Here is a 550,506-nt window from a genome sequence, read left to right on the forward strand (position 1 = left end):
CAGTGAAGGTTGTCTGGATATAAATGAGTTATACAATTATCTAATTATCAGAAAAGTAAATGGACTACATTTGTTTTACGGAAAGCATTCCTGATTGCATTCATTGTAGTTTTACCAGGAATATGGTGAATGGCTGCACACACATATGGAAAGGGCATTTTAAAACTTTTTTCAACTCATTTTCTATTCTTATATACTCAGAACAATAATATATTATTTATTCACATTGTGCTTACAGTAGAGAAAATAATCTGAGTACAGATAGCACCGATGCTCTTTGGACAAAGATGTTGATGTTCTTGTTGTTGCAGCTTGAATTAAAAGGTGTTTATTCAAATTGTCTGAGTTTGGTGTTGATTGACTTGAATGAGGCACAGACCTTATGACTCCAAACTTTTGGCATCTGGTGTTTGTTTTGTTTTGCTTTGCTTTTTTTTTTTTTTAAAGAAGATAACAGTACTCATAGAGTGTAATTTTCAAAATAAATAATTGGATTTCAAAATAGCTGAATTACATAAAAAACATTTACAGAACATCATAATAATCAGCAGCTATTTGTACTCAAATGACAATTGTGATCTGAAAAATCTGCTGAGGACTCCAAAAACTGATAATTTGATACTTGAAAACTATGAAAACGGAGCAGAAAAGGAACCTTGGTTTGGGGGAATTCAACAGGAATACTTGCAAGGGATCACAAAACTCACTATTCAGGGTTAGAACCAGCTCCGAGACTGGCTCACAGATGCTTTACAAGGAGACTTCTACCACATATCATTCATCATTTGTTATTTTCCAGCGTCTTTGTGTACGCTTCTTCGGTCAGCATCTCCACCTTGGGCAGCGCAAAAATGAGAATGCAAATTGGGGTTATGCATCTGAGCATATAAGGGCACTCGGAAGAAATATGAGATTGTCTCTTTGTGCTGTAGGTACATTTTTAGCTGACTGGCCCTACTAGCCAAAAGCCAAGACCAATCAATAAGTTCTTTTCCAGATAACCTATTTTATGCCTTGTGATAAACTATGTAGTCTTTTCTCCTTTGCAGAGCATCACAGACATTTACATAGAGTCTATGTGTGCCAGCACAAGCTACCATGAATTGTGATTGCTGCTGCCGTCACTATGACTCTCTGCATCCAATCTTTAAGTGCCTGATGACACAACATCGAGGTGATGATTGCGTTGCATGACACTGTTTTTAATTTGAACTGCACAGGGCACTGCCTCAAGCTGACCGACCGATGCTTTGACCAGACAAGCAGATGAGTGGAGGCTGGATGCTGATATCATGCCTTCTCTTTTGACCCTATTGGACTCATCAGGCAGGATGTTTGGGCTCTCAGTGACCCTGGTCTGTATCTGCTGGATGAGAGGACGATAAGTTCTATTAAAAAGTCCAGTGTGTCTGTGATTCTAGATAGGCTTTTACTGTAGAATGTTTTCAGCACTTCTATGGCAAAAAGGTTCTTATAAAGGATGAGGGCATGCCACATGGCACTGCACACTGTACACTCTGTGCAGCATATGGAGTTTTTTTGGTGTCCTTTGCAAGAAACTAATTCTGACTAAATTCTTCTGGTGTTACATATCCAAGTAAATTAAGAGTTTATACAGCAAGTAGAGTAGGAGCAAGATCCTAGCCCTCCCAAAGGCTAAAACATTCACTGTTGCACTCATGAATGACAAGGTCTACAGCTTCTGTTTTTCATTTGGGATGTGCACATGGCAGGTGGTGGAAATTGAAAGCATTATAGATTTGGGGGACACGTGGAATGAGCTATAGCAGCAGACCTAAAAAAAAAAAACAAAAAAAAACTGCGACTTTGTATTTTTAGTCAGAGGCAGCAGAATGACTAAATCCAAATCAGGAATGGGGCCATAGCGAGTCCAAGTTTCCCTGTGGATCTGTTTGATTGTGACAAATGAAACTAGAGGACGATCAAGCAAATTGTGCAGATAGACGCAGCTTGCAATGTGCAACTTGTGAAATGGAATATCCTTGTAATTGAAAACATAAGTTATAGCCCCTCTTGCCTTGTCTGGATCCCAAGAAGTCATTTCATCGAAGGGATCACACTGTGTGAGACGGGGACATGGCTTTCAAATGTTCTGACTGTTCCAATCTAACAGATTAATGAGTCACACAAGCCTTTGCCAACTTTGCCCCAAGGAAAGGAGGCCTCATGATGCTCGGTATCCATAAAACAGACCTTTCTTCGTCATTTCACAGATGAAGCGGGATGGTCTGTGGATGGCTGTTTGTGAAAGAGCAAATTTATATTAGGGCTTAGCTGGGAATCTTTAAGCATAGTTTGTAGTGGTTTTCCATATGTCACTGGCTGATTCACAGTCTCCATTTAAGCAGCGAATTTAGGGTGTAACACCATAAATCTTGGCCAAAGCTCTTTGAGATATTATTGAGATGGGAGGAAAACAAATGCTGTACCAGACTAATGGTAAGAGAGCTAAAGAACCAAGTCTTTTCTAGTTATATTGCTGCTGTCAACCTCCATGATAACAATAACTAACATTTCCAATTATACCAATAAACAGTAATAGCAATGTTATACTTCAGTGATTTCTATTGAGAAATTCTAGACCACAGTGTCATCTTATGTAATGCCATGTACTTTATTACACAGCATGGATTTTTATAGCCCGAAGAGCTTCAGCAGCAGGCAACCAGTCCTCTTGTCCTTTTTTCCCTTCTAAATCTCCTATGATTACCTTGATGTGGATGACTGAGAATCTAGACAAATGGTTTTTGATAATGGTTAACAGTAACTCGGCAATAATCGTGGGCTAGAAAGTACCAAAAAGTACAATATCAAGTGCATGTTTTAGCTGAAAACATAACTTGTTCAAAGTGTACAACATTGCAGGAAGTTATTTTATGTAGAAAAGTAGGAGAAAGGGGAACCATTTTCACATGTAATAATGTAACATAAGGAACATGCAAGATGGTATGTATGTATGTATGTATATATATATATATATATATATATATATATATATGCATAATGGTATTTAAAGGGAGGTTTACATTTTCAAATAATTAATCAGAACAGTGTTATTCATTTCACTTTGCATTGTCAGGTTCACAGTGGATCAGTCTTGGACGTTTAATGCCTCTGAAAAAAACAAGAATGTCGGAGCAGGAATCTTTATTGTAAAGTGTACCTGGTGTTCGGATATCTGGTACACGTGTTCTTTGGAGTTTTAGGAAGACTTAGATGGGAATTTCAACACAGCAAAAAATAACTGTTTTGCCCCTACAGTCATCTTTTCAAAAATAATGCAGCACTTTTTTGCGTCTAAGCTTCGAGCCAAGGCAGCACTTTTTAATGACCCCAGTTTGAGCAGGGGAGTTTGAGAACTTCTTTATAGCTGTCATAGACAGACCTGTAGGGACACAGAAAACCATTTCACAGACAAACTTCAGGTTACCATATACTTTTTGTTATATATGTCACCGTGCGATGTACAAAAGGGGACTGTTGACAAGAACATTTTAATCTCTTGGTTGCTGTCAAAATTGATATGCCCCAAAGCTCCAAATGAACATATTTTCATAGCAGCAGACTGTATTCCAGCATGTTAGGTCAGCAGTGACCATCATAATCAAAATTCAATGAAACCTCACATCTCTCTGTCATCAGTCTGCATCCTGCTGCAGGTACAAAAACATTTAGCAAAGACTAGAGCACCACCTTCATTTCAGCTTTTTTAATACTTTACATAAAGTCTTTGAGTGTCAGAAATTGATTACAATATTTTCTTACAGAATAGTTCAATATTTTTTTGGAAATCTGCTTATTTGCCTCTTGCAGAGAGCCAGACAAGAAGATCAATATCACTAAATATGAATCTGAAGTTTGGAAACAGCTTAGCTTAGGTTAAAACCTGGAAACTGGGCAAAACAGCAAATACAATTTTAAATTACCTATTTGGCAGTTGCAAAATGGTTCTAAATCTGTCAGTAAAAAACTGTACTCATTCTATATCATCATGTAATGACTTTAGTTTGTTTGGAGTTGTATAATGGCAGCTTTGTGTGTCCAAGGCAAGTCTCCTGATGGGACATAAAATTAAATTTAGGAATATTATAACTATTCTTAGAGTCAGAGCAGACTTTTTATGTCTATGTCTATGCTTAGGCACTATATGTATTTGGATGTTAGGGAAAGACGATGATGTGGTTTAACACAAACAACAACACCCCCCCCCAAAAAACAAACAAACAAACAAACAAAAAAAAACACAATTTATTTCCTTTTCCCGATCACCTCCTGCTGACTGCAGTTGGTGCACTTCAGTAATGTAGCAGCACCTCATTCATCAATTCTAATTTCTAGGAAACAGAGTTGGAACGTTAAAAAAATACTTTTGCTCTTTAAAAAACCTCTTCTATCTTGTTTTTTTCTTTTGAATCCACCCAAGAAACAAAGTTTAAAGATGCCGTTGTTCTGGACAGCCAAGATCTTGGCTTGGAGATGTGGCTCTTCTGGGTGATTCTCTTTCCACCGTACAGTGTTGGCAATACTTGTGGAAATTACGGTGGTAAGGTACACGTACCTGATTCTTCTTGTCATTCCCATTCGACTTTGTCTGGCTGTTTCCTTCTGTTTCGAGTCTTAATGCTCTTAGCTGTAAGCTAAATGGCTGCCGGGTGGAGATTCATATTAATATGAAAGTGGCACTGACATGTCATCTGTCACCAAGTAAGCAAAGACACATAGTTCCCAAAATGCCAAACTATGTCTTTAACTCTCTAGAATCTTTTATATTTCTTTTAAATGTACAATCATGTTGAGGTAGCGTGTACCCAGATTCTCTCTACTGTTTATACTGTCGACTCATACTAACTATAAAAGCTGTTCTTGTGCTGATTTTGCAAGCTCACATAACTCGCTTTGAGCCAGATGAAGAATCTCCAGAGACACAAACGTACCTCTATCCAAATGTACAGCTTGAGTTCTCATGTGGCAATAAAAGTTAGCTCATGCTGTACCTCTTCAAGAAGCCTCCATCAATAGAGGCACCCTGTTTGCAGTGTTCACCATATCGCTGCTGGGAATTGTGCATCTCCCACTGAGAAGAGAGAGTTCAGACTGTGGTAACACCAAGCCAACGGCCTTTAATAATGTTGTAAAGCCTTCCTCAAGGACGGGAAATCACTGTCAGTTCTACAGGCTCTGTCTGAGGCAATGGAAGCGTAGGGTGGAATATATTTTTTTTAGGGTCTGTTTTGAACATGATCTTATTTTGGAATTGTTCTGAAGTTTAGATACTTTCATGAATGGTTCAGCATTTTCTAATTTTCTGTACACCAGTCAGTCACATCATTAAGATTATTGACCAGTGAAGTCATTTCGTTACAATACAATATTTTTCTGGGAAACCTTGAGTGCTGAGATTTATGTGGAAGTTACTTTGGCATGTACCAGCTACTTAAACCGCCAAGACAATTGCACTTCATGATGGCTGTGTCCTTCCCCAGCTGGACAATGCAGCCTGAATTACAACAAAAACTGTCAAGGGATTTCTTGAGGTACAGAACCAAGAGCCAAAGGCCTTGATCTGGCCTCCAAACTCCCCAAATCCTATTCCAACTGAGTCATCCACAGGATGTACTGGAGCAAGCCAGATCTAGGTCCCCCCACAGCCCACAGGACTTAAAAGATCTGCCGCTATCCTGGAGCCAGACACCAAGAACATCCCCAGAGGTGTTTTGTCCATGTCCTGGAGTGGTTTTGATGCCTTGAGACAGATCTACACAATATTAGAACAGTGGTTTTAATGTTGTAGCTGATCGATGTATATTCTTAACATCCTGTAAATGAGGAACAAGTTAAAACTGGGTGGAGAGATTCAGTTTACAGTGAAATCATCTTGAGGTTTTGTTCTGAATGCTAGACCACAATGACGAGTATGGGTATTTTTTTGCATCGTCAATGAATAAACACACCCACGTTCATAGGCTGAAGTGTTTTCTATGCTGATTCTTACCAATTAAAAATAAATTATGTAAAGTCGTAGCTAATTCTAAAAGATTCTGGTGCTACACTGTTGACTACAGGTTTGTCACATGTAAGTTTTGCTGTGTTTGAGGTTTGCAAGTACCGAGTCTTCAGTGAGTCTCATTCTGACTGAATTTTACTGTTAGATAGATACACTGTTTTAGATTTGTGGGTAAGTGCATGGAGAAAAGCTTTAAAGACCTGCTCTATTGAAATGTTTTTGACCATGTTAAAATGCAATAAAGGTGTTTTTATGTGGTAGAAGACAAATCATGTGCTAAATAAGAGTCAGAATCAGGACTGAACACACTCATCTTAGAACTGCAGTGTTGTGAGGAGAGTCTCCCAAATACAGATTCCAAACTTTGATACATAACAGGCTTCGGGAACCAATCCTATAAACTTTTGGGGGTGAAATGTTCTATATCAGGGCAGAAGCAGCAAAGGGGGAAAAGAAAAAATTGTGAGCCTTTATCCAACATTAGCAATACATTATTAGTTCTTTGGTAATGTGGTCAAGCTGAAGGCTCATGTTATCTGTCTCTGTTACATTACTAACGGGATGGTGAAGATAGAGGTGGGGACCAATTTGCATATTCATAGCTCTGCACATTCTAAAAGAGGAAAAGGTGTAGAGTGACACTGCAGCTATTTTAAAGCATGATTTTTATTGGAAACCCCTTCTAAATATGTAATCCTGGTACATGGAGATGAGTTTTAAGGGTTTAATTAATGACCAGTGAGTGACTTTAAATCTTGAGAAAACAAGATTACCAAAAGAGAACAGTGTGGTTTTCTAAAGGTGTTGTCTTTTCCCCTCATAATCTAAACTAAATGGCCTTAAGAACTAAATGATTTATACAATTCTCACATTTAGTTAATTTTTTAAAAATTAATTCAACAGAAACTACTAACAAGTAATTAATTAACAATTAATGGTCTATGATGCCTCATCACTTCAGCCTTAAACACAAACCCAGCACTTCATAAACATTCTAGCAGAGAATAGAGAGAATTTTTTTGGCATGTTTATGACAAGAAAAATGCAATTCCACGAATGTCACCTTTTTTAATGTAATCTTTATGTTTTATCCTGAGTTGCAAACAATAAAAATGACTCTGGAGTGTATTTAATAGAAATTCTGAAGCAACTGTCAGTGTCATCTTTTATCAACGTGAACGGACTCATTTTACTGAGCAGGGAGAAAAGTAATTACGACTCTTAATTGAAACTGACAGTGAATTAGACTAAGGGGAGGGGGGATGAAATGGTGTCCTCAGCATGATGAGGAGAAAATAACTGACTGTGTTATCAAACCTAAATCAGAGCTCCAATAAACCTATACTGAAGTCACAGTGTGAATGCTGGTGTTGCCTTTGGAAAGAATTACACCAAGGGAGCGTTTTGGTAGATGGAACTCTTTGCATTCAGTCTATCACGCGCACAAACGTCTGCACTCTTTTATTCAGCTTTTTTTTTTTTTTTTGCAGTAACGATGGTCACATGGATGTAGTGTTGTCTTGTGGAAGAGGATATCTGTGGTTAATTCACACAGAATCACCATCACACATCCCACATCCCACTTTATAAGTGCCTTAAATTAGTCTTCTACCAGGAATACTTAGACAGAGTGGCTAGTGAGTGAGACCGATGCTGTTTGTGGCAATATAATGTAGCTGAGTGAACCTGGGACAGAGAATCTCTGTAAGCAGGAGGGAGAAACATAAATAGGCCAATGGACAAGAAATTGAGATGTCTGAAATAGGCAAGGCAAAGTGAAAAGACATCAACCTCAGATTGAGGTCGAGCGTTAAGTTGTTATGACACAGGACAAGCAGTAAGATAAAGACATAAACCTATATTAAAAGGGAAATATAATGATTATAGTTTAAGTATAAGGCGTAAAACTGATTACTTTAATTGTGGCTTTAGTGTGTATAAAAGTGGATTTAGGAGGGCCATCCTCTGTCTGGTTGTCAGTTAGGGAACAGAGACATCTCTGATGTCTTAGCAGTTAATGCTCTGGCGCTCTGTGTGAGTGACAGCTCTGATGTGTCCACTGACAGACAACACAGCTCGAGGGTATGAAAAGCAGGGAGTTCCCTTCTCTTAAATCGCTGAAGGCCTCTCTGTTCCATTGGGATCTGATCGAACCGCAAAGTCAACTGCGAGGAAAAAAATGACAGTCATTATAAATAACCCCACAAACTATCTTCTTACAAATGTCAAGGATTTAAGGCAAACAAGTGAGAACTTTGACAGTTAGGGTTGTTATTTTGCACCACTCACTTAGGAGTAACATGAAAGACCTCCATTTGGCAACAATAGCACTGATCCTTTTAAAAATAATAACTTCAGTGCAAGCAGTTTGTGGGTTTTATTCTCCATCTGCAGTGACTCGTACTATTTCAGTTGGAATTATTTCAGTAATCAGTTATTTGTGGGATGATATTTTCCTGATTTTTGGTGAATTGTCTGGATGTAAATGATCACCGTTTTGGTGTTTGGTTCAGCATTTTGCATCGATCACTCTACATCAGTGCTGTCATGCTACTTCATGTGACTGGACTGACGGCAGCTTGCACATGCCAAAACAGATAAGCATGGGCTGTCATAGCGAAGCAGCTAAAGGGACTTCAGATAGCTTCAATCTGCAACCAGACAGTGACATTTTTTAAATTCTGTGTACAATTCAGAAAAAATAGGAAACCCCACTTCAAAACTGTACCATAATGGTATTCAATTGTTAAATTACCAACAAAATAATGCTCATGTTTGAGTAAATTACTATTCAAACAGTATAAATAGTGTGTATCTCTCAGTCTACTTTAATATATCAACCACAATCATGGAGAAGACTGCTAACTTAAAAGTTGTCCAGGAGACAATCGTCTACAGTCTAAATGAGGAGCCACTGAAGGTCATCACTGAAAAGGTTGACTCTTGGCAGAGTGCTGTATTGAGGCATATAAATGGAGAGATGACTAGAAAAGAAAGTGTTATAGGAAATGGTGCAGAAGCAACAGTGATGACCACCGCCTTCAGAAGATTGCCAAGAAAAGCTGATTCAAGAACTTGGGAGAACTTCACAAGGGGAGAACCGAGACTGCTGTGTCTCCAGGAAAGAAGCTACAAAACATTCCTTAATATCAATCCCCTTCTGAATCAGCGCCAGATGAATTGTATCTGAGCTAAGGAGAAAAAGAACTGGACTGTTCCTTAGTGGTTCAAAGTCCTCTTTTCAGATGAAAGCTAATTTTGCATCTCATTTGGAAATCATGGTCCTAGAGTGAGGAGGAAGAGTGAAGGGGCATAGAATCCAAGGTGTTTGAAGTCTAGCGTGAGGTTTCTGCAGTTTGTGATGATTTGGTTTGTGTCATGTCATCTGCTGGTACTGGTGCATGAGTCCAAGGTCAATGCAGCATCTACCAAGAGATTTTACAGAGCTCCATGCTTCCATCTGCTGACAAGCTTTCTCTAGAGCAGCTGCCCATAATGCCAAAACGACTACCATATGGAGCCACCTTACCTGACCTGAACCCTATAGAACCTGCTGTCAAAGCAACCTATAGCCTTTAAAAACACCTCAGCAGTGCAACAGGTGGACTGCCTCCATGTCACGCTATGCCACAGTGATGCAGTAATTTGTGATAAAGCACCAAATACTGAATGTATAAATTAACAGATGTTTAAGAAGGTGGACAGTTCCATATTAAATCCTTTTTATTTGAATGATCTCAGAAACTATGCTAATATGTTAAGATACTGTCTTTTCTGATTACCTATAACCCTTAATTGTCAAAATTAAAACAAACAAAAAAGGCTTAAAATTTAATTTTACATGTAGAGAATATGCATATTATAGAAAAGTTTGCTTTTTTGATTTATATTACTTAAAAATATAACTTTTTTGCAATGTTCTTGTTTTTGGAACAGCATTTGTACTTACAATACATTCCAACGTGTGAAAAAAGTTAATATGACTTAAAATACAGGAATTGGATCTGAAGTTGGACTCACTACTGTATTCAAAGGTAGTCGTGTTCCTTGAAATTATGTATCACTTTTTTTGTGCTTTTGTTAGGGAAGTTCAGATTTCCGAAGCCGCTCTCCCTTCTATTTGGCCTGTTTAAAATATTAGTTGCATTCAGGATAGCTGACTTACTCAGCAACAACTGACATGACAAGAACTGAATTTAGTAGTATTAAACGGGATGAAAAAGTAGTTTCTCTTATCTACCAGCTGACCTTAAAAAATCCTTGTTGTGTCAATGAACTTGGCTCCAAATCCATTTTGAAGGTAATTCCACAGCTGCACAGGTAAAGACTCGTTTGGGAGGGGAAGAATTTCAGTAATCTTTTATGTTCCACTCCGAACCTATCAGAAATATATGTATAAATATAAAGAACCTATGAAGTTCATTTTAAAACCTTTTATCTTTGAGATAAGAAAGGTCAGGGCTATGTGCAGGATCATATTACTTTGTAAATACGTGCTGCAGTGTTGAATCTGAGACTTGGATCTGTTTGCATGTCTGCATTAAGCTTTTGGAGAAAGGTCTGAGCAACATGAGGAGAATTCTGAGTAGAACTTCCCAGCAGTGCTTTATAAATGCACTTACGCAGACTTCCCTTTCAACTTACTAATTTCTCATAGTATATTTTCCTTAAAAGCGAGATGCCTGTTTTCTGTACTTCTGTAAAGAATTACATTATACTCTGATTTGTCCCTGACCATATGACATACAATATCACTAATAAATGTAATGCAATGTACCATAAGCTACATAAGAGAGTTTATGGTACATAACTGCTAGATAATGAGGTTAAAGAAGAACTTGAAGCAAACTGTTCGTGGAAGTCTTTCTGGCTTTTTATGGGTGGATAAAACCCAGATCCAAAGGGTCTGTCCTAAGTGGTGCCCGGAAGCTTCTTATGGAGGCAGTGCACCACCAGCAGAATCTGATAGTTCTCTTTTATGTAATTATAGCTTTTTGTTTTCCAAATTTGCCTTCGCTTACTAGCAACTTACTACATGTACTGTATGTTGTTTTATATATGAGTGGCCCCATATGTATGTATGGGCTCCATATAGTGTTAGAAGAGCAAAAGAAAAGAAAGACGGTATTTTATTAGGGACTTGATCAACTGAAATATTCTTATATTTGATTAACCTATTTATAAAATTTGATACTTTAGTTAAAATAAAGTTTCAAGTTTTATTTTTAGCGTGTTGAGATTTGCAGTCACAGAAAATGGTTCTGTCTTCCCCCAAGTGTGAATATTTGTACTCATGACAAGAAAGAAAAACAAAATCCCTGCTGTGCAGAGTCCCAGATACTCTACCATTCTTATCATCGCATTGGAATTTTATGACGTTAGATTTTTCAGCTTTTATTGACATTTGGGGTGACTAAGAGAATACATTTCTTTGGTGCTTCAACTTAACCAGCTGATTCAATTTGGCTTTAGTTTATCTGTGGATAGATTTTTAACAGACTGGAGTGACACCAAGTGCTTGTACACAACCCTGTTTGTACAGAGTTGCACAAAGCTGTGGCCGTAAAAACTGAGAAAAATAGAAGGACACTTAAAACCTCAGAGCCAGAACCCTTGTTTGCGTCGGTGTCCATCTGCACATGTGTGCCAGTGGATATGAGAACAACAGGCAATATCACTCAGCAGAAATAGTAAGTGACTGACTGCAGCAAAGTGTGTGATAAATATATGAAGAGAAAGAAAAGGCTGCGAGGTGGGCGGAAAGGTCGTCTGTAAACTGTGCTGGATGAATCGGTCTTTAGTCTGGATTTGAGAAGACAGCATGGAGAAGGGAAGGACTCAGTGCAGTGCTTTTCTTTTCAGTAGATGGACTGATGAGGGGTCCTGTGCCATGTGAGGGCAGATCCATGTGTGAGCTTACTGAGAATAAATCGGGAACAACGCCATCTAATGCCTTGGAAGGCAGACGTAGGATTTACCATCAATTATGTGTACATAAGGGAGCCACTGGAGAGAGACTGACACTGGGGTAATATATTGATGCTTGCATGAGGAAAAAAAAAAAGATACATAGTGAGGGAGTGTTTGTTGATTCTGGAGGAAACAAAGCAGCAGATTCATTTCTCTGGGCCGCTAAAAGACAAATGCTCTATCCTCGAGATATTTTGCCGGTGAAAACATGCACTAATTCTAACAAAAAGAGTTCTAGTCTAAAGAAAACAACAAGCTTTGTAAAATCGATGAAAAGGAAATGAACAAGAAAAGTACCACATATACTGAGATCCTTCAGTTCAGTTATGCTTAGCATAAATTCAAATATCTGGTTTTATTAACAGGACGTCACAATTTTAGGTTAACTATTGTAAACCCATACATGACAACCATATCCACTTATTCTTGTATTCCCAAAACACAGAATACAGGCTCAGTTTGTCTTCTTTGCTATTAAAAGAGTAGATTTGTCACACATTTGCACAACTATATACCATAATATCCACATTAATTGTTGTCATTTATTTGTCTATTGCTGCTCTCAGTGCCCTGGTTTCCCTCCATTTCTAGATGCAGCCGCAACTTTAGCACTTAAGCAGTAAACGGTTGGTGACTGAAGCTGATATTACGGTTAATATTATTTACAGACGTATATGGGCTTTACAAATGGGAAAATGTCAATTCTTCTTGTTGTTTTGACAGCTAAAACGGTTAAGGGTATCCATTTTTTTTTCTCTTTTTGCAGTCCTGCCAACCTGCGCACATTTTGACATCAAAGTATGCCAGTGTAATTTGTCACTCAAGCAAACAAAAAGCTGGTGAGACTGTGTGAGTTTGGCCAATTGCGGAGAACCCAGGTTTGCGGCAAAACGTGTCGATTTGACTTCTTATGCCAAAAAACACAGAAAAAAATAAAAGTTTGTCCAACCTCAGTGCCAGATTCATTTCCTTTGGCTTACCCCACCCATGAAAAAATATCTGCAAGCGGCGATGAGTGACAAAAGCGTTAAGTTACGTCAGCAGAGAGTGGTTCAGGTCTGCAACAGTGTTGACCTTGATTTTGCCCCTTTTCTCCCCCATTATCACTCCAGCTGTCTGATTTCTCAAGTGAGGGGCCATCCTTTAAACTTCTTTGCAAAAGTTAATGATGTGGAATGTAGAGATAATTAAATTACCCTAACGTTATATATGTATTTTCAAGATAGCTTGCTTGTGGACCAGTCTTTCAAGTCCACAAAGTTAATTTACAGATTTTGCATGAGTGTGTGTTGAAGGTAAATTTTCATAGTTTTCATAACATACATTTTTACAGCCAAAGTCCATCATAAGAGAAGCAGATTGCGTATGAACATTTGACCAAAGAATCAGTACACGCTGTGCTAAAATTGCCACGCTGCTGTATTTTCAAAATTCCCCACAATGCACCCTGCATAGTCTGTGTTACTGATACCACTGACATCAGTCATCAAGGACCAAAACATACCAACTGGGCATTGGGTAATATGCGTTTTCAGAGCAATGCTTATGTGTTGTGAATTGCAAGGGACATTTTCCAACAAAAATTGCAATACTAGCTATATATTCAAGTACACTGTAACCCCAGAATGCAAATAATATCAAGTGCTCAAGATAGCAGATGATGTTAGTTTACTCATATTGTCTGACAATATGACAGTAATTGCTAAAATACAATATATGCATCTCATCCCTAGGGATAAGGTGCAGCTCCAAGACTTTGGAGGCTGGCAGGCCTGTTTGTTATTGTTCCAGTGGTGCCAAAGCAGTCAGTGTGCAAACTTGCATCAATATCTGGTGTACCATAATGATGTAATTCCTGCCAGAAATGCACTGAGCATTTATTTGAGGTGCCATGATCATAGTGATCATTATGTTGCTCAGATGCTCTCATATGACTGGACTGAATGAGAAATCATTCAATCCAAGGTCTCTTACTGCCAGACCATGAAGAGGAAAATGTCACGCAACAGAGAATTCTTTTCTTCATTCTTCTTATGTTGTCCTTCAGGGATCAAAGAGTATTTTAAATGTGAGACAGACTTTAAACAGTACAATTTGCACACACACACACACACACACGCACACACAGAGGGCTTTTGGAGTCTTTTGGAGAAACATTTCCTTTCCAAATTATCACTGAAGTGAAATTTTCTTTGAATAATCCAATTACACTGTGTGCTCGTCTGCAAAATAGACGTGTTATTAAATTAGTCGATATTCACTAATACACTCTCCGGTTATCTAATGCCAGTAACCATTCAAAACATGTAGCAAAATCCCCACTCATGCACCAGCTCTCATTTCAGAATTCTTTTCGCAGACTCAAGACTTTATGCAAAAAGCTGTAAAATCCGACACAGAATCACAATTACTTTGGAGCAGTGAACACTGGTTCTTGGATCAGTGAAGTGCTGTGCTGATAGTGACCTAAAAGGCATTTTAATGCAATAAAAATGCAAAAGTAAAAAAAGAAAAAGAAAAGAAGAAGAAGCAAGTCCCAAGATGCCTGATATTCATTTTGTTGTTCAAAACTAATGTTCATTTGAATTAGTCTGCTTCTCTGCAGTGGACAGACAATCAGAGTCAAGTGTCCCTTGACACTGCATATCGATAATGCAACAAACTTTAGTGCCCGTAGTCAATAATATGCAATCAAAAACTATTGAAAATGCAATACCATGATGTTTATGTGTAAATTGTTCTCTCTAAGTTAGTAAAAAATCCATAACGTTTGAAGATTTTTTTAGTCTTCAGTGAGTTCATATCAAAGTTAGAGTCCAGATTCCCAAATATTCTCATCTTAGGTAAGTAATTATATAATAATGACCTTCAGGAGATCATGAACGAAAGTGGAGTCATATATCTCCAACAGCTTTATGCTAATGCTGTGGAAAAAGTGTCATATAATTTATAATGCATCGTAGCAAAGATACGGCACAGATTTCTTTTTTCTTCTTTGGGTTGAGGGTTCACACTGAGAAGATTTGTACCAACTGATGTCTGGCATGGATTTTTAATACATTTAGCTCCACATAATTCAGCAAAATTGTGCAAAGACATCAATTTCTTTTATGAGAACTTGAATGGTGCCAAGTTTGAGTTCTTTCCCATTTTATATCAGAGTTAGTACTACAGAGCATGCACATTTTTCTCAGCGGAATGTGGTTGACTCATGTAATGCACATAGACGCCATCAAAGCCTGTTTGGTTCGGATTCAAAGGGATAGACAGACCCCCCCTGGGAAGTCAAGTCATATGGGAGAAAAGTTAGGCAGCGGCTTTGAAGCCTGAGTAAATGAGGCGCTTTTGCTCATCTGGGGAGTGGAGGAGAAAATGAGCGAGAGGATGCCTGTGATGCAGACAGACTTACCTGCAGATGGATCATTTTACAGCAAGGACAAGTGCCATATCACTTCAACAGCCTCTAGATCCAACAACTCATGTAGACTCTGAGGTGCTGAGGCATGAAATGAATTGTGCAACAGCGCTGGTTTGAGAGCATAGTGACTGTCTTATTTTCATGTTTCTTCAAGCGACATCGACTCAAGAACAAGTGAAACAGAAATTTACAGTGCAAGTGAGGTGAAATAGAACTTGGGTGTCAAATCAGAAAGTCTGTACTCAGCAATCCCTGCAATTACATCAACAATGTTGCTGTTTTTTGTGTTTTTCTTCTTAAGCCATTCTGGTGTGTAACTGTAAGCAGGACCCAGTGATTGTAATGTATTGCTATGGCACTCCAGACACAATATTTGTCTTCGGGGCTGTCTAGGGCTGCGTGTGAATTGGCTCTTTGAACACCAGGGTGCACCATGGCAAGCTGCAATTGCAACCAGGCAAACTGCCTCTCCACGGCAATAAAAATCTGTTTGTCAGGCTGCAAGCTGCTTCAGTGTTTATATAGTGTGTTCCCGTGATGGGATTCATCATCCTAATTGACCGACATTTAGATTTTCTCGTCACTCTATTGAAATTAAACCACCTTTGTTGTCATCTCGTTTTATTGTCAGACAGGCTGTGATCCGTTTAACCCTGTACATTATGCGTTTGACTGTAGTGTCAGCAGGAAGAGTTCACACAGGCGCTACATTACTGACAGGTTAATGAGGAAAACTTTGTTGGAGTCACACATGACCTTTAAATGTTCAGTGAAGACATTAAAGTTCATTTTGTCGCAGGAAGTGAAAACTTACACAAAGGAAGGATCACTCGTGACGAGGGCTGTATGAAGTTGGAAAACAAAAACTAGCACTGTGATTTGTTGTTTTTCTGCCTTATATGTTGCTGTAAAAAAAAAAACTAAATGCAGCAATTTTCTCCAGATGAGTTGAATAACCATTTTTAAAAGAAATTGTTCTAGAATATATATTGGCGCGATTTTTAGGGGAGTGCATCTGCATAAAAAAAGGATTTAATAAAAGCTGATAAGAGCTGCTTGGAACTTGGACAAGTATCCAAAATACATGCATACATGCATATTTATATATATATATATATATATATATATATATGCTTTGAATGGCATTCAGGTCTGTTTTTTGCACTCATCATACAGAGCTTTGTGGTGCCAATTTAAATAGTTAAACAACTGCCATATTCCTTTTAGCAATGAAATCTTCCATTTCAGTGTTTCCCTCCTTTTCTTTGACCATTTTGCTCAGCACTGTGTCTTGTAAATAAAGAATCGGAGTAAATTATTTTTTAAGAGACAGACTTTCCTTGTAGATTAGTCATGAAAATTCAAACCATTTCCTTTTTATATCAAGCAGCAAGAAACATCAAGCACCCCGTCCTGCCTGTAATGTGAATATTGTGCATATTATAGTGTCAATTTTTGTATTGTGCAAGCCTAGTCTTTTCTATGGAATATTTATAGAAAGGGTAAAAAGTTGATGCATGTGATAGAGTATGGCTCTCTCTTTTAGGCCAAATAACCTGTACGCTGATGAATGAACATGGAGTTATATTGTACTCCTCTTGGCTGAAAATCATTTCTAAAATATTTGAGTTGGTCAAAACGTTTGCAGCAGATAGCAAACTGTTAATTAACCCAGGGCATACTCAAGCTACAAATTGTCAGGAAGACTTTTGATCCGGTTTATAATGAGGGACCTGGGCTGTGATTTCTCCCCTGCAAAGAAGCTTAATTGAGAGTAATTCAATGACAGCTTCAACAGAAAACATTATCCAGCATCGACTTACAAAACATTCCCAAATTCTCAACACTGTTTTGACGCATATAGGTTAATTTACATCAAAATTGCTGTATGTTTCACTTTGTATGTTTCCACTTTCTTATTCTGACGGATCTTTTCCTGTGGGTCTAATTATTAAGATTTTCTCATATTACCCTGCCTGATGAGTTGTCTTCAGCCTAATCTTCAGCCATGTGACATTCGGTGTGATTAATTCCAGTTGAGTCTTCTATTTCTGGCCGGGCTGTCTCTAAAGAAAGCCGGATGGCGCAGTTTTATCACCTCTTTGGAAGGCAGAGCGGACGGTTAGAAAACCACCTGAAAAAGGAGACTCCCACCGAAAATCAACCAGGTCAAGACCAATTTTGTGCCAGCAGAAATAGAAATAGGCTTTTACTTCAGCGCTCCTACTCAACTCCATCCATCAAATTAGTCACTGAGAAAGACAAGTGTCTGTGTTGCACAACCAAAATCTGTTTGGTCTATTCATGCCCACTGATGCTAATGCTTGAACAGAGATTGTGATGTCCTCTCTTATTCACAGAAATACAGGCTAAACAGAGCCCTGAAATCTACTCATGAAACTAGTTAGTTAACAGCTAGTCACTGACCTAAATAACAGCTCACAAACTGATGAAATAGTGGCGATGGCCTTTTACTTTTCAAAGACAACAAATGCTGTCTCATTAAGGATACATATTTGGTTATTAAGCATACATAAATACTAAGCGGAGACAGTCTGACAATAAAGAGAGATTTGTAGTAGCATTATTCCCTTTTAAGTTTTTGGTCATACAGTCACTTTAATTAAAAATTTATGAAATCAGCAATCTCTTAAGCAAATGAAAGCGCTCAAGCAGCTGGAACAGAAAGCTAAAAAAACAACAACAAAACAAACAGTTAACATTTGAATGACAATAACAGAGTTTAATGATGCACACATGTTGCTTAAATTAACCTAAACCATCTGCAGATTGGAAAGGAAAGAGCAAAATGAAGGACAGAGGAGAAAGAGAGATGGAGGGCAGGGGAAGAACATCAAGCTATCTGGAACTGCTGAGCTGTAATTTACTTGAGAGACGACAGGAAAGATACAAGCAGAAGTCCCAGACTGATAGCTTCTGGTTATGAGGGGAGTGGAACATCAGTTATCTGGTGGCTAAGTGACAGAGCGTGTTGATTGTACACAACACAGCCACAACTCTTCAAAGAGGAACGCCAGGTCTTAAATCAAAGAAAATTCCTGTCGTTTTTCTTTTACCCTCCTTGGCAATCTATTTCTCCTTAATATTTCTCTGCACGCACACACCCCGCCACTGTATGTTGGCTTGTTTCACACTTTACAAATGATCAGACAAAAACTTTGGCCGGCCTCACTGCACGCTGCATTTTTAAACTCGCCGTGAAATATGTATGATATGAGTCTGTATACAGCTTGTGCCAGCATCAAATAATGACCACTGTCAGAAATATGAGCAAATACGTATTGTGCACTTGTATGTATTTAGTATCACCTTTTCCACATATATATATATCTTGTATGTATACATAAACTTTCAGTCCTTTGGATAAGACAGACTTTGCAAGACTTTTTATTTGAGTAAGCACTTGACACAAGCAACTGAGCTATAATATCAAACAAAAGCCAGTGGTGCCCCAACAGCTACATAGCAGCAGGCAGCAGCTCCCGTAGCTGAAGGCTTGAATTGGGCTGTCAGTGCAGACTTGAAGGAGTAGCGCTGGGCCTCAAGCAGCAATTATCAGACTGGCAGCTGCTGATAACTGCCACCAGACAAAACAGGACCGTGAAATATTACCCCTCTCCATTCAAGTTTTTTTTTCTTCTTTCCTTTCCCATTTTCACATCCTCCACAACACCTTCGCTACAGCTGCAGCAGTGGAAGGACTGCATGGGCTCACCCCAACTTCACTTTGAAATGACATCATTGGATTAAGGCTCTGTCCTAACCCAATATGGTAATTACAGAGTCTAGAAACTGAAAGCGTAGACAGTTGCTTTCTAGTTCAGTCTCTGGAATTCTTTGTTCAGTTTGCACAATCAAAATAAATGAAATGAAAAAACTGATTTCAAACTTTCATTATCCATTTCTTTTGTTGATTGCTTCACAAATGGGTGGCTGTATCTCAGTTGAATTCTTAATTCTTCAATTTTGGGTTAGTGCTGCAGAATTACAAAAATCAAAACAAATAAATTTTACATTTCTGTGTTTTGCATCAGAGGTTCAACTGCACAATAAGAGTCTCAGGGGACCAATCACAGACCCAATACCAGTCAGATTATGTAGCATATGTAGCACATCTGACCATGCAATAATCTATCATCTACCCTATTCTGGGAGGTTTGGAGCCCTATGTAAACATTAGTTATAACTAGAGCTACCACGAGGAAAGCGGCCAAGAGTGTATATGTTAAGACTCAAACCCTTAAATAGCTTTAGCCTACAGTCTAAGAAATGAACAAATTAATGAATATATGGCTATGAATGAATACAAAACAATGGAAATGCAGACAACATTATTATATTAACAATACAGAGAATACACTGTTGATATACTGTATATATTCAGTTAGATCTACAATATTTGGGCAGTGACATAATTTGCATCATTTCAACTCTGTACACCAGCACAGTGAATTTGAAATGACACAATCAAGATGCGCTTTAAGCGCGGACTTTCAGCTTTATATTTTCCATCCACTCATTCATTTACTAGACATCTGACATTTTCTACATTTGTCCCCTCCAATGGTCTTTTCCAACTCGGGCGTTCCCAGTAAACCCCCAAAGGAAAACGCCCAGAAGCCCCGGTAATCAGATGCCTGAACCACTTGAGCTGATTCCTTTTGACATAAAGGAGCATTGACTCTACTGCGAGAACCCTCTGGATGTCCAAGCTTCTCACCCTTCCTCCAAGGCAAAGCCTAGCTACCGTATGGAGGAAACTCATTTCAGCTGCTTGTATCGATGACCTCATTCTCTCAAGTACAACCCAGAGGTCATGCCCATAGATGAGGCCTGGAAGATACACTGACTGGTAAAGTGAGTGCTTTGCCTTGTGGCTGAGGTTCCTCTTCACCTCCAGTACAATGCCGACATCACTGCTGATTCTGCACCAATAGTCTATAATATTTTAATATCATATACGAGTGTAGCTGATAAATTATTACATAGTCAGATGTACTATATAATGGTACTGCACTATTGGGCCTGGGGCTGGCTGTAAGCTACTCTGCAAGGCAGTGATGGTACGGTCCAACCATAGACTGTATGTATGAGTCCAATAACAAGGGCAAACCACAGAAACACAAAATAGGAATACTTGGTACTTTTTATTCCAGTTGTAACAACCCAAATGTGAACAATTAAAATTCAACTGACAGACCATTGTTTACCTGTTGAGGAATCAAAAAAGGATGATAAATGTTCCCCACCAGTTTTTCATTTGATTCAGTATGATGATTTGAATTGAATAAAGAACTGTCAAGTGTTGCATGAACCATCAAACACAATGACACTACAAATTTCATTTCTACCATCATAATCAGAACTGATATAATCGTACAGTTTTCTTGCTGTATCTAGAAACCTCACTAAAGTGAACAGCCCTTAAGCAGACAAATAAAATAATGTTGTTGTTTCTGTATATGTGGTTTATTAAAACATCTGCCAGGTATTTTAAAATATATGTATTGGAATTTAGACTGATTTAGATGATGTCTTAAAATATCAATAAGTTAGACCTTGACAGTCTTTCTGCCCTCAGTGTTTGTAGACTACATTTGTCTCCGTTAGCTGACTCCTGAATCAATTTCTGTCTCTTTTTTTTTGCCTGGACATTTTCTTTTTTATGATTCATTTGCAAATTCTTCATTTTCTCCATGTTTCTGTCTCCACTCAAAGTACTTGTATTGAGTGTTTGCTTCAGCACAAAGGTTAACAGGATGTAATAACAGGATACCATAGTGCAGAAGAGGAGATGCTCCAGCTTTAATAATATATAAAGTTATTTAAACACATCAGCAGTCGATAGGCAGCTACCACACCTATCTGTTTCATTCGCATTCAAAATACCTACCAGAGGAAACAAGTAGATGTCAAGCCTGAACCAGATTCAAGTATGATGCTCTGACTCAATCATCCATTCACCATGGATTTAAAATTAATTTAGTAAAACTTTTTTCCTTCAGTTTTAATTTAAAATAAATTACATTTTGGATAGATGAACTAAAGGATCCGACAAGCTCTGAAGGTGACCCTTTACTCATGCGATTCTTTAAACTGGCCTTTCTTTTAGCACACTGTGGGACTTCTGAAGAGAAAAGAAAACACAGGTCAACCAGCAGATGTTCAAAAAAGAATCCGTTTAATTTTGTGATGAGCAACGTGTTCACTATTCAATACATAAGGCCATTTGTCCACACTGACATTCCTGGACTTGAAGAGAAAATTGCTGGTCTGTGTTTTTCACATGTGTGTAATGACCAAGATTTTAAAAGGGCTGGTACCGGCAGTGAATTTTTTATTTTTTGCGGTTTTGGTTCGCCTTTCTGAAGCTGCATGTGCAATTGGTTTCTAAGTTACAAACTGGAAAAAAATCCATTAAGTATCCCTATCATTCTGTGTTTCTTTTGCTTTGGTATACCACCATTATGATTTCTGCCTTGGACCACTACGGACCTAATGTTCATGGTGAATTTTCTAACCAACAACAGCATAAATGAAAAATAGAACATGACTGACAAACCGTTCTCTCTCTAGGACATGATGACATGGCTAATGATCGCTACCTTCAAGGCCACTAAAGTGCTTTTGATTACTTGTCACTTGTTGCTCATGTGACCCAGAGCCAGCAAGAGTACTGCATCGCCTGTCCATTAAATGTCAACTTTTAGAAAAAGAAATAGCAACTACGGGAGAGCTGTTAGGCAACAATAATATTTCTAAAGTAGACAGCAAGTTAAAAATTCCATGCACATAGTGTAAATTTCCCAGTGGGTGCGCAAGCTTCCGAGCACACAAGGAATCAGTGCCAATGGCCCAGATCTAATCTCCCTCCTCCTAATGATGGAGTGTGACTGGCTGCAGGAGCTTTAGATGCTTTAGAATGAGACGTATCACAATACCTTGATGATGGCTAAATAGGTATTGTGCTATTGTGAGTGTTTCATGACCTTTGGGGAAAACATGTTTGAAAATCAGCATCATTCAGTCATGCAGTAGGACAAACAACTGCACACAGCTCAATCATCAGAAAACGATGCGTTTCGACTTCTTTTCTTTTGATGTTGGACTTGGCTGCTCTTTTCAGATTTATCTGTATACCTGTTTGTTTATTTTATTTTTTTAACAATTCTGGAGTTTCCCTGGTAACGCTGTGTTTAACATCACCGCTCTATGAACTGTGGGTGATTCCCTTGGGCGAAGTCTGGAGAAATGCTGACAAATAACTGAAAGTGCATAAAGAGGTCAAAATGTCTGCTAGAGAGTCCTCGTGGACTTGACGATTTGACAGTGGGAGAGCTATAAGCCTCACAGATTTGGCAGCGGTACCACCAAATGTCATCTGGCTACATTTCCCAGTCACCTGATTCCCTCATCCACCAGTGAATCACCTTCTCCTCCCACATACTCTCGCTCCCTCTTTCCCCATTAGTGCCGTCTACATGTTCACCTTCCTATTTCCACCTGTTCCCTTACACTTTGTCACAGCTGTTTTGTATCACTGTGCGCCTGCCTGAATCTGTATGCAGACCTGTACCTCCCTGGTTTCCTGAACGACCATAAGCCTCTGTCCTTATTCTTTCTATTAAAGTCACCGAACTGATCTCGCCTGTCTCGTGTGTCTGCATTCGGGTCCTCCATTCTGTGCTCCGTACTGTGACACGTCCCACAATTCTCCCGGTGGCTCAAAAATAATAATTCCTACTACTCTAAGGTACATTGAGCTTTTCCTGTGCTAAAAGAGATTAAGATCTCCATCAGCTTTACCACTTATATGTTCATCTTCATCCCCGGTGCTTTAAGAGTAGAACGGGAAAACTGATTATATTAAAATTGCGCATTTCAGTTTGACATGTCATCCATTTGTATTAATCACTTCCTTTTCTAAAAGTTGTTTTACCCAATGATAAGATTGTATTTTACTTATGTTGACACTTTATAGTCTGTAATATACCTCTGGAAGTTGCAGCTAGTCCCAGTGTATCACATTCCCTCAGAATATAAATTGATTTTTCATTTCTCATGTTTTGTTTCCCTATGTTACAGAAACAGTGGTAGAAATATTGGATTATCAGTCATATCCCTGTGTTTCTGTCTGCTGTTATTACTGGTTTACCTAACTAGCTAATAAGAATGAAGATTGTGAGATGCTTCTTCTACCCAGAGAACCAGGGTTGTGCATGTAGCTTGCTCCGTAGTGCAATTGCTGAGAGTTGAGAGGCAAATTAAAAGAACTTCATGCAGTTCAAGTAATTGTGACTGTTGTTAGGACTGAAATACGATCACAAAGGACCGTGATTGTTTTGAGAAACAATTTAAGTTGGAATTATTAAAAGAGAATCCAGGGGAAAGCATCAGATGATCAGCTTGGAGAGGGACAGACTACATGGAGGCACTTAAACGGTAATTACTATCAGCGGCACTCCTCTGGTGATGCTGTTGAGGATTTCTAACTCCTTTTCTGATGAGGTCAGGTCCTCATTATAATTACTTGTTTCACTTAAGTATACACAGCTGGAGTGAAATAACAGGAATAATAATTAGTACACTAGAAATTATTAGAGGTGAACTTCAAAGTCAGCAGGGATGGAATCACTCTTTTATTAGATCAATGGGCAAGTCGAACAAATAATAATAGGAAAAATTGAAAATGGGTTGTTAGGGAGTGCATCGCAGGAAAATCTGCCACATTATTCTAAATCACTTCTTCTCTTTTATTTGGTTTTAAACGTGTTTTGAAAGTGGTGTAAGTAGATGAGGGGAAATTCAGAGTAGCTGTGTTGTTCAACAGTTAACACTCAGGTGTATAAAGAAGTTATTGTTTACTCGAGAAAGGCAGTTAATATGAGAAATATGCTCGCTGTAATTTACGTAAATATCAAAGGGCACTCTATGCACACTTTAAACTGTAAAAGACACGTAGGTGTAACAGAAGATGAAGGAATCTATGAATATTGTGAGCGAAATGAGGTGGAGAATGAGAGTGTCTTTTTATGCATACTGTCCTTTATATTGGGATTTACTGTAAATATTGTCATGTAAAGTCCATGCTTGACATATTACAGGCATTGAAACTGATAACGTATTGTGCACTTTTTGCATATCTGTCCACGACCAGAGCAGCAGCATATTATGGATAAAAAGTTTCTCTTCTGTATGGGTTGTTTACTGTTATCTATGAATTGGATCAAAAATATAATCACTTAGCACTGATGGGTGCAGATGTGGTATTTGTCTTGTTTGGATTTGTGCACTAAGTCTTGGGTCTACACTCTGTTTACATATTTGCTACACAGTATTTCGAGTATGAAATGTTCCAGGAGCGTTATTTTTTGAAAGGTTCACGATTTATGTTTGTGTGTGGAAGATATTAGATGATGGTGATTAATGTACTGGAATGTTTTGTTTTGCTGTTAGTTAATATAGGTATCTGAATAATCCCTTTTAATAATGAAGGAATAGAATATTCATTCATTCATTTATTAGTCCTGTGCACAACTTAGAGGTAACTAATTTACAATCTCTGTCACCACATTTGTCACTCCCTTCTTCCAATAATACATTGATGCCTCTCCACAGTGTTAGATTGTTTTACTGGCACAAAAACAACCTGTTTTGTATTTGAAAGAGTGTAAATTAGCTTCATAAAGTTGTACTAGACCGACATGCAGACAGTCAAATCTGGCAGCTACCCAAACAGCCACAGTCTTTATTATATGTCTCTTAATTAACGGGCTTAAAAGGCACCTTGACAGTAAGTGTGGATGGAAAAGAGGGATTTTCTCATTCATATTCCTTGCTCAATATCCCTTGCCAGTAGCTATCTATAAATCTGCAACGATCAGGTCATAGCTACAGTGGTGTGCTGCATATCAGTGTGATTATTCAACTAAAACAGGTCATCATTCTAAGACTCAGCTACAGTATTCAGAAAAAAATGATGTGTGAGCATCAAACAATGATCTCTACAGTATAAATAGCTGGAGTCCTTAATTCACCTTCCTCTGTTTATTTTTTTAGTAGATATATTTGTCAAATTATGTCTCAAGTAGATGCATGTTGATGAGTATGAACAGGGTACTCAGATATTTATCATTTGCCATATTTGGGGAAATATATCTGGAGATGCTGATTCTATTCAGCTCACTGAATTCTGGTCATGTTCTGATCACCAGCTGGGTTTTGGTTTTAGATTAGAGGAACATCGTGGGCATGGCAACTAAAAATGTCCAATCTGGTTTTTTGGGAGGAAGATAAGTCAGCTAATGCAGACTAGTTTCAACATCACCAGCACCAGTCAGCCACAACATTGATATTAATTATCTTTTTACAATGCTGTGTTACTGCTGGAAATCCCTTTGTCTTAGTATCCCGTCCTTGACAGGACTATGTGACCATCACACTGCAAAAGCTGTTCAGGAATGGCTTCAGGAACAGTGGAAAGAGCTCCATGTTCTGAAAAACCAAACTCCCCAAATCCCAGTTCATGCTAGCACCAATGGGATGCGCTTGAACAGGTCTGATCCACGGAGGCCCGACCCTGCAACTCACAAGACCCAAAGGATCCGCTGTTAACATCCCAGTGTGGGGCATCACATAATGTAAAGGAACATTAGACAGAACCCCAGGAACAAATACCTGCTTAACCAGTGACATATCTTTATTAATAATTTTGTCACGCTGTTCTTCTATTCATCACACAAAATACCTATTGATGTCCTGCTTCATCCATCCAGTGGGTCAGAACTGTTTTCTCAGCATAAAGAGCACCTACACAACCTCAACCAGGTGGTTTTAATGTTGTGGCAGTTTGTGTAATTATCGGAAGACAGTGGATACAGTGTAATCTGTTACGTTATCCAAGTGGTAAGTTAAACAGCGGATAAACCTTGCTTTAAATGTTGTATCCAAGCTTCAACTCAACTTGTATAGTGTGTGGATATTAAATTGCAAGGTTGGATAATTTAGGGCACTGGCTGTGTCTTTAAATTTACAAATTTTTTAATTAAAAAAACAACAACACATTTTTCAGTTTTTGTTTTCATTTATTTTACTATCAACTACAAGGGCAATGGGATTGTCCATCCAGAACGTCTGGCCAACAAAACTAACAGCAGATTTCATCAGAATACATCCTCATTAAGCCAACCTCTTGTGTAAATAATGGAAGTACTCTGCCATAGTCGTCTTCAATTATTCCCACAGTATATCTCTGGAGATGATTATATCATTATCTACTCTGTCAGTCAAAGCTGTACATCTAAAAAAGCGAAGATGTTGACGTCACATCCTCGCGCTGAACGTATAGCACTATGTAATTTGATCCCATGGGCCAAGAATGCACATTTGAGTTTAAGTACATGCATTATTGAAAAAGAAAGCACTTTGAATTGTACACTTGTACACTGGAAATATGAATTCTGTTCAAAGCTATGTGGGAGTTAGCTTGTGAGGGTGAGCATCTGTATGGGAGTTTCAATACATTTTCACCCATAGATGTGCATTTTCTGATAACAATAAATGCAGCACTGTACTAACAGGGGGGGGGGGAAGATTTATAAAGACACAATTACCTTTTTTTCTGGACACTCTTTGTGTGTCTGCAGTAAACTTGGAAGATGCCCCCCAGACCATCTTTTACTTGTTTTACTGACAAGCTTAAGGCAGATTCCCTTCATATCCCTCTCAATCATGTCATTTATTTTTAATTCCAGAGGAGCAGAATCTGCTCAGAAATGCTGTTACATAGGCTATTTCTGAATGTTTTTTAATGAATAGAAAACATTTGGCCCTCTGGTTCAAATGTCAACATAGAGGATTTCTGATGTAGAGAAAATATATGCTTTGCTGTAATTTGGATCAATATCATTTCAGAGAATTGTTGAACTATTTCATAAAAGGACCTGACCCTGAAGTCCTTTGCATAACATAAGGCAAAGACAATATAACAGGAAAAAAAGATGTTACTGACATCTCACATAATCAAATCTATTTGTTGATGTGGGAACTTACAGACTAAGCTAACATACAACAGTAAATTCTTCTGCTATCTGGAGCTGAACATGCAAATATGTTGTTTTTATGCACAACTTCATGCCCTCTGGCTTGTGAATTGGTTGCTAATAGATTCTCCAGAGAGCTCCTGTAAACATGAAAAAAAAAAGTTTGTGGTGATTTGACTGTTTTTGAGAAAACATTTCACTCATAACACCGCCTCAGTGCGCTGTGTTGCAAAAGAGCTACAAGATCCTAATAAATTGTCATGATACTCCCGAGCAGCGTGCGGAACTGCTTTACGGACGCTTTCAAGAATAATGAACCACTTGAGTTTGAACATTTCTGCAGGTTCCCAGTCGATTACCACACAAGGTATTAGCATTAATTTTGCAAAGAGGTTAATACATGTTTAAATAGCAAGGGTGTGAATTAGCTGGGCTAAAAAAAACAGGGCTGAATATGTGTAGTCAGGGACTTCTACGAATTTTGTTTAATAGTTTAGCAGTAGCCAGATGGGGGGAAAAAATATAGCTGAGCAATGTGGAGGTGGCCACAGCGGCAAAGTGTTCTCTACCCTTTGTGAGTTGAAAATGTTCTTGAATGGAAGACAGTTAAAACAGCATGAAAACACTTTTTCTGTCAGAACTTTTCTCATATCGGAGTAACACAAAGAGCAGTAAGAGTAAATGTGACTGCAGCCCACTGACCAAAACCCATTGATGTTTCACTGATGGGGGAAAACACCATACTGCAGTCTGGTGGGATTGATAATTCTCAAAAAATAATATGTAGGCAGTTCTTCTGTTGGAATGCATCACTATCAAAACACCATCCGTGAGGGCATTTTATAAGGGTGGATCTAACGCAACCAGAGGGCAGGTTGGGCAGCTTTTCACAGCTCCTCTTAAAGACATCTTTAAACTGTGCAAAATGCATCATATAAATTTATTGCAAGTCACCTTGTACTAGTAAAACTTTGCAATCTGAATCAGAATATATGATGTCAATGCATGTGAGACTGTACAAGGAATACAAAAGTTCATACATTTAATTCAAAAAAATGGCACAAAATGTGGATTGCACCAGTGTGGATCATGTCATGTTGTGTTCTGATAAGTTGGTGGGCAGACGTGGGTCACAGCACAGTCACAAGGTGAGAATTTGTTCTCAAATTTCTGTCAGAATATTAATGCAAGATATCACTGGTTGGTTGTCTAAGCTCAGGAAAGTCTGCCAAAAAGACAGATGTAACAGCATGATATAACCTGTGGGACTGCTGGCAATAGCTCAAATGAATCTCAGCCGCTGAAAATATATAATGCGCCATCTAAATTGAAAGAAAGCGATAGGGTCCTATTTCTGTTACTGCACAATGACAAGCACAAACAGCATTCTGACCTCGCTATTTTCCTGACCTTGAAATGGTTGGTATTTTGGTGGAAACCGGCTCTTAGACTCTGTGTTGAGAATAAATGTCTCCGAAACCACGTCTGCTCCTGGTGCCGCATCAATCTGCTGCCACTTTGGTGATTTTATCAGCGAGAGCAAACTAAATACTCATGAGATGGAATAATGCTTAAAATATTTCAATTAATCCTTTCCCATTCAGCTGATGCATTCAAATTAAGATAAAAAAAAGGAACATTTAATGCAGTTAAAGCATGAATGTCAGCAATTCAATCTGCATTTATCGATAAATAAGTATTATATATTGTATGAAAAGCCACTCTTTTATCTTATTAAATCCCTGCAACCATCTAAATGCAGCAGGACATGCATGTTTTTAAATCTGTGCCCTCTGATCTGAGAAATGCCACCAGAGTGCAGTCACATTACGCATAGCCATCTCCTGACGCAACCAGCACCAGGCTGCAACATGATAAGCACACACACCTCTACGCACAGCAGACCGGTTGCTTGTATGGTACTCTGTTGTTCATGCGGAAGACGTATAGATTACAGCAGCTCATCAATCCTGCGTGTCAGAAATCTAATGCATGCCAATTAGATTTCGGTCCGACTTGATCCCGACTTGCTTTGCAGTTGCAGTTTTTGGAGACAGGCACTGCAGTTGCTCTCAACCTGCATGACCTTAAAGCACATGATGGGAAATGTTTTACTTTCACCAGATCTAAGAACTGCTGGGTTTAGATGTTGGATCAGTGGTGCGGCATTTTATATAGACTTGAATTTTTGTTGTGAATTGGAAGGATTTAGATTTATTTTTTGATGTCAGATTTGGCAATGTGCAGGTTTTATGTGATATTAATTAATTAAATATAGTGCTCATAGAGTCAATCAGTCACAGTATTAGCTACTATATCTGGCCTACACATGACACACATGTGCTGATCTAATTCTCGAAGTATTTGAAAAACTTTTAGTAAGTGGGAGGATTGTTAAATAGCATCTGTGCAGTTAGTCTATATCTGACATATCAGTAACTATTGTTTTTTTGTCAATGTGTATTTAATTATTTATCCATATTTCAAACTTATTCAGTTTTAGAGTGACAGTTCCAGCAGTTAAGCTTGATTTATATACAGTGACACACTGGTATGATGACTGCTTTATGTAGTGTGGAAGGCAAACCATGAACATGAGGTCACATATTGGCTTTTCTAAGGTGAGATGTTGTTCATCTCAAATGAGTCTATGGCTTTGTTTATATATTTCTTTTAGGGCAAGGGGCAATTTTCTTTTGATACAGACAGAGTGTCTGGTCTAAACAGGGGAATAATCCTCATTACTGATAGAGTAAACAAGAAGTATAAGCCCAAATACTAAAAGTAGCTTCTTAATTCTAATATAATGACATAGCAGCAGAAACATTATAATTGAGCGACTCGCCTCTTAAAGAATAGTGAGGATGAATTTCTGGTGGTTGTACTAGCACAAGTGCAGTGTGGCAAAACTGTGCAGTTTTTTTTTTAATTATTATTAAATAAGATTTGATTGCTGACTCCGTGGGCTGCACAGTAACTCGGTGGTTAGCACCGTCACCTTGCACCTAAAAGATCCCCGGTTCATGCTCAGGCCTGGGTCAGGGATCTTTCTGCATGGACTTTGCATGTTCCTGTTCTCCAGGTATGCCAGCTTCCTCCCACAGTCCAAAGACATGCCGCGGTTAATTGGTAATTCTAAATGGCCCATAAGTGTGAATGTGAGAGTGTTTCTTTGTTCCTGTGTGTAGTCGTACGATAGGCTGGTGACCTGTCCAGGCTGTGCCCTGCCTTCACCCTAAGTCAGCTGGGATAAGCTCCAGCTCCCCCAGGACCCTGATGAGAATTAAGCAGTGTGCAGATAATAGATGAATGCTGACTCCGTTTTATGTCTCAATAACCACTGAATTTGTAGTTATGGCTCTCTTCCCACTGAGATGATGACCTGGTCTTGTTAGCCTGAAAGAACTGGCTGGCGAGACTTGCCTGTAAGGACTTTGATAAGTGTCTCTGTAACAGTAAACTGAACTGTCCACTTTCTATCATCTTGGGTTTAAAGTTCCCTGACAGCACCCGCCTGGGGAGACTGTCCTCTGCCTGGCTAGGGAGTCCTGGAGCCTGCCTGTCTAGGTGTTGCTATGGTGATCAATTGGGGCCCTTTAACAAGTGCACTGCCAGAGTCTTTTCTACATTATGTCACTGGGAGTTAAGACTGGATGGAGGTATCGGCTTGGAATGCATAAGCTTGTTGCAGCAGGGAGCTGAGGGGAGGAGGTCTGGACTGATGCAGAGCTGTGTGCTGTCACTGAGGCTAAGCTAGCTGCTGGATGGCCAGTAAATCCTTCCAAATTGCAAAGTTGCCCATTTACTGTTTTGTTTTCGACAAAACTGAAGTTTTGACGTGAGTCAGGACAATTTGAGACAAGAATTGGAGAGATTTTGGTGAAAACTGTAACACTGCCATTTAAATAACTTCATTATCATTTTTATTGTTATTACTTTCTACTATTATTGTAGAAATGAAAGAAAAATACACATTGAATGCTTCCGGCTATAGATTTCAGGTCCTGTGTGTTCACATTGCAACACTCTGCACTGTGTAGCCAATAATATGATTTCTTGGAGAAGCCATTCCTTTGTTTGTTTTGCTATTGCATCACTTTGATTGGCACAGGAGCTTCAGAGCGATGACACCACTGACAGGACAGGCAGAAAGCATTGTTATTAATCATCACAATCTATGCTCACCTTTTCCTTGTCCTTTCACTCTAAATGCTACACATATATGACCCAAGCAGGTGCACTTGGAGATGCCCATATCACCCACGTTGTGCAAATTAAATGGAAATAGAGCTCAGAGACAAATAATTTTTACCATAAATGGAGGCTTGATATACCTCAGTAGATCCATTCACTCATATATTACCATCTATATACTCGCACAGCTATCCTTTTTTATTCATAGGTGAACTCTAATCTGTAAAATTTCAACGCAGAGAGTTTCTTCAAAAAAATTCCACAAACAAAGTCCCACCGTGCAGATGATAATGAAAATTTAATTTCATTATTCGATTAGCGAATAAGCGGCACTTCTCGGACATTATTTAAATATCAGGAAATTAATCAATGACTTGATTTCATTTGCAGCGCTCATCAGCCATTGATTTGTGCCTTAACAAGCATCAAGCCAGGTGAAATCAATTTAAGACTGTCATAATGATTGGTAATACCATTGAGGCATGATGACTCATGACTGAAAAGCAGCTAATCCTCATTTTCTTCCGCTGGAAGCCGAATGAAGCTCTACTCTAATTCTATTTTCAGTATAACTGACTTATTTTAGCATGTGCCTTGCATAGTGCTTTTTATCTTTTTTTTTTTTTTTTTTTTACACATTATTCATTATCTTACTTTCTACATTTCGTGATTGTTTCATCAGAATGAAGCCAGCTGTATTTTTATTTATTTATTTATTTTACTACTGTCTCATTTGTTCACATCCAATGGACAGTACTGCATTTTTTTTTTGACATTTTATCATTTGACTTGAAAATAGCTGAATTAAAATTTTGGCTTAACCTTAACATTTATTTATTGAGGCAAGTTTCACTGAGAACCAGGCTCTCTACTTCTAAACTGTAGCAAGAATAACAGCAGGTAAAGGCAGAAGCATTTAATGCAATAACATAGTGCCTCAGATGCATTGAAAGCTGCATAAATCATAAACAATGACTTAAAATGCAGCGCTATAATGTACAGAATGGGAGCTTCAACTTCCCTGAGAGGAGTGATGTGCAAAAGATACAGTACCAATCCACAATTATCTCCATGTTACATTAAAAAGACTGTCTATTGCGCCTACATTTAAGAGGAGGGAACATCCGTCCAAAAATAACTCATGTTGCTGAGTTAGTTTTGTGTGCTGTCTGTGATATTGTTTTAGTGTAGCTATTCTCCAGTTTGTGGAAAAGTGTAGTGTAGCTTCCCTCAGGCACATTCCTTTTATCCTCATGTGGCATCATTAGCTCAATAGAAATCCCTTGTGTACAGCAGCGAGTGGAAGACTGAGTTCAAGGGAGAAAGAGAAAGACCTTGCTGTCACTGTCCCAAAGCTGCTTATGGGGGAAAGACTTTCGATTTGACAGCTGTACAGAAAAGTCTTTACTGAGGTGGCTGTTTAATACGGCACAGTCGCTGAGGCTGTTACATTACAATACAGTTTTCAAGAAATAAAGATCGTTGTGACATAGGTGATCCTGAAAAATGTATCATGATTAGCAGTTTCTTTCCAGTCAAAATTAGTAATTATTGAACATTTTTACAATAAGAAGAAAGGAATTAAAACCACAAATGTGAGTCTTTGATTTTTGATACATTTTCTCCTCACTATGGGTTTTTGGGAGCACACTGATGGGTAAAATGCATATTTATTCATTAGAAATAAGATTTTCAACACTATAAAGAGCATAAAAAGTGAAGGGCGCTGCATGATTTCTGAAGAAACTATATCAAATTAAAAGAATCGAAACTCAACACACAACATCTGCCGTTTGGTTGTCTCAGTAGGCAGAAATGGTCACGGCTAATTTAGATCCAGAATAAATAGCAACATTTTAATGTGAAAAAAAAACATTACTCTAGTAGTCTCACTCTGCCCACATTATTATGCAAGAAATGCTGTTTGGAGTGACACAATTACAAAAATGAATGAGAAATTAAATTCACATGGTGCCAAAAAAGATAATAAATTGGCAGTCGTGATGTGTTTTGGCATCTGACAGGTTTTAGTGTGTTTGATTTTCCTGCAACGGACCATGTTTATGTCATTCACTGTAACTACGTAGTCTCCCAACTTTTCCATTAGAACATTAAGGTGAAATGGCCACAAGACAAATACCATTCAAGGAAAATTTGAACCTTAGATCTAATTTCTCAGACTAAATCCTCAAACTGCTGTCATTTTCTGAAATTCCTACCAAATCAGCTTTCAATCTGCCAGAATAATCTCCTTCCAGTGTCGTTGGCAGAGGTGAGTTTCGTAATGTTTTAACAGTCTTAAATAGCTTTTTATCATTAGGCATATCTTATTTCACCACCGATTTGACAGAAATGTCTCAAAGTATTTTGATGTAAATGAAGATGAATTATTTACATTTTATACCTAATTGGACATACATGGTTACCGTTCATAAAGACAGCGATGTCATTAGGGTATAGATTGATGTCCAGTGTGTACAAACGCCCAGGGATGTTTCCTAGTGCTGTCTCATTTTTTATTCCAGCACTTGATTTCTATTCGAGGTCTCAGGAGCTCTTCTACCTCCTCTGTGTTTTGATTTTCTGTTAATTAGCCTTGATCAAGTTCTCCCCTCATGCTCATGCTATATGTTGGTTAAATAAGCTGCTGTCATTTTGTTTTCCAATCATTCATACTATAGAATGTAGCATCCACCATTTCTAATCTAATGATCACTTTGGATCACTGTTCTTGTTGTGATTTTATTTGCTTTCATTTTACCGTACAAACATCATTTGCACAGGCAATTTCATTCTTTTCTTTGGAATATCCTAAATGAGTGGTTTGATCAAGGGAATAAACTAGCATTGACATGTTATTTATGTTATTTACATGGTCTTTTTATATTTATATTGCATGAAATTCAATTAAAATGTGGGAGACTTTAAAAAGTCCTCTAACACAAATTTCTTGCATTAAATTGCAAAATCAAAGAATTGAAATATAAAGTAAAAATTGCTGAAGGTCAAAATAGAAAATTGAGGTAAAATATTCAGCAAAAACACATGAATTAAGTGAAGCTAATAATAACACATCAAATTCAGGAATTAATTGACACTCAATGTATTAATCAAGAACGGCATTTGTAAAATGTACAGCTAATGTTACCACCAAAATGAGTTTCCTGAATGCACTCAGGGACATCAAATTAATAAGCTCTAGGGTATGTTGTAAATTTGTCCATGAGAATGAAGCAGCATATCCAACAGACTTTGCAAGCATGGAACCTGTCACTAAAACCTATCTACAGAACATGTTGGATATGTTCCACATCTCCGGGTGAGAAATAAAAGATAGACAAAATATCAACAATACACAAAACAAAGGTCTTAGCCATTGATACTCAGTTTGTGAATTAAAACTGAAATGTGAGCTCATATAAAGGCCCAAATTCTTGTATTTATTGACTTTGTCAATACTAGTTATGTCAATAAACACACTTAAAACCTGCTGCGCTTCAGTGTTCCGCCCGCGGAACACTTTGAGATCTGTATAAGCATTTCCTTAAATGTCTGAAGCTGCAAACGCCATTATACAAACACTACTTATACACACACCCATGGAAAGCTTAGATTCTCATGAATCCGCCGGTATAAACCACTTTCAGATGTGATTACCACAGCGGGTAATATAAACACATTTCTCCAACAAACAACAAAACATTTAAAGGGCACAGCTCACCTTTGGACGCTCTTTTACTGGTCAAAGATGAAAATAATCCACAAAAACCTGCCAGAATCCAAGCTTCGGCATCCAGACAAAACTACCACGTATAGTATTTTGTCCAAAACATGTCTTGAAATAATCAAATAATCCACAAATAGCTCGGCTCCGTGCGCGAGAACGCTGCGCATGGTGGCGCTGCAAGTTTCATATTCACTGCATTTCTGTCCATATTTTTATTCAGCGTGCAGAGATCCATGCGGTCTTGCACTCAAAATGGCGACTGAAGTCTATCCTTTTGGTTTACACCGCATTTCAACCAATGAAGTGACTCTCGCCTGCTTCCAAGGCCTAAACGGCCAACCGTAGCCGAGACTGACCGATCTGGACCTACCTCATTTCGTCAGTAAATTCTGAGCAAATCACGTCGGAGGAAACGTTTGACTGACAGGGCTTGTAGCCAATGAGCCTGCTGAATAGCAGGATATAAATAGAGCCTCTGCCAGCAGGGTTGTGTGACATTTCACACCTCTGCTCTGGCTGCAGCAGGAGCCTCTCTGTCTCCCTACCAGTCTCTCTGTCTGATCCACACTGGAGCTGCTCTGAAGTGCCTTTTTTGAGTTCTTTATGAGTTTTTGGAGTGAAAATAATGTGAAAACGGGCTGAAAAACAAACATATACCATTTTTGCCCAGGGTGTGCAGAGGGTGTACAGAGGGTGTCCAAAATTGACAGCGCCGGGCCATAGCTCTACAAATACATGTGTGAAACACTCATTTCTTGTAGTATTGCTCTGAAATTTTGACCTGAACCATGTAAGACCCCAGGCTGTTGCCTTTTTGTGTTTTCAAGCTGTTACAGTGCTGCCACACTTATTTTCAGGTGTTTTATTAGGGAAGAAATTTAGGCGAAAATAAAATTCATCCTAATTCACTGTGTTCCAACATAAAATACTCTGTGCCAGTAACACCTAGAGTAATTCTGACTGCACTGGGTGAAAATTCAGGTTGTCAGCTTTCAAAGGAGACCCCAACCATGCATGTACTCCAAACAGTTCAAGAACAGCATTCAATTTACTTTCCCTACATCTTCAGTAGAAATTTCAGGCAAAAATTTACGGAAGCTTAACGGGTTGGTCTGGTGCTAGCTCTATTTAAAGAGCAACATTTTTTTTTAGGTTTGGCTACATTTAAAAGAAGTTTCAAATCAAAAAGTGCTCCATCATTCTAGAATCGTGACCTATGACAATAATCCGGAACTTTGAGCTTTTGCATCATTCTAGAATTTTGACTGATGACATCAATCTAGAATATGGTGCTATGACATTATAGAATCCTGTCCTATGACAACATGCCAGGATAATGATATATGCCATCATTTTAGAATCTTCACCAATGACAACATTCTAAAATCTTGACCTTTGTTAATGGCCTGTATGTGTACATGCTCATGTGCATGTGCGTGTGCGTGCGTGCATATTTTGTCTATGAATTTGAGTCAAGTGGGGTCGTGGATGGGCAATGATGCACCTGCATGTAGAAATGCAAGTTCATCTGCGACCAATCAGTAACATAACTTAAATATTTCATTGTGTGTGTGTGTGTGTGTGTGTGTGTGTGTGTGTGTGTGTGTGTGTCTGTGTGTGTGTGTGCATGCGTGTGTCTATGTGTGTCATTGTGGATTCAGAGGTGTGTGATGTGGGTGTGTATTTTAGTCTACTGTGACAGTGATTTTTAACTGACGGGTCAAAAATGAAATCTTTGTACACTGTTGATTTACAACTTTGATGGAAATATAAACAAAGACAATGTTTCACTTTTTCTAATGTTGGGGAAAAATCATCGAATTTCAAGTTGATAAAAGGTCATTCCATGCTACTAAATAGTGGTTGGGTCATTTTTGGCCTGAAGACAACATAAGGGTATACGACATTTAACATTTCTGACTATCTTTTCCTTCAGAGAAGTGGTCAGAAACATTGAATCAATGCCAAACATTTTGACCTACATAAACGCTGTTTCTGTATTTTTCTTTTTGGCTTCTCCTTAATTCTTTTTTTAAATGTATGTTTCCAAAAAAGTAAATCCCTATCTCTGTCACTGGAAAACTAATTTATGAAGTATGAAGTGTGTTGTATTAAAAACAAATAAAAAACAAATAGCCATATCCTCTTATGCAGACAGTCTGAATGGTATTCATGCTATTTGAATAAAAATAAATAACTTAATAACATTCAAAAGACATTTCAAATCGTCACGTGTGCACATATTCAAATAATTTGACACATCATCTTGAACAATGAATGTCAGACCTCCTATTCATCACATTTTCTTTTCAAAAGAACCACCATCTTAACGTTTACTGACATCCTACTGGTTTGACTTTTAAGGCCTGAGTATGAATAAAACCTGAGAGATGAAAGCATTTTGCAGGTTATGGGGCTTTATATGAAGGACAGCTTCCTTGGCAATGGCACTGTGGTGCTGCATAATGGTTGAAATTTTAAAAAATGATAATATTGGCAAACTTACTCTCTGTAGCAGAAGGGTCAAGGAAGAACCATCTGACATGTTTTCACTCCAAAGAAGGAACCCTCACTTCATGTCAACATATCCAGCATTTGACTCAGTCGTCTTGAACATTTGCAGAGTACTTCCCAGAGGACCCACAACACAGAACCTTTTGGATTTCTGGACTCTTTCTCACTGGACTCTGCTTCAGAAGACGTGGCTCTGTCCACTGTGTTGGAAAATGAACTAATGGAACTATCAGCCTCCAGCAGCTTGAAGCTTCAGTTCACACAACTCAATACTGGCTGCCAGTCAAAACCCCTCTCTATTAAAATGGGAAATCAAATTTCCGTCGCCTATTTCTGTGATTCAGGGTCTTTCCATAGTGTTGAAGACTTTCTCGATGCTTACAATCACTTCAGTCGAACTCAGTTATGAGGCAGAGTCCGAGTCTTCAGTTTGCTGTTCAGGTTTATTGCTACACACAGACGGAGCACAACAAATCGAGCAGCTCTCTTCATAACCTGAGAAAAACATGACGTCACACAGTTTCATGCACACGTTCTTTTATTTCTATTGGTGTCAACAGTCCATCCACATGACACAATTAATCCTCTATACCCCAAAAGCAAAAAAAAGTCACATTAAGTTAAGCCAAAGTGGCCATCAACCCATTGTTTTGGAGACATCTGCTTACCTCTCTAGGGAAGAGTCTCTGTTGTGAAATCTTTGCTCTTGGTTCTCCTTTTTTTCTGTCCTCTGCGATGTCCTTTCAGGCTGTTCAGATGCTACACAGTAAACTATACTTCTAAATCAGCTTGCATAACATCAGACTAGCTATGCCGATTAAATAGCATTCAGTATTAGTTACAGAAAAAGTCCCTCACAATTGCAACTGTCACAAAAGCAAAGGAACAAGCAACAAACTGAAAGCAACCTTGAATGCTACAAAGTGTTTTTCTCACTCTCACCCACCACACCACGACTCGATGTCACTGTTTCCCAGAAGCAGGCTCAAGTGTCTCGCTGTGGTGAAGCAAAAATATTTATTTTGTTCATTACCACCGACAACAAAGAGCAAGGAATATTTTGCTTCTTTTAAAATCAAGTTTTATTATTTTTCTCATTTCGAAGGTAGACCTCTGGAGTTTTTTTTTTAACAGACGTAGCCTTTAAATTGCAAAAGGTTGAGGAACTTCAAATTAATCCACATCACCCAGAGAGATCACTAGATGCTAATGAACATGCACACCAGTATTTAAAATCAGCATAAGTTAGAACATGATATAATAGGATTTTATGGTATAGTCAGAGTACAGAAGCAAATCTGACACACACATACAAAGTTTTACTGGTATAAAAAAACAGCAAAACTTTTAATAATAATAATTACAGTTACCAAATCAGCACCCCTGAATAAATAAAGAAGCTCAATGAATGAATGAATGAATGAATAACGAAGCTGAATGATTAAAATGGTGTCTAATTTTCATTGCTGAATCCACACCAGTCACCACTGGTATCAGTCCACACCTCAGTGCTTGTTATGCAAATGAGCCCTTTTATTATGTTTAATTTGGTAATAATTAGCTGCTTATGGAGTATAATTGTGTTTTGATAAGTGAATTCTCAGAAGATTTAAATGTGTGATACCCTTTGGTGTGTTTTGTTTACCTTGTTTGTCAGTTGCTTTGAGCTCAGCCCGCTTTGTGGCGAACCAAAAAAAAGTTCCTTCAGTACTTGAACAGCAAATACAAAATGCAGAGCAGTGTAGACAACGATTGTGCAGATTCCCCTGTTACAGTTTAGACTTTGAGTCCACAGTGAAAAATGTAGTTTTTCCATTTAAAGTCTATAATATTTATCACTAAGCCAGTGTTGTGTGTGTTTTTTGGACTGATTATAATGAGTGCAATTTGACGCTTCCTAAATCTGATGTAAAATTAGATGCAGAAAATCCTCTTAAAAATAATACTCTGTCAGGAGTAAAAAGTAGTATTATGATGCCGACAACAGTAATGATACATGTCTTCACTGAACAAATGGTAGAGTGACTCAGCAGCCTTCAAAGGGAGCATGCTTATGACTAGAAAGAGGAAAAAAATGAAAGAAAGAAGCGAGACAAGCATGCACCAGATTAACCGTAATGGCTGTGTATACAGAACGACTTTTATTTCATCGGCTTGCAATAGTAACAAAGCACCTGCAGTCTAATTCCTCCATTTACCTCTTCAGACGGTGGCCTCCCTAAACCATTACTGCAGTGTAAGAAAACATGTCCGTTAACCTCAAGGAATTCACTAAGTGGCGTCCGCACTGGTGGGATGTATTTGCAGCAATTTCATGTAGTGGACTGTGTCAAGGGAAACTGCAAAGCTTTTTACACATAAAATGTCTTGCCCTATAGGGAACAAAAAGGGGGAAAAAAAGCAGAGAAACAAGCGGCCAGAAGGAGGGTGAACTCTCCTCATTCACATGGAATAGAATGGCATTCAGGTCATACAATAATAAACTTGTAGAGGCTGCAAAGTAAAGTGTAACCTAATATTTATGCTAGTTGTTTGTCAGTGAAATGTCCTCAGTACATCCCACAGTGTGAAGACAAATATAGCATTTTTAGAATTTAGTTGCATCTGAAGCAGGTGTTTCATTTAAGATTAAACACTAACTATAAAATAAAGTTGTTAAGGGACAATCACAAGGGCAAATAAATTTGATATGCTACAGCACATACACTGAATTAACAGAAGTGCACCTTTCAAAAACATTCAGTAGATGAGACTCAGATGAGAAAATACACCAGTGTCAGGTCTTTCCGTTCAATATTAGGCCATTTAAGCCTTGAAATGGAAAAGTCATAAAAGCAAAAGTGTAAATTGCTCTCAGAAGGAGTAGGTGCCCTCCCTTGTTTTCCGTCTTCGTGCAAAGCTAAGCGTTCAGCTGCTGGCTCCAGCTTCTGAATGCACAGACTTGGCTGTGGTACAGATCTTTTTATTTCACACTTGAAAAGAGAGCAAACGAGCATCTTTCTCTGTAAGTGTTAAGTGGTGAAGGTTCTTTGATGACAAATTTAATCAAGCATAGCAACCCTGTTGCATTTTGTCTTTTCACAAACTAGTCAGGAACAAATATGCAATTTGTTTTCAACCACAGCACATAATTAGGCCTATTATTAAAATTTAGAAAATGCCACAATGCAGTGGTGAGTATTGTTCGCACTGTTCCAATAAAGTCTTACAACGTTTTGTTCATTCCACAAACACCCGTGTTCTTCTGTTCATGTCCATGTTTGTGAGAGGTAAACATATGGATGTGAACACATGAAAATGTATCAATAGTTCCGACTGACGCCTTCATCACAGCCACCTTTTCCACCATGGAAACAAAAGGCCACAGATGACAAAACTGACTAATCAATCAGCAGCTAAAAGTGACATTTTGTTTTTTCCAGTCCCCTCATTGCTCTATTCACTTTTCTCACCTGATCGTTCCTCTTTCACTTTCACCCCACACGGCAACAGATGCCCTGAAAGTCAAAGAATACTGAGGTTTTGTGACAGATCCGGCAGTACCTCTTCTACCCTTGTTTTCTTTTCTTCCTTTATTGACACAACATACGAAAATGGCCTTTCTCTGCCAGACACCCCCTCCGCTTTTCTGCCTCGCTCCCACTTGCTTTCACTGAGGCCTAATTATATGGTGGACAAAGGAATCGATACAGAAGAGAGTGAAAGTCCCCAGCAGGCAGCGCGAGGACCCTCTCAACTCCATCCAGTCGACCCTTCTCATACTTACACTTGCATGCTAGTAAGTCGTCTTGACTTTTTGCAGACATTAGATCTAGCCTTGCCTATTCCCACAGTGGACTGCATGCTGCATAAACAGAGGAAGTGCGTTACACTTCACCCCTGGGCATAGCATCTACACATCTCATGGAAAAAAAAGTGGGGGGAAAGCTGTGTTTCCTTCATGTTGTTGGTTTGTTGTTGCAAATGGTTGAACACAGGACATCTGATGAGCCACATTTATTTTTCATGCCATGTGTATTTACACACCCAGTTGTTTTGGTGGCCGTGTTGTTGCTGAAACACTGTATCACATGTCAGTCGGCTCAACACTGTAATGCTGACAAGCTTAACCTCAGTGCTATCGAGCTGCGACTTCACCTTATAGGCTGATCAGCTTGAAAGATGAATTCTTCACTCAGTAATCGAACATTTTTCTTCTACTCTGCCATTGTTGGTTATGTATTTTATTCTCGAAATTTAAGTATGTGTCTTAAAAAAACAAAATTAGAAACAAATTGTGACCTGTGGGATGTTTACTGGTGCAGCAGCACATTTGTTTTTATGAATATATTGGCTGTCTTTTTTCTCTTTGGTCACATAATATCATAGTGATTTACACTGTGGTCTGTGGTAATATTAGACTGTTGTGTCCAATAGAATCTGATGAAGTATTTGTGGTCAGCATTTGTGGGTCCTTTAGAAAATTTTTGAAGCTGATATCATTGAGATAAAATTAAAATAATTAAGCATGCATGTTGCACTCTTTCCTCTATCCATCTTGTGCTTAAGTAGGCAACATGAATCTTGTAATAAAATATCAGAGCCTCTAACAATAACAACTACAGTACAGTGAGGTAATTACAGATGCACTGAACTACTGACCATAAATAGTGTAAAAATGACTTGGTTTATTGATAATCTTAAGAAAATCTAAATATAAAATACACACTCTATTGCATTTTAATCTATTTTTAAGGTGGTATAGTCCTTAAAAGTAGATGAAAACATAAAATAAACAGTGTATTGATGAATGTAAGACGTAGACACTGTGCAGTTTTTTCATTAGGCTGGCATGTGGTTACAGTAAATCATTGGACATTTTGTTCATCCACTTGTTTTCCCGTAGTTAAACCCTGCCTCCAAACTGATTAATTCTACAAACAAGGGATCACTGAAAGAAAAGGATGGATGTCCTCAGCCTCTCATGGACCCTCTTTCAGTCTTGGTATAGAGTCCTCTGTTTGATTTTTTTTGACCTGACTTTTCAATTTTTGCCTATAAATACATGCAAAAACTGTCGCCACAAAATATTTATTCACAAAGAGCTTTTCATGTTTTCACGTTTCAAGTCAATTCTGATTTATAAAAGAAAAAGGATAAGATGAGGAAAGTATCAGTGGTCTCACAAATTGCAGTATTTTTCTGCATTTTGCATTTCATACAACAAAGAATTTCTTGTATGCTGTGTAGCTTAGCCTTGTTTTTTCAAGAGCATTTCTAATTAACTTGGAATGACCTTTAGGGTACGACAGAATTTCAATAACAGTCAATTGAAACACGCACCTTTACAAGCTGAAGTGTAATTTGCTGAATTTGGGTGGCAAAGGCCTGGCAGCCTTGATTAGTGTAACTTAGAATGAGGACACAACTTTTAATTTATGTATAGCTGATTTTATTTGTGTGTTGATGCAAATAATTGAATCGTACTTTTTTCTTCGTGTGGAGCTTCGCAACTTAGTCATTTTTCTAAAAACTGGTTATAATGATATATCTGCAATTTCTGACTGCTGTCTCTAAATATATGAATTGATGGATGTGTATGCAGTACATATTGAAGTACAAATGCTGTACAAATATTGATTGTAAGATTCCGTGTTGAATTGATTTAGTGGTGTTGCGTTGGCTCACCAATACATAACAGGTGACATCATATTGTGCCAAAGACTAATTCTACCATTGCAGGATTTGTTTATGTGCTTCAGTTGCAACTTCAGCTTCATATATTTGCTGTTCCGATATTAAAACAATGTATAATATAATGTTACTGTGTAGCTATTACATAAAATACAGGTGAGGATGACAGAGATGTCAGTAGTTGTGCAAGTATTTTATAAATAGAAGTACATTTTGGACAAATTCAAATTTGAGCTTGTGATGGTACAGATAAATCAACTGAGGATTCATCAAAGTTATGACAAATGCATCCAGTCTGTACAAAATTTAGTTGCAACTCACCCAGTAGTTGTCAAAATGTTTCAGTCAAAACCACATTGCCAGCATGGCGACAACTCTTCTGTCATGTGTCTTTGAAAACAGGAAATTGTGTTTTTTTTTAAATCTTTTTGTGTGTGTTGTCAGATGTTTAAGTTATGGCAAATCATTAACAATACATAAATGAAAATCGGTTTCTTGATTATTTAAGTTGACGAAGCCTCAAAGATCTTTTGGATTTAATTCAGAGTATCAAGTATGGCAACTGTGGCTCTATGGGTCATGCTAACTTTGCACTGTAGATACTCAGGGATACAGTGGTGAGTAGCACAAGCTTCCTTTGACTACTTTTTTATTATTAATTTTTCCCTCAAGTCTGACTCAAAGTAATCAGAAGTTTAGTTTGTGGTACACTGGTTTGTTTACATGGCTGATGCTGATTTCTCTCGACTCAACAGCTAAATGCAGTGGCAGAATACTAGAATGGCTATCACGAGGACAGCTGCAAATCATTTCGCTGTGATGGTTGGCTGTATTTATTAGAATCTGATTGCACAGACAAGGAGTTAAACGAAAGGAGGCAGAAAGACGACTGGACCTTCCTAACAGACAACATGAAATTGGTGGTGTTCCTGCATGCATTGCCTTCTTGCTGACTTAGAGGGGAAACCTTTGTTGCAAAGAGTGGGGCAGGTTGATACAAGACTTGAGAACAAGTAGAGAGCAATCCCAGCTGTGTAGCTACAACAAATAAATTTGCAGCTCTGCCGTCTCAAAGATGGTGCTTCACTTCTCTAAAATCTACTAGCTGGCTGAACATCCGCTCTCCATACATTACGTAAAAGCTACTCCAGCAAGCACAGATTAATTTTATGTGCCGGATATCTTGTTTTCTCTCCAGCATGAACACACACTAAATAAAAAGCTATCTACAGACAGCATTACAAAGCGGTGTGCACAGATGAATATGCCGGCTGATCTAGTGCGGGGTGATTAGGTCAGTTGTCAAGCTGTCCCGAATGGAGATCCCTAATGCAGTCAGTGAAGTGGGCCTTTCAGTCAGACTCTGAAACAAACGCAGAGGACTCCTGTAAAAACGGCATATTTGGAAAGCTGAAGGGAGCATGCTCTAGTTGTGGGAGTTATCCTTTAAAAGCAGATGAAGTGGGTCAGCTTCAGTTTACCAGCACATGCATCCAAACTTAACACTGTGAAACTCCCATTTAAAGACTGTGACGAATATCTGACCTTTTCTCAGCGCTTCCTGCTCGTGCTACTGGCAGCCTCACAGAGACATAAGAACGGCTGGCGAGTGAAGGCTTCTTTGGTTTGGTGGATCTGACAATCCGGATAATTCGGAGGCCTCTTGATCTTGAAAATCTTTGCTACAGCACCAACCTATAATTCACAAAACACACAGGAGGCGTGCTCACAAACACACTCTCCACTCTGTCTTGGAATCGTAATTCTAGTGATCAAGCGTCAAGTGCGGCGATGATTACAAATAATCTAGTTTTAACAGGTTGCCTCCTTGATCATATCACCCCAATTTATCATTGTCCTCTTTTGTCTATTTTTAGCCAGAGTGATTTAAGTTCCTCATCTCAGTGAATCATTGCTGATAGTGAACCTCTCCCTTCTCATTTGGCTGCCTCTCAGCCCCATCTTTGTTCTGGCCACGTCTTGAGGGCTGAACATGGGTGTACTGACACTACAGGATGAGAAGAGAGCACAAAGCCAGAGCTAATTAAAGTAGGCAAACTTCAGCAGCCTTGTCTCACTCTCATTGACCTTTATCAAACACTGGCATTCATGTCGGGCAAATGCTGGCACATTCCGCTGAATGCAGTGTAGGGGAAGAGGTAAACAAACACAGCCTCATTAGATTGCACCAGAGACCATCCTAACACCCTTGTAATCTTGCAATGCTTAACACACACACTCACACACATAAACACAGACACACACCCACTAGGGATTTTAAGATGTGGATGGGTTAGTGGAGGCATCACTGATGCCAATAAATTACAAGTCACATTTCATATCACTTGATACAAACAACTAAAAGTAATCAAACAGTTTGAAGTACTTAATCAAATGACATTCATGGCTGACCTGCTTTGTGCTTGCTTCAGCTTTGCTCCATATGTGTTGTTTTTTCTTGCTCTACATCTCTTCACTGTCAGTGCACATTTATGTTATATTGACTTATGAAACTGTTGACAGAAAGCTGATTTTAAAAAAAAGTTGTTTCATGATATTCACAACATAAAAGCTGTGACTTTCAATATGAGATTAGCTTTTTTTGTGCTCATTTTTTCATTTTTAATTCATCATGAGAGCCGCTATTCTTGCAACCAATGTATGAGCCATGGAGAGGACTGTACTCATGATTTTATGTGCAATTAGCAAGTGACACTCATTTGTAATAATGTGAAGATGCCACCTTTTGTGACCTGTGTGTACAGTAAGCGCTGCTCGCAAATCACTTTTGTGTAACAGGCCCCACGATGCAAGGCTGCAGAGCAAAACTGGCAAAGGTTAAAAGGAGGTTTTACCTGTTTTTTGTGCAAAAACAAGGCTGACTGCAGGTAAGCTGTCACAAGCGGGAAATTGAGGGGGCTGGTAAATACAGTGAGTGGCTGATTAAGATAATGAGGCACAAGTGCATAGGTGACTGAACCACAGTGGAAAGAATGTTTTGACCATAAATATTCTTCCATCTAAGGATTTGTTTGTACAGCTCATTGTTCCCCTGCAGCTGCAAAGATTTATGAATGTGTGTGCCCCTCCTGATGTTTGCACCATTTGGAAATTTCCAAATACAATCCAACCAACTTACTACCAAGGGTGCATCAAAATTTATCAGCAAAAATATAATTGCTAAAACACATGCATTGTCAATACAGTAATGTCCAACTGGACGTGGATGGTCTTAGTTGCTCTGCCTTCCTCTTTATATCCCAGAGGTGTTCTTCTGAATTTAAGAAAGATTAATCATAATCTGATTAATCAGATTTTGATTAATCTGATCATATTTTTCGTTTTTTTTCTTCTGGTAGTGAGCTTTGGGCTGGCATGCTGGAATATTCCTCTTCTGCCATGCTCCTGCAGACCAGAAGTCATCTAGACAAACAGTACTTTGGCATATCCACAGGCATTCATATAAATGACATCTATAAATGTCACCCTACAACGTCTACACTCGTGGAGCCCCATATGATCACACTCCCACCTTTCACTGTAGGGTGTATGCAAGCACTGTAGTAGTCCTCACCAGGTTTGTGCCTAGCATGCTGGACCCCATCTGAGCTGAACAAAATTATCTTGTTCTTTTCTGATCACAGAATGTGCTCCCAATATTCATCAAACTTCCTTTCATGAAGCTCCTTGTCATGCAGTTTCACCTTGTAGTTTAGTGTTGAAGCACAAGCACGCATTGTTTTTCTTGGTTGCTATCTATAGTGGTTCTCTACATTGTCTGAGCTGTCACTGATAACCTTCGTGCCAGGTCTACAGCATTTCCTGTATGATTTTCAAACTAGCTTGTGAAAGTAGCGTGCTGTTAATAGTGACAATATAACAGGGCAGTTATTGCATTTCTGATTATTGGTGCTATGACTCCTTCTGTACCCCCTGATTACTGCTGCAACTGTGTTTTGAGTGATTTTCAGTCGTTAACCAATTTCGTTTTCCATTTTTATGTAGTCAAACAATTCCTCTTACAGTTGTTTTTCTTTCCATGTACAGACATGATGCAGACATACACTGGAGATAGACGCAGCCCACACGTCCAACACTTAGAAAATTACAGGTCAGTTAATGACTGTGTTCATGCTATTAGGTGGCTGACAGTGATGCGATGGTTAACACTGTCACCTCAGAGCGAGAAGGTCCTCGATTCAAGCCTCAGCCTGAGGTCTGTCTGTGTAGAGTTTGCATATTTGTTCTGTTTTCACCAGATGCCCTGACTTCCTCTCATTCCTCCGAAATTGTTCATATGTGTGAATGTGAATATGCTTGGTTGTCTGTCTCTCTGTCCAGTCCCTGGTCAACATGAACTGGCAACCCATCCACTGTGAAACCTGTCTTTGCACTGACTTAGCTGGGATAGGCGACCCTACAGAAGATAAAGCAGTATGTAGAAAATGGATGGATGGATGCTATTAGACTAACTGCAAATTACAAATGTACTCAGTTTTGTGATGTTTGTGTCAGTGATGACAGGTGAATTTGCATTTGTTGCATGGAGTTTGTGCTTTCCGGACTGTATTTTCAATACAGTCTTTCTGAAGACTTTCTGTTTTTAAATTACGTGATTTGTTTCATCAGCTTTTTTCATAAAGTTTTGAAAGTAAGTTAATTTCATCATAATTTCTCATATCTGAGGTTGTGATATTACAGCTTCACAAATGAATTTAATGCCAGAGTGTCATCTCTGTACTAATTAGTGTACTGTACCTGTGTGATGGTGCACCATGAAAACAAGAGATTCAGTGTTAATTATCTAGTTATGTTGGGAGGATAACACATGGCTGTAAAACCCAGGAAATTATTCACAGAAAGTATTTCACGCTTAATGCAAAAGTGAGAAGCCCTACACCTTATTATATTCACAATTTCACCTTCAGCGAAATGGTTTCAATGGAATTGTAATCTATCACAAATGCCTAAAAATAATGAAATAAATAAATAAGTAAATGATGTCGGGGGAAAAAAGCTGCCCTCTGTGGGTTCAAAAGTTCAAATATTGGTGAACATGTCTAACTGTGGTGTAGTTCATTATAGAGTGATTTATCCAGGGCTGATAATGCAACAAATGCAGCATAAGCAGGATTTTTTGCTTGGATGGATTGACTCTTAAACAGAATGTGAGTTTGAGAAATAGAGAAAAAGCAAAGAAAGCTGACGCACATTTAAAACACTTTGAACACTCACAGCTATACCGACGCAACCATAACACATGCAAATTAGAATAATATACACAGTACCACTGAAAAGTTTGGACACACCTTCTCATTCAGTGCGTTTTATTCAGTTATTTTGTACATGGTAGATTGATACTGAAGACATCAAAACTATAAAAGAATACATATAGAATTATGTTGTAAACAAAAAGTGTTAATCTTCAGTATTAACCTACAATGTAGAAAACAATACAAATGACTTAAAAGCATTGAATGAGGAGGTGTGTCCAAACTTTTGAATGGTAGTGAATATTCTCTAATTCTGTTTAAAAATAAAACCCAGAGCAGCATAATGTTGAATACTGCATGGACATGTGGCGCTAATGCAATTATCCATCCTTTTTCTACACTCTTATTCCTTTGTGTAATCACGGGGGGGCTGAAGCCTCCTGCAGAGTCAAACATGAATAAACATAGTCCTATGGGCAATTTAGAATATCCAATTCACCTGACCTGCATGATTGAACTGCGGGAGGATACGGGAGCACCCAGAGGAAAGGTACCTAAACACCAGGAACATGCAAATTCCACACAGAAAAGTCCCAGTCAGCCTTGGTTATGTTCAAACCACAGAGCTTTCTTGCTGTGAGGCTAACCACAAACAAAACATGACTTCTAGATGTAATTAATGCCGTGAATATATACATGACCTTGAATTTCCTACCATAGATATAGAATTTTTTGAAATAAGCAACCATTAGAGACCTATTAGATTGGTTTTCTATGTTTTTTTTTTTTTTTAATGAAAACATCACCAGAGACATCCAAATAACTGGGCGTTTTAACATATGGCCGAGATATAAAGCTGTGAGAGAGAAAATCTCAGCCACGTTCTTTGCAGTGGGTGTAGGTTCAAGGTTATTTTCAACTTTGGTAAAGACAAACAAAACACATATCAATAAAATGACTCACTCATGGTTTGATTATCCAGTCAAATTACTTGAGGAAGAGGTCCCGGGAGTGCAGAGTCTGACAGAAGGCAACAGTGTGTGCTGGTTCCTTCTCACAGAGTCCAGGCAGTCGAGGGAATGAATTGCAGCATAACCTCTCACCTGCGCTGTTCCCTCAGCACCTTAGCCTAGACATCACTGTGACCTCAGCCAGCCACAAGCGAACACTAGCCATGGGGAAGAGATAACTCACTCTGTCAAAACTCTCTGTGTCACAGAGTTTGACTCATTCTCTTCAAGCTAATGTTATATGATATTTCCGACAAATGCAAGCATTTTGATTTCAAGTTCTCCTGCCTCCTCACTGCTGTATGTTTGCTCTTTAACCTGTGTTCCTTGGCTAAACTCTTTGACAGTTCTTTTAATTCCGCATCATATACAATGACCAAAACTTTGACAGTTTGTGACAACCCGAAAAATGCCAGTCAAGTCTTCAGGTCATCTGAAGTAGTAAAACCAGTGGTGTTTAGAAAACGTGATCATTGTGATTTCTGCCTCTTCTTAAATGTTCATTCAACCAAAGAATAACATAAAGGGTTCTTAGCGAAATGTTTGTAGACCTGTATAGTACTATTTGGGATAATGTTCCCACTTACACTTGTTTCTCAAGTCTAATGCATTTGTTGAATTTAAATTTTAGGATGTTACAAATTTGGCAAATTCCCTTTTAAAATTTCACACAAACTCAAGGCCACTGACCTACAAAATTACAGACAATTGGTACAACTGGAAAAAAGTAAACAGAAGAAAAGACACCAAAAATAACACAAAAGCCAAATAGATTTTTTAAAAAAGGATGAAAAGTGGTCTCAGAGCAGAAATAAAACATTGAATCATGCAGAAGATTACTGGTTTAAGGAGTTGACCATGAACCACAGTGTTTCCAGTTTGAATGCGCCAGGAAACCTTTGTTTCATGTTGTTCTCTTTCTCTTACTGTTTCCTGTCATCTCTGAACTGTCAACTGTTTCATACAAGAAAAAAAAACGAGAGTACTGCATTGTGTCTAAAGTTTTTTTATTTGGCCCCTTTCATTTTACTATGGCTGCTATCTTGGTGGGTATCCACAGGAGCCATAGCCTGAGCTACTTTCTATTACAGCCGTCTGTCAGAACTCTGAATTATCTCCTTCAGATTCCTTTGTACTTTAAACATATTTTCTTCTGCACTGTTGGATTTGATTGACTGAGTACTTGACTGCTCAAAACATTGTCCAGTCTTTGCTGTAATGCAAGCTTTGTATTTAAATGTGAAACCTTTCGTAACATCACCAGGTCTAGAGCCAGACATGTTTACCTTGAGGGCAAAATGCTCCCTGTTCACATTACATGCATACAGTAAGGATCGGAACTGAGGAAGCTTTTCAGTGAGCTTTTAGACAGAGCCTGTGTGTCTCTTTGTGTCTCACGTCAAGGAAGTCGACCGGAATTCAATAATTCAAGGGGTCTCATTAAGTGTTGGCAAGTTACCTACTGTAACATGTCTGGAGCACATCTGCAGTGAGATCCCGTTAGCACAGCAAGTCAGGAGTGCAGCACAATCTGCAGCAGCACCAGCGGTTATTGTTCATGCAGCACCTCACTCTGGTGCCCAATGCTTCACAATTCTTATTCAGAGAGAGACCTTCTCACAGCTACTGCGCCTCCCATCCCTTTGCTTTGCCACTGACAAAAAAAAAAAAAGAGAGGAAATCAATGAAACCTGGGATCAATAAGACTCCTCCATTGCCAAGGCCATCTGCTCCTTTTTTAAAAGATTATGTAAAGCTCAATAGCGAAAATAGCTGTAGCCTGACATTAATTCTTTCCATCAATTGTCCAGTGAAGCTCAAGTTTACACTAAAGACCTGCTGCTGTTGTCTGGACGCATTTTTTGTTGTTGCTTGAGACCACTATCTCTTCAACAGTAATAGATTTGTGCACTTCTCAAAGTGAATTTACCTTTAAAGTCGAAGCAGCCACTTAAGCCCCCTGACATTTTGTCCAGGCAGCCTCGTGGTCTGTGATAAGACAAGTGAATGCAGAATAACTTATGAATGCGTAGTAGGTCTCAAAGGAGACTCTCAGACAATGCTGATTCAAAAATCCTACTCTACAAAGCACAGCAAGATCGAAGAGTTGTCTAGCGTTCACCTCTGTTTTCTCTCTTTTGGTTACCAATACATCATAGTACAGTATCTTAAAAAAAATACACATTATCTGGCTGTTATGGTTCAACCTTCACAGGTCAAAATTCATACCTTTTCTCTAATATTATCTCGTACCACCTTTTATCTCCATTGTAACCACGCAAAGCATTTGTAACTGCTATCTCAGTAATGCAGTGAAAGATGATGTTGTGTCAAAGCAGACTTTATTTAGAATGAAAGAGAGGAAAGGAGAAAGATTGCACAGATACTGTTAAAGCATAAATCATATCAGGGACAGCGCACAAGTCATACAACCCCGCATAATAATGCACAGACTGATGAGGTAAATGAAGAAACAAAGACTGAAATGTTTTCATTGTGTCCATTCATCCATCAGTAAGTACTCTGCTGGCTGCAGTGCTGTGATCCCTTTAATTTATTCAGTGGTGTTCCAGCTAGAAATAAATGTTTCTTTATGTCACCGCAGCAGGACAGTTTTTCCTCTCTTTGATTCGCCCAATTAAAGAGCCCGTCACATTTTTGACAGACTGAAGGGTTTGAACTATAGATGAAAAAATATAGACTAGTTTACAGACTTTACAGACTCTTTTCCAACACATCAAAGGGCATTAATGACTTGAAGAAATATTTCGACATCTTGTGAAATAAGCTTATTCATAGAAAATTGGAAGGAAGCGCCTCTTGAGCAGCCATGCTAACTTAGAAGAGCTTAAGGACTGCAAACGGGGAGAAACAGTTAGTGTGGTTCTCTCTGAAGGTAACCAAAGCCACAAGCAGCTCCTTGAAAGCTCAGTGGGCCGAGCTGATATCTGACTCCAGTTTCTGCGCAGATGTGACGGTGAAATCAATCTTCTCATCCAATCAAGAAATCATATAAGGAAGTATCCAAACATGCTGAAACAATTCACAGAATTTATACTCACTGTCTGACCAGCTATTGAAGACCTGCAAGTTCATTTAGAAGTGAGCAGATTCACATTTTTAAGTGCTTTTGTTGACATTGTGTCATACATTTAAGACAGAACGTGATTCCTGCAACTTGGATATCAAGCACAGGGCATAATATCAGATGTGCTCTCAGTGTGCTTTTAGAAGTTATCAATCATGTATGACATTTTATTTCTTTCTCTACTTCTACTTCTCTAAGATGTATAATTAAAATTTAATTTTAATACAAATTATGCTTTAATACTTAAAATTTGGAATAATATTATCTAAGTGCGTGTAACAGTTATTTAAAGTGCCCCTATCCTGACTCCTGAACCAGCGCATTGCCATGCACACAGTCACAGTCCCCCATAATTACTTTCTCCTATACAATGCTTGCAGCGCTGCCATTGTGAACCAACGAGACCCTGTGTAACTTTTTTCCTGCTTTTATCCCGTGAAGGACTGACTTCTTCCTGTGTCTCCTCAGACAAGCTGTATGAAGATATGGCTACAGGTGATTGATTGAATAATCCGCTACAGCTCTTATCTCGCCCTACTTCATCACTCCATCCAAGCCTCCAGAGCAAATCTCCATATCTCTTCAAACTAAAAGACGGGTTACAGGTGAAAACAGCACTTCCAAGCCTATCTCCAGGCGTCTCTCCTGCTCACACTGTTTCTCTTTCAGTTGTCACCGTGCTTTGCTTTGAAGGTTTTCTCAAGTGGTTCATAGAATTCACACACACCACATGTCAGTTTGTTCCTCATTTACTGTCATCTTTTGCAAAAAGTCACAATTTTCTTTTCAAAAATGTCATGAAGAGACCAACATAAATGTTTCAGTGTAAAGCCCAGCAGGTTTCCTATAGATTAAATCAGGGTTACATTAAAAGGTTTTAAATTTTCTCCAGTCGTTGCCCTTTTTCCCCCATTATCTGGCCTTCTGCAGAGGCCTCTTTTTTTCCCCCTCTTATTATGAACATTGAGGGCAGACAGTAAAAATCAATGTTTGACTCCTCACTTTAACCTTGGGATGTCATTAGTGTCTGCACATTAAAGCCAAGCTTGACTTGAGCTAATTTAGCTAAATGAGGATATCTCCCAGCTGAGATAGAAAGATGAAGGGGAACCTTGGCAACATGACATTTCTACCTAAAGGAATGGCTTTGGATTCATTGTAACTCTTAAGGCTATAAAACAGATATGTTATTCATGGGTTTATGTATTAGAGGCACGACATTTGAAAAAAAAAAATTTATATCTGCTTTTTATGTCTGCTGTGCATTGATATGAATGTTTCAACATGAATTATGTCCATTAATTAAAACTACACTGTGTAAAACATAAACACAGACAACAAAAACTAAGACTTACATAAAATATCCTAATCCTGCAACAAGAGAGATTTTCATGATATATTTTGCAGAGAAACACAGATTTTTCTTCTTGAACAATTATATTCAAATACTTTTGATTAACTGTCTGACCTAAAAGTTCTAGAGGAAGCCATTTTTATTTGACTGATTTTGCATTAATGTTTATGGTGAAACACCCCCCAATAAAGCACATACATAAGATTGTTAAATAGCTGCCTTGTTTTGGAAGACAAATAAAGCACACACCACAAGAGATTGCAAAGCAGTTTTGTGTAGTTTATTCAAATGAAAAATTATCATATCATCTAAATATTCACAAATATTAGCGCAAACTTACTCTTGGTATGTATGTACCACCCAGAAACTCTTGTGCTGCTATTGTATGGCCAGTGGAAGTGCAGAGGGGCTGTACATCATGTTGGATGTAATGAAAAAGGCTTGCTTAATTTGTGTCCACAATTACAGAATTTGAAGGTGAAAGTACACGTAAATTAAAAAAAAGCCATAACATTTCTAGGACAAAGCTGCAAAATACAAGCTACAAATAGTTATCATTTTATATATATCCACGACAATTTAGGACAGCAGAAAAAATATTTCGTAAATGATATTTTCTGTAGAAAATGAGAATTACGTGTAATTTGGCATTAGTGACACTACGGGCTTTAGTAAACATAGAAAACAGATAAGTACTGTAAAATTTAGATTTTTTTACAGTGTAAAAAATGACAAAAAATTGAAATATTCCTAAAGCTAGAGGATTTCTGACTCTACCAGCAGGTGGATCACACACTTCCTTCCTGACAAGAGGTAGTATGTGATCTAGGAAAACATGTATCCGACTCTCAACAGTGGTTCACTTCAAGGCTGAGTTCTTTCCTTGTGTACTTCTCCCTGCACACAACACAACAGCTGCACCTCCAGTCACCAGTCCATCAAGCTCTTGAAGTTTGCTGACAGCACCTTACTGGACTTCTGGTGGGGATTAGTTCACCCATAGTACTAGTGGGATGTTGTAGTGATCTATTGCAGTCAGAGCAAGTTGCAACTCAGTGCTCTGAAGATGGCTGTGGATTTCATGGAGAACCAATCAGCCTGAGAGTCTTTCTGCTTCCTGGGAAAAAATCATTACTGAGACTCATCATCCCCTGATGAGGGATGAGCTTCCTGCAGCAGCCGAAGAAGTTCAACCAGCCAAAGACAATGATGGTACACTTTTACACCTCATTTTCACTATCTTCACCTGAAGGTGTTTGGCTGCAATATTCCAGCTCTCCGGAACCTGCATGTCTCCAGGCCCCTGAGGAGAGCAGCCAGCTCTTCCAACCTTAGACACAAACTTTTTGAGACGTTGTCCTTTGGCAGGAAGCTGTAGTCCATTAGAACCAAAACCTCTCGCCATAAGTTTCTTAGTTTCTTCCCGTTAGCAAGTGGCCTCAACAAAGCCGTCAGCCCCGCCTGACACAGACTGTTGTCACATCCTCATACACACCAAATGTTAAATTAACACACGATTTCCACATCTGTTTCAGTGTGTTGTATTAACACATTTTTTTCTGCTCTATTTCTGCACACTGCACATATTTTTATCCCCTGCCTCCACGAAGTGGAAAAGGGGGATATAGGTTTGGCCTTCGTCCGTCCGTCCGTCCGAGATGAAGGGGACAACTTTTCTCGGAAACTATTACAGCGAAATTTAGAGTGTAGCTTCACACCATGGACACCTTGATCAAGTTCGAAAATGAGACCTGTGCGATAATATTCAACAGAGTTATGGCCCTTGATCACTATTTTGGATATAGACTCATAGACATCACATGTGGCGGGGGATATTGATGACCATGTCGTCTTGTTATACTTCATTCTACGAACATTTGCACATTCCATTGTTCATATTTTGCACATCCATGCACAACCCATACAACTCCTTTGATTTAAGAAACATTTTTTTTAGGTTGTTATCATATATTCTACAAATATTGTTTTCTTGTTGTAAAATGTAACTTTTCTTTATATGCTTCTTGATCTTTTGTAAATTGCATTTAATTTATCTTTTCCTAATGTGTCATTGTTAAGCACCAAAATAGCAGGGCAAATTCTTTGTATCTATACGTTCACTTGGCAATGAAGACCTTTCTGATATCTGAACAATAAACATTTTCACTTCTACACACTGATGTAGTTTTCCAACAAAGAAAATATAGCATCACCATGCTATGTACCATTGGGTGTGATTAAAAAGGACGATGATACTGAGAAAACCCAAGAAAAATTGCATTTGTGAGTTTTTCAGAGATAATGGTATACTAGGAAAATGTGAGTCACTGCCAAACCCCCCTCCAAAAAAACCCACGTGTATCATATCTATGTGCTCAAATTTGACTCAGTAATGACTTTTCACACAAATTGCAGCAATCATGTGCTAAGGGTTTTAAAGTAGCCCACCTAAATTACCTCCATGAGCTGTGCTTTACTGCTGCTGGAATGTAGCCAAACTTTGCACAAGTGGAAACTGCTCTAATGGCACAAAAAGTGGCCCAAATTATAATAACCCATTCAAAGCAGCCAGTTAAAGAAAACATAGCCGATTGATTGAAAACTCTCCAATCTGGCAACGGTACCTGCAGCAACTTCCGTAAGTGTTTACATAAGTGACACAACATACTCGACACATCACTGTTATGCAAGTGAAGTGATGATGATAATGATGATATGAAACAGATTTATGTTTACACGGCAGGTGAAACATGAGCAGTTATGCAGCGTAAACAGCTGTGGTGATTAAAATAAAGGCATATCTTTGCAGTCTGATGTGCAGGAGACAGAAAATATTATCTTATCCATTACGCTAATTCAGGAATGTACCCTTTTTCTAACTCGTGTTTTAATCTGCCGGTGCAAAATGTACTCAATATAAACAGCCTGACCAGGAGGCATTCACACTCCCACACTCAAGCTCACTCACGCATCTTATCGCCACACATAATCAGATGCATTTATATGGTTTGTATGTTTTCTTGTTGAGCTTTTTTTTCTTTTTTCTTGCTCATATCCATCACTGATCCAGCTTCATTTGATATGTGCATCTGGCTAATCTTGAATCCAGCTGGGCTGCCAATTGTTCTTATTGTTATTCTGCGTGGAGATTTTTCTTTTTTTTTTTTTATGTTGCCACCAGATCTGTTCGTCACATGGGCGAGCTCCTCCAGCCTGCTGCTTGGCAGACAGTCATTACTGCCAGAGCAGGTCTTGATCAGAATAATGGGAAATTAAATATTTTAAGAGGAAGGATACCCGCTCTTTAAAGTCTTAATCAATTTTATAGATATTGTCAGAGAATTAAATGAGAGAGATAAAATTAGCATTTTCCAGCTCTATCACCGAACGCCCTCCTTTCCTACTGCTTCACTCTAAATACAGAAGCACAAATAGAGAAGTAATGAGCATTTCCAATGTAAATGTCTCCATTAAGTTAATAGATTTTTGCTCTGAAACAGGAGGTTAATGCGGGTTTCAAGTCTATGCATTCATCGTGTAGAGAATGGAGTGGCGGAGGATATCCTTCACAGACTATGTGCTGAAATCTTCAAAGGAATGCAAGTAGGGTGAGAAAGCGTATCTAGCACGGAGAAAATGCATGCCATGTCGGCTCATCTCTAGGTATGCTGAGGCATTGAGCTGGTGTCTGTTTTCAGGTGTCATGGTCAACAGTAATATTAAGAGTGCGCATGTTCTCATACTTGAGAATGACCTGTCAGGGAATGATAGAGTGTGTGTAACCCCAGAGAGAAAAATGAAAAATGTGAAACAAACAGTGGCTTTGAGAGGATTTGGTGAAGTGCAGGGCTGAAACCAAAGAGCATAAATGTGGCATGAATAAAGAGGAGCTGAGGTATTTGTACCCCGATTGACTTAAATGCTTACTTTGGCTATGGAATGAGTGTTGAATGTTTATAGGAGCATAACTCACGGCTGTGCTTTTGTTGTGTTCATTCTAAAATAGAACTACCTTCATTGCATGCCTTTTAAAGACATTTGTGCCATTAGGTCCTCGCTCAGAGAAGAATTATCATTCACCGTGCTGAATGTTCCCATCAAACATTAATGCTGCGCGATGGAATGTATGAAGCAGTGATTCTTATGTTGCATGTACATTTCTAATCAGATATGTGCTTTCAAAGACTCCGACAGCCAGTCTTTTCAGAAGTCATTACAATCCCACCAGCTTCTCGCTCACCTCCCCCAGCAACGCCGGATAGGATGGCAATAATGAGCTGCGAAAATAAAAAAGAGAGTGCCAGTGAATAACTGAAAATAAATGAATGAATAATCATTTAATTGAGGACGGTGTAGAGGATCTTTGAAATTACTGTGAATAATAACCAAGCAAATGACACAGTGAGCCCGACTGGTGTACATGTTACTGTTATCATTCAAGTGCTCAGCTCCAGTCCTTGCTCTCGACAAGAGGGAAAGAGCAGCATTTTGGATAGGTAGGCACTGTCTGTATGTGGGAGCAATGGGCCTTATGCAAGAACGTTTTTGTTTACTTCCCTTAAACCTCTCATATGTTTCTGTATGTTGGTTTCAGCCAACTTGTTTCAGCACTAGTTTGAAAATAGAATGGAATGTCTGTATTTGCATTGAAATTTGCAACAAAAATGTCAAAATTCAAATGCAAGGGGCTGACTACAATGAAGACCTATGATCAAAAGATCGTGTTGGCTGTAGGTGGGATTCTCACAAAGACTGAGTGCCAGTAAAGGAGAGCACTGAGCTGCTGTCTCTGTGTGCACCACCACTGTAATTGTGTTAAAGGTAAAATGTCATATTTCCAAATTAAAATGCATAAAAACAATATTATATATTGTTGATGTGTTTGCTTGCAGTAACCCAAATATTACAAATAATATTCAGTTATAATGTAAAGGGGCCTATTAGTCTGGTCACCTGTCAGCCGCATCATATGTTGTTTACCTCCTCTAGCAAGGCAAACATGGTAAACACTTGATGATCCCACTTTTTTCTTGTTCTGTTGCTTGTATTGCTCATTTGTATGTACATCACAATTATGGTTGTTTTGGCCCTGGATACCAGTGTTGAGCTACCTGACAGTTTAGTTGGCTACAGTAGCTGCTCATCTAGTGGTAACTTGGCAATTAATAGCACACTAGCTAACCTTACTTAAATGAAATGACACAACGGGAATGTTGTGAATGTAATTTGGTACGCAATGGACGTCAAGAAATCTCCACACCACACACTGGGTTTGGTCTTTCTCTTTAAAAATGCATGACTTTGTCTTGATTAGGAGACCAATTATGCATGTGTGACACAAACCATGTCCATGTGAGATGTGGGAGTGGATATCCTTCCTGCCCAGCTGCCAAGAATTTGGACTCAATTATTGAGATAAACTCATTGGTGTGTTTCTTGCTTCCCTTCTCTATAAAGACAACCAGAACAAGAAGGCGAGAGAGAGAGTTCTGTCTACAGGAAGAAGAGAAGATCAGTGAGCTGTTGCTGAGGGAGATGGTTTGGATTAGGAGCACCTCCCGTACAAATGGAAGTGAGAACTGGTGGTAGAAGGTTGAAACCTGGCATGCGTTTAGGTAAAATGACTTTAAATGGAAGGATGACTCATTTTTATTATCAAATGGTGGTACCATTAGTTACATATCACATTTAAGATAACAAAGATGTAGTCAAGGTTCTTCCAAACAGAGGTATATCAGGAAACATTAGACACTAATTGATTGAGAGGAATTGATCTGTGAAGGAGTGGAGAGGAAATGTGGAATGAGCTAGTTGTCTTTGAGGAACTCGCCTTGTTGGAGCAACTGTTTGAAGCAGTCTTTACATGGAGAGAAAAGACAGTAGGATTTGTACTTGCAGAAACTAGGGTGGATGCATTCTTTCCCTTAGCTCAAGGCTATCTGTGTGGGAGGGTTAGAAATCTGGACTATGATTGGACAAAGACGTACCTTTGATACACCTTTGATAATTCATCTCTCTGTTCCTACAATCAGTGCCTGGACCCTTGAGTGCAAAGCTGAAAGTTGGTGTGATGGTTCCTTATCTGATTTTGTTTTTATTCCAAATCAGCTTTTTTTTTTTTTTTTACATGACTTGCCTTAAATTATATAAAGCTTTAACACATAACTTTGACTGCGAACATAATTTCTGCCAGCCATCTCAGAAAGATTTCCAGTGCAAAGCGATGGTGGTGAAGACAACAACTCCCATGATCCCATGCTACTTTAAAGAATCTTTAGTTATTGTTTTGACTGAAAGAACCCTTGAGGCAGAAATTGCATACTGTGCATTTAATAGGGTTCACAGAGCATCACTTTAGCATTCAAACTGACTTTACACTCTTTACACTCTAAGGTTAAGCTACCGACTCCATAAAGGACTGATCATTTTTTAAAAATTTAATTTATTTAGTGGAAAAACTGCATCTTCATGCCATTGTGTCTGGTCAAACATGGTGCAACTACTAACCCACAAATGCTACGTGGAACTTAAAGCAAATGTGCCCTATTTGCTAAGGTAGCAGACAGACTGCAAACACTGCAGAAGCCACGCTGATGTGGAGCATAGTGGCAAGCACAGACACATGGCATCAGAAATTTAAAAGGTTATTCACAAAGTATTTATTTCTGTGGCCTTAAGTAAGCGTAGACATCAAACTCCTGGCTACCTATAAATCACCCTGTATCAGTTTATTAGCTTTGTCATTACTTTATAGTTCGACTCCACAGTCTAAAGCGAGAGAGACACGATAATATCAACATGTCATCTGTTTTGCCTTATAAAAGCTTTAAAATTACATTGGCATCGACTCAATAAACATTGACGGGCAGATATAATGAAATTGTTAAATAAAAATAAATATGGCATGATGAAAGAGATTTCTTCTTTTGCCCATTGTACATTGGAGGAAAAAAAAAGAGAAAACATTGCATTTTATGTCTGCATCTATCAGTGGGCCGTCACAATAAGAGTGGACATGATGCTATCTTTACTCAATTACAAGAGAGACTTTATGCTCTCTACAGTGAGGTCGAATAAATATTTGCATTTATTTATTGGTAATGGCTTTTGCAATCGACCAAAACAAGTTGGAAAATCTAATGTTGGCAATAATGTGCATCCCTACCTAGAACCTGTACTTCCATAACATTCACAGTTTGATTAATCAAGGTATTAAAATTATACAATATCAATTTAGTTCCCTTTTAAGCTGTTCAAAGGATGTTAATTATTCAAAAAATTCTAACCCCCCCCCCAAAAAAAACTAAAAAGTTAATTCAAACTTCAAGCTTCAAACAAATTAGCTAGATCTGTGATTTACTTTTATTCCAAGCATTGACCTATAATAATGACCGCATTTGATTCGAGTAGATCTATTTTTCGATCCTCAAGGCCTTTGTTGGTCTGTGATAGAGTAGCTGATTTAAGGTAGTGTTTGCCCACCCTTTATTTTACAGCCCTTGATTTAATCATTAGCATAATCAATGCCCCAGGATTGCTTTATAAGACAGTGTTTAAACAGACTCTAGCCTTGCATGGGAAAGGCGCAGCTCCCTTATTTGAATGAGACCAATCCTGCGATTTCCATCACACGTTAAACAAAGTTATTTTACTTCTTAAGCAGCATTTCCCCGTATGAAAACAGGTAGACTATCTTTACATGACCTTTTACTACAGGTCTGGATAAGCATGAGAAAACTGGTGAATGCCACAAATTGGATTCTGTTACCAGTGGCTCATGCATGAGGCTCAATGTGCCTAAACGAACAACATATTTCACCCTCAACTGCCACTGTGCCTTTTTAATAACTGTGTGAGCGTGGGTCCAAGGCTAAATATATTTTCTTACTCATCTACCTTTCCCATAGTGTGTGACATGTGGAGGGGCGGTGATGAAGCAACCTCAGTGGATAAACTGATAAATAATAGCCAGGGTTTCTCAGCTCATTTCCTTTGATTGACTCAAGCTCACACTTAAAAGGAAATGAACCTGGGCAGGAGTGACAAGCCTATTCAGTGTAATGCATTGTGGTCTTCCTAAGACTTCAGATTTGTGCTTGCTGTCTGGAAAAGCCACCATCTTCTGCCATAGCAGTGGTTAATGAAGTGTGTTCCTGGGCTCTGGTTGGCAGTTTGACGAAACCGCAAAATGGGGCAATCCTCTTCCCTTCCCTAAAGAAAAGGACGAGGGAGTAAGATGGTTGTGAATCGGCCGATTTGTCTTCATGTCAGGGACAGACATGTGGAAGCAAGCAGCCTTTACCTTGCAGCTGTTTAACATGTTTAATTGTAGCTCCTCTCTGTGCTTGGAATATAAATAAGCTCTAAAATATGAAATTGCTTCCTACTTAAATCACTGCTGCAATATATTATGCATGTGTTAATTTAAGCGCTATGCTGTATGTTTTAGGTGCTTGACTTGTTCCTTAAATCTGTTTCTAAAACATGCTGAAAGAGAAATCTGTGTTAGAATACATTAACCTGCTTTAATTGAGCCTTCTCTTTGGAGAGGCAAAATCCATCCCATGATGTTTAGAGTATTTCCAAATGATTGCCCTTTGAATGTCCTTCCTCCTAAGGTATATTTAGGGGGTATAAATATTTAAAGGAGCGGTTTCTACATACTTCATCATTAGCTGGCGTTTTATTGTGCTATCTTCAACAGACAAAAAAAAAGAGTTAAGTCTTTCTCTTAATGCACTGGCTTATTGAGGCATGTAAAAGTAATTTCTGCATTAATCCAGGACAGAAAAGAATTTAGGCTGATAAGAAGCAATCCTATTGGCCCACGGGTGACAAAGTCTGTTTGCCTTAGAAAAGCTGTTACAAGACAACTCCGCTGACCTTGTGTTAACAGTACTGGAACATTCATCTATATCCTTTCTTATATTTGTGGTGCAGGCATTTTTGGGGTGTTGCTTGGCAATAAATGAATCTATGTATGCACGCACGCTCAGGGGGTAATAATAATGACAACTGTATTCATGTTGCACTTTTCTAAAGAAAAATTTGAAAGAACTACACAAAGGAGATGTTAAAATACAGGGGATTAAACCAAGTGAACAAAAAAGCAGTGAAATGTGTTGACGATTGTGGAACAGGATCATGCTGTGACCGCCTGCAAAACACATGAATAGGTTCTCTCGAGCACACACACACATGAGGTTGAACAAGTACAATGCGACAGTGTATAGCCTATAGTCTGCAAAACTAAAGCAGACATTCAACTTTGTCCTCAGGTTTGCGCAGCGTTCAGTGTTCAGTATTCAGAACATTATAGAATCGACTTTGCAAATACACATTCCTTCCAAGGGTTCACTGCTTGTGAATGTTCAATATTTCCATCATAGTGACGCCGCAAGTTTGCCTAGTGAATCAGAATGACAAACTTCATCCCCTGCAACTACGCAAGTCTGTTCTGCATCTAAACAATGAACAGTGGATGAGCCATGCACTCTGTCGTCAAGTACACCCGAGGCCCATTTTTTTGCTCTCATCTGACCATATGGCCTGCCCACTTTGCATGTCTGCTCCCATGTGATGCTCTATTTGTTTGTAATAAATTATCCTGAGCTCACAGAATGAGTCCTCAGGAGTCATGACTGTATCTGCAAAAAGTCAGAAGTGCTGTACCAGAAAATTTTGCAAAATGCTTTGAATATCTGACCCAAGTAGTGCACAGTATGGTTGTGTAGTTTGATAACATAGGCACTTCACAACAGCATAGAAGTAAACAAACCACTGGGTATTGCTTGTAGTGAAAAATGGATAAATTGCTTAAAATGTGAGGAATCCAGCTTTAGAGTGTGAAAGAAGCAGAATGAAACCTAGATACTGAGGAATGAATCTCTGACTCGCTCCAACACTGGAAACAAGCCGTGACCAGTGGATGTTCCAGATACTTGATATGTAGTTTTACTAATTCAAAGAGTCTACTCCTTCCCAGAGATGCCATCGACCGTCTTTCTTCTCTGTGACAATATCCTGAGCTGAGACAAACTGTCTGCTGCCCTGTAGTGTCTCCCCTTATCATACCAACCCTGCCTGCATTGGGTGATTACTGCTGTAACCTGTTAATGCGCAGAGGACAGTCAATTACTCAGGATGGAACAAACATTTTTTTAAGCTGGAGTGAAGTATTTTACATATAAATGAACATAAATTACTTTCAAGCCAAACTAATTCACACAATGCTGATTAAACCAGTGGCAGGTAAATCTCTCTGTACTTTACAAAATGCAACAGTTTTACTGTCAAGTTGGCGCTTTACGTCAACTAGTGAAGATTGGTTTGTCAGAGCCAAAGAGGGAGGCAGCGGTAGGCTGAGTAGACAGTCATCCAAGGAAAGTTTCTGATGCTACAGATAACTAAGAAACTTTGCATTTAGAAGAACGATTACAGCTTTTGAAAAAGACAGCGATCAACGTTGAGGCAGAGGTAATATGCACACATCGACAGTGTTTGTGTAATTACTCTCACTGGCAGATGGGAGAAACAAAAGTTCTGCACTACAGGTAATCATGATATTCAGTTTCCTTTTTTATTATCTAGCTGACATTTTCTTATCTTCGTTTTTACCACTTTGCTACTGTAAATGTCTACGTACAGGCTAGTAGCAGCTAAACAACTACAAAAAAATTCTTACTTGCATTGAAAGATCAAACCACCAGATGAATGTTGTCTCAGCTGGTTACAGTGACCCTGAAAAGATTCACGGTCAACTAATGGCTCACATGAATGATTCCTTTGCTAAAGCTTACCACATAAAAATGTTATGTCCATGAGATGCTGAAAGGCTCAATAAGTAATTTCTTCAGTTACTACTGGAGCACAATGTGACAATAATACTGAAGTTAATACTTCCATTCCCTTAGATTATTTCACAACAGTGTGATGGATGAGTTCGACTTCCAGTCACCTTGGGAAAATACTGGGATATCTGCATCCTGCATCGAGGAAACTGCTTCTTTTTTTAATATAGCAAATCAGTTTCTAGTACACTGAGTTAACAAATCATTATTGATTACACGTTGATGTCAACACACAAAAAAATATCCAGAATGCAAGTATACATTGTGTATAAACAGTCACTGAAGCTTTTATTGGCTCAGGATTTATTCAGTGAATCATATGTCGTCATTTATACATTCATTTAATTTCCTCGAAGATTTCTGTATTTATCTCTTGTCCTCGTACACAGCATCATATACACTCAGACAGCAGGCATCGCTCCAGCATGGTGCATTTCAACAAGTCTGATGAAAAACTACTTGATCTAACTGTTTAATGAAGTGAATGACAAGAAATCTTTAAGCACAAGAACAATAGAGCTTGGTGGCCATTAATCACTTTTTTCTGAGTGTGTCCAGGGCTGCCAACTTGTGACCAGACCTTAGAGTGAGATTTGGTTTGTGCAGGATGCTGACGGGGATCTGGGGGCCCTCCCCCACAAAATTTAGAAAATCATTGATCCTATTTCCTGCATTCTGGTGTAATTTAAGAGAATTTTGCCTGTTAAAATCTTATAATAGAGATAATATTAAGGGATAATTTAAAAAAACCATCGAGCTTAAAAAAAACATCTGAAAAGAAAAACAGAGCAAGGGCAGGCAGTACTGAAAATGGTTCTTAATGAAAAATATGGATGAAAGTTCTGTGGCTGGATGTGCACAACACATATTTTCCATATTTTCCATAAATATATGCATACTTGAAATAACTCCAGCAACCACTTTGTAACATTTGTCTTGGAGGATTTTAATGCACACACTCAATGGCTTCAAGTTGACCACATCAGCCAACTAAACAATAAAAAGTGCTTAAGCAAAAACAAAACACATCTTCATAACTTAAAATATCCATTCACTGAACAGAATTAGCCCTGTGACAGACTGGCGACCTGTCCAGGGTGTCCCCTGCCTTCGCCCGAGTCAGCTGGGATAGGCTCCAGCACCCCCTGCAACCCTAATGAGGATAAAGCGGTGTATAGAGGATGGATGGATGAACAGAATTACAATCACACACTAAACTCTCTATTAAATGTTAAAACAATCCATGTGACTCTAAAAACAACAGCTCAACAGCTTTACAAACTCAAAGACTAAACTCTCCACAAGGATCCAAAATAAGTTGGACTTCTACATGAGAGCTTTAATTATTCTTCATCTACTTCCTGAAAAGTTTGGTCAATAAAAAAAACAAAAACTAATATTTTCAGCTGAACTAAAGACAGACTTTGTGATTTTTCTGCTCACATGTTGTGTTGTTGTAAACTTACTCTTTCAAATAAATACCCACCTAACCCCCTGGAAACCAGCGTTTGTCCTGTTTTTGTGTTGCTCCTCGGTGACCCTAGACAGTTGTAATGTTTTTTTTTCTTGATGATATAGCTTGATGCTATATTTAGCTGCTCATCAGTCTGGTCAGCTAGCTATGTTAGCATCGCTAATTCACATTAAAGCTAATATTCACTGTATGCTAACTCTCTTCTCTGGTCAACACACACACGCACAAATAAACTCCACAAACTCCTAGGGTACACTGCTCACATTATATCTGACTCCAAAGTTGAGCATAAAGTTAATTAAAACTGGCACCGATCAGTAAATTATCATTTATTAGTCCTTCAGTGTGTGTTGGTCCAATCAGCCGAAGGACTGAATTACTGAACTGAAAACTGATTAAAACAAGACAACGGACAGTAAAACTGTCTGTGGAAAATGTGCTGCTGCTCCACCGATAAATACAAACGAACTAAAACAAACTTGGTGGAAGTGTTGCTTTTAGTGATTTTTTTTAAATAAATAGCAAATATGAGGCTTTTATTTTTCTGGAAGTGAAAGGAACCGTTGCCTATCTGTAGTTTTAAAATAACCATTCCCTCCATGCTTTTATTTTGAAGACGTATTTTTTTAATGTTACAGGCTTTTATTTTGTCACCATTCCAGCGGCACAGGAAATGTTCCTCTAAGAAGAGATGTCTTGACATGACGAAGACGCTGCCGAAAAGTCCGAAAATTGAAGTAAAGATGACAGAAAACGGTTCCACGGTGTTGCTGTCTAGCAAAGGATGTGTATAAATTTAGAAGAAGCTGGAATGAGGACAAGCTCTTATGGTGTTTCCTGAAGAAAGGAGTGAAGGACAGAAAGGTGAATTTGTGTTTCAAATAAGGCTTACTGCTGCACTTAACGTGTCTGTCTGAGTGGTTTTTGCTACATTGCCTGACCTAAATACACTCAAAAAAATATAAACGCAACACTTTTGTTTTTGCTCCCATTTTTTGTGAGATGAACTCAAAGATCTAAATTTTTTTCCACATACACAATATCACCATTTCTGTCAAATATTGTTCACAAATCTGTCTAAGTCTGTGATAGTGAGCACTTCTCCTTTGCTGAGATAATCCATCCCACCTCACAGGTGTGCCATATCAAGATGCTGATTAGACACCATGATTAGTGCACAGGTGTGCCTTAGACTGCCCACATTAAAGGCCACTCTGAAAGGTGCAGTTTTGTTTTATTGGGGGGGTGTCCACTCCTCTTCAATGGCTGTGCGAAGTTGATAGCCTAGCCGCGCTAGACAACCCACGGCAACGAATTTAATTCTCTGCCAGGGTGGGTCTAGTTACCCTCCATAAGGCTCGAGGCTGGATTCTCCTAAAACTGGCCGGACCAATCACCATGAAGTGTAGAGTCAGAAGGCGGGCGTAACTAAGTGACGACAGAGGCGCCACGATTCTGACAGAAACAACCGGTGCACAATAAACAGTTATCTTTCGACTCGGCTTTAGCCACAGCCCTTAAAGATTTGAAGCTAAAATAAACTTGAATGATAAACAAAGGACGGCACTGAAGTGTTTCATTGAGAAGAAAGACGTATTTGGACTTATGCCGACGGGATATGGCAAATCCTTAATATACCAGTTGGCTCCGCTGATTGGGAAGCTAATGGGACTTAGCCACAATCTGCCTGCGCTCTAGGAACTACGTCAGCCTATTCGTTGCGCTGATTGGTTGTATACCTACCCAATTGCTGCAGAGTGATTTGAAAGACAACCTTTTAGCCCGCCTCCCTCCCTGTCGAGCGGCCCTAGACCCTTGTGCCTTCAGAACATGGGTCTAGCGCGGCTAGGCTACGAAGTTGCTGGATATTGGTGGGAACTGGTACACGCTGTCGTATACGCCAATCCAGAGCATCCCAAACATGCTCAATGGGTGACGTGCCCGGTGAGTATGCCTGCCATGCAAGAACTGGGATGCTTTCAGCTTCCAAGAATTGTGTACAGATCCTTGCAACACAGGCCGTGCATTATCCTGTTGCAACATGAGGTGATGTTCTTGGATGTATGGCACAACAATGGGCCTCAGGATCTCGTCACAGTATCTGTGTGCATTCAAAATGCCAACAATATTTGAGAGAAATGGTGATAGTGTATGTGGAAAAAGTTTTAGATCTTTGAGTTCATCTCATAAAAAATAATAATAATAATGAATTAGATTTATATAGCGCTTTTTTGGCCACTCAAAGCGCTTCACAATGGACCCATTATTCATTCACTCACACATTCTCACTCTGGTGGTGGTAAGCTATATTTGTAGCCACAGCTGCCCTGGGACAGACTGACGGAAGCGTGGCTGCCAATCCGCGCCTACGGCCCCTCCGACCACCACCAACATTCACACGCATTCATACACCAGTGTGAGAGCAGCACTAGAGACAAGGCGGGTAAAGTGTCTTGCCCAAGGACACAACAGCATATGACTAGGCGAGAGCAGGAATCGAACCACCAACCCTTTGATCATTGGATGACCTGCTCTAATGCCTGAACCACAGCCGCCCCAAAAGTGGGAGCAAAAAAAATGGGAGCAAAAACAAAAGTGTTGCGTTTATATTTTTGTTGAGTACATGTAGCGGGCGGCAGGAATTGATGAAACAGAAACACCCCACAGTATAATCATTTGTTCCTTGTATGATTTCCAGTGGTTCAATCAAGGCAGTTTGTAGTAGGATCGTGATTGTCAGCGGGTAACTGACAGTGTTCATGTCATCAGGGTTCTCACCAGGATTTTTTACAGTGTAACGGCAGGTCTGGACGGCCCGACACTATGCGCATGCACAATAGCCTTCATTCAATCTCGCCAGCGGCCGGCCCAGATGTCAGCCAATGAGCGTCAAGCAGATGCTACAAATGCTCGTGATTTAGGTCACTATTCACCATACATGGCATCACAGAAACAACCGAGACATGCTAATTGTAACCCCAAGATTGGAAGCGACTGTTAATTTTTGACAGGAACGGGTCAATCGACAGGAAAGTACGGCTGAGGTGGGGAGACATAAATTAACCTAGACAGGCACCCAGTCGATAAAAACAAATGCACATGGCGTTATCTGTCTAAATAACTCTCTTTCACAGCGCAAACTGCCCCAATAAAGAAGTTTTCTCACATAAATATAGAAATATTATGCAAGCAAATGTGCTCAAAACACAATACCACAACTTGAAAGGCAGCGTAGCGGCCCTAATCACAGCGTAATCTTTTAAACTGACGTTATGCTGAAATCGCTGGCGAGAACCTTGGTCATGGTTACAATGACGCAGTACCGACTGCTATATCTCCCAATGGGAAATCTTTAACAAATCCGTGGATCCAGATTATAAGACACATCACTGCTAAAATCTAATTACTTGGTCCTTGTGTCATTTCTGACCTTCCCTGAAAATTTCATCCAAATCTGTTATTCTGTTTTTGAGTAATGTTTCACACAGACAGACAGATTCACAGACAAACGTACATCTATTGTCACAAAACGCCACCGTTCAGTCTGTACAGCCTATATTCCAGTGGTTGTGTAAAAATGTGCAATTGTGAAATTGAAATGTATGTCAAATTTCATGTGCACAGCATCGCATAAACGCATCCTGCTACACTTTTCAAAGGTGAAAGAGAAATGTTAGCAACTTATTTAGTTTTGTGCAATTCATTATTATTATTTTTCAATAAAAATCTATTCATCAAAGAAGTTTAAGCTCCAAATTTTAATGTTTATAAATAGTTTTAGATGCTATTTAAAAGTCTCAATAATCTTAGATGTACACATTTTGTACAATAATGCTTTTAGGCAGTGCAGTTATTATTGTGTATGCAATTCTTGTTCTTATTCTTATTACTCCGAGGAGGGCGGCGGAGTTCTGTGACTATCGGTGTACGTTTGTTTGTCTGTTTGTCTGTCTGTTAGCAAGAATACTCAAAGGTGGACTCACAGATTTTGCTGAATTTTTTTTAGAGAAGGTCAGAAATGAGACAAGGACAAGTGATTAGATTTTGCAGTGATAAGGCTTTTAGTCTGGATCTACGGATTTGATAAAGGTTTCTGTATCATCGCGAGATAGTGGCACAGCATCACTGTAACTATGACTACAAGTAAGCACTACATCAACTGACAAATCGACCGCTGCAAACTTATTGGGACAGCATATATGATATGAGGAACAATTGATTAGATTGTGAGGATGTTTCGGAGTTCAATTCCTGCCGCCCGCAGGTCACGCAATTCGGTGTCCGTACATGACGTACACATGCATAACACACGCCTGTGCTCAGCGCAAGTTCATTTTGTTTGTGGGTACATCCTTATAACGTTGTATCGTGACATGATTTCTGCCACGACTTGTTTTTTTTCCTGTCGCAGCAAGCAGGATGATGGACAAAATAGCCGAGCATAACTTCACGTGTCATTCAAATTTTCTGTGCCTAACATACAGTGATATGAGATGAAAATAATGTCATTTTTACTTGAGTCTATCCCATACCTCTGAAGTTAAATGCTGTTGTAAGTACGCCCAAACAGAATTCAGGATTTCATTTTTATTTTGCCATTTTCTGCGGCAATGGGACTGACATGCCCTAATGATAAGGCAAAGAAGCTGCCATAAAATTCTGGGATTACTATTTGTGATCAGCAGGTGTGTCAACATTCTCATCTTATCAGGCCATTTCACACCAGCTTGCACTCCAATGAATATTATTCCACATTATCATATGTTTTATAGATACTGGCCAATGATATAGCTTCTTCTTTATAACTCCTTTTCCAGTGCACAAAGATCTCATGAGCCATGTTTATTTGCTGAATTGTAAATCTGCTGAAAAGTGAAGTCTGAAATAAATTCAGATGGAGTCATTAGCATTGAGATGCTAATGTTATGTGGTGGGGTTTTGTAAAGGTCAGAGAAATACAAAATGACACTCAATGAACAAAAAGTAGTGATGACACATTCTGTGCAAAGGTAGAACCATCCTGTTGTACGCTGAATGAAGCTGTGTGATTTGTGAAGTGCTCAAATCAAGGAATTAAATCTGTCAGACTTGTGTGTAATTAATTCTGCAATGGCTACACTTGATGGAACAAGATGTGAAAAATAAGAAATGATGCTGCTTGCTTCAGTGAGGATTAATGGCCAGTTTCCGATATGACCAAGGTCAAGGTTTCTTCTAATACCTTCGAGAGGGTTCTTGTTCAGTTCCATTATTCATCAGAAATGTGCAGGACTCTCTCTCTCACACACAAATGCACACACACGGAAACAGATATTGCAAGTAAATAGTTGCTTGCATGTTTACTTACTCGTAGTTATGATAGTCCTCAAGGCAAAAAAGACAGACAACCTCATGAATAGTGCAAGTAAGAGTGGATGACGACCTGGGAGAGGAAAATCAATCTTTCATGTTTCACAAGTGTGGGAGCATTGTGCTGCCTGAGATCATCTCTGGTGATCTACTGACCCAGTCTTTCAGGAGGGATTTCACAAATTATTGGGAGCTGCTGGACCCCGTGGTCTCGCATGGAGATTAAGAAACAGCAATGCAAGCATGATGCTGTGTACTGGATTCACTAGGGGCACATAGTGGGGTTAAGGGGACTGATGCCTCCCAGAAAAACCTTAGTGTGGAATGATTGCTACCAGTACCAGTATGTGAGCTGAAAAATTAACAGAGACACATGCAAAAGTCATCATTTCTTACTCACACAGTTGAACTGGAGTCACAGAAGAGGATGTTTGGCACCAGTGCACATGGGGAGTATTCATTTCAGCGATGGCATGCTAGTATTATTTAGGACAGTGTGCCTTTTCTTCACAGCAAATGACACTGATAATGGAAGAAATGTTGCAGTTCTAAGCCATGGTGGACTATAAAAGCTTGATGTTGCTGCTGTGACCAACACTGAGCATTAAAACAGCCCACTGAAGGACTTCGCACTAATTGTTTTGTGTTTCAAGAGAATGCTGACAGTTGGTTTCGTCATTGTGCTGTTTTTGACTGATTTAACATTGTCTAATCGTCATATCTGTATCAGGAGCTTCTCACACTTGTATTTAGAAATGTCAGAATTTTTAAACTGTAAATCATGATCGCACACGATAAATTTTGCTCAGCTGAGGTTTTGAAATGGCACAGCCTCTCAGAGCTATTTTGCAATTTAAAACCTGATTTGGGCAAAAATAATGAGACCTGGAGCTGAATTAGTTATTTGGATGTTACTCTTTGATGTCAGTGATCACTGGAGCTCATAGATCATTGCAAATTTTTTTTTAATCGTTTTTGTTTGTTATGAGAGCTAAAATCTTACTTCGAACCTCCAATTTCATGCTACTATACTATCCAGACTAATATGAGAAGAGACAGTTCAGGAGGATTGAGGAGTTCATGCTGGTAAAGAAACAGTTTACTAAAACTAAGCCATAATATATATATTTAATGGATATTATTAAAGGACTCATGGTATTAACAGCTGTTAAAATCAAGACATTCAAGCTGGAATTTCAGATGAAATGACTCACATTTGCCTACAGAATATGAATATTAGATTAATAAAACAAACATGGTTGTTCAACCAATTTCACACTTTGTAAATCTTGACCACTGACAATGTAATCTATAAAAATATTGTACAATTCAGACAATGCAAATACTTTGGAAAAAATAAATAAATAAGAAGGACCAAAACTCAATTGATTTGGTAATCCCTGGATCTTGTGTCAATAAGGAGCAGGCAATTTGTTCCAGGTCATTTGGTCAGCCTCTGAAATCTAGGTTTTAATCAGATTTTTGGCATGCTAATGTGTTTCTCATGCATCTTCAGTAGGGTCATTATGTAAGAGTCAATACAATCAGTAAGCTCATTCAAGCTGGACATGTGACCAGCTCTTTGCGGTCCACACGCCTACGTTTCATTAATTCCTCTCAAATGAAATTCTGAGTTGCAGTGTCCTTTTCTCCCCCTCCTAATCTAATAACTGTAATGATACAGATTTCTAAATTCAATCAGATTTAATCTAGAGGATACAGATGCTCTCAATAGGGAGAGAAAAATGGTCCCAGCTGGTGAGTGGTGAAAGTCTTATGAAAAAAAGAAAAGAAAACGTAGCTACTTTAGAGGGATGAGGACTCATATGTGGGGGATACATTACTAGAAAGACAATTTGTGCCTTTTCAGTAAATGCATCCCTGCCTATTGTGTTCTGGACTGTTTCGCCGCTAGTATGTGAGGTTGAAATAACTCCGTGGAGAAGAGGAAAAACTGGATTGGAGATGTCGAACTTATCTGGAAAAATCTAACACTTGTCGCTTCGGTCTAAACGTTTTAATCAGTGCAAGAAAAAGAACAGCTATGTGAGTTATTGCTCATGATATAAGCCATTTGTATTCCAAATATAAACAAAATTGTGGTTCTGTGAAGTAGAAAAAAATCAAAAATCCACTTTTTTGGAGACTCCATAACATGCTGTGCTTTGATTTCACTTTAAATGAGATTTTGTGATTTCACGTTTGAGCATCTGTAAATCGGGCTGTCATCGCTGCATCTTTCTCTGTTGGTAGTGTTGTCGCACCGGTTATGGCAGGACGGTTTAGATCACCTTTAACATAAGCTTTTATTTCCACATCAGACGTATTGTAGTAACATATAATAGAGGGGGAAGCTCAGGTGCTGCCACTAACATCACCATCTGCTCTGTTCTATTCTAGCGTCCCTAAGAGACACATGACGGCGGGACTGTGAGCCAACATCCACAACACCAGGACCCTGACAGTGAAGCAGGTAAATAAAAATGCATCATCATTTATTTTACTATCTCATTATCTATCATAGCTCCACCCAGCTGCCACCTCCAGTCCTGACTGGAGGTGTAATCACCCTGTGTAGGTGTGCAGCCCCTTTAAGTGAATTTTCCACATTGTACGACACTGCCAGTTTCACGGTGAGCAAAGTGACAGATTTTATCACTCAGGAGCTTTAAAAATTTAATCAGAAGTCCTGTTCTTTTGAGAAAGAGGCAGAAACATAATGAACAACCAGCAGTAACACTAAAGTACCTCTTGCACTAGCAAACTTACACTTGTCCTACAAGATTATCATCAACCTAAAAGCAATTATTCATTTGTTTCATTTTGGAGACTTCTTTGTTTTACTCCGGGAGTAACCGAACATGACGCAGTTTTAGAAAGGACAGTGCTTTAGTTTACCTAAAAAAAAGTAATGTTATTTCCACAATTACAATCAATAATTCTGTATTTAGTACTGTAAACTAAACTGCGAGACAAATGCAAATACATTCAGGCCTCAAAACTGACATTTACACCGGTTTGTATGGAGCTCTAAGACAAAGTCTGTATTTGCCAGCTCTTTTTGTTTGTTTGTTTTGTTTCTCATATGTGTCATAATCCAACCCAACATTCTCTATACACCGCTTAATCCTCATTAAAGCCACAGGGGGGGCTGGAGTCTATCCCAGCTGATTTAGGGCGAAGGCAGGCGACACCCTGGACAGGTTGCCAGTCCATGACAGGGCTACATATAGACAAACAACCACTCTCACATTCACACTTATGGGCAATTTAGAGTTAATATGTGTCATATTTGCAAGCATCATTATAAAATCAAAAGAGTAAGCAAATTGTTTGAGACAGCTGTTAATCAGCCTGATAACATGCAGCTGGGATGTCTGTCTCAACCACCTTAGTGCTGCGACTGCAACCACACCCCTCTGCCCCAACCTCACTTTAGAGAATTCATATATAATCCTTATTCAGCAGTGAATAAAAGGAAAAAAGAAAAGACAGATGTAATTATGCTGCATTGGAAGACATTAACTCCAGAGTCAGATACACATAGTGAAATATTTTACATTACAAGCAATGAAATACAGAATTTAAAACAGTTAGAATGATGATTGAAGGTTGATTTTTTATTTTTATTTTTTTTTAGATATATCGTAGCAGAATACTCTGTGGTAGTAGTTCGTTTGATAAAGGAGAGTACTTCATCTTCTGGAAAACCTTCACCCAAGAGTAAAGTAATATGTTATGCAGGAGGTTCAGAATAACCAAAGAGTATACACACAGTTTCTTAAATTAGTCTGGGGAAAGATGGATTAGCGATGGAAAATATTGCTTACCATGTGCCTCTGGTTCTGTACAGAATCCACCGCCCAGTGTAAAGAAAAAAAAGCAAAACCGTTCAATAATATCAAAGTCCATTCACGTCTGTTTTTTCCCAACACACGATGCGCTTTCCCAGGGGTATGTGTTGATTTTGACAGCCAGATAAACATCTTCCACTCATCAGATCTATAAGGACAGTTATGTGCTTGTCCACAAGTACATAACCGCTAACTGAAAATTTAAGGTAATCATTAATTCTGAACTGCATTCCATAGATCCCATGGGATGCAATTCTGATTTTGGTTTAATGTTAAAAATGGACTGGAAAGCAGATTTATTTCAGCGATTTGGCTCCAGAACTGCTCCACTGAGCAGCTGATTCTGCATGCACAGCAGAGGTTGTTTGAACCTTTAGAAAGGATGGATAACTACATCCACACCTGATGATTGTTGTGCTTTTTGAGGGTCCTAATAAGAGTTTCACATGTATAATACCGTTTAAAAGTTTGGGGTCGATTAGAATTATCCTTATTTTTGAAAGAAAAGCATTTTTTTTCAATGAAAATAACATTAAATTAGTCAGAAATACAGTCTAGACTTTGATAATGTGGTAAATGACTATTCTAGCTGGAAACGGCTGAATTTTAATGGAATATCTCCATAGAAGTACAGAGGAACATTTCTATCACTCCTGTGTTCTAATGGTACTAATATTAGCTAGTTGTGCTGAAAGGCTAATTGATGATTTGAAAATCCTTGTGCAGTTATGTTAGCACGTGAATAAAAGTGCAAGTTTTCATGGAAAACATGAAGTGGTCTATGTGATCCCAAACTTTTGAATGGTAGTGTATGCCGTGTTCATCCTTCATCCAAGAGAAAAATTAAAAAAGAACACTTCAAACCATTTTTCTAACTGTACTTTTGCATTTACAAAGATGTTTTTTCCCCCAAATTAACTTACAATAAACTGTGTAACAACAGGCAACAGACACATTCACTGGACAGTTTAAGTGACGTCAAGAGCTACTGAAATGTTTTAAGACAATAGTTTTCATCTGATTCGATTTTTGCATAAAAAAATGTTATTTACAAACTGTTACTAAATTTGCATCTACTCCTTTTGCTTATTGAAAAGCCAATAAATATGCAAATAGTCATAAATCCCAATACAGTTTTTCCTACTTTGCCAGACCTACTTAGTCTCCATATTTTCTGCAGTTGTGATGCTGTAAAATCCCGATTATATGCACAAGAAACCGCAACAAGAATGCACCGTCATGAATAGCAGGAACAGACCACAAAAAAAGATGTTTATTGTATCCCCATGTTGAGGTGAATTTGCTTGCTGCAAAAGAGTGTTCCCACTCACAAGTTTAAATGAGGAGCTGACGAAAAAGCTGCACAAAGCTGCCTTTGTTTCACCATCTTATGATTACTTTTATTGTCATGTGTTATTATGTTACATTGCATTTATGTTTGTTTTTATTTGACATCATTATATTACATAATTGGAAAGATGAAAGTTACATTACTTTGTAAATAAATCAGTCAGGTTAAATGATTCTGGCCTTAAACTACAAGAAACAACTCCATCCATTTATCATAAGGAAAGGCTGTGATATTAAAAGATTATATTGTTTATCGGTGCAAAAATGCACTCCTACTTTATCTCTATTTTTGAGTGTCAAATGATGGTTTACGCCAACATTTGGGGAAATATATTTGATTTCTCACCAAGAGTTAGATGAGAGGATCAAGATCAATATCAATTTCATGACTCTGCATTCAGTAAAGAGACTGGACCAGGACGGCGTAGCTCAGCACAACGAAAAGAAGAGGAGCCAAAGGCTGAGCACACTGTAAAAGTTCACAAATGTCATTGCTGATTTTGGCTGAATGTGTGCAGCATTCACTGGTGTCAAAGTTAAAATTACTTGCTCAATTTGCATTAAGAAATCTCATATTTGGAGACAACTGTGTGTGTGGTTCAGAGTAAAAAAAGGCTGTTGTTTTCAAAAGCAAAGTCACTTTGTGCCCAAAGTTCAGAGAAAATAAAAGGGTGGATAAGAGTAATGTTTAAAACTTCAAAATGTTTTTTTATACTAGCACCAATTGTCCCTTTGGTGAAATCTTTCATATCTGAGAAGTGTGTGGTATATCAAAACCTAACTGAAATGACTGAATACTCAGAGTCATGGTCCCTGAGATCTAGTAACAATACAGGAAAGAGACAAGGAAAAGAATGGGAAGAGAAAGAAAACAATGGACCACAGAATACATACCAAAGAACAAATATAATTACTTGCATTGGTTAATGAATAAATTGGATTTATTTTATTCCTGGGCAGATTTTTCAACTCTTGACTGGGATTTCTTTGCAAAGTGAGAGATTATTAATGTATGGACACAAAACTGCCTTATCTTGTCCTGGTATAAACCCAGGAAGCTTAGACCTCTATTAATCTTGAATGCACTATCTCCCTGTTCTCCTCAATCTGTCATCATGGTGACACAAGCAATGCTGTAACCTCAAAAGTCTTAAACAATGTTTTATATTTTTTCTGTAAACTTTGGCTCCTGCAGTATCTAACCCTTCCAAAAAGTCAAAGCCCTATTTGTTTTTCTCTGATAAAGCTGACAGAAGATGATGGGTTGGAAGTTTACTTTACTAAAAAAGTAAGCCTAGTGGCATTGACCAGTTTGGTGATATGAACCCACTTCAGGGTATAATATATAAAAAATAACACTTTTTCACACTGATGTATGGAAATCTCAAATTTTAATGCTAGAAACTACAAAATGAGCTCGCAGCTACCACCCACAAGCTCACAGTGTTGCCAAATAAACTTTCAATGATTAATGATAGCATTAATATTTCAATGTCAAACTAAAGTAGTAAAATGAAAAGAGCCTGTTTCCAAACTGGCAAGACAGAGTTTAGGGTTCAGCATACACTGTAGTGTCAAGACATTTTGTAACATTCTTACAAGGAAAAAAAATCCAAAAACCCAACTAACCTATGGAGAGAACAACAGTTTATCGTCAAACTAGAGTGTTAAAATCAAAATCTACTTAGTTTGATTCAAATAAGTGCACCCCATCGCCACTAAGTCCCATTAATATTCATGTACAGCCTGTCTAAATTCAAATTTTAACGTCTCGTCTAAACTCTCATACCGTGGAGGAAACACAGTACCAAAAAAGCCAAAGTAAAACATCCTTAAATGCAATAAAAGATCGTTTTGATAGTTTCAGATGAAACGTGCCGTGCAATCTCCTCACCCTGCTTGCCTTTCACCTTTTGTGTGAGGTTGCCGGTCACATGAAGCACACAAGGCAGCTTCTCACCGTCGAATTGAAAGACTGATTGCACCACAATTGCAGCAGACACGAGCTGCGGAATTCAGGTGCACGGCCGGCTTTGTGTGGATGAAACATGGATCAGGCATGCTTAGCTGTAAAACTTAGCTTCATTTGTAATGCGCACATGAAATTTGTGCCTTAATTTGCTCTGCCAACATATCTGTGTGCAACAAAATGATCAGTTTGGTCTCATTTCACTGCATTTCTTGCACCACAACTGTACAGTTCATGGGGTGCCATAATTTGTCTTTCATATAAAATTAGGTGCAAAATTTAAATATGTTTTTTCCTCTTGTGCAGTGTTTCTATAGCGACTAATGCTCAAGTGGCTCTGATAACCAGAGTAAAATGCAGAATGCATTGGCAATGCTTACAACTAGTTACCATTATGGGGAGACGGTGGGCTGAAGTGGACATCACAACTTTTTCTAAATGAAAAAAATGAAGTCTAGAATAACTCCAGTCTGCTCTTTGTGCTATTCTATGTCACAAACAGCCTGTATCTGAGCCTGTAACTGCTGTAAAGCACATTTCAGGAAGCTACAATTTGTGAAACTGTAAGAACAAAAAATACACTCCTGGAGTGTCTTTTATGTATTGCAAAATCAACGCCTACTGAAGTCACAAGCATCAGCACAGATCTTTTAGTGGGTTCATCACATCCATAAGACACAAACTGAATATGTGTCTGCACACTCAGTAAATGTTTAATTGAAATCTGTGAAAATCAGACAACATACCCTGCCAGTGCACACGTTTAAAAATAATTTGAAAATGTTTTTTTTAGATTCATTTTTACACTGACCAGAAATACAAACACAGCAAAAGGTCTACTTTAAAGATTTTAAGAAAAAGTGAAAAAAAACTCCTTCCTATTGTTATTGTTACCAAAAAGGATTGAACTGAGTTACTTGTGGAAAAAAAACTGTTCACTTTTTGACTAATTCTCAACTATTGACTGTATCCACACCTCAGTCAGGTGTGACTTTGAAGGATCAGATAGCGTGACCAGTGCACAGAAACTCTCTGTTCAGTGACTATCAAGGGCCACATTAAAATGCAGCTTTATTCAGATGCCAAGATGCCAAAGATGACAAGAGAAAGACATCAATGGGCTGTTGGCTGCTTGCTGCTGGCATGTAGGTTAGGACCGTAGCCAGACACTCGAATGTCCACAACTCTGCCGTTTGTCATCCAAGGCATAGCTCAAAACTGCATTGTACAACTTGACAATCTGCCACGTGACGTCTGGATGCCCGACAATGTGATCCTTGCCCGAAAAAATATTCAACAATTCCCCCAAACTCTTCACCAAGAGTGGGGCAACACTCCACACCCAGCATCAACATCCTAACAAACTTTATTCCCTGTTGTCTTTTAATATATTGCCTACTTTGTTGTTTCATGGTGTTCATCAGTTGCAGAGATGTCCTGTATTAGGACAACAAACACTAACTCCCCGATGTGTAAAAAAAGAATAGGTAGGATTTAATAAAACAATGCATATTGCTGTGTTTATATTTAGTTCAATATAGTTCAATAAGTCAAAAAATAAATGTTCAATAAAGCCTGACTATACAGCATAGTTTGGTTTATATATATCATGAAATATAGTATGATCCCTGTGGAGGCTGAACTTTACATATGTCACTAGTGGAGCATCATGCAGCTGGATCTGATTACAATCACGAAACTAGAAGTCTTTCATCAGATGTGATCTGCTGCAATAATTCTGCAGAATTTTAAGACCAACCTATATTGTGCACATAAAACAGTGGCTGTTAAATTCGCTTAATAAAGATGCCTCTTCTGCTCAGTGCGCACCTAAACTATCTCTGACTGCGTCCATTCGCTTTTCAGTGCGACCAAATCGATCAGTATTAGGCTATTTTAGTTTATTTTTTTTAAAAGCCTCGTCTCCAAAGTTGCCTGTGCCATAAAACGTACGCGGATGGATGCTCATGTAGGCATGTCGGCGCTGTCCAAGGAACTGCATCCAGCCCCTCCCCGGTAGACATCACGGAGAGACACGTGATTCTCTGTCTGTGGCTCCTGACAGTCGCTGGATAAGCTCAACAGGGAAACCAGATTGCACCTTCTCCTCCACAAAGATAACTGGATTTTCGCCCCGCGCTTTCCTCCCCTCCGCCTCTCCATCCACTAACTCCATCCTGCGGTTTTCCACTCAGTTGCGCTTTGTTTGTGCATCGGGAAACGCATGTGGAGGACAGAATATTGAAGGTAATTTTTTTCAAACCACTAAGCCTGAGAGTTTTTTTTAGTGGAGTTAGAGTGAAAGTGGACCCGTCTCTCTCTCTCTCTCTCTCTCTCTCTCTCGCTCTCTCTCTCTCTCTCTCTCCATCCCTCTCTGTCTCTCTCTGGCTGATGCTGTGATTCACTTGAAAACAGATCTTGAAGGTTTCGCCAGAGAGGATTTGGACGCACAGACGCTCAAAACAGACCGAAAATATGGACAGTTGTGCTTGACAGGAGCTCAGTGCGCGGTGTTTTGCGTAAAATTGAATTTTTTTTCCTCCTCTTGTGCCAACTATTTGCTGTCCCGTAGAAGTAAAGGTGTACGCGTAAAGGTAAAGAAAAAAATCATCTTCTTTTAACCAATACAATTTGGAGTTATGATAGAATGCCGCAGATGTGACCATGAAATAACACTAATTATAATGCGCCCTTTCGGAGCTGTCATCAGGGATGAGATGTTAAGGTATGAGGGCATTTTATTGATGAGATGATGGCGAGGATGCGGTGCCGTTTTGGGCAAAAATATGCGTAAAAAGCTCCGTTCTGATGAGGTTGTGTGTGTGATTCCTTAGATAAATAATGGTGATCGCTGCCGTTCAGCACATTTTCAGTTTACTGAGAAGATGTTTCGGTCTGTGCAAAGTGCAGTGAATAAGTAAGCCCGATCCACAGCCCGTGCCGCGGTTACGTTTTCTTTGAAATGCAAACTAAATGCGGAGATTTTTTTTTTAAGTAAATCGGGTTTATTGTAATATTTTACGCGTTTGGGATTTTTAATGGAAGAAAAGCAGAATCCGTGTAAGAGTCCGAGTGAGAAATAGTGACGAGGCAGATATTGTGAGGCGCAGATTTCGGGGTCTGACTGAGACCCAGTGGCAGCCCGGCTGGTTCGTCTGAACACAAACCAACCATTGTGAATCAAATGACGCACTTTTCCCCATGTTGGGTCTCCAGCTGAGGACAGGCCAGTCCAGCACTGTATGTCGGAATGTTGCTGATAATGCGGTTGCAGAAGTTGTAAGCAAGTAGTATTCTGCCCCCCCCCCCCCAAAAAAAAAAAAAAAAAAAATCAGCTCTAAATCAGAGGTTTCCTTTTATTATTGACTGTGACTGTCTGGTCTGAATTATTTCTAATCGTCTGGGTGTGATAGCCTAAATGATGCTTGCTTTTTAGATCACAAATTCTAATTTAGTTTATCTGATATTGCATGTATACATTTTTCCATCTCTATTGCATGTACATATTTTTCATCGTTTAAATAGTGCAAGTTAAATGACAGTGTTACCAGAACATCACTTTGCACCTGAGGTCAAGTAATGTGTGGATTCAGTGCTGCTGATTGTCAATTGCTGCTGTTTGCTTCCTGGAAAGCCCCGGTGATCTTAATCTAATGATATGGCTGGTGTTTGTTGTAACAAAGGCCTCTCTGGATATAAGTGGCGGACTGGCTCTGCCTTAATCATAGTATTAATTCAGACTTTTGATTAAGGCTTTGGCCAAAGTGGATTTGGAAATGGATATGGTGAAAACGCTGATGCTGTATTAAATTTGCTTTTCTTTTGCAGAGAGCTTTTGAGACTGGGGACTGCCTTGACAGACAGACCGCTTCTTTTGCTGAGCTTATCAGCCAACGTGGCTCCATATGGCATTTTTTTTCTCTTTGCTACAGAGGATGCAGGGTGAAAAGCCCTGAGCAAGGCTTCCAGTTACCCGCCAAAGAATGTTGGCATGAACATGAAGATTAAAGCTGCCATTTCAACTCAAGTGAAACCGTGCACACACTAACTGGCACCAGAAGGGACTGTTCCATAATTACATAAATTAGACCGAGTGTGCCTAGTGGATATTTGAATCTCTGTCACTTTGCTCTAAATAGCCATGGCAGAGAGGACCTTTAAACAGTTCAAACTATTTTGGCGGGAACAGTGAGAGGTTTGGCCAGTGGCCTGGACAGTGTGAGGTAATGGTGTGTGCTCCAGGAAATAAGTGTTGGCCAAGCCTATTGATATGGAAATATATTAAAGCATTTAATCTTATGTCTTACAATGCATCAGTTCACACTTGTATGCGCATGTAGACAGTCAGTTATATGCCAGTCTACTCTCTTACAATCAACCCAAGATACTTCTTGCTTAAGCAAAGGTTCATATAAGTAAATCCAGCCCTGTAAGTCCCACCTACAATCTACAGAATTTGTGATCACACAATGGTTTTACAAAAGCCACATGGTGCCCATATCATATGGGTTGGGCTGCTAATTTGCTGCTTTGTAGAAATAGGCACTTGTCTAGAATTTACGGGTGCTGAGGGACAGTGGGCTAGATTTCCAGTGTGGAACGCATGTTGCGAAAGTGAAATGAGCTTCAACATGAAAACAAAGAGCTCCCATGGGCTGCTAGTTTACTTCGACGATGAGGGATTTTGTGACTTTTTAGAACTTCTCATACTGAATGGTAAACTCAGCCTTCGTTTCTCGATCTTCTGTGCCGACCCTGCAACCGTCGTATCCGACACAGCAGTCAACGACAGCCAGTGGCACACGGTCACGATAAGGAGAAACTTTAAGAACACAACCCTCATGGTGGACAATGAGATAAAGTGGGTCGAGGTGAAGTCGAAAAGACGGGATATGACTGTTTTCAGCCATTTGTTTGTTGGCGGAATACCACCGGAATTACGATCTGTGGCGTTGCGACTGACATCAGCTGCAGTCAAGGATCAGCTTCCTTTCACTGGATGGATAACAGACATAAAGGTCAACAACACGGAGTCCGTCATGATCAACAGTGAAGGGGTCTTGAAGGACCTCTGCGGTACAGCCAACATGTGCTTAAATGGAGGAGTCTGCAGTTTAATTAACAATGAACCAACATGTGACTGCTCTCAGACGGGCTTCCAAGGAAAGGACTGCAGTGAAGGTAAGACATGGACTCACTTTGAACCCTAGTTTAGTACAACGTGTCCTCTTTAGTCTTTTCAGTCAGCATGAAGTGATTTAGTAACTACAAGTACCTTGTTGTAAATGCTATAAGTCCTAAACTAATGCATTCCCTTCCTCTATTTGGCTAAAGCCTCATGTTTGTTTTAGTCTTACAGTGTGTGCCATTGATCTGCAGTACAGTTGTTTGGTGAATCTCCTGCAAGGCCTCATTAGTAAAAACATACAGGTGTTCTCCATCCCCAAAGGTGTCTTCCATTCTTATCAAATAGGTCTGTGGGGATTGGTTGACCTATGAAACATCTCCAATGGCTTACCACGAGTGGAAGAGCAGGAGCAATCATCTACGAGTCAGGCGAAATAAACACGAGTGACATCATTGACTTCATACAGTATGAAAATATATTCGGAGGATTAGTGTAGTTGTCAACAGAGAAGATCCCAACTATTAGCTGGGTGAGGTTTTTGTATCCAGTAATAACATGCCGCGATTCATACAATGATGATTTTAAGCAAACCTTTACTGGAAGTAGACAGTATTACAACCTATTATTGTGTTATTTTCTACAAAAAAGCAAAGAAGCAAACAAAGAAGCTGTAAATTGTAGCATGTCTGAGCCGTGATTTCCACCAGAACTGTGTCCCACTGATTTAATAATTCTTACTGCTAAAAAAAAAATCAACTGTGTAATGAAAGAAACTAGACCCAGATAATCCATAGACAAAGAGAACATAGGGTTCTTCGAGATAGTAAGAATAGTATCACTCTGTTATGGCCTAATAATGCAATCTTAATATCAAATCTCTTTCAGTTGATATCGCTTGTAAGGAAAAATGTATCGGTATTCAGGGTATTCAGTGCAGTCTTTCCCACAGGTTGGCAGCTTTCTGCCGTAGTGGGGAGGAGTGGGTTTGTTGGCCAGGCGATGGGGGAGGGGTGTGAATGTATACGTTTTCTTTTTATGTCTTAAATTAATTTTTCATTCTTTTTGAAATACTGGCGGACTTTATGGCTTATTTTAATATATAGGCTGATTCCGAGAATATCTAGTTTACGTTTCACTCCCTAATCTCATGTGTGTGTATTCAGGCACATGCATCTTTTATTAACAATAAGCTCATTAAGCCAGCACTGGACAACTTACTTCTGCAGCATAAGATATTCCTATCTAATTGCCATTTGTTATTGAGGCACATGTTAAACACCATTAATTAAAATGGCCTCTACTCGCAGCACTGCACTGTGCAGGCTGTGTTTTATTTTTGTGCTTTAATCAGGTTTTGTTGATGGTGTTATTACAACGGGAAGGGGCACAGCATTTCCTATAAACCTCATGCACTGACACAATGAATGATTGCTGCTGTAGTCCACTAACAGGCTTTTGATGGTGGGCAGCTTTAAGTATTTGCTTATTTAAACTACTCCACTTCAGTGAGAAATTGCAGGCTGTGTTGCCATACTGCAGCAAAGCACCATGAGTAAATCTAGATCAAAAATTAACTGTGGCAGTAAATATACTTCCACATGCCACCCAAATGGTTTGACTGTTTGTTTTTTTCTTTCATGAGCAGAGTAGTCTACAGTCTATAGACCAAGCTTACTGCAAATGACATTTTGCGCATAGGAGAGTATTTTTGTGTTGAAAGAAAATTAAACGAAAAATAAAAATACCTCCACACTGAGGCGTCTGTTCTTGGCATCTGACATTTGCGTTTGATCGAGAGCAGACTTAATACATTTGCTAATTACACTTTGACTATTTTCAAGACTTTCTTAGAATGTATGAGAGCCCACTTAGCTTTTTTTTCCCTCCAAGCTGGAGAGAACACTGTGGTTGTTTCACTACAGAGGATTGAAAATCTTAGAAAGAATTTGTCCATTTTTGAAAACTCTTGGTCATTTTAGATTGAAAATAACTTTATGGCAAAAATATTTTTCATCCATTATCTGGACGCCGCTTAATCCTCATTAGAGTTTGGGGGAGGGGGGTGTTGGAAGTATCCCAGCTGACTTGGGATGAAGGCAGGGACACCCTGGACAGGTTGCCAACCGATCGCAGGACTACATATAGAGGCAAACAGGCACTCTGACATTCACACCTGTGGGCAATTTAGAATTATCAATTAACCTCAGCATATTTTTGGACTGTGGGAGGAAGCCAGAGTACCTGGAGAAAACCCACGCATGCACAGGGAGAGCATTTATTTGTTTTTTATTTAATAGGGACAATGCAATTAACACAGTTTCAATGCAATTCATGAATCCGATGTGTTGCATATAGAGTTTTAGCTACAGCTAATTCTCAGCTGCATGCAGAAAGATCCCAGGCCAGGACACTGCAAAGTGGCGGTGCTATCCACCAAGCCAGTGTGCAGCCCAATAATTTTTCAAGATAAGCAGATTGTTTTGAATAAATGCTGCATCTCGGGAAAGCTTTCACTCTCTTTTACAAAATGCATGATAATAATGGTAATGATGTCCATATCTTAATGACAAGTACTGTAAAATCCATATTATTCCTTACATTTATTAGTATTACATTGAGTGTCACGGTTCTTGCTAACTCCAAAGGTCCACTTTCATTATTTTATTGTATGAAATTAATTTGGTTATATTTCTCTTGAAATGTTAACTTGCTATAACTTAATTAAGAACAAATTATTCTAATGAATTGTTACTATTTGCGATCCTGCCAATCAATAACATATGAAAGGAGTTAAAACTCCTTTGTTTCTGTAAGCGCTGCAAAAACATTAAATGCATCATTTAAGAAGCATTACAAATTCAACTCACAAAATATATTTAAACAACAAAATCAGCAGTTTTAGTGAATAAAAAGGAAACATAATTAACCCCCTGGATGTTATAATGGTGTAAACACTTTACATTAGGAATGAACTTGATCTGTGAAGTTAATTTAAAGTTAAATATTCCAGTCTTCAGGGTTACATTTAAGGATGTCTCTAAATTAAATAATGCCTTGAATTTCATACTCTATATTTCCATATTTCTTGCTTGTGTGAGTATGTCTCATTAGACGAGAAATCGGAGGAGGAGATGATCATTTTCACACCAGGGTGGCTACTGATGATAATAGTTTTATGCCAGTGATAAAGGAAAATGTTTATATTATTGCAGTGTGAAGATGAGTCATGTAAAATATATTGTTCCGCAGCTGGAAGGATGAGAAGTCATTGTGTAAACTGGCCCAGTTAACACACAAACTATAGCAATGGTAGCCAGTGTACACATACAGAGGTATTGATTCTGAAGTGTGATGGGGTGAGCCAGGTGTCGTTGGTGCACCCATATCAGAGGAGAAAGTAGAATTAGCACCTCCTGGTTGTTTGTCTCATTTGTCTAATTCTGTGCTTCAGTTATGGTCAGAGAAGTGTAACTGCAGACCAGTGTGACATCCCAGTGAAGCTGACATGTAATTTTAGTTGTCATTTTTGTGCAGTTTTTGTTCTGTTTTTCCTGAGTTATGACCAAAAATGTGTTTTGAGAGGCAATAGTGACCTTGACTTTTGGGGTTATACTTGAGCCCAATTGGATACTCGTGGCAAATCACAGATTTTTTTATGGCTAGAAACATGTTTTATGAGGTCCGTGTGACATACATTTTTGACCTTTGAACACCAGTGTTATCACTTCATGCTTGAGTTAAAGTGAACTGTGAAATTTGTGCCATATTTAAAGAAATTCTCTCAACAATATTGCACTCATAAGAATAGGAAGAATGGAAGGATGGAAAATCTGAAAAAAATAATGCCTTTATCCATGGCTGTTTTTGGCACAAAACCTAAAAATAAAAACAACAACAAAAAATATATTACGTTATATAATATTGCAATGCCCATCCTCATTTTATGGAGAACTCATTTAAAGTTGGTGGATGACAAAAGAGAGCAACATCTTAAAGTCATCCTTAAGGCCCACATTGATGACTAAATATACACACCTATTAATCTCATGTATACGTACAACTGCAGCCTTCTGAAATGACGTCATTCCATCCACATGGTTACACAACAGGAGCAGCGAAGACAAACAAGCAATCTGTCAGTAGAGATATCTGCTGCTGTCACCCCATTCAGCCACGGAGTACAGTGTGGGACTGAAACACCTCTCTCGCTGTCAGGCTGCTGCTCTGCTTGATGGAATTATGCAAGATGTACAAGCTAGGATGCAGTTACAGTTACATTATGTCTCTCTCACAGAATTGACCACTTGCCCCCTTTCATGTAACGATGGATTTAAAAGGTTTTTCAGTGAGAATTTCAAGGGGAAGTGTATCACATCCTCATGTAAATGTGTTGTTCATAGTTAACTGATTGGTCTGATATGCACAGTTAATGCTGGTTGCAGTGAATCTGTGAACACAACATTGACAACTTATATTTTGCTCTTGAATTGTGAAATGATTCACCATGCTCAGTTGTGTTCACGTTGTGTTGGGCAAAACCAAAACAATGTGCTGAAAGATGCTAAAAATCCTCTAGATTTAAAAGAAACATCAGGGATAGGTGGTAACTCCGTGTGTTGTTTTTCTCAATGAGCGACTCCGTGACATTATGCAGCATATCCTAGTCTACTGATACGTTGTTACTATAAAAATACAGCATATTGGTGCTCAGATATAATCAGACTACAGAGCTTGAACTCCATGAAAGTAGTGCAACAAGGGGCTGCTGAAATTGCCGAAATATGTGTAGATAAATAGAGAATGGATAGAGACTCGCTCAGATACAAAAATTGGAATACTTGGCCTTGAAGTATGACATTATTCTGCCAGTGTGCACAAAACAAAACAAAAAAAGATAGAAGGAACATAAAAGGAAAAAGCATCAGCCCTGTTTCTTTTACCCCTCAAGTCTAAATAGCAAAAAAAAAAAAAAAAGGGGGGGGGGGGGGGGGCTGTAATATTTGGTTCTCACTGATATATCACTTTCAGCTGTTAAATGCAGTCTTGTACCATTAACCAATTTTCAGTCAGATCCAGGTCATTAGTTTTCTTGACATTTGCCATTTGTTACAGCTAAACCACAGTTAATCCATGCTGAAGAGTTTCATATCGACTATATTTTATATTTATGTCAGCCACTTTTTGTAGGTAACTCTATGTTTCTCACCAGAACAAGTAGACCTTAGCAATACTTGCAAAGAAAACAGACAGATATAGATTAAACTCCCCTCCACTGTCATCCATGCTGAAGCAGTGTGAGCTCAAAGAATCCACCAAACTGTACCTTTGCCAGATAATTATTCTAGCAAGTACTCAGAGTGTTTTCCACCCCAAGGTAATGTGGCTGCTTGCTTCCAATCTTTCTCGCTGTTCTGAGCTCCACTGAAGAGGAAAGCAACAACCGCAGCAGAGAATGTCTGTGCAAAATTTTTATCAGATCATAAATTTAAAATAGTGATTAGAGTTTGTGCCAGGACAGCGCTCAAAAAAAATGTCTTACCCCAGTCAGTATCAAGAGTGAAAGCCAAATTTATTTGTAAAAGGTGCAGAAAAATAGGAATTTATATCTGTCCTTTCACCTTGTGCAAGTTTATCTAATGTCCATACGTGGATTTGGCTGTAAAGTACATTGAAGTTTACCATTTATCCTTCCATTAAATAATTTAAAAGCTGTTGTCTTACTTTGATCAAATGAAAGGATTATAGGATTTGCCACCAGACCTGTCAACTCTCCCCTGTCCAACCACAAGCTTGCACATTGCATGACCTCTCTCACACACACAAACACACATGCACATGCACACAAACAAATCCCTTTGATCGGTTAAAACAATTATTTAAATGCACTGTTCTATGGTCAGTAAGTTCCCAGAATCTGTCCTTTTGTTTCTCATTAGAGAAATAACATAGATGCATTGCATAGCTCCATATTTTATCCTGATAAAATGGAATGATGTTTATTTCATCGTACATTAGCCAACCATAAATCACCCCAGGTACAAAAGTAGGGCAGACCCCAAGTAAGACTGTGCCGCTTTTTATTTGTCATTTTGTGCATTATGTAATGCGAAGGGTAACTCACATTTTGTGGATACAGTAAATAAGTGTGATTGCCTTGCACTTTCATTTTATGATTTGGGCTGACAGCATAGATTTGACTTTCTTTTTTTCTTTTCTTTTTTTTTAAAGATATGCATCCCTAAACCTAACACCACTCCGAGGACAGTCACATAACTTAAGCTCCTTGATTAAGCTGCTAATGCATCATGACATGTAGCAAAAATGACTATAGCCTACAGTAAGCGGAATTATGCCTCACCTATTTTCACATTTGAGTCATCATCAGCTGTGAAAATGTTAATTCAGGGAGCATAACAACATCACAATAAATTTGTGTGTTACTGCTGTATTAAGGAGGGAATGTGGTGCAGCGTCGTGTGTGCAGGAGACAAAGTGCTGCTCACATGTTCACAGAGGCTCATGCACTTTGTGGGTCCTGTCAGATTATTTGATTCTTGATTATTGGTATTTTGTGTTTCAGGTTGATCACAGAGAAATTATTCATAAATTAAGCAACTTGAATCTTCCTATAAGTGATTGTTTAAAACCTAACTTTACAGTGTTACATATTTCTATAGAGCCTTTGAAAAATACCTCAAGGTTACTACTGTTTATTACATTGATTCGTATGAGCTGCCGATCTGTCAGGTTTAATTTAGCTACAGAATGGCTCATTAGAACAGATTTTTGTTTCCTTTTTCTAGTTAGCAGTTAGAACCACATGCTGTTTCTTGAATACAAAAGTCTCTTTTGTGGATAATTTGTTCCTTTTATGTTTGTCACTGGTTTCTTGAGTAGGTCTGCCTTAAACAAATTCACATTTAAATGGTGGATAAGTAATTGCCCATTGCCTAAAATATCTTTGACGTAAAATTCGATGTATGATGAGCCTGACAGCTAAACCCTGACTGATATATCGGTTGCCCGATATTTGTATGTCACAGATTTGTCAATATTGGTGGAAATGTCTAATAAATGCTGATAAGAAAACTGTAATTTACGGAATGTAACTCAGAAAAGTCATCAGGTTAATTAAGAAACAGTGTCATCACTTAGTTTGTCTTTGATTGAGCCCTTCTGACAACTCATAGAGGTTGTGTTGTGTGTTATCTGTCTCAGTTTTGCACTCATCTGCTATACTTTACTTGGCATAAGCTCTTGTGGAACAAGTTTAGCAAGTTTACTTAGTGCTAACAGGACATTCTTTTCTCGTGCTTTCGAACAATTAGTGGCTGTTACTGCAGTCCTAATGTAATTACTTTTTTTTGTCACTTTGCTTAGCCTGATTGAACTGGAGAGTAAGGAGTCGATATGGTGTAGCTGAGAGTTTACCCAATCTGCAGACACAAGGCAGCATTAGTGTTCATTTGAAGTTGTGTCTGCGATGAATATTAGTGCAGTTGTCTTCTCTTTTTAGTTGTAATTTGATGTCTGCAAACTTCTTGGAAAAATGCCTTGTAGGATTTCTGTAGTTTGTCAGAGTTGTTTAATTGAAAACAGTGGACACTCATATAAGGAAATGAGGCTGACGAGAGCCATGACGGTAAAATGACGTAGTACAACTGTAAACTGTAAAAGCAATGAGTTTGTGGGTCTCTCACTGGGTCTATACTGTTGAAACACAAATTGTTTTCTGGTGCTGTACAAAATTTTGGCTGTCAATTTGGCTATCCCGACTATTGGAGGACCGCTGTGGCTTCAAGTATCACAGCATCTGTGCAGGGCAGCTTCTCAATATGGTCTGTTTGTTTCTGCATGAAGAAGCCAATCAATTCAAAGTCCACATTTTGAGCCAAGTTGTGTCCCCAAGGAAAACTCAACTTAACACACTGACAGCAACAGTACAGTGGAAAAATGGGTATGGTTATATTGGGGGGCTCAGTAACTGACCTGAATCTTACTAAAAATTAGTTAATGATACAGGACTGTACATTTATCAACTTAAAAAGAGAAATCAAAAGAATGCAGTAGTAGAAATATATTGCGACTTATCGTAGGATTATGATCCACAAGAATAGTGTGGATTTAATGTGGAATATACAAGAACAGTGACTCATGCACACCTGGATGGAGACAGTTGTGTAGGAGAATCTGTGATGATTCACGGCAGTAAAAATAATCACCTTGCCGCTCTAAATGCATATGGCAAGTGTACAGTAATGTTAATATATTCAATAAGAAGCTTCCGTTTGACATTTAAAAAGCAACTCTATCATTATTAGGTGATTTGCATGTATGACTCCGTCTGAATACTTTCAGTACTCAGTAGGTTTCTTCATGTTTACTTATATGAAATAAACTTTGTACAGGAGGGTGAGCTCTTAATTTGAATGATCGATCTCTTTCAGGCATGTCGGTCGCTGTATGAGCGCAAACCACGTGACCGTTCTGTATCTCGGAAAGTGTCATTCTGTCTAGAGGCTTCCTGCAGCTTCACTCAGACAAAAGCAGATTAATAGTATACTGCTGTCTCTGAGTCCAAAGACAGATATTGGGATCAAAAGATTAGAGGGATTTTCCCAGAGGATTTTTGCCTTGTTTAAATACATTTGCTTCAGACTGTCAAAGGGTGTTTGTGAAATTCTTTGACACCAAACTCCTCCTTTAACGGGATTCGTCCCACAGCACGAGTAAACACAACCGAATATCCATGTCACCCACACAAGCTGGTATTGAACCGTTCTATATAGTGTCTTTCTTACTGAAGCATGCTAAGCTGGCATATGGAGCTTACACTATATCATGAGATGCATAATTCATTGATTCGCTGCTGTTAAATGCTGTTCAATGTGTCATATATGTAGGAGATCTGACAGAATTCTGGTGACAAACGGTTTTGCTTCTCATACATGGGATTCTCATACAATGTTCTTATTTATATCTGTGTTTTGTGTAAAACAATATCTCAATCCACATAACCACTGGCTGTTTTCTATGCCGTCTCAATGGTTTGATCTCCCATAAACAGAATAAAACTGTTTAGAGGCGAAACTCTTTAAATTCCAGACTGCAGATGATATTTTGGCTTTGAACATAAGTTACCTTTGATGCAGCTGGTTGGGTGTCATCATTCATGAGAGTCGACTGAAATACTAAAAACAAGTCGAAAGTGCACTGCCATAATTTGAGAGCTGTCATGCTAATGATAGAGTGAAGACAAATCCCTCTTCAGGAACAGTTTCCATGATTTCAAAGCCTTTGTGATTCTAGCAGTGAATAGAGATTGCACAAATACCTGACTCGACTGCAGTTCAGTCCAGGTTTTGTGTAACAGTTTGACAGATTGCCTACCTACCATGATTCTATGAGAAAGAATCCTCTTCTTCTTGCATAAAAAAAGCTTCTCCCTTTATATAGATTATGAATGCAATACATGATTTAAACAGTACACCAGTTAATACACGTCACTTGTTGCATTTTCACTGGAGACATATTTTACAGTTCTGTCTCCGTTGCAATTTATAATGGAATATGTTGGCTGTTTCCAGTACTGAGAGCTTAGCTGTATTTATTGCTCTCTCTGCTTTATTAATGTTTTTTTTTTCCTAACGTTCGCTGAAGAGCCACTCTTCAGATAGGGATTTGTCACACGTCAACAGTAGGAGCTGCTAAGTTTCCTTAAGCAACTGCCGTGCACATTAAGCCAGAAAAGGTGCTTTGTGAACATCGGCGTATTTTTTGCCTCAGCGTGAAACTGTGAGCGCTATTACAATAAGTTACAAATATGCTGATCCCATACTTACAAACTTGCAGTTTACATTGATTTCTTAATTCCTCTGTCAGGCCTAATTCTCCTGCATCACAAAAAAGATTGACTCCACATCTGTAATACTATCCAAGATATCGTCAATCCAAGGATTAAGGTTATTAGAACTTCTGCATAAGCTGGTCTGATTATCCTGCTGGATCATTCCTACCCACAAGATGTGAAAGAATGGAGAGGTCTTCCGCACATCTGCTCCCACAATCCTCTCTGTTTCGTCTGTCTCTTTAGAAATATCTGGATTGGACTATATTGCCCACATGCCATCTGCCCTCACTACCTCAGAGTGGCTGCATAATAAGATTAACTAAATCACAAACTCTAACACTGTTTGAGTATAGTTAATTAGTGAAATTGATCATATATTTTCTACCAGTGACTGGTGTACGTTGTGGCTTGCTGCTTCCGTGGCCGGATCGAATATATTTTCAGGCAGATTTGTTTATGTGCATCATTTCCCCACGAGGAAGTAAAAAATGTAGAAAATATGCAACTACACATAAGTCATCACACTTTTACTCGTTAGCTTTCTTAATAAATAGTTAACATTTGGGGAAATACTGTAGCTCACAGTCTGGCAGAGAGTTGGAGTTCGATGGCAGTCTCGTATGTGTCCATTAAAGACAGAGCCAGGCTTTCTGTCTCCCTGTATATTTAGTGCTTGAGCTAGCAACACTGTCAGTAATTTATTGTCATTATAAATATGACATAAGAAATTCTTTGTGCATTAGATGTCATTCTGCAAGAATGTAGCCCTCTACTAGATTTATTGGACATTGTCCCGTTTTGACATACCCAATGTCGGTGGATTTCACCAAAAAAGAGAGATGAGGAGTGTATCGTCCTGGAAGCCACTCGCAGCACCGCCGACCGGCTCAGCCAGCAAGGGTAAAAATTAGCAAGAGTAGAAATATCCACAGCTTTGGGAGCTATCAATTTCCATCAGAGTGGCTGGTCCGCCGTCCCGTTTCCTCTCTCTCCATTCTTACTGTCGCTTGAGGAGGATAATGGGGGAGATGGTGAGCTGTGTAATGCCACTAACACTGTTCTGGTGGAGAGATGCATTAGGTTTAGGCGGTGCTACGAAGAGATGAGCCCTCACTTATGCTCATTACTCTTGATTTGCTCCAAATTGTAATTTAACAACAAATCGATCCTCTGGTAGCTCTGACCTTTACTGCAACGCTTTTACATTTTCCCCTAAAGCGTCTGTGCGACAAGGGATTTTAGAACAGGCTTCCTGCAACAATTTTTCAAATCCACATCTATAGCTGGCAATGGATTTTGTGTCTTGTGTCATAGTTTATTAGGTGACATTAGAACTCCCTGATTAATAACAATAAGTTAAGACACATTTAGAAAGATTGCATTGTTTTATAATGTATGTGAAGAATACACTCAGGCATTTAGGCAGAAGTATTGCACAACTCGGCCTGTTAAAACTCATAATCTTCTGGAGCTCTGGAGAGAGCTCTCCAAAATCTGAAAAAAATGACCCATATGAAATCATCAGAGTTATTGCTGCTTGGACTTTGTTAAAATATTAACCACAAGTCTCCCCTGGACATGTGGGATGTGGTTGTGGTTGCTTGGACTAAAAACACAACTGGGCTGCATTATGGAACTCTAGCATCTCAGGCTTCATTTTGAGTTCAGTGGAGTATCTGAAGAGGTACTCGGGCACTTCTTAGCAAGATTTCTGTCCAGTCAAAATGCTATCTCTAAAAAATATAACCAGTGAGCAGCCTGTCTTCAACTGAGTTTTTTTCACGTCAGTACTTACAAATCAAACGTCAGCAAATGATCTCTTGGGCTTAAAATTTTCCTTCATCTCTTAGATTGAAAAGTCGACTAACTTGTGTGGAGTTCATTGACGTCACATTGCAGAGTCAGTTGAATATTCTTACGCAGGCATCTTTTACAGCCATTTGAAGCCGTCACCCTGCAAAGTGTGTGCAAAGGATGCCCAAATATTCTCATAGAGTTTTTAGCAATAAGACTTTGAGTTTCAGGTTTTCCAGAATGAAACTTTGCAGCTGACCTAGTTTTTCAAAGCAGCACTGCCATGATAAACTACTTCAGTTTGCGGCTATTTAAAATGGAATTGAACTGCTTTCATTTGGAAGTGTTGGTTGCTTAATAATTTATAATATTGAACATTATTTAACATATTACGTCTTTTAATTTCACTGATAATACATTTTACATATTTTACAACATGCCCTTTTTTAAGTGACTGTGTCACATTCTAAGTGACCAGGCTGCAAAACAACCATGATGCTGTAAGGCAGAACAATGTTCTATAAATATGACTGTGTGAAATATGGATGCAGAATGTCGTGGTGTCAAAAACTAATAGAAAGTCTGAATTTTAGAGTTTGACTTTATAAATAAACGACTTTTTAAAAAATGCATTTGTTTAAGAGCTGTCAAATATCTACACGTAGTCTGCAGAAAAAATACATGCATGTAACTTGGCTATGACTGCATGGAGAAATTTAATAACAGGTTTATGTACTTTCCTGGTGAGGGTCATGGTAACAAGCAGAAGCCTGAATCCAGCCCGGGAGGTGGGTGGTGGAGGTTGTGAGCTTATTTGCAATGGCATGCAGCTGAATGCATATTCAGCTCAGACAAATATACATCATTTGTAAGCACAAAGCTTCATGATTCTACAGAATCACAATATCGGAGCGACAATGGCTGCTCATTTTCTAAGGGCTGTTATGCAAAACGTAAAAGGCAAAATAGGTAAGAAGCAACCGTATTTTATTATGTTTGTGCCTCACTAAATATGGGTCAGTATCCTCAGCAGCGATTTTGACTTTTAGATCATTAACTCCAAAGAGTTTCTATTCAGAAGAGACTATAATTGTGTCTTTAATTTAAAAAAAAAAAAAGCAGTAGTAAGCTGTAACAAGGCAACAAAACAGTCTATTTTGATGAAATTTCAACAAGCATTGCAGTGCTGATGACATGAGGGGATGGCAAAAGGTTGATTCAGGCAGACAAGATGTTCTAAAATTGTCAAGTGGCAGGGAAAAAATAAATTACAGCTGTGGCTGAATGTTGTGTCGAGTGAATGTGACACATGTTCCTTTATGTGAAATGTTGCATTTCCTCCCTGCTTTTGTCAAGTCTCAGCCGACTGCATTCAGACACACTGCAGGGCAGACGTGTGTTTTAATGGCATTTATCCAGCTGGTGTATAGCAGTGCGCTGAGGACTTTTTTAAATGCTTCGTCCCATTGCCTTTAATAAGTTGTCACAGTTTTAAGCTCATATTTAGAGGGTAAAGTGTCAGAATTAGTCCGCCAGATGAAAATCAAACCGAAAATCAATTTATAGGTTTGTTTTCCACCATTGCTTTTTGCTTTTCTTCTTTTTTCTTTTTGTTGTTGCACACCAGATGTTTCATTCAGTCAGGGATAGACTTGAATAGTAATGTAATTATTTTCCATGAGCCATACACCATGTGCATGATCAACAGCATAAGACCATCAGAGATGCAGATCGTCTGATAGACAGTTGAGTGCATTTTGGTGTAGTGTTACCAGCACAATAGCACTGGGATCACTTTGTCAAGGGGATTAAATGGATTTACGTCTCTGGATTAGAATGTAACCAGCTGGGTACATTTGTAAGAGAAAGTGTGTGTGTGTGTGAGAGAATGTGTGCATGTGAGTGATAGGGGGGCTTGTTTTAATGGTTCCTGTCAGGTGATACTGCTGTTAAAGGAAAGCCTCTTTTCTTCTGAGCACCGCCAAATGAAACATCATTTAGTGTGGTCAGTGAAGATTGCTTAAATTTCCATTCATCATATTTGCTGACACTGAAGGACACAATTTGTATAAATGGTTGTAGTGTAATCCGTCATCAAATCAAATTCAGGGAGCAGCTATATTCTGTGTTTTAATGTACCACAACTCCAAACTTGCTGGTGTCATTTATGTCCCCTGGTCTGGTTTAAAATTCTGTGAGGATAATGTGCACAGATTAGATTTAATAGAAAGATGTAAATACTGCCTTCATCTCAAGCTGTACTTAAATAACTGTGATAATTAATAAATGCGTTCCTAAATTATATTTTAATTTTGTTTTGATCACAAATGATTAGAGGAAGGGAATCATAATAATACAGTGTTAATGGTATAATTACCTTCTACACAATCATAAACAAACTTTTAAAATGCTCCTCCTGCACAGGTCACTCTCTGAATTTAAATGCAGTGCAATTAAGAATACAGTTACTGTACACTGCAGCAAATTGAGTTAATAATTAGTTATTGCAGCAAAATGCATAAGTCAGCATTGGTCTTTGGGGCCTTGACATCAGTGAATGTTCTTGTTTCTTTCACTTTTCTCATGTGGTCACTTTGCAACTGCCAGCTTCATGCTTGCCTCGTCAGAATGCTTTTTTCAGCAGCGTGCTTCTCATCATCAAGCAAACTTTTTGTGAACAAAATGCATGTTTGTATATTCTTTGACAATAGAATCTCATTTATCTGAATGTCCTCTTTCACTCGAATTGGCAAATCTGATCCACGTGTGCTCGCACTTCAGTCGATCTGAATTCAACCATTCCAAACCAAATGCACAAGTTTCACATGTCCGCATGTGTGCTTGTGGGTAAATTCCCAAAGGGCTTGGATAAATGAGGGACTACTGCAGTTTATAGTATGTAATCAAAATGATTTCACATTAAGAACCTACCATTAGAAAAAATGTATGCAAACAAAATTGAATCCTACTAAATTTGACATAATTGGTGTTCAGTGACCTGTTTAATTGTCTTATAATTTGTTCACAAAGTGATGATTTGGATTGATTTTGTGCATGGTGTCTGATTTGGAAGGGGAGCCAGTGGTGATGGTAAGTTTTGGGTCCAAAAAATCGCTTAAATCTGGGCAAGAAACCATTTTAAAGAGGTAGGAGTTTATCTTGTAGAGGAGACCAGGCCTCTGTTCCTAACTGGTGGCATGGTTAAAGCAAACGGACTGACTGCAGGACCATTTTTGCTTGTGTAATATTACTTGGACATTGCATGCAAGTGTCTTCATGATTTCGGCTCATTATTGTCTTAATCCGAAGTTAAGGTAATCTCATTAAGTTTTTTTCCCCCCTTTCTATTAAAAATATTTTATAGCATTTTGTGTAAATCTGCTGTCATGATTTGAATATTTTAATATTCATTGACACAACAGAACTGCTGACTGACTATATGTTTTCTTTTTATAGGCAGTGTATGGGCCCTTACACATTCTCATTTGATTACTTTTGCATGCTTCCAGTCACAAACCAATTTATTTCCCCACCGGTAGCATGATGTTTACCCCACCTGTTTGCTTTCCCAACATGTAATTCTTCTCTCTGTCTCCTTTATTAGTGTAACAGATTTCACAAGGCAGTTTTCTCACCTCCACAAAACTCACTTTTATCGCGAAAATTAATCTTAGGGCAATTTCATCTGGGAGGCAATCTCTTTTTGCATCGCCAACATGTGCTCACTGGTCATTGCCTTTACTATTGTGACCAAATCACCTGAATAGATTTCTAGTAACATGAGACCCCAGTGCTCGTTGTGAAACCTAAGAGGCATTGCTTTATCGCACCCAGCTCTATTTATTTAGGTTATTTTCTCTTGCAGTGCATTTCATCATAGAGCTGGGTTTCATTTAAGAAAAACAAATCTCGTATATCGACTCCATTCATTCGAAATAAATGGTTGTTGGTACCAAAGTTGGAGTGCGTCATGTTTTTAGAACAGTCAGATAAACACAGCTTTAAATGAGCCTAACAGAACAGGACGAACCGGCCTCAAGCCTCAAGATGTTGTGCTTTTTATCCCCCTCGCCATCTCATGCCTCAGGATCAATACTGGTTCTTAAATCATTTAACTGTGGTGCCAGTTTTATCTGCTGCCAACAAAGACTTGCTTGAAAGAATCTAATTCTTCAAGGTTATATCAAATATTCAGAAGGGCTCATTCAGTTACAACTCTGTCCTGTATCCCAGGTCAGTGTCTGACCCAAAAAAAACAAAAACAAAAACGGGGTGACAACAGCATAAAAGTCTTTGAATAAGTCAGCATTTCCTCTGCAGGGGTTACAATAGGTCACTTGCATGTGATGTTTAATGCCTTGCATGGTGACGACATGCAATGGCCAGTACTAGTCTGCATGCTGCTTAATGAATATCTTCCTCTCTTTCTCTTTGCCTGTCTGTGCTTCCAGAAGACACCTATACTGAAGGTGGGTATTTTAATCATCCTGCTAAATTTTGTGCTTCCAAACTGTCATGGCTATGGCTTCTTTATGTAAATGTAAGGAAATGTTTTAAAATGGTATTGGTGTCGATATTACTGGAGTGGTAAGTCTGATTGATCAAATTTTCATCATTTTCTTTTGTCATTTGTTTTAAGTGGGAATTCAGTTCATGGTCCAGAATTGCTGTAACTGCGACAGCTAAAACATTTAACTAATGAAGATGCATTTTTCTTAACGTCACATATTGAAAGGTTCTGTGGTATTTAGGTCAAATAATGTTGGCATGTTTTCGTGTAGCGTGTGACAGCGTTGCACATTTCACTTCACTGTGATAATTCTTTGTGAAATGCAATACCTGCGTTATATTATTATGTATTATTTTTCATGTTGTTTTGAAGAAAAGCATTAGATTTTGCTTTTCTTTATGTGTATTCTATTCAGCAGAGTACTGCTGGTTTGCTGATAACACCCACACTGTTTAAAAAACAATCAAAAACAGGTTGGGATGTAAAAAAAAAAGTACTGTAAATAATAGAAAAAAGCATCTTATAAAAATGCAGTAATTTTGCAAGGTAAAATTATATTCTCTCCTGAATTTTCCATCTTTAATAAGATAAGTAATGTATGTTACACACTGATCAAAACACATTCAACATTTTTGTTCTGAAAACAAGTGAACCTTAGTAAAATTGTAGAACTAAAATTTATTTTCCTTTTGTTTTCCCCTAATTGTATCTATTTTTTTAGGAATATATGCTGTTAAATTTTGCATTTAATAATTTAAATGGAAGCTTGATGGTTATTCAACTATACAGAGAAAAATCTGCTAAATTAAATTGATAAACTAGGTGAAAATTAATGTTTTCTTTTTGTTTACACTGTATACTTAAAATGATTTTTATAAACTACTTCAGTGCTTTAATTGCTTCAGTAAAAAAAAAAAAAAAACATGATTTTTTTTTCATCTCAGAGCCAGTTGTGACATTTGATAAATCAGAAATTCAAAGGGCATCTAGTAAAGACATTGAATGGTCCATGTTGGCGTCTTTAAATAAAGGATTTGCGAAAAAAAAAGCCATTATTATGACAGTATTGTTACAGAAAGCATATGTACATATGTATATGTTAATCAGTATTAATTCATGAAATGAAAAGAAACTATTAAATCAACTAAAAGCAGAGTTTTCCTTATCTCACTGTTTCTTCACGGTAATTACTGCTGTAAACTGACAGTGTGATATGCTGGTTTTCTCAAACAATATGGGAAGCTTATGCAGCTTTAATTTGGTTGAATATGAGAAATGTTTTGTAGGTAAGTATATTGTCATTCAAAGAGACCCTAATCTCTTCTACTCAGACTTTTCACACAAAAGTAGCTCCCTTTTTTTGGCAAGATTGGTCACTTTGCTTTCATCAAGATTCCACGAAAACAGAGTAAAGGATTGTTAATTTATAATATTTCTATTAATTTGATACTGTGCTCATGTCAGTCAGTTTGTGAGCTCGTTCTACACCACTTGCTTTCATTCTCTGGGCTAGGAGACAGATTTAATGGTCGCTAAATAACACCAGCGTTTCCAGCTTCCAGGTGTTGCTGAATGTGTCGGAGCTAAATTGCAACATTCAAAACATAGATGCCAGCGCCACCTACTAATTATACCAGTGCTGTTAATGCTATGCTTTTAGCTCCTTTTCCTGGTAAATATACTGTTTAACTGTGATCAAGTGAATGCAATAAAATTAAACTCTTCATTTAGGCAAAACGGTGACCAGAACATGTTAAATCATCTTCCTTTTTATATCTGCGTGATATGAGTCAAATATGACGTGGACACTAAAACGGTCAGTCGATATTTGTGCACATTTTAAGCGCTGTGGGTGGGGTGATCATCTTAGAGGAAAGAGGTCACCCTGAATTTATATTTTCTGAATGACGCCTAGTAAGTGGCGATGATGCATTGCAACCTGGTTTGGTTGACGAAATGCTCATCTTGCTAACCCTGTCTGTGCATCCTCCTCTTTCTCTCCGTCCCACTTTTCCCAACACTCCTCGAGTTAACACAGACATCTGCTCTGAAAGAGATGCCTGCGTGCCAGTGTCACACAGCTTCCCATGATCCCTTGTTCTCTGCTGACTGTGCTCTTGTTTTCCTTTAAGGTCTGGCACACCTGATGATGGGCGACCAAGGTATGAGCTCCGTTCCTTTTCCCTGTCATTCCTCCATTGTCCCTCCTGCTCCCATTGTGTTCAGAAACGTGTTCGCCTCTACCTCCTGTGCACCGCTCAGGCTTGAAGCTTCAAATATGGGCTGTCAATTCATATATTTTGAATGACCTGGTTGATTTTGAGTCTCCAAGTGACTTTTTTTTTTTTTTTCCATTTGACCCCTTTTTCAAGCTCATGTGGTTTTCTACTCCGCGCTCTGCTGGTTAGCTGTGTCATTTTTGCACCCCCCTCGTATTTCTTTATTTAATTATTCACACTCACTGTACTATCTTTTGTTTAATAGCGATGTGGTTCAAGTAAAGGGACATTTGCATTAACATTATTTGAATGTAATGCATGATGGTGGAAAATAGCTTACTGAATTTTGAAGCTAATCCTCATCTGTCCTCGCTCAGTAATGCACGTCGCGAGTGTCTGCACAGTCTGTCCATTCTATCTTCATCTTTCATTTGTGTGCTACTGCATATCATGCAGCAGAGCACTGATGTGAAGTATTTTTCCTATTTTTCCACTTTCCATTGTTATTCTTGTTGCCTTCACACATTTTCCTCCCTCCTATTTGCACATACTTGCAACCATCAAGCCTCTTCCTCCAGTCCTCTGTCCTTTTCCAACTTGACCACGGCACTTATTTGTGTCTCCTCTCCTTTTGTTCTCCCTTTTTGTCTGGAATCTGCTTTCTTCATGGAACATTTCATCAAATCTCATAGGTAAAAGTAAAGGTACTACCCTTTCAGTTCTCTAAATTCGTCATGCTATGACAGCAGTGTTTGTGCCATTATATACTCACGTTGTAAGAAGTATATAAAGTCATTGGCATTTTTTAAATTGCTTTTTCAACTATTAATGAAAGCTTTTCAAGGTAGGTGCCGCTTTCACTCTGCAGTCACACGTTTAAGCTGTGTCACCTGTTCTTTTCTGCTTGATGCATGGGAATCATAAATGAGAACCACATGGGCATATGAACACAATAGTTGCTGTCCTAGTTCCAGTACACCACCACCCAGGGGTAACTACACTATTTTTGTTCAAATTCAGATTTTCTTTTTGTGGGGGGAGGGGGTTGCGGGTGAGACTTGATCATAATGTTGCGGGCCTCCCATCCTGGCTGTGATCCTCACCTCTTCTCCCTGTGGGGTAAGTGGACTTCTGATCTTTACCATTTGACTCTCCTCCTCAGGGCAGAGAGGGGAAGCTTGGCTTCTAAGGTCCCTACTGAGCATTCAAGGTAAAACTTTGATTCTTTCAAGTTGAAGTAAAGCTAAATATTGCAAGTCCTCATTAGCTTACAGTAGTGTGATGCACTTGAATGTCAGTATGTGTGGGTTACTAATTGGAGAATAACACTGAATAATATTGTTTAACTAATTTGAAAAGTAATGAGGAACATGATGACATTCAAGCATTTCATTTGCATTTGATATTTCCTCCTTGATTTTGCTTGCTCTTCCTTTGAGATTCACTGTCATTAATTCTATTTTTATACATTTTTATAAACCTGTTTGGAACATTTCTGTTTCTTTACACCAAATAGAAGCTATTGTGTTCTGTAAAATGCCATCTCTTGTCTTGTACTTGTGAAACATCATCTGAGCAGGTAAGTCTTCGAACTGACCTGTGTGAAGTGTGAGGAATTAGAGCTGTTCTGGTTTGTGCAGTATAGGATGTTATGCTGCAGTGATATATAGGAAGACACGGGAATCATTCGCACACACACCCACACACACATACACAGTCATAGTTCCATCTCTTCAGAGGACATTGCTGTGTAATTCCTGGAAACTTATCCAAAACCCTCAATCTGCCACGCTTTAGACAAGTCTTTATACCAAAATGTATAGATTATGTAATAGGGGCTACAAACACACACTCTCACATGCACATCAATAAAAATCCATTGCACAATGTAAAATATAGACACAGATTTTTCCATCTTCTAAGGTAAGTGCCATTATCACTGTACTGCCATTCTTCTACTGGTCGCTTATAGTTCTGGAAATGGATGCATCTGAGTGTGCTTTTTATTACATATTTTCCACACAGTACATACAACAAATGTGATTCTTATTACATTATTCTTTTTCATTTTGAAAACAGAAAGTCACTGTAGGTGCGGTTCCAAAACAAAACATATCTGCAGCAATCCCTTTATGCTAAATTTTGCAAAATCCTTGGACTAATAGGCTGTTTGTCATTGACTTCATTATGGAAGATCAAATCTAGGCATTTGGCATTCTGTAAACACATAGGCTAATTTTATCCTGCAGTGAATTTTTTTTCTGCCTGAAACATAAATGTATTCATGTGTAAAGCCGATGTAAATGTAGTGATACTGGGAAGGATTATGTAATCTAGGACTAGTCAATTGTTCCCTCTAGTGTTAGCTGTTTACACTAGTTAGCTGGTCATATAATGGAGTGTTAAACCCCTTTCAAACCCCTAATGCACACTCGATGCTGTCTGTTGGTTTTAGTGTACCCGGCAATGCTTCATCTGAAGCTGGGGTTTTTACTACGCTGTACCAAGCACCCGGCTTGTATGTGGCAGAAGGAAAGCCACAGGGAGAGATTGAGATAATGCTGATGAGGCACAAATCTGCCATACATGGCACACAGCTTCTAATTCGGGCCGTGGTTAGTTGTCCCCTGTGACGTACAGTGTGAAACCCAGTCAATCCAGTTATGCACTGTGCGGCCACACATATCCCCACATGGGCACTACATCTAGGAGTGACGACAAGTGCTTGTATTCATTGTCTGCTTTAAGCTTGTGAGAATATTGTGTATTATGTTAGCCCCCCCTGAGATCCTCCTGTGTCATGTTAGCCACTTGTATGGTTTATCCTCTGTTTCATTGCTAGCCCTTTTAAGGATGGGCTTGTGCTGCTTTCTGCTGGTATACTGACACTGTATTCCAAAAGCCTTGCTTCCATCCAGCTCCAGAGAGCAGGGCAGGATAAGTCATAATACCATTGGCACACAAATCACCAGGGTATTTAATTGCTGTCATCACAATAAACTGCCATGTGCAGCTTAAGGGGGACTGCAGGCTGTGCAGACAGGCTTACAGGTACAACTGGGCTATTTCTAAATTAGTATACTTCCTAATGTAATTGCTTTCACTTTCTAAAGATGGAAATTGTCCCTTTTCATCACACTGTGCACATACACCGGGATTTCTGTGAAGTGGGCCAGTGAATCCCTCTGCTAGTTTGTTTGTGCATGACGTGTTATATTTTACATGTCAAATTTAATGGATGTTTAAAATATGCTGTTCCTCCTCTTGTTTAAATTACAGAAGGCTGACACACAGGGCATATTAACTGGGTGGCACAGATTTGTAGGGATGACCCATGCCTTTAGATATTAACTTTGGAATTATCTTATAGTTTATCGTCTGCTAGATATGCATGAGCTGTTACAGCTGACACAAATGACTGCATTAGTTATTCTAGCATTTAATCCAGGACGTGGACCTTTAACCTTGAAGAACAAGCATCTTGTAAGAAGGTCTATGTATGTTTGTATTTGTCATGGCATTGTACAAAAATGGATGGTACTTAAGCCGGGATTCAGCACAGCTCAGTGAGTAAGTACTGTACGAGTGTGTTTAGGTCAGTGAAAAACACTGACGAAGCTTCACTTGACGTACAGTATGTGGGATTTAACCACCCATTTACTTCAGCACAAGTGATGTAGGATGATGTAGTGTCCGAAATTATGCAATTTGACAGTCTCTGTAACTGCGGAGGTCATAATAGAGCATTATTAAATTTCAAGAGTTCCAACTCACAGTTTAAAGATAGCAACAAATGACAAATTAGAGGAAAATCCCCAACATTTATCCCTTTATTTAGGGAATTCAGTGGTGTTGTTTTACTGTGGGGTGCATTTTGCTGGCATGGTTTGTGTCCACTTATCCCCTTAGAGGGAAGGGTTGTTGCAGATCAATACAAAGTTGTTCTGAGTTATCACTTTTATCCTCTGTTGAAACATTTCCATCCTGATGGCAGTGTTCTCTTCCAGGATGACAATGTCTCCATGCATTGGGCAAGAGGGGTCACTGGATGATTTGATGAGTGTGAACATCATGTGAATCAAATGATATGGCCTTCACAGTCACTGAATCCCAAGCCCGTCGAACACCTATAACGGATTTTGGTCGAATATGTTAGATAGCAGCATTAGACAGCGTTATCTTTTGGAAAAATGGTGTTCCAAAACTCCAGTAGAGTTCCCAAGACTTAGAGAATCAATGCCAATACCCACTACAGCTGTTCTGGCAGTATGTTGTGGTCTTACACCTTAATAAAACATTATGCATTGGGTTTTCCTTTAATTTGTCACCTATATGCATTCCTTTTAGAATAATTTGAGGAAATACGTTGAAAATTATATTTTACAACTTGTTTGTTAAGATTAGATGTGACATGATAGATAGATAATTGATTTGTGAGTAATGATGGAGTGCATGATTATTTGGTGTAGTCTGGCTTTTCTGACCTCACAACGGTTATGTACCAGAGTTGAGGACAACACGGCGGAGTCGACAGCGTTTGTTCCACATTTGTGTTGGTTCCGATGCTCATGAATTTCATATTTCTTCTTTGCCTTAAGTAAGGTTGACAGGGTTATGAAGTGACAACAACATAATGTCACACTAGACACATGAATGTAAAGGCGCATATAAGTGACAAACTGTAATTATGATGACAAATAAGTGAAAGATCTGTCATTGTTCTCATAATAGTCATATTTAAGCTTTAAGGCGTGCATGTATATGTGTATGTCGTAGTGTACTTAATACCTGTGAGGGTTGTGGTGTTGTGTGTGAATTGGAGGAGCAGAGTGGAGGTGATTTTCCTGAGAGACGCTTTCTATAATTTGTTGTGATTGCTACAATTAGAGAGTAGCCCATCTAAAGCACATGCCACCTTTGCAATGGGAAGGCAACAAGTACTTTTAAATAATGTGAAATGGCATGTCAGAGTGCAACTTGTCAGGACTTGTCTACTTTCTTTATCTGACAGGTAACACGATACCATGTGGTGTGCGTTGAATCAACAACAGATGTTGCCTTTGTAGCTTCACATGAAGACTGTCAGTGAAATTCTTTCAGCTCCACTGACTCCCGCAGGATTACACTTTCTTAGCTTTAACCCCAGACATGAAGCACATCTGCGTTAGCAGTCTTGTCTCGTTGAATAGATAGTAACCTGTACGGCACATAATGCAGTCACAATTACAAAAATCAAGACAACCTTTATTGAGGGTGGCACTGAGTGCTTGTTCCCGAAAGTCTTGATTCTCACTTCCGCTGGAGGCAACACTTTGACTTAATAATACCTTACCGTAAGTGGTCATCTGCACTGCCATTATGTAAACTGCAAGTGGAGGTGCTATTTGAGAAGCAGATTTTTTCAACAAAAGCTGAACTAGGTTTTTCTGTAGGTCTTGGCATATATGCAACATCATTGCCATCTGCTCTGAAATTCCCAAATTAAGAGCCTGGCTGAACGCTGTGCTGCATACAAATGAGTAGCTGTTATTTTTCCCCCCCTCAGGAAATTATTATCAAAATGCAGAAAAAATATATATCTCATGACATAAGACCCTAAACTAAAAAGACGATTTACCGTTATGAAGAAAAACGACTAAAAAGACAGTTAATCTACAGTCAGACCCTTCCAGCTTTCAAATTATGAGTGAAGTAGAATCCAGGTGCTTACAGAAAGGCGTGGACCCTGCCCTTATATTTCTGTGTTGCTTTGCAGTTTTTGTCATATTCAAACAGCTCCTTAAGGAGACACACTCTAAACACAAGCACAGATGTTTACCATGACATTATCTGGCAAGTGTCACAGTTTCGCTCAGTTTGAGATTTTAAGTCTCAGTATCAGTTTTTTTTTCTCCCCACGTCTTTGCTGAAGTGTTTCAGTATTACCTTCATTTGTGAAAGCTTAAGCAAATATTCCTGTTGACTGACCTAAATTTCAAAGCTCAATCCTTAGCACAACAGCCATTGAACTGAAAAAGTAAGCAGGTTCCTCCTGAAATACTCTAAATCCTTATGTCGAAACTTAAAGACGAGGGAAAAAAAGCTAATACTGATGTTATAGTTTTATCACCCTCATTAGCTGCAGGCAACAGACCCCTCAGGGCCTTTACAAAGAAGTTTAATTGTTGCTCCATCAAAAAAAAAAAAAAAAAGAATTGACAGACAACTACGGAAACAATAGAGTGGCTTAATTTATTTGCATTGAGTCAAGAGAATGCCATTAAAATTCCGTCAAAACTAATTTCACACATATGATTACTCATGTTTCCTCATAACAATGGTGTGAAAACATGATTAATGCTCGAGGGAGGGGGGAATGAATAAGTGTTATCATAATAATTAATTATGAAGATGTGACAGGATATCATCATTTGATTGCACAAGCAGGTGATAATTGTCTTTGATTAGTGAGACAGAGCAAATCCATTGGTGCAAACCACCTTTTAAACATAATTTTACCAAAGAAAGTGCTGCTGTGTTAAGAATGCCAGATCAGTTTATCAATAGAACATTTCAAAACTGGATAAATCAATGAAAACAAATTAACTTACAAATTGTTTAGTGTAGTTTACCATCTTGATGGATCCTCTTCTATTTTATTATTTTGATTTGCATCCCCCTTATACAAACCCATCATCACAAGTTTAGTACAAGCAATAATAAAGCAATTTCTCTACTCCAGTTCTTTCATTTGAGTGACATTCAGGGAAAAAAATCCCATTTTTTCCCATTTCTTTTTCAGTCATGTCTTGATAATCAACTTCTAAGCCCCCAAATTCATTATAGGGCCTTTTTTTTTTATTGGGAGCCAATGAACTCCCAACCAACGGGAGAAGTCAGAGGCTGTCGAAACATGGCTTTAATGCCTTCATGCCTTCAGACTTGCTCTTATATCAGAAACAAGACTCAGACTGACAGATGACGAAAAGACATGTAAAGAATACAGCAAAGTTTGGAAAAAAAAGTGCTCTGGTGTGTGCTTCAGATATCCACTGGCAAAGAGTTACTTCTTTAAAGTCTTTGAAAAACTTTCTTCCCAGTGTCTCCATATTGACTTTGCATGAAGCCAGTCTGATAAGGAATTGGCTTCCTTGTTTCCATGTTGGATTCAATTGCACGAGTGCTCTAAACAAACATTATTACAGCAAGATGTTATGTGAACTGAATTTGTATTTATTACATATTAATTTACCTCCTTTACGCCTGCTCTGCTGAGCTTACCTGTTCCATAAACCACCCAGGGCCAGCAGTGTTTGTTACAACCTGGGTAATTGTACATGATGGGTCACAGAGGCAGTGTTCTCAGCATGCAAGATGGAGAAACAGACTCCTTTGCAGCACAAAGAAAAAAGGCCTGTAATTGCCTGGAGTGAGATTTGTGTATCTTGACATGGCAGATTGGCAAGACTGCACTAAAGCTCCACAGATTAGTACATTACCACAGATTCTGCTCCTGAGGGGGAGGCAGGAAGACACAGTGAGGGAGTGAAGGACTTAAAGCAGACAGAGAGAGGCATTTAAAGAATGAGCACAAGGAAATGGGCAGAGAAAGGGAGAGGGGTACTATGTGGAAAAGTAGAAGCGTGATAAAGTGGGATTATAAAACAGAGGCATGTGATTATAATAAACACAGAGGGGAAATATAGTGATGAAGGAAAAGAATAAAACACTCAAACCGTTGCCTGAAGTTAAGTGAATGTTTTCTCTTTTTTTGAAGAAGAAGAAGAAGAAGAAAATTGGGTTTCTTTGTTTCTAGCAAACATTTGTTTTCATACATCAAACCTGCTTGCCTGGTTTCCTGATAGACATGTTTTGCCTCTTTGTGCCAGCATCAGCTTCATCACCTGCATCCTCAATCAAATAAACACTAGCATGTCTTCAAATCAAAAACTGTCATACAAGACAGATTCTTCTGAAACTGAAGGTGGGTTTCAGCAGTGTTGTCTGCCTTCTTGTGTAGATCATCAATGGTAACACAATCTAACCGTGGCCTTTGGATTAATAGTCATCAATGCCTCTCCGAGGGAGTATTTATAATAAAAGATGACAAGCATATATTTTTTTTCTCCGACCTAAAGAAAGGACGAAAGAGAATGTAGAATAAAAAGGTTGGATCAATATGAACAAGGCTCATCTGGCTCCCCAGGTAGAGTGGAAGGAGATCTGCTCCCGATCAATATTGCTGGTCGATGCCAGTGAGAGACTGCAGTGATGAAAAACTCTATTTCTTGGCCCGCAGAAGGAAGTGGATGAATTGTAGCAGAAAATAGATTAAAGGTAGATACCTATACTTCAGCTGTAGACTGTGAAATGCATCCTTTGCATGTCGGTTTGTTTAGTTATAGTTCAGCATTTAGATCATGGATTATGGCCCTGTTACCGGCCTTCACTGAAGGAATGCTGCCAAGTGTTGTTATGATGTACTGTAGATGGTTTGAAATCACATTCATCCTTGCAGTAGGTGTTATGAAATGAGATTAAAAAATGTGCACAATGCATGTTTATGGAGCGACGTATGGTGTTGTGGTGCTGCTTTGTGTAGGTGATTTATGAGAGCCAGCCAGTGGCTGAGCTACCTTCAAAGAGATTGTTATTTTCCCCCATCTTTAACGGTTCATTCATCTTCTCTCATTGCACGGCAGGTCGGCAACGTGTTCCTTCCCAGATATGTTGAAGAAAAGGGATCCAGTGGGACTAATTTATATGGAACCGCTCTCACTACGTATTTGTATGTCCTTGACTGCTGCGTTGTCTTGTCAAATGTGGCATTATTGTGAAACAGGTGTGACAAAATAGGCAAAATAATATGAAGTAGATTACAAATAATAAGATTGCCAAGTCGTACAACCCGCAAAATTTACAGTTTTGGCTCAGCATGTGAAAACAAACACATAACACAAATGTACCCACATCCACACCTGTTAGTTGTTTTATACATATGAATATTAAACACAAGCAAACATAAACCTTTAATTATTAATATGCACAGGAGCAACATTATGCAACATACGGTATATTACCTGATTAGGATTAATGAACACCAAAAAAAATTTGAAACTGGTTTTAACAAGATGCATGCACACTCATCCTAATTTATTGCAAAATTAATATGCAAATCGTCATATCGATCTGTCAAACATTTAATTCACTTCATCATCAGCGAGCCATTCATTACTGGTATTGACATTTCTTTTCAGAAATTTAATCACACAAACACAACACTACGAATGAGCCTTTAGCTATTAATCTCCTCTTTAATAAACTAGTGCAGCAATCAAAACAGGCCAGTTGCTCAGCCTCCAGTGTTGCTGCCTGCAGCTTTCTCAATGTCATCGAGCATCTGTTCATTCAAACTACTTGACACTCAACACTGACTGCATTCGATCATCACATTATAGCTTAAAACTCACATTATCTGACACCTTGTTAGGCTTAACAATCACTGTAGAGAGAGAAGGTTAGGGCTTGCCCACTCTACATCTCTTTAGGTACAACATAACCTACGACTGCCTCTAATGAATAACCAGAAACACTAAAGATGTTTTTTTTTCTACAGTTTCATTTAGCAGATGCTTTTATACAAAATGCCGTACATCTGAGAGTAGATACAGCACAAGCAAGGATCTAATCAGGAGAAAACAGCCTGCATAAGTGCCATAAAACAAGTTCAATTGTGATGGTAGGACCTTGGTGCCTTTTTATTTTTGTTAGTCGATTATTGGATGACTAATTTGACAGATATTCTTAAGATAATTTTTTATAGCTTGAAAATAATCTAATTTATGTTTCAATATTTTTTCAGTCATCTATTCATGATCCTCTAATTTATGCATCACTGCTGTGTAGTGATCTTATTAATAATAATAGACCTACATCTGTTAGAAGTCTGATCAGAAAAACTATATGAACTTCAAATTCAAAAGGATGGTTGCGGTGAATCAGTGTTTTTGCTAAGTTGCTTGATCCAAACTTAAAATAGATTCATTTATGAGTAATCTGACTTAGGGTGATGGCAGGGTGCACCCTGGACAGGTCGCCAGTCTATCACAGGGCTACATATACAGACACACAATCACACTCACATTCACACCTACGGACAATTTAGAGTAACCAATTCACCTCAGCATACTTTTTGACTGTGGGAGGAAGCCGGAGTAAAACCATGCATTGACAGGGAGAACATGCAAACTCCACGAAGAAAGATCCCAGCGCCAGGCCAGGACAAGAACCGGTGATCTTTTAGCTGCAAGGCAACAGTGCTAACCACAGAGTCACTGTGGAGCCCTTTATGATTCATGTGCAGTTAAAAGTGTAAAGCTGTAACAACAATCTATAATGTTAGTTTAAGCTTTTTCTCGCTCATTTATGGCTGTTAAAGTAAGCAGAAAATGGAAAGAGACAAATGTTGTTGTGAAATGATGCATGGTGTAACGTTACACTGCCATAACCACAGCGGTGCAGAAATTACTTTTTACATGTGGGCGATGAAGAAACATCGTGTTGACTATTCTAAAAACATAACTCTTGTTTCTGTTGGGATTTATATTAAACGGGACAGTGCTGACTTTGGCTGCAGTCTCAACTTCGCTCTCCGGGATGGTTTTGGGTCAAATGCTCCTGGTGTGATCAGACCTTTCCAGTTCAGAGTGCAGAGTCCATCTAAGACACTGCCACATTTTTTTTTTTAGCCACAGCTTGTTCTCCAGGGAAATCCGTGGTTTGACTGGTGCACCGCTGTTGTAATCACTGACGTCATTATGTCCCTGAGTCATTGCAGACCCACTGTGGTCGCTTCACACCCGATGCTGCACTTTTTTGGGTCTTCAGCAATACACCGAGTGTGAAGTAGATCGGATGAGTGGTTCTCGAGAAAAGTGAAGAACAGACACACACATAGATTTGTTGAATTATTTTTGAGATAAGTACAATAAATTCAACTTTAATTAGGACTTGAGAGTTCTTGCACTATTGTTACAACATCCTGTGAATATGTCAGAGTGGCTGCCTTTCCAGTGATACCTAGTGAAGAAATGGCATAGGCTCCATGTGGGAAACTGAATAGTCCATTTTCAACATGTCCCGAGGGATAGAGCTATTCTTTAAAAGGAGACTTGTATTCCCTTTTGATATAGAATATTTCCCCTCTCTCCTCATGCTTCATCTTGCAAATAGGTAAGAAGATTTTTTTCTTCCATTCAGAGAAGCAACATGTGAAATGCACGTTGAATAACAGCATCATAATGAGCACAATGAAACACTTTTCACTATCATAGTGAAGCAGCTCCTCATTAACCTCTATTTTGGAGTACCTCATCTTTGTTGAACAAATTGCTCATGTCCCGTGTTTAATTATATGCAAAGTGCCATATCCACTCCACTGTGGCTGAGATTATAAGTGTCATGAATTTTAATGGGCAAAATGTTCTGCTATCAATCATTATAGTTTACTCATGTTTTAGCAGGTGGAAAGTGAATTTTAAGCAAATGTTTCTTGATACACAAGCCAGAGATAATTATCATAGCTGCGTGCGTAGCTCAGTGTGACTCAATTTTCATTCATACCTGATGGTTTACAACAGGTGCCTGTTATAATTGAAGATGTTGGCAGCAGTTACCTCTGAAAGCTATTTAAGACCATGTATACAACAACTAATTGGTAGGCTGGATGCTGTTAGCCTGTCATTTTTTGTCATGTGGACAAAGTAACTCTGTGTTAATGAAATCGTTCAGGACCGTCTGCTCAAGGATTTTGTTGTCAGTGCTGAATTCACTTTTAAATAATGCAAATGGTCGTAAGTGAAAATGAAATCGAGCAATTCCTAGATGAGATCAGACAAGGCTTCCCATAAACTCATTGCAAACCACTGTTTTATAGACCATAAGGCAGTATTTGAAATTATACTAAAACAATGTAAGTAATGAGAATGATGTTATATCCCCCGGTCTTGCTCGAAAATTACAGTAGTGTTCCAATTTGCACCTTTATTCCTGTTGAAACTGTCTGCAATGCCATTTAGCACTCACTGGAATTATAGCAATGTGGCTTTGAATAAGGAGTTCACATGTAAAACAGTGCTTGTGTGTTAGTGTGTTTATTTGTGATGCTTGTCCAAAGAAATATTTTTCACCTTGGGTAAAGTAAATTCATCTGCCTCTGTGTTATCCACTTGCCCTCCTCTCTCATTTCCTGCCTGGCCCCTTTCTCTCGATGTTCCTCGGATTCAAATCACCTGCGCTTTGCCCACACATCCTTAGAGAGAGACAGTGGGAGATTACATGACCGCACTTGATCCATCGCAGCCGTATCAATGAGTTTCTAGTTATCGGTGCGTTTCTGTTTGGCTTGTAGATGAGACCCACCTCAGAGCAACATCAAAACGGCAGCAATATTCCTCTTTTTTTGCATTTCATTGTTGTTAGAGAAGATTCAGAGGGGCATATTGATGCCTTGCAAACCTGGCTTTCAGTGAATGTAGCTCTTAAACCGGATCCCAAAAGCACCAGAGAGAGATATTTTTTTTTCTTTTTCTTCTTCTTCTTTTTTTTAAAGAACTGAGATCAGACTAAATTTCATGGCAACACTTGTTACGTAAGCGTGATCATATACTAAACGAACCCAATGAAAAAATCTGGGAATTTGAAGAAAGTGAAACACCCTGAAAAGCCCTTGGGGTAGATGCCTTCACAGTTTTGTTCGCAAAAGGTTTCTGCAGCCAGTCCTCTTCATGAGCTTTGTCTTGCTATTTAAATTAACTAATGCACTTATAACTGAGAATTCAGATGGAAGATACTGTTTGCCTTTAAAGCCAAAAGCTAGAATCTGCTGACTTGTACATATAGCTAGCTGATTTTAGGACATAGATTTGTGTATGATTCTATTTGAGCTACTTTAATGGACAATCAGACACTGATAATGTTAAATTTTTACTGCAGTATCATTAGCAATCAATAGAATGTAACTAGCAAACATTTACAAATGTGAGATATTCCAACAGTGTGGTTGAAGTTTTGACATTTGATTGCTGTTTGATGATAATACATCAGAGCTTATCACTTCACTTCTGTCTTGTTCGAGCTAAAGGTGTATTATACTATGAATGTCTTCATGAGATAAAACTGGGAATATATCATCCACATCTTTTGTCTCTAGTGGCATTCACACCTCTCATCAATTATAGATTAAACTAATTGTTTCATTTGTGGTTGTTCCCTTTAGTGCTTTAATAATCTATCATGTTTCTTTGTGATCTCTGTCACTCTACTGGGTGTGTTTTGTACAAGCCTCTGTGAAATCTCACACAACAATTAGGCTACATGGAGGATGATAATCTTACAAGGGGATGTCATTCTCTAGCTCGTGATGTCTCAGTGCATTGAAACAAAAGCAACTATAATTTCAAGTAGGAACACAAATTAATAAATGGTTTGATCTATTTTTAGGATGTGAATAGATCACACCAATTACTGTCAGTACGGGAGTGAATAGGTGCACTGTGATGCCAGTACAGCAGTGTTTCAAGTGTATATTTTGCACCTAAGCTCCCAGATCTACACTGTCTGTTTTAGAGCAGGGTTTCATCCTTTCTCTCAAAAACATTATTTCCCAATAATTGTTGGAATAATTGCAGTGATTTAAACAAAAGAGAGGGAGAAATGTAATAGGATATTTGGACATGAGCTCATTTCCATTTTTGAAAAGTAGAAGATACTGTTTAAAAAACAGAAGCTTGCTTCCCTATTAGTGCTTCGTACCCTCTGTTGGCTGTGGGGAATGACATTATGAAGTGTAAATATATTGCTTTCAGACGGCACTGCTTTGGCCATAATTCCCTGTCTGTGAGCTCAGGTGAAGGTCACCGGGGAGCTGTCAAAACGTCCATGTTCCCAAAAGCATGTTGCCACAGCAAGGCTCCCAAGAATTAAAGTGGCCGTCTGAATGAAGCCAACCTGGATCATTAATTTTCATTTTTGTTCACAGTCAGCTGTTATTTATCCTTGGCCTTTTAGAATTTTGAGCTTGTGGGACCGGGCCAGGTTTTCCTATGAGTCACTGAGAACATGATTTGGATTCAGTGTAGCAACACAGTTAGTCTGCAAATTTACAGCATTTGTGGATGACATCAGCCTCTACTACTGAGATTAGCCGGGAACAAGCAGGGCTAATCATTGAAATTCCATTATTCCAGGTAACTGTACAATCTCTGTTGGACTGATTTTATGCGTCAAACACTTAATTTGATGTGAGTGCAGCCGATTGTACACTGATGTTTATTATATTTGTTCTGTTATTTTTTTTTTTTTTTTGGGGGGGGGGGGGTCATTATCCTTTAGATCTGCTAGAAAGGCTTTTTTTGGCATTGTCATCAATTCTATGGTGCTTGGCAAGAGCTGCAGCCGGTACCTGATGGTTTCTCTGCAGTTTTTTGATGGAAGCTACAATAGACAAGATTTTACATAAAAATAGATCATATCAGGCAGCATCACAAAATGAGAGTATGTCAGGGGGGCATTTTATCCTCTGTAATTGAGATCTCAGACACTTTCTTCTACATTTTAAAATTAAATTCTGACTTTGAGAATGGTCAGTTCACCCACAGGAAATTAAAAATCAAATCTTAATACAAGGCCGTCTCCTAAACAGCAGCTCTCCTACATCAGTTTGTACCTCAGTCTGTTGGAAATTCTACTCATTTTCTCACTATCATTTAAATCCAAACAGTAAATCCACCACACATTCAGTCATTTCAGCTTTGGAATAAATAAACAATGTAAAGCAGATCTTGCTGTCAACATTAATGTAATATAGAAAATACATGGAGGATGATACACATATACTAAAATAGCTGTAGGTGCATTATCACTGGATATGAATATAGTGTACTGTATCCAACATTTGATCAATACGTGATCACAGGAAAGTCAGAAATAAGCTCAGCAGGAGGTGGTGTTCTTTTAATTATGTATGAGGACTGTAAGCTGCCCTAGTTCTTTGCCAGTGAAAAAATAATGACATTAAACAAGGCCTATATACTGCCAAACATAACTGCATTTTGCATAACAACCCATCAACCCAGCAGTAAGAGATACTGATCTGTACATTTGTGTCTTTGCTTTTTTTTACAACAAACAGGCAAAAATAATTCTGCCATGTCAGTAGAGTGCTTTGTAGCTTTTTTTTATTCCTGGATTTTTATATGGAATAGTGAGTAAATGAAATGATTATTCTAATTATGACTAATTAAAATGAAGGGCCCATGTTTACCACCACAAATAGTTAGACAAAAGATATGGTAAACATTTATTTTTTTTCACACACAAAATGATCAAGCTGATATATATATATAAATTGTTTATTGCAAACTGTTGTCTACTTTAATGAATCCAATCAAGAGAATATGTGAAAATATGCTTGTAGAACATAAGCTAAAATACTGAATGAATTACTTTATATATATATATATATATATATATATATATATATGTAAATGATAACAGAATATGTAATAGTGGGAAAGCAGTTGTATATGGAGATGGTTAAGATTACATCTAATGGGTAGATGAGTGGCCATCATGTTTGAAACATCGTCGCAAATTGACATCATCAAGATAAGGATAGGAAGTTGGAAAGTGTGAAAATTATTTAGCACACTTTCATGGAGCTGTGACTGGATGACTTATTGCTTGCTCAGTCCACACTGGCCAGTTCCACTGTTTGTTGTTTAAAACTGTACTTTTATGATGTTGTCTATGATTGTCAGTATTGCAGTTCTAAGGAAACAATGTATGTACCATTTACCAGAGCAGGAGCTGCATTTGCTGTTAAGGCGTAATTTAGAGGCTGTGTCAGTGACTAAAATAGGCCTGCAGATAAGAGCTGAGGATGCCTTGCACATCATTAAGTGTGAAATATAACAACACGCCCCTGAGCTGCCTACTGTTCCCCTGGAGAGACGACAGCTAGATAGGGCTCTGCACAATTATGGCTGAGAGAGCCACAGTCCTACCTCGCTCACGTTGCTTCATTTTAAAGCTCCTCTGATCTGGAGTACTTCAGAACACCACTGCACGAAGCAGCTGATAACAAAGGCACAGAATCCTCCATATACTGTCTCTTCTCTGGTCCAGTAGTGATAAAGTTGATGCAGTCCTGATTGGGTTCTGTTCCTCCTTACAGGGTTGTCCATACAGAAAGTATTTCAGCTCCCTTTTTCAGCTTTCCATCTAACAGAGCAGAATCAACCAAGCTGTATACTCAGGTGGCACTCTATTTGTCGTATATGACACAAAGTGTGACCTGAGTTGTGGTTTTACAGTCCAAGTCTATTTTCCTGCATTTAGCACAAGTAACTACACTGACTGTGCATTGGGCTCTGAGCACTACCCAAACACGAATGACCTACAATTCTGCTCTGTATTTCAAAGCATCCTGTGTAAACACAGACAGAGCACTGAAGCTGCTGCTGCTGTTCACACTATGTCTCTAGTGTTCACTGATCTGCCACAAAATTAAAACCACTGACAGGAAGTGAAGAACATTGATGATTTCATTGCAGTTGCACCTGTCAAGGTGGCAGAAACAGAACAGTCTGTTCTTGAAGTTGATAGGTTGGAAGCAGGAAATATGGTAAACTGTACAGGTCTGAGTGTCTATGACAATATCCAAACTGAAATCACGAGATGATTGGGTCAAAAGTATCTTTAAAACAGTAGATCACATTGTGTGTTCCTGGCACGCACTGTTCATTTAGGGAATTGGCGACAGGGTCATGGGCATCCTTGGCTCATTGATGTTCATGGGGAGAGAAGGCTGGCCTGTGTGGTCCAGTTGCACAGATAAACTACCAGAATATAGACTGTTTTGCACAAACCGCTAGCTATGTCAGGTGTGAGCTGCTGTATGTAGCTGTGTAGCTGCCCATGCTGATCATGTTCACCCTTCATACCACCTACAAGGGGCAATTGGGCGTTTCAACTGGACCATGGGCCAGTGTGAGAAGGTGCCCTGATGTGATGAATCTTTTTTTTTTTTTTACATGTAGACAGCTGGGTGTGTGTGCATTATTAAGAGACATCAACAGGGTACATTATGGAATAAAGGCAAGTAGGCAGAGGCAGTGTGATACTCTGGGCAATGACCTCCCTTGAAACCTTGGATCCTGGCTTTAATGTGGATTCTACTTTCACACATACCACATACTTAAATATTGCCATGTACAGTCCTCCATGGCATTCCCAAATGGCCCTGACTTGACCTCCAGATTCCCTACACTTCAATCCGATTGTGCATCTGTGATGTGCTGGAAAAGCAAGTCCAATCCGTAGATACCCCATCTGACAAATTACCGGATTTAGAGGATCTGCTACTACCATGCTGGTGCCTGGTACTACAGGGCACCTTCAGAGGTCTTTTGGAGTCCACACTTGAACAGGTTAGAGGGGTTTTTGGCAGCTTGAGGGGGACCGGCATAATATTAGCCAGCTGGGTCTCAATGTCATGGTTGATTGGTATAGGCAGGGTGTAAACTGCCCCTTGTCCAGGTAAAGCAATCCAGGAGCCTAGAGTGTACCTTGAGGCGGATTATCAGTGAAATTATTTCCAAGTACTCCCTGGAAAGAGAGAAAGAAAGCATTACATTATTTATGAAGATACAGCTCTAGAAAATTGAAAAGCCAAGTATGCTCTCTAAATGGCAGAATGCTGCACTCCTCTGCCTCATCTTCCCTTTTTATTCTCTTGTTTGCGTGAAAGACCTGACTACTTTGTTCTGAAACTGCATGCTTATTTTAGAGGTACAGTGTGTTTTGGCTGCAAATACTGGCAAGGCAGTGTTAGTGTCATTTCGTCAGCTTTTAAATATAATCGAATTCTACCTCAGTGAGTCATTTCATTACACATTTGGAACAGCGGAGTAATTAGCAGCAATTTAAGACAACAGCAACTGCAACGGATCCAAAGAACAGCTTTAATTTATTATACACATGTAGTTGCTGTGTTCTCTGCCATGATAGGCAACCCATATGGACATTATTTTACACATAAATTTATTCTTATTGTATGCAGCTTGACAAAATTATATACATTGCAGATAAGTCCCTGAATGCATCCTGTGTGAACACTGGTATTTTCCAATCTCCAATATCCCTCCCACTGCAGAACTCTAGGGATCCAGAGATGAGTAAAAAAAAAAAAAAAGGGTCTCCTAACATTGTGGTTTTTCAGACTGCTGACAAGCTGTTCTCTGGCTATTAAATCTATTTCTCACTGTCAGTGGAGCTGGAGTTGCTTAGATTTGAATGAGGAGATGCTGCTGCTGCTGTGGGAGCTATATACACTGTATATAGGGCCATGGGAGTCCATACTGTACATCGTGTCACTAGTGATTTACAGTGGGATTGTTGTGAAACTAAGGTTGTTGGGGACCTTAAAAACTGTAGGTATACTGACATTTAGTGTCATTAACATTGCACTTTAGGGTTTATAGATGTTGCACCACAAGAAAGTCTCCATTTGGGCCACAAAAACTTTGTGGTCAAAACGTCAGAACGTTCGGAATAAGATTTCCTGTCTTGCAGCAGCAGTATTACTAGTCTTCACTTGGTAACAGACAAGAAGCATGAGCGTGGAAGTTTACATAGATTGTGCTGTAGCTTAGTGGCTACTCTAAAGGCGAGTATTAGTGACTTGAACTTAATCGGAGCAGAGTCAGAGCCAGTGGAGTGTAGTAAAAAGTGGACTAACCCGAGCAGTTTTTGGCTGTCTGCTGAAGACCAGACATGCTGCCACATGGTGAACCATTTCAAGAGGTTTTATCACAAAGAAGGGTTCTGACAGATTTGGCATCTTCACTGCAACTTCGTAGGTCATCAATCACAGTGCCCAGAATTCCTGCAGAACAACTAAGACACAGGCACTCATCTTTACTGCAGTTGGTAGACGAGAAACAAACAAACTCCCTCTTTGGTGGGCTTTGTACAACCAGACACCATTTACTGGATGTGAACCTTTTTTTTGGACAAAACAATCCTATCGCAAGGTCCAATCACTAACTTTTTTTTTTGGAGGCTTTCGGTAATATAACAAGGTGTTATCAGACAGTGTACTTTGCTTAGTTGCCATGAACAGCAGTTGCACAGCCATACAAGCCCGGTAGCTGTCATTATTTAATCCATAACCTTTTTAGTATTTCTCACTCTTATTGGCTTGGAAGTGAAGCAAAACTTCATTCCTGAGCTTGGAAATACCTGTTTGGCATAATGACCATGAGCCAAGGTCTGTTAAGGATAGTCTTGGACCAAATACATAATACCCTTTAAACATGAATGGCAAGCTGAGACACACAAGTCACCAAAAAACCCCCCATATAAACACATTCAGTGCATTGATACTTTCTTGCAACATCGTTATATTACTACAAAAAACCTCAGGAGACCACTCAGTTGGAGATTGATAAGCAGAGAGGAGAGCTGACAAAGGCTTTCTAGTATCCAAATGATTGTTATGAACTTTATCTTGAGTCTTATTTGAGAAACAAATGGCCCTGTCATCAACAACACACCATCTATAATTCTTTGTCCCTTTTTTCCATAAACAGTTATTCTGCCTATGCCGGCCTTGGTGCCAGAAGATAAATAAGGGGAATTAATTTGTGTCAGGATGACAGGAAAGCACTGCTCTGTTTGGCAGGAAAAACAGAGCAGAGAGTGTTATTAATGACTCGGCGTGTGGACTGCAAGGACCACAGTCGCTCAAAAGGAGGTCAGGAGAGAGAGGGAGGCGAGCCAGGGGGACAGGGCGGATGGAAACCGGGTGCTAACACAAGAATAAAGGGAATATTCAGTAAAGTGGCAGATGAACAGAGGAAACTAGTCTTTAGGATGTTAGAACACCCACCACTCCTCAGTCCTCCTTGTTTGTCCTAGTTTTAATGCCACCAGCCTGCCACCAACCCTTGCTGCTGTGGTGATGCATTGTAAATAATGGGCCTCTTACTGCTGACTGGGGAGGAGTGTGTTGTGTAAAGGCAGCAGTCAGGTCTGTGGAGCAGTGCCCTGACCACCTAAGTAGAGTACGCAACTACGCTCCATTGATACTTCTGCAGCCTCGAACAGACCATGATTTTGGAATAGGAGGCATCTTCAAACTTTTTGTGCTTAAGATTGCCTGTGAAATGTATTTCTCATTAAAGTCCAATATCATTCTATAATTGTCATTTTGTTTGAAACATTAATTGGCAATTAGATTCATATTAGACCCATTACTGCTCTGTCACTGATCATTTGAATGAACAATTCTTGACTTTGATTTTGCTTCTGAGAAAACTTTTGCAGTACTATGGGTGTTGCAATCCTATATGAACATAGTATTACCTGTACTAAAGTTTAAATGGTGTGGGTTTTTTATTGATTGCCAGAATTTTTTGTGTATTTTTTTTTCTGTGCATCTGTCACGTGTTTAAAGTAGGTGGAGCTCATCTGGGAAAATATACGCCAAAATGTACAGTTGTTTTGTTTATTTCCTAATGTTTGTTTCTATGGAAACTGACCGAGTACCACAGTCCACCTTAACGTGAAGACTTCTGGAGTCTGATTATTTAGGCATTTCTAAATGTGTTTGATATTGAAAAATTAAATGGAATAATCTACATCTTTAAAAACAAAAACATGGAAGTGTAAATGTAAATATGCTCCCAGTGTCAATCAAATCTGATCAAACCACACCCACAAATTCTTCAAGAGACAGACTGACCAAGTATTACACTTAAAGTGAATAATTTATACTGCATGCATGTTGTTGAATTTTCTGGCTACCTATTTAGCAAAAAACAAAACAAAAAACAAAAATTGCAATACCTAAATGCTGTCAATTTTGGTGCAAAGTTTTGAACTTGGTCGTTTATTTCATCAAAGTTTTTCTCTTTTGCTGAGTAATTATCTGATGATTTCACCAGATGAACAGAGTTTTACATGAATCCTAAATATTTATACAGTTTGTATCAGTAGGTCTCCATCTGTTCTGCCAGTGGTAGAATGTGGTGGCATTATTTATGTTGTGTTGCATAGCATGTCTCATGTTTGATCTGTTTTGAAGAACCACTGATAATAGCAGTGATCTAGCTGTTCCTATCATAAGGTCACTTATCTGCTGTCTCCTATGTGTTTCTAATAGATAATTATTATTGAATTAAAATGAGGTTAGCAGGAACTATTAGAATTCTGTCTATAACAGAATATTAATCCAAGGTGTTAGGTAAACAGCATTACATGCATATAAATGGTATCAATGCAAATGCTGTGTTGTTAACCTTGTCACTCTGCATGACCTCATGCCTGACTTTTAAAACTTAGTATGTTCCCAGCAAGCTCCTCATACATAAAACATTGCTTTGTGAGTCATGTGTGGTACAATAAAAAAAAAAGAAATTACACCCATTTCTTGGAAGAGAATAAAGTGGAGATTCTTGATGTGTTTTTCACAGGTATTATATCTAACAAGGACATTTTTGCATATCTAAAAACAGAAACCACTGTCTAAATCTACCCATATGGTGAGACAATACAACACTGTCAGTATATGAACCTGTGCTCTGCTGATTACTGTTAATCTTAAACAATAGTGAGCGTTAAGCAGCACTGACCTTTTTGATTGGCTGAACAGCTACATGAGTCATCCAATAAGTCGTCCAAAAGGCAAACATTGTTCCTCTGACCATTAAATATAAAGCTGACCTACTTGCTGCAATTTGTTCTTGATGTAGACACTTGAAGTATCTTTTATATGTTTATATATTATAAACATTATGTGGATGCAAAAATAAGTTCTATTTGAGAACTTTTAGTGCATCTTTAAAGCTAACATCGGTGTCACTGCTGGGTCAGCTGATGTAAGCAAGCGTGAGTCACTCACTGAAACATCAGTGCTGCTGGATAAAAACAACTTAAAAATTAGTGTTTTCTCTCAGGAAGAACTGGAGCACATGGAAGCCAATATAGCCTCTTTTTACAAAAACAAAAGACACCCTGTGGCCACTGAGATGCCGGCACTGACCGAGGCCATGGAGTGAATATGAGTGTTAGTCTGCAACATCTGTGAGGAATAAGATGATGCAAATATTTAATTTCCCCCACATAATGCTTTCGCAACGGAGTAAACATTCAACAGGAAGATGCCGGTTCAAAAGTTCAATTTTAAATACATAAAGAGCTGCATGGTAAATACAGCTTTTTTTTAGTGATCCAATTAGACTGGTAGCAATATTATCCTAACAGCTGAGATATAAATAATCAGAATATGAAGAACTTGACTGTAGGGAAAGTAAAGAGAAAAAGGGTGTAGCATACTCATGTGTTATCAAAACTATGAGCAACTACTTCTTGTGTTGGCATAGGAATCTTATTTTTACAATTTGCCTTACAAGAGATTTTTGTTACATGTTAATATAAAGTAAACAAAACGGGAACGATAATTCACTGTAGCTTTGTTTATGAAGGATTGTTAGTAGCTCAGAGTCTACTTGAATGCAGTGACTCAAACTTACATAAAGGTCCACACATACACTTCTTACAGAAAACATATGTCATATACTGTATGGGCTACATGCTAGGTTGCTGTTTTAATGTAATATTTTTATTCTAAAATTTTAGTCAACTCACTTTCTTTTGTTTCTTTTTATGTAGTAACTCCACAGAAAGGTGTGTCTAAATAGGTACAAAATAAGCTTTTGGAATTTACCACTGAAATTATTTCTGTCACACTTACATTAAGTCCTATAAGTGTGGAAAACCTCTTTGCTAATTGTGTGTGGCAGTGTGCTTTTTTTTCCTACAACATAAAGGTCAAGCATGCACTTCACATTTGTCAGTGTGCGTGGGCGGCCTCCTTCATGATAGCATCTCAGTCATCACACACACACACGAAGAATGGCCCATAAAAACTGCCCTGACCTCACACATGTAATGGAGACAATTTTTTTGCTTTTATTCAGGCTTTTAAAAGTGTGTTAGGTTGACAACATTAAAAGTGTAAATAAATCACACAAATATGGGATATATTTGTCAACCTGTGTAACAGTTATTTGCAAAGATTTCCCCCTGTTTCTGTATGAATATGGCAGTCTTTATATTATGTGGAGGAGATGAATTGTTTGTGTGTTTGTGTGTGCAAGACGATCTGACAAGAGACACAAAGTTTACATACCCGAGATTGCAGGGGTCTTGACAAACATGTGATTATTCCTCGGTAATTAGCTTGTTGGCTTCCCTGTGGTTAAAAACAAGGGTGGTAATTATGAGGAGGAGGTCTTGGGACTGCTGTCTGCTTCTCTTTGAAAGACACAGCTCACTGGGGGATAAGACAATGAGACGCGAACACGAGGACATGGGGGAGGAGGGCTGGCATGTGTTGAATGTGTCCACGCTGTCAAATAAGACAAAACAGCCCCGTAATTGCCATGCAAGAAGACTAAACACGGGATACGAATGCAATGATGTGGAATTAAGTGAATAATAGTGTGTAACAGAAAGTGCCTTTTAGAAGTCATTAGAAAAAGTATTTAGCTTTAATGTTGGGGGAATTGGGTTAACTGTAAATAAGCAATTTACGTGAAAAAGACATAAAATTGCATTTCAGTTTGTGGAAATGTATACTATTGAGATAGTTGTTAGATTTTTTTTTCTTGGGTAATATATGCTGGATTCATGACTCACAGTGTCCAGCAAGATGTGTGGAGCAGAGATGTTCTGTCAAAGTCAGAGGGCCAGAGGGTCACTGGGGGCAGATGAAGATCCATCACAGGCTTGACTAGTGCTGGTTGGACCACTACACCACCCCTGGACCCACAAGGCCCCAACTGCTGCAGTTGCTTGGCAACCCTTGCTGTAATTAGTTCTGAAATGTAGCGCCTCAAGTCAGATACCCAGTCTTCACTGCTAGGTCAGACCACAGTAGGAACAGAGCCACACCTACACAGGCTCCAGCTACTCAAGTGAATTCATATTAGAGCACTAAGCACATTGTCAGCATATGAGTACAGGAAACAACTCCCCTTAATGGCGGTAAAACTAATTTCCTTGGACAAGCCAACAAGAAAAAAAAAATCAGCCACTTTGATTTTATTTTTGTCATGGCTTTATATTACAAACCAGCTAGAATAAAATATGTATAGATTTACACTACCATTCAAAAATTTGGGGTCACTTAGAAATGTCTTTAGTTTTGAAAGAAAGCAGTCTTTTAAAATGAAGATAACATTAAATGAATCAGAAATGCAGTCTAGACATTGTTAATGTGGTAAAAGACTATTCTAGCTGGAAACAGCTAATTTTTAATGGAATATCAACATAGGGGCACAGAGGAACATTTCCAGCAAACATCACTCCTGTGTTCTAATGCTACAGTGTGTTAGCTGATCGTGTTGAGAAGATAATTGATGATTAGAAAACCTTTATGTAGTTCTGTTAGTACATAAATAAGCGTGTTTTCATGGAAAACATGTAATTGTCTGGATGACCCCAAACTTTTGAACAGTAGTGTATGTATGGAGAGGGAGAGAGAGAGAGAGGGAGAGAGAGGGAGAGAGAGGGAGTCCTTGTGTTGGCATGAAGAAAATCACAGACTCTGGTCATGGAAGCCAGCAGGTCATAGAGTGACACAAGGCATCTGGCCATGAAGAAATGCCCCTGAGACCAGTCAAACTCATAGCAAGATGCAAGATGCAGGCTAGGACAGTGTACCCTGAGACGCATGTCCAAGTGACTGGAGTAGAGTACAGGTGCATCTGTGCCGAATATGGACTACAAGTCCTCAAGTCCCGCTGGGACACACCACTGAAAGTGGTTGAGAACAACAGAGCTAAGATCCTGTGGGACTTCAAGTTCCAGACTGACAAGCAGCTGTTGGCTAACCAACCACACATAGTGGTGGTTGACAAGTAGCAGAGGGCAGTTGTGAAAGATATGGCAATCCCAGCTGACAGCAGCATCAGGAAGAAGGAACATGACAAGATCGAGCAGTACTAGGGGCTGAAGGAATGACTGGAATAGATGTGGAAGGTGAAGTCCAAAGCAGTTCCTGTGGTAATAGCAGCGTTGAGGATTACCAGTACCGCTACTACAACCATGGTGGTGATGCCTGCTGTTGTCAGAGAAATGTAGCTCTTCTGAAGTCATGGTGAAGAATAAGTGTTGCAATGAAATATCGCTTTAACCCTGAAGTGTGAAAAATGAGATACTGAGGATGCTAAGGGCACTTTTGGCAGACTGGAAGAGAATGACCCATGCAGCAGTGGCTGAAAAGGCAAAATGGGAGCTTAAATAAAGACAAATTGCCATTTCCATACTGTGGTGAGATTGCATTTACTGATGGAGGAAGAGAGTAACAGCTTAGTCTCCAGAGAGCATAAATAAATCATGCTGGATGTACATGGGAGGATGAAACTTCTTTGTGCAGCATGTAGGCACTGAACAGAGGAATGAAGGGAACAGATACAAAAGAGATTGAATGAATGAAATGCAAACAAGTAATACTCGGTGACTGCCATGTAGAAAAGTGGTGTAAGGGTTGCGGCACTAATCCTATATTGTATCTTCCTGTTTTGTCTGTCACATTGTCTGGCACTCCCCTAGACCTTGACATTTGATGTAGGAAGCAGAGATAGGTAAGTCTTACCAATAGTGGTAGTTAATAGTGTGTTAACTTTTACTGAACTATAGAAAAGACTGTATGAGAATGCTTATTAGGATTGTATTTAAAACCTTGAGCCACTAGGGGTGGTTTAGGATGTGTAGTGATGCACGGCACTGCAGCTTCTATACAAGTGTAACTGTTACTAACATCAATATGAAGATTTCAGTAAGAAGAGGATTAATGCCACCGAAAATAAAGCTATACATTTTTAATGTCTAAACCGTAGAAATACCTGCTTTGATTGGTGGAATCAAAGCAGAATGTTGGATGGATTTTCTGTATTTTATAATTGCAGACATGGATACTTTTTGGGGCCCAAACCTTTCATTAATCTTCCCTAATCCTTTTGAAATATACAAAACACTAAGTCCATCACCTTTTTCAAGCTAGCTTCTGTTCCACTAGTTTTATTTTGTAATGGGGGCTTCTTCATTACACTTTTGCTAAAGCTGGAACACGATACGGAGAGTTTCTATTTGCATTTTACTCTAAATGTGGCTCTAGTGGATAGTGAATTTTAGCAGTTCTGCATTTTAACCAAGAAAGTGTTGATAGATCTTGATGGTGTTCAACAACTAAAGTGTAGTTCGAATAAAGTTTTGTTCCGTCTTATGGGACATGAATGCTTACTACACAATATTTGATAGAAAACATTAATATCATGTTAAATCCCCTCCGAAAGATAAATGAAAATCAAAAAATGCAATGAAAAAGAAACAATGAGACTGAAAAAGGCTAACATGCTCTGTAGAACTGAGAGAATACAGAGCTGGGTGTTATTAATCATCTTCAGGTTCATCTCAACAAGCGACCCCTTTCACATTTTACATAGTGATGTCATCTGTTAATAAAAAAAATTGATTACAGCAGCTTTATGGCACCAGACAACTAAGCTAATATACTGGTCACTTTAACTGTATTTTCATTGTTAAGCATCCCTTCCCTAAAAACAGAAGCTAAGTGACTCTGACATTATAGGCACTGAGGAGCCTTTTAATTTCTTTTCCTTCTCTGTCCCTGGATGGATAACGAGTAAGTGACACGGGCTTGTTTGGTAGTAATTCATGACCTGCGACCCACATTGTGACCCATAAAACCTCAGCAAAGTATCAGGAGGTCAGTTCTGGCTCGATAAATTCTAAGACCAACCATCGACATCCTCAGATAGAACCACAATAAAAAAGACACAGCTCATAAACCAGGCCCTGTGGGACAAAAATAGCCAATCCCCCCCTCCACCACACTGATGTTTAAACTATCATTTTAAGATCTGGCGCTTGTTGTCCAGTGGCATTGAAATATTCAGTGAGAGTCTGCATCCTTTTTCTTTTTCCTCTATCCAAAGCTGCTTTCAAGTTACAACTACTTAAATTTTTTATCTGTTCTGTAGCCTATCTGCTGCCCCAGCTTCTTCATTATTGTTGGTATACTTGCAGTATGTATGAAATGAACTAACTGTTCAATCAGCTATAGTACTGTTAAAGGAAAGACATCCTCTGATTTGCCTGTGGAGTGTTGTCATTTTCACACTCCATTAAGCTGTCTTGTGGCCTTGCGTCTTTGCAGTGTTGATATCACAAGATATTTTTATCTGGTTAAAGAGACATTAAACAGATTTCCCACAATGTCCGTGAGTATAGGGCTCTGTGTGACATGAACACTGTGGCCCACATCTCTTTGAAAGTGTTGCTGGATCCCACTGGGGAGTTTTGACATTTCCCAATGTGTTCTTTTTCCTTAGTTTTTTTTTTTCTTTAAGCCACACTCTTGACAGTTCTGCCTTCTCGTTATTTTAAAGCTTTACAGGACTTTGCTTGCGTCTCCCTTTTTTTTTTTTGTCTTTCTTTTGTTTTCAAAGGCTCACTTTCCAACAGCTCACATCCGCTCATATGCTCCTGAATTGCTAGAGGACTGGCAGACAATGAGCACTCCATATGGAATAGATTTATGAGGGCCAAACCTTAATAAAAGGTGACCCTGGGAGCCGCATCTGCCATTAAGTTCCGTGTCTCCATAATTTACAGCTTGGACTATCTGGGCATGCTCTCAATACTCTCTAATTCAGTACTTTACATTTTCATTTATATACTCTGTCTGTTCGGCTTGATCAATTGCCTATTAAAAATGTAAGGGTCAGAAATGGCTTTAATTCATTATTTTGCGAAAGGGTATGATGTACAGCCTGAGCTGTTGATAGATTTGCAAGTTTTCAATATGCAAATGTTAACGACAATGATGAATATGGAGTAAAATGTGTTCTTTACACTTCGCATAGTGTTTCCTTAAGTTGTAGGAGGTTTTAAATCCATGAAAATATAGAAAAACCTGCATTGTTTTATGCTAATGAACATGTAACTTTGTTTTGCGAGGGGTTTACATTGTTGTTTTGTTTTCATTGAGCCATTTTCTATCCCCCTTTGATTTCCCCACTAATGACATACATTAGGAGAAAGAGAAAAACATTGTTTCAGCCTTGTCAGTTGAATTGGGGAGTGTGTTCTGTAATTTAGAGAGCATCCCGATTGGCTGCACTGTTTGTTTCCTGTGGTCCCTGTTGTCTCCTCCTCCCTGGTGACTTGCCTGCGGTAACAAAGGCACCAGTGTCGCTCCTATCCCAAGTTGGTCCCCTGAGGAGCTTCATCTAATGAGCTACATACAGTATCCACTGTGAAGTTGGCGCTTTTACCTTGAATTTGGATTTCTTTACGTGCAGCCCGTGCCTGAGGGCCACACTGAATATAGAAATCAGTGTAACAGCTACATAATGTCATAAATACTTCTTTGGTTTAACATCATCAAGCATCCTCTTGATGGTATACAAACTGAAATTAATTATGTGTTTGCACTTGATTTTAGCTTTTTTTTTTCTTTACACTAAAGTGTGGAGGTGTTTTAGTGATGAGCGTCCGTTACACAGAAGTGGAAAGGGTTGGTAGGATGTGGATTTATTTTGAAGGGGTAGAAAAAGTCCAATAATGTTCAGTGAAGCCAAATGTTGATGTTTTTCTGGCTTTCTACAGTACCTAAGCTTGGCAGATTGTGGCTGTGCAAAAGAACTATGGTGCTGTTATAGTTCAGGTTTGGCAGCTAAAACATTTTGTTAGGGTTGGAGAAAAATCTTGGATATACATAATAAAAACGTCCAAAGCTAGTTGCCAGTCTATGTGCCTTCCTGAGCACAATGATTCCTCTACCAAACTCTGGCAATTTTAATCCAATATGGAGCGCTGAGGCATTACATATTGCCAGAAACAAGCACTGCACTAATGCTCTTATTCATTAGATTAAAACCAAACATTTTCATCCATATTTTAGTATAATGTGGAAATGCCATGAGAATCTACCTACGGATTCTGAGATATATGTGTTTAATTTAAATTTGACACCACAGGAAAACTGTTCTCAGAGTTCATCCTCTGGAGGATATGATTATAACCAGTAAATGACTTTGCAGTTTGCCTTTTATGGTTTAAGAATTTCTCTTGAATGAGGGAAAATATTTCCCTCTTGGTGTTGCTAAGTAAGAAGCTCATCTGTTTAGGGAAATTCTGCTAATAAGTTTGAACATACATTATGTGTAATGTCACAGATCGGTGTATACTGGTAATTCATTTCACCGCAGTCTGGCATGTTTTGCTGTCTTGTATTTTGAGTTTCTTTGTGAACAAGAAATATAAAGTAAACAAAGGATACTAGTGCCACATTCAAAGAGATCAGGGGGTATTGTGTCATTTTCACATCTTTGAGTGCTCTTTTCACTTTCTCCTTTGTGCTGTGGTGAGAAGCTCTTATCTGTGCTGCGCCGTAACCTTCTCCAGGGTGATCACCAGCTAATATTCTCACTTGGGTTTAGTCCAGGATAAAGACCTCTGCTCTCCGACTCTCTTGGTGACCACAGGCACACAAAAAAAGAGCACTATCGCTCTGCCAGCTCAGCCAATAAATGAGGAAGACCATTGTCATGAAGCTTTTAGCAAGCGTCCTGGGGAGTCCTGTAGCCAATGACATTTCTAAATGGACAAACAGAGCAGTGAGTGAAACAGGGGCACTTATTCCACAGCGACACTTCGAATCCTTTTTGTTACCTTTGTTTTTTGTTTGTTTCTTTTCTTTCTCGACCAAAAAAAAATAGTCTTCTTGTGTGTTATGCTACTTTCATGTATTTCTAAAATGAATTGGTAAAAGCATGTTTTATTAAATGTATTATATTAATAAGAGCTGGAACTGAATATTATTGAATTCACTCAGTTATCTTTATTTTAGACCTAGATCCATTTGCTAAGGTATAATTACTTGGGAACGGCATCCTAACCTTGAGTATTTAACATATTAGAAAAAAAAAACAAACAGCTATAGAAATACTATATATTATAAATACACCATTTTCATTCCACAGATTCTTCCTCTGGCACCTGTGTTACACAAAATGCAACTTGACTGCTGACCGTTCAACCAGAGATTCAGATGTGTTATGGAGCTGCTAATGTAAGCTCTATCAGATGGCCTAAGATAAGCAGGAGTTTGCATGTTCTCCCTGTGCATGCGTGGGTTTTCTCCGGGTACTCCGGCTTCCTCCCACAGTCCAAACATATGCTGAGGTTAATTGATTATTCTAAATTGCCCGTAGGTGTGAATGTGACAGTGATTGTTTGTCTGTATATGTAGCCCTGCGACAGACTGGCGACCTGGGATAGGCTCCAGCACCCCCACGACCCTAGTGAGGATAAAGCGGTGTATAGAGAATGGATGGATAGATGGATCTTTAACTTGCATTCTTTCTAACAACCAGTGGGGGGGCAAATCCTGTTTTGCATAAAGGAGTCTAACTTTATAGAAGTCTATGAGAAAATGACTCGATTTCTCTCTCGATCTATCACCTCAGAAAAGATTTTCCTAATAAGCTTATGGACTCATTGGGTAGCTTCAAGACTTTTTGAATGCATCATAATGTTGACTTTGTAAATTATGATCCCATTCAGAGTTACATGCACAAGAGTTGGGTATGTTTTAAGGCAGAGATACCTTGTGATTGACAGGTTAATAGTGTTTTAACAAGCTGTAGTGTCTTTGGGTTATCCAGTCAGATCCACCACTCACTCATCATTTCTGTCAAAGCTAAGATGACAATGAACAAATGTGAAGCGACATCACGGTGGCTACACATCCGTCTTTTATATACAGTCTACTGTTTAGCCTAATCATATTATCAACTTACTTTAGTGGGAGGTTTAAATGTCATATACTTGGAAGAACAAGCATATTCTGATTGACTGAAAATGTGACTCAAACACAGTTCAGCAAGTGGTGTGCTTCTCTAGTCAGGTGTAGAAAAAGGTCATGTTGATGTCTCAGTGAGAAGAGAGCGGTCAGCCAGCAATTGTAATGTCTTCTTGAGAACTTCTATCAAAATGGAATTCATCGGTTCACCAAAGCAAAACTACTGGAGCATAAATTGTTGGGTCTCCTTGCCTAGCTTTTTTTGGCAATTCTTTGATCAGTGATAAATTAGATTTGTATTAGTCTACTGGAGCTATTAGTTTAAGCATTTATAAGAAGAAAGGTCAAGAACTGTGATTCATTACTGTTTGATGTTATCTTTCAATTGTATTGTCTTTGATTGGCCTTTGAATTAGACTTTCACACTAATAAGACCGATAGCTGCTGTGTTTTTATTTGTGTGTATGTGATCAGTGCATTCATTATGTATCTTTGAATATGTGACCAGTCTCTTTCATCTTTCAAGGGATATCTTTGTACTGTGAGCCATGTTTCTCATTGATGACATCCTTTTGATTATTTATGATGTTTATCCTCCCTCTCGTGCACTTCCTGTACCCATGGATTACAGGGCAAAATATCAGGACAATTATGGGAAGTGAACCAGCAAAGTAATAATCTGCTTATGAATAATGAATCTACTTAATGGTCTGAAGTATCGCTGTATGTATACTGGATGACTGGAAATGTAAAGTGATGGAAACAGACAAGATAGGATTTACCTGAAACACTTTGCACATGCATCATGCAGCATATGCAGACACTAAATGCAGGCCTAATATGTTTTTACCTGCATTTTTGCAGCATTTATTTCACACGTGTTTAGGGAATTGCTCTTAGTACTGCAATGATATGCTAGTTGTTTCTATGGCTAAAACACCCTTGAAAATCCTAGACTCTACACCATAGTGCGAGTCTCTTTTCATGGCGACTGAGAAGGTTGACTTTTTAAATGAAGTAATCATTACCTACTAATAGCTAGAGCTCATGCTGTTTAATTAGCACTGAACTGCAATGCTATTTTATATATTAAAGAGGGTGGATTGATGCTGGAGAAGAAGGTGAGCCTGACATTTCTGACTGTCTGGCTGTTTGCCATGTGGATTGCTGAATAATGCACAGCCAAACCCCGGCTCTGTGTTAGCGAAGCACCAGACAGGAGCTTCACTAGCCCACTCTGCTCTGAATAAAATATAACTGCTCTCTTCTGTGCCGAGAGTGAGTGGATTTTCGAAAGAAGGACAATAATTGAAATCACTTTTGGGACTTTGTTTGTGTTTGTGACCAGCAAGAGACAGCACAGATTTTTTTCGGAACATGACCGAACTGACTTATACTGAAGTGTAGTTCCACATCTTGGATTTATGGTGATTGGCCTGAGTAGCCTAGCATGCATGACTGCCCCACAGACTTTTAGTTCCTGACTGATCTGAGATGTTGACAGACAGTGGTGTCAGTGTTTGATTCGGCTCCTGTTATCTGTAATGTAGCTAAAGCTCTCATTGGACTGACAAGATTAGAATGCATTACTGTCAGAAAGCAGGGTGCCCTGGGGCTGCACCGTGCTTGTTGAGTGTTAATGACTCTGGCTATGCCTCTCCAGTGCAGGGCATGTGCTGACAATCCACCTAGTCACTTGCATCCCAATCAGTCTGGTCTGTTGCCAGAAACACAAAGAATGGCAGCTTATTTAACTTGATTGATAGATGTACCATATTTAAAATTTTGCTGATATTGGCTATATTAGATTTTCTTCGTCCCTCGTGGGCTGGTTGATAGACCGCTGTTGTTTTGAGAACTAAATTAGGTCTCATAAGAGAGGTTGAGAATCTGTACTTTTAAGAGCAGGCTATTAATCAGTGTGATCCCTGTGAATCTGACTGTGAGAGGTCATTAAGAATTTTGTCTTATCTCACAATTTCATACACTATGTGACCGCTATTTGTAGCCCTGGAAAAGTACAAAGTAAAACCTGAGGTAACACTTTTTTTTGTCTACGTTTCATCTCGACTTAAATGACATCTGACCATTTTATTCCAAAAACCAGAAGTAAAATGTGACTCATGAAAAAATAATGAAAATGTTCAAATCAAATTATATTTAATGATGTTGCGTATCATTTTAACAGTAATGCTGGATAACTCAGTAAGCTCATTTTCAGTTTCTGCACAACCTTTAGTGGTTATGTGCACATTTCCTATTAGTTTTTCAGTGACTCCAGTTGAGTTGATGTGAACAGTTGAGAGAATCACTGTCATATCTAAACTTTGCAAATGCAGTTTTTTTTGTCTGGTATCTTGTCGATTGTTACAAATCCCCTCTTCCTAATAGCTTGAAATGATTTTATTGTAATTCAAATATTTTTCATGTAATCACTCGAATGAAATATTTCATTTGAATGCAGATTAATTGAAGTGCCTGTCTAAATTTCTATGCATTTTTGTTGGTGTTTTACCTGTATACATCTTAGGCAGGTAAATGCCCTTGCAGCTGCATTGTATCAAGATGAGAATCCAGTCAGAAAGCAGCTGAGAGGTCCTTGAGGATCATGAGATGGGGAATTGGATCACTGATGCTCAGGTCTTTAATAGGTGCCCTGGGGAAAATTAATATCCACTTAATACTCTATGGCAGGGACTGCTCATCTAATAAGGTGAGCAGTGAATCTTACTGGCCTTATGCAGGACAGGAAGAGACTTCCACAACCCCATATAATGTTTGTCCTCTCCAAAATGTCAGCTCTTCGATTTCAGTGACTGACAGCATGTTCCACACCTTTCTTTACTGCCTAGCGTAGACGTCAGGCATTGTGTTTTAAAGGTTCCCCTCTGGCAACCTCTCGTGTATGAGAAATCCAATATTGTGGACTTGGTGCTTTTTATTGACCCTGAGTACGAACATTAAACTTCCTTTTTTTGCTGGCTTCGCTACAGTCATTTGCATGTCTCCATGAAACACCACAGTTAGTTGTGCTCGTAGCTCTGAGAAAGAACAGTATCTGTGTTTGTGGTGAATGTTATATGCATCGGAGGTGTTGACTTGTGTATTCTCTGAAAATGGTCACCTTATTAAGATATCTGTGGCCTTGACTCTAAGCATACAGATATGTCTTCTGTTGCCATAGAGACAGGGCTTCTTCTATGGGTGACCCAAATTAAGTTGCCAATTATGGTGTGTGGGAGACACCATTGCCACATCTCCATAGTTAGAAATGTTGAAAGAGAGAAAGGAAAGACTATTGAGTGACGCAATCAGAAGAATCAGTTATGTCAAATAACATCAAAGCCCTCATACTATGAAACTTGTATTTTGACCATATACGATAGGCTATTTATATTTTTACACATAGTTGATGTTTCGCACAGAGATTTAAGTAAATCCTCCACTACAAAGGACCTCACAGTTGGAAAATATATGAATAACACTTTAATGTTGTGACAGTGCTATGGTAAAGGCGTGATTAGATTTATCTACAGAAACTATTTGTTTAAGTTGATATATAGAAAGTGCTTGTAAGGTTAGAGGACCTTTATCACCTTGATTACAATTACAAACATGCAGTTTATGTGGAGCAGCTGTGAGTAAAAGAAACATGTTGACTCTTGTTGAACATCAACATTTTGTCAACTCTTCCATCCACCCCCACCTCGTCCCGACAGGGATTTTGTAGCTCTGATACAACCACAGACTGTCTATGAAGGTGAGTGAACCCTCCATGATGTCACCCACAGGTTTTTAAAAAAAGAGGTTTTAAAATTCAGTGTGGTGGCTTCAGTCATTGCCATCTTCACATTGCCTGACTCCTCTTAACCCCCAGCTCATCCAAAAATTGGTGAAGAGGTGGAGCATGTGGAGGTCAGGTGGGCCATACAAATGTCTTTGTGGCGTGAACTGTCCTGTGATGATGCTTACATGTACCCAAGTGGCCACACCCTGAATCGTGTATAATTTTAACCCCTACTACAATTCATGTGCATGACCAATATGAAATGTATGCCAATTACATTAGTCACGGGGCAGGGAAAATGTGTGTTTTTGCTGTAAAGTTAAACATTTTAACATTAGGGTCAATGGGGATTGACTCACTTTTGGAACCAGCCTCAAGTGGCCTTTTGAGGAACTGCAGTCTGAAGCACTTCCACATGAGCCTCCTTTCTCAGCCTTGGAATTTGTCACTTTACAACAACATCACCTGATTTCTCTTTTGCTGTTGTCACAGCTACTGCGGCCACTAGAGGTCTTAGTCATTTAAATATCAATATTTGTTTTTGACTCCTGTTGATTGCCTGATGTTGCCTCACTTGCCCTAAAGTCCCTTAACTTAATTTAAGTCCCTTAACAGTATAATGTAACTCTAGATCATGATGAGGTGCTTGCACAGATGATCTATGTGGTCACTTTCTACTGGACCTTGGTCTTGATAAAAGTACTTCTTTGATGATAAGCATATTGTGACATTTATATTAATCAAGTAGAAGATTATACAGAGTAAGTCAGATTTCAGTCTTGACCTCTGTCATTGAAATGTATGCAAATGAACAAAGTGCATAATCTATCACAGTCAGAAGCTGTCTGAAGAAAACATTTTCAGTCTTTCCCAGAATCAAATCGCTCATTTTACAGCATTAATCCGCCATAAAAATATTTCATCCGTCCATAAACTTGATATTGGCTTACGATTTATCAGAAGAAAGACAAGTAATTGGATCATGTCAAGCATACACAACTGTTTTTTTAATCCTTCCAAATTTTCATTCCCATGCACATCAAATGGTATAAGTGCCGCAAATAATCATTACCATAAATATGACCCTCAGCATTCAAACACATGGCTTACCTTTTGACACAGAATTGACATTGCAGATTCATCAGCCTCACTTAAGGATTCTGTAACCTAATTTCTTGGCATCTTCACCATAAATACTATGAATAGATCATTTAGATCTTTCATTGTACTGGGCAAGAAAATAAGAATAGAGAAATAATCTACAGCACTATACAGTGGAAGTTTTCTTCTCTTTGCTGTGAAGGACTACCCATATATTATCATGTAAATTTATTGGAATAAAGAGGAGACATGACAGCCAGTGGAACCTCTGCTGTGTCTTTGGCTGACGTTATGCATAATTAGTCTTCTTGGTTTCACGGTACACAGGTAGCTTTTCTGTTAGAAAAATAAAAGTGCATTCAGACTGTCATTTTCAAATGCAATAGTAAAGTCTAATTATGCTGTATTTAAGTGATATCTTTACCTGTTGCGGTGGAATTTCTGAATTTCTTTTGTTGACATTTCAGCCCCCTGTGTCCCTTGTTCTTTATTCCCCTATTAGAGTTTAGTCGTCGCTGCTATTTTCAGCCAACCGCCGTAGTAGCAAGTGAATTCTGATGTTCCTTAATAGTCTTCACAGCAGTCTCAGTATCGGAGAGCATGTTGTAAGTATACTAATGCTGCAGGTTGCTGTCGATATTCAGACTGTATACAACTCAAATGTAATTTTAAATGAGACATTCAATGCATTCCACCTGTGCACAGTCATAAACTTTTATAGTTTTTAGGCAACAAAATTCTTGGCACACACTGTGTAATGTCCAACATTAAATTGGCGTAGCCTCAGTGTGGAATATTTCATGGTCTCCCGCTGTGTATGCTTCCACAGTCAGAATCATCCCATAAGTGTAGTCAAGCTGAGGTAAGAGTAGATAATAGTAAATACTGTATGGAGCCTGGAAAACCCCTGTTGCTTTTTAAGGCCTACAAACTCACCTTGAAGCAGGAGGAAATGTACTCATCACTGAACTCTGGTCGAGAGCAAACGAAAGGGGCTGCAGATGATATGTGGCTCACACGGAAAAATACAGAAATGGCTGTGGAGTGGCAGAACGAAGGAAAAAATAAAGTACTTAAGGTGAAAAACCGCATGATATCTGAGTCATGAGATGGGCCAGGAAGGATAAATACATCAAAATAACTGTCAAGATTATAGAGACGCTACATCAAAATGCATCTATTTTGATGTGGAGAGTCTCTACATGAGAATAGATGTATTTTGATGTAGAGACACTCTACATAAAAATAACTAAGCATACAATGTACAGTACACCACACCTAATACAGTGTATTAGTAGGTTAGATTGTAAGAAAAAGGAGATTGAGACAAAATAGTTTACAGCTGTCAGTGTAACCCTGGCAGTGCTTGCCCCCAGGCCAGTGGGAATATGAGCTATACAATATGTTACCACCTTTCCCAGTATGGTGGGAAAACATGCAGAATGCCATACCATGTTCAGCAGTTTTAATTCTATGTGAAGATTGAAGCAAAAAGAATATAGCCTTCATAATAATACATTCATGTTATTTTTGGATTCCTAAAAATGGTATTTACTGTTTATTTAAAATATCCACGGTCAATTTTGATGCTTAATCTACCTTGGTGTTGACTGGTTGGATCACTTTAATCTGACGCCATCAGGAAAAAATAAAAAACGGTCAATTGCATGTCAAACAGAAATTCTCTGAACAGGACCCATTGCTACATCTTTACTGTTGGAAGAATATGGATTCGGCTTTCATCTTGCCTTGAGAATGCCGGTTATTTCAGGGCAGCTCTAACTACAAATGAAAGGTTCCACATTAAGTTATGGACGTGGTGTCAGTAGAATGTCTTTTTCTAAGAATTCAGGAGCACAATCTCAGCTTACTGAGAAAATTAGCGTTCTCAACTAAGTCTCAAAGAGCCTTTGATTAAAATGAAGTTGATCAATCTGTTATTTGAAAGTCTCAAGCTCCGGAGTGCCCTTAGAAAACCCACGCATGCAAAGGGAGAACATGCAAACTCCATGCAGAAAGATCCCGGGCCCAGGCCGGGATTTGAACCGGGGATCTTCTTGCTGCAAGGTGAAAGTGCTAACCAGTATGGCTTTGGGAGGTTTGCATTGCCAAAGTAAAAAGACTAAGAGTTGAAGCTCATCATTATACAGAAAATATTCACACTGTCATATTATTATAGTTAACTTATGAAGACCAACATAGGAAAACAAAGCCTTAGTGTAAAGTTAATTGATGTTTCTTTAAGTCAACATTAAAGCCACAGTTTCAAGCCAAGTTTAAGTTTTTATGACAGAGCCCATTTCAAAAAGCCTTTTGCTTTCTGAGTTAGCCCAGTTGTTTGTCCTTCGACTGTTGCATTTCAGTGACTCTTTTATAGAAAGTTATGAAGCTAAATTCAAATTAGCATTAAACCAATCATAGATGTGTTCCTCCCAAGGGGTGGTGTTGAGCTTCACCATACAGGAGAGGTCAGAGGCCAAATACCTTTATAACTTACTTTTAGTTCTTTTCTTAAACATACAAATCCAATTGTTCAATATCTATGATGATCACAGATCTAAAATAACACAGAATTGGTGATTAGAATGACACCAAACATAATATGTTCATCTCATATTGTTCCTGAGATAATATTAAAAGGTATAAACATAACAATAAACTTACAGATTATAGACTTTAGGCTACATGAAAGTAAATTCAGAACATAGCTAAAAATACAAGCATATACTGTCACAAGCAGAGGTGGTAGAACCGAAGCGCAGATACCAACAGGTTTATGAGGAGAAACTAGGGTTTATTAAACCAAAATCCAGAGTCCAACAGCAGAAAACAACACAAGGAACATGTACTCACAAACCGCGATAATCCTCTCCTTACAGGGAGGAACCAGCTGCAACAAGTCCAAAAACACAGAGTCCTAAACAGGGTTGAGTCCACAAAAGAAAAACCAATATTATCCAAAAGCGGTAGGATCCAGGGGGAGAAAACTTCAAAAGTCCAGAATTGATGGGACTCAGGAGTGAGGGGAAACCCACATATGGAATGGTCTGAGCTGTGATACTCCCACACACAATGAGGGGAGCAGAGGATTTTTAAACTGAAAGGGGAAGGCAGGTGAATAGCGTTGGCTGATTACTCCACAGCTGAGTCTCGTGCTGCAATTATCTGTCCTCCAGCAGGTAATCAGCTGGGAGAGAGAGAGGGAGACAGGGACAAAAACCAGCCAGGAGCCGGGACGGCTTCCTGACATATACATTCAATAATAAGAAAAATAATGCCAAGGAAGTATATATGGTTCAAGTAAAATGTCTCTCTCTGCCTATGGCTCCCTCTGTGACAGAGAGAATGTAGGTGTTGGTGTCTTGTGTGTGCTTCTCCACAAACATTTCAGATTTGATGTGTTCTTCTTAAACCTGGTGTCAGAGAGTCCAGATTATCACTCCAGTGATGCTGCATTTCCTCAATGTCCTGATTTAAACTGTTCATTTATTCCTGCATAGCAAGTTCTGTGTGTTAGGTAGGGAGATCAGAAGGTAACTGAAGACAAATCCTCCTCTGTAGATGTGTGATTTTCTTCAGAGTTGACACTTTCTGACCTTTATCAGAGTCTGGTGGAGGTATGAGGCATCCTGTTGTCTCCAATAGAGCTGTGAATGGTCCTTTATTAGCAAGCACCCGATCAGCAGATGTTCCATTTGGATGTGAGTTTTGAGTTAGCTGTCTTCTGAATGATGGTGTCTTACCATATTTACAGCTTTTCAAAAAGGTTTCTGGATTCTTTGTGTGTTGCTCTGGAATGTTCTGCTCCTCAGTCTGCAACAGAACCTAAGTGGTATTATTTGCAAGTATTACTGGAGAGCATATGTGTTGCTTTACAAAAGCCATACTGGTGTCTATTAAGAAGAGGCTTTGAATTCAGGTGAATCCAGATCTTTTTATGAATTATTTTTGCAGGTATTTTGGAAAAATGTGATAAAATCTTTATAGTTGATATGCTAGCGTCATATAAAGAAACAGCTCAGGTCAATTTTAAGTATCTGAAACCCTACTCCACTTGAAGTTTTACCTCTTTGTCAACGACAACAAAATATGATTGTGACCTACTACAGACGAGTTCATTAAAATGTCAATAATATCCTTCATTTCTTGGCTATCTGGAGGGTTGAACACACAAATAGCTTTCCATTACCAGAGAACTCTATTAAATATGCTAATATGCTGTCTAGATGTCAAAATCTTCTTAATATTCTTTGATGGTAGCCTTTGCTCAGAGGCTGAATCTTACTTAATATTACACCAAAGCAGTGTGATATGTCTAATATACAAGTGAAGAACAGTATAATTATAAAATGGCTGAAGCTCCCGACACATTAGGTTTTTCTATTGGTCTGTGTGTACAGTACAGTACAGTCCACTGAGGAGAGCAGGCTAGGACAGAGCCTGGGGTATAATAAAGGCAGAAAGGGGACAAAGACAGAATATGCAAGCATGCATGTGCTTGTGCGACACAAGATGCTTGTCAGTGTGAGAGGACAGCTGCTGAAACATACATAGTTATGTACCAGATGAAGGTGACATTAGCCCTGCAGGGCAGCAGCAGGCGTCTATGGAAAGGAAATGAGACAATTTCTTAATCCTCTAGAGAGAGATGAGAGGCAGAATACAAGCGCTCCATCAATTTTTCTTTTTTTTAATATATATATATTTATACTTTTTAGTACCATAATGTGAAAGGACAACATGCTCCCTGGTTTTAAAGAGAAAATTAGTTTGTCTTCTTGAAGAACAAGAAGTACGTAATGTCTTTGCTCCTTTTTACTGGTCGTGCTTTTTTTTTTTTTGTCCCAGTAGAACCTTTATTGCATTTGAATTGCTACTCATTCAAACGCAATAAAAATTCATGCTACTCTGTCATCTTGATAGACAGCAGCAGCATGTGATGTGATCATGAACTGTTCACTCCAGACTCTGTTCTCTGTTTGCTCCTCTCTGAAAACGGAGAGGAGCACCACACTGAGCAAACAGGTCCAGCAGCATCTTTCGGCACTGCAGTCTGCAGGTGAGACAGCAGAGACCAAACAGTTTGATGAAGCCGTTTGACAGAGGGGGAAGCCGTGCTTTGGGAAATGATTGAAATATGAAATGATGTGCAGTGCAACAGGATGTCAGTCATCGACTTTTGATGGGTTTCATTCAGTGAAAAAAGTAGCCGTGGTGGATAATAAAACAATGGCGAAATTTAGGAGAATTTTTGAAAAGATACTTGATAGTTTCTTCGATATTTTTTGTGTAATAAATGAGATCCTCCTGCAGCTCAGTGCTGTATCTGACAACTGTGAGAGAGAATCGCAGCCAATCACAGGCTTCTGTCTAATAAAAGGCGCATACAACACACATGCAATAATGCTGCTGCGTTCTGTGGGAGGTTTTTGATTTATTTATTCTGAAATATCCTTCAAATTGTGACAAATGCATATTTGAAGTAAACTGTAACAAATTGCATCCCATTACATTGTTGTGTATTGCACTGAGACGGGGCTGAATTGAATCATATCAAACTAGCTGCCTCAAATATATTATAGGTGCTCTGAATTATTGAGTGTATGTTGAGGTGCATATTGAATCTGTCACAGAAGGAGAGATATGCTGGCCTAGAAGGGAATTAGCTTGTGGTCCAGAATCTCATCCTGACATCTGAACGATGCTGATGAAGAGGAAAATGTTTCCAGTGACTCCTTTACTACAAAGCAGCGGCTGCAAGAAAAACCGTCTTCCTCACAGACCAGCTATTTTAGCAACAGGAAGAAAGTCTTAGATGGATTATGATGAAAATCACAATAAATTACTTGAATTCTCTGTTAAATTATGATTCGTAAATGAGCAGTAAGGTGATCACATTAGGTGTGCTGCCAAGCCGAAGTCCCAGCTGTCTCATACAGTGAACTTGCACAATAGTCAGATTTACCTCCCCTTGTTTTGCCATAAATGGTTGCAAGTGAAATTAAATCCAAGTAACACTAGTATTCAGGAAATAAAGGACTCGTATATGGCAGATAGACATTCCAGGAACCCTGCAATTCATTGTTATATAAATCCTTGTTACTTCTTGAAAGAAGGGCTTTAGCTTGCATTTTATATCTTATTTAAGAATGCAGGAGGCGAAATGGTAACTTCCATTATAAATCAACACTATATGTGTACCATACTCTTACAAAAGGTGTACTAAAACCATTATGCCATATTAGGGAAATTAAGCTATTACAATGGCTCAATTTTATCATACTTCACAACATCACAGTAGCCTCTAACAGCACAATGACTCATGCATGCAAGATTAAAGTGACTGTAATGTATTGCATTCATCGGTTTCATTTAATCTGTAAGGCCAGTGCCGGCCGTACGGCGTTGCTGCTATTTCAGCAACACCGTGGTAGCATACCGTGGAGGGTAAAACCGCCCTTGACATATTGTGTTGCAGAGAAGGACAATCACAGCATTGATCTTTTAGCTACAAGGGCCACCACAGAGAAATAACGGCAGGGTTCTTCTAATTTCAGGTACCTCTCTTTACCTTGCATATTTTCCCATTGTCCGTGCCTTCCCCCGCTTTTAACCTCCTCTTCAGGTGTCAGTTTTACCATGCAGCGAGGTTCTTTCTTTTGCCCACTGGCATAATGAATCACATGGCATGGCACTAGTTGGTGGGGTCTTGTCTCCTCTCAGCTGCCTGAGGAGCCATGTCAGATTGATGTACCAGTCACCTAGAGACTCCCTCGCATTGTGATTAGAGCAGCCAACCGTCCAACCCAACCATGGAGGGCTTCACCACAGGACGGATGCACATTGTTTCACACACACACACACACACACACGCACACACGCACACCAAGCGAATGCAGACTTAAATAGCAAAGGTGATGCAGCAGTCACATGAGCTTTGTCATGGGGCTTCAGTATGTTTGTGCCCCCAGCTATGTTAGGCCACTCATTAAGCTCAAACCCATTCCCCTTGAACACAGCATGCTCCCAGCCATATTTTTTAATTAGTTTATTTAGCCTTCCTTGTGACTCAAGGATGAAACTGCCCTCCTCTAGCACTTGGCTATTCTTTTCCTTAACTCTGCAGGGGCTGGGAGTCTGGCAGGATTTCAAATGACAAAGACAAAGGTGACTCAGAGATTTTCGACGTACAGTCGCGTTGATGGTGAATTTGAACTGATATGATTGCCGTGCAGGGTTGGATGGAGATCTGAGTAGATGTGAAGAGGATGGGTAACGCTTAGTAACAAGTGGCAAAATAATCAGTGATTTGTCATAGTCGAAAAACATGGTGATCTCAGTGTTGCTCAGTGTTTCCTCTCTGATATTTAAATGTGTATGTATTCATTAACTTTTCTTGGTAAAACCTTGTCAGAATTCTCAGTGGGACTAAGTGTGTTTATTGGTCAGTTGTTAAGGTCAAGTTTGCATGTTTGATTTTAAATATAGTCGACGGCACTCACCACTGAGAATTGGTTAGCTGACCAGATTGAGAATTGTTGTGATCAACGATGTTGCTGCATGTGTTTTTCAAGGAATATATCAACTTGGTTGAAGTTACCTTGTGAAAAATATTGCAAACAAACAAAAGGGCTGTTTCCATTTCGTGTTTCTCACAAAAATGTATTGTGAGCAATCTTGTTTTTTGACATGCTGAATTCCATTTCATTCTCATGAAGTCTGAGTTTCTTTGAATGTCTTTTTAAACCTTTATTGTTGTTTACAGCATGTTTGTTTGATAGAAGTTTTGTTCTTCCTTACCATTTGTTGGCACATTGTGTTTCTTTGTATCTTGTTGACAGCAGGAAGTGTATTGTGTTTCTGCGTATGTGTCCTTGTGTGTGTGCACTCCTAAATTCACGTTCCTATTAAACCTAACTGCATTCTCAATTATCACAGATACGTTTCAAATCAGGGATGCATTTGCCATTTATGTATTGCTTTACTGTCACTCCTCTCTATCCAACACCAATGATGCATTGTATGGAGGGATACTCTGGAAAGAACTTGCTAAAAAATTCATATTTATTGTAGTTAGTCTGACTGACTGTTATTATTTAGTTATTACTCATATTATTTTAGTAATATCAGCCCCCCCAAAAAAAAAATTAAGCTTGCAGAAATTAAACTTACATAAATAACTTCAATAAATGACACACTGATAAATAGGATGTAGACCTACATACGCGTTCAGTTTTATGTTATCTGATGATAGCTGTATGACTTCTTAGCACAACTAATGCTACAAAGGAGACTGCATTTAACTCCAGTATTGCATTTAAATCCATTTTCCTACCTCCTCCATTTTCTTGATAGAAACAAAGACATTTTTGTGGTCAAAAAAACAGATATAACATCTATAAAGCTACTGATTTAGCTTTTATTTTTCATTATACTTACTAATAAGAATGCAAATGACAAGAACAAGAAAACCGATCAAAAGTAGATGCTGCCTGCCTGCTGTACATGTAGAAATGCTGTTCAATAAAAAGTACCTTCTGTTGTGATATTGCGGTGCCACACTTGGTGGTGATGGCAGTGACAGCATACATGTAAGTGTCTGTATTAAAGTGAATCAGTGATGAATCGACCTCATGCCTGAATTATACATAATTTTCCAAGTGATCCATGATGATTACGACAGAAAAATACAGAAAAATAACATACTGTCAATATTTCAGAGTCGAATGTGGAGTCAAGCAAGGAGTTACAGGCAAGCTCATGTTCTAAGAGAAGCCCATGTAGTTCACACAGAATTTGATGTAATGGGACTGTATAAAAGTATTTTATTATACTTTCCCTTGGTTTCTATTTCTTTTTGGCAAGTTTCTTTATATGTTTGTAATTGTAAATGCTGCTTGATGGCTGCAAACTTCATCACTTCATTTGCTCTGGTGGAACAATTCCATCAGTGCTCAACCTTTCAGCCTGCTTAAGAATAGCGTGCACATGTAGTTATCTTAGCTACTTTAACCTGTGTAGTATTAACCTGATGTGCGAGCAAGGTGGACTTGACTTTTGTGGAACTGTTTTAGGCCCTACTAGTTAGGATCACTCAAGTCTGGTATTAGACTTTAATCCCCAAAGTCTACTGATAACCCAAAAAATGGAAGAGAAGCATCAAACATGTAGAGAATGGATCATCCATCCATTCTCTGTACACCGCTTCATCCTCACCAGGGTCGCGGGGGTGCTGGAGCCTATCCCAGCTGACTCGGGCGAAGGCAGGGGACACCCAGATAGGTCGCCAGTCTATCGCAAGAATGGATCATATCTGACCCAAAACCATGCCCAAGCCTAAACCAAACCAAGTTCTATCAGTGCCTAAATTTAACCAAATAGTAAGTGAAAACTGAAAATAAACAAGTGGAAGAACTAACTTTACTGTAGGAATAATGGTCCCACAGAGAACATGAACCTGAATCTCCTGGGTAAAAATGCTGTTGGTGAATTGTGTCATCTCCTCCCCCTACCCCCTTACCTGGACTTTCTAGAGGCATTTTCTTGTGCATCACAGTCCTACTGTTCAGGTGGAAAAATATATTTCTTTTAAAACAAAGACAGTGAAGCATAAATTTTGTGAAACAGGGTTGTACACAAGATAGTATTGCAATATTTAGGCAGTATACTAGATGGTCAAAAACTCCACGGCATTTCTTCAATCATTTCTTTGGTCAGTCTGCTGACGGCTTGGTATAGAACAACAAGGGTTTCCACTACACATAACCATTCACCTCTTTGAAGAAAAATATGCACTCTGTAAACAAAGCAGCTGTTAGAATAGAAAAGCAAGCAGCTAAAAGTAGGTTGTCTCATGTACACCATTAATGGAAATGTAAAACGGGGAGAAAAGATTGATCCAACATTTGAAGGCCTTTAACTCCATAAATCTGACACTTTTTTAGTCCCTACATCATCATAGTAACTGTGAGATTTACGTAACAGCCTTAGAACTGTTACTCTACCTTAAAATGAAGTAATACCTATGCATAATATGACTTTTATAACCAGGAAGCACAGAAACTAAGTATCAAGTAAGCAAAGTTATACTTGCTGCCACTTCACTGAAAAAGTATAGAATGCACAAAGTGAGTTTGCTTACTAATACCCAAGGCACTTATGATTAAAAAACATATTACATAATGATATGAATATTTTGGAAACTAACTGTGGATTAGGATTGCATTTTTTTCCCCCAATACAGTTCCAAGCTAAAAGTAAATAAAGGGACGGGCTGATGTCAGTTTTGACAGGTCGCATTAGCATTATTCTGATATTAAGAGTAAATTTTACGCAGAACGGAATGATACGTAGTTGTAAAAACAATGACAATAATGCAAATGTCAGATGTGCAGGATGATTAGCAGAGTGGCTTGTTGCTGGAGCTCTTTGCATGGTGCTTGTGACAGACAGTAAGGGACAGGCTGGCCAGGAGGGTGCTCTGGGTGAGTAGGTGTGTATTCTCCCCCTCCTCCTGTTTCCTCTTGTCAGCAACACGCTGAGATGGCACTTTCCCCCCGCAGACTGAGGGATTGAAGGGATACAAAGTGCAAATCAGCTCCCTATCTCAGCTGGCGAGGGTTCATCTATCTGTCCATCACTCTAGTCTACAAGCGATCTTCCTCTATTTATTCATAAATCCCACTCACTCTTTATTCATTGCAGCCATTTTGTTTCACAAGGTCTTTGCCGAGGCTCAGACGTGCCGACACACACACACACACACACACACACACACACACACACACACACACACACACACACACACACACACACACACACAGAGAGAGAGAGAGACATGCACCTTTTAAGCTCCAGTATAGGATTGCATTTCAGCTGTGGCATTTGCTGAAATTACTGAACGTGCTAAGGACGGGATGTGATGCAGACTGATAATATGAGAGGAAATTGGGAAATAAATACCAAGAAGGAATCTCCCCGAGTCTTACCAGTGTGAAAGTGCTCCCGATCATTATTCAGCAGAGAGGAAAAACAGCATGCCAATTTAAAAGCCCTGTTTATGGACTTCCATCAAATTTACGGCTTCATTTACTATCTGCAATTGAAGTCTGTGACAAGCTATAAGGGAACATGACCAGACGTAGGAGTGTGGGGAAGTTGTCCTTTCTGAGCTCGAATAGGGACTGTAAAAACAAACAGACTGCGCAGAACCTTGCAAGGAAATAAACTACATTACCACGCAGATATATATATATATATATATATGTATATATATATATGTATATATATATATATATATATATATATATTCTTATATTTAAATGTCTTTTTCTCTGTTTCTTTTATATGCGTGCCCCAATAAATCATCCAAGTTTTTACAGTTTTCGGGTGCATTTACTGTATAAACACAGTGGCTGTATTTCACTGTGATGAGGTGTCACAGTGTATGATGTACTAGTATTAGATAGCCACTGGTTGCAAGACATGGCACATTGTTTTACAGTTCAATTTCACCCCGTCAGCAGCCCTTTGATACCACAGCTGTTTGTTTTAGCCATAAGAAGGATCCTCGGCCTTGAATGACATGAGGGCATATTTTCTCAGCCCATCATCTAGAAACCCCTGGCCCCGCCTGATGATGTCAGCACACTGTTTGGTGTGGGCTGCTCTCCGAACTATGATGCTCAACTGGTTTGGTGGCCGTCTTTGCAGTTGCGATCTGCTGTTTGCTTGTACTCATCCACACTCCCTCTGTCTGCCCTCATCTGTCCTGTTTTTATATTTGCTGGCCTGCCCTCCTCTTATTCTGCCCAATTCACTGTCCTGACAGTGAGCTGTGGTCTGCAAGGCTGCTGGGGTGGCCTGCATGCTAAAACTGGGAGGGAGTGGAGGGAGCTGAGGCCAAGGCTAACACAGGTGACCTTGTGGCTGGAAGCGTGGATGAGACCGAAAGGATACATAAATCCATCGCGATTTTATTAGCCCCTTGGGGTGTTATCATTTTCATCTCACAGACTGATAAGCACAGACTTTTCAACACTTTTGTCATGAGACAGAGCTGCACCTCATTTTCAGTATTTTGCAATATCCCATGCCGCTTATTTATTTTCTTACTTTCCCTTCGTTCTCTTTGCCTTCACACTTGTGGCCGAGCCTCTGCTGTGAGTAATGAAGTTCCACCCTCTGGCACAGCATCATAGAGTGCATCTCTTCTGCAGGGCCTGGAGAGAAGCTTGGGCATCCTCTACCTTGTATGAATAAATTCTCTGTCAACAGCATTAATCTACACTGTAATTGGCCACCACTGCCACAGCGGCCCGTGTTTTATGAGCAGCCGCACAATGGAAAGATTGACTTGCGAAAGCTGCACATTCAGTGGCGTAATCTAATGACATGGCTGTGTAAATAAGCAGTGGGGGAGGGAACTCGAGGTAAACAATACTCAGCAAAGACACCTGACATTTAGCAGGGCAAAAGTCACAGTCGCTTGAGCAAAAATCTTATGGTGCTGCATTATTCTTATGTAATGGCACAGTTGCTATCTCCCCAGAAACTGTATTCATTCTGGTGCACATGATTTATGCATGATGCCAGGTTTCATATTTGTAATTGGGTGGTAGATGAACATCTCGTCTGACTCACCGAATGTAGATTGTGGGCATAAGCTTCGATCTACATGCTGAATATTTCAAGCTTTCCTGAAGGTTTGGATCGTGCAGCAAAGCAGCCCTGCCGGTGTTTTTCAGGGAATTTGGTTCATTTTAATGGCACCTCCCTGCATGCAACTGTTCCACCAAAACAATTCCTCTCTCATTATTTTGAGGGAACATCATTGGTCATTGATCATTGATAAGGAACGCAAACATGCTAGACCTTTCTTTCTCTTTCTTTCTGTAGCAGAATAATGTTTAGGTGCAGCCAGATCATTCGGCACAGTGCTGTGTCAGCATCTGATTTTGCCACCAGAGATAGCATATTGTCTCAGACCAGCAACTATTGGATTTTTAGGATAGATGACAATGTTGGTGAGTTGGTTGGTGCAGAGTGCAGTATTTCAGCAGCTGCTGAATGGATTGCCATTACAGTTTGTGCAGGCTATAGGCCTCAGAAGTTGGATACTGATGGTGAAGGTACTTTTCCTTTAGCATCAATATTCAATCAAAGGTTTCAAAGGTTTAGTGTGGTTCACTCTATTTAGAATATGTGTATAAGCTTTCCATTGACTGATCATTTTACTTGGTTTTCTCCTCTCCTTCTGCTGTCTGCATGTTACAACTTTCTTTGGTATGGGAAACAACAACAACCTCCAGGCAGCAACCGACCACACTGAAAAGTTTTGCCCAGAATTTGGAATATGCAGAAAGGCAGCTCTGCTAGTTTTTAAATGGATTATTCATTTTAATCACAGTGCTCATCTCCCTGAATGCAAATATCCCACCAAAACAGTTCTACCCTTCACCAATTTGAGGAAACACTGAAGTCACATTCTTTGTCTGGTCCTGTCCATGACGACTGTAGTTGGTTTAAAGAAATAAAAAGAAGCCAGAGCGTTTTTTTTCTCACTGTAGCAGAATTATGTACTAAAGAATGGGCTGACCAAGCAAGACTATTGTTGTTGCAACTTCATTAGACTGCCAAAAAACAAAACAAAAACAAAATTATTTTTTGAATTCTCTCTACTTGTAGTCAACGATGCAAAAAAAGGATAGAAATTCTTCAGGATTCAAATATACTGTTTAAAATTAAAAATATATAGTTACGTGTACAGTTAAACAAATATAGTTCATGGGACAAGATTAGGTGTTTCATCCCTAGATCTTCATTACTGGGAGATTCTGATCTTCAGCTGCAGACAAAAACAGATGCATTGTAAGAGAGTGGTGTTGTAGTGGCAGACATGTAAAAAAAGAATCTGGGGTTGAAACGGTGAAATATTTATCAACCTTGTCTCTTGTTTTGCATGTTTGATGTTGCTGAGAGGCATTAGCATCCTTCCGGTAGACCGGCAGCTGAACTGACCAAGTCTTGGCCCATATTTCAATTAGTGTCCTCCAGAAATGTGTCCACCAGGCCAGCTCCAAGAAAGAGAAAGCAGGACAATTAAATTTACATTAGGGGACACATCATGAATCTTTCATGAGGCCTGAAATGCACTTTAAATTATCTGACACTCTGATAAAAGTCTTTTTTTGATGCAATCTCCATCTGAGAGCCTCTCCTGGTACTCTGTCATAACAGATTGTTCGAGCAGACCTGTAAGTGTTAATTTGAGAGGAATGGGTTTCAGCCAGTTTGCAATTCAGTGGGATATGTCTGCAAACCCCTCTAAAATGTCCGCTTAAGTTGGCCAAAATACATTGCAGAGTCACTCCTTTGTGGTGGGATGAATCAAGATAATGGGGAACTGCAGATCCAGGCTGTCAACTCCGTGGCCATATTTATGGCTTAAGAGCCATTAGACATTGGTTTGGTGTCAGTCCTGCCTGACAGACTGCCACCCTGGGGTCACAGGAGAAGGACAGTCTTAGCTTCCAAAAAAAGGATCTGCAAAGAGACAACAAGGAGAACCGCATTTCCATAAATGACTTATCGCCACTAGCTTTGTATCCCTGGGCCCTCTAAATTCGTTGAAGCTGCTTGGCTATTTTAATCTCCGTAAGCATTGTAGTAAATGGGGGCAGACGTCAGTGTGGATTGCCTCTCGAACACTGCAGAGCTGATAGCTGCTGGTGTGGGTCATTTGGATGTGAAGTCATGCCCTTCATCATGCCTGAGTGCCAGCCCATCATGCCCCTCTGTGATTACTACTACTGCTGTTTGCCTGCAGTTCCTGGAGGGAGACAGTTGTCAACACTTTCTCTGTTTGGCATTGTCTGTAAAACACAGTACCTCAGTTTTTAGTGCACTCATCCACATTGTTGGATTGGCTCGGTTCCTGTGCCGAAACTTTCCTTTTCCCGTCGATGAGGTGCTGGTATTTTATGGAGTCAGGTCTGAGCATTCACTGCAGTTTAGAAAATACAAATAGTTTGAGCTTTTGCAGTGAGCTCTTCCTTAGTGTCCTTTATTTTGCAGGCCTACGTTAAAATTTCAGATATTTAAAATGATGATAATGAATGAAATAATGTATAAGCATGCACATAAAGACAAGCTTACACTGTGTTTTTTCAGTTATATTTAAGTTTTATGTATTGTATTTTTGAAATACAGGAACAACTTTATAAAACAAATAAAATAAATAGGGAATTTACAGATCAAATGTAAAATAATGTCAAAAACCTGTAGCTATGAATACCTATGAAATTTGGATCTTTCTTTAAAAAATTACATTTTTCACATTTATGAAGTTTGATAAATATTTAATATTTATTCAAATTAGATGCAATTAGTGACAACACACACACAAACAAATATTGGGTCTGTATTTTTACAGAGATTTCTTTGTATGTAATTAGAGAAATGAAGATGAGTGAATGTGTTTTCATCAGTGTATGATGTCAGTAAGCACTGGTAATTGGTAAAAACACATTTTTTAATCTTTAAAAACAACTCTGATACTTACTGTAGCAGCTAAAAAAAAAAAAGAAAATGGAGGCCTAAGGCACAGCTTATAGACTACATTCACCAAGCGAATGCAAATAATGCTTCTTAGTTTTCCACCTTCTCAAACTTATCTCCCAAAAATTACACTCCTACACAGCTAAAATGCATGCCTAGTCACGTTTTGAAAGGGTTACCAGGAAACATTTCTAGTCCATGTGAAGCGGTTTGGAGCCTGTGTGGGAGAATCATTCTTAGACTTTCATTTTAAGTCGCAAGTTTTTTGTTTACACTCACTGTTTGGCCAAGGTTAGGTACTAAAACTACTTGGTTAGGTTTCAGAAAATCTCCAGCTTTTTGGGCTAAAATCGACAGTTTGATTCTGATGTGTTTTCCTATTGAGGACCAGAGCCACGCCACAACCAAGCACCTTCTAATCCATCAGTATCCCCGATAAAGCACGAGCCCTGGAATCGACAAACTATGCTCAGGTGAATGAGATTTTAATTGTAAATTATTGCAGCCACAAATCAGAGCTGAGGTTTGTGCTTTGTCCTCCTGTATTCTTGACCAAGTACGGTGGTGAAAATACATCACAGCCAATGCTGCTTAGATGCACAGGCTTATTGACAGCTAAAGCCAGTAAATAACTACCTGCGCTGATTGATTACCATTGTATCTCATCCATCTCTGCCAAGAGCCTATTGAGAAGAGATCGATACAGTTTTCAACATACATCACTCATATACTATAATTATCAACCAGGTCAGTTGCGGGGACAAAACAACAGATCCATCACCATGCAAAGTAATTTTCCTTGTTTCTTTTCCCTTTGCTTAGCTATTGTTTTTTTTTTTTGAATTCTCTTAGCATTGTTTGACCCTGGGTTCCCTTCCCCTCAGCCAGCTTGAGGTCCGTGGACCTTCAGGACTAGAAGCAGTTTTGAATTTGCAGTCCAGCGAGACAGTGCCAGGCAGCGTCCTGGGGTTAATGCACTGTGATGGCTCTGGGTGCATGGCATCGGTATGGCTGAGTGAACATCACGTTAAAACACAGTGATGCTAAACTCTGCCTCTCCAACGCACAGCCCACAGATTGGCCTTCTCGCATGATAACACAAAAGAAGATACAATCGGGAGTAAACAATGCAAAAAGACAGACACGTAGATAAGCTATTATTGTTTTGGTTGCTCCGAATCACCTTCAAGCCTCACGACTGTTACCTGAGCAAAGTGGACTCATTTCTTCTTCAAGGGTAGTAAAGAGATAGAGCGTAGCGGTCGGTGAAAACGTCAGAGGGTGGTGGGTGTTAGCTGGCAGGAAACCTCCAGCAACAGAACTCTCCCATTTGATCCCTGTGGCTCAGCTCCATCTGGCTATACGCTGACCATGTTAGTGGACAACTGCCACTGCCTCATGGCAACACAACACTGGCTCTTGTATGATAGCAGAGGATGCCTTATCCTTCCGTGAATCAGCTCTGTCTTATTAAACACACTGTGCATGATCACAACAAGAATAGCCTGCCAGGAGGGCATTAGTTGTTTAGCTCCACATACTCCGCAGCAGATTAGGATTATTTAAAAGCCAAAACAGCATGTGTACTTGAGTCATTGTGTTATAAAGATAATCAATGCAGTATGTGCAGATCAGAATGGTAACCTTCTGGATAATTTCCGAGTTTGTTGTTTCAGTGAGAGTTATTGGATGGCTAGTATCAGAGCGTTAAATCTGCTGTTATTGTTCACAAGGGACATTTATGGGATAAGGACTCCATGATGTCGGTTACACAGCAGTATCCATCTAACTATCTAATTAGCTGGACTTAGCCGCCGTAATCATCTGGTCAAATCAGACGAAGTACGATTGTATAGCCACACAATTCGTGACTATACAGAAAGGAGCAATCATACTTCTTATTAAAAGTGAGTTTTTATTTGCATTATTTTCTGTGGTAATTCTCTGCTAGATTTTCTTGATGCTTACAATCACTCCAGTCAAAAATGATGCAGAGTCTTTAGTTTGCTGTTGAGCGTTGCTGCGATATGCAGAGGGAGCACAGCAAACCAGGCTGTTCCCACGAGCACCTGACAAAAACTGTTTTATACACACATTATTTTCTCCTCATTGGTGTGAACAGTCCCCTCGCATTCCACAACATCTGCTTTCCCATACCAGATGTTATGCAACTAATCTTTTCTGAATTCCTGTTGTTTTCTTGCCCTGTACCCCGTAAGCAGAAAGGTCAGGTCGAGCTGGCCCAGCCCGATCATCAACCCAGTGTTTTTTTTGGGACATCTGCTTGCCTCTCTTGGGAAGAGATATCCTCTGTTGTGAACTCTTCCCATGTTGTTTGTCCGACTTTACAGCTCCAGAATTCTGCATCCATCTACTGCGGTCAGCAAATCCTATATTTTGTTTTGGGGAGAGTCATGTACCCTTCCCTGTCTTTCAAAATGTGTTACAAGTAAAATTGTACAGCAGACTCTACCTTTCATTCAGCCAGTGTAATAAAATTAAATCACCTATGCAGATTAAATGGCAGTCAGTATTATTTGCATGAAAATTCTCCCACAAGTCTTGAGTTGATCTTTGTCTAAGGTGTCCTTTGAGATGACTTTAATAAACACTTTCCAGTCACTTAATGTGCCCATAGCACGTACTGTAAATTTGGCTGTTTCCCTCTGTAGCTGTATTTTTACCAATGGAATCCTTCCATAATATATTATCCAAGTGCAGCTAAATTCTCACCTGACTTTTTTTGTGTATATTTGGAGAAGACCATATGTTAACAAACCCTCATTCCTGAACAAAAGTTATACAGTTGCTAAAGCTGTTAAGTAGTCTTCTGTGCTGGAGGTATGCAACCTCCTGCATCCGTCCTGTTACAAATGGTGACGTGCCACACTGATAGCCTTAATGAGCAGCGCCGTGTGCTCCCAGCCATCCCATAATGAAATTTGCTCAAGGCGGAACAGACCGGAGAGGCTTGGCAGAACGTTGAGGCATATGGCGGAAACAGCCGTGATTTCCATGGCAGGTGGCTTGATACTGCAAAAAGGTAAAAGGCTCAGTCACCCAGAGCTATGGCCCTGATGGAGAGTGCCAGAGAAACAATCTCCAGAAAGCAGCACAAAACATGATCTTCTCACTGCTGTTTGTGCCAGAAAGCTGACTTATTTGCACTCTGAACCTTTGTTAGTATGACCAAGCGTTTATGTGGCATAATAATACAGCAGAGCAGGCTGAATTATATGTCATCTTCTTTTTCATTTATGAGGGAAGTTGAACAAGCTTAGCACTTGCAGTGATTCATTTGGACCACAGCGACTGTGTTTTATGTTGAGCGGGGGAGTAACACAGTTTAAAAAGGGAAACTAAAATGATTAACAGTCCACGGTGTCCCCTGTCCCTCTTTGTCTCGTATGTATTTCTTAAAGAAGTATAAAGAAGCTCATGCAAGCTGGGGCCCTTGTTAGGGCTGCTTCACCAGTCTCTGGAGCACACTTCACAGGAAGACAAAAAAGCAACCCTGTTCTTTTAATTAATTTGTAAATTTCCAGGCTTTTATTGTGCACTGCTCTGGAAATGGAGTCCTTTCCTCATGAGAAGTATCAGTACAGGCGTGGGATCACACATGCAAATGTGCACATTTTTTGTGCATTTTGTAGAATGTGTGTTTGGCATACTGTTTGCATGTCAGCTTTTGTGTATTTATCTGTTACAGAAGAAGGAATAAAATGAAATTAGACTATGTATGTACGGAATCATTTCTTTGTATTTAGACTGCTGAAACAAGGAAATCCCATTAAGTCCGGAATCTCTTCCAGGATAACACTGTATGAGCGCAAAGCAGATGAGTAAACAGAAAATACACATGCACAGACGGGAAACAGAGTATTCCTGTGACTTACAGCAAATAGCAGTTTTTGGCTTGGATCATCCAAAGATTTCTGAAGAATCCCCAACAGCCTTCCACCTTAACACTAGAAATGACTTCCCCAAATTATTTGTAATGTTTTAATTAACCGAAAAAAAACAGTTTTTCAAATTATTGAAATGATTTCCCTTAACCAAGATTCTACAGATCACACCCACAAATAATACTCAGAGTTATGCAAACCCTTCTTTGAATAGTCATATAGCCAAACCAAAGACTTTTTAATGAGTGGATTTAACACAATCATTATCCTTACATAAGCAGGGATGAGATCTTCTTCAGAAGCAGCATGAAAACTCAGTGAAATCCTTAAATATATTCCTTCACTGTACCTCTCATTATAGTATAATGCAGATGTTACACAAAGGAATCCTACAATTTGCTGCCATTAAGCTTTTATCCGTGTACTTATTTGACTCATTACATAAATTCCTTTGAAAGCAATCTTCATGCTAGCAAGTGAATTGCTACTTGGTAGTTTTAAATTGCTGCATGTTGAAAGTCAAATGCATTGTTAAAGATCATTACACTGCTGTATTTATGATGATATGGTGTGTTTAATAACTTCTGAAATACTGAAGTTATTTTTACATTTTTACTTATTATCGTTTAATTGGATTTTTTAAGCTGTTTAATTTTTTTTTTTGTGAGGAGCATCAAAGGAATTTATTAGCCATGGTAGCTCATGATATTTCTAATAAGATTTTAAAACAATAATATGTTCGTTCAAATGTACTATGCTGCTAAATACTGTTGTTAATATGCTGCTGACACCATAGAAACATGATGAAAATAAAATCAGTATGGACAATAGGAGCAATGAAACAGCAATTCTCATATAATTTTGATATTCTGATGTGTCTTTAAATAGCAAAAGACGTAGCAAGTCCTAGTTCCTCTGCTTAGATGTTTTTTAAGGCTGCAGAATGCAGTTCATGGCCAGACAGACACTGGCTGCAAAATCAAGCAAGATACATGCGGATAAAAATGTTAAAAATAGAGCTACAAGAGAGGACTTCCTTGAAAATAGGAAACAAACTGATAAACCTACAAATTCATGTCGAATACAGCCCAGGGGATAGGACAAATTGGACTCTGGAACATCATATCTATGTTGGATGAGTCACTCTGATGGATGTGAACCCCCGCTGATCAATTCATAAGACTGACAGGATTGACAGCCACCAGAGAAAAGAGCTGTAATACGGTCGATACTTCTCAGGGTATTGCTCCATTGTGATGGCTGCTTTTGCAGTTCACGTGAATTTATTCCTGTTGCACGGCTATTGCAGCTCCTGGCACAATGCAAAACAGAATGGCTATGCAGACATGAGCTAGCGAGCAGATCTATTTGTCACCGCTTTGAAGGCTCAGGGGTTCAAAATGCCGGATCATCTTTTTTCTATCCCTCTTTCTTTGCTGTTTTCACTCCTGATGGAGGTTGATCTTTATCAAGCTCCCGCAGCCTTGACTCCTGTCACCGTAACTGGCTACACTCTCCTTCATCACTCAGGCTTGTTGACAGTAGAGTGGCAGCTGGACAACCCATTATGAAATGACCTTGGTCTGGTGTCAGAGGGGCCATAGCACTGCTGAAACAGTAACAGCCCAAAGTGAGTAATTTCCCCTCCATAGGTCAGCAACTTTGTCGGTGGATAATCTCCTTGTGTAGATAAATATGGGGAGGGGTACTGCCATAAGCAACAGCAAAGGTGATGGAAAGGAGAAGGAGAGGTGGCGACGTATGACAACCAGCTGTGAACAAACCTTAGCCAGGACAGCCAGTGGAATTAGAGAAATGGACTGATCTGATTAACTCCAAAACTGAGGAATAGATTAACAATACCACCATTGTGGTTTGCTTTGCAATCCCTTGGAGAGCTGTTTAATTAATCTATATATTTATTCATCCTCTTACTAGGCTGGATTTCATTAAAGCCTCGAGAGTGCTATTTGTTTGGAAGCTGAGCGGGACTGTGATTCCCTCTCACCTGTGAAGTGAAAGCAGTGTGCTGTAGCCTTTGTTTTCGGTGCACCTTTACCGAGGTGTTTTAGCCTTTGAAGTGGTGTGACAGTATGAATGCTTCTCTTCTGGAATCAGGTATTCTGCTTTTTACCTGTATTTCATCTCCACTGCCATGGAGTGTTTGGCTCAGTACAAACACTTGTGCCTCTGGTTCTCCACCACTAAGGATACCTCAGTGTGATCTTACTCATAGCTGGGAGGCTCTATGTGGGACACAAAGAGGAATGTATTGTGTTTCTTTGCTCAAATAGCCCTCAGTACAGTGCTGGCATTGCAACACGCAGCTTTGCAGAGGATATGTTGATGTTAATGCACACAGTAGGTGCTGAGGAGATTGCTCAGCGTATGCCTAAATGAAGCATCACACAAAACCTATAGAGCATCTGCACGATAACTTTAAAACCATTGAAGTACTGCGAGAATAGTTGGGCAGCTGTTGTTGTTTTCACCAGCTAGTTCACGGGACTGCATTAGATAACAATGACACGGCAAACTGAGAGTGCTATAAATACAGCAAGTTGAAAACTGCCATTCTTCAACCAAGAACAAAAAAATGCACGCTGGTGTTGGTGACCTTGCCCAGCAGCTCGATGAGGTGATGCTGGGATTCTGTCAAGCTTCACTGTCCTGCAGCGATTTGTTCACTGGAGCACATTTTTAAACAGGCAATGATGCTGCTCAGTGTGCTGTGCCGTGTTCTTTCACCACCAGGGAGTTAGCACACGGTATACTGGCAAACCTCTGTGGAATGACCGCTAGAAATCTGACCACAAAACACAATTAAACAAAAACAAACAAATAAAAAAAGAAAGAAAAAGCTGCGCACAGAGCCCAACTGCAGCGCCCTTTGCACCCCGTTGTTGTCTGAGTAAGAAAGAGTGGAGGTGATGTAGCTGAGAAGATTTGGTTTAGATTCAGGATGCATTTATCTCAAGTTCACCTCGCTGAACCTGAAAGAACTGACAGACAGGCCACTTCGCCGGTGTCAGACTATGAAAGGCATGAATGAACAATCTGATCTCATTGTGTTGACTTTGGAGCTGAAAGAACAAAAGTATGTACTGTGTGCCACTGGATGACATGATGCTGGAAAGTTGCTATCACAGACACATCAAAGGAAAATGCGGTTTCTTTAGATGTTGGTTCTGATTTTTCACTTTGTCTGTAAAAAAAATAATAGTTACTTTCACATTTAATTCGAAGCAAAACCCTGGCTGTCAATTATAAAAGCGCAAAAATACTATTGACCTTCTGTGTATACCGCATTCTTCAAACAAAATCAACTGCGCTCAACTTAATTTGCAGTTATACCCTCTTGTTAACCTCATAATTGAATAGTCTTGTTACAAGATGTGTGATAGGTGCTAAGTGATTTGCTTGCATTCATCATTTTTGCAAATACTTCAGTAACTGATGCAGTCTTTGGACCTCGCTGGTCATGCTCTTATTTTGTGAAAAATGAAGGTTATATTAGCGACCCTGATGATGACTTTCCAAATTATATGGTTTAATTATTTTTGGCAGCTCACGAAATTCACCAGTAAGTGTTTCTGCCAAGGCTGATTAAGTAGCTTTACTTTTATTGAGGTCTAAGTGCAACTGACACATGATGGGGCAGTATATCTTTGGTATAAAACTTAAAAGTTTTTTGCATTTGCACCAGAGTGAGTGCCTTGGAGTTTGCATCAAATGTCAAACCTGTGTGAGGTCGAAAATCAGTATTCACACGATTTTTCAATGACACAAACATTTGTTTATACGTTGTTTTTCAAGTTTTATTAGCGTTCACAGGCTTTGCATTGTTTTCACATATAATTAAAGTGACGAAAAACAATTAGAATATCCAAATGGCAGATAATGACATTGTAATTTCCTGCCCGTGTGGTAAACATCTCATTCAAGGACATACTGAAGCTTTGTAGCTTAATACTTAAGTTGATGTGCACATTGTCCTGGCAATGAGGGATGAGCACTGAGGATAAGGATAAGAGAGTGTCTTTGCTGATGTGTCTGGGTGTCTGCTCACTATCAAGCATTCATGGTGTGTCAGACAGAGAGTGGATCTCGGTGGTGAGAGCTGGGAAGACAAGAGCAGCTCTGTACAGAAATCATCCTGAGACTCACTGGCGATGTAATTAGCACATGAATTATTTCTGTGCAATGACATGCTTCAGCGCCTCTTGACTTTGCTCTTGTCTGAGGAATGTCTCCGTGTATATGGCCCAAATTAGACATCTGCCAAATGCCAGTCCTTTACAGTCAAACACTTCTTCCCCTGCTCCAGTAATCAAAAGTGGACGGCAACCTCTGCCGCTCTCTCACAGCATGCGCTTTTGGTCTGTGCTGGCAACCTTGACAAGGTTATCATCCAAATTGAGCAGCTTGTTAAGGTGCGCATGGCAAAGATTTATTGCCACGAGCACATTTCAGCTATGGCCCATTCAGAGAGAAATCTGCTAGTAAATGCTGCTACACACCTGTCTATGCAACTCACTGGTTGTTGCTAGTAAATAATCATTCATATATATCATCAAGATGGTAAATTGTTGCTAATGGGTTCATTAGATTTTCTTAAAGGGGAAAAATGTTTGTCATCTTCTGGCTTTTAAATATATGTACAGCTAAATGAATTTCTAACTATACATTAATATCAGAATTCCTCCCATTTGATGAGGATATCGATCCCCTCATCTCTCCAAGGCTTGCATTATTATCCTGTGGATTTACACTGTAGAAATGGATTGGGCTTTGCAGATTAGTATTCAGCGCGTTGCACTCTTTCTTCACTGTAATGCTGTTGTGATTCTGTAATGGGCCTGGAGCAAATGAGAGCCTTGCAGCTGGAAGTGTGCAGTTTGGTGTGTGTTCATGGAGTGTTTGTTTGCCAGAGTGCACGGGTTTTCACATCGCATGTGACTGTCTGTGAGTGTTTGTGTTTCGTGCATATTTTAATGTCCTGTTGGATTTAGTTGCTGGCTGTTGGGTTTTGCTATTTCTAAGGTTTAAAACCTGGACAACCTAGAGAGACTTTTGCCCTCTCCTTGCTCTGTGCACTGGACAAAAAAAAGATATATATCGTCCAGAGATAGACTACCCTGTCTCCTGCCAGCACCATTAAGTCCTCAAGATGCTGCTTTTGGGGAAGTTATTTGTTAAACCCACTCAACAGAAATGCTCTGTTGGTGGGAGAGTGCATCAGAAGATCTTGTTTAATGGTCCAGCTGCCACCTATAAATGTCTACCCATTTTTATCTCAGACATATATTTAATCCTGAGGATCTCTTGTAGCTTTAAATAAGAAGCCTTCTTTATTTCTCTTCCAAACGCTCTACTGAAGCTCTTTGAGCCTTTTCAACTGAGTATCTCAAGCCTGAATCCTTCAATATCATCATTTATCCCATTTTGTAGAAAAAAAATATTTGTACTCCTTATAGTAGTTACACACACACACACACACACACACACACACACACACACACACACACACACACACACACACACACACACACACACACACATATATACATATACACACACACACACACACACACACACACACACATACATACATATCTACATATATATATATACACACACACACACACACACACACACACACACACACACCATAAGAAAGAACCAGAGATGTTATTGCAGAGGGTCAGTTTTAAATAAAATGAAATATTTTCTGACTTTCTCTGTCTGACATTCCGCTGTGAGGAAATTGCATTTTGTTATGTGGGAGTTGCAGGAGTCAGTGTTATTTGAATTTAATACAATTTATATGTCAAAGGTATTGAGGAGAGAATATTCTTCGGTGTGTGTCTTTCTGGGTATATTGTGTGTGTGTGTGTGTGTGTGTGTGTGTGTGTGTGTGTGTGTGTGTGTGTGTGTGTGTGTGTGTGTGTGTGTGTGTGTGTGTGTGTGTGCTTGTATCCCTTCCACTGTCTATTGTGTGTTTGTTTTCATGCCTGCATGAATGTGTGCACAGGTGTATGCATCACCAGAGCTGCAATGCCAAGCTGTGGATGAGGTGGCTTTGTGTCCTCGTGGGAGCTGATCCCAGAAGAGGGCTGCCTGTGCACCTGACTGAGACACTGCCAATTAGAGTGAACAGACAGGGACTGTGTGTGGTTTGGCTGACACACACACACGAAAATGACTGCTTGAGTCTTTGTTAGCGCTAAATTTTTATTAGATTTGCCCAGCTGATCTCCACTGCTTTCAACATCCACCAATCCCTCATTTCAGAAAATGATGGTCTACATCAGCTTGCAGTCATATTCTCTTTCTAATGCCGTGTGCATCACGTTATCATGCTTTATTGGAGAGGCATGATGATAAAGATAGGGGCTATAAATAACAGAGTGTAGCTTTGCCCTTCATTCTAGCTTTATGCCAGCAGTGACTATAAACACAGTTCTGTTTGCTGTAAAGAACAGTTTAGCAAACTAATATTTCACTCAAAGCTTTCCACCTTGGCAAGATTTCAATGGTATTATATTAATCATAGTCAGTGTAAATGTCTACAGAGAAATTTGGAGAGAGGTGAGCTATTTGCAGCGAGATAATTGAGAGACTCAACTTCTTGTATACTGTGTACTATATTACATGTAATTGTATATTTTGTATAAATGTCAACCGATATGCTTATCGCTAATGACAACGCAAATCCATTCAAGGACTTACTATTTTTGCATAGCCAGACCTATACAAGGACATACCGAAACACTGTATAGTAACCCAGTGAACCACGAGCAGTTTCTTGGCATTTTTTGCTGTCACATTTTTACTGCTGGCTCATTTTTCACTACAGTATAAAGTCGTACACCTCTATGAAAACAGTACAACCATGGTTTAAGATAGAGAGAACTCAAACCTGCCTTTTGTGAAATCCTTTTTTAACCCTTTAAGCTGCAGTCAATTCCAGCCATTTTCAGTACAAAAAATAATATTTATATTACAAAGTTTGGCTCTGTTTCAGAGGCTTTGAAACTGTGCGAGAGTTGCAGAGGGAGATACATGAGGCATGCACGTAGGTGGTCTAATAACAATGGAAGTTTATGAGATAGTAATTTTTTCTTCTTTTTCCATCAGTGAATGCAATACGTGACACACTTTTGTGTTAAACAAAATAAAGTATTTCGGCTTTGACTTCTGTCTAGGCTTCTAAAGATTTGCAAGTGGAAGAAAAAAGAATAAAAATCACTTCATGACTCTCATTTCCTAAATGTGGAAAATATAAACAAAATTATATAATCAAACACACTGACAAGTAGATTTATAGATAATTCATTTAATCATTAGTGTCTGTGTAAGAAAAACATATTTGACCATCAGCCAAATGACAGACAAAATAAAAAGGCTGAACCAAAACTAATGCACTGATTCCGTCGTAATGATAACACACTCAATTATCCATCCATCCAATAGCTATATATGCTTTATCCTGCAGAGCGTTGCTGGGGGGGCGATATCCTCTCCTAGCTGACACTGAGTGAGTGGTGGAGTGCATCACTGTCCAGTCCATGGCAGGGTTAGCACAAAGAGACAGATAATCAGACAGCCCCACAGTCCTTGCACTTAATTATGATTCCTTCAACTGAAATACATTCAAGAAAGTTGCAGACAGTTAAAAGTGTATAAACAAGAAAAAAAATTCTAACTCGAAAGACTGACATCAGGGGAGAGGACTCTCTGTGCACAGCACGACATCCTTCATGCTGTGAATCTAAATGGCACCAAACGTTAAGCTAGAACAGTATGATGTCTGACTGAAATTAGTATGTGGAGGCTCGCAGACATATCCTCACATGCTGACTCCGTCGGTTAAATGCCTGGATACATTTAATTGAGCTAATTGAGGCTTTCTCTCCTATTACTGCTTTTCTGTCGACGCGATCACCAACAAAAAGAATCAGCGTCATTCAGTGCAATTTTTGTTTCTGACCTTAAAGAAGAAACAGCAAGAGCCCCTCTGAAGTACAAACACTAATGACTTGGGGTTTCCTACCTTGCAAACAGAGAGCAGTCTGAAACATTTTACTAAGTCTTTTGAATGGTGTGTGGTAATCATGTAATAAAATATGTTCTCAAAGAATGTAGCACTTCAGAAACTCTCCTCTCTGTCATAGCGTAAGAGGCTTAGGCCGGCTTCATGACGCTAACTTCCTATCATTTTAATAGGCTGCCAGACACTAACTTCTGTATCACTTTAATAAGCTGCCAATCAAACAAAGAAACAGCAAGAGAATGGGAGCAGAGTGAAATCCAGTGTCAGTCACCGAGCCTTACCACAGACGATTAGACAACTCTGGTCTCCACACTGCATGGCTTTGGCATCCAAATTTATTTGTGGCACAGCAAGACCTTAAAAATCCACAGGTGCTTCTTTTGGAAGTGCACCTTACTTTGTGTCTTTTTTTTTCTTTTTCAAATAACTGTGAACTTCCTTTGAACCTTAAAAATGTGAGCGTTGCACAACAAGCTCGTTTTTTTTTCCCCAGCTTGTTACTCAGAGCTGAAGAAGAAGGGTATTTCTAGAGGTGCGAGGAAGGTGGGTGTTGGTGAAATCTCTGACAGGGAAACAGTCATGTTGAGTCTCATGCTATTGTCACAGCTAATACAGGGGACTGTCATGAAGAAGACATCATCATTGGAGGTGGGCAACATGATTACTTTGCCTGCATCATACTGGAAACACCCCCTGCTTAAAACTGCCATGGGTCCTGTATGCCATGTATCAGCTTTCCTTCTGTTTCTGAGAACACTTGTGGATAATCATGTGTTTGTCATTAAAAATTACAAAATAATCACAATTTGTATTATATTAATTCAGCATAAAGTAGTTTAAACAACTTTAAACAAGAAAACAAGACTGCATTTGAACCTGTGGTGCATTTCTGCCATATAGCTTCACCTTTAGTCGAGTTTCTCTTTAAATTTAACGAAATTATCACACACCGAATCAGGCCAAAAATGTCACAGATTGGAATAGTGGCACTTAAAATCAAAGCTTCCCCTGTCGTGCATTTCATTGGTAATTTTTCTCATATCCTGCCAAGTCTGTTTCAAACTGTTGTGTCATGATTTGATGTTGACAGGCAGTGTGCTCCCTTGGGTGCAAGCTAATTTAAAAAGCAGCCATAGAGTAGCAAATGCCAGATTAGTGTCAGAGCAAAGTGACTGATGAGGAGCCTCCTGGTCGCTCGGTCACATGCTGGCTCTATTGTACATATGACGTGCTCCAGCTGGAAGCCCCTTGGTGCGTTGTAATAAATGAGTGATTCGTTGTTACACACTCAGCCTCCTTTACCTGAGGGTTAAATGATGCTTTAGAGGTGTTTATGCTGCTTTTTTGCCCCCAATAAAATACACCTAGCTGTTTGCTTCATGCAGCACCATACCTCTTTGACTCTTTGTGACACTAATTTAATTTGAGTAGCGAATAATTGTATTACTTCCATCAATATGGGTAGTTAGTTCTGCACCACAACTGTGAACGTGATGTGACCAGAGAGAATGAGGTTCCTGAATAGCGCAGTTAGGTGCTGTGGATTTACAGCTATTTACAATGAAGAGGACAGTGGTAAATTTGGAGGCAATGGGAAAATGAGAGTGCCAACGCACACTTGTGTTTGTCATGTCCCTTATGGATCTAAGAACATAAGAGGCACAGACAGTTTAAATGTGCACTGCTAATGACAGGGGTTGCAATTTGTGAACATCATGGTGTGAAGCGGGTTCTGGTGAAGGCACAGATATGCCGCTGTTGCTCAAAAAGGGGTTGAATGACGCAGAACAACAGACTGTGACAAATTTTTACCTGTGTGTCTATTTATGGCCTTTCCCTAGGAGCTACACTTTCACTCTGTTCTCCTCGCGTCTCTGTCCTCTGTTCTGAAAAAAGACCAAAGGAGCTGGCTCTTATCCATGTTCTCATTCAGTGTCATGACTCAAGGGCATTAAGGTGCCGGCAGCTTGCTGTAGTTTGATTGACTGTAGACCGTAGGACAGGCCAGAGAGACAACTAGGACATGCCCAAACACCCAGGAGAACACAATGACAAAATAGTGCTCTTCTTCAAGATCAAGTAGCATTTTTTTCTGCAAGAAAATGACACATCTGAGTGACACCTGAGCTGCTAAACATTAACACTGCAGGACAGATTACTTTGTCTGCTGTGATTCCGGGCATGAAAGAGATGAACACATGGATGTACATACTAAAACACGGCCTTCCTTTCAAGGATTAGAAATCAAACACTGAATGCGCACATTGTTCATGATACTCTTTGCATGTGATAGTAATGGGGTGAATTCAGTCAGAAGTTATTATCCCCTTCTGCGTTTATGTGAAGAGGATATTTGTCAGAACTGTCAAAATTTACTTTCAGAATGTGCTTACTCCTCCAAGGGGTGGGGTACGTTTGACTCGGCAGTCAGTATTTTACATGATCTTGCTTTAAAATATGGCATGTGTGCGTTGAGCCTCACACCACGATAGAAACCAGCCTCGCTGTCTGCAGCTTGTTATTGCCTGGGTCTGTGTTTTGGTAGAAGGTGCTGCCACTCACTGTCATATATGATTTGAGTCAAAAAACAGAAATAAGATGTTTTGCTTTCTACCTGACATTAAAGCTGAAGCCTTAAAGTTTAAGAAGTATCTTATATATTTTTTAAAATAATGTTTTACCTCTTCATTTTGCAGCTTAAAGTTGCCTTTAGTTCACTTTTAACAAGCTCAGGCAGATTTGTGAGCTACCAAATGGCTAAGAACCAAAGCGAGTGCTGAAGCAACATCTCAATCAGTGTTAAACACATCCAGCAGCCAGAGCAAAATCTGCGTTCATTTTGGCCAAACAGCGAATGCAAGTCTAATAATCACTCTGCTTTTAACTGCAAATTTGTCTCCTCTGCCTCTTATTTGGCTCTGTAGCTGCCAAATACTTAGTCATGTTTAAAAGATAGTTGCGAAATTTGTCTGTCGGCTATTTCGCAGGTATAACTTGTGATTTAGTTTCAAAGTACTTGTGAAATGATGTTGATGAATGCAGTCAGACTGAAACCGTAGAGTAAAGATGCAGACCATAAAAACAGGAGTATAAATTTAGACTCCTAAGGTCAATAGTAATTCTCTAAATCCGCCTGTTGGATGATTAAGGAGGTACTTGTATGGCAATATGTTGGCAATATGAGCTGTAGCTAATAATACAGTATATAGGTTTGTTACGTAATTTTTCGAAAATTCATCGAAATAAGGTTTGGTAAAGGCAAAAGCAGGTTTTATGTCCTCCCAGAACCTATATTTTTTCCTTTTTTTTTCAAAAAGGAGTTTAGTTTTCATTTGGTAAAAAAAAAAGCCACATGCATCCAAATAAAGAAAGCCAGTTAAAAGGAGCTAGCTGTGTGCTTATGAGCTGACCACCATTAGCGTTCAGATGGAAGCTTGTATGGAACGCTTGACTTGGGTGAGAACTTAATGGTGAAATGTATCCTAAAACTAAAGGTTTACAAATTAGGCTTTGGCAGAGTGAGTACCATTGTTAGAAATGTATTTATTACTTCGTTAATATAGTTGTTTATGAGTTAGTTGGGTATTGTAAAATTCATTGTTCCCTTCAGTTCCATGAGACATTTTATTTGATAGAGATACAACAAAGTATTTTTGATTTTACACATTTTGTTTTTGTTATAGCTGAGTGAAGACTGTTGCTCACCTTGGCCTTTTTGATGGAAATCTAAGTGAATGAAACAGTTTTTGAACTATAGGAGATGTGCACCCCTTAGTCCTAAAAATCCTTCAGGACTGATCCCCATATGGTGTAAGTTCCTAACAATGCTTCTGCTGTACACACACAATTCATTCTCCATTGGTTAGGGGAATTAACTGTGACTTGCAGGCAAGGGGATGTGTGTAGAGAGAGATGAGAATGACCCTAAACTATTGGCTCTATTTGTTACGTGGTCACTGAGCTTGTGGAGCAGGGATGGGTGGGTTTAGTGAAGAGGGTAGAGTTCTCTCATTTTCACTGATAGGGGGCTCAGACGTAGAGGGAATGACCAAAGAGTGGCGAGATCCAGTCAGCTTCAATTACAGGCCCCTTGTAGTTTTCCCAGAGGTGCACTATAGCGCCTTTAAGGGGAAATCAATGGGGTGACAAATTGTTGTGGACAGCAACCCCTTTTATTTCTTACGTTATTGTATCCATGCCTGGGTGCTACTCTGAGCATGTATGCCTGGATTCTTGTGTGTGTGTGTGTGTGTGTGTGTGTTTGTGTTTGTTTGGCAAGCATATATAAATGTGCAGCCCCATTTATGATAATTGAATGCTTTGGTCCATTTGTGTTTTGGTGGTTTATTTTCTGCTAGTGGCTTTAATGGCTTGTTATCTGTCTAAACCTGTTTTAAAACGCTTTCTAATGGGTGTTCACATGCATCACCCACTGACGCTCAGTGCTGCTTTGCTTTGTCATAATAACAGCGTTGGGGTGTTTCTGAAGGTCGTTTTTGCGATGTCAAGTCGCTGTCACATCTCAGAATGTCTAATGGCTGATGAGTGCTGACTTGCTCAAGTGTACAGAGAAGCATATGCGGCTGAATTAAATGTTTTTAATGGTCCATACGAAGCTGTCACAGGCAGGAATGCTTTCTGCTGGAAAGGTAGGAATCTGGGAAATTGTGATCAGGAAACTAGAAAACTACCGGTGTTTGAAGAATGTAGGCGGTCAGTAATGTCATTCCAGGTTTGGGGATGTCACATAAAGTGAGAAGTTATTGATTGTTCCCAATAGCTCCACAGAAGTTGACTTCTAAACATTTGTAGATATTGATTTTCATATAGATGGGAAAGTTTTAGATATTGGTTTAAAAAAGAGATAAATAAATTCAGTCAACACTCCACATCTTCACAGTACAAATGTGGTTGGAACTTAAAGGCATTATGGAGGATGTTTTTGTTGTTTAATTTGTCTGATTCACATAAAATGAATATACTGACCTTTAGTGGACTTGTATGTATGGTTTCTAAAAGAATTTTTAAAAAAAACTATGGACATGGCAGGACCTGAAAAACATCAGCCAATCAACGCGCTCGGACCGAGGCGTTTGGTTTGCTCCCTTTCCTGTTAATCAAAAATCTTCCGGCTCAGGCCTAGTTACGTAGATTACGTACGCCTTGGACTTGCGTGTTTTCTGTATGTGTTGCTTTGGTATAGCTTCGTAGTTAGCTGGCGACTTGTTTTGCTCATCTTTTTTTACATAATGGCAGATAAAGATCCAGGGGGACCCAGCCGTAAAAGACAGGCATTTTTTGAGGTCAGAGAAAATAAAAGACAACTGGATCGCGAGAATGCAAAAACAAAAGTGATTATTGGTGAGTCATTTGGGCGATGGCGTCAGCTCAAGCAACAAATGGACCTAAAGACAGATGCCTTGGTTGCTAAATTCCTTCTGGACAGGTAAAATGTATTATTGTATTATACTGCGGCTGTAGGCAACTTCACGAGTCCTACGCAAGTTTCTGGAGGGGGGCGTTTCTTCGTAAATGTTAAGAGGGGGGAGGTTAGAGGGGGGTGAGGGAGAGGTTGTATGTGCGCATGCGCATGCTACGTTCAAAGTCGTAGGAAATTAAATCTCCTCTAATGCCTTTAATGATAGAAAATCATGTGTGTGATTTGAATTTCACTGAACTTGTTTATTTCTGATGTTTTGAATGTTTCACATCAAATTTCATTACATTTTGCCAACATGTCGGTACCTATAGCACAAATGCACCTTCTCCATTGTTTTCCACATTAGACCAAAGATGAAATAGATTTCAATTCGGGTGATGAACCTAACTGACAAAGTTCTAGTCTATGTTATAGCTCAAGGTAAAAATATACCTCAATCAAGGTTGTATGGACTGTTGTCTGCATTACTAAGGAGGCTTGATATTGCTTGCTGTTGGTCAGTAGTCATACTGCTGATAGTCAATTTTTGAAATTTCATTACTCTATTTTTAAGCATGTCTGCATGCTTCTGCACATTCATTTCTGTATCTCAGCTTTTAAAACTGGTGAAAATAATGCATTTGACATAATTGCTGTGGATGTTTAGACAGCAGAATATTTTTTTATGTAATATAGTTGTAGGGTGCTTTCACATCTTGTTGTTTTATACATGTGTGCCTCTCCCGAGCTCTGTCAACAGTCAGACCGTGTAAACAGTATATGATTTATGTATGTACAGATGTCATGTTCATGTAGCAGCGAAAGTAGATGTAGTCTCCTCATCTTCATCTCAGAGACACCATTGCTTTAGATAGAGGAACAGTACATAATGAAGATCCTGTACTTTGTATGCGAAGGCCAAAAATACAAGTTGCCTCGTAGTGTAATTACAACATATGTAAAGTGTGAAATGCATATCAGGTAAGACCTAATGCGGTACCTGAAGTTTTGTGCCTGTGTTTCCTGGCTAAAGTAGATACTATTTGGCTACTGACATGTAGCAAACAGACCTCTTTGTTCAGTTCCCTTTACATTTCCGCTCTCCAATTTCAATGTGTTTATTATTAATCCAACATTTTCAGTTATTCCTTCTCATTTTTTATTTTTTTATTTTTCTGACAGCTCCCTCGCAGGCACCCAAGAGGCCAGGGTATTAATGCAACACATTTCTCTTTCTCTTGTCTCCGCAGGAAAAGAAGAGTATGTCGCAACCTTCAAAGGATCTGAGTTCTTCTGCTACGACTTGTCCTTGAACCCGATTCAAAGCAGCAGTGATGAAATCACGTTGTCATTCAAAACCCTACAGAGGAATGGACTGATGCTGCACACGGGCAAATCAGCTGATTACGTCAACCTGGCACTGAAAAATGGGGCTGTCTCACTCGTCATTAATTTGGGGTCTGGAGCCTTTGAAGCTCTTGTGGAGCCAGTCAATGGGAAATTTAATGACAATGATTGGCATGATGTCAAAGTAACAAGGAATCTACGTCAGGTAACAGTACAGAGGGTGATGCGGAGACTCAGTAAATGAATTAAAACAAATGCACTTAAATCATTACCATCATACAATACACATTATTTCCTAGTCATTATAATTGGATTGCTAAATTGAATCATGGTGGTTTATGTGGAGACAAAAACAGAACCACAAGCGGGCAGAGACATCTAGATTTGAATCAAGACCTCTATTAAGTTACAGTTTAAGGTGGAACAGAAAGACAATACCTTAAACAACATCCAAAGCATTCAGGCTTGGAATTTGTTTGTATCTAGTGTTTTCTTCGTTTTTGTAGTTCACGTATGGACCAGTATTGTCAGGTTATTTCATGAGATAGCTGAAATCAAACTATTTAAACCAATTGGAACATTTTAATATACAACTGTTTTATAAGATGTCTACTTTTCAAACAAACTGTCAAAAAACATACTGTATATGGAAAGCACAGCTGAATCTGAGGTTACACTTTCATGCTTTTAAATTAAAGTTCTAGTGCAGGCATATCTCTCTAACAGGATCTATAGACTCTAATGGACTCTCCTGCGTGGCCTTGAACACTCACCTCTACATTAATAACTCCTAGGAGACAGTGTAGTGACGGTGTGACAGCGAAAAGATTTTTATTAATTAGACTTCTCTTGAAATCCCATTCAGCAGCTTGTGCTAGTTACATTCCCTATCACCAGAAGGTGGTCCATTCAAGACATCCTACCACTTGTGCTATTTTCCTGTGGCAGTGATTCTCATAAATGGCACACTGGTTGGGGAGTCGACCAGGTTATTGCCTCATTTTCTTTAAAACCAGATGAGATGAGAGGAAATTATGAAGCAGATCCTTTAACTGAGCATGTGTGTAAATCATACATTTGCAAGAGAGGATCACCACAGAGGTTAGTGGATTTTTTTTCATGTTCTAAACAAATTAACTACTACTGATTTGTAACATGGTGGCATGGGGTCAGGATGCATCTGCCACTCTGTTGATGGCAGACCATCCCTGGGCAGGATCGCAGTGCCAGTCTGTCGCACTCAATCAGAAGAGAGAGGTGTCGCCATGTTTCTTGCAGCAATTACAACTCGCTCCCACCGTTTCAATTGATGTAAGCCACCACTGTTTTAGTTGGTTGTAATTTTGCTTTCGTGGTGGCTAAAAGCTGCCACTATAATGGCAAGACCTGATGACTGCTTCCTTCCATGTATAGTAGGTTGATGTGTTATACCTCAGTCTACCCAGGGAGTCAGTTACCTGGGTGTTTTTTTCAAGGGCTGGAGGTCCTGATAGGACACAGGTGGAAGACTGAGTTGGCAATGTGGCATTTGGGATCTGACCCAGGTGTACATATTGTTCCTACAAATGTCTCTCGAAGAAAACTCAAAGGAGACAGCAGGCTGCACACTACCCTTGGGCCAGGTACCTGCATAACCACTAAACCAATTACCTCTGGCCCTCTAAATCCTAATTAGTAATTTCCAAGTTGCTGTTCAGCTGGATTCAGCAACTCTGAACCCAGAAGTCCAGCTTCACTCCAAGGTACAGCACCTGTTTAACAGGGGAGCAGGAGCTTCTCTTCCAGGTGACTGGAGATTGTAATCTGATTAGGTGCTGACTCAACTGGATGATATGTAAACATGACCCACTCTGGAGACTAAACTCCAGCATTATCATGGTAGAAGAAACAGATATTTACAGGAAATACTCCAAGCAAACAAGACTGGAGGAATTGTCTCTGTGAAACAGACATGGCAAAATGAAAGTTTTGTTTGGATCATTCAGGCTGAATGATAAACCAGTCATCTCATGTTACGTACTACTGCAGTGCAAATTTGCTGCATGTGCAGATTTAGTGAATGAAATCCAAAAAAGCTGCATATTCCTGGAATTCTTGAGTACCTTGAAGCATCCAAAATGGGCTGCTTTGTTTGACTTTCAGTTGTCTTGTGTACAGACATAAGACTTTCAAGCCAATACTGGTCTTGGTCTCTTCTGGGCCAACAATGGCGAAGAACAGCCCATATGACTGCAAGTAGTTGAGACTCAGAGATACTTTTCACTGTCTGAAGAACCACACAGAAATGTGGCTAGTTTGCAGGAACAACAGTACCAGAAGAAGGCTGAGTGGATCATTGGTGTCAACATAAAGGTCCTTGAAGCCGGTCTAGGAGAAATACCCCTGCTGCTGCTCCAGCAAACTCTCTAGAATCACTCAGGTTGCTCTTGGACATTGTAGATCGCATGCTGATGAGCAGATTTCTTGTCACTATATTAAAGCTGTGAGATGCCCTGGAGAGGTCTTATAGGTCATATTGAACCGAGGAAGCCTGGTTAAGACATCTGGGATCAGGATTATGGTTAGCATGTTTAGATATTAAAAATAGATGGATATAAAAATGATATCAGGTGCCATCTTTGAGGTTTGCAATAATTGATAGTGTGTATAATTTTGACAGCAAGTATATAGATCCTGTTAGACTGTTTATCCTGTGTAAAACAGAATGCTAGTGTTTTGTTTTTTTACAACTAACATATTGTATGAATCAGGACATCTCTGGTTATTTTTAACCTCATAACGATCTTTAGAGAAGTTTACAAGCACATCATTAAGTCAAAATCTCTAGATGTGTTTCTGCTCATTTGGTGGGAAATGTTTTTCTTCACCTCAGTACCAAAGCTGCTTCTTTTGCATAATCAGCAAATTGATTATTGGCAAACCTAAGGATTTGGGCAGCTTGAACATTCACTGCATTCAGAGTGTGAACGAAAACCAAGCATATTGAGTGCATGCTCTGCGGGGGAATCAAAATTGCCATCCTCCTCATTCTGTGTCAGGGTCTTCTTTGCTTTGTCTCATTGCAGTAAAGTGATCCTAAAGTTCATCAATAAGACCAAACGGAGGTAAAGTATTGTATGAGTGCCGGAAAGTCTGATACCCTGGATTGGTCTCAAGCCCTAAAACCAAGTACAAAAGAAGGCAAATACTAATATCAATAAAAAAGAAACACTAAAGCTTCAAAATGGTCTTGAACTTAGGACTTTTTAAAGAGGGTCAACTGATGTGCTTTAGGCATTCTTTCTTACGAACCATTTGATGTCTGTCAATCATAATCCTTTGTCAGGACTTGGGTAAGGAAGTTATTTTCTGCTACTCAATGGTCTGGTCACATACAGAAAATGGTGCAAAAACGCCATAAGGAACTTAGGGAGTCACTGGTTGAGCTCTACCACCTCTTGTGGAGCATTCTTGTTATTTCCTTGGTCTGCTTTTTTCTTGTTAAACTTATTTTGCCCTTTTTTCTCTATGTTACTAACATGCTTTGGAAACAAACTAACATCACTCATGGAATGTGTCATTCTACTAACCAGTATGGGTTTTGCCGTTTAACAATGTACTAACAGTATTGACCATCATATTATTTGAGTAACAATCGTTATTCTGTTCACAGTTTTTAATTTCCTTTCTCCCCCTTTTCCACAAAGCACTCAGGCATTGGACACGCTATGGTAAACAAACTACATTGTTCGGTAGATATCATTCTAATTGTTTCTTAGTTTGGGTTTGCCGTGTGTTTCTTTTCTTTCTTTTTTTACTGTAGACGTCATTTACAAAAAAAGGGAAATTGCGGTTGGTACTCTTCTGCTTACTTTTCGAATCCTTTTTAATTTCTTGATTCATTCATTGGTTTCACCCTCTTTATTTCACTTGTTTCCTGTCCAATTCTGTTTGATCCACCTTTTAGGAGCATCATTTTGAGCCTTTTGCATCAAGCTGTGGTTAATAATGAGGACTCCTCTCCTGTCTGGCTGGCCTGATGCTCTTTGGCTCAGCCAGTTGTATCCCCATTCACTTTGCATGGCATGCACTTTGACTACGTGTTGCAAATGTCACACTGCCCATTTGTCAACATGGATGTGACAGTTGAGCTGTGTTTGTCATTTCTTCTCTGGTGCTTTGTTTTTTTCTCTTTGTGGTCTTGCGGTGTCTATGAGCTTTTGCATGCATCTGAGACTGTGGCAAGTGTTAATTTATTGATTCTGGATCCCAATCAAAAAGTTGGGAAAGTTTTCTTTTTGTATGCTCGTAAACAAAAAGAAAAGACAAATGCATGCATGCAGTTTCTTCTCTAGTACCCTCAGTCATTGTCCTATACTAAAAGGTGATTGTGCTTTTCACAGCATGTGCTCCCTCTCCAACCTAGTGGCACGTTCTGATTTCTTTTGTAGAACTGCTGGACGTACTAATATGAAATAATAGTTAAACTAACCTAGATAACATTTTACTAACACCATTTTTGTGTCTGCTAAAGTACTTTTAAGTTGCAGTAGGGGCAATACTAACACTGTAGTATGGGCAGTTCACTAACTCTCTAACTAGAATAGCATTCCTTTGAAGGCTTGCAGTCTTCCAACTAATCAAACTGGACAAAATAATAATGCAAAACAAGAAAAAAGACAATGAAAACAGACATGAAAATGGGTTTCAAAAATAAACATATAGGGAAGTCTGTCATGGACAGCAAAAAAGGAAAGGCAACAGCACTGCAGTATATAGGCTGTCTGAGTATAGCATGTCCTTTCCCTGTGCTTTGTTGTCTAGGTTACAATATCCGTAGATGGGATTCTGACCACCACTGGATATACGCAAGAAGACTACACCATGCTAGGCTCTGATGACTTTTTCTATGTTGGAGGCAGTCCTAGCACAGCGGACCTGCCTGGATCTCCGGTTAGCAACAACTTCATGGGCTGCCTCAAGGAGGTAAACAGCACTTCAGTGTGAACTCTGAGTCTGGTGGGTGTACAGGATATGACTGACTTCACCTTAGGACTCCAAAACAGACCCTTCCACCCACATGCTGACCCAGTCTCATCCTTAACACTTGGTCTAGTTTGTTTCTCCTCTTTTACTTGCACACTCTGACACAAACTTTTTCTGACACAAATTTTGCCTTGACTCCACATACAATGTTATACACACGTCCGCACACTCATGACTGGTGTGTCACACACCCACACATATAGAGCTCTGTCTTGGAGTGGAATTTACGACAGGCTTCATACAGCTCTGTCAGGCGCACTTCAAAGAGAAGCAGTGATCCTGAGATCAGGGAGTTGAATTTTCATGAGCAGTCGGGAGGCTGCCGCACTTAACATTGTTAGGAAGTTTGCTGTACCAGACTGATATTATCAGTGGTCACTGATCTAATGACTAACCTTATTGTTGCATGTAAGTAGAATATGTGTTTACACAAAGGTAAAATGTATAAAATGTGCAGTATGAGGTATCTGGGCCACAAGCTTCCCCTTGAAAGTTCAGACACTACAAGGTGAGGACATGTATATCAGTTTAAAAGACATGCTCTCTGATGATTTATTGAATTAAGTACATTCTGTATCCCGAATGCTCCACAGTTTAATGAGCCATTTGAATCTGGCTCATGACTTCCAGTACATGTCATTTGTCACTCACCCATTTACTTAAGTGTTGTAGCATTCGAGCAGTATGCATATAGTGTGAACTTTATCCCTAGAGTAGCAGAGAAAGAGGTCATTTCTCCACCAGAGGGTTCATATGTTATACCTTTCACTGTAATCAGTACAGTAGTTTTCTGCTTAATAGGTGGATTCTGACCTAAAGCACTTGCTTCAGGAACCACTGGGGTTATACAAAGACATCAACTAGGCAAATCTGCAAAGTACTGTAAAATGATCCATTAATTTATCTTTTAATTTCAAAAACCCCATTTCCTCATTGCTTTTCTTTTTCTTTTTCTTTTTTTGTAGCTTCTCTTGCTCCTTTTGTGTCCTACATATTGTATCTTACCTCAAGCATAGGCTGTCATCCTCAGTGAACCTCTTGGAAAGGTCTGAGGCAGTTCTGTTTAATGAGCAGACAGGGTGTGGACCACATGTCCACATGCCATGTACAGCTCATTAGAGGTCTGGTTGTTAAGGGACTGTCTCGGTTAACTGCATGTCTCCGGGGTGTTGCAGATGTGGTGACAACAGGAATGGAATTCGTGCACCCCAAGCATGGTCATCCTCCCTACTGAGCCACCCTCTCTGTTCTTGGCCAGTTGAACCATAGCGGCTGCTCTCACTGTCCTGAGATCAATGTATTGAACTCCTCAAGAAGTTTTAAATATGGTACAGTGCTGTGAAAGTTCCCAGGGGAAGAGAGACGGACTAAATTCTCCCTCCTTTATTTGCTCATGGGATCATTTAATAGTCTTTATTTAGTTTTACCAGAGAAATGCAAATGTCAATAACAAATAAAAAGGAGACTAAGCCCATATACTGTAAAATCTATAGTTAGTTTAATCTACTTGATCCTTTAATTTATGTTGGAAAATTTCAGGACATTGACAAATGCTATGCATCATTTCATTCAGCCCAATGAGTAAAGCAAAAGTGCCATCTGAGGTCAGCTTCTAAATATGGTGGGATAGCGTATGAGCCGGGGTTTAACAGCATGTGCTGCGGTCCCTGATTGATGGCATGCTCCCAAGGGGCTTGTTGCAGTATTTGTGTGCAGATTCCAGTCTGTGTAGCCACGCCTGCCTGTTGGTTCTGATGGCAAAACAAACGGTGGTGCAGTAATAGCTCAGTTGTCAAAGCCCTAGTTTGATGACAAATTAGTGCAGCACTACTAGTGTCGCTCCAGTCATAGCTCAGACCAAAGCTCCTTTGACTCTGAAAGGTGCCCTTTGTCTTGACCATAAAAAAACTGATTTGAGTTTATTGGCTGTATCTGTTGCACCTTTGTCTGCATGACTCAAGTCCAGCGAGCAGAGATATCATCATTTATACCTTTACTACTTTTTACATTCTTTCACCAGACAGGAGATATCTGTTAAATTACCTCTGCTATTCCACGTCCTGTTCTTTTCTATAATCTCTAAAACATTCCATTTGGCTCTGTGTCATACTCTGGAATGTACTGTACTGTACATTTTGTAAAAAGCGAAGATAAAGATGTGGCAATAAAAGCTTGGCATTATCCATTTCCTGATTTCTTTGCAGTTAAATGCCGTCTGATACAGTAAGTCACAAAGCATTTACAAGAAAGTAAGCCTGAGCTTACCTGATTCTGATGCACCACTATGTGCTCCAACTACCTGAACAGTTAGACACAGTAGATCTGATTCAGTGATAAACATAATTCTCCGTGCAAATGCAATCCCATCGGAGGTGTCCCCGTTTTCAGGTGAACGCTTAGCATGACAGCAAATAAAAAACAGAACTAATGTTTTCTACAGCTGTAGCTCATTTGATTTGGCCCAGTAAAAGCAATATAGATATGCCATTACAAGTCTTTTGTTACGTTAATACATTTGCATGCTCGAGTCATAATGGGGCTATCCATCACTTGATAACCTTATCTCCCAATTAGTAGTCCTGGAGCAGTGTGGAAGGGACCCTTGACTGTGCTCGAGTCCCCTGGGGGGGTTGTTGAATATTAGTTACTCCTTTATTCCTCTGGCTTCCACATTATTGACATCATTGTGTTGCCTTCATAATATTTGCTTTGCAAATAGATAGGCACAGCACATCAAAAACACATCACAAGTGTATGTGGGTGGTGAAAATATGATGACCACTGTGATGTTTTAATGAAAAATTCTGACATTCACAAAAAATATTAATTAGCTGTTTGTATTGAAATTAGAAGTAACTACAAAGACAGATCTGTGCTATTACAGCACTACTAGATACTCTTTACTCTTGGATAATGTCAGAGGTATGAATGTTTCAGTTTTTTTACAAACAGTTGCCAATTACAGTAGCACTTCTGCTTCTTAACAGTATTTCATTTAGTGCCCACTTACATAAATTGTAGCTATGGTTTGGTCTGTAGAGGTGTGTTGTGATCAATATTTTGAAGATTTTTTTTTTCATGACAGCCCTTCCTCTGTGGTTAGAACAGAATTCAATATTCCTTTTATGCTGCCTTTTTGAAACAGGAGATCAAAAATGAGCTTCTTGCAAACAGATTTGACCAGTTTTACAAACCGCAGTAAATAAAAATGACCAAGTAAGCAGACTGGTCAGTTCATATATGTGCTATACATATCATACTGATTCTCATCTATATTCAATTGCTATTTTAATGACATGATTGCAGTTTTTGCAATGAGCTGCTGCGTTGTTGCTTCTGTACTTAATCTTTACAGCATCCCAAAGGTCACAGCACTAATGTTAAGCCCTGTCTGGTTGACAGTGCCTGAGAATATAAACTGCTACTGATGAAAGTTTTTCTTCATAAAAAATATGTAAATTTTTGCATTTCATCATTTTTTTAAATGATGTGCAGCATACTGAATGGTGCAGTCAGCTGATGCACTCATTTTTTTTGCCCTGCTTTAGATAGGCATATCCATCATCTGCCTGCTTTTATTCCAATCACAGGCTCCAACCGAGGCCTTAATCAGCATTTTGCATCACACCTGCAATCAAGGAATTAGTTTAGATTTATCACCCTCTATCTGACTTTCACATAAAATCCCAGGAAAATCTAACAGATAAAAATGTTTTCTGCAAACTGTTTTCACAATTTCATTTTAAATTTTTTTTTTTTTTTTGTAATTCAGGCTGTCTCTTCAATTATTTGACATTGAAATCCAAATACATGTCTCACTTATTTACACTTCACCCAGCCAGAGCACACTATCTCTTGTTGTGAAGGCTTCAGATGGGGAGCAAAGAAAGCAGGGAGATGTGAGTGACATTTAGTGCCACATAGACACAGCTCCTCTCAGCGTAGGTGCAGTGTGGCAAAGATGACCAATGGCTGAGGCATGCAAACCCCGTGCATGACACACTGTCCTCAAAGCTGAAATGCCACAGGGACAACTGCTATTCCTCTCATTATTAGATTCCCTTTAACCTTTACATTCTTTTAATTTGCAGGTGAAATATGCTACTGTATGTATGACTGAAGACTTGACTTTCTTGCTCTACTCCCAATTCAGGTTGTGTACAAAAACAACGATGTCAGACTTGAGTTGTCTAGGCTGGCCAAGCAGGGGGATCCCAAGATGAAGATCCATGGTACTGTGGCCTTCAAGTGTGAGAACGTGGCCACGCTAGACCCCATCACATTTGAGACGCCCGAGTCTTTTATCATCCTCAACAAGTGGAACGCTAAGAAAACAGGCTCAATCTCCTTTGACTTCCGAACCACAGAGCCCAACGGACTTCTCCTTTTCAGCCACGGCAAACCCAAGCAGCAGCCAAAGGATTCCAAGAGTCCCCAAACCCTCAAGGTGGACTTCTTTGCCATCGAGATGCTGGATGGTCATCTGTACTTGCTGCTGGACATGGGCTCAGGAACCACAAAGACCAAGGCAGTCAATAAGAAAGTCAATGACGGCGAGTGGTACCACGTTGACTTCCAGCGAGATGGAAGATCAGGTAACTTTAAAGACCATTAACAGTGTGCAGTTTGTAGAGGAATTACTTGCAGCAGGAAACTGTGGGCTCTTGTTGCTACACTTACAGTGGCCTTGAGACCTCATAACATCTAAACCTTAAGAAAAAAACAAACACATGCAAATTGACAAAGCACAAGAAAATCCATTTGGCAACATATATATATAGAAAATGTGCACTTGTTTCCTTTGGTTACTGTGTTTTAGCCTCCCAGGGCCTCTGTATGCATGCAGATTTGCATGATTGTATAAGATCATGAACTAGTCTATATTTCAACTGCCTTGCACAGACTTCTACATATAATATAACATTCTGCAGAAACCTAGAGTGGGAGCTCTGCTGTGCACCATCGAGGTGAATTATTTACTTGCAACAAAAGTACTAGTGTGGCATCACAGTTATATTTTCTGTGAAAGAAAATATCAATTACTTTACCAAGGGGTGATATTACACCAACCCCTGAAACTTAAATATTTTGGCACGCCGAATCCATTTCTGCACATTCATTGTAAAAGGGTTCTGATAGCTGTGACCTATCTTCAGATTGAAGCCATATGCCGTGATTCCAGACACATATTTGCCACAAAATATCTTTGCCCCCTCTCACAATGTGTCCTCTAAGCCCCGGGTTGCTCTGCTCTGGTCCCTGTTGATTTGCTTATCTAAGCAGCAATTTGTTAGTGTGAGCTTAGAGCCAAGGCATTGCAATGTCATGCTGCAAATTAGATATACCCCTTGACCATGTTTTCCACTCCATCTCAAGAGGTGGAAATTAGATTAACTGTTTCATTACCCCCCAAGCAATACTGGGTTGCAGCTTTAAATTGAGCTAGATACAGTGTTAAAATAGTGATAGAACCCATTCATTTCTACAAGCCCATATTCAGCTTCAATAATCAGTGAGAGATTTTTATTATTGGTCTTATTTTTAAATTAAGGAAACATTTAGGTCTAATACTCCAGACAGAATACAGTCATATACAGGACTGAGTGGTTCTGATTGAACTCAAACAAGAAAGAAAACTGTGGTGACTTCTCAAATGACATTAATCTAAAACATTTAGTTATGGCAGACCAAGCTATAACACTCACTGTCTCGCTAAATTAGATTGTATTCATTATCTGTCCAGTAACCTCCTATCATCCACCCCCACATACTTACATACAGTACACACATGCACACACGCTAGCACATGCACGCAGAACCTCAAGCTCTCTCATCAAGCTCTCTACTCACTGTTCTCTCTGTCTACCCTGCCTAAGTTTCCATGGAAACAGGAGGTGGTCTCTCCCAGGACTAAGACAGTTACTGCACAGTGCTGTGCTGAGCTGTGCACTAATGACATTTCAGAATAACTTTTCTTCCTTTCCTCAAGTCAAAGGCGGCAAACACTTGCGTAGAGTGTAAAGGAGACATATAAAAGGCCTCTGCGATATGATGACTTGACACGCGAGAAGAAAAGAACAAATTTGGAAGGCACTGCTCTCACATGCAGTGTTTCAAATTACAAAGCAATTTTCAAATTTAGCAGTGTTATTCTATTTTGGCCGCCCCGTAAATTTAAGCCAATTATACAGTCCTCCGAAAACTAAAATCTTCCATCCAACATTTCTATGAATGTTACAAAGCACTGGTGTTTACAGTGTGTAATGATGTGTGCACTGCACCTCAAATGAAAGCATTGGAATTTTTGCACTTCCTTTGTACTGAATAGGCCTTGTGCGATTTCCATTCCCCCAGGATACATGTAACTTTAATGGTGCATTAAATAGCAGATTGTGCAAATAGAGTGACATAATAGCTTTTCTGAATGGAGTTTTTTTTTCATGTATTTTTTCCATTAATTATTTGACACATTGATATATGAATAAAAGCTGAGCTGGGAGCCTCAATGAACATAACAAGCCCCTGACAACATATTATGCAGCTTTGAAAGTTCACATGTGAAGTTCCATGAAAGGCCACTCCCTACTACGACATAATGTTACGGCTGCTATACATCCCAGTGCCCTTTTTCTATACTTGTTAATATTTGATAGAATTAAGCTAATTTTAAAACATAAGTAAAGAATTCACTAGTCTCTTGAGAGCAGGAGTCGTGAAACATATGGTACTCTCAGCTTTTCATCTGTGTGTCAGATGTTTTATTAATACACACCACCGAGCACATCACTCATAACAAAAGTGCAACACAACAGCCAGACATCATTATCTGCAGGCCGGTCCTCCATGTGCAACACTTCCTGCAACCGTGACAATGGCAGATAATGATCCCTGCCCTATTTAGTTTAGGCGGCTCTTCCTGCAGGAAACAAGTCTGCAAATGGACTCTCGCTCTCAGACAGCATCTTTTAACCTCAATGCATTAGAGACACTAAGAGACACTCTGCTTTTAAGTGAGGGCTTCTGGGCTGGGAGTGCTCTGGGTCACTCATCAGAGACATTACACGGACATTGCAGTGTTGCAGCCCCACTTCCTGCGAGGGCACACGCACCACTACTTCGCACACAAACAGTAAGCAAACACACACACATATAGACAACACATTCCCCATCCTCACAACCCCCTCACAAGCTTCTCTCTCTACAGAGAATCCAATCACATAGAGAGATTTGGCTGTATCGCGCTAACTGGATTGTAGTAATCCCCTGTCTAACATGTTTTGGGGATGTGTGAGTGGGGTTAAGGGACATCATGCCAAGTTGAGCCTGGCTGCTGATGTAGAAAGTGTGAGAGAGATCTGAGCTGTCATTTGGACCCCTACCTTCAGGTCTGATGATGGAGTGCCACTTACAGCTCAGCCCATAGAGCAACAGAGGGAGAGGCAGAAATGTGGTCAGTGTTTCAACGTTGGCTGCAGTGCTGATCTTCTCCTCATTTATTGCCCGCATCATCATTTTGATCAACTCTCCTTCACTGTACATTTTGTGCTTGCTTCTCAAAGATATTATTTGCTGCTGTGTTCTCTCATCCGATTTCTTATCTGTTATCATATACCCCTCCCTCATATTCTTTCCAGACATCTTTATCTCCATGTTCTCATCTTGTTCAATATCTCCTCCTCTTTTATGCTCGGTAGCATTCGTGGAGACACATCCCCTGCCCCTTTTGGCTATGAATAATGTTCCAAGCATAGGTAGTCTTGCCATGCGTATACATGTATTGTGCTTCCCACGCTACAGGCCTGGTGATGGCACATGTCCCCATGGGATTTTGTATTGCCTTCTGACTTAACATAGCTTGACTATGTTTACACACATCCTTACAGGACTTTGACAAGTGAGCCAGTGCACTCTGAGCAGATGCCTGAGAGATGCTGACATCATATTCTTGTCTCCCACTTGCATGAATTTAGACAGACATGCTTACTGTAGACTTACAGCGACCTTGTTTGCTGTTTACGACTGTAATAACACTTAAGTATAGATACTTTGAGATTTAAAGAGGCCATCAGCTTGATGATGACTCCTTTAGTATTTACTTTGTGAATGCATTATTTACAAAGTAATGTTTCAAACCACTCGTGATAGAGCAGGATCTGACAAAATTGACGTGCGGATGCTTCCCTTACAGTTCATGCTGACCACACTCATGTTCATTCTTCAGCCGGGCACCTGCTCTACTAGGAGAAAAGTTTTCTTGCTAATGAGTTTGATGTAGTGAGCTCGTTAGCTATAACCTGAAGGGAGCTGTTCTGGCTGCGTGATGGGTGGTTCATGCCAAGTGTGCAAAGCTTGGAAGTCTCAACAGCTGTGGCTGTAGAGAGCAGGGGCAGTGGGTGGCGGCAGGAAAGTGCTGGAACAGATGCCTGGGGCCAAGGCCCTGAGAAAAGAGCTAGAACATGTGAGTGGAACCAGGTTAATCATTGTGCACTAGGTCCTTAGCTGTCTACTTTCAAGCACTTCTGTGAAAAGGCTTTCTCACCTTGGCTATAAAAACATACAGATCCAAGATCATTATCAGTACATGGAGTCATTTCAGAGTTTTTTTTCTTTTGCAGCACTCCTTCTTTACTTTTAAATTATTTTTTTCAGTGACACCCAAACAAAATGCATTTTAATTAAAAAATGAAATGCAGATATTTATTATATGTATAATTAATTGTGATAGTACATTCATGCATGCTAATGGTAGCGGTAATGAAATGTGAAATGCCCCATTTAATGTCTAATGTGTCTCTAAAATGTGCCAGGCAGTCCTGCTGAAAATTCATGTGTGGCTTAGGGCTTGTTTCCCAACATAAACACTTCGACTAGAAAAGTAACTTAAAAGCTATGCTCCCACATACAAGCAGTTAGGACTCTGCCATTTAGCCCAAGGCAATCAACTAATAGCTCCTTCATATCTGCCATGGCATGCATCTGCCACTCAAAATGCAAATTATGACTTCATGGCAATTTTATTTTTGAGCATCCTTGGCCCGCTATTTCTCTGCCACTCTCCCCAGGCAGTGGCCTGCGTAGATGCTCAGCAGCACGGTATATAGATTACTGGACGAGGATGCGGGCAGTGGAGGCAGCCACCATTAATTAAAGTCCACAATGGCTCCTGCACTGAGAGTAACAGATCCATATACAAATTAATCACCCGGTCTGAGTCCCACAGTAAGGCCTTCCTTTTCCACAGCTTTACAGTCCAGTCATGTCCGCTGTTGTTTACCGTGCTCCAGATCGAGAATTAAACCTGAATGAGAGTGATAAATCATGGTGGGGAAACACACAAACTCTCATTGCAGGTTTATGTGTTGAAGAGGCAAACAGAAGGAGAGACAGGGTGGAAAAAACACCCTGCAGTCTGTTAATCAAGTTCAAAAAGATGGCTTCGATGTTTTTTCCTCTTTCTTTTTTGGGGTGGGGGGTGGCTAAAATGATAGAAGGTGCAACAATTTTTCTTCTCTCCTTTCTTTTTTTATGACCACTGCTTTATAGATAAAGGAGATTTATTATGGGAAATCCAAGGAAAATGGAGAGGATACTCTTAGGATCCCAGATTAGGCTACTAATAGACTAGCTGCCCTGTGATTAATGTGTCTTATCAACGCTCATCAGTCATTCTAAATGAAGAAAATCCTGACTCTGTCCAGATGGATGACACTAATTAGGCTAATTTCTTCATCAAACCATATTTAAATGGGTCCTTATTGTGTGTTTGTGTTTCTACAGGGCATGTAGGGTCTTCTGGCATCTATAATCATCAATAGGTGTTATATCTGTCCATCTGGAGAATAAACTCAAAGTAGGTCAACAAAATAAAACTTATCCAACTGTGTCTCTGTCTTTTTTTTCTTTTTTTTTTAGGTACGATATCTATCAATACCCTCCGTACTGCTTACACAGCCCCTGGAGAAAGTGAAATCCTGGACTTGGATGACAATCTCTACCTCGGAGGTCTGCCAGAGAACAAAATGGGGCTGGTGTTCCCCACTGAGGTGTGGACAGCACTGCTCAACTATGGCTACGTGGGCTGCATCAGAGATTTATTTATTGACGGACAGAGTAAGGATGTCCGACGCCTGGCCGAGATCCAGAAGGCTGCCGGGGTCAAACCGTCCTGCTCTAAAGAGCCTCCCAAACAGTGCTTGAGCAATCCGTGCCAAAACAACGGGATCTGTAGAGAGGGATGGAACCGCTACGTGTGCGACTGCTCTGGGACTGGATACCTGGGCCGCTCCTGCGAAAGAGGTAGAACTTTGTTTTTTGTGGCACATTTTGTCTACACAGCTGTTAGGATGGTGGACAGGATCTGTGTCAGTGTGAAGCATTGATGATGCCCCACACTTCATCCTCATTGTGCTTTTTCTTCTGGGGAAGGCGTTAGATCATAGAAGCGTAAATTTAATAAACATCGAAGAAAACAAGAAGGAAGAATGGTTTTAATTACACCTATAGATGTAGTATTCTTTGTCTTCAAGGGACCTCAAGTTTGAACAGCATCACCAGTCAAAGCCTACAGGTGGTCTTTTTATCTGGGCTGACGGTTGAACATCAGCAGCTCTCAAACAGCAGACTGAAAGTAATACATGGCTGAAAGAAAATGTGCATGTGGAGACAGACAGCCACAGAGAGGCTGACAGAATGAGTCAGGATACAGCGGGCTGATTTGAGACTATGTTGAGTGGCAGGTGACTGATGCACCGCTGAGACACTGCTGGTCACGTCCACCATGCACACTAGCCTGTAAATTGGCTGTCTTCTGCTAACCATTTGCCTCATCAAACCACTCGCTCATGACCAGACCTGGTGCAGAATACTTATACGGGTCTCTCCTCCAGAGAAGAGAAATGGGAGAAGTGAGTGTCACACTGCGAAATCTTCGAGCTCAATGCCATGGCTGTAGCAGCCTTTCCCCTGACTCTGCAGTAAATTACTACACAGGAAGCACATATTTCATAGGTATGCTTGTTAAAAATAAACCACCGTCTATGTTGGTGGTGGTATGACTTACAATATTATAATCAATATTTGTTTATGTCATTGTTGCCTTAAGGCCCGGTCACACCGCCGAACTTTGCTGGAACGTTCCTTGAACGGTAGGGAGGGGGGGCCGAATTTCGACAACGCTCGTCACCGCGCACAAAATGGGAAAAAAATCGAAAACACGGGCGGTGGGTAAGCGGTGCACCGCTGAAGCCGGCGTTGCTTTAGCATTGGTTTAGTGGTAGCGAGCGGTAGCGAGCGTTGGTTTAGCGGTGACGCAAGCGTTGGTATAGCGGCGTTCTGCGCATGGCGTTGGTTTAGCGGCATACCGCTTGTGACTACGGAGCTGAACGGATCGTTTTGATACAAGTTCTGATAGATTTTTGATAGAAGTCGATAGTTGAAGTTCATCATGCCACGTGGACAAAAGAAGAGGAAGGCTGGAGAAGGAAAGGCAGCAACAACTCTGTCTCTCCTTCTTCTCTCTCTTCTCCTTCTGTCAACAGCTTGTTGCAATCTGAGGAGGTTCTGATTCTGCTGCTGGACTAGTGCACCAATCATAGCAAGTCTCTCAGCATCCATGGTGATACAGTTTTACTGTAACTTTGAGCAAATTCGATATAGATGAGGTCTGAACTCAACGGCAGCTCGATTCCAAATGAGCTCCTGGTCCATTTCTCCCCGTATTTATAGCCAAATTCTGGTCCCGCTCAGACACCTCTATACCAACGCCAAACCAAAGTTCATCGCCTCCATGGATCGCTGCTTCAACGCCTGACACCGTTCCAGCAACCCCGTGTCCGCTCGTAAAACGCTTACAACCGCTCCACCGAAGTTTGTGCAACGTTTAATCGCCACCCGGGCAACGCTGGCGAAGCAGCGGTGGTCCAGCGTTCAAGATTTCTGCGTTGGCCTAGCGGACCCAAGCGTCCACGAACTTGCATCTAGCGGTGCCAAACTTTGACTGGGCGTTGGTGGAGCGGGGGTGAACTTTGCCGGGGCAGAAAATTGCCCCCTCATCACCGCTCGCAATATTTTTTTCAGCTCAAAACTTTCGGAGCAGTAGGAGGGCCCCTCCAGAAACATCAGCGGTGGCCGAGCGTATACGGCGTTGCTTTAACGGGGGTCAACTTCTGTTAAACGGTGGTGAACGGTTACGAGCGGTGATGAATTTTTTTCACCGCTCCAGGAACGCTCCAGCAAAGTTCGGGCGGTGTGACCGGGCCTTTATTTCACTCTTTTCTAAGTAATTTTTTGCCACACACCTGTCTGAGTTGTGCACGCTGAGTGGGGGGACGTCTCTGCATGTAAAGCATTTAGTAAATTCTAATATTTATCAACAAATATATATTTAGCAAATGAGGCATTTTGGGTACAGTTTTATTTATATTTTGCCTGGAGGTGAGAAGCTGAATTCAGGTGAAGAGGAACTCTGTTTTAAGAGTAAAATATTATAAACACACAAATTTGTGCATTAGTTCAAATGTAGCACAGCAGGGAAAACGCTGTTCTCATAATTCTGATCAGTGAATGTGATCTCAGTATAACGATTATCGTTGTTTGGGCCATAATCGTGCAGTCTGCATTTGTCTAAAGTTAAAGCTGCATTAGCTTCAAGTTTGCCCTGAGACCGTCTTGATAAACTGGCCTCAAAACTCCACTGCAGATCTTTTTGCTGCATTCCTGTTTTGATGTGACCATATCAGTAATCTAGCTGAAAGCAAGCAACAAAAAGGGAATTTTCTGTCCTCATTAAATTAGAGAGATTCATGTGTGAGCTCAACTTAGCAGGGTTCTGCATTTCTGCAAATTCAGCTTTAGCTTGGGGGCCTTTTTGACCGTCTGATTGCCCTTTGACTTCTTTGATTGAAACCTAGTTCTATAAAGACAACAACCAGCTGTGGGTGAATTGCAAATCCTATTGCTTGCTAATATGTTCTGCTGCCAGGCAATTATTCTAAAATTTGAATTTCAAGCTTATTTACATAATCAGACTGGGTGAATAAATATGTTGGATGTATAGTTCATTCACAGAAGAGAATTGCAATATTAACTTATATTAATAGCCTCGGATTTGCGAGTAATGAAAATCAGCTGACTCCAAGAATAATGTTTAACAGTATTTGAATTCAGCCATAGACGAGTGGCTCAATGATGTGCTTATTTTGTTTTCATGAATTAGTAATAGCCATGTTCATAATGGCTATTCACTGTATGTAAAGCTACTGTATACAGTGAATTTGTAATCGTCAGATAGATATCACAGATATTACCCCGGACCAATACAAAGTTTACAATATTTCCTCATATATACAGAACAGCACTCAGGCGGTGAACCTTTTATCTTTCAGCAGTATGCGCAGCATTCATCCTGAAGTCTCAACAGAGCAATAGCAGCAAATGAGCGGAAACAGTTAACATATGCACAATCAAGGCAAATGTCAAAAAGAGCCCAAGCATGTGACACCGTTATCACAGCGTGATACATCTGCGCAGGGACAACAGCAGGAACACATTCTCTCATCTGAAAAATTTAACTCCAGTTGGAATGTATCACATCCCACGCAGTTACATGTGTCAGCTCTACATGCGCCCGTGCTATCCCTCCGTGCTTTCACCTTATGAAATTGCACTGCCTAAATACCTCATATTTGAGATGTAGGATGCGTCTGCCTGGGATGCAAATGATTCGACTCAATAGAAATCTGCTGAGTCAAATGGAAACAAAATGAAACAAATGCACATGATGCCAGGACGATGATGCCATTTTTGTTTTTTTGTTAGGAGTGCAGTTAATTCGTTCGTAAGTGTGTCATGACAAGTTCTGTGAATGCAGGCATGTAGTTCATGCTATGGCAAGAAATTAATATTTCATTCAAGAGAAAGAAAATAGGCTGAATGTGTGAAAGAAGTAAAATGTATTTCTGCATGAGACGAATATGTCAGCTAGGGTTGTGCCTATGCTGTTCTGATTTTCCACATGTGCTCTTCCATTCTAACTAATGAGTTGACAGGAATTAGGGCATAGTACATGAGGGAGGTGGAGTGGGCAAGGGATACAGATCGCTTCTCTTCAGGAAGATAATTACTTATCCGGAGAGTGTTCTTGGATTCAAAAAGATATAATCCATCCCAACTTCTATCTGAAAACAAAAGGCAGCTCTGTGTTCGAATCAGCTTCACACTGAGAGAGTTCTGCCGCTACGACCTCCTGTCCTCCCTCCGAACTCTCCAGCGTCTTCTGGCGTCTCGGCTCTGCTGTCGAAACTCCCTTGTTTTCTGACTGTCTCTGCTCTCGTGTGTGAGACTGGCATTAGTGTGAGTGTGAGTGGGAGCAGTGGTACGGACGATGGGCCTTGGCGTGCTGCCAGCTGTTTTGATGGCTCCAGATTGCCTCTGCACTGGTAGGATGAAGCAGGCACCAGCAGGCTGAGGAGCTGTCAAAAGAATTACCCCAGCTCTCACTTATCCATGCATGGTGTACCACCCGGTGGCAAAATACAGCTACTGCATATGGCAGAAGAAGAGGACGACAACGAGTGGAAGGAACAGGAGGTGGAGCTTCAGAGGAGAACCATGGCGCTATTCGCCCTATTTTGAGACATTTTAATTAAGCAGACAAAGCAATTTTCCCCCTTGCATCCCAAATGTCTTCCCCTTCATTGTTCCTCCAGTTGCTAATTAGCCCAAATATTAGTCTTCCAGTGTGAGGCTAAAGCAGCCTCCCAGATGGTGGAGTAGGTGCGCCGCAGCACATGCACATATCCCCTAATGAGATATGACATGCTGAATTCTAACACGGACAGCATCTGCGTTATTTCACATGGACAGGGCCTGCAGATGAGCCTTCACTGACACATACCTCAGATGAAGACAGAAAGATGTTGAAGATCAATATGGAGATCGATGCACAAGTATGCTCACTGTGCAATACATGCGCCAGACATATACGTTCAATTTGCTGACATATGCACATGTTAGCAGAAGCTTTGCACAGAGCTTTCACCTGCTCGGCAGTGATATTATTAGTTTAAGATCTCCGGCATCTCGTCAGTGCCATTCAGTTGAGGTGTGAGTCCAATAAAATTACAATATATCATTGCCATCTGGACAATTGGTGTAGATCGTCTTGCTTCAAAACCATAGTGCACAACAATACATACAATCATTATGTAAATTTGTGTTGCTATAGAGAAATGGGTTCTTTCAGCATATTTATTGCTTTTCAGAGCATAAAGCCATTTGCCATTGGTCCGAAGCAAAAGCCAGGAGGTGCAGAATGTTATTGTATAATTGTGAAATGCCCTTAAAGGGGAATATGGCTGCGTTTTAGCATTAAAACACGTTTTAGCCATGCCCTTTGACAGCACACTGTGTGTTAGTCACCATTCACCACACTTGAATATAGTCACAAATTAGAGAGAACTGGTTGTCCCATGCCCTTAAGCGATGCACACAGATGCGTAGAAAATATGTTGAAAAACGTGAAAAAATGTGGCTGGGGGTTGATTTTTCTGGGGGTATAAGCGAATGTTGTGAAGCAGAAGTTTGGCTCTGGAAATATATAAAGAGTTAAATGTGTTGTAGTAGGCAAACCTAAAGGAAGGATTCAGTTAGTGTCAAACTCTTTGTCGAGGTCTGTATCTAAGCTGTACATAAAGGCTATGGATGTCTGATTTCTCCTGCTTCTGATAATAGGTCCTGCTAAAAGACTCTGACATCAAAGACCAAAGACTGAAGCTTAACTTGTAAATCATTAAACTAAGGGGTAATTCTTCTTTAATAACTTAAATGGGTTGAAAAACCTAATTCATGCATACTGAATAGTTTTTATGTTGGCTTTTACGTGCATTCCTGACAGCACTCGCTGAAGCTGCATATTCCACCACTCTGAGCTGATCTATTTTCTGTGTTTGCTCTCATTTTGCAGCTCTAATAAAGTTGCAGTTTGGTCACAGAGCAGCAGATGTGAAGTTGGCCCATGATGCTGCTACCTCTTTCTGTGTAGAGAGAAAATAGTCTCCCTGTCTCTAGAAATCCACTCAGCTGGCAGGTTGTCTTCACACTTTTAATAGCCAGCGAGTGTATTTCTTGGATTGTGCATCCTAAGATTCTCAAAAAAGGCTGCAGTGAAGAAGACATGAGCTGCTTTGAATTATTTATGATATCTCTAAGCCATTTCTTCCTGTTTATTATGGAGGTTGAACATACATTTTCCAAAAAGCCTTTGGCAGTTGTTTTCCGGCAAATTTTGAATTGGGTTGAGCTCAGTGCCCGGATACTGTGGGACATCACAATCCTGTGACATGCAGCTGACAGCTCTCCCTCCTTGCAGAGCCGGTTCTCCTCGGGGGAGAATGGAGGAAGAGCTGTGTGCCTGTCTGCCATTGCTCCCCACCCTTCCACATCCGCCCTTGTTAGTAGGACGGCTTTATTTGTTACTTCTCTGAAAGTGCCCCCCTCAATCACATCCCACAAATCGCTCCTTGTTTTCTTGTGAAAATCGCAAAACAATGTTGCATTGTGCTTTACAAGACAGAAAATGAATGCTTGGTTTAGTTTGGTATGCTCCATCTCCCCTCTGACAGCCTCCTGGTGGGTTGGCATAGACAGAAGCTCTGGCTTCAGTCCTCTCAATTTATTTTGATATTAAACATGGGAATGGCATTAAAAATGACTGGACTGCCAGGATTGGATTTTTGACAGGTGCTCACTTTGCATTAGATAATGATTCCCTCACATGTCATTCTCCATATTTTCATATCTGCTTTCTGGAGATTTCATATTTATGGCATTTTAGACAATCTCATATGCATCTCAGCTGAGGTGACATTTTGGATGAAATGCAATATTTGCTCCAGTTGTGATTAATCTTTTCCTTATATATTATTTATAAGAGGCGTCACATCATATTGGAGCTTTCTCTTTCACCTAAAGGTAGGCATTTGGTTCTCTATTCATGTCAGGCACTCGACCAAACCTTATTATATACAGCTGGCAGGTAACAAACCAATGCTGGCACAATGCTAGACTAGTTCAAATAATTGTTTAACACATTTTCAGCAGTATTAGTGGATGTGTTTTTCTTTTTCTTTTTGTTCCATTTTTAGCTTGAGCTTCTTTTTGCACCTAAAACGGATCTTGTATCAGACTGAGGCACTTTAAAAGGTGTTAATGCTTGAGCAGGATTTCTATACAGAGAAGCACTTAGATCTGTCACTCATTGTTTGGCAGAAATAATTCTCACATCCCATTTTTATCGGTTGAAACATATTTCTGAACAACAGACTGTTACAGTTCATCCGTATTCAGTATGATGCATGGTAAACTATAGACAATAACTAATATCTGGTTCCAATGGGTATAGGTGCGAGCTAATAATACAACGACAAACATTTTTCATGTATCAGGTGCTTGAACAGTTGCTCCATTTTTCCTGGCATCTGCTAACAGTTTCCAAATGCAGCTCTTTGCTTTAGCTGCCTGGCAGGAAGCAGACAGTTTAGCAGTGAGAACTCGTTTGTCACACGCCCCTGTCATCTGCAGCATACCCCAGGAGGGCGTGGAGAAATTGGATTTGGGTGAGGAATGTGACGGAGTCATCCCAGGGGATGGATGTGACATTGGCTCTGTGTGGCGAGGAAGTGGTGATGAGGTGGTGTGTGTACATTGGTACCCTATCACCCCCACCACTCTCCATCTCCCATCCCTCCAACTCGCCTTTATCTGTCTCAGCACTGCAGCTGCAGTAATGGCTTTGTTATTGGGTTATGGTTTAGTTACACTTCCGGAAATGTTGTTACAACCTCCTGCCAGCGTTAAACAATCTCCCCAGCATTTCTCCAGACGGGTGCTTAATGCTTTGAGTAAATGCAGTCACCCTGAGCAGGAGCTCAATATTCAAGGTCCGCAGACTATTACGATTCTGTCACCGTTGGTATTTTTTTTCTCTCAGTCAATACCAATTTGTCCTTTTGTAGTTTGCCACTATTATATTGCAGGTACAAAAAACGTGAATTGAGTGCAGCCACTTGTTCCGTAGTAGGACATTAAGTCTGTTGTCACGCCTTCAAACCGTTTCCTTTTTTTTGTCTTAACTACTGTTCCAGCATGTACCTACCTGCATGCTCTGTGTTGTCACAATAGGAGTCCAGCACCTAATTTGGCAGAGAGAAGACAGGACTCAGACTTTGGAAGGAGTTTGGATAGCTGTCAGCTGTAGTACACTGTGTAATGCGATGTCTGACTTGTGACAAGTCTTTACACACTGCTTTCGGATGACATATTTGGGTACATGCCATTTAGCAGCTGCTTACTCAGTGAGTTTTGAATTGACCCACTGCATTCGTATTGTATTTGTAATCCGAGTAGGCTAATTGTAGGATTCATCAGCAGACAAAATGACTCGAGGTGTCTGTGAGATGCAGTATCCTTTCTTTTGAAAACCACATGCTTAGTGCCTGTCTGATAAACACATCCACAGCCACCCCTGGAAAACTGTAGCTGCCCCTGTGTTCCTCATCTTAAAGGTTTACTATTTCCTCTATCTTTCATCAAGATATAAAGAGTGAAAGTCACACCATTAAATTATATCCACAAACAGGACATTATTTTCGGTTGAGTTGACAGCCCAGGTCATTGGCTTACCATAAAACTGCTACAGTCCATTTTGCCAATCCCTCATCTTGTTTTCTTTCCTATTCTCTCTCTGCAGAGGCGACTGTCCTCAGCTATGACGGCAGCAAGTTCATGAAGGTCCAACTACCCCTGGTGATGCACACAGAGGCTGAGGATGTGTCTCTGCGCTTCCGCTCCCAGCGAGCCTATGGCATCCTAATAGCCACCACGTCTCGGGATTCTGCTGACACCCTGCGTCTGGAGCTGGAGAGCGGCCGCGTCCGCCTCACTGTCAATTTAGGTAACGCCTCGGATGTACACAGGCGGCAGCAGCAAAGTCAAATTAAGCTCGATAACATATGCACTCTGTCTCCCACACACACATGCACGGACATCAGTTATCCATATTTTTATATATATATTTATATTTTGAATAGACAGAGATGGTGTAAAGACTTTCAATGGCAAGAGTCTGCGGCTCTCTGCTCACTGCCAGTTGAGCACACAGCTACTGTTGCCCAGCAGGGAATGCTCGCTGCCCACTCCATCAGCTTACTCAGATCAGCAGCTATAGATGTGCATCGCTCTAAAGGGAATTGTCCATATAGTGCACACACTGCTGTAATCTTTCGTGCTGCTGTTTCATTTCAAAACTGTTATCATTTCTATGAGGAAGCTAAGAATTCTTCTGTAGACGGAGTGTGTTTGTAATATTGTAACTACGCTCAGCTAGTGGCTACCTAATATGATACAGCCGTCAGCTGTGCACAATCAATGCTCTGCACACATGTTTCTAATAATCTTATGCACCTTTGCACTTTAATCATTGTAGGAGGAATGTGTGATTGCACATAAATCAGCAACTGTGTCTTAAATGAGCACCTCCTGCCTACAGCAAACAAACAAACAAACAAACAAAAAACAGAATATGAAGGATGTAATGAAAGACACACAGACATTCTTGTGTACGTATGTGTGCTTATTTGCTCAGTAAAGAATCCAATGATGGCTGTGAAAAGGTTGATATCTCTCAAACAGAGCAATGCCACACAAATGATAGCCATCTATTTCTTCTTTCCACTGGCTAAACAGAAATGGGCTCCCTAAGCGGAGCCGTTTAGCGGTGCATGCAAAGTAGACAGTCTGTGTCTGCTGTCAACCACAAGGAATCATGCGTCCCACCATGGAAGACAACAGCGCCACTCACTGACAGAGCTGACAAGTCAGATCATTGGGGCCACAAAAAGATGCCCTCTGATGAAAACAACAGTGTTTTGCTTTCTTTCTTCTGAATTCTCTTTGACACATTTTCGAGTTTTGTTTTGTTTTGTTTTTTTGTATATTTGAGTTTGTCTTTGGCCATCAGCCCTTGAAGAACGTCTTCCTTGTCGCTCCTTCAGAAAGCAGAGCATTCCCTGTAAGGGTAGGCTAGTGTTGGTCTCTGGCTGTTTGCGACCACTTTTCTGCTGTGGTTGACAGCACATGACAAGCAGGGCCAAATGGGAAGGAGGGGGAGGGAGTTCGATCTGGGTCACCTTTCTCAGAGCACGACATGAGCTCAGCCTCAGGAAACAGAGAGGTGAAGTAAGATACAAAAATAGTACAGCTTTGAATTCGCTGTAGTAAAAATCGAGTAGAATCTAAACAATCATTAGTTTTTTTTCTGGGGAAAAAATAACTGTAGTGGCATATGTAATAGCCTTCAGTAGTTTTGAATTTAAAATTAATAATGCCACAGTTCAAATCCTTCACATACAGGAGCAGCAAAATGTACTTTATGCACATGTAATTACATGAACCTGTAGTTGCATTTCAGTGCCACTGTAGGTCTATTTTAGATATTTTACATAGTCCAGGGTAGGATTGAAATATAAAAGTATTAATGTTTTTCATTTAGGTAAGTTTGTAAGATTTTATAAGTAAAAAGTAAATGTACTTGTGATGCATACTGGCCTCTACTATAATAATTTTTGAGTTAATTTTCACTGCTGTAGCGTCCAGCATTTTAATGCTGAATTAGATGGAGCTAATTTGACCCATTTTTACATTGAAGTGGGCAGTACAAGCCATGAAAACCTCACCTTTCATAAGGGGATCATAGGTTACTCCACCTAAGAAGATGTCAAAAAATGGTAGTAGTGTAAAAAATTGAATATTTAGAAATGGATGAAGAAGCATACAATGCAAATACACAAATACCTTTGAGGAAAAATGTTTCAAATTGTACTTAATAAGCGCAGTACTTGGTCTAACTTAATTAAGGATATTTTGCCACTGCTCCACTAGCACAAATAGTACTGCATTTCAATGCAAATTCCTACTTGCACACCATATTGGCTATCATTGGTTTTAGTAAAGCTGTGACATGATGTTGTGCAAAGATGAAAATGCTCAAGCGTTGAAAAGCACCATGACAAAATGTTAAGATCATCTTGTATGTGTAGATAGGTAGATTTATAGTTAGGTACACAGAAAGAGAGAAACAGAGAGGGTGGAGCTGAAATGCCTTCCAGTTGGCCCTGTCTGACCCTGACCAAAATCTGATGCTTTCATTATGTAGATATCTTCTTAAAAACAGAAATCCTACAGCTTGCAGTATGTAAAAAGATGGCCCTGTGTAAGAAAAACAAAAAAATCTAAGCGACGTCATATAACTAATCCTCATCTCGTGATTGTACATTTGTGTAGCATGTATTCCAATGAGTTTTTCCGGAACGACTATGCTGCAGTGCTTTTAGCAGCTCACTGCAGCTCGGGGCCATGTGTGAAAGCATCAGAGGACGGACAGTGTCCGTGTGTGTGTCCCCAGAGGGGTGGACTGTATGCTTTAATGATGTCTGCAGCTGTAACGTTGAAAGATGAATTTATCTCTCATCTATTCTCCCCCATCTAGATTGTATCAGGATTAACTGTACCTCCAGTAAGTTACTGTTCACCTTTCTTCTTCTTCTTCCTCTTCCTCTTCTTCTTCGTCTTCTTTTTCTCTAAGTCTTTCTGCTTTTTAGTCCTGAGAAGTGTTGTTTCATAGCCATGCTTGCATTTTCTTTTCATATATGACCCTGAGATTAAAATATTCTCAAGCTGTGGTGAAGGGAGTTCAATCAATGCACTGAAATGTATCTGGCATGCCCTTTGCTTTGACATTGACATTACATGTTGTCATACGAAATTTCAACAGCGATGAGAACATACGAAATTTCTGCCGATGTCCAGGAGAGTAATAAGCAGAAGGGAGGAAATGGAGGGAGGCTTTAATTAATGACAAACCCAAACTTGGCAGTCAGCTGTGATTTCACACACTTGGTTGTTTTTAATTAATGAACCTTTTCGCTCATGAATTCAAGCTGATATAAAACGCATGCTATGGTAGCGCAGGTATTTTAGACATGCATGATTTCTCTGTCTTCCCTTTGCTTTTCTTGTTTTTTTTTGTTTCCTTCTTCAGTATTTCACGCCGCTTGTAAATTGATGAGGCCGTTCAAAGCACAGAGGAAATACAGAGTGTGATTTTATTATTCTCATTAACCTGTCTCACAGAGCGGAAAAGAAAGGGATGAAGAGGGAGGGAAAAAGAATGGATCTTGTTGTGGGATTCGCGGTGGACACGCGTGTGTTTGTGTATGTGTGCGCGTTTGAACAAAGAGGTTACATTGCAGTATTTTGGAAGGTAAATATCCTTGACATTTATTATTCAGGAGCAGTGATGAATTAATAATTACTTCTTTGGAATCACAACACATGAGCCTTTCTCCCCTGTTTAAAGATTCTGAAGAGACAGACACTCTCGGTATCAGTAAATAGCAACAGAAATGAGACCGTTTAAGCTGTGTAATAGTGTGCCAGACTGTGTCACATACTGTATATAAGGACAAACTGTTGTCTGAAAACACAAGTGCTGGATGTCTGTGTGTGTAAAGTGTTACAGTACTTGAAGGTCACTGCCTGATGAGATGTGGAAACTTACACAACAAAACGCCCCCGTACAGAATCGCATGATGTGACCTCTAGACTTGCTCCTCTGAGCCAGCCCTTCTTAACACCTTTCTAAATGCTAAATAGCATTGTTCATGCATCTTGGATTGCATCCCTTGTTTGTGTATGCAAATAAAAAGCTCTAAGCTCTAATTCCCCCCCATTCCACTGCTTTAAAAGGTCATTCTTGGTTTATGAGGATAGTGTGAAGGCATAATCTGTGCACACACAGACATCAGTAGTTGTTATACTAATATTTGCTGTTGTGATTACTTTATTTCTACAGTCATTCATTCAGCAAATACCCTCCAAATCGGCCTCATTGTACATAGCATGGGTGGGGGCAGGTTGTCCTGTTTAGTGTAGAACTGATTGAATAAGTACTACTAGACAGTAAAACATGTAGTGTAAAGCACCATTTAGAGGCAAAGTAGTGTCACTTAGATGTAGGAATAATGCAAACAGAAATATGATCATACGGCACTGATCTGTTTTGACAGTGAGGTAATTTTATGCCAACATGTCATGCTGTAGTTCTTTCATTCTCTCAAACAATGCTGCTTTTAAACGACTTCGTGCTGCATTTCCAGAAGTAAATGATGTTTGATAACTATCAGCACATGCTACAAATGTTTACTACACAGTGTATTCCAAAGAAAATTATTTGGATTCTGTCCACAATTTAAGCAAATGTATAAGTACGATAGAGCACAAGGCTGGAAACAGCAGGTCTTCCTTTAATAGATCCAGACCTAATTGTGTCATAAGAAAATGTTTAATTGAAGTTCTTGGAAAGAACTGTGTTAAGCCAGTGCATTTCCACTTATGAGGAGTTAGCGTTTAATTCCTTTTTTTTCCTGGGTTATTTTTGTCCTCTTTTTTTCTGTGTTAATTAATGTGTCTTGTCAGGCGCTGTAGCTCCGGTCAGCTTGGTGGATGAAGAATTTTAGCACCGACTCAAAGAACACATCACTGTCAATTAGGTACCTAGGCTCCCTGGGGCTGCCCAGAGCTGTCTGAAGAAAACACTGCCACTTCGACTTAAACACTGTTAACATGCGCTGAGTGACAACAAACTGAAAGTATGAACTAAAAATATCTTGTGACACATTGGCGTTTTTTCTGCATTTCTGGTCTTCTATTATTCATTAACTTGAACTGCAGGATAATCACAATTTACAGTGTAGCTGTGATGCCGTGATGAGAGCAACTCAATGCGATTATTCTCTCTGTGACCTTCTTGAGCAGCATCTCAAGGTGTTTTTTTCTCTTGGAACTGATCTTATCCACACATCAATCTTTAGTTTTTTGACTTATTTAGAGTGAAAGAGCTGCGGGACACCGTTTTTTACATAGATGTTCCACCTGTGTGCATGTCAGGACTGATAGATCAGAGGGTGATTTCAGGGGAAGATGCATGTGTGAGTGAGGAGCATGTCGTGTTCTCAGGCAAAAGACATTGTAAATTTTGTGACTGAAACGTATTACCAATACATTTTTGGGTACTACTTTTATGGTGTTTTTTTTTTTTTTTACATCTGAGCTAAATGGTTCAAATTCTGTCACTATTTACATTTATTGAACTGCCTCAATAAAAATTTAGCCAATTAGATCAGCGATTTCTAGTCTTTGTCTGATACAGTTTAATAGTAGGCAGATTTAAGCTTGGAAAGGTAAAAGAAGCTAATCTGGCAACAAGTAAATCAATGTGGTCAGCAGGCAGATTGATTCTGTTAAAAGGAACACGAAAACTATAGATGAATACATCTGAAATTTAAAAAAAATATATAATTTATATCGTCGCTTGTGATAACATATAGTGTTAGCAGAGGGATGCTGAGCTTTATATGATGCATTTTTAGAAGCAAGATGCTCCTTGTGGTTATAATCACCCGCACCCCTAAAATCTCAAGATTATTCTTTATTCTATGTACCACCTTTTATTTAGTAAATTTCATAAGAAAACTCTGAAATATGATGTAAATATGGGAGAAAAAAGAACTTTAAATACCCTCCCTGCAGCAGAAATACTTACCATCAACATTTGTGTGTTTCTGCACCTCTGCAGCACTGAACTGTTTTAAATTAATAAGTAATTATGATGTTGTTCTTAACGTCTGCAAAGACTTCATAAAGAGGCTAACAGGTTGGCTCAGTGGTCCTTTAATAGTATCTCCTTAAAAGATGTAAAAAGAAATCCTTAGCAATCACCCAAAGTTACAACATAATCAGGGGCTTTCCTGCCATGCCTGCAGCTAGTTAACATGGTATGATTATGCTGCTAGAATTCAGCTCTTTGATCAGTCCATGTCCAAAACAAGCTTTTGATGTATTCAATATTGGGTACTCTCAGTAATGGAGCACATAAACATAAATGCAAATGGACAGACTCAGTAGATAGACGCTGATTGTCATGATTTATTGTGTTGACGTCTGCTTGTTCAAACATTTTAACAATAGCTTTACTCTTAGCAAGGCACTGGTCGGACAAGCAGGTGCCGTAGCATGGCAGCCGGCTGAAGCTTCCCTTGCTGTGTTGCTGCAGCTTTGATGTCTGTGTTGACGGTAATCCAGTGCAGTGGCCTGCTGCTTGGTCAGTGTGTTCCTGTTCCCTCCACCTGTGTGAGTCACAGTGTCAGGGCAGGCGGCACCAGTATCTGACATGTCATCCAGCTAGCCAGAGCTGATTGACTGGATAATCACATCTTCTCATGCGGCCCTGTGCCACACTTCTCCACTGTTCCCTTGGGCCTGAAGTCGGTGAGGCACGCAGGGATCACTGTAGATCCATCACAGCAGATAGATCACCATCAGCGAGGGCACTGGAGAGGCTTGGACACAACAGACAGTGGAATAAAGGGCCTTAATGTCTCGCCAGCAGCTGGTGGTTTGGACCACAGACTGCACTACAGGCATAAAACCAGGGCCCACAGAAGTGGATGTTATGCAGGAATGTGCTTCTTCATACAATTGACCTCTTTTTCCCTTTCCCTTTCTTCTCTCCTTGGAGAGCAACAAGGACAGAATGATGGAAGGCAAAGATCAAGCATGCTTTCAAGTCCAACTCCATCCCATTATTTCATATCTCTCCTCCTTAATCCCTCGCCAGTCGTCTGGTTTCAATCCTGCCCCGGTGTTTAGTGCTTACAAAGCAGAACTGTGCCTCTGAGATTGAGTGTGTCCCGGTACTTTGGCACCCTCAGATTTGCATACACATTGCACCGGAGCTTTGAAGATTGCAGAAAAGCAGGAAATAAATAGCCATAAATGGGTTCAGGCGAATGAACCTGGCACCCGTCTGAAATGCTCCCCACAGTGGGCAAGGTATCCGGAGCCTGGGGATTTTAATACTGTCACAGTGGCACATCCTCATTGGCCTGTTTGCTTATGTGTACCCAGTAGGGAAACATCAGAGCTATATAGCAATTTAAAGAGGCTCTTACACCGAGGCTGTGCAAAAATCAACAATAAAATAAAAGAATGTGTTTCCACGGTTGGACCAATGTGGAATTTATTGGTGGAGAAATGTATCCTGGAGAATTTTTTTTTCTTTTTTCCTGTTTTCCTGTCCGTGAGATCACAGAGATTTGGTGCAATTTGTCTGATTTATCAAGGATTCTTAATCTCTCCTTGAGGTTTTTGGCATTGAGATTCTGTGTGACATCTCCATTAGAGCCTGCCAGCAGTGACACGCTTCATGCAATATTAATACCCCGGTTTCAGGATTCAGTGAAGGAATGATTAAGAGATTGTTTTGTTATTAGTTAAAGGTTATTCAATTGAACGACACTTTGGTGTAATTTGGGGTTTTGATGAAGGTGCATCAAACCTAATGAAGAAATCTGTGCAATTTTAGCTAAATGCTGCTTCTTCCAAAGCACCCATTCATTTTCAAGGGTGCTGATTAAGATCACATTCTGTATTTTCTGTTTTTTTTTTGTATGACTAGAGTTCCAGGAACAATAGCTTGTTTTTTCTGCTTTTTGTATTCATTTGATTTTTCACCAACCAGCCACACTGATTTTATTATGTAAGTGTTTCTTTCTGCATCATGATTTCATTTCATGTGGTGGACATGAGAGAAATCAAATACTGGGTCGCACTGTCGTAGGTAAACAAGATGGAGAGTGATGCTCAGCGGTTGCTCAGTCGTAGCGTTTTGGTAGTTATTTGCTGCCACCATGTGGCCTGATAGGAATGAAAGAAACTAACACGAAATAGAAGATCAGCTCTACTCAAAAGTCTAATTTGCCTTTGTGTCCTAATTGAAGGAAAAGTGCAGGCATTATACATTCATAGAAGAACAGTTAGTTTGAATATTGCCTCCCTCCTCCTGGTTCAAAGAAAATGGTGAGAATTCAGAAATTTGATGCCCTATCTAATGGCGCGAACAGTCCTACAAATGCAAGTCAGAATGATGTGCTTTTATGGACCATTAACTATGTTTACCTTAATGTTTTCTGCTTCTGTCCAACTACTTCACTCATTCACTCTCTCCTCTTTTCGATCCCCCCCCCCCCCCTCTGATTCTCTTTTTATCTGCTATTTGTTTGCCTCTCTGTTATGAGTGTGTGCATGCTTGTTAACCGTTGTTTGGACTGTCCTGCAGGCAAAGGTCCAGAGACTATTTTTGCGGGTCAGAATCTGAACGATAATGAGTGGCACACAGTTCGTGTGTTCAGGAGGGGCAAGAGTTTGAAACTGACCGTAGATGATCTTCTGCCTGTGGAAGGTACTTTTCATCCTCTTCCCCTCTGATAAATAAACTTAAATAAGACTAAATTTATTGGGCTATCACATTCTGGGTAAGATACAATCTATGTTAAAGAATAAAAGACATATTTAAATGTATTGCTCTGTACTATGGAGGCTTTTGACAGGCTGGTAAAGACTGTATCACTGATGTTCTCATCTATTTTGGGCAAAATGTTGCTGTTTGAAATCCAAAAGAGGATTTAGAACACATCCATCATTGAATAATGTCAGATAAACTCTCAAGTATAGCTATAAAATGTAATAATAAGGCCCAGTGGCTGAATTTTTATCACAGTATTGCAATGGTAAAAGTTAGGTTCATGTTACTCTTCATTTTATAACAAAACTGTGTATGTAGATAGACTCTCTGTAGAGCCTTGTTTATTTTTAGTAGTAAAAAAGGTAAAAAATTTTTTTTATTTTTTTCTTAATAGAAAGATGTGCTACATTGTATAGTCTAAGATACAAATTCAAGAATACTTTGTTTTTTTTTAGAACTGATACTCTCCATTGAAAATGTATTGAAATGTATTTCTTACATAGGTTTGTACCTGCTGATTTGATAAGTCAACTGTTGCATTATATTCAAAAGCAGTAATTCTCACATGCCACGTTAGTTTCTTTTTAACTCGGAAATCACATCAATTTAATGTCATGATGTTATCGTTATTACTGAAAAGATCTGCAGGGGATTTTTATTTGCAAAGAAATGCCCGTTTAACTGTCTTCTGCCCCAAATAACATCCTCTCTCCTTCTACTAATCGAAGGTCAAATGGCAGGTGACCACACCCAGCTGGAGTTCCATAACATTGAGACGGGCATTGTGACAGAGAAGCGCTTCATGTCCATGGTGCCGTCCAACTTCATTGGCCACCTCCAGAGCCTCTCCTTCAATGGCATGGCCTACATAGACCTCTGTAAAAACGGTGACATTGATTACTGTGAGCTCAATGCAATGATTGGCTTCAAGAACATCATTGCAGACCCTGTCACCTTCAAGTCGCGCTCCAGCTATGTGACTCTCACTACCCTGCAGGCCTACTACTCCATGCACCTTTTCTTTCAGTTCAAAACCACCTCCTCCGACGGCCTCATCCTGTATAACAGCGGGGATGGAAATGACTTCATTGTGGTGGAGCTGGTCAAAGGGTAAGTAGATCTGTCCTTAAGTTTGAGTCCAGAAACTTTGAATTGGTTTTCTCTCATTTATCTGACATAGATCCAGTAACCTTTACCTCTTGCACACCAAGTACTCAGCACTTTAACTCTGGCTTTTTAGATCTGTGACAAACTTTGACTTTTTGGTGTCATTTTTTTTAAATGTCTGTGGTGTTTTTGCATTACTTTCCCCAAGGTTTGTGAAATACCAAGGACCAGAACTCAGACATATGTACTTAAGCACTTACGTTAGAACTGGTGTAGTTTGCACTCACATTTTTGTTCTAGCTGGTGGTATAGTGGTACCTATTTGCCAACAGAAGTCCTGCAAATACAAAAAACAAAAAAGAAGAAGCTTTAAACTGTATGGAATTACATTTAAACTTAGTGTAGGTGAAGTTTATTTATGTAAGAATCTCCACATAAATGGATTGTGAATTTACAAATGCTGCTCTTCATAGTTTCCAAGTAAAATATAATTTTTGACAGTTTTTTTGTGTCACTGTGGGACTTCAAATTCTTCTCTTATCACCTCCATGCCAGAATATTTACTGAAAGAGCTGTCGGCTATTACTGTTCTTTTTCATCTTCATGAAGGCACAGCAAATACCCAACATAAAAGGGAATCAACTACACAAGGGTGTTTTTCTCATTGCTGAAATGCAGCTATAGAATAACCTTCTTTTAAGTAATGCCTGAAGTTAGGATATTCAATGTGCCGAACATTGAAGTCACACAGTTTAATTAAAATGAGCATGCAAATCATAAATGCCTGTAAACCAAAGAATTTGAGGCTGATTTGTTCAGCACAGCCCAGAGCCCTTTGTTAATTCTGCTACCTGCCAATTATTTGTCTTTTCAGACAGCTGCACTTTGTGATATTCTTATATCTGCACATTTTAACACAAAGACACCCACCAACACAAACAAACATACAGTTTTGCTCCAGTTTTCAGATATTTAATATACTTTTCTACTTATTTATGTTAGTTTATGCGTTATATTCTAATACACTCAACAAAAATATAAACGCAACACTGCTCCCATTTTTATGAGTTGAACTCAAAGATCTAAAACTTTTTCCACACACACAATATCACCATTTCTCTCAAATATTGTTCCCAAATCTGTCTAAATCTGTGACAGTGAGCGCTTCTCCTTTGCTGAGATAATCCATCCCACCTCACAGGTGTGTCATATCAAGATGCTGATTAGACACCATGATTAGTGCACAGGTGTGCCTTAGACTGCCCACAATAGAAGGCCACTCTGAAAGATGGAGTTTTATCACAGCACAATGCCACGGATGTGGCAAGATTTGAGGGAGCGTGCAATTTGCATGTTGACAGCAGGAATGTCAACCAGAGCTGTTGCTCATGTATTGAATGTTCATTTCTCTACCGTAAGCCGTCTCCAAAGATGTTTCAGAGAACTTGGCAGTACATCCATTTTATTGTGGGCAGTCTAAGGCACACCTGTGCACTAATCATGGTGTCTAATCAGCATCTTGATATGACACACCTGTGAGGTGGGATGGATTATCTCAGCAAAGGAGAAGTGCTCACTATCACAGACTTAGACAGATTTGGGAACAATATTTGAGAGAAATGGTGATATTGTGAATGTGGAAAAAGTTTTAGAACTTTGAGTTCATCTCATACAAAATGGGAGCAAAAACAAAAGTGTTGCGTTTATATTTTTGTTGAGTGTATATGTTGTCAGTTAGGGATATGGTTATGTATTAAAAAGGTGTATTTTTGGATGATAGCAATAACTGGAATTGGATTTTTCAGTATTTCTGATAAGTAACTGCTACCAAGTTCATTCGTGTTGTTAAATGTCTGCTTCCAGTTACCTGCACTATGTGTCCGACCTCGGGAATGGAGCCCACTTGATCAAGGGCAACTCAAACAAACCCCTGAACGACAACCACTGGCACAATGTCATAATCTCCAGGGACACCAACAACCTCCACACGGTCAAGATTGACACCAAGATCACCACACAGACAACCACAGGGGCCAAAAACTTGGACCTGAAGGGTGCGTATGCAGAATTCATAGATTTTTCTTTCAGGATTTCATTAAATTGAGGATAAAAATGCTTTACTCCACTCATTACCAGCATTTAGGACCTGTGAGGAGAATGTGACATTCGTCTGTTTCGTGACCACCGCTAACAATGTAGCAGTAATTTTATAGAAAAGCACATTTGTGTTCAGCGGGCCAACCTTGAATAAAAATTGTTTGAAAGAATTATCAGCCAACAGTATGAAAACCTTTGCAACTGCAAGGATATTGGCATAATTAGTGTTCTACCTTGAAGAATGCTGTAATTGTTCTTATCAGAAATTGCTAATGAAACAGTAAAGCGTGAGGCAAAGTCTGTAAATGAGCAAAGAAAAAAAAAGGAATAAAAAGGTTCCTAGAGCAAGACTGAGAATAATTAACCTCCTGCACTTCTCCACTCGCACAAAGTACTTGAAACAACTGTTTGAATTCTAGCTTGAAAATGTCGTCTATAGTGTTGTGCTTCGAATGTTGCACTTTACTGCCACATGTATGATAAGGTAAGCTTGGCACAGTGATTGTTTCCACTAGGGGTCAGTATTGTCATGTTTCTCTTTCTCTGTATAGGTAACCTTTATATCGGTGGGGTGGCCAAAGAGATGTACAAGGAGCTGCCCAAACTGGTGCATGCTAAGGAGGGTTTTCAAGGTTGTCTGGCATCAGTGGATCTGAACGGGCGGCTCCCAGACCTGATGTCAGATGCTCTGGACTGTGTGGGACAGATAGAGAGAGGATGTGAAGGTGAGTCACCCCAATGAGGCCCCTCTCAGCTCAAAAAGAAAACTCTTGGCGGCAATAAATTGCTGTCAGCTTTTGCGTTTTATCAGTGTGATCGTGCACAAAAAGAGAAACCTTCAATTTAAATCTAATTTTACTGATGAAAACTTAATATTTCTTTATTTGACATTTTATTTTTCCTTAATTTTCGCAAAGCTATCTTAAAGGGTCCTCGACACACCATGCAGTTCCGTTCAGTTCTCCCATTTGTACACTCGTCCGACAAGGACACAAACACACTCACACTGTGAAGCACACCCACACTGGCAACCTGTGGCTCATAATTTAACATCCATAAAGTGTGTTAGTATTCTGTTAGAATGCATCAAGCTCTGACACTCCTCCACAGGCAATCATTTCTGTTTCACTTGGCCATAATCTGATTATTCTCTCTGCCATATTTGTACTGCCAGTGTTATTTCCCATTTTATCCCCATTCTGTTTTGCTCTATGCATGCTGGATCTGAGAGTTTGCCAGAAGCAATCCTTTTGAATTATGTATGAAGCCTTTGTTGCATGCATGAATATCATTTGCCCAGTCTAATGTGTGCACCATATCCAGAGACAATATTTGATTTATTTTTCAGCGTCAGTCACTTAGTTTAATTTCACAATTCATCCACTCTTTTTCTATTGAGTACGCAACTTCTGATCTTTTCATGTTCCCACATTACAAATGTAATCAAATCCAGCGCCCTGTGCAGGTCTGTCAAAGTTGCTGCTTTCATTTTGCGCCACACACACTCAATGGGGGCTCTCAATGGAAATGATAACACATTTATTGGAATGTGATGATTTACTCGCTAAATAGCATGTAGCTGCTAATAGTATATGAACAAAGCAGGAGCAGCAGATTTTCTGTTTCTCTAAATTTAACTTAACATATGAAAATAAAGCATATTCACTTCTGTCATTCGTGGCAATTGTTTGGTTTTATTTCGTGATGCTTCTGCCATCTTGAGACTCGCTGCTGATAAAGTTTTGCTGAACCCAGCCTTGGTTGTACAACATAATTTCCTCCCCTCTGGTTCTTTCTGAGGACAAACATCCCGTCCCCTGTCTCCTCCTGCTTCGACAATCTGTGTCTCTGTTACTCCATCTCTAACATCTTGGTGCTTTTACTAACAGCTGGTATACTTTGCCTTTTCCTTTCCTATTATTTTGCTGACAAAAGTTGCATTGATGAAAGCTGACTTGCAAGGTAGATAGCTTTGTCTGTTTGATACAGAGTCTGATGTCCCTCCTCCTCCTCCCCCCGTTTGCATTTGAAATACCTCTGCCCTCCACGTCTCCACAGCCTCTACCTCCACAATTTCCACATGTCCCTGAACAAGATGACTGCCTAATTTGCCATTCACCCACCAGCCATAAGGAATGGGCTTCAGTCCCATAGGAATACAAGTATCATTACCATCTTGTATCAAACTCTATGGGGCTCAGTTTTTGATTTGCACTGACATACTGTACGTTGTTTTATTTTACCCTAGCTTTTTTTTTTTTTTTTTACTGTGGTTATCTTTTTGTCCATATTCTGTACTTGTAAGACATTTTCTTTGCATGCCTTATAATAGTTATAACACAAAAGTTGTACCCCGCACGGACCTCCTATGAAGCATACTCAGGTTTTAACTCAAACATCAGTCAATTTTCATGTTTCACATCAGATTAATTATGGTATAAGAATAATGTGTACTACAAGTTCCTATTGTCTCTAGCACCACTTTGTTCGTAGGAAGCTACTTTGAGCAGCAGGCTTCAGCCTTTCAAGATTTATCAGGAACACCATTGGCCAGTAATCATAAAATGGGTACAGATGCATTTTGCCAAAGATTGCTACATTATTTGTAATGGGCATAATTGAAGTTTAATTATCTTCCTCTTAATATCTTTCATATAAACCAGAAGATAACAAAAATAGGAACTCTTAAAATGTATATATGACTCAATATCTTCACTGGTAAAATTATTGTACATATTTCTAAGTTTGCCACTGCACATTTGCTGTACGATTGTTTATTTAAGTCAGTCACATATTTTGATCCTTTATATTTGTGACACAACAGGCACATCATATAAAACTCAGTAATCAATAGAATAATTCATATAGCCTGCACTTAGATAAAACTGTGTTGTTGTTGTTTTTTTTTTCCCATTTCCAGTTTTGAGTGGGCTACAGCAAACCCTTAAACTGCTATCTAGTTACCATAGCTACTCTCAAGTCTGAGCAGCAGTGACTGCCTGCACTTTATTCAGAAATATAGACAATGTATAAGGACTCGATTCTAAAGCTTTTTTTTCATTCAACAGCTGAGCAACTGCTTTGAAATCTAAAAGAATACATACACAACAGAATGGCAACACATTATCAGTATGTGTTCAACATGGATTATTATGACTGTAAAGGGGAATCCTGTATGCACTTATGTTTCATTAAATCTTTGTCGTATTATACTGTAGATCTAGATGAAGATATTAATAAATAACGACTGACAGCGAGCAGCAGCCGGAACTTTAGAGTCAATAGACCAAATTCTTAGTAATTACAAAATAAACATCTCATAAATTCATAAACCTAGAAATATTGACATTCGTCCATAACAGCCCTTGTCATTCCACTAACATTTCCTCATTAACCGAACTCTGAGTGACGCAAACAGACGATAACCGGACAATAGAGTTTGTGTACGTGTTGCATACTGAGGCAGACTGACAGAATGACTGACTGCTGGAAAGATGTAAAAGTGAGATGAACAGAAATGAAGATTAAACACTTTGACTAGAGGCATCATTGCATTGATTTTTAAAAGAGATTTGATAACTTAGACCCTCACTGGTTTTTGTTGTCCTATGACTGCATTCACATCTGCCAATATCATGTATTTTTGGTGATCAGATTTTGTTTAATCCAGTCTTGAAAGATACAATGAAGACAGATTGTCAGATGATTATTTATCCTCACACGTGTTCAGAGACACATGATAATCTGGAGAAAGAAAGATATGGATTACAGTGTATACTGTCAGCACTTTTGAGTAAATATGGAAAAGTTGCATGAGATCAAGATAGGTTTTCTGAAACTTTAAAGTAGTTCATAATTATACACTTTAATGTTCCATATTATGCCATACTTAAATGTAATAAGATGTAATAAAATTTTTAAATGATTAATGACAAGCTAATATAAGCATTAACATTATTTGGAGTTTTTTAAGTTGGTTCTGTACATCTGTGAGGTTTGGCTTGTGTCTGGTTTAATGTATTTAAATTAATTTGGATTCAGACAGACACTTGGCTACAGTACTGTAACAGTATAAGTAGGAAGAAAAAAAGACATAAGTAAATGCACAGCTAGTACTGTATGTTTGCTCTGTGTGTGCTTCCGTTTGCAGAAGCCTTTTGTCTGTATGTTCAACATGATATTTAATTTCACGATAGAGTCAATCTGTAGACTGTGCTGTCTGGTGTTAGAAAAGTCTGCTCACCGAGTTGCTATTTGTCTCCCTATTCAGGCCCCAGCACGACGTGCCAAGAGGACTCGTGTGCCAACCAGGGTGTATGTCTGCAGCAGTGGGAGGGTTTCAGCTGTGACTGCAGCATGACGACATTTGGAGGACCACTGTGCAACGACGGTAGGATTCCCCTTATTGGTTTTCAAGTGCTGAAGTCTAAATACTTCTTTTATTGTGCTGTTTTTATTTTTCGAGTCAAAGTACACATCGTTTTTGGCGTGCATTTTTTGCAGGCCGTCTTTTTCATTTCAGTCAAGCACTAATAAATAACACAAAATGCTATGCCTCATACGTATCTCCCAGTATTAGATGCATAATTTATTCCATTTGACAGGCTAAGAAAATGCCGCCAGGAAAATCTTTGTATCGTGCATTTAAAATGTGGGTGTTATCACCAACAGCAGGGCAATTTTTAACTCGTGCTTTCACACTGCAGTCAGTTTCAAGCTCATTATTATTTCCTGTCTGAGTGCTGTTTTTGGTTTCCTCGTGATGAACAAACTTTGCCTGAAAAGCAGCTGCATATATACTCTCCAGTCGAATGAAGTAAAAACCCAAACTCTTGTTGTGAAGAATAACTAGGGACTGATATGTTACAACTTGGTTCATTAGAATAAATCTTGACATAGTTTTTATTTCAGCTGCTTTGCTTTGAATAAGTTGTCTTCTCTGAGGGAGATGAAGCAGAACTCTGCCGGGCAAAAAACTTTGATGTGTGTGACATTTCAGTGAAAGCTCATTAAAAAGGACTTGTACCACTAGAGGGAGCAGCTGACACTGTGTTCTGCTAAATAAAACATCAACAACTAGTCGGACAAACAGATAAATAAATCATTATGACCAAAAAAGTGCACAGAATTTTTATTGGAATTTTACCAAAATGCATTCATGCATCACTCTAGAATTACAACACACACATACACACACATACGCGCAGACAGAGATTAAACTTTTTCTTGCCGCATAATGTAATTTAAAAGTTCTGTGATATTAATCTCCCTTAAAGACAGTTAAATGGGCATTTGGTTTGACGGACTGTGTGCTCATTAATGTTAAGCTTTTGAGAGAACTAGGGTAATGTCTGCTCCACCTTTCGAAAATGGGCTACTTCCTTATGCAAAACATGCATAGGGGATTTTGTTTGGTCATTATTTTCTTCTGCAGCAGTTCACACAGTAAGGGGTGAATGGGCAAAGTGCTGAACTGCATTAAGGAGAAAGGAACAGAGTGGGCACTCCGGAGATGACACAAAAGCAGAGGAGAGAGCACCATAAATGTTAATGCATTCTGTGTCACTTCTACCAGCTTGATAAGACCCCATCTTTTGTTATCAACAGAAAGTGTTAATAGATTCTTGTGCAGCCTCATACCCTGAACATATCTGCAGCCAATGATAAGACTAAAAGGATTCTTCTGTCTGTGATATGTATGCATGAGTGTAGCCCATCCTGATGCTGGCCCTCCTTTTGCTCGTCCTTCTTTAGCTTTCACTCCATAGCCTGTGTTTGGATCAGCAGAGGAGTAGGGCTGTTCGGGAGGGGATATTTTTGTCGTCGAACTCGCCATGAACCTTCATTGCGTATTAAAGGGAGAAGAAATACAGTTCGGAACATGTTTCTTGCTTGCTGTCATACATATTCATCCTATTCAGACTCATAGAACTCATTGACAGCATTGGGAGCAGGAAGGCTCATAGGGCATGTATGCATATATTAAATCTGAGCAAAAGTGCTCTACCTGCTGAGCCTAGTTAAGGGTATCTAGTCTCATTATTCCATCTGGCCTGACAAAACAATAGAATAGATCAATGTGCAAGGCCAAGGAATGCAATATTTAACCAAAAAAGCCCCAAAACATTCCTTCCTAGAAATCTGTTTCACTACAGATGAATTGAACTACTTCTCAGAATAGTGATGCAAGACAGCCTGACGCTGCCAAGCAAAATCTGCAAGTAGGAAAAATGAAGCTGGAGATGGCCGGGCTTTATCTGTGTTGATGGATTGTCATGGGGATAGAGGGACTGGGGGAGGGGGTGGGGGGGCAAAGAACGAGAGGAGCGCCTCTGAAGAAAATACCACTTTTTACCAGATCTATTTGCATAAGCTGAAACGCAGGCAATTTACAACAGAGCAATGGGTCTTTGAGAAAGCAACTTACATGGGGAGCTCAATGCATTTTCAGATATTTCTCCAGTGGGTAGTCTTGGCACCCTGCCTTATCACAAGGAGAAAAAATCCATTTCACAGCCCCTGACCTCATAACATTTAGCCAGGATGAATTGTACAGCTGTCAGTCACAAATCATAAGGGAGCTAATATTATGTCTGATAGTACAATACCATTGCAGTGTTTGCAGCTTGTGTAAATTTCAAAATGTACATCATTTTGATCCGAATGGCGCGCATTGATACTTGTGGGCTATTGCTGCAAATGAAGTCCGACTTTCATGCTACTGATTATAATCCCTTTATGAACACAAACTGAAATACTTAGCAGCATGAGACAGTAGTTGGCATTGACCTACAATTAAAATAACTGCTTTACAGTCTTAGTTATTATCCATTTCATAACTGAAACTATGTAGACTTTTAGAGCCTCTTGCACATGTATGTGCGTCGGAGGAACTATCCATAGGTAAGAGAAGAGAGAACTCCCACACGCTGTCCTTTCACTTATTATTAATTTTTATTAGCAATACATTCAGTTTTCAGACTTTCACGAGGCATAAGTGTGAGACAGCGAAGAAGCCAGACAGATATAAGCAACACTCCCTCAGGTGAGAACAATAAGTGCAATGAGCTGTCAGATGTTCACTCCCTCAGGCTGTATGCATTTAACCATTAAAAGGCAAAATCCACCACCGTCATTACAATCACCTTATCCAAAGCCATCCTTTCAAATTAGCAAGAATATTATTAGTCTTATGGTAAATCTTAATGCGATGCTGCCACTGCTTTGTGTCCCCCTAGATAGGCATGAGGTTACAATAATGCAATATCTCCACATGCAGTCATATAACTGTAGAAATAGAGGGCAAAATGTATTACAAAAAGAAAAATCAAAGCCTCCCACGACTGAAATGCATAGACACTGAGATGATGAAAACAATGCATAAAAACCATCCAGACAGCAGGGCTTTCATCTACTGACTAAGCAGCCGGCTCATTAAGTCCAGCCAGCTACTTGATTCTAATCAAATAGTTTCAAAAACAAGTTTGAATTGTTCATATATACATTTTAGGAGCACTAACCTCCACAAGCATCATGACTGTGATCTGTCAGTATCACTTCTACCCCCTTATACATGAATGTTCTTCTAAAAATTACACTCTATACAATTAAACTGTGTTATTAACTGCATTCTGAGGGAAACATGTTTTCTCCTAGATTCCGTTTCTTTGGGATTGAAGTCAACACGTTTGCCTTAGATTGCATTGCTTTACTGTCAGTCCCTTTTAGCCGACATTTTATATAGAGTGGGACTAGAAAAGAAGCTTCAAATATGCTGTTTAAGTATTTTTAAGCTAAACCAAGTACTGTTGGTGCTCAATTCTAACCGTCTAACCTAATGCTGAACATGTAGTTAATGTTGCAAAATGTAAAATTTTTACCCAAATCCAGATATTTTTCTTAATCAAAACCAAACGGTGAGTTATAAATGAAGGCAAACAAGAACATGAAAGCAAAGATAATTCACAAGTCGTGGTCCTGTCTTTCCTACTATGTCACAGTGTTATATTTTAGGGAGAAAACATTTTTCTATCAATACATATGTGATAATGCAGTTTTATTGTGTAGGACCGTCATTTTGGTGAGACTGGGTAGCGCATAATGAAAACTTTGTCCTCTTGAGTAAAGAGTGGAGATTTCTTTTCAGGGTTTTGATAAATATCAGCAAAATACCTGATGACAAAGCACATTAGGAATTGCACTGACTGAACAGGTGCGGTACATCCTCTTGATGAGACACTAGATTAAAAACATGTTTACCCTTAAAATAACCTTGCTTTTACTGAATATGTTGTGCTGATTCTAAAACAGTACATTAACCTCCATGTGAGTAGCTCTGATAAACCTTTACAGTAAACGTTTCAATAAATAACAAAGAAGAAAATAGCAGAACATCTAGTAATTCTTAATTACAAAGGTTCTGGTCAGCAATGTGTGTTTACAGACTGTGTGGGCTAAAACGCACACGAAGCCTAATTCCCCAGGACACTAACTCACCACATGTTTATAATCAGGAAGGCATACTCAGGAGACAATAATTACAATCAGTGTGTATGATGGAAGAGAATGTGTCAGAGGCCAAATCTTTCCTCCAGGGGGTCATGACCCCAGACTGTCAAAGCTGCCTATTTGTTTCCTACTGGCTGGCTTGCTTTGTATGCTTGTGGAGAGCCCTGAAACAGGGTTTAGATGCATCGAAATAAGAACCAGGTTACAGATTGTAGAATTATAGGTTGTTGAATGTCCATTTTTTATGTTGGTGGTGCCTTCTAATTGGCTAATCCTTCTAATCTGTCTGGCATGTTGTTTGTTCCTTTGTTTTACCTAATGGAGGGCTAAAGACTGAAACATTGGATTTCCAATAAAGTTTATCTCAAGTAAAAGTGACACTGTCGAGGAGTTCTCTCTTCTCTTGATAATTTAAACAATCAAGTCAAAGTCACACAGCGGCAGTAAGGGTATGGTATGAGATTTACTGTGTAAATTATTTTCAGAGACCTTCTAAAAAAAAGTAACACAACTTTGCTTTTGCCTTTCTGAAAATCACTTTTCCTCTGAGCTCTGCAACTGTACAGAGAGAATAGAGTATCAGTGAGTAGCTATCACGTTTTTAAAAAGTGAAATAAAAATCCTACTGATGTCTTATTTGTCCATTTTAAGTTCCCTTATCTGAGGGATATCTGTAGTAAAGTACAGGATGACACTGTGTATTTAATTAGTGTGTGAAGGATAAGAATCTAACCATCTAAAATGGCTAACAGCTTCGCTGAGTACTGCATGTGTTGCGTATATCCACATACACCCTGCCCTGCATTTAATTTTTCAGAGCCTTTCCTTGTTTCTTAGCTGTGCTTTGAGTGTGTTATGATAAAAGTATTTCAGATTCTCAGAACAGCGCTGCACCTTTCACTTCAGAATGATTGGCAAGATGATGACATAGATCCAAAAAAAAGCTTCAGATCTTCTCTTCATCATCTTCCAAACACTTCTCTTCATCCCTGTTCCAGTATTTCTTAGTTTCTTTTTTCTTTCAATGAACTGTGGACATGGTCTCTAAGAGTTATATTTATAGAACCAATTATCCCTACTGGATACCTAGTCAGTCAAGAAAATAATAAAAAAAATAACATACAAGTCGTGCTGGCTGAGATGAAACAGATTTCTTTCACATAATCATGCATATAAAATGAATGTAACTGGTTGTGAATGGTGTTAAGCTCGCATTTAGTCTCATCACTAGTGTACAAGCTGTTTTTGATGCCAGCAGAAATAAAACTGCATATGGAATATATTTGAGTTAGCGACCCTGACAGGAGATGCAAACTGGATGTATCTGATGAAGTCATCAGTGCTGTTCTGCAAGTACAAACTGAAACTGGTAATCTGCCAAAAGCGAAATATTGCGAGAGGCCTCCTCTAAGCTTGAGTTAATATTGCCATATTGCATTTTGTCTTTTCTGTAAAGTCCACTGGGGTTTTAAAAAAGTGTTCTAGCTTTGTGTCAGGAGCTGGCCTAGTGTGTATGTGTGTGTTGGTAGGACTTAAACTCCAGTGTGGACGTCCTTAGGGACTTCGCCTGCAGTGGTCAAGCATTTCAGGGTAATGTACAGAGACAAACAGAATGGTGTTTGTGTTGAGCTGAAGTGGGTCGTGGAGAGGCTGCAGCGAGGGGTACGCCTGGCCTTCACGCAATCTTTGTCTCGCTCGATTGCTCCTCGGCTCCGTCTTATAGCCAGAGCTATTAGTGCCGTGTCAATATTGTATCAACAATGGAGGTTGTGTGCGGGTCTGGTCTCCATTGTCTCTGCCCATGGGGCAAAGACGAGCCCCTCTCACTTTATTTCTAATGTGTCTAAGTCAATGCTCATTCTTGTGTCTTTGTACCTGGAGAATAGTCCGTCTCAGCCCCAGGCTTGGTAGCTACTCCGCTGTCTGCAGTAGACATGATTCTGATTTTACTTAAGCACATGCAGAAGTAAAAGGATCCTCTTTGTGTTATCTGCTTCCCATTTGTGTAGTCTAAAGGCTGCTACACTGATTTGTTGCATCAGTCTACAACAGTAAGAATTCTAATAAATATTTTAAAAACAGAAAGACAAGAAGCTTAGGTTCTAAGAAATGTAAGGAAGTTCATAAGATGAAAACAGCTTATGTACAGAGAGACAGTTGTATATTAAATAGCAATGCCTCTGGTTCAATTTTGCAAGGATTCTCCGGCATCTTAACATTTTTGTTGTTAGATTTGTCAATAACAGCATGAAGAAGTGACGTGAACGGTTATTTGCCCTCAGTTTAGCCTATTGTAAATCTTCAGGAATGCTCCTCGAATTTCCTTTCCTCATAAAATAGGGCGCTTGTGTTTCAGAGCAGGCTTGTCTGGTCTTCAGATTTTACAGACACACACACAGAGGCAGTAAGGAAGTACTCCAGACAGTTTTGTCCTATTCCTCTGTGGTGGCATGCAAAGATTAGACCACTTAGTTTGCTTTCGATCGATACAAGGGGACACCCGGTCCAGTAGTGAGGCCAAGGGGATATGAGGCACTGGAGTAAACAGCCTGCTGTCACATGGAAGTAATGTTAACTTTGCCCTGGATGTGGCCCTCTTTTAATGCAGCTCAGTGAAACAAATCTATGGGTCTGAAAATATTTGGGCTTCGTGTGTATTGAACGCTTGGCCTAGCTTTGAACAGCCATTGTGCCCCGAGATATGAGAGAAGCAGTCTTAAGTGCTTCTGTGTATTCACTTCAGTAGCCTTTCCTACAAATGTGCACGCATGCTTGCAAGAATTAAAGCGCCTCCAACGTATAGTTTAACTGACCGGTTGTAAGGCAGCAGAAGTCTTTCCAAATGTAAAAATCAAATGATTATTATGTATCATCAATGGATAAAATGTTGTTTTTGTACATGCAAGCCATTACAGCCATTACTTACAAATACCAATAAATCAGAATAATTGTGGCTATACAGTAGTATGGCCACATTAACTTGTCGTTTCCGTATTTTCTTTACTGTCAGACCAAACACAATAACGCTACCGAATATCCTACTTCCATGTGCAACTGTGTAATCCAAAGCTTGATATAGCTTTTCCTCTGTGCCACAGCCTCTATTGTATAAAAACCTATTAAAACACATCACTGAGCCTCACTGTTGTACTGGGCGATATTTCTTCATTACGTGAACACAGGCGCTGTAGTTTATCACTGCAGTCGATCTCAGACACACAATACTCGCTGGAGCACTAATGTTAATCCACAGCTGAAAATGCACTGTTTGCCTTCACTAAGCCGTTCCTTTCCTCTACAGTACATATTTGTGACCTGTTTTTTGAAGATTTACATCGTCAGACTTGGGGAACGGCTCAGCTTTGCTCCTCTCCCACACAAGGCAGGAATTTAACTGAAAGCAGCCATTTATTTGAAGTTATGCCGTGTCTAGATCCACTTTCACAGTTATCAAACGGTATGTTTCAGCGCCTGCAGCTATATAGTAGGTTGTGGATCTACACCTACTTCTAAAAATGCACCATATCTGCTGTTTCCAGATGGATACTGAGATGGTCTGCTACTCAAGATTGCTATCAGCAGCTGGTTGACTTAAGTAGGCTTGATTGTTTTGTCCTATTTTAGTGCTTTGTTTAAAAAAAAAAGTATTATTTTCACTCACTCTCCACCTCCAACTCAATATGAGTGGTCACTCTGTGGCCTAATTATTTTCAGTAATTTTCTGTGCTGATTGAGTATCTGAATTTAAATGGGTTTCTGTGCCAGGAAACAGTGGCCATATGTGGGTGAAGCCTGTTGGCATGGAAACGGGGTCTCTTTTCCTCTCACCCTGGATGCTGTAACACGCCTGTAACTTTGCCCAAGCAATGAGATCTCTGCAGGAAGTAGTGTAGAAGAATCTTTTAGCTAGCTTTGTGGGAGAATTGGATTTTTTTTTCCCCACACATATACGGGGCTTGATAGCTCACATGAGTGATGCTAAAACATAGAATACAGCTGTGAGGACGCATGGCATTTAGTTATTATGTGATGTGGCTTCATGGTGGCACGGTGGCATTAGTATGGAGGAACAGCAGTGTCTGACATGTATGTGGGACTACTTCTTTAGCTCATGCTGCTGTTCATATGGTGTGACAGAGCTGTGGTGTGTGTGCTGGAGGAAACGTGCCTTGTGCTTGTCTATTACAAGTCTTTTTGAGCATTATTTTTGTGTCAGCGAACAGTGTGTGGTCACATTATACTTGAGCACAAAGCATTGCACATTTTCAGTCGTCTTCATTGTGATTTCTGCTATAATCAGAATCTCATCGAGAACTCATTGCAGTGCAGTGGTGAGAACCTAATCTTTGAGGTGTTTTTTATTAATTGGTTGCCCGGAGGGGCATGTTGACAGGAAATAAGAAGCTGTTGTTTCTCCACAACACAATACTAATTAAAGTGTTGATATAGAGTACCAGCTAAACTATCCTGCTGGGTGGTACACTGACACTGTGAATATTCCCTCCTCTCATAAAGAGAGGTTATTGAACATGACGCTCAGGAGAACTGTGGTATAAATCTAAAATGTCCTAGAAAAAAAAGTTTTACTTGTGCTTAACTATTTTAAAACTTGTGATGGTTTCTGATGATATTTGTAAACGATCCCGCTCTCAGATGTCATTTGATTGAAGAGGAAAATGATTTTTTTTATTGCACACAGAGATGCTAATGGATATATGTACAGATGCATATAAAATCCACCTGATTGAGAAATATTTTTCTCATTATAGAAATTACCATTTCACTCTAGCATTACAACTTAGAAAACGTAGATTAATATTCATGCATGTTAGCTTTAGTTCTAAATGAGCCAAAGTGCTCCTGGCTTCCTGTCATTATTGGCTTAATGGCAAACTTATTATGTCCTCAGCAACCTGTGGAGCAAGTGGTTGTGCATTAGAGAGCTCCAACTGTGACCACAGATCACGAGTGAAACAGGGGAGGCACAGGAAACATGCTATATGATCAATATGAAAGAATCTAATCATTGTGCAATTTCTTAAACTTGGTTGATCTCTGTGTTGCATGCTAAACAGCAGGGGAATTTGTATGTGGTTAGCTGGAAGCCACTGTGTGCCAGGAGTGAATATTTTGCTTTGTTGCTTTTCATGTTAAAGTTTGACATGACAAGCTCAAAGACGATGTCACCGCAGCAGGCGTCTTTCCCGTTTCAACTGTGTTTGTTCCACTGGGGGTCCTGCCGCAAACAATCATCCAGTTTCCAGATCTTTTACTCTCCTTTTTTATGTGCAAATTTGCATTATATGTATGTATAGCTGCAAAAGCTTCTACAACGTGTAAAATGAACAGAGCTATCTCTAGTGGTGCTTACCAGCCAACAATTGTTTAGTTTTGAGCTTTAAGCAACATCAGCCATACACACAAAAGTCATGCAGACACTTCTGTCTTTCTCTAGGATATGGTCAAAAGAACCTACCCATCTGAACTGTCCTTGAACTCAGCTAACTTCTAAAGGTTTAATGCATAAAGGACAGATTTTATGTGTGGCACTAATCAAATCCTGTCTTATCTGTAGACAGCAAGGCTGGAGAGCACACACACATCAGTCACTGCCTTAGCTAAAGTGAATACCAGTGATAGAGCTGTCTTGACTGAATGGTTTAGAGAGGAAACCTGCTTAATGGCTTTAAAATATATGTTAGACAGGGTATTTGGTTTTGGGTTCTGCCGCCTCACTAGAAATGAGACACTGTAGTAAAGGTTGATCAGAAATTACTTATTCCAACAGATCTTTGCATCTTTTACTTTATTCTGATTTGCATACATGCAAAACATAAAGGCTTATTCTGTTATCTCTTATTCAGTTGTAGTTGATCCAGTGCTAGTAGTATTTGCAATATAGTGGAGCATTTGGAATGCACCTCCAGATAATGTGTACTAAAATTCAGAGGTGGCATGAGGCCAACTCTAAATCTCCATTTTTGTTGTCGGTACAAGGAAATAAATGAATTCTGCACTGCTACTGTATGCAGACAAATGGAGTCACAGCCTCACACGTTTTGTATGTGACGCTTTTTTCCCCACAAATAAACATTGCATGCTCTGCTTTAAGCCATCGGCTGTTCAGACACCAAGTCTTTGCTCAGACATGAATGGCTCTGCATACTCTGGAAAGGTCAGCACTGCTCCGCTTCCCAATGGATTTGTTGCTTGCATTTTGGTGGCAAGCGTGCCCTGTCATTACAGCTTCTCTTGACTCAAGTTATGTATTTTTGCAAAATAATTGAAATTTAAAGTATGTTCCAAATGCTCACTGAACTTTTCTCTGTAAAGCAGTACATTTGGCTTTAATTTGGGCAATTACACTGCCACAAGTTCACCTTTTTGGCAGATAAAAGCTTTGCATTATACACAGCATGCATTGCTCGTTCTTCTCCTGTATTTACATTTTTATCTGCACTGCAGCTACACACGGCTTGGGTGCCCGACATCCTTCTTTCTAGCAATGAGCACCATGCTTCAGTTTGCAATGAGACATAAAGGCTAGACAAAATGCTGAAGGCCTTGGCTGTGTGGAAACACTTCAAATTGTGTAACGACTAGACAAAGTCAGTGTGCCGTACATATAAAATTTGATACTGTCTTACCAGGGTGGCACAACAAGCATTAAAACTAACCTGAATGATGCTGAAAACGTGAAAAGACGGGACCATACTAGATGGCAAGCTTAACTTATCCAGTGTCTGTTGTCGAGTTGCTATGATGCAGCTACTTTTTACCTGCCGTTTAAACAGCAATGTTACACATATCTGAATAGTTCAATTAACAAAAAAAGAAATTAGTATGAGAACAGTCATTTATATCTTTCACCGCATTCAAAGCTACACAGCGGACCCAAAAGCCAACTGTGGTAAAAAGAAACACAGAGACAACAGATGCCATTGCAGAGGTCATCATTATGGATCCTTTAAAGGGCTGTATTACGCAAAAATCAAGTTTTCATAGTTTGTAAACATGATTATGTTTTCCTGGTATGCTTAGAGTGTGTCCACAAATTATCAGTCGAGACCATCTCCTAATTTTTATTCTTCCTTTCTCAGTCGATCAGAAAGTGTGTCTCTAAATGACCTGTTCAGGTTTGCACCCTTTTATGTCACAACAGGATAAGTTCTGCCCCTACTTGGCTCAAACTGGGCTAAAGCCAGGATTATTAACATGAAGAAATAGCAATTGTGGGGACATGTGGAACTAACAATAACATGCTAGAAATAGGTATAATATGGAACCTTTAATGCTATAGTCTGCATACAGCCTGCTTCATTTGCCCAATAGCTGCAATATGTGTGTTGTTAAGTGTTCTCATCATTGGAATTTAACACCCTAGTGACCTTTAAGACTCATATTCTGCTGCTTCTGTAAACCTTGCTTCACCTCCAGCCATTTCAAGACCTCCTCAGCTTTGTTTCTTCCATTGGAGTTCTACTGAAGTTGTTTCCACAGCTTCACCTTCAGTTTCAACACAGCAGCCAGATATTTCCTCAACCTCCATCGCCTACGTTTCACCTTTGAGTGTGGGGTTTGCGTGAAGTACACCTTGTGCACTCTGTGTGTCATGAAGGTGACAGCCACAAGAGACCATCCATCTCCCCTTATTTGTCTTTAAGGGTTGATCTTATTCATCTGGTTCATGTTTCTTGTTTCATGTATTTTTAATCATTACAAACCAAAGTAGAACTGAAAAACACACATACAGTAGACACTCGGAATCCTTCGCATGACCTTATATGTTATGTTGTCGAGGTGCAATCGAGTTAAAAGTGCGTTTTGAAGATAGAATACTGGAAAAGCACTGGAGCAGAAGTGGTGCTCATTTATCAAACTTTGTGTGTGAAGGAGATGCTTTTGCAAGGCAGAGATTTTTACTTGACTAGCAGTAGTGGCTGCAGAATGCTTTTGTATTGAAAGAGCTATATTTCTGACGGTGCTGACAAAACCGCAACAAAAATCTATGCGCTGCAGTACTCAACGAAGTGAGTAGATCTTTTTCTTCAAGCTTCATATTGACATTTTGCTCCTAAAGAAATAAATTTCATTCAACAGAGGGTACATTTCATATGAGAAGAGCAGAAACGGTCTGTTTGTAAATACTTTCATATTCAGGTAAATACATTTTTTTTTTTCCACTTTCTTGTCCCAGTTAGCTGGAGTGAAACTGAGTAGTTCATTAACAAAGAAGCTGCGGACTCTTGAAGGGAGACACAGTCCGCCCTTGACCTGTTCAGAACGAAGCACTCTGAGAAGGGAACTGATCTACTTGGGACGGATTTCAGGAGAGACAGACAGACAGAGACAGACACAGTGCCCCGGTGGCCCACTGCATCTTGGGAACTGTCAGAGGAGATAGAAAGAAAGCCTCCGGAAAGCTGCCGACCTGTGACCCCTATCTCTCTCACTGACAGTTAGGATTTGGTTTATGCATTCTCAGACACATCATCACCACACATACACACACCCACTCACTGGCACACGCATAAATGTGTATATGCACACACACACAACCTTTATTTGCACTTACGTACAAGGATTTTTGAATGTTATTTCCTCTGCGCTTGATCTTAATGTGTATTTAAATGGATTTATGGAAATGAATAACACTGTTGTGGCATCGTTTATGCATTAGGAGGGGGAAAAAATGCCAGTTGGTCACATCAGGCAGATTCCAGAGCATGCCTTTGCCAACAGAATCCAATGAGTGAAAGGAGAAAAAGGAGGCTATTGGCTATACAAACAGCTCAGTGTGCAATGAAAAACAAAATTCCATCTGTTTATCTCCCATATATGTAGTTTGGGCCTGTTCCAGTTGTGGTAATGGAAAGGACACTGTGCAGTGGGTGCATGTGTGCACGGTGGTGTCTGGCCTGTGTATATTTGTGTGTATTCTTAACAAATGAAGAGAAAACTGTATCATTATTTGACTATAACCATGCCACTGTGCATTTAGGATGATAAATTGTGGTGCAGAGCAATTTCCGCATTAGGTTGAATATGCTAGAGGTACATATTTACTTGTTCACCTCAAGATAGTGCCGCTGCCTTAAACCGACATATTCCACATAAAAACGCTGCAGTATGTAAACACAAAAATCAAGCCAAACAGCTTCCACTATTAACGCCATCAACAAGGGTTTTTAAATGAGCTATTTTTAACTTCATTTAGCAGCTCCATTAAATTCATTATAATGTCCAAGTCAATTGAGACAGAATTAGTGTGAGGATGAATGAGAACCGATGTGGAGTTTTGTTTCTTTGTTTTGCTCTAAGTGAGAATGAAGTCATTCCATTACACCACCATGCGCTGCCATTTGCAGATTTGATTTTACAACACTAAATGTGCATTATTTCCTATTAGTGGGCTGTTTTATCAGCTTGAGTGCTGTTATTTATGTTGCCTTCACAGCTTGCATAATGAACAGTGTGTGCAGCGCACATCGCTACGTTGTGCATAAGGGCTGCTGCATTTTACATAAACCGTGACATTTGCAGATTTTTCTTACCTTATATATGCTCTATTTGTTTAATATAATAATCATAGACTGCAACAACAGAACAAGCATGACAGATAGCTATTCATAGAAAGAGCTAATCACTTAATGATGAGTAGTCGTGGCTACAGTCATCATTTAAACCTGACAGGGCTTTGCAGCACAGCAAGAGGTGCTGGGGTGCAGACGAATTGGAAACCATCAAGGTGATGACTTTTTGTTGACCCGTGGAGGTCATAGTTTACACCACTCACACTAACTGATATAGTAGAGCAATCTAAAAGACAGGCACCCTGATGTAATATCCTCCGCTAACACAAACAGTATTGACACTCTGGCCTCCCTCTGTGTTGAAACACTGTACAGCTTGTGTGTTTGTATTGAGTGTTTACTCCCTGTATCTGTCTGTTCTTATCATGTCACATCTCGGGATGACTAAGGCGGCACTGTTTTTCTATTTCCGTACACTTGCACACATTATCATCGGTGCATTGTGTTCGCCTCTGTCTCTCTCTGCAGTGCTTGCGATGCCTGTTTGGATGAGTAATGACACGTTTGATATTCACAGAAAACCCTCAGTTGTGTAAAGAACTCAGGCTTAATATTGCATGTCAGTGTTTGACAGGGAATATTAGTGTTGAATACCTGTGTCTTTGAAAAGCTCGGTTGATGTAGCTTTAACAGCTGTCTGCTACATTGGTTGTTCACTTGTGTGCATCAAACTACAAATCTGATTGCGACCAACCATAATTGGTTACTCTTTTGGCCACTGCTGCTGTATATCCTTGACAAGATTGACTTCTAACTTTTAAATTGCTCAGCTGATCAGATAAACCTGCCAGGAATCTTTCCCAGCTATTAATACACTATGCTTACTACAATGCACTCTCCATAGCACGATTAGTATTCCCCAGAGATACAGGCCTCCAAATGCTCTCATTCATAGGGACGCATATGTTGCTGAGCCTGACACAGATGTGTCACTCCAGCACACAACAGGTATACCTGGTCCGCGCTTGACTTGGTCTACATGCTTGATTTGTTCAGAGTCAACAAAAGCATGTAATGTACTAAATTGCACCTGCTTAGAAAACAGCCGCGGAGATGTTGTGGTCCTACACCTTTAAATATTACATTGACTGTGTTAATTGAAATAGTACAGAATTTGATGTAGGTTAGTTTCCCATATTAGCAACAGTAAACACGATAGTGGCTCTTGAAGAGGAGAAGCATCACTGTCAAAGTGGCCCTAAGTGTCTGCCCCTCTCTAAAGAGTCTCTCCATGTGTGATAAAGTGTCGCCTGATGGCTCTTTAACTGATTTAAAGACCTTGCTCCAGTCGGGTCAGGTGCTCTTAGACCACCCATCTGCTGCTCTCTCCAGTTTTCCTCCAGTCCTCCAAAAATCATCTCATCAGCTCAGTCCACTGTGGTTTCAGTCTTGAGTGAGTAACAGAGACTAGTCTTGTCCTTTTATAGTTTTTAAATTTTTTTCTTTTTTATATTTTGCTCTCCAAGGGATTTTTACATCTGAGACAAATTTCTCTTCCACTCACTAATCATTCAGTTTTTGAAAGATTTCTCAAGATTTTTTTTTCCGTGTTTGCTTTTCAGATAACTCTCCATGCCTTTAAAATAAACAAAAAAAACATGTAGATCCAAAAGGGAGAAATGTGCTCAAAGCATCACATGCATCAGAGACACAATCCTTTGGGTCTTAAATGGAAACAAAGACAAGCCGTTTTTGGCTCTCTGTCAAGAAGACATCTCACTAACAGGAACTGGAGTGAAAACACAATAAGAAACCAACAAACGCTCTTTAATGGGGAAAGTTTACTTGTAGAAAAGGATTTTCTCATTTTGTGGCCAACGCTCCACAATCATCTGGTTAAAGCAGCTGAGATCTGTAACTGTGCTGAAATTAGGTTATATCGTGGTCCCAGGTGTTTGCTTTTGTACAGGCAGAAGGAATTTAGTTGTGAATGTTTTCCCTGAAGCTATATACACGGCCTCTGTTTTTCCCCCTCTTCTTATACTTTTGTATCTAGTTATTCAATTTGTCAGGGACAACAATTAGAGTGAAGGGGATCATCCTGAATCCCTATTCCAGGTTATCTTATAAGCATTGAACAGCATATCAAATTACAGCTCCTTGTCTTCTCTTAGAGTTTGAATATTTGGAATGCTATTCTACAGTGGTGAGGCTTTTAACAATAGTTATGTTATTTAATCTTGCTGAACACTAACCTTCTTCAGTTTTCTTGGATATATAAAGCATAAACAGCTGGCTTTTTGATCAACCTGAACACCTTCTCTGCACTTTATATTTCCACCACTTGGGGGCACAAATGAACAAGTAAGTAATGGTAAACCTGATAAAAGTATCACCTCTCTGCTGATGTCATTAACTTTAGGTGTTGTAATACTAACCACTAAAAAAACAGGGCAAACTTCAAGATAATGTGATCGCTTGCACACATTGCACTTTTGTGTCCCCTGATATTAAGCTTTATCAATTAAAGTCTCCTTTTGTCTGTAATACTTTACAGTTGAGGACATAGTAAGTCAGGTTGTTGTCCTTGGCAAGCAGCCCTGATAGATTGCCTTATTAGGTGTAATTATGCAGATTGCACTGCTGATAATTATAAAAGTATAAACACATTCAACAGGAACATTCCTTTTCACCATTGCAAATGAGAAGAGTGCCGTGGTTCCATGCTGCTGACTTTTTAGCACCAGGTGGCTGCACCAAATTATTGAGATTCTACAAGGTGAGAACAACACAGTTGTCTAATGTCTGCAGCATCTGGTTTGTACTTGCTTTTTCCTGCAGTATAGGAACACAGTACCGTATACAAGAGAGAAATAATAGGTATCCTCATCTGTCCTTCTGCCAGATGGCAGATTATAGTCATGTTACTGGTTATGTTCATTTTGTAACAATAAAGTTTCAGCTCTCATCTTTCTTCCTGCATTCACATTCAGATTACAGCAACCATGTCTTCAGAACTGAGCCTTCAATTCTCTATTTGTATTTGTACTCAAAATAAATCATTTGAAATGTTCATCATTAATGTTCGTTTGTTTTGCTCGTGCTTTCCTTGAAGCTTCTGTGAACAGTCAACTGAGAAAGAAAATGGAGAAGGACATATTATCCTCTGTGTCACACCAGCTAAGTTGGCTTTCTTTGGGCATGAAATGGCTCTGTATTCCCTGTAAACCGTAAAGATCAGCTCAGCAGTGCTTACAATTTTTTTTTTATTCCCTCAGCTTAGAACACAGCGTTTCGAAGGGGAGGATGTTGAATGGCCAGTGTGCAAACAGAAGCAGGCACACTGCAGCTGAGCCTTGTGCTCTCCAGTCCTGAACTCTGAACACTGAGCACACTTCCCAGCTGAACCGGATTGTGTTTATCAGCAGGGCTTTTATGTCCACATGTTCTCTACATTCCTGTAACCCTGCTGCACACTGAGTCTGCGATCAGCCTTCCCTCTCTTGTGAGAAATGGTCTTTTATTAGCAGGCAAGGCAGACTTGCCCAGATTCAGCACCCTCTCTGTGGACAGTTCTCAACTGCCAGCTCTGGCAGAGTGCGTGCTTTGTTTACATATATATATGTGTGTGTGCATTTACACGTATGTGTTCGTATGTTTGTGAGAGAGGGAGAGAGGGAGGGAGTGAGTGAGAGAGGTTGCCTACAGTATATGAGCTGCAGCATCATCACTCTTGTAAAATCTTGCTAACGATAGACTGCAGAGTCCAGCAGGTTGAGAACCTAAAGGAAACAGTTTTCCTGGGCGATGGAGAGGCAAGGACTAAGTTGGACTGCTGGGCTTCAGTTTTTCACATCCACAAGGCTTTTAGCAGTCAACTTCCCAAAAATTAAAGAGAGTGAAGGAAAAGGAGGAAGACACAAAAGGAGGGGGAGAGGAGCAAGAAGAGGAATGCTGAGAGATGAGATGATAAAAGTAGAAACGGGAATGAATCTAGCCTCTCCTTCAGACTCATTGGCTTTTTTTTTTCTCTTTTCACTGCTGAAGAATGTCCACACTGGAGAGTGGATTGAAAAAGACTGAACAGGGAGAGTAGAGAGAGACTGTGAAAGGAATCAGGGCTGGGGGACATAGCTTCAATTCCTGCTATTCTGCCTAAATAGGCTCTTCCTCTGCAATGCACTCAGGCTCCAGTGATTCGCTATGTGAATGCTGCCCATTTGCATAGCAGCTCTCCCTCCTGCTTCCTGGCTGGCTGTTGAGGCTCCCCCTCCCTCTGTCCTCCTCCTCCTCCTCCTCCTCTCTCCCTTCTTCCTCTTGCGCACATCTTCTGGAACGGCGCTGTCGATGCTGCCTGTGTGTGAGTGTGTGTTCCTGCCCAGGGCTGCTCTCTCAGGTACTGTCGTTGCTATCGCTTGGTCTCACTGAGAGCAGATATCTCTAGATGGGGAACGGGTGCGCTACTTGGCACAACTTACAGGTGCAATCTCGCAGTCTACCGCGCGCTGCTGCAGCTGTCCGACACATGCAAATGAGACTCGGATTTAACTATGGTCCCATTCCTCTGGACATCCTTTGAGACCACAGGAGGAGGAAAAGGAGGGAAACTCATAATGTCTGGGTTGATTTTCTGAAGAAATCCACTTTGCACAGGTGCTCTAAGTCTCTCCATAAGTAGGCTTTCTTCTTTTTCTGGCAATTGAAATTTTTCATTTTTTTGGAATATTAACAGTTTTTTGCTGGGAAGATGTTTCTAATTTTGTGAGGGTTTAACAGAAGGATAAAGAGAGAAACAGAGAGAACAAGGGAACTAAGGGGAATTGGAGCAAGCTGGGATTTCTCCATTGCTGCTTGAGGTTGCCCTAATTTCTTGAGTGAATGTTTTTGATTGTTTTCCTATGATGATTTATGATACTCCTTCATCTACCTGGCTGCTGCTACGGATTTCTTAACTCAGTGGAAAACAGCAAGAGGCATCTCTTTTTTTCCTCTCTCTCTCTCTCTCTCTCCCACAACCGACATTTTGTGTGGTGTCCCTTTTGCCTTTTTTTTCCCATCTTCTTCTTTCTCTGTGGATCTGTGTGAGTGTCTCTGGCCGTAGTGAGATTTGGCAAGGTGAGAAGTATGGGGCTGTAAGGCTCACTGAAGTTCCACCTTGATCTGAAGCCTCATCTGGCCACTCAGGGAAGATGTTTAGAGGCTGGAGGACACAGTTTGCTCCCCTGAGGCCCGTTGCAGAGCCCCTAAACCGGAATTCAGCTTCAATCACCCATCTGGCCTTGTGGATCATTGCCCTGGGCTTTGTGGCAGGGTCAGAACCAGGTGCTGTGGAGAGCCTCCACCACATTCACCTCTCCCATGGAAACAAGCGTCACCATATTGTGCCTATTGCTATCCACAGATCACCTGCATCTCTAAGAGCAGGGCACAGTAAGTATTTCTTTTCTACCACCACTACTTTTGCTGTATACACTGACTGTTTGATCTTAACTTTTGGTAATCTTTCTTTACTCTTCGATGTACATAACTTTTGATTCAAGCCTGAAATATTACCGAGTATCGTCTATTTTTTTGTACTTAAGAATCCCCCAAGATCCACACGCAGCTCTGTAAGACAGGGCGAGCCCAGCTTAGATACATCCCCCTTTTTTTTTTTCTGTCTCAGCAAAGTGCCCTCCATGTCTGAGATTAGCCATATCCCTATCTCCAGATGCTCCACTGTGTCCAGATTAGACAGGATTAGAACGTTGTGGCGCTCCATGTTGCCCCTGGGTGTTTGGAATAGACAAAGATGCGTTGCCTCCAGCTCTGCAGGGTATCGAGCCGCTCCTGGCCCCTGCCCAGTGTGGGGTGTAGATGAGGCCCCTTTACCCTGTGTGGCAAGAGGGTTCATGACACAAGCATTAAGAATGACGGGGGAAAAGGAATGAGGAAGAATCTATGAGGAATTATATAACTCTCACGCAAAGTATTTGTGGCAGACTGCAGTGTGCTTGCCTCAATACAGAATGTGTGATAATGGTTTTAGAAATACTGCAGATATTTTTTTTCTTTTTTCACTTTTTTTTTTTTTTTTTTTGCTGTACTTGTCTGTGCTTGGATTGACTGTGTGGATTTCACTCAAACTTCTGAGTGACGTTAATGCTTCATATTTAGCGAGCACGTCGCTTACAAGACCAAAAATATTCCCTTTTCTGCTTTTATATACTGCCCAGGCATTTTTGAGTGACGTAATCACTATCGGTGTAACACTGACGTAATGCTGAGGTACCCTGGGTTTCACGGAGTAGACAGTGTTTAAAAATGTACAACAAAGCTCCACTGCAATGCTCTGGACTCTCTAATATCTAAGTTTAGCAGTACAATGCATTGAGTGGCGAGTGACAACTGCATTACAGAGTAGCACTGGCGTTTTGAGGATGTTTTTTATTGGAGAAACTCGGAAACAACGCTGGAGTCTGGATCAGTGAGCAGAGTTAAACCTGTTCGAACGAGGGAGCCGGTGCTTCTCAGTGATGATGAGGGAGATGGGAGGTTTGCCAGCCTGCTGAGACAACAAGAGAGGCAATTAGGCCACTCTGCTGTGACCTGTCTGGGGCGGACAATACTGTGTTTGCCTCCTGCGCTCCCTGAGGACCTCGGGGGCATGTGGTGCTTTCAGGCAGATTCTATGACTTAATATCATAGCTGTTGCGGCTACACCTTTTGTGCTATGATTACGAGTGAGAGCTTGCGGGGGCCTGAAGAAGAAGCTTTCTCTGTAACATGATTAAATTTTTGGTTGATCAGCACAGAGGGGGCAGAAATGCAAACTAGGAGACATGCTGTTCAACATGGTACCTGGCTTCAGGACAAAGCCTGCGGTTGTGAAGCCCCAGCATTGTTCTCTTAGCTGTGTTGCAATTGGTTTAATTTCCATGGGGCTTGTTCTTCGCAAGGGGTGTCCATTCTCTGCTGAAATTAAACATGTCAGGCTCAAGTTTTTCAGTAAATTCAAGACCCATTGCCCTTCAGCTTTGATTTAGCACTTCAGCTTTCAATTTCAAACTATTAAAATAGCAGAATCTGACCTCATGTTATCATCAGTCGCTCTCTTTCTCTCGGCCTCCACCTCCGTGTTTCCCTCTCTCATAGCTTTTGGTGTCATCATCAATATTAAAATCTAATCCTATTTGCAAAACTTACGTAACTGTACCTGCCTTTCACCGTTATTGTCACAGTGCATTTAACATTGTCTCAAATGATTAGACCAAACTAAGCTAATACAGTGCTGACGGTTGGTTCTATATGCAAATTGCTTCTGTTTCCACTCCATGAAAATGCGTTTTTTCACTTTGTATGTGGCTAAATTTAGCTCCCGTGGTGGACTATCCATTCATTTTCTCCCAAACATTGTCAGGATGTGAGTGCAAAATTCTTGTAAGTGATTTCAGGATGTGTATATATCAGCATACTGTAAGAGAAAACATCCTTTGTTTCCCTTGTATTGAACTTGAATGTCTGTCATTGATTTATGTGGATAGAAAAAGAAAATTACCATGGTCAGGATGTATGAAATTGAGTTGGAGTGTGATGCATTGTTTGTTTAGGGCTAGCCGTAATGAGGTTCAGACAATATCAACTCTGAGTAGCAGACATACCATTCATCATGGATAGACTCCCAGAGGTGATACTCTTCTTTCTCAGAGATAGATACTGTAGTCAATACACTGGATAACTAGGTTATCATATTTTCTTCTGTACCTGCTGTTCTTATTTATTGTGAGTGGATAGATGAAATGATCTGATCAATAGGATTTTTTATAGCCTAAACTATGAATCAGTGGTTAATGAGAAAATTGATTCAAAAGATATTTCTGTATATTCAGTTTGAAGCTCGTACTGGCAAATGCAGAAGTCAGTGATATGACAAGTCCCGTTGTCTGAGCAAAATGTAGCCGCCACGTTCTCACTTGCTGCCTATGCTGCATTCGTCCTCTCAGAATCACCACACATACGTTTAGCAGGAGTCTGGTAGTCAAACTCCAGATCCGTGATCATTATGCAATGCGCTTCAGAGGGAAGACCTCCACTTCACACCTGCTCCTTCAACTTCGGCACAAATGCCTTTTGTGTTTTTAAACTTGCCGGTTTTGATCAAAGTCTTATGAAGCAATTTAAGTGATTATGATCAATTTGAATGCTCTCCAGCTTCAGAGCTAATGGTTGAACGGATTAGAGACGGTGCTCGTTGGTGCTGGCACTGCTGCAGAGAAAAGATGAGTGGGGGAAGATAGAGGGAAGAAACTGAAGAAGACAGGGAGTGAAGAACAACAGAGATGAAGAGTGAAGAAAGAAAATAAGGAGGGAAAGAAAAAAGACAGAGGAGGGAGAAAGTTGATGGTCTCTGGTGTTGCCTTGCTGCCGGTGTGTTTTGGGCTTGTATAATATAATTACTCCCATGTCTCTGAGCTGATGTCATTCCGCGATAGTGTGGGGATGACAGTATCTTTGCTTCTGTGAGGCAGCAGAGATGATAGCTGCCCTGATACGGATCTGAGTACATGTTCCTCTGCTCTAGAGGGAGCATAGGCAGTTATTGACCCACGAATGAGAGAGTGAAGATTGCAGTCATCTCATTCTCCTCTTCTTCTCATGTATGAGAACACAAACACCCCTTTTTTTTTTTTTAATTTGTTCCTGCTTCAGGTCTTTAGCCTACTTGCATCTCATAACTGCCTGCTCTCCTCCTCTCCAACTTCCTTCCTTCCTCGTCCCTGCACTTCATCTCTTCTTGACCACTCTGTCTAGCCCACCCCCAGCTCCCTCGCTGGTCTACAGAGTCCATCCAAGCAGACAGAGTGGGCAGCCTTTTGTGCCTGCAGTGGTCTGTGTGGTTTCGGTGGTGACCAGGCTATGGTTGGCATGAAGGGAAATGAGACCTGACTGTGCGTGCGGTGGGCAGGGAGAGGTCGGCTGAGTAATGTGTCCGGTTTCGGATTAGAGACTTGGAAGATGGGAAGAGAGAGAGAGAAAAAGAGCCCCCCTCCTTTGACTCAAGGGGATGTCTGCTCCCCTCACATGCATAGGTCCTGGATGAGTTTGAGTCAGGGAGCTCTTTAGCTATGAGGCACTTAGTGATTCATCATCAACAGCATCTTCTTTCATCACATACCTCGTTTTTACTTGTTCATCCTGTCTGTTTACTCCTCTGGCTTTTACTTAAAAAAAAAAAAGACTTCAAATGAGTAGTTGTCTGGTTACTTGCGAGTGTTTTAAACGTGACATCTACAAGCATGGTGCAGGTAACCAATCTTTTTTTTTCATAGAAATGGAAAACAAAGGTATCAATATACAGTAACATCTTAGATTTTGCAGTGTACAGTGTTGATTTTACATATCTGTTAATGCTACAATCCATAATGGTATGTCACTGTAACATTAACATGCTATACCAGATTCAGAAAAAAACAGGGGCATCCTTAGATTAATTGAAAAATGAATGATTCTCATGGACAGATTTTGCTTGTTTGAAGGACTGTGGAAGAATGACGCAGCTGTACTGCAGGTGTCACGGAGTTGAAGACAAGAAATGGTTTAAATAATTCTCCACAGTCCATTCTGATTGATTCTGTAAAAGAATCTCCGTTTGCCACAGAAGTGACAAAATAATATAAATACATAAAGTGAATATCAAGAATGCAAAACCCCACTTTTTTCATTTTTTAAAAATCTAATATGAATTGAGTTCAATCACCCCAGAGAAGCCTCATTCTCTGTCATCATAATGAGGCAGGAGCTATCTCAGCCATTCAAGCCTGTGTAGATGCACACACACACACACACACACACACACACACACACACACACACACACACACACACACACACTCATGCACACTCGCTAAGAAATGCACACAAGTTTGCTGCACACACAAAGAGCAAGACTCCACCAAATCATCTTTCATCTCTTTGATCACTTTGAATCACTGTCACAGCCGAGTGTGAATGCGGGTCGTCTAAGCGATATGCAGATGGGGAAGGTTTCATTGATATAGTCGAACATATCACTAGTTCCAATTTAAAATGGGTCATAAAGATAGCTATGCACTTGGAAGGTATGAAAATGTAATGGCGTGCAGTAGTTTCAACTGTAAAGTGAAAACTTCCATAATAATGGACTAATTGGTTCTGGGAAAGGTCACTGGGAAAAAAAAAAACGAGGACAACCTGATAACCTCAACCACAAGGGAGGCCACAGAGGATGGGTTTCTGTGAAAGCCAGCTTGCAAAAGACGAAAATGTATGATTGCCATTGATCATCCAATCGATAACATGTCTCTACTTAAATTTCGCACAACTGTTTTGGGAGGGGGGGAAAAAAACCTCCACCCTCATCTTCCTATGTGGGTGGTTTGATTGACAGCACTATAATTATTCTTTGCTTACAAATCATTACCTAACGACTTTATCATCATGTATGTTGGCTTAATGATAGTCCCAAAAAAATAAAGGGTTTAAAAAGCGAATGGCTGCCCTGTGTCACAATAGGAGGCCCCCGTAAGAACCAGCCATGTCATAACTATTCTTTCTTTGCAATTTACAATTGCTCACCTGCAGCAGAGTGGCAACAGAAAAAAAAGCTGCCCCCTAATCCACTCTAATAGGATTGTGTGGGATTTCACCTTCCTCATTGCTCCTTCCATCTCTTAGAGCCTCGGGCCTGCTGGCAGGGGCTGATAAAAACACGCCTGCCTAACACCTAAGTGCAAGCTAATATTAGCATATATTTTGCAACACAGTGTAGAAATACAATGCATACCCACGCACATTCCTTTTTTTTCCTGTGTTTATATATTTATTTGTTTGTAGATACGTGGTATTGGTGTGAGATAGAGGACAGCACAGCTCTCTTATGGTCTTCCTACATTGCCTGTTGATAAGGGGGAGGCAGAGCTGTATATAAATTGCAAAGGCTGGAGCTGTGCCGCACGACAAAAACTCCCTCTCACCTCGACAACACATGTGCTGTGTTTATTTCGGGGGATCGTTCTTCCTCTTGATCTTCTCCAGATGAATTTTTATTGTACAGTATCATTTCCATAAGATACGCAGCTAATTAAATAATATCTCACCACTTAGTGAGCTTACTTACAAAGTGAGGCTACTCAGCAATAGGCAAAGCAGATGTTTAATCCTGCAATTAAGGCCAAGGCCTGCCGTCTTGTTGTCTCGTGGGTACGGCTTGCAAAAAGAATAAACAGTAAAATTGAAGCCGTGTCATACAGGGACAGCATGAGAATCATCCTTTGAAATATGCATGTTTTAAAGTAAAACTTAAGAGGTATAGGACACATTTTATTTGCCTGTTTTTGTCAGTGCATTGTGTGTACCAACCTAAATGTGTTAAACAAGAACCACTAGCTTGAAAGTGTTATTTACGGTCTATTTTTGAGACATCTGCTGCACGTGCACATCGCTTCAAGCTAAACAGTGAGTTCATAAATAAAAGGTCATTGCAAAAGTTTTACCTGACATTTTCCCTTATATGCAGGTGTATTAAATCATCCATCCATTCATCATCTATACACCGCTTAATCCTCATTAGGGGGAGCTGGAGCCTATCCCAGCTGACTTTAGGGCAAAGGCAGGGCACACCCTGATCAGGTCACCAGTCTATCACAGGGCTATACATGGAGACAAACAATCACACTCACATTCACATCTATGGACAATTTAGAATTACCGATTAACCTCAGCATATTTTTGGATTAAGGGAGGAGTATCTGGAGAAAACCCACGCATGCACGGAGAGAGCATGGAAAATCCATGCAGAGAGATCCCAGGCACAGGCCGGGACGCAGACCGGGGACATTTCAGCTGCAAAGCGAGTCACTGTGCAGCCTGTATTAAATCATTCTGTAAAAAAAAACATCAGCCTACAAGCATTTTGTAATCATGTAAGTATAATACAGACTGCTATATCATTTGCTTTCATGAATAGTGCTTACGTTGGATTGTTTTCAGTAAGGCACTGTAGCTCTGTTTGTTCTTAAAACTGTTTTTTTTTTTTCTTTGTGAGAGCAGTATTTGTGCTGATGCAGTTTGGGCTGCATATGGTGATGGGCAGCGAGAGTTGTCTCTAGTCTCAGATCAGAGCTTTGGCCCTGGACTCTGTTTTCTGCCTCACTTCCACTGTGTAATTATCCCCCACACTTGTCTTTTTCAGTAATTAGAACTGCAGTCATACTCCACATCTGTTGGCTCCCTAATAGAGAAGACAACAGCTTCTAGAGACCATTTGGAGGCTGTGATGTTTGGTACATGCTAGCACACAAACACACTGAAACTAAATAATGTACTGATGTCAGGATGGCACATAATCAGTCAAACAGGCTTTTTACTGGGAGTGAAAACGCTGAGGATTGACTGATGCTTGATTTTCTTTAAGTCTAACTTTGATACGTCTGTTGGCTGGTGCACAAATTAAACACTGGATGCAGAAAAATCTAATCAACAAATTGCTGGCAAACAAAATGGCTGACCTGAACAGAGAGAAAGGGAGCATTGTGTCTGAGGAGCAAATGAGGCAAGTGATGATGAGAGAGTAAATTAGAAGCTGTCGATACTGTGAGACACTTCTATGAGAGCCAAGGCTGTTGGCGGGGGAGGCAGATATGCAGCTGGTCAGGGTAACAAAGGGCCCGTTTGGTGTATTGCCCCATTAAGACACTGGGTCTTGTCAGCTCTGCCTGGATGGGCCATTCTGCTCCACAAGGCAGGGGCTCATGTATCACTTAGGACTTAGGGGAAGTGAGCAGGGATGAGGAGGGGGCAGAAGGGTGTGAGTGGCACTGGTCGACTGAGCATTCATGGCATAATGTTACCAGCCCAGGGGGTAGAACTTTACCTCAACCATGAATTGATGGTCCCCTGCCATGAAGAGCGAGGGTGGTTGGTATGGCTACCCCGGGGCCCCGTCATGATGAGGTGAAGGCTTATCTCTTCAGAGCAGTGTGAGGATAAAATATGGTGGAGTGCTGCAGCAGTATGTTACAGGGCTAGATTTCTTGATTCGCAATTTCTATCAGACTATAGATACTTGAGGGCTACTTAAAGGATGGGTCCAGACTCTGACTTAACATATACATCATGTGTCAAAAGAGTTATTGAAATCTGTAAACAACATTCAAGAGTTTTCTTAAAGCTAATGTAACACTTTAAGGAGTAAAGAAATCAAATCATGTGGATGTCTTGCAAAGTTATAGTCCTTCTGTATTGATTTCCTCTTTTTTGTTGTTTTCTCGCTTAATTACAATCCATTCTCATTTCAAATCCTGGAATCTATCATTTTTATGAGCTATAATATCGAATCAAACATTCTTTTTAATCAGACTTGTTACATACTCGACTACAGTTTACCAAATTGTGATACAAGTATTGCCAGATGAGATGTTAGTGCTCTACAGATAGAGCCTTTTACCCTACAGCTACTATTGGGTTTCAATTTTGATTAGCAGCATGAAAATTGAAATTGAAATTATTACGCACCCAGAGACTATAAAAAGCCTATAACACACAGTGTAGGATGAACACATTTGCAGTCACATGTAGCTGGAATTTCCTTTATCAGGTCACAGAATTTGCTGTACATTTGCTAATTTAGATCACTGATTATTATCTTGTTAGCTCACATATAGCGTTTTACTGTTGTATTGGAAATAATTTGAACAGCCTTTACATCTACTGTAGAGCTTGATGAAATATTCAATTGGTTTCCTCAGTTTCACCTTCCGGAAAATAATGTAAAATAAATAAAACTCATCCAATCAGTGCTTTTTAAAAAAATATTTATATACTTCTGTTCCCCTCCCTCTTCCTCCTTCCTCTTTGGTGCGGTCATTTTGTGCTGTACTCGCCTTGAGGTCTGACTTAAGTGCTGCCATGTTTTCCTCTCTCCTCCTGTGTTTATTAGGTTTCGTTGCTCCTATAATTTTGGAGCCTGTATCTTCTACCCTCTAATAAGGATGACCAATCATGGGGGCAAGCAGCAATGCCCCACTTTTAGTCTCCACTTAATTTAATTACATCAAATTAGCAAACAGGGAGAGAAAGTGGGGTGAGAGGGAGAGGATTAATCCTTTGCAGCTTATGAAGGCAGGTTGGACACTGTCAGCTGTCCTATGCGGAATTGCTGCTTTGGGATTGTCTTCATTAGAAGGAGCTTAAGGCTTATAGGTCACTGGATATTGTTAAAACAATACTGTGGAAAGGGGCTAATTAGAATATTTGCCTAGCCCAGCCTAAAGAGTAAGGGTGACTGCATGAGGACTTTAAATTCTCCTTTTTTTCATGTGCATCTGTTTATTATCCATGTTTTCCTTTGGGTTATTCATTATTCTGCGAGTCAATTTTATTTAATTCCAGTTATAATGGTCAATAAAACATTCCATTTTTTGTAGTTGTTATTGATAGACTTTAGTGCATCAAAGTAAAGGTGTATATTATATCTCTATTCCTAACTGTAGATATAAGCGGTATTGGCCAGTGGTGAAGATTAGTCTCCGGGCAATGAACTGTAAAAGTTTGTATCGACTGTGCTGTATATATGCCAATATGCCCAGACTTATTAAGACAACACAAAATAAGAAGGCAGTCTGCACTCTGGCTTGATTTAGCACCTCTGTCCACTCTGCTTTCTGCTGACTGCAAAGAGAATAGCTTAGCTCGAGCCTTCTGATAAAGACTGAAGGGAGGATTTATCACTGAAAAAAGAGGGGGGGCAAAAAAAAAAAAACGAGAGAGAAACGTGGCAAGAAGCGAAGCGTAATGTGGCAGAGTGTGCAGTATGCAGTATTTTATGTTATGAGTTAGTTTCACGACAGAACTGCAGCACTTATAGACCGGCTGGCAAAATTGCTTCGAATTCCTACCCCACACAATAAATGTTTTGGCTCTGCACTGTAGCAGAACTGAAATAATGTATAAAATGGATGGAATTCTCACACAATCCTGTATTTTCATCTCGGTGAGGGAATCCTGGCCCCTCATGTTTAATTTAAATGATCACATCAAAAGTTCATTCTCCTGTCATTTTAGTTGCACAGGATTGTTCCAGCTTCAACCTGTGATGAAACCTTTTCCCGTGCCTGCTGGTTCTGTTCTGTCTATCCTGTTATAAGGGAGGCAGTTGCTTGTGCTATGAGAGGATTAAGACAAGTCAACAATCCATAGTCTTTTTAGCCTCCCAAAGGGCTGCTCACACACCAGTGAAGATAGAGAATGGCTTTTTTTTCCCCAGGATCAACGCTTGAGAGTGAGGTTTAAATTGCTGAAAGGACCTCGCTATAGTACAAAGGAACAATGGACAGATATAGAAACAGAAATTGGGTTGGGGGGGCTGGCCACAGGAGTCTAGCTGCATCCACTGTACCTCGTGTTCCTGCTCTCATTGTCCAGCAGAAATTCTTTAATGTGCACCCACAAGACGGACAACCAGAGGCTGTGCTGTAAAAGGCGACTCCGAACAACTAACAAGCACAATAGCTTTCATATTTTCAGAGCTGCTGTTGTTCTCTGTGCCTAATTATTCCAGCATACAGAGGCTGCCAGTCAAAGGTGACAGGCAATTAATCACCTAACATGTCAAAGCATTTGCTCGTGTCAAACAAACGTGACACCTGACAGGAAGATCTGTTTGACTCTGCAGGCATTGTTTTGTTTTTTTTTGTTTTTTAATGCAATGCTGTAATTACTTCAATGATTGAAATAAATTGTTTTCAGATAATTATTGTTGCTAATTTTTAATCGTTCAGTCAAGACAAGGCAACAATAACAAGAGTATTTTTTTACTGAATTACTCTCCATTCACCGTTTAAATTGTTCTTAATATAACATACCACAACAGTCACCTTCACACTGTGCAACCGCTTTTCTAAGAGCAGCACAAACCCACCATGAAAACTAAACATTCAAATAAAGGCAGAAGTCAACAAAGGACAAAAACTAGACTAAAAAGGGTATTTTACTCTTCCAGATAAAGGTTAAGCAAAAGCTGTAACAAACCAGCATAAGATACGAGCTTGAGACTAGACTGCATTTAACATTGCCATTTTCGAGCAACAACAGTGCCCCTCCTTCACTTAAAAGTAATATTTTTTGACATTTTCATTTAGATCATTTGAATATTTTCCATCCTGAGTTGACCTCTTTAACCCACTATTCCTGTCCCAAATATCCAGGGCTCTATTTTTGTGCATCAGTGGGCAAACAAAGGCAATGGCAGAGGGTGTAGAAACTGACTTTTGTCGTGACCAGACATTCACAGTGCACATGTGGCACTCTTGGCAACAGGTCAGACTGAATTTTCCATAGATGTGTTTTTCAGCAGTGGTCAAAGCAGTGTGCTCTGAACTACAAAGCTGTGGCAAATCTGATGCATAGTACAAAAGGGATCTACTGCACGACAAAAAAGAAAAAAAAACTCTCAAGAGGAAACCCGTGTCCTTGTGTAAAAGGTGCAAAATTGCCACAAGCGAACTTATGGCACGAAATTTAATTAGCTTGGGAGGAGATAACATATTAGGACATTGAGCTGCTCTGCTGCTAAGAGCTTCATTGTGAAATGAAAGAAATGGTTCATTGACATGAGGTGGAGAGCCAAATGGAACCAGCAGCCAGCTCCAGGGACAGTGTGGCTTTGGGAAAGGTGCATCCACCAGCCTGTTCCTTATTCAGAGTACAGCCACATGTGGATTTGCTTGGAGAGAAAAAAAAAATTAAGCTATTTTTTACTGCTTGAGGGAATTACATCAAAGTCAAATTGGCCTACATATCCACAAAAGGACTTGGTAAGTCTATGAGTACTATCCGTACATACACACATGATTTGATAAAGTAGCACAGAAATGTGACTGCAGTGCATCACACACCAGCGTTCAACGTGGATTCAGCTGGTGAGCGAGACCAGCCAGAACAGTTAATACAATGGCTCCTCTCCTCCGACTTTAGAGCAGTGAAGTTCACAGCATGTCGCCCGAAAACCAAACAAGAAAAACGCTGACAGAAATGTCGCCTCACCAACACAAAGCCTCACTACGCACTGACAGGAAAGTACAGCGCCTACAATTTAGGATGATCCAGGAATGTGTTCTCTGGTTTATAGAACACATGTTTTAAATTTATAGCAGCAACAGTAAACAAAAAATAGCAGAAAAGAAATAAAACTGATCAGAAAGTCACAAATGTAGCTGAACAGACAAGAAAATATCAATATAGACATTTAAATTGAACTGGAAATGACACATAATAGTCTTCATCATGATGTAATTTGTAGGACAATACTTTTGTTTTCCCCAGAAATGACATAAACAGCATATCACACAGATTACAACTTATTAACATTTACTCTACACGTCCGGTTTGTTGTTAAAGGTTTAAGAAAGGTCCAAATAGATTTCCTTTAAATAACTAAAGCAAAATATTGTCATGCATTTACCTCTCTGAAATCCAAGCTGGGTGTTTTTTTTGTTTGTGTGTTTTTTTTCTTCTGCAAGATTTGCAGTTAAATTGGTTTCATTTCTCACCACAATATAAAATCCGGCATCTTTGTTAAAACAGCAAACAGTGACTTGGAGCAAAGGGAAAATGTCTTTTGTGGAGTGCAATAAAGTAAAATATAAAATAAATAAATAAATATCTAAAAATAAATAAATAAAATAAATAAATCAATATCATTTTTCCAGGTGCCCACAGGTGTCTGGAAAATGTTTTTTGGTTGTCTGGAAACTGGATTTTTATAAATTCTATTCTCTCAGCTTTGCCTAAACACAGCCTGCAGTTCAGCCACAGTTTATTTTTAGAGTTTTTTTTAAACAATTTTTTCAAGGAAATAATTGTACTGATGATACTGTGTGAAGAGAATGACAATTTTGACACTGAATTTACCGTATTATTCTTTGAAAACTTCCAAGATGAAGAACCCACTTTGTTGTTGGTTGCAAAATGCACGAACAATCTGAATTGTGTGTTTCAATGATTCACATTTATCTAAAACAGCAGGATGGTCCGATGTAAACATTTCCTTTTGTAACCTCCAGAGTCAGTCACAAACACCCACATGCAGGTAAAATAGAAACGCAAAAGGTCTTTGACATTAGTGCTCAGAGTTGCTGTGTCATGTGCATTTCTGTCCTGCTGAAATAGCTACAAGACTGGCTAACAGGAAAAATATCATTGTAGCTCAGACACATCATCCATTGACATTTAAATAATCAAATCATGCCTTGTTTTTCTGCCTTCGTCTGTTATTGCTGGTTCATGTCACAGAAGGTCTGAATAAGATTTGATGCATTTTGTCTGCCGGGAGAAAAAATGACACTGTTGACCAAATAAGAGTTCCTGGTCTTTATATTATAGATTGATAGATAGCAGTTTATTGGCACTATTATTTTGGATCACAGGGTGTGATGTACCGTTTAATTATACACTGACGGTGTACGAATGGTGCTCCTACTTGACTGTCTGTAATTCACAGCCTCGCAGTCGCTGCCAAGTTAGAACATGCAGCTCAAAAGACATTTAATTAGCTACGTGTTTGAACGGTTTAGCTCATAACCCCACATTCTATTTACCACTTCGTCTCCTCAACTACTAGACCATTTAATTGTCCCAAAAGGTAAAATACAGTGAGAGAAAAGTGGTTCGGGGGGAAGGAAAAAAATTGACTCACAATTTTTCCTCATGGCACTAAATCTTCAGAAGCATTGATCGGAGATAGCTCCTTTACCAGATACCGATAGCGTTGGATTGGACAATAGTGTCCTCATAAATCGTGGTAATGATTTCTCTGAAAACTGAAATGGTAATCCAATAGATGTCATTAAGCTTCTTTTAATTGTACTCCTCCCAGGAGGGTGCGCAGAACCAAGATAAAACCAAATGACTTTATCCTTAATATGGTTTTTCCCTTTTACATGGTTTTAGAGATGTACAACGTGTCGCAGTTTATTTATAACTGTCACAGACTTATTCTTTTAACAGGCAAAAACAAGTGAGAGAGTTTCAGCTAATTTACATTGTAAAGATCTGCAATATAGGCTCCATGTAAACCTGAAAAAAATATTGCTTTTAATATAAAGGAATTTGGGAGGAAAAAGCAAGGATCTTATGTTGAAATTCCATTGAAGAGATCCGTGGAAATGATCAAATACAAATTTTAAAAAGCTATATTATACGCCACGTCTCGGTTAATCTATTTTTGCACACCAGTCATTACGGGAATCCATGGCAGCAAATAGAGAGAAACGCAAGTGCTAGGTGCTGACAGAAAGCAGATCTATAATGTCATCTCTCCTTTTCATATTTCCATCACAACTATGTAATTATGATTGGATTCCTCCCCAGTTTCTCGGCAGAGGTGGTAATATGAGGCACGATATGATGGCGGCGTTGGAGGTTAGAGGAAAGACAGTCTTCAGGGCTAACCTTAGCTGAGGAGTATTGTCGAACGCGCTGCCTGGTTTGTGTATCCTTCTCCTCCCACAGCTGCTACACGGAGGCACACAGCCAGTACGCTTCCCTTCACTCACACCTGTCTATCTCTTTATATGACACTGCATCATTTACCAAACATAAGCTCGTAAGCGCAGGCAAAGTGCTTGTAGGTCAGTTTGCTGTATGCCGCTGCTTCATTACCGCGGGAACAGATAGACACATTGAGAAGACAATGCCAAGAGGGCTCCATAACACATAGGCCATGTTTGCTATTCTGCTGTCTACTATCCCACACACCTCTTTGGCCAAATGCAGGAGAACTCCTGGGATGGTGCTACATTTTTAATGAAAGCAGAGTGTTTGATCTGCCAATGTTTATCTTCTTTGATGTTAACTGACACAGCAGAGAGCAGCCAGCTCTCAATGTAGTCCAACATGAGGACAGATTAATTCATTATCCTTTAACAGGGGAGGCTTGTGGTTGAGAAGTTCATCCTGGAGGTCTGATCCAGGATCTGCAGTAGCCTTGAATGAAAACCCTTCGCCTCTTGATTTTCCACACTGCGACCTCTCTGGGGGACGCACATATGAATGTACTCAGATGCACGTACAAAAAATCCAAGTGGGAGTATATGAAGAAGGAAAACCTTAATTACATTCTGTGTCACGGGTCTTGTATTGTGCAGAGGTGCACTTCCTGGCATTTTGTAACCTAAAACTGCCCCTATTTTTAATTTATTTTTTTTATTTTTTTCATTAGATAATGGGTGAATAGGGAATAAACTGAAACTCTTGTCAAATTAAAGAGACGACAAACAGGCAAGAATTTCCAGGACACTGCTGTATCTAATGACTACAACAGATCCATATCAGACTCTGTGTCCCAGGAGGGAACATAAATAACAAATATGGAGCCATTGCATAATTACTCTCCGGCACTGGAGTTACACAGGCACGTGCCTGCTGATTTCATGCCACTGCACCACTGTGTAGGTGTGCATTAGGCATGTTTCTCCATGTATCTTAATCCTCAACAGTCCCTCAAGGAGTTTTTTTTCCCACCAGTCTTACATGCTTGTATGGATTTCAGACTGCTTTACCACATATTGGCAGCCCTATTATCTGCACTTGCTGAATCTGTTTTGGAACCATTTAGCAGCCATTTTTTGTTGACCGACCGTTCGTGCCTTGACATGAGTGTCTTGCTGTGCATCCATTTGGCTGAGAGTGCACAGAAATGAGCAATCTTTTCATTAAAGTGTTTTTTTTTTCCCGGTCCTTTTTTTATTAGTTTTCTTATTTTTTTAGAGGTCACCAACAGTAAATAGGCTGTCAGCGGGATAACATGGGTGTCAAATCATATGAATAGACCGAGGAGGGGAAAATAGATGCTTAAGGGCCCCCTGAGTTCCTACACTGACATGGTTTAGAAGCACTTAATTATAATAAGCCGGAGCATGGAGCAAGTTGTTAGGTGGCTTGGGGGAAACTTAGAGACAGTGACAACAGTCCGGCGTGAGCTACATGAATTGGAGATTGCTCTGTGTCAGGGCAGGCATCAGACATGCATTAGTGAAATAAGAAGAGTTTTCAGTAGCCGCCAGACTTCATGAAAAAGAAATGACGCCTGCCTCGCAAATATATTACACATAATGTCTTTTCCTTTGTAGAAGTCATCAAGCTTCATAACGCTTTATCCATTAGGAGAGCAAAAAATGCTTACAGTGTTCTATCATTACATATTACAAATGCGAGTTATGGCTTATGAAAACAATAAATCCCGCCATAGATCGGGATGTCGCGACCTCATTTGTTAATCACATTATTGTTAATTAATGATGCAATTCTTTTTAGCTAATGGTTGACAGCGTGTATTGACGCAAATGAGGGAACGAAATTGGAAAAGGAACTTCAGAGTGGAGGGACACACTTTAATCACCGCGCTATGAAAGAGGAAGCCAGAGGGAAGAAAACAACAGAATTATATAAATAAATGCAAAATTTATCGATAGTTTTATATCCTCGTGAACTGGTTTACAAGAAAATATTGGAATTACAGTCAGAATGATTTATAATCTATTGTTCAAGCTAAGGCTGTTTAACTCCCTGCCCCTATGAATATTAACACACTCTGTCTCCCTCACACCCTCTCGCTGTTTCTCCTTCTCGCTCACACTCGCACATGTGAATGCATAACATACTAGCAGAGCTCCTTGTCTAATTTTTCATGAAGATAGCTGTTTTTATGCTAATCTGACAGCTGCATTCATTTCCAGGGCTTTCTCACTGGCGTTTATTTCCCAATCACATGCTCATTTGTTCATAATTGAGCTCAGATATACGCAGCTCCTTTTCACGGTAATACTTGTTCTTGTTTTCCGTCAAGAATGGATTAAAAACACTGTCCTAATCGCAAAACATGAGACATGAGACCGACTTTTAACATGAGCAGACTCTCACTTTTAATAGCCCGCTTCCATCATTAGCCCAGAAAGACTTATTTCCAGGCATCACTTTGACTAGGTCACTGGCATAATGCTGCAAGACTCTTTCTCACTGAATAGCCAGGTAATTAGAACCGCTCTTCCATCCAGCAGGCCGTGTTCAAGCCTTTCATATGGCTGCTAAAGACAACGAGGTAGCACAGCGAGACAGGAAATAGCTGGTTTGGAGGTCACAAGAAGGGCATAATTGGACCAGTCAGTCAATAATGCTGCCGGCTGCGTCTGCCTTCGGGGCTGCTAATGAAGCACAAGAGATGAGGAGGTGCCCGATTGGCATGCTGGTTACCTGAGCGCTGGGGACATGACTGCAAATTCATTTGTACCTCTTCCTTCTAGAGGTGAAACAGGCCGCGGCAGTAAAACTGAGTAATTGTGCAGTATTATGAGCGAAGCGGCGCCAGTACCTGCCTCACTCATTTTCGCTGAATTTTCTCCTACTCATGAATTGACACGAGTGTGCTTAAACTCTCAGACGGGGCTGAGAGCTGTTCAAGAGTGATATGTTGCTCACTGCTTTGCAAAGTCATTACTCAGCACAATAAAACACTCCAGACTGACGGTGCTCCGTACACGCAGCATTGATGCCAGCTTTGCTGTGTTAATAATGTTTTTGTGTTGACAGTCAGTGATTCACGCCTGGTACACAGTCGCAAGGGGGAATACACTATTAACGTCTTCTGTTTGTGCTTCTCTCTTCCCTTTTCTTTTTTCCCCTCTCCAGCTGGAACAACGTACATATTTGGGCGAGATGGTGGACTGATCACATACACATGGCCACCAAATGACCGTCCCAGCACGAGGGCAGACCGACTGGCCATCGGCTTCAGCACACATCTGAAGGATGCTGTCCTGGTCAGGGTGGATAGCTCCTCTGGTCTTGGAGACTTCTTGAAGCTCCACATTGTAAGTCAAATATATTTACTCCCTTTCAAACACAGCCGAACAAATTATACAGCATACATGCAGACACATTATTTTTTTTGATCAGCTTCTTAGCATGATGGGATGCCGCATGAACACGCTAGAATTCACCAAAATGAAAAAAGGTTTTTGCGTTTCTTGTTTTCTCTCCACACAAGTGGGTGGGGCTCCTTTGATAAAAGATGATATCACATATTTCCATACACCAGTAATCAGCATTTGAATCACAATGCGATGACAGTTGCTGTGTTGTTTGGTTGCTGTCAATCAAATTTGATCAAACCACACCAACACAGCTCTGATGAAGGAGCTGTTGAGTGTTTGAAATGCTGCATTTTGTAACTTTGGTTGTTGCTCATTTATTCATGAATATTTCATATTATAGAGAACTACAAGTTTTGATTAAATTACAGATGCAACATGTACGACTAACAGCACTTTCATGAATATGGTAAGAGGGAGTCCATGCTTGCCCGCCTCCTGTTGCCTGCGTGTTATATGTGTGCAACAGGGACAGAGGGAAACGGTCTGGTAATAAGGGTTGGTTCCATACAGTGCATCTCTGACCTGGACATAATTCTGCTGGCTGCCACATGACCTTCCTCTCGCAAGCACCCACTTACTGACAGCAACGCTGATGCTGGCCAAGAGCATACAGGAACTTTGCACAAATATCCACACAGGGGAAAGCTACAGACTCGAACACGCACAAACATGAAATTGGTCTTGAAGTTTGCCTCAACCCCAGCTGCCCACACACCAAGATTTACACATACAGTAAGCACGCAGTGACATAAGCAGGCCTGTCCTCAGGACACAGTGCAGCTGTGATGTTGTTCTTATGAGACACCTCTGTACTCGCTCTGCGTGGAAGAGCTTTTTTTTTTTCTTTATGCCACATTTTTTCCCCGTGCCTGAAGGCCAAGTGATTTTTTAGCCCCTAGTTTTAATCCACGAGTAGCTGGCTAATCTAAAAGGATACAGTCTATTTCATGCAAGCCATTCATCACTAAATGCCACAGAGGGACACAAACAAGATGTTCAAAAGAACATAAATTGGAATATGTTGTGAAAGCACAGATGTGCTCACTCAGATGTGCAAATTCTCCACTACGATCCTCATGCGTTCTGCAGCTTTCTGGGCTCCCTTCCACCTGTACGAAAAGCACCTGAACAGGGATAAAACGAGAGATTTTTTTCACTATTTTCATGTGAACGAAATGTGCCTTTTCCGATTATTTGCATAGACAGGGTCCTTTTTTAAATTAAACAAGGCTTTGCTTGGTGTTTGATCCCATGGCAGGACTAAATTAATATACATGAAAATGTTTTCACTTCTTCGTCCAGCGTGCACTCTCACTCAAGCTAACTTATTTCTTAACAACTCACACAATTTTGCAGCTAATTTAAGTAGCATGCAGTTAATTACCATTCAGGCCTCTGTGAGTACAGGTGAATGTGAATTCTCTGAGATGCTGCAGCTGGTGTACTGCACACTTACTAGAAGCCTGTTGCACGTGAGCAACTTGTAACATTTGTGTGTTACACTGTACCGTACAACATTTCTCCTCCTTGTACTAGAGACAGCACACAAAGAGGCATTTTCTAGGGAAGGACAAAGGTCATATCTTAGTAGAAACACAAGAAGACAGTCTCAGCCTGTGTGCCAGGTTTTGGATTCGCCGTGTTCTCGTGATGAATGCCAGAGGTTAGAGACCTGAGCCTTACAGACAAGAGAGGTGAGAGAGGGGAGTCTCGCTCGGTGTAACAAGACAGAGAGATCATGCAGCTTACAGCAGATATATGCGCAGCCTCGTTGATGAAACGTGTAGCATTCCATTGACATTTTACAGGCAGAAAATGTTGATAAGACATGTTCTTACAGCAGGGGCAGTGGGTTGTGAGAATCCCCTCTCCTCTCGCATCAGCAGTCACTCTGAATGCTCCCTCTTATTTATTTATTTCTGCACATTAATCTGGAGGCTTTGTGAAATGTTGCATTTCATTAGAAAATGAGAGACGGAAGCAGGAGAAAGCGTTTTAAAGCGAGGAGGGAGGCATGAAAGTCATGCTCTTGATTTTTGTTCGAGTTATTTAAGATGAGCAGCAAGGCTTTTAAATATGTACATAAACAACCCACCGAGTTAGCATCACACAGGGTTTGATGTTGTGCGTTATAAAATTGCAACAGTGTTATGTTAAAAATGGAGAACAGTTAAAATTGTCTTTAAAATAATGTTTTTAAAATGTCAGTTTAACCTACAAATTGGACATAAAATGGGTTTTAAAAGATTTGTTAAAATGGAATTTTTAAATGGGATATTGTGCTGCGGCCAAATGGAAGAATAGCATAAAATTAAATCACAATATATTATGAAATTGGAATACTTATGATACAAACCCTCTAGATATGTGTTCCACGCTTCTGTCATCTCCTCATTAATTACACTGGAAAGGACGTGTTTTACAGCACTCCATTAAACACAATGAGCTGTGCAAAATTGCCGCTTTGATGCGTTTTTTATGCAAGAATAGCTGCACTGAGCAAGTCACCTGCAAAAGCCATCTCTAGTTGAACTGTAGCCTTAGTGGAAGAGGCTGTGGTGTGGAATAATATTACAATGTTGTACTGACTCTGTGGCTTGAATATTTGCGGCACTGCGTTGGGAGCTAGCACTCAGCTTCACTGAATTGTGTGTTTTTTCATATATGCATTGAAATAATCTGATATATGCTTGATTTTCATTATTGAATTTGCAAAAAACAAACAATTTCTGGAGTTAGTAGTTCATTCAGAGATGCGCACTGGGCTGATTCCCAATGGTATTCCCCCATTCCTTTCAGTTGCCTCAGCTCTGAGCAGAAATGTCTTAGGAGGAGTGTATCTTCAGCTGTATGAGATGGGATTAGACCCGATTTCAGTATTTACCCCCCTCCTGCTCCATCCTCTACATCCCTCTCCCCCCTAATCTCCTGCTCCCATTTCATGATGACAGGAAACCCAGCGGGGCTTGAAGGACGCCATCTCAGCTCACATTCTCAAGAGGGAATTTTCTTAGTAATATGTGGAGACTATGATTTAAATGCACCTCAAAGGAGTTGTGATCCTTCCCCCGCCTCCCCTTTCCATTGCAGATAAAGACAATGAGTGTGAAGTCAGCGAACCATCAAATGTACGACAATCACTTTCCTCAGGCTCATTACTGTAGTGCACATGGAAGAAGGACTAGACTCATAATCATGTTCCTGCCATTTCCCCAATTATGATGATTCTCCACGAGCCCTTTTACATTTTCTAAGGTGACACATATTCATGAGGCTGCTAGAACATGTATCCCATGTGTTTATAACACTTCTCTGTACGTGATAGTGTGCCCTGGCAAACGGTGTACATATATAATTAATTGCACTGTAGCTGCAAGTCAAATCCAGGGAAATATTCACAATGACATCATGCAAAACAGGGAATTATGGATGTAATGATCCTTGGTGGGTCTATGCAGCAGGGTAATCTGTATAAAAGAAGAATTGGAACAAAGTTTAGACGAGGTGGGTGTGCAGTACCTTCTCTGTTAAACATGCTAATACAGCTTACTGTGTAATGTGTGTCAAATTTCAGCAAGGAATATTAGAGGAAGATTTTTACTTTTATGCTGTTAAGGTGTTTTATCCCCCACAAAGGAAGTATCATTTATTTTTCCTCACAAACAAGGGAGGATGTCTGTTATTGGAAATCCATCTGTACATTTTTAGGAAGCCATTTACTTGGTGAAATGGAAGCTTTGCAGTTGTTTTCTTTCTTTTTGTTGTCAATGAGTAGCGGTGACACTGACTATCAGAGGCTCTCCTCAGTCTCAGGCAGGGCCCCCAGGGGCCCACTGAGCTTGTTTTGTGCTGGCACTCGATCTCTGTGTGGGGGCTGGGTACTATTCCAAGCACTTTCTTCTTTCCCCTCTTCTAATTGCATGCATCCCTTTAAAAAAAAAACAAGCAATGAAGGCACTCTGGCTAAGACAGCAACACTGTGAAGTTAATGTATTCCATAGAGCAGAGACGATGGTGGAGAAATAATGACTTCTCTGGTGGAGCATTGCTCCCCTCGGTCCTCCTTTAGCTGACTACCAGAAAGTGGGTTCTCCTTCTGATGGAAGACACCTTTAATTGCAGTTTCAACTCCTGCTCTCTACCCTATTAATCATGTAAAATGGCTTGAAAAAACAGACTACTGGCCCACTGTCTGAGTATCTCCATTTTCATGTGAGAAAATGTCATCTTTTATGTTTTTGCAGTTCACCTTAGGTATGGAGTTCTGATTATTCACAATTGCATGCTTCATTAAGTGAATACTGAGCAGTGTGATTTGATGGTGCAGGCGAGATTGTTACCTGGGAGAGGTGCCGCAGGTCTCAGAAGAGAACCAGTCTCACGCTATCCCCCATACTCCTATTAAAAGACCTGCCCAGGGAAGGGATCTTATTCTCATCCAGTGCTCCTGTTAAGGCCTTAGACCCAGTAATTACCACTCGTGCTCATTCTACACAAAGACACTGAACAGACCTGCATGCAATGCCCCAGGATTCAGCTTTCCTGTGTTGCTCGTTCAGTCAATGCATATCAGTCAATGTTTAGCGCACCTCTTGAGCAACTGACACATAGACCACAATAGTAACACAACGCAGTACGCTCATCAACTAGGAATGGATGAGAAATGCAGCTAAAAACATACTGATGTTAAATTGTGTGTGGGCGCAGAAAATGTGTTTGATTCCATCTCCACCTGAACATTTATTTTAAAATTTGCTTGTTAAGTTTTGCTGCGTTTGAACAGCTGTCATCTCAGTTTGGAAGCCCACTTTCTTTTCTCCGCATTACTTTAACTACTGTTCCCATGGTAACAATCTCCGTATAGGACTGGACTTTGTGCCATGGTAATGATATGCAACGTAAACAGATTCAAAATTAAAGAGGGCACTTTATTTCCAGTTTAAAATTGTAGTATCACCTCACTGTCTAATTTGCTCAAAACTCAATTGTGCATGTAAAACAGACCAGCAGGAGAAAATAGGAGATAAATCAAGCAGGATTTGTACCTCCATCACAATGCTGGAAAGATTGAAAATGCAGAATTAAAACTAAACTTAGTTTTTTGCAAATTACAAATGTGCCTTAGACCACTCACATACTGCTACTTTGCAACTATATATAAAATATGAACAAATAAAGCTTTAAGTAAGTATTCTGGTATAGAACTAGTGTCCAAACATGGATTTGTTCCCCTTGACATTATTCATCATTGGACTGTCATGCCCTAATGAACAAAGGGTAAGAGTAAACACATCCATCTCACAAGTGATTTGACTTTCCATGGTTTGTGCTGACACAAGTCACTCTTACTATTGCAGTTTCCTTGCCTCACTGGGACAATTTCTTAAGACAGCCAGAGCTGCCAACTGTCTCCCCTTTCATCAAAAAAGGTCTGAAAGCAACAGTGCATATAATTTGAAGATCATCAGTAAAATACCATGGAGAGGCTGAAGTTTTATTTTGCTTCTGTTTTTGGCCACTTTGTTCTTCTAGTTCAGTCTTTTTAAAGAATTGTAGTGGCCTCTTTTCCCTGGACTCCTTTCGCGGGATCAGTTAATCAAAGACGGAGCGCTAGTCTCGCCACAGAAACATTTGTGTCAAAGATAGATGCATATTAACAACCTCCCACTGTTGTAGCCAGCTCGGCTACATTTAAATTCACAACCAGATGCCTTTCCCTTCTTCTCTGCTTTCCCCCTTGTGTGAGTGAGTGTCAGTGAATCCAGAACTGCCATTTGCTAGTCAGTATGTTTGGCAGTTTGCAGTGCCGTTTGTGGCAAAGCTAAGCTAATGGCACTGTAATGGTGAGTTAATTGCTGACCATGATGAGGAGGCAGCACTGAAAGGAATGGATGGAGCTTCACTGACCTCATTTAGTCCCTCAGTGTGGATTCAGTCTCACAAACACGGAAGCAGCAACCAGGCAGCATAGCACTTATATCCACATGCGCCTCTTATGGGAAACATACAGAATCTGAGCTGTAATTGTTTAAGTGGTGATGGAAAGTGGTGATAGTATGGTAATGTTGCAGGTAAATATAGCATTGATTTCATGTCGGCTGTGAGTTATTGTGGCGAAAGCCCGTATGTGAGAGTGAATGGCCTCCTATCTCTTTTAGTCATAGGCGGGGCAGCCACTCGGCTCGGATGATGTACCTGACCTCAAAGAATCAAATCTCATCATCTCCATATTGAGAAGGGACAGCGCTAGAATCACCATTACTCATCTTTCAATTCCAATCATTTCTCAATTTGTTCAAGCTCTTTGCCACTACAAAGCCAAGTGGTCCATGAAGAGGGATGTGTGTGTGTGTGTGTGTGTGTGTGTGTGTGTGTGTGTGTGTGTGTGTGTGTGTGTGTGTGTGTGTGTGTGTGTGTGTGTGTGTGTGTGTGTGTGTGTGTGTGAGAGAGAGGGGGAGAATGAGAGAGAGGAAGATGTGTGTGTCTGTGTATTTGAGAGGGCAGGACAATAATGTGTCTTCACTTTTATTAGTGTAACAAATCACAGTGAGTACAGCTTGTCATTCTCAAAGCTGTACATCAATACGTTATGGGCTTGCCTCATACAGAGCAATATTGCCATGGCTAACATGGGGTAAATTTGATTTCATCGGCAATGTTACGCTGTCAGACATGTTGGCTTTTGTGAGGGTTATAAGGTTATGACAGTCTATGTCTTGTTATCACAGTTCAATAAATGTATATTTTTCTGTTGTCTCTGCCATCCCCCCCCAACATGCTAACTGGACGCGTTGCTGTCAGTTATTCATCCTGGTTTACTTCATTCCTCATTTTAAGCTTTCTTCAGTCCTACGTCATGTAAAATAATTTGCAGATTCTAGTCAAATCTCAGCGTCTCGAGTTATGTATGCGGCAGAAAGACTGTGTGCATTTGGGACTGGAGTGCCGCAGCATGGAGTCACCGTAGTTGTTGACTTTTGACACAGCTGCCCCTGGCCTCAGGGTGGGATAAAAATAGTCTCACTCTTTCTCGCTCCAGTACAGTGAGCTGAAGTACAGCATCCCCCAACTATCACATATGGAGCAATGTTTTTTTTTTCTTTCACTAGAATTAGTGGGTTATTACTCTGTGAAATGTTGCCTCATTTCAACACGATAGATAATATTCCAAGCAGAAGTAAAAATTCATTGTCCTTAAATGAATTGTGATTGGTAGTTTTGGCTTGTGACAGCGACTGTGCTACATCAGTGTTAGTACCCATTGCAAACAAACACTAATGCTCAATACATTTCAAGAAAAGCTGTGTTTCCAATATTTGCTGAAAAAACAACAAAGATTCTGAACAAGCACCCAGATGTTTGCACTTTCAGACACCATGCTTGCACTCTATGTCACTGCAGTTTTGCTTGTTTGCCAGGGTGGAACAAAGACTAAACCCAGTTTTAGCTGGGCCGTGTCTCAAATTACTGACACATTTACCTACACATATCCTCCGGGTTGCTTCTCGGCTAAGATTTGCATAAAGCATGGTGCCCTGTCGTTAATGGTTTCTACAGTGCTTTGTGTGGGGATGCATGAAATATTTAACAGCCGACTCCTCTTGTTTTGGTCAACTTAATTACCTTTTTCACTGCTGCACTGCTCTCATCTCCGGCCCCTCGTGGATCCCAGATACCCACACACAAACATACACATATAGGCATGCTGTTTTTAGATATGTGCTGCTGAAGAACTTTTTGTTTTTTTGCATTTTTTTAATGCGTGCTGTTGTGGGCTGAATTCAAATGAGTCACCCCTTTTTACTTTTATTTGTTTTATTTATTTGTTTTATATTGAATAGATAGCATATTGTCATGTCCTCCAGAAAAAAAAAAGAAACTGATTCTCCTTTGTTACAGTTTGCGTTCACCAATAACCACACAGACTCATAAAACATTAAGAGTAAATGAGCAGCAGGAAGCTGGAGATTGAGAGGCAAGACATATCATATGGGCATATGGAAATCAGCTCAACTGAAACCAATCTTGACTGGGGTTGGTGAGGTGGGGAACTGTATCCGCTTTTAAAATGTCTCGGGCTTCTGAGAGAGCAACCACATTGTCAGCAGAAACACTCATCCTCCTCTTGTCCCCCGTTTTCATTTATGAATAATGGATTTAGTGGCCCTTCTTATATCCTCCATAGCTAGCGGTCAATATTACTAAGGACAGAATGAGAAACACAGAGATTTTAACTCCAATTATATGCTGAACATCACTTGACATTCAAGTTAAATATTGCAAGACTGATATGTATTTTCCTCATTGTTATTGCTCTTGGGGCAGACTGTCTGACCAGTGTCTTGTCTTGCAGCCAAGCACTCCAGCCGAGCCTCTGGTCATAGATAGCTTCTTCCACAGCCTCATCAAAAGAAAAGACTGTTTTTGTGCGCAAAAAGCACGTGTGCATGGAAATGTTCTTCTGCCTCCCTGCTATAATAAGAGCTGTGCAGTGAAGGCCAGCAGTGCTGCCTGTGCGAGAGCAAACAATCCATGACGTGTCAGCAGCCTCCATGTGCGGCGCGCTTCATACAGGGAGATCAAACAGACAGGCACATGTTGTTCCTTTGTCCTCTTCCGTCCCTCAGGTAAGCATACGAGGTGAGAAGGGCACCCCTGGATCTGCGGCCTCATTCTGCTCAGTTTATCAACCATGCAGCACGCCTTATCTCAGGAGAGAAGAGAGATGTTGCAGGGAGAAGGTTGAGTTTTGTTTATGTTGCAGTAAATGTAGCACCATAGAAGAGGCGTAAAACTTTATGGCTCATTCTGCGGGTCTTCTAAGTAGTTGGTATGAGTGATGATTGGGTTTGCTTTTCCCAGAAGGGCGAAGCAAACACCTTGACAACAGTAATTAAAAGTGCATGTGAGGCCGAATTCATTCTCTTCTCTTCGTCTCCTCCCTTCACTTGGCCTAATAAATCAGATATGCTTGAAGTATCTTCTCCTCCTTAGCTCTTTGATTCACCAGTGCATTTGCAAAATAGCCTGACAAGGAGCCGCTATAAAAGATGTAGAAAATTGTTGTGGGAATTCAGTGTCTCTGCTGGATCCAGACTGAGCTTAACACTCGGAGCCAGAGTTTTAATCTGCCTTTAGCACTGAAGCATTATAATGTCTGATCAGGTACAAAGCCAAAACATCCACCGTGTGCTGTTCACTTTAAAGCTGTGGGTTATGCAGGCGTCGCACGTTGCTGCTGCATTGTCATGGCTTAAAATCTGACGAAATGGACGTTTTCTGATGACTTAAAATCAAATTGGCTGAGCATGTCTTCCAGGTGTACTGTACAAATTTTCCAAAAGAGAAAGCTTCGTAACCCATACTGAACCGCACCCACTCCTTCATGCGTGTACTCATTTCTGAGGCAATTACAGGCCAGAATGGTACTGTTATTTATATGAAAATGTAACTGCTATCGAGTGCCAGTGTCGCCCACCACCCTTCTTTAGTCAATGGCCGGACAAATCGATGGCGAGCCAGTCATCCAGTCTGTGTGTGTTTGTTTTTTAATCCATAAACATCCACTCAATAAACTCACAAACCCTGGTTGTCGCAGCCATTATTATGGCATTTCCAAGCTGGAAGTAATTATATAATCATTACCACTTCATGAAATCTTAATAGGTGCTGTAGATTAGAGACAAAGTAATGGCATGAGCCAGGAACTTGTGACTCCATCGGTATTAAACAGATGGCGGTGAAAAGTTTTCGTGTCCATCCAGAGCTCACTTGTAACCCTTTTATATTGTTTGCAGTCCTCCATTACGTCTGTGATGTTTGGTTTTATTTTAAGTGTGACATCAGCTGTAGACATAACATTTTACAAGGTAGTTATTACCACAACTTACAGTTTATTTGATGAGAGGGTACACAACAGCGCAATTTCAACAAACTGCTCAAAGCCGAATTATTATGCAAAATTTAGGTTGCGGAATTGGGCACATGAATGTGTAAAATGCATGTTTCAGGAGTAGGGGGTTGAAGTTTTATCAAAGAAGGTACCTGACAGAAAGGTTTGATATCTCTCGACCCCACTGGGGACTTCCTCGCACACCCTGGGAAGAGAAGGCAGCGGCAAGAGGAGAGAAGCAGCAGTGAACTAGTCACCCACAAGGCCTTATCAGCCTGTCATATTATTTCACCACAAAGAACCACAGAGGCCTTATCGCACACCCATCTCCCTGATAAGGTCTGCTGCCACAAACAAAAATAAAAGACAAAAAGGGAGGGTGTGTGAGAGCAAAATAACAACGCAGATCAACGCTACTTCAATGTGTTGGTCTTTTATTACCTCTCCCTGCAAGATGACTGATAAAAAGCCAAAGACAATGAAGGAGGGGAAGACAGAAGATAAGTTGGAGGAAAGAGAAAGGATACAACTGAAAAGATAAAGAATAAGGACTGTGTAAGGATCCAAACATCCCATTAAAGGAAAGGCTGGTACAGAGGATAAGATGAAATGAGGGAGGCGGTAGGATTAAGTCTGAAAAAAGGGCTCGCGCTCACATGCGCAAGACACAGGTTCTTATCCATCCTACTCTACTCTTTCTGTGTTCTTAAGAAAAACTACCGACAGTTTGTCAGATACATGTAGCACCCTGTCAGAACCTATGTAACCATTTAATGCTGCCTCTGATGCTCAGATATGCACCAGCATGCATGTAAGAGTGGGCATGTTCTCCTGCCTGATGGAAGTTATTTAAGATATGTAACTGGATCATCTCTTTTTTTATGAAACAAGCAGGCATGCATGCGAGATCTACGTCTGTGCAGACACCCGCAGTGGGAGGGAGATGAGGCATCTTGCTGGTCCACAGACATGACTTTTTCATAGCTCTTTATTAAACTGGATTATGTTATAGTCAGCAGCGTGACTGATAAGAGCATTTAAAAAGAAGTGTTCGGGAACGGAATGCTATACCTGCTTCCTGCTTCCTGATTCCCTCCATCAGCTCTGTGCTCCACTAGGCGGAGTTGCAGGCCAGCTTGGACACAGAGATCCAGACAGTTCTAATGCACAACATTTATCATCATGGCAGCAGTACTTGCCACCCTGGCCTGATCCCTCCGACTGTTATAAAGCACCGCTCTAGAGGAATGCTGAGTCAGGAATGGCCTGAGATCGGATCAGTAATCTAGCATATGGCAAGAGCTACGTTGACCCAATTGTTATGACACATTGTTGGTCCATTTTGATTCACGTTGTATATTGTAGACGCAAACAATATGATAGGACTACATTTTAGGGCCCATTGTCCTTTCTTATGCCAGAGTAACTTTTGGACCATGGAAAACTTGAGCTTCGAAACTCAGAATTTTAGTTACTCCAGCAAAAATTTTGACACGAGCACAGCAACATTTTTTGGTGAAAAATCACACCAAGCATGATATTTGAACTGGCAAAGTGCTTTGAGGTCATTTCACAAAGAAAGTCGATGAACAAAAATAGCATGCAGCATGAATGTTCGTATTTTCATGTGTTTAAAAGAAAATAACAAGGTATCCAACATTCAAAGTAATTATTTTCCCAGCTCTCCCTCGAGTTGAAATGAAAATCTACTAGTCATTCTTCATGTTTCCTAGAAATTGAAAAGATGTTTTTATTTATACCCGCTGCTGTGATTCATTTGATTCAGGGCTTCTCACAGCTTGTTCCTAAAACTATTGAATATGTGTTTACACAATGAAATAATAGTAGCCCACTGACTTTAACATGCTGTATTTTCCAATAGCTATTGGACTGCAGGTCTTAATTTTAAATTTAAATTAAATCAGCTTGATTTACTGATGTGATAGGAATAAAATTTTACCTGGGACATCCGGGCCCCGGAAATTGATTGGCCACTGTGGCTGTGCAGAGACATCCATCCAATCTGAGTGTTATATAGTTTCACAATTGTACTTATTTTACGTCATAAACAATGTCATGCCGACACCGGTGTTGGGTGAAGCGTGTTTATCTGCCAGCATTTCAAGAGACAAAAGAAACCTGACAAAAGCAATGTTTCATTTTGGTATGTCATCAAGTTAAGTCATGGTGTAAATGTTAGTTCGTGACAGATGATATGACTTGCTGTTTGTCATTTTAACCTGCAACAGTGACAGACTGTGCCAGCTAAAAGTAGAAAGCTGAATGTCTGGTGCACTTTTACGAGGAAGAGTGTCATACTGATGAGCTCTGGAGTTACAATAGATTTATATTTTGTATTTCAGTAGTGTATTTATTTATTTACTATGATTTTTTTAGAATTTATTATCATTATTATTGTTACACACGTGGACAAAATTGTTGGTACCCCTCAGTTAAAGAAGGAAAAACCCACAATTCTCTCTGAAATCACTTGAAACTCACAAAAGTAACAATAAATAAAAATTTATTGAAAATTAAATAATCAAAATCAGCCATCACTTTTGAATTGTTGATTAACATAATTATTTAAAAAAACAAACTAATGAAATAGGGCTGGACAAAAATGATGGTACCCATAACTTAATATTTTGTTGCACAACCTTTTGAGGCAATCACTGCAATTAAACGATTTCTGTATTTGTCAATGAGCGTTCTGCAGCTGTCAACAGGTATTTTGGCCCACTCCTCATGAGCAAACAGCTCCAGTTGTCTCAGGTTTGATGGGTGTCTTCTCCAAATGGCATGTTTCAGCTCCTTCCACATATGTTCAATGGGATTCAGATCTGGGCTCATAGAAGGCCACTTTAGAATAGTCCAACGCTTTTCTCTCAGCCATTCTTGGGTGTTTTTGGCTGTGTGTTTTGGATCGTTGTCCTGTTGGAAGACCCATGACCTGCGACTGAGACCAAGCTTTCTGACACTAGGCAGCACATTTCTCTCCAGAATGCCTTGATAGTCTTCAGATTTCATCGTACCTTGCACACTTTCAAGACACCCTGTGCCAGATGCAGCAAAGCAGCCCCAAAACATTACTGAGCCTCCTCCATGTTTCACCGTAGGGACAGTGTTCTTTTCTTCGTATGCTTGGTTTTTGAGTCTATGAACATAGAGTTGATGTGCCTTACCAAAAAGCTCCAGTTTGGTCTCATCTGTCCAAAGGACATTCTCCCAGAAGCTTTGTGGCTTGTCAACATGCATTTTTGCAAATTCCAGTCTGGCTTTTTTATGAGTTTTTTTCAGCAGTGGTGTCCTCCTTGCTCGTCTCCCATGAAGTCCACTTTGGCTCAAACAACGACGAATGGTGCGATCTGACACTGATGTACCTTGGCCTTGGAGTTCACCTTTAATTTCTTTGGAGGTTGCTCTGGGCTCTTTGGATACAATTCCAACGATCCGTCTCTTCAATTTGTCATCAGTTTTCCTCTTGCGGCCACGTCCAGGGAGGTTGGCTACTGTCCCGTGGGTCTTGAACTTCTGAATAATATGAGCCACTGTTGTCACAGGAACTTCAAGCTGTTTAGAGATGGTCTTATAGCCTTTACCTTTAAGATGTTTGTCTATAATTTTTTTTCGGATGTCCTGGGACAATTCTCTCCTTCGCTTTCTGTTGTCCATGTTCAGTGTGGTACACACCTTTTCACCAAACAGCAGGGTGACTACTTGTCTCCCTTTAAATAGGCAGACTGACTGATTATGAGTTTGGAAACACCTGTGATGTCAATTAAATGACACACCTGAGTTAATCATGTCACTCTGGTCAAATAGTTTTCAATCTTTTATAGAGGTACCATCATTTTTGTCCAGGCCTGTTTCATTAGTTTGTTTTTTTAAATAATTATGTTAATCAACAATTCAAAAGTAATGGCTGTTTTTGATTATTTAATTTTCAATAAATTTTTATTTATTGTTACTTTTGTGAGTTTCAAGTGATTTCAGAGAGAATTGTGGGTTTTTCCTTCTTTAACTGAGGGGTACCAACAATTTTGTCCACGTGTGTATTATTATTGTTTTCATCATTATATGGTTGGAATTTCTCACGGTTCAAAGTTCAAAATAGGTATTACAATAGAAAAACAACACTTAGTGAAGCCATCTGACTCAGTCATGTCGAAATCTCAATAAACAACAGATAAAAGTTTAGAAAAATATCATGCTTGTTGTGTTGACAAATTTAACGAAACAGACGTGGAAATGCACAAGCTAAAGACATTTTCTGCATATTTTGATTTAAGTATAGTTAGTGCTTCCATTTCATATGTGTATAAGTGTAGTTTTCATTTTTATTTCAGTGAACTGAAATGTTCTTTCGCACCTAATTCTAGTTCTTAGTTTACTTTTAGTTCATTATAATCTTCACACACGCTTTAAATTTCACTCACCTCAACTTTGCAATCAGTTGATTAGTAGCACACGGCAATAACTTCATAGTCACGTGGTCCGGTTTTAGTCTTGAAGGTAAAGAAAAGTTTGTGCAAACCAAAATGATCACCGTCTGGGTGGGCTGCAATTCAGGCCCCATGAAATTTGGATTTATTTGTGGTGCTACGTTAAGAATTGTGGTCAGCTGCTTTCGTGATGCCCGCCAGCTCTGAACACCATGAATTTTCAGTACACCGCTAGAAATCAGAGTTATAGTTGAGTGTGAAGGACAGATCCCATGGCAGTGCGTGCATGCATGTGTAGCGTCGGCGTGTGCGTGTGCTGTATGTCCTTGTGTGTGCCAGTGAGTGTGAATTGTTCAATAAACTCATCACAGGCCTCATAAAGAAAGCTGACATTTACAGCAAAGCGCAAAGGTCAAGGAGTTGGGCCTGATGAGATCATGATGGAAGGAAGGCTGTTTTCCTGCTGCCACCTCAAGAAATGAAGGGAAAGGCTGAGGAGGAAAAACGGGAAGTGGGGAAATGAAAACAACAGAAAAAAATAAGAAGCAGTGCAAGAAGATTAGCTGGAGGAAGAAATGACATTTCAATTTTTTCAAATGTACGGGGTAAATATTAGACTTTGGTAGATGAAATGCTTTTCATGCAGAACGAAGAGAATTCAGATCTTTAGTGACCACTTAGACTGATGATTTATAATGCATCCAAACAGTAGCTGATAGGGCCAATGTGGTCAGGCAGTCTGATAATGTGGATCTAATTAAAACTCCCAGAGTGGGACCGAAGCGTATGTCTCTGCCGACCCACACACACCGGGCACAGCCATGTCCTCATTAGCACCAACAATGTCACTGGGCCTGGTCAACACGCAGCCTTAAAATGTGATAGAGAGCAAAAAGTGCCACTGCTCTGTGTGTATTCTGGTGTTCTAAAGCCACCATGATTTCTAAAACCCAGGCCTGACTTTTAACATGAGCTGTGTCTAGAAATGAAGTTAATGAAGACAGTAACACAGAGAGTGGAGGAAGCCATCGCGCTTCAGTCTTTGAAAGAACCCCACTTCTGTGTTCGGGGACTGACAGAGTTGCCAGATTGGCAGCTGAACCTTATGGGCCTCTCATACCTTTGATGAAACACTGGAACTGGTGAGGAAGAGCTGACATACACACTCCCTTTGGCCAAGTTCTGTCTTTTTTCTGCGTCTCTGTTGTCTGACTTTGTCAGATCTGTGAATTTTTGTGTTTGTCTGTATAAGAATGAGAGAGAAAGGGAGTAAAAGATGGTGGAAGAAATAGAGAGGGGCCATGTGTGTCTATGTGGATGCTCCTGTGTGTGTTCTGGGTGAGCAGTCATCTGATGAACTGCCTTGCTGCGACCGAGGCTTGTGCTCGCCCCAGCCAGTGAGATGCTGTTGTTGTTGTGTTGGTTAACAATGCTCTCCCCAAGCACCACAACTCACAGAGCAGCAGTAAGAGGTTGGCAGACCCTAATGGAAACGTCATCTTCAAGATAAAAGATGGACCGACTTTGATGAGAGGGGGAGTTATGGGAGGTGTATAATAAAAGAACCATTTCCAATCGGTTCCGAAGCCAATTTAAGAGTGCTGAATGAAGACAGACGCTGTCATAGACAAACTGAAAAGCCGACAGTCACTCAAAGCCGTTCTCCTGTTTGTCAGGCAGAGGGACCTTTCAATACAGGCAAGCAGTAACTCACACACAAAGCTTGATTTTGGGAATTAAAAGTCAGGTGTGCACTTTCATCCTTTTTCCTCCCAAGTTTTCACTCCAACTCAGCTGTGATTCTGCTGTCATACTGTGAATGTTTTGTGTCTGATGCCATGCTTATAGAAAATAATGCACTCTATTTATAATGTTTTTCTAAGCCAGGTGGTACCACTTACTGTGAGAGTTAGTGATAATTGGTTGGGAAAGCGAGCAGTGCTCAGAATTACAAAAATGCCGTAAATAGAAAAAGGATTCTACTGCATCAGCTGTACCGGGGCCTGTCACTGGATTTCAAACACTATGTGTTAATTGTGTGGCTGTAATGGCCAAAAGAGTCCTGCTGACAGTGGATGCATTCGCCAGATACTGAGTAACTGTGAGGATTTTTATCCCCAACAACTCTGACGTCAAAGGCGAAAAACATGTCTGCTGTTCTACCCTAAAAACAGCGGCTGACAGTGAAAAGAGATGAGAAAAGCAAGGAAACTATTATATGGCAACCAATAGAGTTGTGCTGTATGACAAATCAGCAGACTTACTTCTGACTACAGAGAATGAATGCAGCACAGCTTGATCTGCTGAATACAGTGTTGGGACAGGGAGCACAAACTGCCATGTTCAAGACAACATGCGTGACACTTACAAACAGCAAACACGCTTCCAAAATCTGTAGCCTGTCATGGCTGTTGTTATGCTGTGGGTTTATTGCTCAGAAACTCCTACGTCTGGTTATGTAATTGCTTGACTCTCAAGCTTTGGCTAGATAAATGGGGGCGGTTTGTATAAAAATTCCGCCCGACACCAGGCCCCGCACTAACACCGGCACCATTCAGAAAATAGCCACCCCTTGGCTGCTCTAGACTTTAATCTGAACCTATCCTGTTCCTCACTTATGAGGACCTCACTTCACAGGGAGCCAGAGGATGAGTGTGGTATCGAATCAAAGTATTCTCTGTCACATCTCCAGAGTATAATAATGGGTGACATTCAACACAAGCTGCTGAAGTGATTATCATAATGCATGCTGTATAAAAAAGAATAATGCCTATTTTCGCAGTTGCCAATATAATCATATTTATTAATATAAGTGCTCCCATGATCTGGTTAATATGCAAGCATGTTTACGAAGCATTTTCCATATCCTGTTGTCCGTATACCTTGTCTTTGCCCACGTTCACTCTATAATGCTGTGAAGGTGCTTATATTATGTATACATTTGCATATTTATTGCCTGAAGCCTTTGCATAAGCGATATCCCCTCAAGTGTGCAAGATGGACAGGAAGCGCTGGCGTAACACACCTTTTTTGATGGTTGTGAAATGGGTTTGGAAGTTTTTCACCAAAAAATAAAAAAGTAAAGATTTATTGCATTGTCAGATCAGCCATTTTTATCTAGGGGGATTAATACGTGCTTACTTTGTGACGTTTTGTCATATTGCTGTCCTTGTTGTGAAAAAGTAAAAAGGCAAATTTGACTTCCGTCAGGTAAATGCAAATGATTTAAAATTCATCATGGCCACTGTGTTAGAACGAACTACGCTGAGGTAGTGGCTCAATCTTCCAGCAAATTGTGAAATTGTCTTTCTTAGCATGCTCTCTTATTCTTTCAATTTGTCTGCCTTCTGAATTCCCCCTACGTCTCAAGCATGACATATGTCCCCTTTTCAAACAGGAATTGGCAGTAACGTCCCTTTTATCTTGTATTCTGATCCTTATTTCCCATATTTATGGAATCCTTTTGATAGTTATTATTGTCCTGTCAAGCAGTCTGAGTTTGTCAGAGAGAGAGACGAATGAGACAGGAGAGCAGGAGATGATGCTGCAGTGAGGCAGCAATCGTACAGAGGAGCCTTATACTTTCAAAGGCTAAATGTGTAAGAGTCACAACAAAGACAAAACGTAGCCGTTTTCATCAGCTTTCCCCATTTCCCCTTGTCTTCTTTTCACTTTCTCCCCTGGAACGTACAGTTTAATGCGATAACTGAGTTCCAACTTTGTTTCTCTTTTCCCTTTTCCATCTCTGCTTCCACAGTATCTGTCTTTATCTCTCTCTGGAACTATTAGAAGATTAATCAGGCTGTCTTGGCTCTTCTTAGACGCACACTGCTGATGGGGCTCTTCTACAGGAGAGGCTGGTGGGTGGGTGGGTGGCAGCCATTAGAACATGGTAGCACTTTGATCTGCTGGGCGGATTTACAAAATTGCACTTCTAGCTGGTTGTCAAAGGGTGAAGGAGTGAAAATGTAAAAGAGAGAGCTGTTAGGTTGGTTTTTACATCCACTTTCAATGTAAAACAAGGCCCTACAGCCCCTTTTGTTTGTGTTGAAGAATTGTTTGGTGGAACCACATAATTTTGAGGCTGGTAGAAATCCAGGCATCATCTCTGTTTCCCTGTATGTTTCAACATTAATCCACAGCTGTCCTTCATCTTGTCATGAATTTTTAAGCTTCCTCTGTGAGACACAAATAGGATAAGTGACTCGTGTATGCCCTCCACATTGTCAGTGTAATGGCTACAAGACAATATATCATCCGTAACTACCACCCCACAACACACACGTTGCTGTGTCAACTCAGCTTAATTAGCAGCAACGATAACGACCTGTAGTGAATTATTGTTTTTAATTATACAATTTTACCACTTCTACAAATAAGATCGGTGTTTATGGGCTGGATGAGGGGCAGCCAGCAAGGAACCAGTTACCATCAATTTTCCCCTCCAAGCTCCAGAGAGGGGGAATCAACGTGCAGCCGCTGAAAAGGGAAAATTAAATCCAATTTCCATTACCATGATAAAGTGATTACATCACATCAGAAAGTGCCCTATAGCAAAGCATGGAAATCCAAGCACATGCATGTGCCTGCAGCAGTCACTGACAGCGATGCAAGTCTGTGTGAAAATCATGCAGCACACACACACACACACACACACACACACACACACACACACACACACACACACACACACACACACACACAGCACTCGCCTGTTTCCCCCTCTCTCCTCCACACACACAATTTCATGTCTGCATACACACAGGCACATAAAGAGCCTATTGAGCCATCACATGGATTAATGTTTGGAAGAGTGAGCTTGGATTTGCTCTCACCATAACAAGGCTGCAGCGTTTCCTCTGCTTGGACATCCAGCCTTCGTAGCCAAGTTACACCTGGATGGCTCTGCTAATAGAAGCATTTTATTAGACTTGCATGCAGGAGGGTTGGCACAACCATCCCTTTTATTATTCATATAGTCCTGTTTCCAGATTCCATGCTCATTTTAGCCCTGTGACCCCTCCATCAGGGCAGCACACCAACTCTGCTGCTGCGCACACATCAATACAAACTCTTCTGCATGCCTGAAGATGCACTCAGTGGGACATTTATATGTGCACAAAATGGCAATGGGGATGCAGATGCATTCAGTAGTGTTCATTGCTGCTCATTCTTTGCTATCATTTCTAGTCAAAGTCAATATAAACCTATTGATATTCTGAAGTCTGTAATAGGTCTTCAGAAAATTGTTGCATGATGAAGATGATGTGTCATCTCCCGTTTAGGTTACATAGTTTTTAAATGTTAAATCAATGTAATCCCCAACAGGAAACCTTAGTTATGATAGGAGGCCCACTGATATTATATTTGTATCACCGTAATTGTTCAGATATAAAAGAAAAATTGTATCTGTTCAGGCGATTGATGCACTGTTCCGAAAGCTGAAAGCACCTCCGCTGAAATACTTCTAATTTGCTCAATAATTTCCAGTGCACAAAATGGATGAAATGTAATTGTGCGTCATCCCAACTGAGGAGACGAGCCTTTTTCTCCCTACAATGCAGCGATTTGGAAATCTCTCATATGTACTTTGCGATTTGAATCGGCACCCTTGAAGCCCATGTTTTCACGGTAAAAACAGATCATTCCCTAATAGCTTCTGGCAGAACAGCCCATTGCTTTGACTAGCGTTGAGAAACAATTCCTGGCTGCACGGTAAATATTCTTGAGGGCCATTCAGCCACATGCAATATCACAGAGGAGGGCAACAATGGAAGTATTCATTTGAAGAATTGATACAGTGAGGTATTGGAACACAACAGTTTTAACAGTGTGTGCTTTCATGTGTGCGTGCAGCAGAACATAGGTGACTGGGAGAGGTTATATCAGAAGCAGCACAGATCATTGCACGTTAAAATGTAGCAGCTGTAAGTCATTCTGCTTAGCCTATCAAAGCCACTGTGGTGACTATACCAACCCCTACCCCATCCTCTATGTGTTTGCGAGTGTGTGCCTGTGTCTGGAACAGCTGGATGAAACGTCTGATGCTCCATTGCCAAATGTCACAAGTGGTCCATCCTTCTGGGGAAATAAATTGGCTCTCTCTTAAGCAGCAAGTAGTCGACAGGAGCCGCAGCATATGGTGGGAATCGGACAACTGAAGACGACAGTTTCTTCTCCGTTTTGGCTTTTCTCATTATGATCTGGACAGCACCTTGATGATAAATGTGCCTTTGTGCAGAAATTTGTTTGTGGATAAGAGGACTGTGGGCAACTCATGAATCTTTAATGAGAAGCAGAGCATAATCCTTGACATGTTTTGTTTCTCTTCAGGTGCTGCTAAATGTCATTTACCTGAGATTTGTTAACTGGAGCTCTTATAAGGATCAAATGGTTAAAGTTTGTTGTGGGGACTCAGTAGGTCAGGATAGTGGCACATTTAGCTCAGCACTAAACAGAGGATTTAGCTAAATGCTAATCAGGATGCTATTAAGCTCACGGTGACAATACTATAATGTTAGAGTATCTATCATATTAGCCGTATTAATGAGAGTTGTTACTGAAAGTAAATATAGTTAATCTTAAATAAAACATACATATGTGTACTAAAAATTTCTGCACAATTTTTTCAGTCATTGCTAAGAGAGTTCACTCGAACAAAGTCGAACAGTTCACCAAAAATCATTAACAGCCTGACTTAATTCATGCATACACATAATATATAACATGAAACATCAAACTGTAAATAGTGGTACTCGTGATAAACTACTTAACATACTCATGATTAGTTTGCTGTTCCATTTCTTTGGTCACCATGTACAACAAAAAGAATACATAAATTGTAGACTTCATTTGTCTGTTATACTATGCAGACACTATTTGCCAGTTACATCCCTGCTGTTGTCACTGCACAAACAGCAAATCTGTGACATAGTCCAACAAAGAACACACAGTTGTTCCCTTTTCTCTCTGTATCACATTTTGCATCACGTACAGTGAGTTTCTAGTTGTCTTGCTATAGGTTTACAGTACTGAATAATTCAGTGCCATGGCTAAAAACAGTAAACATACTGAGAGCACACGCTTAGCTAGACATCTTTTCGTCTCATACACTGCGCAGTAAACAGTATACCTTAGACATGAGCGCTGTCCATTTTCTTCACTCTAAAAACTTCAGAGGAACACCTTGACTGGTTTGTCTCCTATTGTCTTTTTTTCATTCTGCCTTTTCATGATCCAATATGGGTGAAGTTGCTCGATCAAAGATTTTCACGCTGCGGTGGCCTTTGTGCCTTCACCTTGCCCATGAAACTGTGCTTGGGTCCATTGCATCCACTTTTCCCCCACTTTTGCTGTTTTTTGTGAGCGCACAGTGCAGCCACGGTCAGTAAGCTCTACTAAAGTCATCACAGTGTTGGCTTCAAGGGCATATTCCTTTTTCTCATGGCGGGGAAGACTGTGACCAGGAAATTTGCCTTTCTTGCAATGTCTGGGATAGTGCCTACACAGCCTAAGGAAAGGGCAAAAAAGACAGTCCTAAAAATAGACCGGATCTCAAATCTGGTAACAGTGTGAAGTTGGTGGCCTTATTCTATGTAATACCCGGAAAAAGCCTATTAGAACTCTAGTGTATGTTTGAGTATGGTAAGACTATAACTTACCCATTGTTTCTGTTCACAAAAGTGACCTGATCCATGAAAAAGAAGTTTTCTGTTGTTCCATGCAACGTAAATAATGGCATTTAGTATCTTTTGGAGTTTATGCTAATAATGATCTCAGGAAAATGCATGAATGCAAAGTCTTTGCATTTTTCCAACAATATACATTTCTAGATAATGTGTGTAGACATATAAAAAGCAATACATTTCCTTTCATTCACTGATCATCACACAACCCCTTTATTATTTATTTCTTAACGATAGATGTGATATTAAAAATGTACTTCCACATCATTCTTTATGCATGGTCAAGAAATTCATTTACATTTTAAAAGACAAGAATAATGGCTTTGTTATTTAGTTATTCAGTGTTAATACTGTTGGAGTGCAATCTTGTTCCAGTTATTCAAAATTCACAGTATTCTTTGGCTGTCCTCAGTTTACATAAAAATAAAGTTCAGCAGCATCCTTGCATCTGTTTTCCCTGTTCAGCATATTTTGTGCAGGAGGCCAGCTGGGCCTGAGACAGTGTCAAAGCTAGACACAGCGTGGGGAACAACACTTTGCCCAACAGGACGATAAAGACCTGCTCGGACTGAAAGAAATGTCTCCATTTACTCAGCCATCCCCAGTGTTAAATCTGTATACATGCGATCCGATAACAGTGTACGCTTGTGTACGTGTGCTTATGAGCATCATGGGGAACTAGGTAGAGAGGCGAGCTGTATGGATGGAAATGGAGAGAAAAAGACTGATGGCACAGGGAGAGATGTATGCTTGGCTGGAGAAGTTAATAAAATTGAAGCTGTGTTATGATGAATAAGAAAGGGGCCATAAAAGAGAATGTATGTAGTGAATCTCCCTGGCGAGCAGTGCTGAACAGCCTGGTGAGCGCACCCAGGGGAAGGCTTTTTAATCTGCAGCCTTCCCCAACACTCTGCACTGCACGGGGAAATAGGCCCACATTCTGTTTGTGCTTCAGCAAGACAGAGATATAGAAACCATGAGCTGAACAGAGACCGAAAGAAAAGGGTAACGCCGTGCTGAAATAACGAAGAAACAATGAGGGTAAATGAATGTAATTGTGTGTGCTGCCGTGTAAAGCAAACATCTTTCATTAATGGTGTTAAATAACCATATGGGAATGCTAATTATTGTCTTACAAGGGAGGTCAATGGAAGCACTAGTGACATACATACACCCTTCTCCCCTGTGGTAGTAGAACAGGCTTCTGGTTACTAACACCTGATAGAATACAAGAACACACATCTCCAGTGTTGTCGTAGCAAAGATCCAAGAGCAATCCTGTTGCAGGGGCTCAGTGTGCCGCGTGTGTGTACAATGCTGTACATGCAGCTCATGAAATGATGAAAACTCCATCTAGAGAAAATTGTACTTAAGCACAGACCGCTGAAGGAAAACAGCATGACAATGAGAATGGAAGAATGTCCTCATTTTAAATCTTCAAAAAAATGGCTACAACATCATCCAGTAAAATTACAAATACATCATAATGCTGATGTCTGATGCACTGTTCATCTACTTTTTTCAAATGCTTTACCACTTTTAAGCACTTTACAAAAAACTGATGTGCATTACTCCTATTATACTGAGCACAGTCACAGCATTGCAGACACTTCATATCCACTTGGAAAAGAAAGGATTATTAGTGTGTTTTGTATTACATTTTCATCAAACACTTGATTAATGTTACTCCTTCTACATCTTTTCAATACTAAACTTTCATCTCCTGGTCTTTCAAGGTCAATACATGTCTGCTTTAAAAGCTTTCTGGAAAGATACTGCAGAGTACTGTATTACTACAAAGTAAGCTCTATCAGCCACCTAATTAATTGGCGCCATATCATGAATTGTGCATATCTGGGAGAGTTGGCCTGTTTGCAGAGGCGATGTACATTAAATTATTCAGTAGAGGTCATTCAGCCTATCTGGCAACACTTTCAATTTGTATCTTTAAAGTGTCCTGTCAAAAGGACAGATTCACTGTAGGAATCCTCGCACTTGAGTTTTAAATGTAACCGTTTTGTTTCCTTCCTGCATACAGTATGCACTTTAGAGGCCCTCAATTCCAATGTGTCATTTCTTGCCAGAAAATTATGACTATTTGTGAGTAGTTACGTATTTGAATGACAATGTGTCTGACTTGTTTCCTGTTGCTGGAAACTGAAGCCAGTGAAAGGCAGAAAGAATGGTGGGGTCTTTGTGAGTGCAGCCGTGGCAGCTGTTCATTTTTCGCCTGAGTTGCTTTCAGAGAAGCCAGTTACCTTGCTGATGATAAATGCCTCTGTACGCTGAGCTGTCTCAGAACTCCAGCAGCCTTTAAACCCTGACAGCCGGCACAGCCTCAACCTCGCAACCTCAGGCCTCCAACCTCAGCCTGTCCTTCAGTGCAACAAATCAATGGCGGTCTTTACTCTCGCTGGCCATTGGAGACTTCGGCCACCGCTGCCTACGCAAAAAGCCTACTTAGTGCTATGGGAGGTAATGCTCATGAGCACTGACAAGTGCACCTCCATGACAGCATGGTGTCCCAGTGATCATCACCAAGACAACATGTGTCGCATGTGGCTGAGAGATAGAGTAATGGGTTGTGATGGGGGAGGTATTGGAATGACTGTGATTGCTATCTCTGTGTGGATGGCCAGACATGTGGACACGATGTAATCTCTGATGGAGTGATGAGGCCGACTTTATACCTTCAGTCCAGCAGATTCCTTTCAGACCAGCTCCTGCTGTTTGTCTTAATACCTTGAATTCCTGTCCTCTTTAGCTACCCACTCTATACCTTTCCACCTCTCTTCTCAGTAATCGAGTTTTTCATCTTTCTAGCCCTGCTTTGATGTGCCTTCCTCTTTTACTCTCTAATTCACTCCACTCCTTCACCCCAGTCTCTCCTTTCTGCTCTATCTTCTGCTTCTCCTCGTCTCCATCACCAGTCGCTCCCTATGGGTCAGGCACTGGGGCAGGAGATTAATGATGGCCATGAAGCTTTGGCAGTGTCTGATTTTCTGTTATCAAAACTGAACTGCCTCATCCTGGCTGTATTTTCTCTTTGGGTGTGGTGGCGGTGGCAGTTGGAACTGTTGTCATTGAGTGGAATATGTCTATTATCTAAATGCAAACAAAAAGGACAATGGAACAGCCATGCTTCATCATAAGATAATGCTTAAAGACTACAAAAACACAAACTATAAACTTTTGAAAGAATTTAAAAGCAGCAGGAGCCCATTTGGAGATGATTACATATTCATTTCAATGCATTTGTTTTTAAAAGTGGTGGAAGTAAAGTAATATGGAGAAGCGTAGCTCTTTATTTTTAGTAACTATTATTCCTGCAAGTGAACAGTATATGTTTATATTTATTTGTGAGAATATTAGTCTGATGACATCACCTGAGTTATTTTTCTTTGACCTGCACTTGAAGATATTATATTTCTAACAGAACGTCTCTGCTAAGAAACTGAGGATGTAAATGTAAAAGATGAAGGCCTTTATCAAGTATGGATGCTAGTGACATACTTTATGAACATTGTGGTGAACTGTAGAATCCATTGTTCTTGGACCTTTGAGCCATACTGGAGAACCAAAAAGTCTGCAAATCTCTAAATTTTGATTAATTTTAATGTAAGTGCCCTAGCTTTATGAAAGTACGGTACTATACAATAGGTTTTCTTGGTATATACTAAAAGAACTACTTCATCCGTCACAGTAATGCGTCACACAATGCTAGAAAAAGTGTCCATTAAAGGTGTGAAATTGTAGGTAGAAGACAATGCTATACCCAGCTCATTTATGACCTTGTTTGTTTGCATTTTTATCAAGGTACACCACCGCTACAACATTCTTGCTCCAGAGATGCACAAGTTGTCAATTTTAGCAGATGAATTATGGAAGAGGGTGTTAAACAGGTGATGTCAATGTAATGCCATGGTAACTATGCTTTGTAAAGTTTTAGTTCTCTGTCGTTGCACGAATGCGTGTGTTCATGCATGTTAGCATGGTAGTCCTATTAGTGTTCAACTCTGGCATGATTACAGAGACTTTTCTGTCCTTCAAGAGACAACCAAGGCTTGCAAAGTTGCGTAGGTGGATGCTTCCACATGAGAAGTGTGCGTCACATGTCTATCCCTCTCTGTTTTTGAAGTTCCAGATACCTTCAAGGTAAAGGAGACTGACAAGGAAAGGATAAGAAACATGGAAAATGAGATTGAAAAAGGGAGAGGGGACTTGAGTAGGAGGCAAAATCAGGAGAAAGCAAAGCGAGGAGTGGAAGAAATAGGACACAGTGAAAATCGAAGCAAAGTGATACAGCAAAGCACAGGGAAAAGAGTAAGAGCCTGAGGCTGAGAGGCACCAGCCCAAGTATCATAGTCAATTAACATCCCAGCCCAGCACTAATTCTCAGTCTATTTCAGACCATTAATTATGTGCACCATCAGTTCCAGCTCACTTGGCCTGACACAAGTCTTCATCACATTGCCTTGGCCCCTACGGATCATGTTTTACTAGAGAAATAGCTGCAGTTTACATATTCATGATGAAATAGAGATGAAAATTGTATGGATCAAGGCCCCTCTTATGACTCTCAGTTCAAAAGAGAAGTGATGATTTTAAGACTCTATGCAAATGCTAGGAAGTAACCACTATATTATAGGAGATGTTTGTACTTAGAATGTCAATATTGCTTAATACGCACTCTGTCCCCAATTACCATGGAGCTCCAAGTGAGTTATTTTAAAGGTATCAGAGGTCTGATTTATTTGCTTACATCAGCAAGGCTACAGCAGTTAGTACCCAGATGTCTGTGTGCTACCTTGAAGTTAGAGGTGTCAGCAAGTCCAGAGAGGAGTCAAATCAAGCATGTTCTGTCAGCAAGCTGAACTGCATTTCCCTCTCTTTGGACAGGAAATTTCTGCATTCAGTTATTAGGTTAACTGTGGATAAAAAAAAAAAAAAAAGGCAAAGAGCAAATTACCTTTCTTTCATATCTTGTCATCAAGTTCTGGAGAGGCCAAATCAAATGTACCAGCGTTTCTGTCTGACAGGCTTTAAGGTGCACTGTAGTAACACATGACTGCCCTGTTCTAATTTCAACACCAGCAGGAGCAGCGCCTTTATGTGCCATTACCGGCAGCCCAGAAAACAATCGACCACAGTCCAGAAAACAGGCCCTTTTTTTTTTTAGTGTTGTAGCACTAGAAGGTGTGTGGAGTTGTAAATGGAAAACAAAAACTGATCACAAAACTAGAGGAGCCTGCAAAATGGCCCCGGCCAGTGCTTTAGTGTGTGATTACACTGATCAGCCAGAAAATTAAAACCACTTGCCTGATATTGTGTAGGTCCCCCTTGTGTCACCAAATCCGCTTCTACCAGTTGGTGCATGGAAGCAGAAATTCTCGGGGTGTCCTGTCTTGTCCAATACTGGGTGGGGCCACACTGGATAATTAATTGGTTTGGGATCTGTGGGCTATTGGTTGTGTTCTTCAAGCTCTTCTTAAGCAGTTTTTGCAGTATAATGGGCCGTATTGTCCCACTAGGGAAGGCTGCTGCCATCTGAGAGAGCTGTTGCCTTGGGGGTGTGTGCCTGATCTGCAACAATGTTTAGGAAGGTGGTATGTGTCAAATTAACGTCCACATGAATGTTAGTACTCACAGTGTGGGTCCAAGACAGTCCAGCTAGGAGTTGCAAATTTAGGTAAATATCTCGGAAGTCAATTACAGGAATAAAAAAACAAAGCCAGTGGCGAGGTGACATTGTCTCATTACGAGATGCTAAAAAAAAATCTCAAAAACACAACCCGACAATCACACAGTTTTCTTCCAACAGTTTCTTGATGAAGCAACCCCCGAGCCTGCCTTAATCAATTTCCACTCATCTGAGCAAATGTAATTGGCTTCCTCATAGTACAACAATTAAAATGTGCCAATACCTCATCTAGTTAATCATTCAGTCACTACACAGTGCAGAGTTACAAAGCCTGGTCGCTCTATTGACAATCAATTGATGAATATCACATGACCAACATGGGCTATGTGAAGATGAATGAGGCAGTTGCACTAACAGCTGTTTCCCAGGGGAGCTAGTTAGCCTTCCAGGACCATTGTGTTTCCACCAGTAACTCCCCCTGTATACAGCATCAGTTGATTATAGCTGTAGATAATTTCACACGGGCACAAACACAAGAGAAACTGTTTGAAAAATTGGTGAATCATTTTGAAACCTTGTCTGTGCTGCACTCTAAACCTGTGTATTCTGCATGCTGCTGAATCTGAATATAAGAAGGGAAGGGAAGCAGAGACAAAGCTGCATTAAAATACAGTGAAGATGAAAGATCTTGGTCAGCTCTGCAGAGATGACAAACATCCAAATATCCACCACTTGGTCTCTACTTGTCATCACCTTCCTGAGCGGCTGTCAGCACCACTGTCACTGTGTTCATTGGCAGATTTTCACCACACACTATTTATCCCTGAGCAGGTGCTCCTCACTGCACTCTAAGTAAATGACAAGTGAGAATAATTGTACGCAATCCTGAAATTGAGTGGGCTAAAAGAGTTTTGTGAGGTTTTTTTTTGCTGCCCCTGAATCTTTAGATAAAATTATATACAGTTGCATCATCTTATTGTTGATTTAGATGATTGAGGTCAATTTAAATCAACGCTGATTGCAATGGGTGTGTGTTAATTGGGAGAGAAAGAGAAAAGCACTGCTACTGCCACTTTATGAAAATGTATTTGGGTTCAAAACTGACTGTGTATAATGACGGCTCCTGGCTAGACTTGTCACCTTGTTCTGTGGCCCTAACAGGCATTTTCTTCAGCACCATAATGTCAGTCTGCCATAGGACAGAGGAGGGAGATGAATTTTAAATCCTTGCAGTGTGCGCAGAGGAAGCTGGCAGGTGTTGACAGCTGTTCACTCAGCCCGTGAAAACAAGAAAGCATCCAAAGTGAAGCTGACTTACTTGGTTTTAGTACCTATAAATACTAAAAATAACGAGAATTTTAATCTGAATGTACGTTGTTGCATTTTGTGCTATCAATCCAGATCCAAATTGCAAGTGTACCGTACATTTGTGTTTGTATTTTTGGGGTTTGACACTCAGCAATTACTATCTGACCTGGTAGATAGATCCCCATCTATAACAGCTTGTTAAAAGTATTGAAGTGAAGTCCAGTGGCTTCAATGACTGGCCAACTGCAGCAGATCATTAACGTATGGTAGAGTTGCTTTTTGTGAGCTGTAACCGAGAAAACCATTGCTGTCTTTAGTGGTCGCTCAGCTGTAAATTAGAGATCAGTGCAGAAAGGCAGCACAAAAAACACATCAAAAAAGGACTAAGACCCAATATTTCTTTTTAAAGTCTTGTTTCTGGTAAGGTGTACTGTTCCTAACAATCCTCTGCAGTATATCGAAGCATCCATCAGCACAAAGATACTGGGTCAGTTTCGCTCAGAAATAGCTGCTGGACTTGGAGATAAAGACAATGATCCAATATCTCTTTAGGGTGCTCCGTGTAAGTATCGGACTCCCTCGCGTTTTGAAAAGATATGGCCAGCAGCAGACAGGCATTAGGAGACTGTCTGAGAAAAACAGCAGAAAAACAACTATTCAGTAAATATCCCATTTGCTGCAGAAATCACACATTTCCACGGTTATCCCCCATGATAATTTGACTGTGTTTTCTTTTTGGGTTGTATCAAATCTTTTTTTTTTCTTTCCTAAATGTGAAATAGGACGGCACTGTTGTGTGCATCTGACAACTGCTGTTACATTATTTTTACTGTAGCCAAATATTATAAATGAGAGCGTATGGATTAATTTTTAGCTCTATAATTTGAATCAATATCAACATAGTTTTCCCTATTCTAAAATTATCCTTTTTAACTCTCCTTGTTATGATTGTTCTATCAACGATGCACTTTCTGCTCCCCTGCTAACAATTCATATCAGATCTATTCATGTGCTCAGCTTTGACTGAACAGGATAAAATGATTAGATCTCACCTCACCTATTTGCTGAAAGGGAAACCCAGCTTACAGGCAAAGAGGTTTGATTCTGTATCATAAACAAAGCAACTGAATCTTCTGCCTTCTTCCCAGCACCATCAACCCCTCCCCCAGCTTCTTCCTGATCAGCCGGTTATTGTTCGAAATGAAAATGGGGCCAGAGAGTCACTTTTTTTTAAAAAAAATTATGGTGGAAGCAGCCGTACTCCTCCATTATCTATAAATATCTAGGACGAGATTCATTCCTCAGAGGTTTAAGTAAAGCGTAGTGCTTGTCATAAGTTAACGCTTCTTGTTGCAGATGTTTTAATGTCTTCTGAGATGAACTTGGCTTCAGAGTGGAAATAAAGGAAAATCTGTGTGAGCAATGTTAACATTAAACAAGCAAGGAGCCACTGGACAATAATAAGTGAGGGAGCACTGTGAGACTTTTTATCTGTGCAGTTGAAATCAAAGAGGAACAGGGGTAGGTTGGAGGGGGGAAAATGCCACAATAATACATGGGGCTGATGGGGAAATAATGTTGGAGAAGTTGAAAAAAGTCATCCATGAAATTGCTTGTTGCATCCTTTAAAACCTCTTGATTGATGATGGCAATTTTAAAGCCTGGCAGTTTCCCAGTTGTGTGGAAGTATTAGAAACAAATACTCCAGGGTTCTCTTAAAGGAAAAATGCACCCTAAAACACTTTAACCCAGTTAAATAACAGCTATTGGCAATATACATTCCTGCTTCAACTTTAGTGTTTGGCTGTGTGTTTGTCTTACTGCTGCTGACAACTGGCCAGACATTACAATTGCCCGCTACGGCTGTGGGCAGTTTAAAAGGAAATAGTTTGATATTGGAAATTGCATATTGACTGAGCAGTTGATATTTATTCTCTGCCCCCAACAAACCTCAGTATCTAAGAGAATTTAAACCGCAACCGCATCTGCGCCTTCCCTGCCATTGCTATAGCAACAAGCTTAGTGACCTCTTGCTCCCATACTAATATTTTTTGTGGATTTTTAGGTAGTTACACTGACTGAAATTTCTGAATATTTGTACTAATGTTTGGAAATTTGCACATTGGGTAAAAGTGACCTCCTACTTAGCTTTCATTGGCAATGTATTAACATTTAGGAAGTGGTTCAGAATTTGAAGGCTGAGTGTTTCTTAATGCATTCAACTATTTGGAAAACCATAGTGATGGACAACTGGTGTATAAACAGATGACTGCTAATACAGCAGGGGTGCTGGAGCCTATCCCAGCTGACTCGGGTGAAGGCCGAAGGCAGGGGACACCCCAGACAGGTCGCCAGTCTGTCGCAGGGCTACATATACAGACAAACAATCACACTCACATTCACACCTACGGGCAATTTAGAGTAATCAGTTAACCTCAGCATATTTTTGGACTGTGGGAGGAAGCCGGAGAGGCCAGAGAAAGCCCACGCATGCACAGGGAGAACATGCAAACTCCATACAGAAAGATCCTAGGCCCAGGCCGGGATTTGAACCGGGGATCTTCTTGCTGCAAGGCGACCACTACCCCACTGTGCAGCCCAGGATTTAAACAGGAAAATGAAAAATTACAAACTGTTGTTTCACATCTGTTGAACAGGTCTGTGTTATGGCCCTCATAACCAATAAACATAAACAGTTAAACATGATTATGTTTCAGTATAACCGAGAACAACCATAAAATAATGTTAAACATTGGATGATTACATGCATTCATCACGTTTCACGAAAATAGTAATGCAAACACTATATTCATTATAACAGTGCCTCGTTTTATTAAAGCTGCTGTCCGGAGTTTCCGTTTGTTTTCAATTTATGTATCATTTTTTAACAAAGCTTAAATGTGTTAGTCTAGTTCGATACTATAATATAAAGTTAGTATAACGCGATATGAAAATTTATTCCTGAGCTCCGCCCTCCTCTCATAGACCCCCATGTTATTCCAAAAAGCGCCGGTTGCTGCCGACCAATCAAGTTCGAGCTTCAGCTTTGTCATGCTGTCAATCAACGGTTACGCGCACAGCAAGCAAGCCCATGCAGAGGTGGGCGAGCTACGCACTACGCAACCGCGCGCACATTTGTTTTGCTTGTGGAGGAGAGAGCATCAGGGATCAGCAACTTCCAGAAAAGTTACCAATCTCACGGCTTGTCAGGCCAAGAGACTGCAGGACGTTTTTTGGCTCGGGGTGCTCGCTTCGCTCCCCGACCACGGCCTCCATAGCCCGCCTGACGGCTTCGTTTAGATGCCCGACCTCTGGAGGAAGATGTTGGGGTGTCTGGGACATACTCTTCGTCAGAGGAGTCATGCAATTCTGAACTCTAGATAGAAATAAATAAACAATGTAACACATATACACGCGTAAATGCACTAAGTTTGATAAACAACGTCATCGAGAGGGATACACGAGTGTAATCACATATTCAAACTTTACTCGTTAGTCCTAGCAGATTCATGTTATTTTGGTATTAGGACAAGTTAGACTCAATACAGCATTCTAACGTAATTCCTTTATTATTTACTAAATGTACTAAATGTAGAAGCGGGGAAAACAGCAAAACAGGCGAGATGCTGCAGCACTCCGTGCACTCCTTTCATGTACTGCGCGCGTGCACAAATAAAGGGGCGAAATCAGAGGGACGGAGGGACCACCAGTGTTTTGGGAGACGCTGCGATTCAAACTCTGGACAGCAGCTTTAATATGACCACAACTCAGTCTACACTGGTATCACTTCTGTTTCTGATGTACTTTTCTAAAGAAATGCGGTATGTTCGAACATTAACATATGATGTAGATGTAACAGGCAAGATTTTCTAGCTCCTGGTGCCAGATGTAAGAAAGCTTCAATGTACCAGTTAATGGTGGTGCCGAAGATTGTTGGACGGCATCCATTGCTCTAAATCCAACAACACGATAGTCTTATTTAGAAGTGTCTATAGTGGAACACAGCTCTGCAGTATGGAGGCTATAGGTTTATTTCACAGGTCACAGTCTGTGCATCATTTATTTTTAGCTTACAGACCCTTGATTTAAAAAAATAATATCTTTTTCCTCCACAAAAGCACGAGTGACTATATTAGTCACAGGGTTCTTTAAGAAATCTAACTAAGGATTTGAGGGACACATTTATTGTTTGATTAGGCATAAAAAGAATAAATAAAATTGTTGCTGAAATGACTCAACCTGTGTAAATGCAGGTTACAGTTTCCAGAATTGAATGTTTGAAGAACTTTTTTTATTGTTTCTCACAGCCTATCATCAAAGCAAGAATATTTGAATGTTGAAGAATGAGATATGGTGTCATCCTAAAGCTCTTTTTTGTTGTTGTTGTTGTTGTTTTCTGCTTAGCTAACAGTGACTTGTTATCGTGTAAAAAAAAAAAAAAAAAAACCTAATTCAAGACTCTTCACACAGGTCAGAGTTTCAAATCAATAGGCTGTACAGCTTTCGATAATTAAATTCATTAATTACCATATGAAAGACTGAGCTTAAGAATAAATAATTGGACATTTTTAGATTTGGAGTTGGAGTTCCAAAAGGCCAGTTGAACAAAAGACAAAATCATTTTTGCCAAGCTGTACTTCACAAGAAAAGTTTTGAGCATGTCTTTATCTGGATGATTTGCAAGAATGCAAAACAGGTTATCAAGAAAGAAACGCAGCATATCTATTCGATTAGAATTGCTTTGTCTGTGTGTGTTATGTGCATTATAACTTTCACTTCTTGACCTGTGGTAGAAACACAATGAGGAGTGTACAATATATTGTATTTTCATATATTTTCTCAGGTAAATTTCCTATATGTAATCAAGTCAGTTTCCCTGATGCTGTATTTTAAATGGATCCACCAGCAAAAGAAAAAAAAAAGTGCAGATGTCCATGTTCAGTGTGTTAGCATTCCAGGCTAACTGAAATTCGCATGCATATGCAGTGAGCTTGAATATGCATAAGCCCTCCAGCTGCCTGTCTGATGAAAGCAAGGTGTAAGGAAAGAGCATGCAGGAGGTGCATGGATTTGTCTGAGTTCGCATGGATTGTTAACATATTGATTCCTAAATTCTGACATTTTACTGCATTTGATTATCATAGCGTCAAAACATATTGAGAGCAGAATATCCAGCCACATACAGCACTGAATATTTTCACTATCTAGTCACAACCTACTGAAAATGTCTACGAGCTTAAAACAGAAGAAAGTAAATATTATTTCAGCTTTCTACATTAGAAAGTCAATTTGTGCCACTTCTTCTGTGAGATGCAGCACAAGGACAAAAGAGTCCTTTCCAATAATAGTAGGATTTGTTTTGTTTTACTTTTTTCTAATAAGATCACTTCCAAGTAAAAGAGAGAGTTCATAAAGGTGACATAGATTTTCAGATTTATTCATGTTGTTATTTGCAAGTACAGAAAATTTTAGAGGAGCTGTATTTTTCCCTTCAGATGTGTAGAATAAGGTGTTTTAGCTACTGTCATTTAGATAAAATTATTGACAAGAAAAGTGACCAGAGACTAAAATGTAGGGGTTTGTTTTTTGTCCACATTTGTATTACAGTGATTTTGTGTGTCTTATAAATAACAGGAACTGCCAACAGTAGTCCACTGTGTTTGAACATCTTTCACCACCAAATCTTTATATTTTCCAGTGATTGCAAGCTAATGTCCCCTGATTGCAACCTCGTTTGTTCATACAGGGAGTCGAGTTATTTTAGTTCACCAGTAGAGCCATTCTAAGCAAAGACCCAAGCTGCTTGTATTAGTTCCACTTGGGTTTTCTGTCTCTAACTGAGCCAAAAGTGGAGCCATGAGAAAAGTGAGAACCATTCTGAGAGCTATATAGCAATTTATAGTCAGACTGAATGTCTGCTTTCCTAGAAAATAGTCACTGGCTGCTCCCCCTTACAATCTGTTCTGCCATATATACAAATTTATGACCTCAAATCTGTGGATCTAAATCTTTTTTCTTTGTCCGTCAAAATGGCACATTTACTGCTATTAATTATGTGTCACGTCAAGCACCCAGATGATTGTATAATTATGAATTACAAACACAATTGTGTAATTATGGAAATGTGACATAATTTGGCTGAACTGTGTTGAGACTGTGATTCTGGGTTAAAGAGGTGAAATGCGTATGACACCTTTTCACAAGATTAGCAAACCTGTTACATGATTATAGTTAAAAGTACTGAACTGAAGAAGAGCTCGTAGAGTGAGAAAACACAGTGGAGTAGATTTTAGTCACACGAGGAATTCCAGGTTTATGAAAATGTATCTGATTATTACAAGAAGCCTTCAAAATAATAGCACACAGGGGGGTTAAACTTTAAAATAACAATACATGTTTGGTTTTTAGACAGCATTACACGTAAATAGTTTAAATTCTGTATTACATGCAGAACTTTCTCTTTAGCTTTTGCTCTTTTGACAAAGGGATATAACACACCAATGTTTCTCATGATGGATATATTTATCATGTCGACAAATCTTGTGGGATTAGGGCTCAGTCATGGCATATGTTCACTGCCTTCATACATATGTCCCCAGGTCTAGCTGAAGTCACTGTTTTATTTTCTTTGCTAATAATCCCCACTCTCCCCCAAATGTGCACTCGATTATTTTTGATCTTATTTAGCCAGAAAGCCGTACGGTATGAAACGTACAGATGAAGTGAGCTGGACTCTGACTATGCTCAGGGGACACAGGAAGTCCTGACGGAGAGGACGGAGATGAAGGTCGACTCACCCCGACTGCGCGCCAGCTGTCACAACTGGACAGACAGGAGAATCACCTGAAACCTGAATTGATTTCTTTGAGTGAGAGAGAACGAAATTTCAGATATCTGTTGACCTCCCTTGATGGAATGTGTCACAGGCGGGCCAAAGATGGAGCGAGAGAAACTGTACAGACAGACAGAAAATGTCATTTCAGGAAAAGACAAGCAGTGCCTTTTCAAAAGTGCCACTGGACAGCTCCCATTACCGACACTCCTGTCACTTCCAGCTGAATGTAAATTCCTGAACTTAATCTCTAATGAGGAAAAAAACATATATTTTCATAGAAATAATTATACCACAGTGCCTCCTGCATGTGTGTTTTCTTCAAGGACGTGCTGTTGGATTATACATCCAAATAAAGGAATATTTCCTATTATGTTCCCTTTAATGCTACAGTAACCTCATGTCTCCTGTTATTCTCTTAGCCCCCTTCTTCAAACAACCACTGTGGCTGGCTTGATGATTTATTAGCTTGGTTTATGATGAAGCTCTCCTACAGAAAGCCACTTGATATAGTCTCCTAGCAATGGAAACAATTTCAAGCCAACTTCACAGATAATTAGGCACTTTCACCGGCGGACTTGATTTCGAAACAAGCAGAGCTCCCAGCAAATGCACTTATACCTCACCACACTGGAAGCGCTTGAAGGCGGCAGTGAAGTGAAGGGGGAGGAGGATCTTGCAGAACAACGTTGTTTCATGTTTTCAAACATATATCAGCAATTTACTTACATGCAACGTAGAATTCACAGACATAGGCTCCTTACGGCTGTCTCCAAGCATTTAGCTGGTGTATCTACGCTTAATAAAGGCAGCAAGCAGAATGTATTTCCTTGCCACCGTCATATTTATAGAAGCAGTGCCATTATAAATATCTACTGTATATTGGTACGTCTGTGTGGCAATGCAGGCCAGATGGGGTGCTGACTCTTTTCATTAGTTCTGATGGTAGGCAGGGTGGTAGACCATCTCCTTTTTGTTTGAATAGTCTGTGCCTTCTGCAGGCAGTTAAGTCTTTTTAAAATAAGATTGTGCTCTTAGTAATCTCCAAATGAATCATTTTATATACGCAGGTTATTTACTGACACCATATTACATAATACGATGTTAATTAGATGTAAGGAGGACAGCAAACTAATGTGAATTCTGCTTAAGGAGAAGTAAACAATGACGTCAAACATCTTGGCCACGATATTACAAATGTTTTCATGGATGTTAAAGATATGTAATGCAAATGTTGAAGAGTGCACAGTACGCACCACATGCTTTTATGTCAATTTTGTGTCTTTGGTTGATGTCTAGAATTTGTGTTTTATGAGTTTGTAACTCACCTGAAGCTACAATACAACAACAGCAATATGATGAGATTGTACATATGTCAATACACAGGCGAAGTATGACACGCCGATGCATTATTAAGCTGCACACTATATATACAGTATGTGATAGTGATCATATGGATGATGGTTAACGTCTGAGCTTTCATCCTTTACTGCGGCCACAGTGTAAAATAAAATTGGATGTGCAAGCCCCACTGGTTTCAGACCCATAGAGACAATTGGTTTGCTGCCATCCATAGCATCATTAAATTGTTTGGGGTGTTAGGAAGTTAATGTATCATATGAGGCTAAAATTTCATTTTCTGCAACACCGTGGTTGTGCTTTTACACAGCCTTCAATTTATTCTGACTTAACAATACTCTAAATACGACGGCGGTGATTACACACGTTTGCTTGTCTGTGTGTGTTTGTTTGTGTAGCCGCAGTTGCAATTGTATAAATGAATTACCAACATAATGTACAGTATGTGGACAACATGCTATAAAGGGAAAAAAATCCATTTTTCCTCTCCTAATTATTCCATTACTTCTGTAATTTCATTAACCAAGCTTTGCTAAAAAAAATAAGAAGGCAGAGGCAGAAGACTGTCAGAGGTAATTAAATGATAAGGTGAACAGTACAGTCTGCCCGAGCTGCATTAAGATATTTAGCTTCTACGGTGAGAGCGTAATATCTTCTCAACAAGCGCACACAGGGACACACACATAACACAGTGAGGGGATGACGGAGGTGCTCTCCCACCTGCCAACAGACCCCTCACAGACATGTGCACTGGAGGGAGATGTGTTGCAGTCCCGTGGCGTCAGACTGGTGAGATATGAAATGTGACGGGTGCACAATGGTTGTCAACATGAATGACTCATAAACAAGCAAAACATTAGGGCAGCCTACACCGTGGTGTTCATTTTTGCAGAGATTGGAGAGGAGGCCCGACACCATCTCAAATACCACTTCTCACTTCCTTTCTTTTTTATGTTGCATTACGTGGGCTGGGTAAATAAGCTCGCTCCAGTAAACCATTACAAACGTCAATGGATCTCTCTGACTCGGTGCGCTTCTGTTTTGTACTTGGTTTGTTTGAGCCTCGGGCAGATTGTGAACAACATACCGCATCATTTAAACGAAATCATTAATACAAAGGTATTATTTATTGACTGATTCATTATTTATGGTAATACCGTACCGGAAGAAATTAAGTAAGTTTCATCTAAGCTGTCATTAAGGTGCATGAAACATTTAACACGCATTTGTTTGAACATGGTTTTGTTGACATGATTGGGAGAGAAATGATAGTAATAATTTTGGAAAAACACTAGGTCTGCGGAGGCTGTTTTGCAGCTTTATAGCTACTAAAACAAGTGTCTCTATAGTTGTATAATGAGTGCAGATGGGGAGTTTTAACGAGAAACTGACACCCTGAGTATTGCTGCAGCTACTCCACCCTCCAGCTGCAAGGATGAGAAGCATAAAAAAAAGAGCAGATTAGAGGAGAATGGTGGATCAACTTCATCAGTTAATTAAACTCTATTGCAGCTTGATGAGCAATTAATCAAGGCAGCGTGCAGCGTGTCAGGCAGGACTGAGTTCTTCGGGTGCGGTATGTGCGCACCGTACAGTATGTTCCCATAGGGAGCAGCCCTGTGGGGAGCAGCACTTACCAAGTGAGCAGCCCTAAAATTGTACTGGGTGTAATGGGCTGGGTTTATGTAAGCAGCTATCAATCACTCTCTGACATAAGCCTGCACCCTATTAGAGCTTCAGGATTAGGCTCCTCTCAGTGCTGAACTAACTGAGAAACTACTTGTCTAAGTCTATCAAATTTCAGGAAACGCCGAAATGTATTGGATTATTATTCCAGAAAAAAAAATAATATTGGTGTTTAAAGTAAAAGCCAGCTCAGAAGGCAGAGGCAATAACAGTGAATGTTAATCACATTAAAATGGGAGAAATATTGGCTCTAAACATGTCAGAAACGAGACTGAAGATTTAGCTCTTATCTTTCATCTGACATCTGACTCTGTAAATCTGATAGTTGGGTCCTTTGTCTGTTACCCTCTTTCATCTACCTCCTCGTCTCTTTTCAAGACTGTTAACTGGGCTGTTTTTATGTTATGGAAATTCAACTTGGCAGTTTGTGACTAAATGCTGTAAATTTATTAACAAGACCATGGGGAACATTAAAAGTCAATTGAAGGAGGCTATTAAAAGCAGGATTTTAATTGGGTTGGTCCCTCCGTGAAGAAGTTTTTTTCCCCCCTTTTTTTTCCCCTTTCTCTCTTTTTCTAAAAGCAACGGCACTAAAAAGTTGTGAATTAATGTGTTACGTGTGTGCTAGTCCTTGAAAGAAGTTCGCTTTTGAAATTACTAATGTTTCATGTAAAATTTGACTGTATATTCAAGTGCCTAAAATACAGTCATTTGCATGAAAGTCAGCGTTGGTGTGAGGTCTGATGATGGCAGATGCTCATGGTATCTGCTCTCGCTTGCTGCGTTTCGTCCTGCTGAGGAGCTGCTGTCTCAGTAGCTCTTGCTGAAGGGTTTCAAGAGGGGCAAATCTCTCAAAATGACTCAGATTACAACTAGCGCACGATTTTACTACAACACAAGCATCTCCAGATCATCCCCTCACTCATTCTACTCTAAAAACGTGACACGAGCTGCTTTTGCTGTAGCCATCTGCTTTTTAGTCTTCGTTGATTGGTGTTTAGGCCTGCGAGCAGTCAGTAAATTGTGTTTATACTGTAGCTTTAATGCATCAGATTATATAATCTGTTGAAATTACATTACAAAGCATACAATTGTCCTAGTTTTGGTAATGTGGTGTGACACATTACAAATGGTTTTAATTGCGCTTTAGCTTCTGGCTCTTGAGACATGCGCGAATCATTCTGCACTTAAAGGGAACTGGGCTCTGAGTGTGTGTGTATATTTAGTCGGAACGGGGGACTGGAAAAGAGTCAGTTTGTGCATATAGGAGAGCTAGAGAGAGAGAGAGACAGAGATGGAGATGCAGTGTAGTAGTGGCTGTGCTGACTGGATAATGACATGCAGAGTGCTGCGCTGCTACCGAAGGTTGAGCTTCCAACCAGATGCTCCTTTCACTGCAGCTCATAAGCAGAGAGAGATAGAGAGAGAGTCTGCACCAACATACACACTCATCTTAGCTGGATTAAGAAGTAGGATTCAGGGGCTTCGATCATGTACTGTAAAAGGAGCTTATTAGAGTAGATACCAATCATGTGGATCTGAGGAGACAGTGGCTAAGCTGGTTTCAAACTTCCTTTGAGACTTTTTCTTTATTTTTCCAGGGCTGTGTTTGTTATTTCTGCTGTCCATGTAATGATGGCTGTGTTCACTGCAATTTGAAGATTCAGACTGCCAGGCTGCTTAGATCAGTCTTATCTTCTTCAGTCAGGGCTCAGAGGAGTGGGTGTCCATGTGCTTGTATGATAGATGAATGGCTAAGCATATATATTGCTGGAAATGGCCCTCTGTACCCCTATGCAGATATTCCATTAAAAATCAGTCATTTCCAACCAGAATAGACATTTACCACATTAACAATGTCTAGACTGCATTTCTGATTAATTCAATGTTATCTTCATTGAAAAAAAGTGCTTTTCTTTCAGAAATAAGTACACTTCTAAGTGTGTATGTGTTTGTTCCCCTAAAGACCCACATGGCAGCTTTGCATAAAATGCCTAAGCTTGAACACAGAGTGCACTGGGAGCTCAAGTAGATACAATCAACAGTATAATTGGCCTTACATACATTGGCAATACATAGTATGCCTATTTGTGCAGTTAAAAGTTTTTTTTATGAAGATCACAAAACTTCCAGGAGCATTGCCATATTTAAAAATAGCACATATGCCGATTTAATATGGCTGCCAAAGCAGTAATCCATACAGTAATCTGCCTTATGCTCCACCCAGCAGGTCTTGCAGTTTAATAAATAGACACTTAGAATAACACTGCACAGTGTATATGCTCAGCAAACAAAAGTTGTGGTAAACACTCCTCAAGGAGAGCGTATGTTGCTTTATTTGATACTCCAGGAGGTGAGGCAGTTAAACAGCATAGAACCAAAATCAAAAAAAGGTTTGCTAATGAATTAATGAATAATTTCCATGTGTGTTCTTATTTGGACAATAAAAATACTCAATGCAGAGGCTTTTTTCTTGTTTCTGGTTGGAATTATGAATTATTCCTTATTTGATAATAATAAAATAGGTTCTTATTATAATGCAAATCCTGGTTCTCCTTTGTAATCACCCCTCTGATTGAGACCAACAATTTTATGTTTAAAATGGGCTTCAGGCCTAAAAGCAATGGCCACATAGTTCCTTTCATTAAGCCAGCGGCCCGCTTATCATTCAATTATGGCTTTTCTATTAGGTCATCAGTGCACTTATAGAGTAGTAACTCACCATTGCCCTTCAGACATTAAGTTGAGTGACTTGTCTTCCTAGAGCTACTGTGAATTAAAGTAAATGTTTCATGTGGGATGCAGGAAACACAATGTAACTGGTGAATATGTGTGAGTCCTTATTTTCTGTAAGGACACACTGTTCACACATTTACAATAACATTTAACCTTTCCCAAACAGCACACTAAATTAATATTAATGTGTGGATGTATCCAGGAATTGCAAGGAAACTGCTAGAGTAGAAAAGAGCGGCTGAACAATATGATTTGCTTTATTTTGTACTGTGCGTAGCAACGCTTCTTGATTACTAAACCCTTTTGTTTTCTGTGTTCTTCTCTTTGCAGGAGAAAGGAAACATTGCCGTTGTATTTAATGTCGGAACAGATGACATTAATATTGAGGAGACATCAAAGTTTGTAAATGACGGAAAGTACCATATAGTGAAGTTTACGAGGAGTGGGGGTAATGCCACTCTGCAGGTGGATGACCTGCCAGTCATTGAGCGCTACCCCACCGGTGAGTCACCCCCTTTGTCTTTAATTATATCTGCTGCTGCTTTAATGCAATAAAATGACCAAGATATTATCGAGCCAACCTTTATAGCCTTATCTGTTAGGATGTTTTTATGTTGACTTGGCATGTGCTTTAATTGCTTTTTTATGTTTCTGTTTCCAGCAGCTGTTAAGAATGACACCAATGTTGCTGAGTTTTTCTTCCTCAAATGTCTGCTTTACATTAATCTGTTAATGTAATGCTGTTAAACAGCTATACATATTAATAGGCCGCACTTGAAGTGGCACGGCCTAAAATATGAACCATCTAAAAAGGCAACCACCCACCCGGTTTACAAGTCTGAATTTAACTCCCCATATACATAAATAATACACCTACAGTTTATGGTCACAGTAACCCAAATCAATAGACTATTTACAGACAAATTAACACTTTTATTGAGGCAAGTAATTGTGTGCCATTTCAATATTTATTTCTCTGCCAATACAGTAGATTGATTGAATGAAGGCGATTGGGTTGACAAACCTGTAATAACACAGTCAAAGTAAATCTGTTGCTTGCTCAGAGTGAAGCGGCAGACGATCAGCGACATCGCAGCAGCTAGTGTAACCAGAAAAATGCACTTTCACATTAATCATCTTCACAGCATACACCACAATTACTCAAAGACAAAAATCAGGCTGTCTTAATTTTCTTCATCATTAGTGTTACTAATAATTTCATTTGTGTTACACTTCTCATAAACACGGTTTACATGACAGTAGAAGATGAATTCACTAATTACTGCCCTGTGTAATGAGTATTAAGTAATTGAAAAAGAATAGCATATGTTATTGGTTCTTCATTATAGGATTGGAATAGTCAAACTGGAAGTTTATTTTTAAAATATACTGGTTACTGATAATGGCCAAAAAATAAACCTTTAGAGAATGTGTTTTTAAAGTCTGGGGAAAATGTGACATTCAATGGGAGAAATATACAGTAATCTACTGGAAACAGACAACAACTCAGCAACACTGGTATGTTTCTGTAGAATGTCAAAATGTTCAAATGTTAGTAGTATGAATTTAAATGCTACTGCTTGTGTTGTTGAAATTGTAAACTTTTTTCACTGCTTCAGGGCTTCGACAAAAGCTTGGGAGGATTAAAGGAGTGTGGAAATGACTGTTGCAAATGCAAACACCAAAAATTACTGCGGGAACAAGTGTGGCATTTATTTCCACGAGAGTAAAAAGCTGCAGCAACTGAATCACCAACATTTGTCAGATTGTGAGCATGCACAAAACGAGTGGGGCCACAAAAACAAACACAAGACAAATTGAACCTGTCTCTCCCCTTTTTTGCATAATGTTTGGTGACCTTTTTAGCTATGACCAGCGCATTCATCCAAATGAAAGAGGGTTTTATGACGGGGACTCGATCCTCGCTGCTTGCCTCAGGTGGAAACTGGAAACTAATGGCTTTTGACATGTTGTTGACAGGGCAGTATGTACAGCAGGGTTAAATGCCTTCATGCGACGACAAACACCCTCGTACCCCCGAACGACTGATGATACATGCGCGGCGCATAAACTGGAATGAAGTTGGGGAAAACAACTTGTTGTTGTTGTTGTTCTAATTCACATATGTGCAGCAGTGATGAAGGTGGTACATTTAAGCTTTTAATCCCGCAGAGTGAAATATGATCGTGCTCATTTCGGCTCAGTGTGAAACGAACCATCTGCTAAAACGCTATCACTCAAGATTGCTGACATACACTTGCTAGTTAATCATTTATTGGAACGTGTATTGTCCAACAGGGGAAAACGTTGCATGATATTTTTAACATTGGTTGTTAGCGTATTCTGAGTGGCAATGAATTCTCTGTGTTTTTGAATTTAGGTGTTTTAAAACGTTGAAAAGCTGGGTGGTAACACAAGAATAAATCCTCTCATGGTACGTGCTGAGTTGTAAATGCTGCAGGGAAATGTGACCGATCTCATCCCCACCAATCATGCGTCAGTGACAATGCCAAGTCCAGCTACCTTATTAGGCTCGTCGCAGACTAATTACATCTAATCACAATTACTGCGCAGTTCCTCCCCTCACCCCCAGCACACAAAGCCATTATTCTCTCAGCTCGCCTGTAGTTTGATTAGTATCCATGTATGCCTCTAACGCACTCATAATAGCAGCCCTCAGCCACTCTTAGGCCACTCACAGATCAACAGTGATTATAATAAGAGGAGACAGCAAAGATAAAAATGATGGCTGGAGAGTGAGAAAGACAGAGAGGAGGAGTTTATATGGGAGGCAGCGATCGTTCTCAAAGCAAGGAAATAATTGCTTCACCAGAGCCTCTATTGCTGCCCTGGTAATCTCATTAAAAAGTCTCGTACTGCATACTTATGGGCCATTAAAAGTCTTTAGTACAATTATTAGAATCTAAAATGCAAAACGCACACGCAGACTCATAACTAGCTGTCTACTTGTTGTAGTTTACTTCTCTTTTACTTTATTCTTGCCCTGCTTTTCATTCTGCGCAACACACAAAGGGATGGGCAGTAACAACAACAACAAAAAAAGCCCCTTCTCCTGAGTCTTGGCCATGGAAGTAATACCATCACAATGGTGCTGCCAGGCCCGCAGGGTACAGTGCAGTATCCTATCGGAGCACCCAATGAACACGCGCTGCACACAAAGATAATGGAGAAGTCCCTGGCCTTATTCTTTTACTGTTATCAGAGCGTGGTGCACTTACACAGCTCTCTGTCTCTCACTCCACACTCTTCAGCTCCCTGTTCCCTCTTTTTCTCTCCTTTTTTACTACTATCTGTCCACCCCTGCCCCCGTGTCGATCTCAACCTCTGTCCTGTTTTTCCACCTTGCCGTGTGGAGTCTGATTTGTGGGATACAGGAGGAAGAGGGTTAGCTTTATCCATCAAAGCGCCATCCTATCTGCTCTGTTTTTTCCCCTCTGTTCTATCCACGAGCCCATTCAGCCTATTGTGCAAGCAGTCATCACTGAGCATGCTGTTAAGAAAAAATGGTGCATTGACTGCCACGGTGAGAGCAGGGAGAAAGGGAAGCAGAATAATCAAAATAATAGTGAGATTTGTGTAGGTTCCTCCCTTTTTTAATTCTCCCGGCTCCATGAACAGAGGAAGCATTTGCATATTTGTTCATTTAATGTGGCGAGTGTCCTAGGGCTTGTAATGAGATAAAGCTCCCACCTTATCTGACCACTTTATTAACAAAAAAGAAAACAAGTGAGTGAGGGCAAAGCGGGTCGGTTGGGACGGCTCAGCTGAATCGCTGCTGTCTGGCGGAGGAGATAAGCCCGGCTGTCCCATACCAAACCAAATCACCACTCAGCAGCAGTCACAGGCTCCGCTTGCAGGCAGGATGAATGGGCTCTGCTGCTGCATCAAAACCCAGGGGATAGCATTGTTTAACACTCCAGTGTCCCACAGTGGGGATCAATACACGATCAGACCTTGATTATATCCACACTTAATTAACCTCTGTATAAGGATATAGTGAGCGTGCCACACAGTGCCGAGCCAAACAGATAAAGTGCCATACTGTCTTTGAAAATGGAGCATGGTTTTGCACAAATGTAGAGGATTTTGGCACAGTGGCATGCTGTGTGTGAGGATGAGCGTGCATCTGCGTCTGCGCCTCTGCTCGCCCGACACTCCTCTGTGTCTTCCCATTAGTTTTCTTGCCTTCCTCATTAACAAGTTGTGATGCTTGTGGCAAAATTTTAACTGGCAGCATGTAAATAAAAACAGTAGCTGTAATTTTAAAAGAAAATTACAAAATAGTGACTGCTAGAATGCTAAGCAAGCAAGCACATCAAGGAATTCTTATTAATGTAATACTGAATGCATTAGGAAGAAAGCCTTACTAATGACTGGTGCTCTTTTTAAGTTTAAACTCATGCGTCCTCGCTGTCCTCTTAACTGCTGTAGGCTAACTGTTCTCCAGAGCCCAGTTTGATGCTGACCTCTCCTCAGATGAGGCGTCACAGTAGCAGGAAATGGAGAGGTGACATAACTAACACCCCATGACTGACGAATGGAGGTGACAGAAATTAACACAAGACCACAAATGTTCCGTTGCAAGAGCAATCAAGGATTATTCATTAATTTATCGCGTTCAAGAGATAAGGAAGCACAGCTGTGTTTGTTTGAGCCCCAAGAAGTACACTATTTACTCCTGTTAGACTGGCATATTCTTTAGTGGAGCTCATTAAGCCTTTTTAAAAAGTGAAAGAAGCTGAGTAGTTGCCGTTGAGTTTTACATATAATTTGGAGATGTCAAGTTGAAAATGGCACACATGTTCAGGTTTTAAAGCAGAGTGTGAATGTGCATTGTGTTTAGCAAATCAATGCCGCATTTAAAGCGATCTGACTGATAGGGAAAGAGTGTAGAAACTTGAAAAGTACAACAAATATGCATCCATTACCACAAGATTGGATTCTTTGAATGTGCATTGACATAGTTTAAAACTGCTGCTGTCACAATAACCAATCAAATCAAATAATACATAATATGTAGCTTTGTCGTAGTGCAGAATGTATCTTCCTGCATCGGTGTTGAAGGAGAAGTGTTTCACTAAACCTCCATCACAAGCCTTTGTGCTCCAACCAGGCACAATCAGCACCAGCCAAATTCCATGAGCTGTATACACACCATTTAAACCCTTTTTTTGTGTGTGTAGCTGATCCCCAACAGTAATTCAAGGTGATGCGATTAAAAAATGTCTCTTTATGCGTCTTCTTACATCTAAGACCTTTCATCAGACCAACTGTGCATCTGTTACAAGGTTACCTCGTTTCCTTCATGTCTTTGCGATCCTTTTCCTTTCGGAAGCCATTCTCCACCGAATCATTCTTAGCTACCGGATCTTTTATCTGCCAGAACTGAATTAATATAGTTGATGGGACAAACATTGTCAATCTGCCGGAAGAATGGAGCTGACTGAATTCAATCTCAGCAGACAATACCGGGGGGGAAAGTACTCAGAGACAGTGCCACTTTGCTGAAAGTCTTCTGTTCTGGAGAGGTTATTGGCCTTGACAAAAGGGTGATGCAGAATTTGCCCTCATTAATGCCAAAGTGCCCCATCCAACCTTGGAGTGGAGTTTTTCTAAAACTGCTCTTTCTCCCACTTGACACTTGTTTGGCTTTTTTCCTTCTGAAAAAACATTTTTCCATCGACTCTGACGTCATCAAAATGTATATTGTGGCCAAACCCGCGACTCGTCCTCCTTTATGACTCGTAGCTTTTGTCAAAGCTGTTTTATTAAAGGTTTTACAATGTATGTACCTACTTTGACATTGTCTTCTGACTTTTCTCTGACTAGATGCTCTGAATGTATAATGTGTTAATTGTTATATGGCAAATAGTTTATTATTTCTTGTCAATTAGGCTATTCATAAATGGGGTGGGCATTTGTAATATGTTAAAGTTAAATTGTGTTATCCTTTAAACCATAAAAGGTGGCTTTAATAATAGATTTAAATGATGTTCTTTTTTTGAAAATGGATATAACTAGTTTAAAAGCCAGTTAAAAAAGACATAGAGGGAAATGGGATGGAAATATTTGGGTAAAGATTTGGTAATGGAAATGTATAAATTTGTGATTTTGGTTGGTATATAACGTATCTATTAACTTAGATGAAACCGTTACATGCTAGTTTTCAATTAATATAGGCCTAATTTGTTGGATAAAATAAAATAAAGTTTGTTCAAATAATGTTTTCGTAAATATTGTTTTTTTTAAATATACAAAACGTTTTAAATATAAAAACCTTGTGCAGTTGTATAGCTTCAGCATTAAGTATGATTATTTAACCTTTGACCTTACAGATTGTAACCAATGAAATGTCTCTTTAAACTTTAAAGGCAACATTGATAACGAACGCCTGGCGATTGCTAGACAGCGAATCCCATACCGACTTGGTCGAGTAGTTGACGAATGGCTACTCGACAAAGGTAAAATCACTGATTAAAACTTCAAATAAAATAATTTGATCATAACCAAGTTGCAGCTATATTTTGTAAACGATAAACCGAAAAAATAAATGTTCAGTAAAACTTTAAAATCAAACTGATTTGAACAGTTAAATTTAGTTTGTAGTGTTTGATACTTTTCATAATAATGTATTTATTTTATAGATGTTTTAATACGTGTTTATTGTCAACTTATGGTTAAAGGGACTGTAAATATGAATATAAATCCACTTACTGAAGTAATATCAGCATTGTTAAAATGTCTATAAATTACTGTAGCATTTTGTTGTAAACGCATAAATGATAATTTTAAAAGTTTAGTCATTCATTAGTTGCTAAGTGTTCTTTGAAACACTTTTGAAACATACACAGTACATATACAGTACAGTACATTATGTAGTGTCATTTGATCTATTCTGATTAAACTGCTAGAAATGATAAATAGTGTGCAATATGAATTGGCATCAGAATTTTGAGTCCCTTTAACAGACATTGTAAATATGTATAGGGCATTAGATAAAGGAACTGTAATATAAAACAAACTGAGTGCATGCTTTGTTTTTTTATAGTTCAATAACTAATTCATAATTTTCACTTAAAATGTGAAATTAGCCCTATCATTTTTATGTTTTGTCGTTGCTGTTGTTGTTTCTGTTTTTGCATCATGAAAATGCTGTCATCAAATGTTTGTTTTATTTATTTATGAATTTGTTTGTTTTTGGTTTCGGTTTTTCGTGTGCCCAACCATATCCGTTCTGACTTTAATTTTCCTTGGTTGTTTTTGCTAAAAGGAGGAATAGTAACAGTTAGCAGTAATTCTTGCTTCCTGTAAGACAAGTCCAGTTCTCCCAGCCTTTGGGCATTTTAGAAGGTTTTATTTATTTATGTTTTTATCGCTTGCTGTGTTCCAGGTCTGTAAATGTTAAAATCTAAAGGGAAAATTGCAAGATAGCAAAAGCAATGTACAATAAAATACATGCTTTTAGTTTTGTTTTATAAATGTTTTATATGTTTGTTTGATTTCCCAGGCAATTTGCTGTGAACAGTTTGTCCATTTATATTGTTTTCAAGATTATGCTATCTTTAGAAGTGTAGTTAAATCTACTGCTTTCCCATAACATTGCTACTTCTTCTTAATCATCTTTTCTTGCTATTTTAGATTAGACTGCCCTTTTAGCAAAGCCGCATTGATTTTCCAAATCCTGCGTTTTTATGTTTTATGTGTTTCTTTTTGTAGGCATCTCATCATTATAACAGCAATAAATTACCAGGGTTTGCCTCCACAACCCGTAATTTATTGGTCTCATTAGCTACTGGGCAAATAATCTGTCTTTCTGTCCTTTTATTTCCTGTTCAGAAACAGTGGCCGAGTCCACATTTCAACATTCTTGTATATATGTAACATTGTTTTTCCACAGGGCGACAGCTTACAATCTTCAACAGCCAAACTACTATACAGATTGGGGGCTGGGAGCGAGATCGGAGTCGATCCTTTCAGGGCCAGCTTTCGGGCCTCTACTATAATGGCCTGAAGGTGTTCAACATGGCTGCGGAGGGGGATCCCAACATAAAGATCCAGGGCAGTGTGCGGCTGGTGGGGGAGTCGCCCTCCTCTATCACACCGCAGTCGAGTACCACAGCCAATCGCTCGGAGACGTCCACATCCATTATGGAGATCACCACCACCACGGCATCAAGCAGGAGAGTCAAGCAGACTACACCACGAGAGCCTCAGCAGGTAAGACCATCTCTGATCTTTGATCCATTCTGTAATTCTCGCAAGGTTCAACACGAGGTTCAGCACATTCTGGATCCATGTAATAGATCTCCATTAAGCTCTTACAGTATATGAAGAATGCATGCCGCATTTTATTGTGTGTGTCACGTCTTTCTTCTCCTTGACTCTTCTCACCTAAAACTAAAGGAGAATAAGTCCATTGTTCCACAACTGGGAGCAGCCCCACGGGCACGGTGTTGAGCGTTTCTCCCGTTTGCAATCAGATATGGCGCCATGAGGTGTGTGTGTTCGAGTGATAACCATCGTAGAGGTCCTCCATCATCTTTATCTGTCCTGCATGAGCGGTGCAGCATCTGCAGGAGCATATTACTTCTCAAATGTCACAATGTGTGACTAAACAATGCAACACAAAATGTGTGTGCTATCCGATGAAATGGCGATCAGACCATTGTTCCATAGTCTCTGCCAAGAACAGAAGACATTTTTCATTAAATCCCTTTCAATACATCAGCAGCCCTGAATTTTAAATGAAGTATAGTCTGCATCTTAGTTGGAAAAATGGCTTTATTTCTTTCACACACTGTACTTAAGAATGTAGTGGTTGCAGAGGTTTTTAAAATGTAAATGTGAATTAGCTTGCAAGAAACAATCTAGAAATACCTGCGCACCTAACAGAAGGTAGTATTGACTCATTTAGGTCAATAAGAAGAATAGTTTTAGTGGAAGGAAGCAGTGTTTTCCCCACAATGCAGACAGAAACAGAAAATAGTCCCAGTGCAGGAAGTGCTTTGATGAGCTGTTTGTATAAAACTAAACTAGAACCCACAAGAAGTCTTGAAGCTGTACGAAAACCAAAAATCGACCCCAATGATTTTTGAGAAATGTTTGTTTTAATTATCACTATGCTAATCTGTAATAGCATTCAGAACTAATCAAAACTGAGCTTATTTATTTCAAATAATGGGAATTCTACAGTATATGAATCACTCAAGTAAGGTCTGACAGGAGGCAAGTCAGGTGTATTTGTGTAGCTGCACATAAACCGTCACACAGCAGGGGAAACACATGCAATGTTGAAATGTGTGTCAAAAATTTCAAATAACCTGTGAGTCAGTTGCAGGAGAAGCATGCACAGTAGCTAAATTAAACACAGTTGCAGTCTAAAATGACCCTTTAATCAGGGATTAATCAGCTTTTACAAATATAGTATATAATCATTTTGGATTTAGCTCATTTTGGATTAATCGGATTGGGTAATGGAAGATTATAGCATCTTAAGGAAGGGTGGGTTTAACTTCACATTGAAAAATATATACCCTAAAAAAATGTTTGATTTTTAATTCCCCTTTGACAGATTATGTAACTTTTTTGTCATCAGAGTTTGAGACAACGTTAATATATACATGTCTCAGTCCATTTTAACCAGTTTTAGAGAAAAATTTTCAGAGCTTTCTCATTGTCCTGCTGTGCTGATTAGTTTCACTGTCGAGAAGAAACTCGTTTCTTGAAGCACGTTCGATTTAATTCCACTATAAGACCTATTGTTAGCTGTCATCTTAACTGAAAGTGTAAAAAAACAGCTGAACCTTGAAAGTTGATTGTATCAGCATAGTCAAACTTGAGCTTTCACTGTAAAATGATCAACTTCATTCAAAGTGAACGAAAATGTCAAGTTTCTCTTTCATTTTCCCAGACTGTTCAGCCCACAGCTCATGTTATGAAATGACAAACTCCCACAGATAATTTTCTCCTAGATTTCAGCTCAGCAGCAGTAAAGACCGCAGATTACTGGCTGTCCCCTAACTCTCTCCCTGCGACCCGAGACCATCATAACCGTTTGCGTAAGGGTCTGCAGATGCTGACAAATAATACAATCATAAATATTGATCCAGTGGAATGGCTTTCTCTCAGACTCAGCATGGTTCCTGAACCGTAGCAAGAGCATGTAATGCAGGTGAAATATCAGACAATGGACTATAATTATATCCCAGCTCCATGCAGTGTTATAAATTGCTACCAAGGAACCGAGAGATTGGCAGAAAGGAACAGGGCTTGATAAGATGGATGCCCATCTTTTGCAGGCCTTTTCATCTAGAGGGGAATAAAGTATATAAATGACCATGACAATTCATAGATGTAGTATATTACAGAGATGGGCATTTTGTGCCATGCATCTGTCTATTTGGATATCTGACATTATGCTATTATGGTAATCAGATTCGCCTCGAATGTTATAATCAATACCGATTTACCTTGAAGCAATCACATGGAGAGTTAGCAATGTACAATTCAAACCTAAAGGTCTTTTGAGAATCAAAAATCTACTTGCGCCTCTTGCCTTAAATGTATACAGTATGTCAGTAAGGCCAAATATGAGTTAGTGGTGCTGCCTTTTTAGCTAATTTAATTTAGCCGTTGCACTGTCAAGTAATGTTGCACCTTTACAGTGACGTATAAAGGATGGAATGCAGGATAGTCAAGGCTAACTGTGTTGGTTTAGGTTTTTATCTAATGCATTCATACGGAAGAAAAGGTCACAGGATTAAAGAGTTGCTCAGTAATGTGGGTGGAGAGATGAATGACGCATGCAAAAACGTGTGCATTGGGAGATGTCAATGTGTTCAGTTTGATTCAACGTGACGACCTTCCCATGGCGAGCTCCTGCGGTAGGACAAAACAGTCTCAGGACACTACACTTAGAAAGGCATCATGTCTGGCCTCAGTAAAAAGAGATGGTGCATTCACTGTCCTTTCTCTTGAATAGTCAGCATTTTAATCATTGTCCAGCTGTTCCATCTCTCCTCTGATGGGGAACGCAATTCACTGGATGCTTTTATATCCTAAGAGCCTTACATTACTGGGACACATAAATTTTTAGTATGGCTGGCCCCAGTGGAAATAAAATGGCTAGCACAGGCAGCGGCAGTATCAGGCTCTAACCACTGAAGCTTAGTGAAAAAGGAAATGTCGATCAGACTGTCAAAGAGGGCAGCTGGAGACAAAATAACAAGAAAAAGAAATGTGAGAGCCGTTATAGATAGATAGATGGATAGATAGAAGCTTTCTTATACAACCTGAGGGGCTACCTAGTCTTTTCACATATGAACAGGCAGATTAATATGTACACAACCCCAAATTCATATTGAGTCCTTAAAAATGTATTTTTTGTGTGTGTTTGTGTATTGCATGAAGAGAAAAGACAAGAGTTTTGATCATTTAAAAAAAAAAAAACTACTCAGTCATGGCAGATGCAGAGTGCCAAACACAAAGCGAAAAACTTCAAAGACGTCTCTTTATTTGAGTAAACTGATGACTGCAAAAGTGAAAGAATACTAAATGAACCAGAACATGATTGTATAATCTTGGTAATCAGTTTGGCGACAAGCACACACAATCTCTAGCCTCTTGGAGCCAGCCACTCCTGATATATGCCCTCAGTAAAACTGAAGTGTTACATGTGGCCGACAGTGCTGCCTTGCTGTGCAGACGCTGTTGAAATTCCAGCAGATTGAAATCCTTCAGTGGCACTGGCTCTGCAGATTTCGGGTGTGTCTGTGTGCATTGGCCCAGTTATCTCCGAGGGTGAAGTCATTGCTAATCATCATTAGACTAATGACTTTGAAGGGTCTGGCTTCTCAGGTGCCCCATGAAAAAGTTCTCTAAATGCTTAACTGGGGTTATATTGTTGTTGAATACTGTGGGCCTTGGCTTATGGGTAACATTACATTAATGTCATTCTCCTCAAGCCACTGGGTGTCCACTCATGCTTTATTAACGGGAATATTATCATCTTAGAGCAAGCTGGCATAATCAGCAAAGAAATGCACCATGGGAAAAAAGCTGATGACTCAGAATATTTTAATTGTGATTTGGATTTTACATTTGCTTAAGGGATAATTGGATTGATTCAATTCCAGGACTTAAAGCCCACTCCAGTGCAGAGATAGTGGGGAAAAAAAGGGGGACCTAGCCTTGATGTTACCTTTTTTTGGGATATGTCTTGAGGCTTCTTGACGACGAGCTTTTAAACTTGGGTGTCAGATATTGTCTGTAGTGGCTTTTTGTGCTGTGTGCTTCCTGCCCTATGCGGGGGAGGTATCTTATTGTATGGGCTGGACTGTCATGTCTTAATGAAGTGTTTGCTCCCTGCAGCGGTGCCTGGTCACATCCAATTAAACCATAATACACTTGTGTATGCATTCACAAACAATGAACCAGCTACCGTACACAAATACACACCAGGAAATGCTGCTCCTCTCTCTTGTAGGATTTGGACTATTCCTGCCTCATTTATTTATTGTTACAGATAATTAGCAAGTTCTTCTCCTCGTTGCGACTGAAAAGTTCTACTTTGTTGGAGGCAAGTTTGAGATTTTGAGTGCAGTATCTGCTGGTGTCAATTTGGAGGCCGAACTGCCAACACACATAGGTCTAATGGCAACACTAGCTGCCAGTGGCCAGGTACTGTTAGTGCTGTGGTGACCAAGCTCTATATAACTGGGCTCCATGGCCCTCTACCAAACTTTAGAATGTTTTTAATTTATTGAGGTGAATTTTTTAAAAATATGGAAACTCTGCACTTCTTTTTAGAATGTTTAGTACCATTTGATAGCAGTGCTGCAAATGTGTAAGTTTGGGAATGGCGTTAAATGTAAGGCTTCTGAAAGATAATATTTAATACCAGATGATGCTTAATCAAAAACCACTAAAGGATGAAAGATGGCACCCTTTATAGCTGTTACCCTCCCAGCAAAGGGGAAAAAAAGAGACAAGTGTCTGCTATCTAGAAGAGTCACTGAGAGCTCTTGACAGTGATGGATCCTCACCTGCATTGCTCTGTATTATCAACCCCGGCCAGCACACATACAGTATATAAATCTCACATGTGAGACTGCCATTCACAGCCAACGTTGTCTGCAGTTATATCCTCTAAAGTTAGTTTTGAGTTCAGCTTCATGAAGAAATGCAAGGAAAAAGCAATCATTAAGAAAAATGTTGCAGTTTATACAGTAATGTCACACAGCTGTGGTGTTATTTTGCATTTTAACATGTAGAACACAAACTTTCATTTTTGTATTATGTTAATATTCAATTTACTATCAGGCAATCAATCTCCATTTTTTTTCTTTTGAATGTGATTTCCCTTTTATACATGTTTGAAAATGGAGGAAAAGTAAAGTAAGGCCTGGGTACGGTGACTGGCAGCCGTGAATGTCATTCCAAAATTTGTAATGGTCCATCTAGTAGATGAGGTCAGCAGATAGCAGGAGTCATTAGAATTTCTGCTCCACTGACCTTGAATATCAAACATAAGACAGCCCTCACTTAAGCACAATGGTCATTTCTGACCTCATCTGACGTTTCACGCTTGCCATGTTTCTTTTATAACCTTTGTACATTGAGCAATCTCAGTTTTATAGTTTGTTGCTGGTGAAAAATCAAGAAATGCTGATTATAGCTTGTTCCAAGCTAGAGCGATTGGCCACTGTGTCACATCATCGCCACCAAATAGCCAATTGCCTCCACTACCTCTGAATTAACCCTGGGTTGAGGTGGATGTAACGGCCATTCAGGGGAAGTGAGGAACATTCAAAACACATTGTGTGGGCCATTTCATTTGCACTCTCAGCACATGGTTCAGTTCCGGCTGAACTGGCTTGTAGTGGCTCTGTTTGTCTTGGTCCCTGAGACGAGGGGCAGAAACGTGACCCCTCTATAATTCACAGGGATAATCGAAGATTTGACATGCTGCTCGGCTACACCTTCTGTGCAGTGTTTGGCTATCTTCGAGCCTCCCGCACTGGCTCTTACAAATGCTATAATAAACTTAGTGTCACAGTAATCTTGCAGTGAAAAATCTTGTGCAACTTAGAACCCAATAACCGTTCAGTCTGCATCTTCTCTTTTATAATCTTCCATGCACTGTGTCTCTTTATTGTGTTTAGAACCACCTTTAGGCATCGTTGTGATAGTCCTAATACTTGTAGGGATTATTGTTTTACAAATTGAGGCCGCAATAACGCTTCACAGCCTAGATTTAATACTAATCCTGCATGCATCAATATTCAGACCTGAATCTTATCTTAGGGAGGAGAGCAGCTTCTTTAATTGCACTCCATGAGGTGATACTTCATTCTTGAGCTTTAGGATGATTCAGTCTTCATTTTGTTTCAGAGATATATCTACATCTACATTTTGACATTGGTCTTCGATATTTAGGAGAGATTTTAATATGAGAAAATCTTTAGTTTCCTGCTGTAGTTCCTATCTGTTGACAGTAATTTTAAACTCATTTAATTGTCCAGTAAACCGCCTTTTTTTTAAAAAAAAAAAAAACTAATTTTAGCTACCTAGAGTTGATCTTGTGACAGTGGTTCCCCCTTAACTTACAGATTGTTCATTTTCTGTTGTAAAAAAGCATAATCAATCTGTCAGTTGCCTAACCTGTTACACAATCACTCTTTTTGTTCTTATACTGTATTATTCTTCTCCTAACATTGACATAGGCATTAGTTTCCTCAATTGCAGCTTTTGCCAAGTTACTAAGCAACAGGCTGCTCATAATACTAAGACTAACATGAGCTGACTTTTGACTGACTATAGGAAATTACCAAAAATATACTTCAACTAATGGAGAAAAGTGGAAACATTTAAGAACAAAGCAAAGTACACACTGTATTCTGAATGGCAAGCCATTAAAATTAATGTTCCTGCTCATTTTATTGCTGAATAAAAAGCAGAGGTTTACTTTATTTGCCTGTTTCATTGCATTAGGTGTTGTACCCATCTGTCAGACATGTGATCACCACTAAACACGTCTCACTGCTGAACTTCAAGACTTCACTTTTTTTTTTGTTTTGTTATGATTTGTGTTTTGGTTTTTTTTAATTTATCATGGCTCTGTGTCTTTAGAAAGACGAGACAGCATCGCACAATTTCACGCCAGGATTTTGCCGTCTGTCTGCCAGTGAACTCACATGACAGTTGAATGGAATATAGAATTTGCCGAGCTTATTCCTAGCAGATGTATGGATGACACCCATGTGGCATCAGTTCCTATTTGCATGAAGTCGCCATAAATAAGTGAGAAAACAGTTTTTAAAAATGACTTTCTAATGTCGTCCCATTCCTCATCTTCCCTTCATTTTAGATACAAATTTTAAACCCATCCTGTCTCCCTAATAAATTATTATAAAATAGTAAACTTCATTGTCTACTTAAAACTACTAGCTTTCCTTGCACTTAATAATATGATCAAATAGACATTCATATACATAGCCCACATTTTGTCAATAATCCAAAACTCATGTCAAAGCTGTTCAAAAAGAAACTGTTTATTTTGTTGAGTCTTCACAGAATATAATCAGAGCCTGTTTTGTAATGTTAATATCGCTGGACTGGGCAGAGATAAATGGGAAATTACTGATTTGTAAAATGATTGTCCGTTTTTTTCGATCCAGTTTTCTTTTCATATTTGTATCAGGACCTGCTTCTCACATTACTAACCAAGTGGAACTGTTTTCTTCAACTCATCGAGAAGCAGATCTCATTGTAAAATGAAAACCAGCCAGCCTTCTTTTTACTCCTAAATTCTACCTCTGTCTGCTCACCAATTAAACAAAAAACAAGACACATGCACAGCAAGCTGAGAGGTTACTAAGGAAACACACAATGCTCCACATTAAAAAGGTGAGGGATTAATCAGCAAGGGTTCAATCACGTCGAATGAGTCTTATTTCATTCCAAATATTAAGCTCAACTGTCTTGTGGACTTAGAAACATACTGCAGTGTTTAGTCTCAGTGTCAGTGCCCTATAAGGTTGTGGTGCCTTCAATTATTCAGCGAAAGAAAACATCCTTGGGATAAGATTTCCCCTGCAATGCAGATGTATGGGATTGACCATAATGCTACTGAGATCCTGTAAGCTTGAGAAAAAAGAGCAATAGCTATCGAACATCTCGCTTCACTGACAGGTGCACTATTGATTTTTTGGGGGTTTATTATATTTATTATCTTTTTTTTTTTCCTTATGAAACAGCCTGATACCCACCGAAGCAGAAGAAACAGAAAAGCCACAGTGGATAATCCAATAGACACACGTGTAACAACAGCAATCATGTGGTGAGAGCACGTTGAGTAGATGGACAGCTCTCCTCTGCAGCACTTGTCTGTCTCACTGACCTCCCCACCTTGTCCCTAACGTGAGGTGTGTGTCATTTTCGGTGGTCCTGGAGCGTGCTGCCCCAGACCCAGCCACGGTTTGTGCCCACCCAGTGCTGACAGATGGCAATGGAGGTAACGCTGTAGACCTGCAGTGGCCCTGGGCCCGCGGCGTTCACTCTCAGCGACAGGCCATATCCATCATCTCAGCCTCACCAGGGGCCATTATGGAAACTGCCCTTCAACACTGTGTTGTACACATAGAGTCCATGTGACTCACTGATCCAATCCACCTTGGCAGGGGTGAACACATACATGCCAGTGAGCGTTCACTTGATTTGATGAATGTTTGCATTTTTTGATGGTTGACAGAAGCGACAGGCTCGTCTGCAGCAGGTAGATGATCGTCACATTAGCCAGCTGAGAGTGCCCCGTCCTCCTATGGTGATTCATTTTGTGTTCGCTTGTTTTAAAGTTTGCCTAAAATTGTTCCGGCCAAGTTCATCACAGAAACTGCTATTATTAAAATAGACAACAAAGAAGCTTTTTTTTTTTTTTTTTGCTTTTTTGCTTTTGCAGGTTCCACACTACTGGCAGCATTACAGAGGAGTGCAGATTGTCCCACTAAGTCTGTTTGGATGACAAGAATGAAACCTACGCAGTGTCTCTGTTGTTTTATAAAGTGTTGGTTTGTGCGTGGAGGAGATACTGACACTGACAGCTTTACAGCATGTTTTATAGACCATATTGTTGTCTCTCAAGACATTTGCTGTTGTGATTTATTGAAATGGAATATAGCCCTAAGCCAACTGTTAAACATAAGACACAATTTGTCCTACAGTGTGTTGCCCCCACCTGCACGGCACTGCGATCAGCTGGTTAATACATTACATTCATGAACAGGAACACCGTGCCAACTGTTCACTGAGCTGTGCTGAGCTCTCTGCGTTCTTAAAAATAATTTTCTCAAAAGCAGATAGAAGGTGGAAGGCACAAACCAGCGTATGCATCCAAAAGCTCCGTTACTGATGAGAGTCATATTTGACATTTTAATTCCAAACCAGAAATCACATCCTTCTTCTTTCCTCAGATGAAGCCCATAATTTATTCTTTGAGTTGTACAACCCAAATGCAGTGTATGTGATAGCAAAGAATAAAACTTTCCATTACGTATGTAGGGTTTCATACCAGCATGGTAAATGAGTCTCCGTCCTCAGACAGCCTTAGATTGAGATCCTACTGTACATATTGAACTTGGCTGGTTGTCTTCGGGGAGCAGCCATTCTGACACCAGACCAATGCTATAAAAGGACATTTAGGGACGGATGGGAAGATAACATGAAGCAATGTCATTACCAGATTGAATTAAGATAACACAAATTCCAGGTGGTACAGAAATGGAATCAGACATCTGCATGCCTGCAAACAAAGCCTGTTACATTGTCAGACAAGTGCACTTGAGTAAAGGAGAAATAAAGAAATGGCTTCAGGGAAAGGAATGAAAATATCTAGAGTAATAATTTAACATTTTGTTTGAAAACTGATGCCACTGCTGTATCAGTACAGTGAATACATCGAAAAGGCTGATCTGGCTCATGTGCTATAATAAAGCTTGTTTGCTTCATCTACAAAAAAAGAAACCTAAGTTTAAAAACAACATTGTGTGATTTTACAAGAGGTTATGTGCTGGAATATTTTTGCCATCATAACTGTAAGTTTGCTCAGGTGACACTCTAAGAGGGGACTGCTATTGCATTTAATTTGAAGTTTGGTTGCTTTGGATTAGTGTGACTCACTGGATTTAAGATGCAGGTATAAGCGTTTTCATTTCAAGCAGCTTTGTCTTCTCCTTCCACTACCTGCATGTGGCTGTTTTCTTCACCCTTGAAAACAACAACAGCAACATCCGAACACCAGCCTGTACCACAATTAAAACTTCTAGCTTTCTGATGCAGGATAACAGGATGCCTGGCAATACTGCTGCTTTTTTTCAGTGTTTTATCCATTTTAATCACAGTTGTCTCTTTGCATCCAAATGTTCCACCATAACAGTTCAAACCATCACTATTTTGTGGGAACATAGAAGCTGCAGCTTTTGTTTAGCCCCGCCCACAACAGCTGTGGTCAGATTAAAGATATACAAACAAGTCAGACTGTTTTTCCTCTGGAGCAGATTGACAGTGGTATGCAGCCAGACCATTATGTACTACAGAATGGTTTGGCAAAGTGAGACTAGCCTCTGCGTCCGGTCTTTGTGCTCAGCTTTGCCAGTACAAGAGTTGTAACAATCTTTTTGTCTCACTGGCAAGACAGTGATGAAGCATTTTTCTCCAAATTTCACAAGTCAAACAAAAGAAATTGAAATACAGAGAGTATGTATGATTATTTAAGCGCAAATGAACTGCAGTCCTGAACTCTGGCATTACAACACCGCCACAAGGATGGATTAGTGTGGAAAAATCAATTGTACTTGAGAGATTCCATAAATTGGCCCCAACTTAAGCTTTACATTTTTTTTTCATGATTCCCACACTTATTCTTTTTCAATCTGTTTTGTTTCCTTTCTACTGAATGAGAGCATTGCTCATTAGTTTATAGCGTTCGCACTCCCTCTGTGAATGACAAACCCCGACCAGGAGGACAGGAATCTGATTATGATGATGCTCTGTGGGAGCTACAGGCGACCTGGTCTGCTGTTGTAGGGCAAATCTGCTCTTCCTCTTTCCTCATGTCATGTTTTTGCAAACGTTACACATGGGAATTAGGCCTGAGTACATTCATCTCAGCAATGATGGCATCTATATTAGGATGACAAATTTGTTCCTGTCACCTCAGGAGGGACTGGGACTGCGTGTCAAGATGCAGGTAAAGTCAGGAAGACAGTGATTTGTGGCCGAGCTGCGTATCTCTTCCTCTTCGCTCTCAAAACATACACAGCCCCATGCTTAGATTTGTCCGCTATTTTTAGAGTTTGAGAGGAAAGAACATGAAAATGAGGAATTACATAGTCCCTTTGGCTTGAACCAAGTTATTTCCCCAAAATGACAAGTGTTTGTATGTTAGCATTTAGATAGAAAGCGGCATGATTACAAGCCATTCTCTGGTAATTGTTATGCCTCCCCCGTTCCCCAGCTTATCCTTAGTGTATGATATTCCTCCTGGGCAGTTCTCTGCTCTCAGGCCAGATCACTACCAAGACGAGCTCCAGACACGCACAGAGCTCCAGATTCGATTTCAGATAACGAAAATATCAGGGCATCCAGAGGGGAAAATGCTTCAATGCTGACAGATTTCATTTATCTAAAAAGTGTAAAAGCAAGGATAAGGGGGAGGGACAAAGTCGACCATGTAATATACTTCTATGGAGCAATGTTTATGCATAAGCAAGAAAGAGAAGGAATGAGAGAACACGAGGAGGAAGCGTAGGAGGTAGATGGAAGCAGATAGTGTCTTATGAATATCATATTAAGATTTTATCATTTAGAGCATGTAGCTAACAGAAGGCATCCAGCCTTCCTCCGTGTAATCTGCTAGAAGCTGTATACTACATGGCAGCCGCTCAATATGCACTGTGCACCGTGAGGTGACTCCAGGCACTCGTCCATATTGTGTGCACATTATTTATATGTTGCCACTAATAAATAATAAGTGTCACACTTAATTACAAATCAAAATATCAACTGTTTATCATGCGTCACACAGACTGTCTTAAGTTGTCCCGAGAGGATGAATATAGGCACCAGTCACACATGGTTCACTGTGAGTCAGTGACTGACATGGTGATAGTGTGACGCAGACACTGACTGGGAAATGGACTTTGTGTTTCCTCCCACGCAGCCAGACAACTTTCCTGGTTACTTTTGGTGCCTGAGCCATATCATACGCTGTGCTAAGTCTTGAATTTGCATTAAGGCCATGCGGATGACTGTTCCTGGAAAATAAGCTGAACGGGGTCCTGAGGGGAACTTCAGGAACATCTACAAAGCAGTGCCTTGAAGCAGCCGCATTAAAAGGAGTCCTCACACAGCAGTGTTCTCAGGTCCCCAAGAGAGAGTATGTTTCATGAGGGCACAGGCATGTGTACATTTTGAAGCAGCTCTGTAATTACCTCATATCTACATCCTTTTTGTACAGTACACCTTTACACTCTTACATTAGCCCCCACCTGTCCCTTTGTATCACTCTCTTAAATGCAGCGTTTCATTTTTACCCAACAGAAGATTTTCTGACCGTGTGCACCAAACTAACAATTGACCTGTCACTGCTCACTCATTCCCGTCTTATTGTTTTACTGGAAGCTAAGTCTATTAATTCCCTTGACTTTGCTTCCACAATGAGAAATTTATCAACACACTGTTGCATTACCAGCAACATTTAAACTCAACAGCAGTAATGGAGCACAGTGCTTGTTCACAGACATCCATGCACCTGTTTTGATTCAGTCTGGGAAACAGAAATAGTCAGACTTAAATTATGTTTTATAATCCTCAGTCTTTGTTCATTTGAGTCATAATAGAGAATGTGCGCATTTCTGTAAGAAACTACGCTTTTATGTTCCCACACTTCATGCCGTGGGTGTACCAGGTGTGTGAAGCTGCCTCCCAGCACCTTGTTAGACTGTCTGGAGTGCAGTGACTTAAGCCTTGAGGAAGATGTATGGCAAGACAGGGACATGTGGGTACCAGGGGAGGAGATGGAGAGCCTCCGACCATTCTTTTTTCTTTTTTTTAATGACACTCTGATACTCAGCCTGAGGTCCAGTTGCAGCAACAGCTGCTTCATTTTAAATAAAGCAAAGCCCTTCTCCCAACAGGGACAGTGTCTCATAACTGAGCAAGTGAAAACAGCTGTCTGCTATGGCTAGTTTTACATTATGGCGTACACAAGCAGTCAAAACAGAATGAAGAACATAGCAATTATTCAGAGTTAATTGCCTTTGAGAATGTCAGCATCCTTTTTCTTGAATTCCCAGCTCTGAAGATCACACTACCTATAGAATATACTCGGTGGCCTTTTTAAAATACTATAACACATAATAAAAAACCTCTAGTAATTACTGATAGCTTTTAGCAATACAATTTATGTGACCTCATTATCTGATGATCTCTAAGTTGAAGTTGAAAAGTAAAGAACTGTTGTTTCAAGAAGAGTTTTGTTTATCAGTTTACTGTAGTTTAAAATGTCATATTTGCCTATTTTGTTCCCAAACTGATATTTTTAGTTATTTGTTTTGTATATATCTTCTTCATTTAATATTAAGGCTGCAGCATATTAACTGTCAAAGAGATCAGACTGCGTGATGTCTAGATTTATTTCTAATCTGTCAAGTGCAAACATATTTTTTGATGCAAGACCTTGCTGTTGTGACAGAAATGTATGAAAATGCATTTGTACAGATAATAGTAACAAGCGTTGCTCAGTGAAACATTCTTTTTGCAGTTTACAATTTTCCAGTTGCATTTCAACAATTTGCTTCCTGAGCAAAAAATAATGATGCACTTGGTTTTGTTTATTGCTACTTTGCATATATTTTGGGTTTATTTATTGACTGATGTTTCTGGTAGTGGCTGTTTTGAGACTTTGTTGATCCATTTGCTGAAAATGCAGAATCTGATGTAAATCCTCCTCAGCAAGGATGTAGTAGAGAATAGCTCCATTTTTACCCAGATGGTTGTTCCCCTATTGTTCAGCACTGTATTCTGAGTCACAGTGGCAATCTGTTGTGGCACCATGAAGCTTTACGTCAGGGCTTTTCTTAACTAGCTGAGAAAGAGAGAGCCAGGGGAATTAGATGTTGTGGATGTGTGTGTGTGTGTGTGTTTGTGTGTGTATGCATGTATATAAATCTATATATTTACATGTATATAAATCCATCAGTGTTTCATGCACTGCTAGCTGTTACACTGTTAATGCCATTCCATTGTCTTTCACCCTTGCAAGTCTGTATCTGTGTGAGTCCACGATGTTGACAGCTTGGCAGGCCAGCAGTAGGAAGAGTGTGGGCGAAGGCCAGGCAATACACTGAGCTGAACTCACAGTCTGAAAGGCCCACACGCCTTCATTATTCAGTTGGAATCTATTGAGCATCTGGGACTAAATTATTCATCAACATCGACCTAGTTCCAGGGTGCTAAGTTAGATACTTGGATGTCATCAGGCGTTCTGATAAGAGCTGCTGCTGCAGTGTGATATCTGCCATGGGTAAATAGAGAGTATGTGCCTGGATCATAAGGAGTGCTAGCAACCATTTTCACTGTTATAGACTGTAATTTTGTATCGCAGGCCCTTTAGGTGTGTGGAGCTCAGTGTAAGAATAGGGAGGCATTCTTCATCCTGTGTCTAACCGTGAGCCCTTTCTATCTGCCACCCCCACCCCCCCACCCCCCCTCACTGGCTCAATAATGATGTGTTGCTGCAAGACTGGAGCTTAGGACAACAAACTCCTCCCAATTAGTCGGTGCACACTTCAACTCTGGTCAGATGCAGACCCTAGCAGACCACTACCAGTGTAAATCAGGGCCAGCATGAAAAATAATGGCACATGTACTGAGCAGGAACAGACAGAGAGTACTAATTTGTCTGCTTTTAGGCCTATTGGCATTTACAAACAAGATACAGAGTTTTTAGCTTTAGTATTGGCTTAAAATGGAATATTGTGTGTACCTTTGATAGGAAAATTTTGAGATAACAGAAATGAAAGAACTATGAGAACGAGTACTATAAGAACAACTTTTTATTTGTAGCAATCAAAGTCATAATGACAATTTTTTAATAAAACCCAAGGACATTTTTTTTTGTAAGATGCAATATCTATTTTCTTGTTTCAAAAAATCCCGCGCTATCTATCATAAAATACAAAACGTTTGTCTTCAGTTGATCTTCTGAGCATTGTATGCTTTTAGTACTTTCAGAAATAATCATTAAGGATAAATTATTAATATCCCTGTGATTCCAGCAGCTCGGCTCCACAACTGACTCCAGTGTACTCCAAGTAAAATGCACATTGTTTTCTCAGCATGAAACTGCTTTCATACATTGATTTATACTGTAACATCCTCTGTTGGAATTAATGATGAGATTAGAATCTAAAATCTTTGTTAAAAGCAAAATGAAAGGAAACATTTCACATGTAAAAGTTAGAAGAACTAGTTTTGGGGTAGCAAGACGACCACGCGGTTGACCTCTGCTGGCGCTTACATTTAATGGATTGTGTTTAACGTGAGCCAGAAGAGACAAGTGGAATCAAACAAAGTTATGAAGCAAAATTATGCAGGTGTGTGCCGTTTAACAAACAGCAAGGGTTCTTTCTGTGTAATGATTATGTGTAGCTAAGTCATTTTCCCTGTGATTTTTCAATCAACCCAAATTGTTCTGACTGATAATAGCACAGCGCTTTTGGCATTCTGAAAAAGTATTGGGATTTACACCAGATCTTAATAAGCAACAGATTATGGACACTGAGCAAAAAATATCAATTTTATTATTGTCAGTGATAGCAATACAACAAGAGAGAGAGCTTTGCAAAATAAGAGCTTATGCTGGGGGGAAAAAAGAGGGCTTACTAGAGGGAGGGGTAGAAAACCCGAAAAACAGAAAGGCAAAAGAAAACGGCAAGCATCCTCAGTGGAATACATTACCAGGACAGCAGAGGCATGCTTTGGATAAACCCTTCAGATGCCTTCAGTGTCCTCCTGACTTTCAGCTCGTCTCCAAAGAGACGTGCTGTGTGCCAGAGAGCATTCATCAAATTAGACCAGAGAGAAAACAATGTGAAAACCCACGGCTCTCCATAGAGACATGCCGACAGGTTATCACAGAGAAGGTGTCTCTTGCTCTCGAGCACCGGGGCAGCAGCACACAGCATCCTCCCTGAAGAGCAGCCCTCCCCTCTTCTCCCTCCTTTACTCTCCCTCGCCAGACGCAGGCTAGGGTTAAGAGGGGAAAGCATGTATTCAGGGGAGAAGTGTACAACTGTAGTGCATTACAGTAAAACCACCCACTCCATATAGTAGGTATTAGAGAGTAGCATGGGCCACCACAATGTAGCTGAGTATTAGCAGGGAGCAGAGAAGTGTTTGTAGGGCTGTAGATAACCTGGTGTCCAGCAGAATGAGACTGCTGACTAAGCTGTAGCAGGCACATGCAGAGCACGGCTTGGCCTGGACATCTCATTAAGGATGACCATTATCAATCCTCTCAGATCGAAAACCAGCATGACAGTGCTAAAGAAAGCACCAGGGCTCCTTTGGCTGAGTCAGGCTGGAATTTCCTCTCCTCACATCTTCTTTGATGGTTCAATCAGTGCTTGAGCCAAGGCCAGTCGATAGATTTACTTCTCTAAAAGGTTTACTAAGATTTATTTGTCTTTGTATATAAAACTCCTGCCAGGCCAACCTTAAATACTGTATTTGAAGTCGCACTATGCTTCGATACTATAAACAATTTAATGCACTTTGTACGGACACTACAAACAGGTTTCTCTTGACAGTATTTCTATTCCCTTCCACATTTTGCGCATTTCATACTCCCAACTGTCTCCCCAGGTTTTCTTAGTGCATCTCATAGGAGTGTGCTCTCTGCTGCTCAGAGCACCGGCAGATAAATGAGCTGTGCTGTAGGTTCACCGTGGCTTCAGCACTTTACTGCTAGATTAATGATGCTTTGCAAGCCCCAAGCCTTTGCTTTTAGCATTTTAGAAGTACCTTCATAAAATGAACTACAGGTACATCTTGTTTATACGCTTATCTATTGGGGCATCTTTCCTGTGGGCATGATGCTGTTTGCATCAGTAAATCTGACTCTTCCGAGCTAATGAACCCTCCCCAAAGCCTACAGTATTTCTGGAAAACTTTAGAAAAAGATGCCATTTAGATGAGAACACCTACAGTATTACAACAAAAAACTGCAGTATCAAAAATATCACATAAATATCCAGTGTTATTTAGGACATCTTCTTTAAAAACAATCTCCGAAGATTTCTGTGTCCTTTTCCGGCATCTCGGCTAAGCTACCTGTCAGTTTTCATCACGGTGGTTAAATTGCATGGTAAGCCCCTCACATACCCCACATTGAATTGTCACGGGTGAAAAAGAAGCCAAGCAGTGGAGGGGGACACCATGAATTGGTAATGTTATTGGATTTCAGCCAGGTCATGACCACATCAAAATGTTGACCTACACACTAATCCTGGATGGCAGGCTGATGCCCAGCAACATGTGGTATTGTTTTAGTGTTGATTCAGAAGCTTACAGCCGCTACACACACAAGATTAATTTAAAAGTATCGCATAGGGTTCGTATCACAATAAGATAAAAGAATGGGACTTACACACATGGACAAAATTGTTGGTACCCCTCAGTTAAAGAAGGAAAAACCCACAATTCTCACTGAAATCACTTGAAACTCACAAAAGTAACAATAAATAAAAATGTATTGAAAATTAAATAATCAAAAACAGCCATTACTTTTGAATTGTTGATTAACATAATTATTTAAAAAAACAAACTAATGAAACAGGCCTGGACAAAAATGATGGTACCTCTATAAAAGATTGAAAACTATTTGACCAGAGTGACATGATTAACTCAGGTGTGTCATTTAATTGACATCACAGGTGTTTCCAAACTCATAATCAGTCAGTCTGCCTATTTAAAAGGAGACAAGTAGTCACCCTGCTGTTTGGTGAAAAGGTGTGTACCACACTGAACATGGACAACAGAAAGCGAAGGAGAGAATTGTCCCAGGACATCCGAAAAAAAATTATAGACAAACATCTTAAAGGTAAAGGCTATAAGACCATCTCTAAACAGCTTGAAGTTCCTGTGACAACAGTGGCTCATATTATTCAGAAGTTCAAGACCCACGGGACAGTAGCCAACCTCCCTGGACGTGGCCGCAAGAGGAAAATTGATGACAAATTGAAGAGACGGATCGTTCGAATTGTATCCAAAGAGTCCAGAGCAACCTCCAAAGAAATTAAAGGTGAACTCCAAGGCCAAGGTGCATCAGTGTCAGATCGCACCATTCGTCGTTGTTTGAGCCAAAGTGGACTTCATGGGAGACGACCAAGAGGACACCACTGCTGAAAAAAACTCATAAAAAAGCGAGACTGGAATTTGCAAAAATGCATGTTGACAAGCCACAAAGCTTCTGGGAGAATGTCCTTTGGACAGATGAGACCAAACTGGAGCTTTTTGGTAAGGCACATCAACTCTATGTTCATAGACTCAAAAACCAAGCATACGAAGAAAAGAACACTGTCCCTACGGTGAAACATGGAGGAGGCTCAGTAAGGTTTTGGGGCTGCTTTGCTGCATCTGGCACAGGGTGTCTTGAAAGTGTGCAAGGTCAGCCCGATCTCACGAGGATTCGTGAAACTGTTACGTAAATTTTTGTTTCGGTTTCGTGCGCACCAACACGATTTCGTCATGTTTTTCATGCCGCTCACCACGAAATGCACACCAATGTATTTTAAACGGCGGACTTTTCGTGCCACCCAGAACGTATTTCAAACGAATGTGTGTATTATATTTTTAATGTAAAACCATGGCGAATCCAACGCTATATTTTGCATGACATCGTCCCTAACCATAACCTTAACCATAACCCTAACCATAACCTAACCATAACCTAACCATAACCCGGTGGTACACTTACCAATTTGCATAGGAATTTAAAGAATGTCCGGCGGCCGGCGGCCGCAAACACGATCACACAAGCAGTACACGCCGATGGACAGCTTAGATCGTCATGAATCCGCCGGTATAATCCACTTTCAGATGTGATTACCACAGCAGGTTTCGTTGTGAGCAACACGAAAAACATTTCGTGGTGAGCGGCACGAAAAACATGACGAAATCGTGTTGGTGCGCACGAAAAAGAAACAAAAAATTTACGTAACAGTTTCACGAATCCCCGTGAGACCGTGTTGGCAAGGTACGATGAAATCTGAAGACTATCAAGGCATTCTGGAGAGAAATGTGCTGCCTAGTGTCAGAAAGCTTGGTCTCAGTCGCAGGTCATGGGTCTTCCAACAGGACAACGATCCAAAACACACAGCCAAAAACACCCAAGAATGGCTGAGAGAAAAGCGTTGGACTATTCTAAAGTGGCCTTCTATGAGCCCAGATCTGAATCCCATTGAACATATGTGGAAGGAGCTGAAACATGCCATTTGGAGAAGACACCCATCAAACCTGAGACAACTGGAGCTGTTTGCTCATGAGGAGTGGGCCAAAATACCTGTTGACAGCTGCAGAACGCTCATTGACAAATACAGAAATCGTTTAATTGCAGTGATTGCCTCAAAAGGTTGTGCAACAAAATATGAAGTTATGGGTACCATCATTTTTGTCCAGCCCTATTTCATTAGTTTGTTTTTTTAAATAATTATGTTAATCAACAATTCAAAAGTGATGGCTGATTTTGATTATTTAATTTTCAATAAATTTTTATTTATTGTTACTTTTGTGAGTTTCAAGTGATTTCAGTGAGAATTGTGGGTTTTTCCTTCTTTAACTGAGGGGTACCAACAATTTTGTCCACGTGTGTAGATGTGGCTTGCACATCCTCCAAACTGTCCTTGGAGGGTGGAATGAGCACAGCATTATTTTATGATATTCAGTCTGACATATTTTTCATTGCAGACCAGTTATTGGTTTGTCAATGTGTTTCCAGCTTTTACAAGCAGAACAGAAGAATGAACGTAGCTGCATCTCATCCAAAACTGCAGTCATAGTCTATACCTTTAATTACATAATCAAACATTCTCTTGTAAAGGCGATAAACAAATGTCCATATGTGCTATTGGATTTCACTGTGGTGATGGAGTTGAAGGCCTCATCAGCTTTCCAACCTGAATGAGGAGACGGAAACATATAAATATGAACAGGCATACACCTCCGCTTAGGTTATTCTATGGGGAGTTAACCTACATCTAGTACACCCACATCACATTGCTTCCTCTTCTCTGCTTGCAAATAAATCTGAAGGACAGAGTTGAAGGAGAGAGAATGGAGAAGAGAGATGTGAGAGGTAGAGAGAGAGAGAGGATGAGAGTGGTAAGGTGGGAAGAAGAGAGAGGCAGTATTGATTCCTTGATTCCCGTACCTCTGCCAGTGAGTGCAGAGTGTCAAGATCTCCCGCCAGGAAAAACAAATCACAAGGCTGAAGTGATGGATGTGGCACTCCAGGATCCGGCGGTTTTGCCATCTGGATGGCCGACACTGTATATCAGCCTCATGCACAGCAAATTAAATTTACATTTGGACGGCTTCCCCAGGCCTCACCCGGCACAGATGCACCAAAAACAGCCCTCCACCACAACTCCCTTAATGGGTTTGATGTATCATTTCCAGGTCTATTATGTAAAGATGATGTTGGTTCATGTTCAGAATGTCAAAATGATGTTTCAGTCACAATAAAATCACATTATGAGCAGCCAAATGGATTTTAAGCAAATGACATCACCTTTAATTTCCTTAAGATGAGTCAATGCTAATCCAACTTGCAGATGTATTTTGATGCACAGTCAGACATCAGTGAAATAAGAGCACAAATTAAATAAAACCCAAAGTCCATCTTCATTTTTGGGACCTGCTATATTCCGTAGCCCGCTTTTTAAATTGACATTGTGGCTGCATGCCTCAGATAATGAAAAAAAATAAGCACCGTAAGTATTGTCAAGCATGCATTTGCGGATTTAAAATTATTAGCTCTAAAAGGATAAGTAGAGGTGCGAGGCTAAATATATAGCAGCAGGTTATTCTGCTTAGTAGCGCTCCATAACCGAAAATCTAACCTGGCCCTGAAGAGGCTGCCATGCTTAAATGAAATGACCTTTAACGCAGAGCTGATCAAATGGCCTGAAGCAAGACTATAAAAGAACATTGCAGTATAATGTTTTACAGTGTACTTTTTTCTGGTCTTTTGTTTGCCCTTTCCCATTTCCCAAGACGGTAAAATGTATCGTGTTTGACAGGTGAGGAAACCAATCCAAAATGGATTTGGTATTAGAGTAAATGTGGCAACAGAATCATAAAGTTCCAATATATATGCAATGATTTTACTTTATTTTGTCTAGTTATTCTGTAAAAGAGACACTGAATCACATTGGGGGGAAAAAAAGAAAATTATGTTTTAAACCTGTGCTGCTACTCCTTTTGTTTTTCAATCTCCTTTTCAAGCTTTCATAGCTGGTTGCCCTCTAAATGTCAGAGGTGTTCTGTGATGGCTCCTAACAATCCCTTAAAGGGCTATGTAAAGCCAGACAGTGAAACACAAACCGAGCATGTGAGTTGACAATTGTGCTGTGAACTCCAGCCTCCGCTGTTCCTCAATAATCAGATCTCATTTCAGTAAGGGTAGTGTTGCTTGTAGAGCGGCGTAGCAGCTGCTACAGCGCCAGGCAGCATGTGACCGTGTTGACAGATGAATCCAGCAGCCAAACAGTCTAGCTGTCTGGATTCACATCTCATCTGCCCCTCTCTGCTTAACCTAACCCTCCAGTAACACTGCTGTTGGTAGTTTGGAGTGGGATTCATTTTTTACCCCATTGATGCAGCCAAGTGTTTCATGCCCTCACCACTGTGTGCTTCTCTCTTTTCAGACTACTGACGACTTGCTGGTGGCATCAGCCGAGTGCCCGAGCGATGATGAGGACATTGATCCCTGTGAGCCGAGCTCAGGTGGGTTAGGTTAGTCATCTCTTTTTATTCTACTTCTTTCTGGGTGTGTCAGTGTGTCTTTGTGTGTCATAGTCCACCCCCACCAAGAGACTCCAGGCTAGTGCACAGCGTGTAAATGAGCAGATTGGAGTTTTAGTTAAAGCTTAAACACTTCTCAGAGTCAGAGCTGTTCTTCTGGCCACTGCTGACTGTATGATACAGCAAGCTGCAGGGTATCCGTAGGTCAGTCTGGGCAGATCTCTTTCAGTCTGATTTTAGTGGTTCTAACAGTTCAGTGTCTTGGAATGTGAAATACAAGTGGAGTAAAAAAACATTTAAAAAAATGTTTTGACACCAATTCATGAAGGTGGACAAGCATCTTGGCCAACTAAGAAAGTAGATAGAAGTAAGTTAAACATCAGCTTACCATCTTTGGGAAACAATTGTTTGCTTTGTAGCTCTAAATTAAATAGGACTGTTCCCATTTTCATATCAGCCTGCAGATCAGTGCTGTACAACAAATATGGAAATAAAATCCAGCTCTCCCAAAACTCACTAATTCACATGAATAATTCATTAGCATGTAACAGCATAACACAGGGTGGGACGGTTATTATTAAGACTGATGGGTTTCATAGCTTTAACTTGCTGTTCTGCTCTGAATGATAAACCTAGAACTGTTATTCTCGGGTTTCCACCATCACGATTTAGCTCAGCCAACCCCTGTGTTTTTTCAGAACAATACTCGCCCTGAGAATTGCATGCATAACTAAAACTTCACACTGCTTAAGGTGTTTTGTATGCGTCAAAGCAGCTGTTATTACTGTGTTTTAATTGTGCACCTATTTGTCTTCATCAGCTCTTGGCATTTGTTAATTCATAACCAGGGGAGTTCTCGGAAAGACAGAAAAACACACAGTTGTAATTATCAGACCCACATGACGCCAGCACATGATGCGAAAGGGGGTAACTCCGGAGAGGAACGTGTGAAGGCTGATTTTTACGGGTGTATAGAGGGTCCCCACTGTTGTTAATTAACTTCTGCGGCGGACAGTGGGAGCTCATCATGTTGTTTCTCGTGTACAGTTGCTCACAACAGCTGCATGAAGCATCCCTTTGAGCGAGGCACATATCAGGTGTTTCTCATCATAAAACAAACTTAACATATTTTGGTGTATATTGTACCAACCGGAGCCCTGCTAAATTTAAAATTAAAATAACCACTTGTTATTCTCCGAAAAGTGTTTCAAAATGCTGCTTCCCAGCTTAGCTCTGACAAATTGGGCTAGTAAATCTGTTTGTTCGCTGCAGCGCCGGCAAACTTTTAATCTCTTACCTTGCCACACATGGAGGGCAATTAAGTCTAACCCTAGCGTGTGCCTATGAATAGAAGGATTTCAAAATGCATTCTGAAGTGATGAGAAGCACAGAGAACAATTAAGTCCAGACCCAAGGCCCCCCACTCCATCTAAATGTGCTATCGATCAGTATGTGGTCATAAAACCTCCACTAAATTAATGTCTGCCCCACAGCAAAGACTATCAACTTTCTAGTCTGTCTCTCTTCCTGTTCCTCTAGCCTTCCACTTGCAAGATTAGCTTTTGCCACACTTACTCGTTTCCTATAATGCTCATACTGCACATTGAAGTGATATTCCCATTGGGCGGCATCACAATAGGAACCTCCGATATACAACTGTTTCCTCTGACAAATACCATACACAGGAGATTGGGCTGCGTACTGATTCACGCTAGCAGCTTGCATTATGATATTTTTTGACAAGGGCATCTGCCAAAACATCAGTCGCGAACTGTGTGATGCTCAGGGACGCGCACTCCCAGCGCAGAGTATCCCTCTCCTTCTGTGATCACTGAAGGGGATTTGACACCAGAGCTGTGGGCTCCCAGGGTGGCAGCTGTCTAACACCGTATCCTGATTAATATCTACATTCACAACGATTCACACGCTCTGCCAAGCACTCACCACATCTCAGACAGGGTTGCTGTGCATAAAGAACAGGATACACCGTCGCTGATAAAGTACTACTTTCTCATATTACTGTTCAGCCGGCTCCTTTTAACGACACCAATAATATATCATTTTTCATGAAACACCTTGACAGACCGTTCTGTCTGGACACTCAAACAGCACAGGCCAGATGCTTTCACTTCTGATAGCTCCCTCTCTCTCTGTGTGTGTCAACCTTGTGCTCAGGCTTCACAGCACATGTACGTATACAGTAAGATAATGTTGGTGCATAAGTGATCCCAAGAGGTGAGCTTTGAAGCAGACTATTATGTGAGCTATCTATGGTCCAAGGTCAGCTCTAGATCATCCTGTATCTCATTGGAGTGTTGTCCCACAGCCGTCGCTATCAGCCGCTGAATGACATGAATCAGGTAAACTTACTTATTGCCGAGCTTTATTACTCTCACTTCCTGAAACCATGAAAAGTCGGCGGTACAGGCAGAGCTTATCACCCGGCTGGACTCAGATTAGATCATACTGCACCAAATTGAATCCTCCTCCCCTGGTTCAGGAAACCACAGAGGAATACACAGGCCCATGATGCTGCAACACATCTGATCTGTAATAGGAGGATGGCTCGGGGTTGTGCATAAACTCGGCAGCCAGGCTCTGACAGCTGAACGCTACGATTACAGGCTCACATAATGCACCTATCTTTGTGACACCTATGGGGACAATTGCTAAGTGAGCTAAAGGGTGCTAAGGTCTTTAGCTTGCATGTGTCACCTCACCTTCACAGACTGAAAAGTATGAAACATATCCAAATATTCTGCATAGTGTCTCTAAGGACAATTGTTGTTGTTTTTTTATAGAAATGTTGTATAAATTCTGGCATTTAACTCAAATGAGTCGTGCTTGTTCTGCAAGAAATGATTGCTCACTTAAAGGCCACTGTGAGATGTTTGGCCAGTCGTGTGGAGAAAATCTAAGTGTGGGCTTGGTTGGGTGAAAATAGCCTGGTGAACAGTCTGTTGAGATCACAGCTGCTGGCGCTGATTTTCCAGTACTAGCATCAGTTTTCATGGTGAAAGTTAATGGGAAAGGTTGTTGCCGAGCTGCATGGGGTCAGATGGAACGAGCATCTCTTACCTACCTGCTTCATTTCATTGGCGTCATGCAGACCGTTGATGGAGGGCAGCTGCTGCACAGCGACCCACATCCAAGGTCACATGGTTACATCCTGCAGCTGCCTTTGTTCCACATAATTTGCTCTGTCTTCTGTGAGCTAGTCCCCCGTATTTGTTCAAATTAGCCGAACTGTAGACACCAAAGTTGGTAGAGTGTTGCATATTGTACTCATAATGTTCTGAAGGGAAAATGACAAATAAAAGTTGAGAAACAGTTATACAATTGAATGTGTTTGTCATTTAGAGTATAACATGTGATAGTTTATTTTCCACAGTAAAATTGTCAGAATGCTGAGCCTTGGGTCAAAATGTATCACTAGGCTAAAAAAAAAAAAACATTCAGCTACAGTTTAATTTAAATATTAGGATGTCAAAGCAGTATTTGGCATTTTGGGATGCATGTTTGTGATGAGAACATTGATCCCTGTTGTTGTCCCTTAGAACTACATGACAGTTGTGAAGATGCTAGCAGCCAGTTAGCTCACCTCATTGTTAAGACTGAAAACAGGTGGAAACAGTTGGTTTGACTATGTCCAGTGGTAACAAAATCCATCAGACATCTCCACTAAAGCTCACTAATTAACACATTATATGTTGTTTGCTTAATTTGTGAAAAAAAACAGCAGATTGAAAAAAGAATAGCTGCTGGTTGTATCTTCATATGGAGCTGTCATGTAACAGAAAGAAATGTTCCAAAAAATATCTAACTATTCCTAGCCTATATAGATCAACAGTTAAGTGTGAAGTAGATCATGAAGTCATCAGGATACAAAGTAAATGTTCAAAATACTAACTGGTGTAGCACATTATTTTCTGTCTTTGAAATACATATTCATTGCACCATGCTACAATGACACTTTTAATTGTTACTTGGTAACAAACTGTATATTTTAGGCTGAAAAAAATTATGAAGGAAAGCATAAGGAAGTGTCTCTTGTTGCTGACGGAATACACAATGTATCTCCTCTGAACTTAAGATTCTCTGATCCCGGGCCTCTCGTGCTTTTTTTTTTTCTTTGCACAAAGTACTCAAAAGCAGAATATGTCCTAACATAGCACTGATGCATCAGCTAGATGTTCTCTGCATCTTTTATATGTTTACACCTTTGTTTTTCTGCCGTTCTACCATCATTAATTATGCAACATGCAGTCATGTGAAATGTGATTTGTGTGAAATAAATAGGCACCCTGACAAATCTAAGCTCATACCAGCAGCCTCGGTAGGAGTTTCAATATACGCCTCATTCTACATTTCACAAATAATCTTCCAGTGCCTTTATTCTCAGCTCCAATAGCCCTTCACTGTGGATTGCCTATAGGCAGGTTAAGGTTAATCATCTCTAGTTTTCTCTTCTCTCTATGCTCTCTCATCCTTTTCTATCCTCAAGCATTCCGCTGTGACATTAGCGGCTACTAATGTGTTTGACATTTGTTTTAATAGATTTAATTTATGGGTATGGAAACAATACATAGAGTAAACCAATAAATCAAACGGCAAATGAATATTCGCTTTAACCCGATGGCAATGGCTGGAATGCACCCAACCGGGAGGAGGAGAGAAAAAAAAAGAGTAAATTATTGTTTTAAAAGTAGCTGTGAGATTAATGAAACATTAAGAGCACTGCGCTGGCTTAAGAGGTCACTGCCCACATTTAATAGGTTATTCAATCATACCCAGCTGGAGCCCTGTGTGTGTTCATTTCCTCCTTTGCTGAATACACTGTCATGCGCCTTGCATGCCAACAGACTGCCACTAGCAGGGATGGTTTAACTAATGATAAAGCCTTTTCAAAACTGGATGTGATCACAGCTCACAGCCATCAAACAACACAGATGACCTTCAAGCATCATGTATGTTCCTCTGCAAGCATATTGCTGCTATTATGCCATGCAGCATTTATGCAGCCCATCTTATGGAATTTTGCCATTTTTGTTTTTCTGCACTCTTTCACTGAGGATTATGCCATCCAAGTCTTCTTTCTACATCCTATTTTAAATGAAGTGTGTTCTGAGAGAAAACAGGATTTCACACTTACTGTCAGTCTTTCTCTTTACTGATCCCACCATATTTATATTTTCAATTATTTTTTATTTTTCTACCACACATCTTTTTGCTGGGCTGACATTGATGCTAACACAATGTGTCTGTTTATAAGTCTAAGTAGGCCATGAAAGACTTTGCTTACCCAAGAAACGAAAAGCAGCCCAACGAAGGGTCAGTTATGGTAATAGTATAAGTATAGTCACTTATATTAGGACTTGGAAATATTGCCCAGTGATACACTGTTGTCTAATCCGAAAAAAAATGCCCTCTAAAATACTGCAATTTTATCAACTTTTCCATTTAGGAACAAAATCAAAGACCTTTTGATCAGTGCACATACTGTTATTTTCTCTGAGAGAAAAAAGCTGTTATCATATAATTTTGATCATTATTTTGCTGTGAGGATGTGAAAGAATAATTTCTTTTACAGAGCAAATTACTTATTGTATAAACGGGCACTCCATGCTCCGTAGCTCCTGGGTTACTGGGTTATACTGTATTTCCAAGCACAATGAGCACAAAAACCTATAAAAATCTCACTATTTCTTGGATCGAGCCACTAATTTGATTCACAAAACGGATCTCTTTAGGATTTCGTACAGAGTAATATTGGAATAAATAAGAAAAAGTGTGCCTTTGCATTTAGCAGACATAGCAGTTTGTCAAAATGTTTAAAATAACAGCTATTACTGGAGTTTGAATCTGATTATTTTCTTGCAGCTGGAGAAGACTCTTAAGGTTTTGTGTAATCTTGCTACACAAAGATACAATACACAGCTATAGTCCCAGCATGTATGTATATATATATATATATATATATAGCTAATATAGAGCCTAAGAGCATGCAGTCTGATGCTTTAGGAATCTAATCAAGAGATGAACTCCAGACTTGTGGCGTTCAAGCCGAGTGAGCTTACTCCTCTTCTTTCATCTTGCCTTTTTTAGTTGAACCCCTCTGGGCAAAGGCTTAAACTGCACCATACCTTTTACTCTTTTACTGGCTAAATCAAACACCTTTTAATAATTCTCTCTTCATTCTGTGCTCACTCAGCTCTCAGTTCATCATCCACCATCAGCATAAGCAAGACTCAGACTCACACATGCATGCTGTCATGAGGCCTACTGCCAGCATGTCACAAGTACAGGATGGCTTGCATCACTTCTTGAGGACATTGAGATAATTAAAGAGGGAAGAGGGATTTAATAAATGTTTTGGCTCTGCTGCAGTTGATACAGTGACCTGTCTGCACACTGATCCCCAACTATATGACGGCTCTGACAGCTTGTGATTATGGCTGGATATGTGAAGTAAGAAGATGGTATAACACTAATCTGGCTGAATAACAGCAACGTGTCGTCGAGCATGCCAACTAAGCCTGGGTTGCTCTGAAGGCAACACACAGCTACACCTCCTTAAGCTCTCAAAGATACATGATGCACTACTCATGTTTATCATCTGTTGCCGGCTGTGGAAGGCCAAGTTCACACAAAATCCCCTTTCATAGCCTTCTCGCTGAAAAATAGATTTATTCGTTGCATTAGTTTGGCTGACACATAAACACGGCGATACCATAGTGCATCCACTCACAAAAAAAGCATTGTCTGCTCTACACAATTCTCTCGACCCATTAGCATCAACAGTTAATGAAAGGTCAAGCCCAGTCTGTCCATTCAATATATCCTGAGTTGTGCTGGTTGCTCCATTACCTCTCAACAAGCCTCGCACACACCTGATGTAACACCCTCCGCCACCCCCCCGGCTCCACTCGCTGTTTTCCTTCATCCATGGCCCCCATCAACCTGCTCACCCTGTTACAAATTACCAAACAAATGAACCCTCCCGCTCCAGACAAATGAGGAAAAATTGTCTTTGAAGAGGACCATTTATTCAAATCCCGCCTGACAGTGTAGAATCTCTGATCCCATTTCTCTCCTTGAGAGCGTGTGGCAAAAAGAAGTCAGGCAAAAAGAAGGGGAATCTCATTAGGCATTTCACAGACTTTTAAATGACATGTTCCATCCCTCCGTGTTTATATCTCTGAGAGGCAAGCTCGTGTATCCATACTAAAGAATCCAGGTAGAATGAAGAGAAAAGAAGCTATCAAATAAAGATTCTTTGTTTCAAGGTGTTCATGTCTCTGAATGTAGTCCTTAACCCAACTGTTTTTGTTTTCGCTAACATTCATGTATCAAGGCTGCGTATAAGATCATCCTCGCCTTTTTTTGTTTAAATTTTCTCTGTGCGTCAAGAATGCATAGTGAAAGCAAATGATTTGCAGCTAAATGACTGAAACATTAACTGTTGTCCTTGTGAATAAAACAGCAAGGACTTTATGATGGTCTGGATGCGATACTGAAATTTTAGTCTCGCTCTGGGATGAGATGGAGAGGAGAAAGTTATTCTGGCAGCTTTTTACACGACTGCAATCCTTCAAAAGTTAACCCCCCCTGAGTTTACCTCTATCGCTTCACAAGTGCACCCCCGCTATGCTGCCATGAAGCCAGGCGCCACTTTAAGGTCATTTTCCTCATGTCTAATTTTACCCTTGGGTACGCTCGAGTAGAGCGTATAAGAGCAGCCATCATTTTAAACACTTGTTTCAGGCGCTATTTCTTTCTCAGTTTATGTGCCTTCATTCTGAGGTGATGGAGTGCTAATGAACAGACAGGCAGATGCATTTTGACTGGGGCCCTTATGAGGCTTCTTTGAAGGCCTTGTGTCGGGAACATTACTTTGCCTCAACCCAACTTGAGGTAAAGCGGGCCACTGTGCACAACCAGGCACACGGGTAACAGATGAGTAACATTATCAAATGTATCAGGTAATCTATGAGACTATGGTGGCCCCATCAGGTGGCTGCTTGATGGACACTGCTGAGACTAAGTGTGAGCTAATGAGCTGTAATGAATGCTAATCACTTGAGACAAAACACACTTGTGTCAGTGCTGTGCTAAATGCAGTGTTAATCCTTTAAGCAGTGGTCACTATTCGACTTTCTTTGTCAAGATAGGAAATTGGATTTTGCAGGAAATTAGTAGATGTTTTTTCTGCAATCTTTCTCAATCTCAGCATTAAATAAATGAACCACGTACAGTAGCTTATTTGCTTGACTTTTCCAGAAATTAAAGAAAAATTGTGGTCAGTCGATTAAGGGGGTTTGCTATGTTAACGTCTCCGTGTGAACGCAGTCTGTGGGATGCCAATCAACAGATCCAGGCAAGAAGAAATAACAACGCCTGGAGCTGGAGGTGTTAGATCACACAATGAAGAACAGTGTACCATGGTACTTTTTTCACATGGCTCACTTCTGATATAGCAGGCTGACGCTGCCTGCCTCCTGCACCTTTCAAACGCTGTCACCTCACTGTCGGAGCCCACCGAGGTCTCATATAAAACCCTCAAGTGCCACATCGAGAGCTCTATCCTCCATCAACCTGCTATGTTATCTGCACTTTCAACTTTTTGACCCCGAACAAAGGATAGATAGCAAATATGAAAGTAACTCACTGTTAATGCCCGCACAATGGCTTGCTAGGGACGAGCCGTGTCAACCAGTGGCTTTTGCCCACAAGGCGAGAGCATTCTTCACACCTGTCTGCAAGGATAAGTGGGCTTGTCACAAGCAGAGCTAATCTGTTGCAACGCTCAGTCACACTCAATCCCCCAGTGGTGCTCTCCGCTTGTCCTTGAATGTCTGCTGGCATTGGAAGCATACTTGGGCCGCTGATCAGTCTAACCATGGTGGAAAACATGTCAATGAATGGCAGCAGCAGCATCTCCTCTCCTGACAGCTTAGAGGACTTCTACACTTTACAGTTTACACTTTATATGCCCTGTAGTCTGCCATGAATAAGATCTTTTTAAACTAGACATGTGAGTCATTAGCTAATATTACACCATTCAAAGCGACGTTTGTCTGAACGTTAAGCTGTCACTCAAGATGAGCAGTGAATGGAATAAAAAAAAAAAGATCTCCAAAGCCATCAACACTTAGTGAGATGCAAGAGAGGGAACAATGAAGAGAACTATCAGAGATACAAGGAGGGCTGTATTATAACTTGGACAACATTCAGAATATGAAGTGGGTATGCTGATATGCTATCATTCCTCTCATCACTTGTGGAAATTGTTCCCAAGTGCAGCCTGATCTCAGAGTAAGCGAACATTTAAAGTTCGCTGCTGTGTAAATGATGTATCATAAGAATACTTGCAGTAATTATTGTGAAATAATGTGAAATGTAGTGGCGGGGGCATTGTTTGTAAGTTGCTTAATGGCAAGTTGAAAGTTGAAAATGCATTTTTAAATCTCAAACACATGAGGATTGCTTGCATGGTTAGCACAGACATAAAGTATATGTGATTCTATACTTTTGGCATGGCCCGTTGATTTGGAGATGTAACAGCTACATATATTCCCAGCAATCTGAAGGACAGGCATACCTTCACACCATGAAAAATACCCCAGACAAAATGTATTTTTTGCTTGTTCCACACTGAATGATTGCCTCAATAGTAGTTTGTAGGCTGGGATGTGCAGTATCATCTTATTAATTCTGTCTGCCCTTCACAGATCAGGAAGAAACTTTTTTTTTCTATGTCATTAAAATGGGAACTACCCTCTCTGCTCATGCTCAAAGAACTTAGTTTGTCATTAAGTAAGGATGTGATAAGATGAGACAAGGTGATTATGACATACTTAAATAGCAGCAAAATAGTGTTTTCCGTGTCTTTTTCCTTTTGATGTAAGATAGTGTTCTGTACTGTGAATACTGTATTCTCTCATAGGAAGAGGGTTACTCATGTGGAAATATTACTCTGACTGGCCAAGATCAAAGGATTGAAATAATGAAGAGACAATGTCGCGGTTTCTGTTTTATAGTGAAATTTCTTTTTAAAGCTGGTTTGGTATCAAAGCTGAAAAAATACAATTATTTTCTAAAACCAAAATACTTTGGAAAAACTAAGTGAGAAAAGTAGGACAGCGAAAAGGGACATTTTAGCAAATATCAGACACTTTGTTTTTTGTTAAATATGTAAGTATTTTGATGAATGTTGTTGCTGCTATTACTATATATGCCATCAGAGCATCCCCAGCTGTATGATGGTCTATCTCAGCTGATGGTGACAGTGCAGAGCAAAAGCATGAATAAATAGTCACAAATTTGACTCAGTAAAATGCAGTGGCAAGCAGAAAAGTCTTAAGCCCTGATTTCAAAGAACTGCAAGTTGGAGCAGACCTTTCTGAGAGTTTGTTCCAGATATGTGGAGCATAAAAGCTGAATTCTGCTTCCCTGCACTTAGTTTTGACTCTGGGGAAAGCAAGCAGACCTTTCCCAGATGACCCCAGATGCCTGGAAGGTTCATGACGGAGCAGCAGATCAGAGACGTATTCTGGTTCCAAACAGTTCAGTCAACCGACAGCAGACTTTTGCAAAGATTGGAGAACTGGCCTGATCCACTTTCTGGTCTAAGTGAGGACTCTGTCAGCCTCATACTTACTTTTGCTGTACTCTCTTTGTAATGACAGTATAACTTTAAGAAAACATATACAAATACATACAAGAGGACTTAACATGAAAATAACTCATTCTAGTGTATTAGAGCAACTTAAATGTTATTTACTTTTTTGATTAAAGCTTTATATATATATATATATATATATTGCTTCTAAATGTGGGATTCCCAGCATATTCCCCACACCATTCCATAAGTGTGTTTCAACACAAAGACGAGGAAGATCAGCAGATGAAGGAAAAGATGCAAAGCTTGATAAGTAACAGTCCAATTAACACAGAGGAAATCATTCAGCACATCTATTTATGTTTCGGGTAGTTTGTCCAGTGTAAATGCAAATGAAAGCTTAATATCTTGATGCAAGATATCTGTGATCTAAACCCAGCTGTAAATCCCTCAAATATATATTTATATATTTTATGTTTTTTGCTCCAATCTAGTGTAACCAAAGCGCTGTCATTCCCAAATGTTAGTGTCGAGTGTTTGGATTTCACAAATGTAACAAAGAGAGCTTAAGCAGAAATGATGAGTGCTACAAAAAAGCACACAGAGAGATGTGCCAGGACGACTGAATAATATCAGGGGGCTGACGTGTTTTCAGAATATGCTCAATTGAATGGCACCGTTTCAGAGCAGAAGTGGGGACAGCCTTTGGCAAAATCTGCTGAGTCAATGGAAGAATTGTTTCTTTCTGAAAGATTTATTTTCAGAGACTATGCGATACAGTCATGCCGCTTGGATATATAGTGGATGTTGGAAATGCGGCCCGTTCATTCATGACTGTGCTATAAAACATGTAATGAACTGTGAGCTTTTAATTGTGCTTCTCTATGAATCATTAACACATTAGTCTTCTTGTCAGCTCCGCTTCTGAATTTAGCAAATCTCTTTCTCCTGCAGCGTCTCACTTTCTTAACACTTCCATATATTCAATTTCATTTCAGTGACTATACTTGGAATAATGTTCTGCAGGAATGAAATTGCTGGTAGCCAGTGGATTTTACAGGTGAAACAGTATGTACTTAAGGCATAGTCTACAAAATGTCCAGCTGCTAGATTTGTGAAAGTCAAAGTGATGCAGGAATGGTTTAGCATAACTTTTAGAGTAATTTTAGATTTCATGAATGGCAAAGCATCTAAATTATAGTCTCTGAGTGTTCGTGTGTTCTTCCACTGCCATTTTTGACAGTTTTAGCTGTCACACCAATGCAGTTGATTCTAATTCTGGTGTTGTGTTAATTCATTTAATTTAGAAAGACTCTGACTGGGACTCTCATCTTTACCATTCATTTGCCGTCACTGATGACAGACATTGTGGTTTGTTGTCTCCGCTCTCCTCATTGTCTGACTCTTCCATTTGGCAACCAAGTCAATCTTATAAGTCAACATCTGCTTTTAACATCAGCAACCTTGAGGCATGATGTCTGTAGTATCATTATGCTGTAATATCGATCTGCTGGAAGAACGCTTTCATTCACTACCATAAATCTGGTTATAGTAATAATGATAAAATGTGAAAGATAGCAGGCTTAGTGCACTTGCAGTAATCATATCTCTCTCTCTGTGTGTGTGTGTTGCAGCCAATCCCACTGGAGCTGGTACGGGTTATCCGGGAACATCGGAGGTCTTCCGGGAGTCCAGCAGCACTACGGGGATGGTGGTCGGCATTGTAGCAGCAGCGGCGTTGTGTATTCTCATCTTGCTTTACGCCATGTACAAATACCGGAACAGAGACGAAGGTTCATACCATGTAGACGAGAGTCGCAACTACATCAGCAACTCGGCACAATCCAACGGCACCGTAGTCAAAGAGAAACCAGTCAACACCGCAAAGACCTCAGGCAAGAACAAGAAGAACAAGGACAAGGAGTACTACGTGTGATTGTCAAAGCTTTGGTCTTTGCCAGACCAACTTAAACATTTATTGAAAAGACAAATCAGGACATCAACATGTGTACAGTATAATAACAAAGATGAACATTATTTAGTCATTTTTTCCTATAAGACAATGCGCTGAAAAGTAAAATGAAAGAGAAAAAATAACTTTCTTTAGACTCAAGCACTCAAGACGGAAAATATTTACTGTCAAGAAAGAGACTGATGGAAAAATGGCTCTGGCAAACAGTTAAAAATGAACTAAATACATATCTAACATGTCAAGCAAACAACATTAACCCATCTGTGACTTGTTCCTTGGCTGGGATGACGTGATCTAACTTCCTTGTTTCTGGTAAACAGAGGAGCACAGATGCACTTTGCAAATGGAGATTCAGCATTACAAACTAAACGTTTCCATTTACATTGCCTGTGTTTGTGTTGTTGAGACTTTTTCTAGAGCAAATGACACAATGCATAAAGAAGTACATACACCAAACATTTACTGTGGATGAAGAGAGGGAAAGAAATCAGGTGACAGTGAATCCAGACAGAAAAAAAAAAACCCTGATGGATGTCAGAGGAGTCAGCCAAAGTTTTCACTGAAGAGGCAGCGATGGCCAGCAAAGACTAATACCTGCTTGGCTGCAGTGCAAAGACCGGAGTGAACGGGAGGTTCTCTTGAAAGACTATGATTTAAAAGAATATGTCAATTGTGCCAGTAAGAAATGTGGAGGCCTTCGTTTTCACATTGTGTGAACTCAAAGGAGAGAGTTTCCTCAGAGTCCTGGGGATGTTTTAAAAGTGATCAATCGGGAGCAATGCACGCAAAATTATCTTATTACAGTACATATGTTTATATACAGTACAACCACATCTATATGTGCTTTCTGGACTGTGACAAAGTGGTGTTTTATAGCCTGTTGTATAGATGATGCAAACTATAACTGCTCCTCAACCATTTTGGAATAAAACAAAAAAAAGGACAAAAAGAAGACATAAGTGTTATTAAGTGTTGCTAGACATAGAAGATTTTATGAGGACATCTGCATTTTTTTTTTCAGTTGGATAATAATTTGAATCTCCCCTGTTTTTACATGTGTTCCTATATAGTTTTTTATACAAATGCCAACCTGAGATAGATGATCCCAGACCAGACCGTTCCCAAAAACTGCACAAGACGTTGATAGCGGAGAGGCGAGACGTGACAACTTGTGTGGATACTGGTAGAATCACTGCCTTTCCTCCTCAATCCTGACTTACACGAGTGAGAATGAAGACCGAGAATACGAGTGATGATGATGATGTTGATGATGATGATGATGATGATGGATGATGACAGTGATTAAGACAAATTAACTTGCCGTGTGTGTTTTTTCAAGTGGTATTATAAGATTGTCCAATGTGTGCTTGGGCTGATGCAAAACCCGAGGAGAATAGCTCAAATAAGTCTCCATTACAACTGTTTCTGTGTTTGTTCTGTCATTCTGTCAGTCAATTCTTCTTTCCAGAGACCTGTACTTGGAATGAGTATGAGGAAAAATGACCATGAACTATAAATGATGATTATAAATTCTCTTGGTTTGCTCCTCTTTTATTTGCTCTTGAGTGTTTTATGTTCAATATATTTCTTCTTGTACTCCACGTAAAAATTAATTATAAAAAATAGTTTTGAAAGATCAAATGAATAAAATATTACCTAAGTGAACTTAAACCAGTTTATTGACAAAATGCATTGGAGAAACATGCAGGTTTTTTGGCTTTTATTTTGTTATCAAGCAAAATGAGTGGGACTCATTTTCAACCCTGGACTTTCATGCCTCAGACCGGCCCACTTTAGATCACGACCTATTACGATTAAAATCATTTAATTCTAGCCTTGTCTTGTAATTCAGTGTGTTTTTCTAAAATATTTCCAATTCAGTGCGAGTAAGGGTTGCTTCACAATGAGGATTTATTCCAACATGAGTGCACATCTCCAACATTATTCGTTACAACAATATCAGAATCTATATTCTGTTCAAATAAGTGTTCAATGATATTCAAACCTTAAAAATGAAATAAAAGAAGAAATAAAAATATTAAATTTAAAAAATAAGGGGGCTACAGGACAAAGTTTCCCAGTTATGTGGTCGCATCATACTATTATTTAATTATATAATGTTATGTTTTACGCCACAATGACACACAATTAATTGATTTGATAATTAACTTGAACGGTGGTTTGCAAAGTTCAACAAAGTCCGTATCCGTTTCCTTGGCCTCATTTGTCGTTTCAAACCGCCAGCTTTAGTGAAAAAGTTTCCAATTTCTGCACATTCGGCTGCGTCTGTTTCCAAAGCTTTCCTTTTTTTTTAATTCTTACCTTCTCCGCATCATCCTTGCTCTTCCTGTTTTCCTCTGACCGTGTGCACGGACGTGTTACGTCACGGTGTGTCTGCAAAAAACAACCACTAAAAAAAAAGACCCGCCAGTGGAGGCGGCAGAGGAACAACAGTCGCAGCAGAATTATCAACCCAGTGCCATGACTGAACACCGGCCCTCGCGGCCCAAACATCAGACCGGCCCATCTGGAATTGTCCCAGTCCTCCCGATTAGCCACAACGGGCCTGTTATCAAGCAAATACACTCACATTAAAAAATATTCCACTGATTAGCATCAGGCTCCTGTAACATTGTTTGACTTGTGATGGGCAACTATTGAAAAGTTTTGCTCCACATGTTCTTCTTCCTTGGCAAATCCAAGGATTTCATTACCATTGCAACTCAACCCAGATGTTCAGATATGTTATGCTAGTAGTAGCTCACGCTGCTGTGAGCACCGAGACTAAAGCAGTGATGTTTAACAGGCTACTGAGATTCAGTGAGTTCATTTCTAACTACACACCCCCAGATTTTTTTAAACATGCAGTCTTCAGCCCTGACTCAAGTGACATCACTTAAAATTTATCAGCTAAAAAAGCTTTAATACAAGTTTTCTCGCACTTCACTTGTCATTTTTTTCACATTATACAGTAGTTCTCTGTGAGATCTGTCAAAGACTTTGATGTAAAATTGGTGGAGCTGCCCTTTAAACTGTAGTCTCGACTTTTGTTTTTCTTTAATTTTTTATTTTTTTGAAGCTCGCTCATTTTTGATTTGTGGTACAAACTAAAAAGGTGATGTAACACATTCACACCTGACTGTTAGAAATCTGCACACACAGACAGGCTATCAAGTGTTTCACTGTTTGAAAGTTTTAAATATTGCTTTCATTTGTGTTTACGACTGCCAAAATGAAATAAAAATAAATGTCTGAACTAAATTAAAAATGCAGGCCTGGACGCAAATCTAGGGCATTTTAAAGCACAATATTTATTGCCTTTAAACACATCTGAATTGAAGACATCTGTCTAGACATCATGTTAGTTTTTATCTCCAGATAAACTGTGAGCACCTCATCAGATAAGCTGCCACCCCAATTGCCTGGTGAAATTAACTCTGAGCAGCAGGCTGTTACTTGACTTTAAATTAAAGTCACAACCTCACAGTGGAAAATCTCTCCCAAAGTCTAGTGATAGTCTGACCGAGGATCAGATGCAGCACTTGACACGGACGCATTACTTGGCACTTACATCTCCACATGGGTGAAAGACCAAGTGACAAAGACAGTAGAGACAAAGTGGTACTTGTGAGATTTCACAGCACACTAACTAAAGCTTCATGTCCTACTTTAGAAGTAGAGTCTGTGATTCTGGAGAAAGAATTTTGAAATTTAGCATTTTTGGATGGTTTTGCAGATTTACCGTCCTTCATGCTCCCACTATCAATTTCCCTCATTTCCACTGTCCTGTACACAAGCAAAAACAAGCACATAACACGATGGAATAGTGTTGAATGAATCGGTCAGAGCCATGCAGTTTGTTTGTTTTTCATTTACAGAGTCTATGAATACCAGATTCTTCTCTTTTTACATCAGTGCACAGAACAGTCTGCTAATGAACCATGATCAGATATTTACATAATTTGACAAAATGAATTGGCTCAAAATCGTTTACCTTTACAGCTGCAGTGGACATAAATCCGGGGGGTGGTGGTGGTGGCTCATCCTGCAGCTCCTTTCTCTTCCTTCTCAGTTCTAATCCCCTCGCAGTATTCATGCACAAGCTTCTAACGTGCAAAGACAGTCAAGCCAGAAGTCATTTATGGGATTTGAACCCATTTAACCCATTATCGCGTCACATTCTGTGATTTTGTTGCTATTTTTACTGTCTCATCTGATTGAGAAAAACCCTGTGGTTGCTTAAACTCCCCCAGCAAAGGCTATATTTTCTAAAGCCTGGAAACATCACCAGGAGGAGGATGCAGAACTCTCTCAGACCAATTGAATTACAATATGCTGTACAGTTACTGTACATTTTTTTGCACAGCACTGCTAAAAAAAAAAGTACTGTCTACCCTTGGAGGTAAACCGTTGCTGAAAATAGATGTTTCCTCAGTTTTGCAGCTCTTCATCATCTGCTCCAACAGCTTTCTTGTGTGTTAGTGTAAATTGAGTGATCTGCTTTTCATTTCCAAATGGGAAATTACTCATTTGAGTTGGTTGAGTCTTTCTCAAGGACAATAAAGCAAGATAGGAGATAATATAAGACACTGGGTAAAATTCTGACTCAAAATAACACTGCACTGCAACACAGGAAGTCCAGTTTAAAGTCGTTCAAATTGTGATTTTGAATGACTAAAAAATATCACTCAAATGTTTACAACTACATTAGCAATGATCAAGTTTTGAAATATCATCCTTAGGCTTTATTGATTAAGTGACTGACCTCCATATCTGCTTCTTAAGGACTGCTTTGATGGGGTTTGATCAGATTTAATCAACAGGTTCCAATGTTGCTAAATTTTGATTGGTGTACATGATAACTTTTTTCTATCAAGTGGCAGCAACGAGTGGATCCAGCTCAGACTTCGGGACAGTGTTAAAAGGTTCACTGCAAAAGCTGAAAGGGCTAATGATGCCGGACAGAGAACTGGGAGATGAAGAGCTCAGGAGGCTGAAGGCAGGCAGGACAGAGCGAGCAGTCTTTGGAGAGTAGGGGGGAGATGATCCAGTGGCTGAGCTGGCAGGGGAGGTGGGCAGGAAACGGTGGAGAGCAAGCAGGCAGGCAGGAGAGCGTAGCCGGTGGAGTGGATGAACAGGGTGGCGGATGAGTTGGCAGCACACGTGGCTGAAGGTGAGTATGGCAGACAGGCAGATGGCTGCTGAGCTGAGCAGCAGGCTGGCAGAGAGGGAGGGAGGGAGGGTGAGTCTGAAGCACAGGGAGAAGCAATGTTAGCACAGAGAAAACCACAAGGAGCAGAACTGAAACATGAAGTTGGGCCTGAGACTGTTGACTACAGGACTGAGAGATCTGGTGATCACAGAGAAAAGCTAGGGTTGATATAATGCTGAAGCTGGTGAAGAGGTGACATGCAGATGTTTCAGCTGCAGGTGCTACAAGTCGGGAAGGAGGGACCGTGTCAATGGATGGACAAACAAACACAGAGTGATACACAGGGGAGCCAGAGGACACCAGAGACAAAGGTAAAACACAGACACACAGGACAAAATGGATTCGTGAGTAGTGAAAAGAAAACAGACAAAAACACAACAATGGACATATCTCATGTGAAATAGCCAAAATTAAGTGAGTTTAGCACAAAAAAGTGTCCTCATTTAGGACTTTGCTAACTGTAGTAAGAAGATGAGCAAATGTGTACAAATTTTCTGTCATCTTCTTACTACAGTAAGCAAATCCCTAAATGAAAATATGTACACATCCACTTATGGAACAGGGGTCTCACTACAATGAATGAGAAATAGTTCCGTCGGCCTACACAGTTTTACAATGACCAGTAAAATGTGGAGCAATGCTATTCAGTCCACCAGATTCATACCATGACATAACTGTATTAATTAAGATGTATAGTAAGGAGCTGTGTAATCTTTATGGACCTGTTTTCACACTGTTGAAAGCATAATTCAAAGGTAGCCAAAAGAACGTAGGATCTAGTTAGAGGGCTGAATAAGATTAAGTCCAGGAAAAAAAAAAAAGGCGTAAAACTGTCTATGCAAAATTACTAAAGTGGAATGGACATGTCATCATTCATACGGGAGGCTTTGCAACCTCCACTGACTTGTGGGAGTCCATTTAAATTTTATTCACACTGTAATGTCGCATGAGAGTCACAAGGTCACACACAAGCTGTCACATGTGACAGTTTTCAGATTTACTTGATAGTGTGAAATGTCAGATCACATCGGAAAAGATACAGCAGTCTAAGCTAGTGATAGTAGTATCGCGCAACCTAAACAAGCCGACCTTCTTCTCCCCCACTGTTGTTGTTCCTATTTCACATACATGACATCCTTCACTCTCAAGCCATCTGTAGTGTCTGTTTGGATATGTATCTATTTAATGTGCCGTGTCAGTCTGAAAAGCAGAAGAATGCTGTGTGTTTATCTGACCACATATGGGACGACTAAGTTATTCATGCTGCCTTACACAGAGTCAGAGTTTATGAAGACTTGCACTCCTGGGATTCACTCTCTACCTGTATATACGGCATCTTCACCAGTTGCAGCTGTATCCTGGAGGCTGCACCGACCATTTTTTCATAGTCTGCTTCCTCAGCAGTTTACATGAAATGCATTACTTGTGACGGTGCCCACTACACAACATGACAGGACACCATGTTATCATCTGTGTCCAGCAATAACTCTCAGAGCCTTGCTGCTGTATTGGAATTTTTCGCCCAGGAGTCAGTCACTTTAGTTATAGTACAGTCTGCTTTGTTCAGCCTAACAGTGTTCTTTATCCAATGGCAGAATGGTGGTGTTCTCTTTTGCTGAAAGACTATGTTGAAAAGAAATTATTTTTTTCTGGAAAATGCTGCTGAGACTTTAGCCTGAGCTGTTCCTCCTCTGCTTCTGCTATGCTGTTGTTATGGTTAGCTGAGTCTGTAGCTCTGTTAAGATTTGCCACTGGCATATTTAACTACTTGACTACCAATTCTCTCTCTGCCTGGGTAAAATCACTGTCTGAGTGGTTCATTACCCACTTTTCCTGATATCCCACAGTGTCACAGTGTTATCCTTCCACTCCCAGGTATACTCTCTGCCCTTTCATGGGTGCTGGCTTGTTACTGTAAAGTGCTGATATTTGTTGTTTGTCTCTCCTTACTGATGCTCTTTTGAGCTACAAGTTTGTGCACATGTTTGGTAAATTCAGAGAGCCATCTCTGTGGGGATCTTTTTTGGCAACATGTGGCGTATTTGGCCCTTCCTTTGCCTTAGGGTGTTGATAGTGGTGACGTCTAACTGTCTCTTTCTGCTGTTGCTGAGCATTCTGCATACCTTTGTAGTACAACTGAGGAACACACTGTTTGAGGTGAGTCCATGATGTCCCCATATTGGAGCTTGGAGTCTTTCGTCTACACTACCACAGCAACTACTGGACTGATTACCATGAAATTTGGTTCAGACATCCACGTCCCCTGTTGGGATGATTAACATCCATCATGAGATTACAATTTAAATTGGCACATACAGTACCTGCCTTTCTTACCTGCAAAGCTGATGGCATTTTCATGAACTCTTGCTGTGTTTAGTCCTAATTAAAATCTAAATAGATTTAAATTAGCATGCTAACACATTAAATTAGGATGTTGAACAGTGTATCCTTTGAATATCAGCATGTTAACATGGTGGCTGACATGGCAGTTAGCATTTAGCTCATGTGCAGCCTCATAGAGTCACTAGCATGGCCGTAGACTTAAAAGTTGTGTCCAAAATCACCTCATTCTTTGTTTCTTTTATACGCTCACTGATTTCAAGACAATAAATTATCATCATTCTGGATCACAGTTCAACTGGAGACTTCAAATCCATAAAATGTGAAGCATTGTATTGTGGGATTATTGGTGGAAAGAAGTGGGCAGATCACGGGAACTGCTTTATTTGTTCCGTTGTGCAATCACTGAGAGTGTTAAACTTTACTAGAGAACATTTTAAAAGAGGTATTCATAAATAATGCATGTTTCTTAAACCTTGGGTCACACAGCAATATTACAGTAAATAATGGAGCTGGTTTCTTAAAGTGAACAAAATATATTCAGCAGGAGAGGAAAACATATCACTGTATGTTCTCCCTGTGTTTAAACTGTGTTTTCACATACAGTCCTGCACAAGAAACTAGCAAATCTATTCACAGTCAATAAATAGCATCATGTCATCCTTGTATAACTCACAGCAGCCTGAACCTTCAAGACAAACACACCCAGAATGTGTAAATCAGAGTGTTTCAAGGTTGGGCAGATCATGCTTAATATATGTTCTGCCTCTGGGATGTTGGGAGAGAGCATCTCTTGCCGTGAGCAGGGAAGAATCTCAGAAAAAATGTTGAGAACCTACGCATTTGTGGAACTGTTTTTTTTAGACTCAAGCACATTTTCCATAAAAGTGCCCTGTAGTGTGGGCATTGTACACAAATTTACATTCAGAATTTCCCCAAAATGAATTGAGTGTATCCTGAAGGAATCACACAAGGGTCAAAGAATTTTCTAATTTATAAAACATTCAAGAAGACTTTTTTTTCTTTTTGTTTTTCAGATCTCATATTGTTCGCATTGACTTTAGGCCTTCTTTTTCTTCTCTTTTAGCCTTACTGCAGCCAACTGTTGACTTGTTTGGGTGCAGTACTGCAAAAAGTGTAGGTGCTGTGAGTGCTATTGGTCTTTGCAAAGAATACAAGCATCACAAGTGGTTAAATATCCACCACAATGTCAGGTTTAGGATTTCAGATGATGGAGCCAGACAGTTTTAATGTTTTGATTGCATTAGAGATGCTTTGTGATATCATTTTAATGTTGTTTTCCTTAATTTGCTCTCAGTAGCTCAATTGTGCACTTTTGTTCTTTTTCAGTAGCCAACAACTCACTCAAGCCTTTCCCCTCCTGGGATGAACTGTATATGCTGTACACAAAACACAGGGAATAATGAAATAACAATAACTAGCTCACGGCTTTATTTCGGCATGCATAGTCTATGCCAATAGATGAAAAACTCATAGGGTGGGAGGGTATTTTTAGCAACATGCTTATCCTTTCCTCTCATCCTCCCTCCCCTGCATCTCTCACTCACACACACAATGTCTTTGTCCCTGTCTTTTGCATTCATCTTATGCCATTTCCCCCTCTCACTCAGGCTCTTTGCTCCTATCTCAGCTGGATATACCAGACGTCCCTTTAATTCGACACACTAATGTAATTCGCCTTCTCTATAATCATCCATTTTCCCTTTTTCATGCCCTCTCCCCGAACTTGAGACACGTCTTGTGGATTCTATTTCACAGCAGTACACCAGACTACATCAGTTTCCATTTCATTTATTCAGTATTTGTTTAGAAACCCCATGCTGGTCTGCTATGAATCAACATTGCTTAATAGACGCAACTTGCGCTGACCAGGTTAAAGTAGATTTCGCATGGATCTAGAACTACAATTTATTATTAATGTCCTGAATCAAATGAAAATGAATGAGTTCATGCGGCAAAAGTGTTTGGTCTTATGAGATTACTGAGGAGAATACAGGAACAAAATATACGAGCTGTGGTGCTCACTCACAACGCTCAGTGCATCTGTAAACACCCATTTAGGAAGGCTGCTGAACCACAAAATTTCTAGCTATCTGTGCTGCTTGGCTTGAAACTATGCTCTTTTTTTGTACAATGGAAAATGTCATTGTGTTCATAAACTTTCTGTTTTAAAATTCTAGCCATTACCAATTCAGTACACAATTCCTAATGCCCATTTAATAAATAACTTCATAATAATTTCAGAATGATTCCCTGCATTTCTTGAAGCATGTAAATCAGTTATCAGTTTTTATTAAGAGCCATCCCATGGTGTTTTCCCCTCTGTGCTGCATTGTAAATTTCCTTAAATAATTGTAGCTTGAATATTCTGACCTATTGTAAAGATGGGAGTTAATATTGTGCACAGTCCAGCTGACTATCTTGATTTGGTATGCAAGTTGGACCCACTGAATGTGACTGAAAGACACGTCCCAATGTGACCTCAGAGAAACTCGGTTCGGGTATCGGGTGATTCCGGAGTAGAAAAAAGAAGAGATCAGAGAAGAAGAGCGTTGACATAAGACACAAACATTTGCTCCCAAAGGCACACATGAATATGAAACCGAACACGGTTTCGTTAAAAGTGTACAATGTTTACAGACAGACATTTCAGCTGTGATGCAATTTTGCAAAATGAATGAGACAGAGGATGTCTTTAGGCTATGCTTAGAATATCTAGAATTATGACACACACACACACACACACACACACACACACACACACACACACACACACACACACACACACACACACACACACACACACACACACACACACACACACACACACACACACACACACCACAAAAATGGAAAAGCACAAGATAAGCAATTGAATATATTCATTGTTCAGAATATGTGTGTTGCATTTTATACCATTTAGTCATAGGAATAGTGCAGTACAAAGCTTTTTATTCGCCAATTATGTCACACTAACAACTCAGATACTTATAAGACCAAATCTGTATTTGCATTTAAAGCCCATATAATGAATGATATGTAAATTCAGCCATCTTTGGTAGTTGCATTAAATTATTATACATTAACATAAGCAGGTTGAAAGTCACATCCAGCTGCTGTATGCATATCTGGAAATTCCCGTACAGAAGCGACAAATAGAAAAAACGAGAGAGTGCTGACTTCTACAGGTAAAAATAAACGCCGCAGAACAGAGTAAGTTACAAAGCAAATCTCTCTTTTTATGTTATGCAGCAATTTTCAAACACGGTTATGCTGCATGTCTCCTTCTCCGAGGAACAAAGTACGTCACGCTGTTAACGCATTTTAAAAGGGGCTTGGTTGTCTTCAAACACCAGCATCTCTAAGTGAAGCGTTCTGTGGCAGGTTTCCTGGCAATCTGAGTGCCGCCTCCGTCCTGTCAGTGTTGAGCCTCTAGTGGAGGGGTTAAGGTTGCAGCTCCAGGCCAAACCCAGCAGTCGAGAGCCCGCCCTCAGGAGAGGGAGTCAACATGGCAAGGGCACCAAACACATTCAGGATGCATAGGTGCCATTTATCATGGTTGACAACTGCACCTCTCAGTGCCATTTGGGTTTATTACCGGTACATTTCTCCCCACATAATGATGTTTTCCTTAGCACTTGTCCTCTGAGACTGACTTCAATGAAAAACTGCAGTGGAAACATCAAGGTGACAGTTTTTTTTCCCTCTTTTTCTCTTTCACGTGAAGTTTGCTTTGTATGACTTCTAATGACATGGAAATAAAACAAAGAAGAAGTGCGGTTCCTTAGTACAAGTTTGAGGACGTTCGGTATCTGAGGATTTGGGCCTCGTATCAGCATCCATGCAGCAGGAAGTTAATGCCTGCATATATTGATGTTTAGACATACGGATACGTGCCCAAAAACGAAATTTTGATCCGTCACCATAACTCCCTTGGATAACTAATTTCAACAAGAAAAGAAGCACTCTAAATTCCAAGTACTTATATCAACAAACTGCAATAAAGTGTTGTAATTGACCTTGGCGCTGCAGCCACATCACTGATAACTGGTCCCTCTTCATCTCCAGATAGGTTGTCCTTTACTGAAATAAGTGTTTTGTTTAGTCTCTAGTTTTATGTGACTGGATTAAATGATTATATTTACATTTGCTATTAAATAATTTGTATTCTACAAGATAAAAGTGGAAAAAAACCCACATTTTGTCTACTTATAAAACCATTCATTTGAGTTCATCAGTTTACTTTATGAGGTTTTTCGGATGTGAAAAGAAAAAAATGCATAAACCACACAAGATAAAAATTAAATATATAAATAACACTTTACATGAGTTTTCACAGGTAGGAGGAGGGAGCAGTAGTAGTTGTAAAGACTTTGACACTGGATGTCACGTCTCATTGCCGAGCGAGAACTGAGGTTACCGTCGATAAAGAAGGTTATGCTTTACCATAGCAGAATCAATGTCAAACCTTTGAATATTTATGGACAACAATGGCCTATAAGAACTTATTTTCAGTTTTATAAAGAAGGGTTGATGGAAGAAACTGATTACTGCGATGAAAAAGCTTTAGTTTTGACATTTTTTTCTTCTTTTTTTTTAATTAATTTGTTCACAAAGGACAACAAAAAATATGACACTGAAAACAAAGTGTACAAACTTTCATGGAATATTCAAAAGTTTTAAGGGTTCATTTAAAAATGATGCTATCACGGTGCCACAGTCTGGAATCAGAAAGATCTGCAAGTAAAATTAGGTACATTGAATTACATGTTCTTATTTTATTTAAACAAGCTTGTTCTCACATTCAGAGTGACAAAAAATCAATACTTCAAATTTCATTACATAAATTTTTGCTGGAAAAATTATGGCAAAAAACTTTACACTATTCACATTCTAAGATGGGCATAGAAACACTATCATCATAAATGATCAATAGTAACCTCGAGCCATTCTCATTGTTAGCTGCTAAAAGCAAAAGAAGAAATTTAAAATGCAGACATATTATGCAACTTGGACTAAATTACTGCTGATGAGCAAGTGGTCAGACTGCATTTGTAAACCTGCAAAATTATTTAGATATAATAAAGACAGAATTTTCGTCTCAGCATTTCCTCCAAAATAGTTGCACACATTTGAATTTAAACTGAAAATGTCTTCATTTAACCACTGTCAATTTTTCAGAATTTCCTTGCGTCAGAATAAAGGAAGCTGAAGACTCATAATCTGCACTTGTCCAAGTTAAACGGGAGCTTTCTTGAAGAGGTTCTGTAATGGAAATATAATCCTTTCCCAAAAAGTTTCTCCAGAGACACTGTTGAAGTATTCCCTCATTTGGAGCTGACAGGAATTGTTTTAAATATTTCTAATGTTCCATGAAATTTCAGAGCGCTGCCAAGAAGAAGAGCTGCACAGGTCATGATGCAAATAGACTCACCCTGCATATCTATTGTCTTATCTGAAGAGGATGTGCACTTTATCTTTGTCAGCCAACTCCTAATCATAGCCTGAGAGGAAGGATCTCATTAGCACAAGCCACATTCCCTTTGCCCGTGAGATGGAGCCGATCATTATCTTTGTTGTGCTGGTGATGGCGGCGATGGTGGTGGTGATGATGAAGATGAGGAGCAACTGATTGATTTGTGCCAGCGGGTACGATCTTTGTTCTCAGAATTAAATATGTTCTTTCAAATGAAATTTATTTCTTGCTTCTGGGATCCATCATAATGCTCAAATCAATATTTAATATCCTTGGATCAATATTACGGGGAGGGTTATTTTGCATTGGTTTGGTCAGAATTCCAGAGTAATAATGTGCAAAAGTAAAAGATTAAGAAAAGTACCAATATGTGAACATGTGTCATTTGGGACTATGACTTTTTCCTCTTAATGTTCTTTATATAATGTGCTCAAGATTTTTGTGTCTCCTGTCTTACAGATGGCTTTTATAATGCCCTATTGTACTGATGTATAATAATGGTGTGCTTGGATAAAAAAAAAAGATTATTCCTTTTCATTTTGAAAACCCTGATGTGTTAATTACTCTTTCAACTGACCATTTGCTAAACCCAAGAACTTATCAACTGTGACTTGGCACAGCAGGTCTGACAAGTATTTTTTTCTTCTTCTTTCCCATATGCCCAAACGATCATGAGCTTTAAACCAGAGCAATACTCTATGTCCTTTTTTCAACAAAACACAAAGATCAGGCAGAGGTATATTCAAAATCACCTGCAAGGTCTAAAATAAATAATCAAGATACTAAGTGGAATAAGTAAAACACTGAAAAGCAATGGAACCATATGCATAAATATCTTTATGAGCTAAGATGTAAAGCCAAGAAACAAACTCTGCAACCAAAAAAAAAAAAAAAACGCCACTGTGGAAGTGCCAGAAACTGCAGTCCTCCAAATGGCCACTTCAGCAACTCAATCCTCACTGACCCTTGTGTTAAAATCTTCAACTTTATAGCAGAAATAAACACATTTATATCCTGCAACAAAAAACAGTTTTGGTCTCTACAGCTAATTTCCTCTTTCTGACAATTGTAGATGTGGTGAATGTATGACATGCAACTGATATGATCTGCTAATAACAAAGACCACAGATGAAAGACCTGCTTTTGACGCCTTTGCAAAATCAAAGACCCCTCTAATATTATATTACTGTGAGTGGTAAATCTGCCTCAGCTGTTACTGCAAACTGCAGTGTGGGCTGTGCTAGCTTGACAGGCACAACCACAGCAGCAAAAGGGATTGGGGATCAATTAAACACAATATATTGCTAAATGCTCTTATATAGGTGTTAAATTCCCTCCTCTGTACAAACCAGAAATTACTGCATTATATAATGCTGTGCAGCATGGGAGCATTGAAGAGGAAGGGGGAGAAAAAGGGGGTGGGTGGATGATCAGTAATGTTCCCACAAGTTCAAATGAAATCCAAACCCTTGCTTCCTGTGGTTTTTATTGTTCGGGACAAGGTCACAATTTATTATTTATCTTGTGAAGGAAATGTATTCTTGCGGTTGTTGGCTTTGTAATTGAGTCATCACTGCCTGAAAACATAAAGGCAAAGTCATTTTCTATCCACGGTTTAATAGGATGCTCTGTTACTCTCTCCTCTGTCTTTAAAATAAACAGCAAAGCGCACAGACATGCTGTCAACATTGCACTGAGTCACCATAATTACAGCAAGGTCTCCCCCGTTCACAAGTACATCCTCGTGTGACTGCAGTCATCTTTGCCTCAGTCAGCTGCACAATATGTACAGCACCACGGTTCATCGAATGGCACACGGACTCTTTCACTTGCGCGATCTCAGGAAGGCGTTGTTTTATGAAAACAAGGGTCGCAGGTTATTGATTTTCAGCCCAGATACACCATGCACATTTTCTGCTATTATTTGTTTCAAATGGCAGGAAATATGAACAAATACAGAACCTGATTTGTTTTAAGATCTCAGACAAAATGCTTGTCATAATCTACTTTCACGCGTGCAGGAACGAACCTTGCAATCAAATTGTTTCAAAGTGAGCGCAAATGAGGTGGGAGCTTTGTTGGCAATTTTCTAACTATTGTTTCATTTGAATTTTCTTGATTGCAGTTTAGTGTTTAAACTCTCTACCAAGGAAGGGGGGCCTATTATGTTCGAGTACTGGGTAGTTACATTACTAACTAGAAAAGCACTCAGAGAGTGCAGTACTCCGCCAAGTCTGCTCAGTTCACTAAACCGTGATAGGTTGGACATACTAAACTATGACATTTTTGTGACATTTTAGATGTAATAATTATACATTAGCTAAACATAGCTGATGCATATGCTAGAGACTGGAAGTACATAGCTATATATAAATCTCACATTTGTCTATGGTATTCGACAGTGACATAAATTATGAGGACTCCAAGTCTAGCAAAGTTCCACCACGTCAGAGAAGACTCTGGGATTCGAGGATCTGAATATTCAGACAAAAGTTTTGGCAAGTCCAAAATATTCCTGATATAAAAGTTTTTCAGACAGATTAGTTCTCACAATAATGTGAACTCTGCTGTTGCATAACTGATAATAAGTGGGGCTGGAGTATTTAACCGGACTGTCTGATCTAAGCAAATTTGTATGCAATGCAGTTATTTCTTCACTTGATGAAAATTTAATGTGATGTGACAGAATTATGAATGAAAAGACTATTTAAGAATGACTAAAATGCTTGTAGTTAAAGCACCTTTAATAAATTAACCACAATGTATAAAATTCTTCCCAAATGAAAAGCCTCATGTTTCCCCAACGTGTTTGTCGATGATACTGGTCTCCTTATTAATGTGGGGAGCTGAAGTGTAATATCAAGTGCAGAGAAACCATAGCAACCATGGTACAAATAAGTAAAAAAAAAAAACAAGTAAAACAATAAAAAAAGTAGCCCAGCTGAACTCATGGCAGACAGACAGTTCAAAAAAGTGTAAAACCAGAGAAGCTTTATGTTTTATTGTAGACGCTGCTTCTTCCACACACGAGGTGGCTTTATGGATGCCGGCTACATTAGCCTGAGGCTAAAAGCTGTTTCATTGCAGACAGCCCATCAAGATGAGTGACAAGTGTGGGGGCGGGAACTTGACCAGCAGAGGAGGAGGAGGCCAGGACTAACAATACATTTTCTACCTCAAAGTGAAAACTTGCATATTGTAGCTATAACTTGGAAATCACTGTCACCGAGAAAGGATCTCTTCCTGCCTGGTGAAGCCTCAAAATAGAAGAGTGGGTACATCCTGGCACATCCTCCACAGATATCAACTGGATTTAAATCAGTCAGTAGCTGTCATTAATGGCTCGGGTTAATGTACCATTTCACTCTCAATCGACGTATGCGGAGAGCACTTGAATTGGCTAACAGCTTGAAGAAAAAAAGCTACAAATCAGAGGGAATCTGTGCCTGAGTCTGTCAGTGATCTCACCTGTGTTTTGAAGCTCAGTGAAGAGACAAGTTATTTGAAGAAAAGGCCAGTCGGTTGCTTTCCATGCTTTAGTTTTTGGAGATCAATACCTTTGCACCAAATTCTGTAAGACTCTGCTATTGATCCATTACCACCTCCTCCACTTGTACTCCTGAGCTGGTTGCTCTTGCTGAGAGTGTGGAAAGCACAGTGTACCTTTGTTTTCAGCTCAAGGACATTTTCTTCATTTCCCTGTTTTACTGCATGAAAGTCACATCTACAGTACAAAGACATCACTGCAAATCCAGTAAGGGCCTCGTATCTCTATGATATGTACATGCAGTTTTCACTTGTCAGGGTTATTTGTGTTACTGCGGTACAACAGGGCACCACTTTCTGTTCTGAATGGCTGCCAGAGAATTCAGGAGGAGTCGTTTCATAACAAACTAGTTATGTTCTTCTGTGAAACATTTGCGTTCACGTGGCACCACGGCAAAGAAAAGCCTCGACACATCCTCTCTCTGCCTTTTTGTAACATCACTTGATCTGGATGAAACCTTATCTGCCTCGCAGCTTCACCTTTGTACTCGCTGAGATCAACGAGGTGCCTCTGATCTTGACCTACAGAGGTGGATAACTGCAGAGGAGCAACAACAAATTGCTTCCTGCGTGTAGAACTAACTTGTTTATATCTGTTGGGCCTTCAGTTGCCGTTTGGGGACAAGACAGCTATGTGTGTTTGCATTTGTGTGTTGCAGGGCTGGGGTATTGGGGTCACTGTGCAATTTCGCGAGACGCCAACTGGAGCTAGCAAAAACAAAAAAAGAAAAAAGAGAGAGAGCGAGAGAAAACAAAATGAAGGCGGTAAAAGCTGTCTCAGCGTTTCCCCTTCGCTATGATTTACATTTTTGCCAAAGCAGGAGAGCAGAGGATGTCAACAACACTGACAACTGTTTGGCTGACAGATTCACTGGAGGAAGGTATAAAAGAAGGGGCGGTAGCTCCACATCTTATCATGCAGCATAACAGCCCTGTCACAGTTACAATATAGTGGAGTCCACCATGTAATGGAGTGCTGTGTTTGCAAAGAGGACACAGTGGCACTCGCTTATTGCTTCTCATCATAGTGGTGCATTGCTGAGCAATTAAAAAGCCATCAACTGACTCCCAACTAATTACCTACAGTGTCATATAACCTTGTTGTTGATATTAAATAAAGTACTTGTCTGTAAAATGAGGTGAATGGAGCAAACGCAGATTCTCAATATGCTCAATGCCAGACACTGGACCAGGACCATATGCTGCTCTTTATTACAACGTAGCCATTATGTGGTACAAATTAATGTTTGAACAAAGGCAGAGGAAATGAGCATATTTGCCCAAAGAACTTATTAAAGGGTCTTTTTCAGCATGCGAACATCACATTAATGAAACGTGATGTTAAAGGAAATGCAACGGGTCAGTGACGCATAGCTCAGGTCAGACAGCGCATGAATGAGATATGATGAAGCTAGATTAACTCAGTTCACATATACGATTATACAATACAGTAAGGCCATTTCTCCAATATACAGGCTGTAGTTTGCCCAATTATTTCATTTGCAGCAACAAAATAGTGCAGTTAGATGTTTGTGAGTTGCACTTGTCATCACGCTTTGTAATATAATATTGAAGTTGTTATCCAAACTTATATACCAGCCGGATCCCCAGAGTCATCACAGTAGTAATTAGTCATTTTGCTTTGAGCAGATTGAAATCGCTTAATTGAGAAAAGTCTGAAAATGTTTTTAGTAATTGGATCTGATCAAGGACGACAAAAGCAAACTAGTCACTAAAACTATGTAATCCTTCACTGAAGAGGGAGTTGAGTTATTAGAATATTTTATGCAGTAGTGCCTAAGGTGAAACACGAAGTTCCATGAATAATGGTAAGATCTGCTGCTTTCAAGAGCTAAAAAAAAATCATTTCAAAAGAAGGAAAGAATGAGTGAGTCACGTATTTGAGTAATACAGGTCATATTCACATGAGTTTTTAAATCTACCTGATCACGCTTTGGGTATCCAGCACATTTTGCCTGATTTAGTGCTTTTTTACAGCATGACAGATCCACTGGCTGCTTACAGTGCCCTCAAAATTAATTTACTAAGAGTGGGACTGCAAAGATGTCCCACTACAGGAAGCAAAGCTCTGAATGCTGCTCCTTTAGGGGTTTCTCTGTCATTGATAAATCCAATTTTTATGTAAAATCACACCACTTTCACTATCTGTGTGACAAGCCACTCTATTTTTTGCCTTAATGGAATTCTGGTATTGTGTGTAGACTTCTGATACACTTAATCAGAGCTTGGTCTGAAATTTAAAAAAAAAAATCACATTTAAACAGAAGCACAGGAGCTCTCTGTTCAGGGAAAGCAAGATTTGTGAGCTTCACCTCAGCAACCTACTGAGGTGACTTCACTTTATGAGTAAGGAGTTGGCCTTACACTTACTTTCCTTTACCCAGTATTGTTGCATTTTTTGAATATTTTTTCCTCCCTCTGATGAGGCGGTATTATTTTTCTTTGTGCCACCTCCTTTCAAAAGCCCCAGTGCTCTTATCAGAGGCAGAGTGCTGATGGAGCAGCCGGCCTCCTCGCTGCTGTTGGGCAGCAGAATTAGTTTGGTTCCACTGAATAATGAAGTAGAATGTGTACCCAGTGTTCTAATTAAACCCTTGGTCATTCATCTATCTAATTGATACAATGCCTTCCAGTATAATTTTGTCCCAAATGTACCATTCCAGTCTGTGTTCTCTGCTCTACAAGCCTCGGCTGAGCAGAGCGGCTCCTTGCCAAACATGCATGGGACGACACAGGAACTTCTCATCACACTCTCTCTCAAACCCACTCGCCAGCATATGTGCACCTACACACACAAAAACAAACACGCAGAGAGAACAAATCACTAAACCTGCTGCCACTATTGCAGCTATTAGAAACATAAAAACATGTTGAGATGTAAAATAAACCATTCGCTAAGTCCCTTCCTCCCTAAAAAACATTTCTCAAACCATAGCTTATAGTGATAATTAGATACAGCTCTAGATTTCAGTACCACTGTAGATATGTATGGGGCACTAGAAATGGGAATATTTTCTATCTCAAGTGGATTTTTAACCTTTTCAAAATTGAAAATACAAACACATTGGTGCAATGAATAGATCACTGCTGTGTTTATTTTCTCTAATGTAAGCTGAAAATGCTAGAATGTCTGGCTAAAAAGCTTACCACTGTAGACCTCTGAGCCAAAGAGCATATCATTACCTAGCCTATGTTGTTTTGTAGACAATTTGCCACCGAAGAAGAAGTACCTGCTCAGGAAATTCAACTGAGTGATGATCATTTATGATGATCTATTAATGTTGTACTGTCCCCATTTGATTTGGAGATATTTACGCTACAACAACTCCAGCCAAGTTATTACCCAAGAAAGAATTACGTTTGCCAAACTAATCCTCAAGGCCTTTTGCATTATCAGACTGAAGCACTATTTGAAAAAGTATCCAATAAGGCATAAATGTAACCTTTGTGTTGCCTCTCCAAGTTTATTTTCAATGGTATGAATCAAATTATCCAATAGTGTTGGAACAAATGCCAGTTTAATTGCATTTCTATTCATAATAATGCTCTGTGACTAACAAGCTCCAAGTTTCAACATATTGCTATTCTTTTATTTGTACCTTTTTTTTCCCAAGATCACCAGCTGGTAAGAATATTGACTTTTGGCCTGAGACTTTTATGATGACTCATTGCATGCCTGAAAACCTTTCCCAGGTTCTCATTTTAAACAAATCACCCTGTGATTCAAGTTTCAACCAGTCTACAAAGCTAGAGTTTTATGCGCTGCTAGAGGAGCACAGCATAAGTAGCTGAGGGGGTAAGATGGGAGGAGATACAGTATGTGAATCCTCAACTGGAGACATGCATCAATTATACTGAATCATTTAAACACACCGCATAAGCAGCCAAGGTTGTGGTTTCCATTTATTATTAGACACGCAGACTGCATAAAAAATACACCTTTTACAGCATGTTACATATTACAAAACAGAGAAATGAAACATCACCTACTGCTGTTCAGCCCTGTGCTCAGAGCCCCAGAAAAATGGGAATAGTGACACATTTTCAGCAACGTGGTGACAAGCCTGATGCGTCCCTTGGAGGAAGCAAATCTAAAAATATCACAAAAATATATTTAAAAAGTCAGCGAGATACTATGTTGAAATATCCTGTGAATACAAACATGTATGTGCAGTATGCCAGTATACATTACTGTACATATTATAGCTACAGTGCTACATAACGTGCTTATGAATTTATTATAAGCTGTCTTGACATCGTAACATTAAATGCCCTCTCTGATGAATTGAAAGTCAGGCTATATCTTTTCAATGAATTATATGGTAGATTATACATATTTTATAACATATAACTGAGTGATAAAGAGATGGTGGAGTATGTTAAAAGGCAGCGGAGTGGCAGGAATGAGCTGACATCTTATTTTATGTATGCGCGGTAATCAAGTATCCAGGATTATTCTGCTGCCTTTCAAATGTTGTTTTGCTCATTTTTGGTCTTTTTTTATTTTGTATTATTCAAGACTGCATTTCTCTCTTTACAGTAAATGGAGAGGAAATGTATCAGCGACATTTTAAATGTGTCTTTTCTTGCACCAGTAAGCACAGTAACAGAGAGTGTTCGAATAATAAACCCCATGCAGCACACATCTTTGGTAATAGGAGAGCACAGCTAGGTTGAGCATGGTGCTTAAATTAGATCGAATATATTTCTCTTGGGAAACTGAGATATATGATAATGTGGTTATGATGGATAATCATGTCATAGTAAGATGTATTATTTTAAATACCAGTTTGTCTGAGAAAATTAAAATGTCATTTCGACAATAGTAAAACATTTTCCTACAGGTTGATGCAAATGAACAGGGAAATTACAAATGAGAGAAAGCCTCCCTAGCATTGATGGTCACTGTGAGGCCAACACTGCAGATAACTGGATTTATTTATATGCAATACAACAAAACGCTGGTTTTGTGCTGTTTCTACTGCACTAAAATTCCTATGAATTAAGGTCTCCCCGGTCATTTGAGGCAACAATAACAAATGAATGCTTGCCTTTATGCAAAATAATAAAACAAAACATGTACATGCAATGGCAGCTGTTCACCATTAAGTATCTATTTATGGCAAACCTCAGCTCCAGAAGGACTTATTTGCATGCATTCTCTTTCACCAGACGGGAATACATCTTGGGCTCATAATGAAGGGCCTGCTGTATATGAGCTCTAATAGATAAATTAGCACACATCTTGCTTAACCTGGTTGCATTATGTCTCTGCACACAGTATCTGGAGCACTTGTTCCACATTTAAAGCAATATAATGAGATGCAAGAACTGTAATAATGCAATTACCTGTCTGAGACAGCATTGCCTTTTATAGCTTGAAAATTGTGCAGGAAACCATTCCAGCAAGTTGAAATGCCATCACGGAGACTTAATTATTGTCCCCAAGAGACTCCATGTGTCTGTTTTCTCAGCAATGGAGCAACAAGAGCTGCAGCGTCTCCAGTATTACAGTGGTAGGAGGGGAAGGAGAAAATAAAAGTCTCAGTTTGCCTGTTGTACCTGCATAATCAAGGCACTTGTAAAGGTTGATCTTGTGCTTACCAACTATTTCAAATATTCTAGCTGTATAATGAAACAACAAACAGAGGAAAGCTAACATATTAGACAAACCAATTAGATTAAAGTGCCTTTTTTTTTTTTTTTACTAAGGTTTTGACTTGACCCATGATTTCAACCACAAGAAAAAATAAAAAGACATTTATTTAACAACCAGATGGGAAACAAGCCGTGCTGCAACACCTTCAAGCGCCTATTTTTGGCTAAACTGGACTGAAATATAGGTATGCTATGTTTTTTGTGCACCCACTAAGATCTTTGTCCTGATAAAAACAGGTCTTGTTCCTGAAAACTATCGTGCATTCACCGTTTTGAAAAGCTGAAATTAACTAAAGGGTCAAAACATGATTGCTAATCCACGTTTGCCTAAATGTCGCACTCCATTACTGAAGGCAATATTACTTTAAATTCCTTTAAACGCCTCATTTGTTCACAGTTTGTAGAAACATTGTTAAAATCAACTTAAATGTAAGATAATTCACACCATATTCCAGACACAACATGTGCAGAATCACTGTGCAGACAGATAGCGTATCTTTCATAAGCAGACAAAAAGGAGGAGCTCTTGTCAGAGTCAATTCACCCTGGAGGCTTTTTCTGTCAGTTCCATTCATTTCAGTTTTATTTATATAGCGCCATTTCACAACATATGTCATCTCAAGGCTCTTCACATAGTATAGTGAAGACCATATAAATTAACCAATTTATTCCCTTTGAGCAAGATCTTGGCAACAGTGGGAAGAAAAAAACTCTCCTTTAGCAGGAAGAAACCTGCGGCAGAACCAGGTTCAGGGAAGGCAGTCACCTGCCCTGACTGGTTGGGGTGAAAGAGTCAGAAGACAATAGCACACAGAAAACAAGCTACCAATACAGAAGAGAACATAAAACACTTTGGAGGTCATTGCATTGGTAAATGGAGGAGTAACGATAAAGGAAAAAATTATAACAAGAAACAAAACAAGTAAAATATGCTTAAAGTCAGTAGTGCATGAATGCTTAATGAAAACTGCCATAATGTTTGATCCACTGGTTAGTAATACTGCAGTTATGAGAAGTTTTTTGTAATTGTCATAAAAGTTTTCTGAATTGGATTAAAGCTTCACTGCTCCTGCTCATTTGACTCATCGCTATGGCAGACATAACCAGCAGCTCGTGTGGTCAATAAGACCACATCAGCCAGGCCAATTTATCCGATGCTTGTATCAGACGGGGCAGCTGCTAGTTGGATGGATTTAAAACATCACTTGAAATTCCAGCAAACCCCCTGGTGAATATTGACATGCAGGCAGAATATTTTCAGCGTATTGAAAGTAACATCTGTCAGTCATTTCAGACTTTCAAACATTTGCCTATAGATGTCTTGCCTAAAGATATCTCCTGGTAAGCAGTCTATGTTTAATTCCACTATACAAATACTCAGATGTGTTCAATTACCCATGATGAATCTCATCTCTTTCATCACTTAAATGTCACTGTATTATAAGCAATGCTCATGTTGATGTGTACTCATAAATCACTTGTAGCCAGAGGTGGCTTAAAGCTACCATGCTGCTTTGGGGTTAGGTAGAAACTCATCCATAATTTCCCAGGATGCGGGGTGAGGAGTGCGGGCAAGGGAGGTTGCTCCTGCTAAAATGCCCCACGCTACAGGGGGCACATGTTTACTGACAGCCCCACAGAGGCTGCGAACAATCACCTGCTACCACACGTTCCTTTAGGGGCCGTGCTGTTACATTAATGCATGGGGCTTCATCTCATTATTCATAGCTGCTTGACTCCAGGGGAAACTGTTGGGATGGAGCCGCTACAGTAGCAAATGGATACTGGGTCATCTTCAGCATTCCAGGTGGTATGAAGCCAAAGGGAACATGGCCCACAGAGAGAGAGCTGTAGCTTCGTGTCATGTAAAATGGAAAGCATGCTTAAATATAGCCTAAAATGTACTGATTACAATATAATGAATATGCTGGGGTTTAATGTGCTTACCTTGTCCATTTGCCTTTATTACCACTATTTAACTGGCTATGGACATAGTGAAATCGAACATAGTCAACAATGGCAGCAAATGTATTCTAAATTTTTTTTAAAAACCATATAGATCAGTAAATAAATTCACGTCAAGGTCAGACAGATTAAGGACACAAAACCATAGCAGGTCAGTAAATATTCTTTCCTAGAGGGCTTGAAATGCAAAAGTAAAATTATTGATACATGCAATTCAGTAACAGCTAACAGAACTAAATAAAAGTCTGATGATTCTGAATATGTCCTTCTACTTCAAGATACAGAAGTTAGGTAGCTTATGAACACTGCTGGGAAATGTTAACTGTTGTGATTACAATTTCAGTTTTACCAATCACATTCAAACTGCCACTTGCAGTAATGCTTCCTTACATTTGGTGGTCATCTTCTTCACTATATTCCTGGGACTTAGTTCCAGAGCTGATATATTTTTTGGGTTTGTGTTCATTTGACAGACTTGGTTTGCGATGTATTAGCTTGGCCCAACGGCAAGGGGTGCATTCAAGTACTTACCCTGCCCAGAGGTCCATTTTTCCACTGTAATGTGAATAATACTACAGGATGGTGCCTCTGTCGTGCTGTGTCTGTAGTATCAAGCAAAAGAAAAAGGGAAGACAGATATTACCTGGTGCAAAGCTGTGATGGACAAGCTTAACAAGGCAATTAACTTGGGTGGAGGATGGGTGGAGGATCAACATGTCAACCAAGGCTATAGGAACCAATAGAGGGAGCTCCAACAGGTGACCAAGAGCACAAAAAAAGCAAATACTCCATAAGATTGCTGCTTCTTGAGACAGAATGTGTCATTATCTATTGACGTACAGCTGTGGAAACTCAAGAAAGTGCTACTGAGTAATTGATTTTTCAAGTTACTTGCCCTGTGCTACTAATAAATATCACAGACACTCATACAATACTGTGCTTGGATGATTGGATGCTGCATCCCTTTGTGTGTCCTGAAAGAGTTGCCTCTTTGCAACATCAAAGTAGAAACTATGTAAAATAAGCTTATTGAACAGAAAAAGGTAACACAGTTGGAGAGAGTTAGGTTTACTATAACGTCCTTATGTTCCAACTTCAGCCTCGTTGATATTATATGAGTGGAGTGAGGACTTCAAAGGGAAGCTGCATCCGATTGATCGTGCTGATTCCAAGGTATTATGTTGACTCTTGCAGCTGGCATCAACAACTTAAAAGAGGAAAGGAATGATCATTTCTTTCCTGCCCCTCTTACATATTGAGTATTGGACTTTAGCCTGCCTTCTTAAAGTTCTTCATCTTTTTCTGAGGTGGTCACATGGTGTCAGTGGAGCCTAATTATTCAGTGGATTCATTCAGGCTGGTGGAGCCACTGTTGTTATTCTAAACCAGTCGAAAATGAGCCCTAAGCACTATGCAAACACAGAGGTGGATTCTTACTCCTTTGTGGTAGAATTTAAAATATTCATAACTTATACACAGTACTTTTGGTTCTGCAAGGGGAAGGCATGGAAAGTGCATAACAGTCTCTGGCTTCCTGAAAAGGCGGTGTGAAATAGAAAAGCGACTCCACATCCTAAAATGATATTTATAAATCACAGCAGCATGTTAGCAGAAAATTCTGAGAAGGGAGTGAATCAGTCCACAAGCTCTGCAAACGGAACATCCTCTGCACAGAGTACATGTTTGAGGTAGTCATCGGTGAGATATGATGTGAATTTCCTTGAGGAAATTTGTTTATTTTGGTGTACCTGCTCGCCAATTCATCACAAGTGACAGTTTTTAGACTTTAGAATTTGACACACGTTAGTACACCAAAGTAATTCCCTTGATTTTTTTTTTTGAAAAAAATAATCTCTTTTATGTGTTTTTATATCAGGCTCTCCCTTACAGTTTTCATTCTTAAGACGTTGTTTTGTGTTACTTGAAGTGTGAGAACAAGCAAACAAACGCGGATGCTCTTACAGGAGGTTACAAATACTGTGTTTTCCTTCTTCACAAAGAAACACTCAAGGACACACAGCACTTACAAGCCAGTGAGGAAATCCCAATGCAGCTTCAAGGGAAAAGTTTCTGACAGGTTTATTGGGGGACCTGGATGTGAGCCCAAGGGTTCCTAAGAACTGCTTAATACAAGATTGTTAGAGAATGCGGATGAACTCTTTGACGCAGAGTCTGGAGCCAAGAAAAGCCAGGCCCTCGGAGATAAGAACTGAACCGTGTTACAGTGGTGAATATTTTAGCACATCACATCAAGATAATTCTTTTTATCTGTCTCTTTCTTTTACCTGTGGACAAAATGCATTTAGGAGGTATACCCCCATCTTCTCGATGGCATCAAAGTCAAAGTTTGGGCTAATGGTTAGGCTTGGCACAAAGTGCATTTCCCTGCTGGGAGTTCTGCACTTTCATCTGCATTTTGTAAGGTTGCTCCATGCCTAATGGTCTGAGAACACTGGCTTTTGTCCTTTGGATTTATAAATGGGCCCTTTCAATTCAGGTGTCATTTTAAAGTACTTAAGCAATTAAAGACACAAGAGCAGAGCATATATTTACCTTAAAAATAGAATGTGCTTAACATGTATAATTGGCCCTGTGCAAGGTTTGCTGCTTAAATATGCAATGGTTATCCTAATGAGTATCACCACAAGAGAATCACAGTGTGAGGTGTAACAAAAAGCCTCCAGCAGTCTGTTCATCCTCTTCCTAACATCTGTGATCAGGGTAGTGGGCTAAATATGGTTCTAATTTGTTCTCCAAAAACCTCACCACCTTAGGAATAGTATTAAACATGTCACTTTGTTTATGGGAGTTTTTAAACAGCTTTATTCTGATGTAGCTGTTGCTCAGAGGAGCTTTGAGAAGGTTATTTATTTTCCATTTATCTGCATTAAAGCAGGCATGTGGTATAAATAATGAAAGGCCAATTGATATGCAAGAATGAAAAAAAAATAGAATGTAAAAGTGCTGCGAATGTGAATATGAGTTTCAGAGAGACGGACTATTTAAACTTTTGAAAACTGTTTGGTTTTCATTGATATTTCTTAAAACCACAAAGCGTATTTACTTAAGTTCTGTACAATTCTGATTTTCTTATATTTTATTGGGGTATTTTTTGTATATATTTTTTGTATGTTGTGCTTTGCTTCACTACATTTTACTTTCCTACTTTCAGAATCGTCTCACATCCCCTCAGATTTATTTTACAGTTTATTTGTAAGGGGCCTAATCCTAGTTGGGAAAAATCTGGAGCTTACTATAAAAATGAAAAGTGAAGTGGAAAAAAATGGGGAAAAAAACTAGCTCCTAGACAAAGAGCAATACTACAAAATACTACTTTCCTACAGCATGATTATTTTTGATCCTTGAAGTATATATTATTTCTGGGAAAACGTGTAATTTTACAAATATATATCAATGCAGATGTTATATTTGTAAAGAGACACAATTAAAATTAAAATAACAGACTAAAAAGTCATTCAATTTCCTCAGTTAAATTTAGACCTTATTAAATCATTCACATTGTGACAAAATGAACAAAGACTCCAAATCTGGTCCCTGTTTGGCTATTTTAGGGCCCCTTGGTGGCTTTGGGGCTCTGTGAACCACTTGTTAATGCCTTGAGGCACTTTGGAAATAAAATGAGCTGGGCATGTATCTCTGCTCAATTTAAGAAGATTTGAAAGGACAGCGGTCTCATGGAAGGTTGTGTGGAAGGCTGCCGTTCATTGTTTATTTAGAATCCTCCATCACACAGATGGATATTCAGATTTAAATTTTACAGATGGCAACTGTGGGGAAGGTGCAGCACACAGTGTCATCAGTCAGTAAGCAATCATTTCAGTGTGAGATGTAGAAAGTCAGAGAGCTTGGCAGATCAATACTACATTTCCTCTGTGCAGGGACTCACAAATATTCCCAAAGGATCACAGAGGGACACTTGTACATGGGCTTGATACAGTGCAGGCGCTTTGTCGGTCAGTGAAGGTGGGTACGTGCATCCACAGCACAAGCATATAACTCCTGATGACATGTCTGCAAAAGTGGGTTTGTTCAGTATAATTCTGCATAAGTAAAGGCTGCTGGAGACATGAATAGCAGTGAAGGAGTAGCTGTCCTTTGAGACATGAAATGCTGCTGCACCTCCGCTGCATGAGCAAGTAGCAAGTGTCTTGTGCTTTAATCCACTTCCACAGAGTGGAGAAAGACTTGAACGGGCAGGTAACGGTTTTGGATTACTGAGCAGAAAGTGGTAAGCTATTTAAAAATATAAACTACCCCTTTAAAAAGGGAAGCACACGCACTCACACACAACCAATGATCAGAGCGTCGGTCTATTTTTATCATATTATCATAAAAGTAGGAGGGTAAAGATTAATGTCTATTCAAGGTGGAAGAAACATGTGCTTTAAAAACGGATATGTATCGGACACAAAGAAGAGAGGCCATCAAATATTCAGGTGTGATAATCTTTCAGGAAGCCGTTCAAATTACATCTTCCAATTTATCTGTCTCTGTCTTCACGTTTTGTGAGTTATAAGTATCACAATTGTTAATCAGGTCACGTTTTCCCTTTTTCCCTGCTCAGCCAGTTACGAAAGAAATGTGATCCAATATCTGAAAATGCGATTTAATGAAGCTTTTCTGTGCTCAGTCCAGAAGACTGGGATGTAGATTACTGTAATGAATGAGAAGATAGAGCTTACTTTGAGAGAACGTCACCAAAATGCAGATGATGGCTTGAAAGCTGTTAAAGTGAGTTTAATTTATCACGGTCTATTACGGCATGTACAAGCTTTCATGATCAAGGCAATGACCCGTTTTTCCAAACAACTACACAGCATGTGGTTTGAACACACTGTGGGAGTGAAAATGTATTGGGCTTGATTTATCAAGCAGTGGAGAAAATTCTGCAGTGAGCTCTGCTGTAATAACATGCAATCTACAATGTGATCGTCTCTGCGTGATTTGAGCTTTTGCTCAGTTTTACTTTTCCCTTTCAGTATCAATTTTACATATAGAGTGCATGATATTCCTGCACTTATATGTTTGATGCTCTTAAATCAGGAAGACACTTATTTAACACAGATTATTTAAAGATTATGAAGAGGCTGAGGGGATATGAACTCCATGTTCTTGCTGAAGATATGGCCTGATCATAGTCAAACCCCTCTTGTCCTCCTTCCAATGCTTGTAATGGGAGTTGTCAGAGGTGGAGATTTCCTTTCTGAGAAATATCAGAGTCTCTATTAACCAGAGCTTCTGTTTCTGTAGTCTGTTCAAACCACTGTGGTTTCTGTTAAGAGCAGAATTTCATCTTCTTGCCTTGTAGGTTATAAACAGTGCCATTTTAGCAGTCCTTGGTGTCTCTGTGAGATTTCTTCAGCTTGTATGCCTTCAAGTCTTTAAGAAGCTCCTCGATAGTCAAGGAAAATTTCATATGTGATTGTAGTCATTGTCTCCAGGTTCTTTTTTTTTTTCCATTTTCCTCTCCACTTGCTATATTTTTTGTAAAATTTCTCCTCATCTGCTTCAGTATTTGTAGTCAGACATGGAACAAGTAGCCTAACCAATCTCTTTTTCTCACTTAGGAACAAGAAAAAGAAATGGTTTACGAATAGAAGCACATATACCTTGGTAATGGCATTTTACAGCTCAGGAGACCCGTGTCAAAACTAAAGTTTGTTATAAAAAAATATAATCTTTGTCAAATACATTTCAAATGACAAGCGAAGTCAATCAAAGCATGCATAAATAGGCTCACACAAACCAAATAGGGCCACACATCTGATAAAGTCAACGCCAGAAAAGAGCATTGTTATGCCAGAAAACACACTTATGTATGAACAGTGTAGAAACCACAGGTGGTGCCGCCGTCAAACACACAAAACAGAGTCTGCTCATTTGTTTTCACACACTGTAGCGCACACATACGATGCCACATTGCTAAGCAACACAGTGATTTCTGACGTCCTCTTCTGGAGAATTGGTATTAGCCCATCAGTGACTAATGGCACCGTGGTGCTGTACTCACCTATTTGAGTTTCATGCTGGGAGTTATTAACTCTGCAAAGTCCCCCACAATCTACCCCAGATACAGCCTCTACGCTCATTTGTCCTCAATGCATAACACAATGTAATGGGATTCGCTCAGCCTCTCTTCTGGTCCTCTTTCACTGTTCAAATAGTTTATTAAACTTGGAAAATAAACAGTCACAACCCAAAGAACTTTGTTTAAAAATTTAAAGTGCGCAATTAAGTTTAGATATAGACTTTTTTTAAACTATGCCAATTATAATCACGTGAACTCAAACCATAATCTATAACACACCAATCAGCCACAGCATTATGTCCACTGACAGGTGAAGTGAATAACTGATCATACTGGTTCTATGTAGTGTTCTGCTGCAAAACCTTAGATTTTATAATATTATTTGCCTTTATTTGTCACAAATACATCCCAATCAGAGTCAGCCATAATACAGTGACCCTGGAGCAGGAAGGGTTAAGGGCCTTGCTCAAGGGCCCAACAGTGGCTGCATCAGGGCAAATGGAAATCCCAAATGTCACTGATCTCCCCCTGCAGGAAAATGCACCCCACCATATCGCAAAGACATCAGTCAGGAACACCATGAGGAACATGAAAATCTCCCAAGCTGTTGATTTGACCTCCAAACTTCCTAGACCCCATTCTCATTAAGCATCAACAGGATGCAGTGGAACAAGTTTGCTTCCCAGAGGCCCCACTGCACAACCCAGAGTACTCAAAGGATAACTTCCCAACATCCTGGTGCCATACTGTATATAACTATAAACCCTCATGCTGATGCGAAAATTTGATCTCCAGCCGACGCGGCTATTATTTTCCAATAAAACTGAGATACACGCAACACAGTAAAGTTGACGGACAAATCTTAGATGCACATGAATAGTCGAAATATTCTCAATTAAACCAAAATCGAAGCTTAATTTTGCACTACAGTCCAAATCACTGCCCTCTTCCCCAGAAATAATGTAGATGTTTTTTTCAGATTATGTTCTTCATATACTGAAAAAAAATAAGTAAAAAGGAAACGGGTCAAAATGTGGTCACAACACTAATGAATCTGACATGTGGGTCACATTATTCCTCTTTCATACCATCCCTGCTTTGGTGGTTTTGATATTGATGACATAATGCTAAATACTCTGAGCTGGAGTCAAGGATCTTTTCCCTACTGGCCAATTTTGTTTGTATCACTATCTGCTTTTATCTGAAAGGGGACTCACACATCTTGGAAATCGGCATAATACATGTTTTATGAAAGCTGCCATGTGTGAGGTTTTTCTCCTTTGTGCTGTAATACTCCGTGAAAGACAGAGTTTCCTCTTTAGATGCTGTTTTAGAGCCCCCGGAGTAAAATTGTGCGAGAAAAGTAGCACCTTGGAGTTTGTCAAGGAATTTTACTCAAACATTCTTACTCATGCGGTGCTTGTGATATTTTTATCTCTCTGTACTGGAAGTCTGTGGTAGCAATGACTTGTCATAAAATGGATGCCAACAGTTTCTGAACATGGCCCGGCTTGGCAGACTAACATTTCTTACACGTTTATAGCGCAGTGAACATCCAGGCACCTGTCCAGGTCTGGAATAAGGTTGATCCAAAGGAGACGCTGTGTCCCATCAGCATCAGAGCTGTTTCTGATGGCTCTGCAAAAAGGTTATTTCCACTCATGCAGCTATAACACATTCTATTTGCCTTTTTCACCTCCTCACAATTGCTGGAATATTAGCAAAATGCCTACACTAGCTGCAAGCAAAGGGCAGGCCATTATAGGTGGCGATAGCCTAGCAACCTCTTCAAGTAAACAAAGTCAAAGCCCTCATTGTGTAAGGGCGCAAGTAATTTCCATCACATAGGCCAGAGCATGCATGTATGTTTATGTTATATGACTCACTCTGATTGGTTTAAGCTAGTTTGCATAATGCAAGGCAGCAAAGCCTGCAGGTTTCTTCGGAGTCGGGAAGACAAGGTAATATGAAGGAAAACTAAAATGGCCTGCAGGAGTCAGAAGATTATATGTCAAAACAATATTGTTGGTTGAAGAAAATAAGATGCATTAATGACTAAATATCACACTCTCTCTATTGGCATCTCTAGTGAAAAGGTTTTATGAGTTTCATATCAGTGGCACAAAGAGCTGCACTATTTTTAGACTCAAGTAATGCAGCTGATATTATCTGATCATTCTTGTCAGGGGTTCCAGTTCCAAGTGTCTTCCACCTCAACTATTGAAATGATTGTGACAAAATTCAGTACTCACTATCTCCAGAAGATGAATCCTGATGATCCCATTCCTTTTTCACAAGTGTTACATAAAGAAAACTGTACTTCAGGCCAATAGGCTAAATGACCAAGTTGTGTCTCTGTTGAGCTAAATTAGCATTCTGAAAGAATTCTCTCCAAATCAAACTGTCTTCTCAGTTGCTTTTTCAGTAGAATGTATTTTCTGTTATTATCACTAATACATTCCTAATCAACACATCTTTAGCAATTATTGTATTACCTCCCAAGCATTTGTCCTTTTTAGCCAAGAAATCATATATTAGATGGGACTGGACTTGATGGATTTTAATTCACCTAAAATATGCCACTTTACAGAAACCTAATCAAGTAAGTTTGGTACTTCAATCTAACCAAGCTTCTAACATGTAGATGTTGTTGTAAAGGGGTGACTTTAAACACAAAGCATGTTTTTTTTTTTTTAACATAACCAAGTAGTTTTGGTTCCTTAAACTACCCAGTGAGTCAAAATAAAAGCAAACAAGAGGTGAAAATGAAATCAAAGTCAAATAAAAATGGCAAAACACAAATCCCAGTCTCCTGGGTGAAAGTTTTGTTTTAGAGTCTTGCACCTCTCAAACATCCCAATGTGTGGCTTTAACAGTGGAAATGTTTTCTACAATATCATACAATTACCTTACAGTAAGACAATACGTGTCTTTCAAAAAATGCAGTTTAGTTGAATAGGAACATAATTTTGTGCTGACAGCATTTGGTAAAATGTTATATGAGGATACTGACAGTTAGCATAAGAACTAAGTGTGCATCCATGCCTGACAAGATGCAGCAGATCAACGCCTAGCCTAAGCTGCCGTCTGTCCATCATCTATACAAAAACGTTGTCTCCTGGTGTGTAATGAGCACTGAGCCTCACAAATCTGCAAAGCTGTTGATATTAACTGTTAATTACAAACATATTTTTCTTCTTTATAATGTATTCTCTCGCCTATTTATTGGTTTCTCAAATTCTTCATGAATGGCTGGACTGTACTTACTTATAGTCATGCACAATGATAGCTGCTAAAGATTTGATTAGTTTGGCATCAGATAAACAGCTGTATGGTTGTTTAGCTGTGAAGCTGCTCACTATGTGCAAAAGATGAGCGTTAAGATGACGGTATTGTTGTGAAATTCTAATCATACAATTCAAAAGAACTGCTTTTCACTTTCACACTTTACCTTCATACTAGACTTCCATAGAGATTTTTCTTTTCAGGGATAACCAAGTACACTTATGCTGCAGTGGAAATATTTTCTACTGAAGGAGGCAGATGTATCACTGCCCAACTTGAATGGCCTTGCGAGATCAAGATATTCACTTCAGTCCACTCCATTGGGTTCAAAACTTCCTTGAAGCAAAGTCATAGTTATATGTAATTATTTTTTGCTTCCCTGTAAAGCATGATATAGTATGTTTGAAAGGTTAATAACATGATACAAGATTTATCGTTCTGTGGCTCCCTGGTTGGATACATGTTTACTTGTGCATTAAACCAACCATTTGCTATGAATTTGTCTTTGTTTTTATGCTCTCCTGTTAACCTTTCACCCAGGGAGCGATATAACAGTACCCATGTGAACCAAAGATGGATGATTCCAGCAAGGTCAGTCCTTTATTCCAGCTATTGACCACAGATTGGTGCCAGTGACCAATAAAATGTAAAGTCAAGGACGACTAAATCCAATCACTGAAAGCCAATTGGACTATATCATTTCCTGCATTGAAAGACTTTATGATTTGGAACCAATTGATTTGGTCGTGATGCTGTAAAACAAGGTGGATTGCTCACGTATATTCAGCATGAGACCTTTATGATTACGATTGGAGATTTAGCCATACAGCAACACTAGAGTGTGATTACTGCATCAGAAACAGAATGCAAATTTCATCAATTGTGATTTCCTCTTGGACAGCTTTCTAGTTGAAAGATACAATTGCAGGCCATAACTTGGAACAAACCTTTAGGACAGAATTTATTGCACCTGCTGGGTAATAAAAGTAATACTAAAGCTCAGGTCATTAATTAGCATGTCAGTTAAATGTTTAACACGTGTTTTTATTTATGCAAAAATAGCTGAAGAAAACGCCTGGGTGATTTCTTCAAATGTTTACCGGCAGATCTGGAATCAAAGAGGAGAGACACTTGTGCCAAAAAATGAAAGCATTGAGTTCAGGAATTTGTTTCCCAGCCAGTACTGTGTTGGAGTTGCCGGTTACCCACTGCAGTATGGAACAGTCTTTAAATTGTCTCACATTCTTTGGTGACTTGACAGCTGATCTCTTCTGGTTTGACAGCCTCCCCATAGTGCTGGACATGACTTGATTTTTCACTTCAGGTCTGACACTGTTGTGACTGCAGCAAGTGTGTAGCTGGCAGAATATTCTGTTACTTTTTATTTAGTTTATGTTCTGTTCAGTTCAGTTCAGTTTTACTATTATTGCATAAAATGGAAAGGGATTTAGTCTAACGCTTATAAAACTAGATAATTACATTCCCATCACTTTCAGTTGTACTTTGTGTGCGGATTAGCCCCTGTTAACATGCTGAACTTAACGGTTTAGCAAGATAATCATTATACTGTATAACAAAAATAAAGCTAATAAATGCTATTATTAAGAACACACAAGGATACTAATGTCAACAAGAATTTAGCCAATGCTGCTTTCAAGCAATGTTGGGAGAATGGGAAGAAAAGGAGAAACGTGCAATTTCTTTAGTGATGAAGCCAGTTATAGGCAAAATTAGTAGAATCGAATGTATTATTTATAGAATTGAATTTCATTTTGATGTAATTGCCAGCTATGCTCAATTGTGCTCTGTTGCTTTATAATTTAAATCTGGTTGATTGAGACTGTTTTCCCACAATGCAATGTCCAATGAATAATGCATGAGTGGTGGAAAATGATGAAGCAGCTCCAAAAGAGTCAAGGAAAAAAATAGAAACTCTAACCACTAAATTTTAGATAAAAGATTTTGTCATCGGACTGCACAGTGGATCAGTGGTTATCACTGCCACCTTGCAGCTAGATGATCCCCTATTCGCATCCCAACCTGGGCCTGGGATCTTTCTGCATGGAGTTTGTGTGTTTTCTCTGTGCATGCGTTGGTTTTCTCGGGGTAGTCCGGCTTTAGTCACAGTCCAAAAACGTGCTGAGGGTAATAGGTAACTCTAAATTGTCTCTAGGTGTGAATGCGAGTGTGATTGTCTCTATATGTAACCCTGTGATAGATTGGTGACCTGTGCAGGATGTCCCTAAGTCAGCTGTGATAGATTCCATCCCAAACTCAGGCTCTAATCGGCTTCCATTGTTCCATATATTGTATAATTTCCTGTTCACAAAGTGTTGGGACTATTGCTCAGATAGTAAGCTCTTGGTCTGACGTGGAGCACAAAAAACCACAATGATGCCTGATTTTGCATCAATATAGAGTTTGTGTTGATGGCAGTTTCATTAAATAATTCATACACAAACTGTTTTTACACGTGAAAGGTGTCACGAGCAGGCAAATATACATTACTTTGAAGTAAATATAGCAGATTTTTATCAATTAGTTCATTTCATACAACTAAAATGCCACCAATCTATTTTGCAAAGTGTCATATAATTTATCATGCCATTAACAATATTATTTTTGTTTTTTTACAAACTGTGTAAAGGATAATAAAACATGTAGGCCTATATGCCTATACCCTGGGTCAGTTTTTACAGTGGCTGATAGTGTTTTAATGGCTTGGACTGGCTTGTAAAATGAAGAAAACAAAATGTTCAGTGTACATATTGCAAATACCACGGGCATGTTACAGCTATAAAAACTAAAAGCCAGAGGCTAAGTTTTACCTTGTAAACTTGCATTGCTGATTCTTGGAGAGTGCAGATTATCATAATTCACTTACATCAGCAACACAGTTATTTTAAAATACATTATTCTGATAGATGTTTCTTGGTAGCTGCTTCTCTAGATCTGTCCTTCAGTACATAAATGCAGTAGACAAGAACAAGATGATTTGCTTTTAAATATTAATGTATCGATATAAATTATAATTCTTACACATTTTAAGATCCACTTTAGTCCAATTTTTTAAATAAAAGTAGAAAGAAAAATCTCTTAAAAAATGGTAACTTATTAATCTTTTACTTTGATTCCTATTAGTCTTTCACTTTGATTCTTTCATTCAGTGTGCTGATAGATTCTTTCAGAACATTATTTTTTCATCAAAATCTCAGAGTGTGACCGGATTGCAGAGATAAATGCACATTACAGTAAATAAAACCATCACTAAGTCATGCCGTTTTTCTCTTCCTAACTGATTCCACTGGATCTTACCTTATTTTATATCTTGCAGTGTCATCTACTGAGAGACAGCAAACTGCATATACATCTTCCAGGATAGTACAGTTTGCCTGAATTTGTTTTTGTATGAGATAAGTAGATGAAAATCATTCAGGGATGTGCAGGTGCTGAAAGTCAAGGTGCCAAAAAAGTGCAAAGCCTTTGAGGTGAGACTATAATGCTGAAGATGTTCCAGTCCTCCCTGAGTGTAGCTCCTACTCACACGGGCATTGTTTGCATGGATAAGATCAATTGCAAACTTCTTTGGCCTTTGCCTTCATGCTCCACTTTGACATCGTCTGAGTCCTCGAGGGAAGGGAACTGGCAGAGAGTATAAGCTTCTCAGTGCTGCAGATGAATTGTTGCCTCGGAGTGGGAGGAAGCAGAGCACAACCGCACTGTGAGGAAGTGATCTCAGACTTTCAAGACGATGGTACTGCATGCTCTTTATGAACACAGGGGCTGCTAAACAGGCTGGACAGCCGGTTGCACATATACTCAGAGGAGTCACAGTCACAGATTTAGAGTGTTACAGTCTTGGTAAAGACTAATATTAAACATTAAAACAAAAAAATAAATAAAAAGGCCAATGTTCAATCAGAAAATTTGAGTCTGTGTTGTAATTCGTTGTAACCTTGATGACTAACAAGCAATTTTCTCATTTATCTCTGGCTTTGGTTTCTCTGCTACTAATGCACACATGATGAAGATATCCAGGAATTAAAAAGAAAAGAGAAAGGGGCCAAGAAAAAAATACAATCCTCAATTAAAGGTTCTAGAAAATAGGAAAGTTATAAATGGGTATTTAGGACAATGAAAGAGTCAATGTCCTTCACAACTGCTTCCCATGAGGAACTTGAAAATTCAGTTGGCAACTAAAACTTTTGAAGAATGCTTTATGCTCATGCTGCGAGTCTCCATTTGATGTTGATTTTCATGCCAGCAAGTCACAATTGCAGTAGTTTTCTTGATGAACAGCAATCTTTAAACATTGCTGTAATATACTACAAAATGTCACGAACCACTTGCAAATTACTATTTTTTCTTTTTGCCATAGTAACCACAAAGAAAATCTTGAGAAGCATAGAATGCAGGAACAAGAACACCTGTATAATAGGATGTAATCCAGAACAAAAGCCATGCAATATACACTGCTTTCATGAAGCTTCTAATGTGCAATTTGTGTTGCGAATGTCACAGAACTGCTGACAAATTAGGCCCGCGGCTTCCTATAGGTGGTATTTATTGCAAGGTTATTGTGTTGTGCAATTTATCGTGCAGGTGTTCATGTCAGTGTCCACCCCTTCGTGCAAACATGGAAATCTCATTATATAGAGTCGTTGCCAGGATGAAAAACAAGATGCAAGATGCATACCATCATTACAAGCTGAAAATAGATTCTATATAAAAGGTAGCATTTCACAGGATATAGATTTTTAGATTATTACCCTCAAACAAAGAGAGCAGCTCAGGACGATTTTCATTAACACAATGATAACATTGTTTTGTTACCTCATGGGGAAACGGTGGCTGCTACACGGATGTGACTGCCTCATTGTCTCCGGGTGTTGTTTATACAAAGGTGGCATTCATGAGTCAAATTAATATTGCCACTCAGTGTTCATCACTTATAATGAGCAATATAATCAACCAATTACATTCATAATAGCCTGTGCTGATTTCCAATTTAGCCAGATATAAATTCTTCTCCAGGTTTTATTAGTTTTGAGTGGGAAGCTATCTCTTGATCAGATAACATGAAAATTAACACACAAATTGAAATTCAGTTTTAGTTTTAAAGATTTTGCATTTGTTGAACTGAGAACTAAATAAATAAAAACTACTTTAAGACATCTTCACTCCAAGCACACTATCCCCCACTGAGTGCCTTTCCTCCGAGGAGCTTTATATAATCAAATAATTTATTTTGTAAACATGCAGTTTTTTTCTGGCAGTCAACATATTAGGTGCATCTCTTCAGTGTCTTATCAAAAGGAGATTTAAACATCCATCCTACTTCAACAAGAAAAACAAGAGTTGCTACAGAGCTGATGCTTATCACCACTGGAAAATGTAATGTTTGTGCTAAAGGCAGTACTCCACAGATAACATGATTACTTAACTTTCCATGTCCTTATTTTCCTGTTCAAATAACATTCATGCAGGATCAAGTGGAACAACAGATTTAGAACAAATAAATGATTATTATTTAACGTATTTGGCTAATAATGGGTCACTTGAATTTACAATATCTTATATTTCATAACAGAAAATTGATGTTTGTTGATGTTCTAAACTAGACTGTCATTTTAGCTAAAAAAAAAAAAAAGAAGAAAAGAAAAAAGAGAATGTGAAACAGTTTTGAATTTCCAAATTCAAAATATGTGACATTCTATTGCACAAAAGTCTTAACAGAGGAGTGAACAGAAAACATAAGACTTGATACCAGAATACTGCATGTCAGACCACACTACTAAAATATTTGGACACCCACACCATACTGGTATGGTATAGATTTCCCAACTAAAATAGTAATTAGTATTGACCATTAGATGCACATCTCTGGACTTTAAGCACCCAACTTGGTGGTAGTCCACAAATTATTTCTGTGTTTGACAATATCCTTGTTTAAAATGCAAAAAAGAAATGAAAACAGCATTGTTTTTTTTCTGTTTGTGACATTTCACTGTTACTGTGATTAAATATTGACACAGCAAACAAGGAGCCAATTATACCGGCTTATTGTTGCAGTGGGTTTTGATGGCAGGGGTCTACAAATGAAGATGTACCTGAGGTTACTAACAACTAATTAATTTCTGTTCCTTGCATGACTCAGATCATTTGTTAAAGAATGTTATCAGCTATCTAGAGTGCATATTGTCTGATATAAAACTGACAGATTGTAAACTGCATGGTCTAGAAAGACTGCAATAATATGCTTTCAATAACAGTCTTAAGTAAGTATAGAGGCATGTAAGAGTGAACAGTGTTGGGGAAATTATGAAAGATAATAGGGCAAAATAATGAAATGCATATAATTTCAATTTTTTTTAAAAAAAATCGAAGGCTCAGATACCATCTATCCATGAAGATGATATTGCTAGCAAGAAAATTTGTGTTTGCATATCAAACATAGAGCAACTTTAGCATTAATGTGATAGTGTGGGTGATTTTGGGCTGTGTCCAAAATCACCCCCTTGTTCATTCACATCACAAATACTGTACAGTATAATGAAGACAGAACACTTTACTCAGTGAGCAGAAACATTTTTAAACTTAAAAAATCATTGTTGGCATTATTTGTAGATAGGTATGATTTTCTTTTACAACAAGCATCACATTGCTTTGTGGGACTGTTGGCAGGCATTAGCCTTCCACAGTCTCTACTGGTTTTGCTCCACTATGCAATACAAGCATATTTACACCCAAAATCGGAACCCTCCAACAAAACAGCTGTAGTGATCTATATAGTCAACAGGAGACGATTTTGGATTCATCCTTGGTCTCATTCAGCTCCTGTGGGAAATATGTGGCTCTTTGCCTGCTAAATGCTCCACTGTGTTGACTAACTTTATCCATCTGTGGGTTCATGCTGGGTAGATAGCAGACGGTGAATTTATTTTTCACTGAAAACAGCTGCCTGCTGCTTGGAAACAATACTGATGAGAGCAATAAGACTAATTCCGTAGAGACTACATTCGGCTACTGTTCATGTTCGTATTAAAAGCGTTTAATTATAGAGGTGGCTCATCGGAAAACATTCGCATGAGCTGGTTTTGGACAGTTATATGGGCCACTGGCAAGCTATTGATTTTGCCATTTAGGTATGACAATGATCCTCGATATTTATTAAAAGGCAGTGTCAGAGTAACTGAGTGTAAACTCATGCCAGGATGCATGACAATACTTTAAACCACATTTTATTGGACTCTAATACTTTGACTATTCTTGTATGAATACTCCACTGAGAAACTTTTTTCAAAAGAGTCGAGAATAAGCTGCAGTTGCGAGTCAAGCAGCCTTCCTGGGAGGGAGGACTGACGGAACAGTAGGAGGTGGTGTCAGGCCCACAGAGATTTAAAAAAGTATATGCTGCAACAAATATGACTCTGTGCAGGTTTTTCTTGAATTCCTCACTGACTCCGAAGAACATACATCATAGAGTGTGCTTGTGTATGAGGGTGTTGCTTGATTCTCTTCTCAGACCTTTCTGTGTCATGGCTGTTTGTTGGGCAGTCTCATGATTCAGAGAGGTCCACAAAGACACTCAAGAAGCAGAAATGTACTAAAGATGCTCTTTTCTATTGCAGATGCGGAAAACTTTCCTGGCCTTATTTGCATTTCATTTCTATCACAGAAACTCCTGTTGGATTCATCTTGACAACGGGGATCAGTAGCTAAGACGTATTACTACCGCAGATATAACCTCAGGTCAAAAAGTGTAAAACGTTTGGCTGGACAGAAAGCAAGAAAGAAAACCGAAATGTCAATATTTCATTAAATGCTTCCTAGCAGTTTAAAATATCTAGTGTGAGCTTGTTAGTGGGGTTATACAATGTGCTTGACCCTTCTGGGAAAAAACAGAAATGAAAAAAAAAAAAGAAAAAGGGTCTCGTTTAGCACTTTTCAGCCTCGAGTACCCAATTTAAGTTTGGCTGGGGAAAAGAAGCATCTAGGAAATCACATTTAAGCATACCCACAACCCATGATTATCCTTTGAAAGAATCATTTTACTGTATGGTTCCATTTGTAGAGAAACAGTGTTATGACCAGCAGAAAATGAACAGACTCAATAGATACGCTCAAATTTCCCCTTAGTTGACAGAGACAATGTATTTGTTGGCTGTAAATGGTTCTGTGGACCATTAGGAGAGGTTTCATTTATACTGCCTGGGGGTTTGCACAAGACCCAGATACGCTTAATGATATACCCACACTGCGCTCATGCTGTGAGTTTTAAAGCCGTCTCCAACAAGAAAATTGGGGTTTTAGTTATTACTCATGTCCTCTTTCACTCACATCTTCCTGGCCAGAGCAGCAGACTGAGAACACCGCAGCCATGAAATGGAGCATGACTTTTGACAGGGCGAGAGAGGGGTGAGAGGACACCTCGGGGTGGGGTGCAGTGGGTGGAAGCGAAGCAAGATTTAATCCACTGAAATTGGGTTAATGTACGATGAAGTTTCCCCTGCACAGCTCATGTGCACTGAGATGCCAAATTTGCACTCGATCTAATGTTGTTTTGGATGTGGGCAGTGACAAAGAGTTGAGACAGGGAGGAGGAAAAAGGGGAATAAACCCCCACCACCACCCCCTTTGTGATCCTCTGTGTGTCACATGTAGAGACTATCACTCTTGTGAGTCTCTTTTTTTTTTTTTTGGGCGGGGGGGGGGGAATAGAAGCGGAGATATGGGAGCAGTTTTCGACTCTGACCTGAATGTAAATGGGTTTTCTAAAGGACTACTGTTGAAAATGTTTTCCGTCAGCTGCATGTTTACATTCAGTCTGTACAATTCCGTGTGCTCTCACAGCGGAAATGAAAGATGTACTTGAATAGCGAGATTGATGCTTCACTAGCAGCTACACTCCCACATACTGACCTGATTTTTTCCATCTGACACTCAGATGAAGTTTTGTGTCTCTACCTGCACACGCATGTTATGCTCCACAGTGTTGCACATTCATACACAGATCTATATTTGACTCGTAAGGCCACAGTCCTTTACGCTCCTCCATCACCTGAAATCTTGACCACCTGTGAAAGGACTTTCCCCTTAGCCCTTAACATTACAGAGTAAAGGCTTTTACAATTTACAGTTTACCCAGTGTGTGTTCAGCAATGTGTAATATTGACTAGAATGTCAGTGTGTAAACTTTTCCAAGTCCAGTAAAGAATTTGACTTAGCTGCTAATGTAGTACAATAAATTCTGAGAGCATCCAGGACCGTGCAGCACAGGTCCTTGAGGTTATGTTGTACCAGGAAATGTCCTTAAACTTATACATAAGACAAGTGTCGAGGATGGTCGTCTGCATAATATTGTCAAAATCCAAAACACTTTGTTCCAGAATGATGCAGGAAAACTAGTGCATACATTTGTTCCTTTTTGACTGGATTGCTACAATGCTTTAGTATCAGAATGTCCCACTAACTAAAAAACATTGTGTAGCGTCTCTTAATTGGCTTCCATTAAGAAAATCTGACCAGAAAATCTGAACTTTCTGGTCACATTGAAAGCCCTTCGTGACGAAGCTCTATTGTATCTTAAAGACTATTTTACCATATTGTCCCAACAAAGCACTTGACTCTCAGATTGCAGGTTTTCTTGTGCCTCACAGAGCTTCCTAAAGCAGAACAGGAAGCATCAAGTTCATCTGTCAACCAACTTTTAGTTTGGTGGAGGCAGGCCTCCTGTCTACTTTTAAGATCAGGCTTTCTGATAAAGCTTAAAGTCAGGGTTACTGAGTTGACACTGAACTACCCCCTGAAGTCTGTTGTTACAGGCCTAAAATGATGGGAGACTTCACACGATGCACAGAGCACCTCTTCTCTACTCTCCTCCCTTTCTCGTGCCAGGCTTTAATTTGTCACCATTGCATGTCACTAGCTCTGTGTCTTGTATCTCCTGTAGTTTGTGCTTTTTCCTCTCTGCAGGTAGGTCTGGCTCTGGAGCTACATGTTTCTGATCTTTGATTTCTGGCCTCACAGCCCTCCCCAGCGTTTATTGCTCTCTCACGTGTTGCCTGTCTGAACTCTGTCTGCCATCCCTCTCTTTCTCCCCTTTAACCTCACCCCAACTGGTCGAGGCAGATGGTCATCTCCCTGAGCCTGGTTCTGCTGTAGGTGTCCCCCAGTTGAAAAATGTTTCATTTTTTTTGCTTTTTTTCCCCCTGCTGTCACCAAAGAGCTTCATCCACGTGAGTCTCGGTCTGTTGGGTTTCTTTTTGTAACACATTTTTGCAAGATCTTCCCCTTACTGTATGAAGGGTCTTGACAAAACTCATGTTGTGAATTAAATGAAACTGAATAAATTTAATTACACAGGAAATCTGCAAGGTGCTTATACAGTTCTTTGAATGTAGAGTACAACAATGTGGGCTAGTTATCTCGGGAAGCTAAGACAGCAGCTTATGTTGGAGCAGTTTTAAACTCTTAAAGGCATTAGAGGAGATTTAATTTCCTATGACTTTGAACGTAGCATGCGCATGCGCACATACAACCTCTCCCTCACCCCCCTCTAACCTCCCCCCTCTTAACATTTCCGAAGAAACGCCCCCCTCCAGAAACTTGCGTAGGACTCGTGAAGTTGTCTTTTACGGCTGGGTCCCCCTGGATCTTTATCTGCCATTATGTAAAAAAAGATGAGCAAAACAAGTCGCCAGCTAACTACGAAGCTATACCAAAGCAACACATACACAAAACACGTACGTCCAAGGCGTACATAATCTACGTAACTAGGCCTGAGCCGGAAGATTTTTGATTGACAGGAAAGGCAGCAAACCAAACGCCTCGGTCCGAGCGCATTGATTGGCTGATGTTTTTCAGGTCCTGCCATGTCCACAGTTTTTGTTTTTTTTAAAAAATTCTTTTAGAGACCATACATACAAGTCCACTAAAGGTCAGTATATTCATTTTATGTGAATCAGACAAATTAAACAAAAAAAAAAAAACATCCTCCATAATGCCTTTAATTTCTCTCGTGACATATGCTGTATTTACAGTTGCTAACTTATCGGTCATTGCAGCAGTGTTTGGAGGGGTTTGGCCAAAGCTCAAGTGTGAATATATATTACTAGAAATTATCATGTCACCGAAATGGTTGAACAAAAGATCTCATAACCTTGTGCACATTTGAATGTTTGAGCTTGCAGCGTACACATGTATAGCTATTACAAAATGAAGGTCAAGATAAAGCCACCCTCAATTTTTTGTTTCTCTGCTGTTTCCTCTGGTTAATTGGCTTCTTCTGTTGTGGTAGCTAGAGAAAGTCAAAAGGTCAGGTGTGAAACAGTACATTACCATGCTGATAAATTATAATGCAGTCAACAGTTTACTGGACTGAAAGTGTATCCTTACATTTTACCACCAGAAACTGAATCCCCCTCTGTATCATTTTAAAGTGAAATTAGGGGAATTAGGATGCACATAATTGCTCCATGAGAACAGAGGGCAGCAGATGACTAATGTATTTATTGTCTCACTACTTGTTTTGTTGAGATTAGAAAAGTTTTGGTTGGGGGTTTATACTGAGCAGCAGAAAATTCAGACTTTTAAAATAGTTTTCCAGTCTGTGTTTCTGCTATTACTATGTAATTTTCCCTGATTGATGGCTTAGAAGTGTATCATTGACTGGTGATTGGAGGGTTGACAATTGCAGGCTGAGCTGACCACAGCGGGTCGGATGACTGAGGGAAACCAAATCAAATATTCTCAAACGACCAAGTGGAAGTCTGATTAAAGAAAATTGTCAGACAGATTTAGAATATATTGTAGAATGGCTGATTAGTCTGTATACTTTAGCATGTATACAGCATACATGTAGCTGCTGTGTGTTTTACAGATTCCATACACTGCTGGGGAGAGTAACAGGCCTCTGCTGATTCTCGACATGCCATAATCTTTGCTGCGTGATTAGGTGAGTGTTGATTGTTGACAAAGGACACAAGCAAAATGACTCATCTTCCCATGACTTCATTAAGTGTCACTATAAAGAGTCATCTCATAGATAAAGTGTTGCCTTGATAAATGTGTTTGCTAAATGTGAAAATCATTTATCGGGGAGGTGCCTCCATGTGAATTAATGTAGATAACGCTAATATTGCAAATAAGATAAGCTCAATATAATTCAGTGTGCTTCCTGTACATAACAGCGGCCTCTTTTTAAAGCAGTGATACGCCCTTGAGAACAGAAAAAAAACATAAAACAAGAACCTATTGTAGCTAAAGTCTAATAATCCAGATCAAATATACCTTTCATTGTGGATGGAGAGATTAATCTGGGTGTCCACTTGGGAGGTATTCCTTTGATCATGATCACTACATACTATATTATTATATGCACACGGCTCTGAAACACATGGTCTATATTTTGTACATAATATTAATGTGATTTGTAGCCACGTAAACATGTTGGGAAATTTAAAAAAGAAAAAGTTTTAGTTTGATTGCTCAGATCTGAAAAATGCACTCCTCCAAATAAATGCATATTAGATTTTAATCTTATTCATTTTCCATATTAATAAAACAGTGGGGATGATTCCACATGTAGATGCATACTGTCACTCAACAATTTCCTTTGTACAAAATACCAATAAAGATTAGAGGAGTTATTCATATTCTTATTAGCTGCTACCTGCCACTGGAAAAGCTGTGTGTGTAAACAGTTCAAACAGCCAAATCTAAGACGAGAACCCTCTTGCATCTTGCAATCTCAAACCTGCCTTAATCACAGCCAGTCCTAAAATAGAACATAAAGAACTAATGTGCAATCGCAGAACACCGCTGAGCTGTAAAGACTCCATCAACCATCGCTCTAACCTGAGCCAGGGTTGCACATCAGAGATCCAGATCTTAATCCAGAGCCACTTCGCTGCTGAGGCCTTTCCAGTGCATCACAAATATATATCCTTTTTTGTTTATACTTTGAACAAATAGGCACAGAGCACCACGGCATTGATCCCTCCATGTACAATATCACCTACTTTTTTTGCAAGTGGAAAAACCTATTGCCTTTGTGATTACTCTCTGAACCTTTATGGTACAGAGAAGCCCCCTTTTCTCTGAAGCTTTTCAAAGTCACAGTGGGAAATCACTGACTGAAGCGAAAGTCAACCAAACAGTTTGGGCTAAAAAGGGGGGAAAACAGGTTCACACAAAAACCACAACATTTGCTGTAATAACTCCCAGGAACACAGTGGACGCCACCAATTGAAGATTGAACTGAACAGATTATATAAGGGTGGGTTTTTCTTCTGAAGGACAAATGCAATTAAGTTGTTGACCTTGGTGGAAAGCAAGTGCATGTGTTCCCACAGCCATCAACTCCCAAAACTGGAGCACAAGGATCCAGTAGGAGAGGAACTCAACGGAAGTCAGTCAGTCTGATTACTTTCACAATCATGTTTTAACATGTGATGAATATTCTGTAAATGACTGTGATTATCTCAGAAAATGTGACCAAAAGTAACCACTGGCTGGGACGGAAATCATCAAGAAAATATGCTGAAAGCTTTTGTAAATAACTAGACGGGCTGATTGTTGTTCAGTTCTTCTCTTCTGTGTCATGAAAGGAGCAGGAAACTCATCAGATTGTGTAACAAGTGTGTAAAGAATGAAAGTAGTAACCACAAATCTTAGTTAAATCTGATAAAATTAAATAGGAAAAATCAGAAGCATTCCACTTTCTTTGTAATCTTGAGTCCTGAGAGATAGATTCCTTTCCAGATAGACATGGTAAAGTTTAGTTCCTTAGTTTAGTTGTGATCTGTCCTCTGACAGTTAGTGTTCTCCTGAAATTGACTTTACTTGTCTGTGTGATATTGTGCTGCTGATCCCAAAGGTGGGAGGTACGAAGCAAACAGATGCGAAGTTCAATCAAATGAAGAAGTGCAACCTAAGCTCTTGGTATTTGATGAGTGTGTCATAGATGTGCTGAGAATAGACAAATGGCATCTTGCTGCCACACTGGTGATTTTATTACCAAGGGGAAATTAATACTTTCAGTAGGGATGCTGTTAGTTTGATCCTTAGACTATTTTCAGACATTTATTGTGGTTAAAGCAGAAACAAGCAGAAACAAACTGCCAATAAATTACTGAATACCATCCACAACAGCATACTCTGTATTATACTGACACCATATAGAAAACTTCTCCAAGAGCCATCTGAAAAGTAGCAGAGCACACAAATGTCATGAATTCACACACAGGTCGACTGTATTTACTTATCTACATCACTTGCAAACGACAAAGAAGAAAACTATAAGGGAAAACTGTGTCTGGTCATAATTCTCACTGGGTTTTATCACTTCAAATGCTTTCTATACTTTACATATTCTCATTGTTGGAAATATGAAGCCTTGCTGCTTTTGTATTCTAGACGCAGGGAATCTAAAGAGACAATATACATTTCAAGTACTAATAGTAAATCATAGTATAATCAAGGCATCTATACGAGTAAGGAAAATGACAGAGTGTTCGGCACATTTTTCCATCTCCATTCCTCCTTCTCTCTCTCTGTCTTGCTTTGTCTGTGTTGCTCCCTCTCATTCTGCTCCACAACAGTATCCCCCCACTGCGTTGATAACAGCCTCCACAAAATACCCCGTAGAAAGCATATCGTCCTTGATCCAAGATTGCAACATCCTCTCTGTTCAAAGGCATTACTTCCTTTCTGGGAGACTTGGTTACCAAACAAGAGATAGAGATTACATGGTGCTTTATTGATTCATTGACACAGCTTAGTCAGTCCAACCTTGGATTTGTCTGAACCTAAAGGTGGAACTTTGCACTCTATGAAGATGCAAGGTGGGAAGACTGATAAAAATGTCCACACATGTTCACGGTTTCCTTCTGTCTCCAAGGAAATAATGCAATCTTCCCTCTCTCAGTTAAATAATGGCTTTCAAGCACGACTGCTAAAGTGTTTGCACCACAGCAGCACTCAAAGTCAGGACAATCAGAGGAAGAAGATGAAGTTAATGACAACTCATCATGCATTACCACACTTATTTTGGGAAAATTAGCTGTAATTTTTGGGGGAATATTAAATTAATAAAATCAAATTTGCGATGAAGGAGAACTGACTGACTGCTGTGACAGAAACGATGATACATGTAGCTAAAATTAGTATCTTAACTTAAAGCATACTGTGTGTCAGTCTCAGACGTCATGCGCAGTTTGACAACTTTTTCATCACGAATGTACTGCAAATTAGCAAGACAGTGAGCTGAGATCATTTTTTTTAATGATTGCAAATGACTTAAAGCACTGTCATTCTCGCTGTCACAAATGCACAGTTGGCTTCTGTACAATCTTTATTTTGAATTGGCAGCACTACTTAGTTTAATCTTTCCCACTGCTCCACTCCATTCCATTTTCCCCGCATGCTGTGCTTTTAGTCATTTGATATCATTTTTGTCTCTTTTCATGAGTTGGGGTGGATTGTAAGTACAAAGCAGCACTTCCTTACCTGCAGGCCTGCGAGGGAGAAGCTCCTCACTCCGTCAACAATGCAGTCGGTCTCTGAACTATAACATCTCTTTCCTCAGCCGCCTCCCTCTTGCTTTTCATTCTGTGCCTGTATTTATAAAGGGAAAGTTGACTGAGGATGTATTCTGTTTCAGCACCACCTGTACTCAGTGACTGCCCTGAGAGCTTTTCTGTAAAAATCCATCATCAGTTGTTAGAGCTGCAATAAACCTTGAAGGTTATGCTTTTTTTTTTTTATTTACAGGGCTAACAATGATACAGGTTAATAGCAATCAAAGAAACCGAAAATCTGATATAAATTTGCAGTAAAAATTCAAGCCTTGCTGTAAAAATTTACAACAGCATAAACTCCAAGAGAAAAACTTTATTTAAAAATGCATTTATTTACTAATGTGTTACATATGTTAGATTACAAGAGAACTTTTCAAGATTTATCCTTTAGTTTTGTCACATGTGATAGTGGTGACAAAGATACACTGACTACAGGTTCAGCTTCACAAGTAATGCATTTTAAATTAAGGTGTTTTAGTGGAAACTGGCTAAATAAAAGTAATGATAATTGGAGAAATGCTTAATAGCGGCTGTTGTAGTCAACCTTATTTCACCAGCAACATTTCTCACTTTACTACTGAGTTTTATGGCAAAAAAAATTCTGTCTATAATCTACCTTTAGAATAGAACAGAAGTCGTTTATTGATCACCAAAGGGAAATTCTGTAGTAAATGTTAATCAAGTTTGCCTTTAGCTTCATCGCCTGAAGTATATTCATGTTACCTCCTGTGTCAGTGACAGTTTCCCTGCTAACAATCTACAATTACACACAGACATAATGGATTTTTTTTTAAATAGACAAACAATTTGACAAAAAAAAAAATCAAAGAAATGAATTATGCTGAAAGAAATTGAATATTTTGTACTAGCTGACCTTGATTTAACTGTAAGCTCAATAAAATAAACTTGTAAGCTAACAAAATGACTTAAGAAATCTTTTTAAAAAAAAGAAAACAGTGAGTCAGAACTCACAGATAATAGTCATTAATAGTTCAATGAAAAAATTATTAATAAATTGTCTGTCTCAGTATTTCTAAAATCCTGACTAAAGCCAGAATGGAAGAACATTAAAAGGATGCTAAATTATCTTTCCCGGAGTTTTAAAATCCATTAAGATGCATAATAAGAAGAAAAATGTCACAGTCACTGCGGATCACAATTCCACTCAGTCAGGTCAAAAAAACAGACGGCTAACCAAATGATCTGTCTTCGTTATGGAGGTCTGCCTCCTGAAATAGTCTGCCGGTGTTTTACTCAAAGATGTTTGTCAAATCTGAAGTCTCACACAAGTTTGGGGCTGAGAGAGATTCTCTGCATCCTAACTTGACAAGTGTTAAAGACTCAGCACACAGGAGAGATCAACAAACGTTCACATCTTTGACAGGTAGGAAACGTGTTGATTTGTTTATGAAAATGACCAAAATGAGAGCTAGACTGGGACCAGAAGGGAATAAACATTGGGACGTGTGTGAGTGAGGAAATGAACAGCGATGCTGCCACTCGAGCTCATTAAGACTTTTAGCCTGCAACTTCAGGATTACACTTGTAGTGATATGAAACCCTGTAATACCTTTTTTTATTAATATGGCAGGTGTTTTACTGGAAGTGTCTGGCTTCTCTCCAAAGACACATGGAGTTATTACAGGTAACGGGCAGGTGGTGTGTGAGTGCAGTCCTCCTCTCTGCGAAGGTGTCTTACTGCTCTCTGGGGCAGGTCGCATAAAGCCTCGCTGCAGAGCCGAGGTTTGAATTTTGAAGAGACTAAAAAAGTGATGATGCCTAAACACTACATGTTGGGTAAATGCAGTCTGCACCACCTGTGTCTTGTTATGTCTTCCCAATCACAGCGACACTCCCTTCAGACCCAGTTATCAGCGGCAGAGGATACAGTGATAGCATTGCAATTACAAAGTGTCACTTCTGTCTGACAATAAATAAATGAATGACTATCTGCTCCATCCTTTCCTCCCCTTCTTTTAGGTGGGCATCAATCTTTTCAAATCACTTAATCAAAACTGAGCAGTCCAATCAGACAAGTGAGCATCAGTAGTTTTCATAAATAAAACAATACTGATCTTATGTTTAATGTGAAATACTGCAAAAGATGGATATTACAGTGCACACAAAGGATTCTGCATTACTCTTTAAAATCATAACACTGTGCCGATGAGACTGTCAGGCCCCCGTCATGAAGAAAATATCCCGAGCACATTCCCCAGGAGTCTGGTAAGCGTCACTGAAACTTCCACGCTTTACATAAAATAATGTTTTGCAAATTAGCACAACTTTCAAGCTGAAACCTGATTAAGAGGCATTTCCCAGTTATGAAAGATTAAATGACTAAAATCATGTGAAAATATCAACAGATCAAAGGAAGAGCTTTGGTTTGATGAAAGCTAAAACTGTCAGTTGTGGATGAGCCAATGGAGAAGGAATAAAGTGAAACTCTTGCCAAAAAAAAGAGAAAAAAAACTCCAGTGAAAAGATCTCTCTCAACGGGTATCAGATATTTATAGGCGTCAAGCTTCAGGTCCAGAGAACATCGTCAAAAGGAGAGAAAAAGGTGATTAAATTAGATGAGAAAGATTTATGTTCTCAAACTAGTTTGGTTTCATTCCAGTGAATGTACTGTACTATTTTGCCGTGCTGTTAAATATGACTGTAGATTTCCTAATGTAGATATCAAGCGACACTGACAAGATTTCATATAACTATAACAACTTTATTCCCTCTAAATAATTTTATTTTCTCCGGTAAACCTGAAAAGATGGTTTCTTTCATCTGCTGTCGCGTCTTTGTTGTGGCAGCTTGTTTCGTGCTGTTGTTGTATTGTTGCTGCATGTCACCCTCCTTGTCAAAACAAAAGAATTTTGTATTGTTAGCGTGATTATGTGAAGATTGTGGTGTGTTTGCTATGTTGTGATTGGGAATGTTGATGGAAAGCAACAACAAACATGTGTCATTATTTTTGCAATTTTCAATCAACCGTGTTCACTTAATGCCACATTTAAATCATTCTAAAATGTTGCTCATGGATTGTATACACCTAATCCTGGCAATGATTCATAATGATTCACATTACCTCTAGTCTCCTGCAGTAGGTCGAAACCTTTTGGCTTGTGACTCCATTAAATAAAGCAATATTAACTCTTGAGCATTCTGCTGTACCCAAAATGGCAACTTTGATATGCTGATGTTAAGCAGCTAATGTTCATAAGGTTAAGAATGTTATTTTATCCTGTCAGCATGCAAATTTCTACAGTACATTATAAGTGCAGCTGAGGTTGACTTAGATGTCATAGTTTTGTAGGCATTTGGTCCAGAATCAAATTATTGCACTACGTTAAATTTTGACCAGAGGTTAGTGCAGTCGCAAACATGATTGGAGTTCATCCTCTCAAACTGTTTTCATAATAATCTATCTAATTGTTCTCATAACACTGTCAGTTTAAACTGAAACTCATAATGTCATTACAGAGTAAAAGTCTTGATCTTCTAGGGGGGGGCACAAGAGACATAAACCAATGAATAAAACTGACCAGTGCTGTCATACAGTCATGGCCCTAGAGTGGCTTAAGGAGTAAGCATTAGAGAAAAGTTAGACAATGTAAGGGAAGTGTAACATATCCATAGATGATCTGCCCTGTGGTTGAGTTTGGGTTATAAGGGTTACAAACTAAGACCAAGTGTCAAACATCAGGTTGCACTTTGGCCACAACACAACAATGACTCCAGTTATGTTGCTTTATTCCTTCTAGCCAGCCGTTCTCTTCTCATCACACTCTATTGCAGTATCTTCATTACAGAACACAAAGCTTTTCTTATTACTTTCAGTATGTTCTGCAGCTTACAAAGTGTGTCCTGTTGCTTGCATCAGTATGCACACAATTAGGACATGCTACTGTTCCTTGAGCTGTGACCATCGCGCTCATTTATCCATCAGTCTGAGAAGCAAAATGAGTTGTCATCTGTGTATGCGCACTCACAGGCGAAATCTGTTTATATGTAGTTAGACACTGTGATGTATGTAATGTATCTTCCACTGTGCAGAGGATCGTGTATCAGAACTGGCTCTCATCCTGCAACACGTGACTTGATGTGGTTGGACATTCTGGTATTGTTGGCATACTGCATTTGACATACTATGCATTGGGAAATTCTAAATCCTTTCCTGTCATACTTTATAGCATTGTAGTGTAGGTATTGCAACACACCCATTGTGTGGCCTAAGCCTCTATGGCTAAGCCATGCTAGCCTGGTAGAACAATGGAGCATGTGGGTTTTATCACATTGACTGTGTTTGTGATGGGTTATTTCAGTCATATTACTTAGTCATCATTTGCATGCAAAGTAAATACCAACACACACTGATATTCACATCTGTTGTTGTTGTTGTTGTTTTGTCAGCTGCCAGTTTTTCCACAAGCCTGTGTATGTGCTCCACTCCATGTCACTATCACCATGTTAAATATGAAGTGGAGAGACTGCAAAACTCTTTACAGTGGAGGTTTTCTCACTTTAAAGGGGAACTTCTTTTTTTTTTTTCAACCTGGGGTCTGTTTTCATATGTCATTTCATACATGTGAGTAATGGAGAAATGAATTTTGGACATAGCTCCAGTATTTAGCCAGGCAGGCAGCTTAGCAGCTCAGCTAGCAGCTCAGCTAGCAAAAAGTATGGGGCAACTTGCCCCCCCCCCCAACAAAGTCTGCCCTAACGTGCTTTTTTCCCCACACTGACCAGCTAGGATAGTCTCAATGAGTGTCCCACAACATACTAGAGATGAGAAGTGAATGAAAACCTCCACGTTACCTGGTGATCGCTCTTTTGATCACCACTAGAAAGCAAATCTGGTTCCGAAATCGCGCACCAAAACACCAATTTTGGCACGAGCTATCGCGCGACGTCGGATCGATTTCAGATTTGCTTTCTAGCATCCTGAGATTTGGATACAGACCACAACAAAGAGCGATCACCAGGTAATGTGGAGGTTTTCGTTCACTTCTCATCTCTAGTATGTTGTGGGACACTCACTGAGAATATCCGAGCCGGTCAGTGTGGGGAAAAAAAAGCATGTTAAGGCGGACTTTGACCCCGGGGGGCAAGTTGCCCCGTACTTTTTGCTAGCTGAGCTGTTAGCTGAGCTGCTAAGCTGCCTGCCTGGCTAAATACTGGAGCTATGTCCAAAATTCATTTCTCCATCACTCACATGTACGAAATGACATATGAAAACAGACCCCAGGTTGAAAAAAAACGTTCCTCTTTAACATGTTGAATAAATAACTAAGGCCTAAGCAGCCTAAGCAACATGCATTATGATCCGTGTCTATGTTATATAATATATAAATGGAATAGAAATTCTTCATTCACTTATTTAATACAAATATGAAATGCAAATCTTAACAAATAATCAACCAAATATTGTTAGTTCTGTTAGAGGAGGCTTCCAGTATATAAGGACCGCAATAAATGCTCCTCAGAGATTCAGGTTCATATGCTGGTTTCAGAAGTTTCCTGCTAGCTGTCCATTAGCTGCTGGCTTGGCTTAGTTTTTTTGCTCTTCTTCTTTTAATTGGAGTTGCATGTTCTGTTTTTGTGCAGCGCTGGTGTTCACCGGGTACTCCGGTTTCCTTCCAAAACTATGCTGAGGTTAATTGTGATTCTAAGTTCATCGGTAGGTGTCAATGGAAGTGTGATTGTTTGTCTCTCTATGTAGCTCTGCCATAGACTGGCTACCAGTCCAGGGTGTCCCCTGCCTTCACCTTGAGTCAACTGGGATAGGCTTCAGCCCACCTGCAACCCTAATGAGGTTTAAAGCTGCTGTCCGGAGTTTCCGTTTGTTTTCAATCTATGTATCATTTTTTAACAAAGCTTAAATGTGTTAGTCTAGTTCGATACTATAATATAAAGTTAGAATAACGTGATATGAAAATTTATTCCTGAGCTCCGCCTTCCTCTCATAGACCCCCATGTTATTCCAAAAAGCGCCGGTTGCTGCCGACCAATCAAGTTCGAGCTTCAGCTTTGTCATGCTGTCAATCAACGGTTACGCGCACAGCAAGCAAGCCCATGCAGAGGTGGGCGAGCTCCGCACTACGCAACCGCGCGCACATTTGTTTTGCTTGTGGAGGAGAGAGCATCAGGGATCAGCAACTTCCAGAAAAGTTACCAATCCCACGGCTTGTCAGGCCAAGAGACTGCAGGACGTTTTTTGGCTCGGGGTGCTCGCGTCGCTCCCCAACCACGGCCCTCCATAGCCCGGCTGACGGCTTCGTTTAGATGCTGTGGTCGGGGTGCTCGCCTCGCTCCCCGACCACGGCCTCCATAGCCCGCCTGACGGCTTCGTTTAGATGCCCGACCTCTGGAGGAAGATGTTGGGGCGTCTGGGACATACTCTTCGTCAGAGGAGTCATGCAATTCTGAACTCTAGATAGAAATAAATAAACAATGTAACACATATACACGCGTAAATGCACTAAGTCTGATAAACAACGTCATCGAGAGGGATACACGAGTGTAATCACATATTGAAACTTTACTAGTTCGTCCTAGCAGATTCATGTTATTTTGGTATTAGGACAAGTTAGACTCAATACAGCATTCTAACGTAATTCCTTTATTATTTACTAAATGTACTAAATGTAGAAGAGGGGAAAACAGCAAAACAGGCGAGATGCTGCAGCACTCCGGGCACTTCTCTCATGTACTGCGCGCATGCACAAATAAAGGGGCGAAATCAGAGGGAGGGAGGGACCAACAGCGTTTTGGGAGACGCTGCGATTCAAACTCCGGACAGCAGCTTTAAGTGGTATATAGAAAATGGATGGATGGATGGATGTTCTTTTCATCAATTTTTACTAATCAGTTCAATTAGGCATTTTTTCCCCCACCATTCACAATATAAAACTTTCTGCCAACAATAGGGAAGAAAAAAAACTCCCCTTTAAAAGGAAAAAAACTTCCTACAGAACCAGGATCAAGGAGGGCAGTCATCTGCCTTGACCAGTTCAGGTGAGGGTAAAGGGGAGCAAGAACAGAACAGCAGAGAGAAAAAGACCAGTGATGCATGAGACAACAATAAAAACTGGAGAAGTTGGTGTGGCCAGTAACCACAGATTAGAAACATGTAGCTCCAGAGCCAGACAAACCTGCAGAGAGGAGAAAAAAAGAAATAAGGGAGAGAGAAGACACAGAGCTAGTGACATGCAATGGTGGCACATAAAAGCATAGAGAGAAAAGGAAAAGAGAGGAGAGTGGCTGAGTGCATCATGGGAAGTCCCTCAACAGTCAAGGCTTACAGCAGCATAACTAAGGGATGTTCAGGGTCACATAAGCAGCCCTAACTGTAGGTTTTCTCAAAAAAGAAAGTTTTAAGCCTCGTCTTAGAAGTATAAACTGGGGAAAACAAGGTACTGTCGAACAAAATACTTCACTTCTACCATCAGTTTACTAATACTACTGCTGACACTGTAAGTGAACCTGCACTGGGTGAAGATTGTTCCTTCCTCCACCACTCGTTAATGCTCAAACACCATTTGTAGCTTTGCTGTTTCACTCAGTGAGGCAAAAACAGGTTTTAATGTTGAGAAAAACTAAGCTTGTGGGAAATGTAGATTTCAAATGTGTGTTTATGTGCGTGTGGCACCGCTCATGTCAAAAGAAAAAAACATTTTTAACCCAGTAGAAGTAATGAATTCTTATGCCATAGACAGCTGAATCTATCAATCACAGAAACAAAGTTGTTGCCGAGGCCCAGAGGACATATTAGCCCATGAACGCAGGAACATCTGTATCTCATCTTTATATCACATGTGCTTATGCAACCGCTTTGCCAATCTGCTTACAGTGTAGAAAACCAGCTCTGATTGTGGAAACTCAATAGATATTTACAAGGAAGCATCTCTATGTGGTAGTTTGTCGCTTGAACTCTCTGCACCATCTCAGCGTATTATTAGATGGTGAACTCCCTTAAGAGAACGATATTAATTTAGACACGATGCCTCAAGAGTTATTAGTTATGAAATCCCTCTATGCTCGTATTTGCTAATCTCAAGCTTGTGTCCTTAGTGAAGTCCAGAGCGAAGAAATACATGCAGGATGCGACTTTGGTCTGGATGAGCAGGTTTTAATCTGAAAGGCCCTCGGGCAGCTTCTAAATCTTTTTTGGAAAATTGAAATTGTGCGTCACATGCATATATGTGATGACTCAGCTGCTGCTTGTCTGAAACTTCAGCTTGTACCTGCAACTGCATTTAGAATCCAAAAAATTTGCATGCAGCATTCACTGTCTCTCATCTGCTTGCTCCGTGCAGAGTGAGTTTTGAATCTTAGCCTCCCATATGGCATCTAATTTTTTTCTTTGTTTCCTCCCTCCTCAACTGCAAAATGGCTTCAGCCTTCCATTGTCCTGTTGACTGTGTTTTGCCGTCTATCTGTCAAGGAGACAACTTCTTCCCCGAGACGTTGTCATTGGTAATTATGGCCTGAGATAAACTCTGCTGGAACAGCTGGAGCCAGCCTCCAACATGCAGCATCAAGGTCAAGCTCGAAAGGACACACAGCAGAAATGGGCCACTTGAGGAAAAGAGCCATAACAGTAAAGTTGAGTGTTCATGTGGCAGGATTTTTTTTCCCATTAGGGTTTTAATTTTGCTTCACAGCATTCTTTATAACATAACCTTTGATAAACGCTACTTTTTATTGTCAAATTCCCTGCTCTTCTGTCCCTCAACATCTCTATTAGCTGTGTTGTAAGAGTTTTATGAAGCTTCAGGTGAACAACTGTAATCAGTTTTATGCCAGCGTCTGTGATGGAAGATATTTGGCTCAGAACTGAGTGAAAGACTGTGCTTTACAATGCTGCGCTGTGCAGCACTTAGAGTTGGGAGCCGTAACTCTGCCTTCAGCTGACAGATAAAGTGAGCAGGTAGTAAATAATAAGAAGCACTAGAAGACCTTGGAGGTGGCCCCTGAACTAATTCAGCATCCCTTCTTCTGAATTTAAATTAGACTGTAATCCACAACTGCTTTTTCAAATCACAAAAATATGCTCTCGGCGCTGCAGGGCTGAAACATGATGTGTGGGTCGGTGGTCACGGCTGTGCTGCCCACTGCGCACAATCGGAACAAAGTGAGAAATAAGATACTTCATCATAGGTTTTGACTCATGGCGAGGACTTTAGGTAGAATTAAATATTTATGGGAGGAGGCTTTCTTTCAATAAACGACAAAAACGTCTCTGTCATCAGTCTTCGTCATTTATCAGACGAGCGCTCACTTTCACTTTGGAGAAATGAGGAACTTGGGTATATAGATTTCTATCTGAAATCAGTGGGAGAGAAGCAGAAATCAATAGCGGGGTTTGTTTCCGGCAACATTTAGAATAAAGAGAGAGTGGCACCAGCCAGACGTCCGGCAGGAAGAGAGACGGAAACAAAGTACAGAAATAATCGCTCTCCTTCTGTTTATGCGTTTCTCCCCCCTTCATTTCAACATGCTCACTAAACAGAATATGATTGTTTCCCCTGGGATGCATATTGGATGAAACTAGCTATTCATTTAATTTTCTGGGAATTTGATGCAACCAGCGTGCCAGCAGGAACTGTGTCTATTTTCAATTCATGTGCGTTTCTTCAATACAAGTGCCTATTAATCAAATATTTATATATATTTTAAGAATCTAGATGTAAAATAATCTACTCTGAAGAGACAAATTGTTTCAGAAAGTAAACATGAACGTTAATTCTACACGTCCAAAGCAAAAAACCATGTGGAGAAGTCAGCTGAGCTTATACCCTGGGGTAACTAAACAAACTCTCTGTTGATGGAGTCCATTAGCAGTAAAATATTTATATTGAATATTTTTTGAAAAAGCTCAGAGAGAAGAATATTTTGCCAAACCTCGCTCTCAGTAGATAGTAAACTTTCACATTCAATTTTTAGGGTAATACGCGAGTCTGATTTGATGAAGCTTAATCGTTGCAGTAGCCCTGTAATTTTTTAAAACTGAACTATTTAACAAGTGTTTGAACATCTTGATAATGCATACATTGTAAATTACCTAAATAAATGGAATGTTTTGTCATCTGGGTCACCAAAAACAACAAAGAATTACCATCTCAAAAGAACCACAGTCATTTTCCATTATTTTTACGTATTTTTGTTATTTAATTGTTTAATTAAGGATATTTCCATATGTAAAAATTAAGAAACTACCTATAATATATATATATATATATATATATATTACACAACATAATTACAGAACCAATGTTTCTTTGTTGTAAATTGTTTTTCAGAAATTATCAAGTTTTAGATTTGCATGGTATTAATCTTGAATTCAGTGTTTTCCTATTAATTGAAAAGAAAATATTTCTAAAATTAAAATACATTAGACATGCAAATGCACATTTTGTTTTTGTAATTTTGTTAGCATTTTCATGTATTTTAAAAAAAGAAAACTTAAATAAAAAGCAAGAAATCTTTGTGGAAGCAAAGTTTTCTTTCATTTTTCTGCAACACAATTATGATGGTCCAAAATATTCACAATAACTATATTATTACAATATCTTTGAAAATTTTGAAAAAAAAATAATGCTATCAGTGAAATTCATTTTTTGCTTTTCTGTTGTGTGTTTTTTATCTTCTTTTGGCAAATTTAGTCAAAATACTGTAAATACATAGAGATGGATCGGCTCTAACTACAACTGTATATTGTTATTATGTTGGTATGTAAAACAGAAACTGTTGCTGGATTTTTTAATATTAATGACATGCTATCAAAGTTGAATTTTTATTCGTATACACTGTATTATTGCCATTGCCAATATATTGCAACATTCCTGATACTGCGCACCATTTTGCAAAATTGGCATCTTCAATCTATCATTATGTGAAATGATCTGAGCACTCCCTCCTCAGCGCCTGCTCCACAGAAAATAGGGACTCCATGTAAGAAAGAATGGCTTTTACCTGGCTTTATCAAGTAATTGCAGTGCATGAACAGATGGTGTCTTCTGTGCTCAGCTTTTTCAAGTGTGTTTTGAATTAATATGAGGGTAAATGGTCGAGGAACATTATGTACCAACATGTACACATATGAAGGATCTGGGGTAAGGATTTATGAAAACATTTACCAGCATGTGAAGCGTCATGTACTAATTTCACTCCTTCTGGTTACTGGTTGTGACATTATTTTATTCTTCTCTCGCCCTCAGATGTGTGAGTAACAACATGTCATTGCTGTCTTGAGAAGGGCTGGACTTTGATGCAAAAGACAGTGGCGTGCTGGGGTTGCAGTGGTGTTATTATGCAAAACAGGTGGGTCAAAGTGGGGTGAGAATAGCAGAGAAAGCATTTCTGAGCGTTCAGATGGCCCACGGGGGGACAGCGAGAGGACAGTTGATGTTAGCATCCCAAGCCACCTGCTGCCTGCTGTGCAGCAAGGAGTCCAGCGAATTCCTCCTAATGAAATTTGACATAGTGGTGATGACAGGTGCTATGACAGCACTCTGCCAGGATACAGTGGAAGGGGAGGGGAACGCGAATTCTTATAAGTTACCACACCTGTGCACCGCTGCTTTGCTGTTCCAAGGTGAGGGAGAGTGTGTGATAGAAGTGCTGGTGATTTCTAAGTCGACAGGTGATACATCATTCAGCAGTGGGTCCGCCGTGGTATACTCTCAGCAGAATAATGACAGGTGTGATGACAGTCGCACATCTGAATAATCGTGTGGCATTAATGTATGAATGTTGAATGGACCTTGACCTGATGTAGTTTATACCTTGTAGATCGAGGTTAAAATTATCCTCCTGACAGCAGAGCAGGAACTGACTGTGCAGGGTTTGTGCACCTGTGAATGCGTTTGTGTGCGCGAGTGTACGGACGTGTGCATAATCTCAATGATGTTTCTGGGGTTTGTTTTTTTTTGCATGTTTTCGATTGCGTTGTTAAATCTAGCCTAATTAATTCACAGACAGAGGCTGTCTTAGTGAATCATTTATCTCCGCTCTCATTTCACTCACAAATGTGCACCTTAGCTGCTGTCTCAGAATTGTCACTGCGAGCAACTCGTGGGCACGACACATTTGACATTGCATTTGATTTGGCTGTCTGTCTTTCTGAAGTGCCTCCGTTTGGCTTGTTAATTATCAGCAGCTCTAAAGAATTACATTGTAATGGAAACAAGTTCTTAGTGCTGCAACCATTTGTTCTTTACACCGAGTTTAAACGTGCAAATTGCTACCTAGGAGCGCCTTGAAAGATTCTATGCATAGGATATTGACGGCTTGTGTTAATGAGAGGAATAATGCAGCTATAGATTCATGGTCAGGTCTCATAGCTCATTTAAAATGTGACTTTATAGCTATAAAAACAGACGAAAATAGTGACCATAGGTGGTGATCAAGGTAGTCAGTCTGACCTGGGAACAGCACTGGACTGTCTTGTCATATGGCATCCCCTGAAAAACTTTTACAAAGTCATAATTAGAGGCAGTGGGCCCAGCATATTAACATTTAATTATTACACTGGTTATATGCAAAACATGCTACATTATATCAGGTACAAAAAGACAGTCAAGGCCCTGGTGTGCACAAGTCCTGTGGGCCCAGAACACAGACGTCTTTAAATCCCTTTCATCATTTGCAGTGAATGACCAACCATAATTGGCATGAATGGGAGATTCTTGTGTAACACAGTACCCAGTTTTCATCATATATCCGTGAGCCGAACAGCTGCTCAGCCCACACTGCAGCGCTCTGGGATTCTCCACAATGAAAATGTGCATTTCCACATGCCATTATTAAAAGTGTACTTGAATTAAAATTCATGCACTCACAGTATCGCAGTGACAGCCCTCAGTAATGTTAAATGCGCATGTGAGACAAGTGAGATCGTGAATCTGGGCCAACTCCTGCACATGACTCAGGCTATTAAACTGTCAGTAACCACACGTGACACACGCACTCACAGCGGACATTATCTGAAGCTAATGCAGGAATAATTTTTCTACCAGCACTTGTGAAGTTTCCTATTGCCGGCAGAAAGATTCTTTTTTAAAAATAGAATAAAATGTCCTTGTCCTTTTTTTTTTCCCCCTCTTTCTTTCACTTGAACTCCAAATTCTATCACTGAATGCCCTCCATTGTTCATATGAAATTGTTTTCCTCCTCTTCTCCCATGCATGCTTAAGGATCATGCAAGTGTGCTACAAGTTTTATCCTCCTTACTGCATTTGATTTGAAATCTCTGCAGAAGGCTGCTGTGTTCCTGTAAAGCCGACTACTGTTGTACTGCGGTGCGTTTTTGTGCCATGGGAGCGACTTTAGAGTCACATGCTGGAAAGGAGTTTTTAGTAGAAAACGCGCTCAAGCTGACACTCAAGGTTCTGAAGGCGGGAGCATTGTAAAGGCATGAAACATACAACAAGGAAGCATTTTTAGACATTTCTGTGACTCTCTAAACACAATCACAAGCACTAGATTTGGGCCCGTGGATACGTATCAGTCGGAGTCTGACACACTGAGAGCAGGTGACTGACTTTTGGGAGTTTGGGGATTTATCCAAACACCATGTAGAGGGCTGAGCTGAACATCAAAGCATTTTCACATTACTTTGCCATACATTTTTTTCTCATCCCTAGTGGAAAGCAACACTCTTTGCTGCAACGTTTTCACTGACGCCATCATCTCATTCATTTACTGTATGTTTGCACTGGTTATCTGACCATGACCTAACAGTTTCAATATTTATTCACCTCCTCCCTAAGTAAGAGGCTTCTGCAGCAAATATACATTAAAAATGCAACATTAACTCATCCACTCGTATATAGATTGTTACAATAGCGAGAAAAGGGAAAGGATAGAAAGATGAAAACTGGTCACTTCAAAGCCCCTTTTGGCATCTTCTTCCTTTTAAGAGGAGGTGTTATGTGGAGATCAGTGAATGTGGTAATCATGGTCACATGATGCTCAATCTCCATGCATATAATGACAATATGATATTATGTCCTGTGTTTCAATACAATAATATCTAAACATTTATGTTAGTATACACAGTGAAATTAAACAATGTGGAAGTGAAGTGAGATACTACATACAATTATTAAGTTTAATGACGCTATAATCACCCATTTAAACTAATGTCCTAATTAATTTGTTTCAATTACCAGCAAGCTCACAACAAGCAATAAGCGAGTTATTTTTTCCATCTTCCAGGATGTGATTAGTGACATACAATATCTGCCAGTTTATTTGTGAATCCAGCCGACCTCCCTTAATGTCTGTCTGCTTGATTTGTATTCCACCACAGAAATGTTGAAAACTAAAACCATTCTTTGCCACTTTAACACTGTTTTCAATCCAGCTGCAGAAATTGCTTCATACATAATACATTAACATTTAGTTATTTATTCATTACAACTGTTAGCGTCGTTACAAATACATATTTTTTATGCAGTCCTCAGCCTCCACTTTCCTTTTTCTATGCCATTGCACTATATGGCACAGGCTGGGTTGAACTTTTTTCCCCTCTCCTCTTGGATGTTGATTTATCTACTTCAATTTATACATCAAGCTTTCCTTGTGATGAATGATGCACAGTGGGTTTTCTTGCTGGAAAGGGAGTAATAAACATGTTAATAACATTCCAAATTCAGGCACAAATGGGAAAATGGTTGGAGGCACAAGTCAAATTGAAAACAACGTATTTGTGGGTTAGTGACATGGCTTTATATTTGGATATATCGGTCTGGCAGTTTGTCGATCCACTATTTTGGATCAGGCTGAAATATTGTAGCGTAAAGTCTACGGTGTAAGATTGACTGTCATTAAAGTTGGAACAGACAGTCACGGTCTTCAGCATCATCAGCAGCGGAAAGTTAACGATATTTCAACATCTACCGGATGCACGGGCACAATATTGAGTACAGACCTTCGTTTTAGTGATCCTCTGACGTTTCCTCTCACATCACCATCAGGTTTTGTTACCGGATGAATTTCAGTGATATTCGGCACACATTTACTTTCCCAAAAAAGAGAAATTCTAACTATTTCAACAATCCACTCATCGTTTACAAACATGTAAACGATAAACCTGCATCTTTGTCTTTGTCAACTTGTTAGCATTTAGCTCATGTACAGCCACACAGAGTCAGTAGAATGTAGTCTGCTAATAGACATGAATCTGTGTATTACAAATATAGGTCTTGCACATTTTATAAGTCTTGTCAGCTCAAATATTTGACACAGAGTCTGAAATTTCTTATTACCGCACTCTCGGGCTGGAAATAAAAGTTGTTGTATTTGCATGAATTTATTAAGTTTGAGGTTTAAAATTTGAATGTGAATATAAATTTCAGCTTGTGAGCTCATTTACTTTGCTGCTTATTTGGCTTCCAATTCTTTTGTTCATATTTAGCTTCTACAATGATCAAAACAACACCAGAAACATACGGATTTGTTGAGGATATTTTTTGACACCAACACTGAATAATCTGGTCAACTCATTTACACGTTCGATTTTGGCATTAAATAAATAAATAAAAATACTTGAGTGCACCGAATGTCACTTTTTCACCTACCTAGTAAGAGTATTTAGAAATTTGAATGAAGTCACCTCCCAACTTGAGGTCCAAAAAGTCACACTTTTAATGAGTAAACAAATTACAGACATGAACATCATGAAGTTTTGCACCTCGTGAAATGTGTCAGATCAGACTGTTCCTGTGCACCAAGTCTGCCCACCTCCTTTTGCTTTAATCATCTCTTGTCTGGACTCCGACTCGCTCCCAACCAGCCTCTATGTCTTTCACCTTCCCAAAATGATAGAGCGTCTCAACCGTCCTGCTGTCTCTTCACAAATTCAAAACCTTTGTGTCACACGCAGCTACTGAGGGTGTTGTGTTTTCCTTTCACCAACATGCTTATTTCCTCAGTTCAGACTGAGCTCCTCTCCCTGCAGGCTCTTCAGTGAAAGGACACTCGCACTCCTGCTAGTGCTGCAGAGTCACTCCAGATTTTCAATCACAGACTCCACCAAATCATATCCCCTCTCACTAATCTTGCCTCTCTACCCTGCTGCTCTAATATGCATTTATCAAAACAGCAACCAAGGATATACTTTTTGGCTGTTTTTCTTTTCCTAGATCTTTTCTCACAGGAATATTGTTACTGCATAAGGTGCAATTGCAATTTTGGTTATCAAATTGAAGCTGATTGCACCTTTAACTTTGCTCTGGATGAGACTATTATGACTTAAATGCCTTACACATAAACCAAGTAGTATTTTCCAGGTTGCAGCAAGTGGAAATTCACCCTTGTTATTGATCATTAATTGTGCCACTGATGTTTGAAGGTGACTCCTTGTGAGCTCAAACTGGGGTCTGCCTCTTTAATAACTGCCGGGGTTCTTCCAAAGGGGGAAAACACTGCTCTAAGTCCGACGCTTTGTGCTTGTATTTACCCCCTCCGACTGCCAGGCAGAGTAAATATTTTATTTTGACAATTTTCTAATTCTCCTCTCCACAATAGCGAGCTGTTATTGCAGCAAAATTTTGCTGCTACAAGCAATTATGGCTAAAGGGCTTCACAAGCTGGGCTTAGTGAACTATTGTTGGAAGCATCAATCCCTTCAAGAATATGAGATTTAATGCATGAGAGGTGAGACTTTTCATTCCACTCTACTGCAATGAAGCTTTGTCCAATGTATTTGTTTGGAGCTAAGGTATTGTGTTTGCTGCCGTGACAATTTATTCCTTGCCAACCTCATTTAAATTGTCCTAAAGATAACATGCTTAACCACACAATGCTGTATTGCATTTTCACCACAGATTTGCGACTCCGTTATTTTTTTTTCCCCATAAATATGTGCATTTAGTAGAAACAATGTCAGAACTGTGGCCTCTATTTATTTTCTATTTACTCATAGTTGTGCTGGTGAAGGTTCAGCATTTCTCGATATAAGGAGAGTACTAGGAAACCTCTATGCTAAAGTCTGCATTAGGTGGTTCTCTGTGTACCTTTTGCAGAATAACAACTACGTTCTTAAAAGCACAGCGGATTCCACTTCGTACATGTCAGCATCCCTGCCAGTGTGGAGGCAATTACTTTGATCATATAGCACAGCATCTCAGTCCATTAGGAAACACTTCAGACAGTTAGAACTATACATTCTTTATTTGAAACGAAGGCGCAACAGGCCAAATAAATTACTATCATTCCCTGGGATTCCATAGAAACACACCAGAGTCTCAGTCTAGGTGACATGGCGGGTTTCTACTTAAATTCTCTTTTCAAATGGCAGGTTTTCACACTTCGGTCGCATCATTTGGCCAAAGAGGCCCCGAATGGTGATAACATTCTGTTTGTGACCCCTCCTGCCCTGCTGTATGCGTGAGTACACAGTACATGTAAGGCCATGACCTTTGCTGTCTCGACTATCGCTCTTGCTCTTTACACCTGTGTGGACCAGTGTTAAGGTTACAGTTTCTGTTTTCAACCGCGCTGCTGAGACTGGCCATAGGTGGTAGTGTAACGGCTTCTTTTTGTTTAGGTACTAGAGGAAAATCCTGGGTTTTGGACACCTCAGTATTCAGGACCAGACCATCTGCAGACACAGTCGCTTTAAACAGAAAGAAACAAGCTGCTGCCTGAGCTCTCGACCGGAAAAATGATCGTGGAGGGAGAGAATGCGATCTGGCGTGTGCAAAGACTATCCGAATACACAGTGTCTTACAATGGACCCGCATTAAATATTCTGCTGTTTTTAAGCATTTATTTTTCAACAGCACATATTTTAAAATGACAAGTGTTGATAGGAAGGTTGGTGGTACATTCACAGAGCTGATATGGCTCTGGGGTGACTGTTAATAACCATGTGTTACATTAATTTTGTATAGACACTGGCATAGTGTTGATTTTAACACTCAGGCTTAATTAGTACTGATGTTGCATGCAATGGAAGCCCTAAAAGGCAAGGTGAACATTTGGGTTTTTTTTTGTTTTTTGTTTTAACATGAAAGATACAATAACTACACAGAAAGTGTTAACAAAAAATTATTTTTACAGAATCAAGGTGCATGTGTGCGATGGTATGGTTAAATCACCTGCAGCGTGCTTCTCTTAGTGAGTATATGTGAATGTGTTCTCCATTCATTCCCTCAGTTATTCAGTTATTTTATTCATTGTTACACCTGCACATTTCATTTCAGGGTCACAGAGTTTGGGCACCTGCAGTGCTCCAGCAAGCTTTCAATGGAAGCCCAAATGACTTGGATAATTTTATCATAATACATTTTTATACAGCTATTTGTAGCATGGTAAATCTAGACATTGCACAGCCGGTATTTTAAGGGAGTCAGTGTGTTCAAATGTATGAAATCGGGTAAAAGAGAGGGCTAGGTTAGAGGAAATGCTCTAATATATCTATCTAAGATTTAAAGAAAGCCAATGCAATGCTTTCTGTACTTGCAATGCAACTATAGCGGCATTTTTATTCAAATATGCTGTACAAAGCATTGGCCATTTGAGAATAGTCTTCCGTGATATGAAACTTGAAGTTTTATTCGTATTGATTGTACTCCTAACTATTTCTAACCTGGTAAGCGCTGCACATTCTCACAAGATCCAAATGTAGAGTTGGTCAGGACAGTAGATGAATGAGTTTGTGAGCATATTAATGTATGTGCCTCTATGTACATTATGAGCGTGTGCATGCATGCATAATTTAATAATCAAATCCGGCATTATAAAGACATATGAAGCTCTGCACTGTCACGACTCCTTCCTATTGTTTTGACGCTAAGTAATGAAGTCCCATTGTCACTCCTTTATTGTTATATGCTCACTGTGCATCTCCACGCGCACAAACAAATGTCTTACCAATATAAATCAACATTCTCTCACCACTTTCTCACATATATTGCAGGCATAACTCTGAGTTACAAATAGCTTTAACTTTCATAGACTCAAATTAAACCCACCAAAGCTACAAGAAAGCATGAAAGGATGATTTCCATTCCTTAATCTGCATTGTTTGTGACTATTTAAGGTCATGCATATTTATAAGAGTGAAAGCCCCGAAGTAATGAGAATGTCTTGCATTCATCTTGTTACTGTCATTTTACAATGAATGCCAATCTCCTCGCAAAGAGGCAGCCGTATTCCATTTTCTTGCTTGCATTTTAATTCAAACCCTGCAAATAATGTGGAATTAATATACAAGGGAATCCAAATACAGTAAACACCTTTTAAGGCAGAAGCGACTTTACATATCGATTATTTCTGTGGTTAGGTTGTGCCGATATTTCCGGTGCTGGGATTTAAAGCAAATCCACATCCAGGCTTTGTTTTATTTATTTGAAATTGTTTGTGATGTGGAGGCAGCAGCCAATAAAATGCTATCGCTCCGAGATCAGGAGTTTGCATAGGAGCCTCAATATAATTTCAAAGCATAATAAAGCATACTGAATGATAGAGCACCATGGTTTTAAAGGAAGTGCTGTTCTCATATGATTGTTTACCTACTAGATTGTCAAGAGGCCAGTTTTCTCCTCCTCTTCAAGTGATTGATCAAGAAATGTCTTTGACAGTTTGATGGCAGCTTGAGTGATGGGCATCCCTGACTGTATCCCACCTGTCAGTGAGGAATGAATTGTCCATCCCATCAAAGATCACCTTTGATCTTGCTGGTGGAGATAGTGGAGAGGCACGAGCAGGGGGCTCAGGTGAAAAAACACCAAATAATGTTTCAACAGAGGAGGGGGGGAAAAAATACAGTGACTCCTACACTCTGTTTCCAGTCAATCTCATTCTATGGAATTGCTACTCTTCCGAGTCACTTCACATGTGGAGTTTATGTGATATGTTTTAAAGGCGTCTTTTTTTTTTTTAGATTCTCACATGATATATCCATAATTGGACACTTTGACGTGATGCCAGCATGAGTGACTTAAGCTGTAATCAAACCACTTTGCTATCACAAGTAAACAAGGCTTTATGCAAATGTGTCAAATTTCAAATCAAGAGTGAGCACAACCTCTTCAACCTTCAAGTGCTGATGTGTAAATGTGTAAGCAAACAGATTTAGATGTGTATTCTGTCATGGGAATTTGTAGTGTTTAAGTTGCCAGGCAGACTTAAACATGATTATCCCAAAGACAAATGTTTCTTCTCATTGCAGAAACCCCTCTCACCTTCACCACTTCCTGACAACAAACAGGGAGTAGGATGACCGTGGATGGCTGTCTGGTTGTGTACATACAGTAGTGTTTGGAAGGCCAGTGGATATGGCCCTGCATGAAAGAGAAGCAGAAACGCATGCTGGTGGTGTAGAAGTAAAACAATCAGCAGCCGCTGCAGGGATTTGGGTTCATTTCCTGGCAGCCTCTGGACGAGGACAATGGACATGGTGTGAGGCCAGCTAGGGATCAGATCCTGGTCACTGCTAGCATCTCATAGTGGGTAGAATCTCACTCCTACTGGGTGGTTTCATTCTCCCAGTGAGATGTGGCAGTTCAGGCCAATGAACATTGTTAACACAAGCACCGAGGAAATACTGAGCCAAAGTGGTGTCTTTGAGGAAAACTAGAGCACTGTTACAGCCTCGTATCTGAATGTAAGCCAGGCTCGCTCTAAATATTTGCTGCGCTAATCTGTCAGTGTAGTATCACACAGGATGATGAGACGTTGCAAGAATCTGTGTTTAGCCTTCTTTATCGTTTACTAAAAGATGTTTGGGTTTTTTTGTCTTTGCGCAATTTACTGCAGCTTCTTATTGATAAGAAACTCAAGACAACCCAAACAACTCTACCCCGTCAAAATAAATTTGTGGCTTTACCGATTATTTTTCTGTCATTTTTACAGATTCCTTTAATGATAATAAAATTACAACAATAGAATGTGAGTTTACAAGGGATGTCCCAGAAACAATATAACAATTTCTAGCTTATCAGTCTTAACGTGAACCTGATCTCAACTCATTGCTTATTTTTGCATCCAGATATCATAAATTTGAATTATTTTCAGTTAACTTATAATGCAAATTAACCACAGTAGAAATTTATCCTGAGCAGATATTACTGCATCAAGCCACAGGCAAACATTATGGGCCAGTTACATACACTACCATTCGAAAGTTTGGGGTCACTTAGAAATGTCCTCATTCTTGAAAGAAAAGTTTTTTTTTCCCTTGAAGACATTAGATTAATCGTAAATACAGTGTAGATATTGTTAATGTGGTAAATGATTATTCTAGCTGGAAACCGCTGATTTTAATCCAATATCTACATAGTGGTACAGAGGCCCATTTCCAGCAACCATCACTTCTGTGTTCTAATGCTACATTGTGTTAGCTAATGGTGTTGAAAGGCTAATTGATGATTAGAAAACCCTTGTGCTATTATGCTAGCAGTTGAATAAAAGTGTGAGTTCTCATGGACAATGTGGAATTCTCTGGGTGACCCCAGACTTTTGAATGGTAGTGTATGCTTTAGAATTTGCTTATACTGTTCTAGTTGACCCCAGTTTGATAAAACACTTGGAACCAGGTCATTAAGCATCACAGAAGACTTTGTCATGGTGCCCCATTATTACCTATATCCCCACAATGCCTTCTGCTTGTCAGCATAGAACTGCCCACCTCATCTGGTTGCTGTAGTGTTAAACAGTAAGACGCTCAACCTTTGGGTGCAACCAGGTACTACAACTAAACAATATTTGAAGTATGTATTGTCAACAATTATTTTGGTTTAGGACTCTGTACTAGCAAACGCCTAATATTAAATGGCTTCTATTGGATCAAGCATCAAAGAATCTGATAATGAAATTCCTAAAATGCACGTCTTACATGAAATAATTAGTGGATTTTTTATTTAATTAAAGAAACTTAAATGTTTGACTACATAAGTGACAATTGACAACAAAGAACTATTGTTTCTGTAATTTTACATGGATTTGTTTATTAAATGAGACATTTGAGAGATGACAGACATGTTTACAACAACAATGTTAAAAGAATGTGTTTAAACCAGTGTATAATGTCAGTCTTGACAAAACTGGAAAATGTATTTTAAATAATAAATACATTTCTGTAGAATATGGCCATTTTATTTTTAAATGTTTAAGTGTCTGTCAGTCAGCCTTCACTTCGTTCTTCAGTCTCGACTGTTTCCTTCTATTGAAGTCCAAGCACACTTAATGTTAGAGCGTGACCATATAGGTCAGACACTAAAGCACCATCTTAACCATAGCATTGACGCCTTATCTCACTAAAACGTTGAAGCCAGTATGACAAACATTTGATGACATTTTCCAAGTTGTTGTAGTCAGTGTGTAGCAGAAAACTGCCTGGACCCAAAAATGAGCCACAGTTTGACTTGTTCTTCGTTAGCATCAGATATTTCTCCCTTTTCCGAGCATTCTCACCTATAATTGTTTCATGTTGTTTTTTCAAGTTTTTCCTCGTCTTCGAGGTTGCATAGAGATAGAGAGCTTGCACTGTGTCAGAAACGTGTGATGTTGTGAGCCCGTAAAGCCCTTTGAGACAGTGATTGTGTCTCAAAGGGCTTTACAGGCTGTGATTCATGGGCGATACGAGGAAACTTGACTTGACTTACTTTGTTATTAGGCGTGCATCCCTCTGCTCTTTGGATTGCTCTCAGCCCACGCAGTTATCAAATATCCTATAAAAATGCGTTTATATCTGTTCCACAGTTATGCCGGGATGAAATGTGACATCTGCTTGCGACACCATTCGTCACTGTCATTGCATATCACATCAATATCTGGACTACCAATACTTCTTTTATGCTAAATTCAGCTCATTTGATCATTTGTGACTGTTTTTCATCCTTTATTATAGGTAATCTATTGTCCTTAAGGATAATCGCAGCCATCATTTATCATAATCACATTCCCTGGATCCATCTCATGGTCAGAGATTAGGCTGCGAACTGGTATAAGAAACGTATAACATAGGATGTGACTTGGTCTCTTGACTATATTTAATTTATTTGAAGGTTAAATTTGTCATAACTCATCTAAGAAATAACTCTCATATCCTACTGATATTCTCTGATGCAATCAAAGCATCTTTTCACTCTCAGATCTTAGCCTGTGGTGTTCAGCACATTTTATACAAAGTTTTGCATATTGGGAAATTTGCTTTTTTCATTTTATGTTAGCGATTTTTTGTGTGTGTCTTTACAGTGACTTACAATATGATCAGTTCACCTGGACCTGCTGCATCCAGCTGGGTTTTATGTGTATGGAGGAGGAGGAGAGGGCAATATTCAAGATTGATGACTTCCCGGGCAAGAAAAAATCCAAAGCTGAAAAACCTTAAATGTCTTGTGGCTACAATGCATTACATTACAGACTATTGAGACCACTGCTGACGGAAAAACTGGAGCAGTATGTCATTTTGGCTCTCTGTAGATCACTCCATCTATGATTGCACACTGCTGCATGTCAGTGACAAATGAATATAGAAAGGCTTTTGCTTTTTTCTTGCTACTTACAGACACCAAAATTGTATATACATTTTTCAAGTAATAGATTTTATTTATACAATTAAATACGCAGCCTTCTTTTTCATATCTCCATGTGATGTAGTGCCATCTAAATTTTCGGGAACTCGCTTTCCTTTCTTTTTAATCCATGGGAGCACTGGCTGTTCAAAGATCTAAGTCCGGCACATCTGTCACAGTCATCCGATGTGTTTGCCAAGCACACAGCCCGTTTTCTACCAGCTCCCCAGTGCACTGAGGCTACAGCGAGGGCTCGACCTCAATCGTCCCTCGAGGTTCCAGCCCGTCCTTTCTTCACTCTGGTGGCTCAGACCAGCAAGAAGATGAAGGTAAGGACTTAAGGTGCTAATGAATTAACTGTCCAATTATAGATACTGCAGTTGCACAGACATCCGCACACAGTGGACTGCCTGCGATTCCTCTGTTTACCTTATTCAGCCTCCCCAGATAACGGGAACATACTGCAGCAAGTCTGGCCAATCTGGTTGTTATTAAGCTAAATGTTACTGAAATAAAACCATCTTAGATGAAAATTGCTAATTTTCCCAAGTGTTCAACAAAGGCTTGGTATGACTTCAAAGAACTCCAACTTTGTTAAAAGATCTCCCACATATATTCAGATTCTTTTTTGCAAGACTTTAAAAGTAGATGTTTTTTTTTTTCCTTTTTTCACCTACAGCTGTTTCAGCATCTACGGAGGCAGCGGAAATTTTCGTTTCTTCTTTGCTCTGACAGTTAAGAAGGAGCCTTGGCTTTATTTCACACCACAGCAGCTTGTGTCTTCATATTTGTCTCAATAACTCCTTTTAAGTACCTGCTGCTATGTGTTGTTTTCCCTCATTATAGGCAAATTACTGCTCTCTCTTTGTTTTGTATGAAGTAGTAAACCTAATGTAAATTAGCAAACAGCCTGAGGCCCCTACCCACTTGAGCCTGCGACTGCCTTCCTGTCAATCACATATAATTGGATCAACAGAAAGACAGAGTTTATGAATCATTGCAAGAAAGCACGCTACACTAAATTAGACGAACATGTGCCAAGAGAAGCACCCGTGTGCACAAAAAACAAATGAGAACTATACTGTACTATGCATGCACTGAATATGCTGTAAGTGATGGTGGCGATTTTGCCATATTTTGGCACCAAAAAAGCCGCTGTGGTTCTCAAAACATGATGACCGCTGTCAACCACTCAAAGCACATAAAAGGCTGAAATTGCTCTAACAGCGAAGAAAGCCATAAAAGTATGGGTTTTTTGTGCCTTTAAATTTGGTTCACCAAGGTTGCGTTATTTTGCTAAACATCTGGACAAAATGCTGAATAAAGACGTGTGCTAAAGCTTGACATGTAAACACAATCAGGACAGCTTCTGCACAGCTGGTGGTGAATCAGTCCATTGAAACAATTCCAAAGCTGTAAAGTGAATGAGTTTCCTGGCAGCACATTTTGGCGCTAAACACTTTCTGCAAGACACACTCACAGGGGAGAAGGAGACAAGAGCAGTGTGATATGTCCTGTAAACCTACATTGCTTCTGTTTCCCCCCCCCAATTTCATATTAAATGAAAGACAGAAGTTATTTGACAACACGGTGTAAACCAAATTTAAAATCGTCTCCGTAGTGGCAGTCGAACAAAGGCGAATTATACCCCAGCGGTACCTCGTCAGGCATCTTCACAGCTACAGCATATGTAAATCCTAGAAGTGAAGCAGTGTCTGTCACAGCTGTCAAAACACTACTCTGTGGAGACTTCACTCCATGCAGGAATGAAAAAGACACCTTGTGCTGGCACTTTGTTATTGTCATCTACTGTAAATACACTCAAACACGTAAAAATGGAATTGGCACTTATTCATCACTCAGCTGTAACACGTCCGCTTCAAAATAACTTCATTTTACAGCAGAGGATTGCATCAGCAAATACGAGCAGCTCTGGCTTCCCAAACAACTGTGCTATCACTGTAATGCTTTAAGGATGCTGTAAAATAGAGCCAGATGCTAACCTGTTTTAGGTACACCCAGAGCCACATATCTTCCTGAACCACATCAAGGAGGTATATTCTACCCGTACCTTTCATTCCTCTAGGTCTATTTTTAAGTGAAGAGTTTCCATGGTAACCCGAAGGTGCAGGTATTGCTTGTTGAAAGTGGTTTTTGAGGTCTAGCCACAGAGTTGGACTTGAATAAAATAAGAAGGAACCAGAAACAACAACCATACTTTCAATCTTTCTTTTTAGCTGCACAGTCAGAGAGGACATGAAAGAGGAATGTTTGAACTGTAGGAGATGGGCGGTAAGAGGAGGTGAGGATACCAAACTGTTGCTCGATAGATGCAAGCAGAGATTTGGCAGCGTTTGTGAGCTGGAAAGCTTTGTTTCAATTCCACCGTTTACCTTCAGGGTATTTTTCAGAGCTGGCTCAAATGTTCATAACAATGTGCACAGACGACGCCACGCTCATAATTTCAAGGGCATTACAAAACTGACCTAGACATGTGGGGAAAATTAATAAGTATGTTGTGTTTGAGGCAAAAGCTGGGGAAAAAAATAGTGATATATATTCAACCACTGAAGTGCAGAGGTAGAGAGCAGCTAGTCTTTCTTCTTCAAAGCCTTCAGGATGAAAGAAATGATGACTAGGCTGTCAAGCAGCATTTCTTGACTGCTATGATTGTGCTGAAAAATTAGTAGAGTAAAGACAACTACATTGATTATATTGAGTGTCAGCAACATCGGTGATGGAATGAAATGGTAGCTCTTTACAAAATGGTGCAAAAAAAAAAAAAGTGAGTCGACTGAGAAACTAATCAGGAAGATAATGAATTGTACTGGACTAAAATATAAACAGCATTACCATTTGAATTAAATCTATTAATTTTTTTTAACAACAAGTAAGTATTTGTTGTGCCAACACACGGCATCTCTCCAACAGAAAATACATCATGAACCAATTAAGCATGCACTACTTTTGAAATGATAATGGACAGATTGACAGTGGAGCCATAAACCAGAAATGAGTAACACAACTGTGAGCATCCAGCAGGAAACAGCCTGCTCTTGTCTTTCTCTTTTCATCAGTGGCATTCTGTCATTTAAATAAAGCTGCATTTTAAGGTGGCCTTTTATAGTCACTGGTCAAAGGAGTGTGTGTGCTGGTCACGCTATTTGATCAGTGTCCTTTGAAGCCACACCTGACTAGGGTTGAGAATTCAAGAAGCTGAACACCTCAAAAACCTTTGGTTGAAAATTGACCAAGTTTAACCCTTTACTAACCCACCCAACAAACAAATTCCATTTGAAACGTTCCGAAAATAAGAGCATTTGTCTGCTAGGTTATATATATATATATATATATATATATATATATATATATACACACACACACACACGTGGACAAAATTGTTGGTACCCCTCAGTTAAAGAAGGAAAAACCCACAATTCTCACTGAAATCACTTGAAACTCACAAAAGTAACAATAAATAAAAATTTATTGAAAATTAAATAATCAAAATCAGCCATCACTTTTGAATTGTTGATTAACATAATTATTTAAAAAAAACAAACTAATGAAATAGGGCTGGACAAAAATGATGGTACCCATAACTTAATATTTTGTTGCACAACCTTTTGAGGCAATCACTGCAATTAAACGATTTCTGTATTTGTCAATGAGCGTTCTGCAGCTGTCAACAGGTATTTTGGCCCACTCCTCATGAGCAAACAGCTCCAGTTGTCTCAGGTTTGATGGGTGTCTTCTCCAAATGGCATGTTTCAGCTCCTTCCACATATGTTCAATGGGATTCAGATCTGGGCTCATAGAAGGCCACTTTAGAATAGTCCAATGCTTTTCTCTCAGCCATTCTTGGGTGTTTTTGGCTGTGTGTTTTGGATCGTTGTCCTGTTGGAAGACCCATGACCTGCGACTGAGACCAAGCTTTCTGACACTAGGCAGCACATTTCTCTCCAGAATGCCTTGATGGTCTTCAGATTTCATCGTACCTTGCACACTTTCAAGACACCCTGTGCCAGATGCAGCAAAGCAGCCCCAAAACATTACTGAGCCTCCTCCATGTTTCACCGTAGGGACAGTGTTCTTTTCTTCGTATGCTTGGTTTTTGAGTCTATGAACATAGAGTTGATGTGCCTTACCAAAAAGCTCCAGTTTGGTCTCATCTGTCCAAAGGACATTCTCCCAGAAGCTTTGTGGCTTGTCAACATGCATTTTTGCAAATTCCAGTCTGGCTTTTTTATGAGTTTTTTTCAGCAGTGGTGTCCTCCTTGGTCGTCTCCCATGAAGTCCACTTTGGCTCAAACAACGACGAATGGTGCCATCTGACACTGATGTACCTTGGCCTTGGAGTTCACCTTTAATTTCTTTGGAGGTTGCCCTGGGCTCTTTGGATACAATTCCAACGATCCGTCTCTTCAATTTGTCATCAATTTTCCTCTTGCGGCCACGTCCAGGGAGGTTGGCTACTGTCCCGTGGGTCTTGAACTTCTGAATAATATGAGCCACTGTTGTCACAGGAACTTCAAGCTGTTTAGAGATGGTCTTATAGCCTTTACCTTTAAGATGTTTGTCTATAATTTTTTGTTCGGATGTCCTGGGACAATTCTCTCCTTCGCTTTCTGTTGTCCATGTTCAGTGTGGTACACACCTTTTCACCAAACAGCAGGGTGACTACTTGTCTCCCTTTAAATAGGCAGACTGACTGATTATGAGTTTGGAAACACCTGTGATGTCAATTAAATGACACACCTGAGTTAATCATGTCACTCTGGTCAAATAGTTTTCAATCTTTTATAGAGGTACCATCATTTTTGTCCAGGCCTGTTTCATTAGTTTGTTTTTTTAAATAATTATGTTAATCAACAATTCAAAAGTGATGGCTGTTTTTGATTATTTAATTTTCAATACATTTTTATTTATTGTTACTTTTGTGAGTTTCAAGTGATTTCAGTGAGAATTGTGGATTTTTCCTTCTTTAACTGAGGGGTACCAACAATTTTGTCCACGTGTGTATATATATATATACACACACACACATATTGTTTTTGGTGTCATTGTTTGGTATTTTTGTCATTCATGTATTTTCAGAACAAAAACTACTTTCTTCATAAATGATTCCTGATGAACGCTGAATCAGATGCTGCTGCTGGCAACCACTTAATCATTAGTTTCTGTCTTTGTGCCCCCCAAGTAAAATAAAATGAGAACTAAATTACTAGTTCCTCAGCGCTTCATGGCAGATCTGACAATCAATCCCATTAGTGCCCCTTTAAATAAAGTATCTTGACAGAGATGAAGTATACTGTGAGTTTTCACTGAGTAGTTTACAATTAGTTCCTTAATAATAAACCAGACTGTACACAAAAGGAGTAAGCATTGATTAGATAATGCTAAGGAATGAGTGACTTTTAGTGCATGCTATTTGGTGCCCAGTTTAGTATTAAAAGGAAAAGAATTATGAAGTAAGTAGTCATTAATTTGTTTCACTGATACCCATTCTCCCCTAATCATTACTTAATTCATTATCTACTATATAGACGTGTATTCTGAGTTACTCAGGAACTACTCATTAAGGATTAATTAATTATGAGGTTTCTAATTCAGTCCTCCCACATTCTTCAGTAAATTCTCACATTTTTGTGCACCGTATTGTAGAGGAGGACTGTTTCTTGGCCCTGCAACTGCCAAGAGGGCCCGTTTGAATGTACATTGACACTCCTGGTAATTACAAGCCTCATGACTGTCAAGATGCATAGCAGTCATCATTCTGCCCTCCAAACACAACTCTGTTCTGTGTGTATCTTCAGCCGCTTGGATCAGTTGGATAAAGCAGGTCACAGGTTCAATTCCCATTTAGGGCACTGATTGTTTTTCTTCACATACTCGGTGCACTTGCCCTCTATTCCTGCCCCTTTTCACAGCATTAGGCATGGTGTTGTGCTCAGTGGTCTGTAACCCTAGATATTCAGACAGGGCTTCATTGTGTTGTTTATAATGGTGTACTAGATATGGAATTTTATTGGTTCATATTGGTGTCACTGTAGGGCAGGGGTTAGTATTGCCGTCTCACACCTAGAACGATCTGGTTCTGGGGTTTAGCAAGAATTTGCAAAGGAAATGCTAGAAACAGCCCTGCTATACTTCATGGTGTTAATATTGTATGCCAAGCATCACCAGTCAACTCCATTACTTATATATAATGCAAAGAAAGTATCACTAATATGTATTAAAGTGTGAAAATCCTTCACTTAGAATAAAAGTGCAAGTCACACTTTAATAGAAAAACCTACCCACATACAGTATGTTCACACAGATTTATATTAAGCAGTAAAATCTAAAAGATTTTCTGTATTGTTCTATGTAAAACTCTACAGCATTAAATCTCTTCTTGTTAAAATCATGTAACCAACCAACCCCTTAAGAGTACGGCTACTTTAAATTCTTAAAAAACATTACTCCGTCTTATAACATTATAAATTAAATGGTCTCTTAATGGAAGAAAAAAAGTCTTAATATGAATACTGACATTTGCCAGTGCACCTTCCCCCACTTTTTTTAAAAGGCACTTACTGTGAATCTTTAAAATTATATGTTGCAAATGGATATATTGCCATAATGGTCTGCATCTCAAGTTCACAAGGGACACACATGTATGAGCACATCTTTTTTTTTATCCCGACACCCAACATAGTCTCTTTAAATGACACAATGCCACTGCTCATTTCATACATTATTTTTCAATTTCTGTATGTATCATCACTGTGTGTGGCTATAAAAATCTCAGCCTGATGTTATTTATGTCAGTAACACGGGTTGAAACAGTGTTTTAGGGAGCATTTGTCCTTTAAAACCTCAATCAGAGCATAAAGTCTAACCTTTACTTTTGGCTTTAAGACATTAAAACGGCTTTTACTCAAGTACTGCAGTTGTGCCTTACCATGACACAAAAGTGGTGGGATTAAGTGTGACCTGTTAACTCTTTTCTGCAGAACATCAACAACCCCCGCAGCAAATCAAAAAGATGAAAATGCTGGATTTCACACAGGGGCACTGGCATTTACAAATTATGAATACCCGTTTTGTAAATTACAGTCTACACAGACAGACAGTCAAGGAAATCTAGTTATATACTTTGAAACAAAATGCTACACAAAGCCTGTCTGGGCTTCTGATTATTGAAAGAAAAGGTGCAAGCCTTTGGGTGAGCATAAATAAACTAAGTGATTATGGACATTTAAATCAGAATCACTGAAAATAAAAACACAATTTATCACTGAGAATATGACTCAGTGGTGTTTTGTAATTTTTACCTTGTAATATGGCCAATGCTGATAATTACAGAAGAGATAAACTGAAACTGTAGAGAATCTCTGTTATGATTACGCCACATTTAGATATGCTGAATGTTTTCCCTCTTATTTTCCATGCCGTCTGCTCAGCAGCAGGTTTGAACCTTAATAGGACAGAATATAGATGAAAATTGGGCAGGGTAAACTCCAAAAGCTCCAGTGGCCTGTGTAGTCACTTGATTGTAATGCAAGCAGGCACAAATGAGACATAAGCAGTTCATCTCTTCGCAGTAAAATCATGTTGGAGGTTGCAATGGTCCAGAGATAGAAAAAAAAAAAAAAAGTGTAGTTGTAGCTGTTACAGATACAAAGCCTGTCAGGATCTTTTCATGGAAACATGTAAATAACCCTTAGCTGTCGCACAGATGTTTTGGTTGCTTGTCTGGCAACACCAGGTAGAACAGAGTAAAATAGAATAGAAATTTCTTTCATTTTCATCTGTAAAATCCTATAGTGTGCCCATTTTCAGCAAATTAATGAAAGTCAGTTCAAAATACTGCAAAGATAGCTCATTTTCCATGGTGGTACAAGCCTTTTTCGTAAACGGACAGTTTGAGTTGCCGCTGTTCATGCCCCTTACAAGAAGAAGACTCTTACAGCACTTTTGTTTACATATACACATTTTTTTTTAACTCTTGTATGGAGAGTTTGTCGAATGACTGATTATAAATGGAAGCTCCTTGGAAATGGCTGTGAAGTGCCTGCTGGTTGACATGTAGTCTTAGTTGGCCGTGCTTTAGTATCTATTTCATACTTGTTTAGTCGTCTGACTACAAAAACATAAAAAATATGTAAATGAGATCAGCTTCAGCTGTAATAAAATGCACAACATGTGAGCACAGAGAGCAGGAGAGAAGCAAACAAATGTAAATATCAGCTGAGTTCAGTAGGACTGAAGCACGCAAGGCAACAAAACCCAGTTACCCATCCAGTTCTTTTAGTGGTTTCGAAATTGGCTTTAAAATTTTCCATCATCTCCAAATTGACTTTGGTATTACAATTTCCACAGGAATCTGACCCTTAGACACACCATCAAATAGTTATGTCAGCTACATTAACCACACAGCATGTTATCACTAAGGAGTTTCAGTTGTTGTGGTGACATGGACAATGAAAATAAAAGGACTCCTCAGATGTAAGGGGTGCATAAAGACTCTTGTGTTCATGCTTTCGAAGACAGACCACAGCGTTTTACATGGCCAAGTTTACAACAACCACAAAACACAATAAAATGTTAGGTTTTTTTTTGTCACTCGGCCAAGGAACACGGCAGAGGTATGTGACGGTTGGCGTACGTTTGTCTGTCTCCTTGTTCGGAACATTACTCAAAAATGGACAAACTAATTTGGATGAAGCTTTCAGAGAAGGTCAGAAATGATGCAAGGACCAAGTAATTAGATTTTGGAAGTGATGCGGCTTATAGTCTGGATCCACAGATTTACTAAAGATTTTCTGTATCATTGCGACATAGCAACAGTATCATGGTGTCACTGTAACTATGACAACACCTGAAGACCGTGTCACACTTCCTGATGATGATCACATGATTGTGATCCTACTACAAATCGACCTCTGTGGACTTATCCATCGAAAACGATACAAGGAACAATTGATTAAGTTGTGAGGATGTTTCCGAGTCCAATTAATTCCTGCCACCCGCTACATATTTAACCGACGTGATTCGGTATTCGTACATGACGCACACAGGCATAGCACATGCCTGTGCTTAGTGCAAGGTCAGTTTTCTTGTCAGTACATCTATATTAAAAAGGTCACATTCTATGTTGCCATGATTTCTGATCATCAATAACAAATAAACAAAATCTGCATTTTAAAAAAAAAAAGCTGCATGTCTGACAATACCATATGGGAGAATGAACAACCTTGGCAGAGTACTGCGCTCTGAGTGCTTTTCTAGTTCCCATATAGAACCTTTAGGTTAGGTTGAACCAGTGCTGCAAGAACTTTATTTGATTTTACAAATAGCCACTTTTTAAAAATATTTTAAATAAATCATTTTGCTTTGTATCACAGCTCTATATGGTGTTTCCATCCTCTTTAGACGATTTCTAAAGCATGTTTCTTCTTCAGTAGAAATCTGGCATACCTTCTTTTTTCCCCCCACTACATTATATTTAGTCAAAGAGCATTATGACTCATGGCCATTGTTCAGCTTCGCTACACCTCTTGTGTTGCTAATCTGGCCTGTTATGATTGTCCTGTGATTATCCTACTGCGGTGAGTCAGTCAGTTTTCAGGTGTAGATTTATAATGTTTTGTTCTCCTCATGGTAATCTTATCTTCCCTCTTCTTTTTGTTCTTCTCCCTGCTTGTCTCCTCCACTCCCACCCAACCCCACAGAGGCGGGAGTATTAATCAAAAGAACTGTGTCTCCCATTCCCTCCTAATAAGTAGGGAGTGAATGCATGGCTGCCTCCATCACAAATAGCAATGAGACCTTAGACTCCATTACCACGGGTTTGTTAATTCATGAAGTGGGTTTCTTCTTGCCCCTCTCCTCTCAAAGGTCTCCGCATATGCCCTCTTCCCTTATTCTCCTTGATTCTTAATATATTTCATACCCTCACACTTTTGCTCCTCTCACTCCATTGTCATATTTGAGGCTGAAGAACATTGTTTCATTTGGGAGTGCTGCCACTTCGAACCATGTCCCACTTCATAATTCAGCAGCGTACAAAGGCACCAGTTATTTCTGGACATGCAGGAATAACAGAGGAGCAATCATGACACTTTGAGAGCCTCCTACCTGCTAATGGATTTACTTAAATGGCATGAAGGGGGAAGATTAACATTATTCAGAGACATTTAATCTTTGAACTTCTGGTTCTTTTTTTAAAGATTCCATTGCCCTGATATTTTACCCAATGCACTTTAATCCAAGTCTTTCTGAAGTGGTAATAGCGATGCATTTTGTAGTTGATACACCTTTCCTTAATTTACCTGAGCTTAGTTTAACTCTAATCTGTTCTCAAACAAACAATTCCCTCTTTTGACCTGTTGTTGACCTTGTAATTTTAATTCTATAGATATTGTTTTCAATATAATTATACACAGGCATTTTAAATGTCAGGGAGGTAAATGTAGGAAGAGTAAACTGAAACAAATGTTCCAGCATTGCTGCTGTTTTGTACACACTAATATCATTTATAATGCAGTAACATTTTGTAATTCTTCTTTGACAGTAATGTTTATCATCTTAACCTTTTATAATCATTTAAAATAACTGACATTTTGAGAAATTTGCTTTTTGACTGCAACTGTTTTGTCTGTTCAATATGAAGCTACTGCTAGTTTAGCATAAAGACTGGAAACCTGATGGTTACTAAATATCCCCGTTTTACCAGCATCTGTAAAACTCACTAATTAACATGGGATATCTTGTGTGTTTAAAATTTGTATATCAACAGTGCACTGATTTCTTGAAGTTTTAGGGTTGCTGGTTGGTGGAGTTTTGTTATTCTGGGTCAGACTACTAGTTTCCTTCCATTTTCACTTTTAACTCTCTGCTAAAGCACCCGTCTGCAAACTGCTGCTTCATATTTGGCAAACAGAAAAGACAGCGTCCTCAATCTCCTCATCGAATGCTTTGCAAGAAAGTATGTCTCCCAGAATGTCAAACTATTCCTTTAAAGCAGAGGAAGAAGTTTTATCCCATCTTTTAGCATGTGCCCCACAGTACCAGCATTACTTCAATCCTAAATTATTTTCGTAATTAAACAATTAAGCTTAATTTACCAGCATGCAGGTGAAGTTTGTTAATTTTCCTCGGACTGTTGGACCTGCTGCTCTCAATACAATTATATCTTCTACCTGCAGCCTGTGGCCATTGCGCCTGAGCCTTCCTGCTGTCACTGACAGAGACTGAGAGCCCCAGTAATATTTGCAGAGCTCATTTGCACTCTGTGTGGCACATGAAATTGCCATTGACTGCAATCTTGCAAGCTCTCAATGGCCTCACATCGACAGTGCTTGTTAAAACCGCACCACGAATAAGTCCTAGGATAGGGACACGCGCCTCAGGGGACTCCAAGATGGCTAACAAGCACATTAGGTATGGCAACTATGTAGTGCACATTGTTTACACCCACACTCAAGGCACACATGCACATTCACACACAGCTGTACAGGCCTAAAAGTGAAATATTGAAGGAAAATGGAAAGGCAGTGTGGACAGCGGTGAGTAGAATTAGCTTATTAAGCAAAACACTTAGCGCCTGCTGCAGCCTCCAAGTTAAGGATCACGAACAGCACAAGTGCCACCAAAAGATCAGGTAGTAAGGATAATGATTGTAAAGTGGTTTTGAGGTAGCAATTAGCTGTCAGTCGCTGCTACAAGGGCTGTTTGTCTTCTCTGATGGTCTCTAACAAAAGAAAATCCTGCTCATACAGTTTCCCCTCTCCACTTGTATTCCTCTGCACTACTCCTCTGTACTCTGGTGCATTGCCAGAAAATCTGATTTCTCACATGGGCAACTTTTCTCCTACTGAGAGATTATTTCTATAAAAAAAATAAATAAACAGACTTCCCCCGCAAGGCATGATCACAGGCCAAATGATCCACTCAGAGAACGTGGCTTTAAAAATGAATAATGCATATGTTCACAGTTAAATTGTATCGAGTTTATGAAAAGTGAGAAGAAATCTGTCTTGCTGCCAATCTGGGATGTGTTAAACCAATGAGATATTTAATAATGACATGTTATGTTGACTGCGCTTGACATAAAAGGGAATGCTCAATTAAAACAGGGAGCCATATAGCAACATTTTTCTATTTTTTTTTAATCTAAGCTAAGTCCTGCAGGTTATGCATTTGTGACCTGCTGTGCTTGCCTTTGTGCAGATTCCTTTTTGAAATCATTAAATGTAATCAGAAAAGGTCTGTCTGGAGTGAAAATAAGCATACAGGACTGTATTAGAATTTTGTCTTATGCTGTATAACCGATATAACATTAGTCTAGTGTCGATCGAGGATAATAGGTGTGTTAAATAGGATACATAATTTAAAATGTATGTCAAAGCGAGCCCTCTGAGAAAGATTTTCATGGACACACGAGCTACACAGCAGCCAAAAATAAATTAGAGGATTATTCTTCATCTCTGACTCCTGGATCCTGATGTTTTTAATTAGTGCCTGTGCTCAAAGATATTGTACTTGCAACCCGAGTCCTCCCTGCAGGAATTTTATTCATCAACATCTGCCCTGACTCCAGCATTAATTAAATAAACTCTTAAATTATCAACAAGCCAGTTATAGTATCTTACAATCAAACCCCAGGTGATGATGTAGTTCTGTACTCAAAAGACTTTTACAAGTTCCTCACACTCACAGCGCTAAAGGATTCTTTTAAGATGCAATTTTTTTCCCCAAAAGATCCAGAGAGCAGGTTAAACTACTGCCGACTGTCAACGATGTTTTTTTTTTTTTAATCAACCGCATTATCGTGCTCTAACATTTGCGCATTGTCTTTAAAAATATCGCCTTGAGAAATGGAAAGCAAACATTTTGGGCACCAGCCCACTGAGTCTATTTGGCTGGCATCCTGCGCTATTTCCATTAATCCCCATTGAAATGTTGGCAGGTGAGGATAATTTGGCACAGTCACAGCATGAATGTGGCAACAAGAAGGAGAAAGCAGGAGAGGAAATTGTCACAAGCTATCAGAAGGACTCATGACTGGCATCTTAATGTTTGAATGGCTTTCATTTTCCAATACAGAAAAGTCATTGCTGTGAATACAGTAAAGGTATTGTCCTAATCATCTAGTCTAGTCTAATTCATGTTCTCCTTTAGACTCTGTATAAAGTACTAAAGGTGTTGAGCACTTATACAGTTACACAAAACAGAAACTGCAATTTTCTAATACAATTTAGATGGAGTTAAAAAAAAAGTACACATTAATTATTATTAATCACCCTTTTTAAGCACAAAATGCTAAAAATTTTCTAGCCGATTCTTTAGTGGGATGATTTGCTGTTGTTTTGTAAGACTGCAGATTGAACATCTTTGGGTTTTGATCAGACAAAAGACAACATCTGAAATTCTGTCCAAAGTATCCAATATCAGAAACCCATTTCTCACCACACCTTTCCAACATTTAAAAAAGAAATGTCAGCCATAACTTTCTGCTTCCTGGTGAACCGTGTGGAGGTGGTGGAGGAGTACGATATCTCTGTTGAGCTCTCCTTTTTATTTGTTACACAACTCTTTATGCCACCTATGTGCACAATCCAGTGTCTCAATATCTGTAAAAATGTGAGCCATTATCCCCATTTCAAAGTGAAATAAAGTCCCCCTCTGTGTTTTTGATGGCCAACACAGGCGTGCTGTACACTGTCTACAATAAACAGCAACAATCAATCGTCAAGGACAACCCTGACAAACATACAAGGACAAACGTACAGACACAAAAGTTCCCCCCAAGAGCTTCTGCTTTTTGTCTCGGCCTGTTCAGTGGAGAGACTGATCTGGGACATGTCAGCTTGGAACAGGATCCTGAGGTTAAGGAGAAATGATTCTACCAGAAAAGAACAAATGTGGCTCCTCGATGGCATTTTCAAGGTAATTTAGGATAATTTATAAGTTGTGTGTCATTAGCTTCATCACCTAAAAAGAGTTCATAATTGCTTAAGTGAATGAAGTTAAAACTGCTGCTTAATTAAAGGCAATGTCTTATTTTCTATTTATATCAATACAGAAAGTGTGAAGATGTGTTGACTTAAGACCGAGTTGGGCAACATAATTAAAGTACCTGAACCTAAAGTCACTGATTCAACCCTTAAAAACTCATAGTGGTGTATCAAAACTACACATTTGGATGATTTTTTCAGGAAAATTGAATGTAGTTCTATGTGGTTATGTAATTCAGCCATACATGTGTGACCTGGAAACCGATTCTGAAGAAGAATAAGATAACCCTGCAAGCTGACAGGATTGGTTATCTCAGGTATGCCACCTTAGCTGTCTGTGTTTATGAGACTGTCATTGGTACCTGAAACTTCAAGGTAGAAATGCTCAGCCGTGACACTGACTGCTTATTTCGCTCATGATGTGTCTCCAGCATAAAAATCCATAAGGACATGTGAAGGAGGTAAAAAAAAAAAACAACAAAAAAAAAACTTGATTCTCACAAGAGAAGCCTTTTCAAAAAGCAACATGTAACTAACTACTTTTGTTGCTGAGGAATTATTAAAGGAATGCAATTTACTATTCAGCTGTGGCTTGTTTTCATGTACACAAACGTCCACATGAAGCTGCCTCTAACAGTGTGCCGTTTTAAAAAAGGCCTGATACAGATACAAGTATGTTAATTAGTTACCATCCTTTTTTCCAAGAGATACCTTTCAAAGTAAAATCGTTTCTAGTAACTGCAGCCAGTGTATGAGGGCAGGGAGGGGATCAGCCAAACCGCCTGCCAAAACAGACCATTAGCAACTAATCAAAACCCGCATCCCCCATTATCTCAACCAGCCTCTTCATTTCTCGTGCAGAGCCATGTGAATTGTCACTCATATCTCCCATCTTTAAGCCACTCATCTTTATTCAGCTGATCTGATTACACTTTGCATTTTCAATTAATGCTACAACCCAGAGAGAGAGAGAGAGTAGGGTAAAAACTGAGAAGAAACTGATTTTCAGATTGAGCTTGAAAATGTGGACTGATTGTAAATGAAGTGAACCAGAGCTGGATGTATGGAAAGACGCCAGATGTGCTGCGGTCCACAGTACTGGAGGAGCACATCTGGATCCCCTCCAAGTGCCCTGGGGGCATCACTAAGAGGAGCTCCACTCCCCGACTCTGTCAGGAGCAGCGAGAGGGAGAGAGAGCATTTAAGAACACAAGAAGAAAAAGAAAGAGAGAGTTGGCTCGCAGGGTCTGTTTTGTACTGTTGAGCAGCTGTTCCTTGCAGAGTTTCCTGTTTTATCAGCCCTCAAAGAGAAACTTTGTCATAGATCCACAACGCTCACAGACATTCTGCATCCTTATAAAGAGTTTATCTGTCACTCGACTGCGAAATACTAAATCGCAGAAGTGAACTTGATAATTCTGCTTCAATGCAGGCAGGTTGAAACAGGCCACATCCCTAAAAAGCAGCACATTTTCAAGTGCTGGGTCAAATGTGCTGTTTGGATCTCTTTGAAAAATGTTCAGTCGCGGGGACTTTGTGAGGGCGATGAGTGTGAGGTTGGAGACAGGGTGCAGGCAGAAATAGCACCGAGTTCAGGACGTGCAGAGCATCCTGTGCCTGCAAGAGGTGATGTGGAAAAGGGGGTCTTTCTAGAGGCACAGAAGACGATGCCTCATTTGGATGCAGTTAATTAGAAAGGTTGATTGATTTGATGGCACTAGCGGGGCGGGACAGCAAAGTGCACTGGTCTGTGAAGGAGTCCACGCTCAGGTCGATATTTACGCCTCCCAGGGAAGCTTTAATAACAACATTAAAGGCTCTACGAAGAAGCCCAGACTCCCTTTTTTTGCGTTCGTCTTTCCCGGACACAGTCTACACAAGAATCCTTTACAAAGAAATGCCCGTTTGCTCTCACTGTGAATCTGCTCCAAATATGTGGTGCAACATTGTGGGGACTTGGGCTTCCACTATGCACTTGAATCAAAGAGCATTGATTTTGAGATGAGATAGCCAGCAGAGATAAGCAATTTTAATGAGATGCTGTTTATGACGCGTGGTTTTTCAAGAGGATATGAAGCTCTTCTGATGATGATCCATGCCACATCTATTTATCACTTGGGGACTAGCTTGTGTATGAAAGCCAAACTCCCGTTGAGTCGCTGTGCTCCATGCATACTTTTCTGTTCTTTGCATCAATTTAACTGTATTAATCAATTTTTTTCCCCTCACATACGGCCCCCTAAACTTTTTTTTTTTTTCCAATCCATGTGATTTTGTTATTAGATGAGCAGAAACATGACCCCAACCCCCCAATATCTATTTCTACTGATGGGAAAAGCTCATAAGTCTGACTTTATCCAGTAAAGTTCAGTCAAAGTCAAATTTTAAAAATACATTCTGTTTGAAAAGAAGTTAAAAAATTTCTGCAGCCCTCGGGCTTATCAATGTTCCCAACAGCAGCAAGCTACATACAAGACCTGAAAAACAGAGTGTTTTGGAAGTACCTAAGTAAAATAATTGACAGGAATACATAGTAACTGAGTGAACTTTCTGCATTAGTAGCTTTTAGAAGAAAAAGGCGGTTGAAGTGTTTTATTGGCAGAGAAGCAGGATCAACAGTTTTGCTAGTTTTTCAAATATTCTTTTTGCAATTTTAACACAAAATATGATAAAACATGTACATGACTAAAAGGCAAAATGTGAAATGAAGTGCTGTGAGGGAAAAGTGAATGACAGTTAAAATATAATGTTCTGCTTGGAGTCCTTCACAAGTCAGAGTCCACTTTAGCTCAAAAAATATATACTTAACATGGATTTACTAGCTTGATCCATCACGACTTTTCCCAACTCTGTGAAAATTACTCTAAATGCAATCGAAAATGGCATACCATTACTGCTTTTTCAGATCAAACGCATAACACTCTTTTCTATCGTTTTTTTTTTTTTACAAGAGAAAAAATACAAGTGAATTCAACTCATCTGCAGCTTAACTCAACAAAAGCATATTATTACATAGGATTACATACCCTACATTCACTCATCTGTGAATGACTGTTTTGGCAAATAAAAGCAAAATGTATTTGGCATTTACTTGCCCATATAGCACATAAAACATGAAATATGCCCTTACTTTGGTGTAACTGCTGTACTTTATGCCCATAAAGAGGGTTAAACTGCGTTTGACACCAAATGACAAACCCAGTTTGTGGCAAATGGGAAGAGTTACCACTTTAATACTTCTCTATATATGAAGGAACAAAGAAGTAAAATCAATCTCAACAAGTGATGCTCCAAGTGTCTTTTCGGCACTCTCATTTCCTTTAAAGACCTTGGAGAAGGAGAAAAGGAAAAATGAAGTGGGAGATGAAGGAAGTCGGCCGTCCATGCAGTTGACATTTTGGAGGGTGAACGTTTTTGCACAAGAAAATTAAATATTCATTTGCACCTAAAAATGTAGATAGACGGAGACGGGTATGAATAAAGGGAAGCGCTCTCTCTCTCTCTCTCTCTCTCACACACACACGCCAAACAATAAAAGTCAATCATTGTCTTGACATCCAAATTAAAACTAAGCGTTCCCAGGAGGATTGTATTACTGGAGTGGTGCGTGCTTATGACAGCTTCATCACAGTGGTATGAAATGCAGACCAGGCCAGAGGGACACTATTGTTTACCCCCAAACCATTACCAGCTTTTCTCTCTTATAAATCATTCTTTGCATTCTCTAAGCCTTTTTTCGTACTCTGTGTCTGGTGCTTTATTAATGCTTGCACCCTTCATGCTTGACTGAACAAGATGAGCCCCAGACTTCTGGTATCATCCAAGCACCTTGTCATGCAGAATTGATTTTGCTTTGTTGCTTTTGGGCATCCACTATCTGGCACTGTCCAAAAGTGTTGGCTGAGGCCTCGTATGTAGGTACTGTATAGTGTGACGCTTACATAACGGAGCAAGAAGTCAGAATTTTATGCTCCACATAGTCATTGAACTCACAGTATGCAATTTCTGCCGCAAGGGGTCTCTTAATCAAAACAATAACAAAAGAGGGGGTTTGATGGCGTGGGATCATGGGAGTTGTCTTCACCACCGTCAATGAAAATCTAGCGGACGTGACACGGGCAGAAATCATGTTCACAGACGAGGTAGTGTATTGAAATTTTACTCGCATATCAATTCATTCTTTCAAAAGCTAGAAGTAACACCATCTAATGTAATGTTAAAAGTGGAGTAAGCGATGCTAATCCAATACGCCTCAAACATACAGTAGATTTAATGAAATAAATTCAGTGATTATCTCACAGTTCACTAACTGTATGTGCACTCTGTACACAACTATGGCTTTTGCTGGCTCCTTTAACTGCTAACTTACCATGAGATTATCATAAGTCAACTAATACAGCTACACTTGTATGAAAAATTCAATTGTGTGGTTGCCCGGGCAACACAATCCTATCAAAATAACTGATCCATCATAAGGAAGCAACAAAAACAAAAAAAAGAAAGAAAAAGAAAAAAAGAATGGCGAGCAGGCTACTTCACCACATTTTTCCTCAATGTCACACAAACAAGCATCGAGTGTTTTTATCAGCTACAGTGGACGAAAGGGATGTGATGTAACTGACAGGCAACCAAAATAAAATACATCATGATATTAAGTAAAACTACAGATTTCTCTGGGTTGGGGCATTGTAGAAAACACTTGGGGTAATGCAAATACACAAAATGGGTCACATTGGTCTCACTGCTTTTAAACATTTTATTGCTGAAATGGTCCAAGTTATAGTGTCTGTTTTCATTTGTGCAAATTCAAAATGCTATAAAGTGCATAATAAATTGCTTCCTCATCAAATCATTGTGGATTTTATTTTGATTTTCATGTATCACATTCACGTTGTCCAAGTTTGTTAGAATCCCTTTAAATGAGAAGAATGTTTCCTGTTTGCCACCAAGATATAAATTAAAGCCCATTATTAGTCATTTCATTAACAGCAAAGTTTGAATAAAAGGTGAAAAATGTACAGAATTATCTGGTTTATTCTTTTCTCTGACACACGTAGCTTTTTCAGCTGTTAGGTATGGCAACATTAAAATAAAAACTTTAAATTATCTGCATTTATTTAATGGCAGACTTTATGACAGTGAACTACTTCTGTTTACCTTTGTTCTTTTTTTAAAATTATTATTTTTGGCACAACCAACGAGGAAAGCAGAATGTCCTGGTGAATTAAAGATAATATAAAATTTCCAGGCAGGGCAGTGCTTTGGATGTCTGCCATATGGGATCATGAAAGGATTCTGAAGCTCAATGAGATCGAGATAAGAGACTTTACAGTAATGAGCTGCTGTTTAATCAAGAGATGCATCTTGCTTCGGATGGATCTCTAAGCCACCGACTCCGTACATGATGGAGGAATAATAAAGATCAGGAGTCAATACTGAGGAGGCAACCTCTGTGTGAAATTCACATTTGGGATTCAAGGATTCTGAAGAGCAGAAATACTAAAACAGAATCCATTTTATTTCTAAGATCATGGCATTGAAAGTGAAGATCTCAGGTCTGAAGAGGACTGCCGCTGCTACTGAAAGCACACATCTCATTTATTCAGTCATATATCATGCACCAGAAAATGCATTCTCAAACTCTATTTTTTGACTTGTGTCTTCACTGTACATGTCCTTCGGGACAGAAATAGTGGATTAGCACGGTGGAGACTTTTAAAACCTGTAGTTTATTCATGCAGTTATTACCTTTCTGTTTTGGCTGATAGGATACTCAAGCCAGTCTTTGGGCAGTTGTCTTTCTAAAGAGCTTTGTTTTGTTCAGGTTATTCAAGCAGGTGAGAGCTCATGTCAGCATGAAGATCGTTTAAAAGAGGTGATGAGATATTGGCATTCTGTAAAGGCATGCATGTTGATTGGCTGCTTATTCTTGATGCGCTTGTGACCTTTCAAGTCAGTCAGAGTAGTATTTGGGGGGGCTACATGATGCTTTGGGATGTATTGACTGTTTTCAGCAGATGGTTAGAGCCATTTCCAATCCCTGAGGATGCTCAGAGGGCCTACACCACCCTTTGTTTCCCCACACACACTTCAGGACTGATGCGATAAAAATCAATCTTGCCATGACAGTGCCTCCCCCAGCAGCTAGGGGCCTAAATTTATTGGTCTAAATTAAGATGTGACCCAACACCTTTCTCTCAGAGGAGACAGGAAGTAGTGCAATTTGGAAAGCAAACATTAGACTAATGTTGGCAAAATGAAAGGTTCCCAATGGAGCCCAAAAATATATATCGCAGACTGATGCGGGAACTCAACTGTTAGAGTTCAGATTAAAGGATCCCCATGCACAACACTGGAGTCAGATAGAGGAAGAAAAAAAAAAACAAGAAGAAAGGTTTACTTACTAAAGCTGGTACAAGATTATAGCAACCAGGCAGGCAAACAAAAATACAGGGAACTGGTTGAAGCACAATCTAAGGTTCAAGAGAAGGTTAAAAAAAAAAAAAACAACTAAGTAAGGCATGAACAGAGGAGTGGGGTACAACAGCACAAAGAACACAGAGGATCTGACAGCTGAACAGTGTAAAGCTGAAGATAAGTATACTGAGGGAGTAATCTGGGAAGTGGAAGCAGGTGTTGACTGAGGAGCTGAGAGCAGGTGAGGCGGGTGTGGCAGGTATTTGTACTTCAGGGGGTCCTTGGTACATGGAGAAGCTCAACCAAACTGCTCTTTCAGACATGTACTCCTTTCTGACTACAATTTTGTTGTAAGCAGAAGTGTAGGTATCAGCCATTCCTTTGCAGTCTCGAAAAGGAAAAAGATATCAAAAATAAGGGGAGAACATTCAGACCAAACTGTACTCCTCACAGGTAGCAAAAGCTGCACAGTGAAGCATTGTGCTGCCTCAAATAGATCATTCCCATTCTTCTCCCCCATTACACATATTAGACAGAGGGGAGGGCTGCATTCCCAGATCAAACTGGACAATGAAGTCAGAGCTCTAAAAGAGAGATGACAAACAGTAACTCCATGTGATTTTCTGCAGATTCGTCTGACAACAATGCTTCAATCCATAGATACGGTCAGTCATCAATACCGAATGTTCAAAATGAACAACAGATTTGCGTTTGTCCATTTCTGCTTTGAATTCATCCCACATCCATTGCCCAGTCAGATTTGAGTCATTGTTTACTCTAACACAAAAGAACTGCTTTTGAGATGTGCATTCTCTAAGTTCCAGCACAAGATGGCTCCCACATGGGACAAACACTGACAGGTGATGTCTTTTCCAAATGTGTTGTCTTTTAAACACGCCGTTTGTTTAATTCAAACAAATCATTTTAAGAGAATTACAATGCTGTCTGCAGGCACTGGAATTATTAAATTACATGAAGAAAACAGAAAAACAAAAACCCCTGAATGTAGTCAGGCTGGAAGCTAGTGCTTCCTAACAAACTGAACATGTTGGATCCATGTCTGAATGAGCACCCTGGTTACTTTTCTGTGAAAAGCTGTGATGTCAGTTTTCTTAGGTCGGATGCAGTCTCGCATTGCCAGATTTTTCTGGGCTGCAGAATGGTGTGACTGCACCTTGATATTATTCTGCAATAGGTAGGAAACCTCTGCTGAACAAAAGCGACGGGGAAATGGTTTTGATGGAACAGGGATGCTTTACTGCACGAATCAAGCCTTTTGCTAGACGTGAAGTTTCAGTCTGGTATGTTGCTTGCAAAATGTGAATCTTGAAAATGGTTACATCCAGATAGCAGAAACACTTACCTGGAGCCTATCTGGTGAGTCAGACAACGTATCCATGGTCCTCTGTCTCCATGGTGGGTATGTCTGAATGAAGCCATGATAAACATTTATGTAAAAATTATTTATCTCAATGACAGATTGCTGTCACTTTTCCAAATTGATGAAGTAGGCAATGGTGCTTATCCACACATTATACCACTGCATTGGATTGAAAATGGCTAACCTATGATAGAGTTGAGTGTGAAAGTGTCACAGCCGCTGCAGGTGTGCTGCATGAACGAGATGAGCTGCAGCAGCACACCTGCAACTCGTCTCATCCTGACTCCCTATAAAGACTGACGCTGCATGGAAAGCAGCGTCAGATCATGACTGATTTTCCCCTCAGCCGTCCTTAGGAGAGAGGACGTGGACTTTTCCATGCCGTGAGGTTCTGGCATTATAGCCCTTGTAACTTGTTTTTGTAAATAAATCCTGGTTAAGTTCAACCTGCCTGCCGCCTGCTCTGTGTAGCTTCTCACTTTGGGTTTCAGAACTTTCCTGTTCCGTGACAGAAAAAGTCAGCCAGCAAGCGGTAGAAAAGTTGAAATAGCTAAAATAATTGACTAATTACTTTGTCACATTATTCACTTCAGTTTTGTTTATATTGCACCAATTTACAACATGAGCCATCTTATAGTAAGGTCAAGACCTGACAATATGGAGAGAAGCTCAACAGCACGAGCTCAGTTTTAGGAAAAAAAAATAAAAATCCAGCAGAACCAGGTTTAGGAAGGTTAGAAATCTGCCACAACTAGTTGGGTGAGGGTGAAAATGTGAGAGAAGAGAATAGCTGTGAGCAGTGTATAAAATTGTCAGATAATGGATGAATGAAATGTATGGGGGGGGGGGGGGGGGGGGGGACTTCAGTTAGTTGAAAAGTAGTGAATAAACATTTCTCGTGGTTTGCTAACTAATGGATAAATTACCCAGATAAGCTACACAAATTATCAATCAAAACAACAGATAAAACTGAGACAGTAAAGGCAATGAATGAAGGAGCAGTCAATAAATCACTGAAATGTAGGAGATAAATGGCAAAAAATACCATTAGTCAAGAGCTGATCCCAACAACAAACACTGGCAGTTCAATTGTACAAAGTTATAATAATATTTCTTTGACAGATGTTACATAGTGTCAGGTTTGTAAGTTTGAAACACAATAGGATCTTATAGGGCTGTGGGGGTCCATCTAGCATATTGAAGAGTCCAGTCATAAATTTCTCCTACCATTCTCTGCTATTTATATGGTACTTCATAAGGTGATAAAGCGTAGTGCAATTTTCTCCTCATTTCGCTCATAGTTATACATTATCAATTTCCTTGATGCACACAAACCAGACCAAAAAACTTTTAATGAAAGCGCTTAGCGGGGTGCGATTCGACACCTTCTTAAAATCTACCCTTTGTTTACTGTTATCAATATGCTTAATGAGCTGGAAAATAACCTGCATTCAAATGGCAGCGGTTGGTGTCCAACTCTTCTACAGTGGTGGTGAAAAGTGATTCACAATTGCTCAATTCAAAAGGAGTGCTGCAATCAGAGCACAACTAACCTGCTTATTACGGCTCCAAGCTGTCATCTTCATCAAAGAAGCTTCGAAAACTATTTGCCGTCTTTCAGAAGCCGTCCAGTTAAGGCAGAGCTTGTGTGGAGGTGTACTGGATCAAAGATTTACAGAGGTCCAAATAAAACATTCAGTTATTTTTCAAGGGCCAGACAAGGTCAACAATTCCATCTTTGTGTAGGAGAAAAGCAACAATGGAAAAAAAAAAAATTACCTTAAGCCTGAAAGCTGAATCTTTATTTTTGTTATACAACACTGGCTTTTCCCCCACCTATCTATTGATCAATGCCAGCTTTAAATGTGCTACATAATTAACAATAATCTGACTTGACATTTACAGATGTTTTCAGCTGTATGACCTTTGGCCCCCGGTTAAAAGGGGATTCTTTCAGTTCTGCTTAATATGGATGTGATAACAGTAATGCTTTTGTTCTATACAAAGGATACCAATTCATAATAGTTTTAATGGAATGCAATGCCGTTTCCAACATTCTGGGGGCCCCATGCAAAATCCCATTAGGAGGGAAATTTGCAGCATTGTTAACATCAAAATCCAAACAAACATGCCAATTCTAAAATAAATGATAAAATATAAACCAATCCTTCCTGCACTAAGCACTGTCTGAATATTTAAGGCACTCACACCCTTGAACACAACAACAACCCTGATGCTATGACAAAAGGGACAAGTGAGGTAAAAACAGAGGGCAGAAAAATCATTGTAACTGATGACAAAGAGGCATTGCACAGTGAGGGGAAAACAATCATAGGATCAACCTCACAACTTTGATGTTTGTAGCGTCGCACTCAACTGCAAACTGAACCAACAAGGCAAACCATGCACAAAACACGCTAATGTCTGGGTGGCAGAGGGACAACTGTTACGCGCTGTAAGAGTGTCAATTTAAATTCAAGGAGAAATTTTTAAAAACAAGCGTAGTCCACAAATAGCAGGAAATGGCTCTGATGAAATTTATTATGTACTGTATGATATATTATGGTTTCATTTTTATCTCTGACTTGCCACTGTTCAAAATTTACATCCTAATAGTTAGTTTTTGTTTTTTTAAAGAGTGTTCACAAGCTATAGTCCTTGAACAAGTAATCACCCAACCTGAGATCTGTAGACTAGCAAATCATGACATCTTCTAAAACAAAATGCAATTTCAATCATTTTATTTTTGTAATGGAAAAGGCATCCTGGAAGAACGAAATGGCAATCCCACTGCCAAAAAGCAATTCCACTGGCTTATATCACTTATAAGACAGCATTTATAATTAAATAAAGCATTTGGTTACATAGTTTATATTGTCTCTGGAGAGAAATACACAACACTGTCACTTACATAGCTTATATACTTTAAGCTTTTACATAACTTTTCATAAATACAGCAGATTTCAGTGGAATGAGATGAAAATGTTTTCTGATGAGGTTCTATAAATGTCCCACATGGTGAAAATATGGGATTTTGTGGGCGTTGAGTAAAGGCCACGACCAAATGACGATCTTTACTTCTGCCATTCCTTAAGCCCCACACTACTGTATAGTCTTCCAGTTTTACAAGCCAGTAAGAATTTCACTGAGCTGCATCAACTGAGGAACAAATAGTTAATGAATTAAAGTTTTCCAACTTTCAGCCTTCCCGCTTGTAACCTGAGCCGTTCTGACAAAGCAGCTGTTGCAAAAACTGGCAAGATTGGATACTTTGTAGAGTTGCTTCTGCTTATTTTAAAATGTCTCAACCAGAACCAAAGCACACCAGATATACTGCTATTAACTACAAGACTGAACACAAGAGTCTTCATACACCTCCAGCAAATGAGGGACTAAAGACCAAGTGGATTACTTTTATTTTTGATGGCGATGTCACCACAACAATAGGTTCCAAAATGGCTCTTGGACAGTCTGATCTTCAAAACCACAACAATAGAAAGTCTGTAGTATTAGCACATTGTAAGTCTAATGTGGCTAAGATTCTAGTTAGTTTTAATGATATTCCCACAGGCATAGGCGTCAGTTTAGGGGGGGACGGGGGGGACGGTGGGGACGTGCCCCCCCACCCCCCCACACACACACTTTTTGTCAGGGATCATTTTGTCTCCAACACATTCAAATTCTTCACATGTAAGCCGTTGTAAACCCAGTTATTTTCAGTAGTATAGAAAATTCCGACGCTCCTGAACGCACCATCCGCACTCAGCCGAGAGTTGCACAGACACGCAGCACACTTTCGTGAGGTTAAAATAAAAAAAAACAAAAAAAAAAACGCGCAGATGCTAAATTTGCGCCTGTGCCAAGTGGAAGCTCCGACCAGAGGCGTGCAGGGGCAAAATTTCGGCCCGGGAGAATTAGTACTATAGCGGCCCACAGACCCCTCTACCCGCATGAACCGATAGCTCAACAGCTTGAGTCTCCGCCTTTGTTGCGGTGGTTGTGAGTTGGAGCCCAGCTTGTGGCATTTTGCCGCCGTTCTTCGACATTTTCTCAAAGTGCTGTGGTCTCCATCCCCCCCACTTTTAAAAACAAACTGACGCCCTTGCCCACAGGTCAGATTTATGTGTGGAAATTGTAAAGCTGAGGGACACAGACTGATGTGAAATAAACAGGTACAATATTGTGCTTTCATGTCACCTGTTGTGCTTCAGTGCAACCTGAGTTAAGCCAATGTTTATGTCTATTTGCTTCTCTCCTCTCTGTACTCACATTTTTATAGTCAAATTCCCAGTTACAATGTTCTCATTTGCATATTTTTAAGTTTCTGTATGAAAAAAAAATGACTGAAAAGATGTGATTAAGACCACAGGTTACCCAGCAGTCGCTTCAGAGATATGCTATCAAAATGCTAGTCTGCTTGCTAAACCACTCATTTTCTCATTACAACATTTTCAAACAGACACGAGTTGAAAATAAGAGCCGTGATGTGAATTCTGCAACATTTCAGTGTCAAATGATCAGCAAGAGAAAGCTGACAATACAGAATGGGGAAAACAAACCAGGAGAAAAACTAAACCAAATTTAAGACCAGAATGAACAACAAATGAGACCTACAAAAAAAAAACCCACAGCTTCAACTACAAAAACAGAGCAGGGATACACTAAACCAGATAACAAAATAATGTACTTACAAAACCAGGGGAAAACAAAGCAGGTGCGGCCGGGGAGCCCAGAAGTTAGCGGGGGAACAAAACTAACAGACAGGAGGCTGGGAAATATCCGCAAAACAGAGTCCAAGTGGGGGGAAATCCAGGATGGGGAAAGGAGGAGAGTCCAAGGGGCTGAAACAGATGAGGGGTTGGTGTGGAGAAGAAAATCCAAGGGGGGAACAGAGTCTGTGACAGCATGTGAACCGATTAGCCAGCGGGGAGTGAATGAACGCTAAAACAGGTGGAGGTGAGGTGGAGAACAGGTGAACGGAGTGAACTAATTAGTGCAGCTGATGTGTATTACAGCAATCAGCAAAGTAGAGGCAGGTGAGTGAGACAAGGGAGGCAGACAGACAGACGCAGAGACCAACAGACACAAACAGAGGGAGCCAGAGGGACAAGACAAGGAGAGAGAGACAACAGGGAGAGAGATGACAAGATGAGTGAGGGAAATACAAAAGAGACAGATGATGAAGACAGGAAGAAGGGAAAAGTAAGAAAAGAGGAAGAAGGAGAAAGAAGGGCAGGGTCTCGAGCACGATCATAACAGTTTTCATCCATGTGTAAAGAGAGTCTTCTTCCTGAGGAGGGTGTGGACAGCAGCACTTCAGCTGTATTTAAAGATACAGACACAATTTCAAACAGGAAGTGAAAATGGGAGTTATGCATTCATGGCAAAATGAACATTCTTTGCTGTACATAAATGTTATGGCATTGATACAATAGACCTCTAAGAGAATTTATTTACACTTAAAGGGATGGCGCAAAATGCAGAGTCCTTGTTCTGTGCAATGAAGCATCTCAGATTGTGTTTGCATCGGTACTCCTTATTGAGTTGCTGACGAAGGATTGTGACATAATGAGAGAACTTTATACTAGAATAGCTTTATAAGTCATCTCTTCATTCTACAAAGCCAACCTGCAGAAGCCTTGTATGTAATTTCAGATAAAGTATGTTGTCAAGGGATCTCTTAATGCCATGTGAACAGGAGGAGTATTCGACCTGTCAGTGAGGAACTATTGTTTTTGTATATCCTTGTAGGAGAACTACATGTCAAAACAATACAAGCAGCAGAGATGAAGGGATGCTGCAAAATAATATTCAACATAATTTTTTCGACTGCTGTTGGTAGCATGCTAGCCAGGCTCGCTCCTGCAGTTTATGTTTACCAACCTTTTCACAGCATTTCCTGACTCACCTGCTTTTTGCAACAATATGTGACTGTATTTGACCCAGTGAAGTTCAGCCTGAGTGCAGTTTCTACTCTTTTCTTTAAAGGTCCGGTCACACCGCCCGAACTTTGCTGGAGCCGGCGTTGCTTTAGCATTGGTTTAGTGGTAGCGAGCGGTAGCGAGCGTTGGTTTAGCGGTGATGCGAGCGTTGGTATAGCGGCGTTCTGGGCATGGCGTTGGTTTAGCGGCATACCGCTTGTGACTACGGAGCTGAACGGATCGTTTTGATACAAGTTCTGATAGATTTTTGATAGAAGTCAATAGTTGAAGTTCATCATGCCACGTGGACAAAAGAAGAGGAAGGCTGGAGAAGGAAAGGCAGCAACAACTCTGTCTCTCCTTCTTCTCTCTCTTCTCCTTCTGTCAACAGCTTGTTGCAATCTGAGGAGGTTCTGATTCTGCTGCTGGACTAGTGCACCAATCATAGCAAGTCTCTCAGCATCCATGGTGATACAGTTTTACTGTAACTTTGAGCAAATTCGACATAGATGAGGTCTGAACTCAACGGCAGCTCGATTCCAAATGAGCTCCTGGTCCATTTCTCCCTGTATTTATAGCCAAATTCTGGTCCCGCTCAGACACCTGTATACCAACGCCAAACCAAAGTTCATCGCCGCCATGGATCGCTGCTTCAATGCCCGACACCGTTCCAGCAACCCCGTGTCCGCTCGTAAAATGCTTACAACCGCTCCACCGAAGTTTGTGCAATGCTTAATCGCCGCCCGGGCAACGCTGGCGAAGCAGCGGTGGTCCAGCGTTCAAGATTTCTGCGTTGGCCTAGTGGACCCAAGCGTCCACGAACTTGCATCTAGCGGTGCCAAACTTTGACTGGGTGTTGGTGGAGCGGTGGTGAACTTTGCCGGGGTGGAAAATTGCCCCCTCATCACCGCTCGCAATATTTTGTGCAGCTCAAAACTTTTGGAGCGGTAGGAGGGCCCCTCCAGAAACATCAGTGGTGGCCGAGCGTATACGGCGTTGCTTTAACGGGGGTCAACTTCTGTTAAACGGTGGTGAACGGTTACTAGCGGTGATGAATTTTTTTCACCGCTCCAGGAACGCTCCAGCAAAGTTCGGGCGGTGTGACCGGGCCTTAATCCATTCCTATCTCTACTCTCCCTCCCCTGACATCTGCCCTCTGACAGACTTGTATCAGATAAAATCTGAACTCTTGATGTTTGGCAAATTGATATGGAAAATTAAAAAAAGAAAGATATACACACCCTTGGTTCTTATGTAAGTTTGATAAGTGCTTACTGTTATAGTCGACTAAATGTGCCTCAGCAGCTAAGACTAAAATCACATTAAATGCAAACACAGTTTGCTGAAACTTATTCAAAACTAACTTATTTAAATCTGAAACTCTGTGTGCTGTTTCATTGTTATCTTTTCATGTGTAAATTGCATGCCTGGAATCAGATATCACAACACTCCATGGAACAATGTTGCACTTTTGGTCAATTTCTGAAGTCTGCTTGTGAATCTCAGCACACAGAGAGCAGTAGAGAGACTGCATTCTGACTTCTGATTGAATGTTGGTTTGTATTTGGATTAGATTTTTTTGTTCACTTCACAATCACTTTCAGTAACAATAGCACTGAACATCTTGCATGTTGGTCATTCCCACCACATTTGATCTTTTCTGCCAGACAACACCCTCTCCAACACAGCACCTATTTTTTTGGAAATGTTTAAAAATAAGCTAAACCAATCATATTTTTGCAGATGTGGAGATTGTGTAGCCATGGTTACAATGAATTTACAGGAATGAAAACTTGCAACTGTGAGATTTAAAAATGGACAGTGGTAAACTAGTTAGACTGTAAATGATAAAAAGTAGGGCTGAGACTTTAACACTTTTTTTTTTGATCAGTTAATTACAGAAAAAATAACGTAAACGCATTTAATTGCACCTTTCTCAGTTCCCTAATTTTTGGCACACCGGAAACACTGATGCACACTCCAGCCCAGTAGGTGGCGGTAATGAACCTGAAGTCTGTTTGCCAGACACGAAGAAGATACAGGTCTCATTGAGTGAATCAGTGCATATTAAGAAAGTTTGAGCAGTGATGGAAGAGCACACCACAATGCTTGGTTTGTTTGGGTGGAAAGCTTTCTTTTGAAAAATTTCCCAGCATCAGCTTGGATAAAACGTGGTTGTGTGCAAATTGTGCAACAAAAAGTTTTCTTTTCACTGCAGCACTTCAAGCCAACAGTATAACCTGAATGCAAAACATGTTGCTGCAAGCACAAGGCATATGTCCACAGGATCTGCTTTTCTCACATAGACATGTGCCAAATCTGAATATAGCCTGCTTGGTGGGCTGATCAGTAGCGGGCCACTAAGTGGTCACATGATAACTCTTTCAGCTTCAGTCCGGTCTCAGACTGTCTCCTTTATGATGAAAACACTACAGCAAAAAATATTTCTGAAAGCATTTGAGGCGAGAAGTCATCTGAGCAATTGCTGAATCTGTCCTCGTTTTAGTTCAACGACGGCCAGTTAAGATGTTTAACGCAAATTTCGCTATGCTTCACTCTGCTCGCTGCACCGAATTTGTGTGAAGTAGAAGTCGAGTCTACTTCATGCAAATGAGCTCTGGGGCAACACACCTCAACACAGCTCAAAACGGGCTGCAACACAAGCATCATGCAATGAGGTGCGTTTTACAAAGTCAGTGAATGGGATGTGAGAAACTGATGGATCTAGTGGACACATTAGCTACGACAGTCCTGGTGCCAGCAAACGGTGTAGCCAGCCTACAACAGACCACTTTTCAAGACACTGAAGTGCTTGACTTTACAAAAAGTCTTAAAATGTTCAATTTAATAATATCTATAATTGCATTTTGAGATTGCAGTAATCTGTGAATGTAGTAGACAGATGAAAAATGCAGATGAGTATAAATGAAACCGTAACATTTTTGTTGTTTACATTCACGTTTATGTCTATTCACCAATTTAATCAAAACCAAAATGTATTTGAATTCAAACACTTTGCTTATTGTGTCAAATATTGCTATTTGACAAAAATGTGATTCATTGCGATAAATTTATTACAAAGCCTCTAGTTAATTAGATACACTTTTTAATTGTGCATTAAAATATACTACCATTTTTTTGAAATGTAATTAATTTGTACATTTGGCCGCATCAGTGTTTAAGTTTTCAGAAAATCTTTTGGAAAACAAGTAATGTCTCTAATTTTGTGTGTGATATAAATGATTATTTCATCTGAAGCAAAACTACATTATTTAAATATGTTGAAACACTATAATAATCTGCACAGAATAGAGAGAAAGCATTTCTTTTTCAGAACCAAAATAGAGTACAATTAAGGAACTACCTAAATATTTGTTGTTGTATTTGAAAACCATAGGAAATTATTCATAGGCCTGCTTTGTCTTAACAGTTACTTGACATGCTGCAATGTTTCACTCTTGTTTTATCCTCGTAAAGATACGGATGTCACAAAAAATGTTAACTGGACTGCAAACTTTTCAACTTTCATCAAGGAACGAAGAAGCAAAGCAAAGGTAATTTAAATTTTGTAGGCAGGGTTGATTTGCTGAGGTTAGCATACCTGCAGAAAAAACTGGCAACACTTTATTACATTTGTAACGTCATACCTAATAGACCTGTGTCAGTGGAAATTGTCTATTTACTTCTCGTCTCACCACGAGGTCACATTTCAGGGTCAGCTTTAGAACAGCAGCCTTCATGCTGGAAGAGCTTTCATGTCTTATTCAAAGACCTGATGGCACAACAAAAGCACCTTAAATTTGGAATTTTTCTTCTTAAAGGGAGTGACTAAATTGACATTGCTGCCAGAGATGTCCTCATCTGCAGTACTATCACCTCACCTTTTATGATTTCACAAGTGCCAGTGACACATTTTGATCTAAATAGTATCCGAAGTTCATGGTTTTTTAGTTATTTCAAATATAGTTACACAGTATTAGTTATAGCAGGACAATGCAGATGTTTTGCTTTTCGAAACAATCATATTAGTATTAAAATATAACAATATTATAATAATATAGAATTTTCCAAAGTGTGCATTTGGAAAATAGCCTTTTTTGTGTTATTTTTTGCTTTAAGTAAATGACTTTCTATATTTTTGCAATAGTTTTCCATGTTATTTTTCTTAAAAACACTGACAGTTTCTTGAAAACATTATAGTGTTTGACAGGGCCCTCCCAGGTTCCCTCCCAAGCCTGCTTCTCGCTACATAAAATAATATAAACAAATAATGATAGCCATGATAAATGCACTGCATAAAAGTGAGAAGAGAGATGAAAAGAGAAGAAGACTCCTTCCACTATTTCATAATGCTGTTAACTTTAGGCCCATGTCCAACATGGGTCAGCTTTCAAATGCCCCATTAATTTCCACATTGAGAGACTAATGCTCCATTAATTTTACAAAAAGAATAACAATACTCTCTTGTGCCCTCTTTGCATGGAGGGAAGGAGCTCTGTGAACCCGAACAGAAGACGTCCAAAAACGTTTTCAGGTGCATATATGCTTCATTGGCCTCCTCACACCTGTGTGTTGGTATCATCACTCTGGCAAACCGTTCCATCTCGACTCCCTGTAGGGCTAATTAGGCCAATAATTCCAAACCCGCCCCACGTGCTCTCCTTCATTCAGGCGGAGCCTGCAGTCTGGCCATTTTCTAGCCCTTCAGCAGCTCCGTTTTGTGAAGTGGAGTAAAAAGTGGAAGGAAATGCTTAAGAGAGATGACAAAGCAAAGTAAAAAAAAAAAACCCTGAGGGCCAGGCAATAGACGTCCTCAGACACTGGTTATGATACATGTCAGTGATAGGAGACACCCAGTCCCACCCCTGCAGACTGGTGTTTAGACAGCAGCACCTCGGCCGGCTGCTGGAGGAGGTGAATCCTGCCTGTCTGTTGGCTACTCCTCCTCATCCACAGATGACCAGTGCAGCATGAGGATAAACCCACCAGGAGCTCAGACAGTAAGAGCAGACACTCCCTTCCACCTTACAGCACGACTGCTACCGTCCTTGATGTCTGAACCATGTATTAGATTAAAATATGTATCAGCACTTAATGGTAAGACAATCACTCTGCCTCTCCCTGTTTCGATTTCTTAGTTTTCCTTTTCAGGAAACATCGACAGATTCTCAGCTCGCAATTGACATTTCAAGGGGAGGAGACGTATCAAGGCATTGGTATGAGTGTGATAGTATGAATGGTATCCACTGCCAACAGCTTCTCAGGCTCGATCCCAGTCCATCAGGCCATGAAATATTCATCCATAATTCCAAAATGTGTGTCATGAATACTGTACAACATGGCCCCTCCTGAATCCTGGAAGACTGTAACAGCAGCTCAGTAAAATGGAGCCGTGTCATTGTGAGATAGAAGAAATATTTTCTTTCTCAAGCTGGGTAGGTAGATGTGTTTTACGCTGTTTAGGATGCAGGGATAGTCATAGGCGTGTGTAAGAATAGAGCCCGAAGAAAGTCTCATTGCCTCTGTATCTTGTTTCCTGATAAGGCAGAGCTGTCATAGTCACATATCGTGTGCAGCAACATGTTTCTGTTGCACACAGCTCTAAATTCAAGGCAAATCCCTCAACTACCTGCCATCGGACATGGTGCAGTTACCACAGGCCGCACAGATATCCGCTTCCTTAGCACCCATTAGCAAGCAGCCAAGGATTTATCACTAATGTCAGGGAGGCATTAGCAGACCTAATGAAATTTCACGTTGTTCTTCAAGCAATATTATCCCTGTGACCCCACTCTTTTCACTACAGCAAGGTTTAACTGCTGAATGTCAAACAGCTGGCTAAGCCTGTGGCATCAAGCTTAGTTACGTTTCTTTATTTATTTTTTCCCCATCCATGCTCATTTGGATTTGTGTTCCTCTCAGAATAATAGAAAATAATGACAACCCCCCAGCCCCTTTCAGTCTGAGGTGGGCTGTAAGTTAATGACATTGGGCCATGTTGCGCTTGGCTGCGTCCCCGCACATAATTATGGTCTGATTGTCACAAAAATCGCCCGCACTCACCACTATAGCTGCCTGTAAATCCCCCTCCCCTCAAGATTAACGAAAAGGCAAATTATCTTTAGTAAGCTGGGGCTCCAACCATAACCGGCCTGAAATGAGTAATTAAAATTTTGCTTCATAATGATAGGTGCAGTCTGGGAATTAATTGCCATGGCTAAAATATCAAGTTTTCATTGTACGTGAGATCACCTGCAAGAAAAGGTGCATGGTAGTTAAATGTAGTGATAGTGTAGCTGCGAGAAAGAATCCTGTTAGCATGATCATTAACTTTATAAACTAGAAACTTAATACCAGAGGGTGATTTGTGAGGGAAGGAGGACAGATGTGATCCTTTTTTTGAAAAATGACCAAAATAGATCCACTGTATTAACCTGCTATCGCCTGTGTTAAAAACATGCTTAATACATGTTTAATAATATATAAAATACATAAATCTAAAATGCACCTGATCAAATCCCTTTTGTTCCTGTTACAGATTACTCCAACATCATAATGTATTATTGTCTAATGTTTGTTAGTTGTCTAGAAGGTTTCAAAGGCACATTTCCATGACAGCCACAGCAGAGTCGACAGTCTCGCCTGTGCACAGGAATGATAAAGTTGGCTTTGTCTGCTCCTCCAAAACAAAAAGCGTTTTGAGAATAGATTTCCTCTGCGGCCATCAACACAAACAGCAAACAAAACCAAATGCGAAGTCTTTTTTCTGGTGCTGCATACCTTCTGATAGAGGCTGCTCTCCTGGCACAAGCCTGACTGTAAATCTGTGGTAGTAAACCAATTCCCTGGAAGTGAGAAATTCTGCAGGATTTGCCACCACCCACGACATTAGACAGCCTTCAAAATGCAGGCAGCCTGAGGTTCAGAGTGGGTACCTGATCACATTCTGGGTTAGGGCAACTCGAGTTCAGTCATATCAAAGAGAATCCATTATGGAGATGTGGGACGACTAGTTGACTGAGGCAAGGGAGCACAAGGAGGCAGAGGCTTTTAATAAATAACATTTTTATGGAGGGAATGACAAGCAATTAAAACCCTGAGCAGGTTTGATATTGCATTTTTCAGTTAGCAGTTCCACAGGGTTGTTTCTGTGTGTCTTAAATTGAGCTTCCCGGAGGAGCCGCCATTGCACAACACTGGAACGACTCGTGTGTAGTGAGGAGATACATGGAGGACTTGGCAAACTGTAAAACCAGGACACATACACCTCTCTTGTCCTGCCTCTCCTCCCTCCTGCAGACCTCTCCTGGGACTTACCTCCAAGTTCAGGTGGTTGGTCGTCATGGTAACTGCCGAGAGTGAGGGCTATTTGCATTGTTTCTGCTTTCATCTCCAGAACCGTGTCATTATCCATACAGTACAGGTACTCATGTTTATTTGGCTGCTCCAGCCTGCTGATTGTCAGTCTATTTGTCTGTCCGCCTGCTTGTCCATCAGCCTGTCAGAGTCTGCCGTCCTTCTCCACTGCTGTCTCCTTCTCTGTCCAGTCAATCTGTGCACTGTTCCTCCATCCCTGATTTATTTATCACATCTGCCTCTTTATCTGGTGCACAGCTGGAGTACAGCATGCAGGCTCTCTTCATCAGCTGTATTCGGCACCCATGCTGCATTAATCACTAGATTGCCACCCCATGCAAACAGACTCAATGAAAAGCTCCTCATTTAAATGAGTTGTTCACACACCTGGCAGAATTCACAAAATTCCAGTCCTACAGTCATGCTCATGTTATGCGACTGAACATTCATATTTCATGTAAAATGTGCAAGGACACAGGCTTGATGACAATAATGAGATCTCACTGCTTTGAGGAGCACTCAGGTTTTGAGGAACACTTCTGACATCTGCTGGCCATGAGGTGAACATCACAAAAAAAAAAACTAAAATAAATGGACCGAGGCTGGATGGTGGCAGGAGGAAACTGAAACAGCAAATGTGGTTGGCTAACTCACTAATTAATGCTATGCAGGAGGAGAGATCAACTACAATTTATCATCATAAAACATGCAAATGTTGAAGTACAGGTAATATTTTCATATATTTTGTTGTTTACAATAGCAGTGGGAGACCCGGCGGGGTAATTATGCATTTAGTCAGCTTGCATCTGCATCAAATCGGACTTTTCACTTGGAAAATCTCAACAGCACATGCATAATATGGAAATGTTTTGTTTTTGTTTTTAAAAAAAGAACCCACAACCATGTGTGTACAATCTGCAGCTCAATGGCACAAAAAAGGACTGCAAAGTACAAGGCAATTATGCTGGAAATTTGAAAGTTAAAAGTGTTTCCGCTGATGTCTTTCACCATAAAAAAAGCAAAACCTGCGCCTCTACAGGCTCACTGCCACACTAATTGGGAGGATTTATACGCTGTCAAAATGAAAGTTAGTTTCTCTTCTTCCTCTTGCACTGTCACCTCTGCATGTAAAGGAAACAGGTTGGTTTCATCCTCCAAGTGCAATTATTGGATGCGCAAACACCTGCCAGAAAAACTCGACCTGGAGCAAACATCCCTCTCAGGGCTTAATGTGTAATATTACAAATATGAGAGATTAAGGCCTGAGAGACTCGCGTTTTAATCTGTCCATATACTGTACTTATTCGAGCAGGATGAAAGTGAGAAGTCACAGAGGGCTGCATATAAAAAGGCCCTGGAGTCTACGGTGTTTTATTGTGAGTCTGGATATGTGCCAGAGTTTCATGAGAGGAAGAGCAGCTGCTTGCTGAATTCACATATCCATATCCAATTGCTCAGTGTTTTGTCTACACCAATTTCCCCCCTCTCCACTGCACGCTTTATTTCACAATGGTGGGCTATAAAGTCATCGCTAGTGAAAAAGACAATTTAACCTGCAAATGTTTTATTTTAAAGAGGACCAAACTGTTTAAACATCAGACCAGAACAGTCTGAAAAACAGGCTCCAACTAAGAAATAATAAGCCTTTTGCTGTAAGTAGGAAAGAAAAATGACACGTTTATACAGGAAAATAAGAACTCTACAGTAGAAACAATGTTTTGGGCTTTTTATTGCATTTGTACTGTTGTGACTTCACTAATTACATAAACTGCTATATATTCTCACACAAATCTAATGTCTTTGAATCATTCACGTTTAAAGCAGCAACAATAGATTTTAGGAAAATTGTTCAACAAGCTGTAATGCAACACTGACATCCTCTTATACTTTCTGCCACTAGTTTGTTAGAAAACCGCTGCCTGTTTACAGATCCAGCAGATTTAGAATGAATTCAGGTCCAGCATTCACTCTTCTACTTGCTTTGTTTTGGTCTCCACCAGCTCCTGAAAGCTATATTTGGATCTATGGGTGCTAAATGCTAGAATAAGTCAGCTAGCTGCTAGTTTTGCCAGTTTGTGTTTGTGCGCTAACAAGCCAAAACAGAAGGTTAAAACAGGCTAAAAAGCACTCCAGAGAGAAAGGTGATAATTTGTATGTTCATGGTTCATTTCTGATGCAGCTTAACTAATTATTTTATGATTATTAATGCAACATACTGTATATGACAGGAGCACATCTTTAGACTATTTCACTGATGAATTGTGCTTGTTTATGAAAATAACATCTGTGTCGGAGAAAAGTTTCGACCCTGTGAACTAGCATTCTTTTTCTACCTATAAGTTTAAATACATTCCATCCTTCTGCTGACTCTGTCTCAGTTTCCACTTATATACTTCCTTCAAACAGCAACAGCCACAGGGCAGTGGACCCACAAGGAAAACTCCCGGGGAAGTGAGTCATAGAGTGGACAGGATGTGAGAATATGATGGGCAGTGGAGAAACATGCGCTGGCACTGAAAGCTTAATCCGTCTCATCGATGACAGGTCAGCGTCTCCGTGGATCCTGCGATCGATGGCACATGACCCCCCTTAAATATCAGAAGCGCCGACACCCCTCTGGTCTCGGTGCCTCGCCCAATAAGGATTGATTGCAGCAATTCCACACTCCTCTGCGGACAAGTGACTTAGTTCCTCATGTTTAATATTGATGATACTGCACATTGATCCCCTAACAGCTGTCTGTTGTGCCGAGGAGATGCTGGAAAATCATTTTGTATGATCTCACTGATCTCTCAGTTAACACCAGTTCTCTGCCTGAGAGATTCATGGAATAGAATAATGTATTGGCTTATTGTCAGGCATCAGCAGCGATGCAACTGATAAACATATGCACTCTGTTTCCAGTTATTTCTGACTATTATTTTATGCAAAAAATTGAAGGTCTGTCCATGTTACATGTCTTTCACATTTCTGAAAGCCACAGATTTGAAATTACATGAAGTACATGCATTGTCCATTCGCAGGAGAGGGAATATCACACAAGCAGAAGAAGAAAAAACACAGAGATGAACCCAGATTTCTGTTATTACAAAGTCAGGTCACTCTGTGTGATATACGACGTGTAAACACGTAAAATGTCTTTGGAGCGCTGGTCAAGGCTGAGCTCGGGAGAGTTTTCTGGCTTTGTAAAAATCCATCTATAATCATTGTCAAGTTCTTTGAAAGTCTTTCATAAAGCTCCAAAGGCTTTTCAAAATATGAAATCTGTTTTCTTAGGTGAATGCTGAAAACAAACATAAATAAAAAAACTATTTCTCTTTAACATTTATACTTCGCTCACACACACACACACAAAAAAACACGAAGGATTAGGATTCAATCTTTTTTGATGTGTTTCCAAGTGGACACTAAGGAACTATCCTTCTTTCATCCGTTGCATTCTTTTGTTTCTGACTCGAAAACACAAGTGGGTTGTAAAAATAAACAAAATCCTCACTCATCTGAACCACTTGGACTATAGGAAGGATGTTCTCGATGATTTGTGCAAGAATTGTTGAACGTTTGAAATTTACAGGACTCAAGGTCCTCAGCTGGCCTGGACACATCTAAGCTGCACAATGCACAAATGATGTGAATCAAGTTTACACGGCCAGTCTGGTTTTTGCTGTAATAGTCCAGAAAATGTGTTGGATAATGTTGGATGATGTGGTTTTTTTGGCAGAGAAATACCTGCATTCTGCTGGGATGAGTTGTTGCCATTTTGTAGGCGGTGACATAGCAAACTCCTGCCTCTTTGCAAAATCCTTGTTGGTCTCAAAAGTCCAACTTGTATGCAATAAGACTAGTTAGCTCTGACACACAAAAAAACTGCTAACCATCATCAGAAGCTTTTAAGATGTTTTTGGAGAATCAGATATTCTTCATTTCTGCTGGCACACCCTGGCCAAAAGAAAAGTCGCCACCTGGATTTAACTCAACAAATAGGTAAGAGCCTTCCATTGGATAACTACTGCAGTGATGAATATGTTTCAACTGCAACAACTTATTTAACCCTAGCTGATGCAGTGAGGAGCTTTCTCATTTCTTAAACAACCATGTCAGAAGACATAACCTGTGGGCATTAAAATGATGTTAATCTGTCTCTGAAGGGCCTGCATTAAGCAAAGAAAACAACAAGGAGATTTTTGAAACTAATAAAACAAGGATAAGAACCGTTCAACGTATTATTAAAACCTGGATAGTGGCGAACCATCATCTTCGAGGAACAAATGTGGTCGGTCATGTGGTCTGATGAGTCCAGATTTACCCTGTTCCAAAGTGATGGGGGCATCAAGGTAAGAAGAGAGGCAGATGAAGTGATGGACTCATCATGTCTAGTGCCTACAAGCCTTTGTGGGTTAGGGTTGTGATGTGGGGTTGGTCAGGTTCAGCAACGTTATGTTCCCAAAGAATGAGGTCAGCTGACCACCTGAATATACTGAATGACCAGGTCTGTCCATCAATGGAGTTTTCCGAGATGATGATGCCAGGATTCATGGGGCTCACATTATGAATGAGTGGATCAGGAAGCATGACACATCATTTTCACACATGGATTGGCCTTCACAGAGCCCTCAGCCCCATTGAGAATCTTTGAGATGTGCTGGAAAAGATTTTGTGCAGCGGTCCGACTCTCCCATCATCAATATAAGATCTTGGTGAAAAATTAATGCATCTCTGGACAGAAATAAATGCTGTGACATTGCTGAAGCTTTTTGAAATAACACCACAGTGAATGAGTGTCATACGCAAAGCTAAAGGCGGTCCAACAAAATATTAGCGACTTTTTTTTGGCTGGGCAGTGTACCATAAGAGTAAATGAGAGTAAGGTGATTATAGTCACCGGATCAGTCTAAACCTGAATCATTCTGCAGCAACATTGTTGCAAGTCAAGAATTAGAAAACCTGTACGCCTACACCTTCATTATATTCTTGAAAACATCATGCAACATAGTCTTCGTTGCTGGCAAATCTAACACGCTGCGTATTTAAAGTTAAGTTAGAGGGATTTGGTGACATTTGATTGCCATGGTAATGTGAGTAGTTTTTCCAGACAGCAGCATGACACAGAGGAGTTTGGTAATTTACATAAAACTTTTTATCCAACAACTCAGTGTCGCTGCTTCTTGTTGTTCCACTGCAAAATTTATAACTTATCTATTGTCAGAAAAAAGTGCAGAAAATGAACACCGTGGATGCATTTTTGATTAGTGACAAACACACTGCATCCTGTGCTGCTTGGTGATAAAAAGCCACCTCGTGTTTCACCAGTTGAGCGATTTTAATTGGAAGCAGCGACAGCAGGATGCTCTGTTTGCATTAATACAGCTCTGATAGGGTGTAAAGAGAGTTAGCAGTGAGAAGTGTTTTTATCAATGAGATGGAGATGCACTGGATTACATCCACATCCCATTTACTGAGAATCCTATTACTTACAGTCGGTGAGCAGCTTGAATTCAGCACAGGAGTCTGCTGCTACCATATAGAGAAATGATTATTCAATATAAATGCATTGAATTCAGACTATAAACAATAAGAGAACTGCATGCAACCAAAAAACGTTAAGGATATTTAAAAATTCCCTTTTTTTTGCTAAAGTCTTTCTACACATGTTATCATTTGTGATCTCTGCCTTTAATCCTCTAACTTGGAGGTGTCTTATAGTTTATATTTGTCGACTACAAAGCACCTGCTCAGTGTCCTCACAGGGCCTCCTAACAATGTCATTGACCTTTTCTCTGACATCGACTGTATTTCAGTTCACAGAACGCTCAAACAACCAAAGCCGGCGCCCGGCAGAGGCGGCTTGTGAGCCATGATTAACGCTCCTCTCTCCCAATCTCTGACAAGCACAAGGGCCACTCTGCCCGTGTGATACACTTCTTCCCAAATTGAATCCTCTTCTCTTTTTTTCTTGTTTGTGATGCAATCGCACATGGTCCCACCACTTCTCGCAGAACACCTATCCTCTTTTCATTTCCAGCAATAAAGTATTATGTGTGAGCCGACTTAAGCAGCAGCTCCTGAAATGGGTTCGGCAGTTTTGAGGTCAGCACGGGTATTCATCAGAGCCGTTCCCCCGCTGAGGACGTAATGATCAAAGTTTGTGCGCCACAGACTTAGCACAATTTACAGCACCCCCAGGTGCCCTTGCCCATCACTCTGCATGGCACTAAGCTGATCATTGTCCAGACCAATTATATGACCCGATGAGAAGAATACGATTATCGTTCTGTACCAGTGGTTTACCAAATAAATAAGTGCTTAATGACCCTCTCACTCCCCCTTTTCAACTTAATTAGGGGGGAACAGATTTGCTGGATGGATGACTCTACAGCAACAGACTGTGAATCTGAAACAGGGGACTGCCAGCTCTTCATTCATTGTGTGTATTGTTGTGTGCAGCTGCTTGATGGCTGCCCAAGCCACTTAAGTATAGCTGACCACCAGCAGGCCCAGCTGTGTGGCTGCAGCCATTTCAGCATCCTGCTGCAGCACATCTGAGAGAAGCAGGGAAAATGATCATGTAACCTATTCTGCAGATTGCCCAACTGTGACTCCTGAATAGTGCATATACGGTATGTTTGTGTGTGTTTCATTGATGAATTACTATCAGAAAAATGTCTCCATGGTGGGTTTTTTTTTTTACAGCAAATGAGGAGCCACTGCAGGACGGTAATTTTCCATCTGACTTATTCAGGTTGTAGCTGACACGTCGCCCTTCATTAGCAACAGTATGACAAAGAAAAAACCTTGCTCACAGATGGTCCTATTCAGTGGCAAATGTGGCTATCAAGATTGTTAACATGGATCATAAATTGAATATTCAGTAGGTGACATTGTCAAGACAGCATCAAAAACATGACTAAATGCTAATATATACAGTGTACTTCATGTGAATTTAATGCTAAAAAAGGAGCTTCTCAGCATGAAGAGAACAAGATTTAAGTGCATAAAGTAAAGGTACTTTCTGTTCATCCTCTGTACTGAGTCAATTACAGTTTTTTCAGTAACAGCTGGTTGCATGGACTTCTTTTTTGTGCTTCTGTATAACAAAGAATGTTGCCTGGTTTGGCAGTTGAAGCGCATGCTGTCTATGACTTTACAACAATATCATTTTTGCATCAACATACTTTCATGCAAAGTTCTGCCTGCATTTGTTGTGTTTGCAATTTGGTATCTTCATCATTGCTTTACATAAGCTCCAAAGTTCCCAAGAAGCAAGTAAGGAGCAAATCAAGATATTTTTAATGAGTTGTTTAATAGAGTCAGAAAGTTCATATCTACCATATGTCATATATTAAATTACTGCTTGACATTTTAATGATTATGTGGTTTACTAGATATTGAGAATCTGCATACTGATCACCCTCATAAACTTAACCAAATAAATGAGCTTTTTGGGAAATATGTTTGCTTTTTGCACAAGGATTTAGATGAGAAGGTTTGCATTTATCTTTTTTTGGTTTTAATTTGCCTTCACTGTGGGATTGATGAGGATGTGATTCGATGAGTTTAGCAGCAGCTCTTTAGGCATTAGGAAACTGAGATCACAAGCTTTTTTCACTGCAGTCATTTTGACTTGCAGTGAGAAAGTGTTGCTAATAAGATTAGAGAGGTACTGCACATTAAATGACATGACTCCACTGTGATGAAACACATCAAGTTGGTGTTAATATTGACATTTCTGCCAAATGCCTCAACATGCCATCTACTGCTTTAAATCATTCTGAAAAATTGCCAATGCAGACACAGATTCGAGTATTTGTAACTTATCTACACCATGAAATATATACCAGCCCTCGTCTTTCAGTGGGAGTTTGAAACATTTATAAATACATACTCATCAAGATGCATCATTCACAGGAGTTTGCTATTTTTTGCTAACCCTATACTTAGTTTGTGTTTTCAGTTTTGGTGCAGTGGTTTGTAGAAGCACCACCACACTGCATTCTTTCCTTTCAGACCGTCATTCTACCCTCCCTCTAACATACTTCTATCCCCTCTTGCACTTGCATTGCCTCTGCTCTGTTGGTCCCAACAGCTGGAATTGATACGGCTCGATGCCACCATGCTCCTCCACCACAGTGGTGTCAACTTTAAGACATTCTGGTGAGGGAAAAGTCCTCCACCTCCAAAGCGGTCCCTTTAGCCTTGAGATGTCATTGAGCAACTCCAACCTCACACGTCTGTCAGCCCCCTGTCTAGTATTTTTAAAAACGATCCCGTGGATGGAGTTAAGCTCAGAGCGGGGGATGAAGTTACACTTCAAACGTTGCATCATTCCTTTCAAGTATCCCAACCAACGATCACACAGTCACAGCTACTCAGCTTGTACAATACCAGGACTCAAGTGGCAGTAAATTGGAATTTATCCATCAATAATTTTATTGCTTCGCCACAAAGTGGAAGGCCTTTTGTTTGTTTGTCTAGCAAAATTCATGAAACACAAAGAAGAAAGGGAACAAAAGGCCAATAATCCTTAAAATTAGGGTGCAGATCTGGATCACTTTCTTTAAATCTAAACAATAGGGCAAGAGATTTCCAATTGCCCCTCTTGTTTACATTTGTGCTACATCTATGATCTTTTTTTCAGATTTTCTTGTTAACATGTCTATATGGTGCTTTTTATATGCTATAAGACACAATGTGGTTCAGCATTTCCACCTTAAAATTGCAGTGTGCCAATGACAGCCTTCAAAACACTCATTCAGACTTCCAGGATTTTACACATAGCAAATCAAAAAAATCAATGTTATGATCCAGCCTTGAGGGTCAGCTGGATGTAACAAATAATCAGATATTATTTGGTATAGGTAAAGGAATTTATTGCTCAGTATCAAATGGAACACAAAGGGGATCCTGTCAACTTGTGGGGTGAGATTTTCTATGTCATAATTCCTCTGGAGAATCAGTGCTGAATTGCAACTTTGTCTAGTGTAGTGCAGCATTTGAGTAAAGTCAAAGGTGACCTGGTGTGCTCAAGCTGCAATGAAGCACTGTTTAGATGCTTCTTTGAATTAAACACTTGTAAAACATAAATAATAAAGGCATTACAACAAAGTTTTGTGTTTGATTTTTTGTTCTATATTTTGACCCCAAAGCTTTTATTTTTATTGTAAATGAATATCGCTTCCAAACATCACTTCTCTGCCTATTCTAGGACTAGCAATTGATATCGGCCCTGAAAAAAACGTATTATTGAAAGTCTAATTCAAACTTAGCAGGCCTAGTGTATTAGCCTAATACAGGCATGGCTCAGTCTTTCAGTCTATGCCATCACAAGTGTCGACTGCCCTCGATAGGCCGTAAGCGGAATTAGCAAAACAAACCAAAACTTACAACTTAAAGGAGGAGGCGGCTCTCTTGCTGTGCACAAACAAACAAAACCAACAACTATTAATCTCCACAATGCAACCCAATTATACCCAATCCAAAAGACAAGGTTAATTAAACCTAGCTCTGCCAACTTCTGCCCTGACTTCACACCACTGTCTCCAGTGTGTCTACAGATAAACCACAATTAGAGCACGGCACAGAAATGTAAATAACAAGGCAACTTCTGAAAAAAAACAAAAACAAACTGGTGTCTCATGAAAGATACCTCTCTGCACCAGTAGGGTAACACAGACACAACACTGGATAAGAGTCAGATAGACCCAGCTGGATAACCTACTGTTTGCTTTCTTTGGTGATGCAATAACAATTTCAGTCAGGCTGTTTCATGGTGTGAAAACCACTCAGTGGACTGCAAGCAGGTGCCTCAATTTATGTTGCAGTTCCTCAAATGGTCACTTGAGGCTTTGTCCAAAAGCGAGTCAATCCCCATAGATCCCCATGGTAAAATCCCCAACTTTACAGCAGAAAAACAATCATGTTTACAGTCTGGCATGAAAACAGTTGTGGTCCCTATGGCTAATTCCTCCATTCATTACAACTGGTGGGTGCTGATCCTTGACAGTGAGTGTCCCAGAGATATTTGCATGGCCCGCCTTGTCTTTGCTTTGCATTTTTGAATTAGCTGGCACTTAGGCAGAGTCAGGTATTGCCAAGATAGTGAGGGCCAGATTCATGACACCAAAGCCCTCATCAGTTCCATATGGATACAATCCTGTCACACTGACTTTACTCTGAAGTAGTGGCCACTCGGTTGCTGTGCAGTTCATATTTCAAGTCCCTCTTTCCAAACCCTTTAATCACAGCACCACGGTTTGGCTGATTAAACAAATAAATCTTCAATAATGAGGCTACTTTTTCTTATTTTTGTATCACTGCGGCAAATGTCAGAGATTTCATGGTCTTTCACAAAAGACATGATTGATCAAATCTGTCAAATTTGCCTGAACTAATATGTCAAGCAGGTTTATCATAAAGGAAACGACAATGAGTTGTGAGGTACTGAAAATGTGACATATAAACTTTAAAGCTCCTTTGATAATACTGAACTTTTCATCCAAGGCATTATTTGTGACAAATGACATCATATTAGAAAAGCAGAAGTGTTTGAATGCAGTGTCCCAAAAATAGCTCCCTTCAAACACAACAATGGTGCTTTAGCCAAGTAGACAGTAATTAACCTTTAGATGAAACCAACAAACTGATCAATTTACTGTGTGATTTGTCCAAACTGTAATTTGGTAGCTTAATGTGTTCCTTGGGATTATTAAATGTTATATAATGATCCACATCTCATTAAAATTGTAGCCTTTCAAATCCTCAAACTTTAATTAGCATATTTGGTTGCCACCAGGGGCTCCAGCTGCTTCTGTATCTTGATCGGCGACGCCAGCTGTCCTCCGAGCACAGCGCATGATGCTGTCTTACACAGAGGCAGAAATATCTAAAACTGTGAAAGCCAATTAATAGAACAGATGTAACACCCCTATTCAAAAATAAGTTTCTCTCATCACCTTTTGGCTGATGCAAAGTTTTCTGTCACAAATGCTTGTTTGCTGTATGTTTAACCAGCAAAAGTGTAGAGCAGACTGTTTAGATAAAAGCAGAGCATTCCTCATGGCTAATACATCCAAGGTGCTGAATGTCCAGAGCACAGATTATACCCAGCAGGCACAGAGAGTGCTGTCCTCAGACATTCCATAGAAAGTAAGTACTGGACAGGAAATGCCCGTAGCTGACTATGACTATATCTACTGGACAAACCTCATGGTAGACAGATAAAAAATGTGCATCAAATATCAAAAACTTAATTAATCCCAGCAGGGATATTATTTTGTAACAGTTGAGATCAAGTTTGTGGTGGTTGCAAAATTAAATTTGACAATGGGATGAAATTCGGGACAAAGAGGAGAAATTATTTAACTGGGTGGGCAGAGGAAGGAAGAGGGGAAGGAGTTCCTGTGACAGTAAGTGAAGCGTTTGGTTATTATTAGTCTAACATGCTCCTCTGGCTATCCAGAACATGGTGTTGAGGGTTTCAGATAATATTAATGGTGGAGAAGAATTTGACAAAATCCTCCTTTGCACAACTGCATAAACATTTTCCAGATCCATCCCCAGGGCTGAGTCCACCTTCTTAACATTATTGAATCCTTTGGCGTCATCCACCTTTGAGTTTTGCAGCATGGTGAGACTTGCACTGAAGGATAGTTATATCCTAACACTGTCTACACACAAATATACATACATACATACACCAATCAGTTACAACATTATGACCACTGACAGGTAAAGTGAACAACATTGATCATCTTGTTATAATACAACGTTCTGCTGAGAAACCTTGAGTCCTGACATTCATGTGAATGTTTGACATGTACCACCCACCATCACATTCCCCCCCATGGCAACAGCAGTCCTTGATGCCAGTTGCCCTCCTCAGCACCACATTGCACCGCGACACACCACAAAAACTGTTCAGGAGTGGCCCGGGGAAGACGACAGATAGAGCTAAGCTGTTCCCCCGAGTTCCACACGCTCCACATCCAAATCTTATTGAGCATCTGTCGGATGTGCCAGGATAAGCCTGATCTAGGAAGGTCCCACCCTACAACCCACAGGACCTACAGAATTCACTGCCACCATCCCGGTGTCACAAGACATGCCCAGAGGTCCTGTGTCCTTGGCCCTCTGGGTCAGAGGAGTTGTAGCACCATAAAGGAGACAAACACAATATTAGGTAGGTGGTCATAATATTATACCTGATCGGTGCATATACACACATATATATATGTCAGGGTAGAGACTGCGATTTGGTAGAATTGGAGTTTCTACCAGTAGAGATTACAATCGCAATCTCTACTGGTAGAGACTCCAACTCTACCAAATCGCAGTCTCTACCCTGACATATATAGTATCCCTCAATATCTATAGATGAATAGATGTAGATTATATATATATATATATATATATATATATAAAATATATATATATAAAATATATATATATGGCATGCCGTTTAGGAAATTATATATATAATGAAAGTCGATATATATATAATGAAACTTGATATATATATAATGAAAGTTGATATATATATAATGAAACTTGATATATATATAATGAAAGTCGATATATATATAATGAAACTTGATATATATATAATGAAACTTGATATATATATAATGAAACTTGATATATATATAATGAAACTTGATATATATATAATGAAACTTGATATATATATATAATGAAACTTGATATATATATAATGAAACTTGATATATATATAATGAAAGTCGATATATATATAATGAAACTTGATATATATATATAATGAAACTTGATATATATATAATGAAAGTCGATATATATATAATGAAACTTGATATATATATAATGAAACTTGATATATATATAATGAAAGTCGATATATATATAATGAAACTTGATATATATATAATGAAACTTGATATATATATAATGAAACTTGATATATATATAATGAAAGTTGATATATATATAATGAAAGTTGAGATATATATATAATGAAAGTCGGAATATAGAATGTTCAGATTTTCATTCCATCTATTCAAAGTTTCATTCCATATATTCAGACTTTTTCCTACTGAGCCCTGGAAGGACATGGCAAACAAAAACAGGAACCTTATTGGACATTTGCTCTTCAGATGAGCTCTTCTGTGATTATCTGTCTTCATGGTTGTCACAGGGAACGGCGACTACGTTTGAGAAAACAGGTAATTTTTAGAGATGTTTTGATTCTGAACACTGAACGTGTTAGCATTAGCTTAGCTACTTAGCTTCGACTACATTTGCATCCCTACATAGCTTAAAGGTTAAACACATGCACCATATGTTGATGATAATGATAATATCTATGTTTATCTTTATAGCTGGTCTTAAGGCTAATTACGAGGCAGAGGTCAGCTGCTGCCTGGACACATCCATGATCACGCCACTGGTGGGACACAATTGTACTGGATTTCAGCTGAAGGCTGTTGTTCTGTCCAAACTGAGACATTTTTATTGTGACATACCCTCCACTGTTGTTAGCTTTTGATTCAATAAATTTTTTTGAGATGAGGAAATCACTATTGCATGTTTCTAGTTAAATACCCTATTTTTATGATATATCACTAAAGCATGCACTTTTTATATTTTCCATCAATTTCACCCAAAAGTTGAATAACTATTTGTGAGCAGTGTATGTAGACACATAATAGAAGCACATTTCAATAATATGTCTGCTGCAGTAGTGCAGTTTATCTACCTAGATTGGTGTAACAGTAAAAAAAAACACATATGCTACTGATGTTTCTGACTAAAATCTGCTTGAAAAGCACAACTGCTTATCTGTCAAAATGTGTGTAACAAAAGTGTGCACTGAACACTGAATAAAGTCTCTGTAGATTATAGACAAAATTTGCATCTCTCATCACAAATTTCTGTTTATTCACCCAAAGTGCATGAGTAAAATACAAAACAGGTGAAGTACTAAAAAAGATTTATTTTCTAGAAAAGCCAATAGTCAACAATGCAGTTTAATTCTGGGACAGTTGCTCCAGCACCGACGCCATGCGTCCCATCAGTGCAACCAAGGTTTTCATTCATCTTCTGGATGTTCTGGAGAATGGCAGAGGTCACGTCTTGGTGTCTTCCGATCTGTTCCAAGAACCGTTCCTCTGACCTCTCCAGATACTGCAGAGGATCCAAAGCAGCTTCCTGGTTCCCTTTTCCTGCATAAAAGCACCAAAAAGTACTAGTTGTCAGTAATTATTTTCTATTTTCATAAACACAGTTAACTTAAAGTAAATGTTCTATTTTGTGATTTTAGGATGGGTCAAAAGATAACATACTGATCATGTTGATGTCTGCATAGTCTAAACAGATCTTACTTGATTTGGTCTGTAGAGAGGAGGACGGCGTGGAGGAGCTGCAGGACGGAACCAGTAAGCTGCAGACTAGTGCTCCTGGTAACTGGACCTCATCATCCAAGGCCGACAACTTAATAAAATGAACAAGACATGCTGTTGATAGCATCTGTAATACAAATGATTTTATCCATTAACTGATTTATTGCTTTGTCCATACAATGTTAGAAAGTGTTACAAATAATACCTGTAATAATTTCCAACAGTGATAAATGCCTTGTTTTATTTTACAACAAAAAACACCAAAAGCATCTGTGTATAAGAAATCAGTGCATTGGATTTCCACATCTGCAAAGCTAGAAAATCACACATCAGAATTTTACCTTGAAATTATGAAAATAGCTGCAGATTACCAGTACTCTTTACTTCATTGTGTTAACTTGATCATTTGAATCAGTTTTTTAGACTTGTATTACTGATACGAAACATAATCAACACATAAATTAAAATGTGTTCGCAAAGAGTTCACTGGTTCTTCAAGGAAAATTTCAATGATAACCATATAGTTCAGTAATATGATTAATGGGTCATTGTGTAACAGCGTGGGAGGTTCTGAATACAGGTCTTGGACTGAAATATTGCTGCTGCTTTCCTCCGGTTTTATAAGGAGTTGTTTCATAGCTTGTTAGCTTACCAGCGGCTAACTGGCTGGCAAACAATAGTTCAACGCCAACCTCCAATCAGTGATCCGGTGTCCGGACCGCGTTAGCTGGCGGAACGTTCATAATACTGATGTGGGACTGTTGTAGCTAGCGTATTCATAGTAGGATAACAGCAGGATGTTGGAGAAATAAAACTTACCATTATCAGGATCGCTGGTCTGCATGGCAGACTCTTAGCGCATCGCACTGCTTGAATGTCTGTGTATTTCAGGCCGATTTCAAAATAAAACTCAATAAAATTCTCGTCCGGGTGAGTGTCCTTCATTGTCGCTTCGCCATACGGACATGTCCCTTCCGGGGCTCGGTAGGAAAAAAAGATTTGATATATATATAATGAAAGTTGATATATATATATATATAATGAAAGTCGATATATATATATAATGAAAGTTGATATATATATATAATGAAAGTTGATATATATATAATGAAAGTCGATATATATATAATGAAAGTTGATATATATATAATGAAAGTCGATATATATATAATGAAACTTGATATATATATAATGAAAGTTGATATATATATAATGAAAGTCGATACATATATATATATATATATATATATATATCAAGTTTCATTATATATATATCAAGTTTCATTATATATATATCAAGTTTCATTATATATATATCGACTTTCATTATATATATATATCAAGTTTCATTATATATATATCGACTTTCATTATATATATATCAAGTTTCATTATATATATATCAAGTTTCGTTATATATATATCGACTTTCATTATATATATATCAAGTTTCATTATATATATATCAAGTTTCATTATATATATAATTTCCTAAACGGCATGCCATAAATATATATATATATATATATATATACACACACACACATATATATACATATAGGCAATACTCCAAGTCTCATACTCTCTAGCACACACATGAACACACACTCAGCCAATCCCAGCTCTTCAGTATCAGTCCAGCTGGCACTGAAATGGATTCTTTGATGTTGGCAGAGGCCAAAAAATCTGCTGGAATTGCATGAAGGAAAGAAGTTGTGAGTGTTTCTGCCAGTAGTACAAATATATTCGCTCCTGTGCTGCAGGTAATGTTGAGGCAGTTGGAACAAAAAAGTTTTAAATGACTGCAAAATTTCCTAAGATCTTTTTTTTCCCCGAGTAGTGCCTGTTTGGGCTGCCAGTCATGAAAGGGAAGTGGACGCTTTGTGTATTTCTGACTAATTATTGCTCTGAAAGACTGATAGAAATGAAATACCAAGGACATTTGTATTCAAGTCTTTGTGTGTGAACATTTAGACAACCAAAACAATTCCACAGTCATTTGTTACCTCTTTAAATGAGTCTTACAACATCCAGTACACATTCATCAATAGTAAACAAGTACTGCAATGATCACTGATTGCAAATTGGTTCCAATTATCTCAGCAAAAACATTTTTTTTCATTCCAGAAATATGTGTAATTAGCATAAAAGATCTTTAGCCTTTTTTTCCCTTTTGTGCAAACAGATTTGTTAATAAATGCTCACACACACCACACAAACCAAACCATTACACTAAAATGGGACAAGACAATAGAAAAAGATTATCCATTTTGCCAGACCGTGCTGTAACATAACCACAAAATTACATCAAATACTTTGAGCTCGCTTGTTGCAGCTCCAGAATTTTCATATACATAGATGAAACAACCTGAAAAAGTTCAGTACATCTGTAGGTCTCTGGACATTATCATTTGAGCTCACTGCAGCCCCCACTGTGGCTGTAATCAGGCCGGTGTCCCATTTTCACAACACTGATTATTCTTCAGCTCGGGATCAGAATGAATCCGTGATCAAAGACCAGCTGGCTTCTCACAGTAGGAATCCTGAGCTCAATCCCAGATATGAAAGAGAAGTGCTCTCTGACACCTGTTGATCGAAATAAAGAACTACAGCCACTTCTAACAAGAGCTATTGATTCAGTAAGTGCATCAAACAGTGGGGAGTCTGATAAAACACAGAGGAAGGATGATAGTATTCAAGTGCAGAATGCTTTCGTGGAATGTTTTGGGTCATGCGGCGATAAAGAACTTTGTTGTTGCTCAAATATTCGTTGTTGTGACTTTACAGTGAACAAGATTTGGTGGCGAGAGGGTTAACTCTTTTAATGCGATATCTCTGTGATGCACTTAGGATGTCCAAGGACCCATGAATTCCTGTCCTGATAAGCTGTCAGCAGCATTGCCCCATCTGCAAACTGTGCGCTCGTATGTGTGTGTATGTGTGTCTGTTAAAGGGGGAATTGAGAGAGCGAACGGACAGCCTCAAGGTTATATGCTATTAAAAACAAGACTGAATAAATTCCGCCTAATAATTCATAATAATAACCCCTCTGTTTGTTGGTTGCCGGTTTATCCCACGTTCATTAACATGTTGGCCTCATGGTGCAGGGAGAAGTGGGAGTGAGGGAGAATGATTAGAGGGCATATGGAAATGATTATAACCTGCTGAAGTGGAAGCATCCCAGATCCACCACACTGACATACAAACCTCTTATGAACAGTGAGGATTAAGTCAATAGTCTGGTAAGTAGAAGTTGGTGGTGCAAGTGTACAGTGTGTGCATGCACTGAGGTTGAGTGTGCATCTGTCTCACTATCTCTGCTTCGTTATATTGAACTCTCTTGGCTCGCTCTCGGTCTCCTTGGCCGTCACTTCCTTGTTCATGATCTGAGGCTCCTGCGGCGCCCTTGAGTGAAGAGCCTTGATTTTTCATGTTTTGAAGCCAACAACTGTCATTCTGGTTCACCTACTTCTTCCTGGATGTCGTTTTATTTTTCCATACCGCTAAAAATAATTGACAGTGTCTTGGGTTAATACATAAGTTATATTTTTGAATGCACACTGTGATGTAGTGTTAACACAAACGGCAACAATATAATCAAGTGAGCTCAGGGAGACTGGAGAGTGGTGCAAACCTGTTTAAAATCACACTCAACCAAACACAGCATGAGGACTGGGTTGCATAACTGACATCAAAGTCCAGCAAGTACAAAAATTATTTTCACTTCTAAATTTAAATAGTGCCTTACAGATAAAGGTGGTGTGCTCGACACCACAAGGAATTATTTTTTCACTCGATTTAATATTCTTCTGTGGGAGAAAAGTAAGTGTAACACTGGCATCAGAGGCAAGTGTTGCCTTTCTTCAACAGAAATCCTTTCTTGTAGTTGTTCTATCATCAGTCTCTGACATTAACTTGAAGAATTTTGATCAAATTCCTTCAGTTGCAACATTTCAAATACCCCCACAACAATTGGTTCCAAATCTGGGTTTTGACAAAGCCATTTCTTCTCTTGGAAACATTCTTTGGTGGATTTTTTAGTGTTTTTAGGACCATTATTCTGTTGAAATATCCAATTCTGATTCAGCATGAGCTTCAGACAGATGACCTCACATTATCTTCAGTCACTTTTGGACACGATACAGGATTCACAGTCAAATCAATGACTGCAAGCTGTCCAATCCCTGAGGCGGCAAAGCAAACCCCAAACTCTCACATTTCCAGCACCGTGCCTCACAGTTGGTGTGACATTTTTCTCCTGAAGAGCGGCCTTTGATCTGCGCCAAACATGTCTGTTGTTACTGCAGCCAAACAATTCTATCTTTGATTCGTCAGTCCAGAGCACATTATTCCAAAAGCTCTGCTCTTTGCCAATATGTTCATTGGCAGACTGTTTTGCTCTAATGTCCTTTCTGGACAGAAAAGGCTTTTTTCCTGGCAGGACTCCCATGCAGGTCAAATTTGTGCAGTCTCTAGCTGATTGTTGACAGCGGCATTTTCTAGAATTACCTGCAGATCCTGTGGTGAAATTTGAGGGTTGTGTCATTTGTCTGGGTGTATCATCTTTTTCAATGGGCATTTTTTCAAAGGGGATTGAATGTTTGCTCATCCAAAATATATCAGAAAAACCAACAGCTCCCATTGGATGTACTTATTGTTTCACAAATCGTATATCTTTCTCAGAGCGCAGTATTCAGCATGGTGTTTTTGAACAGTTTTGTTTGTATTTTGACATCAGTCGGAGCAGCGATGACAGGCGTAATGGGAAATGAGGAAAGAGAAAGGAGAGAGAAAAAAGTGCAATAAAGATCCCCAGTCAGATTTGATGCTGTTGCAATGTGACTACACGGTCAACATCGTAAATCCCCAATGAGTTCCAGCCAATTCGTCACCAGCAGCTGTATCAAGTGGCTGGTGAGATTAATGTAGTCTACTGCCTCGTTAAAATTGTCACAGTCCGAGGAGTAGATTAATTAAACAAGAGCACACACACATTAATGAAAGTATGTAATCTGAAGTCCCCGTGGCTGCTGATGTCGACTGAATCCCGAAGTTAAAAGATCAACAAGAAAGAAGCCAGAAATGACTTAAATACATTTCTGATTATAAAGCCTTTTGCAACGTTGGGAAGTCAGCACATACAGCACAGTGAGCCGCTTTCTAGTTAAAAGTAACTTAAAGAAATTTAAGTATGAACTAATTAGTTTGATTTTGAGCAATTGTTTCCTAAAGCTAAACCACCTCTGACTCATTTTTGACAAAGTACTTACAGCGCCCTCCATAATTATTGGCACCACTGGTTAAGATGTGTTGAAAGCCTTAAAATGAATTCAATTTTTATTGCAGAAGCATACTCTCACACTGAAAATTGCAGAAAAATTGATTATAGGAGAAGATTGGGTGCTATTTTGTTAGCAAAAAGGGGGTTGTACAAAGTATTAACATCAGGGGTGCTAATAGTTGTGGCACACATGATTTGATGTAAAAGAGTTATTTCTTAATGTGTGAATTTTTTCCCTACTGAATAAATGCACTTGAATTAAAGATTGGATTTTCCTCTTTTTTTCATTGTGGTTCTATATTATTTAGAAAAAAAAATGAATTTATTAGAAGCTAAAGAACACAGCTTAACCAGGGGTGCCGATAATTATGGAGGGCGCTGTATTTCTGTCACAGATTACATCAGCGATTGATCAATGTTGTAATGTGTTACTGTCAGATCATTCAGAAAAGGCTACACTAGGCCTCCACTGTTAAAAATGCGACACAGTTTTTAGATAAAATTAGCGAATGCAAATTAAGAAAAAGCTCAGCACATAAGGAGGAGGTTAATGTGGTGGAGGCAGTGAAGCAGCACACAGCGTCGGCATAAATGTGTTAGCAGAGTTCTAGTGAGCGGAGTGAGACAAGGATAATGGCAGCGATGTGCACCTGGATGTTATTAGCTGTGTGTGGAAAAAGACCCAATACAGTTTTAAAGAGGCGACTCTGTTCAGTGTGACAGTGATAGAAAGAAGTCGTTCTTCACTGCTGAGCTGCAACTACAGTGAGGAATAAGACAAAAGGGACTCAGAGAGCACACTCACTGCCTCTGTTGCCAATTACCTCAAATGCCACACTGATGTGTATTCGCTCTTGAACTTTCTCCCTGAAAATGTCACTTTATGTGGAAATAGCAAGTAAACAGCATTTGACACCGATTTCTGCTTCAACCACTTTCAGTAATGACTCCAGGCTTGTTCTGACTCTGCCCTGATGCGTTCAATGTTTGTGCTATTTCTGTGCGCTCCCATGTTGTGTTGTGCCGTGTTGCTTCATGTTATTATATTTTTGCTTTTTTTTTTTTTTTTGGTGTTCGGTTCTATTTCGCGTTCTATTGTTTCACGCTAGCTGGTGCTAAACTGCAGTGTCATTTTGTGTCACACCATTTCGTGGCGTGTCGCGTTCTCGCATTTCGCGCTCCGTTAACGAGCAGGTCAACAGCCTCCCATCCAGAGTTAAGAAGAGCCTTGTCCCTAAAAAAAGAAGTGTCTAACAGCAGCAGGAGGATGGGACAGCATGGGGGACGATCACACCTACAGTCTGTTCTGCCGCCTCACACTTAACACAATTATTACTGCGCACGTGTCAGAAGGTCTGCCTCCTCAGCAGCCTTTTCAGATGTTTTCTCGGTATTCTGTCCACATAAAAGCACAAAACAATATCAAGTAAGTAAGCTTAAGTATGTAAGTACAAAGAGGAAAATGTCCTCAAAGAGGTAATAATAATGGTGCTCAATGCAGGCAGCACATGAGTAAAATTCCCAGAGCTCCTGGCCACATTATTAGAATAAACCAGTGGTTCTTTCTTTTTCATCTGACGTACTCCCAGAGGTCTGTCAGACGGACTCAAGACTCCCCTCATCAACACCACCTTTAATGCTCAAAAAATGCATTTATTTGAACTCAGTTTAAATTGTATCTCCTTTAATTGTTTAAGTGGTTATTGTTAAAATATTTTTTATAAGTTCAAATTGTCACTGTTTAGTTCAGTTTGAGGTGTTTCTTGATTTTGGAATTTGATTATCATCATTATCTTGGTCTTTGTGTGAAGAGCGAGTGGTGGATCTGACTGAGAACAACCGTACAGCAGCAACTGTCAATCATAAGGTGGCCCCGCCCTAAAAAATATCTTGCTTTATTGCCTATTTTATTCTAAATGGGATCTTAATGTACAAAATGAACATGATGCTAAATGGAAGGGGACTTGAAACTAACAGCCGAGACCATAAACTGATTACTAAGCTGTTTACTGACGTAATAAATCAAGTGAGAAGCGAGATAATGTTCTCATAGATTTCTATTAAATCAGACTTCTTTTTGCAAACAGAGAAGTTGCCCCCTGCTGGCTGTCAGAATACAGGTCTAAGTCATTTCTACATTGGCTTCAATTCCACCCACAGGCTACATCAATCTTTTATATACACTCAATTTTATTAGCTCATAATTTGAACCGTCAGCCATACTATAAGGTAGTAATTTCAACCATTTAGTCACTTATCACCATAGCTTATCTAATGTCATCATTTGTTATGCATTACTTTTGGCTATCTGTTATTGCTTATTCATTACTTTCAGTTAACAGTTCACTTTTCTGCTCAACCCTGTTCAGGGCCAGTCAATTCTTTAATTAAATTGTAATTTCTGTTTTTTCAGATGAGTTGAGCTAATCTTTCAACATACCCCTCAGCTACCGCAGTACTTGTACCCCTGGTTGGGAATCACTGGAATAAACTACTTCAATTGCAATTTAACGGTGTATTATCCAAAGAAGAGAAGTTTCAGCATTAGCTGTTCCAGCCATGCTGATAAATCCAATAAAGCAGGCAAAGGGCTGGCTGCTAAAGCACAGCTAATGTTTGAAAAGCAGCATTAATCTAACAATTGAGTCAGTGCGGCTATTAGAATAGGGGTAACTGCTTATTTGAAACATTCTGCCAAGCAGTCATGACATTTTAATGTGATGTAACTCTAACTTTTAAATTGTGTCTGCAAGCTTTTTTCTTGAAAGTCTCCCCCTGCTGTGCATGACCTTCTTGGTGTGAAGTGATGCACAGCATGGTGGTTAGCATGAAGGCGTGGGCAGATTCGAGTCCACTTGCATAAATTAGTCTCCTTCTCTCCCTGTCAGTGGGTTTTTTTCTTTCTTCTACAGAGTTAAACACACTAGCGTTTGACACGTTGCTCAGCTGAGGGGTTTGCAGAGAATGCAAGAATCTTACAAAACATTACTGGGCACAAACCTCTCCGGAGAGCTGAGTGTGTGTGGTGTGCATGTGTGTGTGTGCGTGTGCTTGGAGCTGACAGTGGCGGTGAGAAGAAGGTGTCCCTGTGCTGTTGACACGGGTCACAGTGGCATGGTGGAGGAGCAGGATGAGAGAGCTGTAAATGGGGTCAGGGTCACTGACAGCAGAGGAGATTCAGCTAAGGATGTTGGTGACACAAAGCTTTTTGTTTGACATACTGGGGTAAATGGGACTTCAGTGTGTCGTCACTCGTGATGTAAGGTGTTGTAAAACGCATGTGTACAGCAACAAGACATGTCGAATTTGTATCATTGCTGGATTTGATCATTGTGTTCAACACTTCTTGTTCTGGGTTGACAAGTCACCCTGTAAAAAGGGAACAGAAGCATCCTCACTTGGGTTCAAATATCTCTGTGAATAGAGAAAAATGGGTTTGTGGCTGTAGACAGCTGTCTAAAATTTCCCTTTCTCACTGCTACATTGCACAATTTAAAACTCAAAACAGCACAGTGTATTTTAAACAAACTCCCTGTTATCTAGAGTTCCTCTGAAGAGAAATCATATTCAGGTTTCAAAGATTTAACATGAAATTACAGGATGCTACTGTCTGCTCTAATGACCACAAGCAAAACATCTTTGACAGCTCCAGCAGTAACCTAAGCCTTCATTAACAGTGTTCGTTTTTTTCTCACAAGTCATATTTCTGTTACGTAATTTTAAGTAAATGAGAAGCAGCGATGTTGGATTCTTTTAGAACTGTTTCATCTGAAGTCAGGTTCAGTGGGGTTGCAAAGATTGTGAACCCATTTTTTTAAGTTTCTGCACAAACATGACCTAAAACAGCATCAGATGTTCACACAAGTTTTAAAAATAGATGAAGAGAACCCAGTTAAACAAATGAGACAAAAGCATTATTAAGTGGTTTTCTATCTACTGAGCAAAGTGACCCAATATTACATATTGAGTGAGTGGCGAAAGTCAACGAACTTGAAGGAGGCGAAATTAGAATCAATGGGATGAATCAGGTATAAATGGCTGCTTGTTTTGTTTAACAAACAGGGATCTACCTAAGCCTGATGGTCACATGTTTTTCTAAATGTGTCATGGCTTCTACAAAGGAGATTCTTGTTTCTGTTGATGCTCCCACCTAAAAGACTCCACTAATCCACAGTTAGAAAGGGAGATTAGGAGCAAATAAAGGAAATTCAAGACCATTGTTAGCCTCTCCTGGAGTGATCAATTTACCAACATCACTCTGAAAGTTAGGCTGTGAGATCCCAAAGGAACCCATTGCAACCTCTAAGCAACTAAACGTTTCTCTCACATTGACAATATTCACCATCAGTAGAACACTGAACAACAGTGGTGTGCATGGTGGGGCAGCATGGAGAGAAACACTCACCTCCAAAAAACATTGTTGTCCGTCTACAGCTTACTAATGATCATGTGAAAACGTCAGAAGGCTTTTGGAACAATTTTCACTGGACAAATGAGATCAAAATTCAACTTCTTGTATGAATGAGAAGTGCTATATTTTAAGAGAAGAAAACAGTACACCCTAGCATGAGAACCTTATCCCCTCTATGAAACATGGTGGTGGTATCATCATTTGGGCTTATTTTGCTGTATCTGAGTTAGAATAGCTTTCTGTCATTGATGGAATGATTGCTTTTACAAAGAAAATGTCAGCAACAGAATGTCAAGTGAAAGTGGGTCATGCAGCAAATCAATCCAAATCAGACAAGTCACTTGACTAGAGAACAGTTAAAGAAGAATAAAGTTAATGTTTTGCAATGGCAAAAGTAAAAGCCCCACTTTAACCCAATTTAAATGTTGAGGAGGGAGTTGAAATAAGCAGTTCATGTGAGGAAATGTATCAGTACACAAGACATGAAGCTGGTCCATATGAAGAAATAGCTAAAGTAACTGAAAAATTACATGCAGGACTAAAAAACAATTGCAATTATTGCTGCACCATGGAGTCACACAAGATACTGAAAGCAAAGATTCACATAACTACCACTCACAGATATAGAATTGCTGATCACTTTCTTCAATAAATAAATGGCTAAGTATGGTGTGTTTGCCTTGTTTGTTTAATTAGGATGTTTTTCTCAACTTGTTGGTGATGTTTAAGGTCAAATTAATACAGAAATAAATCGGGCTCACTAATTGTACAGCACCTCTGTATATAGCCTTTAAGTAAACATGTAAAAAGAGAGTCTCTGTCCAAGCATGTTGTCAAAAAACTGCAAGCAAACTGTATTGTCTGGTAACTTCATTAAGTGCATCTATACAGTCTACTGCAATCCGGTATGGAGCTGTTGTTTAGGATCATACCACATTTTACAGATGCATCTGATAATCTGGGTACTGGGCGCAAAACTAATTATGTTTTCTATAAATTTATCTCATTCGCTGTGTTTAGTTAATTGATGTTTGTTGGACCAGGAGCAGAGTGTGGAAATATGATCACAACACAATAATTCAAAAGTGTGCTCATAGGAACAAACACATCCCACATTCAAAATTGCAGCCAATTAGAAGTAATTACCTACACTCAAAGAATATAGAAGGATGATACTAACAATTACTATAATTTGTGTAAAATGCAGGGGAAAGTGTAAAGCACTTTGCTCTGATTAACACAGCTGAATTCATAGTTTGACACTGTTGGTTTCCATTGGAATCCATTGGTTTCTAATACTTTTGAAGTCTTTCTAATTTTCTAATAATGTAACAAAAATATTTTTGTAACTCCCTTATGTGGTGTATCACAGTGAACATCAAGTCCATAAATTACATCAATTTTCAAAACCAGGAAATGTATTAATTGGTACAAGAAGACATCCTTAAACTGAAAAAGTAGTGCTGTATGCAATGGCAACATGGTACTTTAACAATCGAATTTGGTATCAAGAATTATTTATTATTTTATGGTAGATGGTCTATATGTACTTGTATATAATGTAGTTTTTGGGCAGTGTGCACTCTAAAAAAATAATGTGTATGATCAACAACAAAAAATTACCAGTTGTTTTGATTTGACATATCCTGAAATCAAGAAAGAAAAATTAAGTTATCAAGTCAACTTCATTAACTTAGTTAATTTCATCAAATCATGTAACAAAAATGAGTATAAATTACACACATTATTAAGTTCATACAATTATTGACATTATTATGCTGATGCAACCCATCAATATGTTTGCTTAAAAGGTTGATCTAAATCTTGACACCTTGCATTCAATTAAAAGGTGTGAATAGGTCATTTGAATTACTTTTTTGAGTGTGGAAGAATATAAAGATGTAAAACTTGAAAACTGAAATAAAGTGTAAATCCAAAAAGTTACTTTCCGCCCTTGAAAACGGATTAATTAGACATGAGTGACAGTATGGCTTCACCGCTTCACTTCTAACAGCAGCACTTGGCAGAGCTTTTTATGATCTCCACCCACTAAACGTCACATCTCTGCTGCTCAGCTGTCAAAAGAAAATTCCGCCCGTGTTTCACTTTCTGGGCTCTTTCAGGCGGAGAGCTCGCAACCTCGCAATTACGACGGCACCTGAAGGCAGCGCAGCCTGAAAGCGCACAAAGAAGCTTTTTTTTATTTCCTTTTGGCCTGCATGATTTTTTGGTGGAGTGGTGTTTTATTATCAACTTCAGGGAGCTCTAGCTGAGTTTTTCTTGTGATTCTAGTATTGTTTGGATGCGGTAATGAGTGGCCCGGTGTCACACATGGCTCCCCGGGCGGTCTGGCTCCTTGTTCTGCTGTCTGGTGTCCTGGATGTGCGCCCCTGCTGGGCTTATGACTGTCCGACCATCTGCCGCTGCACCGCCGACACGTTTCAGTGCAGCAGGGACACTCAGCTGGCCTCCCGGACAGCACAAACAACGGTCGTGCAAAGACTGTAAGTAACCCAACTTTTTTTTTTTTGTCTTTACCCATGAACTCACTGTAATCCTCCTGTTGGGTATCTCTGGTGCTTCACACTGAACCCATTAGCGCCCTTGTGATACTTCTTTATTCTCTCTATAGGCTCACAGAGTCTGATCTCTTACTTACTTTCTATTTAATTCTTACTTTCTACTTAATTCTATTTTCCTTTCTGCCGCTTCAATAATCCTCCAAGGACTCCTGGTGTGTGTATTGTGATGAATGTAGTTTTGACAGATAACCCTAATGTCACTTTTTTCCCCCCATTATTTCATAAATATGAATCTAAACTGCTGCACTTATTAATCTTGCAGAAGACTCACTCATCTGCCTTTGAAAGTAGTGCCCACCCACGCCTTCAAGGAGCTGATCAACGTTACAAGAATGTAAGTTATGTTGTATTTTCCAATATAAAGTCTAAATGAATGGGCTTCACCACTTGATTCACAGGGTAAAGTGCAGATTTAGAATATTTTCAACTGAGTTGTGTTGATTCTCCTCAGGGACAAGTCTTATCAGTCTCACCGCATACATGTGATAGGTTCAATGTGTTTAAATTTCATCTGTATCGCAAAATACTGTAGCTTTCTGTGATAAAGGGCATTCAAGTTGAAATAAAAGTCCTTCCTTTTCTGTCATCCCACGACACCTGTGTCAAGGCAGAATGACACGAGCAGCTCGGTGCAGTTTGTCACCGATGACGCACACTTAAAATCATAGCTCCACTTTATTTAGATGATCATGTGTGAAAGCTTTTCCTTTTATGAGTGGTAATTATAACACTACACAATGCAATCAGGAGAGGGGGATAAAAGAAGAAGTGGGAGGGGGGATATGCAGTGCAGATGGAGTCCTTTAATTGTTTCTTGGTTTTGAAATGGAAGCACGGTGATGTTTTCCTTAGAAAAAGCCTCGCCTGATTACAGTAGAGTGGGAGTCTGAAATGATGATTGCAGAAAGAAGACGGAGAGCGTCTTGTAGAGAGAAGTCAGCCATCAGAAAACAAATGTTCAAGGACAAATCAAGAAGTCTTGTTGACTTTGTTTGTCTCCCGGCATCTTTGTTGAGCCCTCCTTTTTAAACATCTTTGCTTTAGTCTTCTTGGCCTAGATACATCCATGATGTATGTTTGGAGCTTTTCCAAACGTGAGGTCCAGCATGTGTATGTGGTGTCCTCGAAGTATGAATTGCTGGTGATGGTGTTTTAATATTCCCCTCCAGGTTTGTGTCCCTCTATCAATCAACTCTGTCCCATTTCTAAAAGAAGTGCATTGAGAAATAAGCCAGGACACAAATCCATAACAAGCACTCTTGCGGCTCTTAACATCGGCTTCACTGAAAGTCTATATTTACTGGCTCCATCCGCAACATTTCAAGGGTTTACAATCTTTTGTTAATCTGCTGACTGATGTGGAGCCATTTCTTTGTGCCACAGCGAGATCTCCCAGAGCGAGTACATCACACGTATACAGAGACATGCATTCCTCTCCCTGCACAGCCTGGCGGAAATGTAAGTGACACTTCACCTGCCACCGCGTGTCACTTTTTAACATGACGAAAGCAATTATTCTTTTGGTGTGTGTTTTGCATTCCATTTAAGCCCCGCAGGATTAGTCTGTCTATTACAAAGCAGCGTGTTTAATCCTTGACTTTCAGAGCGGCTGATGTATGAATGGGTTTTTCTGTTTGTTTGTTGACACCCTCTGACAACAATATTGTAATTACTGATATGTTTCCTCATTTTTATTCCTGCAGCTCTGTGCGGAATTTCAACAGTCTGAGAGTGATTGAAAAAGGGGCCTTCACTGATCTGCCCGAGCTGAGATATTTGTAAGTCTGTCTGCTTTACATGCATTTAAACCCCCACTAATCTTTACAGTTAGGCATTGTTTAAACTCACGTGCCCCACATTTTGCAAAAATGCCAATTTTTGTATTTATTCCAAAGCTAGTAAACATTTTTGGTACCCAAAGGATGAATCCTAATGACTCTAATCTCCTGGCATTTACTCTAATGTTAAGTTGGCATTTTTCGTTTTAAGCAAAATGTCTCAACATGAGTTGGATAGAATGGCATTAAAGACCCTCTCTGGTGAAAATCATATTGTGTTTTTCTAGGTGCTTGAAGACATGTCATTTGCAAAATAAGCAGTTAATGCTATCACCATCTCAAAAACGAGGGTTCAGAGAGCTGGGATTTTTCGTACACCATGTCCCAAAAGTTCATTCTCTCCAGAAAAACAAAGCTCAAAGACTGAATATGCATTATAATCAGTTTATTTAATAACCAGTGTTTCCCTCTTTCACGTTGCTCACGGTGTTCAGTCTTTCAGGCATAAAGTGTACAAGGTTCTTCAGTGTGGATGGTTCTATCTTCCTCCACTCCTGCACAGCCCTAGAGTTGAGCTGTTTCATGGTGGTCGGTGGTGGACTGGTAAAGATGCGACTGTTCAGGATTCCCCAACAGTTTTCAATTGGGTTGAGGTCAGGAAAGTTTTGTGGCCATTCCTCCTTAAGCAGAAAGCCAAGAAGACACTCAGAACACCACTGCTGAGTCATACAGGCAGTGTGACCAAAGGCACCACATTTTCAGTCACAGGCCCTGATTTTTTTGATGGTACTTTTTCATGATCATCTGTATAGATACAGTAGTTTTGGCTGTTGGATGTCAGAGATGATGAGAGAAGACAATGATCAGAGGAAATCCAGTTCTCCCAGTCATTTTGAGCCAGAGTTATTTACTTCTTTGCGAAAGTCAGTCTCTTCACCTTTCGCAATTTGGTGAGTCATGGGGTGCGTTGCCTCTTGTAATCTTTCAGCCCCAATGTTTCTGTCATAAAACGAAGCACAGTGCTCTTAAAAACATCTTCTCCAAGACTGAGTCACCGGCATGACTGGTGTCTTTCACCCTTGGTCTTTCTCATCACATCCTTGACTCTTGCAGTTAGGCCAGATAGAGGTCCTGAGTGAGGCAAGTCCTTGAAGGATCTTCCTTTGCCAGCACTTCTGCACTCATACTTCTGCATACAAGTTTTTCCTGCATCTCAAGAGTAATGGCCTGTGCACAAATCTCAGATGCTGAAAGAGTAGCTTTTCCACCCTTACTCTTGGCCACAGTAACAACGCTTCCAAATTTTGGTTGTGAGTGTTATGCATTTTGGTCAAGCCAGAAATTTATATACTGGGACGATGATAGTTTGATGGTCCAGTACTTGACTGACCAGGTGTAACCCACTTTAGTGACAAACATGTTGTCCAGTGGGAAGAATGAACTTTTGAGACAAGGTGTACATAAGGAATCCATTCTGTCAACCACCAGTGTAGGGATTTCTGTGTTATTCTTCTAGAAATGTATGGCTGAATTGCTCCAATATTACAATTTGCAATTGCCTATCATAGCAGATTCATAGGTGAGCTGGTGTGCTGGGCTGCAGTGAGCAGAGAGAGGTACATATAGAGAAAGGCAGGGACTTCATAGATCTGCATATTCTAGAAGGAGTAGCAGTCTATAGTTAATTCTAAGCTATTTTAGGGCAGTTACCTATTGTAAATAAGCAACTTTGGCACTAATAGATGAGTTTTTAGGGGTTACATCAATGACCAGAAGGAACTTTAAATTTATGATACATACTCATCTTCCTCTCAGGATGAAATGGAATGACTTTAGTGGTCCTGTCTCCTCTTACACTGACACCATGTGTAAATTTCATAGCATCTGTTCCTTTGTTTCATGAGAAAATACTTCATAAAATTCCTACAAGCCTCAGCTTCCCCTTGTGTTACATCCTACTTAGCAAATGCTAGAATGTTAACAAGCTAAACCACCTGAAGATGATGGAAATAGTAAAAAATTCTACTTGCTTAACATCAGCATATTAGCATTGTCAGTGTGAGTATGGTGTTAGCATGCTGACTAAAGCACTGCTGTGCCTCGATCTAACCTCGCACAGGTGCAGCTACACGCAGGTGGCAAACACAAGCACAGCAGAGGCGAATTTAGTCACACATACAAATGCAGGCGACAAAGCACATCCAGACAAATCAACAGTTGTGCTGGACACACCTGCAGAATCACATTCACTCCTACCGGGTCACTAAAACAACAAATTGGCACCTGTACACACAACAAACTAAACAAGCAGCACAGCAGGGACCAAAAAATATCTTGTGATGACTGCAGTTAGCAATGCAAATTATTTCAGTATGGTCCATTTTGATCATTTCTGGTTTAAGAAGGAAAGTTTGAAGAAAGTGTGTTGCGTTTTGATAATTTGACTCATGGTTGGTGACCAGGCTTGTAGGGCATCATTTATCTTTTCAAATATAGAGTGACGTTATGTCCAGAAGGAAAGTCCACCAGTGGACCAAACTAACTGCTGGCAGGTTGATTTAGGACTGAATTAAAATCCATATCTGGCAACTTACTGTTTAATAAGAGAAAATGGCGTCAGTCACAGAGCAGCTGTAAGAAAGAGTGACTAAAACGAAAATACATTTTTTTTCTTACAGTATGGGAATGACATTTAAACAATATGCTTCGTTTTGCCATTATTTAAAGATAATTTTTTTGAGGCTGACGACAGCAAAGGATGATATGAGGTTCGGAGTTTCACAAAATTATTTTTGTGCACCCAAACACACAAAATGTCTGATGTTCAGATGCCACACAATCTAGGAAACAAAATCATTGTTCATTGATATTGATGGTTATTCAGGTCTAGCTAAACCCCGCGGCTCTGTACATGATTTGGGAATTGCAGGATCCAGGGCTCACATTAGGGATTAAAAGTCAAGATTGAATATTTCTATTTTTGTGCATTTCTTCTGAGTCATTTCTCTGTCATTTTCTGCACTTAACAGCAGTTTTATTGTGGTAAAATGTTGAAGCTGCAGTTATACTTCTCATCTTATCTTATGACCTTTATGTTTTATGCAATGAAAAAATGTCAGTCTTTATGTTTTTAGCATTCACTGCTCCAGGTTAAATGTGAAGAAACATGTCAAAGATCATGAGCAGAGTGAAGTGATGCTTTATAGAAGTGGCTCCTGAAATGTCTCCACGATCTAAAACTCTGACATTTTCTTCGTACTTTGAGAATTTGATCCCATCTGCTCTTGATCGTCTGTCTCATCCACCTTTCTTCACAGAAGCATCTCTAACACAGGCATGGTGCACTTTCCAGACTTCACAACTATTTCCTCCATGGCACCAACTATTATCCTGTAAGTAATCCTATTTAAATACGTTGTGCTACAAAACTGGACTAGCGCCTTTCTGCATGCTGCAAAACTACACGATCTTCATGTTGTTGCTCTAAGTGGAGCCCAAGTTGTTTATTCTGGGCCAAGATTTAGTTTTATTCTATCAGTGCCACAATGTCAACAACCCCTTCCACAAACTGTGTTACAGTTCATCAAACTGTGATTTTTTTTAAAATGAATGTACATAATTTTGTCTAACTGATAAGTTAGCCAAATAATAAATGTTATCTATGTGCAGAGAAATAGAGGACAACATGATGATTGACATCATTCCTGCCAATTCCTTCCAGGGTATCACGGAGGAGTATGTTGACATGTGAGTACAGGAACCAAATTCTCTTTGTTACCACATTATCAGAGCAAAAAGCCACAATTTGCCGCCATTCGTCAGGAATGTTTCTCGATGCGGTTTAATATGCTTATGTAATTGAATGCTCAGTTCTGACCTTGATGATAGGAGCTTTTGACGGCAAACTAAAATTTACAACATTGCGTCCTTGACAGGAACCTGGCTAGAAACGGCTTCAAGGAAATAAAATCTCATGCATTCAATGGAACCAAGCTCAAGACTCTGTAAGCATTTCGATAATCAAGATGTTTCCTTTCATACAACACATAACATTCTAGTAGGTTGCATTTAAATGTATTGTTCAGGTTAAAGTCTTTTCTTTCCCAAATCATAAATAACTGAGTGTACCAGTAAACAAACATTATGTAAGACTAAACAAAGATTGGATGCCCTGTTGTTTTTTTCGGTTTGCCCCGTAATGCTGAATGTCGATGGGGACGAGATACACACAGACACCCTGAAGTCTAAAAATAATGCTCATCTTCCTCAGTGTCAAGCTGAGAAAACAAAAAGTTGATGAAAATGGTTTGGGGCATTGTTGGCCATTAATGTGTCATCTTCGATTTTCTTTATTGCAAGTTAAGTGAAAAAGTGCAGTTTGGGCTTTGAGGTCACATGTGTTGCTGTTGTGCTTTGTGTCTTTTGTAGAATTTTGAGACACAACAGGTACCTCAGTCACATTGAAGACGATGCTTTTGAAGGAGCCACAGGTCCGAGTTCTCTGTAAGTCACAGTAGTTAATGTGAATAAAATCACAAATGCCAAGCAAAATGTTACGACTAATCAGAGGTGGAAGTACTCAGATAATCAATATGTTCATACGGGTAATGGATCGCATGAGGAATTGTTTATGAAAGCGTGTTTTAAATCATTAATTTGCAGTTCATCTGCAGAGCTATAAAGCATTTTTCAGCTCATTGGGTGTTACACCCCACAACTCGATTGTTTTAGCTCAATCCCATCATTTTCAGTGTCATGTGTATGGAAAGTTTAAGTATTCATCATGTGGAGTAGGTCTAATCAAAATAAATTCTTTAGATAATTTGTCCCCATTTCAGATGATATGTTGTTCGGGTTAATGAGTATTGCATTAAGGTTTGATTTTGCTTCAAGTTTCTGGAACTCTAGTGGAGGGATGAACACCATTCTTCCACAAGATATTCTCTCATTTGGTGTTGTAATGATAATCAATCGTCAGTATCAGATCTCCCACACATGTTCAGTTGAATTGATATCTGGTAACGGTGAAGGTCAGAGCATTGATTTAACAAAATTTTGCTACTCAAACCATTCAGTGACTCCTCATGCCCTATGGATGGAAGTACTGTCATCCTATAAGGTTCTACTTGTAAACAGCACACTCGCCCACTTGTCCAGAACACGGTGGAGGATTACTCATCTGACCGTATCACTTTTTCCCCCACATCTGTGTACCATTGTCTATGGTTTTTGCATCACTGAATCCTCAAATATCCGTTCATCTGTGAAATGAGGGGTTTATGCACTGCAACCCTACCATCTGATCACGTGTGCTGTTGACTACAGTTTCTGACCCTACTTACGGATATCTTTACGATGGATTTATATGCAGATGTTACTCAAGTCAATACCCCTAATGAAAAACAAACCAGCTCAACAGTTTATGTGAATGAAGCTCCTGCCATCTGCGCCCCAACAATGAACCCACTTTCAATTCACTTGTCACCTCATTCCAAATTTAGAAACAACTGCATTTTTACACCTGCTGCAGAGCATGATTGGATGCCAATTGCTTGACTGACTACGAAGGAGTCTATGTGGAAGCATCTGTGTGTATTATGTTTCACTATTTGCTATGTAAATGTACTGAAATAAAAAGTACAATTTCCCAGTGGAATGTAGTTAGTTAGAAAGTAGCATAAACATGTAAAAACTATACTTGAGCATGTGCACTTAATTTTCCAACACTGGTAAAAAAAAAAATTTAATCTGTTCAATCAACAGCATTAAGGTGATTATATTCGAACTGGGTCATGAAATAAGATTAATATTCATAACAATGTTTATTATTTCATTGTATAAACATGACGGTGGTGACAGCCCGTCTGTGTAAACAACCAACAAGACAGGCAGGACTGCAGAATACTGATTAGTGAGCAAACAGCTAAGTCTGCTGCATATACAGCTCATGAGGTCCCTGATTGCAAGCAACTCTGTGTAGTTTTTTCTCCTTATCTTGCTTATGAATTAGTGTTTGTCGTACTCACTGACACACAGGAAATGCTAAAGATCTTCCTTATGCATGTGTGGGGTCCAGTCTAGTACAGCTGGGTGTTTTTAGATGTGATAAATGTCAAGTTAAAAGTAATCCAGTCAAACGAAGGAGCAAAGTGGATTCTGGATGTTATTTTGCTCCGGTTTAAGAATGTATTCAGTCAGTAATTACAACCTCTGTTCTAACACAAAGCAGCTTGTTATGAACGTGCAACTCTTTAGAGAGACAGCGTAATTTGTTCATTGGTTTGATGAATATGAAAACAATGTAAATTAGGGCTTTGCTGTCACAGATACTAGAGCTCAATGAACACCTGTGGGAGATTTATAAAATTTGCCAGAAACAGCATTTCTTATCACCATCAACAAGACACCAAGCAGCTTACTAGATAGACTGGTTTTGCAACCCTCCAGCAGCGTTTAAATGACACATGAAATTGAATTCAAGAAAGACCAAAGCTCTTCTTGTGGTAGTCCAGTGCCTTAATAAAACAAAGCATTTTACCTGTGCTTATTCTACCTCTCTTCACTGAAATGTATGTCTGCATTCTGTGTGATTCAGGGATGTTTCCTCCACAGCTCTAAGCTCCCTCCCTCCTAAAGGCTTGCGGCAGGTGACGTCTCTGAATGCCAGCTCTGCCTTTGCTCTGAAAAGCCTCCCTCCACTGGAAAGCCTGGCTGAGCTGCTGGTGGCTGAGCTCACATACCCCAGCCACTGCTGCGCCTTCCACACATGGCGTCGGAAACAAAGGTAACCGACAGCCACTCCAGAGATGCAACAAATCCATTCACATCTGCATAAGCAAGCAAAGCTTCGTCCAATGAATACAGATCATGAGCAGGATGGTAATTAACAGCTGAGTTTATTGACTTTTTGTGCTGTCTAACCTTATCCCTTCTTTGTTTTTGTCTAAAGGGAAAGTGCCTTAAAGAACTTTACAAAGTTTTGTGATCTGAGGGAAACAGAAATGTAAGTTAATCCCTTTTAAACTTGCGGTCTGTACAAAAAGTACCATGTGCGCGTGTGTGCGCGTGTGTGTATTTGGGGGGGGGGATGCAACCACCTGACCAAATATTTCAAAATTGCTAAACAGTTGCAATTCATTTGGAAAAAAGAATTCGAGATGTTTAACTCTAATGTACACTTAATCCGATCATTTTCATGTAGCATCCATACTAACCAAAAGGAGCAGAATTAGCAATCAGCCAGTTTATAGAATAACATAATCATTCTTCTGTTGTTGAACTAAGTGCTGTCACTTAAAATAAATATGATTTTAGTTTGATGAGCCACAGTCAGATTAGTCAGCCATTAATAAAGTCCAACCCTATTCGGATAAGTAGAACTTGATTCTAGATGATTTTGATGGAAAGAATAAACCCAAAACTGTGACCGTTGTCCTCACATAATCTTTGGCACATACAAAAAATACAGTTTGATTGAACAGCCTCCTCCTGCCTCTCAAAAATATGATCCATCCCCTTTAATTTTCCCTTCTCTCCCTTACTGCAGATAGTTTTCCTTGATCTATTTTTTCTGGCAGTTTTATGTGGTAATCTTAACATCTGTGTATTCTTCAGAGAGCCCACTACAGATGGCACAAACCTTCAGTATCCAGACATCAACTTTCAGTATCCAGACTTGGAATTTGATTGTCTTAACAACCCCTTCGTCAAGTGCACACCGAAGCCAGATGCTTTTAACCCTTGTGAGGACCTGCTGGGTTTTCCCTTCCTGCGCTGTCTCACCTGGATGATTACAGTCTTCGCTGTGATCGGTAACCTGGCTGTTCTGGGCATCCTGCTAATTAGCCACCACAAGCTAACAATCTCCAAATTTCTAATATGTAACCTGGCTTTTGCTGATCTGTGCATGGGGCTCTATCTGATGCTAATTGCCTTCATGGATTTCCACTCCCAACAAGAATATTACAACCACGCCACAGACTGGCAGACTGGGCCTGGATGTGGCATAGCGGGGTTTTTGACAGTGTTTGCCAGCGAGCTATCAGTTTACACACTGACTGTCATTAGCCTTGAACGCTGGCACACCATCACCAATGCCATGCATGTCAACAAAAGGCTGCGGATGCACCACGTGACGGCCATGATGGGGGCAGGCTGGGGCTTCTCTCTGCTGGTTTCCCTGCTCCCTCTTGTGGGGGTCAGCAGTTACAGCAAAGTGAGCATCTGTCTGCCCATGGACATCGACACACTGGGGTCTCAGGTTTATGTGGTGGCTTTGCTCGTTCTCAACGTTGCTGCTTTCCTGGTTGTTTGCTACTGTTACATCTGCATATATCTCAGTGTTCACAACCCAGAGCACTCCACCCGTCACGGAGACACCAAGATTGCCAAACGCATGGCCGTGCTCATTTTCACGGACTTTCTATGCATGGCACCAATCTCCTTCTTCGCCATCTCTGCAGCCCTGCGTATGCCCCTCATAACTGTGTCTCACTCCAAAATCCTGCTCATCCTCTTCTATCCCATCAACTCCCTCTGCAACCCTTTCTTGTACACCATCTTCACACGGGCTTTCAGGAAGGACGTGTGCCTGCTGCTCAGTCGCTGCGGCTGCTGCCACGTTCGCGCTGACTTCTATAGATCACAGACCCTAGCGTCACACCTGACCAGTACCCAAAAAATGCCCAACAGAAAATCTCACTCGCTTAGCTTTTATGCCTATCACATTAAGATGAAGGGTTGCTTTCTCAATAAAGGAACCGCATGACCTAAATTTTACTCTGAACATGAAAGCAGCATTTGCCAGTATGCTAAAAATGTAGCATTTCCTCAAAATTTAGGTCAAGGTGAAGAGATTGTCAGTCTTGTGCATGGCGGACATCCAATCAGATTTGAACTAGTTTAGTTTGCAAACTGAGAATTTCACCAATCAAAACAAAGAGACCTCAAATTGAAGACGTGTGCCACAGCTTCGTTTCTGCACAGGTACTGAGGACAAAGAAGCAGATGAATGGAGCAGGGATGGAGAACAAAACTAACAAAAAAGGCCAGTTCATTTGCATCGCCGAAATCATATCACTAATGATCCAGTAGAAGTTACATAAAGCTGCACTTCTGCAAGCTGGTGGCACAATATGAGACATTCTGTACTATTAAAATGAGCAGAAATTATTTCTCATTGCAATTATTTTGTCCTCATAAGACTAAGGTTTGTCTTTTTAAGTACAATAATGAAAATGTGATTAAATGAAAGTCTTTGTTTTAGCTCATTAGAGATGAGCTTTAGTGCCACCTTCTGGTTTTTTCTGTACTGGAGACATTTGGACTGGGAGGCTTGAAGAGTGCAAACATGCCAGAGCAGTAACAGCAATGCAGTTAAACCTGGAGCAGAGTTCAAAGAAATATTACTGCTGTTCTGTTCAAAATGTCCTGTATTTGTGTAATAAGACATTTGATTTTTTTCTTTTACATTAAAGTGTATGTCACTTATGTATGCTGTCTTTTTCTTAATGTAGCCCATTTTCCAGTAACATGCACAAATGTATATTCCCCACGCAAAATCTCAATTCAGTGTGCTTTTGAGTGTCCAAAAACTAATGAAAATTAATTTTTCTTTATGAATAAATGTATTTTCCTGACATCAATTGGTATCAACTACAGTTGATTTTGTTGATCAAATCTCTTTCACATACTGTACATATGATAAATATGCATCATTTTAGGGGACTCCGGATCAGAGTGGCCTCGCTCAACACAGACCTGCAGAAAATGTCATCTGATTTATATACCTTAAGCAGTAAGAGATCACATTTTGCTACATTCTGTTCATAAATCCAATAAAACTGTTTCAAAGTTCAACCTTTTTTTTTGTTTGTATTTAAACCCTTCTTACACTATCTAGCAATTTGAAGGAAATACAAATACTTTTTGTGCTATTTGTAAGCAATATTTGAAGCTGGAATACGCAAAGTAACGGACTTGAAAATTTCATACCAACAAAACGACACAAAACCAAGGAACCTTTTATAATGCAGTCCACAGCTTACAGTGTAATTTTGTTGTGTAAATCAGGCTCAAATGAAATACTTTGTTCCTCCTGTTGCATAAGTGGTAACATAATGGAAGAAAACATAATTATGGGAAACAGAGGAGTGGCAACTGGTAATTTTACAGAGAGAAGAAAACTATAGCAACATTTTTAAAAACAAAAGTTTGTAAAAAGTTTTTTTATTACTTTGTAGTTAGGTTAGTCACCACTTGCAATTACACCCCATATATGTTATTCTGAAGCGTAATGAAAATAATTCAATGATCACCAGGGTTCTTATCAAATATTAAAGATGAGCAGTGTTTGGTCTACTTCTGTTTGTTCCATCACCCTTCTTTAATGTCTGATTCTCCTCCTCAGATGACAATAGAAGACTTCCACAGCTGCGTTTTTATTTTCTACTCAATCATAACTGTACTGGCTTACAGTGCCTTATTAACATACATGACAGGAGACTAATAAAAGTGGGAAACAATCTCTTAGTGGGAGACAGATTTAAGTATGAAATGAGACAGAAATAAATCCCAAGTGAGGTGGAGCAGTCTACCAAAGGCAAACATTCCTTAATCATAAGATTAAGGAAAGTGGGCTGTAATATAATATTTCTAATAATATTATTATATTTCTCCTAACTTCAGCACCCCAGTTTTGTTCATTTGCAAACCCAAAATAGCATAGAAGTACAATTTATCTCTCCTTTCCTTGAAAACACCCAATCATTACTCCCTTGTTTACCATAGTCATATTTTCTTCCCTTTTCTTCTTTGAGCCAGCAAGTCTTATCTTCACCCGATTCAACTAAATTGTACGGTAAACTGTGGTACTGATATTTTTCTTTTGTGGATTGTTTTAGGAGACATCATACCACTATCCATATTACTTAGATTTTTTTTTCCACAGAGCTGTTACAAGCTCATTTAGGGTCCATGCACACCACAGTCAAAAAATATATAATCGATATTAGGTTGCACGCTGGCATTTATAATTTGATCATCCTCAAATTAATTTCTATATAGCAGGCTAGAGGGGATAGTTTAGCTTCTGCAAGTGACATGAAAAAGCCGTCTTGATTAATTATAAAAACTGATAATGACAAGAAGGTATCACAAGCTGTGTACAGATTTGCAGAGAACAAAGGATTCACTGAATGAAGCACAACAGTGGTGCGTGTTTGAAGCGTAATTAAAGACATTAGAATGTTTGAAAATCGAACAGCATGTTAGATATCTTCAAAGAATCATGTTCATCATGACAGAGGAAAACATATTCGAGGTCAAACCATGTTTTGCTCCACTAATAAAGAAAACTGTTTTAATCAAAATATAATACAACACAAATTCATGCTGTTTGTTTTAGTAAATTGGATTCACAAGCAATACTGTAAGTAATTGGCTGGAACATCATAAATGACTTGCGGTATTGCTCTGATAATTACATAATGAAAAAAAAACAAGTATCAGTAATTTTGCACAGGGGTTTCTTAACTGCCTGCTCTGTGAGTCAAATTAAACCACCACCAAGAGGTCTAAATTTACTGATTGTCTTCCCCTATTAAATTGGGGTTTCCTTTTTCGGCATGATTATCTGATGTGTTCAGGAGGACCAAAGCTCATTACCACTCTGCTTCCCCGACAGCTTTAGAGAACACGTAGTCCCTGCCTCTGTAACACATCACTCCGTCTTTCAGATGAAACTTCCAGCGGTTCTTACTGCGGTGAATCTGAGACAAAAAAAAAAACACAACATTCACAATATTAGCAGTTAATATTGAGGCTTTGTTGAGAGGAAAATATTGACCAGTCGAGAGATGAAATGTTCTTACTTTGTCATACTGACAAACAATTACATTGTCAGTGTCAAAGAGATCTGGGATGTCTTGCTCAATCACGTCATCACCTGAATTCAGAGGGTCCTAATCAGCAGAAAGTACAGGCAATCAAAGCCAGTGTTTATTTCATTTAGTGGCAAGACAAAAACCACAACTTGTGAATATAAACTCACTCTCTCTTACCTCCTCCTCTACATCAGCGAGATCATCTGCTCCCTCGCTGTCACTGCTGGAGGAGATGCTGTTACCATCACTGCTTCCATTTCCTTCCTGCAGGGCCTTTATGGCCTCTGCATTGATTATACCCAGAAAGTCATTCTCTTCCAGGGGAACCCCGTCTCCCTCCTCGAGGTCCGAGTTGTCTGCAGGGCCATCCAGCTGAACGATGTCTGACAGGACGCTGTAGCTGTAGTCCAGGTCAAGCTTAGCAGGAAATGCAAGAAGAAAGTTCACGGTTAGGCCGTGACAACGTTCAGAGAGTTGAAGTTGAAGTGGGACTAACTGCTCTGGTAAAAGTGTATTCCATGATTCATTATTAAACACCTGAATTGGTTCAACACTGTTGTACTGCATTCAGGCAGTTGCAATTTCAATCCAATTCATGCTGAGGACTTACAAGGTTTAATTTGAATAAGTGTGGTGAGCTTGATGACGCACAACTCATTTCGTAATACATTCAAAGGATTATTTCATATTAAGTCTTTTAGTATTTTAACAACTTGCTATTGAAATTCTAGAAAGTTGGGAGGGTCGTGCCAATACAAACATTACTGTCAATACTGATGCATGAGACACAGAGATTTCTAGTTTTAGATTTGGTCAGGTCAAAAAAAAGCTTGATCCTACACTTAATACAATATACCGTAGCTCAATGTCTTTCATTACATCCTTTTAGCTGGTAAACACCCAGATTTGATTTAAACTCCTTGTTAACACCGAGTGGCCCCCCTTTAAAGAGACATTTTGAGGAGTAGACTGAATGCCCTTCACATTAATCTGTAACTCTTGTAAATACAAAGCTACAACCAGCAGCTTATTAGTTTAAAAAAAAAAAGACTGGAAACTCACTAAGAAGAAATAGCCACAGACACAAGAGTTAATTAAAACTAAAACATTTGCTTTTACTTATCAATTGTTGAATAGACTATACAGTATATTTTAATTAATGAGCTTTGGAAGCCCAAAGGCAGACTTTGTTGCCTTCTGTGTGGATTAGAGTCAACTTTACAGCTTTTGCACACAGTACAAGTTTTGAGAGCCAAAGTAGCTGATACCCTGCTTCAACTTTTTATGTTAACTTTCTCAAATTGGCTGTCTGCTCCAGCATACAGCTTGATGAGCATATTTTGTCAAAAGTGGAACCACTCATTAAATACAACACAGGATAGAACAGATTCAGACTGGTTGTCTGGTTTCACAGGTGCTCGATTCTCACCCGTTCTGCTTTCCCCCTCTCCTCCTCGATGGCCTGTTTCAGGATGTCATCGACGTCTCTGGTCTGTGCCGTCTGTGTCAAAACCTCCTCGGCGCTGATCTGGAAGTCGAATAACTGAGTGCTGGGTGAGGCGGTCATACTGAGGTTCACAGGTTCAGGTTGTGGACTCAGCTCAGTTTCCGCCAGCGTGCCCTCGGGCTCTGGAGAGAGCTGGGGAAGGCAGCTCTCCTGACTTGGGGCTAAACTGGTCTTTGGCTGTGTGACAGAAGAGGCTGGAAGAGAGGACGGCTCTACTTCATGAGGAAGAATGGGATGTGGTTGGACTGCAGCTGGATGGGATGCAGGAGCTTCTCTTCTTTCAGTGACTTTCTGTGTGGGGTGGGAAACAGGCTGCTGACCTGCCGGGGCCTGAGTAACCACAACAGGAACGTTGACTTTGTAAAGCTGACCTTAGTGAGACAAAACAGAAGAAGAAATGTTCATTCTACTGCTCATCCAGTGTAGTAAATAAAAGAAGGCTGGTAAGAGTGTAAGTCAATGCGTACCGGAGGCTGTTTGTAATGTGACTCCTGCTGGTATCTGCACGGGGTAAGCTAACGCAGCAGGAAGAGAGAAAGTAGCAAGTGTCTCTGAACTGTTCTGCAATGAAATATGAGTAAAGAAAAATACGATTCAGTATATCTAATAGTTATTATGCACAGTAATCTTCTACAAAATATAGGCTTAGCAACTAAACACGGTGTTTCTAGTCTTCCAGTTAAGCAGATGTAAGGAATGTGACTGGGGAGAATATTAAACTAATTAACTAACTCATAATAATTTTCCTCCTACAAGAAGCTTCACACCTGACTGTGGCAATCAATCGCTGGTGAAAAGTTATTGAAAATTTAAATGCTGCTGAAGTATAATGTTGGAATATTTCAGATGAGTGACACCAAATAAATGACAAATATCACAGTAAAAGCAAATCAAACCTGAAAGCAGATTCAACTCAAGCAGCTGGATTTTTTTTGACTTGCCATTGCTATTAAACCTGAATTTAACAAAAAATGAATTACCATACCCAAAACATATAACCTAAAGTTTCACAATAAGAAATGATCCTGCTTGTAAGCTACAAATAATTACACTTTTTATGTGTTTTAATGTCTGCCCCTATTATGAAGAGCCATATGAAGGCAGTGAGGTGATGTAAATTTTGCTGACACTTGCCTTGACTGGGAAGCTGTGGACGTTCTGACTGGCAGGGATGACAACTGAGGCTGAGAGCAGAAATCAGAGCAAAGCATGTAATACCTTCTCTCTGAATCACTTCAGAGAAAAATGTTTTAAGTATTTATGTCCATATGCATACCAAAGATAACTAAATTAAAAAGTAATGTGCTGGAATTGCCGTTATTTCACACACCATGTTGTTTCCCCTTTCAGGATAGACTGACAGTAACAGAACTACTATAAAAATACTGTACGCTTGACTAGCTGCAGTAATAAAGCAAAGAATGAAGATGTTTTGCTTGTAAGCCGATAAGTTTCTAGCAATATTGGGTCACCTGTGAGCTCCTGATCACTCTGATTGTAGCTGGCAGGGAGCTGGAGCACAAAGTTGGACGAGTTGATATTGTTTTGCCTGAAGTCTTCCATTGCTTTTGACTGCATCATCTTTGACTCCCAGAGCTGCACAACAGAAGACACAGCAATACGTCTACCTGCTATAGCGCATACTTCCTCCTTGAAGTATGCGCTTGAGCCAAGATGTGCATCATATGCACTGAACAAAAATACAAAACCAACATTGGGGGGGGGGGGGGGGGGGGGAATAAGTGTCTTTCTTGCCTTCGCACATCTTTACAAAAAGTGTGGACATCATGGAAGAACCAAGTATGCACTGTATCGGAAATGATAATGGGCAGATAGAAAATGGGGTCATAGACCAAAAAAAAAAAAAAAAAAAATCACAATTCTGGAAGGAGTCTCAGAGTTAATGATGTTGTTGATGCAGCTTGGGGAATGATGTCCCGCTCTTTGTAAAGGGCTCAGTGAGGAGGGCAAACGTTTTGATGGACGGGATCATGTTGTCTGACACGCACATCCAAAGCATCATGCGGCAGATGGTCTGTTGTACCACGCTGTCTGAAACTACTTCTTAGATGTAAACGATGAAGTTGTGGACATCCTAGTGTCTGGCTGTGCCCTTAAACGACACACAGCAGTTTTTTTTTTCTTGTGACATTTGAATAAAGTTGCCTTTTAGGGTGGCTTTTTGTAGTCACTGGACAAAGGGGTCCCTGTGTACCTTTAGAGTCACACCAGACAAGGGTATGGATTAACTCAGTGGTCAAGAATTTATCACCAGTGAAACACTTCTCTTGCACAGTTGAGTAAATGTAACCTTTTTCTCACAGTAACAACATCTTATAATCAACAAAAATGCCATTTTCATGCTGCATTTACGTTTTTGTTCGGTATTTGTGGGTTAAAAAAATGACAGTAGTCTTAAGTGAAATACAACTCACATGTCTCAAGTCGTCCAGGACCCGATCTTCAAGCCCTTCATCCAGGAAGAGCTCCCTCATACTGTCAATCACATCATCAATAATGGACAAGTAGAGTTTGGCCTGCAGTTGTTGGCAAAAAAAAGTCAGAAGCTGTTTGGGAGGATAAAGTGATTCACCACAACTAGTTAAGTGCGTATTATTATAGGCACAAGAATAAATTCAATTCAAACACCTGCCATTGCTGTGTTACTGAGTGCTGGGAAATCCAGACTACCTCCACGTAACTTAACATGTCAATGGCATGTCCATTAGCCTACATATAGCATGTCAGTAACCTGTAGTGGAGGGCTATTCCTGCAAGTTAAATGACTATTTTCATTATATATTTCATGCTAGACCCCACACTGTGTAGTTCAGTCAGTTTAAAGCATAAAAAACCGTAATCCAAGTAAAAATGAGTAAAAACATTGTCAGACAGACTTCATAAAAACACAAAACTTCGTCGTCTCACTGTTACTAGCATGACGCCATAATGGATCAGTTTTTGTGAGGAGTTTGGCTTAGCAAACCTGAGTAAATCTGAATTACAGCGCTGTGAGTTATTGCAAACACACAGCCCGGCTTTAGCCTCAGAACAAACACCCTCCTAATGAATAGAAATGGTGTTTTCAGTGTGATATTTATTAGGCTACTTCACGGTTAGCCATTACAGGCCCGCACACAACACTTCTGTTATTAATTAGCATAATTAGCTAAAGTAGCTCAAAAGTAGCTTAGCTCACCACTGGGCCTGTGTTTGTCAGCATGTTTCAGGGGGAGAAAAACAGCTGCTGTCCGATTGTAGTGGACTTCCATCGATTTGGAAACATAACACAAAGTAATGGTGAAAAGGAGGGATTGTGTTTGCCTTAAGTGCGCACACAGGTGACAGTAATGAACATCAACCTCCATGGAGAGACGTGATTGGAGGAGCAGAGGGCGGAAGTCATTCAGTATTATGTTACTGAGGTTAAAAAACATATAAAGATAACTAAACATGCAATGAAACTGTTCAATTTGATTGAGAATTACGATCTACAAAATAAGGCCTAGCTCTATGTTTTGTTGTTTTATTTATTTCTTTTTTTATTTAGCTTTTTTTCCTTTTTGCTTTGATTCTGTTTCATTCTCTGATTGCACTTCATATAATTCTGAAGAACTGCCTCTTCTAATATATATATATATCACTGAAAGCAACTGTTCATTACAAAAATGCCTCTGTGAATATGTGAAGATTGTACTCCACAATGTTTTGTTAAATGAATGTCAGTAAAGGAGGAGGGGGGGGGGGGGGGGAAGGTTGCAAATATATCCTGATTTTAGTTTCCTGCATACAATAACATAGACATAGCAGACTGCAATCTTGCTATCTTACAAAAACAAGACGAGAGCTTTTGGATCCACCTTTGCATATCATTCATTTTACCATCAAATCACTTAATTCATTTTCAACACTTGAGGAGACACTGGATGTCCCCTGCAGGGCACCAATAGCAAATGTTAACCAAAATAAAGACATAACACATACAGACATTTTGTGTTCTGGCTACTTTCTGGTTACGCTGTTGCTTATTTGGCGTGATGCTGGGAGTTCAGTGCAGTTTCTGACCCGATGAGTGCACAATGCCAGGAGTTAAGAATATTTCACCTTTTACTAAACACTTCATTTTGAACCTGGTGTTCAATAGATTCGTAGCAGCAGCAGGAGCTGTGACCCCTGCTTCCTCCAAGCGTCTGCTCAGTGATGCTGGCACTCTTTCAACACCGTAGGTTGACTCCTCAGATGAGGATGAGTGCTCTGCAGCTGAAAAGCGGCAACATGAGACGCCCCTGTGGACACTGCACTTGTTCAAAGTAACAGGCATTTAACTGTCACTTCACTTCACAGTTGCCCCGCACTCAGATGGATGCTTTTATGAAATTATAAGGAGAGGAAGACTCTCTTTATTCTCACATATCTGGTACTACATTATCTATCCTGTGTCTATTCTAGTGGCACATACTTACCTTCCTTGATAGGAAGTGTGATTAAAGTTTTGAACCAACTCTTTCCCATCTATTGGTTCCAAATTAAATAATAAAACTTTTAAAATTCTTAACAGAAATACTGAAAATCCATTTTTAAAATGCTTAATAGCCTAACAGTTAAAAAGAAGAAGCAAGCTAGTGAAAACTTTAAGTTCAAAAAGAGGTCACAAATTGTTTTGGACATTTTCTTTGACTTATAGATCTCAACAGGTCTCTGAGGTTTCAGCTGGGAATGACTCATCGCTACATGGGCCTAGCGCATTAGGATACTGCAGCACTCTTACAAAACTGTTTTGTGCTAGTTTTAATGCGTTAACTGTCCTTGTCCGCAGTTTTCTCACCACTTGCCTTGTAGCCGTGTGCTCTTCAGCTTTAGAAAACAACATGCAGCACAGTAGATAATTTCCTACAAATCATGTCATTTTTTGAGCAGCAGTACATCACCAATGGATGCTTCAGAACTACTGTGCTGTCTTCATTCAGAGAATAATAAATATAAAGTGTATATTTGCTTTAATTAAAAAAACAAAACAACAATTCTTTATTCTAGTCCTACGACCAGCCCTGAAAAAAATACCACAATAGTCAGGTTTAATTATTTTCTTTTTTTTTTTTACTTTTGATGTACATAATATCCAGCTTAAGCCAGGTACCGCATACATTAAAGTTGTCACTGAAGACCTTGTTCACTATGAACTTTCACCATTGCATTTTTTCTTTCAATCCACCCTATTCATAACCCAGAAGCAGAAAGATCACATAAAGATTTGATTTGCTTAAATAAAAATTACAGTCCTCCAAAATACAACCTTGGTATAAAGTCAAAGGTCATTTAAAGATAAGCAGCAAAAGTAATGGATTTCATGTAAAACCAAAAAAATCTCACTTTATATAATATCAGCACCCAACGCTGCACAGTAGACAAAATTTCAGACCTTTTAGAGTTCATGTTAGGCTGCTTCAATACTACAAATGACTAAATAAAATAAAATTGTAAATAAACTCCTCCAGAAGGGGATCTAACCAGGTTTCAGTTCCTGCTGGGTTCCTTTCAAATTGCAGCTGCTGTTTCACTTTGCAAATGCATTGATATTAATGTGTAATGTTTACTAATATTTTACTGATATTAACTGATACATGAAGTTAAATGCATATGACTAAAATATAAAAATTCCAAGAATACAATAATCGGAAATTATCATACCATTGGCAAATAGAATTTAGCACAATTGTAAGGATTCGTGCATACATGAATGAATTTGCAAGTAATTGAACTTTTAATACTGCTGGGCAACCAAAGGGCCTGGCCATTACCATCTCCTGATAATGAGCTTATCTCAAACCAAATAAATACAAATCATTACTGAAGTTGTTCATCTTCTACAGCCCATGTGCCGTGCATTTATTAAGGCTGCCGATCATTCTGGAAGACAGTGCAGACGATGCAAATGCAAGCTTATATACATTACTCGTATAAACTGTAATCTTACAATTAATAAATCTATGAAATGTAAAGTGCTAGGCAAAAGGACTGTGTTAAACTGTTTACAAGGTCTAGACTAATTCAGTCTCAGTTAAAAGATACAAAATCAGTTCACCTCCATGAGAAATACAACCAGGCTATGTAGAGTTAAGATGAATTTGACACCGGATATAAGCAGAAAGTCCCTCATCACCCTTGTTTATGTTCAGTTTGCTTTTTTTTTTTGTCATCCCTTTTCAACTATAAGAAGGTTTTTGAAATCTCCTGGACCAAAGGGATAACATCCTCTTCAAAGCTTCTTTAATCATCACTGTGTCATACAGCCAGATTGCCTCGGTGACTCTGTTTCAATCCATTTCTTCTCCACTTCAACCTAAAAAAAATACAAAGTTAGGTCAGATGCAACGAAAATATGTCTTTAATTATATAGATATCATGTTTCGTAGTGCACTGAGCAAGGTATTATAGCACTGATGAAGCAGCTTACCTGACAATGATAGCGTGTCCAGCTGGTCACATGCTTCTGTGGCTGGATGTCATTCACAGTGCCCAGGGACTTGATCCTGGTCTGTGACACAACAGCGCCCATAATTTCACATTCCATTGTGACAAAAGGGTACCAGTCATTTGGGATCTCCTGATCAGATCCCAGCTCCAGTTTGCAGGAAAATGAATGGGGATGATCCACCGCTGCAAAGCAGAAAACAATGGTCACTTGTTGTTAGAGTGTGACACCATTGTGTGGCAAACATAGAGTGCAAGTGTAGAAGAAGCCAAAGCTAAGAAGATAAAAAAGATGTTGTGGAAGGCGAAATGTTAATTTGTCAGAGAAATCTTACCTGTATTCTTCGCTGGCAGTCTGTCGATCTTCCACACGATGGCTGAGTACACATTCTCGTACTTGACAGTGCCGATTGACACCTGCATGACAGGCTGTGAATCTGTAGCAGTGACGGCGCCCAAGCAGGCGTTTCTGTTCATTCGTGCCTTCAGGGATCTCTGTCGCAGTAAAGCCACCGTCTGTGTCACTTTGACCCAGTCGCCTGGCACCGGCACACGAATGACTACATTCTCACACAGCGGGTAGTGAGGGTCAGACCCCCTCATGGAGGAAAGGAAGGTGGAAGACATGTTGAGAAAGGCCTGGAGCTCCACATAGGCACCTTGAACTGTGACCACAGCTTTGATGGAGAAAGGAATTTCTGTGCAACCCAAGACTGTTGTTTTGTACCGCATCAGCTCCACCCTGCATGCATCAGGAGGTGAGAATTTAATCAGCCGGGACCTCTGAAACTCCGTCTCATTCACACATTTGTGAAACTGACAGTCTGCAATCTCCATCCAGAGTTCATTGTCCTCCTCTGACCCGTAGCTGGAGTTAAAGTGCAGCAAACCAAGGTCATTCAGAGCCAGAAAACAGTCCCCTAGTCCGTTCAGAAAAGCAAGGCAGTGAATCTGAGTGAAGGCCGTCCGCTCTATGACTCCCCCAAACTTATCCAGTTGTATCCAGATGTGATCAGTAATCTGCAACGACAGTTCCTGCTCCTCGTAGTGGCGCCTCTGTTGGTGGGGCAAACTCAGTTTGAAGATCTCCTCTTCCATAGAGACTACCAGGTCTTCCATCTCATCATGCACTGTGGAGCCGAACTTGAGCAGCTGCTCTACCTCTGCATCATGACTAACCTCCAACTTTGGGTGATAGCGTTTCTTTTCTGTGTAGGAGAAATGTTCCACCTTAACTGTAAGGACTTTCCGGGGCTCGCCATAGGTTTCCAGTTTAAGATCTGAGAGCCTGCATTGAGGAAGAAGCTGGAACTCTTTGAATGGCTTCTCCAGACCTTTCTCATAGTACATCTGCAGCACACCTCCTGGCAACAAGCGGAGGTAGATCGGCCCCCACTGCCGAGAGGACATGCGATTCTTTTTTTCTGGAATCCTGAGCATGACAGACCAGCCGTCTCTCTTCTGACTACGAAACAAGCCCCGAGGAACAAACTGGGATGAACCCTCACTTAACACTTCATTCATGCAACTTAGCCGTCTCTCCTCATCTTTTTCTGTCTCCGTTTCGTGGTCCGTTTCTGCTCGTAGGCCTTCCAGCTTGTGGCAAACATAGGAAAAGGAGTTCTGGAGTTGGTCACGTGGTGGCTCACTGCCATCTTTGGTCCGAATAAAGAAACGTGGTAGGCTGTTGTCAGTATCTGAGTCTGATGAGGAGCTACCCACGTCTTCACTGTGTCTTGGTCCGTCCCAGAAGGGGTTAAAGTGTCCTGAGTTCCCCTGGAAAGAGGGGAAAGGGCTTGGTCCATCTGAGGTTTGATTAAGGGCCTCCGGTGCAGGAGAAGACACAGTGGCGGTAGATGTGCTCGAGAAACTCCGGAAAAAGTTGTTTTTTTCCTTCGTGTTCGAGTGAAATGGGGACGAGCTGCTCGGAACCCCACTCACAGGAGTGCAAAAGGGTGTGTTACACGGTACACAGGAACTTCCACTAAGATTTGAGTGGCTTTGAGGAGATTCCAGGGAACTACTGAAGCTCCAGGAAGTGTCTCTGATTGGAGGCAGCACTAATTTCAGACCATTGGGACGTGGTATTGATGCTTTGATAAGCCCGGGTGACTGCAGGGGCTTCTGAGGTGATGAGAGCGGCGTGTTGTCATCTTCAAATGTGACCCAGTTCGAATGATTTGTGGAGCACATGGCTGAAGGGATCTGCTGAGTGGTTCAAAACAACAGTTCTTCCTTTGTTGAATTAGCTGTTCCCCAATTCAGAGGCCTTCTCCTCTGGAAGAAAACACATAAGAGGAATTAACAACAACAAAATCTCTTAAATATTAAGAGGCATTCATTAAAGATTAAATCTCAGAGGTAATCTTGAACAGATCTTCTCTCACTGAAAAGCACGAACAACTCCGCTTATCCTGTCGCTAGAATAAAAGCTCTTCAGGACATAAATAAAACATAATTTCTTCAGGTATTCCATTAAAAATTAACAAGAGACTGTCCTCTTAAACCTGGAACAACTTCATTTCTGTTAACACTACAATTAACTAAGGTTCAGTTGATGTAAAAGCTGAAGTAAGCATTCTGCAGTTCAGTAAAGCAGCAAATTTTCTCTTGGTGACATACCACAGATTAGAGATTTGGGGAACTTTTTAAAGCTTTTGGAGAATTGCCAATACAGACAATCCTTAACTGAAAAGTGTTTTAGCTATAAAGATGACAGAAAAGACTCAGAGATTCTTCAACAATCACGTTCTTGTCTTTGAACTAGTTTCAGTGATTTACGTCAAACTGTCATGTGCAACTTTTTGCATGTGCCTGTCATATGTGAGAAGTTAAAAGTTAAATAAAACTCTTCTTCCTTTTCTTTATTTAGATCAAGTAACACAGGAAAGGACAGAGCGCTGTAGCCCTTATTCTCCTTGCAATATTTCGATGCATGTATAAAGCCAATAAAACACTACTGTGATCCTTGTTGTAATTAAATATTGAGATATGCACGACACAGTTCGTACTATTCAAACTTTGAAAAGCCAACATTACTCGAAAGGGCAACACTCTGGAAAACTCTTAATGTAAAACAAATCCACATTTTCACTTTTTCAAAGGATTGGAAAAGTTTTCAGAATCTCCTCCTTGAGCCGAGGAGGATTTTAAACACAGAGAGCATAAAACCGAAAGTTCAGAGTTGTGAAAGTTCAAAGGTTTTTGCAATGTAAATGGTGTATTTTAGACATACAGGGCTTTGAAATGAGCATAGTCTGAATATTTCATAGCAAGCCTGCTCTAAAATGCGTGTGAGAATAGTTAGCCATGGCGGCAAATCCTGCCTCATTAAACAGCATGAAGCCAACTGTGAGAGCCAGGTATAATGTGGCAAAGCAGCCCGTACTGCATGAAGCTTCAGAAAGCGGCAAAGTTGGTCAAATGTGCACGGCTTCTCTGGAAGATGAATGTTTTATCCTCTGTAATACTGGAACTGTGGAACATATTTTAATATAGGAATTAAATGTAGACAAAGAAGTGTGGATGTTGCAAAACAGCAATGGTATTCAGGCTTATTTGCCGGCGGTTACAGAGTAAACATGTTGTAATCTTTATACGGCCTTGCAGTTAATTTTATCGCTACTCAATCACAATCTGCCTCTTGATGTGCTGGCAGCTCTGTCCTCAGTAACATCCGGCTCTGACGCCACAGAGAAGTCACTTAGAAAATGATGTAGCTCCATCTCCCCATAAAAAGGGACAGAAAGCCTCAATTACAGCCTCTCTCCTCCCTTCAAGATCACAGCCATGACTTGCATGAAGGAGACATCCACTGGAACGTTCCTCTTGCTATAAATAAACATGGGAGTAGGGGGTGGGTGGTGGATTGACAACTCTTCAGTCAAACACTGGAGAACATCCTTCTAATGAGAAGATGTTTGTAATGACACGTAGCCATTTCCACAAGTTCATCCATCCTCCCCGACTTATAGAATCCATCAACTTTGATTCAAAGAGAAGGAGGAGCTCTCCACGGGGGTTACTGACAGGCTTTCAGACTCATTTCCAGCCTGCCGTCTCTTCCTGGGCTCTCTGGCAGGCAGCACAGAAATGAGACGCTGCTAAATCTACAGAGGACAAAAGAATACATTCCACACATTCCTCGGGGACAAGCAGCTTTGCACACAGGAAATACCAGCCTGCTCTATTCGTATGAACTGACAACAAATATTATCTTAATATCATTTCATCACTTTTCAAAAACGCACCAGATATAAGGAACATAAATTGTAGTTTGTCTGGTTAATAATCCCTGTCAAACTTACCAAAACACTGGGAAAGAAGGGAGCATGGCAACTAAGATATGCTTATTGCACTAATGTGGAGCTTTCTAAACATATAAAACAAGTCTATTACAATTTTAAATTGATATTTTGTTATCACCTCCAGACTTGGGATGAGCTACAAAGTAATACAAAATAAGGAACTGTAATTCTAAAGAGCAACAAGGCTAAAGTCTCTCTGTACAGATAAATCACAGCCCTGCAGTGAGGACAAAGAGTCAGCTAATCCCATTCAGCATCTCAGGTTTATCATTTCTGATCCACTGTAATTATATAAATTACTATGCTTGCTAAACCTGGAGCAGGCAAAAAAAAATGTACGCAGCTCGTGGACAACACCTTCACATGGACGTGATGTCAAGTAATTATAGCCACGGGGTCGAACTGAGTCACAATACGTTGCCAAATGGCTGCAACTGTCTGCATTTAAAGAGGCCAGTCAGACTCGGCTCTTTATTAACCGACGTGTCATGTGAAACAGCACTGAATATCATGGGAACTTGCAATCCATAAAGCGGAACTGTAATGAAACTGTCTCGCTGGGACATTAAGCGGTCTACTTTGGGTCATTTACTGAAAAATGATGACTGAAGGGAAACTCTGGTGGTTTAAGAATAAAACATACTTGAACTTTAACTTGGCAGACAGATGCTTCCCGATTAAATGAGACAAGTTCCTGCTGGATTCTCTGGATATTTCCTGTATGCTCACACAACGGCGAGAAGTGTTTTCCTTAGAAAAATACATAGAGCAACAAAACAAAATCTCGTTTAATTTGACGAGAGTCCTACTATTGTGACCACAATTACAGTGTAATCTAGCGCAGAGCTGAAAATGTGATGACCCATTTCCAGTGGTAACACTGGCACTGTCTGCAAAGCTCTGCCCTCCCATCAAACAAAGCAGAGCAGAAAGTTTGGGTTGCAGCTTTTTGTCGTCTCTCACTGGAGCTGAACAATAAATCGAAGTGTTTAAAAAAAAAAAAAAAAAATCGCAACAAGTGTAAGAAATTACACTTGTAAGCAAAGCATTGTGGTCTGACAGATCTCATTATTGCTTGGTACACACTGTAGCAAAAATCCCAACATCATTTTTCCATGTTTATCAGTGAAAAAGATCTGAAAAAATGACAACATGTACTATCAGCATGATCTGTACCGCTACTGCATTAACTGTCAAAATATTTATAATTTGATTTCCTTTTTATGTATATCACTCAGCCCTTCCTCACATACAGAATTAATTAATGTTAGGTTACTTAAATACAGTGAAGGAATTATTTACTAGGCCACTGTGACCACTGTTTTCTGCAGCTTGTTTTGCAGTTCTTGGTGGAGTCACAGTGCGTCCTGCGTAGCCTGAAGGTTATAAAGGATAGCTGTAGTGTTGATTGTAAACGATGGCTCTCACAGTTACACATCAAGAAGGCTGTCTTATTATTTCACCAATCTCTTCTATTAGACATTGCTGAGTTTTTATACAGGTTTGATTGTTCACTTTACAGCTTATGCACAAAATAATGCAGACTCAAAAACAGTTTTTGGCCATGTAATGTGAATTTTGGTAGCATCTAATTTTTATATATACTTTACTGCATGTATTGATTTACTCTCTCATGTCTTTTTGAAGATGCTGTAATTATTTAACCACTTTGATCAAATTCTAACAAAATTATCAATGCTGAAGGCCTGCTGGGTAGAAAACTACAGGCAGTCTAATAATCATTTCCAAAGCTGTATTTCAATTCCAGGATTTGTTGTGGTTATTATAGAGATTTGTTCCAGTGCAGAAAAGTACAAAAATAAGCAGGAATGCGCCTGTTTATTCAAATACTAATGCTTTATTCTTATCTGAGGCATTTAGGGGTAAACCAATAAAAATTATGGGAAACCCTCAGCTTGCAGTGGGACTGTGTCACTTCTGAGAGAAGTAGTAACACATCCCTCCCTTTGCTAAATTAAAGGAGAATCCACGAGCAATAAATCACAACTTGCTACTTTGGGTTTTTCTACAGCCTCACTTATTAGCGTTGGGTTGCTAAATGTTAGCTGATGTTGGCTAACTTTAGCTAAATATTTGTGAGCAGGAGCCACAGCTGAGCCAGCTTACTGACAGAATGACTCAACTTCTGCTTGTGTTTTAGCATTTTCCATTACTGGCAAAGTGGCTGCTGTTCAACAAAAGATACTTTGCAAATAAAAAAAAAGTTCCCATGCTTGAATATATTTTAGATAAATGTCAACTATACGAGAAAATAAAAAGTATCCTCCTTGTGGAAACTCGTCTTTACTATTGTTCCACGCAGCGTGGGGTCAATAAACGCCACACATACACACATGCCGGTAAACAACATTTTGTTTTTTTGTCCATGGCAACTCTGGACTGGAGAAAGAAAACAGTACCAGCATGCTGTCATCCACAACAGAGCCAGGCCCGTGTCCCGGACAGAGGGGCCCGCTGCTGGGTTCAGCTCTGCGCCATTGTTTTGGCGCATCCACTCTGAGTAAAGTTGTCACTCTGCGCTACTTTATTTTGCACAACAGCGAAGCTCAACAAGCGCCATTCAGCCGTGACCGAAGTCTGGCTGAGAGTTACTGACCGAAAACACTTATAGGGTCGTTTCTAACGTGACCCGACATACGGCTGCTCTCTCTGAAAACAGTGCAACCGAAAAGGTGGAAATACTCACAAATTCACAGCGGCGGAGCTCTCGGTTCAGGTCATGACTTCTGGGTGACGGACACGTCTGAACTCCGACGTCGGCCGGGTTTTGCTCAAAATGGCAGTGTGTAAATCTCGGAGTTTTAACAGCGCGGCGCTTCCCCTCCCGAGTTCACACAGACTGTCCTCCAACGGGACACCGCGGCACTCAACACGGCGCTGATGCCTTCATGGCCGTGGGAAATGTCAGTGCTCACATCTCTCAACTAGCAGAGAGTGGAAACGCAACAAACTTGCACCTGGAGGCTAATAATAATTACGATACAGGCTTTACCTCAAAAAGTCCATGTTGGCACTAATTAACGTTAATGTGCTGCCTTTAGTGAATTTCTAAGTTGAGGCTTTGTTGGTTTCGTATCAAAACTGTGACTGTAAACATCACACGAGCAACCACAGGCATTGGTTTAATTAAAATGAATCTATATTTGACTTTGATAGGTGCCACATGCACATTTAAATTAGATTCAACTTAATTGTGATTGCAAACACTTAAGATAGCCCAGTAATAAAAGAAAATTAAGTTTAGAATTTAATTAGAGTTGCAAAAAAGCAGTGAAAGTGCCGTGCACTGTAAAAAGCAGAAGTAGAATAACATGAACATGTGCAGTATGAGCACTATTAACAATATACAACACCATTATATAGGATAAGATGAACTTTGATGTGTATAGATGTGGATATAAAATGACATGACATGATGATCTCCACACATGGCACGTCTAATTGTACTTGAAAGTTATAAATGCTAAGAGTGCTGCAATGTGTTTCTGCAATTGAGAAGTCATAGAAGGAATTAAGAATGTTACATTAAACAATCACAGTTGTACAGCTGTGAAGAAAACAGTGTTATATGATGAATGTTGCACTTGAAGTAGCATACTTGACTGTTTATAAATGCACGAAAGTATTCAAAATACATTATTATACAAGCTGTAAAGAGACTATATATGTATAATATATGCAGGATATGTATATGCAGTATGACAGTACAAACAGAAGGAACACTATGGACAGAGTGGTGTGACCATGTTGAGAGTAAGCTGTAGGTAATGTAAGTGTGTTAGATAAATATCAATATAGACAAATGTAAATATAAATGCAGAAATAAAGCACCGCAGGAACAGTGGGTATGGGATAAAAGATGCATACGGTGTCTACACAGTATGAACAGTATGGTGTGTAGTCTGTACAGAGAAAACATACACATAGTGCACATGTACAGTCACTGGAGGTGGTGTTGTGTGTACAACTGGACCATACGCTAATTTAAAAATGTTCATGCCCCAAACAAAAGCCACAAAAAAAGACAAAAAAGTAAATCCTACCTGTGTGCATTGACTCAGCAAGGATCATATTTAATGAGGAAAATAGATCTAAAGGAGAATAAAGAGTTCAAAGAAATATAGAATACCTAAGAGCTTTACTGTGTTATACTTCATTAGATTTTGAATTGCTACCTGGTGCCTGAATGTTGTATTTTCCTGTACATTAATAAAGACATTGACACAATAATGCAACAGAAAAAAAAAATACAACTTGGTGCATAAAATCCACCAGAATCAAGAAATGAAGCGTTTGTCTCTCATAAATTGTGTGTAGGAGGACACCCAGACCCTACACTGAATGTGCTTCTCCTCAATGTTCAGCTGAAACCTACGCCCAAGCATGCAGGTCACAGTACAGGCCTGTGCAATAGGCCCATATATAGTATCTTATTACATCTTTATCCTAATGGGGGTGTTGCAATTCTTTATGAAGGGTTTAGTAAAGGCGGGACTTGAACAAAAGGTTGAATCACAGTCCTTACAGGATGGTTAAAAATACAATAATTATATGCTCATAAAGAATGAAAAGAGACACCTATTTGCCCTTTCATTATGTTGATTCAAGTATGGAAGAAAGTACTTCAGTCTTATCCTGTCATCATTATGTCTTCTTTGACAAGTATATAACAATACACCATTTCAAGCAGGATATTCTGGCAAGCCACTTTCACAACACCATGCATGTCTATCACTACACAATTATCAAAGGCATTTTCACAACACCCATACATATATGAGGAAAAGTGCAATCAGTCAAATTTAAATTCATTTTTTGTTCTCTGCAACCACTGAAAGTACAATAATGTATTTCTAGATCTATTTTTTCCAGTATTATTACTGCATTACCACACATTAGCTATTAAATATGCAACAAAAAAGTGGTGGTTATTAATACTTTTACTACTTTGACCTCTGAAGTCATGTACCAAGAGCACTTGAACGCATCATGAATTCTAACAAAATGCTATGTCTTTCCTTCCAAAACAAGTGACGCCATCAAAAACTAATCTCCCAGTTCTCATGTGTCCAGTTAATGGTGCTGCATCATTTCCCAGAGGTTAGGGCGTGTTACAGTCTGCCTTTTTTTTTTTTGCTTTGCTTTTAAATTGCAATTTTAAATCCCAGTTTCTTCCAACGCTCAAACAACGCAGCGCATGTAGTCAGGTCACACACATTCAAGAATCATTAATAGCCAAGTGAATCTAAATACATGAAGCATTTCAATTCTGAACAAGCTCTTTATTTTGTTTCACATATCTATGTGTTTTTTAACAGGTTACATTGTGAGAATACAGGTTTTGTTCTCTTCTTTTTTTGTATAATTTTCGAGGGCGTGGGCAAATCTTTGTGAGCAAAGGTCTGCTGGCAGCTGTAGACTGGCAAACGAGAGGTTTCAATGAACTGCTCATGAGCACTGCTGGGTTTTTCTTTTTTTTATGTCGTTTACCTCATGCCACTACAAGCCAGCGAGGTTCTATTTTACTGTAAACTTCAACTGCCCTCTGCAATGACTCACGAATTGTCTAAGCACCAGTTAGTGTGGGCCAATCCCTTTATGACACTTTGCAGTTATCCAGCCTTATAGGAGACACACAAAAAACTAAAGCAGATTCAGTTTTCAAAATCTGTGTAAAATAAAGACTTGTAACTTCTGAATAAATGCTTTTTTTGTATATATATATATATATTTTTTTTTAGAAATTATACAGTACAATTACATCATGATTTGAAATGAGTGTATATTCACATTAACCCTTTTCATCCATACATAAAACATTAATTTAGAGACTGTTGAGCCACACCAGACTTCTGAGTGCACATCCACACTTACTTTGGTGACAAAAATGACTAGTGTTACGGAGTAACTTTACAGAGACAGACTGACACCTTTTCACGAGCTCCAACTTGTCCATCCATTTCCATCAAGGTAAACACAGTTAATCAGTGCTTGAAGGCAGACGTCTTTTCCTTTCTTTTCTCCACTCCCAGGGGACTGAAACTTTTTCTAAACTGAGGAATGAATTCAAGTGCATCTTTGTTAGTTGTTAGTCAGATTTTAAAAGCCCTTCTATTCAGAAGCTTGTGGTATATGCATGGGTTAGAAGGGCCGGTTTGCTGTAATTAGACATACTTGTCATTGGAACGAATTGCTTTAATAATCCCAAATTGGATCTAAAACAATTTAATTGTAAAACAATAGTCATTTTGTAAAACCTGGTGCCATAGTCGCACAATGAGACAACACTCTGCACACATACAGCCACACCAACATTTACTCTGCTTGCCTACTCCCACAGATAAGCAGTAAGAACGCTCAGCTTCATTTTCTCCTGCACATACAATAAGCAGGAAAACTACACACATTGATTAACAGGGTTTGGTCTTCAAGTCTTGACTTTAGTGAGCGTTACCAACTTCAACTGTTTCAGCTGTTTATTTTCCTTTTCCCTTTTTTTTCGGGAAAAGCTGTTTCTCTGCAGCTGTGTTTTGACCCGAAGGCCGAGCTCCGATACAGTTTCAGAAAGTATTTTTCAAGCAAATCATGTTATGTTTCAACTGGTGCTGTGACAAAGAAAAGGGAAAAACAAAGCTTTTTTCAGTCAAACATGTTTAAGCCTCCAAACAGTTCATTTGTATTGATACTGCATTGCAGTGGAGGAATCTGAGGCTCATGTAACCATCCCGTGGTTTGGTGACAGTGTTGGTACCACGACGCTGCTGGGAGGCTCCACAGTACAGATCTTCTCCCAAGGTGCCCTTTGTGATGCCAAATGGAGCCAGAGTTTTAAAGGCAGCTCTAGCGACCTTTGTTCTTTTTGGCATTTCCCTACAGGAAACAAAAAACAAACAAGCTCAGCTCTAAAAAATGTAAAACAAGTCACCATCCAGAATTGAAATTTCTGTGTTGCATTCAGGTGCAGTGAGCGGAGGTAGCTCAGGTTTGCATTCTGCTTCGATATCTAAAAACATGCTGAGGCTGGTTGCTGGCCTTCAAGAGAAAATCGCCACCTTTACATCACAAACAAGTCCCGTCCTGCAGCTTCCTAACCTGCAGTCATCTGTGTGCACACATGCAGGAACATGCACGCAGAAAAACAGGCCTCTCCCTTGCTGCTGCTTCAGCTTAACGACTTTTTCAGATGTCTCCAGCAGGTGCTTTTCCCATCAAACCCGACAGCAACCACAACACCACCAGTGACCTCAAAGTTCACCTCATAACTAATAGAAACTTTACAATGTCACATTTCACTGCCAACTGATGCTTCACATTCCCTGGATTTGTATCTCTTCTTCTCATTGACTGTGTTTTTCAGTGTATCTATCTGGAGACTGGCACAGCTGAAAACAAACCTGAGAGTGAACCAAAGTTTTGAAAGGCAAACATGTTGAAAGGAGCTTGAATTAAAAAGGAAAAGAACTCTTTCTCAGCGCGGTACCTTGCTGCCCAGTTTGAGGGTGTCGATTTCCTCCCTCTGCTTGCTCAAAGTCTCATTCATACTACACAGATGGTCGCTCATCATGCTAAGCTGGTCTTCGTAGCTCCTCTTTGTCGTTGCCAGCTCATCCTATGCGAGACACACTGCAGTTACAACCTGAGTGTTTTCTGAATTGGAAATATACTATAGCATATTACAGACGGGACGTTTTTTGGCAATGAGAGTGCATTTTACCTGCAAGCGTGTGATGTTCTGATTAGCCAGTTTGACATCATCACTCAGAGTCTCCCGTGATTTTTCTGCAATGGTTAATCTCTTAGCCAAAGCTCGACACTACAAAGAGAAAGAGGAAAGTAAACAACGGCTGTCCCCAGATAGGTTTAAAGCATGTCTGGCACGCTTCAGAGATCTGCTGCCGAAGCTGTAATGAAAGTAGACATTTCTTTGAGTAATGGGTGTATTTGCGAGCAATGTCAAAGACAAATGGACAATTCAAAAAACTGACAACTTAATAGTTGAGAAGCTGACTCAAGATCAGGTGCATTCCTGTTGCTACAACGCAAAATGAAGGCTACTGACATGCTGGTTAGTCACAATACGACAGGATGTTGTTTAGACACGTATCAACATTCAGATCAAGCCTCAACATAATACTAAAATATTAGGTGTCAGTTTGTCAGTACATAAGGCAACACTTGTATAATGGGACTAAAGAAGGACTTTTAACGTCCAAAAAGCATGTAAATATTTCCGTATCTTGTCTCAGATGACATGCAACGCTTGAATAGCAGTGTGGTATGAAAAGGTCAATTCTTTCCTGTAAGATACTAGTTTGAACACTATAGTAAAGGCTTCACCTCAGAGTGAAAGTGCACAGCTTTGCTATCAGAAATCTGGAGCTGAGTGGTGAGCTCTCCCACTCTGGCCATGTAGTGAGTCTTTATCAGCTGCTCCCTGGACTCCTCATCTCCCACCTGCAAATACAGACACAACATCCAACTTAACATTTTTTCTGTTAGGGAAGCTTCATGATGCCATATACTGCTAATCAAACACATTTTTTTTTATTCCTTAATTAAATAGGCCATTTAGTTAAGTGTATGGCAACTCACATGTTCAACTGTAGGTGTTGTGCACAACATGCCAACCTGGTGACAAAACAGAAAATAATGTCAGATGTTAAAAAAAAAATCCACTTCAAGCAGAGACAGGCCTCCGCTGTGACAAATGAGAAACACATGAGATAACAACAACAGAAGCTAAAACAAGTAGTACAGAGAGTAAAGCAAACGGCTCTGGATTATGTCTGCACAGTGAACTCTGCACTGACTCGCATGAACAACAGTATTCTTCTATTCCGCTATGTCAGCACATTGGAAATCTGAGTTTTATTAAGCAAAAAAACTGGCTTAGTGTGGGAGCTACAAGAAAAGAACAATAAAGCTCCCTTTGTTGAAGCAAATCACACACCAATGCCATGGGCACTAAAATGCATTCTCAAACCAACAGGAGCCTGAACAGTAAGTATACCAGGCTGGTGCACAGTGTCGTCTCTTTCCCTGTGGCTCTCAGCTCTGTCTCTGCTTCCTCTTGGCTCTGTGCGAGTGTGCTGGCTGCAGCTGTTTGAGAGTTTGGACTTCCTCCTAAAGCTGCTGCGAGTTGCGCTTCCAGGTCCGCAATGCGCTGGTTTTCCTTTTCCAACCGCACCTTCCCCAGCTGGGCCTCCAGGAGCCAGTGCTCTTTCTCCTGCTCCAGCCGAGCGATCTTCTCCTGGCTCTGCTGCACCTGCAGGAGGCCAGCAGGGAGAGGAGAGGAGTGGACAGTGAGCTTGTGGAAAGAGGGCTGAGCAACGGTTGGGAGAAGTGAAAGGGCAACCGTGTTCAGGAGGAAATCGGGAAACTATGTACAAAAAAAAAAAAAAAACGGTATGTAATAATTCAACTCTGATGAACAGAATCACAAAGAAAATATTAAAAGAAAAATGATTCAAAGCTCATTGGATATTTCCTTCTAAAAGCTTAAATTGCAGTCGTCCCAAAGACATTGTATTCGTTCATTAATTTTCTAACTTAGCACTTTACAAACTTGCTCATAAAGTGACATATTGACATAAAAACAAAAGGAGAATTTTAAATAACAAATTAAACTTTTGCTGAGAACAAAGTATGCACAAACTCACTTGCCAAACTTCTCCATTCTTCACACCCTGTCCCTAAAGACCAACTGTCTGGAAGTGATCTGAAATATCACATGACTGTGTTGTCGAGTTTCGCACTGGTTCTCTGTGTTTTATCAGCAACCGCGGACACTGTTGTTCTGCTGTTTCCTGCTTTCCTACATCCTGGATTTTTCTTTAACGTCAATATGAGCCAAAGAACACAAAACCACAGTAAACATGCTTGCACATGGAACCATTTTTAACTCTATCTCTGTTACAACACTGCACTTAGGGCAGCCAAACCTGTATGGTACTCTGACTCATACACGGTCACAATGACCACAAAGGCCTGAGTGTCTGATTGTAGCTCGTGAGCAGATGTAACTTCCTTAAATAGCGACTAGACAAATTTTGAAAAGGTTTAAAGAAAGAGTGCTTGAACTGAGTCTCGTACCTGCTGCGTGAGACCCTCTCTGCTCTCAGTGGAGCTGGTAAGAATACGACGGTTTGACAGGGCTTCTCTGTATGGAACAGACTGTGGCCTGGCCTGAATGAACAAATGAAATGGTATTATAATAGAAGAACAGTCATGTATTAACACAAAATAAGCATTTAATATGCCCAAAGAACTTTATTTGCACAGCAATTCTCTTGAAGTATAGAAAAGAAAAGTGAATACAAGCAAAAAACAAGAAATTGAAGCATAAAAAATAGGGATAAAAGCAGTGTTGAGATATAAAAACAGCCTAAAACATTAAATATTCACAAAGGTTTTCCTACAATCTGTTTAATCCTAATGGTTGGCAGGTTTTACAGTCTGGGGGCACCATAAGACCCCTGGTAACAACCAGCAGATTTAACAATGTACTTACCTTTTTGATAGCACTGATATAGATCGCTGCTTTCTTTTTGTTGGCCAGCATACTCTCTGCTTGCAAGGGATTGAGCGCTACTGTACACCCTCTTGGATTGTAGCCTGATGATGTAAAGAAGTCCAAGTTGTTGCTGAAGAAAGTGGCAATCTGCAACAAATTAATGTGATATTTTGTATCATGTCACTCAAGCAGAACAGATCTTTGCAGTTTCCCCAGCTAAAGAAACACTAATTAATGTCTACATTCCTCAATGCAGATACTCAGCATTCTGTGTAGCCTCAAATTAACGAGTGTTTACAGCAGGGAGATGATTCCACCACCAAGTGTCCAGGATGATAAATGTCTGAGCAATTAAGCTATTGCCTGCTCTGAAAGTGCAGCTCGCAGCACACATCATGCGAATGCCTGATATTTTATTCAATGCCGAAACCCAGCAGACTGAGCCTCCTATCAGCAGACACATCACAGCCAACAATTGACTTGATTCACAAAGAGAAATCATTTAGCCCTTTACTCTGACTGGGGAGCAGCTGTACAAACTGTAATTTGGACAGCATCTTTCAACATTTAAGCACTGCCCACCTGAGTCCCGCTGTTCTGGTGTTATCACATTACTGGCAATGTACCAATCTGATCCAGTTGCAGTGAAAATTTGCTGTTACTTACAATTAAGCTTTAATGCATTCCAGCTAATAACCAAGCCACACTGCTTCAAAATGCAATGGAGGAAATATAAACCTGGCTGCTGCCTGCCCCCTGTTGGCCATACCTTGCCAGTGCTGCTGGTCAGCGAACCCAAAGATCCCAGGAGGCACTCTGTGGTGGTGCAGAGCTTTTGGGTGACGGTAGGAAGCTCCTGCTCTATGCCAGCCTTCTGGTTGTAATGCTTTGACATCTCTAGACACACAGAAAGCAAAGAGAAAAACAGCATTCATATCATGCACTGGTTTTACCATCTTTTCAGATCAAAAGGATGCTGCTTTACGCCACTTTCTTGCCGACCGATGAGTAAATTATATACTTCAGACTTTCAGATTGTAAAACTGTAGGTTTTCATGCATATTTGACCACAATCACTCACTGCACAAGAAACAAGACAAGCAGACCAAAGTACTTGTTACATGAACCCATTTTCACTTAACTGAATGACTCAGCTGTACAAAAAAAGACTCTTCTCCAAAGAGCAGAAGATTATGCTTCCATTTGGTGTCTCGGTGTGACAGAAGCCTCTGGATGTTTACTCTTCAAAAGTAAGTCTGACTTTTATGAATGGCAACTGCAGTGCAGCGGTTGCGTGAGCGAATCGTCATACTGTGTGTGAATAGCTCCGGGTCAAAAATGGCTAACAGAGCTGCTCACCTTTAACGGCATCATGAAGACAGTGTAGGCAGGCAGCCAGCTGGGTGAAGACAGCCGAGGTGCTGCTCTGTGGCATGGCATCCTGTCGAACACCTGTCACACATTGCACACATTTGTAAAACATGCATGACTTATTATCACTTTATAAACCTCTCTTTTGCATAGAAATGAGCAAAAAAAGACAGTAATTTTTATGGCTAAGTTAATTTAATAACTCCAGCACACTATTGACTGTGATAACTGGAAGAGATTTCAGGCAAATGGAGTGAAAATGTACTGCATCAACCTACTGGGTAAGGCCAAAAGGTTAATGTAGTTCTGCAGTTTCTCAAAAACAGATGTTACTTTCTTCATGTCACTCTGCAACTCCTTGTTTTTCGCGGTGAGGGCAGTAGTACAAAGAGGTGCCTCGCACTCTTCTTCCAGGCTGAAAGCAAGAGAGAAGATAGCCATCACTACAGCACCCTCCACTCCATTACTTTATCTCTCTCACAGACACACAGCACTCACTGACCTTTTCAGCTGGTAGGGAAGAATCTTTTGCAGAAAGTGTGTGTACGTGGAGAAATTATCAGCAAAACTCTTCAGCTTGACCACAGTCTCCTTCAATTCAACAACAAGAAAAAAAAACACATTTAGTGGTTCAACTATAAACAAGTATGCAAATGCTCCTGTTCAAAACTCACCAGTACTGTGACAGTGTCCTCTGTGATGCTTTGGTGTAACTGCAGAAAGCTGTCCTCCAGGGGGCGCACATAGGCTGCATTCTCATGTAGATACTGTGAAAACTAGGATAAGACAGGAATTATACATCTGAAAAAATACCACTCCATATGTAGAGTCTGTGTTACTGCCTCATGAAGTACACATCCTATTTGGCACTGCAGGTATTTCTTGTGTGTGGCTGCCTCACCTTCTGGTTGAGAGGAGAGATGGGCTCAATGGAGGAGTCCAAGGGATAGATGTGTACTCTCTGCTCTGTGTAGGAATGGAAGTTCAACAGAGCAGCCACCAGGTCCTGGATAAAGCTCAGAGCCTGTCCTGACACATCACGCGCCTTAAGCTGAATCCACAGAAAGACACCACAATCCACAAGACAACTGTTACAGTACAGTTCTAAAAACATAAAACTGTATGAATCCATCTGTGACACAGTTTGCGTCCAAGTTGATATCATGACATTTGTGAATATGAGAGCACTATTGTATTGTACTGGAAACATCATATATTTATTGAACTTTCTCTCGAAATGTAGTTTAACTTGTGGAGTTTCTTGATCTTTAAATCCAACTCAACTGACACTACATTTACAAAATATATGTAAAAGAATGAGATATATTACGTTGTTTGCAAGTGATTTCGCATTAGATTCTCCACCAACGTGATACGAGATGTGACCATCATTCCATCGCACCCCAGACCTGTCATAAACGGGTCTCTGTACCAGCCGTGTGGCTATCCAAGATCAACCAAAGATGTGCACCGCTACAATACACAGTGCCAATATTAAGTATTTACCACCCTTTTTTTTTAACATTGAATCGTCATCAACTTAATTTAGCTCTACTGACAAGACATATTTAAAAATGTAAAATAAGTGATTGCGTAAGTATTCACCACCTTTAAAGTGAGTCACAGAGGGACAGCCAATAGGTCCTACAAATCACCTGATTAGTAAAAAGGAGATCATCTGAGTGCAATGAGTGGGTCTCAAGTGACTGTAGTGTTGCAACACCTGTATCTGGAATGGCAAGTCACTGATGAATTAGGACGCGTGGATATAATTGCACCATGAGGACAAAGGAACACTTCAAGCAACTCCATAAGAGGCTGTTACAAAGCACAAGTCAAAGGATGGATACAAGGAAATTTCCAGGTCACTGAATATACCTAGGAGTACAGGTAATTCCATCATCAAGACATGAAAGCAGTATGTGACATGTGTAAATCTGCCTAGAGCAGGCTGTCCTGAATAACTACGTGACCATGCAAGAAAGAGACTAGAGTGAGTGAGGCCAGCAAGACACCTATGAGTCCTCTGATGGATTCACAAGCTTCAACGGCTGAGATGGGAGAGACTGTGCATACAATAACTTCTGCCTGTTCTTCACCAGTCGTAGCTTTAGGGGAGATCAGCAATGAGAAAGCCACTGTTGAAAAAAGCTCACATTAAATCTCAACTAGACTTCACCAGAAGGCATGGGAGAGACTCTGAAGTCATGGCACATCATCACAAACACACCATCCCCACTGTGGAGCATGGTGGTGGTAGCATCATGATGTGAGGATGCTTCTCGCCAGCAGGCCCTGGAAGGCTTGTATAGGTTGAGGGTAAAATGAAGTCAGCAAAATATAGGGTAACCCCGAAGGACAACCTGATGCCCTCTGCAAGAGAACTGGGATTTGGGAAAAGATTTGTTAAACATCAAGATAACGACCCAAAGCATACAGTCAAAACTGCACGGCTACGGTTTTAATACAACAGTTAATATTCTGGTGTGGTCCAGTTGGAGCCCAGACCTAAGGCTTGGCTTGTCTCAAAAAACACTTGTTGACTCACAATCCCATTGCTACCTAACAGAGCTTGAGAAGAATGGAGCAAAATTGTAATGTTCAGATGTGCAAGAGTGACTGAGACCTAGCTACATAGGCTCAATGCAGTAATAGCAGCCAAAGGTGCATCTAACTCATGACTTATATTTTGAACTACCTTTGCAGAAAAAAAGCCTAACTAAATTGACGATGATTCAATGGTGAAAAGCAATGAAAAGCAAAAGGAAATCTTCCAAGGGGGGCAAATACTCTCTATAGGCACTGTAATGGCGTCTAGGTGGGATTCACATAAAGAGGAATTCCGTCGTAACTAACTGGTCTCATTTTCCCTATTACTGGGTGAACAACACAACATTTGGTGAACATTTTCACTTTTGGAGAGTGGTGAAAGTGTAACACTGTATAGGAAGGGTTGCGCTGGATTTATAACACATGGCAAAATGAGCATCATTAAAATTAAAATTAAATGAGGAACAACAATCGTTCTATCTCGAATGTCTTTTTATATACTAAATCGGATCACCTAAATATGCAGTGGATGGCGGGAATTGATGGAACTTGGAAACACCCCCATAATTTTATCAATTGTTCCTTGTATGATTTCCAACGGATAAGTCCTGATAAGTCCGCAACAGTCGATTTGTAGTAGCATCGCAATCATGTGATCTTCAGCATGCAGCTGACGTAGGGTTCACTTATTGTCAGAGTTAGTGATGCTGTGCCGTTACCTCACAATGATAGAGAAATCTTTAACAAATCAGTGGATCCAGACTATAAGCTGCATCACTGCTAAAATCTAATCAGTTGGTCCTTGTGTCATTTTTAACCTTCCCTGAAAATTTCATTCAAATCTTAGTCCATTTTTGAGTGATGTTGCAGATGGACGGACGGACGGACGGATGGACAGACAAGACAGCATCACAGGTCCGTGTACTTTACAGCCATCCGTTTTCCGGATTGATATGGGTAAATGAAAAACGGGAAACCATCCGATTTTCGATTTCCGTTTGGATGAAGGTAAACGAAAAATGGGAAACGAGCCGCGTCCCGTTTTTCGTTTGGAAATCGAAAAATCAAAAAACGGAAAACGAGCCTATATCTGATTTTCTACTGTGGGTTTATTTCACACAAGTCGGGAAATAAAATACAAACGTCATTCCCTTCCGTGTGTCCCGCTTTGCCTTGGACAGGTGTCGTGCCAAAGTAGTTACCCCCGATAGAAATTGTATCCCCTGCCGTGGGAGCGCGCATGCATTCGGAAGGGTGGAGTTATAATCCTGTGTTTAGATATCAGCGTAGTTTATTAATAAAACAAAACGTGGATTGTTACGATCATGCTTTGATTTGTCAAACATGTTTGGTAATGCAGCACGTGACATTTCTGTCTGAATAAATGCTTTTGCTATACATGGCGTGTTGCTCAGTTAATAGTATTCATCGCGCTGCCTAACAATGTCTTTTCCTTCTCCTTTTTGTAATAAAGTGTGATGTTGCTACTCGATCACCCTGCTAACTAAACGTAGGCTCAATACCCCCTGGGTGGGAACTAGATTCAAACGCGCTGTAATTCAATCTTTAGAGCAATCCGTCCAACTTCTGATACAGTAAAATCAACACCACTGTGAGCATTTAATCACACTGCCAGACTCAATTCCACCAGGGTATCTTATCTTCAAATATTGGCGTTTTTGTTTTGTTTGTTTTTGGTTAAATCCCCCCTCTGTTCATCATCAGAACTTCATAGCATTTATTCAGAAATTCTCAACACAGACAAATGACGATACAGGAGGATCTACCAGAACATGTTATGAGGGGAATACACATTATTTCAGCCTCAATGTCTGCACTGTCCAAGGCAAAGCGAGACACACGAAAGGGAATGACGTTTGTATTTTATTTCCCGACTTGTGTGAAATAAACCCACAGTAGAAAATCAGATATAGGCTCGTTTTCCGTTTTTTGATTTTCGATTTCCAAACAAAAAACGGGACACGGCTCGTTTCCCGTTTTTCGTTTACCTTCATCCAAACGGAAATCAAAAATCGGATGGTTTCCTGTTTTTCGTTTACCCATATCAATCCGGAAAACGGATGGCTGTAAAGTACACGGACCATCACATAACTCTGCTGCATTCCTTGGCAGAGTAACAATTACAGTAACTATTGTGTTTCTTTCACTCACCTGGTGCCTGCGATTGTGTGATGGAACATTTAAGCTGTTGTAGTCACTAAATTCTGCAGAGCAGGAGAGAAAAACCATTAAGCCAGAGCAGAACCTCAGCCCCTGTACTGAACTTTATTGACTCGACAAACACAGTTTAAATGGTTTAGTCTCCTGCCTCCTTTGGTGCAATATTACAGTTTGGTGTAGCATTACACTGCTTACTCCAGGGCATCATGTTGTTATGGTATCAGTGACAAAGACACAGGTGTTCTCAAATAGATGTCTGTTCTATAGCAGACTGTTTTTGTCCAAGTGGCTTAGTGCCAGATACTCACTGGTGTCATTGAAGGGCACTTTCTCCTGGATAACACTGCTGCTTTGTTTCACCTGTCTGTTCAGCTCTGACTGGCACCGCCTCAACTGCTGCTGACTGCAGGGGGAGACCAAAGGTGTTGGGTGGATTAAAATATGCATTTCAAAAAATAAAGCATACTATATTCACATGTATTCAGTTGGAGAGAAAAACTGCAATAAGCAAAAATATGTACAATAAAACATTTTCATATAACTGTACAGAACACATTTATTATAATCAGGGTAGAACACTAACATCTAATCATTTCCAAGATAATTTTGACACTGATATATACAGCAGGTATTCTTCTGCACAGTTTCCACCAGAGCAGAATACCTGAACAATGCTGTAACTCTACATACATGCACTGCCTGCAAATCATGTTAGCTGCGCCTCTCTGGATTCTATCTCCACACTGTTGGACTAAGTTATTCTGAATCTGTAAAGAAACAGCAGTTGTACCATTCTTCTGTTCGCATCCTACACTCTTTCGCTTCCCTCTCCAGTGTTTGTGATTTCACCTGTCAGGAGAGAACGGAAGGAACAAACATTTTGATAAACATTACTAAAGCTGGCAAACACAAACACATTCAATAACATTCTTTCTCCTCTTCCTGGTGATCCTTACCTCTAAACGTGCTTTGTCACTCTGTAGCCGCTCAATTGTTTCCACATACTTTGTGGTGAGTCCGTCCACAGCAGTCTGATGCTGCTCGGCATCTTTCTCCAGCTCCTCTAGTCGTGCCTTCAGCGCAGCCTCCTGCCTCCTGTGCTGCTCATCTGCTTCATAGAACTGATAGACGGCGGAAATTATTTAACTTTAATAAAATACATACAAAAACAAAGACAGCTGATGAACATGACATGGCTGCATACTTGGATGTGAAGTCGCTCATTTTCTTCTATCTTTTTCTGCAGGTCCTCATCAAAAACACTCTGAGTCTGTAAGCCATGCTGCGAGGGAGAGTCTCCTTTGCTCTGGAGGAAGTAAAGAAGCAGTTAATGATCTATTAGCTTCACAAACAATACTTTGTAATCAGAATTGTGGAGCATGTAAATCCCATAATCCCTTTCAAAGCTATTGTTTTTGCTATGAGATGAGTTTCAAGATCATTAAAAAAAAAATCATACATCCTGTTTCTTCTACCCAACTATAAAACCACTCCCTTGCCCCCCCCCCCCCCCCCCCCCACACACACACACACACACACACACACACACACACCCCTCATGATCACCTTCCCCTTTTTGCCCTTGGCTTCACTAGCAGCGAGCTCCTCTTGTAGCAGCTCCACCCTCTTGGCCAGCTGTTGGTTCCTGAAGCTGAGACTGTCCATCTCCTGCTCCTGCTTCCTCAGGCTCTGGTCCCTCTGCTTCAGCTGCTCCTGTTCAGGAAGAAATATGAGCATAATGAGTAACACATCTTTTAAAAAACAAATGCATGATCACTGCCTCTTAATCACTGTCAGGCCATTCTGTTGTCATCGTGCAACTCCGGCAGAACGAATAGCACCATTGCAACAAGTACTAATCAGATGATCTCTGGGCATCTGGATTTGTTTAGCAGCAATCAAAATATAGCTGTTTACTGGCCATTTCCATTAAGTCTTAAGGCTAATTCTCAAACCTTTAAACCTGGAGTATTTTATCATATTTCTATGTGTAAATTATTCATCAGAACTAAATCTTTGTAATCGTTCTAATATTGAGAATGCTACAGCCAACAACAACAAAAAAGCTACAATGTAACACCACAGTGCATTTCTACATAGCATTGGCTTATTGAGTGACTGTTTGGCTGTTCTCCTGTCACGCTTCTGTGTGTACTGATGCCAGGGGGTATACAATGAAGCAAGTTTGACATAGCCAGGCTGTTAATTGGAAAAGCAGACTGGACAAAACCTAAGGCACGAGCAGTGAAATGAGGACCAAGACGGTGGTTCTCAAAGCTCTTTGTGATCCCAGGTTGTTTTCATCAGGCTCCCTGCATGGTCCCATAAAAGGCTTGACTCTACATCTGCACAAAATAGACTGCTGGCATGCCACCTACTTCAGTCAAGAGGAACAGGTTGTTACAATAACGCAAAAATGTATTACGGTAAAAAGCACCATTACTGCAAATGGTGCAGTGAAAGTGAAAGTTCTAATACTTATTTTACCACATAGTGCATGTTCAATGCAGCTGCTTACTTCCAACATGGCAGCAGCATATCAGAAATGTTGAACTCTGAAATTCATAAATTGAAAAATGACACTCAAGAAGAGCATTTAGGACTGACAATGTGCCATAACAAAGCATATGTAGAACTCGCTTTAGTAAGTAAGCAAAAAAATATAAAATCAATGTTAATAATGAATTATTCTCTGTTTAAAAAAAAAACAATAGACTAATCAGAATTCTTATCTGTGTTATATTAGCTGCAATGTCAATAACATCAAGTGGACTTAGCAGCAAATCATAATAAAAAATATATTTATACATTTTCTGCATCACTAACCGAATGCAAATAGGTTCCCAGTGCAAAGCAATGTATACAGTTTGTGCTGTGTGTAACTACACAACTTCTTTTGTGGCATTAGACATGTACAGCTCAACAGCTTTGCAGATATAACACATTCCCTTCAGCTGCTGGCTTAAGCATTGTGACTAAACACTGGACTAATACCTAATGTTTTTGTCCAATTTTCTAACTTGTACCAGGAGTAACATTGTATATCGCAGATGTAATGTGTCACTTTACCTTTAATGAAGCAGAGTTGGCCTGCTCATCCACAACTGCCTTCTTCAACACCTGGTTCTGAGCACGGAGCTGTGAATACATAAAAAGCAAGATACTATGATATAAACACGAATGTAACAAAAACTGTTGTAAGGATTTAGATTTACAGGCATTTTCCAAATAAAGAAGAAACTGATATGTACACAGCATCCTGCATTAAGCTGACTTCCTATTTGCCTTTACACAGAAAATCTATGTCCTACACATGTGTATCACTATTCTTCATGCTACTCTACAAAGTATCAAGAGTCATGAAGGTATTCAAAATTCATTGTGCTTCACTGTATGGCCGGGAGCCTTTAAACAAACTAAATTAAGCAAAATGAGAGCATGATGTGTGACGGTTGCACAGTCAGCACTGAGCAGGATATTGTTGTTGGCTAATGGGGAGATCAGAGTTGAAGAGGAAGCAGCTCTCACTCCCCATGGTGTCAGCTGACACAGACACAAAGGGCACATATAAGAGAAAACACAGGCTTTACTGTCACTAGCTAACAAATTAACCATGAAAACTGTTTACAGCCCTTAAACACTCAAGGGACACTTTTAACAGCTATGCTAGACTACTACATGTCCTAAATATATTGCAGCAAATTGACACCATCCAAGTTTAAACATAGCATGATAACAACTCCTTATGCACCATTATCTTTATCATATCAGTGTACATTTAATTGCATATAAGTTTACTAGTGCATCTGCCTTAATCTGCCCTTTCAGGATAGAGATTATTGTAGGTCTATGGTGTTGTTAGGTGCATTCAGTTTCAGGTAAATATTCAGAATAGACACCAAGACAGAATGTCTCATCGACTGCAATCAATTTCAGTGTACAACATGTGTAATGAAACACGCGGAAGTACCATTTGTAATGTATTTTAGATGACTGTCAGACTGTGTAACAAAGTGGCTAACGCTAACAGTACAATAACAGATTCTGTAAACAACAACAGCCTATCCCAACAATGGTAAATATCACTTCAGCAACATCAAAAAAAGCAAACACCCAATTTTACCTTTGAATACTCCTGTGCCAGCTTGCTGTACTTAGTTTGCAGGTCTGTAACGTTAGCCATGGTCGCTAGAAAAGTTCTCCAGTCGCTAACAGTTGATGCTAGAAAACGGTATCCTGGCTTGCCCCGTTAGCTGACGGCTGTTCAGTTAGCTGCTCCAACACCGTACCTCACACTGTCAGCTGCTTCTAATGTTGACGCTGAACACGGTGAGCTGGATCCCGGCTAACTAAGGTTAGCTACCCCACGGTTAATATTAACTACTCCAAGGGGGCTTGTTCCGTTACTTGGGAAAACTGACCACGGGTACATTGTGACAGAGAAACGGTCATGAGTCCCGGAAAATGAACTGCTTGGTAGTCATCTGATTTACGCTAGCAGCCGGACGTTATTCCGACTTGACAATTATGGTTTTTGAGTTAGCACTCGTAGCGGCGACAGAGCCTGCTAGCTAGCTAGCTGACTAGCCGACAGCTAACGAGCTATGTAGCAAAACAAATCCCGACAGCGAGCAACACATGTAGGTGAGTATTATCTGACAGGAGCCGAGTGGCCCCGCGACGCCCGCTAATCGTATTAAAGAATGGGTGTAGCTGCTGCTAAGCTAGTGAAATAGCCTTAAACAGCCATGGTGGAGGAACAGTTTCATTTTGTAGCTAACCCGCAAAATCCTCAAATGAGAGCTGAGCAGAGCATAGACACAAGCAGAGGTCAGAGTTGAGAAAGCAGGAAAGTGGTGAGCTGCTGTAAAGAGGGCGCCATCTAGTGCTTGTAGGCCTTAAAGGATAGATAGATAGATAGATAGATAGATAGATAGATAGATAGATAGATAGATAGATAGATAGATAGATAGATAGATAGATAGATAGATAGATAGATAGAACATAATGTAATATTCTCAAAATGCTGCATAATGCTTTTTTCATTTGTTGTGGAGTATTTTCACACACAAATCAAAGATCTGATAGATAGATAGATAGATAGATAGATAGATAGATAGATAGATAGACAGATTCTTAAATTTACATTAAAATGCTGATGTGACTAATAAATTATTTATTGCTGTTGTTTGGGCTGCATTAACAAAATCAAGGTCAGATATCACAAGCGGGTTGCAGCACTGTCAAGGATAGTCTCTGTGATTTCCCTTTAAAACGCACATGACCTCATTTAGACTCGAAGTGAAATGACATGTTGCTAATGCATCCGTCAGTGCACAAATCCTACACGATTAATTTCACCTAATCCATAATAATCTCTTTAGATTTTCACCACGTACAATTATGGTTTCTTTCGTTTCCTCTGCTGCTGTCTCACTCTTCCTGATCTTAAATGTATACAGGCAAAACACAAACTCTCTCACACCACAGCCAGTGGCTCCAGCATTGTCTGGTTGCCTGGCAACTGTCGGCGTGGCGTGGTTGCTAGGGCCGTGTGGGAGGGGGGGAGGTGATGCTGCTCTGATTTCCAGCTGAATTGAGGCAGTCAGTAGGGAGAAGCCCCCCTCTTCCAGTCGACACACAGGACTCTATTGAACAATAGAGCTGTGCCAATGGGCCTGAGGCTAGTCAGACAAACCCTTGTTCAGGGTCACACTGTGTTCATCCCACAGTCCTCCATGACTAATTAACTTACAGCAAAGAGTGTCGTTAGCACATTTGATGATGCATCCATCACTGGCACAGCCCTGGAATTTACATTAATGTGAGGTGCATTTCTGGCAGCTTGCCATGTTGGTGCATTCAAAAAAAACATGCAAAAGAAAAGAGAAAGTGTAGTGGAGCTGCCACATGTAGTGCTGAGCACAGCTTGTGCAGTCAAAACAGAGCTGAACTGCTGGACTTGGTGGGAAATATTTGCCAGCTGTAGCATTGTTATGTGAAAACTGAGAACCCTAGATCATTAACAGCTCGAATGCTGATCTTGTGGCCTTCTCAGCAGGTGGTAATGTTGGTCAAAAATTTTGCAAATGTAGGCTACTAATGTAAAATGATGGCACTCACAGATTATGGAGGGGAGTTTGGAGGACAAAAAAAACAATACGATGTTGAAGTCGGGCTGCATCTCCGGCTAGAATAAAAGGATGCACACAGTGATAACAAGAACAGGTTTTTATTAATATTTTGTAATACCATATATAATGCAATTGCATATCTTTGGCGAAAATAAATCTTATAAACATTTTATCAACAGAGGTTAGCATACAAAAACCAAAAGGTGTGTCGGTCCGATAGACATGGCAGACAACTGACACAAACTGATACTGGGTTGGCAGCTTTGTCAAATGCAAGAAAATGCTTATCATACCCATAGGAACTGCAACAGAATCACATAATCAATATTCAATAACAGCTGTTGAGCAATGAAGCAAATGGGTTTTGAGTTTAGGTAGCTCATCCGCAGATCAACTCACTGACTCGGTGTCACTTTGAGACCAACACAGCTTTTCTTTCCCAAGTGCTACACAAAGAACGAGTGAGATTTTTTCCTCTACAAGTCTCTCCATAATGTCTCAGCAGTCGTCCCCATACTCAAATGTAGGTCTGAAACGACACAGCAGCTGCCTGGGGACTGAGTTAGTCTGATCCAGTTTACAGTGATATTCAAAACATTTCAACATCCCATAACAATACCTGGAAGCATGAGTTATGAGTGGCAGTAATTTTTCAAAGATTCTAATCTGTGATGAGATTGAAAGCTAATCTTCAATTTCTGACTACTTAAGTCATAATGCCTAAACATAAACCATAAAATGATTAAATCGACTTCAAAGAACTTCTACAGCACACGGGGAATGCACCAATTTTAAATTCCACACCCCAGCTGAACATCAGTTTTGGCAACAGAAAGGTTTCAGGATCAATGTTAATTAATTGTCTTCTATCCAGACTAACAAAAAGCAAAACAAAACATCAAGAAAACCTGGCAGTCGAGGTTAAATTGAAAACAAACGAACAAACAAAAATACACCCGCTCTAAAGACAATAGACATTGGCAAAATACTTAATCACTGTAACAAGTAAAGAAAAAAAAGTGTATTGCTGTAAAATAAACACAGAGAAACAAAATACTTATTGAGAGGAGTTCACAGAGTGAGAAAAATAAATGTGCCTAGTCATCTGTTTCAAATGACCAGTGTTTGATAGAGTATGCATTCAAAAATCCCATAAATTAAAGTCATAAATAAGGTGATGATTAATGAACAATAATTTGTTCTTTTCTTTCACAGCTAAACAAGACCAGTGTATGCAAGTATTATTTCTGAGAACTGTAGCTTACTCTGCAAAAAACAGTTCCCGCTCAAGGATGAACCAAAAGATTGGTTAAGTCACTGTACTGACCAGTCGTCTCCCATTTCCTGATTCAGAAAACTCCAAATCACAACTACATTGTGGCAGCAGGGGAATATGGGGAATATAGTGACCATGGCCCTTTGCAGTTTTACATCAGTGGCACAAGAAAATGTTTGGCACTGACCATGCATGCTATACTAACAGTCACAGTGACACATCGTGATCTAGTACTGTGGGAAATAATAATAATAATTTCCAGTTTGTTACCCCTGTGCTCGTCCGTGCTACCTTGTATTGTACGCTGCAAGTGTGCAGTTTTGCTTTTTTTTTTTTTTATTTCAAATGAAACTTGTGGCCTTTTATACAAGTGGCTCGCAACTTCCCCTCAGTGAACTGCATGCAACCAACCTGACGATAAACACTCCATTTCACAGCTTCAGAAGAGAACGTGCACTTCCTTATTTTGTTCTAGGAGGAAGAGCAAGGACGAAACACTGGTAGCCAGCCAGAACTGAGGGCACAACATGAGAGCAACACGGGCCTTCAGCATCTCGCCTGCGAGCGACTGCACATACAGAGTTCAGTTCTCTCCGGCCAGTGACTGTACTCTCCCCTTCTCATTCTTTACACTTGAATATGCTCTTTGCTGTGGGTGTCTAAATATTTTGAACCAAAACAGACACACTTTCCTTCGCATTGTGAATTAACCTGGCCACAGGATCAGCCAACAGAAAATTGCCTGTATAATTCTGTAATTTTCTAAACTACATGGCACAAAAACCAAAGGAGGACACATAGAGATATAATCAAACTGCAAACCCAAATAATGGAGCAAAACGCTGTGGCAACTTACTATCTGCTCCTGTTCCTCACCATTAGCCAACTCTGCATTCAAAAGGACCAGACGCAAGCAGAGTACCAAGCAGCCCTACAATACATCTGTAGCAAGGAGATCCGTCTTTACATCAGTACATTATATTAATTGAAGCGTTTTTTTGTCAGTAGAAGAAGTGCTTCACTATTTCAAACTCTTTTTTTTGTCACGACAGTCTTCTCAGGTTGGGGCTGAATTCAACATGCACTATGATACACACACACAAAAATAAAATTAAATCCATGGAGGATAACCTTTGAGCACACGGTGAACATGTGGCAGTACGTGGCAGATGTTCACTTTGTGTAGGCTGCCACCAAATGCAAATATATGCTCTGTGTCTGCACAATAAATGTCAAAAGCACGCTGATGAATGAGACAGGATGAGCAAAAAAAAGAAAGAAAAGAGCTTGCACTGTAATGGCTGCACAGAACCGAGATAAGTACTGTAGCTAACTTTGCAACTAAATTTGGCAGTGGCAGAGTAATACTATTTCCATATCTTGCTAATCCTGAAATAGAGCCGGAGCTCACCTGTAATAAGTTTACCGCATGACAAGATCATAATACTACTCCATTCATTCTCTTAATTGTAAAGTTTAACTAGCATACTCAACTCTGAAAAATGCCACCATGGAATAATGTCAGAAAGTTAAGGTTGTGGATTAATTATTGCATCTCTCTTATCAGAGGATTCAAAGAGCAAGAACTCCTTTCAAAACAGTGGCATTTTTTTTCTTTAGCACAAAAAGGAGAAAGTGATAACACCAGGAGGTTAGATTTTGTCTGTTACAAACATGCACTCATTCGCTTCATAAATAGATTCACTTGGAAGAGGATACAGGTTTGAGGAGGAAGCATGCAACGCTTTGAGTTAAAAAACCTTCAGCTTTTTTCCATCTTGTCTTTCAGAGAAAAAAAATTCTTGAATCACAATCTTCTAATCCAACACAAGCAGGCAGGTCATTTTGGATAGGTATCTTGATGGTTCTCCATAGCCCAAACACCCACCCCCAGCAGTTACCCCCGAGTTACTCTATATGGCTTTGTTCTCCTGTGTGAACGATACTATTGCCATTTGTTTTGTTGGACAGAGATACTCCCAAACAAAAAAAAGGCTCAAAATGGCCAAAGAACGATCAGATAAGGAGAAGGAGGCACACTGGGACACACGATCAGGGGTCAGAGGTTAGGGGTTCACAGGGTCCGGAGTCTCATGGGGGCAAAAGAAACTTCATTTCCTGTTAAGTTTTGTGCTCTTGACAGTGCGTTTGGAGCCCTCCGTGCAGCTGCGTATACCAGCGAGGTGCAGCAAGGAGCCGGCAGCTTCCTTCAGCTCCTCGTCCAGCTCCGGCTTGACCTCACGTCGTGCCCTCTTGCCAGTCGGCCACTTGATGGCGAGCGGACGTCGAGAAGTCTGGTGGACGCCCCTCTCGTCCCAGAGGTCGGAGTCCTCGTCGCTGTGGAAACCCTCACTGCCAGCACGGTGGGACTGCCTGCGGTCGCACCCTCCTTCGTCCAGGGAGGAAAGCGATGAGGAGGAGGAACGGGAGGAGCAGCGCTGCAGGGCTACGCTGCTGTAGTTGTGATCCTGCTTTGGATCACTGCTCACCAGGACAGAGTCGGGCCGGGAGAGGTCCAGTGGGCTGTCAGAATTGCCTGAAGAGAGCAAAAGATGAAAAAGGTGATAAGTATGCATTCACTGCAATTTACAGCGTTCTCACAGCATGATAGCTGCTGCAAATATTGCATGTAAAAATTTGGTTGGTTTTGACATTTTTAAATAAACTGTCATTGATAGTAAGTAAATCTTTAATTAATATTAAGCATTTTTTTCCTGAAGAAAAAGCGGAATTCAGACAGTATAAACCACAAACGCTGTAGCTTTAGCTTGCATTGTTTACGCTACAAGTATAAAGCAGAACTAAGATTTGTTTTGACCCAACAGGGAAAACCTGATTTAAAAATAGCTTACTGCATGCAAGAGAAAACAGAATTAACGTTGGTGGGCAAAGTACAAATATTAGCAAAATCCCAGTCACATTAAAAGCTTCTCAGAGGGCTTTTGTAGGCAATGAATCAAATGAACTTAATAAATTATGAATCCAAAGTATAAGGAATAACACTCATTAAGTCTGATTTTAAAAAATCCTGAATTTAATTCAAAGACACACTAAATTAACGATTTACTATCCTGGAAGAGCTACACTAATAGCACTTCCTGACACTGACTTCTCTGCAAGCATTTTAAAACTGATGTACATATGTTAAAAGGAATGATTCCACATTTTAAGAAATACGATAATTAGCTGCTTGGCAGAGAGTGAGACGAGAAGATTTGGATCAGTAACTTCCTGGAATCTCCACTAGTCGTCTGGCAAATGCTCCCAGCCAAGAAACAGTCCAGCACATTACCCAACAAAAACAGCAAAATTTCATTCTTACACTTAGTGTTTTTTATGGATTTAACAAAGAAGATAGAGCTTGTTAAGTAGTGAGCATGACAGGTGCTGATAGCTGGATTTTACCACCTTTGGACAGAGGCAGTCTGGTTGACTCCCCTTCATTTCTAGTCCAAGTGTTAAGAAAAGTTAAATTAGCCACCTGCTGGCTCTAGTATTCCCGAGATGAACTACTGCTTTAATATGTCTTTAAAAGCATGTTGATAGGAAAAATTGTACACAATCAAGTGAGAGTAATGTTCTTGAATCCTTTCCTGTGCAAGAACCAGCATTTTTTTTGACAACATGCATAGACCTGTACATCACAAATTAAAGCACACAAAAGAAAATAAAATTTAAGCAATGACAGGGTGGTATGTCAGGGGTAGGAGACAGAGAGCTACAAGAATAGGTGAAAGTATGGCTGCTTGTGGATTCTCTTACATGGGTCAACGTGGTGCCCAGGGGCAGAGTTTAAGAGCATCATGGCAGTGGCAGCATCAATGTCAGACTCTGGAAGAGGAGAGAACATGCATGATGGTCAGTCCTAAGGTGTGAAAGCATGGTTGCATGGCATCTGTACTAGGACTGGGAGGACTGGGTTCCTTCACTAGCCTTAAACTAGACAAATAGTGACCCAATCAGTGCTTACTGAATGGACTGGACATGCAGAAGATTCAAAGACACAAACCAGAGGATAAATTCAAGCCACTGATATTGAGAGTGCATCCGATCTTTCCAGACCTGACAAAGTGTCTAAAAGCCTCATAGCTCACTTCTGGGGCTCTAAATTATTAATGATTACAGTGAGACTGAGTGCTCGACACTGAGCACTAGCAGAACCTCTGCCTGTCGTCAAGGTTACAAATCCAAGAGGCAGTGGGGGAAGAAGAGGCTGAGACATCGACGGGGAGCTCTCAACATTATGGTCTACATGAGGCATCAATGACTTGAAAGCAACAAATCAAACCAAGAGTTGAGGATAAAAGCACAGTGATGCTGAATGTTCTGGGACTGAAATGTGCAAAGGCAACAGAATCAAAATACCGCACAAACACAAGCTAAAGAACTGCACTCTATACATCCACAGACTGTTGCTGAGCAGCCAGCTTTATTGCACAATACAAAATAGAAAACAGACAAGGTTGTTTTGGTCTTACCTTTGAATGAGCAGCCTTGTAGAAAGAGATGGCGAGGGGGTGAGGAGGCACTGTAGAAAGTCAATAAAAAACGCAGACAGTCAGATTTTAGGCTTGCAAAGGAGATGTAAAGAAAATTTGACCTTTCATATGCTTCCATGTTGAACCTAATCAAATCTTTTGAAATATTTGTGGCAGAGCTGATTGAAAAAATTCTGGTTTGACAGGCTGACAGCAGTTCACCGGAGCATCATGGCCAACACAAACTCGTAACTCACAGCATCGAGAGAGTGGCTGATTGAAGTTTTTTACCTGGGTGGGGAGGCGGGTGGTGTGCAGAAGGCATGTGCGGCTGGGAAGTGCTGCTTCTTAAGAGCTTGGATTAGGTTGGGGCGGTACTCGGGGTCAACACACCAGAGAGAACCTTTTCCGTTGGCCTGTAGGACAGAGCAGAGACAGTCAAACTTTTACATCCAGATTATGAAACTTGCCAGAAACTTGTGGCAGCAAGCAGTGAGATGAATTCTGATTTCATATAAATATAAATGTTCTTATAAAGGGGAGAACATTACATTTGTTTTGAATTTATTCGGATTAGTTTTTTGATAACATTCAGTTGGAGTTAAAGGTGCCCTGTGGAGTATTCTCGTAAACGAGCAAATAAGTAGTTTTCATAAAGTTTTGCCAGAACTTATTGCAGTATAGAACACATTTGATACATTTTCTTCTTCACAATACATCTGTAAAGCATAATTTACATTTTGCAAACACATTCCTTGTACATATTTACATTTGCTAGCTCGCAATCTTTCTAACTGCCATTATGTGTGCATTACTACAATTCTTTGTGTGTTACCACCACCAGGTGAAGTATTACACTTGGAAAAAGCACATGTACTTGGGAAGTGTATCCACATGCATGATGTAGACAAAACAGGTTCGACTAATAAAAACATTTCTGCACCGCACCACTAGTGGTGACAAAATTCTGCAGGATACCTTTCAGGATTCAATGAGAGACACGGCAATCGATCTGGGGGATCTGTACTGCTGAGTAATTGCACTGCACTGCAAATGACAAGATCATTACTTATCAAGAAAAAAGTCAAGTGTGACCCCAACCTTTTACAGATTAGTTGCCGTGGAAAGGCACTTAATTTCCTAATCATTTTTTTTTAGCTATGAGCATCATAGCACCTTTTGAACAAGGCATACTCGAACTGCAATAATGAAAAACGTAGAGAATTCCTCAAAAAAATTAGCTAACAAAAACTGTGTGTACTACATACAGTTAAAGCAGCATAGTAGTTCAAATTCCAATACACTGCCCTTCTGCCTTTCTATGAATGTTCAAACCTCAAACTAAGGGCTATTTTACACCATAAAGAAAACACTGGTGAGCAGCAAATACAAAACTAAGAATTCTTCAGCAGCCGCTACAAACAGAAAAATGTGCTCGACAGCAAGAAGAATGATTTGTCTGCTGGTGATGTGTGCTGGAGTGTGTGTGCCACTTTATCTGATGGTGGCATATTCTTGCCCAGTCTGGGAGAATAGAGTGAGGGAGGGAGGAGAATAACCTTGACTCAGATTACCAACCAGGCCCTGATGCAGGAAGAAGGAAATGTCTCCATGGCAACGGAAACCACCAGCCAGTGTCATGTGAAACTGGCGCTTGTGTCTCAGCAGACGAAGGGCTCACGCTGTGCACCTGCATGTTAAGCGGACTGCACCGCACCATGTTGCTACTCACTCAGTGCTAACTGCCATCCTCTCCAAAGGTGGGAAAATATCAGGCCATAGCCAGACACAGCCTTGGCAAACACAGTATTCATGAAGTAGATCTACTGACTTTATAAGTGCGAAACTCTGAACACCCAAGATGTATTTTTGCAAGCTTTCACTGTGAATGCAGCCTCATATTTCCTGAATATACGCTGTCATGCATAATAAAATTCTGTTTTTCAACATAGTTTTCAACATAAAAATCAAAGAGCTAATTTGTAATTAAAACCAAAAGCAAGTAAATTAACACACAATTCCCATTTCTGCTCACAGTTATGTTTTTTTTGTCATTTTGCCACAACATCATGAGAAACCAGCTTCTCAGTTAGTTCTTATTTCTATACCAGAATGCAACACAACTGGCGATGTGTGTCCCATAACTGTACCGCGCTAGGCAGACAAACATTCTTCACACAAACTCATCTCTGCACTTGTTTGCTTCTTTCTGTGTGACATTTGGGACTTCAACTGTGAGACACTTCTCTCTGGTTAAAATAGTTGCACTACCTTGTAGTGCTTCAGGAGATAATATCCTATCTTAGGGTGCTGTGTTTGTATTTCCTCTGAAGGAGTATCTGTGACCTTCACTGGATTCCATCCTTATCACAGCAGAGTCAGAGGTTCCTGCAGTTGTGTAAAAGTCCCGGACACTGTCACATGAGCCGCACTGCAGCTTCACACTGCTTCACAGCACGCTGTTCACCACCAGTGTTTTGCTAAATAAAGCAGGCACATTTTGGCCATATGGAATCATTAACATTGCATCATCAAACAAAGGTGTACCGGTTGTAACATTTTCAAGACACATCCTTTAAACAGTTATATTTTTAAGTGTAAATCTGGAAAGCTGGCTAACCTACCTTTCCCAAACTCCTTTCAACCTTGCGGAAGCATTTGTTCAGGGACAAGTTGTGACGAACCGAGTTCTTCCAGCCAGTGGGAGCATTGGAGAAATAAGGGAAGTGCTCGAGAATCCAGCCATAGATTTCTTTCACAGGCAAGGACTTGCTGGGAGACTGCTCAATGGCCATGTAGATAAGCAAGGAAAATGAGAAAGGGGGCTTAGACTTCAACGAGTCCCGCTCCCTGCCTCTGCTGTGTGATGAAGATGAGGAGGAGGATGAAGGGCCCTGGCTGGACCCGTAGTCTCCTTCTATATCAAAGAGGGGGCTGCCGCTCGGCTGAGCTTCAGGACCCCCCAGGGTGAAGTTCTGAAGCAGGTTCTCATGGAGCCAATTGAGGTTAGTGAGCTCCTCATCTTCGGTACCTCCAGTACGATCCACACTAGTTGCCAGTGGACTGGATGCACACTCCGCCTCAGGCAGTGTTCCCACACCACAAACACCTCTGAGTCCTGTCCGCTCCTCTTGCATACCCGGAATTTCCGTTTTCTTATCTGGTGACATCCCAATGATTGGACCCATTAAATCTAAGAGGTCTGGAGAGAAAAGAGAGAGGAGGTTGTTAACGTTAAACAGCTTTTAAACAAAGACAAAATCATAGTTTTTGATAGCAATGTAATTTCAAAACAAAGTTGGCAGTATGAAATAACTGGATGCGACATTTTAGAATGATGTGCTCTTCCAAGCGTTGACCTTGTTTTCTTTCCCTGGGGGCGCATCCCCTGGAGCTGCGTCTGTCTGTCTCTATTGCACTTCCTGGCCCTCTCACTGCCCCTCTCCTCCACGTCTGGTGAGGACGGAGAGGCTCTCAGCTCACCTCCCTCTTGACTGTAGCTGAGGACCTTCGAGGACATCCTCTCAAGCAACTGAACTGACTTAAGGCTCCACTCTTCAACGCCCACCCCATTTCAGACAAGACCCAGCTGCTCGTTACGTGTAAATGAGCATGAAACCATCCAATGACTGCAGGAATGAGTGGAAGGCCTCCATCTTACAGAGTGGATGGCTCTTACAGATTGATCTGCATTCAGCCAGGATCAAGTCTCAATTTGTCACATGCCAGAATAAGTAGCGTAAAGAGGCTACAAACCCGAGAGTAGTCAGTCATTTAACAGCACAAGCAAATTCAATAAGCCAGCAGCATAGTATCATTAACAAATTCCACCCAAGTGTACTTATGAATAAGACAATGATACTTCTTTTATGACATGGGGAGGAAGAAGCATCTTAAACAACAGCAAAGATTGAGCTGTACAAAAAAACAAATGATCCTGCCTACAAATACACCTATAGTATTATTTAAACTAAGTTACCTATGACTGAAAAATACATTTTGTCCAAAAACAATCTGACTAATTCTGTAAAACCATAAATTATAAGTTGTGTTTTCGCACAATGCTTCAGGAGTCCAAGAGCACAAAGAGAACACTCTTTGTCTCAGTGCACAACAAGCTTTATGTCCTGGGCGTCACCATGACAACCATGCCGTCCCTTCAATTAAGAGCAGAAATCCCACAAACAAGAGTCAATAAGAAAATAAGTAATCCATGCCGGCTGACTCTGCCACGGACGACCACTGAGAAGTCCCCCTCCCTCTCTGTTGTAACGAAATGCTCCTGCTGTACCCGTGTGTGGACAGCAGATGTCCCGGTTCTGGGGAGGTCTGGAGAGTTCTGGATCTGAGACGGGACCAGGATTGGAAGGCTGGGGAGGCAAAAGCTCACAGTGTGTGGTGGATAGGCATGCCTTTTCATTTCTGTGATAAGATAAGAATTGGGTCAAACTGGAGAGTGTTTGCACAGTGGCTGAGACAGGAGAGGGAGTGTACATACACACAAATCAGTTTGTCAAAGCCAGTCACAGAGGACAAGAGGGGGAGTTGAGCATTAGTGCATTTACAAAATGACCCTTCAACTCTCCATCGAGGGATAAACACGTAGCAGGCAGATCCTCTTTTTGTTTAAAGTGAGGTCTGAAACTAAGGTCATGATTTCTTAAGCCTTAAAAACATGCTTGTGTGTGTGTTTAACATTTATGTAATAACCGTGTGCTCCTTATATGTGACATAGTGTTAGATACATTTATCCTGCAGTCTGACTGTCAGTCCTCCACTGCTTGTGTATTGTATATGTCAGCACCACTGAACTGTCCTTGTGTACTGCATATACTTCTGAGTTTTTTTTACTCCCTATAAAAAGGAAGTGAGTCAATGAGTTTTCCAGGCCAAAGGCAAAGGGACGGGCAGTGTGAACATAGGAAGAGAGAGCAATCAGTAAAATCCTTGTATGGAAGGACAGACCAATAGAAAGGCCAAGAGAAAGACAGCAAAAGACAGAGAGTCAGCTGAGACTCGGTGGTAGTGAGGTAGGCTATGCAAGTTACCCTCAGTCGAGGATGAATCACAGCTCTCAGCAATGTAGAGCAATCAGATATGTCAGGCAGCAAGAGAACTACCCATTTGTGTTAAAAGAAAATCTCAGCTTAAGACACCAGAGCACAGATATCCCTTGAAATGACAGGTTCCTACTCTGAATGAATTTACAAACAGAAAGGGGACTGAGCAGAGCGACAAGTCTACAGTTTCAGAAGAAAACATTTATTAGCCCAAAATCCATTGCAGACTAAATTTATGTTGATTTTATTATATCAGAATAAACCCCTTGAGATGCATCATCTCATTGTTAGCGGTCACATGAAACAGATTTACGAGATATAGGTCTAATATCCAGTATGTTTGAAAAAATAAGGGCACAGTTTAGGGCAGATTTTTATACAATATTTATATGTGCATATAGAGTGATTTAACCCTCAAGCGACCGAGTGGGGTCATTTATGACCCTAGCCGTATAATTATATTTGCCGTTTTTATATCTTTTATCCGAAAAATGTTTTCTACCATGAATTTGTCACTCTACTTGTCCTACAGCCGCTCATAATTTTTTGTAGAGATCGGCCAACTGGTGTGACAAGGATAATGGAAACTTGTCTGGGGTCATTTATGACCCCAGAAAGATGTATAGGTTTTTCACTATTGCAGGCTTTGGTTTTATTTCTACATTTTAATGTTTTGCAGTGCACTATGGCTGGCAGACCTACATTTTTAGCCACAGCTGCCCTGGGGTAGACTGACGCCTCCAACCCCTCTGACCACCACCAACATTACACAGCATACACATTCATACACCAGTGTAAGTGGCAGCCCTCTTCCTGCTCAAGGACACAACAGCACATGACTAGGACAAAGCGGTAATCGAACCGTCGACCCTTCGATCACTGGATGAACCGCTCTACTACCTGAGCCATAGCCGCCCCTAAATACTTCTCTGCATGTTACATTGCACACATACAGACAAGATGTTTGTTTAGATTTTGTTTTTATGTACTTTTGATTTACTATTGAGGAAAGAAAAGGAAAAAAGTTTTAAAAGAAGTTGCAGACAAAGCGTGTCTGAATAAATGTTATTGCGTTTTTACAATGCATCATATTGTTGATATGGTTTTACTTTAGCTCTGAGTCAAAAATGATTAAAATCCATGAGTAATTACAGAAGGATATTTTAGAATATCCATCCTAAAATGCAGTGGAGTGGAATAGGTAAGAAAGCACAAAAAGAGGCACTAAAGTAGACGTATTCCTGTGTAAAATATAGTGGGGTCATAAATGACCCCAATCGGTCATTTTAGTTGCTAAAATAGCGCTTGAGGGTTAAGGATCATTAAGGGTACCATTTCAAGGATCCCAGGCTTTTTTCAAAATGTAGTTAAACTGGCGTAATACAGACTACTTAAAAAACCACAGAGCCCTACTTCAGGCTGTTCTTTGTGAGTTAAAATCTAAATCTATGACTGTGTTTCCTAATACAGTCTGATGACAAAGATTTAGGTCACGGTAAACCTCAAGCCAACACAGGTGCGCTCAAAAATGGTTTGGACTGCAGCGGGTCATTTGATTTGAAGGTGTGGCCATAGTGTTTTCCAGAGTCGGATGTCCTTTCTTCTTACGTGCGCTATGATTGACTGCCTGTAAACTTGATTCAGCTTTATGGCTGGGAGATGCAAGCTCAGAGATTAACCTTAAAGCACAATTGAGTTTCACCTCAGTCCTTCTTCACAAACTTGACCTCTCAGCTGGGCCCTTGGGTGCCAAAGAGAGCTTATCCTCTTTTGAGCAGCTCCTCCAGATGACCGTCATTTGAATATCAACAAAGATGGGGTGGATGGATGAGAAAGCTGTCTTGCATCCAGCCAAACACAGGAAGTGTTTTAAAATGACTGCAGCTGGTCAATTACCACTGCTGTTGCAATGATCGCAGTTATCATTGCTCTTATGAAAAGGCATCAAAGAGAGGTGGCTGGGAATGCAATGAATAATGGGACACTAGCGTGCAAAGAGTGGAGAGGGAGCTAATAAGCCGGACTGGCCTGTTGACTGCTGCTCATCCTTGAAAATACACCAAAGCTGCGATGGTGCTGACCTGATGGCTCATCTGCAAGTTAAAATAGCCCTGCGCACCGCCAGCCTCATCATATTCATGTGCAAACAGGCAAGCTAACAGCAGGTGCCAAGGCACATTTTTCCCCCCTTTCAAATTGCTCTTTTATCCTGTTAAGCACTTAGCCTATTCAAAAATACACAAAGACATATGGAGATAGCTTTAAATGGCAAATCAAGCCGTTGATGTGTCCGATATGTATGGGGGAATGTAAAGGAGATGATAGAAGCATTAAAATGAAGAGGTACTGGTTTGAGATGTTTTCCGGGAGCGAATCTCACGATCAGGACTCAGTTGCCACGGCAGCCAATGTTGTAAGGGAAGCAATTGTGCTCATGTCTGTGCATGAAGAGAGAGCTAATGTGGGGAGATCAATACAGGCGGAAAATGCTGAGGCCAGCAGTCTACTGCTGTTCTCCACAAACCTGTCTGACAAAGAGCAGTGGGAAAGGCCACTGCCAACCTGGATGTCATGGCACTTCTGACTAAGTGCCATGAGGGCATACGTTACAACACCCGATTCATGCGACAGAAAGCTATTTTGTCAAGCAAACAATTACATACAATTGATGATTTTTATCTGAACAGAACAAGATTTCATAGCGAAAACGGAAGATTTTCTGTACGTAACTGCTTTAAGTTCTTGTACTGACGCCACACCCTTCTCCCAAGAAATAAACCAGTTGACACAAACCAGTTACACCTCTGTAATAGATACACAAAGGTGTGTCGCAAAGCCCCACGGTGACGGCTGTTATTTGAAACCCTAACTGATATTTAGGTGACTACCCAGTCTGGCTGGAGCTCTGAAAATGTGAATGAGACAAAAGGAAGCTGAGTTAAAGTGGGAGAGCAAGAGAGAGGCTGTTCCAGGTTGAAGTAGCCAAGTGGTCCGGCTCTTTATTTTTATGGGGGGTTCAAATTATGTCATAACAAATAAAAGGTCCATTAGTGTGAAGGTTCATCAGGCTACCGTTAGAGCATTTCTAAAAGATACATTTTTAAATAAAACGACTCGGTGGATTTAAACGATTTACTCAGTGCCCGAGGAGAAAGCAAATGAAAAAGCTTACACAAAGCATTACAACTGGCCCCACACTCGGCTCATACAAAGGAGCAGTTGTTTTTGCTCTAGTCATGTTTCCGAAGTGCTCAGTATTCACCTCGCAGTTTCAAACAGAGGAACGGGAGGGAAGGAAACACCTCCTGCCTGTTGAGGAAGTTCATTTTCAGAAAACAAATTCACATTTCACACAGAGACAGTTAGGCCCGCTCTACACCAAAACAGTGGACTGGAGCGGCGAGAGGTCGACAGGTAGCGCTTATTGAAGCAGCAGTATTTACTTTGGCAATCTATGAATTCCATCAGCATGTAGCTTAGAGACAGATGACAAACACCCAGGGCAATGTATTGACTAATGCAATCATTCAGGGAAAAACAAGCAATCAAAACAACAGATAATGATTCTGTTCAGGTTCATCAGCGACATTAACTTCACACAGTGACTTCAGATACACAAGACTGCACTTTGACTGTCAACAGAGGCGAGGCCTTCCAAAGTACATGCCTGCCCCCAGCCAACACTGAAACCTTATCTCGTGGGTCATGTGTCTTTACCTCAGTGTACCAACACTCACCACCAATCATCATACTAATTCCCATTGCATTTGCTTTATGGTGTAAACTAGGGACAACTTCTTGTAAGAAATAGTTAAAGGAAGATTTATTTGGGCTTCAATATTTGTGAAAGCCCAGTGAAAATGCTTTTAACAGTTCAGTTGAAGTTTTAACATAAGCCCCCCACCCCCACCCCCAGGAATGTTCTCTGTATGAGATTACTTTCTGCGTAAATACTACAAATGTTTGCAAATGTAACTTTGCTTACGAGAAACACAGGAACGACCAGTAATGCCCTGCGGCGAAATCAAGCCTTCAGTCTGGAAGTCATAATCAAACTCTGATATAATTCTTCATAGATATCCATATCCAATACAGAGGATACACAGGGCTCCCATAAAGACCACAGCATGAAGCGCGTTGCCTTCAAGGAATGAAAATATTTACTGAAGCTTCTGGAGCAAATAAATCAACAAAAGCACATGCAAAGCGAAAAAAAGAGAATTCAGTTAGTAGCAGTAATATAACATGAAGTTTTGAGCTCAGTGCTCTTCTTCAGGCTGTCTGCATGCTACATTACAACCTCTCATATTACTCTTCTGCTCACTTCTGTTGAACATCAGCAGCTTGAAGAAATATTTTTCTTTAAAAATGTATCAAAAGCTAAAAGTATGATCAACAAAAAGATTTGTATTATGCATTATTATTACAGCTATATATTAGAGGTTGACTGATTATCAGCATTGCCAATTATCAGATAATATTCAGCATCTTCCCAATTATCACTATCTTGTTGATAAAACAAACACATTCATAAACGTGCTCCTTTGGCTCTGATGCAGACGCCTCTCTATATCTGCAGTCGCTCTGTGGTCTTGAGCAACGTCCCACCCACAGCATTATCCGATTGGTTACGTTTCAGGAGTAATAGCCTATCAACACTGAAGGAGAACTGTTCAAGAATTAAACTTACATGAAATATAAATTAACAAAGCCATTTGTGTTCTTGTGAATCCTGACACCAAGATATCCATCTTAACTGCTTACGTGGTTCTAAATATTGGTTCTCAGTCTGCTTAATTGCTAATAATTGGTAATGGATAACAAAAAAACATATTGGTCAACCCCTTTAGTGCATCACTATATTTTTTGTGGTAATGCAATACCTGAGTTTTGGTGCCAAAATGCTACTATTTAACACTAGTGAAACTATTACAGGCAATATAAGGTCATATTGCATTTTATTCATGCTACACATTCTTGGCGCATGTTCTCTGTTACATCTAATGCTCGAATGAAGTTTCCTTTATTTATCAGAATATCTTGGTGATCTGGTGCCAGTACCAGACTTAAAACTGTGCACTTGATCTAGTGGTAATCTGAGCTTTGTATCGACTCATTAATTGAATTGTTTTACTCTACAGAGCCTCGCATAAAATTCTCATTCAAATAACAGTGAATCCATGTTTACATTTCACTTTGGCTCAACACTTAACCAGCTTCTTCAATTGCTTAAATTTTGTGAAACTTTGTTACCGTTTCCAAACAGATAATACATTCCCTATTTAACCCTATGTGTCTGAGACAATCTTGATCAATTGCACAGAAGCTGGTCAGCCTGCGTTGTTGTAGTACTACTTCCATCAATTAAATAAATCCCATTAATTCAGCCAAGGGTGATGAGACAAAGGCCCATTGTGACACAGGACACAGTCGTCCTTCCCTCTTCCTTTCTCTCAATCAAGGAAACGGTCACATCAGTGTTGCCTTCAGTGAGGCGGGCCCTAATGAGCTGTGTCTTGAGTCCACCCCATCAGAAATGAGACAGGCACAGGAGGTTAGAGAGGGGTTGGGAAGCGAAAGAAGGAGGGGGGCGGCTCGCCATAGAGTCAGTGCATGACCACTGTGACCAATCAAGAGATGTAAAACAATAAGTGGCGCAGACGGAGGGGCGCCACAACAAGAATATATACACTGCATGTATGGGCCATCTACAAAGAAAAACATGCAGAGGTTTAAAGAGGCAAAACTGATTTGCAAAACCAGATCTCTGCCTGTTCTGTCTTTTTGTTGAACCCACGACACAACAGGTTGACCCCAGTTTAGTGACAGCTTTGAAAAGGAGTGGAGAGCTTAGGAGACAAAAAAAGATGCCAGTTAGCTGTACTGTGATTTCTCAAATAAATGCAACATCACAAAAAACAGACAAGCCGATCATCTGAACAGTATCGGAAAAATAAAATTATGACCAGCAAAACAAAATGAGAGACATGTCGCTTCACGCGTACATTTGCAACTCAAATTCAGAGCTCCCACCTATGAATTATTAGAAGAATGTCAGGGAGCACCAGCAGTATAAATACTGCAGGGGATGTCCCTGCTTCAAAACCACACAGGGGCTGTGACTGTGATCACATAGGCTACCACCACAAAACTGATTGACAGCTCACTGATTAGTGACTGATCTCAAGTAACTATGTGATTGTTCAATTCACCATCTTACCAGCACATTCTTCATATACACACGTGGACAAAATTGTTGGTACCCCTCAGTTAAAGAAGGAAAAACCCACAATTCTCACTGAAATCACTTGAAACTCACAAAAGTAACAATAAATAAAAATTTATTGAAAATTAAATAATCAAAATCAGCCATTACTTTTGAATTGTTGATTAACATAATTATTTAAAAAAACAAACTAATGAAACAGGCCTGGACAAAAATGATGGTACCTCTATAAAAGATTGAAAACTATTTGACCAGAGTGACATGATTAACTCAGGTGTGTCATTTAATTGACATCACAGGTGTTTCCAAACTCATAATCAGTCAGTCTGCCTATTTAAAGGGAGACAAGTAGTCACCCTGCTGTTTGGTGAAAAGGTGTGTACCACACTGAACATGGACAACAGAAAGCGAAGGAGAGAATTGTCCCAGGACATCCGAAAAAAAATTATAGACAAACATCTTAAAGGTAAAGGCTATAAGACCATCTCTAAACAGCTTGAAGTTCCTGTGACAACAGTGGCTCATATTATTCAGAAGTTCAAGACCCACGGGACAGTAGCCAACCTCCCTGGACGTGGCCGCAAGAGGAAAATTGATGACAAATTGAAGAGACGGATCGTTGGAATTGTATCCAAAGAGCCCAGAGCAACCTCCAAAGAAATTAAAGGTGAACTCCAAGGCCAAGGTACATCAGTGTCAGATCGCACCATTCGTCGTTGTTTGAGCCAAAGTGGACTTCATGGGAGACGACCAAGGAGGACACCACTGCTGAAAAAAACTCATAAAAAAGCCAGACTGGAATTTGCAAAAATGCATGTTGACAAGCCACAAAGCTTCTGGGAGAATGTCCTTTGGACAGATGAGACCAAACTGGAGCTTTTTGGTAAGGCACATCAACTCTATGTTCATAGACTCAAAAACCAAGCATACGAAGAAAAGAACACTGTCCCTACGGTGAAACATGGAGGAGGCTCAGTAATGTTTTGGGGCTGCTTTGCTGCATCTGGCACAGGGTGTCTTGAAAGTGTGCAAGGTACGATGAAATCTGAAGACTATCAAGGCACTCTGGAGAGAAATGTGCTGCCTAGTGTCAGAAAGCTTGGTCTCAGTCGCAGGTCATGGGTCTTCCAACAGGACAACGATCCAAAACACACAGCCAAAAACACCCAAGAATGGCTGAGAGAAAAGCGTTGGACTCTTCTAAAGTGGCCTTCTATGAGCCCAGATCTGAATCCCATTGAACATATGTGGAAGGAGCTGAAACATGCCATTTGGAGAAGACGCCCATCAAACCTGAGACAACTGGAGCTGTTTGCTCATGAGGAGTGGGCCAAAATACCTGTTGACAGCTGCAGAACGCTCATTGACAAATACAGAAATCGCTTAATTGCAGTGATTGCCTCAAAAGGTTGTGCAACAAAATATTAAGTTATGGGTACCATCATTTTTGTCCAGCCCTGTTTCATTAGTTTGTTTTTTTAAATAATTATGTTAATCAACAATTCAAAAGTGATGGCTGATTTTGATTATTTAATTTTCAATAAATTTTTATTTATTGTTCCTTTTGTGAGTTTCAAGTGATTTCAGTGAGAATTGTGGGTTTTTCCTTCTTTAACTGAGGGGTACCAACAATTTTGTCCACGTGTGTATAAAACACATGCTATAAAGATTTTACACTTTCTTTAAAACACATGCTGTTAAACCCTTATCTGCTTTTGATTATCTAAAAATACTGTAGAAAGCAACGACCAACTTCCCCATTCTTGCAAATCATCGCATTGTTCAGTTCCTTCCATTAGAATAATAAGAGCAACAGAAATCCAACTATTTAAAACAGTTAATAAAATCATAAAATCAAAGTTAGGACGGACTTGGTAATGACAGGCTTTTCGGCGAGCAGTAGGTTACAAAGCTTTGAGCATTTCTATGTTGTCAATCCATGAGAAAACAGGCTTGTTCTGTGTTAAGCAATCCCAAAAGTTTCAGCCACATGGCTCAGCTTTCGCAATGAATTCAAAACCACAGTCACTCATATGTCTACACAGAACATGGTGGATTTCAGAGGACGTAATCTTTCATTTGCTCCAGGTCAGAGTACACAATTCTGTGATAAGACTGATTACAAGGCAGCGCCACCATTTTAAACTGTTTATTCTGTAACACTCTCACTTGGAGAGAATGTAATAGCTGCAATTCAAAGCCATGTATTTCCTTATTAAAATGTTTTACAGATTATATTTAAAGGAAACACGGTCCTCCAATGTTTGTAAAATGCAGTTTGTACCCTGTGAATCCACTCAATAAAAATGTTGTGCTGTGGTGGTCTCTTTTGTCACATTGTTTCATTCTTATACATCCTCCGCGGAACATCTTCCTGTTCTGTCATCAGTACAGCACAATGGAGTAAGTTCTCAGAAAAGTGACACCAATGTGTTTACCAAGTTGTGAAAATGAAGTGAGGAATTCTTGAGCGCTCAAGAGGAGCTTGAAATATATTTGGTACCACTGTGTCCACTACTGTGCTCAGCTGGTGTAAAAGACCCTAATAATGTGAATGAAGCCTGTATTGGTGTAATCATAACATGGACAGGGAGCATTACACTTCAGTGTCTGACTAGCAGGGCTTTACTCTTTTGGGAAAATGATAACTGAAAGTACAGAATTTAATGTTTTCCAATCAAAACACTGTTTCAAGTTTTTCATTGTTCAAACTGGCCAATAGCCCGGGGTTTACCGACAGGATTATATGACAAAAATTCCCAAATGATCCAATGACTCATGTTACTGTGTTGCAATTGTCATGTTACCTAGTTGTGAATTTCAGTCTCAAGTCGGCCACTTACCCCTTAAACTCAACTGTGACCAGGCTGTGAGCACAAGAAAAAAACAGAATATTTACAAAGACTAAGCCCCCTATTTCACCTGTATTTCACCTTTTATCAAGGTGGAAAACCTCAAATAATGGAGTAACTTTATGCACGGTAACTGCAATATCTTATAGAAGCCTGTCCAGTAGCTCCAATTATCTTCTGATGGCACACATGTAAACATAATTCAACTCTACTGACAATATTTTAGATCCCAGTAGTCATTAAAGCTATTTCACATGGCAATAACTACATTACAGGGTTACGGCAAGACTTATTTATAGCAATGAATGTCAGTAAAGTTAGCATACCCTTGTCTATTCTGGGAGGCGACAGTACTTACCCTTCAGAAGCTTCTGTGCATACAAACATGTACATGTTCATACTACAAACAACAGCAAAGACAACAGATGGTTTGACCTACAATACCACCATGGAGATTCTGGCAATAAAATAATGGCAGACTGACAACATCTGTTTCTTTTTGTGTTTCTCTGACCCGTAAGCTCCTGTTGCCTTTGTCTTGTATTTATCACTTGGGCTTTAACAACTGCCAGGCTTTAAAAAAAAAGGAACATCAGTGAAGTCATAACCTCAGAAAGGGTAAAATAAATTTCCATGTTTAAAAAAAATACACACAGAAACCCAGGAGCACATGATTAATTTTAAATGAGGTTTATGCAGTTCAGTTAATGCAACATTGGCAGACAGCAGGTACAGACACTACCAGGGCAGGCGACAGCAGACACGTGGAATAGCATAAACTATATAAAGGCAACATACATGCAAATAGAATAGACAGATATGTTTCCTACTCTCTGACATTGTTTGTAGAGCACTCTGTATCTGGGACAATCTTGTGATAATCCATTACATCATGTGCTTAGCTAGTCAGTGTAGCCTCCCAACCCCTGGTACCGTCGATATTTACCATGAAATATTCAACTATTTATAGATATGACGGGGAGATGTGTATTTTACATTACCACCGACAAAAATAATATTAACACCGTTGTGGAGCACAACTTCAGGAAATACGCGACCACCGAGTACATTTAATGAAACACAAGAGGCGAAAAGCAGTGGAAAAAACACCAGCGGAAAGTGCTGTTAGCAAAGAAAACTAATATGCTTTGTAGCTACTGCCAGTCACACTGCAGACTACACTCACAAGCAGCCACAACCGGTAACACAACGAGGCACACAAAGTTACACGCAATGACGTGGACTGTTGCACAACATTTCCCCGACACACGGGACACATTACCAAGTAACTTAGTATTTTTGTTTGACATTTACAGGAGTAAGTTCACTAAATATAACGTTACCAGCGTTAGCTCAGCCAGCGCAACCGTCAGGCAAAGTAGCGTTAGCAGTCGCTCGATGGGTCAGTGAAGGTAAACCTACCGCTAGCGTTAGCATAACATTTTAACTATGTCGAATAGTGGAGGAATTCTATTTCCACACACCAGACGATAACCGGTCTTTGTTGCTATAAATACCACCTCTTTACTCTTACAGCTTCGAGAGAGGAGAGAACAGAGAAGTAACATTAGCTAGCTGGCCACATGCTGTCGCTCGATCTGCCATGCTGGCTGCTCTAAGCAAAGTCACTTGACCACATTTACTTTTAGCTTGTTCGAAACACAACACGCCGAACACTCGTTTCACTACGGCAAATTCCTTTAGAATAAAACCATGAGATACTCACAATCATTCACGGCGTGCCTCGGTGCGGTGTATTTAAAGACACGTCTGCGCGCAGTTTATTCAGATGTCTGTCTCACACAATGTCAGAGATCAGATCAGCAGCTGCTTCCTCCATACACGCAGCGCGCAGATCACACAGCGCACAGCAACGCTACCAAACCCCTCGCCGTTGTCATGGCAACATTTCCACTTCAGCCAATCAAAACCCCTCCCCTCCTATCTCCCCTGGCAACTGCCGCAGCGCAGGAGCACCGCGAACGCGCACGCCGTCCAATTTTGCATCGTGCGGTGGTGCTTTCACTTTTACTGCCAGCTGCTTGCAACGTAGTCGACGGGAGGGAAATAGGTTTTTATGGTGTTTTGAACCAAGCAGGCAGGTAGTGTTGACATCGAGGAAGCAAACTGCGTGAATTATTAATTGAGAAAGTGTGTGAGCGATCAAACCGGACGGGTCCCACACACACACACACACACACACACACACACACACACACACACACACACACACACACACACACACACACACACACACTCCCGCGTTATTTAGGCTGCACAAACACCTCGGGGCGGAGAGAAAGGATGTGTCACCACACCCAGCCTCATGACGATAGTGGACCCTCAACAGGGCCCCTCCTAGAGTAAACGGTGACACAAGGAGCCAACATGACCCGTGGATACACAACAGACGCATGCTGGGTAATGCCTGAGAATATAGACAAAGCAAAGAAAAGAAATTGGAGCAGAAAGAAAAGAACAACTATGTACTTTTTTTCCCTGTGCATGTGTAAAAAAAATTAAGGGGGGTGGGGGGTGGGGGATTGCTCCTATCTGTTATTTACTGTGCTTTTACAGCCAGACGTGTCCTTCAGGAAGCCCCAGCAGGTCAGTTGTGTGTCTTTGCCTGGCTATCTGTTGAGTGCAGCTTTACCGGCCAACTGACTTCACACCAAACTGTAACTTTCACATAATGGTGATACCTTACTCATCTCAGCCACTCTATTTCATAAGCGTACATGAGTAGCTCTCTGCGGACTGATCTAATAGCCTCTCTATTTTCTTTTACTGTCCATAAACCCAAGTGCCAGCCATGCAGCAGAGCTGTAAATACTTCTGCACCAGTGTTGATGCACACCCTTATTGTTCCCCTTCTCTCAACTGGACAAACAGGCTTCACAGTGGCATAAAGGTGTTTTCGTGTCAGAATGAAAACCAGACTGACAGCAAGGAAAGTATTTTGTTTATCTATGTCTCGATGCTTATCATTATTATGAGGCTACTTCACCAACTTACCTGTTTTTCTTGTGTCCATTTGATCAGAATATGTTAAAGGAATATATATATTATGCCGATACAGAATGTAAAAGAAACATAGCATTAAATATGACAGTTTCATTTCTGCAGCAAAGAAACAGGTGAAATGATTTATCCCCCTGCAGTTCAATTCATTCTTTCATTCATGTTTTTAAGCCTTTGCTCAGGTTGCTGTGGCATCGTTTTTCCTGCGCACTGAGCTATTCTTAGGGCCGGCAAGCAGCATAGACTCTGCCCCATTTTTCCTTCCAGTATCACTCCTAGGGATGATGAAGTTGCAAAGCTAGCAAATGAGAGAGAGAGGAGAACAAGATGCATTAATCACCACGGAAACAGCTGATTGAGGATGCCTTGAAAAGACAGACCCATTAGTCTGTGTGCCTGCAATGGTGCTAATCTGATTGTAAAACTGTTAGGCTAAAACAACATGCCCCACTGACCAACGTCAGAGATTTTCATAACTGTACCGGAGCACTTCCTGGACTATGTAACATTCTGTGTGCCCAACTGATGAGGGACTTCAGGAATGATCTTTTCGGTGACATTTGAAAAATATTAAAACGAGTGAGATTGAAAGAGAACTGTGTTAACAAATGGGAGAGAATAATGACAGTAAGCAGCTCACTTTGTATCAAAGAGAGGGAGGTGAAGAATAGTGGGATTACAGACTATGAGAGGAGTTCATCTGAGGCAGTAAAAGTGATACTGATGAAGGGATGAACAATGAGGAGGCTAGCCTGTGATGGAGACTAGTAGCCAAGCATGAATGAGGGTGCAGTGTGTCTTCGCAGCCAGCCCACAGTGGCATAGCGGTCAGGAGGCCTGCTGCTTTAATGGTCCATAAATCTGTGTGGACTGGCTGGTTTGATGCCGCCCCTGTGAGACCCTCTCATGCGGAAAATGAATCAGACCATTTTTACGGATCGCAAGTGTGGAAGCTCTCACCCTCCCCTGCCCTACTGCCAGCAAGCCGATAAGAGCTGCTGCACACGCACAGCACTCCATTTCAGCAGGTCTGGAGCTCATAAAACTCTCTATTAGAGACAACCTTTGTTTGTATGCCGCCCTTCATTCAATCTGTCCTCTTGCCTTTGTTGGTCCCTCTCCCTGCGTTTTCTTTTTTTCCTCGTTACACCTAGCTTCGGTTCCTGGAGTGGAAACACAGATGCTGACACTTTGGTACACAGCCAATAAAGAGGTGTAAACTGTCAAGACAAATCACATTCCAGAAGAAACTGCTTCCCTGTTGTAGGTATACTCTAGATCCAAAATAACCCTCTTTTTCTGTCTCTGTCAAACACACACAACGAATAATAAAGTTTGCATATTCATTAGAATCCTGCTGGGTACTGTATTTCTACCATTTCTTTCTCCTACCTGCTCTCACTCTCACACTCATTTAGAACAATAGAGGCTGTTGTTTAATGTCAAGAAAAATGTATTCTGGGTTTCTGTGTGGCATAACGGACTGGTGTTGCCAAAAATATGTACCATTGTACGCAGTTTGGCAGAGTTTACTCATTTTGTTCCCAGGTTAGTTTGACTTGATGTACCTTGGGCAGGTGAGGACATTACAGAGGACTATTTAAAGCCACTATCTTGGTCCTTTCAGAGGATTTGCAGCAGACCAACCAGCTCCCTGAGCTAATTAGTTTGAACCTCCTTTGAAATGCGAAGTGGAAGATTCACCAAGAGAATTATGACGCAGATTAAGGAGTGTTAACACACATGCAAAGATATGTATGCAGAAAGACATCCAGGTGCATGTGTGCAGACATGCATGTATAAGTATGGTCAGAGTGGTAACTAGTTAAACAGGTAGTATTTACATTCTCCCCAGGATAAGACGCCAATTGCAACTGGCTGTGAAGCTGCAGAGGCCTCCTGCTGTGCAAAGACATACAGTAGAAGTCCTAGCAGTCCACACTTAATTGCTTTGGTCGGAGCAAAGTGCTCTTGTAAGGAGACGGCACAAAGCAAGCACCACAGACAGCTTATTTTTATCTTTAAGTATTATATGGTATGTACTCAAGGGCTAAATTTATGTCTCTGCAGTGAAAATAGTGTAAATGTTACTTGTACACACCCTCTAACTGTCAGCAGAGCAATCAGGCGTGGTCAACTTGTTTCAAATGCAACACTTTCTTTGTTCTTCAGGTTTGTTTTCCCTAGAGGTTCTCCCAGCTATTGCCTGCAGTTATCCTCAACTGAAGAGCATGTTTGCCTACAGAAGCCTTTGTTTGACAATCCTTTCTGCTAAACTGGTCTTATGAATTGTGTCAGCAGTGTGCTGATTGTGTGTTATCTGTCAGCTGATAAGTGCCTCTTTTAATGCACAGGCAATAAAATGCTCAACATGTAGGGCAGAGGAATGATCTTTTCAACAGTCAGATAAATATGCTGTAATTCCGTATCGATTCAGTCTATTTGCTCAGGTTAGATTGGGCAAACGCTTGTATGAACAGGCCCAAATGTCAGTCTGTTCCAGTGGAGGACTAAGCATGCCAGCAAGGACAGCAAATGAAATTTTACGATACCATGATGAAAAAGGGCTCAACTGTTAAATGACATTGGACCGTGTAACTGTTTGCTTGGTAGAATGATTTTTGTCATTTATTTTACAAGTTGATTTTAATAATAAGCACACAGTAAACAATGAGGTAAACAGCTGTACTTGTTAGGAGGACAAAGCTCTTATTAACTAAGCAACAGAAACATAACCAAAAGGATTGGTTTTAGTCATTTCAAAGGACAAAAGCGTCCCCATTGGTCTCTAAATGTATGTGCATAATTAGTGCTTGTCCTCCACATCCATAAAATTAGATAAAAATGATATATGGGCTGGGGGGTAATGGATTACCTATAATGTAGCTGCAGTAAGCAACCATAAAAGAGTGACGGTGCTTTGTTATAGGCTTTAAAACACTGGTCAGTTAAAGCCATGAGCCTACTGTATAATATAAAGCATCCTCCTTTTTGGTTATGCATGACTTTGTTTCAGGATTTGGGAAATTTCCCCAAATATGTGACATGAAGGAAGTAAAATTTACACAGATTTTGAAAGAACTGGCAGCATTTTCAAAATAACACAGAATAACATTGTCAGTAAAGTCAGTATAGTTCAAAAATTCTATTTAAAATATCCGGCAGATAAATATAGCTTAAAGCAGGCAATCAGTCATGTGTAAGTCATTGTAGTGCATACAGTGACCGCACTTTCTCAAACTTGACTGTGGCACATGAAGGAGATGCTGTCTTCTCAGTCATCTGTATACTTGACAGTTAAGTTGCCACCAAACACACAGCATTGAACTTTGTTCTTTCTTTTATTGCATTGCATCCATGCTATCATTTTTGCACTTTTAAACACAGTAAAACCGCAGGACTCCCATATAAAGGCCTTCAAATTGCCCTGCTACAATACACCACATGCGGGGGCAATTGAATTAACCCATTGATCCCTGGCTGCTCTATTGCCAAGCTAAATTTTGTTATTCAGCCTTAATGACTGCTCCTTGAAGGCAAATGAACACTTGTAGTCAATTAACTGTGAAGCAGGAGGAGGATAAAGGAAAGACAACCCAGTCTGACATGTTATGTCAACAGTTTGAAACGGAATCGTGACGTCTGTGGAGAAATTCGACCGATGACTTCACTGTCAACAACAACACAACACAACACCGAAAGCTTTGTTCTTTGACACTCCCTTATCTTTTCACAGCATCTGGTCCTCCCCGCCTTGCCTTGGTCACAAGCGCACTTTATCTTGTGGGACAATAGTGGTCTTGTGCCCAGCAGTGTTGTCTGGCACTACCAGCTCCATAGTGGGCTATGACACGTATGAGGGATCGCTCATGCTCTTCCAACAGTGTGAATAAGTGTGTGCTGTGTTTTCTCATGTATATACAATAAGCTGCCTGGCAATGTGAATTATACACAGATGAACATCCACAGTATTATAATGAAGTGCATTTTAATCCCTAAACACTAAGAGTCCGCATACCCAAAATTCTGCCTCTGCATTTAAAATGTCATTGGCATATTTGTGAATGTAACTGACATCATATGAAAACACAAAGCCTTAAAACTCAAACGATGCACACCATTTTAAGATATCAATACCACAGCAACAAAAGCAACCCCAAAAATGGTCCCTTACTGTGTAATAATAGAGTGCACACGGCAAAACAATGGTTTCTTCCATTTTCTGTCATCTAGAGGGGCACACACTTGTTGAACCTCCATGTGTTGCCTACTGTTTTCACCACAAGAGTCCAATTAACAAAATACCAAAATGTGGCAGCAGCACTTAAACAGAATTTAAATTCCAATTCACAAACAAGGAGATAAGTTTAGACAGCAAAAACTAACGGTGAGGTGAAAGTAATGGAAACATGACAGAAAGAGATACCAAAGATAAATGGACAAAATGCTAATCAGTAAAAGTGTATACATAAAAGCTATGCAGATTGAAAATGACTGAAGCACACAAACGTTATGAATAAATGAACTAAAATATTGGGTAAAAGTAAAGGGAAACTGGTTGAAATATGTCATAATAAATGAATAAATAATGGGAATAGCTAAAAGTAACATCAACTATTGATACAGTTAGTACAAAGTAAGTACTACAAAGTACAAAGTAGTGAATAAATGGATGAAATGATGCTTGAAACTGTTGAAACAAAAAGAACAGAAGTTTACAATTAGAAAATAATTTAAGAATCAATATAGTTAGAGACAAGTGGTCAAAATCCATAAAATTAAGAGATAAATTGTTGACAGAGTTCGTTTAAAAAATGATAGAAGTAGCTGTCGAATAAAGGGTTTAAAAGTAGTAGTAGCCTCTAAATACAAATATGGCCAAGCTTACCTTAATGCTGACAGTTTGATTGTATGAGCAAGCTATTTTACCAGACACTAGTATAACTGCTAGTTAAATAACATACCTTTTGAAATCAGTTCACATTACACAAGCCAATGAAGGAACTTGAAGTATTCACCTGTGATCATGTGAGTAAGTCTGGCAAAAAAAGATTGGGAAGCACAGCTTAGTATGTGCAGACACAAGTACAGACCTCTTGCAGTTGCCTCTGCACTATGCATATAAAGTGAGTGTGACCTGATGCCTAAAGGGGCAGCATATACCCCGGCTGAGTCTACGGGGAGCCTGGTTGCAAGGCTGTGAGCGGGCACACGGCTGTGGTGTAGAGAAAGTGGTGCAGTGACTCTATGTGCCTGGCTGAGCACTGGGTAATGAAGCGTGGCAGAGGAGAGAGGAAAGGAGTGTGTCTGCAGGGTAGGCATGGCCCTCGTGTTCCTATGCAACCAGGGCGGATGGCTAGGTGATGCAGGACCGCCTCTGTTCTGCTTACTTGTCATGCTGCTGCCACGCTTTCTTCCCCTCGTTCTGGATAGTTGTCCTTTGGTGCCTCTTTTCCCATCCCTCATCCCTCCGTACATATAAATGTGACGCTGTCGAAAATCCTGCCCCAATTATGTGAGGATGAAACACACCACGTCTCAAACCTAATCAGATTAAATAATTTATAGCAAATTAATAAATTAAGCAAACATTCTGTCTGATCTTAAATCAGTCTACAAGGAACATATTGCATTAAAGTATTTGTACGTGAAATTATTTTATATACTTTAATTGGACTCTTGTTTTCTCAACTGATTACTGCTCCTTGGTGTCTGTGAAACAGTTGGCTGCATTTGCCCTTTCAATCAGAGGTCTAGTGAGAGCAGATGTGCTATTGTTTAAGAGGTGGTGTCTTGACTGAGATACTTTCCATAGCAAGAAGCACCTCCTGTCACCCCGCCCTCTTTTATTTTGGTGCACATTTAAATTTGCATATAACATAGCAGTTATTAATAACAAGGGAAATTCATTATATCAAAACAGCGTGAGGTAAAAACAAAACAAAACAGAGAAGGACCAAATATTTGCCATTATTTGCCTGATTCTTTGTTTCTTAAATACCGTTATCATCAATCATTAGAAAGTATTGTGTGGGTTTTTCTTACAACATCTGGTTTCTTCCCAAAGTCCCAAAACATGTAAATGATGTTAAATTATGACTCTAAAGTGTCCACAGTATGAATGGCGACTGGTGACCTGTCCAGGGCCAACTATCAGCTGGGAAAAGCTCCAGCTCCTCCTGTGATCCTCAGAGGATAAAGGGGTGTAGTATGGATGGATGGATGGATTAGGAACAACACAGAGATAGTGATGCCTCTGCCCTTTGCTCAGAGCATGACCACTGCCTTATGAAAACATGCCCCTCCACAGGTACCACAGCATCATTAGCCAAGCTCCTGCTGCTCCACTCAGCTTGCATGAGAACACGATTGATTAACCCAGTGTAAACTTTATGTACCCCCGTCTTTAGATTTCTTATTTTTCCTGTCCAATGTTGGAATGGCAGTGGGAGCAAGAATTCTGTCGTAGGAGTGCAGAGAAGTGCAAATATTTCAGTCTGAGTACACTTTGGTTATGAATGAAATCCTACATGTCAATTTTACACTTTGCCGTGTAGTGTATCTGCTGTACCAGAAGTGTGAAACAGTACACTCATTTCAAACAAACTGTCCTTTCATGCTGGGATGCCTGTCAGAAAGAATAATCTCGATGAACTGGAAAGAGAGCAAACCGTCCTGCTCTGCGGTAAAACACTAGCTGGATGACTTTTGATCTGTTCAACATGGGGAGAGCTTTGTTTCTCAAAGATTTGGATAATGGCCTGGGCGGCCACTGAGACACAGTCAGGAACTGCCTTGAAACACAACCTAATAAACTGTTCTGTGAGTGCGTCAGCCTCCTTCCTTAATGTGTCCTTGTTGGACTGCCTGTCCTGTGAGTAAATAAATAAAAGCTTAATAGCAAAAAACTAACTAAAGAGCAATAGAGAAGCAAGAGACAACCTATGATTATCCTTCAGTGAAAGATTTTCTTCCTAGAAAGAGCTTTACACTACTATGAAGACAAACTCTTAACATATTATCATCTATTGTGCAGCCACACATTTCCTGTGGGCAACAAGTGTGGATCTATTCTTAGCCGATGGCCAGGGCTTCAGCACTTTCTGCTCCCGCTTCTCATAGGTTGGACGGGATGAGGTGTGATACAGTCCTGCCAGGTCCCAGTGTGTCACCATAGCCTGTGTCCAGCTGTAGAGACGGTGGGGCCCGTCAACCATCTGTCCCAGACCAGCAGATTCAAGGCTCAGTCCCCAGAGCGGGGAACGAGGGGGCGGGAGCGTGTATGAGGTCGGATGGGGGAATTGTGTTGCCATAAAGCTGTCTTTCCTTTCTCCTAGCAACGGACTCCCATTTCCTTGGTTTTGGGCGGCATGGTCCTGTTGGTTGGTGTGTACGGCCCCCTTACTCACTCTCTCTCTCTGTCCTATTTATGGTAATGAGCCATCTGCCCTCTCTGTAACAGCCGCCCAAATAGAGGAGAGGCTGGGAGGGTGGGTGGTGGGTGGGGGTGTCTCTGACAGACAGGAGTCTGAGACAAAGACGCTTATCCTGTTGTGTCTGCCTCTGCGCCAGTGGATGCCTTCAGATACGGACTCGATGATGAGCGAGTATGGAGGAAATCCTTAAACAAGACAGAACACAATGTGAAGAGGAGAGGTTGTTTGAAGAAAGGGGTTAAACACTGACTCTGTGTGTTCACCTGATAGAGGGAAAGTGTCACAGTGAGACAGAGAGTGCTTCCACCTGCAGGTCAGTGCATTAAGTTGTTCAACACAAAGAGCGCTTGTGATGTCAGTGCAAGGATGACCCCCTCCCCAATTACACGCAGACACAATATTGACTCCAGAGCTGAATATTACACAACCCTACCATTATTCAGAGCCGCTATATGGATGTGCCTCTGTGACTTGGTGACACGGGAGAGTGGTGGGCACACCAGCCAATACAGAGCCACCCAGCATTCAATAGACCTCTGTTGCCACTGGATACTAGATTGGTTACCAAGCCAACACATGTGCCTCACTGTCATATCTCCAACAGATTAGTGTCAAAAACAACAGAGATCTTGACAGTTAGGCTGTCCACGTTTCAAGCTTAGGTACAGTAGCATGTTTCAGTATGTTTTTTCTTCCAATAAGGACTTGCGATTCAGTATGAAAAATGGAAGTAAAACAGCACATCTAAACTAAGATTATGTAAGACGGGGTGAAAATTGTTCCTTCTGGCCATAGCAACACTGACTTATCAACAGAGGACAACAGCTTGTGCATCGTGAACACAAAGGTAATCGCTTCAGACAAAGTAATCAACTTGAATAAATCTTGGATAACTTGTAGCGTCGCTGCCGATTTATCAATAAAAAGACACATGACAAAAAACCCCACAAGATCTGTTACAGTTCGTGACACGACAGTTGTAGTCGCTGCTATTGGCAAAGGGTTATTTGTATAATACAATGTCCAACCCAAGACTCTCAGCTGACTCCTTTCATGAAGTCAATCACCATTAACCTCATCAGACAGACAGACAGACAGATGGGTCAATGACCACAGAGCAACAAATCACAGATGGTCCTGCTGCTACAAGCCTGAGGTTGATTGAAAGCATGAAACAAAACAATACGAAAACAAACAGATGCATGGACAGAAAATATAAATACTATCAATATGTATGAAAACCAGGAATATTGCACCAGTTGTGTGGATGCTGCCACCCCCAGTTGCAGGGAAGCTTTGCAGCTTAGTGTGACTCATTTGCTGTAGGTAGTTAATTAGTCAGAGGAACAGTATTCGTTTAGAGCAGCCAAAAACTATGCTAATTAATTATCATGTTGTCACTAGTGGCGTGTATTGATATCCTACAAGCAAATATTTACACAATACAACACTGGGTGCTGTAAAAAAGACTTAGGTTTCAGTCTATCTTCTTCAGTCTATTTGGCAATCTGACACAAACAACACTGTTGTCATGGCAGCGTCCTGGGGCAAAGGGTCTGGAAAGAAATGACAGCTTACATTAAAGTGACTGTCAAGAGCGAACATTGCAGATGTTTGAGTGGGGGAAAAAAAGTCAATATTTGAGCATCACTGACAAAAAAAAATATCAAAACAAGGTGAAGCATCTTTCAGACAATAGAGACAAAAAAGACTCAGAGCAGAGAGGTATCATATGACGCTATTCTTATGCAGCGTGGAGTGAACAGTCAGAGGTAGAGATGTGGAGACATCTAGTGGACAACCAGGCTACTGTGCAAGAAAGCAACCGATAAAATGTCAATTGTCCCTGTACTTTGTGAAATGAAGGGACTGAAAATAAACTGAAATTTATTAATAACAATTAAAAACTAAACCCATGATGTGTAATTGGTTCTGACTAAAATACTTCTTTGTCACAGATGGCATCTCAACACGTCATAATAACAATACAGGTACAAATTCCTAAATAATAATGGCTTGATTCTGCAACATTTCACATGTACATTCTTTGAAAATGGTATTTGAACAAATGTACAGGCATGAAAACTGGAATCAAATCTTGGCTTTGACAAGACCATTCCAAAAGCCTCCATTTCTTCATCTTGATCAACTCCTTGGTGCATCTTCAAGCATCCTTATGACCATTATCCTGTTGAAATGTTCATCATTGGATAGATGGTCTCACATTATCTTCAAGAGTCTTTTGAAATGATGCAGAATTCTGCCCTGACTTAACAAAGCAACCCCTAAATACCACCATGCTTGGTCTAATGAAAGAGTGTCTTTGATCTTTGCCAATCATGTCTGTTGTTACTGAGGGTAACCAAATCTGTCTCTGATTCATATGTCCAGAGCACATTGCTCCAAAAGGCCTGGTCCTCATGTTTATTTGCAAGGTTTCAGGTTCAAATTAGTGCAATTTTTTTCTAACTGTAGACACAAGGATTTGGAAGCCAACAGTGGATTTAACCAAAGAAATTGTAGAGCTCCTAGAGACTCACTCTTCCTAGGCTGGGCAAACTGAAATTTATTTAAAAATTAAAACACTTTTACTCACAGTGGAAGTTTATTTTAAATAATTTGAATATCTTTTTAAAAGTAACTTGGCAAGGCCTCCATAAACTTTTTACCATAACACTAAGACCTTAAAGAATTTTTCATGACAACACACCATTAGACAATATTCAGATTCTAGATGTCAGATTTAAGACAGGTGATTATTGTAGGATTTCAGTTTTATGTGCTATTTATTTGAGCATACCAGCTTTATATATTTTGACAATGATCATAAGGATACAGTATGTCTGAAGTATGTGAAATTCCCATGGATTGCACTTGATTTTCACATGTGAGATCCAATATAGTGTGTTTTTTGGCATTGCTGAACAGCACCACCATTAGGCAACATGCCAAATTGTCCAACTACAACATGTCAGGCAACATTTCACCTGCAGTTGCAAATCATGTGCAAATTCTTGACGAAGAAGGAGTTTTCAGAAGGTTCCAAACATAAAATTATGTGCTGTCTGGTCGATAATTGTCTATATTATTGTTATATATTAACACTTCTATTATTTACATGGCAGCAATTGTGCAGTCAAATTAAAGTAACGTTTATGTTAACTTTATTCGCTTAAAATGCTTAAGCCAAGGTTGCTGTGATCACAAAACTATGGAAAACATCGAGGAAAAAAATGCCTCCATTGTATTTTGGAGTGGCTGACTGACTTCAAGGGTATGAGGTTTATTCAGTCTGATAAATTAAACAGAGACTCTGCAGATGTTTTGTGTTTGATCAACCAAACAGAGCAAGTAAGATACAACACTTTGAATTTTCTCAGCCATAATGACGCAAACCTCTTCACATCCAGCAGTCAACTCCACTGAAA

General features: G+C 39.8%; 6 protein-coding genes and 2 long non-coding RNA genes across 41 annotated transcripts; 3 read left to right on the top strand and 5 right to left on the bottom strand.

Moving 5' to 3' along the window:
• The first annotated feature begins 81,134 nt into the window (after positions 1 to 81,134).
• LOC110961804 (neurexin-1a) lies at positions 81,135 to 335,144 on the top strand. Of its 29 annotated transcripts, none has more exons than XM_051960402.1 (23): positions 81,135 to 81,341; positions 82,923 to 84,275; positions 100,318 to 100,335; positions 102,509 to 102,538; positions 103,758 to 103,805; positions 172,609 to 172,910; positions 176,392 to 176,415; positions 177,509 to 177,670; positions 181,884 to 182,325; positions 187,643 to 188,026; positions 196,476 to 196,679; positions 199,272 to 199,298; positions 204,960 to 205,082; positions 205,874 to 206,255; positions 208,116 to 208,306; positions 208,901 to 209,074; positions 212,620 to 212,739; positions 249,088 to 249,269; positions 291,247 to 291,418; positions 297,309 to 297,398; positions 298,835 to 299,154; positions 320,922 to 321,009; positions 333,274 to 335,144. In XM_051960402.1, the coding sequence occupies exons 2-23, from the start codon at positions 83,564 to 83,566 to the stop codon at positions 333,573 to 333,575; spliced, it is 4,497 nt and encodes a 1,498-aa protein (XP_051816362.1). In that variant the 5' UTR covers positions 81,135 to 81,341; positions 82,923 to 83,563; the 3' UTR covers positions 333,576 to 335,144. The 29 variants fall into 29 exon arrangements, with proteins under 29 accessions (XP_051816362.1, XP_051816384.1, XP_051816361.1 ...); XM_051960401.1 differs by lacking the exon at positions 81,135 to 81,341 and adding an exon at positions 81,488 to 81,688; XM_051960404.1 differs by lacking the exon at positions 81,135 to 81,341 and adding an exon at positions 81,488 to 81,688 and having other exon boundaries at positions 320,922 to 321,000.
• On the top strand, positions 317,095 to 318,778 carry LOC127537625 (uncharacterized). The gene is made up of 2 exons (XR_007947353.1): positions 317,095 to 317,661; positions 318,251 to 318,778. It is a non-coding gene; the product is annotated as an uncharacterized LOC127537625 (long non-coding RNA).
• Positions 335,145 to 455,314: 120,170 nt separating the features above from the next.
• LOC127537614 (uncharacterized) lies at positions 455,315 to 456,830 on the bottom strand. 3 transcript variants are annotated; one of them, XR_007947340.1, is made up of 3 exons: positions 456,560 to 456,830; positions 455,723 to 455,867; positions 455,315 to 455,563 (listed from the first exon to the last, which is right to left on the bottom strand). It is a non-coding gene; the product is annotated as an uncharacterized LOC127537614 (long non-coding RNA). The 3 variants fall into 3 exon arrangements; XR_007947339.1 differs by having other exon boundaries at positions 455,723 to 455,831; positions 456,560 to 456,824; XR_007947338.1 differs by lacking the exon at positions 456,560 to 456,830 and having other exon boundaries at positions 455,723 to 456,549.
• Positions 456,831 to 467,507: 10,677 nt separating this feature from the next.
• On the top strand, positions 467,508 to 479,650 carry LOC110961852 (lutropin-choriogonadotropic hormone receptor-like). The gene is given in 12 exon segments (XM_022209622.2): positions 467,508 to 467,936; positions 468,277 to 468,348; positions 469,398 to 469,472; positions 469,718 to 469,792; positions 473,110 to 473,184; positions 473,462 to 473,539; positions 473,728 to 473,796; positions 474,221 to 474,295; positions 476,388 to 476,576; positions 476,742 to 476,795; positions 477,407 to 478,475; positions 478,477 to 479,650. Coding segments are annotated over 12 exon segments (2,076 nt in total). The 5' UTR covers positions 467,508 to 467,742; the 3' UTR covers positions 478,528 to 479,650.
• Positions 479,651 to 481,047: 1,397 nt separating this feature from the next.
• On the bottom strand, positions 481,048 to 486,404 carry gtf2a1l (general transcription factor IIA, 1-like). Its single transcript, XM_051960206.1, has 9 exons — positions 486,381 to 486,404; positions 485,617 to 485,718; positions 484,654 to 484,777; positions 484,316 to 484,365; positions 483,649 to 483,742; positions 483,104 to 483,552; positions 481,852 to 482,091; positions 481,663 to 481,752; positions 481,048 to 481,560 (listed from the first exon to the last, which is right to left on the bottom strand). The coding sequence occupies exons 1-9, from the start codon at positions 486,402 to 486,404 to the stop codon at positions 481,453 to 481,455; spliced, it is 1,281 nt and encodes a 426-aa protein (XP_051816166.1). The 3' UTR covers positions 481,048 to 481,452.
• Positions 486,405 to 488,263: 1,859 nt separating this feature from the next.
• On the bottom strand, positions 488,264 to 496,833 carry LOC127537585 (stonin-1). The gene is made up of 4 exons (XM_051960205.1): positions 496,667 to 496,833; positions 489,988 to 491,929; positions 489,636 to 489,838; positions 488,264 to 489,521 (listed from the first exon to the last, which is right to left on the bottom strand). The coding sequence occupies exons 2-4, from the start codon at positions 491,843 to 491,845 to the stop codon at positions 489,456 to 489,458; spliced, it is 2,127 nt and encodes a 708-aa protein (XP_051816165.1). The 5' UTR covers positions 491,846 to 491,929; positions 496,667 to 496,833; the 3' UTR covers positions 488,264 to 489,455.
• A 2,408-nt stretch (positions 496,834 to 499,241) lies between these two features.
• On the bottom strand, positions 499,242 to 515,429 carry ppp1r21 (protein phosphatase 1, regulatory subunit 21). Its single transcript, XM_022209620.2, has 22 exons — positions 514,719 to 515,429; positions 513,665 to 513,733; positions 512,162 to 512,308; positions 511,800 to 511,901; positions 511,552 to 511,716; positions 511,386 to 511,444; positions 510,904 to 510,998; positions 510,587 to 510,639; positions 506,766 to 506,915; positions 506,539 to 506,640; positions 506,367 to 506,455; positions 506,143 to 506,279; positions 505,853 to 505,945; positions 505,263 to 505,390; positions 504,491 to 504,640; positions 504,073 to 504,165; positions 502,991 to 503,245; positions 502,573 to 502,608; positions 502,318 to 502,434; positions 501,695 to 501,793; positions 501,461 to 501,589; positions 499,242 to 500,850 (listed from the first exon to the last, which is right to left on the bottom strand). The coding sequence occupies exons 1-22, from the start codon at positions 514,776 to 514,778 to the stop codon at positions 500,821 to 500,823; spliced, it is 2,358 nt and encodes a 785-aa protein (XP_022065312.2). The 5' UTR covers positions 514,779 to 515,429; the 3' UTR covers positions 499,242 to 500,820.
• A 1,382-nt stretch (positions 515,430 to 516,811) lies between these two features.
• On the bottom strand, positions 516,812 to 538,547 carry foxn2a (forkhead box N2a). Of its 4 annotated transcripts, none has more exons than XM_022209617.2 (6): positions 538,348 to 538,544; positions 525,108 to 525,685; positions 522,775 to 522,899; positions 522,484 to 522,533; positions 521,768 to 521,836; positions 516,812 to 520,541 (listed from the first exon to the last, which is right to left on the bottom strand). In XM_022209617.2, the coding sequence occupies exons 2-6, from the start codon at positions 525,669 to 525,671 to the stop codon at positions 520,117 to 520,119; spliced, it is 1,233 nt and encodes a 410-aa protein (XP_022065309.1). In that variant the 5' UTR covers positions 525,672 to 525,685; positions 538,348 to 538,544; the 3' UTR covers positions 516,812 to 520,116. The 4 variants fall into 4 exon arrangements, with proteins under 4 accessions (XP_022065309.1, XP_051815893.1, XP_022065310.1 ...); XM_051959933.1 differs by lacking the exon at positions 538,348 to 538,544 and adding an exon at positions 537,965 to 538,251; XM_022209618.2 differs by lacking the exon at positions 538,348 to 538,544 and adding an exon at positions 525,843 to 526,304.
• Between the last annotated feature and the right edge of the window lie 11,959 nt (positions 538,548 to 550,506).

The sequence above is a fragment of the Acanthochromis polyacanthus genome, chromosome 15 (genome assembly GCF_021347895.1).
Source record: "Acanthochromis polyacanthus isolate Apoly-LR-REF ecotype Palm Island chromosome 15, KAUST_Apoly_ChrSc, whole genome shotgun sequence".
Lineage (NCBI taxonomy): Eukaryota > Metazoa > Chordata > Actinopteri > Pomacentridae > Acanthochromis > Acanthochromis polyacanthus.

Bases quoted from the DNA above. Each gene is read 5' to 3' on its own strand.
- LOC110961804 (XM_051960402.1), top strand. From the start codon at position 83,564: ATGGTTTTACAAAAGCCACATGGTGCCCATATCATATGGGTTGGGCTG. The intron at 172,911-176,391 runs GTAACAGTACAG...TTTTCCACAAAG, and splicing joins TAACAAGGAATCTACGTCAG to CACTCAGGCATTGGACACGC. The intron at 297,399-298,834 runs GTAAAATCACTG...GTTTTTCCACAG, and splicing joins CGAATGGCTACTCGACAAAG to GGCGACAGCTTACAATCTTC.
- gtf2a1l (XM_051960206.1), bottom strand. From the start codon at position 486,404: ATGCTGACAAACACAGGCCCAGTG. The intron at 483,553-483,648 runs GTACGCATTGAC...TGTCTCACTAAG, and splicing joins CACATTACAAACAGCCTCCG to GTCAGCTTTACAAAGTCAAC. The intron at 481,561-481,662 runs GTAAGAACATTT...TTTTTGTCTCAG, and splicing joins TTGTTTGTCAGTATGACAAA to ATTCACCGCAGTAAGAACCG.
- LOC127537585 (XM_051960205.1), bottom strand. From the start codon at position 491,845: ATGTGCTCCACAAATCATTCGAACTGGGTCACATTTGAAGATGACAAC. The intron at 489,839-489,987 runs GTAAGATTTCTC...TCTGCTTTGCAG, and splicing joins ACTGCCAGCGAAGAATACAG to CGGTGGATCATCCCCATTCA. The intron at 489,522-489,635 runs GTAAGCTGCTTC...TATTTTTTTTAG, and splicing joins GGACACGCTATCATTGTCAG to GTTGAAGTGGAGAAGAAATG.
- ppp1r21 (XM_022209620.2), bottom strand. From the start codon at position 514,778: ATGGCTAACGTTACAGACCTGCAAACTAAGTACAGCAAGCTGGCACAG. The intron at 511,902-512,161 runs GTGATCATGAGG...TACTTCCTCCAG, and splicing joins CCAAGGGCAAAAAGGGGAAG to AGCAAAGGAGACTCTCCCTC. The intron at 504,641-505,262 runs GTATGGCCAACA...AATTTGTTGCAG, and splicing joins TGACCAGCAGCACTGGCAAG to ATTGCCACTTTCTTCAGCAA.
- foxn2a (XM_022209617.2), bottom strand. From the start codon at position 525,671: ATGGGTCCAATCATTGGGATGTCACCAGATAAGAAAACGGAAATTCCG. The intron at 521,837-522,483 runs GTAAGACCAAAA...CTCCTCTTCCAG, and splicing joins ACAAGGCTGCTCATTCAAAG to AGTCTGACATTGATGCTGCC. The intron at 520,542-521,767 runs GTAAGAGAATCC...TGCTCTCTTCAG, and splicing joins TGGGCACCACGTTGACCCAT to GCAATTCTGACAGCCCACTG.